We start from the raw sequence: 576716 nt of genomic DNA, 5'->3' as shown, positions 1-576716 counted from the left end.
ATTATAAAGTTTTAACATCTAAAGGAGGGCAGGCAAATATTTCTTAAGTAAATATTTCTTAAGTAAAGCCAGATTTTTTTCAGCAACAAAATTTTAAAGCCCTCAGGCAGCCTGCATTTTAAATGGGCTGGGGGTGGGGCGGCATTTGTGCCTCATGAATCAAATATATAAATTTGCTTGCTTTGCTTTTTCAATAAAAATGCCTACTTTAATTACTTATATAAATTAGCTTTTTAAATTATAATAAAGGTCTCATATAAATTCAGTTAAACAATTAATTTTAATAAAGTCCTCTGAAAAAGTTACTAAGACCTCTCATAATCCCTCTGTATATGCAAATAAGCCAAAAAGAATACTATTTAAAAGTAAATTTTAAGCTTAATAAAAAGGAGAAATTTTTTAAATCTCTTCTGCTAATATTTACAGGGTAAACTAAAGATTATTATTCAAGCATTAAATCCAATGAATAGCAGTCACCATAAATATAAAAAGAGTCACTTAAATATAGATATGCAGCAGTATCATCCTGCATCTGAAAAGCAGCCATGTAGGTTGCTTGATGTAAAAAAAGAAAAAAGAAAATTTTTTAAAAGAAACTCTCTAAAGGTGGCCTAGAAATTATTCTGGAAGGAAATAAGGAGAGGTTTCCTTTAAATGTCTGAAAAACTGAAAATAAAAATCAATATATTGAGCCTCAAAAAGAAAAGTAAATAATTTGCATTTTGCCTCTCTAAACAAAGCTTATGTGGGTATACTCAAAGACTGATAGCATAAATTCAATTGTGTTATTTACTGTCCACAGCCAAGGACAAATGAAGTTAAAAAAATAAGCCTTATTTCAGACTGATTTAAATTGGCAAATTAAAATAAGTGAATATAAAAGGGAACTTAGTTGTACTGGTCAAGAAGCTATTCCTGGAGCATTAACTAATTTTTTACTGATGGTTCAAAAACTGCTTATCATGCAATGAATCCAGAGTAGTCATATTTCTGTGCAAAGAATTAAATTAAAAGCTATCAAGATTGCATTGCAAGATTTCCAAAAGCCTCTTAATATTATTTAAAACAAAAAGGAGGGGTGGGGGTAGTAGAGAAATATCCTGTAAGTAAATTACATCAAGCCTTAATTACTTAAAATTTTTACTTTAAAATTATTTTTCACTTGTAATGCTGATGGCAAGGCACATATGGTGTCAGAATAAGCCAAAGGAAAGTGGTTTGGGCAAAAATGAAAAGATCCCGAGTCTAGTTTATAGAAAGGTCCCTTTATTAACCTTTGGTTGAGAATATGCTTGTATATTTCCAGAAAACTCTTCCAAGCCCATGTGGATTCCTGCAACAATGAATCAGAGAGAGGAACTAACCAGACTACTCCAGCCACAGATGGCGGTGGCCCCAGGCAACATGCTGATGAAACAAAGGAGAAACAGTCCAGAGATGGAGGATGGTGAAGATGCATTGCCATGTTAGCAGTCAGCAGCTGTGCATCGATGCAGGTTGCCCAGGATCAAGCCAAAGAAGGTCGGATCTGCATTGCTCACCATTTGTCCACCATCCAGAACTAGAATATCATTGCTGTCATGTCACAGGGAACCAATGGAAAAACGGTTGGACAGTGATTGGGAAGAGAACTCATAAAAAACTGTTGGACATTGGAAAGGAGACTCAAAGAACTGTTGGCCCAGAAAGGAGCTTACTGCAGACTGATTCCTTTGATGTCTGGCAGCAATTTAAAGAAACATAATAGAACTCTATCCTTTCCATTGAATTTAAAATTTTTAAAAGGACCTGAGCTCTGCAAATGACATACATTCTTGTTAAATTTATTAAATCAAAAAAGGGGGATATGCTGGTAGCAAATTCCAGTAGTTAGCATAATAAATGCAAGAAGTTCATCAGAAGGCTGATGGACAGCTTCAGCAGGGCTGAAAATCTGCATATATTATTGCCTGCTGCTGGAACAGCCGAAGGCAATTCCCCCAACCTGATAATCTTTTTATTGTTTACCAAACCTTACCTTTGATATGTATATCTGCTTTGTTTGAGGGCAAAATGTGTGAAGATGCAAAATGTGAGAGATGCAAATTAAAACGACAATGAGGTATCACCTCACACCTGTCAGAATGGCTACCATCAACAAATCAACAAATGACAAGTGCTGGCGAGGATGTGGAGAAAAGGGAATCCTAGTACACTGCTGTGGGAATGCAGACTGGTGTAGCCATTATAAAAAGCAGTATAGAGTTTTCTCAAAAATTAAATATGGAACTGTCATTTGACCCAGTGATCCCACTTCTAGGAATATATCCTAAGAAACCCAAAACACCAATCAGAGTGTTTGCACCCCTATGTTCATAGCAGCACAATTTACCATAGCTAAGATCTGGAACAGCCCAAGTGCCCATCAGTAGATGAGTGCATAAAAAAGCTGTGGTACATTTATACTATGGAATACTATGTAGCAGTAAAGAAGAAGGATCTCTTACCCTTTGAGACAGCATGGAGGGACCTGGAGCGTATAATGCTAAGCAAAATAAGCCAGTCAGAGAAAGACAAGTATCACATGATCTCACTCATGTGGAACTGAATGAACAAAATAAACTGATTAACAAAATAGATCCAGAGACATAGAAGTATGGAACAAACTGTCGAATCTCAGAGGGAAGGTGGGGGAGGGTGGGTAGTTGGGAAGAGATCAACCAAAGAACTTGTGTGCGTATATGCATAACGGCCTGGGGCAGGGGACGGGAGCAGGCTAGAAGGGGTCAATGGGGGAAAAAGGGGGACATATGTAATACTTTCAACAATAAAGTTTTTTTTAAAAAAAAAGAAGACTTCTGAAGCCAATCAATGCCCAACACTCCATTCTTCCCCCTTCTACAGCCCTCCACTATATCCTTTGCTATCTTGTCCAGACTTGCCGTCTTCCTCCTTTTTCCTCCCCCTTTTGTCTACTCTCTATCTCCTCCACTACAGCTCCCTATTGACCTAGAGAAAAGTGAAATAGAAATGTAGACAAAAATAATCCAGGAATTCTAACAACTCCCTTCATATAGAAGCCTGTCCCAGGTGCATGGGGAACCGGCAATTGTATGTTTCCTCAGACTAGAACAGAATTAAGAAATTTAACTAAAGATGTTCCTGACCCTCTCCAAGATTCCAATGGGTTTGCAAAGAAATTTAATTTAACTGTTATAAGATATGATCCTGGCTATTCTGACCTATTCTAATTAAAACACCTACTGGTTTCTGAAAGCAAGGCAACAGAATGGCTAAATAAGGATCTCTGGCATACTCTTGTAGGGGATTTTTAAAACAGAGAGAGACAGTCCAGGAAAAATGCAGGGAACTAGCTCACCAGCTTTACCAAGCCATACCTGAGAATTTTCCCCAGAAAATGGACTGGATCAAAATCCAGCAACGTAAAAGGAAGCCTGACAAACCGGTGCTTGATTTCTTAAAAGATTTTTAAAAACAACTTTTAAACAATACTCAGGTCTGTCTCCAGACAGTTTTAAGGATCGTCAAAATGGTTCCATGCTAAATTTGGCATTTTTTGGAAGAACTAGATGAACTTTGATCAAGCAATATAAATTAAACTGATATACTGATAAAGTAGGTATTCTGGCTGATCAACTATCTAAAATTATTCAAAGGAAAGAAAAAGATAAAGCTGACAAAATTATGAAATTACAGCTCCAACAATTAAGCAATCAAGTCAGATACACCCAAAGCTTTCTTAGACAATGGGAAAGAATAGTCTATTTTTACTGTAAAAAGCCAGTCAACATAAGAAAACTAAAATGGGATTTAGAAAGAAAAAAAAACAAAAGCAAGCATAGGGCTGCTCTGAGGACTATACGAGGGCATTTTCCCTTCTCCTTACTAATGCTTTAGAAGACATTGAAATTACAATAAAGGGGGAAATTAATAAGGCCCTTGTAGGTACTGTGGCTACTTTATGTGTTCATAACCCTACCCAACGTAGTTGCCCTCTCCCCAGAGTAAAGGTTATCTAATCAATCAATGACTGTTTTAAAACCAGAACCTGCCCCCTTCAAACTAGGGGATATCATGGAGCAACATATATATTTTACTAGTCAAATCAGCCCCAATTCACCTGATAGAGATTTTCTTGAAACCCATGACACACATATCCTTTTCCAAGAATGGTGAAATGTATTTAGAACAAAATGAATCAAATACTGAACCAGTGGGGAAAATAATTATTTTAAAGGAACTTCCACAAAAGGGACATGAATAATCTTGAAACTTAACGTTTTTGCAGGATGTTGCAATGCAACTTTGGGCCCTTTCTAGTACAGATATTGGCAAGATCAAGTCAGTCACTTCTACTAAAATAACTATGGATAATACTTTGCCTCTACCTAATACTTACCAATACCCTCTAAGACCTGATGCACTAGCTGGAATTAAGCCCATTATACGAGATTACTTAAAAGAGGGACTTGTCACGTTATGTACACGGTCCTGTAATTTTCCTATCCATTCATAAAGAAACCCAATGGGAAAGGGTGGAGATTTGTACAGGATCTCAGAGCTATAAATGATATGGTTATTCCTAGATATGCTGGGGTTCCAGATCCACATACCTTATTTTCAGCCATATTTTTCAGCAATAGATTTATGCAGTGCCTTTTTCAGCATTCCAGTAGAAAAGACAGTCAATATCTCTTTGCCTTCACCTGGGAAGATCACCAATTTACTTGGAATGTAATACCCCAGGGATATACAGAGAGTTCCACCTATTTCTCCCAGATGTTAAAAGCTGATTTAAATAATGTTAAATTTCCCAGGGATTCTAGTCTAATCCAATATGTGGATGATTTACTTTTCTACCCTAGGACATTACTAGAATCCCCCCCCAAAAAAAAAAAAAACCCTACAATTTACTTATTACAATAGTTAGCTATAAAAGGACATAAAGTCTCAAAGGATAAGCATCAATTTTGCTTACCTCTAGTAAAATACTTTGGCCATCTCAAATCTAAAGATTGGCTACTGATTACTATGGAGGAACCCTAAATTCTCTTCTGAAAACAAGAAATCAGCTTAGAGGATTCCTGGGTTTGACTGGATATTGTCGCAGTTGGGTTCCAAATTTTTCATTGTCAGATCAGCCTAATCCAATTCAATGGAATGCTGAACGGGAGCAAGCTGTAGAAACTCTAAAGAAAGTATTATCTAAAGCTCTGGATTATCCTAATTATAAACTTCCCTTCCACACATGAGAGTTAAAGAAATGCTTTAGGAGTTCTAACTCAGAAACATGAAAATCTTCATAGACCTATAGGATATTATAGTCAGCAGCTACACTCAGTGACAAAAGGGCTCCCTCCCTGCATGAGAGCCATGTTATGTAAACAGACAGAAGCGATAGTATGGGCTCTCCTTTAACTATCCATGTTCTTCATTATGTTGACTCTTTACTGAACTCTCATCACATTAAACATTTCTCTGTCAGTTGATGGGCTTCTTATGAAGTACCCCTGCTCTCTGAACCTGTTACTTTACCTCAGTATAATCATCTTAACCAGCAACTTTGTTACCCTCTTTACAGAATGAAGACATCCACAATTGTGTTTTGCTTACTGACCATCTTCTTGTTCCTAGGAATGATTTACAGGAAACTCCTATTGATAATGCTGATTATCTGGAAGATAAGCAGGGACATTATTGCTGGATATGCAAAAACTTCCATGAACATAATTGCAAGTTCTTATCTACCTGAAATAAGATCTGCCCAGCTAAATAAGCTAAACTAATTGCTCTAGCTTGGGCTTATCAAATGGCCAAAGACAAATATTTATACTGATAGTCAATATGCATTTGGTGTAATGATATGGAAGCAACAAGGCTTCTTAACTTCCTCAGGAAAGCTCATAAAAAATGGAAAACTGGTTGCAGAATTACTAGATGCCATACAGCAACCAAAATAATTGGCAATTACCAAAATTCCGGGACACTCTAAAGCTACCACCATGGAAGCAAAAAGAAATCATCTCACCAGCGCTGCAGCTAGGCAGGCAGCATTAAACAGTCAAGTTATCGAGACCCAAGAATGTTCTGCCCTAACTGGTTTGGCTCAGTGGATAGAGCATCGGACTGTGGACTAAAGGGTCCCAGGTTTGATTCCGGTCAAGGGCATGTACCTTGGTTGCAGGCACATCCCCAGTGGGGGGTGTGCAGGAGGCAGCTGATCGATGTTTCTAACTCTCTATCCCTCTCCCTTCCCAAGCTGATCGATGTTTCTAACTCTCTATCCCTCTCCCTTCCCAAGCTGATCGATGTTTCTAACTCTCTATCCCTCTCCCTTCCTCTCTGTAAAAAATCAATAAAATATATTTTTTTTAAAAAGAATGTTCTTTGCTTCCTATAATTCAATAAGAGACTATCTTTTACAGTTCCAACAGACAGCAGTGGAGGAAGTAAAGAGAGATGACAACAAAAAGAAAAAACCTTTGACACAGATAAACAAATATGGACCCAATCAGAAACCTATCTTACCTAAAGGGGCCCAACTCCCTATACTTCAACATGTACATGAGCTGACACAGTGAGGTCCTGAAAAGATGATTGCATGGCATAAAAAATATTACTGGAAACCTCCTACTGTAGCTCATAAAGTATACAGCTGATGTTCTATCTGTCCAAAAATAACCCAGAAAAACCACTTCATGGATTCCCAAGGACATTTCCCTCTTCCTTTAGGTCCATTTGAGATATGGCAATTGGATTTTATCCAAATGCCATCATTTCAGAGATACAAATATATACTAGTTATGATTTGTATGTTTTCTCACTGGGTTGAGACATTCCCTTGCAGGAGAGCAACAGCCATAATGGTGAGTAAATTGTTATTAGAAAATTTTAATTCCAATTGGGGAGTTCCCTTTGAGTACATAGTGACCAAGGGGCCAATTTTACTGGGCAAATAATAAAATCCATCTGTAACATTTGTCCTATTCTACAGCATTTTCATTGTGCTTATCACCCCCAGTCCTCTGGATTGGTGGCATGTATCAACGGTACAATCAAAATTCAACTAGCCAAGCCCTAGAGCAGGGGTCCTCAAACTTTTTAAACAGGGGGCCAGTTCACTGTCCCTCAGACCGTTGGAGGGCCGGACTATAGTTTAAAAAAAACTATGAACAAATTCCTATGCACACTGCACATATCTTATTTTGAAGTAAAAAAAAATAAAACGGCAAAAACACCCGCATGTGGCCCGCGGGCCGTAGTTTGAGGACGCCTGCCCTAGAGGGCTGGCTCAGTTGGTTGGAGCATCATCCTATGTATCAAAGAGGTTAAGGTTTGATTCCTGGTCGGACACATATTGTGGGTTCAATCCCTGATTGGGGTGCATAAGGGAAGCAACTGATCAATGTTTCTCTCTCACATCAATGTTTCTCTCTCTCTCTCTCTCTCTCTCTCTCTCTCTCTCTCTCTCCCTCTCTCCCTCCCTCCCTCCCTCCCTCCCTCTCTCCCTTTCTTTTTCTCTGAAAATCAATGAAAATATATCCTCAAGTGAGGATTTTTAAAAAGTTAACTTGCCAAAATTTCAAAAACCTTTCATCTCTCCTAGACAAAAGCTCTCCTTAGAGTGCCCCTCAACCTGAGATCTATTCCTTTTGGTAAACATAGACTTTCTCTTTATGAAATAGTCACTGGCTGCCCTATGATCTGCATGAAGGGCCAAATGAACTGACTTTGCTAAAAGGAGACTTTCTAAATTATTGTCTAGGGATTGTTACCAGTTTAAAGAGATTAATAAAAATTAGTAGCTGATTCATTTCACAGCACAGTTCCAGGAGATGAAGATTTCAAAGACTGTGGTTTACAACCAGGAAATTTAGTTTATTGGAAAAGACATTAAATAAAAGACTCTCTCCAACCTCATTGGAGGGGACCTTACAGGTATTACTAACTAACCCATGTGCAGCCAAACTCATGTATCCACATTTCTCATTTTTTAAAAAGGCACTTACCTGCAAATGGAAACTACTCCTGTCTCTGACACTCACTCGCTTCTGTCTACAGCAGAGATCAAAAACATTTTGCTGACATCAAAGGCAGACAGCTATCTCAAGGCCTGTATGCTCACAAATTAATGTTGAAAATTGTTAAATTTGTTTTTTAAATTTTTCTTTTATATCATCTAATTGTCACTGATTGTATGCACATAAAATGATTCTTACATTGTTATTATCCTCCTGTGACTTTCTAATGTAAACAATATCTGTCTCCACAGACCATGAAAAATTTAACTTGGGTACCTGCATATCTTTCCCACCTACTAGACAATAATATTCTGATTATTAGTTATGACAATGAAATTAACGCTTTGTTGGCCACACATTGGTCCTCTCTTACTATTACTATAAGCTTCGGTACATTTTTATCCTTTATATCTATTCAAAATGATCCATCTTGGGCAAATACCTCCCAAAGCAGCTCCATGATAATTCCCCTGGTAGAATTATATATGGATCTAATCTAAATAAACACTGTATAGCTATAGAAATCGATAATATAAAGCTAAGAAAAATACCTGGATATGATGGGAAAAGCCTTGCAGCAACCTGCCCTATCTGTCATATTATATATTGTCCTTAGACTCACCAGCCATGCTCTTGTGGTTAGATGTTGGTGAAATAAGAAAAAAAAAAATCAATGAATCCCTATTTCAGAAATTATCAGATTAGTTGGTAGGTAGATATATCTGTAACTACCCTATCCTCCTTTCATCCTGATACCTGTGGGAAGGCATATGGAATACTCAAACTCTAGCTCATTTGGGGTCACCTCTACTCATTTAAATATGCCATGAAAAATTCAACATTTTTTGGCCCATTTAGTATACCCCAATTGTTCCCAAACCATAGCTACCCAATGGCAACAACATTCCTGGTGAATTCAACAACATTGCCCTCTGGAAGAAATAAAAGGAGACTACTTGGATTATTAGGAGCTGAACTTGGTATTCTGGGGCAAACTGAACTTGCAGCTAATAAAGAACATCATCATTAGAAAACGACTCTTTATCTAAAATAGGTCACTCAGGAATTTGAAGATGTCAGCATAGATAAACACAGGTACTTGCCACCTCCCACAACCACATCAAAATTACAACTAAAATATGGAACAACCATCATTCAGAACCACTTGAAATCTGGCTGAATGAAAATCCTATAACTAGAGAAGTAAAAAGGAAAGCACATTGAGACTGGTAGGAGGGGTGGAGGCTGGTCCAACAACCACGTGTGGCATTTTTTTAATCAGGAGGAATATCTTGGCTGAGGAGGCCTCCTGTGAGGAGCAAGGAGTCCAAGCCCCACACCAGACCCCCAGCCCAGGATTCTAAAGCTGGGAAGAGAAGCCCTCATAACTTCAGGCTGTAAAAACCAGTGGGGATTGTGTCTCAGTGACATGGAGGCTACTAGAGACTCAAGCAGTTCCTCGTAAAGGACCAGTGCACAAACTTACTTGGATTCACTCCCTCTGAGCTCTAGTGCTGGGGCAACAGCCTGGGAAATCCAGCCACCCCCAAGAGGAGGAATTGGATTGTCTGACATCAGAGCAAGAACTCGGGGGTGGCTTTCTCCCAGAGAAGGGTGCTTGCAGGGGTTATTCTTCTTATGCTAAGACCTCCCCCATTGCAGAGCTGACTGGCAGCCATATCTGAGTTTCCATCAGCCTGGCTCACACTGTTCACTCCATCATGGTGATTCCCTGAGACCCTGCCCCATCGAATTTGGAGCCCCACCCAAGCTGTTTGCAGCAGCTTTTCCATATGAATGGCCTGTCCTGGCTCAGACTTCAGATTTTGATAAAATCTCTCAAACAATCAGCAGCTGGCATCAGCAAGACCTGGCACTAGCAGCAGCCTGCCTTGTTTCACATCTTGGTCTCGCCTGAGCACTTCCAATCCCAACAAAAGAAGCAGCCATCTGCAGGTTGTTCTGTAGCTTCTGCTGAGTATCCCTAGGCAGTGGCTGACTTTGTACTTCCCGGGAGGCCCCAGAGCCAGTGCACCCAGTGGAAAGCTTCAGACCATACCATATTACAATTCTACACATCCATGAGCAACACACTCAAGGGGCAGACTCAATGAACACCAAAGCCCCACTGAAGCAAGTCCTGCTCCACAGGGTTGTCTCCTGCACAACAGCCCTTCCACTGTAGCCACAGCTGATCCTCACAGTCAATTGGCCTGGAGGTCAACTCCCAGTGATGCCAACAGCAATAAAGTTACAACTACAACAAAACTCAGCCCACTCAGGGGCACAGTGCATAACAGCCCACTCAGGGGCACAGTGCACCTAGAGTGCCTAGCTCAGGTGACTGTGTAGGCTGAGCCACTGGGCCCTACAGGACACCTAATACACAAGGTCACTCTACCAACTCCAGGAGACATAGTAGCTCTATCTAATACATAGAAACAAACACAGGAAAGCAGCAAAAATGATAGACAAAGAAACATGTCACAAATGAAGGAACAGAAGAAATCTCCAGAAAAAGAACCCTAAATGAAACAAACTACTAGATACAGAGTTCAAAACAATGGTTATAAGGTTGCTCAAAGATATTAATGAGAGCTTCAAGGGACTTTGTGAGACTTTTAAGGATCTTAGTGAGAATGTCAAAAACATGAAAAAGAACCAGACAGAAATTAAGCATACACTAATTGAAATAAAGAATAATTTATGAGGATTCAACAGTAGAGTAGAGGATGCCAAGAATCAAATCAATGATTTGGAATATGAGGAAGGAAAAAACACCCAATCAGAAGATTAAAATGAAAAAAGAATCCAAAAATATGAAGATAGTTTAAGAAGCCTCTGGGACAACTTCAAGCCTACCAATATTTGCATCATGGGGATATCAGGAGGAGAAGAGAGAGAGCAAGATATTGAAAACCTATTGGACAAAATAATGACAGAAAACTTCCCCTACCTGGTGAAATAAATAGACTTACAAGTCCAAGAAGTACAGAGAACCCCAAACAAAAGGAACCCAAAGAGGTCCACACCAAGACACATTGTAATTAAAATGCTTGCTAAGGGCTAAAGACAAAGAGAGAATCTTAAAAGCAGCAAGAGAAAAGCAGTTAGCTAACTACAAGGGAGTACCCATACAACTGTCAGCTGATTTCTCAACAGAAACTTTGCAGGCCAGAAGGGATTGGCAAGAAATATTCAAAGTGATGAATAGCAAGGACCTACAACCAAGATTAATCTACCCAGCAAAGCTATCATTTAGAATTGGAGGTCAGATAAAGAGTTTAGCAGACAAGAAAAAGCTAAAGGAGTTCATCAACACCAAACCAGTATTACAGAAAATTGAAGGGTATTCTTTAAGAAGAGGAAGAGGAGGAAGAATAAGAAGGAGGAGGAAGAAGAGGAGGAGGAAGAGGAGGAGGGATAAAAAATATGAACAATAAAATGGCAATGAATACATTTCTATCAACAATTGAACCTAAAAATCAAAATAAATGAACAAGGAATCTAATGAGCAAAATAAACTGGTGAATAAAATAGAACCAGAGGCATGGAAACATGGGACAGACTGATGAATCCCAGAGGGAAGGAGGGAGGGGAGGAGGCAGGAAGAGATGATTAACCAAAGAACTTATATGCATATATGCATTTCCTATGGACACAGACAATAGGGTGGTGAAGACCTGGGGCAGGGCAGGAACTGGGTACAGGGGACAATGGGGGGAAGTAAAGGGGACATCTGTAATACTCTCAACAATAAAAATTTTTTTAAATAAATAAATAAAATAAGTCACACAGAGGGAATGTTGTTTCAAATGGAAGGAAAAGAGTGGGAAGCAGCATGGAAAGACAATGAGGCCTTAGCTCAGTGGATAGAACAGACTCGACAGACTATAAAACTCATACACAAACCCACCAATGGGAGTGTGCCTAAGAGGCAACTATTTCAAACTCATTATATGAGGCCAGCATTACCCTGATACCAAATCCAGACAAGGACACAAGGAAAGAAAATTACAGGGCCATATCCTTAATAAACATGGATGCAAAAGTCCTCAACAAAATATTAGTAAACCTAATTCAATAATACATTAAAAGAACCATACATCATTATCAAATGGGACTTGCGCCAGGGATGCAAAGATGATTCAACATCCACAAGTCCATTAATGTCATAAAACACATTAACAAAATGAAGTATAAAAATCATATCATCTCACTAGATGCAAAAAACACATTTGACAAAATTTATAATCCATTAAAAAAACTGTCAACAAACTGGGTATAGAGAAAATATATCTCAGCATAAGAAAGGCCATATTTTACAAGCCCACAGCTAACATCAGACTCAAAGGTGAAAAGCTGAAAGTGTTTTTTCCTCTAAAATCAGAAATAAGAGAGTTTCTCACTCTTGCCACTTTTATTCAACATACTTTTAGAAGGCCTGGCAAAGCAACTTGGTAATAAAATAAAAAAGCATCAAAATGGGAAGGAAGAAGTAAAACTGTCACTATTTGTAGATGACATGATATTATATATAGAAAACCCTAAAAACTCCACCAAGAGACTGTTAGAGTTAATAAATAAGCAAATTCAATAAATTTTAAGGGTAAAAAATCAATATACATAAATCTGTCCTGTTTCTATATACTAACAATAAAGTATCAGAAAGAGAAATTAAAGAAACAATCCCATTTACAATTATATATTTTTTTAAATAAAATACCTAGGAATAAATTTAACTGACTAGATAAAATAGCTATATACTATAAGACATCAATAAAAGAAATTGAAAAAGATATAAGTAAATGAAATAATATTCTAGCCAAAACCGGCTTGGCTCAGTGGATAGAGCGTCGGTCTGCGGACTGAAAGGTCCCAGATTCGATTCCGGTCAAGGGCATATACCTTGGTTGCGGGCACATTCCCGGTGGGGGGTGTGCAGGAGGCAGCTGGTCGATGTTTCTCTCTCATCGATGTTTCTAGCTCTCTATCCCTCTTCCTTCCTCTCTGTAAAAAATCAATAAAATATATTTTTTTTAAAAAGAAATAATATTCTATGCTTATGGATTGAAAGAATTAATATTAAAATGTCCATGCTATCTAAAGCAATCTACAGATTCAGTGTAATCCCTACCAAAATATCAATGGAATTTTCCCTTAACTGAGGAAACATATACAAAAAATATATATTACTAAGAGCAATGCCTTTGAATTTACTACCTATGTTTTTTTCTAGTTTTATGGTTTTGGGTCTTACCTTTAAGTCTTTTATTCATTTTGAGTTTATTCTTATATATAGTGTAAGAAAGTTCTCTGTTTTCATTTTTTGCATGTATCTGTTCAGTGTTCCCAAAATTATTTATTAAATGATTGTATATTCTTACCTCCTTTGTCATAAATTAATTGACCATGTAGACTGGGTTTATCTCTATTCTGCCCCATTGATCTATGTGTCTATAACTATAGCCTTGTAGTATAGTTTGTTATTAAGTAGCATAATACCTCCAATTTTGTTCTTCTTTCTCCAGATTGCTGTGGCTAGTTGAGGTCTTTTGTGGTTCCATATAAATTTTAGGATTATTTGTCCTAGTTCTGTGAAAAAAAAATGCCATTGGTGTTTTAATAGGGATTGCATTGAATCTGTAGGTTGGGCATGTTAACAATGTTGATTCTTCCTATTCATGAGAATGTTATATGCTTCCATTTCTCTCTCTGGTGTCTTATAGTTTTCCAAATACAAGTCTTTTACCTCCTTGGTGAAATTAATCCTAGGTATTTTTGATGAAAATATAAATGGATTGTTTCCTTAATTTCTCTTAATGCAAAATACTAATTCAAAAATATGTGTGTTATTACTATGTTCATCACAGCATTACTTACAATATCCAAGATATGGAAGCAACCTAAGTGTATGTGATGGGGAACATAAGACATTTGGGGGGTGTGGGGGGCTAGCAATCTGAACTTGTTCCAGTAACCTGACTTCTACGGCACACTCTTGCTAGCCGATAATTAACTCCATTTGTGAAAGAATGTAGGAGACTAGCAGCCGGACTCTGTACCTAGTTAATCAGTGTCCCTAATGCACATTCCTGATAGCCTATAATGAAGTCACTGCCCCTTCCTTAATTATCTGGTCTTGCAAGACCTATTTACCTAAATACCTCCAATTTACAAGGGGCCATAAACCAAGGATGTAACCGCTTAGCTAGAGGGAGGTCACTGGTGCCATCCAGGATGGACATTAGCTACAATCTAGATTAACCATTCTAACTGACCTTCGAGGGGGGCTGTGAGAGTCCACTACAGAAGCTTGGTAGTTAGGAAACAAAGAAGCTCAGGAATATATCAGGAGAAAATCTCGTTGTCTAAGTTGTTCAGGATCTGGATCTTAGGGTCTCCTGAACCAGCAGCACTGCTTTGAATAAAGGCTTACCTGAACCTCACAAGTGTTCAGCTGTCTTCTTTCACACCAATTCCATAACACATGTCAATACACAAATGGATAAAGAAGCTGTGGTACACATATACACATATACAATGGAATATTACTCATCCATAAAAAGGAATAAAATCTTGCCATTGGGGGCAACATGGATGGAACTAGAGGGTATTATGCTAAGTGAAATAAGTTAGTAGAGAAAGACAAATACCATATCCTTTCACTTACATGTGGAATCTAAAAAACAAAATAGATGAACAAACAAAACGGAAACAAACGTATAGATACAAATAACAAACTGATGGTTGCCATATTGAAGGGAGATAGAGGACTGGGTGAAAAAGGTGAAAGGATTAAGAAGTGTAAACTGGCAGTTACAAAATAGTCACAGGGATGTAAAGTACCGCATAGTCAATAATATTATAATGACTATGTATGGTGTCGGGTAGGTACGAGACTCTTAACCTTTTGCACTCGGATGTCAAGTGTGACGGTTATTGAATGTATCAATAATTTGAAATATAAAAAAATCCAAATAAACAAATTTGTATGAAAAGAAACTCCAGTTTTTTATTCTACTGCCGCGCTTTGTAAAATCTGGGGTATTTAAAAAATTAAATCCCGAGTAGAATAAAGGAATCAAGAAAAAAGCAAGCGAGTGCAAAGGGTTAAGTTATATAAATGTCTAACCACTGTGCTGTACATATAACCTAATATGTATTGAATGTCAACTATAATCTATAGATACAAAAGCCAAGCGACCAGAACAATAGAATGACCGGACGACCCATCACTATGACACACCCTGCGGCAGCCAACCAGCCTAATTGGGGCCCCGATCAGCCCCCCCAACCTCCCATGGCCCCTCCCCCTGGCTATCTCCACCCTCAATTGCCCCCCACCCTGATCAGAGGTGGGGCCAGCCAGCCAACTGCCCATGGCCCCTCCCCCTGGCCGGCTCCACCCCCGATCACCCCCCATAGGGATGGACCAACCGGATCGGACCCGTACACGAATTCGTGCACTGGGCCTCTAGTTTCTTTAGAAAAGGCGGGGAGACACTCAGGCTTCTTCTTTGCTTTCTCACTTGAACTGGTCCTTCTGGGGGAAGTCAGATGCCATGTCATAAGGGCATTCAAGTGGGCTATGGAGATGCCCACCCATGGCCAAGTGCTCCTGTCCATTGACATGTGAGTGAGCCACCTTGGACAGATCCTCCATCTCCAGTCAAGCCATCCAACTGCTGCAGCCCCTACCAACACCCCAATCGCCATTCATGAGATAATCTGAGCCTTAACTTCCCAGCTAAGCCTCTCCTAAATTTCTAATATACACAAACTGTAAAAAAATAGTAATAATAATAAATGCTAGTTAATCTAAGCCTTTATGTTTCAGGGTAATTAGTTTTTCAGCAATAGATAATCCATGGTCGCTGACATTCATTTTCACTTGATATAATTACTAATATGGTTGGTTTAATTCTATCATCTTGCTTTTGTTTTCTATTTGTCCCACCTGTTCTTTGATACTTCATTTATGTTTCACTTTCCCTGCATGCCTTCTTTTGGATTAATCAAGCAGTTTTGTATCTTTCATTTTACTTACTCTATTGGCTTTAAGCTATAACTGTAATTTTAAATGGTTTCTCCAGGAACTTCAATAAGCATCCTCAATTTATAGTAGTCGGGCATGAATTAATATTATAGCATTCATTTAAACTATAATAATAATTTATAACAGTACTAGAGGCCCGGTGCACAAAATTCATGCACGGAGGGGGGGTGTCCCTCAGCCCAGTTTGCACCCTCTCCAATCTGGGACATCCCTCTCACAATCCAGGACTACTGGATCCCAACTGCTCGCCTGCCTGCCTTCCTGATTGCTCCTAACCGCTTCTGCCTGCCAGCCTGATCACCCCCTAACCACTCCGCTGCCAGCCTGATTGATGCCTAACTGCTCCCCTGCCAGCCTGTTTGCCCCCAACTTCCCTCCTCTGCCGGCCTGGTCACCCCTAACTGCTCTCCCCTGCAGGGTTGATCGCCTCCAACTGCCCTCCCTTGCAGGCCTGGTCCCTCTCAACTGCCCTCCCTTGCAGGCCTGGTGCCTCCCAACTGCCCTCCCCTGCTGGCCATCTTGTGGTGGCTATCTTGTGTCCACATGGGGGCAGGATCTTTGACCACATGGGGGCAGCCATGTTGTGTGTTGGAATGATGGTCAATCTGCATATTACTCTTTTATTAGATAGGATAGAGGCCTGGTGTAGGGGTGGGGGACAGCTGGTTTGCCCTGAAGGGTGTCCCGGATCAGGATGGGGGTTCCCTTGGGGCAAGGGGCGGCCTGAGCAAGGAGCCTGTGGTGGTTTGCAGGCCAGCCATGCCCCCTGGCAACCCAAGTGGAGGCCCTGGTATCTGGAATTTATTTACCTTCTACAATTGAAATTTTGTAGCCTGGAGCGGAGCCAAGCCTCCTGCTCGCTCCGTGACCGGCAGCCATTTCTGTTGGGGTTAATTCACCTTCTATAATTGAAACTTTGTAGCCTGGAGTGGAGGCCTAGGCCGGCCAGGGCAGGTGGAAAGCTTGGCTTTCTCCATTGCCAGGGGCAACCCTGGCATGCTCTATCCAGCTCCATGGCTGCCGCCATTTCTGTTTGGATTTGTTTACCTTCTATAATTGAAACTTTGTAGCTTGAGTGGAGGTTTAGGCCAGCAAGGGCAGGCGGAAAGCTTGGCTTTCTCCATTGCCTGGGAAATGGAGGAAGCTCTCTGTGGCTGTAGCCATCTTGGTTGGGTTTATTTGCATACTCGCTCTGATTGGCTGGTGGGTATGGCTGGTGGGTGTGGCTTGTGGGTGTAGCGAAGGTACGGTCAATTTGCATATTACTCTTTTATTAGGTAGGATAACTCTAGTTATCCCCCTATTCCATGCTTTTGTTGTGATATGTTCTAGTTCTACATATAGAGCAAATCCCATCATATTTTTAGTAATGCTTTAAACCAGTGGTCAGCAAACTCATTAGTCAACAGAGCCAAATATCAACAGTACAACAGAGAAATTGAAATTTCTTTTGAGAGCCAAATTTTTTAAACTTAAACTTCTTCTAATGCCACTTCTGCTAAATAGACTCGCCCCGGCCGTGGTATTTTGTGGAAGAGCCACACTCAAGGGGCCAAAGAGCTGTATGTGACTCGCGAGCCGCAGTTTGCCAACCACGGCTTTAAACAATCAACAGTTCTTTAAGAAAAGGTTAAAACATCCCTTTACATTTACCCACATATTACAATGTCAAGTACTTTTTCTTCGTTCTTGCTAATCTGACCTTATATGTGGGTTTCTTTATATATATAGCAATTTCTTTTCCTTTGGAATTATTTTGTAGCATAATTCTGATGGACACAAATTGTATCAAACTGTGTTTGTCTTTTAAAGTTCCTTTTTCCTTTCATTTTTAGAGGATATTTTCACTGGATATAGAATTCTTCACTTTCAGTATCCTATGTTATTTCAACATTTTAAAGATGATCTTTCACTGTCTTCTGCTTTTGTTTCTATTGTTCCCATCAATGCAATATTGTGCACACACACATCAACTGCTGTTAAGATTTTTTATCTTTGTTTTTTATCTCCTTGACTATGATTTACATAGGGATTTTTTCTGCTTGGCATTTGATGAGCTTCTGGGATTTGTAGTTAATATCTTTCATCAATTTTGACATTTTCAGCCATTATCTGTTCAAATTTTTTTTTCTCTCTCCTCTACTTCTGATACCCTAATTGTCACATGTTAGATTATTTGACAATTTTTGATCATTCTGTTTGGCATTGGTTGTTGTGGGGGGAGTTTTGCTTTGTTTTTTACTTTCTTTTTTCTTATTTTTCCATTTATGTAATTTTTATTGGCTTGTTATTTAATTTACTGTTTATTTTCAATTATGTCCAGTATAGTATTAAGTCAACCCAATGGACTTTTAATATCAAGGAAAACACTTTTTGGTTATAAAATTTCCATTTTAAAATTTTATTTTTTAATTCCTTTCCATCTTTCATCTGTTTTGTTCACCTTTTCTGAACTTCTTTAAAGTATTCATAATAGTTATTTGATATCCTTGTCTGCTAATTCCAACATCTGGGTCATCTTTGAGTTGACTTCTATTTACTTTATTGTCATTATTATAGGTCATATTTTTCTGTTTATTTGTGTGTTTGGTTATTTTTCATTGTATGCTGAACATTTTCAATGATACTTTGTGGAAATTCTGGATTCTATCATTTATCTCTAAATAGTTCTTTATTTTGTCCTGTTAAGCAGTGGAATTCCTGGCAATAAGGGTCTATTTCCAGTTTATTCTTAATCTCTTTCCTTCCAATGATGTAGACTTTATGTCGTAGATGTAGTCTTCCTGGGTTATATTAAATGTCTAGTGAGTTCATCTGCCTGGACCAAAACTCCAGTTCTCCCCCAGAAGACTACAAACTCAGAAAACTCAATTCAGTTCTAATTCCACATCTGGTTACTGCTGCTATGCAACAAATTGTCCTCAACACTCAACAACTTAAAAAACATTGCATTGTGCTCTCTGATTCTGTATGTAAGGAATGCATAAAGGACAGGGTGCAATTGACTATGTTAAAATATCTCAGGCCTCAACTGGAAAGATTCAGACATTGAGTCTACCTTGACAACTTGGGCTGGAACCATCTGATAGATCCGGTGCCTGGTTTCTGATGGCATGAATTCCAGGTCTAGATGTAACCTCTCCATATGGCCTGGGGTAGCCAGAATGCTCACCCAGCCACTCAGGTCTCCAAGCACAAGAATTCTAGTGAACGAGGTTGAACCTGAATTGTCTCTTGCTGCTCAGCCTCAGATGTACACAACATCTTTTCCCTGCACTTCACTGGTTGAAATAATCACAGCATACCCAGGCTCAAGGGGAGAGACACGGACTCCATCTCTTGCCAAGGTCACAGTTTGGAAGAGCATGTGGGATAGGACATATTATTGTGACCATCTTGACAGAACACAATGGGCCTCAGTCCCCCAGCAGCTGCTATTGGATTCTAAGTCTTTTACTAAGTATGAGCAAATTGGAATAGGCCGAGTTCCTAGGGGATTTTTGGATTTTCTTCTCTGTAGTTTCCTTCTCTCTGGTGCCCTGCTCCTCAAAGTGCAGCCACATGGCAGCCTCAAATTCCAGTCTGTGTTCCCTGTGTTCAACAAGACTGCTACCTTCTACTTGGCTCTATTTTCCTGTACTGTGGCTGGAAAATTGCCCCAGGCAGGAAACCAGGGCAAATGCAGAGCTCATTTCCTGTACTTGCCTCTAGGCTCACAGTCCAATGTCATCCTCCATGCAATATAAAATAGTTGCTTCACTTTATAGTTGTTTACTGTGAGACAGTGTGGCCCCCGGGGACCTCTGCCTCTTTTTTTTTTTTTTTTCAATTTTTTATTAAGGTATTATATGTGTACATATCTTACCATTGCCCTCCCCACACCCCACTCATCTGCCTCTTGATATTGACACCCTTGTGTGGTCCCCTCCCCTTGAGTATGAGGAGGATCATAACCTGCTTCTGTCCATATAGAAAATGTCAGCGATGATGGAGTTTACATGTTATAAGCTGCCTATAGAAAGGGCCATGTGGCAGAGAATTGGGGGTGGTCTCTGGCCAATAGCTAAAGCAAAACTGGGGCACTTGGTTCAACAGCCTGCAAAGAAACTGAGACCCCAGCCACACCCACCACCTTGATTGCAGCCTTTCAGAGGTCTCAGCTAAGGTGTGCCTAGAATCCTGACGGACAGAAACTATGAGATAATAAATGTGTGTGGGTTTAAGCAAAAAAGTTTGTGGTAATATTGTTATGCAGCAAAATATATATAACACAAATAGCACGTCTGATACCATCAGGTTCCTTGTGACGGAACTAGACCCCTTCCTGTTAATCACAGCAAAGGAAACCCCGTGAGATGGGGTCTGGGGAAGGGCGGGAGACAAGCTGCCTTATGCATCATTGTCTGTCAGCTAGAAGAGCCCACCCAGCCTCAAAGCACCCCTTCCTACCTTAGTGCCCGGGCGTCCACCCTTAGAGTTTTATTCTCTGAATTGAATATTCTTACGTTCAACAGAGTTACATTAAGTTTCCTATATCAAAGCCCCTGTGCTTGGCACTGAGGTAATGAAGATGAATTATACATTCCCACCGCTTTCAAGAAAGGCACAATGCTCTTAATTGTATGTATGCTATCTCACTTAATATTCACAACAATCCATGAGGTGGGTGCTATTATTTTATGCATTTTTCATATTAGGAATTAACACTCAAAAACATTGCAAACATAGGCATACATCTAGTGAGTAATAGAGTCAGAATTTGGACCCGGGACTTCTTTTTATTCCAAAGACTTCCCACTTACAATAGGCTGAATTACTGCCTTGTGGGGGAGACGGACAAATAAAAACTGCACTTGTAACTCAATGTGATAGACACTCCGTTGGAGGGAGTCGTTTGGACTCAGGAAAGGCTTCCAGGAGCTGTGCCTTCCTGGGACCAAGAAGAGCAGGCTGGAGAGATGCACGCCCGGATCAGAGGGGGCAGTGGGACAGCAGGACCAGGCGGCCTGGTACATGTGGGAGGCTATGATCTGCTCAGTGTGGGAGTGGTACTGTGGGAAGGTAGGCACAGAGCCCCATGCTAGAACACAGTGCTAGGATGGGGACTAGGTGTGAGGGAATTCCCCTCAAGGCAGGAAGAGCACAGCACAATGACTTGGACACTGGAGTCCCCTTGGATCTGAGGGGAATCTGGGAGCGGGGACAGGGACCCAATGTCTCCTTCTCACTGTGACATCCGGTGTCAGCCATCAGACATGCCATGGTTGCCTCCCTATCCCACTGAGAGAAACTGCTCTACCCACAGCCCTTGTTCAAGGGGTGGTCTAAGTAACCATGGCTCTACCCATTGACCTTAGGCCTCTGGCCACAGGTGACTGACCCAGGAATGGACACAAGCTTTTGTTTTCCTCCAAGGTCATGTAGTAAGTACACCACACCTACAGACAGATTGGCTGAGATGCAAAACCATGTAGTTCAAGGCCACAGTGAGCGCCACATCTGGTCAAAGCCATGGTAAGCGTAGGTATAGGAGGGATCTAACAAGTGACACAGGAAACTAGTCTACAGAGAGAAACAGAAGGATGGAACAGAGACACAGAGGGGAGCAGAGCTGAGGCCCTTGGACCCCAGAAGGTGAGAGAAGGAAAGATGGTTAGAGGAGCTTCCTCATGACTTCCTGGTCCTCACAAGATCTAGTTCTACATCCTTCTCCTCGATTCCAGTGTTTCCCTAAGTCCTCACAATAAATTACCTTCATCCATGAATTAGTTTGACTACGTTTCCATTCATTGCAACAAATGATCCCTCTTTGATCAGAACTCTCGTTGCCAGTGATGAAAACCCTGCACTAATTGGCTCCATCGCGTGCTCACTCATATAACTGAGAGGGACTGCAAGGGGGTGGAGGAGCTGGCAACTGACACAGTTGAGTCCAGGATGTGAGCTGTGTCCTTGGTGAGCACTCTTTCTATCCCTATATTTTAAGCTTCCTCTCTTCCTACAATGGTCTTCTTCCCTGAGGTGGGGAGATGCTTCTGGCAGCCCAGAGTCACATTCTCCCAGTATTGTGACGCCCTGAGGTAAAAGACAGTCTTTCCATCATCAAGAGAAAAATCCTGGAGAAAGACTCTCATTGGTTAGGTGGAACAGGTTAATATTCCTGCACGTATCACTGAGGCCAGGGAAACTGTGATGCTCTGATTTGCCGGGTATGGGCCATATTATCCCTGTGACCTGAAGGAGACCTGAGGAACAGGTACATTAACCAAAGGAGGGGGGAAAGGGAGAGCCCTGCTGGGAATCCTAATATATAAAAACCCAGGGTTGTCCAAAACCACCAAAGGCTCGACTGAACACCGGAAGTCAGGCCTACAGTCAGTGCTGGGTTGCCGTGGCGATCCAGCACTGGCTACCAAGGGGGCTGCTGATCAGGCCCGGAGAGAGGCCCAAAGAGAGAGGCAGGGTCTGATCCGCAGCCCGTGGTAGTTGTTGATCAGCTGTTGCCTCTCTCTTTCTCTCCGGGCTTCGCCAGCAGCCGCACCTCTGTTTCTCTCTGGGCCTCCACGGGGGCTGCTGATCAGCCTCACCTCTCTGATCAGGCCTGGAGATAGGCCCGGAGACACTGACTGGCATAGAAACTGACCAATCAGAACCAAATCTGGGTGAACTGTGAGGAGCCAATGGCTGCCTAGGAGGCGGAGCTTTTCACGCTGACTGGCATAGAAACTGACCAATCAGAACCAAATTGGCCAGCAGGGGAGGGCCATTGGGGGCAAAATCATGCCTGCAGGGGAGGGCAGTTGGGGGCAAGATCAGGCCAGCAGAGGAGGACAGTTAGGGGTGATCAGGCAGGCAGAGGCAGTTAGGGGCAATCAGGCCAGCAGGGGAGAGGAGTTGGGGGCGAGATCAGGCCAGCAGGGGAGGGCAGTTGGGGGCAAGATCAGGTTGGCAGGGGAGGGCAGTTAGGGGCGATCAGGCAGGCAGGCAGAGGCAGTTAGGGGCAATCAGGCTGGCAGGGGAGAGCAGTTAGGGGCAAGATCAGGCCATCAGGGAAGGGCCATTGTGGGTGAGATCAGGCCAGCAGGGGAGGGCAGTTGGGGGCGAGATCAGGCCAGCAGGGGAGAGCATTTGGGAGCAAGATCAGGCTGGCAGGGTAGGGCAAGTTAGGGGTGATCAGGCAGGCAGGCAGAGGGGTTAGGGGCAGTCAGGCAGGAAGGCAGAGGCAGTTAGGGGTGATCAGGCAGGCAGGCAGGCAGGTGAGCGGTTAGGAGCCAGCAGTCTCAGATTGTGAGAGGGATCCCTGTGGAATCAGGCCTAAACCGGCAGTCAGACATCCCCCAAGGGGGCCCCAATTGGAGAGGGTGTAGGCTGGGATGAGGGAACCCCCCCTCCGTGCACCAGGCCACTAGTCTATATATATATATATATATAACCCTAATATGCAAATATACCGAATGGTAGAACAACCAAACAACCAAACAACCAAACAACTGGTTGCTATGACGTGTGCTAACCACCAGGAGGCGCACGTGGAACATGGAGGGCACCTGCTGCAGCGGGATGGTGGAGCAGGTGAACGGGGCCACCAGACCAAGGCAGGGTGCTGGTCACTGTCATCGGGGTGAGCCTCTGGTGGTTACTGAAAATTCTTTGCTCCCGTGCACCACGTTCCCACTGTGCACTCGCACCTGCTGCCAGCACTGGCCCCACTTGCACCCACTGCTGGCACCAGAGCCACCACTCGCACCCACTGCCAGTGCCCAGTGCTGGCCCCGGTGGCTCTGCGCCATCAGCGGGTGCAAGTGGCGGCTGCCGGCCCTGATTGTCCCTGAGGGATTCTCCACCTCCCCCTGCTCCTAAGGGGCGATCAGGGCAGCAGCATCTGCTCACACCCACTGATGGCACCAGCCCCACTCATACCTGCTGCTGGCGCCGGCCCCAATCGCTCCGCGCCATCAGCGGGTGCGAGCGGGGCTGGCACCGTCAGTGCGTGGGAGCGGCAGCAGCAGGAGCGGGGCTGCCTGCAGACAGGGGACCAGGGGCTGCAGCAGGAGGGGCCATACGGGGGCACAGCGAATGGACCGAGACCCGCCCCTGTGCCCACCACAGCCTCACGGCCCACAGTTCCTTTCAAGGTGCACAAATTCCTGCACTAGGCCCCTAGTCCCAGTATAACAGCTACCACATTCTTGAGCTAAATTGCAACCAAAGAAGCAAGCACCCTGTATTCCAAAAACACTTAAGATACACAGGGAATCAATCAATACCTGGCCCCATGCAACTCCAGCATATGAGCAAAAGTAGAGGCCCTGGGGTCTGGATCTCTAACCATTTGCCTCCAAACACCAGACCAATGGAGGTGTCTCCGTTCTTAAGTGAAGCAGCACAGCGAAACAGAAAAAGTCAGCCTTGGCATCGGGACCGGGATTTAAGCCTCAGTTCTGCTGTTTACTGACTATGGGATCTTAGGCAGCCAACATAACCTCTCTGAGCCTCAATTTTTCATCAATAGCCTGGAAGAAATGTCATCTACATCACAAACCAGATGCAAGGATTATATGACAACAAAAACCCCTATAATGCTTAACAAAGAGCAAACACAGAAGAGCAGGTCGGCTGCTACCGACCCTGAGACACCCCTGCCCGTGGGAACCTGTGGAACCGTGGGAACGACCCGGAGGTTGCCCGTTGGCAATGGGACGTGAGAAAACGTTTCTGACTGATCACATTTCTTCCGATTTGTATCCCAGACCTGAGACTGCATTTGGGCTTCTCTAATTCTGTTATGACGATGTCCTACTCCCTTGCTTCAGACAATATCATACTCATGGTTCAATTGCCCAAACAGGGGACAATTTTAGCATAAAAGGCATTGCCAACAATAAACTAGTTTTATCGCAGTATCAAAACGGCCTGCTATGTCTGCATTATACACGCCCCAATATAACAAAGGCATCTTCCTTTTACATCATGAGGAGAAAGCCTTTTCTCCCACTTCTATCTTAAGATGGACCCAGGTTGCTCATGCTCCGAAGTCAATGCTGTCTTCCTCGTGTCTGGTTCTGCCGTGAGGGCGGGCAGTGAGACACCTTCCTCTGGGATGTCACAGCCCTGACCTCAGTCACCGTTCTCCAACTGCACACACTCAGAGGCTGGAACCATCCAAATGCTCACACATTTAAGAAAAGGCTGGAGGCCGGCTGGTGTGGCTCAGTGGTTGAGTGCCAGCCCATGAACGAAGAGGTCACTGGTTCGATTCCCAGTCAGAGCACATGCCCAGGTTGGGATTGATCTCCAGTAGGGGGTATGCAGGAGGCATTCAATCGATGTTTCTCTCTCATCAGAGTTTCTATTTCTCTATCCCTCTCCCTTCCGCTCTCTCTAAAAATCAATAAAAAAACATTTTTTTAAAAGAGAGAGAAAGAAAGAAAGAAAGAAAGAAAGAAAGAAAGAAAGAAAGAAAGAAAGAAAGAAAGAAAGAAAGAAAAGAAAGAAAGAAAAGAAAGAAAGAAAGAAAGAAGGGAGGGAAGGAGGGAGGGAGGGAGGGAGGGAGGGAGGGAGGGAGGGAGGGAGGGAGGGAGGGAGGGAAGCTGGAAAGCCCAGGCCTGGCTCGGAGCCCCTGCCACAGACCCTCTTCCCACACAGCTGTTCTCAGGCTCAGGGGCACCCTGGCTCCCCCACCATCTGCACAGCTGCTCCTTCAGTATCGGTATCAACCCAATAGCGCCATCACCTGGTGCCAGCTGTGCCTGCCCTGGGGTCCTCTGAGCTCCCCCAGGCAGGGGCTGCGTCTTCATCATACACTCAGGGCCAGGCACCTCACACAAACTCAGCTGCAATACCTCCGTGCAGCAATACCTCCGTGCGGGAGGAGGAGGGATTCCTGCGGGAAGGGACAGGTGGATAAAAGGATGGATGGCTTCTGACTCTCAGGGCCCACGCTCCATCCCCACCGCCCCGCAGTCCCTCCCCTTTGCTCCTGGTGTCCTCGCTCTGCTGGTGAGGCACTGCTCCCCCTGCCTGCTGCCTGGGGGGACCTCGAATCGCTCCTGGCTTCAGCTTCTCCCCTGACTCCCAGGAGCCTTCCCCAAGCCCAGGCTCCGCCAGCGCATAGAGTGAGCTCGTTCCCTTGCTCCCTGGAGTCGCCCTGCCAGCGGCTCCCTGCTGCCGTCCGCCTGTCCTTCCCTCCGAGCTGCGGGGACCCCGGGAGCTCAGTGCGGTGGCGAGCACCGAGCACGGGCTTTCCAGCCAGACTCCCTCGGCGCCGCACCCCGGGGCCGCCTCTCCAGCGGGTGAATCCTGCAGTCACTGAGGATTGCAGCTTCCTGGTCCATCAAACGGGGGCCATTTGCCAACCTCACGGGTTATTTTAAGGCTCAGAGGACACGAAGTAAGTCAGGGCCTGGCACACGGTGAGCTTCCAGTTAGAGCCCCCGGGTTCCTCTCCCCTCCCGCCCTCGGCCGTCGGCCTGCGCCCCGCTCCCGGCGCCCTGTGCGGTTGGAGGGGTCTACTAAAGTGGTGAAGCAGGTGGAGGCTCCTACCTTGGTGCATGGCTCATGAGACAAGGGGAAACTGAGGCCCAGGGACAGCGAGCACGGTGCCTTAGAGGCGGCCGTAAACTCCGCTTCACTGCGTCCCTCCGAGAGCCGCGGCCTGGGGCGGCCAGTCCGGAGGGCGGGGCGGCCACTCCCACCTGCCTCCCACCCGCCTCCCGGACACGGCCGCCGGGCGCTCACACCCGGGCACTAACCCAGTCAGAGCGCCGCTGCCCTCCGCCCGCCCCGCACCAGTGCCAGCCCTCGGACCACGGCGCCCGGCCCACACCAGAGTCCCGGGACTCACAGACCGCGGCAGATAATAGAAGGGCTGTTTGAGCCACGAGTGTTGGCGTGGTTTACATAGCAAACAGGTGCAGGTCACACACAGCTCCGCTCTGGACCGCGGGCCGGGCGGCTGCCCTGGGGGAGGGGCAGGGGCTTTGTCAGGGCAACAGGTGCATCGCCTCCCCGGACGCGGAGCCAAACGCGGAGCTCTGTCGCCCTCTGGCGGCGCTGCGCGGCGCTGCAGCGCGCTCCCTGCCAGCATCCTGCCAGCATCCTGCCCGGCTGCCCGCCCTCCCTGCCAGCCCAGCAGCCCCCGCCCCCGCTGCCAGGAAGGACTGTTTGTGAGGCAGGGGCCTGCGGCTGTACCAGCCCCAGCGCCGCGATCAATATCAGAGCAGCCAGCCTGTGCTCATTAGGCCTGCCGACAGGATTTGAGAGAACAGCGGGAGGCATTTTCCTCATGAATTGGGGCTTCCAGAGGGGAGATGGAAAGCAGGCTGGCAGGGGAGGGTCAGCTGCCCTGTGTGAGCCTGCCAGGCAGGGCTTGGCACACGGAAAGCAGCCTTCCCCTCATCGGGCGAGACCTCACAGAGCCTGACAGTCCGGGAACAGGAGTAGGGCTCAGAGGGCTGAGGGAGTTTGCCAGTCCCGCCCCTGTACCCACGGGGAATGCCACCCCGAATAAAAGCTGGGTGATTTCATTGTGAAAAAATATACATAACATCCCTGACTGGTGTTTCTCAGTGGTTAGAGCATCATCCCGTGCACCAAAGAGTGGCAGCTTCGATTCCTGGTCAGGGCACATACCCAGGTTGCACGTTCACTCCCCCAGTCAGGGTGCGGATGGGAGGCAGCTGATTGATGTTTCTCTCCCTCCCTCTCTCCCTCCCTCCCTCTCTCTAAAATCAATTTTTTAAAATAAATATATATATATTACATAAACTTTACCACCTTTATCATTTCAGTGGTATTAAGTACAGTCATAATGTTGTAAAACCATCACTACCATCCACCTCCACAACTCTCCATCTTCCCAAACTGAAGCTCTATGCTCATTAAACAACAACTGCCCACCCCCACGCCCCACGCCCCACGCCCCACACCCCATCCCCTGGCAGCCCCCATTCTACTTTCTATCTCTATGGATGTGACCACTCTGGTCCCTCCTGTAAGTGGAATCACACAGTATTTGTCCTTTTGTGACTAGATGTAATAGCCTCAAAGTTCATCCATGTTGTGCAGGTGTTAAAATTTCCTCCTTTTAGACGTTCTGCTTATCCATCCTCTCATCAGCGGGCTGCTCCCAGCTGTGGACTGACTGTGTGAGCAATGCTGCTGTGAGCAGGAGTATACAGACCTGTTTGAGTCCCTATTTTCACTTCTTTCTGGGTTTTTTAAAAAGTGCTTTTTCTCTCTGTTGACTACAAAATTTAGAGATTTAATCTTTCCCATCTGCCCACCCAGCTCTACCCTACACCGACGGCTGGCTGAAGACTGAGGCCTCGCTAGTAAGCCTTTGGCCTGGACCCATGAGGTTAATAACAATAGCATCTATGGAGCAGCTTCTGCACGTCACTGCCTTACAGATGCTTTAATGCCTACACCCCACGGGGTGGGTACCGCCGTCACACTTCATAAACGAAGAAGGTAGGGATCGAAATGGGCCTGAGTCTTGCTCAAGTCACCAGCTAGTGAGTAGCTGAGTCAGGAGCTGAAGTCAGGGCTGTGGGTCCGAACTCCCCGCCCTTCCAGCTGCTCACCCTACTTCATCCATTCACTAGGGCTCGCCCTCGCCGCCCTAACCTGAACCTTTACGCTGATCTTTTTTCTTCCCTCCTGGACCAACACTGAAGCAGCCCTTCCCCTGGCACCCACTGTCCTTCCCAGTAAAGCCAGCCCTCACCCGCAGCCCAGGAGAGCCCCACCGCCAGGTGGCCCTCGCAGCCCGGGCCCCCGCGGACAGCTCTCCCGGCCGAGCTAGGGCGACAGTGGAGATCCTGACTCTGGCAGCGGCTTCCAGTTCATAGTGTGGAAACGAGAGCAGAGGCCTCTCCAGATCGGGTGCTACTTGTCCTCACCTCTCGGCACAACATGTCTCCTGAGTCACCTCTGCCAGGAGGCAGAGCCTGTGCAATGACCTGTGACCCCAGGGAGGGCAGAGCAGGGTCAGGAGCTCCCGGGCTCTAGCTCAGGGAGGTGGAAGGGAGAGCCAACACAGTCCTCCAGACCAGCTGTCAGCAGGACGTCCTGGAGGACAGGGGCCCCTCCGAGCCAGTGTTCCTGCGCTTGTGTAGCCCCGTCATGGCCGTAGGAGACCCGAGGGGCCCCCTGAGTAGGACACTGGCCCAGACAGTCTGCAAGAGGCCAAGGGTGGGAAGACTGAGACCAGGGCGCGGGGGAGGGGGGAGAGACTCACATCTAGAGGAAGGGCAGCCGCCGCCTGACCGCCCTGGCCTCCCCCTCATGTGCCGCATTTCACTGAAATTTAATTAGAATGTAATGTGAGCAAGAGCAAATGAGGGCTCTTAATTGAAAATTACATTTCCAGCTCCATCAAGCTCACAGCCCCGAAGCTAGCAGAGCTACTATAGAAGGGCCAGCACCCCGCAGAGCGGGCCCCCGGTGCCCTCCCACCCCTGCTGCAGGGCCCGCGGGCTGCGGCGGGGACACCCCTCCCCAGGGGACGCCTTCGCTGAGCCCCTCCGCGTTTTCTCTGCTCCTCAGAGGCCCCGCCCCACACCAGGCCCCGGGAGCAGGAGGACAGCACCTGGGAGCCTCCCACTCGTTCTGCCGATTCCTCCTCTCGGATGTGAGTCTGTCCTCCCCCCAACGCCCCCGGTTCTTTTTTTTTTTTTTTTTTTTTTGGTTCTTATTTTTATACCCATTTCATAGGTGAGAAAACAGGCTCAGAAGCTAGACAGCTCGCCTGCCTTAGCCACCGAGCCAGCCAGAGAGGAGCTGGGACTTGCACGCAGGAGCCGCTCCCCTCCAAGCAGGTGCGTGCCTTTCTCTCCACGGCTCCGACGCCATCCACACCTGTCCGCCATCCACACCTGTCCTCAACGGCGGTGATGCCATCCACACCTGTCCTCCATCCACACCTGTTCTCCATCCACACCTGTCCCCCATCCACACCTGTCCTCCATCCACACCTGTCCGCCATCCACACCTGTCCTCCATCCACACCTGTCCTCCCTCCACACCTGTCCTCCCTCCACACCTGTCCTCCATCCACACCTGTCCTCCATCCACACCTGTCCTCCCTCCATACCTGTCCTCCATCCACACCTGTCCTCCATCCACACCTGTCCTCCATCCACACCTGTCCTCCCTCCATACCTGTCCTCCATCCACACCTGTCCTCCATCCACACCTGTCCTCCATCCACACCTGTCCTCCCTCCATACCTGTCCTCCCTCCATACCTGTCCTCCCTCCACACCTGTCCTCCATCCACACCTGTCCTCCCTCCATACCTGTCCTCCATCCACACCTGTCCCCCATCCACACCTGTCCTCCATCCACACCTGTCCTCCATCCACACCTGTCCTCCCTCCATACCTGTCCTCCCTCCATACCTGTCCTCCCTCCACATCTGTCCTCCATCCACACCTGTCCTCCCTCCACACCTGTCCTCCATCCACACCTGTCCTCCCTCCATACCTGTCCTCCCTCCACACCTGTCCTCCATCCACACCTGTCCTCCATCCACACCTGTCCTCCCTCCACACCTGTCCTCCATCCACACCTGTCCTCCCTCCATACCTGTCCTCCATCCACACCTGTCCTCCCTCCACACCTGTCCTCCCTCCACACCTGTCCTCCATCCACACCTGTCCTCCCTCCATACCTGTCCTCCATCCACACCTGTCCTCCATCCACACCTGTCCTCCCTCCATACCTGTCCTCCCTCCACACCTGTCCTCCCTCCACACCTGTCCTCCATCCACACCTGTCCTCCCTCCATACCTGTCCTCCATCCACACCTGTCCTCCATCCACACCTGTCCTCCATCCACACCTGTCCTCCATCCACACCTGTCCTCCATCCACACCTGTCCTCCCTCCACACCTGTCCTCAATGGTGGTGCCGGACGGCGTCCTCTCACGGAGTCCCAGGAAAGCGTTCCCGGGCCCGCTGTGCAGGCGGAGGCCTGGTGGTAGCAAACACAGGGGCTGTCTCCGGTTCAGCTCCGGGCTCTCCCTCCATCCGGCCCCCGGGGAAGAGTCCAGCCTGGTCTTCCTCAGGCCCAGGACAAGCGTGGTCCGTGCGAGGCTTAGCCCTGCTGTCCCCACCCGCGGGCTGAGTCTGCTCCTGGCTGGCTCCGGCCGGCGCTGGTCAGGCCCGCACTCGGATCCCAGGTCCGCAGGGGCCCCGGCTGCGAGGGCCACATGGCTGCTACAGGGAGACAACTGGTGAGCAAACAGGGCAAGCATGTGCTACCAGCCGGCAAGAGCGCTTCTTTGCTAGGCTGGGTGTGGGGACCCTGACCAGAGTACTCCGCATGTTAAAGGCCCACGTGCCACATGCATGTGCAAAGGCCATGACACAGCGGTGTTACCGCACACACTGCGCAGGGGCACCTCTGTCTGTGTGACACTGATGTCCCTGTCTGGCGGGAAGCCTGTCTTGCCTGCGTTAGTATAAAATATGTCACTGAACAGCGGTGGGGGCTGCTGCTTGGCCGGCTGCTGTGTGTTCAATGGCTGCTTTGTCTGCATGGAAGCATGTCCCATCCACTTCTGGCTGCTCGTGTCCAATTCCCCGGCGTCCACAGAGGTCCCATCCCTGGCAGAGGGGCTCGGATCCAACAGCTGGCGTAGTTGGCCGGAGTCTGGGGTAGTAGCCGTCTGCCCCGCTGGAGGACATGTGGCCCCGCGGCTGTGTATCGGCAGCAGCGGTCCTGATGTCTTGGGCCCCCGCAGAGGACCGGGAGCAGGTCGAGGTAACGCCGGTGGCATTGGAGAAGGCACTGTTGTCCCTGACGGACCAGATCCCCGAAGACCAGCAGAAGGCCGCCGGAAAGAACAGACAAAGGCAGGCTCAGTCCAGGAACGGGAGCAGGGCGGCCTGGAAGAGACGGAGCCGCCGGGAGCCAGGCAAAGGCAAAGGGCCGCCGTCTGCCGAGCCGCCGCTGGGAGCAAGAGCAGGCGCTGGACGATGGGGGCGAGGGGGGCCGGGGGGCTGAGCACCTGAGCCTCCAAGCCAGAGTGGTGAGCATCTTATAGTGCGCATGAAAGATGGTTCTCGCCACAGCCCCTCCAGCATGGCTTGTCTCTCCGGCAGCCATTTGGCCCCTTTTGTAGACCGCCACATACATGAAGTTACTATGACGATGGCCAGCTTGGGGGATGTGGCAGTCAAGTGGCAAGAGAAGGGAGCGGTGAGACCTGTGACTGTAATACATCCTGGGGATGGATGTGCTACAGGGTTAATGACTGCAACAACCCAGTGAATTTCGCCTGCAGGTGTGTGGTGAAGCCCATCACCGGGGGCACCAGCATCACGCAGCCATACAGTCGCCTGGCCTGCCCACTAGTCCGGGGAGGGCAGGGCTGTCGCCCCGGGGAGATTGGACGGGGGGTATTGCAGCTGGAACAGCCCCTACAGCTCCCGGTGTGGCCGGTGGAGGAGCCTGACGGGGTGACTGTAGAGCAAGGAGCTGATGCGGAAAGGTCGCTGGTGAACTCTTGTCATCCTCCCTCAAGGATATTTGCACAGCCCTACCCTTTGTCATGGTTTGGCGTCACAAGATTTAGCTGCCTGGGGTGGGCCTCTCAGGTGCCAGTGTTCCATTGTGTTGATGGTGTTGCGCTCACCTCTGATTGTCTTGCAGATTTAAACGCAGCTGCCAGTAGTCTACAGCAGGCTTTGAACTCATGGGGATGGGCAGTCAACGACTGCAAGGCCAAGGGACCTGGCTTATCTGTCAGATTCTTGGGAGTTGGCTGGTCGGGTAGGACCAAGGTGAGCCCGAAGCAGTCACTGACAAAGAGCAGGCGTACCTACAACAGTGACACAGCTGCAGCCTGTTAGTCTTTGGGGGCACTGGCCAACGTTCATTCCCCACCTGGCGCAGTTGTCACGGCCATTGTATCCGTTGTCCTGGAGGGGGCGACCTAGGACTGGACTCCAGAAGTAAAGGAGGCCTTTCTAGCTGCCAAGAAGGCAGTCGCCCGAGCGGGCGGAGAAGGGCACCCACGGGATTTCGGTAGCAGTTATGGAAGGAACCTGGGAGCGGATATGCTCTTGTTGAGAGACAGTTGGCAGCCATGTGTGCTGCCTTGCAGGCTGTGAAGCTATTATGGCACAAGGTAAAGACAGCTTATCCTATAGTGGGGTGGCTTAGGTCTTAGATAACCATGCCCAGGTCGGGAGCAGCACAAACCCCAACTTTAGCAAAGTGGGGGGCCCCTATGTTGGGACCTGTGATTTATGAGACCCTGTCAAGGGATGAAACCCCTATGGAGGCGCTACTCCCTAGTCCATTCTGAGAGGGTACGCCACCCCTCCCGGAGACCATGTGGTATACGGACAGGTCTAGCAGGGGGAACCCTGCTACATGGACGACTGGGAGTGTCCATGTAGATACTGACGAACTATGTGGTTCTATTCAAATGCTGGGCAAAGTATCCATTGGATCAGACAGCTGAGCTGTCTTTAAAGACTTAACTTTGTGGTTGCCACGATGGCACAAGCAACAGTGGATAATAGATCATCGCCCCAATTGGAGACGAGAAATACGGCCTGTTAAAAGGCAAGCTCTGCCTAGGGGTGGACCCACCTAGCCTAAAAGGTTGGCTAGATGAGTTAATGATACAGAGATAGCCTCAGACACTGCATATGCTGATGAAAACAACAGATGAACTGTTGTGACCCAAAGCCTGCCCCCTTGGCAGAGGGGGAAGAGGCAATGTGGACCTGGCCATGGTCCGTGTCAGGAGAAGGGCCATGGAGGGCCCTTCTATCCGCTTGGGGAAACGGGCATGAGTATAAGTTACAGTCGCACCCCTGGACCCAGCCCTGGCAATGTAAGCCATGCCCTGCAAGAGATAGATCACGACGCACAGGCCACACAAGCCCTCTCCCATGACCCCCTCCAAGATTGGTGACATGGACTGCCAGGCATTGGACATTCTTGAATTTTGCTATTGGGGCCGGAGTACTGATCCCAACATGCAGCAGTGTGTATTGTTACTGTGGGCTCTATGTTCAAGGAGCTGCATATGGGCCAGGATACCCCTAAAAGACATCCCGCATAAGGGGTGGAGTGTGGGGACCCTGACCAGAGTACACCGCATGTTAAAGGCCCATGTGCCACACACATGTGCAAAGGCCATGACACAGCAGTGTTACCGCACGCACTGCGTAGGGGCACCTCTGTCTGTGTGACACTGATGTCCCTGTCTGGCGGGAAGCCTGTCTTGTCTGCGTTAGTATAAAATATGTCGCTGAACAGCGGCGGGGGCTGCTGCTTGGCTGGCTGCTGTGTGTGCAATGGCTGCTTCGTCTGCATGAAAGCACGTCTGCATGAAAGCACGTCCCATCCACCTCTGGCTGCTCGTGCCTTTTTCCAGTTCCCAGCACCCAAAGAGGTCTCGTCCTTAGCAGAGGGGCCCGGACCCAACACTGGGATTATATTCTCAGGCTCAGGAAGAACCAGGTGCTTCTTCAAACCAACCCATCAACTTCCCAAGCTTCCACGGGCTGGCGCTGGAGCCTCCCCTCACCATCTCTTTCCTAGACCTTCCGGGAATGCTGTGTCCCCTCTCCAATCCCATCCTTTGTCCAGGCTACTCAGACAGGTCTCTACGGTCCCATCTTGGCCTCTACTGTGCATGTGCCCAGCAGAGGAATTGCCCTTTATTTTTTATTCCTCCCCGCGGTAATCTGTGAGGAACGGGCTGGTGGTTCCCTGGGGAGAGTGTGAAGCTGTACCTCCTAGTGAAGCGAGCAGAATTATGGTCTGATTCTGCTCCCTCGTTCATTAGGCTGAATACTGTCTGATCCCCTTTGCTCCCTTCCTCTAGTACTATCTAGCTGCCTACACTAACAATAGACACGCTTCCTGGGACAGTGAGGGGAGGGTACGGAGATAAAACAGCACCCCAACCAGGCACACTGACCCAGAGGATGCCTGACCCCGCGGGGTGACACAAGGCTCTCCCCTAGAATGCGAGTGTTGAAAGGGTAATACAGAGGCTGGGAGTTGTTCCCTGCTGCCCAGGGTTTACCACCACCAGATGCCAAAACCAGGAACTGGCCTTCCGTCCTCTCTTGCCTCTGCAGCACACTGCGTTGCCCTTCCCACGTGCTTGCGTTCCTGCCTGTCTCATTTAGACAGGCTAGCTTTCTACTGCTTGGGCCAAAGAACTTCAATAAACAAGTAAAGGGGTCTGAGAAAGTGTATAGCAGAGACCTTCGGCATTCTGACTCCATGCAATTGCTCAAAGCTCATTCTCACTCTTTCCCCAGTGCTCACCCACGCCATTCGGCCAGTCTCCTCTCTGCTCAGGCCTATGCCCAGGCCACTCTTCTGCAAAAAGCACCCTCCACACCTCAAACTCCACTTTTCCTCAGCAAAGAAATTCTACCCATACTCCAAGTTCCTCCTAACCGCCTCAGCACACTCTGAGCCACTACAATACTAACAATACAAAATAAGAATCAAGCCCAAAATATGTTGCTTTGTATTGCTATTTACTTGGTTCATAAGATCTTTGCTTATAGAAACCTTATATTCTCCTGGTGTTGTATGACAGGGAGGGTCTAGCACAGACTGGGAACAGAGCAGATGAACTGAATTGCTTGTTGGATGGCCTGGCAGAGACTGCTACCACATGTTCAAAAACTGTTTTATTTTGCAGCTACACTGCACATCCCACGTCCCTTCACTTTTAGGCATGGCCAATGACTGTGTTCTAAGGGCCAATGGTGCCGGGGGTCTTGATCCATCATCTAAAAGGGTTCAGGAATCTGGAGAAGGCACTGTGTGTAAATTAATCAAGAGTCCAGAGACGAAACATAATTTTGGAAGGATTTATGGAGGGCCAGAGAAGACTTAACTAAAGGAACCAAGTTCTCCTGTCTCTCTGGACCCCTTGCTTTTTATTAACACAAATTGTCCTAAAGCAAGGTAGATATACACATCAAAGGCCAAGGTTTAGTACACAGAATCCATTGTCAGATTGGAGGAACTGCCTACGGCTGTTCAGGTGTTTGTCCAGCAGGAGGCAACAACATGTAGATTAAGATGCCCTCAGCAGTCTGGCAGCAAACAATCATTTATGCATCCTTTTCAGGTTTGGGGAAATGCCCTCAACCATTTCCAACAGGCAATAACATATGTGATTCAGCCCTTGCTGAGTCCCCAAATTCCATCAACCTTTTGATGAAACCCTTGCATTTATGACATGCTGGAACTGGCTTCCAGCACAATGGAATGTGAGCAGAAATGATGTGTGCACTTCCAGCCCAAGACTTTAAGAAGCAGGTGTAGGTGGGACCACCCACACCCTCCTAACCCCTTCCTTTGGCTACTTGCGGATGACAGTGAGGCGCTAGAAGATGGTAGAGGCTAAGTTCTAAATCACGGTGGAGGAAGCCTTCTGCCCACCAACAGCACCTGCTGTGAGCAATTACATAAATGAGGAATAATCTCCTATTGTGTTTGAACAATTTGTTAGAGCACTTGTTGTGGTCCATTTGTTAGAGCGGCTTACACTATGCAGCGATCACCGATGCTGGTCACAATGGTGTTGGAGAAGGTCATGGTGTTTGCAGTGGGGATAATGGTGAAGGTGGCCAGTGGGTATAGACCCATGGTAACCGTGAGGATGGCAGGGAGGGTGACCATGACAATTTTAATAATTATATAATGTGGCTGATGTTGTTAATGATTGTGAGAGTAACTATAACAGTAGTGATTTAACAGGCACTGATAAAGACTTTTCCTGTTACACAGAATTGGCAACTAGGCCCAACGCTGATTGAAAAGAGTCACTGAGTCCTCCTTATTTAAACAAGGCCACCAATATTTAAGCAGCAGGCACTTCCTCAGAGACCAGTAAGAGTTGGCAGAAAAGGACCTACCTTGATTAGCTACCACCCACCACGCTGATGTGAGGAAGGGACTGAGGAGCAGGAGGGAGAGTCACGTTGCTGAGGATACAGTGTTTGTGGTGACAGTTACTCTCTCCCCAGCCTTCCCCTGCCCCAAAGCCAAGACTGGGAGAGGGTGGGAGATCGCTGAGAGGGCCTGCAACAAGGAAGGACCTGCATCTCCTTCCCCCACTAAAACCTACCTGTTGATCTGTCCTGTGCGTGGCAAAGGCCTATGGTTTCCACCTGGAGTGGTTAGATGAGCTGAGCTTAATCCCTGCACCAGCGCCCCCTCCCCACGGGGCTGCCTATGGAGGCAGGAGGCGGTGGGGTGTCGTGCTGGTGATGGGATCTGAGCTCACCCTGACTTGCCATGGCTGGGCCCTGAGAAGAGTGCCCACACTCCCTCAGTGTGGACTCTGAATCCCACGAGAAAGCCAGAAAGTGGACATCTGCCAAACAGCGAGCATCTGAGCTGGTTAGTGTGTGGTGGTGACCATCAAGAGGGGACTGCAGCCCAGCCAGTGTGGCTCAGTGGTTGAGCATCAACCTATGAAGCAGGAGATGGCAGTTCGATTCCCAGTTAGGTCACATCCCCAGGTGTGGGCTCGATCCCCAGTAGGGAGTATACAGGAGGCAACTGATCAATGATTCTCTCTCATCATTGATGTTTCTGTCTCTCCCTCTCCCTTCCTCTCTGAAATCAATAAAATAATTTTTTTTAAAAAGAGGGGACTGCAACAGCAGCTGATAAGAATAAATGAAAGAAAAGAGTGTGTGTCTCTCTCACTCCTTCTTCACTATCAGCCTGGGGGAAGCAGGGCTCGGAGAGGAGAGGAGAGGAGAGGAGAGGAGAGGAGAGGAGAGGAGAGGGAGGCGGTCTCCCTGTTGGCTGCACCACCCCGTCCACGTCAAGAAGCCAGGTCCTGCCCAGGCCGCGCCTGGAGGCGGGAGGGATGACCGCTCACTTAGGAGAGAGGGGGTTTTAAGTTGAATGACCTTGCATAACGGAAAGCACAAGAGCTTGGGGCAATGGAAATGTCCAAGATCTTCTTAAGGGATGGGAGGGGAAAGTCCACAGAGCACAGATGAAGTGCTTACTTACAGGGGGAGATATAACCATCCCATGCTTCTGTGCAAATGTGAGCATCCTCAATAGGCTGATTACATCACGAAGGGAATGGAGGTGACTCGTTAATTTTTTCATGAAATGTTTACCAAGTGGCCACCAAATTTCAGACCACTTGTTCACGGGAATGATGCTGACAGGGACCACAGGTGAAAACTAGTCTCATTTAAAGGCCTGGGGGTGCGGGCTGGGGCCTGAGTTCCTTCGGCCTCTAGTGTGCCCTGGGCCATCTCCCCCTGTAATTAGGATATGGTGTGTCCACTAGAGTAGAGACCCAATTTAATAAAGATTGAGCAAGGTCGACATTTATTGTTCACCCATGAAAACACCCAGGTAAGAGAGCCGGGCCTGCGAGGCAGCCCCACCTCATTAGTCTCCTTTTGTCCCTGCTCTGCCATCCTCGTCTGCCATCCGCTGCTCTTCCGTCTCAAGGGAAGCTCCCACCCACAGGTCCGCGTCCAGCCAGTCGCAGAAGAGAGGTGGAAAGGGAAGGCGCACACCTTCCCGTAGAGGGCATGGCCCAGAGGCAGCAGGTGTCACTTCCACTCACCCCCACTGGCCAGAACCTGGTCACATGGCCACACCGACGGCAGGGAGGCTGGAATGTCATCTGGAGCTGGGTGGCCACGTGACCGGTGAGAAACCCTTTGCTGTGTAAAAAGGAGAGATGGATGATGGAAGAGCTGGCAGCCTCTGCCACACAGTGGTGGCTACACAAGCCAAAGTGATCTTTGAAGAAATATAAATTGGATTCTGTCACCCTTACCCAAATTAAAATATTTTTATTCCATTGGAATAAAACCTAACCCTCACCACAACCCACCCTGCCTTGTAAGATCTGGTACCTGCCCTCATTCAAACCTCACCCTGTACCTCGTTTCCCTGGCTCATGATTCTCTGCCCACATGGGCCAGATTCTGTGAGATCCCGTAACATGCAAGCTCCTCGCATGTTGGGGCCCTCGGGTTCTCGGTTCTCTCATCCAAGGATGCTCTCCCCTCATCTCTGCTCATGGCTGGCTCCTCCCCATCTTTCAGGCCCAGATAAATGGAAGCTCCTCAGCCAGGCCAGCCTCCGACCCCCTGTGTAAGCTAGACCCGCCCCTCACCAAGCTACTCTGCAGGTACTTCTGTCAGGGGCCTCACCACCGTCCGGAACCCAGTATTGATTTGTCAGTTATCCACCGCACGTCTCCCCCGTAGGATGGGAGCGCCCAGAGGGCAGGAGTCCCGTCTGCTGTTCACCGTGGCATCCCCCGCACCTCGCATGGGTAGGGACTCGATGCGTATTGGCTAATAGCACTGAAGGTGTAAGGCCTCCTCCTCCCTTTCCACAAGTAAATCTGTACATCAAGCGTGTCAAACTCAAAGGCGAACACGGGCCAAATAAACAAGGCATGCGGCCCACGGGCCGGGAGTTTGACATACTAGTACTTGCTGTAGATCCATATTCCCCATCATGCCTGTGGAGATTAAGTAGGTGATCTGGCCCCAGAAGAATCCTGATTTCACCTACGCAACCAGCCACTTGGTGGAGAACAGCTGGCCTGCTCCTAGCTCTTCACCCACAAAGGCACCACAGAGAGAAGAAGAGGAAAACTGCACACGGTCCCTGACAGTGAGGCCAGGAAATCACATCGCTAATACAACATGGAGACAAGAGGAGGGCGGCTGTGAAGAGGAACAGGGCACCGCGGCCTAAGGCTAGTCCTTTGGGCGGATCGGCAAACGTGAACAGAAAGGCCCAGAGCGAAGGAAGGGCGTGTGCCTGCAGGTGCAGAGAGCCACGGGTCGTGGAGACTGAGCTGCTGGTCTTCGCCCCGCCCTCATTCACTGCAAGAACAAGGACAGCCTGGGCCCCTCTCCACGCAGTGGTCTCGCCATCTGTTTGCGGAGAAGCTTGGACGAAGTCATGTCTGCGCTCCTTCCAGCTCCAGCCCCGGGGAGGAAGGGCTTTCTTCGTTGGTCTCAAAGCCCACGAACTGCTGCGCTGAGCGGGTTCCGTCCAAATGCGCCCCCTCCGGGACCGCAGAGCCCCTTCTCTCGTCACTCTGGTTCGTGCGGCTCTGTCATCACACGCTGGCAAGGAGGCTGCGAGGCTGCAGGACCGGCTTCTTGCCTTCGCCGTCAGGGCAAACACTGGCCCTCTGTTCCCAGCCACGTGCCAGCGAGGAGGCCAGAACTGCTTGCTCACCCGCCACGCGACTCCCAGCCTGAGCGCCAAGTCAGCATGTCAGCAGCCTCCTTTCTGAGTCAGGGGGGATAGAGCTGCAAGCTCTGTGTGTGGGGTCTGCATAGAGTTTTATACGTGGGAAAAGGAGACATTCCACCGAGGGTGGGGAATGGGAAGACAGCAGGAGAACTCACAGACATATATATGCTGAGTGTCTCTTTCAGTCTGTCCCTAGGCCGCATGCTGTAACGGCGTCCAGGATGGAGCTTCCCGGTAATTCCCAACCTCGGGAATAGGAGGGTGAGGCAGGAAGTGGGGAGCCTGGCAGGGCGATGTGGAGGCCATTTCCTTTTCGAAAGGGGCTACTGACACAAATACACTGCTGGGGACACACGGCCGCACAGGAAGTAGACAATCTGAATAATTCTATAACGATTAAAGAAACCAAAACTTCTATAAATTAAGCAAAAATATTTCCACAAACAAAGCTCCAGGCCAAGGTGACTACCCCAGAAAATTATTTTTTAAAATGTGAAAGAAGAAATAAAGCCATTAGTACAGAGAGCCTTTACAGATACAAAAAGAGGAGACATGCCCCAGTCACTGTACTAGACCAGCGTAACCGCGGTTCCCACCCCTGGCTGGACGGCAGGAGAAACATCGCTGGGCCAGCTCACCACAGCCAGCGTGCAGGAGGCCTCTCACATGACAAAATAAACCCAGCGGTCATTTAAAAGGCCACCACATCATGAAGGGCAACATTTAAAAAGCAATTGACGCCCAAACTGGTTTGGCTCAGTGGACAGAGCGTCAGCCTGCGGACTGAGGGGTCCCAGGTTCGATTCCGGTCAATGGCACGTACATTGGTTGCGGGCACATCCCCAGTAGGGGGTGTGCAGGAGGCAGCTGATCGATGTTTCTCTCTCATCGATGTTTCTAGCTCTCTATCCCTCTCCCTTCCTCTCTGTAAAAAATCAATAAAATATATTTAAAAATAATAATAATAAATAATAAAATAAATTGACGTAACAGAATATAGGGGGAAAACCCTATGATTATTTCAAAAGATACCAAGAAAGATAAATTTCAAAACCTGTTTATAATAAAACCCTCAGCAAACTGGAAATAACAGGGAACTTCTAAAATTTGCTCCAGAATACAACTAGCATCAACCTGAACAAGCATGTCCCCCAGGGTCAGGCAGAGCACAGGCTGGCCGCTCAGCACCGTCACCAGCATGGCGCTGGGCTCTGGTCCAGCGGAGGAGCAGAGTGAAAGGCGTACGGACTGGAAAGAAAACATAAAACTATTAACAAATGGCATTGGTACATGTGTCCACCGGACAAAAGAAAAAACCAATAATTGAGTTTTGCAGGAATGCGAGATACAAGCCAATATTTAAAAATCAATCTTATTTCTGTACACTAGCAACAGATACTTAGAAATTAAATGTAAGCGATAACAGCATTTATCACAGCTACAAAACGCCATTAAGAATTTAGGAAGTAGCCTAGAGCCATGCTGGGCCGGAGCGCCTGCTCACGAGGACCCACCTGGGCTGAGTTCTTCCCTGGAGGGTTTGGAGAAAATCCTCTTCCACCTGATTTTTCGTTGGCACAGTTCACTTCCTTGCTGCGGGAAGTCTGAAGTCCCCCTCTCCTGCAGGCTGTGGGCAGGGACCACCTCAGCTCGGCTCCATTAAAGTCATCAGCAGGGAGCCTGCCTCGGGTTGAAGACTTCTCTGCTCTCAGTCTCTCTAACTCCTGCTTCTTCAACCTGCCAGAGACCCGCCCTGCTTGTAAGGGCTCCTGTGATCCGGTCACGCCCCTTGGATTGTCGCCCTCCCTAAGGTCAGCTGTGCCAGAATCACAGGAAACCCAATCACAGGAGTGCATTCCACGTCTCACAACCTAAGACTATGCAGTGTGTACACCCGGGGGGGCGGGGGGGGGGGAAAGTCCTGGGACGCCCTGGCGGCTCCTGCCCACCACAGCATTTCCTCCAACCCCCACGTTCATTGCTGTCACGCTGTTATCTTGAAATCAACCTCGGTGGGAGTATTCGCACCACAGAAATTAGCAGATGCTGTAAATCAGGGCTTTCCTGTTGCCCTGCGCCCCAGAGAGCAGGTTTATCAGCAAAGTGCTGAATAAATCTAACAACAGATGTACCCGACTCGACCACGGAGAATGAGGATGGCCCACATACGTGGACCATACCTGGTCCATGGATTGGGAGACTCAATTCTGGTAAAATGTCAGTTCTCCAGAAGTGATCTGTAGGTACAATCCAATCTCAATCAAAATCTCATTGGCTGTGTGTGTAAATCATGTGATTCTAATATAAATCATGGACTCTCTCTGGAGCACGCCCACACCCTGTTTGAGGAAGTTAAAGGAACTGACAATACTAAATCCTGGCAAGAACCTGTGTAACTGTAACTCTCATTCACTGCTGCTGGGGACGCAGTTAAGACAGCCACTGACACCCTCTGAGCAACAACTCCACCCTTGAGTGTGGTTACCAACAGTGACTTAAAAGAGTCTCAATAGTGGCTTTATTGAGGAATGGAAGACAACTCAATTATCTATGAGCAGAAGACTAGATACATAACTTATGGCATATTCATAAAATAGAGTTCAACATAGCAGTGAACAAAAATTAACTGCAGCCACATACAATGAGTTGAGTCACCCAGATATAATCATGAGTGAAAGAAACACAAAAGAGTATCTACAGTACACATTTAATGAAATTTGAGAAGAGGCAAACTAAAACTTCTACATTCATCAAATTAAGACAATGTAAATAAGTACAGTATTAGAGATTTGTTCATTTTCTTGGGTGTGATGATAGTATTGTTACCTTTCATCTGAAATAAATAACTAAGAGTGAAGTGTCATGATATTTTTCAACCTCCTTTAAATAGTTCTTGTGAGCATGTGTGTGCAAAGTAAATACTAAGATCGTTATTTTTATTATTAAAAAATAAAGCTATTTTTATTTTGGAAAATTATGAGAAAGAACTCTAGTTTTCTCATAAAATATAATATAAATACTTCATTTTGGAATAAATTTTTAACCAGGAATAAAGGGAACAATTGATATAGTTGACTATATTAAAATTAAGAACTAGTGAGAACTTCTTTCATCAAAAGGTTAGTAAGAGAAAGGATAAGCCACAAAATGGGAGATGATGATATTAATGAGTATTCGCTTTACAATAATGCATCGGGCTGCATGTTTACCTTTTATGTGCTTCTCTGTGTGTTTCTGTATGCCACAAAAGCAAATAAAAGGTTTAAAAGACATTGGGATGCAAAGGGCCCAGTGAATGTGCTCAGCCAGGAGCCTCTGAGGAGGCCTTCAGCTTGCTTGTTAAATGGGTCGTGTAGTTGAAAGGAGGGGTAGAGCTGCCGCCTGTGGAAGCCTTGAAAACAAACAAACAAACACAAAGACTAACAAGCAATCTTCTCCAAAGAGCTGGAAGGAGGACCTGGGGCTGCAGAGAGGTGGGGCCTCCGCCCAGGGAGCCGCCTGGAAAATACAAAACATGAAGCCAATTAATTTTCCCTGATTGGCATAAAAATTAATTCGCCTAGAATTATTCATGCTGGGGGGTTCTAATTATTCCTCTCCATCAAGATGCAAATTGAGTTTTGTGCAATGAAAACAAGAGGGAGGCCAGAGGGAAATGGTGGGGTTGGGGACAGGCCTGTAGGGAGGAAGCAGCTGGGACCCAGGGGGTGACAAACACATAAGCATTCTGAGCTGCATGTTTGAGGGCAAGCGGGGAGACCCTCCGGGCCAGCGGCCTGAAGGTGCTCTCCCCTGAGAGGAAGCACTGAGTCAGAGAAGCACACCGGAGTGCCCACGCGGACAGCTCCGGCCCAATACGTGCCAACGCTGGGGAGACCCCAGAACTGCTCTCTCAGCTGATGCGGGCGCTGGCGACAGCTACGTACCAAAATCAAAGGATGTGCTGTATGAGCATCTCTGCTTGTGACGGGGTTCGATAAATGCCTGATGACTCATCTTTCAGCAGCCCACTAAAAAGCCACCTTCTGTATGAATAATAATATTCATCACATTATGCAAGAAATAGCTGTTACACACCTAGTCCGGGCCAACCCTGTGCTAAGTGCTGGGGGAGCAGAGGGGGAAGGTCGGCATTTACACCCCCTGGGAGCCCGCTGTCTGTGCTTACACTGCAATAGACCATTCGAGTGGCCGGAGGCGTTCTTAGGGAGGACAGAGGTGCGAGTCCTCTATCCCCGAGAAGCACAAAGCACTGTTGAGGAGAAATGAAGAAAACAGATGGACATGCAAAGACCCCGATTACCGGGCCTGAGAGAGTGGGTTGACTTGCTTTGCTGCCTATCGAAACATTTTAAGATGATGGTTGCTGGCCAGGGCTCTTCAGACAGAAGCAACAGGATGTGGACAAGCACAGAGAGATTTGCTTTAAGAAATCGGCTTACACAGTTATAGACTTGGTAAGTCCGAAATCTGCAGAGTAGGCCAGCGGGCTGCAAACCAAGGAGGAGTCGCAGTCTGAGTCCGAAGGCTGTCTGCTGGCAGAATTCCTTCTTGCTCAGAGAAAACCGGATTTGTTTTACTAAGACCTTCAACTAATTGGATGAGAATCACCCACATTGTGAAGATCAATTTGCTTTACTCAAAGTCCAGCAATTTATATTTTTATATTTTTATTGAATTTATTGCTTAACAAAATTATATAGGTTTCAAGTATACAGTTCTATAATTCATCATTTTTATATTGTACTAGTGGCCCAGTGCACGAAATTCGTGCACATTAAAAGGGAATTAGAGGCAATAATTTAATATTGCTATTTGCCCTTTCTCTATAATAGAAGTGTCAGAGATGAAAGAAAATTAGTAAAATGTATATGAAAATCTCCCTCCTGTCAGAGTCTGGGGAGCACTGCGGGACCCAGAGTCAAGTCCTCGCCCATCCGCACATGCCTCGATATCGCACAAGACCCAGACCCGGCCGGCCCCACCCCCGTCAAGCCCCTCAGGGCAGGGGGTGCAGCCTCAGGTCCCCAGGCCCTGGCGCCAGGGCGGGGTGTGCAGCCTCAGGTCCCCAGGCCCCAGCGCATATTTTCATATTAGCTCTTTCTTATATAGGGTTATGTGTTCACCACCCAAAGTCAAGTCTCCTTCTGTCACTATTTATCTCCCATTTACCCTCTTCTACCTCCCCATCCCTTACCATCTGGTGATCACCATATTGTTGTCTGTGTCCCTGAGGTTGTTGTTGTTTTTTTGCATAATCCCTTCACCTATTTCACCCAGCCCTCCCACCTCCCTCCCCTCTGACTGAGTCTGTTTCTATTTTGTTTGTTAATTTATTTTGTTCATTGTATTCTACATGTAAGTGAAATCATATGGTCCTTGTCTTTCTCTGACTGGTTTATTTCACTTAACATAATACTCTCCCAGGTCCATCCATGCTGTCACAAAAAGTGAGATTTCCTCCTTTTTTATGACCAAGTAGAATGCCATTGTGTAAATGTACCACAGCTTTTTTATCCACTCATCTTCTGATGGGTACTTGGCCTGCTTCCAAATCTTGACTATCCATAATAATAAAAGCATAATATGCTAATTAGACTGGATGACCTTCCAGACGAAGCTGGGGCTGTGAGGGAGGCACGGGTCCCAGGTGCCGGAGGGAAGCCAGTGCCAGCAGCCAGGGGAAGGAAGGCCTACTCTTGCACAAATTTCACGCATCGGGCCTCTAGTTGTAAATAATGCTGCAATGAACACAGGGGTGTATATACTCTTTTGAATTACTGTTTTGGGTTTCTTTGGATATATTATCAGAAGTGGATTCACGGGGTCAAATAGCAGTTCCATTTTTAATTTTTGAAGGAAATTCCACAGTGGCTGCACCAATCTTCATTCCCACCACAGTGCACAAGGGTTCCCTTTCCTCCACTTCCTCACATTTATTGATGGTAGCCATTCTGGCAGGTGTGAGGGGATTTCTCATTGTGGTTTTAATTTGCATTTCTCTGATGGTTAGTGATGTTGGGCTATTGGCCACCTGTATACCCTTTTGGAGAAGAGGCTATTCAGTCCTTGGCCCATTTTTTAATTGGATTGTTTGGGAGGGGGGGTTGGTGTTGAGTTCTATAAATTGTTTTTAAATTTTGGATAGTAACCCCTTACCAAATGCATCACTGATGAATATGTTCTCTCGTTCGTTCAGTAGGCTGTCTTTACATTTTGCCGATGGTTTCCTTGGCTGTATGAAAACTGTTATTTGATGTAGTCCCATTTGTTTGTTTTTACTTTTATTTTCCTTGCCCAAAGAGATATATCAGAAAAAAAATATTACTAAGAGAAATGTCTGAGATTTTACTGCCTGTATTTTCTTCAAGGGTTTTTGTGGTTTTGAGTCTTACATTTAAGTCTTCAATCCATTTTTAGTTTATTCTTGTATATGTTATAAGAAGGTGGTCTAGTTTCATTTTTTGCATGTATCTGTCCAATTTTTTCAACACCACTTATTGAATTGACTATCTTTACCCCATTGTATGTTCTTGACTCATTTGTCAAATATTAATTGACCATATAAGTGTGGGTTTATATCTGTTCTATTTATTTCTTTTTATGCCAGCACCATGCTGTTTTGACTACTGTAGCCTTGTAGAATAGTTTCCTAGAGATACTGTAAAAAAAATCAGAACAAACTGAGTGGCTTAAAATAACAGAAATTTATTTTGTCACCCTAGCCAGGTTGGCTCAGTGAATAGAGCGTCAGCCTGCGGACTCAAGGGTCCCAGGTTCAATTCCGGTCAAGGGCACATGCCTGGGTTGCAGGCTCAATCCCCAGTAGGGGGCATGCAGGAGGCAGCCGATCAATGATTATCATCATTGATGTTTCCCCCTCTCCCTTCCTCTCTAAAATCAATAAAATATATATATGTATATATTTTTAAAAATTTAAGAAATTTACTTTGTCATGTTCTGGAGGTCCAACGGCAAGGTGTGGGTGGGGCCATGCTGTCTCTGAAGGTTCTAGAGACAAACCCTTCCTTGCCTTTTTCTAGTGTCTGGTGGTTGCCAGCAATTCTTGGCATTCCTTCGCTTATAGCTTTGCCATTCCTTCTCTGCCTCTAGCATCATCTCATCTTCTTCCCTGTGTCTCTTGTGTCCAAAGTTTCCTCATTTTATAAGGACACCCTCATTGGATTAGGACCCATCCTAATCCAGTATTACCTCATCCTAACTTGATTATATCTGCAAAGACCCTATTTCCAATTAAGGTCACATTCACAGATGCTGGAGATTAGGAATTAATATATCTTCACTTGGGGAGCACATTTCAACCCCACAGCACAAAAACAAACAAAACAAACAAAAACAAAAAAACTATCCTTCAGGCTAAAAGGTAAAGTCAAAAATTTTCAGACCAAAAACTGAGAAAGTTTGTCCTCACAAACAACAAGAGTTTGTGAGGAAGTTTGTCCTCACAGTAAAATGATTAAAAACAAGGTGAGAGATACAAGAAAGATTACTGAGCAAATAAATTTTTAAATGTGGATGAATTCAATTAATTTGTGAAATAGCAACAACAATGTCTTATTTGTTTCTATCCACAAGAAAAGAAAATAGATTTCTACAAAACAAACAAAAATTTTCATACCAGTATTATTGGTAATACCCAAAAAGTGAAAACAACTAACATGCCCATCCGCTGATGAATGGATACATAAAATGTGGTATATTGCCCTAGCCAGTCTTGCTCAGTGGATAGAGTGTCAGCCTGCGGACTGAAATATCCCAGGTTCGATTCCAGTCAAGGGCATATGCCCAGGTTGCTGGCTCGATCCCCAGTAGGAGGTGTGCAGGAGGCAGCCAATCAATGATTCTCTCTCATCATTGATGTTTCTCTCTCTCCCTCTCCCTTCCTCTATGAAATCAATAAAAAATACATTTTTAAAAATGTGGTATATTCATACAACAGAATGTTATTGGGAAATAAAAAGAAATAGAATACTGATAGATGCTACAGCATAGATGAATTTTGGAAATATGTTAAATGAAAGAAACCAGTCACTAAGGGCTGTGTGATTCCATTTATATGAAATGTCCCTAACAGGCAAACCTATAGAGACAGAAAGTAGATCAGTTATTTGTAAGGGCAGGGGAAGGGAAGAATGGGAGTGACTGCTAATGGGGATGGGATTTCTTTCAGGGATGATGAAATGTAAAATTAGATTATAGTGATGATTGTGCAACTCTGTAAATGTACTCAAAACTGTGGAATTATACATTTTAAGTGAGTGATTCTATGGTATATACATTATAATCCAATAAACCTTTTTTAAAAATATATTTTGTTGATTTTTTACAGAGAGGAAGGGAGAGGGATAGAGAGTCAGAAACATCAATGAGAGAGAAACATCAATCAGCTGCCTCCTGCACACCCCCTACTGGGGATGTGCGTGCAACCAAGATACATGCCCTTGACCGGAATCAAACCTGGGACCTTTCAGTCGGCTATCCACCGAGCCAAACCGGTTAGGGCCCAATAAACCTTTTTTAATAGAAAGTTAAACATACTGGGGGCGGAACACAGTAAAATATTGCTGCTGGAGCTTTGGCCATCACATACACTTTCCTAGCAGCAAAATGGAGCCCAGAGAAGAACAAGAGCTTTGGCCAGACTTTAAAGGAGATTCCTGAGAACCTTCCAACTTCTTCTTGTATCTCATGCTCAGAACTTACCTGAACTATCACACAGTGAGCAGGGGAGTTTGAGAAATGTAGCTGATAATTGGGCATCCTATTCCCCCAATTTACTTGGGGTTCTGTTATGAACGAGAAGGAGCAGATTGGATGTCGGGGAGATGAGCAGCAGCACTTCCCCCTCCTCTTGCCCTTGTCTGATGTGTTCTCCTGCCCTGATCCTTGAGGGACCCCAACAGACAGCCCTGACAGCAGCTCTAACCCGCTCTGACTCGTGTACTTGACCTGCAGGGAGAGCTGGGTCCAAGCTGTGTGAGAAAGTCTGGGGCCCAGGGTCCACTTCCCACTGAGGCTGCCCTCATGTCCGCGCTGCTTGAGTCTTACCACCTTGCGGAGCACTCAGCCAACCGGCACATCGGGCTGTGGTCACAGAAGGGTTCCCTCAGTACGCACCAGCCCTCACATCGGCCTGCAGCACCCTTCTCCCGGGCACGGCACCAGAACTGTCTCCAGACATCACCAAACACCCTGGCTGAGCATCGCTGCACCCTGATTGACATTTATAGAATGCTACAACCAAACACACTGCATTCTCAACTATACACAGAACTTTCACCAGAACAGACCGTATGCCTCGAGAAATTTCAAAATAGTGAAGTGGTGCAAAGTATGTTATCTGACCAAAATCGAATTAAGTTAGAAATCAATAAAATATACCTGGAAAATCTCTAAATAAATACATTGAATGATAAAAACACAAATTATCAATATTTCTGAAATGCAGTTTATATACTACCCTAGGAAAGAAAAATGTTTTAAAAACTATCACCTAAGATTCCACTTTAAAACTAGACAAAGAAATAAAAATTAAACCCAAAATAAATAGACAAAAGAAAGTAAGGTAGAATCAACATCATTAAAATGTCCATACTACCCAAAGCAATCTATAGATTCAATGCAATCCCTATTAAAATACCAACGGCATATTTCACAGATCTAGGATAAACACTATAAAATTTATATGGAACCAAAAAAGACCCTGAATAGCCACAGCAATATTGAGAAAGAAGAACAAAGTTGTTGCTGAAACCGGTTTGGCTCAGTGGATAGAGCGTCAGCCTGCGGACTCAAGGGTCCCAGGTTCGATTCCAGTCAAGGGCATGTACCTTGGTTGCGGGCACATCCCCAGTAGGGGGTGTGCAAGAAGCAGCTGATCGATGTTTCTCTCTCATTGATGTTTCTAACTCTCTATCCCTCTCCCTTCCTCTCTGTAAAAAATCAATAAAATATATTTTAAAAAAAAGAAGAAGAACAAAGTTGGAGGGATCACAATACCAGATATCAAGTTACACTACAAAGCCACTGTACTCAAAGCAGCCTGGTACTGGCACAAGAACAGGCATATAGACGAATGGAACAGAAATAAGGCCCCAGAAATTGACCCAAGCTATTATGGTCAATTAATATTTGACAAAGGAGGCAAGAACATACCATGGAATTAAGACAGTCTCTTCAATAAATGGTATTGGGAAAACTAGATGAGTACATGCAAAAAAATGAAACTAGATCATCAACTTACACCATACACAAAAGTAAACTCAAAATGGATAAAAGACTTAAATGTAAGAAGAGAAACCATAAAAATCCTAGAAGAAACCGTAGGCAGCAAAATCTCAGACATCTCTCATAGCAACATGTTTACAGATACATCTCCTAGGGCAGTGATGGGCAACCTTTTGAGCTTGGGGTGTCAAACTTCGCCAAAAAACTGAGCATAACTCGGGTAGTGTGTCACTTTGAGGAAAAAACATTATTTCGCAAATGTTTCATCCTCAGGAGCAGCAAATGTTTCATCCTTGGCATGCGGCCACCTCAGCGGCCGCGTGTCATCAGAAATGGCTACGCGTGTCAGTGCTGACACGCGTGTCATAGGTTCGCCATCACTGTCCTAGGGCAAAGAAAACTAAGGAGAAAATATGGGACTACAAATAGGACTACATCAAAATAAAAAGCTTTTGCACAGCAAAATAAACCAGAAACAAAACAAAAAGGGAGCCCACTGTATAGAAGAACATATTTGGCAATGATACATCTGATAAAGGGTTAATTACCAAAATAGAGGAACTCACACAACTTAAGAAAAGGAATACAAACAATCATCAGAGAGATGCAAATTAAAATGACAGTGCGGTACCATCTCACACCTGTCAGAATGGCTACCATCAACAAATCAACAAACGACAAGTGCCGGCGAGGATGTGGAGAAAAGGAACCCTCTTGCACTGCTGGTGCAAATGCAGACTGGTGCAGCCTCTGTGGAGAACAGTATGGAGTTTCCTCAAAAAACTAAAAATGGAACTCCCATTTGACCCAGTGATCCCACTCCTAGGACTATATCCCAAGAAACTGGGAACACCAATCAGAAAGGATATATGCACCCCTATGTTCATACCAGCACAATTTACAATAGCTAAGATTTGGAAAGTGCCCATCAGTAAATAAGTGGATAAAAAAGCTGTAATACATTTACACAATGGAATACTATGCAGCAGTAAAAAAGAAGGGACTCTTACCATTTGCAACAGCATGGAGAGCATTATACTAAGCAAAATAAGCCAGTCAAAGAAAGATAAATATCACATGATCTCACTCATTTGTGGAATATAATGAACAACATAAACTGATGAACAAAATAGATCCAGAGACATAGAACCATGGAACAGACTGATGAATTTTAGAGTGAAGATGGGGGTGGGGAGTTACGGGGGTGGGGGAGATTAACTAGGGAACTTATATGCATAGCCCATGGACACAGACAAAAGTGTGGTGAAGGCTTGGGAGGGGCAGGTACGGGGAGGAGGGGGTCAATGGAAAAAACAAAAACAAAGGAGACATCTGTAATACTTTCAACAATAAAGATAAATTTTAAAAATAAAATAGAAAAAAATAATTTTCGATAATATGTTAAACAATCTTTGATAATCTGGTGGGGGAAATCTCGGTGTTTTAGTGGGCATTTCTTTGATTACCAGTGAAGATGAATATTCTAAAATGTTAATTGCATATTTTTATTTCTTCTTTTGTACATTTCCTTTTGATCATTTTTCTACTGGAATGTTTATTTTCATTGATTTGTAATTGCCTTTTATATATTAGAGGTGTTAACCCTTTATCTTATTTTGTGCCTTATTTTTAGTTCCCCAATAAGTTTAGTTAAATAGTTCTTTTAAAAAATAATAATAATAGCCAAAACCGATTTGGCTCAGTGGATAGAGCGTCGGCCTGCGGACTGAAAGGTCCCAGGTTCGATTCTGGTCAAGGGCATGTACCTTGTTTGTGGACACATCCCCAGTAGGAGGTGTGCAGGAGGCAGCTGATCGATGTTTCTCTCTCGTTGATGTTTCTAACTCTCTATCCCTCTCCCTTCCTCTCTGTAAAAAATCAATAAAATATATTTTAAAAATAAAATAAAATTAAAATTAAAAATAATAAATAAAAAGCTTTATTAAAAATAGAAAGTAATAAGTGTAGAAGTGAAATCAATAGAAACAGAAAGCAAACAACCAATAGAAAAAAATAAATAAAACTGAAAGCTGATTCTTTAAAAGACGAAGAAAACCAGTAAGCTCCTAGATAAAGTAATTGAGGCGAAGGGTGGAAAAAACACACAAATCACCAGCATCAGGACAGAAGAGCAGAGACCACTCCAGAGGCTGCAGACATAGAAAGGCAAGTGAAGAAATACTATGAAAAAGGCCATGGCAATAAATTTGACAATAGATTCAATGGCAAATTCGTAAAACAGATGCACATTACCATAACCAAGAAGAAATGGAAAATTTGAATAGGCTTATGTCTGTTTTTTATAATGCTTTGTAATTTAAAACCTTCCCCAAAAGAAAACTTCAGGCCTACATGACTTCTCTAGTGAATTCTATCAAATCTTACACAAACAATTTCAGAAAATAGGAAGAAAACTATTTCCCATTCATTTAATAAAACCAGCATAACCCACCACTGACCAAGTGGAGTTTATCCCAAGAATATAAATTTGGATTAACATTAAAAAAATAAATCATCATATTAACACAGCAAGGGAGAAAACTCACATAATCATATCAATTGATGCAGAAAAAGCATTTCACAAAACATAGTCCCCATTTATGATTTTTTAAATTAGGAATATCAGCCTAATAAAGGGCACCTACAAAACACCCACTGAATACCAGACCTACTGGTACAAGACGGTGCTTTCCCAGGATCAACAGCAAGGCGACGGGGTTCACTCGCCGCTTCACTCAGCACGTTCCTGGAGTGCTGCCTGGTGCAATAGGCAGGAAAGATAAATAAATAAACGCCCTAAGGACTAGAAAAAAATTAAAGTGTCTTTTTCTCACAGAAGACACAATAAAATATACATAGAAAATCTTAAATAATCTACAAAAAAACTAAAAGAACTAATAACTAAACTTGGCAAAGTTGTAGGATACAAGATCAACAGAGAAAATTCATTTTTTGTCCCAGAAAATGTATTCTCTTTAAAATTTTTAATATAGTTTTATTGAAGCATAATTAACAATAATAAACCCCATATATTTAATAAATTATACCTATTTAAATTGCATGACTTGGTATGTTTTGACAGATGTATGCATCCGTGAAACCAAAACCAAAGTCAGGATCATCACATCCAAAAGTTTCCTCATGCCCCTTTGTAATTTCTCTCTCCTCCCAGACCTCGCCCGTCTGCAGCAAACCACAATAGATGTTTGCATTTCCTAAAACTTTTATGTAAATACTAGTGGCCCGGTGCACGAAATTCGTGCACGGGGGGGCGGGGGGGTTCCTCAGCCCAGCCTGCACCCTCTCCAATCTGGGACCCCTCAAATGATGTCCTACTGCCGGTTTACAGGGATCAGGCCTAAACTGGCAGTCAGACATCCCTCTCACAATCCGGGACTGCTGGCTCCAGCCGCTCACCTGCCTGCCTGCCTGCCTGATTGCCCCTAACCACTCTGCCTGCCAGCCTGCTCACCCCCAACTGCCACCGCCACCAGCCTGCTTGCCTCCAAATGCCCCCCCACCAGCCTGCTCACCCCCAACTGCCCCCCCTGTTGGCCTGCTCACTCCCACCTTCCCTCCCCACTGGCCTGCTCACCCCCAACTGCCGCCCTGCTGGCCTGCTCACTCCAAACTGCCCCCCCCCTGTCCTGATCACCTCCAACTGACCCCCACTGACAGCCTGCTCACCCCCAACTGGCCCCCCTGCTGGTCTGCTTACCCCCAACGGCCCCGCCCCCCACCAGCCTGATTACCCACAACTGTCATTCCATCCTAGCCTGATCACCCCCCAGCGACCCAAACTCCCAGCCCCTCCTTTTTTTCTTTTTTTTTTCAGCACCTCCTTGAGCGGAGGCCAGGGCCGGCCAGGGTGGGCGAGAAGCTTGGCTTCCTCCATCACCGGGGGCAACTCAAGCCTCCTGCTCGCTCCAGCTCTGTGGCCGCCATTTTTGTTGGGATTTATTTATCTTCTATAATTGAAACTTTGTAGCCTTGAGCAGAGGCCAGGGCTGGCTGGAAGCAGGTATCTGGGATTTATTATCTTCTACAATTGAAACTTTGTAGCCTTGAGTGGAGGCCAGGGCCGACCAGGGCGGGCGGGAAGCTTGGCTTCCTCCATCACCGGGGCAACCCAAGCTTCCTGCTCGCTCCAGCTCTGTGGCCGCCACCATCTTGGTTGGGTTAATTTGCATACTCTCTCATGATTGGCTGGTGGGTGTGGCTTGTGGGCGTAGCAGAGGTACAGTCAATTTGCATGTTTCTCTTTTATTAATGTAGACTAGAGGCCTGGTGCATGAAATTCGTGCATGGGTGTGTCCCTTAGCCTGGCCTGCACCCTCTCCAATCTGGGACCCCCTCGGGGGATGTCTGACTGCCGGTTTAGGCCCGATCCCACAGGGATCGGGCCTAAACCGGCAGTCAGACATCCCTCTCGCAATCCAGGACCACTGGCTCCTAAACATTCACCTGCCTGCCTGCCTAATGCCCCAAACTGCCCTCCCCTGCCGGCCTGGTTGCCCCTAACCCCCTGCCAGCCTGATCTCGCCCCTAACCCCCTGCCAACCTGATCTTGCCCCTAACTGCCTCTGCCTTGGCCCTCACCACCATGGCTTTGTCTGGAAGGAAGTCGGATGTCTGGAAGATGGCCGGTTGACCCAGTCTAATTAGCATATTACCCTTTTAGTAGTATAGATAGATTATATAGGATAGGATTGCTTAAATGGGGGGGCGGGGAAGCCTTTTCAGCAGGAGGAGATGCTTTTGGCAGACAAAAATACATAACCCCTATATCTGGACTGATAGCCAATCATATGCACTATACTGCCAAACCGGTTATTAAAAAGTTGAACTGCTTTCTTACACCTTACACTAAACAGCTGTTGCCCTTAAAACCCCTTCTCAGCCCCCACCTTAGGTTCGCAGTTCACAAAGATTAGGTTCTGATTGGTCGATTTCTATGCCAGTCAGTGTCAAAAGCTCCGCCTCCTAGGCAGCCATTGGCTCCGCACAGTTCACCCAGATTTGGTTCTGATTGGTCAGTTTCTATGCCAGTCAGCATCAAAAACTCTGCCTCCTAGGCAGCCATTGGCTCTTCTGGGAAATCCAGAATGTCCCGCTGACAGCTGTCTCTCTCTCTGGGCCTGATCTGCAGCCTCTGCAACAGCTGATGATCAGACCCTGTCTCTCTCATCGCACTCACCTCGCCCTGCCCACCCACAGCCCCACCCATCCACCGGCTGCCAGCCTTGCTGTGATAGGAATCTGTGGGCTGTGGGGGAGAGACCGAGAGGTGCTCCATGCACTTCCTGGTGACCATTCATTTGGTCGTTTTGGTTGTTACAGCCATTGCCTTTTATTATATAGATAATTATGCATGTAGTATGTACTTGTCTGACTTCCTTCACATAGATAGCATATTATTTTGATATTTATCTATGTTGTGACATGTATCAATAGTTTTTCCCCCTTGTTTTGTTGCTGAGTGGTATTCTGTTGTATGAATATGCCACAATTTATCCATTCACCTGCTGATGGACATTTGAGTGCTTTCCAGCTGAGGCTGCAATGAATACTTTTGTACAAGTCTTTGTATAAACTTCTATATTGTGGCAAATTTTTTTCTGTACTGCCAGAAGCCAGTTCCAGCTTGTCATAATTGCAAGAGTTTCATCGAAAGGTTGATGGAACTTGGGGACTCAACAAGGGCTGAGTCACATATGTTATCACCTGTTGGGAATGGCTAAAGGCATTTTCCCAAACCTGAAAAGGATGATTGCTTGCTGCCAGACAGCTAAGGGCATCTTAATCTACATGTTATTGCCTCCTACTGGCCAAACACCTGAACAGCCTAGGCTGTTCCCCAATTTGACAATGGATTCTGTACAAAACCCTACCCTTTGATGTATATATCTCCACCTTGCCTTAGGACAAATTGTGTTAATAAAAAGCAAGGGGTCCTGAGACAAGGAGAACTTAGCTCCTTTAGCTAAAGATCCTCTGGCCCCCAAATGCCTTTCAAGATTATGTTTCATCTCTGGACTCTTATTTAATTTATGCACAGCCCCTTCTCCAGGTTTCCAGAACCCTTCTAGATGCCGGATCAAGACCACTGGCGTTACTGTACATGAGCAGCAAGCAAATTAGAAAATGAAATTAAAAGTACAATATCTCCCTAGCTGGTTTGGCTCAGTAGATAGAGCATTGGCCTGTGGACTAAAGGGTCCTAGGTTCAATTCCAGTCAAGGACATATGCCTGGATTGTGGGCTCGGTCCCCAGCAGGGGTGTGCAGAAGGCAGCCGATCAATGATTCTCTCTCATCCTTGATGTTTCTATCTCTCCCTCTCCCTTCCTCTCTGAAATCAATAAAAATATATTTAAAACAAACAAACAAAAAAGTACAATATCATTTATAATACCATCCAAAAAAGCATAAATTACTTTTATTTGAAAAAGCATTTTGAAATTTTTATAAATATCTATCTTAATAGTGTGAAGAACTAAGCAAGGCTCAGTCACCTCTAACTCTCTTGTCTAGAGAGTTCAAGGAACTTTGTGGCATCATTTGTTATGATAAAAGCTGTCAATCAACAATTATCATTGCCTCATTATAGCCTCGATGTCTATATTTCCCAAACCAAAGTCATTGTGCATTACTAAAAGTATCTTCAGACTCACAGGTGTATGATATAAAGTTCCAGGTTAAACATACTTAATTTTATATTTTTAAGAAAGAAGACAAGATAAGAAGAAAAAGGAAGGAGATAGGGGGTAGCAATTATATAATACTGAGTATTACCTCTTACTCAAAGCTGACATTTAAAACTTGTCGTTACAGAAGGCCTAAGTCACATCCTCAAACAATGTAACTAGCAAATCCCAGATTATTCTTCTGATCGCTATAAGCTTATTTATGGGGGGTTTTTTTCACTAAGGTATATGCACATAATGTAAAATTTACCATTTTAGCCATTTTTAAGCGTACAATTCAGTAGCATTAAACAACTATCACTACCATCCATCCCAAAAACTCTCTAAATCTTTCAAAACTGAAACTCTATACCCATTAAACAATAACTCCTCCTTCTCCCCTGCCCGCAATCCCTGGAAACCACCATTTTACTTTCTGTCCATGAGTTTGACTACTCTAGGTACCTCATAGAATCATACAGTATTTGTCTTTTTAGGACTGGCTTATTTCATTTAGCATACTGTCCTCAAGGTTCATCTATATTGTGGCACATGTCAAAATTTCCTTCCTTTTTAAAGCTGAATAATATTCCATTGTATGCTTTGTTTATCCATTCATTTGTCAGTATTGGCTATTGTGAGTAATGCTGCTATGAATATGGATGTACAAATGTCTGTTTGAGGCCCTGTTTTCAATTCTTTTGGTGTAATTGCTGAATCATATGGTAATTATAGTTTCAATATTTTGAGGAATCCCCACATTGTTTTCCACAACAATGGCATCATCTTATATTCCCACCAACAATGCATCAGATTCCAATTTCCTCACATCCTCACCAACACTGGCATTTTCTGTTGCTGTTTGTTTTTTTGTTTTGTTTTGTTTTACAGTAGTCATGAATGGATGTGGGATTGTAACTTGTCACAGCTTTATTTTCACTTCTCTGATGATTGATGGTGCTAAGCATATTTTCCTGTGATTACTGGCCATCTATATATATAAAAGGCTAATATGCAAAGTGTCCCCTTGGGAGTTCAACCGGGAGACCAGGAGTTCGATCGCTTGCTATGACATGTGCTGAACACCAGGGGGCAGGGCAGAATGAAGGAAAGCCTCAGCTGGCAGCCGGAAGGAAGGCCCTGGCTGGCAGCCAGAAGGCCCTAATCAGCCCTGATCGCCAGCCAGGCCTAGGGACCCTACCCATGCACGAATTTCGTGTACCGGGACTCTAGTTTGTATATATTACTTCCTGAAATATCTATTCAAATCCATAGCCCTTTTTTTTTTTTTAATCCTCACCCAAGGACATGTCATCACTGATGTGAGAGAGAGGAAGCGGGGAGACAGAGAGAGAAACATTGATGTGAGAGAGAAATATGGATTGGCTGCCTCCTGTACATGCCCTGACGGGGGATTATACTGACAACCTAGGTATGTGCCCTGTCCAGGAATCAAACCCACAACCTTTGGTGCATGGAAGGATGCTTCAACCAAATGAGCCATGCAGCCAGGGCCAGAGCCCATTTTTAATTGGGTGGTTGTTGTTGTTGTTGTTGTTGTTGTTGTTGTTGTTTTTATTGTTCTCCTATTATTGATTTATAGGAGTTTTCTATATATTCCGGATATTAATCCCTTTGTGATTTGAAACTATTTTCTGCCATTTTATGTGTTGCCTTTTACTCTGTTGATAGTGTCCTTTAATGTGCAAAAGTTTTTAATTTGGATGAAGTCCAATTTATTTATTGTTTGTTTTGTTGCCTGTGTATTTAGTGTCACATCAAATAAATCATTGCCAAATTCAATATCATGAAGGTTTCTCCTCATGCTTTCTTCTCAGAATTTTATAGTTTTAGCTCATACATTTAGGTCTTTGATCCATTTTGAGTTAATTTTTGTAAATGGTATAAGATAAGGGACCAACTTGACTCTTTTGCATGAGGATATCCAGTTTTCCCAGCATCATTTGTTGAAAAGACTGTTCTTTCCCATTGAATGATATTTGCACCCTTGTAAAATAATATCTGATCATATGTGAGGGTTTTATTCGCAGCTATTTCATTCCATTGATCTGTACATCTGTTTTTTATGCCAGTACCACACAGTTTTGATTATTGTAGATTTGTAGTTAGTTTTGAAATCAAGAATGTGAGTATTCCAATTTAGTTCCTCTTTTTCAAGATTGTTTTGGCTATTCATATTCCCTTGAGGTTTTATATAAAGTTTAAGATGGATTTTTCTATTTCTTCAAAAAAAATCATTGAGATTTTGATAGGATTGCATTGAATCTGTAGATCATTTTGGATAGTGTTTACATCTTAGCAATATTAAGTCTTTCAATCCATGAAGTTGGGATGACTTTCCATTTATTTGTTTTCTTTATTTTCTTTCAGCAATGTCTTGTAGTTTTTATTGTACAAGTCTTTTACTTCCTTGATTGAGTTAATTCCCAAGTATTTTATTTATTTTTTCATACAATTGTAAATGGATTTGTTTCCTTAATTTCTTTTTAGAATTATTCAAGGTTACTGTATAGAAAAAATGCAGCTGATTTTTTTTACAAGCTCATTTTTATTTTATTTTTTAATTTTTAATTTCTTTATTGATTAAGGTATTACATATGTGTCCTCATCCCCCCATTACCTCCCCAACCCCCCCACTCATGCCCTCACCCCCCTGTTGTCTGTGTCCATTGGTTAGGCTTATATGCATGCATACAAGTCCTTTGGTTGATCTTTGCCCCTTACCCCCACCCTCCCCTACCTTCCCTCTGAGCTTTGACAGTCAAAATGCAGCTGATTTTTGCATGTTAATTTTGTATCCTATTTTGTTGTTGTTGTTGTTAATCCTCACTCGAGGATATTTTTCCATTGATTTTTAGAGAGATTGGGAGGGAGGGGGAGAGACCGAGAGAGAGAGAAACATCAATATGAGAGAGACTTGTGTCCATACCGGGATTGAGCCTGCAACTGAGGTATGTGCCCTTGACTGGAATCTAACCCGAGACCCTTCAGTCTGCAGGCCAACGCTCTAACCACTGAGCCAAACCAACTGGGCAAGTATCTTATTATTTTGTTAAATGTATTAGTTCTAATAGTTTTATGTAGTATCTTTAGAGTATAATATTTTCCACTATAAAACCATATCATCTTGGAACAAAATAACTTTATTTCTTCCTTTCCAATTGGATGCCTTTTATTTTATTTTCTTGCCTAATTGCTCTGGCTAGAATGTCCAGTGGTATGCTGAATAGAAGTGGTGAAAGTATGCATCTCTAACCTTGTTCCTGATCTTATAGGAATACCTATAAGATCTTAATGTCCCAATGCCCCTATGTATGGTAGCTTTCTGTCGTTCACCATTGAGTATGATGTTAGCCATGGGTTTTTCATATACGGTTTTCATTATGTTGAGGTAGTTTCTTTATATTCCTACTCTGTTGAGTGTTTTTATCATGAAAATATGTTTAATTTTGTCATTTTTTTTTGCATTAATTGAGATTATCATGTGTTGTTTTTCCCTTCATTCTGTCAATGTGGTATGTTACACTGATCGAGTTAATATACGGAAACATCCTTGCCTCTCAGGCATGAATCTCATTGTATCGTGGTATATACTCCTTTTAATATGCTGTTGAATTCAGTTTGCTAGTATTTTGTTGAGGTTTTTGCATCCATGTTCAGAGAGATATTGGTCTGTAGTTTTCTTTTCTCACAGTGTCTTTGTCAGCTTTCTTATCAGGGCAATGCTGTCCTCAGAATGAACTAGGAAGTATTTCCTCCTTTTCGACTTCTTGGGAATGTTTGAGAAGAATTGATATTAGTTCTTCTTTGATGGCTCGATAGAATTCACTAGTGAAACTATCAGATCCAGGGATTTTCTTTGTAGGGAGGTTTTGGTTACTGATTTCATCTCCTTATTAGTCATGGATCTGTTCAGATTTTCTATTTCTTCACAATTAGGCCTTTTTAGGTTCTGTGTTTCTAGGCATTTGTCCATTTTTCCAGGTTGGCCAATATTTTGGAATACTGTTGTTCAGAGTATTCTCTTTTAAACCTTTTAATTTCTGTAGAATTAGCCATAATGATCCTCTTTCATTACTGATTTTAGTAATTTGGATCCTCTCTCTTCTTTCTTATTCAATCTCATAAGCTTATTCTTAAAGTGTGAGTTTGCTTAAAACCAGCTCCATTAGTGGATGAGTAAGTGAGTAAGTAGGTGACTGAGTGAATATATCATATAACTCCCCTCTTAATGTCCCAATGCCCCCATGTATGAACATTGTCAGAGACAGCAAGAGCACTGCTCAGCACTGCTGCTCTGAGTTGCTCTGAGTCCATATATTCTTCTAAATTCTTTCATACTTCACTAGAGTAGGCTCCTTCTCAAACCTTCTCACTACACTAACTGTTGGGAACTTAGTCCAAGTTCCTCCTTTATCCTCTCCTCACTAGTTACAGGTGTTGGGTCCGAGCCCCTCTGCCTGGGGCTGTATGTACCTCCTAGGACACAGGGTCTTAGACAGAGAAGCCATGAGAAGTTGTGGGTGTATAAGAATGAGTCTTGCCCTAGCTGGTTTGGCTCAATGGATAGAGCATCGGCCTGTGGACCAAAGGGTCCCAGGTTCGATTCCAGTCAAGGGCACATGCCCGGGGTTGCGGGCTCGATCCCCAGTGGGGGCATGCAAGAGGCAGCCAATCAGTGATTCTCTCTCATCATTGGCTGTTTCTATCTCTCTCTCCCCCTTCCTCTTTGAAATCAATTAAAAACATATATTAAAAAAAAAAAGAATGAGTCTTTATTGCAGAAGCCAGTGGCCATATCGCCATCAGACAAGACAGTCCTTTATAACAATGTCCCAATCAGGCAGCCGTACACCGGCTGGAAAACATCTTTCCCACATAGTCACACCTCTAATAAATAGTCTCTGTACACACAGTCTTTATCTGAGCAGCCACATGCTGCCCCCTAGACTCACCACCTCACATAGTAGTGGCACCTGAGCTCTCCCTTGGAGCTCCAGCCTCAGTAGGCTCTCCAGCCTCTCTGGCTCAGCAGCTTCTCCTGTCTCCCCTGCCCAGCACACTGGCTGGTCTCTGTAGCCTCACATGGTAACTACCTCCAGGCTTCTCCTCAGCACACTGGCTGGGTAACAGGGTAGCTATAGCTGAGCTCTTTATGAGCTCTGAGCCTTACATCGTAGCAGTACCAGCTCTCAGCCCCGTCTGAGCTCTCTAGCCTTCCCCTCCTCCAGCACCCTTCTTCACACTTCAGAACACTAGCTGGTCAGGAACTTGTATAATATTCCAGAGACAAAGAAGGTTTTGTGCCAATAGTTACATCCATCATGTTTTAGCTACAGAAGGGCACGCATGCGCAGTGTACCGTGGGGTTGTTGTGCCTGTGGCCTTGCACCTGCTTATGGCACCTTAGCCTCGGCACAGAGTGGCCTTGGACATTTGGTGTATTGACAACAAGGCCTTTGTGCTTTAATTGGCCTTGACTACCAGGCGTTTCTGGCATGGTTCCCACAGACATTGAAAAAAAAAAGAACTGGGGCTCAGAAAAAAATAAAATCCTCAAAGTCAGTTTTCCTTAGAGACCCATTCAGAATGTTCCACACCAGCCTCCAGAACCCAGTCCATCCTCAGCCTTATGCTTTTCTTTCTGGCTCTTAGAAATGTGAGTCCATTTCCCTGAGTAAAGGGAAGCGCCTCCAGTTGCGCAGACTGGACAGCTGACTTGGGAAGAAAGCACTTTTCTTCACACCTCTGTCCTCCCCGCACGGGGCTCGCTCCTGCCTCAGCATGGCCAGAGCCGCCTTCTCCCCAGTGCAGCCTCACACTGCAGTCTTCCTTTCCCTCCTCCAAACATAACCTCTGGGGCCCAGGCGGGCACCGCTTCAGGGACTGACCGATCCAATGGAGTTACCAGGTTAAGACCCTAATGAGCCATGACAGCTTAATGGACTCTGCTCTCCATAAAGCACTTGAATTTTAATTTAGTCTGAGTGCATTAAGCCAAAGCAGGAAATTGAGTTTCATGTGTCATGGCAGTCAGTGGAGGAGGGATTTGGGGTGTGGAAAAGACCTCTTTAGGAGTAGCCTGGTACGGAGCAACAGCCAACAGGCTGGAAGCACTGGAGGGTCTGAGGAGTGTCAGCATCCAGCAAGGGTCAGGCTGGAAAATGGGAGGGAAGAGTGATGGCAGGACAAAACTTGGGAGCAGCCTAGGGCACATCACAAAACATTTCCAAAACTTCGGCATCCATCTTTTCACTCTCTTTCCACAGATTTCAAAAGCAGTCTCGACGCGCATCATGCTGGGTATACTGGCCCCCCTGGGAGTCACTGAAATAAGTTCTGACTTGGAGTGTGACCAACCTTCTCAGTTTGTTTGGGTTTTTCTTAATTTTGTTATAGAAAGTCTCATTTCCCAGGGAACCACTCAGTTCCAGGAAAACTAGGGTGGCTGATCACCCTAGATCTGAGAAACACCTTTGGGATGCTCACTAAGCCCACCCTTGTCTTTCTGGAGGTCGACCCGTCTCCCCTCTCCACTCCCATCTTCATAGGTGGCACTCCAGTACTGGCTTTTCTACAGCAAACTGGACCAATTATACCAAATATACAGCCTGACACAAGCTGAGCCAGTCAGAATCCAAGTCCCAGAAACTGACATTGGAATTCAGGAATGGCAACCACAAGAACAATGGCAAAAAGAAGAGGGAGAAGTACATTGTTCAGGTACTTGCCACATGCCAGGTTCTGTTCTAAATATCTGCATGTAGTAACTTATTTAATCCTCACACTAACCCTGGGAAGTAAGTGCTATTTTTCCCATCATTTTGTTGGCAAAGTTAGGTAACATGCTCAAGGGGATCCCTCTAGTAAATGGTAGACCTGCAGTGGAAATCCAAGCATGTTTCCAGAATTTTCTCACTCTTAAATATTTAGTCCATCCAACTTGACCCTTCTACTCGATTTCTACTCGGGACATACCTAAGAAATGAGTCAATGTCTTTCCTTATCTCTGGAGGAGCAGAGAAGGACAGTGTGTGTAGGAGACCAAGACAGACTCAGAGAGGACCAAGAGAGGAGGGGTCACGTACCCCCAGGGCTGGGAGGCTCCTGACCATATCCAGGCTTGGTTCTGGGCATGGCTAGGCTTGGGCACACCTTCTGCCCCATGGCTCTGTGAGACACCCCTGAACCCTTAGATCTGTGTGGAAGCTCGTTGGACTGGGTTTCTGGTTCTGCAAGCCAATCAGTCCAAGTCTAAGGGGATGAGTTGGTAAGCATGGTGATGATGTTCAGGCTGAAAATAAAACTGGCTGATCTCAAACCTGGGCTCTCCACTGCCTAGTGGAAAGTCCCTGAACATGTTTTGTGAATGCTTGGAGTTTCAGTTTTTAAGATCTGTCCTCTCACTCTAGCCAGTTTGGCTCAGTGGATAGAGCGTTAGCTTACAGACTGAAAGGTCCTGGGTTCGATTCCAGTCAAGGGCACGTACCTGGGTTGCAGGTTCTCCGGCCCTGGTCAGGGTGTATGCAGGAGGCAACCAATCAATGTGGCTCTCCCTCTCCCTTCCACTCTCTCTAAAAATCAATGGAAAAGTATCCTCGGCTGAGGATTAACAACAACAACAAAAAGATGTGTCCTCTCTCTAAGGCAGAAGCACAATCCCACCTTCTTCCTGGTCCTGGGAGCCTGGGCGAGATGAAGTCTGCAGGAGAGATGTTTGTTTCCTCGTGAGCCGTGACAGAAACTCCGGTGTGTCCCTCTGACACCCCCTGCCTCTCCAGTTCTCTGATTCTTTGACACCAACTGGGAGTCCAGCGATTTAATTAAGTTCTGACACTGCCCAGAATTAGGGACAGACCCTACAAGTTAAAGGGCTCAGTCCTACAAGATGGCCCACATTACAGATGCCAGCTGCAAATGGGGGACACAGGCCACCCACACTTCTGCCTAGCTGACTAAAAATTGGGGGTTTCCACATCCCCTCATTAGGTTCAGTAAGTTGCTAGAATGGCTCACAGGACTCGGGAAAACACTTCACTATGTGCAACGGTTCATTATAAAGGATCCGCCTCAGGAACAGCCCCCGGAGGGCGTCATGGGGAGGATGTTCGCCACCAGCTCTCTTAGTCTCACTTCTGAGCGTTTTCATTGAGCGCAATCTCGAGCCCCCCTCCTCCCCTCCTGAGCACTCCAACCCTCTAACCAGCTGGTCTTTCTGGTGACCAGTCCCCTCCTAAGCTCTTCAGCAGCTCCACCCTCATCACCTCACCAGCACAAACCCCAAAGTATCATAGGGGCCTTTATGAACATCAAGTCACTCCTGTCACTGAGGAAATTCCAAGGGTTTTAGGGGCTCCCATGCAGAGGACAAAGACCAGATCTATGTTTGTAGAATTCCAGGATGTGCAATAGCGCATCATTGTATCAAGAGTCCATATGCAAGAATAAATATTCTTAAGAGACAGGCACAGCAAAAATTCAGAACAAAAATTCAAAAATTAGGAAGTGGTAGGTTTTAAAGATGTATTGCCTTTATTTTCAATATCATTTATCTAGTTCTCAGTTTTGTAATGTACTTGTAATGGATAGGTTTAACGGTCAGCTCACAAAATTCCTACAAGTTTAACAGTTGCCCTTGTGAGCTGGTGCGAGCTTAGCCCCAGTATACCGCTGAACAGATCCTTTACTTTGTCATCTGGTTGTATGATAAAACATGAAATGATGGACAGGGACTTCCAAATATAAACAGATATTGGTTTGTTAAAAAAACAAAACTTGCCGAAACCGGTTTGGCTCAGTGGATAGAGCGTCGGTCTGCGGACTGAAGGGTCCCAGGTTCAATTCCGGTCAAGGGCATGTACATTGGTTGCGGGCACGTCCCTAGTAGGGGGTGTGCAAGAGGCAGCTGGTCGATGTTTCTAGCTCTCTATCCCTCTCCCTTCCTCTCTGTAAACAATCAATAAAATATATTTTAAAAAAAAACAAACTTGAACTGAGTAAATTTAAAGACCTAACTGGCTTTATTAAACAATTTACGAATTGGGCTGCATCCATTGTAGCAAATAGGTTGTGCAAACTGCAAGATTTTATAGGCAGAAACTGGGCGGGACAGGAAAATTATTGCCAAGAAAAAAAAGGATGGTTCAGACCAGGGGACCTATCTTGGGGGAAGGTGGGCAGAGGTCTTACGCAGTTTATCTCACAAATGTTAATCAGGAAATCCAGACTGGCTGGTTTGAGGTCATTTGGGGGAGGAGCTGAAAATGCAATTAAGTCTTGATTTGCTGTCCTGGGGAGACTCCACTTTGGATTGACATTTCCTTTCTTTAACACACAGTGTGCGTCGCATAACAATACCATACAGCCTAGGTGTGCGGTAGGCTAAACCACCCAGGTTTCTAAGTGCAGTCTATGATGTTTGCATGACAAAATCACCTGCAGTTGCCTTTCTCAGACCTATTTCCGTCTTCAGGTGGCTCATGTACTTACACTGATTCCAGGTTTGTGTTCAGCAAAGCTGGAGTGAGATCAGACCTACCAGCCATTCCAGTACCTGTGGCCAGTGGCCAGCATCTCAGAGGTGAGCTGGGGCCTCTCTCACTTGCCTCTTTCTGTCTGCCCCACAGGCACCAGCTCCACACACTGGCTTCATGCACAGGCTGCCTTGGGAACAAACTGCGATTGAGATGCACAGCTTCTGTTTCTTTCTGGCCAATGGCCGACTGGGTGAGCTGAGCTTTGTTGGCCTCTGAGGGGACAGAGGAGAGAGCTCATTCACCTCAGCAGCCTGTACTCCAGGAATCTGGGGCTGCTGCCCTTTTCTCCAGCCTCCTGCATCTTGACTGCTGATCAACAAGGCCAAGAGCATGGTCTCAGCCCCAGCTGGGCGGACTGGACCTTTGTCCCAGTCAGTGGTTTTCTTCACCCAGGGCATAGTCATCAGAGCCCTGAGTATTGCGGGGCACAGAATTGCCATCCACAGCAGGCAGGGTGGGGCCGCTGGTTCTGAGGTGGTGGACAGAGATTCAGAGTCAGATTGACTTTGGCTGGGATCTTGGCCCCGCCAGGTCACTCTTCAGCAATCAACTTCTATAAAGACAGTAATACCTGTCTTAGTAGCAGAATGTTCAGCTACTAGAGCCATTGTGGTGGTAAAACGGTAGTAATGATGATAACACAACGATGACAATGATGATGATGATGATGAATGGACCCCATCCTGTTGGCATTGCCACACTGGCAAGGATTGCCTCCACAGGACATTCCAGAGCTTGGTCCTCCAGAGCCTCCCCCAACTCTAGGACCTTCTTCCTAAGGGTGAGCTCGGCTCTTACACCTGGGAGTCATCACTCTTCCCCTCTCAACCTGTCCACTGACTCATCTCAAAGAGAAACCCAGTAGCAGAGTGAGGACGGTTATAAAAACCTCCCACTCATGGGACACATAACCCTAGCTGAGTTCCACATCATTTGCTGGTGACAGAACTTGCAGCCACAGCATCCACCATGTGGCACTGTGCACATGAGCACAGAGCAGATATTGGAGAACCCCACTGCAGTGCTCCCCCTGGGCCTACACTGACTATCAAGACCATTGTTCCCTCAGAGGACAAAGATTTACTAAGGACTTATAATGTCCCATGACCTATCCTGTGCCATGAGGATAGTGAGAAGCTCTCTCTCCAGCATGGTCATTGGGCAGTTCCTAATATGGAGAAAACAGATTCATTCAGTCACTACCCTGTCATGTGGGAAAATGTCAGCCTGGTACCAAGAAAAGGATGACACCTTGACCTGGACAAGCAGAGGGTGGGGTGGGAACCAGGTGGAGGGGAGCTCTGGGGTGGGGGGATGAGGAGAAACAATTGTAATAATCTGAACAATAAAAATTTATTAAAATAAAATAAATAAAAAATAATGACATAGCACAAATAAAGTACACATTGGAAGGAATACACAGCAGATAAGGGAAATCTGAGGATCAAATCAGTGAATTAGAAGACAGCATTGAAAAAAAAATCACTCAATCAGAGAACCAAAAAGAAAAGACAATTAAAAAACAGGAAGACAGCTTAAGGGAGCTGCGGGACAATGTAAAACGTAACAATATTCGAATAGCAGGTATGCCAGAAGAAGCAGAAAGGGAGAAAGGCATAGAGAACAGTAGTTGAAGAAATAATGGCAGAAAACTTCCCTAACCTGGCAAAGGAAAAAGTCACACAAGTTCAGGAGGCACAGAGAACCCCAAGCAAGGAGAACCCAAACAGGTCAATGCCCAAACACATCATAATTAAAATGCCAAAAACTAAAGACAAAGAGAGGATCTTAAAGGCAGCAAGAGAAAAGCAAACTGTTACCTACAAAGAAGTGCCCATAAGGCTGACACCTGATTTCTCATCAGAAACTCTACAGGCCAGAAGGGAATGGCATGAAGTACTCAAGGTAATGGAAAGCAATGACCTGAAACCAAGATTACTATATCCAGCAAGGCTATCATTCAAAATAGACGGTCAAATAAAGAGGTTCCCAGACCAAAAAAAGGCAAAAGCAGTGCATCACCACCAAGCCAGCATTACAAGAAATGCTAAAGGGACTGCTGTAATGAGAAGAAGAAATAGAGAGGGAAACCTAAGCATACAGAATTAAAATGGCAATGAATAAGTACCTATTAATAACAACCTTAAATGTAAATGGATTAAATGCTCCCATCAAAAGGCATAAAGTAGCTGAATAGATAGGACAACATGACCCAACTATATGCTGTCTGAAAGAGACCCACCTCAGAACAAAAGACACACAATATGAGAGTGAAGGGATGGAAAAAATGTTTCCATGCAAATGGAAAAGAAAAAAAAGCTGGAGTAGCAATACTTATATCCAACAAAATAGACTTTAAAATGAAGGCCATCACAAGAGACAACAGAGGTCACTACATAATACTAACGGGATCAATCCAACAAGAGTATATAACCCTAGTAAACATATATGCACCCAATATAGGGGAACCTAAATATATAAAAAATCTTCTAGAGGACTTTAAGGGAGAGATCGACAACAATATAGTCATAGTAGGGGACTTAAAAACTCTGGTGACTTCACTGGATAGATCTTCCATACAAAAACTTAACAAGGAAACAGTGACTTTAAAGGACACACTGGATCAGATGGATTTAATAGACATTTATAGAACATTTCACCCCAAAGCTGCAGAATATGCATTCTTCTCAAGTGCACATGGGTCATTCACAAAAATAGACCACATGTTAGGATACATATCAAGTCTCTACAAATTCAAGAAGATTGAAATGATATCAAGCATCTTTTCAAATCACAGTGGAATGAAATTAGAAATCAACTTTAGTAAAAACACCCAAAAACATTCAAACACATGGAGGCTAAGTAGCATGTTAGCAATTAATGAATGGGTTACCAACAACATCAAGAAAAAATTCAAAACTTCATGAAAATGAATACACAACAACCCAAAATCTCTGGGACACAGAAAAAACAGTCCTAAGAGGGAAGTTCATAGCATTATAGGCCTACCTCGAAAAACAAGAAAAATTAATAATAAACTATTTAAACCTACAACTTAAAGAATTAGAAAGAGAGCAATAAGAAAAGCCTAGAGGACATAGAAGGAAGGAAATAATAAAGATTAGAGCAGAAATACATGACATAGAGACTATAAAAGCAATACCAAAAAATCAATGAAACCAAGAGCTGGTTCTTTGAAAGGATAAACAAATTTGATGAACCATTAGCCAGACTCATCAAGAAACAAAGAGAGAGGACCCAAATAAATAAAATCAGAAGCAAAAGCAGAGAAGTAACCACTGACACCACAGAAATACAAAGGATTGTAAGAAAATACTATGAACAACTATATGCCAACAAGCTGCCAAGGTTGATGAAATAGACAAATTTCTAGAAAAATACAATCTCCCAAAACTGAATCAGGAAGAATCAGAAAACCTGAATAGGCCAATAACACCTGATGAAATAGAAGCAGTAATTTAAAAAAAAAAAAAAACTCCCAGCAACCAAAAGTTCGTGTCTGAATGGCTTCACAGGGGAATTTTATCAAACATTCAAAGAAAAACTAACACCTATACTCCTCAAACTATTCCCAAAAGTCCCAGAGGAAGGAACACTTCCAAGCTCTTTTTATGAGGCCAGCATTATCCTAATTCCAAAAACAGATAAAGACACTACAAAGAAAGAGAATTATAGGCCAATATCCCTGATGAACATAGATGCTAAAATCCTCCCCAAAATATAAGCAAATCGAATCTAGCAATATATTAAAAAGATCATATACCATGACCAAGTGGGATTTATTCCAGGGATGCAAGGCTGGTACAATATTTGCAAATCAATAAACATCATATATCACATAAACAAATAGAAAGACAAAAATCACATGATCATATCAACAGATGCAGAAAAAGCATTTGACAAAATCCCATTTTTATAAAAACTCTCAGCAAAGTTGGAATAGAGGGAGCATATCTCAACATGATAAAGGCCATATATAACAAACCTACAGCCAACATCATACTCAATGGGCAAAAACTAAAACTATTTCCCCTAAGAACAGGAACAAGACAGGGATGTCTGCTTTCACCATTCTTATTCAACATAGTACTGGAAGTCCTAGCCACAGCAATCAGACAAGAAGGAGAAATAAAAGGCATCCAGCCGTGGATGGTTTGGCTCAGTGGATAGAGCTTTGGACTGTGGACTGGAGGGTCCCGGGTTCGATTCCAGTCAAGGGCACATTCTCAGGTTGAGGGCTCAATCCCCAGAAGGGGGCGTGCAGGAGGCAGCCAATCAATGATTCTCTCTCATCATTGATGTTTCTATCTCTCTCTCCCTCTTCCTTCCTCTCTGAAATCAATAAAAATATATTTTTTTAAAAGCATCCAAATTGGAAAGGAAGAAGTAAAATTCTCATTATTCGCAGATCACATGATATTGTACATAGAAAACTGTAAAGACTCCACCAAAAGAACTACTAGAGTTAATAAATGAATTTGGCAATGTAACAGGATACCAAATCAACAGCCAAAAATTCAAGGCTTTGTTATACACCAATAATGAATTATCAGAAAGAGAAACTAAACTAACAATCCCATTTATCATTGCAACCAAAAAAATTAAGGTATTTAGAAATAAACTTAACCCAGGAGGCAAACGAACTGTACTCAGAAAACTACAGGAAGTTGAAAAAAGAGATAGAAGAAGATATAAACAAGTGGAAGAATATACTGTGTTCATGGATTGGTAGAATCGACATCATTTAAATGTCCATACTATCCAAGGCAATCTACAGATTCAATGCAATCCCTATTAAAATACCAACTGCATATTTCACAGATCTAGAACAAATATTCCAAAAATTTATATGGAACCAAAAAAAGACCCTGAATAGCTGCAGCAATCTTGAGAAAGAACAAAATTGGAGGAATCACAATACCAGATTTCAAGTTATACAGTACTACATAATCAAAACAGCCTGATAATGGCACGAGAACAGGCATATAGATCAGTTGAACAGAACAGAGAACCCAGAAATCGACCCAAGCCATTACACTCAATTAATATTTGACAAAGGAGGCAAGAGCATACAATGAAGTCAAGTGAGTCTCTTCAATAAATGGTGCTGGGAAAATTGGACAGACACCTGCAAAAAAATGAAACTAGACCACCAACTTACACCATACACAACAATAAACTCAAAATGGATAAAAGATTTAAATGTAAGTCATGAAACCATAAAAATCCTAGAAGAAACCATAGCCAGCAAAATCTCAGACATCTCTTAAGAATATAGATTTTTTAAATTCTAAATAAAATGTCAAAAATTTAATCCAGAGTATAATAAAGGATACTCTCTCGTGACAAGTAAAATTTAATCTAGTGCTTTGGGGATACTTTTATATTAGGAGATCTATCAAAATAATATACTATATTAAATTGATTATTTAGGGGGGAAACCAAGATGGTGGCATAGGTAAACACCTAAACTGCTGCCTCGCACAACAATTTCAAAACTACAACTAAAGGACAAAACGTCTACCACCCAGAACCATGGGAAAGCTGGCTGAGTGGAAGTTCTACAACTAGAAGGAAAGAGGAAAGAGCATTGAGACGTGCACAAGCGCTGAAAAGCTGAGGTACGGAGGCGCGCGAATCAGGCTGGCGGCGGGCAACTGGGTGCGCTGCTTTTTTTAAACCCGAAGGGAGACAAGCTCCTGATTACTCTGAACTCCAGTTTCTGGGGAGATGCTGGGGACCCCAACTCCTATGGGGAGAAGCTGGACTGTCTGCCATCGGGTCGGAAAGTGAGGGTGGCTTTCTTGCAGAGGTGCACGCAGCAATCATTGTTTACTGCGCTGGGGCACGGGACGCGGGGACTTGGAAATGTGGAGACACCGAGACAGCTGACTGGCAGCCATCGCTGTTTGCCACGCCCTAGCCTAGTGACTCCCTGAGACCCCGCCCCACACAATCTACAAACCCACCCAAGCTCCACGCAGCAGCTTTTGCATATAAATGGCCTGCCCTATCGCAGCTTAACCTAACAAACTGCACCTCTGGTCAGACAGCTCCAAAACCTCCAAACCCCAAGCAAAGAGGAGAAAACTGTAGTTCTCACTGTAGCTCCTGCTGGGTGGCCTCAGACAGTAGCTGACCTGCACCCCATTGGAGATCCAGAAGCTAATGTATCTAGTGGTCAGTGTGAGACGATACCAGATTTCAACTACTCACATCCATAAGTGACACATTCAAGAGGCAGACTCAGTGAGCACCAAAGCCCCACTGAAGCAAGTTCTGCCCCATATGCATGTCTCCAGCACAGCAGTTCTTCCACTCCATCAACACAGGGAAGCAGCAAAATGCGGAGACAAAGAAACATGTCACGAATTAAAGAAATGGAGGAAAGCAAACTACTGGACATAGAGTTCAAAACCACATTTATAAGGTTACTCAAGAATCTTCTAAAAACTGCCGAGAAACTTGATGAGACCTCTGAGGAGCTTAGTGAGACCTTCAAAGACCTTAATGAGAATGCCAAAAAAATGGAAAAGGACCAGTCAGAAATTAAGCATACACTGTCTGAAATAAAGAATATACAGAAATTCAACTGTACATCAAAGGACCCCAAGAATCAAACCAAAGATCTGAAATATGAGGAAACAAAAAACATCCAACCAGAAAAACAAAAAGAAACAAGAATTCAAAAATATGAAGATAGTGTAAGGAGCCTCTGGGACAACTTTAAGCGTATCAACATCAGAATTATTGGGGTGCCAGAAGAAGAGAGAGAGCAAAATATTGAAAACCTATTAGAAAAAATAATGACAGAAAACTTTCCCTACCTGGTGAAAGAAATAGACTTACAAGTCCAGGAAGTGCAGAGAACCCCAAACAAGAGGAATCCAAAGAGGACCACACCAAGACACATCATAATTAAAATGCCAAGAGCAAAAGACAAAGAGAGAATCTTGAAAACAGCAAGAGAAAAACAGTTACCTACAAGGGAGTACCCATACGACTGTCAGCTGATTTCTCAACAGAAACTAGGCAGGCCAGAGGGAGTAGCAAGAAATATTCAAAGTGATGAACAGCAAGAACCTACAACCAAGATTACCCAGCAAAGCTATCATTCAGAATTGAAGGTCAAACGAAGAGCTTCACAGACAAGACAAAGCTAAAGGAGTTCATCACCACCAAACCAGGATTTTATGAAATGCTGAAGGGTATTCTTTAAGAAGAGGAAGAAGAAGAAAAAGGTAAAGATAAAAATTATGAACAACAAAATGACAACAAATACATACCTACCAACAAGTGAATCTAAAAATCAAGTGAATAAAAAATCTGATGAACAGAATGGACTGATGAATATAATAGAATCAGGGACATAGAAAGGGAATGGACTGACAATTCTCAGGAGGAAGGGGGGTGAGGGGTGAGGGAAGAAAATGGACAAAAATCTTACACCTATGGATGAAGACAGTGGCGGGAGGTAAGGGCATGGGGTGGGGTGGGGAATCAGGTGGAGGGGAGCTATCGGGCGGGGGCGGGGAGGAACGCCTGTAATAATCTGAACAATAAAGATTTACTTTAAAAATAATTGATTATTTAATAGAAAAAACAAACAATATGATAATGTAAATACATGTCTCAAGTATAAAAAAAAAATCAATGGGAAAAAAAATATCCTAGGGTAAGGATTAACAAAAAAAGAAGAAGAAGTCCCTGCATCCTGCACATCCAGCCTGCACCCCGTTTGCAAGGGGATGACACCAGAGGCAAAGCCTCCCAGTGCAGGTCTGTCTGAACTCATGGTGTCTCCTCACTGGCAACATGTGTGCATTTTGAAAATGGAGCATGACTTTTGCTAATTCAGACTCATCAGAGTTTTAATACAATCAAGTTAGGTCCTATCATATTACATTAGTTGACGTCAAATAAAATTAGACAGTTTTTAAAATCTGTGTTAACAAGGAAGGCTGCTCCTATCAGTAAGCTTTGCAGAACATGAGCATGACTTCTGGAGCAGCTACTCAAAGCCCAGCGACTCTGCTTGCAGCCAGGGCCCTCCTGTAAACTCCCCTCCTGGCTCACGTCATGGCTCCTCCTCCCAGGGTGACCTCCCATCCACGGCATTGTACTTCCATGCTGCTGCCATGGAAGCTGGACTGAAATTAACATCTGAACCACGTGATTTCTAGGGGATCAGGGTGCAGAGCAGAGCAACCTTGGTGTGTGGCCCTGATTCAAGAGGATGTCCATGGTGCTGAAATGACACCTCCCACACACACACTCCGGGACCCCCCTACCCCACCTCTTCCTTCCTCAAATGAATGTCTAGAAATACAAATACTAGGTGAGCAAGGGGGCATTAGCCCAGGGATGTGAAGAGCAGGGAGGTGACTTCTCCATACTCTGGGCCCATCCATGGTAGATTCAAGCCATCTTTGGCTGCAACCTCCTATTTCAGGACTAGAGGGCAGGAAACCATTTGACAAAAACAATCTTATAAAATTAGCATTTTCCCCCAAAACTCTAAGCCACTTCAGAAAAGGGAAAGATAAACAGCAAGGCAAAGACAGTCTCTCACCCCATCCCTGCTCAACAGCCCTGGGGTCATCGGGTCCAAGCGGAAGGTCTGTGGGCTTGGGGATGCCTCCTAGTCACCTCCTTGTCATTTCCACCACGGCTCATCCCCTCCAGTATGCAACTGTTTTCCCATTCAGAGAGACAACTGTTCCACCAGAAAATGTGAGGTTTGGGACACGTTGGGGCTGTAGAAGGAGGCAGGGATACCCCCTGGCCTGTGCTTATGGAAGAGTGACTTCATGGTTAAGGACTCCAGTTTTGATGGGCTGGCTCTAGGTGTGTTTGGAAGCCTGAGTCCGTGCTCAGGGTGGGTCTGGGGTCTGTGGTCCCACTGCAGTCCCAGACACTGAGCACAGAGGGGTCTTTTCTGTCTCTGTATCCCCAGTGAATGGCATGGTGGCTGCTCAGACTAGACTCTTCCACTAACAACATACATGTAAGATTAATTTATGTCTTTGAGTGGGTTGATAGTTTATTCCTTTTATTAATGAACTAGAGGCCCGGTGCACAAAATTCGTGCACGGAGGGGGGTTGTCCCTCAGCCCAGCCTGTACCCTCTCCAACATGGGACCCCTTGAGGGATGTCCGACTGCCTGTTTAGGCCTGATCCCACGATCGGGCCTAAACAGGCAGTCGGACATCCCTCTCACAATCCAGGACTGCTGGCTCCCAACTGCTTGCCTGCCTGCCTTCCTAATTGCCCCTAACCGCTTCTGCCTGCCAGCCTGATCACCCCCTAACCACTCTGCTGCCAGCCTGGTCACCCCTAACTGCCCTCTCCTGCAGGGTTGATCACCTCCAACTGCCCTCCCTTGCAGGCTTGGTCCCTCTCAACTGCCCTCCCTTGCAGGCTGGGTGCCTCCCAACTGCCCTCTCCTGCTGGCAATCTTGTGGTGGCCATCTTGTGTCCACATGGGGGCAGGATCTTTGACAACATGGGGACAGCTATATTGTGTGTTGCAGTGATGATCAATCTGCATATTACTCTTTTATTAGATAGGATAGAGGCCTGGTACAGGGGTGGGGGCCAGCTGGTTTGCCCTGAAGGGTGTCCCGGATCAGGTGGGGGTTCCCTTGGGGCGTGGGGCGGCCTGAGCAAGGGGCCTGTGGTGGTTTGCAGGCCGGCCACGACCCCTGGCAACCCAAGTGGAGGCCCTGGTATCTGGAATTTCTTTTCCTTCTACAATTGAAACTTTGTAGCCTGGAGCGGAGCCAAGCTTGGGGCTCCCTCCGAGGCCGGCAGCCATTTGTGTTGGGGTTATAATTGAAACTTTGTTGCCTTAAGCGGGTGGGCCCGGCCAGGGTGTGCGGAAAGCTTTGCTTCCCCTGTTGCTGCTGGCAACCCTGGCCTGCTCTCTCAAGCTCCATCCTGCTGCCATTTGTTTGAATTTGTTTACCTTCTATAATTGAAACTTTGTAGCTTGAGTGGAGGCTTAGGCCTGACAAGGGCAGGCGGAAAGCTTGGCTTCCTCTGTTACCTAGGAAACCTTGCTCTCTGTGGCTGTAGCCATCTTGGTTTGGGTTGATTTGCATACTCGCTCTGATTGGATGATGGGTGTGGCTTGTGGGCATGGCTTGTTGGTGTGTCGGAGGTGTGGTCAATTTGCATATTTGTCTATTATTAGATAGGACTAGAGGCCCAGTGCAGGAAAATTCATGCACTGGAGGGGGGGGTCCCTTAGCCCGGTCTGCCCCCTCTCACAGTCCAGGAGCCCTCAGGGGCGGTAGGTGACCCGATGATCAGGGGGAAGGCAACGCCCCCATCACACCTCTGCTGCTGCCACTACCTGCAGCCCAAGCCTCAGCCGGCCCTAGTTACCTGAGCCTCGGGTGGCCCTGGGCGGCTGGGCAGCCACCATCCGAGGCTTGCCTGCGCCTTGGGCTGGCTCGAGGGGGCTGAGGGGACTGGGGGACTCCAGAGGCAGGTGCACCGGTGGGGCTGAGGGGACTGGGCGCCACCATCTTGTGTCTATGGGTGCTGCCATCTTTGAGGGTGTGGCAGTCAATTAGCATATTCCCTCCTTATTGGCTGTGGGTGCCACCATCTTTGAGGGTGTGGCAGTCAATTAGCATATTCCCTCCTTATTGGCTGTGGGCACCAACATCTTTGAGGGCGGGGCAGTCACTTAGCATATTCTCTCCTTATTGGCTGATTTGACTGGATTGGGTTTGGTGTCAGCAGTCACGAGTGCTAGGGCAGCATCAATGCAGGAGAGGAGGTGGGCCTGGCCCCTCTAGCGTCCTGTGGCAGGCTTTGTATCTCAGTGGAAGGAACTAGGCATGTGCATCTGGGGTCTGCATTCAGATTCTGGCTTAACCCTTAGCCACTGGGTGACGTGGATGAGGTGCTGGCCAGAGGAAACCTCGGTTTACTAATTTGCTGTTTACACAGCTGGTCACTCTCTCTGCTTTCAGAGCCATCATGCAAGTTCAGCTCTAACACATCCAAATTCTACTTTCATAAAAACAGCCCGTCACTCCCAGGTCCCCATCCCCCGAAGAGGAGTGCCAGGCTGGGCAGGGGCTGGGCTGAGGTAGATGTTATGGCTGTGGTTTATATTTGATGGTTATGGTTACTTATTATGGTTTGTGGTTTGTGGTTATGCTTATTAGTCTTTCATTTATGGTTTGAAGTTTTTTATCAGTATAGTTTATGGTTATATTTTATGATTATGGTGTAAAGTTTTTATTTATGAGTTAAGGATTTTGTTTGTAGTTTGTTTATTGCTAAGGATTAAGGCTTATGGTTATGGATTAAGGTTTATGGTTTTATGGTTCAATAGTTTCAGTTTGTTTCTTGGTTTAATGGTTTATGATTTTATGAGACAATTTATCGTCTTATGGTTCAACTAGGGACCCAGTGCACGAATCCGTGCACCTTAAAGCACAGGGGTAGGTCTCGGCCCATCCTCCATGCCCCCTCCCGGCACCTCCCGCTGCAGCCCCACTTCCCGTCACCACCACTCCCACATGCTGACAGCGCCAGCCCCGCTCGCACCCGCTGACAGCACTGAGCGATAGCGGCCGGTACCAGGCACGGGCAGCGGGTGCAAGCAGGGCCGGTGCCAGCAGCCGGTGTGAGCAGCGGGCAGAACAGTGGCATGCAGGAGCAAAGAATTTTCAGTAACCACCAGAGGCTCACCCGATGACAGCAACCGGCGCCCCGCCTTCATCTGGTGCCCCTTCTCACCTGCTCCACCATCCCACCGCAGCCAACGCCCACCATGTTCCACACTCTGCCGCCTGCTGCTGACACCTATCATGATCTGCGTGTGTCCCCTGGTGGTCAGCATACATCATAGCAACTGGGTGTTTGGTTTGTTCTGCCGTTCGGTCTATTTGCATATTAGGGTTTTATATATATAGATGCTATGAACCTTTTTTTTGCAAGTCTCTGCATAGACATGTTTCCAACTTTCACGTATGTATCTAGGGATGGAACTGCTGGGTGATAGTCACTGTATGTTTAACTTTTCCGGGAACTGCCAAACTGTTTTCCACAGCAGCGCAAGACCAGTTTTGAACCCTTGACACTGAGGTGTCAAAGTGGTGATCAGAATCCAAGCGTAGAGAACAGACAGATCAGCTTGCGAGTGACTATGGCAGAGAAGACAGGCTGAGAAGAAAGGAAACCCCAGGAAGAGCTCCTTCGTGTGGCCTCAGCCTCCTATTTCCACATGGACTGTCACAGGACAGCTCTCAAAGTCACATGATGTGCTGAATGTAAAAATACAAAGCAGAAAGTGACACAAAAATTTTCCCAATTTCAAGAATATGCAACTACAGTCTGTTTGCTTTCGTGCCTGCTTGGTTCAGAGTGCTGAGTAAGCTGTGCTGTGAGACCATGACTGTGGCCCTGGGCCTCGCCTCCCAGCTCTCCGAGGTCAGCACCAACGCGTCCATCTCTACCTCGGTGGGAGGGGCTCAGGAAAGAGACCGGACGTTCACACAGCGCTTCCTAAATGATAACACTCTGGTCTAAATTTAATAGCGTCCACAATTCTTTCAAAATAAGGTTTTTTAAAAGTTAGTAGTATATTTGGAAAAAATAGAATGCTAAGAATACATATGCATTTAAGATCTTTTTTGTAATTTCCCAATTTTCTCCCATGCTTACCTATTTCTTTTATAATCACAAAAGTAACATGTCAAAGAAAAATACATCTACTCCCGTCTCCCACTATGTATACACTATATGAGGATTAAAATCAAACTCTCTGCCGTCAGCTCAACAATGCTTGTGCCAACCCTACACCCTTTTGTGTTTTTCCTCAGCGCAACCTTTTGGAAATGCAGGGGTATTCATGTGCCCAGGCTCATCTCAGTTTAAGGAAGTTAGAGCCACTTGATGTCACAAGACAGGCCACAGCCTAACAACCTGGGTGCCCACTGGGCAGGTTTTGTTAAACAAGATGCAGTCACGTCGGGTCATCGGAGGGGTGACACTATCGGCATGAGAAGGCTCACCAAGCCACAGCCCTCCACCTCCAGAGTTGGTCCCAGAAGGCTGGTGGCAGGGCTCTGCCAGGCAGGGGAAGAGAACCTGGTCCCTACCTGGCCCTTACTGGTAGTTCCCTCTCTGGGGATTTGAAAGTTAACTTCTGGGTACAAAGAAATGAAGCCCTAACATTTATTGATTTTAGTCTTTTTTAACACTGAGAATGGGTCTCTGTCCTAGTTATATCAGTTCTGGATCTGATGAGTTTCTTACTAAAATGGACGGGCCCAATCTCCTGACTCTGCACCCCAAACCCCTTAGTGATTAAAACCACCTTGCAGTCTTCCTGATAAATCAAACCAACACCCAACCCTTGGTTTTCCCCAATGTGAAAAAGACTCTGGCTTCTCTTCATCATCGGGGTGAGCAGTTTGACAGAGGGACATGACAGGGAGCCAACGGGGAGTCTTTTCTGACTTCTGACCTGGTCTCGCGGGCAGGCCCGCTGGTACCTGCAGATGGCAAAGTCAGATTCCGCCACTGAAACTCACAGAACTCCAGCCAGAGCAGATGGCTTTGGGTAAATGTTCATATTAAATGACACCAGATGATCATGAGTAACGAACGTAAGGGAAAGGGTAAATAAGAAAAAAGAGGGGGAGGGGGAACAAGCCCAACTTTCCAGCCTCAAGATTTTACATATTTTCATAGATTTTCCTTCAGCCAAAAACCCTGAGGTCTGCATAGTAAGTAAAGGATTTATGGTGATAGGATGGAGCAGTGTACATGCCACGTTTCTGTCCCAGCTCCTGCATGGACACACATATGAGCTAGAGAATGACACAGGCCTCTGCCCCTCCCCCATCTTCCCCTCAATGTCTCCAACCCCCTCCACAGGCCCCCTAGGTTGCTTACTATTACAGACCACTCCTCTTCTCTCCTAGACCTCTACCGCCTGCAAAGAGCTCCTCCTTAGTCATCGATTCAAATATACACCCTACCCACTCTGTCTACAGGACTCATCTCAAGAGTCCTAAATTCTAGTCCACAAAGGACAGCCATTTGTGCAGTATCTCATATCAGAATAAACTCAACACTAGCAAACTGAACATATTTTCCCCTCAAAACAGCTCCAAATTTCTCATGTTTATGCTTTCAGAAGCTCAGGCACCTGTCTTCTCTCAACTCCTCTCCCCTTGTCTTATTCTGTTCAGGCCGCTATAACAAAAATACCATAGATGGGGCAGTTTGAACAAAGAACTTTATTTCTCACAGTCCTGGAAGCTAGAAAGTCCAAGAACAAGGCGCCGGGAGGTCTGGTGTCTGGTGAGGGCCCGCTCCCTGATTCACAGACACCCCTCTGTGGCTTGTGTCCTCACAGGGCAGAGGGGGAGAGCTCTCTGGATCCCTTATGAGGGCACTAATCCCACTCATGAGGACTCCACCCTCATGACATAAACACCTCCCACCCCCACCTCCCAATACCATCCAATTGGGAATTAGGCTTCAATATGTAAGAATTAGGAGGGACATAAACATTCAGTCCATAGCGTTTCTCTACCCCCAGCTCCAGTCAGCACATTTACTCAATTTTTTTCTTTGCAGTGCATTTCATCTGCACTTTACCCATGCCCAACCCCAGCTCCTCAAGCTGACCCTTATAACCTCAAAGACAGTCTCCCTACCTCTGCTCTCTCCCCTTGGTAACATGACAGAACTGGGATTCTCCTGCCACCTCCTAAAACAAACAAACAAACAAACAAAAACACAACAACAAAAAACACACTACAGTCTTCCCTTACCTACTGTTAAAGTCCAAACTCCTTAACATCTCAGTCCTAGTTCCACGCTATCTAAATCCCACCTCTTTCATGGACTAGTTCAAATCATACCTCCTAAATTCCTATAGCAATTGTTCACAAGTTAGTTAGCAGTTAAGTACTACTTATTATGACAACTTGTCTCTTAGCATCTTGAATTTTAACCTATAGCAGGAACCCTCATAGTTGATTGAGAAAACAGATTGGCAGTTTCTTAAAAAGCTAAACATAAAATTACCATTTTATCAGAGACTCCTACATATCTATCCAAAAGAAATGGAAACAGACTTGCACAAGCATGTTCACAGCAGCGTTATTCATAATAGCCAAAACACTGAAACTTACATCTTCCCCATCTGATGAATGGGTAAAATGTGGAGTATCATACAAAGGAATACTACTCAGGAACCAAAGAAACCTGGATGAACATATTAATATGGATGAACCTTAAAACACTATGCAAAGTGGAAAGACATGCTCGTGATTCCTGTTATATGAGACATGCAGAAAGGCAAATTTATAGAGATGGAAAGTTGATTAGTGGTTGCCTGGGGCTGAGAGTGGGAACAGGGATCATGGGAGAAGATAAAAATGTTCTAAAACTGATTTGTTGGGATTGTTGCACTGCTTGATAAATTAAATCACTGAATTGAGTACTTGATGAATCAATTTTATATGTAAAATGCGCTTCAACAAAGTTAACATTTTTTTAATTACAGTAGGTGTTCAAATATTACTTGAATATTTAATCTCTTACCTGTTTTTATTTTTCTCACCACCCTTTTCCCTGCAATTAGACTCTAAACATCTTGAAGGCACAGATCAAGTCTCCCACTTATTTTTATGCTAATTTTAATATGAATTGCACCTACTCCAAAGCTATACATATTATTCTCTGTTCATAACAATTTGTAATTTGTGGGTTTGACTTTTGCCTTGCCAGGCTATGGAGTGACGCATTCAAAAGCATCGAGGAAGAAATGGTGTATGTGGTAGTTGAATCGCAGCTCTTCTGCTTCAAAGCTAGAACTCAGGGCAAGTTAACTGCCCAAGCCTATTGCCCAGGTCTCTAATGAAAGAAAGAAAAAAAAGTGGTAACTACCTTACAGAGTTGCTATGAGGATGAAGTGAGGCGGTCTGGATAAAATGGTTAGCCCAGTGTTTGAAACACGCACAAACCCAGCCCTAAAGGCACATGCCCTAGAGAAGCATCTTTCAAACAGGACACAACCTTCAACAACAGAGTGGACACCTACAGACTGAGCTACTCTCTTCCTGTCATCCACCAGGCAAGAGTGGCCCTGTGTCAAATGGAATTGAAAAATAAATATTAAAATTATAAAATTAAGGAAGAGTGGCCCTGGAACATCTTTTCTCCCTCCCAAGCCCATTGAAGTTTATGTATGACAGAAATACTACTAATCATTTAACAAAAGGAACTAACATACCTACAACTTTCAACATATAGCTTATCTCCCAAGGTGGGCTTGCGCTTCCTAGCCCCCTTGGCGTTTAGCAGGGCCAATGCCCAGCTCTAACCAACGAGAAAAAGTGACAAGTCACTTCCAAACCAGAGCATGCGGTCAAGACCCTCCCAGTCCTTTCCCTCTCCCACATCAATGGTCCAGCCGCTGGCTGCTCCTGAGCACAGCGTGGAGATCCCCAGCCCCCTGCAATGTACAGGGAGTGTGAGAATAAACCTTGTGCTAGGCCTGAGTTTTGGGATTGTTTCCACAGCATCATTTAGACTTGCCTGACAGTCACAAGGCTCTCAGGCTATGAAATTATATGCTTTAAATATCTCACCCAAAAAGCCTTCTAAAACTCTTTATCCTCTGGCTCCGTGATAAGCCACTGTTTTCTGGCAACCTCTGTAACCATTTCTCCATTCCCTCATGGACATACTTCCTCTGCCTAACTCACTACACCCTGCGGTCAGCCAGGGTTTTTTCCTCAGCTCATTACTGTTCTCATTCCACATGCTCTCCAGGGAGACCTTGCCCACTCTCCTGATTTATCCACCACATGTGAAGCCGTCCAAAGCTATCTCCAGGCTAGTTCGGGGTTCCCCTTACACCCAAAGTCCTGCTGGGCCTAGCTGCCCCTTAGCATCAAAAATCCAACATATCCAAAAGCAAACACATCAGATACCAAGCCACCTCCAGACATGTATCTCCACCTACAACCTCTCCCTTAGTTAACAGCGCCTAAATCTACTGTCACCCAAATCAGAAACCTGACAGTAAACTAGACTACTCCCTCTCCCCTACCCCCACCCTCCCTCAACCAACCAGTCCAGTCCAGTTCACCTCCCTTAAATGTTTGTTATTGTTTGAGGGGAAGGGAGATAGTTTTTTTTATTTGTTTAACTCTTATTACAGTATATACTGAGAAAAACATGTCAAGTTCAGAAAACAACTTATTTTGGTATAATGTTCTACCCTGAAGAGGCAAGTAGTTTAGTCCAGACCAAGAAACAAGAGCGCTGTAATTTCATAATTATGCCAGTAGCAACCTACATCTTCATCTCATCTTTAGCCACTTGCTTCGGTAAATGTCTCAGAACACTGCCAAAGAAGCTGGCGTTTTTTATTAAAGTCTCTTAAGCAGTAATTCATATTATTGTTCAAGTTGAAAACAGGGCAAATCTTACGGTTCTTTTTATGGAGTTCTCTTCTTCTTATGAGTCTATTAGTGCCCGGTGCATGGATTCATGCACACTGAAAGGAAATTAATTAGAAGATGGCGGGCGGGGCAGGACTGGGCAAGAAGGGCCAGACACGCTCTGGAGCCAACCTCCCGTGGTCCCTCCCCAACCGGCCGCGCCTGGGGTGGCGCCATGGCTCGAAGGGTGTCTGCGGACTGAGCGGGGTCCCTCCAACAAGTGGGGTCCCTTGGCCTGGCCTGCGGGGATCAGGCCAAAACCGGCTCTCCAACATCCCCGAGGGGTCCCGGATTGCGAAAGGGCGGTTCTCGGGAAACGCACTCCAGAATCCGGCTCCCTCCTGTCTGGTTCCAGGGTGCGTCACCTGAGAACCGCCACTGCCAAGTCACTGTAGCTCAGCAGCTCCTGCGTTGAGCGTCTGCCCCCTGATGGTCAGTGCATGTCATAGCCACCAGTCAGAGCGTCTGCCCCCTGGTGGTCACTGCGCGTCATAGCTACCAGTCGGATGGTCAGACGGCTGCTTTGCCTTTTATATATATAGAAGAAGAAAGCATCCACTAATTCATGCTGTTCTCTAACCTGGTTGGTTTTCTGAAATGGAATAAAACAATGCCGGTATCTAAAACCAGAGCCAATGCTTCTCAACTATGTAGCCAGAACACTTGCCGTTTCCCAAGCAAGGTGGACCATGCGAATGGCACCTGCTCACTGGGCATGCCGTGCCCACTGTCCTCTGGTTATTGTAACTGCTGCACAGCAGTCTGTGCTGACCACTCTGGTCTTCCTCAGCCTCAAACAGCATGAGAAGCTATTCTCCATACAGAAGAGTTCTCACGGCAGCACAGTGAATCACAAAGGACCGGAAAACAAATGCCCACTTCTTATTGCTTTACAGTAAGCCAGCAACAAACACAAATGAATTATAAACCTGACACTCCTAAACTCTCAAATGGAGCTACAAGACCAGAATGTGCTCCTATACTTAAAATGCTTTTGTTAAAACTAAAATCCACAACTTCTGCCAAGAACTTAATATTCTCAAGCAGAATCAATTTACTTTAAGAGGCAAAGAGAACTACTATCAAATGTACTGCCTATGTCTGACTATATAATTAAAAGCCTATCATATTCAATCTAGACAGTGCTCGTGTCACACTTTAAAGATCCTAACACCTTTTTCCTTTCTGAAAACTCTTCTGCAGAAAGAGCTATCAAGAAAAACTATAAAATCCAACAGTGCAGAGCTATTATGCCTCATTTCTACTTCTTTCCTCACGATGGCAAATTTGTCAGTCAACCTGGTAAAAGCTCCGATTTCCAGGCCAAACATCCACTGTACAAACAGAAAGCCCAAAATGCAATCAGGCATGGAAGGGTGGTACACCTGAAATCTTCAGATTATTCTGGAAACACGGGCACCTTCCTTTCAGTGAGCTCCAAAAAACTGTGGATGTCACCATTTTAATAACTTCAATTCAAGCACCATCCCTCCACCTGGTAAATAGCCAGTGACATGGCAAGTATTCTCAGTGCTGCCTGAAATGAGGAGGGGAGGAGGCTGCAACAAGATTTATGTGACTTGCCCAAAACTGTTGCTCTAAACCCTGCCTATTGGGAGAGTCGTCAATAACCTGAAATGGCTTACTCTGGAAACGGTGTCAAATCTGCTGGTTCATTTTTTCAGCTGGTTTGTTTTTTAATCCATCTTCTCTTCCTTCCAGACAAAGCACGGCACTTTTCTCTCAGAACACATCAGTCAGGGTATTGCTAACTAACTTGACTGGGTGGCTTTATACTCCCACACCCAACAGTGTAGCTGGCTGCTAGGAAAAAGGTTTCATATCTTAGAAATATATCATATGAAGTGTTAAAGATGTGTGTGAAAACGATTTTTAATTGCTTGCAACAGCACAATGTGAAGGCAACATCAGGAAACCAAGGTGTTTACAACACTAAGCGCTCCCCCCCACACCTGGTAAACAGCCAAATGATAGCATGTTACTCAATTCTTTAATACAAAAACTTCCCAAAAGTATCTGTTGAACTTGACTTTGCAGTTTAATTCTATGTTTTGAAGGCAGTGAGAGAACCCTGGAGCTATTAACTCCCTTGTAAAAAATCTCACCATCTGATTTACTCACCTGGCTTATGAGAGGAAAATGTAAAGTAAGTGTCCTTTGGTTGGCAACCATCCTTTCTAATAACCTGCTTGCATACCTGTGTATGGGGCTACTTTGGATATAGAAAATACCGAGGATCACAAGACAATAAACTTCTCAATCAGGACATCAACAGCATCAGGGTAAGCAGGAAATAAACTTTACCAAGAGACTGACATTTGCGCTTTTGACAGAACTGAATTACAGAGCAAATTCACTGAAACAACAACAACAAAAACCTGTCTTGTAAAGGCTGATCTTTAACCCCAAAGAAGTGTTCCAATTCTGATACACACACCACACAACTGGCTAAGAAAATAAAGCGCGGTGCTTAGCAACAGGACACCGTAACTACAGTGAGCGGCCCTGCGCTCACGCTCACTGGCAACCACTGAGGTCAGCAAGGCCAGGCCTGGAGAGTCTCCTATTTCTCCACACAAGCGGCTGCTGTCTCCTTATTGAAGCCTCGGATGGAGAGATCATAGACCACCTCCTCCACTTTCTTCACATCGTACTTCAAGCCATCGTAGCGCTTCCTCAGGGAGTCGTTTTTCAGGTTGAGGAGGCGGAACCCGGAATCCAGCTCATTGATGAAGGTGGAGATGTGAAGGGGCCGGGAGTAGTCTCCAGCAGTCACACTGTTGACAGACAGCCTTGACTATACAAGGAAAGAGAGATTGGGATGTGTTACAACGTGGCTCCACCTTAGCATGCCCTCCAAATCACAACTACAAGACCCTCAGGCCACAACACTTTCACATATTATCTTTGATAAAAACATTTTTGACAAAGGCTTAATATTACTACTAACTTAAGAAATCATTTCCCTTTTATTAGAGTTTCTATGGGCTACAATTTACTCTACATAAATATTATTTGTAAACCCACAGTGAACACCCTTTATAACAGCTTTATTTTCATCTTTAGAATTATTTTCATAACATACTTCTCAGGAAAGAGACTAAGAAGATAAAAGCAAGAATAATTAATATAGTTATGTAGATAAGTTGTTCTCCAAAACAATTTTATGAGTTAACACAGTTACCAGGAATATGTTTTTCCACTACTTTGAAACAAAGAGGTATAATCATCTTTTAAAAATTCACACATTAGCAAATATGCACCTCGTCAGAATTGGCATTTCCCTGATGACTAGCAAAACTCATACCGTGCACAGTCAACAACTATCTGGTGACCAACAGATGGCTTCTAAATGAATCAGACTTCCGGGATTTTTGTACCCATTGTAAAAAATGACAGTGAAGTGGCAAGGTGAAAAAAACAAACGGCTCCAGGACCAGACAACTTCACAGCTGAATTCTACCAACATTCAAAGAAAATTTAATACCTTTCCATCTCCAACTCTTCCAAAATATTGAAGAGGAAAGAATGAATGTTTCCTAACTCAGCCAACATTATTTGGAAAGCAAAACCAGGCAGGAACCACACACATACACACACACACACACACACACAGATTACAGGCCAATATCTCTGATAAACATAGATGCAAAAGTCCTCCACAGCCAAAACCGGTTTGGCTCAGTGGATAGAGCGTCGGCCTGCGGACTGAAGGGCCCCCCGGGTTCGATTCCGGTCAAGGGCATGTACCTTGGTTGCGGGCACATCCCCAGTAGGGGGTGTGCAAGAGGCAGCTGATCGATGTTTCTCTCTCATCGATGTTTCTAACTCTCTATCCCTCTCTCTTCCTCTCTGTAAAAAATCAATAAAATATATTTTTAAAAAAAAGAAATAAAGTTTCGGGGGGGGGGGGTTGAGGACAAATATGTGATACCTTAATCAATAAAGTAATTAAAAAAAAAAAGAAAGTTTCAGAACACAAAATCAACATACAGAAATCTGTTGCATTTCTATATGCTAACAATGAACTATCAGAAAGATTAATAAAGAAAAACAATCCCATTTATAACTGCAATAGAAAAAATAAAATACCTAGAAATAAGCAAAGGAAAGGAAACACTTGTACACTGAAAAGGATAAGACATTCTTTCTTGAAAGAAATTAAAGACCAAAAAAAATGAAAAAAACACTGTGTCCATGGACTGGAAGAATTAACATTGTTACAATGTCCATATTACCTAGAGCAATCTACAGATTCAACGCAATCCCTATTAAAATCCTAATGGCATAACAAAAGAAATCCTCCAATTTTGGAACCACAAAAGACCCCAAATAGAACGCCTGAGGAAAAAAGAACACAGCCAGAGGTATCACACTACCCGATTTCAAACTACACTACAAAGCTACAATAATCAACAGTATGGTAATGGCAGAAAAACACACACAGAGACCAATGGAACAGAACTGAGCCCAGAAATAATCCCAGACGTATATGGACAAGTAACTTACAACAAAGGAGACAAGAATATACAATGGAGGAAGTTTCTTCAATAAAGTTGGGAAAACTGGATGCCCTATGCAAAAGAATGAAACTAAACTATTGTACACCAAACATAAAAATTAACTCAAAATGGACTAAAGACCTGAGTGTTAGCCCTGAAACAATAAAATACACAGACAATAATATAGGCACTAAGCTCCTGGTCATCAGTCTTAGTGGTGTTTTTGTGAATTTGACTCCAAGGCAAGAGAAACAAAAATAAACAAATGGGACATCATCAAACCAAGCTTTTGCACAGCAAGGGAAGCCATCAACATCCAAGGCAACCAACCAAAGAGAACAAGATATTTGCAAATGGTACTTACAATAAGGTACTAATATAAAAAATATATAAAGAACTCACACAACTCAACAACAAAAACAACCTAATTAAGAATGGGCAGGCCCTGGCCAGTGTAGCTAAGTGGTTAAAGCAGCGGCCTGTGCACCAGAGGGTCTCATGTTCAGTTTCCAGTCAAGGAGCACGCCCCTCAGTTGCGGGTTCACTCCCCACCCCTGGTCGGGGTGCATGCAGAGGCAACCAGTCGATGTGTGTCTCTCACATCGATGTCTATCTGTCTGTCTGTCTGTCTGTCTCTCTCCCTCCCTCCCTCCCTCCCTCCCTGTCTCCTTACCTCCCTTCTACACTCTCTGAAAAGCAAAGGAAAAAACATCCTCAGGTGAGGATTAACAAAGACACACAAACATGGGCAGAGGCTCTGAATAGCCATGTTTCCGAGGAAGACATACAGATGGCTGACAGACACAGGAAAAGATGCTGAACATCACTAATCATCAGGGAAATGCAGGTCAAAATCACAATGACATATCACTTCACACCTCTTCACACCTGTTAGAATGGCTATTATCAAAGAAATAGGAGATAACAAATGCTGGGGAGGATGTGAAGGAAAGGGAATCCTCATACATTATTAAAGAGAAAGTAAATTGGTGCAGCCACCATGAAAAACAGTATGGAGATTCCTCAAAAAACTAAGAAGCGAACTATTATGGTCCACCTATTCTACTTCTGGGTATTTATCCAAAGAATATAAAAACATTAATTTGAAACTTTATTTTTTTAACAGCCAAGATATATAAAAAAATTAAGTGTCCACGGATGGATGAATAAATAAAGAAGTGGTATATATACAATGGAATACCACGCAGCCATTAGAAAGAATGAAATCTTGCCATTTATGTCAACATGGGTGGACCTTGAGGGTATTATGGCAAGAGAAATAAGAGGGAGAAAAATAAATGCTCTCCCTTATATGTGGAAACGTAAAAAAAAAAAAAAGCAAAACATAAACAAACTCACAGATACACACAACAGACTGGTGTTTAACGGAGGGGACATTGGGAAGGGGGAGTGAAAGGGGTCAAATACATGGTGACAGAAGGAAACCAGACTTTGGTGGTGAGCATGCAATCGAGTATATAGATATCAAGCTACAATGCTGTACACCTGAGATTTATATGTTAGTATTAACCAATTAACAGTAAAAAAGAAAAAGAAAGAAAATGGCAAATTACTAAGTATATTACCAGTTCACTAGCAAGAATTAGAACTCCTGAGAGATAATCTTCTACATCCAGATGAAATCCTTTCTCCCGATCTGGCTCAACTAAAAAAAATATCAAAACAAAAATGAGGTCATAATATGAATATAATTTAAGCCTTAGCATATTTTTAAATGTGTGAAAAAGGATGAAACATTTAAAACAATCTTTTGTTTCCTAGTAATTCTTATTTTTCAATTACAGTTGACATACAATATTAACCTTGGCAACTAGACCTCATTGAGAATTTTTCTAGCTCTCAAGCAAAATTCAATTTTCCTGTCCACTTTTCTCTTAAAAAGTAATACCACAAAAAATGTCAGAGAATATCTGTTTTTAGAAGAGACAGGAAGAAGCCACAATATCTGCAACTGACTTCAAATGGTTGACAAGCGCACACAAATGCACACATGCACACACAGACACACCAAGTGAGGAGACTAAGCAGATGTGGCAAAATGTTAAGAGTAGTGAGTCTAAGTGAGCTGTAAACAGGCATTCACTGTATTATTATTCTAACTTTTCTACAGCCTTCACATTTTTAAAAACTAAATTTTATAAATACAACACCCAAGTACAAAGAGCAGCCACTACATATTTTAGGTTTTGTGTTTCCAAGTAACTGGTTTTCCATCTAGTTCTCATTTGTTATAATAGAAAGTATAAGCCAACAAAAATTAACCTATCAATTAGTACTGCTTCTGCAGATCAATACTAATGAAGACACTTACTGCCGAGAATTTCTGTCACTGCTTCTCGAGTCACTAGTGTTTCTGATTCCAAGTACACAACAAACGCTGCCAAGAAGACCAGCCGCTGCAACACAAACCTCCAGTGCTCATGAAATCTACATAAAGACAAGCACATAGGTTGAGGGACCAGGGGCCTTAAAAAAGACAGGTTTAGTACAGTCAAGTTCAAACACTTTTTTTTAAATGTATTTTATTGATTTTTTACAGAGAGGAAAGGAGAGGGAGAGAGTTAGAAACATTGATGAGAAACATCAATCAGCTGCCTCCTGCACACCCCCTACTGGGGATGTGCCCGCAACCAAGGTACATGCCCTTGACTGGAATCAAACCTGGGACCCTTGAGTCCGCAGGCCGACGCTCTATCCACTGAGCCAAACTGGTTAGGGCAAGGTCAAACATTTTAGAATTGGAATTCTTTTTCAAATAAAATTTTACATGAAACCCCAACATATGAAACATGTAAGAGCAATCTGACATTTAAATATATTAAATAGATTTAGTGTAAATTTCACAAGTTCAAATTTATAATTATAAATTAAAAGTTTAATAAATAAGCATGATTCAATTTTATGAATACAAAAATTTACAGCTGAAGATTATGGAAGATTATCTACACTAATAAAAGAGTAACATGCCCTGACCAGTTTGGCTCAGTGGATAGAGCGTCGGCCTACGGACTGAAGGGTCCCAGGTTCGATTCCAGTCAAGGGCATGTACCTTGGTTGCGGGCACATCCCCAGTAGGAGGTGTGCAAGAGGCAGCTGATCAATGTTTCTCTCCCATCGATGTTTCTGACTCTCTATCCCTCTCCCTTCCTCTCTGTAAAAAATCAAAAATATATATATATATTTTTTAAAAAGTAACATGCTAATTGACCATACCTTTGCAACGCCCACCAGCCAATCAGGAGTGAGTATGCAAATTAACCCAACAAAGATGGCAGCCCCCAGCCACTCCAGGCCTCTGGGCAGCATGGGAAGGCGGGAAGGCGGCTCCGGCCAGAGCGAAGGCGGTGCACGCAGCCAGGGGAAGGAAGGCCCATTCTTGCACAAATCTTTGTGCATCGGGCCTCTGGTGTTCTTAATAAATAAGAACAATGATAGTGCTCTGAGAAAAATAAACATTGGCCACTGAAGACTGAGGAGAAACAAAATTGTACATCAACTTCAACACCTAACTCATTCCTACATTTTGAGTGTAGGATATCAAGAAAATCCTGATTCACACATATAAGTAATAACTACCATTTGCCATCACTACATAGACTTAAAACCTCAGGGATACTACAGTTAAACTGAGCCAGAAACCTGGAAACGAAATAGGAAATTTGACAACTTCTGGATATTTATGCTATGTCTCCCGTGGCAACAATTAAGAAAAAAATTTCAACACAATGCAGACCAAACAGAACCTTCTGAGGGCCAAATCAGCCACAGGGCAGCCTGTGTATGACTCCAAATTACATGGTCTCTAAAGACCCTGACAATTCTATCCTCCTACTTTTCTAAGCTTCCGTTACTACCTTTGCAAGGTTTGGCAAACTTTCTCTGTGAAGGGCCAGATAACAAATATTTTAGGCTTTGCAGGTCACTTTCAGTCTGTTACATATTCTTATTTGGCTGTTTTTCTTTTTTTAACAGCTTTAAAATAAAGAAGCAATTCTTAGCTTCGAGAGGCAGCAGGCCACAGGTGGTTTGCAATTCCTGCCTTAAAAAATCTTGTGAGGTTGTTCTATCCACTTCCCACATACATGTCCTATTTATTGCCCATAAACACGTCTTAAATGAATATCTTTTTCAGTAAGAAAATAAACATAAGTAGATATTTTAGGTTCTTATTTACCATATTTCATCAACATCCATTTAATATCTGTGAAATCAGGATGCATTTTACAATCTACATGTTTCACAATTATGATTGGCAACAATTTTTCTTTCATAAAACAACATATACTTTAAAATAACTGGTGGTGTAAATCCAGCAACATACAGCATAAAATATTGGATAAATATGTTACTTGGCAGTGAAAGTCAAGCTTTAAGGTAAATCTTAACTCCATAACCTTAATAGCAGATATGGTTCATCCAACTTCACAAGCAACTTGAATATACTAAAAAGATATTCTTTATTTTGCCGAAACCGGTTTGGCTCAGTGGATAGAGCGTCGGCCTGTGGACTGAAAGGTCCCAGGTTCGATTCCGGTCAAGGGCATGTATGTACCTTGGTTGCAGGCACATCCCCAGTAGGGGGTGTGCAGTAGGCAGCTGATCGATGTTTCTCTCTCATCGATGTTTCTAACTCTCTATCCCTCTCTCTTCCTCTCTGTAAAAAATCAATAAAATATTTTTTTTAAAAAAAGATATTCTTTATTTTGACCTCATACAAGGAATATTTTGTTTTTAACTGCTTTTTCATTGCAAAAATTATACATGATCTTTAAGAAAATTTTGAAAATGAAAGGGAAGAAAATAGCACCAATTTTGTCACCGTTCAAATACTGCCATTAATAGTTTGATTACTTTCTTTTTGTTGCTTCTTCTACATAGAGGGATTTTTACCTAGTGCTAAGCAATCATTCAGTACATATCATTTTTCTGCCTTTTTTTAACTTAACATTATAAAATAATGCTACTTTTCTTACAAACCTGTAATACTGTTCAGCAGGGAACTTGGTCTTCAAAGACATTAGATGTGTTTTCACAGTACCAAAATGTTCTCGAGCTTTCAAACACCTCTTTGGAACTGATCACACAAAAAAAAACAAACGATAATCAAACATCATAATGAAAGACCAAATTTCAAATACTTAATATTGCTTAATACTTACTATCGCTTAATAATCTATGCAGTCTACCTGGAAATAAATCAACTTTTTTAAAAAGCTCATGACCAAATATAGGGTATGAATCTCTGCTTTTCAACCTGGCTTTCAAATTTTCATCTCTAGTTCCCCTACTGATGAACCACTACTGAAAAATAAACAAAAACTTGCTGAAAGGGAATGTTAGGAAACACATCGTAAGCTATCAGAAATGACCTCATCCCTAAGGGGCTGCACACCAGATGCATTCCTAGGCGGTCCTCAAAAGAGGTTTAAAATGGATCTGCTTCTAGCTCTCATATTTGGTCAAAAAGAATTCTTACCAATTATTCTCAATCAGGCTGACCAACTACATATCATGGAGAAAAATTACTTGCCTCTGATACCTATAAACTACTTTATTATATCATTCCCTATCTGAAAATGTATTTCAGCTTTTTCAGTTGTGCTTACAATAGAGGTTCCATGTCTAAATTTATCATAGTTGATCTCCATCCATTCAAGGGACTAACTGTACACACATTCAGAACATTTTACAGTCCTGGCCTGCTTGGCTCAGTGGATAGAGCGTTAGCCTGCGGACTGAGGGGTCCCGGGTTCGATTCCGGCCAAGGGCACATGCCTGGGTTGCGGGCTCGATCCCCAGTGGGGGGGGGGGGGGGTGCAGGACAGCCAGTCAATGATTCTCTCTCATCATTGATGTTTCTATCTCTCTCTCCTTCTCCCTTTTCCTCTCTGAAATCAATAAAGAAACATTTAAAAAAAAAAAGAACATTTTACAGTAGCCATTCATATCTACAAATGCATATTAAACCATATGCAATATATGAAAGGTTTGGTGTGGTTTTGAAGCGCTAAATAAAAGTTGCTAAATACACAAGTGAACTATGATATACTACTATCATCAGCAGCAGAACTTCATCAAATAGAAAACATTCCATATTACGTGAAAGTGGAAAATCAATCAAAACACAGAATTCTGTAAGCCTGTAAAAACGATAAACTCACCTACTCCAATTTTTATACACCATAAAGTATGAGGAACATTTCTCATAATGAAATGACACAGAGCTGAAATGTTGTTTGGATGGTAAAACTCTTTAAATGAGATTGATGAACTGGATTAAAACCTCAAAAGTCAAAACAAAATACTTACTGTCCTGAAACCCAGCACCCTGATGGACCCCTTGCAGTAGAGTTAAAATCTCCCGAGCTGTTTGTTCTAAACTCTGCACTACTTTTCGGATTTCCTAGAAAGAATTAAAAACCAAAATATCACGTAAGTTCAACATCATTATTATCATAGCCTCCAACCAAATATGCTAGGTAGCATGTTTGATTTATGACACCTTCACATACATTGAAAACACTAACAATCTTTACAAGGACTGAACTGGAACAGAAAATACCCAGGTTTGAATCCTGACTCTTCCACTTACTTCCTCTATGAGACCTTCAGGAAGTCATCAAAAAGCCTTAGGTTTCTCATTCAACCTTCAAAGGATAGCCACCTCCCCCATCTCAACTATCCCACAGGAACACTACAACACTTCAAGGAGCTGAGGCATCTGAATGCAATTTGTCAAGACAAGAATAAGATGCAACACAAGGGGTGGGTATTTTTCATTCATTCATTTTACAAATATTCACTGAGCACATTTATGTGCTAGGCATTGTGTAAATGCTGGGGAACCAAGTACAGTCCCCTCCTTTCTGGCAGTTCAACTGACATTCAAAAGATAGGAATTGCACAAATCCCTTAAGATGTTAATGCGTTACTAGAAAACATCACAGGCAAGAGGTCATTTGGCCTGTGAAATCCAGGAGATGAATGTGGGAGAACGGGGGGGGGGGGGGGGGGGGGGTGTGTGTGGAAAGAAGCAAGTTTCAGGAACAGCAGAAGGCATGCAAAACTTCTGAGGCAGGAACTACTGGGGAACTAGAGAAATGAAAGGGAGGTAAAGTGACCATAATATAAACAGAAGGTGGGGTAAACTTACATTGATCTCACACACACACACACACACACACACACACACACACACACACACACTTGGATTTTTACCCTACGTGTAATGAGAAGCCACAGGAGCTTTAAAGAGAGGCCCAGGGGTGCCTGAAAGACACCGACAGCACACAAATCGCGCGCCGTCGGAGTCCCAGGGGCTAGCTGAGGCTCTGACGTCCACGAGTGCTGGGAGGGGGAAAGTGGCACTCAGGTGAGGTAGGAGAAGCCGAGGAGACCGGAACGCGGGGCGGGACGAGGGCTCGCCCCAAGCAGAAACCAGAGGGAAGCCCCGGCCCTCGGAGGCTGAGCGGCGGGAAGGACCGGCGGTGGGGCCACCGGAGCAGAGAAAGGGGATGGGGCAAGCAGGCTCACCTCCCGGATGTCCTGCTCGGCAGCCAGAAAGCCCTGCAGCTCCACGAAGATCTCGCTCACAGACATGGCGCCGGCTGCACCGGGATCAGCCAGCGGCGAGGGCGAGGGCGAGGGCGAGGGCGGCCGGCTGGGAGGGCTCCACAGACAAACAGCGCGCCGTCAGTCGCAGGGGCCGCCGCCACCGAAGCCGCCTCGTCGCCGGGCCTTGTGCTACCTCCGTCGCTGGGGTCCTCCCAGGCCCTCGGCGCGCAGGGAGCCGGGCTGCCCGCCGCTGTGCCTGCGGTGCCGCCCGCCTCCTCCGGAGCCAGGCGCGCTCCGAGGGCGGGATCTCCCCACAGGCCTCGCCGGAAACAGCTCGGGGAGGGCGCCTGGGGGCCGATGGGACTGCCGGAAGTGGGGGTGTGGCGTGGCGGTGGGGCCCGCGCTCCTGTTAACGTACACAATGTGTTTTATACCACAGCGTTTGGGGGGTGGCTCAGTACTAAGAGGTGCATATAGACTGTAAAGAGATTGCAGTCGTCCTCTAAGAATAAGAAAGAAAGCAATGCATTAGTATTTCCAAAAAATGCAAGGGGACATAAAGGTATGTGGGACCAAGTGGGTGCAAAATCTTACCCCTGTGCTCTTTAACGCATTCTCTGTATTACCTATTTTTTACGTTACATGACTTTATGCGGGTCGTCAACACTCAAAGAACCCCCAGTCTGGAGTGTGATGAAGAAGGAAACTCCATTCGGTGCCAAACAGCTCACAAGGGCTGGAGCACAATCAGGCACAGCTGTGAAGCCGCCGTGGGCCCGTCCTCTGGCTGCATAGCTCCGCTCTGCTCCATGGCTCTGTCTTGCCCTGCGCTGGATGCCGAGGAAAACACAATCTTCCCTGGAAAAAGAAAAGGGACTTGCAGAGAATGTTGTACAGGCTTGCCCAGCTGGCCTGGCTCAGTGGTTGAGCCTCGACCTATGAACCAGCAGGTCACGGTTTGATTCCCAGTCAGGGCACATGCCTGGGTTGTGGGCTTGATCCCCTATGTGGGTGTGCAGGAGGCAGCCGATCAAGGATTCTCTCTCATCATTGATGTTTCTATTTCCCCCTTCCTCTCTGAAATCAATGAAAATATATTTTTTTAAAAAGGAATCTGTGGTTTAAAAAAAAAAAAAAAGGAATGTTTTACAGGCTTGTGAAGATGCTGATAAAAACACCTCCCTAGGACACCTTCCCGGACTGAAAACAGTAAACAAACTTCCGATTTGGGGCTGAAGTCGAGCAGACATCAGGAGGGTTGTAGTTTGTTAGCTCCTTAGGAGACAATCCTGGCAGATGTCTTCGCAGTATTTTTCCAAAGCCTGTGAAACATTATTAGAGCAAAAGTTATTGTTAGGTTTGATCGAGCAATTGAATCAATACCCCTCCCCTGGGAACTGGCTTTTCAGGTCATTTCACTATGGACATTCCCTTTGACCACATTTCACTTGTGGTGACCACATTCCATTCTCTCCCCTCCAGGTATGCATAAAGAAGTCTCCGCCCTGCCCTAACCAGTTTGCTCAGTGGATAGAGCGTCGGCCTGTGGACTGAAGGGTCCCAGGTTCGATTCCGGTCAAGGGCATGTACCTTGGAGGTGGCTGATCGATCCCTTCCTCTCTGAAAAAAATATATTAAAAAAAAAAAGAAGAAGTCTCCGCCCAGAAAAAGCCCGACAAAAGTCCTTTAAAAGCCACTGACTCCCCTCACTGAGTGCTGGAGCCATCCAGGCTCAGCCACCTGGTGTGCGGATGATCCCTCACCACTCAGGCTTTGTGCGGCAACCTAACAGTTATGAAGAGTTCAAAAGAAGCTTGTTTGAAGGGGAGTAGGGGAGGGAACTTTCTACTAATTATCCTTGTAGAAAAGAGCAGGGAGGAAGGATATACATGCCAGAATGCAGCCTTGAGAGTAACTTATCATGTCTTGCAGTTTGAACCAGAGGAGCTAACAACCTTGGAGTTTAATTACTTAATGCTTCTCATAAATTGAGAAGGCTACAGCAAAGAAAAAGAAAGGCCTTTTTATTTTCTTGTTCTCACCCTCACAATTACTTACACCAACTGAATGATAGCTTCGTGCATATTTTATCTTCTAATGCTTCTATGAAGTTGATACTGTTGTTATAAGTGAAATAACCATGGTAACAAATTAATTGACTTTCCAAAGGTCACAGGAAGCTAGTAAATGCTGAAACTGCGACCCAAATAGTTCATCTCAATCGTTATGCTATTGTCATCTACCTACCATTTAACAATATTTGCAAGAGGCTTTAAATACCTTATCTAACTTGACCTCTCATAGCCCTATGATGTAACAGTTTAGAAAATGTTAGCAACTTGCTCAATCAAACACAATATTTTTTTTTTGCCTATGTACTTCTGATATCCTGTGATCTTTTGTAGTCCAAAAATATAGGCAGAAAAATCTCAAAATTCGCAACAAAAGGATGAAAGTAGCAATAGTAGCTCATTTTTATTGATTTACTACCATCCAAACATCTTTTGTGTATTAACTGACTTTATACAAATCCAAATTCATTTTTTAAATCCTGCAACATTTTTCTCCATGTCACTCAAAGATTGTGACTTTTGGCCTGGTCAGCATAGCTCAGTGGTTGAGCATCAACCTGTGAACCAGGAGGTCACGGTTCGATTCCCAGTTGGGCCATATGCCCAGATTGTGGGCTCAATCCCCAGTAGGGGGTGTGCAGGAGGCAGCCAACCAATGATTCTCTCTCATCATTGATGTTTCTAGCTTTCTCCCCTTCCCTTCCTCTCTGAAATCAATAAAAATATATTTTTTTAAAAAGAAGATTGTGACTTTTAAAATTCTGAGAGGAGTTAGCTTGACATGCAGGCAGACAGGCAGGGGTCCAATGGAAAACAAAGGCACGTGAAATGTAGTCAGGGCCAGACATGGCAGTTTGAGCAAGCCTAATCACAGAAACCAACCATGCAGGAATAACAAAATGTTTTTAGGCTCAGAGCGGGAGGTATGTGAAAGTAGGAAGTGTCTGCAACAATAAGGTGAACTGACCCATAGGGACAGGATAGTTCAGGCCTGTACCTGGGCAAGAACAATTGAGGGAATCAATCAGGTGTTGACAGATATAGAGCAGGCACATATATACCTCTAGACTGATTAGCTTCACTGGCACCATTATTGGGGCCCCTCCCCGTGAGGGAGCTGAACCTACTTGTAAAAAATTTTCCATGCTTTGGCTTAAATCTGCTGGTCTGTGATCTCATTTTTCAGCTTCCTGAGACACAACCCCAGACAAAAACCTCAGTTCGCTGTTCTGGTTATCAATTCTAGCTGAAACAGGTGTTTGCCAAATCACTTTATTTCTGAAAAATCTAAGGTGATTTTCAAGCATAACATAAGGGAGTCTTTTCTCATTTGTCAAGTTAGAATTATTACTACTTATCTCTAAAAGTTATGAGGATTAGCAATAATGTGTATAAAGATTACTTTCTATCTCTAAATTTGACCACTCAGGTGCCTCATAGAAGTGGAATTCATACAATATTTGTCTTTTTGTGACTGGCTTACCTCACTTAGCATAATGACTCAAGATTCATGCATGTTGTACTTGGTGTCAGAATTTCATTCCATTTTAACACTGAATATTCCACTTTATGTATATACTACATTTTATTTATCTATTCATCTGTCAATAGACATTTTGGTTGTCCACCTTTTGGCTAATGTGAATAATACTGCTATGAACATGGATGCAAAATTATCTGCTCGAGTCTCTGCTTTCAATTCTTTTGGGTATATAACCTGAAGTGGAATTGTTGGATCATGTGGTAATACTATGCTTAATTTTTTGAAGAACCTTCATACTGTTTTTATAAGCCCCTTTTTAACAACAATTTTTATTTCACTTACCACACAAGAATTTTAATTCAACATAAAAGTATTTCTAATTTAAAATCTTATGATTATCCATCAATAACCCCCTAAAATTGAATATAAATTAAAGTGCAAATTTTCTTTTATCATAAGGAACTACATGTTAAAATTCCTTCTAGATTATTCAACAGTAATACATGGTTGATCAAAATAACATAAATATATTATTCATTTTATAAATATTAAACAAGAAGAGTAAAGTTTTAATGGGCTGATCTTTAAATCAGATGAATTAAGGCTAAATGTTCTTTTTTAAAAAAAAAGATATTTTTATTGATTTCAGAGAGTAAGGGAGAGGGAGAGAGAGAAAAACATCAATTGTGAGAGAGAATCACTGATCTGCTGCCTCTTGCATGCCCCCTACTGGGGATCAAGCCCAAACCCAGGCATGTGCCCTGACCAGGAATCAAATTGTGACCTCCTGGTTCATAGGTTGATATTCAACCGGCTGGGCTATGTGTTCTTTTTTATTTTTTTCCAATTCATGTAGCTATGGATGAATATTCTATAGATAGATGATAGATAGATAGATAGATAGATAGATAATTAAATTCACAGTAATTATCCCCTGGAGACTTCCCCCATTATTCTTTACAAGACGCAACATGGAAACCTAGGAAACTCTCAGTGTCGAGTCCCACCCGACAACCTCACTGCATTCATTAATCCCACCGGTGCCTTGGCCTCCCCTGGGTCATGGGTTAAGCTTCAGCACTGCTCTTATGCTCCTTATGGCAGCTGCAGCCCAGTTCCAACTCAAAAGGCTCTGGCTTCACCAACAACTTCCCAGGGGTCTGTGCACAGAACCTGAAAGGGTGTGAGGTTAACACTCCAGGGGCAAACTCTGACCAGTGAAAAGCAGGTATGGTTACAGGCCCACAGATAAATTCCTTGCCCTTTCTCTTCCTAACAGACTCTTCTAAGAACCAACAGCTCCAAGCAGTTTTTCCATAAATGCAGAAATGGCCCGTGTAGCCGAAACCGGTTTGGCTCAGTGGATAGAGCGTCGGCCTGCGGACTGAAGGGTCCCGGGTTCGATTCCAGTCAAGGGCATGTACCTTGGTTGCGGGCACAACCCCAGTCGGGGGTGTGCAGGAGGCAGCTGCTCGATGTTTCTAACTCTCTATCCCTCTCTCTTCCTCTCTGTAAAAAAATCAATAAAATATATTTTTGAAAAAAAGAAAAAAAAAAAGAAATGGCCCATGTATCTGAGCAACCAACTGGGTTTTTTGCAAGACTGTGACAAGTGTAACAATGCACCATGTTGTATTTGCGTTCTGTCTCTTGCTGCCTCCTTCCATTTGTCCTTTACTCTCCATGGCCTGAGATTCACCCATCCACCCAATAATATGTTGGCACCTAATCTTTTCTTTAGACTTTGCCTTCTTGAGAATTCAGTCTGATATTCATGAAGGTAAGTAGAAGGAATGGAAGAAGTTCTCTTATAGCAATTTCACTTAAATTATTCGCTTGATATTGACCAAAATAACAGTGGTTTATCATCCAATATTGTTTTTAATAATTATTGTTATGTTTTTAATAACATAGGCTTCCATCAATGCTTTTGAAAGTGAAGAAAGAATTAGACACAAACTTACAAAAAAACAACTTACAAAACGTTGTGTTATCAGCCATTAGATTATTTTTGTAGCTTTGGACCATAGGAGTGGTCTCTGGTTGCCCGGTACCTGGCCCTGGAGTGATGGAGAGCAGAGGGAATAGTGGTTGGTGTGTGAGAGTTGGACCAAGAGGAGGCGCATGAGAGACATGGCAGGCGGGGCCTGTGCTGTCTCCAAGAATTGACTAGCCCTGAAAGGACAGTCTCTCCCAGCCAGACAGCTTTTGAAGGTGTCAAAACATCATAAAATACAGAAAACACCTGACTAATCCAGGTTGGGAAGAGGGCATTACGCTATGGACTGCAGGCCCTGCCGGGCCCCAGGTGTTAGAGAGTGGGAATTTTTGAGCATGCTTCCAGAGAGGCCGTGGACTATGCCACAGATAGAGTTGCCAGTGCTGACACCAGGCCAGGCCTTGCGATAGGGTCTCATGGCCCCTTTCCCCTTGCACCTCACAAAATAGCCTTGCGAGATAGAACACTGTCAGCTTTCTGAAGAACAGGATGACCCTGTGAATAACATGGTTGTCATTGGCATGATCTTGATGTTACTTGGGAAAAACTGTTTTGTCTTAGGTTACTTGTTCTGCAAAAACCGGATGTGGTTAATGTGCTTAAAAGTGGTCCTACACAAAGGGTCGCTGCTGCTCTCTGACCTCCCTGTCTGGAAGGCAGAACAGCCGCCGGCCGGCAATAAAGGCTCCCTAAATTTTAATTTGGTTTGGACTCCAGTGGTCTTTACTTACGTTCACTCCACAACATTTGGAGGCCCCAGCAAGATAACCAGCCTTTGCCTGGTTCTGTGACCAGAGCCCACCGGGGTCCCCGGACTCTCCGACCCAGGGGGAGATCTGAGAGACGTTCCTCAGCCCCAGGACTGGTAGAGGTCGGAGACCCTGCCTGCTAAATTTCCTGATTGACTCTGATTGGAGCCGCCTGGATCTGGTTCTTACCGGTAAGAAACTTATTTCTGGTTCTGTTCTGTGGGCGCCCATCTAGGGTCTCTGGAAGGCTGGACACAGCGCTTCTTCCGAGACCAGATCCCGGTGCACGACGGTGCCCGGCGATCCTGTTGGTTGTCTTTGTCTTTTGTTCTGTGTTATTGTGGTCTAACTGTCTCTATCATTAGAATGGGTCAGTCTGCTTCTGTCTGTACTCCCCTGCAATGTTTTTTGAAAATTTTTCAGGCATTCAAGCGGCGAGCGGATGACTACGGAGCTTCCGTTAATGCTTTTGGTTTACAGAAACTTTGTGAGCGGGAATGGCCGACTTTCCCATATCCCAGTGAGTGGCCCCCAGAGGGGTCCACTGATCTAGGGCTGGCATATAACATCCAACGTGCCGTTTTCGACAATCCCGGCCACCCGGACCAAATTCCGTATATCCAAATTTGGATAGACATTCTGATTGATAATCCCAAGTGGCTCCGGGACTGCAAAAGACCTCCCCAGAATAAGGAAAAATTGGGGCAGAGACAGAGAAGGACTATCCTCCTCACTAAACCTCCTCCCAGAGAGACCCAGGGGAAGCCGCCAGTGCCAGCGCTGCAGGGAGAGAGAGACAGAGCGAGTGAGCGGGCGGAGGGGCTGGACGGGAACGGGAGGAGAACAGGGGAGGGAAAGGTGGGCAGGGGTGAGCAGGCCCCTCGGCCCCTCCCAGGGACACGCAGTAAGGGCTCACCAACAAGTGAGTGAACAAAGGAAAAAGAATTAAAGTATGGGTAGCAAGACCTCGAGGTCACGGGTCCTGTTTTGGAATTGCGGTACGGCAATTTCTTAAACATCCCACCTGCCTCTCCCCCGCCCTCCCGACCCCCCGGCGAAACTGGCTGGCCGCAGAGTAGGCGTGAACAAATTACCATCCACCAGAAGCAAAGGGCAGGTGAGAGAGCGAGGCCAAGCGCCGCCTCACCAGCAGGGGGCGCCCGCCCGCCTCGTCGCGCGCTCCGTCCCCGTTCCTGGAGGCGCGGGGCACCTCGGCCGCCTCCACTTCCGCTTGGGCGGAGCCACGGGCTCAGGAACTTCCGGGGCTGCCGCGTGGAGCTCTGCGGCTCGGACGCTGTCGGCATGGCGGTCTTCTCGGGCCCCGCGCAGCCGCTCCTGTCCCTGAACCCGCAGGAGGACGCCAAGTTTCACCAGGAGGTGGCTCAGGCCCGCCGGCGCGCCACTAAGGTGAGCGGCCTCCCGGGCCGGCCTGTGGAGCCCGGCGTCGGTCCCGGCCTCCGGCGCCTCCCGGGGCTCCCAGGGGGGCCCCACCCCGCGGGCCTGGGGGCCGAGGCTGCCCCGAGGCGGGGAGGGGGGCTGATGGGGAGTGACGGCTGGGCCGGGCAGGTCCCGCGGCGGAGCTGAGCGCGGTGGCGCGAGGGGAGGAAAGAGCCGCCGCTGGGATGGCTCCCCCGCCATGACCCCGCGCGAGTCCCCACGCCGCCACCGAATGCCGCGGGGGGGACGGGGTTCTCAGAAGACCGTGCTTGCCAACTTCATTCGCCGAATAGGGCCCCTCTCATCACGTTACATCTGCCGTGGTTTTTAGCTTGAGATACACGCGTGGGATTAAGACGCGTGGAGAGGTTGTCGGCAGCGTGAAGGTTCGCCGTGGTCCGGGAATTTTCGATTGGGCGGGTTCGAATAAACGGCGATCTGCAGACAAAATGGAAGGCCATGTGTATGTGGAGTTGACAGCGTGTGAGAGACCTGCTTGCGCAGCCACGGAGCCCACGTAGAGGAGCTGAGCACCTTCCTGGCGCCGGGTGCTGGGCTGAGAAGGCAGCTGCGTGGCCGTCTTCGTGGCGGGCAGGCGTGGAACAGCTGATCCTTGAGCTCCGCTGCTCCGTGCGTGGAAGAGGCGCTAAGTCTCCTATTGGACTGAGAGCTAGGGTTTTCCAAGTTTGCAATGTGATTTTTTTTTAAAGTATTTTCTTGGTTTTTTTATGTCTTCAGAAACAGAAGCAAGAAAAAGAAAAACTTACTCCCGGAGTAATTTATGTGGGCCACCTACCTCCTGCACTTTACGAAACCCAGATCCGCGCATATTTCTCCCAGTTCGGCACTGTTACGAGATTCAGGCTGTCCAGAAGTAAAAGGGTAAGGTTTTTGTACTAAAGTAGGTTATTTATTTTATTTTTCAAAAGTACATCATCAGCCCTAACCGGTTTGGCTCAGTGGATAGAGCGTGGCCTGCGGACTGGAAGGTCCCGGGTTCGATTCCGGTTAAGGGCATGTACCTTGGTTGCGGGCACATCCCCAGTAGGGGGTGTGCAGGAAGCAGCTGATCGATGTTTCTAACTCTCTATCCCTCTCCCTTCCTCTCTGTAAAAAATCAATAAAATATATATATTTTTTAAAAGGTACATCATCATTGACAGTGTAGAGGGCGTGCTCACATGTTGTTCTTATCAGACTTCACTCCAGAAAGGGTCACGGGTGAGGTTTAAAACCTGAAACAACCAGGAAAACAACATCGGGATTTCTGTAGGTGTTTGTTTTACTGTTGAAGAGAGTAGTTGCCCCAGATCCTCTAATTACAGTTTTGGCAAACGAATCATGTGTGTCCTGCAGCTCCTCAGTCAGCTGCACATGGACTTCGGTTTGAGGAGCAGGTTCACACCTCCTGTGTTAGCCTCGGGTGTATGCCCTCCTGCAATAGCAGAGGTCTGTATAGGGAAGGGTTAAGAATAGGGACACTGAGGCCACACTACCTATGTGCAAGGCCTGGCTTCCATGGGTTACTAGTTGTATGACCTTGGGCAACTTATATAACCTCTCCATGCTTTAGTTTTCTCATTTGCAAAATATGAGTGAAATAGCACCAACGTCCTAGGAGTATCTGATTAAAGATTAGATGGGTTCTTACAGAAAGAGCTGTGTGTGTATGTGTATATATATGTTATTGTTATGTCATCCCTACTTTCTAATTTAAAAAGGTTTATGTGGTTTGTTTCAGTAATAGAGGTCAGTTTACTTTTTTACTGCACACATACACTTTTATTGTAACCACAGAGACCTCTCATTGTTGGAATCTTTATTTTTCTTGATGCAGTTTTTTCACATTTTCCCACTTGAGTTATAACAGATCAAAGTTAAATTTTATATTTTATTTGGCACGTGAGTGGATAGGGTATGCATCCATCTTCCGCTAGTTGTCCTAAAGTCACAGGTATTAAGTTTTGTCAAAGCAACATCTCAACATTAAAGGGGATTTCAAATTTAAAATGCCCTGGTATTTCTCTAATCCTAACCAAAATAATACATTTTCTCTGTGCGCCTCCTCTTTTCCCCCATTTGTCTATTTGTAATGGTTGCTTATTATGTGGGTGAGCTATTTCAAACGGTCTGAAGTCTACCAGAGAATGATTTAGTGACCTTTTTAGATAGCCACCATTTTCCTTTATCAAATGTCAACTTGCTTCAGGTCTTCGTTTTTTCTGAAATAGATTTTAGGTAGATTTGAGGTCCCTTTTGTACCCTTCCCCGGTCCTCTGCACCTTCTCCCATGCCCAGGAAATGACTGTTCATGAAGTCAGTGTTTTTCATTGCTGTATGTGTTTTGGAAATCTTTACTACATGTGTCAGCATAGATTGTATAGTAGTGTTCTCTCTTTCTGCACTTTTATATATTCATTCAACTATCTATTTTGAGCTTTATCCATTTAACTCTAGTACATTAATTGTCATTGCTATGTTCCTCTGCTTGAACATACTCAAGTTTATTTATCTAGCTTCCCACTGAACATTAGGTTTTTTATAATATTTCATTCTTGGGTGAAGCTGCTGGGAACATTGTAAGTTTTATAGGAGGAGTCAGCACACATATACATGTATGTACACATAACTGAAATAAAAGTTCTATGAGACACTACTTAACCTTTCGGTTCAGTTGTTTAACATGACCTTTCTGGCCTAAGTTGATTTTGTTGAGTGTCATTATGGGTTTATTAGCCATTAGAATTCCTTCCTCTGTGAACTGCCTATTCTTATCTTTTGCCTTTCTTATTGTCTTTTTCAAAAAAAAATTTTCTGCCTTTTTTGAGGGTATTTTGTAAATGTTTTTCTTTACTGTAATATAATCATTGTTTCCCCCAGAATTGTATTTTGAAAATGTTCAAGTCTACAGAGAAGTGGAAAGAACAATAATGTAATGAACAACTCTTCCCTCCCCTGGATTCACCCATTATTAACACCCTGACACATTAGCTGTATGTCTCCATAGCTATAAAAACACACACTTTGTTTTACTGAACCTTGGAAGAATGTAGCAGTCATAAAGACTTGAAATACTTCATCGTAAATCTACTTAGGAATCCAGACACGAGATAGGAGTCTAGCACAGCGGTCGCCAACTGGTGGTCCGTGGACTGCTGATGGTCTGTGAGGTCCGAAAGGTTGGCGACCGCTGGTCTAGCATGGACTTGCCGTCTTCACGTATTCCTCAGTAGTCCCAGAAATCTTCAGCTACCACTTTCCCTACCTGTTCTGGGGTCCAGGCACGATTCCTGCATTGCATTGGTTGGTAGAACTCTTCAGCCTGTGTAAGATAGTCTCCTTGCCCTTTTGTACTTCCTTTGTTTTTCTTAACATTGGCTACTTTGAAGAGTTCAAACTGTTAAATCAATTCCAACTGTGGTTATGGACTTACCTGTGTGATCAGATCCCAGGAATACCTCGAGGTCAGTGGCATGTTCAGCCTTTTGGGGATCTTTCCTTTTCCCACAACAGTTTCCACATTGTATGCCATAATGTAATTTGCTAATGGGGCTGGTGTGTTGTTTAAATTAATGGCATTTTAGCAGTTTAGAGTTTAATTGTTTTTGTGGCGAAATTTTTAATTGCAGACTGGAAATAGCAGAGGCTATGCCTTCGTTGAATTTGAATCTGAAGATGTTGCCAAGATAGTTGCTGAAACAATGAACAACTACCTTTTTGGTGAAAGACTCTTGAAGTGTAAGTGCACTTGGCTTCCCATAGGACTGGTTACCTGCTGCTGGGTGGCTGTCGTGTGAAGGACAGATTGCTCAGCTACTTGGACATCCCACTTCATTTCTGGGATGATTCCCTTAAGGATGGTGCAAGGATCAGTTCTAATTAGAATTTTAAAATCTAAACCAGACTGAGCTGTGTTTGTGCTGAGATGGAATTGGGGAGTGATTTTAGGAGCACAGAGGAAGAGCAACTAACCCACCTTAAAGGGTGTGGAAAGCTTCCCTGAGGAAGTGTTTAGATTAAAATCTGGCCCTGGCCTGTTTGGCTCAGTGGATAGAGCATCGGCCTGCGGACTGAAGAGTCCCAGGTTTGATTCCTGCCAAGGGCAAATGCCTGAGTTGAGGTCTCGATCCCCAGTAGGGGGAGTGCAAGAGGTAGCTGATCAATGATTCTCATCATTGATGCTTCTCTCTATCCCTCTCCCTTCCTCTCTAAAATCAATAGATTAAAATCTGGAGTTGAAATAGGAGTGAGCCAGGTTCGGGGGAGGGAATGAAGGTTGAGATCCTGGCTGTGGGGACAGCAAATGCAAAGCTAGAGGTGACTAGCAGTATCTGCCTGTGAGGGACTGTGAGGAGAAGAGCAAGAGATGAGGGGGAAGATGAGGGGAGGCCAGGTCTTTGAAGTCCTTATAAATCTGGGAGTTCGATATGTGTACTAAGGACAGTGGGAAACCATGAATAGGTTCTAGATACGATGGCAGTGAAGTGGGGAGTCACAGTTGAGAGTCAGTCTGAATGGCATTGGTACAGCTCTTCTACCGGAGAAACCATGACAACACCAGACTACAAGTTCACCTACACAGACCAGCGCCGCCGGCTTGACATCCCAGCACAGCCCTGTCTGGGTCCCGGGGCCCTTCAGAGGCAGAGTTAAGTTTCTGGGTGCTTGTGTGTGTGTGTGGGGGGGGGTGTGAATATCCAGGTACCCCAGTCAGGCACATCTGATCAGGCAGCGGATGAGGCTGCCCAGACGGCATCTCTCCAGCATCTCTTTGTTTGGGTTCCTCCTGCCATGACAGAGTCCCAGCAGCCTTGTTGGCATGAGCTCATTCACAGAAAAGAAGGAGAGGAAGGGCTGAGGAGGTGAACTAAAAGGTGACAGAGGACTGCACGTGTGGATCAGTGCTGTGCTGTACCCCTCCCACTTGGTTGAAAACTTGTTTCTTTTTTGCATATAGGTCATTTTATGCCGCCTGAGAAAGTACACGAGGAACTTTTTAAAGAGTGGCATCGTCCGTTTAAGAACCCGTCTTACCCAGCAATGAAACGGTATAATCAGAACCGGACACTTCTTGAAAAGCTGCGGATGGAGGAGCGATTTAAAAAGAAAGAGAAATTACTCAGAAAGAGACTAGCTAAGAAGGGAATTAATTATGATTTTCCTTCATTGGTAAATATTCCTTCAGAAAATATATTTTGTGTTTTTCTTCTTGGAGGTGGGCTTTGTACCCCAGTAGCTGTAACATGATTATGGTTTTCTCTGTAAAGTGTCCAGCTCAGTGCTTACCACATACTAGGGTTTGACTAAATTTTTGAGGCACTGCATTGTAAGTTCTTTCTAAAGTTTGCCAGACCAGATCCTATGATCGACATTGTACAGAAAGGAAATTTCAGAGAGGGGTTAGGTTTTCATGATCTGTTTTAACAGTAAATTATTGAAGTTAAATCACTATTCAAACAAAACCACAATGCTGCTAGATTGCTATTAAGTGTCCTTACCAGAATTAAATGAAGTTTGGTATTACATGGTATTGGTAAACAAGACTATAAATTGGCCATCCTTTTTATGCCATTCCAGTTAAAATTTTGTTTCTTGTTCTTTTAAATTGGAAATAAAGTGCATATCAGATTTCAGCAGTGTCCTCTGTGAATTAAGTGAGCAGGGGTTAGAATAGCAAACCTGCTGGCATGAAGCTGAGTCAGCACAGATGTCACTCAGCAGTCCCCATGTCCTTGCTCTGATTCTCCCTCCCGCTTTCCTGGTAGAGAGCTATGTCTTGCACTACAAAACAAGAGTGCAGGTCACTCGGGTGTGGCTAGGATAGGTAACGATCTTATTTCTTCACTAAATTCTGAGGTTGGTTTGATCTTTCACAGACCCTTTCAGCTTACTTTCAAACAGCTCCTTTGTTGGTAAGCGATGGATGGCATCTCTTCCTAAGTTTATTAGGTCTTTTAGCTTTATCCAGAACCTAGAAGACTGACTACCCCCTTGGGCCCAGTACCGGTTGTTAATTCTTTGCCTAAATCCCAAACATAGTCTCTAACAGTATGTGTTTAAAACTCTGTGTCCCAGGCAGCAGGCCCTGGTCCTCTTACCAACCATTTGGGAGCTGGTCCTCTAAAGCAAGGCCCCGGGCCAGCTCAGGTCTCAGCCCCGCTTCAGCTCCACAGCTTCTGCCCCCAACTCGGCCCCTCTTCTACTGTTTGCCCTTTACTGGAGGTCATTCACTGTGTTTGTGGAGTTTGCTTTTTAAATTGAAATGCTTTCTCATGTAGGAAGGATCTGCTGATAATATGTGTAAGGCTCTAATGGTAAGTTAAAAATGTAAATATGTGATACTGCCAGGTAATAACTTCTTTGTGTTGGTTTACTTAAGGTTTTACGTAAAAAGGAGAAAAGCAAAGCTTCAAACACCGACCTTCAGAAATCCACAAATAGACAGGTAAAGTTTTTCTTTTTTTGCATGCCAGGTGTTAGGGAAAGGTAGACGGGTAAATATATTCAAACTACTAAAACTGATAAATATAGGAATTGATGAAGTTTCTTAAACTTGATTGCAGGTTTTACCTAAGAAGAAGAAGAAGAAGGCTTCAGCAACCCCTAAAACTCCTGAGAATACTGTGGACAGCCAGGTAAAATGGTCTTTAACATTGTGAGAATCAGGGAGTATAATTCAAAAGAGGAGAAGCAGTTCCTGCTACTGCCAGTTTGTTAAAATTTCACAGCCCTAGCTGGTTTGGCTCAGTGGATAGAGCTGGGCCTGCAGACTAAAGGGTCCCCAGGTTTGATTCCAGTCAAGGGTGCATGCCCGGGTTGTGGGCTCGATCCCCAGTAGGGGGTGTGCAGCAGGCAGCTGATCAATGATTCTCTCTAATCATTGACCTTTCTATCTCTCTCTTCCTCCCCCTTTCTCTCTGAAATCAATAAAAATATTTAGAAAAAAACAATTTCACATTTAATTTGTGACTTTAGCAGATATAGTGAGTTTACTAGCAAAAGTTATCATTGTGAGTTTATTACTGCACTTTGTACCTCTTAAGCAAAGTGACTGAGTTAGAAGAGAGGAGGCCACTGTTTTTACAAATGTAAGATTAGGGTTTTCTATCTCATACCCTGTAATGGAGCATATTATATTACAATAAATTAGGACTTTTTTATACTAAGTTTGATAAGCACCTAAACTCTTTTTTCTGTGTGATCATGTCACTGAAAGATGGAAACAGGCCTGAAATAACACTGCACAACCTGTGAAAATAGAGGTTCCCACATTTATGTATTATTAGTATTATGTATCATAGCTTATGTATCATAGCTTCCCACATTTATGTATTATTATTTCTTGTTGAATTTAGGGCCCCACACCAGTTTGTACACCAACATTTTTGGATAAACGAAAATCTGAAGTGGCTGAAATGAATGATGATGAAGATAATGAAATAGTTTTCAAACAGCCCTTATCTGGCATAAAAGAACAAACACAAGAGACTAAAACACCTACACTGTCAAGGAAAAAAAGACGAAGAAAAAGCAATCAGTGATTCTGAATGTATTATGAATAATACTTCTTCTGGAAAGTGTGATTTTATTATGAGGACTGTATATCGGAAGAAACACTGTTGGTTCACGTCAATAAGAGGAATTGGTAACTGGCTTGCCTGCCCCAGCTGAAACACAGGTGCGCACACCACCCAGCGGGAGCCAGGCCCACTGCCTCTGCCCCGGTCTCCCAGTTTTCTTCCCAGATTCATACCTGCCTTCAGTGACTGTCTGCATAAAAGCGTCACCATTTACTGCAGGTTTAAATACTAACCTGCAGTGTTTGTTAAATAAAGAAAATAAAACCTTGCTTTATTGTCTACATGGTTCTCTGTGTAGGCTGTGCACATTTAACCCATAAGGGTATTTTAGACTTCAGCATCCAGTGGTCAAAACTGGACATTAAGTACAGTGAGAAGGCAATTCAAGTGTGTATGCTAGTATATGTGTATATGGTCATTTTCCTAATGTTAAGTTAGTTTTTGTTAAGCTAGTATGGATACTAACCACTTCAGTATCATCAATGTGTAATTGTATTTCATGGTTTAAACAGTGACCAGCAAATAAATGTGCTTTTTTTTACAATTTATTTGTATGCAAGTGGGACTTGGGTGTCTTGAAGTAAAATAGTAGGTTTTCACCTCAAATATTTTTAATTTTCTAATGCCTTTGAAATGTGCTTTTGTATTAGCTAATCCACGTTCATTGAAAACTGCCGTCAAACATTTTTTATCCGTTATTTAGTAAATCTTTAAAGTGATAGTGGGCTGAGAGGGCAGCATCTGTGGTACAGACTTCAGTTGTGATAGAGACCAGAGGTGGTCCTCTCATTGCTGGCTGCACTCCCAATGGCAGTGGCACAGTTTTATCTCGATGGCCTTGTGTGCCACATGGCTCATAGTACCATGGGTTCTACGTATTTTGATTACCAGTGCATACCTATCCAGTCTACAGAGAACATGTTCACGGTGGACTGGATTATTTTATCAATTCAGATGGCAGTGACATCAGCTGTGCTAAGAGAACACAATATATATAGACATTATCAGACTAAGCATTCATCACAATATTCCCAACGTAAAAAGCAGAAGAATTAAACCTTTTAAATGGACTATCTCAGCACAATTTGGTTAATCCTCACCCAAGATATCTTTCCATTGATTTTTGAAGAGTGGAAAGGAGGGGGGAGAGAGAAGCATTAATATGAACAAGATATGTCAGTTGGTTGCCTCCTGCATGCACCCAAGGTACGTACTTGCCCTTGACTGGAATCGAGGCCGGGACTCTTTGTTCCAAGGGCCAAAGTTCTATCCTTTTAGCCAAACTGGCTAGGGCTCAGCACAGTTTTTTTACCCAAAAATTTACAAGGTGGTAATGTTTCCAAGTGGCTTATTAGGCAAGCAAGGAAAGCCCTTTGCCAATGGTAAGGTAAATTCTGTTTGAGTTAGCAGCTGAAGAAATGTGTCCAATAAAATGAATTTTTTAAAAAAATGATTTCAGAGTGAGGAAGGGAGAAGACAGAGATAGAAATATCAATGATGAGAATCATTAATTGGCTGCCCCCTGCACGCCCCCTTCTGGGGATTGAGCCTGCAACCCGGGCATGCACCCTTGACTAGAATCAAACCTGGGACCCTTCAGTCTGCAGTCTGACGCTCTATCCATAGAGCCAAACCAGCTAGGGCTAAAATGAACTTTTTTTTCCCCCGAAGCACTATTTTTAATATATATTTTACTGATTTGGGAGAGGAGGGGAGAGAGAGAAATATCATTGGCTGCCTCTTGCACGCCTCCCACAGGGGATCGAGCACACAACCCAGGCATGTGCCCTTGACCAGAATCGAACCCGGGATCCTTCAGTCCACAGGTTGACACTTTATCCATTAAGCCATACCAGCTAGGACTAAAATGAACTTAAAGACAGCCTTTATCCCTGGCCAGTGTGGCTCAATTGGTTGATTTTGACCTATGAACCAGGAGGTCACAATTTGATTCCTGGTCATGGCACATGTCTGGGTTACGAGCTTGATTCCCAGTATGGGGCATGCAGAAGGCATCCAATCAATGATTCTCATTGATGTTTCTCCCTCTCCCTCTGAAATCAATAAAAACTTTTTTTTTTTAAAGACAGCCTTTAAGCAAGGTAGTTGCTTGAAGAGTTGAAGCAACAATAGTTAATTTAAAAACAAGGCCAATGAAAATGGTGATGGAAGGAGATTTGACTTGGGTTGGTGAACAAACAAAAAATAAAAGTAAAATAAAAACAAGGCAACTGATTTTGATTGTTTTTCGTAGGCACTTAAGTTAACCTTTTGCACTCGGATGTCGAGTGTGACTCGACATGGTTAGCATCGGTAGCAGCTCGTATGTCGAGCCACACTCGACACGTAGTTTCACCGCGGGGGGGAGGGGGATTTTTATCTATTTTTCCAGTATCTTTTCTTGTTTTCATTAGCATGAAAGGACAAGTAAAATGTAAATTCCGTCTCAACTGATGCCAAAAAAGAAAAAATGAAAAACTGAAACCGCATGTGAAATTTATTAGGAAACTAGTACATGATCTTGTTGGAGAATTCAGAGATGGTACACTAACTTCCAGGGGTAGATTATTATCCACTAACTTAGAGCAACGTTTAGATCAGTGATGGCGAACCTATGACACGCGTGTCAGCACTCACACGCGTAGCCATTTCTGATGACACGCGGCCGCATGCCGAGGATGAAACATTTGCTGCTCCTGAGGATGAAACATTTGCGACTAGAGTCTTGGAGTTAGTTTTTTCCTCAAAGTGACACACTACCCGAGTTATGCTCAGTTTTTTGGCGAAGTTTGACACACCAAGCTCAAAAGGTTGCCCATCACTGGTTTAGATGGAAAGCTCCATATAATCACGCCTCACCCTAACAAAAAACACAAAGATTGTGTTGTTTGTTCTAACAGAAAAATCAAAGGAGGAAGAAAAGAGATGATTTATATTTGCAAAACGTGAATGTAAACCAGGTCTTCATGTGGGTGAATGTTTCAAAAAATATCACATCATGAAAAATTATAGAGATTAAAATTACTCTTTGAATGTATAAATAATTTGAAATATAAAAAAATCCAAATAAATAAGTTTGTATGAAAAGAAACCAGTTTTTTATTCTACTGCCGCGCTTTGTAAAATCTGGGGTATTTAAAAAATTAAATCCCGAGTAGAATAAAGGAATCGAGAAAAAAGCAAGCGAGTGCAAAGGGTTAAAAGACCTTACCAATATTGTTCAGCTCACTGTTCAAAATGCCAAGATTTGAAGTGCTAGAATGACCAATTCATCAAGGTTTTCCCAGAACCTTCCTGGTTTTAACACTGAAAGTCACACGTGAGGCGAACCTCCTCAGTCCCAGGCTAATAGAGACAGGTTGTCACCCTAGAAATGACTGAGGAATTAGCCTCGATGCATTGCCTGTCTGTGGAACAACTATAAGCAAAAATATTTTCAAAGTGCAGAGAAAATTCATTCAGTACAACTGAAGTGGAACCTGCCAAGATGTGCCATAGCTGATGGTGGTAAAAAGAAGAAAACAACAACAAAAAAAAAAACATACGCAACTAGAAAAAGACTTAGACAAATGTAGAGTTTGTGAAAATATAAAGTGTTTAAGGCCTGTTTGTTGTATTATTCACCAACAAGTACTTAAATAGGTGAATTGCCCAGCTGGTGTGTCTCTGTGCTTGAGCATCAACCTATGAACCAGGAGGTCATGGTTCAATTCCTGGTCAGGGTACATGCCCAAGTTGCAGGCTCGATCCTGTAGGGGGCGTACAGGAGGCAATGATTCTCATCATTGATGTTTCTATCCTCCCTCTCTGAAATCAATAAAAAAATATTTTAAAAAATAAAAACATTTAAAGAAAAAATATGTGAACCTATCATGTGTTATTGAACTAATCGTGTCACTGGTGTACTTTATTTGTTGTGGACTTAGCTATCATCAGTTCCAGGAATTTCTGACAGAAATAGAAGCTCAGTATTCTGGCCCTAGCCAGTCTGGCTCAGTGGATAGAGCGTCGGCCTGTGGACTGAATGGTTCCAGGTTCGATTCCGGTCAAGGTCACGTTCCCAGGTTGCAGGCTCCATCCCCAGTAGGGCGGGTGCAGGAGGCAGCTGGTCAATGATTCTCATCATTGATGTTTCTCTCTCTCCCTCTCCCTCTCCCTCTCCCTCTCTGAAATCAATAAAGATATATTTTTTAAAAAGAAGCTAAGTATTCTGACTTGCCCTACCACACAGCAGTTTGATGGCTTTATGGTGGTAACGTTTTGTTGAGACGTTCCAACTTCAGGGCCAAAACTGCAAATTTCTGAATGAGAAGAACCTCCCTCAAACACTGAATGGCCTTAGAATTTAGCTTTTGCTGCAGACTTGGTGTTTCTTAATGAATTCAACCTAGAATCAGAAGTCAGAGCACCACTTATATTTGAAACTAATATGGTGCTGAAGTAACTTTGATGACAACATTTGAATACAAGAAATGTCACACTGCATATGCTGCCAAAAGTTAAAACACGCTCTCCATACCTACACAAATCTATAGCAGATATATTTTCCAGCCTCAAACTACAGTTCCAGATCTCAATACAAGTGAAAAGGAAATTTGCATATTTCAAAACCCATTGCAAGTAACTTTGATGATAGGAAACACTAACTTAACGCCTACAAAAATTAACTCAATATATTATAGACCTAAATCTAAAACATAAAACTAAAAAACTTACAGGAAAACAAGGAAACTCCATGACCTGGTGTTAGGCAAAGAGTACTTAAACATGATACCAAAAGCATGATCCATAAAAGAAAGAACTGATATGTTGAACTTAAAATATAAAACTTACTCTGTTTAAGACACTATTAAGAGAATGAAAGGGTAGGCTACAGACTGGGTGAGACGATTTGCAGAGGACTTTTTATGTAGAATAGACCTCTATCAGCCCAGTTGTCATAGGGAACCCAACTTCTGACTTCTGACCTTAAAATGGAAAGCAGTATAGACTATTTTCATCACTTGTATTCCCATTAAGGACTCAAACATGATTTAAAGTATATGGTGATTAACATTTACTAAATATTTGCATGTGTCAGATATTGTAAGCATTTTAAATATATTAACTCATTTAATAAAAACTATGAAATAGATATTACTATTCCTATCTAAGAGATGAGGAAACTGAAGCCCAGAGAGATTAAATAACTTGCCAAAAGATAGTATATGATCAATATACATCCAATTAAGCTGACTATGGATTTACAGCTTCCTTTCACAGGATGAGCGTGAATGCTAGGTTGTTAGTGGTAATGTTAAAAAAAGAAAGATGTGAAATCCTTGCACTGACAAGATTTGGTGCCTTTTTAATTTAATTATTCTTGTTAGACCTGGTGACTTTTTGAAATGGAGGCAGAAATCGGGCTCTGGGGCTGGCGTGGGAGGAGGAGGACATTAAGTTCCATTCTTACTAGTATGTGCTCAGGTTTGAAATAACTGAAAACGATATAACACTAGGTGGCACTAGACCCCAGGCACTTAAATCCACAGTAAATTCATTTTACTGAAAGACATTGGCAAAATGGTATAATTCCTAAAGAGATTTATACCTTAATGCTAATATTTTTTTTTAAAAAAAAAACACCTCCCTGAGAAGCATCACTTTACACACACACACACACACACACACACACACAGAGCACCAATTTCTACACTAGAGGGCAGAAACTGCTACTATGAAATCACACAACTGGGTACTTAGAAACATCCTGTGGATAATTGCTTACTGTTGAAAATATATTTGCCAAAGGATTCCAGGGCATCAGCAATCCAACATACTGATGATACGAAAGTTTTTAGCTTATCTACTTGCATGTAGTTATGAGCTTATGTTAATGGTGCAATAATGGGAGCTAACCATTTTATAATATGATGTCCCCCAGTGTATATTAGATTGTGGTGGTTCTGTTTAATAAGAGCATTTTATATAAGAAAACTTTGTTTTACTACTGTAATCACTCAACAATATTTAGCCATGGTGTTCAGGGGATTTCCCATTTTCGGCTTTGTGCTCACTTAGGTATTATTTTTGTGTGTGAGGCCTGAATTATAAACATGAAGTAAAACACTGGACTTAGAATTTGGGGCATTTTTCTACTTTAATTAGTAAATTTCAATATTTTGGAATTATTTTTTTCAAATCATATCGAGGTGATATACTTCTGGCCTTCTCTCTCAAAAACAAACAAAAAACCCGTAACTGTTTGGGAAGTTAGGGATTAACTAGGGTCAGGAGTTAATGTCCATTTATCCAGTCATAGAATGTTTCACATACCCATCTACAAATTTCTCCAGTTCCAGTAACCAATCTGCAGACTTGGTGTTTATTAAATTGCTTACCAAGTATTTCAGTGGCCAGCTCTGCTTCTATTTGTGCTAGCAGGAAGGAGGAAATTAATTTTCATTTCATTCGGCAGTGGTATTATGGAAGTTACTTTTTTTGTGCTGACAAGTGGCCAATTTCAGAATCTCCTCTGTTATAAATAAATGCTGTCAACCTAGATGCCCGGGAAAAGACATTCAGACATTTGCCACTTGCCACCGTGTCCGCGGAAATGCGCCGTGAGAAACGCTGCTGTCCTCTGGCGGCCTCATTCTCAGGTTCTCCTGTGGCTGGAGTCGCCCAGCAGCAGTGCTGGAGCGCTGGTTTGGAGGGAAGCAGGATTTTCACAAAAGGAACCATGAAAAGATCTGTATTTTCTGTCCAAAAGAGAAACTCTTCAGATGGTTTTTGGCAGGGATACAGGGTAATCATTGGCAATTTTTTTTCTTCTGACGGATTGTGTCAATTTTTTTTCTATTTCGGCTTTAACACTTAGCTAGATGATAAATATTGTGGTTTTTTTCTAATTAGCTTTTTAAAAAAAATCACTGCTGATGCATGCTTGGTATAATAAAAAATGCAAACAAGTAGTTTAGTAAGTACAAACTGTATAACTGTTTCCCACTTTGCAAATTTGTACTTAGCCAGTTATCTGATTTGATGTTAATGTAGAAGCGGCCATATAAAAGCATAGTTACTCATCTAGCTCATTATTTATGATTTACTGGTGACTTTTTTTCCTTTAACTTCTTATTTTGTTGTTGTTAATCCTCACCCAAGGATATTTTTCCATTGATTTCTTTTTTTAGAGAGAGAGTGGAAGGGAGGGGGAGAAACAGAGAGAGAGAAACATTGATGTGAGAGACACATCAGTTGGTTGCCTCTCACAGATGCCCTGACCAGAGCCAGGAATCAAGCCTGCAACCAAGGTACGTGCCCTTGACCAGAATGGAACCCAGGACCCTTCAGTCCTCTGGCCGATGCTCTCTCCACTGAGCCAAACCAGCGAGTGCTCCTTTTATTTCTTAAACTTAATTTGTTACCTGAACAAGGAATACATACAAAAGGTACAAAAATTCAAACAGTTCCAAAAGGTATGGAGTGAGAAGTCAGTCTGTGTGTGGGGGTTGCTCACTCTGCTCCCACTCACTGGCATGTCACTCGGTAGAGAAGGGCTCTCCCGCCTCAGCATGTGCAGCCGCTGATCTCACTGTCTGTCTCCCTCCCCGGGACGCTGTGCTGCCTCCTCAGGAAGTTCTCGCTGCCCCGTCATTTGACTGGAGAGTCCCTGTTGGTTTTCCCTTATTATCTGTTTTCTACTTATTTCTATCCCCAGCCCACATCAAGCACCCACATTTCTAAGGGCAAGAACCTTGTCATGTTTGTAGTTATATCCCCAGCAATTAAGAAAATGCTGGCAATCCTACTTGTTTCATTAATGCATTCCAACACATTTGTATCAGGCACTGGGGGTTAGCAGTGAATAACGCCAGCAATTTCTTTGTCCTCAAGCAGCTTACATTCTAGTATTGTGAGACAAAGCAATTATCAAAGAAGTAAAAGAAATACATATTACGGTAGAAAGTGGTAAATGTTGTTGTGAGAATAAACAAGTGATCTTTTCTGTCAAAGAAGGAAGTTTAGCCAACTGCCATTTTGAAACTGCAAAGGTCAACCTCCCCACCCCCTTTTTCCTTTAAATTAGCCAATCGTACAAAAATGTGAGCCTAAACTCTGACCAATCAAGAGCGAGGGATGGATGGTGTGCATCAGGGATAAAACCTGAGTGGACCACCTGCTCAGTGTGCCAGACCCTATGCATGTGCACCCTCCTGCAGGAGGAAAGGTATTTGCCATGCTGTTTGGCTCCCGAGTATCCTTTGTGTTCTACCAGGACTCCTGGTTTTGGGGCTCACCTTCTTTCTAACAATTTTGGGGGCTCATCCAGGAATCCATTGGTTGCCACAGGGGCCATTGGACCCCTCTCCTGAGGAGGTACATCCCACTGCCAAGTTGCGGCGGCCTCGGTGAAGAGGAACAGCCATTACTCCCTGGGCCAACTATGTTCCTCTCTATATATATTTCTTCTCATTACAGCAGTTCCTTTAGCATTTCTTGCAGTACTGGTTTGATGGTGATAAACTCCTTTAGCCTTTTTTTGTCTGGGAAGCTCTTTATTTTACCATCTATTTTGAATGATAGCCTTGCTGGGTATAGTAATCTTGGTTTCAGATCCTTGCTTTCCATTACCTTGAGCACTTCATACCATTCCCTTCTGGCCTGTAGAGTTTCTGATGAGAAATCAACTGACAGCCTTATGGAAACTCCTTTGTAGGCAACAAATTGCATTTCTCTTGCTGCCTTTAAGATTCTCTCTTTGTCTTTAATGTTTGGCATTTTAATTATGATGTGTCTGGGCATGGGCCTGTTTGGATTCTTCTTGCTTGGGACTCTTTCTATCTCCTGAACTTGTGTAACTTTCCTTCCCCGTGTTAGGAACGTTTACTGCCATTATTTCTTCAAACACATTCTCTATCCTTTGCTTGCTTTCTTCCCTTTCTAGCACTCTAATTATGCAAATATTGTTATGTTTCTTATTGTCCCACAGATCCCTGAAGCTGTCCTATTGTTTAATTGTTTTTTCTTTTTGTTTCTCTGATTGAGTGATTTTTTTTCTACCCTGTCTTCTAATTCACTGATCCGATCCTTAGCTTCCCCTAATCTGCTGTATTCCTTCAAATGTGTTCTTTATTAGTGCTATGTCATTCTTTACTTCCCACTGTTCTTTTTTCATAGTTACTACTAGAGGCCTAGTGCACGAATTTGTGCACAGGTGGGGTCCCTTGGCCTAGCAGGCGATTGGGGCTGATTGGGGCAGGGGGTGGCTCGCAGGAGGGGAGGGCCTGCAGGTGGTTGCCCAGCCTGCCCCGCCCCCTGGTCTAACTCCCAGTTGAACTCCCGGTTGAGGGGACAATTTGCATATTAGCCTTTTATTATATAGGATGTATTTTCTCATGCTGTTGAACATCTTTACCATCATTATTCTGAACTCTGTCAGATAAATTTCTTATCTCCATTTTATTTAGTTCTTCTTCTGGAGAATTCTCTTGTTCTTTCATTTGGGGGTTGTTTTTTGGTCTCCCCATTTGGGCTACCTGTTTGGGTTTGTGTCTATGTCAGTGATGGCGAACCTATGACATGCGTGTCAACACTGACACGCGTAGCCATTTCTGATGACACGCGGCCGCTGAGGCGGCCGCATGCTGAGGATGAAATATTTGCTGCTCCTGGGGATGAAACATTTGCGAAATAATGTTTTTTCCTCAAAGTGACACACTACCCAAGTTATGCTCAGTTTTTTGGCGAAGTTTGACACACCAAGCTCAAAAGGTTGCCCATCACTGGTCTATGTATTAGGTAGAGCTGTTTTGACTCCCAATCTCTAGTGCGGGACAATGTTGGACACTGTTTCTGACTGGCCCTAAGTACCCTGTTTGGGGCCATGAGCAATCCACAGCCTGTAGCTCCCTCTGCTGGAGCTGGATGCCTTTGGAAAGGACCAAGGTATATACCAGGGTCTGCTTTTCCTAGCCCCCGCCCCGAAGGAGATGAGGCAAAAACTCAAAGCCTCCAGAGGTCGTCCTCCTCTACTTGCAGTTTGATTCTGATCAGCCTTGATTGCCCTCAGGCTATTGAACACAGGGTGGGGCAAGAGTTCTTTCAACAGGTTGTGGCAACTGCCTTTCCCCCAGGCCAAAACCACCTGGATATCAAATTCCTGTAAGGAGAAAGATGTCCTCTGCAGCATGAGGGAATGACTCAGCACAGGAGACCAGGGTGGCTGCCCTCTGAGCTCCAACCCCAGAGCCCTCAACCCTGGACTCTCCTCACACAGCTCCAGTCCACTCTGCTTTCCCTCTGCTGGAGCCCAAGGTGAGTGGCTGCATATGCAATTTTGTGCACTGGTTCTTTAAGAGGGTGTCTACATTTCCAGCAGTCTCTGGCGGGCAGACAGCAGCTCTGCTGCTTTTCACAGCCGCGTGTTATGTGGGCACCTTTCTCAGTTCTTGTGCTCTGGGCTGGGGGGCCCAGCTTGGGGTTTAAACCCCAGAGTTCTCCGTGGGAGCCCCCCACAGCTAAGATATCCCTTCAGCTGCTGTCTGTGGGAGCCCACCCCGCCCTTTCTCACCTCTGCCCTTCCTACCAGGCTCTAGGCAGTCTCTGCTTCCCAGGCTTGGTTATCACACTATCTCTCCAGCTAGTGTTCAGTTGATTTTTCAGGGTGGTTTTTCTGTATTTTAGTTGTATTTCCAGTTTGATCCTGGGAGAGTGTCCGTGTAGTTTCCACTTACTCCAACGCCATTTTTAACCTCCTCAACACAAGTTATTTTGAATTGAACAATTAAATAATGAAACAAGAATCAAATCAAGCTAAAGCAGTTCCCTCATTAGAGGTAACCTGACACCTCCCATTTGTAGAGCAAGGGTAGGAAGCATGGAGCCCGCCAGCTGTTCTTCAAAGCTATTACTTTCCTCATTATTCCTTGGCACATTATCTCTGCTTAGGGACTCTGACTTTAAGATTGGAGTCAGGATTCAAACCCAGGATAGCCTTCCTCCAACATCTTTCTTCTCATTACCTTTTTATTTCTTTTTAGAGCAAGGTCTTTTCAGCCCTGAAACTTTTTTTTTAAAATATATTTTATTGATTTTTTACAGAGAGGAAAGGAGAGGGACAGAGAGCTAGAAACATCGATGAGAGAGAAACATCGACCAGCTGCCTCTTGCACACCCCCTACCGGGGATGTGCCCGCAACCAATGTACATGCCCTTGACCAGAATCGAACCTGGGACCTTTCAGTCCGCAGACCGACGCTCTATCCACTGAGCCAAACCGGTTTCGGCAGCCCTGAAACTTTTGGTAGTTACATATCAGTTTCTTCATTTTTGCTCTGCTTTAGAAAAACTTGACACTGTCCTACAGAATGTTCTTTTTATTTTTATTCAAGCATTTTGTGCTGCTGATTGGTCTGAAAAACATCTTTCCTCTAATCCATAATTACATATCTGAGCCAGTCATGGACAGATTAAGAAAAAAGATACCATTAGAGAGAACAAGGCAACAAGGACCCAAGCTCATAGAAGACCCTAATTTTGTGGATCACTAGGAAATCTGTCTTAAACTGCTGTGATGCTTAGCATGCCAACTGGTATAACATAAATAATTCCTCCTATTTGAGTCTTTGGCCTGCCCTTAACCATGAATCCTTGATCTAGCCTTGGTCTTTAGTTGACCACAGACTTCCATTAATGGTGTACCAGAGTGTGTTCTTTCTTAATGCTACACAAAATAATGGAGTCTTACAATCCACAGGTGTCTCAAATTCAGTGAACTGTGATACAGCCATGTGCAAACTGTACATGCTAAGCACCTGTGCCCCTCCGTGTGCCCCTCAGCTCCCTGCTTGTCTCAGTCTCTTACCTTACCTCACAGCACAGCATTTTTGCCCACTCAACATTAGCTACTTGTTATTTTCTGATTTCCTCTATTTGTACAATGGAAATATTTCTCAGTAACCCATCTTCCTTTTTTTGGTATTCTATAAACCAAAAGCATTGCCTTTTATTTCTTTGCTCACTTGATTAATTCTCTCCCTCCCAGGAAATGAAATCAGCATACATTACACAAAGCCTAGGCCCCAGTCTGGTGGAGCCAGGAGACCTGGGGAGGAAGTCGGGATCCGGGTCCTCTCCTGGCCGTGCAGGAACTCACTGAGCCTGGTTTTTGAATCACGGAAAGAAGTCACTGAGTTAACTAATCTCTGAGGTCCTTCTTGCCCTAAATTCTGGAGTCCTTCATTTGACTCCACCGCACATCCTCACTGGAAAAGTTCTGCTCTATCCCAGTCTGCCCTGGGGCGGGAAATCTGTGAGACAAGCAGGCTGGTGGAGTAAAACCTCCAAGACAACACCCTCTGTCACCCTTGTCTCCCCATTCCCAGCTCATTCTAACATCCAGAGAACCAGTCTGAGGAACACAGAAAAGTGAGTGCGAGCTGCCAGCAGCTAGGGGACACCCCACTGTAGTGACTATTCACTTGTCTGTCTCCCTAGGACAGGTCTTGTTCAACTTCGTGCCCACCCTCGCCCCCTCTTTCACACTCAGCGATGGACGGCAGAGTAGGTACCCAGGAAATGCCCAGCGAGTGGGTAGGTCACACGTGGGCAGGACGAGTGGAAGACGTGCCCAATTAGCTAACTGAGAGGGAGTAAAGCAAGGAGGAACTTATCTGATGCCACCGTGGGGACTAGGGAGGACCTAAGATTCAGAACATGCCAGCATGCTGGGAAATTAAGAAACAGAAAAAGGACTGTGACAGGAATGTGCTGTTCTTGCTTGCCCAGCATCCTTCCCTGTGCATTAGCACCCCCCCGCCCCCCAATTTTCCTTGAGTTTACCACCTCTCCCCACTGTCAGCCATGTGATTTGAAGGGCGTGACTGCAGCCCGAGGTGTTACAGGTGGCCACAGACCCGGGCTGCAGGCAGGCTGTTACAGAAGTTGAGTGGCTTCCCTGGGACTGTTGCTGGGACGATTGGGCCTCTAACTCCCAGCACACAACTCAGGTGGCTCATTTGTCACCACTGAGCTGAGAAGAAAGCCAACCCCAAAAAGCTGAGCAAAAATCTGGAAGCAGCTGGTTCCTGACACACTTCACTTGTTTGAATCCCTTGCTCCAGCAGAGCCCAACCTCCCGTGGTCCTCTCAGCAAGGCCTATCACCATTCCCCCTTTTCCTCCCTTAAATCAGTTTGCATTCGGTTTCTACCACACACAACCAAAGATATGCTGACTAATACAAGTGACCGATTTTCCCAAACTGGCAGATTTGAAGCAGCTGCAGGCTTAAAAGAGCAAAGTCTTATCATAACGAACTCATTGGGAATTACAGCCAGAGCTGAGCTGAGAGCAGTGTGGGGCTCAGCGCTCGCCGGGCTGCCGGGCTGTCGTGGGCTGGAGAACATCCCTCTAACCCAGGGAGCTGGGAAAATAGGAACCGCACTCTCTGGCCTCCTGCTGGCAGGTGCAAACGTCTCACCGAGCTGACAGCAAGGGCTCTTGGGAGCCTGCGGGGGTGGCTGCCGCCTGTTCTGCTAGTAAAATGCACATACTCTTGTCACCCTTGGTGTGACCAGTGGGACAATTTCTCCCCCACCCCACATGGTTTACACTGTAAACATGTCTTGCTTAATTTAGCCTCTTTTTCTCTGACTAAACATTACCCACAGCTGCCTGCTGGGTGGGAAAACGGCCAACAAATCACCAAGCAGGTGTGTGTCAGTGAAGAATTTCCTACTAACCAGTGGGGAGGTTGACCATTTTAAAAGCCTGGGGGTGGGAGGCCATAAAAACCACTTGTGCAGAGGGTGTGGGGTGGCAGTTAATTATGTCTCCCCCCTCCCCCCGTGGGTACATGTGTCATGCCAGGGCATCCTCTGATGCTGTCACAGCTATGCCACATAGGCCGGTGGCAAAGTTTTCATTTGTTTCTCCTCCCAAAGCCAGGTTTTCAGATTTAAAGTTTGTTCCGCTTTCCATGGCATTGAAACTTGCCCTGGCCCAGATGGTGTAGCTCAGTGGTTGAGCATTGAACCATGCACCAGGAGGTTACCGGCTCGATTCCCAGTAGGGGGCATGCAGAAGGCAGCCAATCAATGTTTCTCTCTCATCATCGATGTTTCTATCTCTCCCTCTCTTTTCTTCTCTCTGAAATCAATTAAAAAACATTTTTTTTAAGGAAAAAGGAAATTGTCATGTATTCCTCAAAAAGAAAACAGAAGAATATTACCAAGCCACGGTTCTCAAAACTGCCTGGTACTGGCACAAGAACAGACATATAGACTAATGGAACAGAACAGAGAACCCAGAAATCGACCCAAGCCATTATGCTCAATTAATATTTGACAAAGGAGGCACGAGCATACAATGGAGTAAAAACAGTCTCTTTAATAAATGGTGCTGGGAAATTTGGACAGATACATGCAAAAAAAAAAAAAAAAAAGAAAGAAAGAAAGAAACTAGACCACCAACTTATACCATACACAAAAACAAACTCAAAATGGCTAAAGGACTTGAATGTAAGATGGGAAACCATAAAAATCCTACAAGACTCCATAGGCAGCAAAATAGCAGACATATGTCGTAGCAATATCTTTATAGACACAGCTCCTAGGGCAATGGAAACTAAGGAGAAAATAAACAAATGGGACTACATCAAAATAAAAAGCTTCTGCACAGCAAAAGAAACCATCAACAAAACAACAAGAAAGCCCACTGCATGGGAGAACATATTTGCCAATGATATTTCTGATGAGAGTTCTCTCCAAAATTTACAGAGAACTCATATGACTTAACAAAAGGAAGAGAAACGATCCAATAAAAAAATGGGCAAAGGACCTAAATAGACACTTATTGAAAGAGGACATACAAAAGGCCCAGAGACCTATGAAGACATACTCAAAGTCACTAATCATCAGAGAGATGCAAATCAAAACAACAATGAGATACCATCTCACACCTGTCAGAATGGCTATCATCAACAAATCAACAAGTGACAAGTGCTGGGGAGGATGCAGAGAAAAAGGAACCCTCCTACACTGCTGGTGGGAATGCAGACTGGGGCAGCCACTGTGGAAAACAGTATGGAGTTTCCTGAAAAAGTTAAAAATGGAACTCCCATTTGACCCAGTGATCCCACTTCTAGGACTATATCCCAAGAAACCAGAAACACCAATCAGAAAGGATATATGCACCCCTATGTTCATAGCAGCACAATTTACAAAGCTAAGATTTGGAAACAGCCTAAGTGTCCATCAGCAGATGAGTGGATTAAAAAACTGTGGTACAGCTACACAGTGCAATACTATGCCGATATAAAAAAGAAGGAACTTTTAACTGGAGAACATTATGCTAAGTGAAATAAGCCAGTCAGAGAAAGATAAATATCACATGATCTCACTCATATGTGTGATATAATGATCAACATAATCTGATGAACAAGAATAGACCGATCTAGAGACAAATGGTAGGATCCCAGCACAGGCCCTCACCCCATAGTGTCTGTGTCCATTGCTTATGCTTATATGCATGCATACAAGTCCTTTGGTTGATCTCTTACCCCCTCCCCTGCCCTCTGCCTTCCCTCTGAGATTTGACCGTCTGTTTGATGCTTCTATATCTCTGGATCTGTTTTTGTTCATCAGTTTATGTTGTTCATTATATTCCAAAAATGAGTGAGATCATATGATACTTATCTTTCTCCAACTGGCTTATTTCGCTTAGCACAATGCTCTCCAGGTCCATCCATGTTGTTGCAAATGGTAAGAGTTCTTTCTTTTTTATAGCAGCGTAGTATTCCATTATATAGATGTACCACAGGTTTTTAAATGTATTGCATTATTTTTTAAAATATATTTTTATTGATTTCAGAGAGGAAGGGAGAGGGATAGAGAGATAGAAACATCAATGATGAGAGAGAATCATTGATAGGCTGCCTCCTGCAAGCCCCCTACTGGGGGGGATTGAGCCCACAACCTGGGCATGTGCCTTTGGCCGGAATCAAACCTGGGACCCTTCAGTCCACAGGCTGACCCTCTATCTACTGAGCAAAACCAGCTAAGGCAATCACAGGTTTTTAAATCCATTCATCTGCTGATGGGCACTTGGGCTGTTTTCAGATCTTAGCTATTGTAAATTGCGCTGCTATGAACATAGGGGTGCATATATCCTTTCTGATTGGTGTTTCTGATTTCTTGGAATATATTCCTAGAAGTGGGATCACTGGGTCAAATGGGAGTTCCATTTTTAATTTTTTGAGGAAACTTCATACTGTTCTCCACAGTGGCTGCACCAGTCTGCATTCCCACCAGCAGTACACGAGGGTTCCTTTTTCTCTGCATCCTCACCAGCACTTGTCGTTTGTTGATTTGTTGATGATAGCCATTCTGACAGGTGTGAGCAGACACCATCTTTCTTGTGTGACACACTCCCCTCCTATGGCATCAGCCAGAGGGGACGAAGCAGCCCCACCCCCGACTCTTGGCAGCCCCAGGCCACCCTGTTGAGCTTGGGCTCCTGACAGAATCTTGGACAGACTGAGTTGTGTGGCTCTAGGCTGGGAGCCATTTTTTCCTCGCATGCCTTACTGGTGCAGAGCCCTCCCTTCACGCAGCCACACTCTGCTGGGGCCTGATCAACCCTGCTGACCTCACCCTGATGAGTCCCTGAGACCCCAGCCCAGCACAGAGGTCTGTGGGCACCCGGCAAATGGCAGCTAGACCTGTTATACCCTGGGGCGCTAGCTGAGTGGCCTCAGACCCAACACTGCCGCTGAGTTTGAGCTTGTGTCAATCTAGGGAATACCACTCAGCCCTGGTGACTCACTGAGAACCTACCTCATCAACTCAGGTACCGCAGAGGCGGTTCAGTGGCTGAGCCCATGAGGGGCCAGCAGACGGAAGCAGGCAAGGGGTGTCTCAGGATGGTGATCACCAGGGGGAAGGGGTGAGGGGAGGTAGAAGAGGGTGAAAGGGAATAAATGGTGATGGAAGGAGACTTGACTTTTGTTGTCAACACATAATACAATATACAGATGATGCATTATAGAATTGTACACCTGAAAAATATAATTTAATTAAACAATGTCACCCCAATAAATTCAATAACTTTTTTTTTTTTGAAGAAACTGTCACTTTATTCATGGCATTTGTTGCTCAGGAGGTTGACATCAGTTAAAGCTAAGGTGACCAGATTTTAACATTGGTAAAGCGGGACACCATTGACTGGGGTGGGTGGGGGGTGGGGGGGTGTCTTTTTTTAAAAATATATATTTTATTGATTTTTTTTACAGAGAGGAAGAGGGAGGGATAGAGAGTTAGAAACATCGATCAGCTGCCTCTTGCACACCCCCTCCTGGGGATATGCCCGAAACCAAGGTACATGCCCTTGACTGGAATCAAACCTGGGACCCTTGAGTCCACTGAGCCAAACCGGTTTCGGACCCGGAGGGGGGGGGTTCTTGATTAAAAATTTGGTCTATATTGTAATCGCTTTTGGTTTTTTTAATAAAAGGAAATTCACTTCTTAGATCATCATTGAATTTGCATCCTCTTTTCTTACTCATTATGTTAAAAATCTAAAAATAATTTTTTAAATTATATTATAAATTATTATATACATATTGCTTAAAAACACAGTAAGTAGGTACATAATTACATGAACATATTTTATTGTTAGTTTATAAATTAAATTAATTTGATTGTTATAAAGTAACTATATTTTAAAAATTATTTTAATTTTAATCCTATATTTCTTTCTAAATAATAACAATACTAACTTATATTATTTTTCCTCTGAATTTGGCATAACATAAGTCATAAGTGTCACTTTCAATGCTGGCACTAGACTTTTTGCCGCCACTATAAAATATAAATAATATGAGTACTGTCTGCTAAATTCAAGAAAATTTATGTATTTATGAAATCCTACCTAATAATAGACAAATATGCAAATTGACCATACCTCTGACACACCCACAAGCCATGCCCACCAGCCACGCCCACCATCTGATCAGAGCGAGCATGCAAATTAACCCAAACCAAGATGGCTACAGCCACAGAGAGCAAGGTTTCCTAGGTAACAGAGGAAGCCAAGCTTTCTGCCTGCCCTTGCCAGGCCTAAGCCTCCACTCAAGCTACAAAGTTTCAATTATAGAAGGTAAACAAATTCAAACAGAAATGGCGGCAGGATGGAGCTTGAGAGAGCAGGCCAGGGTTGCTGCCGGCAACAGGGGAAGCAAAGCTTTCCGCACACCCTGGCCGGGCCCACCCGCTTAAGGCAACAAAGTTTCAATTATAACCCCAACACAAATGGCTGTGGGCCTCGGAGGGAGCCCCAGGCTTGGCTCCACTCCAGGCTACAAAGTTTCAATTGTAGAAGGAAAATAAATTCCAGATACCAGGGCCTCCACTTGGGTTGCCAGGGGGCGTGGCCGGCCTGCAAACCACCACAGGCCCCTCGCTCAGGCCGCCCCACACCCCAAGGGAACCCCCACCTGATCCGGGACATCTTTCAGGGCAAACCAGCTGGCCCCCACCCCTGTACCAGGCCTCTATCCTATCTAATAAAAGAGTAATATGCAGATTGATCATCACTGCAACACACAATATAGCTGCCCCCATGTGGTCAAAGATCCTGCCCCCATATGGACACAAGATGGCCACCACAAGATGGCCAGCAGGAGAGGGCAGTTGGGAGGCACCTGGCCTGCAAGGGGGGGCAGTTGAGAGGGACCAAGCCTGCAAGGGAGGGCAGTTGGAGGTGATCAACCCTGCAGGAGAGGGCAGTTAGGGGTGACCAGGCCGGCAGAGGAGGGAAGTTGGGGGCAAACAGGCTGGCAGCAGAGTGGTTAGGGGGTGATCAGGCTGGCAGGCAGAAGCGGTTAGGGGCAATCAGGAAGGCAGGCAGGCAAGCAGTTGGGAGCCAGCAGTCCTGGATTGTGAGAGGGATGTCCGACTGCCCGTTTAGTCGGACATCCCTCCAGGGGTCCCATATTGGAGAGGGTACAGGCTGGGCTGAGAGACAACCCCCCTCCGTGCACGAATTTCATGCACCGGGCCTCTAGTTCATTAATAAAAGGAATAAACTATCAACCCACTCAAAGACATAAATTAATCTTACATGTATGTTGTTAGTGGAAGAGTCTAGTCTAGTCTGAGCACCCACCATGCCATTCACTGGGGATATAGAGACAGAAAAGACCCCTCTGTGCTCAGTGTCTGGGACTGCAGTGGGACCATTGTGAGAGGGAGGGATCGGGCCTAAACAGGCAGTCGGACATCCCTCGAGGGGTCCCATATTGGAGAGGGTACAGGCTGGGCTGAGGGACAACCCCCCTCCTTGCACGAATTTCGTGCACTGGGCCTCTAGTAAATAAATAAATTACTTACCTAAGTTATCTGAATAGCTGATTCGTAATGACATCACTTGTTTAACTAGCTTACTAGCACGCAGTACGATGTGTATCGTCTGAGAGACAGTTACAAAATGTTTTCGTCGTTGCCAATCCCAAAAAATGCCATTGTTCATTAAGTCCAAACAATGGTGGTCGAATTCTAACAACTGATCAACAATGCGAACTTTGATAAGCAGTTCTCAATAATCAGTTCTCAACAATTATTTGTTATTATTAAAGCTTAACATTATAAAATTAACAAAAATAATATAAAACTCATATCCTGGCTAAATAGCCACATGGCCTCCGAAAACCGTATATTCCCTTCCCGTTCTCCCGCCGTTCCCTAGCTTGTCGTGCATTCTTTCCAAAAATCGGGACTTTTTTAAAACACTGCAGGACGCGGGACAAATTGTTAAAAATCGGGACTGTCCCGCCAAAAGCGGGACGTCTGGTCACCTTAGTTAAAGCCCTCACCAGGTACACTCCTGGGAGAAGCCTGTGCCATAGTTGTCTCATATGTGGGCCAATAAAACATATGTGTGAATTGAGTTTTATTTTACCTTTTAATGCAAAACAACCATACAGACAATAATGATAGTTTTATGCTCACACAGACTAAGCAACTGGCTCAAGCTCACAGAGGTGAGAGAGCGTCTTTGAGTCTGTTGGATCCAAAACCCTATGTTCTGTCTACTTTCTGTCACCTCCAACCACATAACTGAAGGAATGGCAAGATCTTAAATTTCAATAAGAAACAGAACTGCCAATTGATTTTTTCCTTCTTGGTATTCTAAAAGCACTTACTTCCTTTGTCCCTAATTTTTTAAAAAAATTATTTTTATTTCAGAGAGAGAGATAGAAGCATCAATGATGAGAGAGAATCATTGATCAGCGGCCTCTTGCACGCCCCACACTGGGGATGGAGCCTGCAACCCAGGCAGGTGCCCTTGACCAGAACTGAACCTGGGACCCTTCAGTCCGCAGGCCAATGCTCTATCCACTGAGCCAAACCAGCTAGGGCCTTTGTCCTTCGTTTTTAAAAAGTCAGCTTTATTGGGATATAATTTACAAACAATAAAATTATATTTATTTAATTTTTTACTTTTAAGTGTGAGCTGAGAGCAGCGGGCACCACGAGGAAGACACAGTGCCCTCTTCCCGCCGCCGGTCCCCTCCCCCAGCCCCGCGCCCGCAACCAGGGGCCTCATTTCTGAAGGCAGGGTCTCCCGGGCTGTCATTTCACGAGTGGAGTCATACAGCGTGCACTCGTCTCTGTTTCTTTCATAGAATGTAATGCGTTTACGATCATTCGTGTACCCAGGGTCTGGCCTTTGCATTGCCGCGCGGTACCTGCTGTGGGGGAAGCGTAGATTATCCCCTCACACCTGATGGGTTTGGATTGCTTCCAGTGTGCACCGGCATTCATAAAGCTGCTCCAACCATTGCTACACCAGGCGTCGGTGGAATGTGTTTTCATTTCTCGTGGGTGAATGCCTGGTGGTGGACTCCCCGGGTTCTGGGATGTGCGTTTTAATTGTATAGGAACCTGCCAAACTGTTTCCTCTGTCCAGCAGCGAATCCTTGCCCATACTTGGTACAGACCGTCTTTGCAATTGTAGTCATTCCAGTGGGTGTTTGGCGATCTCTCACCGTGGCTGTAATGTCTGCCCCTTGTTTTCACAGAGAATCCGAGGGGGGGAGGGGGGGCGGAGCTTAACATGATGCACTCATGGTCGCATCTGAAGGCTGAGCTGGCCAAGTCAAACCCCGGGAGAAGCCTACCTTTTGGAGGACAACCCCCACGCCCTGACTTGTTTGAAAGCGCAGTTGATAGGAGACCCATTGCTCACCTGCCTTGTCCCCAGGTTAAGGTCACCACGTCTAAATGTGCAGCGGCTCTGCTTCGGGAAGAAGAGGGCTGGCTTCGCTCCACTCCTGGCCACAGGCATGGCCCCCACCCCTGAAGGCCCTGGGCATCGCTCAGACCCCTGGCCCCAGGCATGGCCCCCACCTGAAGGCCCTGGGCATCGCTCAGACCCCTGGCCACAGGCATGGCCCCCACCCCTGAAGGCCCTGGGCATCGCTCAGACCCCTGGCCCCAGGCATGGCCCCCACCTGAAGGCCCTGGGCATCGCTCAGACCCCTGGCCACAGGCATGGCCCCCACCTGAAGGCCCTGGGCATCGCTCAGACCCCTGGCCCCAGGCATGGCCCCCACCCCTGAAGGCCCTGGGCATCGCTCAGACCCCTGGCCACAGGCATGGCCCCCACCCCTGAAGGCCCTGGGCATCGCTCAGACCCCTGGCCTGATTCCAGGAGAGGAGCGCACAGCTCGGAGGAGGGTCCAGCGGCGCGAGTGGGGGGCAACGAGCGACGTCCAACATGCCAGCGCCTATTGTGAGGTTGGCGGGCAGGGAACAAAGACAGAGTCCCGGCCAGCCGAAAGGAAGGTTAATCTTGCGCTCCCGGGAGGTTCCCCGGTCCTGAGGGGAGGGCGGGGAAGTCGCGCTGGGCGGGAGCAGATGCACTATTTTTATACAGAGTTCAGTGAGGGCGGAGGGCCAGGAGCTGAGGGCGGGCAGGGTTCCAGGAATGGAGCCAATATCTGCGCCGCCATTTGCCTGGAGCACTGGCCCGTCACGGGTTCCAGGGAGGGACCCGCATTCGGGTCGCCATCTGTCTGGCGCACTAGTCTGTTACCTGCGTCACCATCGGTTGCATGCATCGGCTTCTGGAACTCCTCCGACCTAACACCTCTTAAGAGATCAGGCCCACGCTCACTGCAGCAGGACAGGGCTGGGCCTCTGTCTTTTTGCCAAGTCCCCAAGCTGTCCTGATGCCCCCGGATTTGCGAGCCACAGCCTCAGAAGAAGAATAGGCTGGACCACCTCCCACACCATGCCGGTCACAGCCTGGCCTCGGGGGAGCGCAACTCGTCATAGATCTCCTGCTCGAAGCTTTTACTGTGGACTCTATTACAGCTGTCCCTCATTTCCCCGCCCTTTGCCTACCCCCAGTCTGCCCCCCTAGGCCTTCACTGCATCATTGTCTGTGTCCACGGGCCCTTATTTATTTTTAAAATCAACTTTATTCATGTATTTTATGCAACAACTTTCACTAATTTAAAAAATCAATGAGTTTCAACAAATACATAGCTATAAAACCACCATCACCCCCAAAAGTTCTTTTGTACCCCTCTCCCCTTGCCCCCAGTCTGGGCCCTGAGCAACCACTGATCGCCTTTCTGAAATACTAGAGGCCCAATGCACGAAATTGTGCATGGGTAGGGTCCCTAGCACCTGCTGGCCGGGGGCTGCCTCCTTCCCCCCCTCCCCCACCACCGCCTGCCACCACCGGAGCCACCAGCCCCGCCCCCTGGTCAAACTCCTGGTGGAACTCCCGGTGGAGGGGACAATTTTCATATTAGGCCTTTATTATATAGGATAATTTCATATAAATGAAATCATGCAGTATGTAGTCTTCAGTGTCTAGCTTCTCGTTGAGCATAATGCTTCTGAGTTTCATATATGCCGTGTGTATCAGTAATTCATTTCGTTTAATTACTGAGTGGTATTCCTTTGTGTAGATTACCACACTTCGTTCACCAGGTGACGGGCATTTGAGTTGTTTCCACTGTTTGCCTATTATAAATAAAACTTCTATGAAAAACAAGTCTGTTTTTATTTTATTTTTCTTGGGTAAGAAGTGGGATTGCAGGGCTTATGCCAAGTGTATGTTTAATTTTTAAGTAATTGCCAAACTGCTTTCCAACGTGACTGAACCATTTTGCATTCCCAGGAAAATGTAGGGGCGTTCCAGTTCCTCCCCATCTGTGCCAGCACCGGCATGTCGGTCTTTTTAATCTCAGGTTGTATGTTAATAAAACCAATCTTCCTGCCGAAAGGAAACGGGTTGAAAGGGACAAAAGACTGGTTAGGTGGCTGTCGTAGTAGTCTGGGCAGATGGCTGTGAGAGGCAGTTAGAAAACCTCTGGCCTACCTTCACCGCAGTAGAGGCTGCAGGAAAGAGATCAAGGAAATTTGCCTTGAATGCGCTGAGTGCGAGTGCACAGAGGAAACGAGACCTTGACCGGGGTTGGACAGTGATCAAGGCACAGGGAACTCTTGACCCTCCAAAGACACGCTCCTGACCCTGCTCTGGGGAGTGGGAACTGCATCAGTGGAGGAGGAGGGCAAGGCAAAGAGACGGTTCTTATCTCCTCAGCTGGACAGAAAAAGTAAATCCTCACAGGAAGGAAGTTATAAGTAGTGATTTAGATTATTGATTGATTGATTTTTAATCCTCACCTGAGGATATGTCATTGATTTTAGAGCGAGAGGAAGAGAGAGAGAGAAACAGCAGTGTGAGAGAGAAACATGGATCGGTTGCCTCCTGACTGGAGATCGGACCCACGTCCTTGGTATGGGAATGAAACCCACAGCCTTTCAGGCCACATGACAAGGCTCTAACCAATGGAACCACACTGGTCCCGGGAGTTATCTTTTGAAATAACACTATATCACAACAGCACTCACTTCCTTAGTGTTAATTTACAAAGTAGCTCATCCTGAGGGCACCGAACTTCCCCTCAAGTCCTCATAGCTTAGCAACTAGGTGAAGGGAACTGGCCATCTTCCCTAGCATTGTCTCCACAGGAAGCTGCATTTCTGTGACACCCTCTCTGTCTCTATCCTCTTTATTTGCAGCCTCCCGGAGCAGGCCTAGCCGTTAGGAAGAGCAGCCATATACCTCACATCACTGACCTGCATTGTACTACCTCTGCAAGGGTTAGTTAGCATACCTGTGATCTTCCTGGATTCCAGCAGGAGGCGCTGCGGGGGCTCGGGCCCTGAGTGGCTCCATCCTCAGCACTGTTTCCCTGAAGCCACACAGGCACCTGTTTTCACCCCACTCTCAGAGCGGATTGAAATGGGGGTCAGCCACAGAAAGTCCGCTATGAAGACTGAGTGGCTATAAAAGATGCCCATCAGCCACACAGCGCCCAGCTCCCCAGATTTGTCAAGAGGCCAATCGACTCTAAGCATTCCCTTAGAGAAAAGTGCTCCCTTGTTGGGAGGACAGAAGTGGAGCTTTGGCTGAAACACTGTGCCTTCAGCAGCAACTCTTCAATCCCTTTGTCTGGTGCGTGAAATCAGCTGCCAGAACACAGGGGTTATTAATAACTGGAGGACTTTTCCCCAATCTCCAGATCAATTAGCAGAGGCCTCCAGTTACTTCCTTCTGGATGCTTCTATTATTTAGAGTGGGAAGTGGCCTTCTCATTGAAGCCTGTACAGTCTTCACCAGTTTGGGAATTGCACAGCACTCCCCACCCCCAAACTGAATCCACCAGGAGGTCTTGCCCACCCTGCAGCCTCCCGAGCTGGCTGGCCTGGCTGGCATCTTTGCTCCTGCTGAGATGCTCCTGCTGAGATGCTCCTGCTGAGATGCCCCTGCTGAGATGCTCCTGCCGTCCCCAGTGGAGCGCAGTGTCTGCCTCTCCTTTCGACTGGCTCCTCACTGCCAGGTGCAGTCCCACGTGTTGGCAGGGATCCGTGGACCGGCCTGATTTAGAACGAGGTCACTCTGAGCTGACTCCTCTCCGGGTGGAGGCCCAGAATCAGCTGCCGGGCAGGTGCTAAGTAGGCCCAGATCTTAATTTGGGGACACTGGGGTGGACACTGTGCAGGAGGAGCTCGGATGGCAGCAGCTGCCTCAGCGGGGGGGGGGGGGGGGGGGGGGTCCTGACTGTAGGTCTGTCTGCCTCCAGACTTGCCCTCAGCTCTCCTCTTCCCCGTTCACCACGCCTGTGGCCTTATCAGGATCTCAGCTCCGGAAACTCGCTCCTCTGACTCTCACCTTCCAATGTGGCCACCCACCGCCTGTGGCCACATTGTCAGAGATGGCATGCTGGCATCCTCCACCCAGCTGGGCACACTGGGGAGGACAGGCCTGGGTCCCCTTCCCGCCCAGGCCTGTGCTCACCTGCAAAGAAGCTCAAACGAGACCACCTGCCTCGTGAGGATTAGTGACGGTGGAAGCACCCCCCACACCAGCGCACAGTAGGCCCACACTAAGTGACCGCCAAGAGCTGCCTTCATCTTCCCCCGCCCTGCTCCTCCTCTAGCTCCCGTCCCTTCGTCACTCGGACTGGATGACAAAGCAGTATTCTTCTTCCTTCAGGAAATTTGGCGGAGACACTGGTGTAAAAGAAAGGTCACCTGCTGCCGCCTCTGTCTGGCCTCCTGCCTGTGGTCTATGTTCTTAATCAGAAAGACCCATGAGCCGAAACCGGTTTGGCTCAGTGGATAGAGCGTCGGCCTGCGGACTCAAGGGTCCCGGGTTCGATTCCGTTCAAGGGCATGTACCTTGGTTGCGGGCACATCCCCAGTAGGGGGTGTGCAAGAGGCAGCTGTCGATGTTTCTCTCTCATCGATGTTTCTAACTCTCTATCCCTCTCTCTTTCTCTCTGCAAAAAATCAATAAAATATATTTAAAAAATAAAAAAGTTCTCTGTATCTATAAGTCTATTTCTGTTCTACTTGTTTATTAAAAAAAAAAAAAGAAAGAAAGAAAGAAAGAAAGACCCACGAGACCCACATCCCTAGTAAGGTTGCCTCGCGCTCTCCAGGCAGCGTCCTGGTTGAGCACGTGCCCGCGTCCCCTGTCCCTGAGCGAGCTTCCCCTCAGCACAGCCGGGCCGGCTGCTGGCAGCTCTCCTCGGATTGGTTGCTTCTGCCCACAAAGCAGCGTTCTTGTACATCTCTCATTAGTGTTTTTTTCTTTTGTGATAAAATACACCTAACATAAAATTGAGCATTTTAACCATTTTTAAATGTACAATTCAGTGGCATTAAGTACATTTACATTATTGTGCTACCACCATCCATCTCCAGAACATTCCCATCTTCTCAAACTGAAACTCTGTCCCCTTTAAATGGCAATTCTCTATCCCCCTCCCACCGACCCCTGCACCCCACTTCTGTCTTTAGGCATGTGATCACTCCAGGTGTCTCATACAAGTGGAATTACACGTGTGTGTGTGTGTATGTGTGTGTGTGTGCGTGCGTGCGTGCGTGTGTGTGTGTGTGTGTGTGTGTGAGAGAGAGACTAGCTTATTTCATTTAGCCTAGTGTCCTCCAGGGTATTCCAGGTGTAATATGTGTCAGCATTTTTTTCTTCTTAAGGCTGAATAATAGTTCATTGTATGCACATAGCAGATTTTAAAAATCCATTTATTGGTCTACTTTGTAAAAGGATTTACAGAGAGGAAATTAGTGAGCAGTCTTAAAACCCACAAACTACAGCGGCCTGCACAGTGAAGCTGTCTCCTGGCCCGAGGGTGGGGCACCCAGCCCTCTGAGTTTCCCTCAGCCATGACCTTGCCACTCCCCCTCCTCTCTGTGCCCACTGCCCAGCCCTGGTTTCTACCCCCAAACCTTCCGGTCTGGTTTCTCCAACCCAGACTCCGTCTCTGGAAGGCATCCCACTCTCCTGTCCTAAAGAGACGCCCCCCCCCCCCCTCACTGCCCCTGGCCTTCCAGGCGGCCCCCCTGCCATGACCGACCATTACTGTGCAGGGACCCCCAGTGGGGACAGCTTCCTCTCCAAATGCCTGGAGAGATCTTCTCACAAGAGTCAGCACAAGTGTCTCCTTCCTTAGAAAGTCTCAGACTGCCGGCCGGCGTGGCTCAGCGGACAAAAAAGCTGCATCTATTCCATTACACAATGGAATACTATGCAGCTGTGAAAAAGAAGGAGCGTTTACCCTTTGCGACAGCATGGATGGATCTGGAGACTACAGTAAACCCTTGATTTTGTGGATCTCAATTTAACAGACTTCGGATTCAATGGACTAAATTTCCAGTCTGTATGTCATATGTGAAAATTAACACCCTGTTAATTTTAAAATGCTTTGAACCAAGATTTGCTTATAATTAAAATAACAGGTTATTTTTTGTTATTAATTATATATTTAAAAAATATTTTTATTGATTTCAAAGAGAGGAAGGGAGAAGGAGAGAGACAGAGATGTCATTGATGAGAGATAGAGATGTCATTGATCGGCTGCATCCTACACAACCCTGATTGGGGTTTGAGCCCGCATCCGGGACATGTGCTCTGACTGGGAATTGAACCGTGACCTCCTGGTTTATAGGTAGACACTCAACCACTGAGCCACACTGGCTGGGCAATTCACTGTTCTTTTTAACAAATTTTAGCAAATAGGCCATATATTAGAAAAAACACTGTAGTAATTTCACCAACATTAATAAATACTACAAATCTACAACTATAGTCTGCATATTTAAATCCAAGAGTCACTACTCATAAACAATGTTCAGCGAAAGATTAGCACGTGATCACATCACATCACTCAAGGTAATTGGTTCTGTTGTCATGTGGGTGATTTTCAGCAGCAGTTTTTTCTAATGTATCTTTATTGTTGAAAGTATTACAAATGTCTCATTTTGCCCCCATTGACCCCCTCCACCACCTTCACCCCACACACACAACCCCCTCCCCCATGCCTTCACTACGCTATTGTCTGTGTCCCTGGGTTATGCATATCCTTTCTATCTAATAAAATAGTAATATGCAAATTGACTGTACCTCAGCTACGCCCACAAGCCATGCCCACCAGCCAATCAGGAGTGAGTATGCAAATTAACCCAACCAAGATGGCTGCGGCCACAGAGAGAACAGGAGGCTTGGGTTTCCCCTGCAATGGAGGAAACCAAGCTTTCCGCCGGCCCTGGCCTGCCTTGGCCTCCGCTTAAGGCTACAAAGTTTCAATTATAGAAGATAAATAAATCCCAACAAAAATGGCAGCAGCCACAGAGCTGGAGAGAGCAGGAGGCTTGAGTTGCCCCTGGCAATAAAGGAAGCCAAGCTTTCCGCCTGCCCTGGTGGGCCCAGGCCTCCACTTAAGGCTACAAAGTTTCAATTATAGAAGATAAATAAATCCCAACAAAAATGGCTGCAGCCATGGAGCGAGCAGGAGGCTTGGCTCTGCTCAAGGCTACAAAGTTTCAATTATAGAAGATAAATAAATCCCAGATACCAGGGCCTCTGCTTGGGTCGCCAGGGGGCGTGGCCGGCCTGCAAACCACCACAGGCCCCTCGCCCAGGCCACCCCATGCCCTAAGGGAACCCCCACCCTGATCTGGGACACCCTTCAGGGCAAACCAGCCAGCCTCCACCCTTGCCCCAGGCCTCTATCCTATCTAATAAAAGAATAATATGCAAATTGACCATCACTCCAGCACACAAGATGGCTGCCTCCATGTGGTCAAAGATGACTGCCCCCATGTGGACACGAGATGACCACCACAAGATGGCCAGCAGGAGAGGGCAGTTGGGAGGGACCAGGCCTGCAAGAGAGGGCAGTTGTGGGCGATCAGGCCAATAGGGGAGGGCAGTTAGGGGTGACCAGGCCTGCAGGGGAGGGTAGTTAGGGGCAAACAGGCTGGCAGGGGAGCAGTTAGGCATCAATCAGGCTTGCAGGGGACTGGTTAGGGGGTGATCAGGCTCGCAGGCAGAAGCAGTTAGGGGCAATCAGGAAGGCAGGCAGGGGAGCAGTTGGGAGCCAGCAGTCCTGGATTGTGAGAGGGATGTCTTACCGCTAGGATCGGGCCTAAACAGGCAGTCGGACATCCCTCAAGGGGTCCCAGATTGGAGAGGGTGCAGGCTGGGCTGAGGGACAAACCCCCACACCCAATGCACGAATTTCGTGCACCGGGCCGCTAGTCCTATATAATAAAAGCCCAGTGACCGTAACGGCAGAACGACTGCTCAACCAGTCACTATGAGGTGCACTGACCACCTCTCAGTCCCTTTCCCCAGCTGGCAGGCTCCCATCGCCCAATGGCGAACGGGGACCCGGGGGTGGGTGGCGGCGGGGGCAGGACTGGCGAGTGGGCAGAACAGCCAACCTCTTGGTCCCTCCCCCAGCTGGCAGGCTCTGATCGCTGGATGGCTAACAGGGAACCAGGGTGGGTGGCGGGGGAGGCAGGTGATGCCAGGCCAAGGCCCCTGCCCCACCAGTAGCCCCACACACAGAGGGCGACCTGCGGCGGGGATGGGGCCGGTGAGCGGGCAGAAATGGTCCCTCCCCCCGCCGGCAGGCTTCCATTGCATGTTGGCAAACTGGGAACCCGGGTGAGTGGAGGCATGGGAGCGAGGCTGGCTGCCAGCAACCAGGGAAGATGGCCCTGATTGCAGGCTAGGCCTAGGGACCACACCCGCACACGACCTCATGTGCCGGCCTGTAGTATGCATATAAATACTTTGGTTAATCTCTTCCAACCTCCAACCCCACCCCCAAATTCCCTCTGAGATTTGTCAGTCTGCTCCATGCCCCTACCCCTGCTCCATGCCCCTACCCCTGCTCCATGCCTCTATCCCTCTCCCATGCCCCTCTCCCTCTCCCATGCCTCTATCCCTGCTCCACGCCCCTCTCCCTCTCTCATGCCTCTATCCCTCTCCCATGCCTCTATCCCTCTCCCACGCCCCTCTCCCTCTCCCATGCTTCTATCCCTGCTCCATGCCTCAGGCATGGGAGATCTGGCTGATGCTCCTAGGTGCACTAAGCCATGCTCAGATTTCTGCATTTGTGGACTTGCAGTGACTGGTGAAAACATGAATTTAAGCTAAGTAAAGTAAGCCAGTTAGAGAAAGACAAATATCACATGATCTCATTCATATGTGGAATATTTTTTGTTTTTGTTTTTGTTAATCCTCACGTGAGGTTATTTTTCCATTGAGTTTTAGAGAGAATGGAAGGGAAGGGGGAAAGACACAGAGAAAGGAACATCGATGTGAGAGAGACACATTGATTGATTGCCTCCCGCACATGCCCTGACCAGGGCTGGAGCTTGAGCCTACAACCGAGGTTTCTGTCCTTGACCAGAATCAAACCTGGGACCCTTCAGTCTGCAGGCTGATGCTCTATCCACTGAGCCAACTGGCCAGGAATATGTGGAATCCAAGGAACAAAATACACTGATGAACAAAATAGGTCCAGAGGCATGGATGCATGGGACAGAACACAGATCTCAGTGGGGAGGCGGGTGAAGGGGTTGGGAAGAGATTAACCAAAGATCGTACATGCCTATATGCATAACCCATGGACACAGAGAATAGTGTGGGGAAGGCCAGGGTGGGGCACATCTGTTATACTGACAATGATTTTAAAAATGCAAAAAAAAAAAAAAAAAAGCGATAGCTCTGCGTGTGCGTGCGTGTGTATGTGTGTGTGTGTGTGTGTGTGTGTGTGTGTGTGTGTGTTGCGGGCCAGGTGTGTGGGTTGCTGAGGGCTAGTGGCTCCCTGAGAAGCCAGGGCTCGGTGGGAAGTCGAGGCTTCGAGAAACAAGGCTCGGGTTCTAGGCCCCAGCAAGGAGCTGCCACAGAAGCAGCGTAGCCTTGGGGCTTGAAGGGGACCTGCAGCCTGAGACCCAGTTGATTCTAGCAATCTCTGAGCTAATGGCCATGAAGAGCAAGGGCCTCCCGCATGTAACAGATAAATCGCCACTCGCAAGAGCACGTGCTGCACTGCACGCTGTGTTTTGCCGCGACTGGGGCCAATCAGTTCAAGTGGATAAAGGATCCTGAACTTGGAGTGACCCCTGCCCTGCAGGCCAGGACCTCACTGACCAACAGCGGCAGGACGCGTTTCAGACACCTGTGTGCAGGCTTGGGGACTTCGTCTTGTCCAGAGTGCTAGTTTTCAGATTTACCACCATAACTCTCTAGTCCTTAAACACCCCAACTTTTCCTTCTCAGGGGCTGACTCAGTGAGCTCCTTCACTGATGGGGTTCTCTTGCGTGGCGCGCTAACAGACTCAGCTTTGTAATCCTCCACCTCCATCAGTCCTGGTTTTGTTCTCTGGTTATCTGGAGATCCTACCAAAATTGCCCTGACAAACCTCACTCTCTGGGGCAGCATTGCAGACTTCTGAACCCATGTGCACTTCGGGAGCGCTTTAGTGCTCCCCTGTGGTCTTGTGGGGCCCCCTCTGGGCGACTCCCTGTGCTGACAGCTCTGCTTGCTCTACCTGAGCTTTCCCGTGTGACAGTAAGGAAGCTAGAAAAATGCCCGGGCAAGTGGAATGGGGAAACTGAAACAGATAGCTGAACAACTGGCCCCATCCAGCTCCCAACTCACCTGCCTTCTTCCTGGCACGTCCACCCCTTAATCAGTCAGCCCGCAGGACAATGAGGTTCTGATTGGCATCAAGTAATGTTAGAAACAAAGCCCGGGGTCCTGTAAACCCACAGAGACAGAGTTTTGGTCAAACGAGAGATAACATGTAGGCCTCAGTTCTGTTTGAACTCCAGGCCCAGAAAAGCAGCAAAACCAGTTGGAGCGATGCCATGGCTGACACCAGGACCAGATGCAATGACCAATGACCCCCTGCCCAAGGGCAGAACAATCATTAGAGACTGTGACCCTGACCCTAAATGCTCATTTGCTGAATCAGCATATTAAAGGACACACCTGGAAGCTGATGAATTCTACTGAGATCCTCCACTGACACCCCCCCTAAAATTCCTGCCTTTCAAAAACATAAAAACCCTTAAGACAAAGGACCCAGTGCACATTCTCTCTCTAAAGAATGCTCACGTCTTCTTTCTTCAAGCATGTATCTTTGCTTTCTTTCTTCTAAGCTCTAAGGGTTCCCATGAGACCTACAACCAGGGGCAAGGGGGCAGCAGCTTGTGCCAGGCTAACCCCAGAACCTATCTCCAAGGGCTCTTTTGCCTCTCTAACTTCTTTCTTGAGTCCACGCAGCCCAGCTGGCTCACTTCTTCTGCCTCTGTGACTTTTCTCTCTAAAAGGCTAAATAAATTTTCTCTTGTGCTGGAGTTCTCGGCTCCGAATTTATTTTTATTTAATTTTTTAAAAGCTTTTATTTAATTAATTAATTTATTTATTTATTTATTTATTTATTTATTTATTTAATTGTTTTCGTTAATCCTTACCCGAGGATATTTTTCCATTGGTTTTTAGGGAGAGTGGAAGAGAGAGGGAAAGATAGAGAGAAACATTGATGTGAGAGAGACACATCGATTGGTTGCCTCCCGCATGTGCACCGACCAGGGCCTGGCCAGGGAGGAGCCTGCAACCGAGGTATGTGCCCTTGACAAGAATCGAACCCAGGACCCTTCAGTCTGCAGTCTGAAGCTCTATCCGCTGAGCCAAACCGGCTAGGCTTTATTTTTATTGTTTGTTAATCCTTACCAGAGGATATTTTTTCCATTGCTTTTCAGAGAGAGAGAGAAAGAGTGGAAGGGAGAGATGGAGGGAGAGATAGGGATAGAGCTAGAGACAGAAACAGAGAGACGGAGACAGAAACAGAGAGACGGAGACAGAGAAACATCGATGTGAGAGAGACATATGGATTGGTTGCCTCCTAAATGAGCCCTGACCGGGGGCTGGGAGTGAACCCATGACCCGGGTATGTGCCCTTGACCAAGAATCAAACCTGAGACCCTTTGGTGTGAGAGCTGATGCTCTAGCCACTGAGGAACACTGGGCAGGGCTGAATTCTTTCTTTGCCTAACTCAAGAACTGAGAGCTGACAATGTCAGTAACACCTAGATTGTGTGTGTTTTTTAAACTGAGGGTGTCTCATTTACTGTATCTTGTGACTTTTAAATAATTCCCAGCAGGTTCCTGAGACTGCACTTTGGGAGCCCTCTCAAGTGTTTAACTCTTAAGTGTTGATTTGTTGCCTGTGATTGATTTAGGAGGGAAGTACCAATCACAGCCTCTCCCTGAGCTTGTTTAAGTCTGTGTGCTGTAGGAGGAACCCCCTCTGTCCAGCTGGCATTGAAGTGAGGACTGCTATGGTGGGAGCTCTTAGAATCCCTGCCTCGTAGGGAAGTATGAGGCCTCTGGTCACAGCCCTGGGGGTGGATGGTGCAGTCTGTCATCACGTGTGCTCCAGGACCAAGGAGTCCCGGCAGTCAGTCAGGACATTTAGGAGATGAATCTTCATGAATCAGGTTACCAGGTTTCTTACTAGTAAATTCTATGGAAACTCTTGTGCTAATTGGTTTATAGAACTTATGAATCTTTATATTAAATTTCATTTATTTATTTATTTTTAATTGATTTCAGAGAGGGAGGGAGAGGAAGAGAGAGATAAAAACATCACTGATGAGAGAGAATCATTGATCAGCTGCCTCCTGCACGCCTCACACTGGGGATTGGAGCCCACAATCCATGCATATGCCCTGACTGGGAATCGAACCCTCTGGTTCATAGATCAATGCTCAACCACTGAGCTCAAGAATTTCTCAAGGAAAAAAACGAATTTCCAATGTGTCAAATATTTTGGGTCTTGAAAACAGTTCTTGTTGAGGCTGAAGCTCAAAAGGGAAATGAGGGTTTGGGTTAAAGACCTTAGATATTATGTTACAATTAAAAGATTATTATTTGCCGAAACCGGTTTGGCTCAGTGGATAGAGCGTCGGTCTGCGGACTGAAAGGTCCCAAGTTCGATTCCGGTCAAGGGCATGTACATTGGTTGCAGGCACATCTCCGGTAGGGGGTGTGCAAGAGGCAGCTGGTCGATGTTTCTCTCTCATCGATGTTTCTAGCTCTCTGTCCCTCTCCTTTCCTCTCTGTAAAAAATCAATAAAATATATTTAACAACAACAACAAAAAACCCTGCTTTAAAAAATCCTCTCTAATAAAATGGTAATATGCAAATTAGCCACCACTCCGCGACATAAGCCACACCCACCAGCCAAGCCATGCCCACCAGCCAATCAAGGCGAGTATGCAAATTAACCCCAATCCAAGATGGCTACAGCCACAGAGAGCAAGGTTTCCCAGGTAACAGAGCAAGCCAAGCTTTCCATAGCCGTTGCAGGCCTAAGCCTCCACTCAAGCTACAAAGTTTCAATTATAGAAGGTAAACGAATTCAAACAAATGGCGGCAGAATGGAGCTTGAGAGAGCAGGCCAGGGTTGCCGGCGGCAACAGGGGAAGCAAAGCTTTCCGCACACCCTGGCCGGGTTCACCCGCTTAAGGCTACAAAGTTTCAATTGTAGAAGGTGAATTAACTGCCACAGAGATGGCTGCCGCCCCAGAGGGAGCAGCAGGCTTGGCTCCGCTCCAGGCTACAAAGTTTCAATTGTAGAAGGAAAATAAATTCCAGATACCAGGGCCTCCCCTTGGGTTGCCAAGGGGCGTGGCCGGCCTGCAAACCACCACAGGCCCCTCGCTCAGGCCGCCCCACACCCCAAGGGAACCCCACCCTGATCCGGGACACCCTTCAGGGCAAACCAGCTGGCCCCCACCCGTGCACCAGGCCTCTATCCTATCTAATAAAAGAGTAATATACAGATTGGTCATCACTGCAACACACAATATAGCTGCCCCCATGTGGTCAAAGATCCTGCCCCCATGTGGACACAAGATGGCCACCACAAGATGGCCAGCAGGAGAGGGCAGTTGGGAGGCACCTGGCCTGCAAGGGAGGGCAGTTGAGAGGGACCAGGCTTGCAAGGGAGGGCAGTTGGAGGTGATCAACCCTGCAGGAGAGGGCAGTTAGGGGTGACCAGGCTGGCAGAGGAGGCAAGTTGGGGGCAAACAGGCTGGCAGGGAAGCAGTTAAGCATCAACCAGGCTGGCAGCAGAGTGGTTAGGGGGTGATCAGGCTGGCAGGCAGGCAAGCAGTTGGGAGCCAGCAGTCCTGGATTGTGAGAGGGATGTCCGACTGCCCGTTTAGGCCCGATCCCAGGGATTGGGCCTAAACGGGCAGTCGGACATCCCTCCAGGAGTCCCAGATTGGAGAGGGTACAGGCTGGGCTGAGGGACAACCCCCCGCCGTGCACGAATTTCGTGCACCGGGCTTCTAGTAAATAAATAAAAGATTATTATTTTACAAACAACTCAGTGTTTTCAACAATTTAAAGTGTTGATAGTTGTTATATACTAGTAAGTGTAAAAAGAGGAAATTTTCAAACTATTTTTAAAAAATATATTTTATTGATTTTTTACAGAGAGGAAGGAAGAGGGATAGAGAGTTAGAAACATCAATGAGAGAGAAGTATCCATCAGTTGCCTCCTGCACACCTCCTACTGGGAATGTGCCTGCAACCAAGATACATGCCCTTGACCTGAATCGAACCTGGGACCCTTCAGTCCCCAGGCCGATGCTCTATCCAGTGAGCCAATCCGGCTAGGGCTTCAAACTATTTTTAATCAAGGTAAATCCTTAGAAAATACTTTCACATGCTGTCCCACTGCTTTTATCAAAGCATAAAAATAATGTTAGTGCCCAGCCGGGTGTGGCTCAGCGGTTGAGCATTGACCCAGAAACCAAGAGGTCACCAGTTCAATTCCCAGTCTGGACATATGCCCGGCTTGTGGGCTCAATCCCAGTGCAGGAGGCAGCCGATCAATGATTCTCTTTCATCATTGATGTTTCTATCTCTCTCTCCCTCTCTCTTCCTCTTTGAAATCAATAAAAATATATTTTTAAAAAAAGAGCAACTGGACTTAAAGGAAAATTCTTTAAAAATAATGTTAGCATATGTTCTAGTTTATGCAAAATTTGATTTATTTTGTCATAGTTTAACCAATCTTAACTCTATATGTTTTATATATTGATTTTATTGCTTTCAAACTAACATTGTTTTCATAAATGTTTGAGAATATGAAAACATAACCATTTGTGTTCAACCAAATTGAAGATATAATCACAATCTTCATGAAAGAGATTGATTCTTGGGATGTTGACATGCTGCAAATTATGTGAATCTACAGAGGTACTCTAATCAAAGTATGTAAATTCTAAAAATGTATTTTTTTCTGATAATTTTAACATTTGTAGTGATTGCTGCTTCTTAAGGATGCTTAAATTTAATTTCTAAGATTTTTATTGACTTTAATATTTGAAAGTAATATGTAATTTTTATTTTAAATTTTTCTAAGAAAATCAGAATTCCTTAAACAGAGGAAAAAATAATTTATTGAATTACTATGCTGTAGTTTTTTTTATCCAATTGTTTTTTACTTATATTCTTGACTATCTATCAATATATTTGTTCTTTAGAAAACATAAATAAATCAGCCCTAACCAGTTTAGCTCAGTGGATAGAGCGTTGGCCTGCGGACTGAAGGGTCCTAGGTTCAATCCCGGTCAAGGGCATGTACCTTGGTTGCGGGCACATCCCCAATAGGGGGTGTGCAGGAGGCAGCTGATCGATGTTTCTCTCCCATCGATGTTTCTAACTCTCCATCCTTCTCCCTTTCTCTTTGTAAAAAATCTATAAAATATATTATTAAAAAACATAAATAAATCAAAATGATAAAATAATGTAATATATACATTGTTTTATATTTATAGGATTAACTATTTAAAATTTAAATTTATAGTTTCCAGTATAATTGTTAATGAACATCGAATATGTATGTTTAAACACATAAAATGGTATGATAATATCAATAAGTAAGACAGTTATAATAGAACAAGGGCACTGACAGCTAAGGGGAAATTGCGGCCTTGGAGTATGCAGTCTGCTCTCTCCAGGAGGAAATGTGGAATTATTCCTGCCTGCTGTGCACCTGAGAACATAGCTGTGCATTGCTGCATTGAAACTTAACTTTTAACTCTCAATTGTTTACTGCTTTGCTTTTATGCCACATTTTACAATGTTCCTATGCTGTTTTAATAAGCAACAAGGTTTCTTTACTTGAAGAACAACTTATAAACTTAGTAATTATTATTTTCACATCTCTTTATTTTAAATATTTTATTGTCACTCTGATTAATCACACAGCCAGAGGACAAATAATTATTCCTTACTTTTGCGAACAATCTATTCTGATGCCTGTTTTTGTTAGTGTGTTTTCCCAAAGTCAGAAACCAAATTGATGAATCATGAAACTGTTAAGATGTCTTTTATAGCTAAAACTAGTGGCCCGGTGCATGAAATTCGTGCAGGGGGGGCGGGTCCCTCAGCCCGGCCTGCACCCTCTCCAACCTGGAACCCCTCAGGGGATGTCCAACTGCCGGTTTAGGCCCGATCTCTGTGATAGGGCCTAAACCGGCAGTCGGACATCCCTCTTGCAATCCGGGATTGCTGACTCCTAATTGCTCAACTGCCTGCCTGCTTGATCACCCCTAACCACTCTGCCTGCTCGCCCCCAACTACCCCCCGCTTGCCGACCTTATTGCCCCCAACTGGGTACAAGTTATACTTTATATAAGACATTTACATTTGTGAGGAAAATCTCCACTTGTAGGGAGGGATGACCTTGTCTCTAGAAACTCTTATCAATGCAGGAGGCAAGGACTTATTTTAAAAAAACCTGTATTGTTGAGAGTATAACAGATGTCCCTCTTTTCCCCCCATTGCCCACCTCAACCTGGTTTCTGCCCTGCCCCAGGCCTTCACCACCCTGTTGTTTGTGTCCATAGGTAATACATATATGCACATTTTCTTTGGTTAATCTTCTCCTGCCCAACCCTTCTGTCTGAGATTCATCAGTCTGTTCCATGTTTCCATGTCTCTGATTCTATTTTATTCATCAGTTTATTTTGTTCATTATATTCCTTGTTCATTTATTTTGATTTTTATATTCAACTAGAGGCCCAGTGCATAAATTTGTGCACAGGTGGGGTCCAGCCAGCCTGGCCCCAATTGGGGAGGATCGGGGCTTGGCCTGTCAGGAGGAGGAGACGGCGGGAGGTTGGTCAGCCGGCCTGCCCCAATCACAACTGGGCCGGCTGGGGGGAGGAGCTGCAGGTGATTGGCCAGCAGGCCCTGCCCCCGATTGGGGGGGCTGATTGGGGGTCAGTGGTTGGGGGAAGGGCTGTGGGAAGTTGGCCATACAGCCCCACCCCCGATTGGTGTATATATGGGGCAATTGGGGGTGGAGTTGGCTGGGGGAGGGGTTGTGGACTGATGGGGATGGTGGGGGCCCATCAGGGCAGGGCTGGCTGGGAGGAGGGGCTGCAGGAGGTTGGCCGGCCAGCTCTGCCCCCTATTGTGGTGGAAGGGGCGATTAGGGGTGGAGATGACCAGGGGGAGGGGCTGTGGGCTGATTGGGGTAGTGGGGGTCCATTGGGGGTGGAGCCGAGCAGGGGGAGGGGCTGCAGGAGGTTGGCTGGCCAGCCCTGCCCCCAAATCGGGCCAGTTCCTTGGCTGCAGTGTGTGTCATAGCGACCGGTCGTTCTGGTCATTACAGCAGTCTGGTGGCTGGCTTTTTATATATATAGATTGTTGATAGCTATGTATTTTTTGCCATTTTATTGTTCATATTTTTTTTACCTTTTTTTTTCTTCTTAAGAATACCATTCAACATTTCATGTAATACTGGTTTAGTGGTGGTGAACTCCTTTAGCTTTTTCTTGTCTGTGAAGCTCTTCATCTGACCTTCAATTCTAAATGATAGCTTTGCTGGGTAATCTTGGTTGTAGGTCCTTGCTATTCATCACTTTGAATATTTCTTGCCAATCCCTTCTGGCCTACAAAGTGTCTGTTGAGAAATCAGCTGACAGTCGTATGGGCACTCCATGTAGGCAACTAACTGCTTTTCTTTTGCTGCTTTTCAGATTCTCTCTTTGTCTTTTGCCCTTGGCATTTTAATTATGATGTGTCTTGGTGTGAGCCTCTTTGGGTTCCTCTTGTTTGGGACTCTTTGCACTTGATGGACTTATAAATCTATTTCTTTCACCAGGAAGGGGAAGATTTCCGTCATTATTTCTTCAAATAGGTTTTCAGTATCTTGCTCTCTCTCTTCTCCTTCTGGTACCCCCATAATGTGAATGCTGGCATGCTTGAGGTTGTCCCAGGGGCTCCTTACACTATCTTCATATTTTTTAATTCTTTTTGCTCTTTTGATTGGGTATTTTTTGCTTCCTCATATTCAAAATAGTTGATTTGATTCTCAGAATCCTCTACTGTACTGTTGAATCCCTGTAAATTATTCTTTATTTCAGTTAGTGTATGCATAACTTCTGACTGGTCCTTTTTCATGTCTTTAAATTCTCACTAACATCCTTGAAAGTCTCACTAAGACCCTTAAGCTCTCAGTAAGATCCTTGTGCAACCTTATAACCATTGTTTTGAACTCTGTATCCAATAGTTTACTTGCTTCCATTTCTTTTATTTGTGACATGTTTCTCTGTCTCTGCATTTTGGCTGCTTCCCTTTGTTTGTTTCTATGTATTAGGTAGAGCTGCTATGTCTTCTCGAATTGGTAGAAAGCCGTGTCTAGTAAGTATCCTGTAGGGCCCAGCTCAGGTGATAGGACTCTTTGTGCTTGCTGGACTTGTAAGTCTATTTTTAGGTACAAGCCTGTTGGGCTGTATGAACAGTCTTATTGCAGTTGACCTTGATCACTATTGGTGTCACTGGGAGAAATGGAACTCCAGGCCACATGGCTGTGAGGAACAGCTGGAACTATAGTGGGAGAGCTGCTGTGCAGGAAACACCCCTATGGAGCAGGACTTGCTTCAGTGAGGCTTTGGGTTCACTGAATTGTCCTCTTGAGTGTGTCGCTTGTGTATGTGTAGAGTTGTAATCTGGTATGGTCTGAAGCTGTCAACTGGGTGCACTGGCTCTGGGGCCTCCCAGGAGGTGCAAAGTCAGCCACTGCCTGGGGTCACCCAGCAGGAGCTACAGAGATCTGCAGATGGCTGCTACATCTATTGGGCTAGGAAATGCCCAGGCGAGGCCCAGCAGTGAAGCAAGGCAGGGTGGTGTTAGTGCTGGGTCTTGGGCCTCTTATTGGTAGCTTCTGCTTGTTTGAAAATTGTAGAAAAATCTGAAGCCTGAGCCAGGACAGGCCATTCATACTCAAAAGCTGCTGCAAACAGCTTGAATGGGGCCACAAATTAGATGGGGCGGGGTCTCAGGGAATCACCAGGGCTGCATGAACAGTGTGGGCCAAGCTGATAGAAACTCAGATATGACTGCCAGTCCCAGCACAGGAACAATGACCACCACAAGCAACCCCATCTGGGAGAAAGCCACCCCCAAGTTCCTGCCCCAATGCCAGACCATCCATTTTCTCCTTGTATGTCCCTGGGTGTACTAAAGAGGCTGCCCACTGGAGCTTAGAGGAAGCAGGACCATGTAAGTCTATGCGCTGGCCCTTTTAGAAGAACTGCTGGGACTCCAGCAGTCTCTGTGTCTCTCAGCCACAATCCCCACTCGTTTTTACAGCCCAAAGTTATGGGGACTTCTCTTCTAAGCTCTGGAACCTTGGGTTGGGCGGGGGGGGGGGGATGGGGGGGGTCCGGGGGGTGGGTGGGCTGGGACTCCTTGCTTCTCACCTGAGGTCTCTGCATGCAAGATATCCCTTCTGATTGAAAAACACACCATACATAGGTGTCGGACCAGCCCATTCTGCACCTCTGCCCCTCCTACCAGTCTCAATGTGCTTTCCTCTTTACTTCTCTAGTTGTAGGACTTCCATTCAGCCAAATTTCAGGTGGTTCTGAGTGATGATTGTTCTGTATTTTAGTTGTTATTTTGATGTGGTTGTGGGAGGTGGCAAGTACCAGCCTTTACCTACGCTTCCATCTTGGTTCTCTATACTACAGCTTTTTTACTCACTTGTCTATCGCAGGATACTTTGGTTGCTTCCATCCTTTGGGAATGCCTCGCGTGGGCATTTCCAGGCCCAGTACAAATATTTACTCTGGCTATTGTAAATAACGCTGCAATAAAAAATAGGGGTGCATATATACTTTTGAATTAGTGTTTTGGGTTTCTTTGAATAAATCCTCAGATGTGGAATCTCTGGGTCATAAGGCAGTTCCATTTTTATTTTTTTTACGAACCTCCATACTGTTTTTTTTTTCTTTTCTTCCATACTGTTTTTCATAGTGGTTGCACCAATCTGCATTTCCACTGATAGTGCACAAGGGTTCCATTTTTCTCTACATTCTCACTAACATTTGTCATTTGCGGATTTATTGATGATAGCCATTCTGGCAGGTGTGAGGTGATATCTCTTTGTGATTTTAATTTGCATTTCTCTGACAATTAAGTGATATTAAGCATCTTTTCATATGTCTATTAGTCATCTTTGGAGAAGTAATTATTCAGGTCCTCTGCCCATTTTTAATTGCATTTTTTTTTTTTTGGTGTTGAGTAGTATGAGTTCTTTATAATTTTTTAAATATTAATCCCTTATCAAATGTATCATTAGCAAATATATTCTCCGATTCAGTAGGTTGTCTTTTTGTTTTGTGGATGATTACCTGTGTTGTGCAAAAACTTTAAAAAATATGTGTTTTTATTAGGAAGAGATAGAAACATCGATGAAAGAGAAACATTGATCAGCTGCCTCTTGCATGCCCCATACTGGGAATCAGCCTGCAACCCAGGCATGTGCCCTGACTAGGAATAGAATTGCAACCTCCAGGTGCATGGTTCAACATTCAACCACTGAGTAACCCCAGGCGTGCAAAAACTTTAGTTTGATGTTGTCCCCTTTATTTCCCTTTCCCAGGGAGATATGTCAGAAAAAGTATTGCTAAGAGAAATGTTTGAGCTTTTACTGCCGATGTTTTCTTCTAGGAGTTTTATGGTTTCTGGTCTAACATTTAAGTCTTTAATCCATTTTGAACTTATTCTTGTGGATGGTGTAAGGTGCTCTAGTTTCATTTTTTTGCATGTATTTGTCTACTTTTCCCTAGAACCATTTATTTAATAGACTATCTTTACTCCATTGCATGTCTTGCCTTCTTTGTAAAATATTGACCATAAAGGCGTGGCTTATTTCTGGGCTCTGTATTCTGTGCCATTTACCTATATGTTTGTTTTTATGCCAATGCCATGCTGTTTTGATTACTACGGCCTTACAGTATAGTTTGATATCAGGTAGCGTGATTCCTCCATCTTTGTTCTTCTTTCTCAACATTGTTGAGGCCATTCAGGATCTTTTATGGTTCTATATAAAATTTTAGATTATTTGTTCTAGCTCTGTGACATACACTTTTGGTATTTTGATAGGAAATGCATTGAATCTATAGATTGCTTTGGGTACTATGGACATTTTAATTATGTTAATTTTTCCTACCCATAAATCTGGTATATGCTTCCACTTATTTGTATTTCTTCAATGTCTTTCTTCAGAGTTCTATAATTTTTTTAGTACAAGTGTTTTAACTCCATGGTTAAATTTATTCCTATATATTTTGTTTTTCTGATGCAATTGTAAATGGGATTGCTTTCTTGGTTTCTCTTTCTGATAGTTCATTTTTGGTATATAAAAATACAACTGACTTTTGGGTATTTATTTTGTATCCTGCTACTTTACTGAATTCATTTATTAGAACCAGGAGATTTTTGGTGGAGTCTTTACGGTTCTCTGTATACAGTATCATGTCACCTGAAGATAATGACAGTTTTACTTTTCCTTTCCAATTTGAATGCCTTTCTCCTCCTCCTCCTCCTCCTCCTCCTCCTCCTTCTTCTTCTTCTTCTTCTTCTTCTTCTTCTTCTTCCTCTTCTTCTTGTCTGATTGCTGTGGCTAGGACTTCTAGTACTATATTGAATAAGAGTGGTGGAAACACTTAGTTTTTGCCCATTTAGTATGATGTTGGCTGTGGATTTATCATATATGGCCTTTATTATGTTGCCTGAGAATTTTTATCATAAATGGGTGCTGAATTTTGTGATTTGTTTCTTTTCTTTCTTAACAGTGTTCTACGAAACACAAAAGTTTAAATGTTTGATGTAATTCAATTTATTTATTTATTTTTTTATTGCCTGTGCTTTTGGGGTCATACTTAAGAAACCATTTCCTAATCCCTGGACAAGGACATAAATATTTATAATTATGTTTGTTTTTTGTTTGTTTGTTTATTTGTTTGTAAAGATTTATAGCTTAGTCATGCATTTGGGTCTTTGATCCAGTTTGAACCCTCCTCCTTTTTTTTTTACTTTTACATAGACTTTATTTTTTTTTAGACTAGTTTTAGGTTCACATCAACTTTTAAATATGGTATGAAGTAGGGGGTCCAACTTTATTCTTTACATGTAGTTGTCCAATTGTCCCAAAACCATTTGTTGAAAAGACAGTACTTTCCCCATTAAAATGTCTTGGCATATTTGTCAAAAATCAATTGAGAGTGAATGTATGGGTTGCTTTTTTGACTTTCAATTCTATTCCATTGGTTTATATGTCTATACTTAGGCCAGTACCACACTATTTTGATTATTATAGCTTTGTAGTAAGTTTGAAACCAGGAGATATGAGACCTCCAACTTCATCCCCCCACCCCCCGGAATGTTTTGGCCTTTCTTGGTTCCTTCCATTTCCATATAAATTTTAGGACCTCTTTGTCAATTTCTGCAAAGAAACCAGCTAGAATTTTGACAGGGAATCCATTGAATCTATACATCATTTTGGGGAGTGTCTTAACAATATTAAGTCTTTTGATCCATGACTATGTGATTGTGATATCTTGCTATTTATTTAGGTCATCCTTAATTTCTTTCAACAACGTTTAGTGTACAAGTCTTCTACTTATTTTGTTAAGTCTATTCCTAAGTATTTTATTCTTTTTGAAGCTATTATAAGTGGAATTATTTTCTTATCTTCATTTTCAGAGCAAATGTCTTTTTACTTCATTAGCAGCAATTAGAAACCTCTGCTGGTTGCTGCTGTCATACTTAGCAACACTGACTGACCACAGAGGTTCTGTGGGTAAGTATCCAAGACCTGTGTCTCTCTTGAGACACATGTGTGAGATATTTGAAGGGCCTGCAGGTCTCCACAGAGCACAGTTCCTTGGTGTGGGATGCTGATATCCATTTCTAGGATTCCAACTTCATCACTCAGATACTTCCCTAATGGCCATTCCATAGCCTCTTTTTGGATTTTCTGCCCTGTGGTACGCATCCTCTTGGGTGGGATTCTGAAGAGATAGTTCAAATACAGCTAGCTTCATTGTGTTCATTTGATAGGCATGGGCTCACTTTCCACACAGTAACTTACTAGAAAGGTGCAATAATTCAGATAGTGTATTAAGGCACAAGGGTATAAGAATAACCTGGTAGAACCAATAGAGAATCCAAAATATATGTCAAATGTTGCATTACCCGTGTTTGGGAAAAGGGTGGTATTTTTCAAGACAATGTCTCAGAACAATTGGTTGTCGATAAGGAAAAAAAAAGACAAATAGTTTCCTACCTGACACAATACACAAAAGTAAATTCTAAGTTTGTAAAAGGACGAAAGGTGATAAAAAATTAGAGGGAGAAAGCATTTTGAGATCTTTTTCCTCAGCATATGTTGTCAGTTTGGTTTAAACGAACTCTTATGAAAATTGTCTACAGGCTCAGATGTTCTTATGGCATGTAGGTCAGAAGTCTGGTGTGAGTCTCACTGAGCTAAAGTCAAAGTGTCCTTCATTCTGGAAGCTCCAGGAGATAATTTGTTTCCTTGCCTTTTCAGGTTGCCTGAATTCCATGGCCCTGTTCCTCCATATTCAAAGCAAGTAATGTCATTTGTCTGGTTCTCTGGCCACGACCTTGACAGGTTACTTGGGCCCACTTAGATAAGCCAGGATAATACCCCCATCTCAGGGTCTTTAACTTTAGTCACACCTGTGAAATCCACTTTGCCATGTAAGGCACCATATTCACAGGTTCTGGGGATTAGGATGTGGACATCTTTGTCTCCCGAAAAGGAGGGCTCTGCTTTCTGCTCTGTCTGTGGCTCTCTAACCCAGGTAAGTGGGCCTCCATATTAATGTACTTTCACACTTTTATACCCTGCTGTAACCATTACACAGCTGCATTTGACATGTCATTCCTTGGCCAGGCACTCAGCTCAGTCTTCAGGGGGGTCCTTAGTCACTCCTGCTCATCCTGGTCTTGCACAAGAACTTCGTGTTCTGGTCGGATGAGTTGACTTGCCATAGCCCTCAGCCTGCTGTTCTGTTCTGCACATTCCTGACTACACGCCTTTGCCTGGGTTGTTCCTGCCAAACCAGAACACTCTTCCCTGATTCTGCACATCCTCCCTGAGAAGTCCTGTGAGACTGACATCTTTACTCACATGCAGAGTTATCTTAATTATCTAGTGCTGTGCTGAACTTTATGTGACTGTATTTGATATTTCCACCTAGACCAGTCACCCTAACGTGCTTGTTAAAAAGCAGAGTCCTGGGCTTCACCCTTAGAGAGATTAACAAAGGAAAAAGGAAAAAATAAAAAAAACTAGAGGGAAATATAGGAGAATATTTATGACTTTGGAGTGGGGAAAGATTTCCTTTAAAAGAAGAAACAATTAGTATAAATAAAAACAAAAAAGATTGATAAATATGATCATAAAGACACCACTGTAAAAAAGTGAAGAACCAAGTTCTAGCCTGGGTGAAGATAGATATTGGCTTCATATGACTAATGAAGAATTTAGATACTGACTATAGAAATGTTTCTAAAATTAAAATATAGAAAGACAAGCAGTCTATCTGAAAAGTAGCCCAGGCAGAAAAAAGATCCAACTGCTAGTGAAGAGAGAGATACTCAGCCCCCTGAGAAATCTGAAAAATGCAAAGTAACACCATAAGAAAATACCATTTTACACTCTTCAAATTAGTAAAAAGTTAATAAAAACCTCTTAAAATACACATACAAGCCCTAACCTGTTTGGCTCAGTGGATAGAGCGTCGGCCTGCGGACTGAAGGGTCCCAGGTTCGATTCCGGTCAAGGGCATGTACCTTGGTTGCGGGCACATCCCCAGTAGGGAGTGTGCAGGAGGCAGCTGAATCAATGTTTCTCTCTCATCGATGTTTTTAACTCTCTATCCCTCTCCCTTCCTCTCTGTAAAAAACCAATAAAATATATTTAAAAAATACACATACAGTGCTAGTGTTGGACACTCTCATATTCTGCTGGTAATTTTTAATATTTTTGTCAAGTTGAAGATATGTAAATACTAATACCTCATAAATTTCACTAGAGAAACTTGTGAACATGCATTAGAAGTGGGTTTTATAAAACTGTTTATATAGCAAGGTTGAAAAATAGCAAACAAAACTAAACAAAATCCCCAGGAAATTACTGGATGTCCATTAATTGGAGATTAGAAAATGTTAACACATTCATACAGTGGAATAACATAGAGTACTAACTCAAATTAACTGGAGCTATCCTATATATCCATTGGATAAGTCTCAAAAACAGTATTGAGAAAAAAAAAAGCCAGTTGCAGAAATATATATACAATAAAATTTACATAAATACAATGTACATAATAAATATATACACAACATATAGCACAAATACTATGTATACATTACATATAATATTCTATATAATAAAAGCCTAGGTAGCGTCAAGCCCTCCCATGATGTCGTCACAAGATGGCCGCATGCACAGTGGAGGCAGGGCCCGGTGGCCGCTTCGCGTGGTGAGGCTTGGGAGTCTCGCGGCTCTGCGCGGTGTGGTGGAGGCCTGTCCCAGTGTCTCTGCCACCTTGCGCAGAGGAGGCAGGTCCTGGCGGAGGAGGCAGGTCGTGGCAGGGGAGGGCAGTTGGGAGCGATCAGGCCGGCAGGGGAGTGGTTAGGGGGCAATCAGGCTGGCAGGGGAGTGGTTAGGGGGCAATCAGGCTTTCAGGCAGAAGCAGTTAGGGGCAATCAGGCAGGCAGGCAAGCAGTTAGGAGGCAGTGGTCCCGGATTGTGAGAGGGATGTCCGACTGCCAGTTTAGGCCCGTTCCCTAAACCGGCAGTTGGACATCCCCCGAGGGGTCCCAGATTGGAGAGGGTGCAGGACGGGTTGAGGGACCACCCTCCACCCCATGCACAAATTTCGTGCACCGGGCCTCTAGTATACAATAAAACTTAAAGTATACTAATAATACTAAATATCACTTACAAATACATTTATATATAGGAAAAACATAAGAGATATGGAAATATAAGCACCAAGTTCAGTAGGGAGGGAGGGATAGGGGATCAGGAGTTCATCAGTTCTATGCTTTTTTGTATTCCTGAGATACTTCATTAAAAGCAAGCAAACAAAACCAAAATAGCTCCAGTGTTGTGAAATAGCTCCCAATTCAGTTTTCTGTAAAATCTTTTATTCAGGTCTAATTTCAGCCTACTGCTTCCAAAAACGTTGCCTGCTCTCAACCTGGTGACACAATCGGTTTTTAACTTTAATCTCATGACTAGGACTCTCCTTTGTCTTGGGGAAGACAAATACTTGCTTCCAGTTAGCAAGCCTGTACAGGAATTTCTTCCCAATTTATAACCAGTGTTCTCTTTTCAAATTTTTCCAACCTGCTTGTCTAATTTTCAGAGAAGGGGCATTCATGAGCTGGACAAAGGATAATTTTGGGGGTATGGGTTCAAGTATGGGTTTTCAAATTTGTTAGCCAGCTTTAAGGCTACTGAAATGGCGTCAGGATTGCCTAGTTCTAGATTGATTGGGTGCCTCCCTCATGCACTGGAACCAGGCTGGGGTTTAAACCTGAAACCCAGGCACGGGCCTGTGACCAGGCATCTAACCTGTGACACTCCAGTGCATGGGCCGATGCTCCAATCACTCAGACACACCAGCCAGGGCTAGAGGCTCTTTCAAAAAAAAATTCCTAGGCTCTGAAATGTCTCTTTCTATGATTCTCATCAAACTGGTTTGATAAATACTTATCACAAATCTCTGGACAACTTTTAGGGATGCTATTATTTTTCGTAAGTCCAAGTTGAAAGTGCAGAGTCAAATTTACTCCACCTGTCATAATGCTAAATGTCCTGGCTGCTCATGTAGGTGCAGACTAGCATTGTCTTTGTAATTTACACCAGCAGTGGTCTGGCAAGTCCCTTAAAGTGGTTGGTAGTCTCTTTGTAATAACTTTTCCCCCACTTTTCTCCTACTTGTCCCTAAGAGGAATCTAATTTATTTTTGGAGGTAGGGTACAAATACTTTTTGTTTAAATCGAGATATTGTGTTACCAACGGACAAAGAGGGCCCACTAATAAGGAATAATTTACATAAATCTAATCTATTAAATTCAGTAGGAATCAGAACTGTCAGCTTCTAGTCAAACCTGTAGGTTTCTAGAGTTGGGAACTACCTGTTGTAGTCAGGAATTGCAGCTTGAAACCAACTAAGGTCAGTTTAATTCAAACAAATGTGTCTGAATTCGAAAGCAAGGAGATGGGCAAGTGGAGTTTGAATATTACTGTGTAAATAGCAGGGAGGGTATGTAATTCTAGATGACTCAGAATGCAGTGCAGCGTAGGAGACGATGCAGAGAAATGCAGTGTGGCCAAGTTCATGAGAGAAGACACAGCGATATAGCTAAATCATGCATGAGCAAAGGCAAGTTTTGGAAATTAACAAAATACATTTGAAGATATTCATTTAAAGACTGTGAACAGATCAATATCATGTATTCTATGACTCACTAAAAATTAGATGAAGCAATAAGAAGAGCTAGGAAGCATGGCACTAGATGATCTGAAAAGAACAAAAAGAATTTGAGTTACTGTGAAAGGCCAGAGAATTTCATCCAGGAATAGGAAACGCTGAGTAAACATGACTACCTGGGAAATAAGACAAATACAAATCTTATAATTTTAAAATGTGCTGATTTATTAATGTATCATTTAACTTTGAGTCTGCAAGCTGGCAGAGTAACAGCCTCCGCCTCCATTTCAAGTACTACATGATATAATTAATGTGACAAAAACAGAAGAGGAGAAATGCAAGAGTGCAACTCTGGAGCAGCAAAGATTCTCATGCATGACAATCAGGCAGTACCCTTAGATTTATGAGATATTTGGAATTATTTTATCCTTAATATGGTGAACAAACAGACCAGATCTGTTACCTTTCCTAAGGCAACAAAGTAGGGCAGTTTAATTTACAGATTCTAATCTAGCCAATGCATTCCTTTCCGACTTTGCTTTATGATTTTGAAGTGTGTGTATGTGATAATGGTCTACATGCCAAATTATGCCAATTTTTGTAAATATTATCTGTGAAATTCTAAATGACCTTGTTAAAATGGAAAGATTTAGAGTTGCTCAAAAGTATTAGAATAAACAAACCCTGCCCAAAGCCGATTCTAAAACATCATTCTAGTTCTGAGAGTCTAAATATGTCATAAAGACTTCAATGTTTTATTTGCTTTCGCTCAAGAAACATTTTCTTCACTCCTCAGCTTTTGACCCACTCCCACCTGCGGAGTGTCCCCTTTTATGTTCCATCATTATACTAACTGTATAAACTGTACCTTTTCAGCTATGCATACTCAGGAGCAGGCCAAGTTCTGGCAAAGGAGAGGCTATTAGATAACATATAAATGAAAGCAAATTGCCCCTCACTTGGTTTTGAATGTTTCCAAATGGCTCTCTGCATTTGGCTGGGCTGATTGGTCCACTGGCACAAGAGTCCATCTGAGAATTGGCAGGGATCAATGTTGCTTGTGAGACCTCACTGATGGCAGCTCAAAAGGAAGTCTCAGAATGAACACTCTTTGTCCGGTTGGCTACTTGTTGGCAGTTGCCCTTTGCCTTTCCTAGGTAAGGACTGCTCTTCTAAAAGCCGGAACAGGTCCAGATTATGAGACATTGTGCAACAGGGAATGTTTAAAGGGATATTTGATCATTGCTTTGCATCAGAGCTGTCCACAGAACCACGTGGCTTTGTCATGCTTCTTATGGTATGAGCACTGACTTTCACTCTGCCATGGTTACTGACAAGTGGGTTTTGTAGCATCAATTTCACTAGTAGTGACAACACTGGCAACTAGAACTATCCTCTCCACTGAAGTGGCCTTAATGCTTCTGACTAGACTAAGTGACTTCTCTGAGATTCATACTGAGTTGACAGCCACGAGGGCACCCCTGCATCTATCAGTTCTCTGGGAACTGCCACTGTAGTGTTTAAAGAGGGCGACACCTTGCCAGATGAGAAAACTCATGAGAGGTACGCCAGACACCTGCGTGGTCCTTCAGTGGGTGATACTCACCATGTCAGCCAAATATTGAGGGAAATTGCACTCCAGGGTGTGGTTACAAACATGATCGAGCAAACGACTTTCTAATCTGCTTCCATCACATATAAAAGACACACCCTGCTTTGCCCACACATTTCTGTGACACACATTACTTCTCTAGCAGAGACTACCTGTTCCCCAAGTAGTGCAAAGCCAGATTCCATGTGGACTATTACACAGATGTGGATATATGAATTACTGAATTAAATTTCTATAGGCACACTTCTTATTTTAATTTTTATAGGAGTTTATTTGAGCCCTGACTGGTTTGGCTCAGTGGATGGAGCGTTGGCCTGTGTACTGAGGGGTCCCAGGTTCGATTCAGGTCAAGGGCATGTGCCTTGGTTGCGGGCACGTCCCCAGTAGGGGGTGTGCAGGAGGCAGCTCATCGATGTTTCTCTCTCATCGATGTTTCTAACTCTCTGTCCCTCTCCCTTCCTCTCTGGAAAAAAAGAAAAAAAGAAAAAAAGAGTTTATTTGAGCCAAACTGACAAATATAAAGTATTTTGGCTACCCTAGACTGGAAGATACTGCTTAACTGAATCACAGGGGGAAAAATCCTCTTACCCAGAGTTTAGCAATTTTTGTTTGTAAGGGCATTCCATCAAATCCTTTAAAAATGACTTTTAAAAATTATAAAAAATATGTTTGTAGAATAAAGTAAAGAATACGGCATAAGTTTAAAAATAACCAATAATCTTACCACCCTGAGACGGTCACTTGCTCATATTTTGATCTAGCAAGTTTTCTATGCCCAAGCTGCATTTCTTTTTTAAATATATATATTTTTTATTTTTACAGAGAGGAAGGAAGAGGGATAGAGAGTTAGAAACATCAGTTGAGAGAAACATCTATCAGCTGCCTCCTGCACACCTCCTACTGGGGATGTGCCTGCAACCAAGGTACATGCCCTTGACTGGAATCGAACCCGGGACCCGTCAGTCCACAGGCCAATGCTCTATCCACTGAGCCAAACCAGTTAGGGCTAAGCTGCACTTCTTATAGGAACTGATACCTAGAGGCTAGGCACCTATCAATCAGTTGCTGAGGAAAACATAATCAGAAAGTAGAGAAAAACAGGAAGAGCTGGTGATATTAATAAAAATTGTCATCCTCAAAATTGTAAGGTTAATAAAAAAGGTGTAAAATCATAAAGCTTGTGTGCCTTTAGAAACCATTAGTGCACTATTTTACTCTGTGGAGAGGACCCCGAGAGAGAATGTGACCAGCTGAGAGCAGGCACAGCCAAGAATTAGAATTTAGGAGTCAAGGATTTTGGCATAATCTCCTTGTTCTCACAATGCTTTTAACTTACTGGATTTAATGATTGATAAACTTGGCTTTGGAATGAACATTATTGTATGAGATGGGAAGAATAATATAATGCCCGCAGATCCTTTTTAACCCATCCAAGTCACAGTTGGTAGAGATTAAATCTATTAGTTAAGTGTTTAGTCAGAGAATGTTAGAATATCAAGAAACCTTATAGATCCTATGTAGTTTATGCCCCCATTCTATAGATAAGAAAACTGAGGCCCAAAGGGAAAGATGATTTGCTAAGGATGCTCAGCTAGTTTGTGGCAGAGTTGGGAGTAGATCTCCTGACGCTAAGGTTCCAAAAATAGTGTAAAATGTAGTGTTCATTATCATCAAAAGAGAACTTCCAAAAGATACCATAAACTCTGGATAAATGGGTGTCCACTTACGCTGCCTTCAAATGAACTATTCCAATTTTAATGATGAACGTAGGCAATGGTCATCAATGACTGCCAACCTCACAGAAAGAGACTATTGGGAATTAGGTGGCTCTGATGGATGTATAAAGTAGTTTTGCCAAAAATTCAAATGTGAATCAGAATAAAGCATACAGTACTATCAAGTATTTATGGGGATAGCAAAACATGTTAGAGACTCTTAGGAATATAATAAAAAAAGTCTACAATGTGGAAAACTTACAGGACAAATAACTTGGTTTCTTCAGCAAAAAAATTTCAAGGAAACATGAGATTTAGGGTGGGGAATAAAGATCCCTAAGAAGAAGGAAAAAAAGAAAAAGAAAAAAAATCCCTAAGAGAAAAATAAATCAAACACAATATGTTGGCATTATTTGGATTTTGATTTGAACAACCTGTAAAAATAATTATGGGACAGATATAAAAGAATCACAAGGGAACAGTATGAACAACTGAATGCCAACAAATTAGATGAAATGGATAAATTTTTAGAAAGACACAAACTATTAAAACTGACTCAAGAATAGAAAATCTGGAAAGACCTATAATAAGTAAGAGATTGAATTAGTAATAAAAGAGCAGAGCAAAATCAAACAAAATTACCCACAAAGAAAAGCCAAAGCCCAGATGGCTTCACCGATGAACTCTACAAAACATTTAAAAAAGCGTGATTGCCAATAGTTCATAAACTTTTCAAAAAATAAAAAAAATAGAAGAGGAGGGAATACTTCCCAACTCATTCTGCGTGGCCACTATAACCCAGATACCAAAAAACAAAGATATCACAAGAAAATTAGGAACCAATATCCCTTATGAGTACAGATGCAAAAGCCTTCAACAATATACTAACAAATAAAAATTCAGCTACATATAAAAAGGATATAACACCATGAACAAAAGAGATTTACTCCAGGAATGCAAGGTTGGTTTGATATCTGAAAAATCAGTGCAATACACTATAAAAATAGAATAAAGGACAAAAACCACATGATCTTCAAAATAACATGGCAAATGGATTTGACAACATCCAAATCTCTTTAAGGGTAATGATGCAATACTGAACTAGCAATAAAAGAGAACATCCTCAATCTGGTAAAGGCCATATGTGAAAAATCCACAGCTGACATCATATTGAATGGTGAAAGACCAAAGTTTTCCCCCTAAGACAACAAAGTCCTTTTTTGCACTCTAGTCAATATTGCACTGAAGGGTCTTTATGGGAAAATTAAACAAGAAAATAAAATAAAAGAAATCCAGATTGTAAAGGAAGAAGCAAAAACAAACCCTATTTGCAGATAACATGATTTTGTATACAGAATATGTTAAGTAATCCACTAAAAACGAAACAATGAGATCAGTAAGGTTTCAGGATACAAGATTAATATGTAAAATGTAATTGTATTTCTACGCACTTACAATGGACATTATGAAAATGAAATTCAGAAAACAATTCCATTTACAATAGCATCAAAAAGAAAATATATAGGAATAGATTTAACAAATGAAGTACAGAACTTATACTATTTAAACTACAAAACACTGTTGAAAGTAATTAAAGATGATCTAAATCAGTGGTTCTCAACCTTTCTAATGCCGCGACCCTTTAATACAGTTCCTCATGTTGTGGTGACCCCCAACCATAAAATTATTTTTGTTGCTACTTCATAACTGTAATTTTGCTACTGTTATGAATCATAATGTAAATATCTGTGTTTTCCGATGGCCTTAGGCTCTACAGCAGTGGTTCTCAACCTGTGGGTCGCAACCCACAGGTTGAGAACTGCTAGCAGGGTCGCCTAAGACCATCGGAAAACACAGATATTTACATTACAATCCATTAACAGTAGCAAAATTACAGTTATGAAGTAGCAACAAAAATAATTTTATGGTTGGGGGTCACCACAACATGAGGAACTGTATTAAAGAGTCGCGGCATTAGAAAGGTTGAGAACCACTGATCTAAATGAATAGAAAGACATTCCATGCTCATGAATCTGAAGTTAATATTGTTTTAAGATGGCAGTACTCCCCAAATTGATCTGCAGATTCCATGCAGTTCTTACCAAATTACAATTGCCCTTTTTTCCCCCCAGAAATATACAAACTGATTGGAAAATTTATATGGAAATTCAAGTAACCCCAAACAGGAAATAAAACAAAGTTGAAGGACCACACTTTCTGATTTTAAAACCTAACTACAAAGCTACAGTAATAAAAACAGTGTGGTACTGGTATAAGAATATACATATATATCAGTGGAATATAATTTAGAGTCCACAAAACACCCATACATTTATGTTCAGCTGGTTTTGGACACGAGTGCCAAGACAATTCAATGGAGAAAGAATAGGCTTTTGAAAAAATGTTGGTAGAACAACTTTATAGCTACATGGAAAAGAATGAAGTTGGGCCTTGGCCGGTGTGGCTCCATTGGTTGGTGTCATTCTGTGTACCAAAAGGTCGCCAGTTCTATTCCTGGTTAGGACACGTGCACGAGGCAGCTGATTGATGTTTTGCTCTTACGACGATGTTTCTTTGTCTCACTCTCTCTGTCCCTTCATCTTTCTCTAAAAATCAATAAAAAATAAAAAATAAAAATCATGAAGTTGGACCTCTACCTCATACCATATATAAAATGGACTCAAAATGGGTCAAAGACCTAAATGTAAGAGCCAAAAGTATTAAGACCCTACTTAAAAAAAACACCAGAATTACACAATGGCTTCTTAGCTAAGATTCCAAAAATATAATAAAAAAAGGAAAAAAAACAACAACAGATAAATTGAATGTTTTGAAGGGCATCTTCAAAAAAGTGAAAAGCGCCTGGCCAGTGTCGCTCAGTGGTTGAGCGTTGACCTACGAACCAGGAGGTCAGGGTTCGATTCCTGGTCAGGGAATATGCCTAGGTTGTGGGCTCGATCCCCAGTAGGGGGCATGCAGGAGATAGACGATCGATGATCTCATCATTGATGTTTCTCTCTCTCTCCTCCCTTCCTTTCTGCAATCAACAAAAATATATTAATAAAAAAGAAAGTGAAAAGATAACCCACTTGATAGAAGCAAATATTTGCAAATTACATATATTCTAAGGGATTTAAATCCAGACTCCTATATAATAAAAGTGTAGTATGCAAATTGTACCCTTGACCAGGAATTCATCTGGGAGTTCGACTAGGGGGCGGGCCAGCTGGGGGAAGGGAGTACCTGGCCGGCAGCTACTAGGGACCCTACCAGTGCATGAATTTCGTGCACTGGGCCTCTAGTATATAAATAACTTTTATAATGTAATAATAAAAAAGACAACACAATTAAAAAATGGGCAATGGATTGGAATAGACATTTATCTGATGAGATAGACAAGATGCTCAATAGCACATGAAAAGATGCTTCACATCATTTGTCATCAGGGAAATGCAAATCTATTATTATCATCACCTCCCCCCCATCATCTATTATATCTATGTTACCACTACACATCCAGTAGGATAAGTATAAAAAATATAGATAGTAACAAGTGTTAGTGAGGATGTGAAGAAACTGGAACCCTCATACCCTGCTGTTGGGAATGTGAAATGACACATTCGGGAAACCAGTCTGGCCATTCCTGGAAAGATTAAATATATAGCTATTATATAATCTAGAAATTCCCCTCCTATGTATATATGCTCAAGAAAACTAAAAACATATCAACACAAAATCTTGTAAGACTGTACCTGGCAATTCGGGAGTCACTATGGCCAACCTCTCATACTGTTACCTCAGCAACCACCAGCAAGCAACTCCCCCCTGGCTGGTGTTTCTGCAACACCCACTCCCCACCTCTCTTTGCTCTGCTTGCCCCTGGTGTGGCACTGGTCAGGTAAGAGCCTGGCACCAGTGTCTAAATGTCCATAATTTTTATTTTTAAAATTTGTATTGATTTCAGAGAGGAAGGGAAAGAAACATCGATGAGAATCATTGATTGGCTGCTACCTGCATGCTCCACACTGGGGATCAAGCCCAAAACCTGGGCATATGTCCTGACTGGGAATTGAACCATGACCTCCTGGTTTATAGGTTTATAGGTCAGCACTCAACCACTGAGCCACGCTGGCCAGACATGTCCATAGTTCTTAGAATGTTCATAGCAGCATTATGCACAAAAGCCAAAAAGTGATTTGGAACAACCCAATGTGTATCAATCAATGAATGTATAAACAAAATGTGGTATATATACATTTACCCTAATGGAATTCTGACAAAAGAAAATATTGTAACATGCTATAATACAAATGAATCTTGAAAACATGCTAAGTGAAATAAGCCAGTCATATGGCATATGATTCCATTTATATGAAATGTCCAGAAAAGGCAAATTCAGACATTAAAAAAATAGATTAGTGGTTTCCTATGGCTGGTGGGTTGGGAAAATGGGTAGTGACTACTAATGGGTATAGAACTTCTTTGTGAGGGGATGAAAATGTTCTAAAATGGATTGTGGTGATGACTGCACAACTCTGAATGTACTAAAGACTATTGAACTGTATACTTTACATGGGAAAATTATATGTGTGAATTATATCTCAATAAATCTGGTAGCAAAAATGTATGAGACATAGGAAAATTTAAAGATTGACAGGGTAGATGATACTAGAAATTAAGTTGTATACTTTAAATGAGCTAATTGTATGGTATTTGAATTATATCTCAGTAAATCTGGTAGCAAAAATAAACAACTAGGGACATCTAACATGATATGATAGATGATTATTTTTTAGAATTATTTTTTAGGTGAGATAATGGTATTGAGGTTATATTTATAAAAATTTTTAACTTAGAAATACTATATTTATGGATGACATAATTAAAAAATTACTTTCTTGACCTTGAAGTATGTGGGAGCCCTGTCCAGATGTTCAAGACCAATTGGAGTGTGGGAGCCCTAGTTAGAGTAAGTGGGATGTTCAAGGCCAATTTGCCATATGCAGATGCAAAAGCAAGGACACAGCAATCTTACTGTATACACTGCGCAGGTGTACCTTTCTACAATCCAAATACTGATGCCACTGTTTGGCAAGAAGCCTCTTTGTCTGAGTTGGCATAAAGATGTGTTGTTGACCAGCCGGTTGCTGGACTGCTTTATGTGACAGCTTTATTAGCGGCTGCTCTGTGGGCTCCTGTTTGCCGCGGCTGCTTTGTGGAGCTACCTTGAAGAACTGTTTTGTCTCATGGCTACTTGTTAGCAATGGTTACTTGATCTACAATAAAGTTCCTCCTATAGACCTACGGCTTCTCACATCTTCTAATACCCGGTGTCCAAGGACCAGTGCTCCCACAAAGTAACACCCCACTTTATTGCTCCCCTACTCTTAAAACTAAATTCCTCCTCCAAATTACCTGTCTTCCCTCTCTCTGGTTCTGTTCCTACCATTCTTTTTTGAAGCCACTCCCACCAGGCTTTCCTCCTCACTACTCCAATGTGAGAGCCAACGGGCAATTATAGCCTCTTGGCAACTGACGTGGTTGCTCTTCATTTCCTTTCATGGCTGCCTCATATTTCAGTGGCTGCCGTCTCCTTTGGTTTCATTACATCTCAATCCCTGAAATGCTTGAGTGCTCCAAGGATCCTCAGATAACTTTTGTCTCCCAAATTTATAGATTCAGCTTGCACCTTTATTCTGAATTGGATTCATATATCTACCTTCTTGATATTTCCACGTTAATAGGCATTTCAAACTTAACATCTCCAAAATTAATCTATTCCCATTCTTTCCCATTTTAGTAAATGGCAACTCCATTCTTCAAGTGGCTCAGGCCAAAATCTTGGCATCCAACTCTTCTTTTTCTCACACCCTACATGCATTAATTGATCAATCAAATCTTGTGTACCATTTTATTTGTATATATCCAGATATCTCACCCCTCCAATGCTTGCACTTCGCCCAAGCCACCTACCAGTTTCTCACTTGGACTATAGCAGCCTCCTGTGCCCACGCCTGATCCCCTACAATCTATTCTCAAACAAAAGCTAAAGTGATTCTTTTATTTTTATTGTTTTCAGAGAGGAAGGAAGAGGGAAACATCAATGATGAGAGAGAACAACTGATTGGCTGCCTCCTGCACGCCCCCTACTGGGGATCAAACCCTTAATAGGAATTGAACCTGGGGCCCTTCAGTCCGCAGGCCTGTGCTCTATCCACTGAGCCAAATCAGCTAGGGCCTAAAGTGATTGTTTTATTTTTTAAGTGATTTCTTTAAAAGGCTTCCTCTCACAATTCCCTTATCCCTATACAACTTGGCATCCTGTTACCTATGCTCTCATTTCCTCCTTTTCCTCTCTCATGCTCTGCTTCTGTCACCCTGGCCTCTTTTCTGTTCTTAGAATGTAGAATACATCCTCCTGCCTCAGAATAATTTGTGCACTTTCCATTCGTCCTACCTGGAATGCTCTTCTCCCTTATAAAGAACATTTCTTGTTCCCTCGCTTCCTTCACATCTTTGCTAAGTTTTCTTCTCAGTGAGCCTCCTCCCCTCTTACAATTGAACACAAATCTCTTTCCTCAGCATTCTCCATTACTGCCTCACTGCTTCCTTTTCCCCACAATACTTACCCTACCCGATATATTTTATTATTTTTCTACCTCTTATAAGAACAGTGATTTTTTTCCTGCTTTGCTAAGTGTTTGGCACACAATCTTTTTAGGTGTATGAATGCTGTTCATAGTGCATAGTTTAAATAGCACTAGCTTCATGGGAGTTTTCATGTTCTCCTGAGGAAGATGAGACTGACTGAAGAGAAACATTGGTATCTATCTTTGCAAGGGAGCCCAAAGCACAGAGGGAACTCTAGAGGTTCAGCTTTCAGTGGCAGTCTTGGTACCAATCAGCCATATATTAGGTAAATAATTTCCCTCTCTGGCCCTCAATTTCCTCACCTGCCAAAAGGAAATTACTGCTTTAAATAATCTCACAGGATGTTTGAGAATGTAAAATGAAAGATGAAGTGTTAACTAGAAAGTGGTGTCTTTATTTATTTAAATATATTTTTTAATTGATTTTTTACAGAGAGAAAGGGAGAGGGATAGAGAGTTAGAAACATCGATGAGAGAGAAACACTGATCAGCTACCTCCTGCACACCTTCTACTGGGGATGTGCCCACAACCAAGGTACATGCACTTGACCGGGATCGAACCTGGGACCTTTCAGTCCGCAGGCCGACGCTCTATCCACTGAGCCAAACCAATTATGGCCTGGTGTCTTTATTTTTACATTACTTACAAAGATATACTTACCTGACATTTTGTATTTTTTAAAGGCAATAAACATACCTGGAGTTAACTTCCATATTCTTTTAGGGACCTCAGTAGATGCAGTTTTGGTGTTTAAGCTCTTACACATTTCAGTAATTTGACAGGGAAACTCTTGATGTCAGCCTATTCTTTCTTCTGAGAACGTTCACTCTTTTTTTAAAAAATATATATTTTATTGATTTTTTTTTTTACAGAGAGGAAGGGAGAGGGATAGAGTTAGAAACATCGATTAGAAAGAAACATTGGTCAGCTGCCTTCTGCACAACCCCTACTGGGGATGTGTCCGCAACCAAGGTACATGCCCTTGACTGGAATCGAACCTGGGACCTTTCAGTCCACAGGCCGATGCTCTATCCACTGAGCCAAACCAGTTAGGGCAGAACATTTACTCTTGACACGTGAATACTTTCTTTCAATATTCTTGTCCAAACTAGTGACTAGTCAGTGGCCATGGAGCTGGGCTCCCATGGGCGTTTGTTTCATAATTACTTGTGGGTATGTGGTCGGTTAGCCTCCTCTCAGCCCATCTGTAACCCCATAACTTAATTTTCGCACCTACAAAATGTGGTAAATAACAATTGGCTCATGTTTATCTTGATGTTTAATGATATATCAATAATTTATCTAAAGTAGTAGTCAATGTATGGCATATCTTAAAATCTCCATAAATGCTTTATATAAAGGGAGTATGTATTAAGCTCCCACTGTCAAGAGTCACTTTCTAAAACAGTTTTTTCACCATGTTATTACCCCAAGTGAAGAACCTGAAACTGTATAGATTTCTCCACTTGGTTTCAAAATTTCCCCCATCCTATTGAGAGCAAAGAGTTATGCACTGCCATGTTCATAGTAGCATTATTCACAACCAGAGGCCCGATGCACAAAGATTCGTGCAAGAATGGGCCTTCCTTCCCCTGGCTGCCGGCACTGCCGGAGCGCGCCTTTCCACCTTCCCCCGCTGCCCAGAGGCCTGGAGCTACTGGGGTGGTGCAAAACGCCTGCGTCCCCCGTCCCCCCACACTCCCGTGTATGCAAACTAACCCGCCATCTTTGTTGGGTTAATATGCATACTCACTCCTGGTTGGCTGGTGGGCGTCGAGATGGTATGGTCAATTTGCATCTTTCTCTTTTATTAGTGTAGATAGCCAAAAGGTGCAAGTAACCCAAGTGTCTACCATGGTAAACAATGGAATATTATTCAGTCTTAAGAAGTAAGGAAATTGACACATGCTACAACATGAGTGAACATTAAAGGTTTTATGTTAGGTGAAATAAGCCAGTCACACACACACACAAAAACAAATATGTTTGTAGTATTCCACTTACAAGAGGCACCTGAGTAGTCAAATTTATAGACAGAAAGTAGGATGGTGGTCGCCAGGAGCTGGGGGAAAGAGGTCTAGGTATAGAATTCATTTTATAAGAGGAAGAGTTAAGGGGATGTTGTATAACATTGTGTCCTTAACACTACTGTACACTTAAAAATGGTTAACAGTAAATCTTATGCTGTTTATTTACACTTAAAAAGATTTAAATCCCCCATTCCATTCATCAAACCTTACTTTCCACTCGTCACATGTGCATTTTGCCTTCCAGTCGGCTCTCTTCATTTTACTCCCAGTATAACACCCACTCCCTGGGTGTTATAACATTTTACTGTATAACATTTTACTCCCACTGCCTGGGCCTTTGCCCCACGGTGTTTCTTCTCTGGAATGCTTTCATCAACTATCCATTTTCAAAAGGTTGCTTGTGCTTTCGCCCTAAAGATGTTACCTCTTCTAGATTCCAGGAGTCAAATTCCCCATGTCATCCCTGTTTCTACGGACCGCTCTTGTGCGCTACACAGAGGGGCCTGCACCGGGTTTTTCTGGGTTAGCTGTCTCTCCAGCCCTACCTTTACGCCCGAATAGCGGGGCGTTCCCTTGCAGTTCTCCCGCGCCCCTCCGCCAACGCAGACACACGTTCCCCAACACGGGGTGTGGCACACAAGAGCCACCAGTGAAAATTCAATGCACGGGGCTCCGCGATGAGCTGGCGATGGAGGGGGCCAACTCACACTGAGCGACTTCCACGAGGCGGTGTGGGATCGCACACAAAGCTTACGATGTCAAGTTACCGCCGGGCGCAGGGTCCCGCGCGGCAAAGCCCTTGAGTGCAGCCTCCCAACCTGCGGCCTTTCCGGCCTCCGCAGCACGTTCCCACATGGAATCACTGGAGGGGACCGCGAGGCGGGCACAGCAGCGTGGAGGAGACACTCGTCCCAGAGGTCTTCGAGGCTCCCACCCAACAGGCTCCGCTCCAAAAAGGTCCAAGAACCGCTCAACAGTTGTGCTTCCGGCCTAAGTGTCGCCGCCCACTCCAGAAAGGAAGGAGAAGGGACGCGGGGACGGAAAGTCGCAGGGCACCATCTCCTCATCCCGTGGCCCGCGGGCGGGCGGGCGGGCGGGACGCGCGAAACCCAGAAGTGAAAAGCCGGCTCCTTCAGGATTAGACGCCGGCCGGCCGGAGGAGGCTCCCCCGGGCCCTGCCCGCCACACGGCCTGCTGTCTGGTGCCCCGCTGCCGGGCCGCTTAGACCCAACCCTCCTAGTCTAGCCTAGCTTGGTCGCAAGTTCCCAAGGGCCCACCTGCACCTGGACCACAACTCCTTAGAGAACATTCACCCTACGGGTCCCCGTCAGGGCCAACCGAAGCGCTCCGAGGGGCGAAAGCTCGCGGAATTCCAGCTCCCGAAGCCTGGCGCTGCCAGGCCTGCGCCTGCGCGGGGCGTGACCATAGAGAAGCAGCCGCCTCTCTGGCCTCGGTTTACACTCTCTATGGTCCAGCTGGGCCGGTGGCGGTAAGGAGAAAAAGGGAGAGCGCAGTGCGCAGGCGCTCTCGGCTTTTTTTTTCTTTTTTTTTTTTTTTTAATCCCCGCACCAAGCACTTAACCTCATTAGGGTGGAGGAGAAGGCGGCGGCGATCTGGTAAGGCAGCGGCAACTCGAGCGACTAATACGGCTGCAAGTGTGCGGTGAGGGCGAGGACATTCAGACCCCAGCCCTCCCAGGCCCCCGCCCCGCCCCGCGGTGGAGGGCGCCGGGACTGGGTGGGGGCGATGTCCAGCCTAGTCATCGGCTCTTGGGTGCACTTTGGGGGGATGGGGCGGCCCTAGGTGGGAGCCGGCGTGGAGCGGGATGGGAGGGTTGTTTTTCCAACCAGCAGATCGCCGGTCCCAGGCTGCTTTGCAGAGGTTGGGGGGAGGGGGGGCCGGCTGTGAGGTCAGCTTGCTTTGTGTGCCCCTTTCGCTTTTCCTCTCCCAGACCCCACCCCTGGCCAGACTCAGCCCGGCCGGGGGGGAGAAGCCAGCGAACCCCGATTCACGTTTGGAACGACCCCGGAATCGCAAGGGGAGGGGGCAAGGGAGAGAAACCCACTGCTGCTAGTCGGCGAGTGATGGGTGTGGAGAAAGATCCAGAGGGAAGGGGTGCCGGGGGGCGGGCGGCGGGGCTCCCAGCCCGGCCAGACAAAAGCTGAGCTAGCGGCGCGGAGCAGCGGGCGGGGCGGGAGCGGAGGGTCCCCTCGATCCCTGGGGCGCAGGTCGCTTTGGGGAGCCGGGAGAGCGGACCAGTGCTGAGTTGAGCCTGTGCAGCCGCCTTACTTGCCTTTGTTGTCCTTTGGTATTGGCAGAGGCGCTCTGACGACGAGCGTGTGATCCTGCACCTTAGCCTGGTTGGGTACAATGGAGCTAATCGAATTTTCCTTTCCATATTCTGAGCCGCTCCGGTGGGTTTGGGGTTTTCTAGCTTCTAACTTATTACGTAATGTTTTAAAAACAATTATGTTTGTGTCTAAAATTAAAAGAAAAAAGTTAGGTGGAGCCTTGAAAGCATGTTTTGTTGCGTCTGGACCAGTTTCTCTGTCTCGGGGTTCGGTTCGTTCATTAAATCCTGACCGATCGCGGAACCTGTGAGCTCTTCAAACACGATGCTTTAATTGTAGATGTGGCCGGGAGAGCTGCAGCCTCTAGTCCTTCGGGAGGCAGCGATGCAGAAGCGTCAGGAGGGAGAAATAGTTGCATGCTGCCATGTGCCTTGCACCGAATGCGGGTGCCTCATTTTGGTATAGATTCTGGCTTTAAAAGTTGCTTCTATGACTGTTATTTGTCACATACACTGAGCACTTGCTAGGAAGACTCCTGGACAGTGGGCTCCTTTTGCTCATCAAGGGAGTGGGAGAATAGTAACATTGATGCATGCAGACCATATAAATAACAAAAATAACACCACCATGTCCCAGTGTTACTCCACGTTATTTATCTTCTCTATTTGCTAAGAAAGATTTAAGTTTTGGTGTGCTGTTTTCGTCTTCATCTTTGTAAACTTAGGTAATGTTTTCTTTTTAGCAATTGTTACTCAGATCTTCTGTAATTCATAGTTTATTAGCTAACCTATAGCACTGTTTTAGATTTTTAAAGTTTCACTTTTTATTGCGTTTTCAGCCATAGCTTTACATTTTCTTAACTAAGTCAGAAATCCTTTGAAGAGGCTGTTGGTGGTGGTGGTGTCAAAAACTGTATCACCATATAATCTAAGTGGCAAATAAAGAAAAGGCCTTTTGCTAAACTGACATTTTAGTGTTAGAACTGAAAACCCAGATCTCCTAGTGTGTCAGGATTTTGGCCCCAGACTCAACTTTATGTAAAAGGGATAAGCATTTTTTTTTTGTACTAATCGGAAGCAAAATTTTGAAACTTGGCGTGTGCTTCTGTGAGAGAGCCTCGGGTAGTTCAGATGATGGGAACTTGCTTTTTATAGAGCAAGATTTCAGACCCTTAAAATAGTTTGACAGGGATGTTGAGAAATGATTGGCTAGAACATTAAGTTTATTGTTCAAATGTGTTATATTTTGTTCACTGGTTTTGGATTTAGATAATTTGCTTCAGTCTTTTGTTAATTCTATTTCCTTAAGTGACTCAGTCTCATGATTTATAAGTTGGGTGAGATAGTTTATTGGATCAGACACTTAAATTTGTTTTTTGAGACTCCATATAATCTTAACAGTCTTCTACTTAAAGTTTTTAGATTGTTTCATAATACATTTTATTTTGTAGTACTATTTTAGATTATAGTTTTTAGATTATTCCATAATACATTTTATTTTGTAGTACTATTAGTAAATATTATAACTATTGAAGGGATTATAAATATTACACTTAAAGCTGAGTTATTAAAACTGTCAGTTTATTTTAATAACTGCATTATTAAATTGTCATATTGAATAGTGGAAAAAGTAGACAATAGCAAAAAATAACAAATGTTTAAAAACAATCATCTAAAAGATTTCCTAGAAAATAAGAGAAGGATCATTAGTCTTAAACAAAAAGCTAAATTAAGAAGAAATCATTGCCCAGCTGGTGTGGCTCAGTGGCTGAGCATCGACTGGGTTTCTGGCTCCATCCCTAGTTGGGGTTGTGCAGGAGGCAGCCGATCAATGATTCTCTCTCATCACTGATGTTTCTATCTCTCTCTCTTTCTCTCTGAAATCAATAAAACAATATTTTTTTAAAAAAAGAAGAAATCATTGATGAAATAGTTTTTGGTTTGTAAAATGTAATTTAAGAAATTAATGTGACTAAATGATCTCGAACTTTGTGCTGTTCATTGTTTTTAAAAGGGCTCTCTATTTTTACACCTGTTCATTCTCTCTTGGCATTGCATTGGTCAGAATATAAATCAAAAACTGATAAAAGATTCCTGGGTTCGTGTAGCAATTTTTGGTCAGTTTTATTATGAAATTTTCAAACCTCTCTAGTTGTAGTACTTCCACTCAGCCAGCTTACCCGCGGTTCTGGATGATAGTTGTTTTGTGTTTTAGTTGTAATGTTGATGTGGCTGTGAGAGGCAGCAAGTACAGGCGGTACCTATGCCTCCATCTTGGTTCTCCTGCTCTTCTTTATGCTCAGACATTACTGCCATATGGAATGCTTTCCTCCCCAGACTCTGTGGCAGTCCTCAGATCCGAGGGCAGTCCCAGTCTACGTCTCCTTATGGTTCCCTAAAGACCTTGTTCAAATGGCGGCGTTTCTTCCTCTACATTTTTGTTGACTTTCTTCCTGTCTCTTGCCTGGAAGTCTCCACTCCTTGCTGTTTCCTATTGCAGGTATTCATTACTTTCCTCCTGGGAAGGTCACTCCGTGCATTTACTCTTGTCTAGATCCTTGAGGGCCCTGCGAGTTTGTAGAACGCTTGGTGGTCTCCTCTGTTGCTTACTCCTGGGACTTGTGTAACTGTAGAATGTATGGAAGAATAAACCAACATATCATAACTTAGAATGATAGAATTTGAACCTTGGAAAAGTTCTTAGAGGGCAACCCCCCGTCCAATATCCTACCTTCTGTTTACTGTAGTCTGATCTTCGGCCTCAAACTGCAGACATTCTTCACTGTTCCTGGACAGGTCTGGTGGCTAGAAAGGTATTTTAGACTGTTCCACAACCTCCCTCTCCCCTGTTGATTCTAGTTGTACCCCGTGCAGCAACATGAGTTAAGTCTGCTTCTTCGCCTGTAGTAGCCTTCTCATTTCCTAGGACAGTCGTCAGGCCTTTTCTAGGTTTATTGATGAATTCCTCTATTAAACCTTTCTTTAGTTACGCGCCAGGTACCATGAGGGTACAGGTGAAGACATACATGGTCCTCACTCTTCAGGGCCTCACAGTCTAGGGGCTGACAGACGAAATGGTATGAATTGATGCCGGTTATGCTGGACGTGTGTAAATCCTTCCTGGTTTAATATGATTTCAGCATGCTTTCTTTAGACAGCTCTGGTTTTGTTAGTGTCCTTTACATGTGTTTAAAATAAAACCATTCGATGTGACTTGAGCAGCATCTATAACTATTGTCTTAGGTTAGGAAACTGTATAATGATTTCCAACTTCATTGTGCATTTGGCTCTGCCACTATACTAGCTCTGTGACGTTATGCCATGGGCTAGTAAATCATCTCTGTATTTTAATGTTTTCATCTATAAAATGAGGGTGAAAGGAGGACGGTGGTAATAGTAGTGCTTACTTATAGGGTTGTTGTAAGGATTAAATGAGATAATATATGTAGGGTGCTGAGAACAGTGGTTGGCATACAATGAATGGATTAATTAACATACAACATGTACAGTTAATAGTAATAATAATGTAGGACTAGTAGCAGTAATCAAGTCACCAGACTCAATGGGGAGCTTGTTAAAATATAAATGGCCAGGCCTTATTTATTTACTAGAGGCCTGATGCACGAAATTCGTGCAAGAGTAGGCCCTCGCAGCCCCGCTGCCTCGGCCCTCACAGCCGCCCGGACTGCTGTCTCGGCTCTTGCAGCCCCGGCTTTGTCTGGAAGGTCGTCCCGACAGTCGTTCGCTGTTTGGCCGTTTAGTCAGTTTGCATATTACGCTTTTATTATAGATTCCTGTCTACCTAGAGATTTGGTCAGAAAGTCTGAATGGAGCCTGGGCAGCCACAGTTTTAACACTCCCCAGGTGATTCTTAAAATCCCCCAAATTTGAGAATCCTGCACTCTATATTAATATTGTCAGTGATTGCATTGGCTTTTACAAATTTAAAAACTTACCGGTAATAGGTGAATAGATTTTCCTAAAAGATTCAAACAGAGCAGATAAAGTGAAATACATGGCCCTAGGTCCCAGGCCCCTTGGGAAGCATTATCCACTTGTTATCAATTTGAAACTTATTCTTCTAAACACTGATACCCTTTTCTGTAGCTACATATATATGAAGATCTTCCTAATAATGGCCAGAGTTAATGGTAAAAGGTTTTTTCAAATAACTTATATTCATGATGTTATTTGCTTCCTTCCAAGTTTTGGGACATAGGTAGGGGAGATATTCTGTCATTTTATAGATGAGAAACCAAGACCTGCAAGTTAAATCCCAGTACGTGATAGAGCCAGATGAGAACTGGGCCTTCTGTTTCTCAGCTTAATGTTCTTCTCGTGTGCACAGTGTCTTTGCTACATAATTTTGTTGGCTTATATTAAAGTTATAGTTCATGAGGTCTTCTGATCTTTTGCCATGTGAATAGCTGCCAAACCAGATCTCTCTCCTATGTTTTAGTTTGTTTATACTTGCTTTTAAAAAAATCTACATTCAAGGTTTAGTAGTTACATATATCTGTTAAGATTTATCTTTTCGTGGAAAAAAATCTAGAACTGGCATGGCACATTTTGGTGAGGTTATCTTAATTCAGGATAGCTGAGGTCAATGAATGTATTTTCAACCTGCTTCTGTAACTGTTGTTCATTTAACTTGCCAAGCAGGATCAGTGTAATTTATTTATAGTCTTATTACAATAACATAGCAATAATACAGAAAGTGCAGAGACCAGAGGAAGAAAACCCACATGGAACCATTCTAACACAGCTTTTATTTGTTAATGTATCACCATTTGAGGCTGTTCACCTGTCCATACTTTGTAGAAAGTAATTTTAGGTGTTGCATGTTTTATGAATAGTTTCTGTGTAATGACATAGTATGCATCATTTTAATGCTTAATAGTTTTGTCATATTTGAATTGATATGGCAAATTTTGGTAAACTGGGATCCTTGACATGCAAGTATCTTTTATTGTTTTGTATTACATATACTACAACAGTGACTATTTTTTGAATATAGTTTGTTTCTTTTAGGATAAATTCAAAGTGAGATTATTGGGTGACTTTTATGCACATTGCTTGACTCAAAAGTTGTACCAGTTAATAATTTTCCTAGCAATCTAAGGACATACCAGTTTCACATAATTTAAGTATATTTTTTGTTACTGTGAAGAGTGTAGAATGCACATCATTTTTATTTTTCATGTCTTACTATGTATTTATTTTTAAAAAGAAATGGCAATAATGGCAGACTTTTATATGAACCCACTAGATCCAGTTTTTATTGGGTATTCTGTGCAGGTGTTCTCTTTGCCTTCCTTGCTTTCCGTTCCTGTCCAGCATTGCTAGGTAGGCATGGAGGAAACGGCACCTTTTGCTTTGGGTGGCAGACTGTTTATTTGTCAGTATCAGAATGTAGTCTAACATTTTTGTGGCCTACCTTCAAGTGTTTCTTTAAACAGTTATGCTCAAGGCCCTACCTGAAATACAGGGTGGGGCAAAAGTAGGTTTACAGTTGTGAGTACGTGAAACACTCTTTTTTTATTATTTATTAATTACTAAAGGCCCAGTGCATGAAATCATGCAGGGGGGTTCGTCCCCTCAGGCCAACCTGCACCCTCTCCAATCCGGGACCCCTCGGGGGACGTCCGACTGCGGATCTGGCCTAAACCAGCAGTCATACATCCCTCTTACAATCTGGGACCGCTGGCTCTAACTGCTCACCTGCCTGCCTGCCTGATCGCCCCTAACTGCCCCCCCTCCCGCCAGCCTGATCACCCCTAACTGCCTCTGCTGGCCTGATCGCCCCTAACTGCCTCCCCCCCCCCCCCCGCGAGCCTGTTCACCCCCAACTGCCACCCCCCCCACTGGCCTGGTCACCCCCAACTGCCCCCCACCTGCTGGCCTGGTCGCCCCTAACTGTCCCCCCCCCCCCCCCGCTGGCCTGGTCGCTCCCAACTGTTACCCCCCGCTGGCCTGGTCGCCCCCAACTGCTCCCCCTGCTGGCCTGGTCACCCCCAAATGCCCCCCACCCCTGTTGACCTGGTCGCCCCCTACTGTGTCCCCGTGGGCCTGGTCGCCCCACGCAGCCTGCTGTTCAGTCATTTGGTCGTCCCTCACTAACCCCCCTGCCGGCCTGGTCGCCCCATGCAGTCTGATGTTCAGTGGTTTGGTCATCCCTCACCCCCCCTGCCAGCCTGGTTGCCCCACGCGCCTGTGTTTGGTCGTCCATCCAGTTGTTTCAGTCATGATGGCCCCTGGCTTTTTATATATTAGGATTGTATTATTTTCCATATGAACAACTATAAACCTACTTTACCCCTATCCTGTATTTAGTAATCAGAATGTCTGGTGGTGGAGGTGAGGCATCTGCTTTTTTAAGTTTCCCAGGTGATTCTGAGGCCATTAGAACTGAGTGCTGCCTCAGGCCTACCTTCGAGCTAAGTTTTGCTCAGTTTCTTCAGTGCCTTGTGAGTAGAGGCAGACTCCTATGAAGGGTTGCTCAGACGTGCTAACAGAGGCCTGTTGTATAGAGAATGAATGGCAGAGCGGTGCCCTTCCTAATGTAGAGTAGCTGGTTCATTCTAGGAACAATAAGCCAGTCTTTCCAAGAGTAGTTGAACTGTATAAAAACAGCTCCTTCTCTGAAGTCTTCTCCTGAGGCTGGTGGCTGTTGTTTTATTGAAGTTCTCATAAGTCCTCTGCTGTTTAGTGTTAGGGTGGCACATAAACCTATTACAACAGCAATAGCCACCATAGACTGAACACCCAGCATTTGCTAGGCACTAGCCTGGGTGCTATAGATACACTTAAAAACACACACACATATATATGTATATATACACTGAGTGGCCAGATTATTATGATCTCTGAACGCATAATAATCTCACCACACAGTGTACTTCTCTTGAGTACCTCATTTTTTTGATATCAAAGATACTATAAATCGTGCACCTGATCACTTTTCCCCTTTGCATTGGCTGATAGAAAGCTTAGGGCAAATACGTGGTTGATCTCCAGCAAAAGTCTAGAATACTTTTGGTACCCATTTGAGATACAAATACACTGAGTGGCCAGATTATTATGCGTTCAGATCATAATAATCTGGCCACTCAGTGTATGTATGTATATATATATATATATACACACACATATATATATATACACACACACATACACACACACACACACACACACACACACATATGTATATGTAGAGAGAGAATGATTGATTTCAGAGAGGAAGGGAGAGGGAGAGAGAGAGATAGAAACATCAGTGAGGAGAGACAGTTATTGATCAGCTGCCTCCTGCACACCCCCTACTGGAGATTGAGCCCACAATCCAGGTATGTGCCCTGACCAGGAATTGAATTGTGACCTCCTGGTTCATAGGTTGATGCTCAACCACTGAGCTACACCGGCTGGCCTACAGATATCTTATCTAATAAAAGAGTAATATGCAAATTAACCACCACTCCACTACACCCACAAGCCACACCCACCAGCCAATCAGGAGCGAGTATGCAAATTAACCCAACCAAGATGGCTGTGGCCACGGAGTGAGCAGGAGGCTTGGTTTTCCCCAGCAATGGAGGAAGCCAAGCTTCTTCAGCCCTGGTCTGCCTTGGCCTCTGCTACAAAGTTTCAATTATAGAAGATAAATAAATCCCAACAAAAATGGCAGCAGCCACGGAGCTGGAGAGACCAGGAGGCTTGAGTTGCCCCCGGTGAAGGAGGAAGCCAAGCTTCTGCAACCCTGGCCTGCCTTGGCCTCCGCTACAAAGTTTCAATTATAGAAGATAAATAAATCCCAACAAAAATGGCTGCGGCCACGGAGCAAGCAGGAGGCTTGGCTCCACTCAAGGCTACAAAGTTTCAATTATAGAAGATAAATAAATCCCAGATACCAGGGCCTTTACTTGGGTTGCTGGGGGCGGGGCCAGCCTGCAAACCACCACAGGCCCCTCGCCCAGGCTGCCCCACACCCCAAGGGAACCCCCACCCTGATCCAGGACACCCTTCAGGGCAAACCAGCTGGCCCCCACCTGTGCACCAGGCCTCTAGTACTTTGCTAATTCTTCTAGCAACATTTAAAGGCAGATACTATTTTATTTTTTAACTAGAGGTCCGGTGCACCGGTAGGGTCCCTTGGCCTGGCCTGCACCCTCTTGCAATCCGGGACCCCTTGGGGGATGTCCGACTGCGGGTTTCGGCCTGATCCCTGTAGGCCAGGCTGAGGGACCCCACCAGTGCACAGGCCTCTAGTATGCATATAAGATCTTTGGTTGATCTCTTCAAGCCCTCCCCTCTCCTCCCTTCCCTTTGAGATTCATCAGTCTGTTCCATGTTTCCATGCCTGTGCACTGAGCATCTGCCCCTTGGTGGTCAGTGCATGTCATAGCTACCGGTCAAACAGTCGAATGGTCGCTTAGGCTTTTATATATATAGATGAAGGGAAACTGAGGCTTAGAGAAGTTGAATAATTTGGTCATGATCACACAGCAGCAGAGTAGCAGAGTTTGGCTCTCAGACTCTTCAGTTTCCTTTTCATTTATTTTTCTTTCCCAGCATGAAATGTCATTGGGCTACCTTGGGAGAAAATGCTCCCAGCATTTGTTGGGAAGAACATGGAGATGAATGTTTCTCACTAGGGTTTCCATAAGGGGTAGATCAGGTACCTACAGACATTTTTAGACTTAAGTCCCTGATTTGAAATCTACCTTTGGGCAGTCCAAGTCACTATATAAGCTTTTTTTTTTTTTTTTTTTTTTAACACATTGGGCACCAGTAGTTTTATTGCTGGCTTTACCCAGTGGCCAGATAAGTTTCTATTGAAGTAGTACAAAAAACGTTTTACGAAGTATCATACTTTAAAAAGTTACTAGCTTGTAAGAACATGTAATAAATAACTTCAAAATGCAATGGGTATTTAATTTTAAGGCGTGCCTTTAACATTTATGTAAAACACTGTGTAATATGAAAACACGAGAATGCTCGTGATCCGCCCACAATGTAGTAATTTAAGATTTTATTGTAAAATATAACAATATGCAATTTAAGCCATATTTAAGTATATAATTCAGTAGAATTAAGTACATTCACACTATTGTGCAACCATCACCACAGTCTAAATCTTTTCCATCACTTCAAACAGAAATGTAACTGTTAAGCAATAAATCCCCATTCCTTCCTCTCCGTCAGCCACTGGTAACTTCTAATCTGCTTTCTGTCTCTGAATTGGCCGGTTCTAGATATTTAATGTAAGTGGGATTATATAATATTTGTCCTTTTGCCACTGGTTTATTCTAATTCCACTTAGCATATTTTCAAGGTTCATTCATATTGTAGCATATTTTAGAATGTTATTCCTTTTTAAAAAAATATTTTTATTGATTTTAGAGAGGAAGGGAGAGGGAGAGAAAAAAACATCAACGATGAGAGAGAATCATTGATTGGCTGCCTCCTGCATGCTCCACACTGGGGATCTAGCCTGCAAACTGGGCATGTGCCCTGACCGGGAATTGAACCTGTGACCTCCTGGTTCATAGGTCGAAGCTCAACCACTGAGCCACACCATCTGGGCAGAATGTTATTCCTTTTTAATTGCTGAATAATATTTCATTGTATGGATATACTACATTTTGTTAATCCATTCATTTGTTGATGGATATTGGATTGTTTCCAATTTTTGACTATTGTGAACAATGCTACGATGTACATTTGTTTACAAATTTGTATTTGAGTCTCTGTTTTCAATTCTTTTGGCTACCTGCCTAGGGGTAGACTACCTGGGTTGGCTGGTAATTCTTTGTTTAGCTTTTGAGAAGCCACCAAACGTTTCCCCAGTGGCTGTATCATTTTACACTCCCAGAAGCAACATGTACTTTCAGTTTCTCTACATCCTTGCCAACACTTATTTTCTTTCTTTCTTTTGTCTTTTTTAAAATTTAAAGCCATCCTAGTAAGTGTGAAATAGTATCTCATTGTGGTTTTGATTTGTATTTTCCTAATGAATAAGTAGTTGAGCATCTTTTCACGTGTTTATTGGCCATTTGTATATTCTTCTTAAAAATAATATATTTTTATTTATTTCAGAGAGGATGGGAGAGGGAGACGTAGAAACATCAATGATGAGAGAGAATAATCTATTGGGTGCCTCCTGCATGTGCCCTGACCGGGAATTGAATTGTGACCTCTTGGTTCATAGGTCGATGCTCAACCATTGAACAATACTGGCTGGGTTATTTGTATATTCTTATTTGTAGAACTCTCTATTCAAGTTCTTTGCCCATTTTTAAGTTGGATAGTGTGTCTTTTTGTTGTTTAGTTTTACAAGTTCTTAAATATTCTGGATATTAAACCCTTGTCAGATACATGGTTTTCAAGTACTTTTTTCCAGTTGTTCTGTAGGTTGTCTTTTCACTTACTTGGTAATGTCCTTTGAGAAACAAAATTTTTTAATTTTGATCAAGTCTAATTAGTCTGTTTTTTGTTTGTTTCTTTTTGCTGCGTCCGCTTTTGGTTTCATATCTAAGAATCTGTTGCCAAATCCAGGGTCATAAAGATTTTATTCCTATGTTTCTTAGAGTTTTATAGTTTTAGCTCTTATATTTAGGTTATGGATCCATTTTGAGTTAACTTTTGTATATGGTGTGAGGTTGGGATCCATCTTCATTGTTTTGCATGTTGATTCCAGTTGTTGCAGCACCGTTTGTTGAAGACTGACAGAACTTTTTATTTACTCATTTTCTGTATCACTCACTGGCGTTTATATTTTGCTTTGAGTTTTTTTACTTTACTGCTTACCCTCCTCAACTGAACACCTCCTCTTCCCTGTTGTCTTTCTTTAAAGGAGGATACATGGATATTTTGTGTGTATTACAGCTTTGTTGCTTGACATGTAATAGAGACACTAACAAATCTGAGTTCCTTCCCTTTCATTCAGTTTTGTGTTCTTACTTTTACGTTGTTTGTGTTCCAGAACAGATTGTAAGGACCTTTGAGATAAGTTTGTATTCTATTTCTTTATTTTCCAATTCTCTCTTGTCCCCCCATCTCTCTGGTGCCCAGTTTAGTAACATGTAAGTCACGTGCTTAACTTTCATTGACTGAATTGTGAAGCTAAAACACTATTTTGAGTTTGTGCAATGTACAATATACAGATGATGTATTATAGAATTGCACACCTGAAACGTGGGCAAATTTATTTTATTATTTTATAGTTTTTATTTTTTTAAATCCTCACCCGAGGATATTTTTTCATTGATTTTCAGAGAGAGTGGGAGAGAGAGAGAGAGAAGGAGATAGATATTGATGTGGGAGAAACACATCGATTGGGTGTCTCCTGCATGTGCCCCGACCAGGGCCCCGGGCTGGGGTGGAGCCTGCAACTGAATTATGTGCCCTTGACGGGAATTGAACTGGGACCTTCTGGTTCACAGTCTGATGCTCTATCCACTGAGCCAAACTGGCTAGGGCCAATTTTATTTAAGAAAAAACACACCACATTATTTTGAGTTTGTGCAATGAATGTATATAATTTTTCTAAAATTAAAAATCATTAGGAATTCTCCTTTTGCCTAGAAATCCCAAAAGTTAACTAATGAAGAAGTATCTGATTTTCTGTCTGGATCTGTATTGTCAGATTTTCCTTCATCACACTCTGGTGTTTAGTGGGGTCTAATGTTACGTGTCCTAAGTGATCGCCCTTGGGAGTCCGTTTTGTAATCTCTGGTCCAGATGTCAGTGCAGGGGAGGCTCAGCTTGAAGCTTGGCCCTTGATGTTTCATTTTCCAGTAGGTTTTACTCTTAAGGAGGCATTTCCTAGTATCTTGTTATATAAACACTTTTATCATATGAAATACTAGTTTTTCATCCATTGCTTTCTTTAGTAGATCATTATTATTAATAGTGAAAACAAATAATTATTTTATTATTTTATTTTCTAGTTCCAAGCAACGTAACAACATCAGAGAGGCAGAACAAATCCAGTATTTCATTTAGAAAAACCTAGATAATATTATTAATCCTCACATTTGGGAAAATGACAAAAGGACCTGAGTTAAAAATCTTGAAAGACTTTATAAAATACTGATGATTAATCTTGTAAGGAAAATGTTCTGCCTAATGCTGATTGAATTTATCTATTGGTAGTAATTGGCATGCCAAGTAGATTTCCTGTGGCCTGTGACTATGTTTTAAAAATGAACATGTTGGAAAAAGCTTTTCATTACTTAGAAATTTCCAAAGGACCACTTGTTTGGACAAAGTAACAGTATTTAGATAAATTGTGTAGTAATGATTTTTTGGAAACATGAAGGAATGGCCAAGCTCTGAAAGGTAAGGAACACCTCCTAACCATTTGATCGTAGACCTCTTGGGGTGGAATGTGGTGAGTGGATGGGAGGCAGAAAGGCTGCACATAAAGTGTTAATGAGAAATGGACCAAAACACAGAGAGCCTTTAAGAAAACTGTTGCTATTTATCTATTTACTAGCGGTCCGGTGCACGAAAATCATGCACAGGTGGGGTCCCTAGGCCACCACGTGGTTCCCCGCCTTTCCCCCTCTCCTTCCCTTGCTGCTGTGCCGCCACCATGGCAGGCGGGCGGTGGGCCAATTGGGGCCTGCTGGCCGGGGGGAGGGATAGGGCACGGGAGGTTGGCCGCCAGCCCCAAGAAGGGAGCTGGCCCTTGGTCCCCCTGGGAAAGGGGTTGTGTCCGCCGCCACCTCCACCAACCCCCTGGTTCCCTGTCCCAGTCGGGGCTTGCGGGCCGTGGGGAGGGACTGCAGGAGGTTGGCTGGCTGGGGGAGGTTGGCTGTGGGAGCGCACTGACCACCAGGGGGCAGCTCCTGCGTTGAGTGTCTGCCCCCTGGTGGTCAGTGCACGTCATAGCGACCAGTCATTCCAGTTGTTTGGTCGTAACCAGTGATGGCGAACCTATGACACGCGTGTCAGCACTGACACGCGTAGCCATTTCTGATGACACGCGGCCGCATGCCGAGGATGAAACACTAGAGGCCCAGTGCATGATTTAATCATGCACCTGGTGCACCAGCGGGCTGGCTGTCCGCCGGTGCACCAGGCCTTCCGAAAGCCTCCTGCGTGGCGGAGGCTTTCGAAAGGCCTTGTGCCGGAGCAGACAGCCGGCCAGCTCCCCTGCTTTGGCTTTTGATCGCGGGGGAGTTGTCCGGCTGTCCGCTGGTGCACCAGGCCTTCCGAAAGCCTCCGGCGCGGCAGAGGCTTTCGAAAGGCCTTGTGCCGGAGCAGACAGCCGGCCAGCTCCCCCGCTTTGGCTTTTGATCGCGGGGGAGCTGTCTGCCGGTGCACCAGGCCTTCTGAAAGCCTCTGGCGCAGCCATGGCACAGACGCTGAGCTCAGCGTCCTGCTGGCCCAATCAGCTACCCCGGCCACCCTGAGTCCTGCCCCCTGCGCCTCCTGCTGGCCCAATCGTGGGCGTAGCGGAGTGATGGTAATTTACATATTACCATTTTATTATGTAGGATTTGCTGCTCCTGAGGATGAAACGTTTGCGACTAGAGTCTTGGAGTTAGTTTTTTCCTCAAAGTGACACACTACCCGAGTTATGCTCAGTTTTTTGGCGAAGTTTGACACACCAAGCTCAAAAGGTTGCCCATCACTGGTTGTAACAGTCACTTAGGCTTTTATATATATAGATTTATTTACTAGAGGCCTGATTCACAAAATTCGTGCAAGAGTAGGCCTTCCTTCCCCCGGCTGCCAGCACCAGCTTCCCTTTGGCACCCAGGACCCGGGCTTCCCTCTGGCCGCCGGCAGGAACTCGGGACCCGGGTTTCCCTCACAGCCCCAGCTTCGTCCAGAAGGATGTCTGGTCTAATTAGCTTATTATGCTTTTATTATTATACATATCGTTGCCATGTAAATAAGAGCTATTCTAGAGTATATCCTGGGAAGACAGAAGAGGGATGGGTTCCTAATCTGGGGGTGGGAGAGAGATGTACCCCCCTTTCTATTTTGTCCTGAGGGATATGAGGCCCTGAACCAGGTACACACTCACCTGGTTGGCCATGCTGGGGGCTGCTTGTTGCCTTCTTTATATGTTGGCTAGGCATCTAGCTTGTGACCATGGGACCAGGAGCCTGACTCTTGGCCCTATTAATGCCCTGGTCTTCTTGTGTGAAGTGGCCCAGACAAGAGCCAGGAAAGCACTGCTTTGGCTGAGAGAAGGCTGTTTGAAAGTGACATCTTGCAGAGGACCCTAGGTCTTGGGAAAATCAGGACTCGTTTTTTTTTTTTTTTTTTAAAGATGTTTAGGGGCCCTGGCTGGGTGGCTTAGTTGGTTGGAGCGTCGTCCCATACACCAAAAGGTTGCTTGTTTGCTTCCTGGTCAGGGCACATACTTAGGTTTCAGGTTTGGTCCCTAGTTGGGGTGTGTAGGGAGGGAGGCAACCAACCAGTCGATGCTTCTCACATTCTCTCTCCCTTCCTCTCTCTGAACATGTCCTCAGGTGAGGATTGGAAAAAAAAAGGATACGTAGGAGATCTTCTTATGTCCCTTTTTATTATGAGCAAGTTTGAATCTCTTGTAGTTGTATAGGAAGATTCTTTTCATCTTGTTTAAACTACTTACAACATATCCATGTTGGTTAAATGCATTAACTTTTTAAAGATGTAAAATATTATTTTTGACCAGATAATACATACACATGATTTAAAATTTAAGTTTTCCTTCTATCCTATCTGCCACTACCAGGTTCTCTTTCCTGTAGATTCCAATGTTATTAATTACATGTATGAAAAAACGCATATATGTACACATACCTATCTTCCCTCCCCTGCCCTATTTTTGTACAGGTGTTAGCCTATTACAGACTACCCTGCATTTTTCTTTTTTCCCTTTTCCCCCTAATGTATCTTGGAAATCATTTTATGTAAGCATTTAAAGGCTTCCTCATTTTTTTTTTCAATGAAGAATATGGCTGAATAATTTGGCATTGTATGGCATACCATAACTTACTTAGCCCCCTAATGAGGAACATTTAGTTCTTTCTAGTCTTCTGGGTTTATAAACAATGCTACAAAGAATAATTCTATAATAATTTATTTTGCCCACGTATGTACATATAAATTCCCATAAGTTGGAAGTTTGGGTTTGAAAGTTATATGCCTTTAAAATTTTTGAGAGATATTGCTAAATTATTCACCCTAGTGTGTTTTTTAAAAAATAAAAAAATATATTTGTATTGATTTTAGAGAGGAAGGGGGAGGGAGAGAGAAATATCAATGATGAGAGAGAATCACCGATAGGCTGTCTCCTGCATGCCCCCTACTGGGGATGAAGCCTGAAACCTGGGCATGTGCCTGACTGGGAATTGAGTTGATGCTCAACCACTGAGCACACTGGCCGGGCTGAAGTAATCTTTTCTTTGTCATTGCTCAGCTGGTTTCTAAGCTATTGTCCTCTGCCAGGTCACTTGTACTGCATTGGCAGGGCTGGAAGCTAAACCTAGGAAGATCCGATTTGTCAGTGAATAAATGAATCCCTGAAGCCTCCTTTCAGGTCTCTTTCCTCAGCAGGCACAGGACTCCCTTATCATTGAGGGCTCTGTGACTGTAGGCTTCCCCAGTCCCTCTGATTCGGTGTCCTCAGTATGACTCTTGCTGGGAGCAAGGATTGGAAGCCGGGAAAATGATTTGGAGGGTGAGAGACCAAAGCATGTGTAATCATGTCATCGCACACCTCAGGCAGTGTTGCCATAACAGTTGTTTCACTCGTTGCAGTCTTTCCTTACTCCCTGCTTACTAAGGAGTCATCATATCCATGTCTAAAATAGTCAGGAAAGTGTCTTGATATTGTGTTGGAATAGATTGTTCACTTGTCTTTTTCTCCCCAGTGAACCAGGAGCTCATTGAAGGCCAGGCCTGGCAGGTTGGCTGCCACATTCGCTATTCAGTGAACCTAGGAGCTAGTTCATTGACAAGAGCCTGTCCCATCATGTGTATCTTTTCACTTTTTCTTCTTTGATTTTGGAATAACTTCAGGTTCACAAGAAGTTACAAAAATAGTGCAGAGAGTTTCTGTTTACCTTCCCTCAGTGTCCCCAGTGGTTATGTGCTACCCTTTTCTCTCTCTCTTTTTCTGGTTTTGATCCATTCCCAGGGTTACTTGTGCTGCTGCATCTATGGTTCTTCCTCTTCCTTTGTTCCTTATGGGGCACTTGCTTAGTATGTGGTGCTGGGCCAGGTGCTAGGTGCTCCTCTCTATTCAGGCTCTTACTTAGGAACAGTGAGTAAGGTGGATTATTCCTAAATTACGTATCCATATCCATGTCCAAAATACTTAAGAGACCCATGTGCATTGTTGGTGAGAAGCGGCAGCTATGATTTGGTGGAAATAGCCCTGGGTTTGGAATTAGAAGCCCAGTTCAAATCCTGATTCTGCTTCCTACTTGCTGTGTGATCCTGGAAGTCACGTTTTTCTGAATCTGTTCCTCTTGTGTAAAATGGGCATCTACCTAATCTACCTAATAAAAGGGTAACATGCTAATTGACCGTACCTTCGCCATGCCCATCAGCCAATCAGGAGTGAGTATGCAAATTAACCCAACAAAGATGGTGGGTTAATTTGCATACACAGGCACCAGGGGCGGGGCGGGACGCAGGCGTTCTGCACTACCCCAGCTGCTCTGGGCCTCTGGGCAGCGTGGGAAGGCGGAAAGGCGGCTTTGTGCCAGAGCGGAAAGGTGGCTCTGGCCAGAGCAAAGGCAGTGCCGGCAGCCAGAAGAAGGAAGACCCATTCTGCACGAATCTTCGTGCATTGGGTTTCTAGTGTTAATAATAATCTTGCAGAGGCTTTGGTGGGGGGAGGTAAAGAAAGTATCATTTGTATAATCCTTTAGTGAATTGGAAATTGTTTCAAATGTTATGTAGCTATGCTTATTTTATTTATTAATTTTTGCTGTGCTTAGTTTAAATTGTAAAAATGAAAGCCAAATTTTAAACTATTGCTTCTTTACTTCTTTATAGCTTGACTTAGTTTCACTTTTACCCAGTAACTGAGAAAAACTCTCTGCTTTTATATCCCAAGCCTTACACCTTCTGCCTTCACATTAAATAACCAGTACTTAATAGGGTTTTCTTTTTGTCAACTGGTAGTAACCTAGCTCCCTTGGGAAATGTGGGATGGTCATGTCAGCTGTTCTGCTATCAAGTGACATATCAAATGTTCTCCTCTCTTCTTATTCACCTAATCTGGGGATTTCATGTTCTAGAAACCTCTTAGAAAATCTTAGATGATCTTTTCAGCTTACCTTTTAAACAGGTGTCACTCTTAGAAACCAATTCTTAAAATGGTGCTAGAAACTAACATTTTTATTTTTTAAAAAGAGTTGATTTTTATATATAAATGAAATAAGTAGTCAGCATAAAAAGTGGGGGGAAACATGAAAAATTTAAGATTTAGATAATTGACTAATTTTTAAAAATGTGATCTAGATGCAGACACATGCTTTTATTTTCTATTTTTTAAAGATATATATATATATATATATATATATATATATGTAAATAAATATATTTTTGTTGATTTTAGAGAGGAAGGGAAAGGGAGAAAGATAGAAAATCAATGATCAGAGTAGAATACACATTGTTCTCAAGTGCATGTGGGACATTCCTTAGGGTAGATCATACATACATTATGCCTTAAAACAGGGCTCACTACATTTAAACATTTAAATGGGAATTATACAAAGTATGTTCTCTGACCACAATGGAATGAAATTAGATATCAACAACAGTGGGAAATTTGGGAAACTCACAGATATGTGGGAATTAGACAATTGTTAATGTAAAAAACCATTGAAACCTATAAAGAATTTTTGTGAGTTTATTTGAGCCACACTGTCGACATATGCCAGGAAGCAGAACCTCAACGAATTGAGATAATGCTCCGGAGAATGGCGGGTTACATCTGTATTTATACATTGCAATCAAAGGAAAGGGATGTAGGTGAGTTACATGAAATCCATTGGTGATAGATTAAGGAGGTGGGATAAAGCAAAGCGGGGAAACCTCTGGGATTGGATAAAAAGTGAAAGGATGGACATGTGCTTCTTTTACAGAGATGGATACAGGATAGTTTTACATAATTAACAGCTGATAATTAACTTGATAACAATAACAATGAGGGAATGTCCTGGTGCCATTTGTTGTGCCCTGAGGGGTCTGGAAAAAAGGGAAGTTACAAGTTACCCATACATTTCCCAGATATGTTATCTTAGAGGCAGAAAGACAAATGGGCTCAGGAAAGAAGATCTAAGTTGATCTTTGTAGGGAAAATACTGGCCTAGGACAGTGGTCGGCAAACTGCGGCTCTCGATCCACACGCGGCTCTTTGGCCCCTTGAGTGTGGCTCTTCCACAAAATACCACATGCGCGCACGTACAGTGCGATTGAAACTTCGTGGCCCATGCGCAGAAGTCGGTTTTCGGCTCTCAAAAGAAATTTCAATCATTGTACTGTTGATATTTGGCTCTGTTGACTAATGAGTTTGCTGACCACTGGCCTAGGACATGACTACCCACTATAACATGTTTGTAGTTAAATATTTAATTTTCACACCATTTTTTGTGGTTATTTTAGGTCTCTGAGTTTGCAAGACTGCCATGCAGGCCTCCCCTGAGTTTGTCAGGTCAGCATGTAGCCCCTTCCGTCCACACAGTATACTAAGTCACCAGTGGGTAAAGAAGAAATCACAAGGAAAATTAGAAAAATATTCTGAGGTGATTAATAAAAAACATACAATAACCAACATACCATGTCGTAAAGGTAGCACAACAGTGTGAATGTACTTAATGCCAACAAACTGTACACTTAGAAGTGGTTAAAATAGTAAATTCATGTATGTTTTACCACAATTAAAAGAAAGCTGCCGCCCTGACCGGTTTGGCTCAGTGGATAGAGCATTGGCCTGCGGACTGAAGGGTCCCAGGTTTGATTCCGGTCAAGGGCATGTACCTTGGTTGCAGGCACATCCCCAGTAGGAGGTGTGCAGGAGGCAGCTGATAGATGTTTCTCTTTCATCAATATCTCTAACTCTCTGTCCCTCTCCCTTCCTCTCTGTACAAAATCAATAAAATTATTTTAAAAAAGAAAAAAGAAAGCTGCCACTCATTCAGTGTTCAACAATAAATGTTCATTGAGTACCTATTATGCTTCATGCAGAAAAAAATATACCATAACTTTAGGGTAATTAGTAAAAGCATTGCTCGGAAATTTATAGGAGTTAACACCTGTATTAAAAAAAGAGAAAGATCTTAAATCAATAACCATTTTCAGAAACTAGTAAGAGCAGAACAAACTATAGCAAAGGAACGAATGCACACACAGAGGAGGACCTGCTTTCCAGTTTCTCCTTGAGGCTGTCCTTTCTGCTTCCAAAACCATACAGATGATGCGGGTGTTCTGGACTGGAATGCGCGGTGTTCCCCTGGGCAGCATGGCTTTTCCCGGGCTCTTTGTCCATTGGAGTCGAAGAATGAAACCACAGACGGAAAGTGGTATAGTGAAAGTGGAAATTTATTGAAGATCAAGTACAGACTCGCACGTGGGGAGGGGGAAAGAGTCCCACCGAGTCCCTTTTCCCTGCAGTTTATAAAGGCTGCAGATCTTTTGTGCCTTGATATCCCCTCTGATTGGTTGCTATTCCCCTTTGATTTGGTCACTGTAGAAACACCTGAGCTCAAAGGTCGAACTTCACAAGGGACATGTGAGGCCCTCCTCCCTCATTGTTATCCTATTCCCTTGGGGGTTTCTTCCTCCTTCCCTTTATTCTGTAAATGTGTACCTTTTGCTACTCCCAGTTCCCTTATCTTATGGAAATATAACTGTTGCCTCTCCCAATTCCCTTGTCTTATGGAAATGTAACTTCTGCCTCCCCCAACTCCCTTGTCTTACGGAAATGTAACTTTTTGCAGCTAGTAGCCTGTGCTTTTTCCATGGACCCCCTTAATTTAAAAAATTCCCTAAACCTGCCCATTTCACCCCTAAAAATTCCTATTTCAAAGAGATATCACAAGCAAATTACGGAACAGTATCTTTTATGAATATAATTGCAAAAAGTTCTCAACAGAATACTAGCAAATTGAATCTAGCATCATATCACGTTTATACACTGATCAAGTAGGATTTATCCCAGAAATACAATTGTTAACGTAAAAAAACCATTGAAACCTGTAAAGAATTTTTGTGAGTTTATTTGAACCAAATTGTCGACATATGCCGGGAAGCAGAACCTCAATGAATTGAGATAATGCTCCGGAGAATGGCGGGTTACATCTGTATTTATACATTGCAATCAAAGGAAAAGGACATAGGTGAGTTACATGAAATCCATTGGTGATAGATTAAGGAGGTGGGATAAAGCAAAGCAGGGAAACCCCTGGGATTGGATAAAAAGTAAAATGATAGACACATATTTAGGTGGGTGTAGGAACAATAACCATGATAATGAAGGAATCTGTGGTATCTGTCCTGGTGCCTAGCACATTAGGTTGTGCCCTAAGGGATAAAGAAAAAGGGAAGTTACAAGTTACCTAGATGCCTCAAAGGGTATGTTATTATAGATGCAAAAAGACAGATAGGCTCAGTTAAAGTAAAGGTTGACCTTGTCAGTGAAGATATCCACCATAACTGCTTTTAGCTAAAGTTTAATTTCAGACCGTCCTTTGTGGTGACTTTAAGGCTCTGAGTTTGCAAGACTGCCATGTAGGCCTCCCCTGAGCTTGTCAGATTAGCATGTGGCCCCTGTCGTCCGCACAAGCTTGGTTTATTATCTGAAAATTCATGTAGTACAACATACTAATAGAATAAAGAAAACCATATCATCTTTTCAATAGCTGTAAGAAAAGCATTTGACAAAATCCAGTATCATTGCCCTAGCTAGTTTGGCTCAGTGGATAGAGCGTCGGCTTGCAGACTGAAGGTTCTCGGCTTTGATTCTGGTCAAGGGCATGTGCCTGGGTTGCAGGCTTGATTCTCCAGCCCCGGTCGGGGTGCGTGCGGGAGGCAACCAATCAATCTTTTTCTCACATCTATGTTTCTCTCTGTCTCTCCCTCTCCCTTCCACTCTCTAAAAATCAATGGAAAAATATCCTTGGGTAATGATTAACAACAACAAAATCCAATATTATATGATAAAAATACTCAACAAACTAGGAATAGAAGGAAAATTTATCAGTGTGATACAGGCTATTGTGAAAACCCACAACTCATGTCATACTTGGTGATAAAAGAATGCATACATTCTTCCCAAGATCAGGAACAAAACAAGGATTTTCTTAAAAAATTTATTGGGGTGACATTAGTCAACATGATCATATAGGTTTCAGGTGTGGGTTTCTATGTTACAAGATCTGAATATTGTACCATGCATGTGCCCACCACCCAAAGTCAAATCTTCTATCATTATATTTTAGAAAGGGGTGTTCTTTTGTCACTTCTATTTACATTATACTGGAGATTCTAACTAGGGCAATTAGGCAAGAAAAAGAAAAGGCGTCCAGATTGGAAAAGTAGAATAAAACAGTGTATTTGCAGACGACATGATGTTGTATAGAGAATATCCTAAGGATCCAGTGTAAAACGATTACAACTAATAAATGAGTTTATAGCAAGGTTGCAGGGTATAAGATCATTATACAAAAGTTAATTGTATTCTTATAACTTGCAATGAAAATGAAACTATGAAAACAGTTCCATTTATAATAGCATCAAAAAGAATGAAAAACTTGGAATACAATTAAGACATCTAAAACTGCAAAGTATTGTTGAAGTAAATTAAGATCTAAGTAAATGGAAAGACGTCCTATGTTGATGGATTGGATGATCTAATATTAAGGTTGCAGTATTTTCTAAATTGATCTACAGATTCAACACACTCCTTATTAAAATTTCAGTTACTTTTTTTTTCAGAAACTGGTAAGTGACCTTAAGATTCATATGGAAATACAAGGGACCTAGAATAACCAAAACAATCTTGAGAAAGAGGAACAGATTTGGAGGACTTCCATAACTTACTACAAAGTTATAGTAATCAAAACTGGTACTAGCATACGGATAGACATATGTATCAGAGGAGTAGAATGGAAGTCCCGAAATAAACCCTTACATTTATAGTCAATTGATTATTAACAAGAGAGCAAAGACATTTCAATGGGGAAAGAATTTTCAACAATGGTGCTGGGACAAGTGGACATCCATATGCAAAAGAATGAATTATGGTACCCCTAACATGGTTGTAGGGCATCCTCCTTCCCTCTCTCTATTGCCCTTTACATACTTGTCTACTTTTTATTTATTGGGCAGGAGCAGGGGTGAGGGCATGGGCAGAAGAGATTTCCCCTATCCTGGCGTAATTCGGAGGAAGGTCCTAGTTACCATGGTCTGTTCCCCTTCCCCTGTCTTGGTAGTGGCGGGGGCGGGGGTGGTGGTGGTGGTGGTGGTGGTAGACTTAATAAAGAGAGAAACTGAGTGGGAAAAGAATGCATTTGGATGCTTTACACACACACACACACACACACACACACACACACACACACACACACACAAATTAACTCAGAATTAATCATAGACCTAAATGTAAGATCAATTTTTAATTTTTTGGGAGAATTTTGATAAGAATTTATTTGACCCAAATGACAACATGTTGGGGAGCAAGATCTCAAATACTGTTAGACCTAGATGTGAGGTCTGAAACTACAAAACTCTTAGAAAAAAAACAGGTGTAAATCTTCATGATCTTGAATTTGGCAATAGTTAATTTTTCTTTTTTATTGTGGTAAAATAGGCAATGATTTCTTAGTTATGACATCTAAAACAGAAGCTAAAAAAAAATTGGACTTCATCAAAATGTCAACATCAAGAAAATGAAAGCATACTCCACAGAATGAGAGAATGTTTACAAATCATACACCTGATAAAGGACTTTTATTCAGAATATATAAAAACTTTTAATCAACAATAAAAATACAACTGGCTTACAAAATAAGCAAAGGATTTGATTAGATATTTCTCTAAAGACTAGAGGCCTGGTGCGTGCATCGCGGGGCGGGGGCGGGGGGGTGTCCCTCAGCCCGGCCTGCACCCTTTCCAATTTGGGACCCCTCGGTGGATGTCCGACTGCCAGTTTAGGCCCGATCCCTAACCACTCCCCTGCCGGCCTGATTGACGCCTAATTGCTCCCCTGCTGGCATGATCGCCCCCCAACTGCCCTCCTCTGCTGGCCTGGTCACCCCCAACTGCCCTCCCCTGCTGGCCTGGTCACCCCCAACTGCCCTCCCCTGCTGGCCCGGTCACCCCCAACTGCCCTCCCCTGCAGGCCCAGTCCCCCCCAACTGCCTTCCCCTGTAGGCCTGGTCGCCCCCAACTGCCCTCCCCTCTAGGCCTGGTTGCCCCCAACTGCCCTCCCCTGCAGGCCTGGTCCCCTCCAACTGCCCTCCCTGCTGGCCTGATCGCCCCCAACTGCCCTTCCCTGCTGGCCTGGTCCCCCCAACTGCTCTCCCCTGCAGAAAAGCAAGTCAAAACTACAGGCGATGCCACTTCACACCCACTAGGATGGTGATAATAAAAAAGATGACCCTGGCCTGGCTGGTGTGGTTCAGTGGTTGTGCGTCGACCTATGAACCAGGAAGTCATGGTTTGATTCCTGGACAGGACACATGCCTGGGTTGTGGGCTCGCTTCCCAGAAGGGGGGCATGTAGGAGGCGGCTGATCAATGATTCTCTCTCATCGATGTTTCTATCTCTCTCCCTTCCTCTCTGAAATCCTTAAAAATATATTTAAGTCATTCCACCTTTGAAATAATATTAAAAAAAAAAAAAAAAAAAAAAAGGTGACCCTGGCCTGTGGAGCTCAATTAGCTGGGTGTCATCCATTGTACCAAAACATGGCTGGTTGAATTCCCAGTCAGGGCACCTGCCCGGGTTGTGGGCTTCCTCCCCAGTGGGTGGCGTGTAGGAGGCAGCTGATTAATGTTCCACTCTCACATTGATGTTTCTCTCCCTCTCGCTCTAAAGGTCAATAAAAAATACTAAAAAAGAAAAAAGGTGGATAGTAAGCGTTGCTGAAGATGAAAATTGGAACCTTCATATATTGCTTGTTGGAATATAAAAATGGTGTAGCAATTTTAGAAAACAGTTTGGCAGGTTTTCAGAAAGTTAAACGTGGAGTTACCATATCCCATACTGTAGTTAACATTCCTATTTGTATATCAAAAAAGTTGAAAACACGTTTGTGTGAAATTTGTTCAGGAATGTTCATAGCAGCATTTGTCGTAATAGTAAAAAAGTGGAAGCAGTCCAAATATCTGTCAGCAGACAAATGTATGAGCAATATGTGGTGGTCTGTCATTCAGCCATAAAAAGGAATGAAGTCTTGACACATGCTATTGACATGGATAAACCTTGAAAATATTGTGCTAAATGAAAGAAATCAGACATATTTTGTGATTCTGTATGAAATGTCCAGAATAGGCAAATCCATTCAGTCAGAAAGTAGATAAGTGGTTTTCATGGGCTTAGTGGAGGGTGTGGGGAGTGACTGCTAAAGGATATGGGATTTCACTTTGGGTGATAAAATGTTCTGGAATTGAAGAGTGTTGATGGTTGCACAACTTAGTGAATATAATAAGAAAGGCTGAATTATATAAACTTCAAAAGGGTAAGTTATATCTCAACAATAAAGTTACTGAAAAATCATGTAAGTTGTTGTTCAGGTTTAGTGATCTGTTTTTATTAGTCTGGTGAATAAATGAAAAAATGCTGTTTGGCTAGGACTTTAAAACTATAAATAAAACTTCCTGAAAAATATAATAGAAAGAAAGTATTGCTAGATTCATTGGAAATTTAAATCTTTTTAGAAGAGCCAAATGCATTGGTCACATCCTCTCTGTGGTTAGGCTTCTCGCCCTAATAAGCTGCTTCTCCGCCCAGGTCTGTCTTCATGTAAGCCCTGTCCACGGAAAGCTGTAACTTAGAATAAAAATATTATTGTCTCCTATCTGGGGTAAACTGCCTTGACAGTATGCAATTTTTTGTGCTGATGTTGACATTAGTCTTCCATTATTATAAACCTGCCGTGGAGAAGAAAAAATAAAATTAAATCTATGTTCTACTTTTACAGTTCACATTTAGAGGAAAAACTAAAAATATCTGAAAGATTAAAAAATATTTCATTAAAATACTAGTGAAAGCAAGTATTAAATTGTTGGAATTAACTTATCTGGCATATGTGTATTCCCCTATTATTTTCTAATTGTATTTGTACAATAACGTGGAGATGCTTTTTTTTTTTTAACATTTTTTCTAATTGTATTTGTACACAAATGTGGAGATGCTTTTTTAAAAAAAACATTTATTTGTCTTTATCAGCCTGTAGTTTTCTTCTTTTTTTAAAAAAATTTACTTTTTGGTTACAGTTGACATGCAATATTATATTAGTTTTAGATGTACAACACAGTGGTTAGCCACCTATATACCTTATGAAGTGCTCACCCTCATCAGCCTAGTATCCATACACAGTTATTACAACATTATTGACTGTTTTCCCTGTGCTGTACTTTATATCCCTGTGACTGTTTTTAGAACTGGCAGTTTGTACTTCTTCATCCCTTCACCTTTTTTTATCAGCTTGTAGTTTTTCACAACATATTTTATGGAAGTAACTAATCCACTACTGACATCTTCTTAGGCATTTAAGACTTTCTTCTTGTTTTGCAAGTTATACATTATAGTCCATAATATACTGAAAGGGAGATTTTCCTCCATTATGAAATGGTAGAACCTGATTTTTCAATAATACTTTTCTATTTGTAATAATAAAAATAGCATTCATTATAGAAAAAAATTAGAAAATAGAGAAAAGCTGAAAGAAATTTGTAATCTTACCACCAGAAGTTAACCAAAGTTAATGCTTTTTCTCTCCGTATATATGCCTTACCTTTTAATGTAATATGATGAACCCTCTTTTATAATTTTTTTGGCATTTATGGTGGTTTCTTGTCATAACTTCACTATAGTTAATTATTATTTGCACTGGGTGAGTGATGGGGGAAGTAATCTCTTATATAAAAGGTCTGTGGTCGTCATGCCATAATGCTGTCACGACCAAAGGAGCAGCGGCTCTCGCAGCGTGCGGGGCAGGGCGGGAGCTACTAGTGGCGGAGGGCGGGACAGCAAGCTGCTAGTGGCGGAGAGCTAGGAGCGGCAATGGGCAGGGTGGCCAGCTGAGGCAAGTGGAAGCGAAGATTCGTGCAAGAATAGGCCTTCCTTCCCCTGGCTGCTGGCACCCGGGACCTGGGCCTTTGCTCTGGCCACTGCCTTCTGCCTTCCGCCTTCCGCCTTTGCTCCGGCCCTGACCCGCCTTCTGCCTTCTCATGCTGCCCAGAGGCCTGGAGCGGCCGCCGACATCTTTGTTGCATTAATTTGCATATTCCCTCCTTATTGGCTGTGGGTGCTGCCATCTTTGTCGTGAAGTGACAGTCAATTTGCATATTCTGTCTTTATTAGATAGGCTATTTGACTATGAGGGAATGTTTATTACAGCTGGGGACAATAAAACAAGAAAGGGCTTAGCCTGGAAGCAACTGGAGAGCCTAGGCTGGGCGGCCTTAGCTCTCTGGAAAGTCAGAGAAAAGGGGGCCTTGGCGACAGGTTCAGGGGATTAGCCCTGGATGAGGTGCTCCCCTGGTTTCAAGTCTCGTGGGGTCCCTTAGAGTTTAGGAGATGCATGCCTGTGGGGGAAGAAGAGGGGAAAGGGAATGGCGGGGCCTGCTCAGCAGAGGGAGTCCACATGCTGGGCCCCTTGTCTTGAGGCTTGTATTTCTCTCTTGCAGGCTGGAATCTTAGGGGAGATCTCAGGGGTGGGTTTCAGCCGAATATTCATCCGTTTTCTAGGAGTGCTCCTTCAGGGTCGTGGCCTCCACCAATTGGTCACTGTCAAGGCAGGGGGTGTTAATCATTGCAGTTGGTTCTGGTGTCACCCACCTGGTTTTTCTGCTTTTCTGGGTTTGGAACTGAAATACAACTGAGGCCTAGATGTTATCTCTAGGGAGGTGACCTTCATCCGCTGTAAATTGCTCTGCCAGTTTGTTCAGCTCTCTGTCTCAGCTTCCCTATTTCACTTGTCCTTGCTCACTGGCCTTGCTCATTTCTCCCTCAGAGACTTGCATCCCTAAAACCTTTTAGGGATGATGAGGGAGAATGGTCTGTCTTCAGTAACTGCTTCCTGCTGACAAGGGCTGTGGTCCCTGCCTGTATAGGGTATGGAAGTCTCTCCCTGCCTGATCTAAGGGGGAGAAGTAATGTGGTCAGAGACCGAGCAGAGAGGTTGTTAGCTGATTCTTTCAAAGCAGGATAGGCTGGAATGGGGAAAGTAATAGTGACCTTGACTTTTCCCTTTACTGCAGAATATTCTTGGGCTCACTTGAACAATTCCAGATGTCGTGATCTTTCCAAGGTAAATAATTGTATTGCTAAACAATTGTATTCCTGATTCTTTAGTTCAAAGATGACTGGGACACAGCACTGTTGACTTTTGCTGCTGGATGTTGACTATTGGGTCTTGTGTCTATTCAGTCTTTCTACCCTTGCCTGATTGGTAATTTCCAGACTTTTTGAGAATAAGCAGAACTTTTTTTAGTCTCCAGCATCACAGAGCTCTACATAGTGGAATTCCTAGTATCCGTTAATTGAGAAAAGTTACCAAACTAAAAATAAGAATTTAGAAATGCTTTTTACATTATCTTTGCATTTAAAAATTCCTAACTGCATATGCATGCATTTGAAAATATGGATATGAATACTTAGTTCACCGATAATGCGAGGAGTGTGTATGGAATAATTCTCAGACATCCTTTTAATAACTCTACTCTCTCCCCCAGGGATGGGGATCAGAGATATTAGGTCTGGGTGTCATCATTTTATAGGCAATTTTTAAATTGGTGGAAGTGAATTTTGATCATTTTTGGAGTGAGCAAAGTAAGAAGACAAGAGGCATTGGCCTGAGCCCATCAGCTCTGGGAGAGGAGTTGAGGTGGTTAAAGAAAGTTGAGTTGGTGCAGCCAGAGATGTAGCAGGAAGTGTGATTATTTGTTTTTAGAGAAATGGCAAATTTTTTCAGAAGGAAGGAGTGATTGGCTTTGGAATGCTGCTGAGAAGTGGAATTAGTAAGGATTTGCCAGCATGGGAGTTATTGGTGATCCTGATAAGAGCAGCTCCAGTGGAGCAGTGGTGTGGGAAGCCTGTCTGTGGGGCTGCGGGGTGAGCAGGAAGTACATCAGTGTAGTGTGTTGGTGTAGACAGCGGTTTAAGGAAGCTTCACTGTTAATGGTGTCATTGATGAAAGGCACCCGGACTGAAGAGAGGGTCTTTTAAAGATGGGAGATTTAGAGGAAGTTTATAAATTGCTAGGAATGAGCCAGTGGAGGAGAGGTTGCTGATGTTGGAGAGCAGACAAGAGAAAGAGAAAACGAGAGTGCTTTCCTAATATCACAGGGAGAAAGAGGCTGGTAGTTGTCCTGATATGGTAGTCGAAGGTCTAAGTTGTCTGGTATTGCCTAGTTTACAACCACGTAGGAGGTTAGAATATCAGGAGAGAGCTGCAGAGTGGGATAGATTGGTGCTTGAGAAGATGGGGAAGTCATTTTGAAGGGCAAGCAAATTTACTAGAGAACTCGAGTTGGAATGCTGGGTGGTGTTGAAGGTCTTTTGAAGTTTGAGATGTGCATATGTGTGTTTGTGTTCTCTACCCATGATCCACTGTTTTCTGCAGGCACGAGAAGGCAGCTGGTTGTGTCGAGTTCATCCAAGGTTCGACTTTGCTGGGCAGCTATTATAGTATAGAGAAAGTTGAAGTCAGTTTCAAGCTATTAACACCTGTTTAATGCACACTAACAGGAAAGTGAAATTGGAAGGAGTTTATGGAATTGAAGAGGTTGGGGCCATGTGCTTAAACAAAAGAGCTAGAAGGATGGGCAGTTGTGGTTGGGAAGTGGGAACTGAGAGACAAGGAGATGTTGCTGATGCCCGAGAGCAGACAGTGAAACACGGAAGGTCTGAGGAGGTGAAAAGGAGGGGTGTTGTTGTCCACTTGGATGTTGAAGCCACTAAAGAAAATCAGAGGAGATAAGGAGATGGGTGTCTGCATATGTACCTGGTGAAAGCCAGGGATGTATCTGCCTGCTCGCCTCTTTGACATTCCTGGCTGGATTCCTTCAGGCAGCATTTTATATTCCTTTCTCTGCCATCTACACAACACCTCTACACCCATCTGGTTTAGGACTTGTCCCAATACTATTGCAACTGTTTGCATTTTGGTCTCTTTCCAGGCAACCACCTCCTTTGGGACCTTGACCAAGTCTTACATTCTGTGACTTCCAGTAGTTAGCATAGTGTATATATAACTTGGGACAGAGTAAATGTTTGTTCACCGAGTGAGTGTGTGAGCTTGAAAGTGATTGGGGCTGTGGGAGGGAGGAGAAGGAGAGGGAAGGAACAGAAGTAACAGGTAGAATAAGAACAGAGACTTATTGCTGGCAGGGCGAGGCAGTGTCTTTTAAAAATTTCAGACCATATTGTAATTATAAAAATCATTGTAATGCCGAGTCTTATTGATAGAAACACACCACTTTTGACTTAGTGTGACTAAATTCTGCTAATTTCTGGCTCCCAAAGTTGGCTATTCACGTATTATGCCTGCCTTCTCCATATTTTCTAGGGAGATTTTTGATGTTGTCATTGGTTAACTGGTGCTGGTAATTTAAATTGTACTTTTTGTAAATATGTTTTTATCTATTTCAGAGAGAAAGATAGAAACATCAGTGATGAGAGAGAATCATTGATTGGCTGTCTCCTGCACGACCCCTACTGGGGATCAAGCCAGCAATCTAGGCATGTTACCTGACTGGGAATCGAACTGTGACTTCCTGGTTCATGGGTTGACGCTCAACCACTGGGCCACACTGGCTGGGCTAAATTGTACTTCTTGATACCATGATATAGAATATTATTTTACTTAAGTTTCATAAGTGCTTTATTTTTTATTGTTTCTTGTTTTTGTCAATTCATAGTCGTTGGAGTCAATTTAGTGCCAACAGGAATCCCCTATTTGAAGTGCGGTGAAGAAGGAAACTTTATTCAGTGCAGAACAGCTCAATTTCCATACAGCACGGCTGTGGTGCAGCTCAGTTGTGAAACGACATGGCTGTGAGGCGGCCCTGGAACCAGGCCCCTCTCCAGTTAGGCAGTTCTGCCCTGCGTGGTCTGTGTCGTGTGCTATGCTGGTCTGCTCTGGCCTTTGTTGGTCGGCTCTGCTTTATTCCCAGGAGCATTCTTGGCAGGTGGGTGGTGATGATAGGAAAGGGGGAGGGGAGAGTAGTGCTCTCAAAGCCAGAGAGGGGCTGGCTTATATAGTCAGAAGTCACTCCCCCACCCCGGCTGGTCCCTGACTGGTTTGTCTTCATGCAAATGAGGACTCTAAATCATCATAATGTGATTGGGGGTCCAAGAGGCACTGGCTTGATTGATCAGAAGAGAGCCGCTCTGGTTGGTTGGAGCTGTGAAGCTGCGATTGGATGGGGAAAGCCTCAGTCCTATTGGTTGAAATAGGATTCCCGGAACTCCTTTAGAAAGGCTGGCTCACCTGCCAGAAGCACAGTGCAGGCGGGCAGGCAGCTTAGCGTAGAGGCCTGTAGTTCAGGGCAGGCTTGTTCCTGAAGTGTAATTATATGAAAGGTTCCCGTGTAGAAATGGCTGCTAGGCTCTATTTTTCTTTTTTTAAAATTAGCCAAAAGAGCTCTTTTTAGTAGGGTCTTCTTTCTCAGGGTTCACATTTTTAATCCTCTACTTCTCATGCATCACATGCTACATATAGCTCTTTAACATTTTCATTAAAAAATATTTTTATTGATTTCAGAGAAAAAGGGAGAGGGAGAGAGAGATAGCAACATCAATGATGAGAGAGAATCATTGATCAGCTGCCTCCTGCATGCCCCACAATGGGGATTGAGCCCACAACCCAGGCATGTGCCTTGACTGGGAATTGAACCATGACCTTCTGGTTCATAGGTCCATGCCATGCCGGCCGGGCAACATTTTCATTTTTAATTATTGTATGCCCATGCTTTGGACTTCAGTGAGGCGGTAGTAGAGTGATGTAGAATTGTGGAAAGAATACAAACTTTGGGGCAGGTTGATCTGGTTTTTAATAATTGCCTGATAATTACTAGCTTTAAAACCCCGGGCAGTGTACTTTTTAAAACCTAACCTTTCTGAGGTTTATTTCCTTATCTTCAAAGTAGGAGTGCTAATGCCTACCTATCTCACAGGTACCTCATTGTCTCTGCCTTACCACACTTCTCCCCTCAATCATTCACAAGGTCCCACCTCCCTCATTTGCTTATGCTTCTCCCTCCCCCGTTAAGTGCCATTAACTAATGGGTGCACATTCTATCCACATTTTAAGACAGAGTTCAAACTGAGTCTTGTTTATATAGTTTTGACTTGGTCATTCTGGATCTTCTGGATCATCCCTTCTCTGATAGGACCACAGCACGTACTTAATACCCCTTATTTGGCAGGTGCAACATTCTTCCTGTGGAATTGGCACCCTATGTTTCTGTTGAGTTCTTACATTGAGAAGCTTTCTGTATGTTGTCTCCAAGAAAGTTGGAAGCACTTTCACGTTAAGTCATAGACTATAGTTACTTCTTTAAAACATTTTTTTTTTCTTTTAATAATGGGTCTGAACATTCTGTGACAGGTATTTGGTTAAGTTGTTTTAATTAAAAAGTACTGATTTTAGAAACTAATAACTTAAAAACTGCCACACACACAAAAGAACCAAATGGTCCACAGGACAATCTCCTTTCCTTCTGAAGGTTTTACCATGATCGCAATCATTAGCCAGCCTTTTACTATTAAACTTAAATGGCCAATTGAGACAAACAGTTCTAAGACCGTTCTCCCACCACTGAGTAAGATGGGGGTGGCTGGTGTGGGGATGATGTCATTCATCCTTCTGAGCTTTCTGGGCAGACTTGGTGGCTTTGCCAGCTCCAGCTGCCTTCTTGTCCACTGCTTTGATGACTCCCACAGCAACTTTCTGTCTCATGTCACGAACAGTAAAACGGCTCAGAAGAGGGTAGTCAGAGAAGCTCTCAACACATATGGACTTGCCAGGAACAATATCGATAAGGGCAGCATCACCAGATTTCAAAAACTTCGGGCCATCCATCTTCCAGCTTTTCCCCAGAACGACGATCAATCTTCTTCAGCTCAGCAAATTTGCAAGCAACATGAGCTGTGTGACAATCCAGCACCGGTGCATATGTGGCCTGGATAGTTCAGGATAGTCATCTCAGGTGTGAAGCCAGCTGCTTCCATTGGTGGGTCATTTTTGCTGTCACCAGCCACATTGCCTCGGCGAACATCTTTGACAGACAAGTTCTTGGAGTTGAAGCCCACGTTGTCCTCAGGAAGAGCTTCACTCAGTGCTTCATGGTGCATTTCAGCAGACTTTACTTCAGTTGTAACATTGACTGGAGCAAAGGTGACCACCTGCCGGGTTTGAGAACACCAGTCTCCACTCGGCCTACAGGGACAGTACCAATACCACCAGTTTGGTAGACATCCTGGAGGGGCAGACGCAGGGCCTTGTCAGTTGGATGAGTTGGTGGCAGGATGCTATCCAGAGCTTCAAGCAGTATGGTCCCACTGGCATTGCCATCTTTATGGGTGACTTTCCATCCCTTGAACCAAGCATGTTAATACTTGGCTCCAGCACGTTGTCGTCATTCCAACGAGAAATTGGCACAAATGCTACTGTGTGAGAATTGTAGCCAATTTTCTTAATGTAGGTGCTGACTTCTTTAACAATTTCCTTTTACCTTTTCTCGCTGTAGGGCAGCTCAGTGGGATCCATTTTGTTAACATCAACAATCAGTTGTTTCACACCCACTATGTAAGCCAGAAGGGCATGCTCACCCGTCTGCCCATTCTTGGAGATGCCTGCTTCAAATTCATTAACACCAGCAGCAGCAATCAGGACAGCACAGGCAGTCTGAGATGGGCCTGTAGCCATGTTTTGATGAAGTCTCTGTGTCCTGGGCCATCAATGATGTTCACATATTGCTTGGTCTCGAATTTCCACAGGAGATATCAATGGTGATACCTCACTCACGTTCAGCTTTCAGTTTATCCAAGACCCCGGCATACTTGAAGGAGCCCTTCCGAATCTCCACAGCCTCCTCCGATTTTTCAGTGGTTCTTTTGTCGATCCCACCACGTTTGTAGATCAGATGGCCAGCAGTGGTAGACTTGCTGGAATGTACGTGTCTAATGACAGTGATGTTGATATGAGTCTTTTCCCATTTTGGGTTTGAGTTGGTGGTTTTCATGACACCTGTGTTCTGGTGGCAAACCCGTTGTGAAAAAACTACAGTTATTTCTTTTGTAGCTGCTTGAGTGAGGTGTGATATATGATGAGTGACTTGCCTCGACCAATAGAAGGTAGCAGGCGTGATTTACAAGTTGTGGATCCTAGGCCTTGACAGTCCTGGCAGCTTCCCACTTTGCTGTTTTGGAGTGCTCCACCCGCTATGTAGTGAACATGCGCTGTACTCCCACATGGTTAGAGATCATGCGTGGCAGGATGTCCAGCCAGCAGCCATATCAATGCCTCAGACATGTGAACGATGCCACTGTAAAGTCTTCAGCCCTCATCAAGCTGGCAGATGACAGCAGCTGCATAAATGTCCTAAGGAAGATTAGCAGAATCTCCCATCTGAGCCCAACCAACCCACAGCCTTATGAGAAAAACCTTTTTAAGCCACCAAATAAAAATGGCCCTACTTTTAATTTATAACGTACGGAGAAGTCTACAGTAGACTAAGAAGTTGCAGAGCTTGGTTCTGTTCTCCCCATTCGCCACCTTTAACCCTTTTAGTGCCAGCCTCTTAGGCCTGGTATACGTGAAAAATGCCACGGCTTTTTTGACGAATTTGCACGTTTGTACTAAGAAATTTATATTAAGCTTAATACTTATTTGTTGAAGCTAGTTTTTTTTTCACATACACTCTTAATACTTTCAGGTATGATAAAAAAGTTCATTTATGTTGTTATCTCTTCTATAAATTTATGAAAAAAAGTAAATTTTAAAATTTATTATTAAAAAATTTAAACTTTTACATTCAGATTAGAAAATTTGTTCTTTACTATTTTTTGACAGTATTAATTTTGTTAGCATTAGTTTCTACGACTATTTATTAGCTCACCAACAAATTTTTATGCTTTTGCCATTATTTTTTAAATAGTAACATTGAATTTACTAAAATGTCCCCCACACAATTTAACATGCGCACTTATGTTCAGGAGAGCATGCACCATGAGGACCTTGTTCACATTCACCACACACTGTACGGCGGCTTCTTCGCTGCCCTCTCCCTGTTTCACACCTTTTGCTGCACACACAACAGTCCTTCTCCTTTTTTCCAGATAATGTTTTTAACGGCTTCTTGTCTTGTCTCACATGTTCCTCCGATTTCCCACATTTGTTATTTTTCTCTAGGAGCCATTCATTCCCAAGATCTTCAACAATACCAATAGTAAAATCCAAACGAGACATAGGGCTTTTCTCAGAGGGGAGGTCATCGGAAGTGTTTACGAAAAGAGGAATGAGCTTGATAGCAATACAAAGACGGATGATACAAGGTCAACTTATGTAGATATGGCATCCGCTACGCAGTAAAAGCAGGTACGCTACAAAGCAGAAAATACCTTATGTTCTTCTAGCCAAAAAAACGAACATATATTTAATTTTCACAATGAAAATTAGTCAATAATGATTAGGAAGCATGACAGGTACTAAAAATATGTCTACAAAACCTATGCGACGCACAGAAAAGAAAAGGCGTGAGCGTGAAAACACCCGGCCGATAGAGCGGCCCGTGGCATTCTTCGCACATACCCCATGGGCCGGTAGATCGGCCCGCTGGCACTAAAAGGGTTAATACTCGATAGTTGTGTGCCTGAGTGCCACAGAGTGGTTATGATGAGTCGGGCTAGAGATACCTTCTGCAACCTCTTCCCAGCCTTAACTCTTGGTTAGTGTATGTGGAGCCAGTATTCCCCAGAGTGCAACGCAGAGGTGGCAGTCAAGACTAGAGGGCAGGATTCTCAACCTTATTGCTCTTTTCATGACATTAGACTGTCTTATTCTTGTTGAAGATGGTACTTTTTAACTTCTGCCTCTTAGCCTGCAGCAGAGTTGGGCTATTGTTCTGGTTTAGGTTCTAAATCTAAAAAGGTTTAGGTTCTAATCCTATATAATAAAAGGCTAATATGCAAATTGTCCCCTCTGGAGTTTGAATGTTCGCTATGAAGTGCGCTGACCACCAAGGGGCAGTGTGGAGCGAAGGAAGGCCCCAGCTGGCAGCCGGAAGGCATTGATTGGTCCTGATTGCCAGCCAGGCCTAGGGACCCTTCCCATGCACAGATTTCGTGCACCGTGCCTCTAGTCTGTGTGTGTGTGTGTGTGTGTGTGTGTGTGTGTGTGTGTGTATAAAAGCCTAAGCGACGAAACGACTGGCCAACCAACTGACTGGCCGGTAGCTATGACGTGCACTGACCACCAGGGGGCAGATGCTCAATACAGAATCTGCCCCCTGGTGGTCAGTGCGCTCCCACAGCCAACCTCCTGTGGTCCCTCCCCCAGCCAGCTAGCACCAATCGGCCTGATCGGCCCTGGTTGCCGGCTAGGCCAAGGGACCCCACCCGTGAACGAACTAGTCTGGAAGCTCACCTCGGGCCCTGGCTGTGTCCTGTTTGTTTTTGTGTCCCAGGGCCTTCCAGTAATGCCTTTCACATAACATACCTCATTTTTATTTAGCTCACCCGTAGGTAACTGCTGTGGTTCCTGGTTCCAGGTGAACTTTAGACCCCAGTTTCCTTTTTGCACTCTTCCATAGTAGAGAACCTGGGCAGGATGTCCTATAGGGAACCTGGGCAGGATGTCCTGGTAGGGGACCTGGGCAGGATGTCCTATAGGGAACCTGGGCAGTATGTCCTATAGGGAACCCGGGCAGGATGTCCTGGTAGGGAACCTGGGCAGGATGTCCTATAGGGGACCCGGGCAGGATGTCCTATAGGGGAACCGGGCAGGATGTCCTATAGGGGAACCGGGCAGGATGTCCTATAGGGAACCGGGCAGGATGTCCTGGTAGGGAACCTGGGCAGGATGTCCTATAGGGAACCTGGGCAGGATGTCCTATAGGGGAACCGGGCAGGATGTCCTATAGGGGAACCGGGCAGGATGTCCTATAGGGAACCGGGCAGGATGTCCTGGTAGGGAACCTGGGCAGGATGTCCTGGTAGGGAACCTGGGCAGGATGTCCTATAGGGAACCTGGGCAGGATGTCCTATAGGGAACCTGGGCAGGATGTCCTATAGGGGAACCGGGCAGGATGTCCTATAGGGAACCGGGCAGGATGTCCTGGTAGGGAACCTGGGCAGGATGTCCTGGTAGGGAACCTGGGCAGGATGTCCTATAGGGAACCTGGGCAGGATGTCCTATAGGGGAACCGGGCAGGATGTCCTATAGGGGAACCGGGCAGGATGTCCTATAGGGAACCGGGCAGGATGTCCTGGTAGGGAACCTGGGCAGGATGTCCTGGTAGGGAACCTGGGCAGGATGTCCTATAGGGAACCTGGGCAGGATGTCCTATAGGGGAACCGGGCAGGATGTCCTATAGGGGAACCGGGCAGGATGTCCTATAGGGAACCGGGCAGGATGTCCTGGTAGGGAACCTGGGCAGGATGTCCTGGTAGGGAACCTGGGCAGGATGTCCTATAGGGAACCTGGGCAGGATGTCCTATAGGGAACCTGGGCAGGATGTCCTGGTAGGGAACCTGGGCAGGATGTCCTATAGGGAACCTGGGCAGGATGTCCTATAGGGAACCTGGGCAGGATGTCCTATAGGGAACCTGGGCAGGATGTCCTATAGGGAACCTGGGCAGTATGTCCTGGTAGGGAACCCGGGCGGGATGTCCTGGTAGGGAACCCGGGCGGGATGTCCTATAGGGAACCTGGGCAGTATGTCCTATAGGGAACCTGGGCAGGATGTCCTATAGGGAACCTGGGCAGGATGTCCTATAGGGAACCTGGGCAGGATGTCCTATAGGGAACCTGGGCAGGATGTCCTATAGGGAACCTGGGCAGTATGTCCTATAGGGAACCCGGGCAGGATGTCCTATAGGGGAACCGGGCAGGATGTCCTATAGGGAACCCGGGCAGGATGTCCTGGTAGGGAACCTGGGCAGGATGTCCTGGTAGGGAACCTGGGCAGGATGTCCTATAGGGAACCCGGGCAGGATGTCCTATAGGGAACCTGGGCAGGATGTCCTGGTAGGGAACCTGGGCAGGATGTCCTATAGGGAACCTGGGCAGGATGTCCTGGTAGGGGACCTGGGCAGGATGTCCTATAGGGAACCTGGGCAGGATGTCCTATAGGGGACCCGGGCAGGATGTCCTATAGGGAACCTGGGCAGGATGTCCTATAGGGAACCTGGGCAGGATGTCCTATAGGGGAACCGGGCAGGATGTCCTATAGGGAACCCGGGCAGGATGTCCTGGTAGGGAACCCGGGCAGGATGTCCTGGTAGGGAACCTGGGCAGGATGTCCTATAGGGGACCCGGGCAGGATGTCCTATAGGGAACCTGGGCAGGATGTCCTATAGGGAACCCGGGCAGGATGTCCTGGTAGGGAACCTGGGCAGGATGTCCTATAGGGAACCCGGGCGGGATGTCCTATAGGGAACCTGGGCAGGATGTCCTATAGGGAACCTGGGCAGGATGTCCTGGTAGGGAACCTGGGCAGGATGTCCTATAGGGAACCTGGGCAGTATGTCCTATAGGGAACCCGGGCAGGATGTCCTATAGGGAACCCGGGCAGGATGTCCTATAGGGAACCTGGGCAGTATGTCCTATAGGGAACCTGGGCAGTTTGTCCTATAGGGAACCCGGGCAGGATGTCCTGGTAGGGAACCTGGGCAGGATGTCCTATAGGGGAACCGGGCAGGATGTCCTATAGGGAACCGGGCAGGATGCCCTGGTAGGGAACCTGGGCAGGATGTCCTATAGGGAACCTGGGCAGGATGTCCTATAGGGAACCTGGGCAGGATGTCCTATAGGGAACCTGGGCAGTATGTCCTATAGGGAACCCGGGCAGGATGTCCTGGTAGGGAACCTGGGCAGGATGTCCTATAGGGGAACCGGGCAGGATGTCCTATAGGGAACCGGGCAGGATGCCCTGGTAGGGAACCTGGGCAGGATGTCCTATAGGGAACCTGGGCAGGATGTCCTATAGGGAACCTGGGCAGGATGTCCTATAGGGAACCTGGGCAGGATGTCCTGGTAGGGGACCCGGGCAGGATGTCCTATAGGGAACCTGGGCAGGATGTCCTATAGGGAACCTGGGCAGTATGTCCTGGTAGGGGACCTGGGCAGGATGTCCTATAGGGAACCTGGGCAGGATGTCCTATAGGGAACCTGGGCAGTATGTCCTGGTAGGGGACCTGGGCAGGATGTCCTATAGGGAACCTGGGCAGTATGTCCTGGTAGGGAACCTGGGCAGTATGTCCTGGTAGGGAACCTGGGCAGGATGTCCTATAGGGAACCTGGGCAGGATGTCCTGGTAGGGGACCTGGGCAGGATGTGGGTAGAAGGAAAAGATTTTTACTTCCTCCTCCTGGGTCATCTTCGAAATCTTCCTGCACCTCCTTTTCCAAGTCCTCCAAATCCTTCCTTGTTTATTTTCTAAGTTTTCTGAATTACTTAAAATAAAAAGTCTATGTAATTTTGTTGCTGTATGAAGTTTTGCCTATATGTTTGTCAGTTTGCTTTCGATCTCTTTTTATGATTCAATTGTAAATGCTTAGAAACTTCTTCCTGGGGTGGGGAGGTTCCGAGAGGAGAATGCATAATTATTTGCTCATGTATCTAAAAATGTCTGTGAAAAGACACAGAAAAGGGGCCATTATTTGCTCTTAGGCAGGGAAACCGGATGGCTGGGCAGCAGTGGGAAGGAGGTCTTGTACTCTTGTACCCTGTGAATTCGGTATCGTGATAGTCCCTGAATACCTGAGATGGAGAACATGCTCGAAAGCATGGGAAAAGGGTACCAAAAATCCAGTTTAGTAAGAATAAGAGAGGATTGTCCGTTCCCTTATTTTTTTTTTTTTATTTAATTAAGAAAAAGAAGAGGAAATAGGGGCCCCAGTCTGCGCAATGCTTAGGGCTTTCAGGACTTTTATTCTGTGCATGTGGTTCGTGGGAATTTGGGGCCAGTTTTTGAGTGTGCTAGAAATCTAACGGAGAACTTTTATATTATATATATTTTGTAAGGACTGGACTGAGCGGGTTCATTTTTCTCCCTGGAATGGAGGCTTGGCTCTCTTGCCCTGTTCTTCCCAGGCAGGCACGAAGTCTGACCTCCTTTCTCTGAGTCAGCACAGAACTAGGCCAGACTTGTAGGCCAGGCTTGTAACAGCAAAGGTTTGAAGGTAGGGAGAGGAAACTCACTGGGCATGCGGTCTTGGAAAGTCACTTACCTTTGCCTCAGTTCCTTCATCTGTAAAATAGGGATCAATACGTACTTATCGAGTTGGTTGGAGAATTAGAGATGGTATGTATACATTGTCCAGCATGGAAGCTGACACCTGAGGTAGATTCTTTAAAATGGTGTTAGCATCATTATTGGTTAGTGCCGGTTGATTTTAGGCTCCTTGAAGGAGTAAAGGACATGGGATTCTTCCCATTGAGAATGACAGGTAGATGTTTAGGGGAGGAAGGAGTGGCTCAGTTATCTCTTGTGTGGTTGACTAGGTGGCTTTTCTGCTGGTCTCCTCAGAGTGGTGTGCGTAGCTGCAGTCCGCTGAATGGCTGCCTGGTCCCAACTGGCCTCGCTCAGGCCTGACGGTTGCTGCTGGAGGTGGGCTGGAGAACATGGCCTCTCACGTTTTGGACGCTAGAGCAGCTCCCTGGCAGCATGGTAGTCTCAGGCGGCATTCTGAGGGGGCTGCAGTGCTTGCTGTCAAACCTCTGCTTGCTTTGCAGTTGCTGATTTCCAACTGGCCACAGCAAGTCTCGGGACCAGTTCTAGAGTCACTGTGGGCGTGACAGACTACGCCTTGGTGGGGGAGGAGTAGCAAAGAATTTGTGGCCATTTCACAAGCCCAACCTTGTTTGATCTGCTTCTTGGGCTAATATTGGGCCTAGAAAGAAAAGGTTCTGTTGGTTTCTCCTGTTCCCTGTATCACTGATACCTTCTGTAGTCCAACTTATGAGCTATTAAGGAACTGGAGATACTTTGTTTGAACTCAAAATTGGAAAGAAGGGTAATAGCTGCTTTTATGTATCTAAGATCCTTCTTGTGAGGGAGGGACTAGTTCCAGGGTGTGGAAATGACCGGAAAGCAGATGCCTCCTCCCTTTAAGGAAGGCTTGCCCTGTGAGATGGTGAGTTTTATTCCCCGTCCCCAGCCTGCTGCATTGTTAGAAGCAGTAAAGCAGGAGTCGGGCAAGCACACACACCTGGGGCTTCGAGGGAGCATTTTCCTTACTGACTTACATGATTCCTGTTGGTATAAAAGATCTCTGATTCGCCTAGCTGGTTTGGCTCAGTGGATAGAGCGTCAGCCTGCGGACTCAAGGGTCCCAGGTTCGATTCCGGTCAAGAGCATGTACCTTGGTTGCGGGCACATTCCCAGTAAGGGGTGTGCAGGAGGCAGCTGATCGATGTTTCTCTCTCATCGATGTTTCTAACTCTCTATCCCTCTCCCTTCCTCTCTGTAAAAAAATCAATAAAATATATTTAAAAAAAAATCTCTGATTCTGGAACTGGGAAAGACCATTGATCTTCGTGTACTGAGAGAGGCGATGAGGTTGGGTGATGAGGGAAAGCATTACTGTGCGCAGAGTGGAAGAGCTGCCATGCACAGCCTTTGAACTTGCTTGGTGTAATAGCTCAGCTTTCCCTGCTGGAGCCCTGAGAGTTGGGCTCAGGGTTGCTGTGCAGAAACCTCTCTTTAGCAGTGTCAGGGGGCTGCATCTGGAAGGTAGGCTTTCTACGGGTCTTCTTAGATGGGAATGAAAGGAACTGACGTAGAAGTGTGTACAATTGCTTCAGCAGCTGTAGATTAAATGGTAGCTTGTTCACTTAATGAAAAGGATTGTGGTACTTTTCCTATCATGTGTTTTGCCCTACCCCAAACATGATTTTGAGGTCTCCTGCTTTTATAACAGTACCAGGCCCATGTGGAGTGACTGTCTGCCAGTGGAGAGCTCCATGTCAATAACTGATCAGAATATGAGCCGATTTCCTTCTTTCCTTCATTACTTTCTTTGTTGTGGAGAGGATGTGGTAAAGGCTACCGCTCAACTGTTGTAAAGCTGCTAAGCAAGCAGTTTGATGTAGGTACAGGCTTTGACTTCCAGTGCTACCAGACTGACCACTTTGGTCAATGGTGTTTCTATGGAGCCCACCCCATATCCAGCCCTTGGTTTTTTAGAAAACTGAGAGGAAGGCAATACGCTTCAGACACAGAATGGTGTTAAGTTTTTGGTAGGAAGCAAAATTTAAGCTACAAATATGCCAGCTAAAGCAGAGAGTGCTTTGCTGACTGGTGCATTTATAAGCTGGAAAATTGTGACAAACCTCAACCCACCAACTGTGTAGCCCATTGGCTCTGCTTGGGCCTTCAGTGTTCTTCCTGATTACAGTAATAATCATGGCCCTGGCCCGTGTGCTTGGTTGGTTGGGTGAATGTCGCTGGTTAGATTCCTGATTGGGGCACATGCCCAAGTTGTGGGCTTGATCCCTAGTAGGGAGTGTGCGGGAGGAAGCCGATCCATGCTTCGCTCTTAATGGATATTTCTCTCTCTCTCCCTCTCCCGTTCTCTCTAAAAAGTCAATTAAAAATCTTAAAAAAATAATGATTATGTTATTCTGATATGGTTGCGGAGCATTCCTGATTCTCATGTCCACTTGTGATTATAAATGATTCTGTAGCATGAACTGCTTTGTCTTTGATTCAGTGTTTTATAACACTTGAGTGTTACATTATCTGTGCTGATTTGTCGTTTTCTTACTTTTCAGAATGGACTGCTGAATTATGAAGCATTTCAGACCCAGTACCAGAACTTCACTCTGCCATTCACTCCTGTATCTTCTACTAGTTATTTAAATTGAACTTTTAATATCCTGCCAGCTGCTCTCCAGACACACATGGTGCATTGTTGCCATTCCCCGGATTGCATCTTTGAAACACAGGCTCTTAGTAACCTTCAGCGAACAAAGAGGCAACCTCCCGGGTACATTAACTGGGAGGGTGTCACCCTGACTGCCCTCTAGCTTTTGCTGCATCTCGATTTTAATTCACCATGGAGCCTCGCATGGAGTCCTGCCTGGCACAGGTGTTGCAGAAGGATGTGGGGAAACGACTGCAGGTTGGCCAAGAACTCATAGACTATTTCTCAGACAAACAGAAATCTGCTGACCTTGAGCACGACCAGACCATGTTAGATAAACTTGTGGATGGACTCGCTACCTCTTGGGTGAACTCTAGCAATTACAAGGTAAGCTGTGCATTAGAAGGCACTCCAGGTGGCTGGGCTACCTTCGTGGATCCGAAATGGACCTTAGGAAAAAAATCCTTAGTGAGCAGTCAGCATGATTCCTTGGCTTCCAGTAAGACACCTGGTCAGGTTATGGCTCTTAGACATTTCATTCTAGAAGAAGTAGAGTTTCCTTTGATTTTTGTTTGACATAAAAAATTGTTATCTTTCAGCACTTTGAGAGAAGGCCAAGTGAACCGGTAAAGAGAAGGTCTTATGTTGGAAAGTTTACAAGCCTTAGGGTAGAAGTGAATGTTGTGTCCTGCACCGGGTGGGTCATGATATCTTGCTGAGTGGCCCTTCCTGATTGAGGAATGTCTTCCTGATTTTCTCGGGGACTGCTCTGTGTGATGGCCTGGAGCTTATACTTAACTCCTAAAAACCAAGGCTTTCCATGCCCTTGCCTGATGGAAGGGGCAGGCAGGGTCTTCTGACCAGCTGAGTTGTGAAGGTTGAACATATATACCAAGGACTGAGTTTTCATGAATAAAAACTGGACTGGACTTGAAGTGCAGAAGGGTGTCTTGCTCTCTCTGCCTCCCCCCTCCCCTGTGGGGAAATGACTGCAGGTTGGCTTTTAGTTGGACAAGACGGTGGCGCCTTTGGGTCAAGGTTGTGTTGCCAGTAGGTGCTGTAGACATTGTGAAAGGGGCTTACAGAATCAGAATCTTTTGTGCTTTTTTCATTGACCCAGTCTTCTGAAAGATAGACCCAGTCTATCTGCACTTGGAAACTAGTGCTTACAGTATTCCTTTGTTTACTTGAGTTTGTTATACACTGTTTTCCAAATACATTAAACCTTGGTCTTGTCTAAGAGTCAGCAGACTTTATACTTATTAAGGGTGTTACATAGGAATCTAATATTTCACCTACAACTGGGTATAAAATTTATTTAAAAGCTGGGCTTAAATTCTACTTCATCCATCTGTTTATTCACTTAGTTGAGGTTAACAGGTGCTCCTTACCTGCGTGGCATTGGTGCTGGAAGGTAGGAGAGTCACAGAGTTGAGAGGTCAGACTCGAGTCGTTACACTGTTGAGGGCTGTGCGGTCACCTGTGCATGTGGGAAGCACAGCCCCACCACTCTTTCTGTGTACGAGTTGGCGTGCTTCTGGCTGAGGAACCAAAAACGGACTCAGTTGGCTTAGTTACTATTAGTAGCTTCATTTCCTCTAAGAATTTAAGAAGTCCACAGTGTCAGGGAAGAAGGGTGTCTGCTGTGTCTTCACCTGGGAGGAATCTTTCTCAGAAGCTCCCGGCAGATTTTACATCGCAGAATGGCTTCGCGTGCCTCCCCAGCATCACTGGAAAAGGGATGGCGTCCATGGTTGCTTTTGACTGTCATGCTTAACCTCCTGTGTGAAGAAGGGGGCCGGCCTCCGCTGAATGAAGCACGTGGCCACGTGAAAGGGGGAGTATGTGAACAGTGTCAGCTCCTGTTAGGACGGTTAGGCAGGGACCTAGGTACCATGGGTGTTAACTAAGTGACCTACAGAGTCTGCTACACGGCATGAGCTTTCTTAACCTCTCCAGGCTTTAGTTTCCTCGTCCATGATGTTGGCATGATCGAGTTACTGTAAGCACCAAATGAGAGTGTATGCCATAACCTTATCACATGCCTGCACATAATAAACACTCAGACATTAGCAATTGTTATCAAGACTTGGTTCCTGTCTTCAAGGAGCTCAGAGTCTAGGTGGGGGTGAGCATTGATAAAGAAGCAAACGGTTACAGTATAGTGTGTGCAGTGATGGAGATACCCAGAGTTTGGTGGGAAGATGGAAGGAAGGAGTAGCGCTGCCAAGGGGAACCCAAGGTTTTGAAGATGGACTAGTTTTTTCAGAATAGCACTTGCAAGCAGAGTTTTGTTGTTGTTGTTGTTGTTGTTTTTTAATTCACCATGGAGCCTTGCATGGAGTCCTGCCTGGCACAGATGTTGCAGAAGGATGTGGGGAAATGACTGCAGGTTGGCCGAGAACTTATAGACTATTTCTCAGACAAACAAGGTGACATTTTCTGGGCTGTGGCAGCTCGAGGGAATGAGGGAAACTTATGCTGAGCAGCTTTCCTACTTAATCTCGACAACTTTTATTCAGCCAAACACTGCAGTCACCTGCACATTTAGTGGGCTTTGTGGGAACAAACATCCAAGTGGGGACTGGGTGCTTTTTGTGAGTATAGCCCCACAGCCCTTTCTTCAGTTTTAAAATCCCCAAAGCTCTGGAGACTTAGTGTTTTTTACTTGTCATTTGACTTGAAGTGAACTGATGTGCGACTATAGTCTTTATTTATTTGCTTAGGACGTATTTCACTGCAAAAGTATTAATATGTTTGATTGTAGGTTGCTGTTCCAAATTCTGTTCAAAAGTGTGTGTGTGTGTGTGTGTGTGTGTGTGTGTGTATAGTTATGTGCACTCTTTTAACTTGAAAAATTCTGATCTTTAGTATTTTGGATCTGTCATTGTGGACCTGTGTTAACATTGTGGAATAATAATAATAGCCCAGATGGTTATGGGACATTTACTATGTACCAGAAAGTGTGCTAAATATGTGTTCATTTTTAACATATTTACCACATGAGGTAGATATTGCTCTCCTCATTTTACAGCTGAGACTGATGCTCAAATAAACCAATTACCTTGTTCACGGTGACAGAGCCAGTAAGTAATGTTTCTGGAGCTCGAACACCCCTCTCCCCAGGTGTTCATGCAGCAGTAGTGAATTAAACACTGACTGTGATGTGGCAGATACGGCACTGCGGGCTGGGTATCCGGAGGGGAAAAGATTGGCCCGAGCTCTGCCCTGACTGGGTGTGCTCACTGCTTGGCACTCTAGCTCTGTCTCAGTCTAGGATGTCTGCACTTCATCCCTGGGCACTGTTGTCTCACGGCCCATGCCACGCTGCCTTGTATTTGAAATTTGTAGGGTTCCGATTGACCTAAGGCTTCCTTTGCCTCTACCCTAGTTATCTTAATGGTCTAATTGGGGGACAGGTAAGGCAGATGAGAGGACAGTGCAAAATGTAGGATAGGAAATAATTCACCCTTAAATTGCATCATATCTGAGAGGCCTTGATGGAGAGAATTAAATAAAGCCACAAGAATCAAGAAGAGGGAGTTGCACAGGGTTCAGAGAAGCCTCTCTCCTCTTTTGTGCCTCGCTTTCTGGGCAGCACAGTCTCTGTACAGACTGAAGATTTAGTCTGTCCTTAGGCTTGAGCAGTGTTAGCCCTGCCCCGGGGCAAGTGGGCCGGAGGAGAAGGTGTCGGCAGATAAAGGAGGTTCCCCGCATTTCCCTTGCCTATCTCCCAGAAAATATGGTTGGGTTCAGATTAGGTGACTTCTGATTCTTTTTCTGGCAGCCTGCGTGGTGTTGCCACCAAGTGATGGATCCGTTCAGCAGTTGTCCATCCTCCGCAGGTTTTTCCCGGGTGTCATCCTGTTGGTTGCACAGAGGGACATTTTCTGGTATAATTTTAAAAGACAGTTGCCTCTCTTGTAAGTGGAAAAGCTGTAGTGAGCAGTACTAACCAAAAGCAAACAACAAAAACCGCAGGAGAAGTTACTTCAAGGAAATTTATGTGTATTGTCGAATAAAATAGTGTCCTTGATGTATGTAGTTAATGGCATTTTTTCTACATGCGTGTTTACGCATACGCAAGGGCAGCAGAGTCTATTGGAAATAATTCAGATTTGAGTATGATCAGTCTGATTCCTCTCCTGGCTCTGCCACTTAGACTTTTTTTTTATATTGAGTTTTTATTGGTGATTATAAGAATATGTGTTTATAACAGTAAAAGTGTGATAGGTAAATTTAACACACACACACACACACACACACACACATATATATATGTTCTATAGCATCTGTTCAGAAAAGATTATATACTATACAAACTATTCAAGTCTTACAAAACATTTTTCAGAGTCTTTTCAACTGAGAAGAGTCCTATTCAGCATGCTTCTCCTCCTGAGATGGTTCATACTGAGCAAGCCTTGCTTTCAGTTTTTTATTTTCTTCTACAATAGCTTCATATTTCTCTTTCATTTCTGCCAATTCCAGACGAAGCAGCTCTATTTCTGGATTTTCTGGGGTAGCAGCTCCCAAGTGATGCTTTAACAAATCCAAAGCACATTAGGTTTCTCTGGTTCTTCATATAAGGCTACCAGTACCTTGGTCAGCGTGTCCAGCACTCCTGACGTGTCCAAGTACCTCCGGAACTGCTCGGGCTTCGGGTCGGCAGCTTTGTAATGGGCCATAGTGACAGCGGCAGCGGCGTAGCTGGCGCCGGAGACCGTGGCTGGCGGGCTCTGACTGCCACTGAGACTTTTGAGCAGGTAATTTCCCTCCTCTGTGAAGGGTGCAATGATTCCCATTACATGGCCTTAGTATGAGGACTCAGCGAGCCAGTGTGCATAAGGCGCAGCAGTGCCTCGCATGTAGCCTGTGGTCAGTACAAGGAAGATGGTGAGCCAAAACCGGTTTGGCTCAATGGATAGAGCGTTGGTCTGCGGACTGAAAGGTCCCAGGTTCGATTCCGGTCAAGGGCATGTACATTGGCTGCGGGCACATCCCTGGTAGGGAGTGTGCAGGAGGCAGCTGGTCGATGATTCTCTCTCATCGATGTTTCTAGCTCTCTATCCCTCTCCCTTCCTCTCTGTAAAAAATCAATAAAATATATTTAAAAAAAAAAGGAAGATGGTGAAGCTGTGATGTAGTTATTGGGCCAACTGATAAGGAGATCTGTAGCAAATTAACTTATTTTACATGTGGGGCCAAGGTGCATGCCTTCGTGTGGTCCTTGTCAGCCCGTGTCCTGGGACAGAGGCCGCACATCTTTGGCGATGATGGGAATTTTTCAGCTGTGCACTGCTGATGATCAGTTGCCTGAACAGAGTGGCAGCTGGCCGCGCATTCTAAGGGTGCGTTTAAACCTTTGATTGAGGACCCGTGTGTTAGGAAGGTTTCACTTGTTCTTTTTATTTTTAACACTTACTTATACTTTGCCTTGTTTTGGAAAGCTAAAATTTAGATAAGGATACATGCAATAAAAGAAATGATAAATTAAATGTCAAAGCAAAAAGAAAAAGAAACAGCTGGGGTGAGAACGTGGTGCCAACAATGAGGCTGATGAATACATGGTAGCTAATGTTTACTAACAGCTAACATTTATTACGCACTCATTATGTACCACGGGCTGTTACGTGCTTCAGATCATTGCCGCGTTTAGTCATGCTGTAAGTACTATGTAATAGCTCTGATTGTACCCATTCTGCAGCTCGGGAAACTGCCTGAGAGAAGACGAACCTTACCCGAGATTACATAACTAGAAAGTGTAAGAGGCAGGATTCTAATTGGATAGTCTGACGTTAGAGCCCACATCTGAGTCAATATGCAATACTACTTTCTTCATAACATTGCAACAATATCCATAACTTATTTGTCAGAGCATAAAGAAAAGAGTGAAACGATACCCCACATTTAATAATGATTGCTTTAGGAGACCAGGTCTTGAGTGAGAGATAAGCAACTCATTTTGTACTTTAACTAAAACAAACAAACAAAAATCTTTAAGATTAATGTATGTAAAACAGTGCTTTGACTGGTCCTAGTGGAATCATGACCATATGCACTTTTAAAATTTTCTATTTTTGAAAAATATTAGACCTACAAGAAACTTTCAAAAAGCAGTGAAAAGAAGCACTATTTACAAAAGGCAAGAAATGGAAATAACCTGAGTATCCATCAGTGGATGAATGGATAAAGAAAATATATGAATATATTCAATGAAATATTATTTGGCCATAAAAAAGGATGAAATTGTGCCATTTGTGACAACAAGGATGGGCCGTGAAGGCTGTATACTAAGTGAAATAAGACAAGGGCAGATACTGTCTGATGTCCCTTATATGCGGACTCTAAAAAATACCAACCCCCTTCCATAAACCCAGCTCCTAGACGCAGGGAACAGATGGGTGGTTGTCCGGGGGGGGGGGGGGGGGGGTGTTGGGAATGGGAAAAATGGATGAAGGGTGGTCAAAGGGTGCAAACTTTCCGTTATAATTCGTCACGGGAATGTGATGTACAGCATGGAGACTATAGTTAGTAATACTGGATTGTATACTTGAAAGTTTCTCAGAGTATATCTTAAAAGTTCCCACGACAAGAAAAAACTTGTCACTATGTATGGTGATGGATGTGAAGTAGACAGACTTCCTGTGGTGATCATTTCGCAATACAAACAAATATTGAATCATTATATTGTACACTTGAAACTGATATAATGATAAAAACAAGGACATTCACTTATGTAATCTTAGTACAGTTACCTAAATCAGTATTAGGATTGATAGAGTACTAACATCTAGGCCATAAACCTTATTCACATTTCACCTATTCTTCTGCTAATGCCCATTATAGCGAAAGGAAAATAACTTCTTTCTGGTCCCTGATCCAACACAAGATCACAGGTTGCATTGAGTTCTCATCTGTATAGTCTTCTTTAATCCAGAGTAGTTCATCATCTGCATTTCCTTGTCTTTCTTGACTTAATACTTTTATTTTGTATCGCCCTTCAGTTTGAGCTTGTTTGGTGTTTCTCATGGTTATGAAAGGCTGTGCATTTTTGGCAGGCAGACTGCAGGGGTGATGTTCTGTCCTTAGTGTACCATTACAGTGCACCTCTTGTCCTACCTGGTGCAAGAGGTGTTTGCCAGGTGGTTTCAAAAAGTTGCTATTTTTTCCTTTTATGATTAATAGGTATCTTGTGGGGAGATATTTTGAGACTATGTAAATATCCTGTTTGTCATCACATTTTCACCTACTAGTTTTAGCATCCATTGATGGTTCTTGCCTGAGATAGCTATTACTGTGTTGGCTGCCAAAGGGTGATTTAATAATTTTACTATTTCTTCTTTATTTATGATTTGACTCCATATATTTTTGAGGTGTGTCTCCTATGTCTTGTTTGTATAGCAGGAGGTAAGTGTGTATTTCATAGTTATTCCAAAGAGGAACTACTGTGAAGAAAGGAAAAACTGTTTAAAAATAGTCTTACTTAGGCACATTTATATTCATAAAGGTTTTAAGACAACCTAATAATTTCTAAGCATACAATAAAATAATGTGCTAAAGTTTGCCTTGGGCTCTGGGCTTCCTACAGTAGAAATGGAGAAATGGTCCGCTGTAAGGTTTTATAACACTGTGAAAGGAATATAGAAAGCCAAATAACAGCAAAATGTCTTCCTGGAGTTAGCAAGATACTCAACACTGCAGGAAGGGAAAAAGCAGAGCATGGAAAATGTGTGAAACAAGACAGTACCGAGTGTGGGATCCAGATTATTCCGCTGAGCTTTTCCTGTAGACAGAACTCACCAGCTTGAGCTTTAGACTAAGCGGGGCATTGTCAGGTGGCATCCAGGTTGAAAATAAAACCAAGAGCTTGTAGACCTCATTGAGCTATCTTTTTTTTTTTTAATGTATTTTATTGATTTTTACAGAGAGGAAGGGAGAGGGATAGAGTTAGAAACATCGATCAGCTGCCTCCTGCACACCCCCTACTGGGGATGTGCCCGCAACCACGGTACATGCCCTTGACTGGAATCGAACCTGGGACCCTTCAGTCATCAGGCCGACGCTCTATCCACTGAGCCAAACCAGTCAGGGCCATTGAGCTATCTTTTAAACAGGTTGGGTAAGAGGGAGAGCCCGTGACAAGGAGCACGGCAAATAATCCAGAGAATTGGGTAAAAGTGGCTTGAAATATAGAATGGGAGGATATTCTGGAGGAATAATCAGGTTACAGCTGCTTTTTACATGGGATTTTAGGTAGGGCAAAGATGGTTGTCCATTTTGGACCAAATAGACGGGGTGACAGATGAGGAGGAAGTGCTTTGATGATGGGCAGGAATTTCTGTGTTTAACCATCCTTTAAGGCTCTGTAGAAGAGATGGCCATTAGGACTTTTTTGGATAAGGTAAGAGAGATGGCTCAGTGGCTCACGAAGGAGCATGTAGGAAGCCTCATTAGTAGAGGTAATATCCTGAAATAAGCAGACTGGTCATAGACCAGTGAAGCTGAGCAATATTCCCAGTTAGAGAAGCCTGGAGGGGGAGAAGGGCCTTGGAGCCAACTTGTGGGGCAATGGCAGCCATTGAAGGACCGTTGGGAGAGCAGCATTGCAGAACAGGTGCTAAAGACTGCCTGAGGAGTTAGGGGTCGATGAAGGGCGAGTAGACTAGGGCCAAGGGGAAGTGAGGGGGGAGCAAATTGGAGTAAGGATGAGGGTGGTTGTTTTTGGTGTGTTTGGATGAGTGAAGGACTGGGATGAATTTGAGAAGTCTTCAAGATTTCAGGGTTCAGGATACAATTTATTGGCTGAGGGTAGCCTTATAAAAAAGGTGGTCAAGTTCTTCTCCAGCAGGATGCTTTTTTAAATTATTTTTTTATTTGGAGAAGGCCTTGTTTTTGGTTTTGTTTTAATATATTTTTAATTGATTTCAGAAAGGAAGGGAGAGGAGAGAAGAGATAGAAACATCACTGATGAGCTACTTCCTGCACGCCCCCTACTGGGGATCGAGCCCAAAACCTGGGCATGTGCCCTGACCAGGAATCGAACCATGACCTCCTGGTTCTTAGTTTCACTGAACCATGCTGGCTGGGCTGGAGAAGGCCTTTTAAGAAAAAAATGCCAAATAATTTTGAGGAACAATTTAGAAAAGTGGAGAAAGTTTTCTTTGGCTTCTTACTTTGGCTGAGGATCCTAAGCCTTGTGTATGTCAACAGCTGGTAGTTGGAGCCAATTCAATACCAATAGGAATCCCCAGTTTGGAGTGGTGAAGAAGGAAACTTTATTCAGTGCAAACAACTCAGTTGTGATATGGCATGGCTGTGAAAACAGCATGGCTGTGGAACAGTTCAGTCGTGTTACACCTCAATTATGAAGTATAACAGCAGCCTGGCTGTGAGGAGACCCTGGGGCAAGGCAGTCCTGGGCAGGGATCCTCCACTGCCAGATAGCTCTGCTCTGCCTGCTCTGCTCCCGCCAGTCTGTCCTGTTTTGCCCTGCCTGTCTACTCCCTTCAGTGTTTTGTCTTTGGTATTTCAGTTCCAGCTAGGAAATGCAACCTTCAGTGGAAAGGGAAAGTGCTCTCTCTGAGCTTCGGGGGAGCTGACTTATATAGAGAGAGGTCTCTGCCCTGGTCCCTGATTGGTCCATCCTCATGCAAATGAGGACTCCAGATCCTCACAGTTTGATTGGTCCAAAAGGCTTTGTCCTGATTGGTCAGAATGGAACCACTCTGATTGGTCAGTGAAGATGCTGATGGGGGATATAGCTGCACAGCTCTGATGGGATGGAAACTCCTTTATAAGGGCTGGCTCAGATGTCAGGAACTCAGTGCAGGCTTCTCCCTGAAGTATGGTTGCATTTGAGTGAGAGGCCCCTGTTAAAAAACAGCTGCTAGAGTCCCTCCCTCCCTCCCTCCCTCCCTCCCTCCCTCCCTCCCTCCCTCCCTCCCTCCCTCCCTCCCTCCCTTATAGTGTATTTTTATTGATTTCAGAGAGGAAGGGAGAGGGAGAGAGATAGAAACATCAATGATGAGAGAGAATCATCGATTGGCTGCCTCCTGCATGCCCCCTACTGAGGATTACGCCCCCTACTGGGGATTGAGCACACCCAACAGGTGTGCCCTGACCAGGAATCGAACTGTGACCTTTTGGTTCATAGGTCGACGCTCAGCTGCTGAACCACAGTGGCTGGGCATAGGATCTGCTTTTAAATTTGAGTCCAGTTAACCACCAGGAGTTCTTGGTAGGTATATTCTTTCTCAGGCTCTACATGTGCGTTGTGATTTATATTCATACTAGAGGCCCGGTGCATGAAATTTGTGCATGGGTAGGGTCTCTAGGCCTGGCCAGCGATCAGGGCCGATCTGTGGGGTGACTGGCGGGGTGATTGGGGAGGACCCCCGCTGGCACCCGCCTTGGCTGGCCTGGTGCTGCCCGCTAGCTGGCCCCATCCCTCGCCGCCGGTCGCTTCCCTCTGCAGGGCGAACAGCAGGGCAATTGGGGGACCCCTGCTGGCAACTGCCTTGGCTGGCCTAGAGCCTGCGGGCTGGGGACAGCTCCTGCGTTGAGCGTCTGCCCCCTGGTGGTCAGTGGGCATCATAGCGACCGGTCATTCCGCTGTTTGGCCCATTTGCATATTAGGCTTTTATTATATAGGATCTTGGGAACAACCTTTTTAAACACATTCCTTGAGGCTGCCCAATTGAAGTGTTTTTACAAATGCTAATTTTAAAAAAGAAATTTGTTTTTATTACAGTAAAAGTGGTATGTGTACATTGTACAAATAAGAACAAACTAATACAACTTCTGACAAAATTATAATGAAAAATTGAAACTTGCTCATGGTTTTTGCCATGTGATAACTATTTTATTTATACAGGCAGTCCTCGGGTTACATTGGACTTGACGTACATTGTTCCGTGGTTACGTTGCCATCTCCCATTTATTTATTAAAAAAAAATTTCGTCATTTTGATGTATGTACATATGTGCTTTATGTTTTTTATTATTTATTTACCACAAGTAAAGGTCAGGAATTGTTATCTTTTAAATTTTTTTACTGTTTCACTTCATTACTGCTGTGTATGTGCTCCATGTGAGTGACGTAGGTGCTTATGTAGGTGGGTTCTGACTTAACGGCGAAAATCGCCTTACATTGTGCCGTAGGAACGGATCTCCCACGTAACCCGAGGACCTACTGTATGTCCATAGAAAAAGATGGCGAGAATACTTATGTAAGACTGACCATACTATTTTGTTAGTAATTTTCTTTTTAGGTCAAATGTATGTCATGATTATTTTTCCAAATCAATAAATTAGATCTCTTATGAGTTAGTACAGTTTCAGTGTATTATTTTCTTCTGTGAATGGTTAGCCATTTTTATTTTATTTTATTCCTACTTGGTTGCCAATATTTAGGTCAGCGATTTTCAATCAATGTTCCATGGCACACTGGTGTGCCACAAGAATTTTTAAAGCATGCAATATTTGACTATTAGAGGTTAGGGGCGCTGACCTCTTTTGCCTACGATTGTCAAAGAAGTGACAGCGGCCAACACAACAATAGCTGTCTGGTGTGAAGGAATAAAAATTATACCTATTTTTTTTTTGTCAGATTGGCAAGAAATATAGTATTTTCGTATGCCACAGAATTTTAGTAATTAGTTTATTTGTGCCATGAGATGAAAAAGGTTGAAAATCGCTGATTTAGGCAATTCCTAGTTGTTTTGGTCATAAGCATCACTACACTGAGCATACATATCTTTATGCCCTCTGTGTCTGTGCTGAAAGTTCTGAAAGACTGAGTGGCTGCGTCGGAGGGGCCCGATTGCCCATCCATCAGTGGTGTGTGGCGTTAGCATTTCTCTTGACGTTTTTCCTTTTGGATGGCAAAAGCTATCTCTGTTGCTAGAAGCAGCATGGAAGAGTACTTCTTCTGCTCTTAACCTTTCAGATAAGACCAAATCTTAGGAGGATACAAAGTAAATAATTTTATTTTTGTGATTGCTGGGAATATCTTTGCCCGTGGTGTATAAAATACTAACAGAAGCATATATCAGCAGTTTGGAGGAGGAAGTCCTGATATTGCAATCAAGTCCACTTTGAGGTGGGTCTTTCCATTTGTTGTTCTTTAATTCCATTAGCTTACTTTTTTTTTTTTTTTTTTTTTTTTACACAGTGAGAATAATACTGATTTATCTCCCAAGAGAGTTGTGAGGAAAAACCCATCATAAGCTATTATTTTGGAATGTTCCTTTCCTTTTCCCAAGTGCTTTCACAGCTTCCATTAACCTACATGTCGGCTCATCTTAACTGGGCTGAGATGGGAGATGCTAAGTTCACTAGATGGCAGTTTTGTTTGTGTTGGGCAGTGAGGGATAGGTATGTGATCTTAGTTGGTTCTTCACAAAATTCCAGCCTAACCTAACAAATATTTTTAAAAAAACCTCAGCTTTTTAAGAAAAATGATTGTTAACCTTTCTGATCATGGTTAGGACTTTGTATTGAACAAGATGGACTTTGTATTGAACAAGAACTCAAACTGGTTTGAACTGAAATGAACATTATTGGGGCAGATCACTGGCCAGGGTGGTGGTTGAGATTACAGTGAGGTGCTGGGGATTGGGTTGGGCGGGGTGGGGGGTGGGGGGCTCTGCTTCTGTGTGGCCAGTGTCCATGATCTTGGACGAAGGCTTCTGTTTAGTGTTGTACTCATGTCCGCCTGCTATGACCCATTGCTAACTACCAGAGGAAAGAACCTCCCTTATTCCAGCTTGGAGTAAAACAAACACAAACCCTTAAAGAAATCCTTAAACCCTTCATCCACTCCTTGTGGCCAGGGAGATGTGCCAGTGCAAGAGAATGGTGGCCCCCCTCAGAAAACCTCGTGATAAAGGGATGGAGTAAGGAGGATGTGTTTTGCTGAGAAAAATAAAAAAGAGGCGTGGCTGGGGCAGGTGGCTCAGGTGTGGCCCTGGGGGAATTCTGCCATCTTGGGAACGTGGTATTTTAGATTGCTGAGGCTGCAGGCTCCAGGGGAGGCGCAGGGGTTGGGATCAGGGGCCTGGGTTTGCATGGCAGCTCTTGTGCTTCGCTTTGGGCGGACTTAGGCGCGCCGCTGAACCTCTGCCTCCTGTGGTCAGGAGTGGTGGACCTGGGAGTGGCCGTGTCCACAGTGCGTGGCTCAGCACTGTCTCTGTGTGCTCCTCCTTTCACCGCTTTGTCTCCGGATGACCCTGTGTTACCTGGATTTTCACTTCTGTCCTCAAGTGAGAGCTTTTCTACCTTTCCCAAACCCCTTTCACTGGGAACCCCAGCCTTACTGATTATACTAGATTTTGGAGTCTTAGCATAAAATGCCAGTGCTTTTATGGGTATAATGCCATTCTTCCTGTATTTTACAAATCTGAAGTCTGAATCATTTATGTGTTGATGTACACAGAGAGTATATGCTGCTTTAGCACTTCAGGTGTGCACTGACCTTGCCTGTCCTGCGCTAAACCAGTCCTGGGTATCTTGTAACTAAGGCAGTGGGAATTAAAACTAGTGAGCTTGAGCCTCTTGTGTTTATTCATTGCTTATATTTTTCTGAGAGCCAGTTTGAGCCCTTTACTTCTGCTGTAATTCCCAAATGGAGTAGTTTTAAAATCAGGGGAGGAGCTATTTGTTAAAGAAATGAAGCATAGGACATGGTAGGGGGATTAGGAAGTAGAAAGTTCCAGGCCCTATTTCCAGCCCTCCTCTGGATCTGGGCCACTTTCTTCTTTGTAGGAGCTGGATTCCCTGTTCTCTTCTTTTTCTAGATGTTTCTTAGGGCCAAACCTTTTCTTCCCTAGGATATGTTAGTCAGGATCAGCCTCTGGCTTCGTCATGCTACTTTGAGAGAAGTAGCATTAGAGGTGGGTGAAAGCTAATGCTTTGCACAGGAAGGATTGCTTGGGGTTAACTACACACTACAACCCGGCCCCGAGGGCCACCCTGAGCATTTCGGCTCACAGGGCCCCAAAGCACAGGTGGATGGGGTGTGTATGTGCACAGTGGAAACATGCACTCAGGATGGGCAAAAGTTACAGTGTTCGCACGGTAAGTGATGTAACGATTAAGAAATAATAATACAGGAATAAACTCCGTTTCGTGTACTCAACACTGTAAACCTATTTTTGCCCTACCATGTACATACTGGGACAGTTGGCAATAGGTGGACCTTTTATGATTGTTTTTAATACTATTAAGCATAGTTAGTTGGAGAAAACTTTATGTGCATCACATATGGACCGATGTATGTAGGGAGTTATATGCTTTATCATTTATGCTTTAACTCTCTCTGTACATCATAAATGATTCAGACTTTACATTTTCAAAATACAGAAAGAGTGGCATTATGCCCACACAAACACTGGCCTTTTAGTACTAGAATTCCAAGAAAAAAAGTGTAGTATGGCATATGCCAACCTATTAAAAGATTACTTTTAAGAGAAAGAGGTCTTTATAGGGGAATTTTTTATTGTTGGGTTTTTCAAAATAATACAACTGACATTTAAAACAGATTTTTTTCTTTTCGAAGAATAGAAATAGGGCCTTCAGAAGTGGCTCTCTGTGCAGGTCGGTGTTATTTGTATTAGAAAGGTGTTTGCTTCCCGCCCAGGGCTGTTCTGCTGCTAAAGGAGCAGGAAGAGTGAAGAGGGTGAAGGTGGCAGAACAGGTAGCCCCCCGGAACTCATCAGCTTTTTTCTTTGCTCTGAAGAGAAACAGCCTGAAGCAGCTTGCTAGGAGGATTTATTTGTATAGACGGAAGTCTTGTTTCCTTTCTGAGGGGAAATGGATCTGTTTCTTTTGCCATCTCCAAAACCGGGTACACCCTGCTTAGGCAGGGATGCACCTCCGGCCACGGCCAGCTGAAGTGCTCGGTGTCTGGAGCCCTGTTCTAGAATCTTCCCTTGGCGACTGCTTTCATCTCCTGAAGTCACAGCCGGCCTCTGCTGCTCCAGCGGTTGTCTTTTGTAACTTGCCGGCAGGCGCTCCCAGGCTCCAGTGTATTGTTGGAGCGTCATCTCAGTTCCTAGTTGACACCCTTCTTCCCCCTGGTTTCTTCAAAGGTGGCCTGGGCTCTGTAAAGTAGATGGTTTATAACGGAAAAGTTAAGAGCTTGAACTCTGGGACCAGACTGCTTGGGTTAACACCCATGTTCCCTTCCCTTCCCTTACTCCTTCATTCATCAGTTGTGTGTAAACAGTCTGGTTGCAGGGCAGCCTCCTTTCAAGGACTTGGCTGTGTCTTTGCAGGGTAGGAGGTGAAAGTTTACTGGCCCAGGTTTCCTCGCTGCATTAAAATGTCTACGAGTGTGGATTGTGGGGTGTATACTTTTCTTTTTCTTTTTCTTTTTTTTTTTTTTTACAGAGAGGAAGAGAGAGGGATAGAGAGCCAGAAACATCGACGAGAGAGAATCATCGATCAGCTGCCTCCCGCACACCCCCCACCGGGGATGCGCCCGCAGCCAAGGCACATGCCCCCGACCGGAATCGAACCCGGGACCCCTGAGTCCGCAGGCCGACGCTCTATCCACTGAGCCAAACCGGTCTCGGCTATACTTTTCTTTTTTTCTTTCTAAACTATTTTGGAAACAAATAAGCAGTCGTCTCTGGTGGGGCAGATCAGATCCACTGGGGTATTTAACCTCCTCCCTCCGATAAAAAACCACTGGTTAGAGTGTTCAGGCTTCAGGAATTGGTTTTCAACCAGGCTGTAGTGAGGGAGAAGTTTCAAAGTGTGCACACAATTTGATGAGTTGTGTCAGTGAGCTGTGAGCACCATAAAAGGTTTTCAGTATTGGAAGAAATTGCACTCAAATGAGCATAAAGCTGATCGTAGTGAAGAACAAAAGTGAATACATATGAGAAGAATTGGAAAGGATTTGAGTGGGGAGCTACTCGCCTGGTGGACACGGTATGAAAAGAGGAGGATGATGTTGCTTGAGTGAAGTCAAAGTGAAATAGAAGTGTTGGCTTTATGTATTTTGCCAAAATGATTAAATGGTGACAGAAATTGCAGAAAAGGAACTACCTGAATATCATCAAGATATTTGATCTCCTGTGTCAGAAATAATAGTATGCTTCTATATGCACTACTTTTATTTTTAATTATTTAAAAGATATATTTTTTATTGATTTCAGAGAGGAAGGGAGAAGGAGAGAGAGACAGAAGCATCAATGATGAGAGAGAATCATTAATTGGCTGCCTCCTGCACACCCCTACTGGGGATTGAACCCGTAACCAGGGCATATGCCCTGACCGGGAATTGGACCAGGACCTCCTGATCCATAGGTGGATCCTCAACCACTGAGCCACGCCAGCCGGATGTGTACATTACTTTTAAATCTTACCCCACTTTCCCGCGGTTAGCCCTGAGACTCTTTAAGGTTAAGTAATGTTCTCCAGGGCACATGGCATTGGATTGGACTTGGATGGGAACCTCCAGGCCTTTAGTTCTCTTGTTCAGTCAGACTCTGCTGACAGAGATAACTCGCTGCTCGGTAATCATCGTGTTTGGGGAGTATGGTAAAAAAATAAAGCAAGTCTTGGATTTCCCGCTGGGCTAATAGTGGTGGGTAGTGAGTTTAAATTTTCAGTGGAAAGAATAAAAACTTCAGCAGAAGTTGGGAAGAAGAGTGGTGTTGTAACAGTGACAGGGAAGTGGCTTGGTGTCTACAGGCGAAGAAGAAAAACCCCGTGTAAGGATTTTAGGTGGACTAGCATTCTGACAACCAGGTGAGCAATGTTGATGACCTTAGAACCAAGTTTAGAAAGAAAACATTTATTTCATACTGAGAACAAAAGGTCCTTCTGGGAGGGGGAGAAATGATTGTAGGTGCAAAGATCCGAAGGAAATAGCTTGATTATGGTGGAGCAGCAGATAAGATAAAGTAAATCTGCAATCTTATCTTTAAAATGAAATATATACCAAGATCCAATTTATGTTATGTTTTGTTTTGGTATTTGATTTAGACTCTGAAAGTTTTTGGCAGAAAAATTTGTTTTAACTTAATTTAAAAAATCAATATGCTCTAGGAATGAGACAGAGAATTAGAACTTTCTGCTTACATTTATTTGGCTGGGTAACTAATTGAAAATGGGTCCTAAAGCCTTTGGTTCTGCTTTGCATCCGGACCCGAGTCCTGGCCCTGTGCTGTTGGCGTCAGCCTTTTTTTTTTGCGTGGATTCTTGGCTCTGCAGTCACCTTTGTGAGATGCTGGTCTGCCCGAGAAGGGAGTCTAAAGTAGAAATGCAAGGTCAGCTATGCATGCTAGCCGTTGCCAAAGTGACACACAGGCAAACAGAATGAATCTGTGCTCCTCACATTCTTGTTCTTAGAGGTCAGGGGAAGGATCTGATGGCAAGTTTAGGATAGGAGAGAATGATTTTTGACTTGTTGAGGCATGGCTTTTCATTTCTAAGTGCTTTAAAGAACTACGGCTTATTGTTCATTCCAAAGTCCTAATGATATGGATATTTTTTCTCCGACAAGAATGTGGCTTTTGGCAGAGACTATGCATCACAATTGCTTAAAATAACCAAGTCCTTTAGAACCTGAATGAAAATGTGTGGCCTCTGTGCATGTGACGTGTTTATGAAAGAAATGTGTGTATGATGATTAGAAAATCACTTTAAATGAGAAATAGTGACGTTCAGATTGGGAAAATCTCAAATGTCCAGCATTAGGAGAATATAAAATACTAGAGGCCCAGTGCACGAATTTCGTGTGTGTGGGGGGGGGAGGGCGGTGTCCCTCAGCCCAGCCTGCACCCTCTTCAATCTGGGACCCCTCGAGGGCAGTCAGACATCTCTCTCACAATCCAGGACTGCTGGCTCCCAACTACTCGCCTGCCTGCCTTCCTGATTGCCCCTAACCGCTTCTGCCTGCCAGCCTGATCACCCCCTAACCACTCCCATGCCAGCCTGATTGATGTCTAACTGCTCCCCTGCCAGCCTGTTTGCCCCCAACTTTCCTCCTCTGCCAGCTTGGTCACCCCTAACTGCCCTTCCCTGCAGGGTTGATCGCCCCCAACTGCCCTCCCTTGCAGGCCTGGTGCCTCCCAACTGCCCTCCCCTGCTTGCCTGATCGCCCACAACTGCCTTCCCTTGCAGGCCTGGTCCCTCTCAACTGCCCTCCCCTGCCGGCCATCTTGTGGTGGCCATCTTGTGTCCACATGGGGGCAGGATCTTTGACCACATGGGGCAGCCATCTTGTGTGTTGGAGTGATGATCAATCTGCATATTACTCTTTTATTAGATAGGATAGAGTCCTGGTGCACTGGTGGGGGCCAGCTGGTTTGCCCTGAAGGGTGTCCTGGATCAGGGTGGGGGTTCCCTTGGGGTGTGGGGCGGCCTGGGCGAGGGGCCTGTGGTGGTTTGTAGGCCAGCCAGGCCCCCCAGCGACCCAAGCGGAGGCCCTGGTATCTGGAATTTATTTATCTTCTACAATTGAAACTTTGTAGCCTGGAGCGGAGCCAAGCCTCCTGCTCGCTCTGTGGCGGCAGCCATTTTTGTTGGAATTTATGTATCTTCTATAATTGAAACTTTGTAGCCTGGAGTGGAGGCCTAGGCTGGCCAGGGCTGCAGAAGCTTGGCTTCCTCCATCGCCCAGGGCAACCCTAGCCTCCTGCTCTTCCAGCTCCGTGGCTGCTGCCATTTCTGTTGGAATTTATTTACCTTCAATAATTGAAACTTTGTACCCTTGAGTGGAGGCCTGGGCGGGCCAGGGTGTGTGGAAAGCTTGGCTTCCTCCATTGCCAGGGAAACCCAAGCTTCCCTCCTGCTCTCTGTGGCCGCAGCCATCTTGGTTGGGGTTAATTTGCATACTCACTCTGATTGGCTGGTGGGCGTGGCTGGTGGGCGTGGCTTGTGGGTGTAGTGGAGTGATGGTTAATTTGCATATTACTCTTTTATTAGGTAGGCTATATGTAAGTGCCCTGGTTGGTGTGGCTTAGTTGGTTGGGCATCGTCCTGTGCACTGAAAGCTTGCCTGTTCGATTCTGCTCAGGGCACACGCTGGGGTTGTGGCCTCGATCCCTGGTGTGTGTGTGTGATTGATGTGTTGCTCTCACATCGATGTTTCTGTCTCTCTCCCCCCTCTCTTCCTCTCTCTCTAAAATTCAATCTATATATAAGTGACTGTTATAACTGGACAGCTGGATGACCGACTGGGAGCTGTGACATGCACTGACCATTGGGGCAGACGCTCAACGCAGGAGCTGCCCATCAGTGTGCTCCCACAGCCAACCTCCCACAGTCCCTCCCCCTGGTCAGCCGGCCTCGATTGGCCCCAATCAGGACTGGGCGAGATGGCCCTGATTGCCGGCCAGGCTGAGGGACCCCACCCGTGCACGAATTTGTGCACTGGGCCTCTAGTAAAATATAAAAATTTCTATGTAAGTATTTCTATATGTTTATCCAGAAGATGGTGTACTCTGCAGCAACTATAGTTTATAAAGAGTTTTCTGTGACATGGGGAAATTCCAATGGAATAATGTAAAATGATAAGGCTGGTGCAAAATTTATATACAACAAGATCTCAGCTACATATAAATGTGTAGGAAAAAGGATCTGGGAAGAGATGTGTAAAAATTTTAATGGTTTTAATCCATATTCTGAAATAATAGCTGATAGGTTTTCTTCCTTTGTTCTTGTATTTCCCAAATTTTCCACAGTATGCATATATTGGTTTTTAAACAGAAATTTAAAAATTTCCCTCTACAACTGCTCTGAGAAGACATAGGTCAGGGTATGATAGAGGTGATGTATGTCTGCTACAGGAAGAAGTAGAAGTTGGATTAATAGCACAAAGCAGCGCCTTTGGTAGGTGCACAGTTGCATATCTCAGATTAAGGGGATCATCAGTAATTAGTGATTTACAGTGATTCCTTAAGTTTTCTCTGGGAATTATGGCAACAAGTAACTTTACATTTTGAAAATATGGATGATACCCAAGCAATATTGCAGTTAGGATCAAGGCTCCACTAGGCATTTTCAACTGCTTCAGCCCCACTTTTTCCCCATAAATTTTCAACTAGTTGCTCTAAAAAGATTCTTTTTTAAATCCTCAACTGAGGAATGAGGGTATTTTTCCCTTTGATATTTAGAGAGAGTGGAAAGGAGGGGGGAGGGGACAGAGAAAATGAGGGGAGAGGAAGAGAGAGAGAAACATCTATGTGAGAAAGACACATCGATTGGTTGCCTCCGGCACTCGCTCCAACCTGGGGCAGGGAATGAACCGGCAACCCAGGAATGTGCCCTTGACCAGGAATAGAACCCAGGACCCTCTGGTGTGCAGGCGGACACTAATCACTGTGCCACACTAGCCAGGGCTAAAAAGATTTTAAATAAATCTGTAGAAAATCTGTTACTGCACTGTTTTGATAAAGATTGTTTTGATAAGTTTGCCAGCTAACTGAGCAAACATTGGTTTGAATTTAGCTTATCTTAATGACTTAATATACTTCATTTTTAAATTTATCTTCCAGTGGTAATTGCTAGATTTTATTTTGTTGTTGCCTGAGAATTTTGAGATAGAAGATTGTGAAATGTGCCGCAGCCAAATGCTCAGAGTTGATTAACAGTGCAGTGGGAGTAATCCAGCTCCGGCTGTTTGATTTGGTTTCTGCTTTATGTAGAAGGAGGATTATTCCAAGAGGGAAGAGGCTTCTTTATCCTCACTAATGCGTGATGGTACACGTGGAGTTGAAGCATGCTCTTTATGTATTTCAGACCTTTAGAATGGAGATCTTTTTTTCTTTAACTATTTGTTTTCTTTTTTTGGTCCACAAACCCTTGTGTCAAGAGCTGACTTTGAATAGATCGCAGTGAGGGAATGGCTCCACTGAGTATGAAACCCCCACCCAGAAGCCGGTTCCTTACAAAGGAAGGAGCGGCCCCCTTTCCGGCTGTGCCCTGTTTCTGGGAGGAGGGGCTCTTGCACCCTCCCAGTCCCAGTGCCAGTCCTGATGTTCTGCTGGGATGGCAGGGGGCCCTGCTCTCCAAGGCCATCCGAGGCCACCCGAGCCCACCCGAGGCCACCCGAGCCCACCCGAGGCCATCCGAGGCCACCTGAGACCACTTGAGGTGACCTGAGGTCATCTGAGGCCATCTGAGGCCAATGGAAGTGCTCCAGAGCTGCCCTAACCTTCTGCCTGGGTGGGATTCTGAGTAATAATCCTATAGGTGGTAGCTGTGCCCCATGGTAGAATGGAGATCTCTCTCTTTTTAAAAAAATTTCACCTGAGGCCCTAGCTGGTTTGGCTCAGTGGACCGAGCGTTGGCCTGCAGACTGAAGGGTCCCAGGTTTGATTCCGGTCAAGGGCATGTACCTCTGTTGCAGGCTCCGTCCTGGCCCTGGTCTGGCTGTGTGTGGGAGGCAACCAATCCGTGTGCCTCTCTCACATCGATGTGTCTCTCTCTCGCCCTCCCTTCTACTCTGTCTAAAATAAAATCAGTGGGAAAGTATCCTCGGGTGAGGATTAACAAAACAAACAAAAATTTTCATCTGAGGATATGTCTAGAGAGAGGAAGGGATGGGGGGGGGGAGAGAGAGAGAGAAGAGAGAGAGAGAGAGAGAGAGAGAGAGAGAGAGAGAGAGAGAGAGAGAGATATGTGAGAGAGTAACATTCATTTGTTGCCAGGGCTAGAATGGAAGTCTTTTGACAGGAAGGAATGTGTTGAGTCTTCCTATCCCCTTCACTAACAAAACAGTCCTTAGTAAGGATTATAATTGCATTAGTGATTGTCAGAGGGGGAGGAATGGGAAGTTATTATGAAAAGACAATCTAAGGAAACTGATAATACCATACTTTCAAGAGATCTGTTTCAAAAGAAACATTATAGGGATGTATTAATGAAGACTGAATTCAGTTTTAAACTTTAAAATATAACATGTATTAGGTATCAGCTAAATGAAGGAAGAGAAGGAAAGTATGTATGTTTTGGACTCAAAGGAGTGAGTGTTTTTAAATTTTATTTATTGATTTTAGAGAGAGGGAGGGTGGGAAAGAAGAAGAAGAAGAAGGAGAGAGAGAAACATCGATTTGTTGTTCCACGTATTTATGCATTCATTGGTTGATTCTCGTATATGCCCTGACTGGGGATCAAACCCGCAACCTTGGTATGTTGGGACAATACTAGCCAACTGAACTACCCAGCCAGGGCTGTTTTGTTAATTTATTTTTTTAAAGAAGTGAGTGGTTTAATACGGCTTACAAATGTAGTAAAAAAATAAAAGAAGAGCTTAACATGTTTTGAATGTCTAGTTATATACCAGATCTTGTGATAGTTGCTTTCAATATTTTATGCCACTTAAGCATCATAAGAATTGAATTTTCAACCCCATTTTAAATTTGGGAAACTAAAAATAAATGTTTGCCACCCTCTCCTCCCTAAAAAATTATTTGAGTGAAAGTCTTTTTAAGAAGTTTCCAACAGCCCTAACGGGTTTGGCTCAGTGGATGGAGCATCAGCCTGCGGACTCAAGGGTCCCAGGTTCGATTCAGGTCGAGGGCATGTACCTTGGTTGCGGGCACATACCCAGTAGGGAGTGTGCAGGAGGCAGCTGATGGATGTTTCTCTCTCATCGATGTTTCTAACTCTCTATCCCTCTCCCTTCCTCTCTGTAAAAAATCAATAAAATATATTAAAAAAAAAAAAGTTCCCAACAGTCAGTTGGGAAGTAACTTGCTTAATATGTGACTACCCAGAGGTGCCCACACCTTGCTGAGCATCTTTCTGGGCTTTCCCTTTGCACGGACCACATTAGAATTACAGTATGTTTGCTTTGTTTTACTCACTATAGAAAGTTTTTGGAATTTTTAAAATATTAAAATATAGTCATTTCTTTTGCCTCGTGATACTCCTTTTTATGCCTGTTATGATTAACCTACCTTATTTCCAATAGATAGAGATTTAGGTTATTTGTATATTTTGACCATTTAAATAACATTGTGACAATTATCCATGCATAAGGGTTGTATCTTTTTCCCCCCAACATTTTTCATGGATTTTTTTCAAATATGCGTAAAAGTAAAGAAAATAAAACAATGAATCTCCACATACCCATCACCTACTTCAGTTATTATTAGCATCCTGCCATTCATTTCATCTGTTCTCTGCTTTTCCCCCCTGAAATATTTTAAAATATGTTCTACATGTCATATAATTTTATCTGTAAATATTCCATATGTATCTCAAATAAATGAGCACTTTAAAAATTACCTCAATCACACCCAACAAAATTACCATAAATTAAAATAATCTAATAATTGCTCTATGTTCAATTATCCTCAGTTGTTTCAAAAATATATTTTTACAGTTGATTTTTTGAATCCGGATCCAGCTGATGTCCCTCCCATGTTACTCCTTTTTTCATATAATTTATTTGAAGAAATTGTATAATTTGTACTGTAGAGTTTCCCTCATTCTGGATTTAACTGATTGCATTTTTTGTGCATTCAGCATGTTCTGTGTCTTTAAACTGGTAATTAGATCTGAGTCTTAGAGGCTCGATTAGCTTCAGCTTTCCTTTTGTAACTAATGCCTCTTAGGCTGGTGTGGTCTCGGCTGCATCACATCAGCAGACCCATCTTGTCTGGTTGCCCTACTTTTGGTGATGCGAAGATTGGTCAGTGGGGTCAGGTATCATCACCAGTCCCTTTGTCATGTTTCCCATCCAACCTTTCACTTAATGGTTTAGTAGCAGTTGATGATTCTTGCTCAGATTTTTTCATTAGACAGCAGTAGGACAGTTTTCTAATTCTGTGATTTCCTTTCATTTCTTTTTTTTTAAATATTTCATTGATTTTTTACAGAGAGGGAAGAGAGAGGGACAGAGAGTCAGAAACATCGATGAGAGAGAAACATCGATCAGCTGCCTCCTGCACACCCCCTACCGGGGATGTGCCCGCAACCAAGGTACATGCCCTTGACCGGAATCGAACCCGGGACCTTTCAGTCCGCAGGCCGATGCTCTATCCACTGAGCCAAACCGGTTTCGGCTCCTTTCATTATTTCTTATCTATAATTCTTCTGTAGAGAACTTTGCCTTATCAACTATTTGGTTACTCTGAAATAGCTTCAATATAGGAAAGGCAGTTTGAGTGCTTTTTCTCTCCTTTGATTATCAAGTTTCAGAACATGAGTTGGTGCCTGCCAGCCTCCAGAGATGACCAGAGAGGGCATGTTAGTATTAATATAACTGATGAATTTACACATACTTGTGTGTTCAGCCCATTACATTTGAGCATCTTCCGGTAGGAGCCCTCTTAAGTCATCAGAAGGGCACACACCAAAGGGGTCTTTCCCAATAAAAGTAATTGGGGCACCTTAGAGAATGGCTGATTCCGGGTCTAGGCAGGAATGATCTAAAATGAGCCTGAGGCATCTTGTCAGACTTGGAAGCAAGGAGATGCTTTTATCTGGGTTCACAGCATATTCAGTTACCTGTTGGTGTGTGGCCTCCCATAAAGTCTGAGCTTCTGGGGGGCAGGGACTGTGCTGTTTTTGGAGTCTCAAAACCCAGATCTATCCCTGCTAGCGGTGCTGCACCCCACCCCACCTCCAACATAAAACACAGCAGAGCACTCGGCTGCGTGCCGCGGGAATGTAGGAAGGCTCCATTCCCTTTGTGAAAACCACCATAATAGTCGCCCCAGTGGTTTTCCAAGAGCTGTTAGTGACTTTCTGAGAGCTGACTCTTTGGAGTCCAGGCTTACTATGGCTTTCTTTCCTGTGTCCTATAGCAAATACAAGTAAAGTAATAGTGGAATTTGACCATCCCTCCACTATTGATTTTATAGATAAGCAAACAATAGGCTCAGATCATACATTGATTGAGTCATGCAGTTTGGTTAAGAAAATAGCCAGGTATAGCCCTGGCTGGTTTGGCTCAGTGGATAGAGCGGCGGCCCGGGGACTGAAGGGTCCCAGGTTCGATTCCTGTCAAGGGCATGTACCTCATTTGCAGGCTCGATCCCTGGCTCCAGTCGGGACTTGTGCAGGAGGCAACCAACCCATGTCTCACAAACCTATGTTTCTCTCTCTCTGTCTCTCCCCTCCCTTCCACTCTCCCTAAAATTCAATGGAAAAATATCCTTGGGTGAGGATTAACAAAACAAGAGAAAAAAGAAAAGTAGGTATAGTGTGACTCAATATGTCACATTGTTCTTTCTGTCGCCTCTCCTTTTCTCTTGTAGGGGGTAGCCAAAGTTTTGTGTTTTAGAGCCAATTTTCTGTATTTTGTAGCTGTCTATTTCTTTCTTTTAGGATTGAATTTTTCATTACTTACATTATGTTCTACAATTTTGATCTCTCATCGAATCTTATTTCTTGGTCTTCAGACTAGAACTGACCCCCACAGTATAAGCCTTCAAAGCTGACTTTCTATTGTGATGGTAATAGTCAGTGTCTGGCTCTCTCTGTTAGAAATAAGGTGAGCCCCCAAGTCAGGGGTTCTGGTAGAATACAAAACACTGGCGAGCCAGGCAGCAAGGCAAACACATTTACTTCTACGTAGAAGGGTGCACACACATGGTCTGGAAGCACATGCACACCACGCAGGCGGGCTGCTTGGGTTTATAATCCCTTACACATGTGACCTGTCCTTTGCTCTTGATTGGAGCTCAGGCACACAGTCTTTTGCGATTGGCTAATTCAAAGGGAGGGGTTGGCCTTTGCTGTTTCAAGATGGCAGCCCCCAGGGGAGCTGCAAGCCATGTGGCCAACATAGCGGCTGTCTAAACTGTTCTTTGACAGAAAAGATGACTTGTTTATTCTCACACTCTCTATACCTTTCTTCTTTTTAAAGGCATTTTACCTGTTACCCCCTGCTTAATGCCTTGGCACACTTGTTGCTCCGTAAATTGAAAAATTTGAAAAATAAAATAAATAAAAGAAATGAAAGGAGATTACAGAATCAGAAAACCGTCCTACTACTGTCTAATGAAAATACTCCTAACCTTTCCTGCTCATGGTATTCCATGAGATGTTTTTGATAGTCAAATGAGAATAATATCAGAGAAAGCCAGAGTGCATATATCTTTCCATTGTAGAGACCCATCTGTCAGGGCCAGGGGTTTGCCTTGGCCTGTGTAATGCTTTCAGCAGCATCATTTTTCATTTGTAGGAGGGGATTTGGACCTTCTGATGTTGGGCAAGGTTTAACTGTCTCTTCCTAACAGGAGGCCTCTCAGTAATGTTAATGTAAAAAAGAATTCAGACCTGTAAAGAATTTTTGTGAATTTATTTGAGCCAAACTGTTGACATATGCTGGGAAGCACAATGAATTGAGATAATGCTCTGGAGAATGGAGGGTTACATCTGTATTTGTACATTGCAATCAAAGGAAAGGGATGTAGGTGAGTTACATGAAATCCATTGGTGACAGATTAAGGAGGTGGGATAAAGCAAAGCGGGGAAACCTCTGGGATAGGGTGAAAAGGGAAATGATGGACATATGTTTCTCTTACAGAGATGGATACAGGATACTTTAACGTAATTAACAGCTGATAATTAACTTGATAACAGTAACAATGAGGGAATGTCCTGGTGCCATTTGTTGTGCCCTGAGGGGTCCGGGGTAAAAAGGAAGTTACAAGCTACCCAGACATCTCACAGATATGTTATCTTAGAGGCAAAAAGGCAAATGGGCTCAGTAAAGATCTAAGTTGATCTTTGTCAGGGAAGATAGCAGCCTAGGAATGACTGCCCACCATAACCTGTTTGTAGTTAAATATTTAATTTTCAAACCACCCTTTGTGGTTATTCCAGGTCTCTGAGTTTGCAAGACTGCCACGCAGGCCTCCCCTGAGCTTGTCAGGTTAGCAGGTGGCCCCTTTCGTCCACAGTAGATCATGAACTTGGTTTATTTATCTTGCTGCTGAGATAACATTGGTTGAGTAATAACAATTTGGGTGCATTTAACCCTCCGCCGTCCTGTCCCCTCCCCCCACCTCCTTAGGAAATGAGACTTTGCTTTGGCATTTTTACACTGGGTTTCCAACACTTGGTTTTGCTGAGCTCCACTCTGGTGAGGAGACTTGGGCAGATCACGTGACCTCTGAGCCTTTGCTTCCAGCAGGGAGCAGTAATGCTGCCGTATCTCCCTCCTTACAGGCTGTGTGGAGCCTGAGACAGGAGTCTTTCTGTTCACCGTCCTTCTCTTATTTTCTCCCTTTCATTTTGTGGTCACTGAGATTTACAATCTGATACATTTCTATGTTTTAACCTATAAGCAGCTGCAAAGCTTCCCTTTTTGTTAGTCTGTTGTGTGGCCAAAGTAAATTAGGGCTTCACAGGACAGAGCTGTCCATTGGTGTTTTGTTTTTAAAAGAATTAAACCATTTAAAAAATTGAGATAATTATAGGTTCTTGTAAGAAATAATACAGAGAGACCCTTGTGCAAATGCCCAATTTCTCTGAAATAGTTATATTTTATCAAACTGTGGTGCAATATCATAGCCATAACCAGGATATTGACATAGATCCAAGCCCATTTATGCAGTTTTATTTGTATTCATTTATGTGCCTCCATTGGCTTTTGATCTGAAGTTTCCTAAGTCAGCATTTCAGTTTTGAGGTGACTGGGTAATAGGGATAAATATCACATTTCTATAAGAGAATTAATTTATAGATTAAGAAGAAATATGATATTTTTCCTTTTAATTCTAGTGACTATAGTAATATAGGCCATGATAATTTGGGGCCATATAGTGCAATAATTTTATTTAACAAATAAATGATCCAAAGTAGAGAATTAGCTCTGGCTGGTGTTTGCTCAGTGGTTAGAGTGTCGGGCAGTGCACCAAAGGGCCGAGGGTTCAGTTCCTGGTCAAGGGCATGAACTTGGGTTGTAGGTTCAGTCCCTGGCCCCAGTCCGGGCTCATGTGGGAAGCAACCAATCTATGTGTCTGTGTTTCTTTCTTTCTCTCTTCAGTCTCTCACTTCCTCTCTCTCCTTCCCTCCCTCCCTTTTACTCTCTCTCAGAATCAGTGGAAAAAATATCCTTGGGTAAGGATTAACAAACAAACAAGAAAATAGAGAACTAATTTATTAGCATATGCATTCTTGGCATGTCAAGAATACTTTAAGACTGTCTTTAAAGATGCTTGAAGACTGATGACCTGATCCCATTGCCAGCTTTGTGTGCTTTCCTTAGTCCTTTGCTCGGGAAAACATGTTTCCATGGGTGCTGCCCAGCTCTGGGTCAGCGGGACCCGAACTGGATGGACAGCGTTGGTTTTCCTTTTCCTTTTGTAATTGATTGGAGAAGACAGTGGACGGACCTTAGGAGATTGGTTCCTTTCCTTTCCTCGCAGGTTTCTGTTTGGGTTTGAGACATGGCCAGGCACCATCTGTGTAAGTCGGGTTAATTTTTAACTCCCCCAACATACACAATCCAATTGTCAATAAGTTTTAGTAGTTTTTTTCTTAAATAAATCTTTTTGTACTCCCTCCTGTCCCCCCCTCCCCCATATTTGTGAATGTGTGCCTAACTTGAAAGTAGCAAAAAGGCATAAAGAAAATGTTACTATTTTATCTGAAGTATCTTTACAAACTTTTCATCCTAGCCTCTTCAGCATAGGAATAGGACAGCAGTTCACTCTTCTTCAGCCTGTTGAAGTAGCTTTCTGATTGGTCTCCTCTCTAGGTCAAGTAAACTTTCTAAAACCTGTACTTGTTCTGTGCACCCTACTCAGGAGCCCGAGTTCTGTGCTGCCGGAAGAAAGCTTGAACACTGAGGATGATGTTCAAAGCCCTGCAATATGTTTGTCTCAAACATGTTTGCTTTGCTTTTCTTCCACACATTCCCTCCATGCTGTCGCCTCACTGATGGGTATCCCCACTCCCTCCTCCCACCCCTGCTCTCTTTCCTCTTTCCTCTGTATGAATCACTTCTTGGTTTTTTCAAACTCCTTTACAAACTTGGAGGTTAGCTTAAATACGGTGGCTTCTGTAAATAAAGCCCATAGTGATATTCCCAATTGAGAGCACTTGTTCAGTGGTTGGTGTTCCCCTATCACTGAGACCACACTTCACTTTTGCCAGACCCTGTGTGGCCTTATATTGTGGTCATTTGCATACTTAAACCATGTTATCAATATTGTTACTGGCGAGGACCGCATTTTACCTTTCTGTCTCTGAACCCTTTGTTTGCACCCAGCATATAGTAACTGCTTATTACATTTAATTGTATTCATCTTTGTAGTAAGTATCTTCTACTTGCCTGTGTTTGAGATGGCTTTTGTGTGTATTTTTTTTGTTTAATCTGCTTTGTCATGTGAAAACATCACTTTGACAACTTCCTCTCTTACAGTTGTGTCCTAATACAGTGTAGTTTTATGAGAGGTACTAGCTGTGGGACGAATGCGTAGAAATGGTGTCTGTTAGGCAGGAGGGTTCTAATGGGACCTTCATCTCATGAAGATGAAGTAAGGAAGGGTAGGTCGTGGGAGGAGACACCTGGAGATCAGCCAGGAATAGTCCTTGTTTCCTTCCTGTCAATAATTCTGGAAAATCAGTTTTGGCTGGATGACTGTCCTTCCCAACCTTTGTTGGTAACTTAATAGTTTGATTTCAGGTTGTAATTTGTTCCCAGAAAATTCCAAGTAGAAAAATCATGAATGTCATATCATACAGAATCTCATTGAAGGAAATCTAGAAATATGAAGTGCAGTTTTGACCTTATATAATAAATACTGACACATTTGCACCCCACCCCACTTTGAAGGGGGAGGCTGGGCTTCGTGATTGTACTCACAGTTCTGTGGCTTTGTGACAGGATGCCTCGCAGTCTGGAAGTCCTGTGTGTGATCATGAGGAGTTCATTAGATTTCGTCTGCAGCTGTTAGAAAATGAACAACCAGGAGTCCACCATGTTGCTCAGATGCTCAGCATGGATAACTATTTTCCATTTAGAGAAGGAAAGCCTTTCCTAGCCAAGAGAAAGTTAAAGACATTTAGACCTTTGGATAACTTTCTTTCCTTTAAAACTATGAGATATTCAAATTTCTCTCCATTTTACAGATGAAGCATACAAGGGCAATAATTTGCCCCAAGTTGCATAGCTAGTAACTGGCCCAGGCCCAGAGTCTGCACTGCTAACTACTGTGCATATCGTCATGATGACAGTTTACAAACAAGAGTGGCCAAGGTGAGCCTCCAGTGCAAACAGCCTTCAGAGTCACCTTTGAAAATCATAACTTGGGTTCTGTCACTTCTCAGCCTCGCCCTGTCCCATGTCTTAGAATAAAACAAAGACTTTGCCATATTGCAGCAATTTCCAACCAGTGTGCCATTAAGAATGTTTAAAACATGCAGTACCTGACTATTTAGTCAGGGGCACTGACCTCTTTTCCCTTAGATTGTCAAATAAAAAAATGACAGCAGCCAACACAACAAAGCTGTCCTATGTGAATGAATCAAAATTATACCTGTTTTATTTGTCAGATCAGCTAAAAATACATTTTTGCTGTGCCGCAGGATTTCAGTGGTGACTGTGTGCCTGAGATGGAAACGGAGGAGATGCTGCCTTACTGTGCAGGTGCCAGGGCCTGTCCCTCGGCTCTTCCCGCTGCTGCTGCCTTACAGTGCTCACGCGCTGGCCTTTCTGCCCTAGAACTGGCTTTCTGAGGATGGCCGGCTTTCTCCCAGTTCTTTGTGTTGTGAGCACTGCATCTTACTCAGGTCTCAGCACAAATCTCACGTTTTAAGAAGCCTTCCCTGACCCCCCTAGCTGAGTTGTCTTCCCTCAGCCAGTTCCTTGTCCCTGTCTAACATTCCCCCACTCCAACGTGCTTCCTGACGGCAGAGCCCTCCCTTGTCTTGTTTAACTCCAGATCTCCAGTGCTCCAGTGCTTGGCACAGTTGACTGCTCAATACATTTTCTGAGTACATGAACGTGAGGGGTTAACAGTTATGCCTCTGGAAGGCCCGTGGCTTTCCTGAGACCCAGCATTTAGAACCCTCTGACGGAAAGGATGTATGACCCGCTCTGGATAGCTAGAGGTTACCTTATCCACTCTTTCCCTCCAAACTGCCTAAGTAGGACTTACGGAGTTTACCTTCTCTAATGTCTCAGCAGCAAGTGAAGGTAGAGAGGATACTCAGGGGCCTGCAAAGTATGGAAGGCTTTCTCTGATTTTGCTAGTGAAAACCGATGGTCCTTGGGGCCAATTCAGCACCAATAGGAATCCCCAATTTGGGGTGTGGTGAAGAAGGAAACTTTATTCATTGCAAACAGCTCAATAGTGATACAGCACATCTGTGGAAAACAGCACTGTTGTGAGGCAGCTTTGGGGCCAGGGGGCTCTTCGCTAGTCTGGTCTGTGCCCTGCTGGTCTGCTCTGCTCAGCTCTGTTCTGTGCCTGTCTGCTCTGACCCGTGCTGGTCTGCTTCACTTGGCTCTGGTGAGACATCAGTGGGGGAAACACAGTCCTGAGACTTCAGTGGAAAGGGCAAGTGTGCTGTCCCGCCCCTGGCCCCTGATTGGTGTGTCTTCATGCAAATGAGGACTCCAAATCCTCACAGTTTGATTGGTCCAAAAGGCACTGTCCTGATTGGTCATAATAGAGCCACTTTAGTTGGTCCAGGCTGCACAGCTCTGATTGGATGGGGAAAGCCTCAGTCCTATTGGTTGAAATAGGATCCCAGGTACTCCTTTATAAGGGCTGGCTCAGATGGCAGGAACACAGTGCAGGCAGAAAGTTCAGTGTAGGCTTCTCCCTGAAGTGCATTTTGAGAGGACCCCCTCCCCTTATATTCCCCCCCACCACCACCCCCAGGTAAAAATGACTGCTAGCGTTGAATTTTAAAATTTGAGCTCAGTGAGCCACCCAGGAGCCCTCTTTATTTATTATTACTTTTTCATTTTTTTTTTTTTTTTCCAGGAGCCCTTTTTAGTAGGTATTTTCTTTCTCAGGATCCACACTAGGGTTTTAGGAACATGGAAAGGAACTCTTGGACTTCTGCTCAGCACAGTGACTATGTAATGGTGACTCTGAGACACCAAGAAATGCTAAATTCTAGAGTATTCTCTGTACTAGATATGTTAGTGATTTCAGGAGACTTGCATTAACTAAATGGAATGTTTAGACATTTGGAACCAGACCTTAGATATCTGGAAAGACGCGGTAGACTCCGCCTTTCTATTAGCTGTGGGCCTATTGCTTAGTGTGGGAGGAGTAGGGGCAGTCTTTGCTAAAGCTGTGTTGTGGTTATTTAAAAAAGCTTGTCATTTGTTCTACCTATCTAGAATACAACACATTTCTTATCTGCAATCAAGGCGGTGTGGTTTTCTGAGGGTCACTTGTTACTGATTGGACTGTTCCAGTGAGCGGTCCTGCAGGCTGTGAAGGTCACTTTGGTGCATTGGTCACAGTTGCCGCCAGGGTTCCATGAGGGGGGCAGGTTGGGACTCCTGACCCTGCTGGGCAGAGATAGTACTCAAAGGAATCCGACTGGGCTTCATGAGCCACCCCTCTCCTGTGCTGATTTGGCTGGGAGCTTGAGAGCATGCTCCCTGTCAGCCTGAAGTCCTCTGGATGCGTCCTCCTTTCTCTACTGCATCTTTTCCCCTCGTGGCGTTCAGTGAAAATGTAACACTAAGGAAAGGAAGGCCTTCCAGTGTTTTGTTTCACTGGTGTAAAAGCATGCAAGCCTTAGAAGTTCACCAGTCTACGAGACTTTACCAGTTTACCCATCCCAATGAAGAAGACAAAGGCAGTCACATAGAGACGTAACTCAGCCAACATAAATCACTGACATGTTGGCAGTTTGTGTGGGGCCCTATTTTTCTTTCCTAGTACTTCTTTATAGTCCAGATTTCACTTAATTATAGGATGATGATAGCATAATTAGGTTAGAGATTTATTTGCCCATTTCACAAAATTTTTGAGAAGATGTGCCAGTTATTGAGAGGAAAAGGATCTTCCTGTGATTGTAACAGAGTAGATGTGGCTGGTATGCGAGGATCTCGTGGTTTACAAACAGTGCTCAGGTCCGGGCTTCCTTCTGTGGGAAGAGACGAGCAGAGCTTCCTGGATGTGGTGGCCCAGGAGCTGGGTGTACCAGTAAAAGACAGGCAGGACTTTGGCAGGTGGAAGTGAACACTTTAGGTGGAAATGGTGCCTGAGCAAAGTTGTGGCTGGAGAAGGCTGAGGAAGATCCCACTCGGGTCAGCCTAGGAAGCCATGCGGTGCTCTGCCTTCCCCCATTCATGCAGAAGCTCCAGGAAGGCACAACTCTGGTTTACTCTGTAAGGCAAGCACTTGGAAGAGGGCCTGCTCACAGTAGTACTCCCATCTTTGTTCAGTGAGAGGGGAGCTGGGTATAATGAAAATAGCTAGTGTTCTTGAACAGTTCTGTGCACCACGCCTGCGCTGGGCTCTTTCAGGCAGATTCCTTCACTTAATCCTCACAACCATCTTGTTAGCTTCTATTATAGGGGAAGGGAAGTGGTAGAGTGGCAGCTGAAACGTGGCTATCTGGGTTCAGAACCAAACTCTTCACCTGACCTGTGCTTCCCAGAAGGATAGATTTGTGCTGGACCTTGGATGGTATTAATGCCAATCTAAAGCAATGAGGCTGTTTTTTTAATCAGGCTGTGAGGAAGCATTGGAGATTTTGAGCAGACTCCTAGGGTGTTCCAAATTGCATGTTGGAAAGTTAAAAAAATATAGTGTCTAAGCTGATTTGGGTCAAATAGGAGTTACGTGGAATCTTGGTTCTCGAACTTAATTTGTTCCAGAAAGCTGTTCAAGAAGCGATTTGTTAAAAAACTGAATTGTTTTTCCCATTAGAAATAATGCATATTGCCCGGCTGGTGTGGGTCAGTGGTTGAGTGTCGACTTATGAACCAGGAGGTCATGGTTTGATTCTTAGTCAAGGCACATGCCCAGGTTGTGGGCTTGATCCGTGTAAGGTGTGCAGGAGGCAGCTGATCCATGATTCTTTCTCATCATTGATGTTTCTATCTTTCTATCCCTCTGCCTTCCTCTCTGTTAGAAATAAGGCGAGCCCCCAAATTCAGGGGTCCTGGTAGAACACAAAACATACTCGGGAGCCAGACAGCAAGGCGAAGATCTTTACTTCTACGTAGAAGCGGGCACACACTTCTGGAAACGTGCACACGTAGCAGGCGATCTGCTCGGGATTTATAATCCCTGATGCACGTGACCTGTCCCTTGCTCTTGATTGGAGCTCAGGTGCACAGTCTTTCGAGATTGGCTAATTCAAAGGGAGGGGCTGGCCTTTGCCATTTCAAGATGGCGGCCCCCAGGGGAGCTGCAAACCATGTGGCCAACATGGCAGCTGCCAAGTCATGCAGTCCAAAATGGCGGCTGTCTAAACTGTTCTTTGACAGAAAAGATGGTTTATTTACACACTCTGAAATCAATAAAAATATATTAAAAAAAAGAAATAATGTAAATTGATTGAGTTAATCCATTCAAAACTCCCAAAAGCAAAATATAAAAAAATGAAGATATTCACAGCACAGTTTCCTGAGATGTTAAGAGCCCAAGGTTTAGTGGTAAACTGACACATACTTGCTCATTCTCTCTTTTGTCACCTGAGCGACGTGTGACTGATCATACAGATATTAGCAGGAAAGGGCTGTTGGGTCAAGAACTGAAGTTTTGTTTGACTACTGTGAAATTTTTTTTTGAACAACTTGGTTGAGAACTGAATTATTGGAGGTGGGAGACGTTTGAGAAACAAGGATTGACTGTTCTAGGAAATAGTTCAGTGAGGTGAGAGGTAATAAGGTTATTGTAGTGGGCTATTGAAATGGTACGGGAGAGTTGGGTAATGATTTGAGCATTTGGCATTGGAACATAGATATTATCAAAATTAATAGTGGTGCCCTAGTCAGTTTGGCTGAGTGGATAAGAGCTTGGGCTCATGGACTGAAGGGTCCCGGGTTCGATTCTGGTCAAGGGCACATACCTCAGTTGCAGGCCCGATCCCTGGTCAGGGCACGTGTATGTCTCTCTCACATTGATGTTTCTCTCTCTCTGTCTCTCTCTCTAAAAATCAATGGAAAAATATCATTTAAGACATGAGGTTGTACTTTGCACACAGTAAATTTGCAATAAAATAAATGGGTTTCATTTTTCTCTATAATGCCTGCTGTTTGGGAACTTGAATCTCCTGACCTAAGGAAGTTTTATCTGTGGACCTTGGAGGAATTGTGCTTCTAAAGGTGCCTCTTTAGCTCCCTGTCATGGTTCCACTGGAAAACAGAGCCTTTCAGAAAGAGGCCCAAATCATTTCCATTATAATGTTTACCAGGTGTACCGGTTAATAACAGCGGATTTTGTAATCAAAGAAAACAGGATAATTTCAAGAGAAACATCAAAAGTGCTTTATTCAAAGTTAATGTCCATCGCTAGCTACACATTTCCCCATCTTTCAGTTAATTTGTGGATACTGTCCCAATAGAACTTTTCTTGTTTTGAGGCAAACCATTCAGAGACCCAATTTTCCACTTCTTCGTATGTTTTCAAGTGCTGCTCAGAAAGTGCGTTTGCCATCGATCGGAACAAGTTGTAATCTGAAGTGCAAGGTCTGTTGAATACAGCAGGTGGGTTAATACTTCCCAGGCAAGATCTTTTAACATGTCTTTGACTGGTCTTGAAGTGTGTGATGGTGCGTCATCATGAAGCAAAATTACTTTTCTGTGTCTTCTGGAACATTCTGGTCGTTTCATGATCAAAAAGTGGTTCAAATTGATTATTTGTTGTTGGTAGCTCCTGCGTTGAGAATCTGCCCCCTGGTGGTCAGTTTGCATCATAGCTACCAGTTGGATGGTTGAACTGTTGGAAGGTCGCTTAGGCTTTTATATATATAGACTAGTAGCCCTGTGTACGAATCTGTGCGCCAGTAGCTCTCTGCGGGGCCTGGGATGCTCTGCGCCCGCTGCCCAGAGTCTCTCTGCGGCCCAGAGGCTCATCCGTGGCCGGGCGCGGGACGCTTGCCTTGTCGCCACGACGACGAAGCAAGCATTCTGCCAGGCCTCTCACGCTGCCCACTCTCAGCGGCTGTCCCCCCCACCCCCGGGACTGGGGGACTCCAGCGGGGCTGAGAGGACTGGGTGCCGCCATCTTGTGGCTATGGGTGCTGCCATCTTTGTGACGGAGTGACAGTTAATTTGCATATTATCCTTTTATTAGATAGGATTGTGTTTGGGGGAAATTTTCACTTGCTGATGGCCACTTGTGCGTGTCCCTCCACCCCCCTTCTCTAGGTTGTCTTAGAGTATAATCCTGTACTCCTCTACTGCGTTGGGTGGGCTAGCAGGAGTGAAGGCGGATACAGATGTGTGCTGGGCTCCCTGCCTCAGGTGGCATGCCTTTGGACCCTGGTTTCTACTTCCATCTACACTTGGGAAGAGAAGAAAGTGCTGTGGGAAGAACTGGGCTCTGACGCCCCTCGATGGGGATGTGAATATAGGTGATAAGGCTGTTGCCGAGAGGGGAAACCAAGCACAGGATGAACCTTCCATCATTCCTCTTCAGTGGTTCTGAGTTAGGGAGAAATTCTAATTACAGAAATCAAACCACTTTAGGGTCATAATATGAGGTTGTTCAGATCCAGACTGGAGAGATTATGCAACATAATCTCAGCTAGAATAGAATGTGGATACAATTCGAGTGTTTCCAGAGGAATGGATGAATGGAACATTAGACTTCCTCTTTGGGCAATGAATTCCTCATTTGAAGTAATTCCATCGCGAAGTTTTATTTTCATCCTTTGCTTTTATTTCCCCCAAATGTGGTCCTGCCTACTTTTAAAATTTGAAATTAGAATTAAAAGCGTAGGAGGTAGTACAGAAGACACTGGTTTCCCCAGAGCTGAGAATTTATTCCGTTCCCAGGCCTTTTTGTTTTCCAAGAAGCTGGAAGTTAGAAGAAATTAGAGCAGAAAATTTTATTTTGATTTCTCTATCCTGCCTTTAGGCTTCTATGCTAGAATAAGTTGGGCTTGTTTTCCGTAAGTGAATTCATTAAGTGTGTAGGCATGTGAAATTTTTTATTTTTTGGCAAGGCTACTGTGAATTGTGTTTGAAAGCATGAATGAACTTCTGGAATGGAAGAGGAGGGGCTCAACCCACCAGTGATATTTCTGCTCGCCTTCCTCCGCCTATTGAAATTGTTGCTTTCCCACTTGATAAAATCACATTGCTTTCACCCGCCCCCGTTTTCCTTGTGATGTAGGCACTTCTAAAAAGTCATCACCTGTCATTTTACAAGTGAGGGAACTGGGACCCAGAAGACACTGGTGGCTCCCTTTTCAGTTCTTTCAAGAGCAGAATCCTGTGAGGAAACTGATGATTTTCCACAGTGAACATGCTAGTTATGACTGTTACTCTAAACCCTTTAAATACCTCCATTATCGTTTATTTAGGAAGACTGGGCTCACTTACCCTCATCTGAACTCCAAATGCTTGTCTTCCTGGTTATTTTGGCTCGGAGCTTTCCTTTGACAGGCGCTGTATACAAGATCAGTGTCCTGCAAGATGCTGTTGTCAGTCACTGCGGAATTGAGTATAGGGTCAGGGAAAGGGGCCTTCCGATAGGTGGTGCAGTGCGGGAACATTCCTCATGGGTCTTAACTAAGGTGACCAGACGTCCCGCTTTTGGCGGGACAGTCCTGACTTTTAACAATTTGTCCCGCGTCCCGCGGCGTTTTAAAAAAGTCCCGATTTTTGGAAAGAATGCACGACAAGCTAGGGAACGGCGGGAGAACGGGAAGGGAATATACGGTTTTCGGCGGCCATGTGGCTATTTAGCCAGGATATGAGTTTTATGTTATTTTTGTTAATTTTATAATGTTAAACTTTAATAATAACAAATAATTGTTGAGAACTGATTATCGAGAACTGCTTATCAAAGTTCGCATTGTTGATCAGTTGTTAGAATTCGACCACCATTGTTTGGACTGAATGAACAATGGCATTTTTGGGGATTGGCAACGACGAAAACATTTTGTAACTGTCTCTCAGACGATACACATCGTACTGCGTGCTAGTAAGCTAGTTAAACAAGTGATGTCATTACGAATCAGCTATTCAGATAATTTAGGGAAGTAATTTATTTACTTCATAAATACATAAATTTTCTTGAATTTAGCAGACAGTACTCGTATTATTTATACTTTATAGTGGCGGCAAAATGTCTAGCGCCGGCCTTGAAAGTGACACTTGCGACTTACGTTACGGCAAATTCAGAGGAAAAATAATACAAGTTAGTATTGTTATTATTTAGAAAGAAATATAGGATTAAAATAATTTTAAAAATATAGTTACTTTATAACAATCAAATTAATTTGATTTATAAACTAACAATAAAATATGTTCATGTAATTATGTACCTACTTACTGTGTTTTTAAGCAATATGTATATAATAATTTATAATATAATTTTAAATTATTTTTTTTAGATTTTTAACATAATGAGTAAGAAAAGAACCCCCCCCCCCCCCCGCCCCCGGGCCGAAACCGGTTTGGCTCAGTGGATAGAGCGTCGGCCTGCAGACTGAAGGGTCCCAGGTTCGATTCCGGTCAAGGGCATGTACCTTGGTTGCGGGCACATCCCCAGTAGGGGTTGTGCAAGAGGCAGCTGATCGATGTTTCTCTCTCATCGATGTTTCTAACTCTCTATCCCTCTCTCTGCCTCTCTGTAAAAAATCAATAAAATATATTAAAAAAAAAAAAAGACGACCCCCCCCGCCCCCCCCCCCCCCCCCCCCCCCCGGTCAATGGTGTCCCGCTTTACCAATGTTAAAATCTGGTCACCTTAGTCTTAACCCATGATTTCTAGGTAATTAGGGGAGCTGGAGCCTAGAGATCAAAGAGATAGGCACCCCTGTACTTTGTCTTTAACTTTGTATTATGGAAATTTTCAAACCTATGCAAAGGAGAGAATGTTATAATAGATCCACATGTATCCATCGGCTAGCTTCTGTTCCCTCTAGGCAGGCGGCCTTGAGGGAATTTAGATTTATATGTTAAAAATTTAAAATATTAGCCCTAGCTGGTTTGGCTCAGTGGATAGAGCATCGACCAGCGGACTGAAGGGTCCTGGGTTTGATTCCGGTCAAGAGCACATGCCTGAGTTGCGGGCTCGATCTCCAGTGGAGGGTATGCAAGAGACAGCCAATCAATAATTCTCTCTCATCTTTGATGTTTCTGTCTCTCTTTCCCTCCCCCTTCCTCCCTAAAAACTATGAAATATATTTTAAAAAATTAAAAACATTAAACCAATTTTTATTGTGACATTCTTAAACTGCAAAGCTCTATGTGCTTGTGAAATATAATACAGACATGTATGAAGCATAAGATGAAAGGCCTGCTCCCCTTAATATATGCACACAAGCACTGCATGTAAGTTTTTGAAAAAAATAGGGTCAGGCTATGCTTATTCTGCAGCTTGCTCTTTTTTTTTTTTTTAAAAGTCAACTTCAAAAAAAATTTCAAGTTATTTTCTGCAGAAAAAGGCAGCTGGGATTTTGGTAGCAATCAAACTGTTGATCAGTTTAGGGAGTAATACCATCTTAACAATATTAAGTTTCCTGTTCCATGAACAAAGAATATCTTTTACTTAGTTATTCTTTCTTCAGTATTTTATAGTTTTTAATGTACATGATTTGCACTTTTTTTGGTTAAATTTATTTCTAAGCATTTTTTTCTTTTCGTTGTTAATTGTAAATGGAATTGTTTTCTTAATTTCATTTTTGGTTGTTTATTGCTGGTGTATTCATTATTACTAGTTATGCAAATAGCACACATCAATATATAACCAATTTAAAAAATATATATATATATTACCCAGTTACCTATTGATGGATTTGTAGGATTATTTTAAAGGTTTTCTTTTTACAAAGTAATGCTGCAGTAACCATTGTTGTATGTACACTGTACTACTTTGCATACTTATATTAATGTTTCTGACATAGATTACTAAAGATGAACTTGCTGGGTCAAAGTTTATACATATTAAAAATGTAATGGATAACAAATTGTGTGTCAAAATGCTGTCATGATTTACAATAGCTTGTAAGCAGCTTATGCTAGTGTCTATTTCCCTGATCTCTTCAGAAACATTATAAATCTTTTAAAAGTTATCTCAATCTGATAGGTTATAAATGGTGTGTCATTATTTTGATTTGCATTTCTTTGGATATAAATGAGATTGGGCAACTTTATATATATATTTTTATTGATTTTAGAGAGGAAGGGAGAGGGAGAGAGAGAAATATCAATGATGAGAGAATCATTGATTGGCTGCCTCCTGCATGCCCTCTATTGGGGACCAAGCCCACAATCTGAGCATGTGCCCTGACTAGGAATCGAACCATGACCTTCTCCTGGTTCATAGGTCGATGTTTAACCATTGGGCAACACTGGCCAGGCAGAGATTGGGCAACTTTTAATTTTTATTGTTGTTTTATAGAATAGATTGTCTATAAATTGTCTTTTGCCCATTTAACAATTATTTTAAATTAAAAATTGATTTTAGAGAGAGGGGGTGGGTGAGAGAGAGAAACATCAGTTTGTTGTTCTGCTTATTTATGCACTCATTTGTTGATTCTTTTATGTGTCCTGACCGGGGATCGAACTCACAACCTTGGTGAACAAGGATGACACTCTAACCAACTGAGCTACCCATCAGGGCCCAAATTTTTAAAATTATTTTCTTTATTACATGTACGTTTTTTAAAAATATTATGTATACAACTAGGGGCCCAGTGCACGAATTTGTGCACCTTGAAAGGACCTGTGGGCCGTGAGGCTGCAGTGGGCATAGGGGCGGGTCTCAGCCTGTCCTCTGTGCTCCTGCCTAGCACCTCCCGCCGCGGCCCCTGGTCCCTTCTGCTGGCAGCCTCGCTCCTGCCGCTGCCACTCCCACGCGGAGACAACGCTGGCCCGGCTCACACCTGCTGACGGTGCAGAGTGATTGGGGCCGGTGCCAGCAGCAGGTGCGAGCTGCGGCTGCTGCCCCAATTACCCCTTAGGAACAGGAGGAGGTGGAGAAGCCCTCAGGGGCGATTGGAGCCGGCAGCTGCTGCTTGCATTCGCTGAGCGTGATCAGGACCGGCGCTGGGCGCAAGCAGCTGGTGTGAGTGGCGGCTCTGGCGATGGCTGTGAGTGGCGGCTCTGGCGACGGCTGCGAGAGGGACCCGCACTGGCAGTGGGTGCGAGCAGCAGTTCTGGCGCTGGCAGCGGGTGCAAGAGAGGCCGTCGCCAGCAGCAGGTGTGAGAGGCGGCTTCCAGCCCTGATCACCCCTCAGGAGCATGGGGAGGTGGAGAAGCCCTAAGGGGCGATCGGGGCTGGCAGCAGGTGCAAGCGCCTGGCAGTACCATGGCGCACAGGACAAAGAATTTTCAGTAACCACAGAGGCTCACCCTGATGACAGTGACCGGTGCCCCGCCTTGGTCTGGTGGTCCCGCTCACCTGCTCCACCATCCGGCCATGGCAATGCTCGCATGTTTCACGCTCTGCCTCTTGCTGCTGATGCCCAACATGTTCCATGCACGCCCCGTGGTGGTCAGCGCACGTCATAGTGACCAGTTGTTCGGTTGTTCCACCATTCGGTCTGTTTGCATATTAGGGTTTTATATATATAGATTCTTCACTGTATTTCACAGGTATTTTTTCCAGTTTGTTTCTTTTTTACTTGTTTTTATTTCTATCTTCCCCCCTTTAGGAATGTGATGTTTCTTTTCATTTATTTGTGCCTTTTTTATGCCCATTAGTATAATTTTATGGTTTTCTTTATGTAAGTTTTAACATTAAGTTCAGTCCTAATTATTATTATTTTTTTGCTGGATTTTTGAATTTGATTTTTTTTTTTTAGCAGGCTTAATTCACTCTATTTTTCTTGTATAAAATTATGTGGTGGCCACAGCTGGAGCCTGGGTTCTCCGCACAGAAACTCTGGTGTGGGTCTTTATAAGATGGTCATTGAGTTCCTGATAGGGAGACTTAGTGAACACAGTCTCCTTCCAGAGATCCGGGGTGAGAGAGCTGTAGGTCTTAGAAATGGCATCAGAGGTGGCCTTGGCGAAGTTGCCCAGGGTGCCAGTGCAGCCCCTGGCAGAGGTATAGCAGTCTTCAATACCGGGCATCATCAGCAACTTATTAGGCACAGGGGCCGAGACAATGCCAGTGCTCCTGGGGCAGGGATGAGGCGCATTAGTCACCTTGGCATGGTGCATGGCAGCCAGTCACCTTGCAAGGAACGGTGTGGGGCTTGGTGTTCTTGTTTTCCCAGTAGCCTACCGCAGGGGGACAATAGAGAGCTTGGCCAGGGTAATGGCTCCACGGATGTGGCTACTTCCTTTGAGCACTTAACACCCAGACCAACAGGTCCATTGTAGTCCCCAATGGCGACAAATGCTTTGAACCGGGTCCTCTGGCCAGCACGTGTCTGCTTTTGCACAGGCACAATCTTCACCTCATCCTTGAGGGATGCCCCCAAGAAAAAGTCAGCGATCTCTGATTCCTTGATGGGCAAGGAGAATAGAGAGATTTCCTCTAGGGATTTGATTTTCATGTCCTTGACCAGGCGGCCCAGCTTGGTGACAGGGATCCACTCCTTGTCCTCCGCCTTGCCTCCACGAGCTCCGCGGCCTCGGCCCCTGCCCTGACCCCGCTGCGATTCCGGCCCCGATGCCGCTGCCAAATCCTCCACGGAAGCTGCCCGACCTCCTATTCCTGGGCCTCCCGCAGCACTGACGTTATGTGCCATTTGGTGTTTTGTCGGAAAACTGGTTTTGATTTTTCCCATTAAACTTTCTTCCTGGTTCTAATTGAGATAATGAAAAGGTATAGATTTTTCTAAATTACTAAGATTTGGCCACTTATTCTCTTGTCGGTTCTAAATTTGTGGTAATTCGCTGGGATTTTTTTAGTAGTGTGCAATTATTACTTGCAAATAATGATAACTTATTTTTTAGTTCCCTCATCTCTTTACTTTTCCTCTATTTTTATTGTACAGCTAAGGCTTGTCAGAATGATAATGGAATGTCGCCTCCTGTCAGAATGATAATGGAATGTCGCCTCCTCGATCCTGAGGGAATGCTCTGGGTTTCAGTTTGGGGTGCAGCTGATTTCTGATAGGACACTTATCATTTGTTGAAAGATGTTTCCTCCAGTTCTTTCGTTGCTAGTGGAATACTCATCCTACCTAATAATAGACAAATATGCAAATTGACCGTACCTTCGCTATGCCCACGATTGGCCAGGAGGCGCGGGGGGGGGGGGCGGGACTCGGGGTGGCCAGGGTGGCCGATTGGGCCGGCGGGACGCCAGCGGCGGTGCGAGCTCAGCGTCTGCACCATGGCTGTGCTGCGGCACAGAAGGGGCCTCTGGGGCAGCAAGCTCACGTCCCACCGTGGACCATCAAAAGCGGGGGAGCTGGGTGCCTGTCCGCTCCGGCACCAGGCCTTTCAGAAGCCTTCGCCACGCCGGAGGCTTCTGAAAGGCCTGTGCACCAGCGGACAGGCACCCAGCTCCCCCGTGATCGAAAGCGAAAGCGTGTAGGGGACCCTACACATGCATGATTCAATCATGCACTGGGCCTCTAGTGATCATAATAAAGAGCAGAAATAAGAGTTAACGTTTTTTCTTTCTTTCATTTTCTTACACGGGACATTTTTATTCTAATGATATCTTTTTATTCTTTGTTACCTCATTTTTCTTCCCTGGGGTTCTCCCTCTTCACAATACCCCTTCCTACACCTTTATTATTCCTAATTTCCTTTCTCCCATTACCCAGAAAAATTCAAGGCAGTATAATTCATTTATTTTGTAAATATCATGGGTGCTTATGATAAGGAAAACACTTAAATTTTTAAATATTTCAGATTAAGATTTCTGGGAATTGATTGGAAATGGTAGACAGCTTACTCCAGTACCTGACACCTACCCCAGTTCCAAGCAAAAGAGCTCTCTATCAAAACTGATTTAGCACACTGAATGTAGTTAGTTTCTGCCTGCCACATCACACGTGGGCAGTCATGGAATGGTCCTGCTTTGGCCACCACATTCTAGCAAATTCTCACATTGTTCTCACGACCCCTGCGCTGCCATCCTTTCTATGGACACCAGGGTCCCACGTCCTGTCTCCAGGAATCTGCCTGTTGTAGGGACCTCATGTACGCGCAGTCATGCAATGTGTCCTTTTGTGTCTGGCGTAGTTCACTGAGCCCGAGGTTTGCAAATACTCCTGAACTTGGTTTTTACCTGGGAACGAAGGGGAGGACGAGGGCCATACCATGCCAGCTATTTAAATAGATGGCTGCAGTATTCTAGTCATCTGGAGAAGGGGATATTAGGTATCCCATTGTATAGACAATAGGGCATGGATGTTGAGATGTTAATTTTCTTTTTATTTGAAGCAGAAGTTTTATTTAAGATGAAACAGAAATGGTTCTTAAAGGTGCTGATGAAAGCAAAGGGGGGTACGGGAAGTGCTGTCTTCCTACCAGTCAGCCAGCCGGTCCAATACAGGACCATAGGTACAGGTCTCCGCTTCTGAGAAGGCACCACTGCCTTCACGATGCTTTATGTGTTGGCCTCACTTCTTAGCATAAAGACGCACAGAAGGAACAAGTTATGTCAGAGGTTATTCTTTCATTTTTAACCTAATTTTGAATTTGGAGGCAAGACACCTTTCCAAGTAAGGCACGTCAATGGCATTCATTCATTGACTCAACAAGGAAGGTTCTGGACTCTAGCAATGGCTAATTAGATGCCTACAATGTACTTGGGGGAAAGAACCCATAAGCAAGTCAATTGAGTGACTTTTATAGGGTCCCTAGCGGCTGCTGGCTGCCCGCAGGGCCTTTTTTCGTTCCACGCCACCCCCTGGTGGTCAGCACACGTCATAGCAGCGATCGAACTTCTGGTCAGTTGAACTCCCAAGGGGACACTTTGCATGTTAGGCTTTTATATATAGACTAGAGGCCCGGTGCACGAAATTCGTTGTCCCTCAGCCCAGCCTGTACCCTCTCCAATCTGGGACCCCTTGAGGGATGTCCGACTGCCCGTTTAGGCCCGATCCCAGTGGGCAGTCGGACATCCTTCTCATAATCCAGGACTGCTGGCTCCCAACTGCTTGTCTGCCTGCCTTCCTGATTGCCCCTAACCGCTTCTGCCTGCCAGCCTGATCACCCCCTAACCACTCCGCTGCCAGCCTGTTTGCCCCCAACTTCCCTCCTCTGCCGGCCTGGTCACTCCTAACTGCCCTCCCTTGCAGGCCGGGTGCCTCCCAACTGCCCTCTCCTGCTGGCCATCTTGTGGTGGCCATCTTGTGTCCACATGGGGGCAGGATCTTTGACCACATGGGGGCAGCTAGATTGTGTGTTGCAGTGATGATCAATCTGCATATTACTCTTTTATTAGATAGGATAGAGGCCTGGTACAGGGGTGGGAGTCAGCTGGTTTGCCCTGAAGGGTGTCCCTGATCAGGGTGGGGTTACCATGGGGCGTGGGGCGGCCTGAGCGAGGGGCCTGTGGTGGTTTGCAGGCTGGCCACGCCCCCTAGCAACCCAAGAGGAGGCCCTAGTATCTGGAATTTATTTTCCTTCTACAATTGAAACTTTGTAGCCTGGAGCGGAGCCAAGCCTGGGGCTCCCTCCGAGGCCGGCAGCCATTTGTGTTGGGGTTATAATTGAAACTTTGTTGCCTTAAGCAGTGGGCCCGGCCAGGGTGTGCGGAAAGCTTTGCTTCCCCTGTTGCCGGGAGCAACCCTGGCCTGCTCTCTCAAGCTCCATTCTGCCGCCATTTCTGTTTGAATTTGAATTTGTTTACCTTCTATAATTGAAACTTTGTAGCTTGAGTGGAGGCTTAGGCCTGGCAAGGGCAGGCGGAAAGCTTGGCTTCCTCTGTTACCTAGGAAACCTTGCTCTCTGTGGCTGTAGCCATCTTGGTTGGGTTAATTTGCATACTCTGATTAGATGGTGGGCGTGGCTTGTGGGTGTGTCGGAGGTGTGGTAAATTTGCATATTTGTCTATTATTAGGTAGGTGGGTAAGTGCTCTGGAGAACAACATGGCAGAGTGGGTGGCAGGAATGTGTGTGCACATGCCCACGCTGACCGTCAGTAGGTGGCTCAGAAGATGACGTTTAAACAAACCCTTACGTGATGTGCTGGGATAAACCCGGAGGATGGATATTTTGGGGAAGAGCATTCCAGGCAGAGAGTGTCGGGTGGAAAGAGGGGAGCTTGTCTGGGCGTTTGACAAACAGGCGGAGGCCGGGGAGGGAGCAGGGCAGTAGTGAGTTCAGAGAGGAAATGTGAGGTCAGGTGGTGAGGGCTTGTAGGCCATTGTAAAGACCAGCTCTCGTGCAGGATGGGAGCCATTGGAGGGGTCTCAGTGGAGGAGGGGCATGACATGACTTACCTTTAAAGGACATTCTGGTTGTATGGTGAGAATAGACAGAAGCAAGGATACAAATAGAAGAAAATGATATTGTCTGTGTGTGATCCAGCCATCCTCCAGCCACCTTCCCCAAATTTGCTGGCATAGCTGTAGTTGATGCTGGTGATAGAGATGACTGTGGTACCTACCTTTACAGCTTACAGTCTAGACTCTAGGCTCTAACAAGCATGTCAAACTTGCGGCTCTTGGGCCATAGGCCTCGTTTAAAAAACCCCACAAGCTGCGAATTTGACATGCTTGCTCTAGAGAAAGAGAGAGTTAAAAAACCAGAGGTCACAGCTGAGTTTGCCTGATAGAAGAGTGGAGTGGGCGTGCTGGGAACAGCTTCCTGTCTTGGGTAGTGGAAGGGCCCTGGAGTGGATAATTTTGAGGTGAGCCTTGAAGGAGGATCAAGAGGGAAAGCAGTATGTCCCCGGCAGGGGAGCATTTAAGTGAGCGCCAGCACTCAGGAAAGCTGGTTTGCGTGCCCGCGGGCGCCCGGCTGCATTGCTCTCCACCCCCAGCCCCACCCCTGCTCTGCCTCCTTCTACAGCAGGACTGTTTCTGGGTGCGTAAATAACAAATACCTGCCTCTGCAAGTATAAGGAATTCTTCCATAAATTCAATCACAGGAAGATAAGAGTTCTTGTAAGCTTAACTGATTATTTTTACAGCTTTATTGAGGTACTAGGGGCCCAGTGCCTGAATTTGTGCACCTTGAAAGGAGCTGTGGGCTGCGAGGCTGCGGTGGGTACAGGGGTGGGTCTCGGCCCATCCTCTGAGCCCCTGCCCGGCCCCTCCCACCATGGCCCGGGCCCTCGCACCGAGGCCCGAGGCCTCCTGTCTGCCGGCAGCCCCGCTTCCATGTGCTGCTGCTCCCACGCACCGCTGCTCCCACGTGGTGACTGCACCACCCGCTCACACCCGCTGACAGTGCGGAGCAATTGGGGCCGGCACCCGCAGCGGGTGCCAGCAGGCCTGGCGCTGTCAGCAGGTGTGAGCCGCTGCTGTTGCCCCAGTTGCTCCTCAGGAGCAGGGGGAGGTGGAGAAGCCCTCAGGGCCAGTCTGGGCGGCAGTGGGTGCGAGCTCTGGGCAGGACCGAGGCATGCAGGAGCAAAGAATTTTCAGTAACCACCAGAGGCTCGTCCCGATGACAGCGACCGGTGCCCTGCCTTGGTCTCGTGCCCCTGCTCACCTGCTCCACCGTCCCTGACGCTGTGGCCCATGCTGGCCATGTACCCCGTTCTGCTACCTTCTGCGGACGCCCACTATGTTCCGTGCGCGCCCCCTGGTGGTCAGCACACATCATAGCGATTGGTTATTTGGTTGTTCCCCCGTTCGGTTTTATATATATAGATAATTTGTATACCATAACATTTACCCATTAAGTGTACAGGTTAATTATTTTTAATAAATTTACAGTTGTACAGCGATCACCACAATTCAAGCTTAGAACATTTCTCCATCACTAAAAAGATGCCAATTTGCCATCAATTCCTATTCCCACCCCCAGCTGTAGGAAGTCATTTCTTTTTTCTTTTTTTAAAAAAATATTTTATTGATTTTCCACAGAGAGGAAGGGAGAGAGATAGAGAGTTAGAAACATCGATCAGCTGCCTCCTGCACATCCCCTACTGGGGATGTGCCCGCAACCAAGGCACATGCCCCCGACCAGAATCGAACCCGGGACCCCCTCAGTCCGCAGGCCAACACTCCATCCACTGAGCCAAACCGGCTTCGGCTAGGCAGTCATTTCTTAAGTGCAGTCATTCAAGATACAGTTTTTGTGTCGGATTTCCTTGACCTAGCATCATGTTTTCAACGTCTGACTTAAATGTATCAGTAATTTGTTCCTCTTTATTGTTGAATGGTATTTAATTGTATGGCTATGCAACATTTTGTTTATCTGTTCACCAGAATGGATTTATGGATTATTACCACTTTTTGGCTGTTGCGAATACTGTCCACTTTTTGCCAGAAGTGCAACCAGTGGGCAGATGATTCTTTAGGATAAGCATACACAAGAGTAATTTTTTTAAAATTTGTTTTTATTTATTTTTAAATCCTCACCCAAAGGTATTTAATTGATTTGAGAGAGAGAGAGAAAGAGAGAGAGAGAGAGAGAGAGAGAGAGAGAGCGAGCACATCAATCCATTGCTTCTTGTACACACCCCGGAACCCACAACCTGGGTAGGTGCCCTGACCAGGAATCAAACCTGAGACCTTTGGGTGTGTGTATAGGACGACACTCCAGCCAACTGAGCAACACTGGCCAGCCTGGAGTGAGAGTGATTTTGACTTTTCAGTTGTTATAATAAACTTAATGTTTCAGTTTGCCCTTTTGTAAAACTAATGGTTTAATGAATATTATGTAAGTGACCTTACCCAGTTCCCTGTTTCCTTATCTGTAAAGTAGGGGTATTTATAGCTGTGGTATTTGGCTCTAGGTGTTGTTGTGAGGGTTAAATAAGATAAAAAGGGAATATATGCAAGATAACAGTTGCTTTTCGCCATTGCCCTCTCTGGGACAGGGGTGGGGATGAGAAAGGCTGCTTCTGGAATTCCCCTGCTCTGGCAGATGGGTCTTTGGAGGGAAGTACAGGCCTGGGCCCAGGGGGTTCGAGGCTGAGGAGCTCCGCTCCTGGCTGGCTGGGAAGGTCTGTTGGAGGAGAAGGGGAGTAGGAGGCTCGGAGACCGCAGGGGGAGGGCTGTAGCTGCTGGCTGCTGGGGCTGCAGTAAAAGAGGATGGACAGGTCAGCTGGAAGCATACAGGCATGTTTGAAAGGCCTCGTGGGAAATCGGATCTTTGTTTAATCCCTTGGCCAGCTGTGAATGCTTTGGTGCCTGATCTCATGTTTATAAGCTGCATGGGAATGAGACAGGTTTCAGAGTTTAGGGTCTTTGCTGGATTTAACCCACAATGTTTTTCCTTTGGGCTCCTCAGTTCTTTAAAATTTATTCAATAAACTGCCAGTGTTTAAAATCTGGAGACGTGGCCACACTCGCCTTCATCCCCACACGGAGTCAAGTGACCCGAGCTTTGAGGGGGTCCAGGTGCCCGCCGTCCCCTGCTCCCTCCGGCTCCTGGCCTCCTCTCGGCTTGGGCTGCAGCTGCCATTGGTCCAGAGCGGTGCCGTCCACTGGGAGCCACGAGCCTCCTGTGGTTAAGTTCAGGTCGTGACATTAAGTACAGTTTAGTTCTGCTTCCCACTCATACCAGCCACGTTGCAGTTGCTCGGTGTCCGCCGGTGGCAGGTGGCTGCTGTGGGGACAGTGCAGATACCGCACACTCTGTCATTGCTCGGAGCTCGATTGCGCTGGTCTAGACCTTTCCCCCGTTTTAAAGGAGGCCTGAACATTCTCTTAAAAACTTAAACAAATTTTTTTTCAAATGCAATATTATACACACACACACACACACACACATACATATTTCAAAATATATTTTTATTGATTTCAGAGAGGAAGGGGAAGGGAGAGAGAGATAGAAACATCAGTGATGAGAAAATCATTGATAGGCTGCCTTCTGCACGCCCCACACTGGGGATCGAGCCTGCAACCCGGGCATGTGCCCTGACCAGAAATCGAACCAGTGGCTTCCTGGTTCATAGGTCGATGCTCAGTCATTGAGCCACCCCAGCCAGGCAACAATATTGTATTAGTTTCAGGTGTACAACATAGTAATTAGACACTTATATAATTTAGGAAGTGATTAGCCCAATAAGTCTAGTGCCCATCTGACAATATACATAGTTATTACAGTATTATTGACTATATTTTCTTTTTTTAAAAAATACATATTTTTATTGATTTCAGAGAGGAAGGGAGAGGGAGAGAGAGATAGAAACATCAGTGATGAGAGAGAATCACCGATTGGCTGCCTCCTACACACTCCACACTGGGGATCAAGCCCGCAACCCAGGCCTGTGCCCTGACCGGGAATCGAACCTCGACCTCCTGGTTCATAGATTGACACTCAACCACTGAGCCACGCTGGTCAGGCTGACTATATTTCCTGTGTTGTACTTTACATCCCTGTGACAGTTTTTATAAATGGCAATTTATTTCTTCTTCATCCCTTCACCTTTTTCACTCATCCACCCTACCCCTCTCTCATCCTGCAACCATCAGTTTGTTCTCTGCATATATGAGTTTGTTTCTGTTTTGTTTGTTTATTAGATTTCACAAAATAAGTGAAATCATTTGTCTTTCTGACTTATTTCACTTAGCATAATACCCTCTAGATCCATCCATGTTATTGCAGATGGCAAGATTTCATCCTCTGTTATGGCTGAGCAGCATTCCATAGTATGTATGTGTGTATATATATATGTGTGTGTGTGTGTGTGTGTGTGTGCATGCACTTGTCTATCAATGGACACTTAGGTTGCTTGGTCTAGACCTTTAAACAAAGGTTACTCACTGTATTCAAACATTTCCTCCTAGCCTTGCTTAGCCTGTTTCTGCCCATCTGTAAAATGAAGTGGTTTGATGGTATGACGATCTTTAGTTCTTTTCTAACAGTAAAATGCTAGTATATGGGCAACGATAGGTAACAAACCTATAAGTTCGTTAGTCCCATTAATCTAATATTAACCATTTGTATTTTAACAGACTTTTGTGCCTCAGAAGCTGTCTCCAGGGGCAATTACAGAAGAGGGATTTATTGTTTTTATTTTTATTTCCTTTTTCATGTTTTCATTGAGTTTAGAGAGAGAGAGGAATGGAGAGGGAGAGAGAGAAACATCAATGATGACAGAGAATCATCAATCTGCTGCCTCCTGCACAACCCCCTGACCTGGAATTGAACTGGCGACCTGGGTGCATGGGACCAAGTTCAACAAATGAGCCACACCGGCTGTGCCAGAAGAGGGATTTAAAAAGTAGGCTGTCCGGTGCTATTATTATTGGGATGCGTATCCCAGGACTCATTTGGTGACTACTTTGAAGGGCAAGTTTGGGTGAATGTTGGGTAAGAAACACTCCATCGCTGATCGCCCTGACCCTCTGCAGGCCCACTTTGGGGCCACATCCACCCTGGGCTGAGGCTGCTTGAAGAATTCTCCCATGGCACATGTGATGACTCTTAAGTCACTGCTTGTATCACATAATTTGTGCTGTTTGTGTTGTGCTTTTGTTCTTGGATTGAAAGTGAGTGCGGTGTGGAATGCTGATTAATTTCCTCCATGTTTAATGAGGTTGCAATCTTGTCTCTTAAAACAACCAAAAAGTGTATAGAACTAGCAGCGTGTAGTCCCATAAGGCACCTGGTGCTTTATGTTAAAGACTGGAGGCCTGGGGCATGACATTTGTGCACTCAGGGGCGCCGGGGAGGAGCCCTCAGCCTGGCCTGTGCCCTTTCACAGTCTGGGAACCCTTGGGGGATGTCCGACTGCCGGCTTAGGCCCGTTCCCCGCCATCAGCCGTCAGCTGGCTTCTGGCTGAGCAGCACTCCCCCTGTGGGAGCGCACTGACCACCAGGGGACAGCTCCTGTGTTGAGCGTCTGCCCCCTGGTGGTCAGTGCGTGTCATGGTGACTGGTTGTTCCGCTGTTCGGTCGATTTGCATATTACCCTTTTATTTTATAGGATTATTATATAGGATGGTGCTAATGAAGTGCTAAGTGTGTATTCCTTTTACCCAGCAGCTGTCCTTTTCAGAGTTTGTCCGAAGGAGATGACAGCACATGTGGTAGTGTGCCCCCATTACAGTGTTTAAAGTAATGAGAAATTCTAACCCAACCTGACGGTCAGTAGGGGTTCAGAGGATTGGTTTGGTCATTATGGTACTTAGCTTCACAGTCACTGAAAATAGGGGAGAGAGACCTATATTTATTGATTTGGGAAGATTTCCATGGCATATTGAGTGAAAACTATATATCCTATATAATAAAAGCGTAGTATGCAAGTTGTCCCCTCGGCCTGGAGGTGGTACAGGAGTTCGACCAGGGGGGCGGGGCTGGCCAGGGGAAGGGAGGGAGGCCCTGCCAGCGACAGGCGGCCGGGGGAAGGGAGGGAGTACCTGGCAGGCAGCTGCTAGGGACCCTACCAGTGCATGAATATCGTGCACTGGGCCTCTAATGTATATATAACAGCATATATGTGAAATGAACCTCTTCATGTAAAATTCCTATGCACAGTGTACATGCACAGATGTCGCGAGGGATGGACATCAAAATATTAGCAGGCTTAGCGTTGGGCAATGGGGTTTGGAGTGACCTTGCTTTGGATTCATGCCCATGCTGATTGTCCCTCTCTCCCCGGTTAGCCATGCTGTTTTGTTTTTTTCCGAGTGGTGCTTTTATAAAGAAAGGAGCTGGCATTGAGTGAGTACCCACTACAGTCAAACCTCCTTTCTTGAGGGTCTCTCATCTCGAACAGTCAGTTCGCATCCAAGTGTTCCCAGAAAATATGTCTTGGTGGTTGAACCAGACTTCGGTTTTCCACCGGACAACCCTTTCATGCTGATACCTCATAAAGGAGGGAATGCTAATGTCTAAGGGTGTGGAAGAAACAGTGGTCACAGCTGAAGAGGTGGAAAACTGTTGTTGATTTGGATAAAGGAAAGCAGTTAGCCAGTGACAGCATTTCGGAGGCAGTGATGCCTGAACAAGCAAGGACGCTGCCTGCTGACCTGAAAGACACCCTGGACCGAGCCTCGTAGGCGGTGGTTTGATAAATTTTTAGAAAAGAAGTGTTTACTTACAGATTTAACAGAACATTAGACATGTACTATATATAAAGAAGGTTAAAACGGAATCATCTGTGGGTCTAGAACGGATTAATTCAATTGACATTATTTCTAATGAGAAGACATGATTCAGTTTTCGAGCAAATCGCTCTGGAGCAGCATTGCAAATGAATTAAGTTCGAGATTTGAGGTTCCACTGGATATTCCAGGCATTTGTTAAAACTCTTAGCCCTCCTGTGTATTCCCTAAGGTAAATGTGTTATTGTTCCTATTTGACTGATAAGGCATTTTTAAGCCCATCTGGCCAGCAGGGGCGGTAGCTGGGATCCCCCCCTTCCCCCCCCCCCCCCCCCGATCTTTATTTATAAAGCCCTTGCACCTGTTCTATACTCAGTCTCAGAGCACCAGAGAGGTTTGGCGCTGAGGCTGGCTTGGGGTTATCTAGCACTGGCAGAGAAGAATTGTGACTTGCTCAAGGTCTTAAGCTCGCAAGGAGAGGAACAAGACTGTGCACGTGGGTTCTGTGACTATGCTTTCGCTGTACTGCACATGGCCTTGACTTAGGAGGCTTCGGTTAGTTTTCAGATTGGTCACTATCTGAATTTCTTGACTTGAGTATGTCTCTCTAACTCTTTGGTCTTGATTTTTCTCATTTGCAAAATAAGGATAATACATCTGTATCACAGATTATTGTGAGATTACTCAGATTAACCCAGAAGTGCCTTAAAAACCATAAAATACGAGTGTGAAATACTGTTTTTAGTCTTGTCAATGTAAGAAATGTTCAAACCTATAGAGGTTTTTATTATTTTATTTGAGCCAAAACTGACGATATATGCCGGGGAGCAAGATCTCGAGTGCTCCGGAGAGTAACAGTTTTGAGGTTATTGTATGCATTTGGAATTAAGGAAGGATTATATGGAGGTGGGAGGAAGCAAGGCAGATTGGATTACAGGAACTATTCCAGTTAACAAGATAATGTGCCCTCTTGAGGGTGGTTACACTTATTTCAAAGGTGTGTTAACTAGATGTGCAGAAACAAGGGCCAGGGCTTGCGTGACAAAAGCTAAGTCTTTACTAAAGAAATTCTATGCCTGAGTGTGACTCCCCAGGATTTGTATTGCCATCATTTTCATGATGGCTAATGGATCTTGCCATAATGGCTCAATAGTCTAATTCATGATGTTGAAGTACAAAGGCATATTTGTGAAGTGAGTTATTTGCATATTTTGAAGGGAACATGCAGCCTACAAACTGGGTTAAGTAAAAGAAAGTAAAACAGAGATACTGAAATTTGAGATGCCAACTAAAATAGATTCATAGAGAGCAGGCTAACAGATGGGGGGGCGGTGTTTAAAGGGCTGGGGTGGTGGTGGAGGGGTTGAGCAAAAAGAAAAAAACACCCACAGGCAGGACATTTCACCCCAAAAATTAAAAGGGAAGGTTGAAGTGAAGTGAAATTGGAGGTGCCAGGTTAGTTTGACCAGCAGAGGGCACATGCAGCAACACTGCATCAGTAAAGGTACGAAGTCATCTTCTTTTAAGCGGGTCAGTTGTAAAGGCGGGTTTGTAATTTCCAAAAATTGCACCAAGGTAAGGCAGAGCCCCACCTGATGCGAATGTGTTGTTCAGGCGTTAGCAGTACTGTCCTCACTACACGTTCATTGGACAGTAGCGCAACCCCAAGAGAAGGATGGTTGGCCACGTTTATAGGGTGCGCCGCTGGCAGTGCTGGCCAATACCCGGTTGGGTTGTGGTGACTGACTTGCAAGTCCCGGCCTCGCTGCGCGTTAGTGCACTTAAGTTGACTACAACTCCCGAAGCAAACTACCCACTCCTTGTTTCCTGAGGCTTTTGAGGGAGCAAAGAGGCAGCTCGGTTTTACCCAGAAGGCCACGCGCCAGCCGCGAGACAATTTGCATGTGCGCTCCTCGCTGGGGCGGGGCCAGCGAGGGGCGGAGCTGCGTCTTATTCTCCCACTCTCGGCTCACGGGTAGCCAGGCTGTAGCAGCTTTTTTGTTTCGTTTTTCGCCTCCGACCGTTTCCTTTTAAAACTAAGCGGCTCTATTTGCACCAGAGCAGCCCTCCTCTTGATGACCAGTGTAATCTTGCCAGTCGGCGCGCGCTCTCTGGGCCCTGGTTCAGCGCTTGAGCCAGGAATGTGCGGGCGCCCTGGCAGCTGCTGGGCGAGGGCCCGGGGCCTGAGGCGGGCTGCTCACGGGGTCTCGGTGTTTCCCATTCATTGCAGGTGGCTCTTCTGGGCATGGACATCCTATCCGCGCTAGTCACCCGGCTGCAGGATCGGTTCAAGGCTCAGATTGGCACAGGTGAGCTGTGGGCAAGTGTGGGGCGGGTCCCCAGACGCTCCTCCCTCTGGCCTCCAGTCTCTTCAGTCTCCCCAAATCCTGCCGTTAGCCGTGCCCAACCGCCCCGCAGCGCCCTTGCTCCCCTCCCACTCCTCAACCCTCTCCTTTAGCCTCAGCTTCCTGCTGGGCTGCACCACGGCCCTCCCTGCCCTCCCAGACCCCGCCCTCCATTTGTGTGCTTCCAGCATTGGTGTTCTAACACGAAGTATGACTGCTAATTCTTTTATTTCTTGTACACATTAGCTGTCCTGATTTAGCGCTGGCCAGGCCCTGCTGGGCCCCGACCCCCTCTGAGAGCAGTCCTTCCCTCTAGCAATCCTGCAGCTGCCAGCATCCTGTGCCTCCAGGTGGTGGGGCTGCTGTTGCCGTCTCACTGTTATGTCCGCACAAGCGGGCATTAAATGGTCACTCTCTTACTTTGAAGGGAAAACAGTATGTCAGTAAAATGAAATGAAAATAACCACAGGTTTTATAGATCTAGAGATAATTTCATCATCTCTACATTCCTGACCTCTGCGATTTTATGACATGAGCACCAAGCAGATCTGTGTGTGCGAGCATTTCTCACAGATGTCTCTGTGTCAGTTGGTCTACATATATCTGTTACTTTCTGTTCACTTTCTGGTTAGTGTGCTCCTGTGGATAAGGTTGAGCTCTTTTCCCATTCAAATAAAACCCCCTTAATGTTTAGAAATTCAGCATTTTAATAGTGTTTCATTTTCCTCCTAAATTAGCTGAGCTGGTCAGGAATATCTTTTGTAAAAGGAAGGTTCATATTCATAGACTCTGAGAAGAATCTGACCTCTGGGATGCCAGTGGCCCGCACCGGTGCGTGGAGGAGAACAGACACGTTCCGCGCAGGGGTGGGATACGCACCATGTGTCTTATGTAAAATTAAAACACAGAGACAAAGGGTAGATTGAGCCGTACGTGTCTGCCCCTGCCCCCAAGGAAATGTGCTGGAGCCCTTCTCTCTTACCTGAATTTCCTTTTGAGTTGACTCTTTCCTGCCAGTGTCTTCCATTGACATCGGCTTTGATATTTGACCAGCAGGAAGATGTTGGGAGGTGGCTGGAGGAAGGTGTGAATGAGAAGACACATATACCCATGCAGAAAGGATTTTGCTGATTCTTAGAGTAGTTCCCCTGGACTTGAGCAAGGAGAACAGTGCTGTAGGGATTGGTGGTTTTAGATGATGGACCTCATTTCGGCTAGGATTTGTCTTCCCAGTTAATTGAAATATCAACAGTTGGTGACACCTCCCCACCCCCAACAGGTGTTCATTTGATCACTTGCATTTTGATTTCCAGTGCTGCCAAGTTTAATAGACAGACTGGGAGATGCTAAAGACTCTGTGAGGGAGCAGGACCAGACTCTGCTGCTAAAGATCATGGATCAAGCTGCTAATCCCCAGGTAGGACGTTCGGTGGCCCGTGGCGTGCCGGGCTCCCCTCACATGGGTGGGTTACTCCATACAGAAAGACGACTTATTTTAATCTGATGTATTCCAGATGGAAATTTTCATAGCTCCCCCCACCCCCATATTTGAAGAAATAATAAATAGCAAAGCATGTATTTTGAATAAATTAGAGGACTTAACATGGGTTTTGAGTGCTTGGTTTAATCCATAAACGAGCTCATTTATATAACTGATTCTGTATTTCTTTGAAAAGAGCAGTTATGATGTCTGGGTGTTAGGAGGCCTGGCTGGTCTGTCTGCTAGTGAGCTGGGGCTGCTGGGACCCGGACACAGACCTGCCTTCCTGGGTCCAGCTGCGCATTGCTGGGGAAGGGGCATGTTATCAGAAAAATTCTCCTAGGGAAGGTGAAAACTAGACTGGCCTTCACAGATGAGCGGGTGGTGGGCTCTGGGTGGGCGAAGTCGGCTGGTCCAGGCGGAGAGCAGTGTGAGTGTGTCATCTTTGAAGCCACCCGACCTTTTTCGGCCTCCCTTTCCTCATGAAATGGGGACAGCTATACCTCCTTTTGGGGTCTTTGGGAGAATGAAATACAATTATATGAAGAAATGTGTTTGGAAGAAATTTAACTTGATATACAAGTAGTCACCATTTTTCAGTGTGCTCGACTTAAGATGACTAAATGGGTGGTAGCGGCTGGAACCGACTGGCACCTGTTGAGAGTCCCTCTTTCCTTGGCCCGTGTTCAACAAAAGGCTGCAGGAGTCTCCTCCCCTCTTCTCACCTGTCCTTTGCCTCCGCAGTACGTGTGGGACCGGATGCTGGGAGGCTTCAAGCACAAGAACTTCCGGACTCGGGAAGGCACGTGTGTCTGCCTCATCGCCACGCTCAATGCGTAAGTCTGGTCGGGCCTGAGGATTTTCTTGGCTGAGCTTTTTCATTAACTTGTTATTTCGAAATAACTATAGATTTCAGGAAGTTGTAGAGAAATGTATTGGGAATGTCGTGCAAACCCCCTCTCCCTCCTTCCCCCAAAGTTATCATCTTGCCTGTGTAATGACAACACAGGAAATTAATATTGATACAACCCATGGAGCTTATTCACATTCCTCCAGTCACACGCCTGTGAGTGCAGTTCTGCACAGTTCTGTCACGTGTGTAGTTCCATGTGGCTACCACCACTGTCAGGGTACAAACCTGTGCGTCACCCCAGGCTCCCTCACGCTGCCCCTTTGGAGTTAGTCCCTAACCTCTGGCAGCCACTAGTCTACTCTCCACCTCTATGGCTTTATTCCAAGAATGCTCTGTAGATGGAGTCATACACAGTGTAACCCTTTGAGATTGGCTTTTCATTCCACTTGAGATTGCATATATGTTGTGTAAACAATAGTTCATTTCTTTTGATTGCTGAGTAGAATTCCATGGCATAGACGTGTCAGGATTTGTTTAACCATTCAGCTGTTGAAGGACATTTGAATCATTCCCAGTTTTTTGCTATTACAAATAAACCTGTTATAAACACTTGCACAAGTTTGTTTCAGCATCAGCTTTCATTTCTCTTGGGTCAGTGCTCAAGAGTGCAATGGCTGTGCACTTGGTAAGTTTATTTTTAGGTATTTTTTTAAATAACTTTCTCCCCTTTGCATGAGCGATGTTGTCCCCAAAGGGTGCACCACTCCCCGGAAGTACTGCAATACCAGGTGGATGGGAGGTGTGGATGGAGCGAGCTCCTAGGCCATCTCTCTGCTCTAAAAATCCACTTAACACGCTGTCCTCAGATAGAGGCCATATCCGGTGTTAAACTGAAGGCTGAGTGATCATTTTTAGTTTTAAAAGAAACTGCCAAACCATTTTCCTGAGTTGTCTGTACCATTTTACATTCCCACCAGCAGTGTGTAAATGAATCAATTTCATCACATCCCTGCTAGCATCGAATGTTATCACTATTTTAATTGTAGCCATTTTGATATGTGTGTGGTGATATCTCATGGTGTGAATTTGTATTTACTTAATGACTGTTGATGTGAGTATTTTTCATGTGCTTATTTGTAGGAAAGGCTTTTTTTAAAATGGAAATTACAATTTACAAATCACCTTTTCTGATTGTTACAGAAAATTTAAATAAAGAAGAAAATGATGATTACCCATAATTCTAGCACCTTCAGATAATCACTGTTAACTGTGGTGCATTTTATTCCAGCCTCTACAGTTAGATTATTTTTAAAAGCAAAATTGGGATTATAACATTTCTGTCACCATGTAAATTTCCCCCTCCTAAGGTGTTAGCCTTTTTAGTGCCATTACATTTGGCCAAATGTATTGGAAATGTTTAAAAACGTTTCTAGCCTTTGATCGCAGTAGTTTCACGTCTAAGAGTTTATCCTAAGGAAGCAACCAGATTGCCAGAGAGAGCTGTGTTCACAGAGGGTACGAGGTGAGCCCTTGTGAACACACGCTCTCCACAAGCAGGTTAGTCGCATCCTCTGCAGCCACTGCATCCGTCTCTCATTCAGCTCTTCTTACCTGAATGCCAGTTGTAGCATCAAGCTGTGCACAGTGTGGTTGGGTGTGCGGCTGGGCGGAGGAGGAACCATTACATGACAAAACAGTGATGTAGAGACAGCATGTGGGAGGCAGCCGGCTGGGAAGGGCTGGGGCTTGGCTGGGCCCAGCTTGGGGCCAGGTGGAGAGGGCCCGAGTGCCAGGGCGAGGCCACGTCCGTGAGAGGCACTCACGGTTCTGAGCTCAGTGCCAAGGGGTGCCACAGCACCTTTATTTGGAACCAGATGGGAAAGAGATGGAGAAGACGGGAAGATGAGAGCCGGTGTGAGGGCGATAGGGCCCGGGCACGGAGGGGACGGGTGAGTGTGGGCAGAGTGGCTTCTGCTGCTTCTTTCTCACCGATGATAAAACACTCCTTTTGTTTCTAGCTCTGGAGCACATACTTTGACACTAAACAAGATTGTGCCACATATATGTAATTTACTTGGAGACCCAAACAGCCAGGTGAGTGTTTTCCATGAGAATGGTCATTGGTTTAGACAGCTAACATGCATGTTGGTGTTCTCTGTATACGTGATGGGTGGGTGGGACTATATTCATCTTTATAGAACTCTGATTATTGTGTAGGATAATGAGCCCATTAGCATTTATAAGATGCCATTGGTAAATGTGGCGGCCACTCTGCCCTCTTTCCACGTGGGGCTGAGACTTCATGAGCCTGTAAAGTGATGTCCTCCAGACCAGCCTCCAGGATCCCGTCACTCTGGCACCGGCTCTGCAGCCGGAAGAGGGTGGGCCTTGGGGAGGATGCCCAACGCGGACTGGAGGCGAACACTGCCTGTGGGAGGGGATTGACCGGAAATTGTGAGGGGACTTCTCCAGGCCTGGATTCATGGTTCATGGTTTGCTTTGGGTCTCAGCCATACTGGTGTGTACACCTGTGGAAACGCCTCAAACCCTGACAACTGTAGATATTTTATATAAATTTTACCTAAATTAAAAAACAAAACAAAACACGAAAACGAGGCCCCACGTCCTGAGCTGAAGGGAGGGAGGGGGGTGGGTAACCCGTGGCCAGGTGCCGCCTCCCCAGGCTGGGCAGGTCTGGGCTCCTGCAGGTCTCGGCTGGGCCAGCTCGTTCACGGCCGAGTCCTCTGGTCCACATTCGCTCGTGCAGGCTGTTAAAACATTTCAGGGTTGAAAATAGGAAAATAGGAACACAAACTTACCAAGGATATCCTATCTAATAATAGACAAATATGCAAATTGACTGCACCTTAGTTATGCCAAGCCATGTCCACCAGCCAAGCCACGCCCACCAACCAATCAGGATGAGTATGCAAATCACCCCAACAAAGATGGCGGCTAATTTGCATATCAAGACAGCATAGAAAGAAGCCAAGAGCTGCAGAAGGGAGCAAAGCTGCGGAGAAGCAAGCAAGCCAGGGGGAGGAGAAGGGAGGAGCGGAGGCGGGGCCGGGGGAGAAGGAAGGAGAGCGGGCGGGGCGGGGTAGAGTGCAGCAGGAAATGCTATTGCAGGATTTTTCCTGCAATGGGAACGCTAGTAGTTGTATAATAAACAGGCCTTAATTTTATTTATATTTATTTTAAAAATTTTTGTTTATTGATTAATTTGAGAGAGGGAGGAAAAGGAGAAAGAGAGAAAGAGAGAGAGGTTTGTCATTCCACTTATTTCTGCATTCACTGGTTGATTCTTGTATGTGCCCTGACTGGGGGATTGAACCTGCAACCTTGGCGTACGGGGATGATGCTCCGAGCGACTGAACTCCCAGCCAGGGCCGAACAGGCCTTCCTTTATGATTGCTAAAGTCCCTCCAGAGAGCCTACGCCGTGCTTTCCCGCTTCCACCAGCTCCTGGGACCCTCCCATTCATTGTCTTATCCTTTCTTCTTGGCCCTGAACCCCAATTGTATTTTCGCACCCTCTCGCCTGCTGCTCTGCCGCTTTTCTTTCCAGCCTGGTGTCTCGGCTCGCTGCCCCACCGTCTCGTCTCCCCGGCTGGCGCCTACTTCTCTCCACTCATCTCTTACCCAGCCGCATTGAAAATATATAGTTAAAATCCAAATACAGTTGTTAGATATTTTTATTTATGGAATCATACTTTATGTTCAGCATTAATTTAAAAATTCTAAATTATCAAATGAGTTATTTGGCCCCCTCCCCTTTTTGGTGGTGTCTCCATTTTTGTTTTCTGTGGAAAAGGCCTTTATCGAGGCCGCACTTGGAGGGTCCTGCTGCTGCGGCATCCTTTAGTGGAGCAGAAAGCCAGCCTGGCTAGTTGAACTTACTTGTCCCTAATGCAGTTGCTTACTTAGCCACGTGATGTGGATAGTCACCTGGGCCCGTGGGAGATGAACATTTCTGGTAAAATGAGGTTGGTCTCCCTGGGCAGCTGTTAGCAATCCGACAGAGTCAGAGTGTTCCAGATTGAGGGCTCAGGGTCATATACTCACACCTGCCTTCGGAGTGTTTGGTCTGCATGTATGCGTGTGCAAGCGCAGACGCACACAAGGCGCGTCCCAGCACCCTCCTGCCAGGAAACTCCCCAGCCGCTTCTCTGATCCCATCCACTTATCCATGCCTCCTTCACCTGAGGCTGTTTTTTCCATTGATTTTCTTAGAGTGAAAGGGAGGGGGAGAGACACAGAGGGAGACACCAATGTGAGAGAGACACATCGATCGGTTGCCTCCCACACGCACTTGGACCAGACACCAGACTTTGAGCCCACCACCACGTGCCCTTGACCGGAATGGAACCGAAGACCCTCTGGGCTTGGCCCGGTGCTCTAACCACTGAGAAACCGGCTAGGGCTTGCCTTTAACTTTTTCATTAGTCTTTCCTGCTAGTCTCTGGCCCTTGAGGGTCAGGACTGTAACTCGCTCCTCTTCCTTGTCCCAGGCCTGCCTTCCAGGAGTGTGAGGGTTCAGTAGACACCCCACAGCTGTTTGAGTGACTTGCCCTTCTCAGCTGTTGGTCTCCGGCCAGAGAGGACAGTGGTGTCTGGGCAGAGCTGCCGCTGCGCTCCGTGCCTTCAGCTCTCCCGCGGGGATTCCCTGGCTCTGCAGGAGGCGCTGACACGGGGTGTGGACTTGGACACCCCGCCCTTAGAGGCCGCGAGCTCACTTGCATATTGGTCTGAGGGCAGAGCGACTCGCAGTGGGAAGCCCCTCAGGAGCTTCTCGGAGTGGCCCACAGGTAGATGTACGGAGTGTTGCTTAGGATGCTTTTGGCTCCAACTAACTGACATTTCAACTCAGAATGCTGGAGCGGTGGGGAGAACGCATTGTCCTGCATAATGAGGAGGCGCTCCAGGGTTTGTAGGTGAACAGTCATCTCCCAGAGACTGGCTCAGTCCTTGGGCTTTGTCTTTGCAGCTGTCCCCCAGGCCACAGCCCAGGCCCAGCCCAGCCCCTGCACGCTCCGCCCGCCTGGTTGACGGAAGCCTGGTGCTTCCCGTGTGCCTGCTGTTTTAGCTTGTCTGAACTGGAAGGTTCCTGCCTGTGTGGACACACTGAGAAGGAGAGTGCCTCTCAGGTGCCCGTCATCGAGCTTCTGCGGCTGATGAGACAGGCCAGTTTAGCTCCATCTGTGTTCCCGCCCCCATCCCAATATTTTGAAGCAAATCTTAGACAGCATTTCATTTAATTCTTTAAAAAAAGTTTTTATTGAGTTCAGAGAGGAAGGAGAGGGACAGAGAGATAGAAACATCAATAATGAGAATCATTGATTGGCCACCTCCTTCACGCCCCCTACTGGGGATGGAGCCCACAACCCAGGCATGTGCCCTGATATTTTTAGCCCACATGCCTGGGTTGTGGGCTCCATCCCCAGCAGGGGGCGTGAAGGAGGTAATGATTGGCCACCTCCTGGTTTATAGGTTGATGCTCAACCACTGAGCCATACGTGTCGTGCTCACTTAATTCTTAAATACTGTAAAAGATAAGACTTTTCAAACATAGCCTTAACACTGTGTTCCCTCCTGCCCACCAGGAACGAGTGGTTCTCATGTTGCCAAGTGCCCCGTCAGCGACCCCTTTCCCTCAGCGTCGCGTGTTTTTGGTGTGTCCTGCATTTCTCTTTGCAAGGGCGAGGACACACGCTCCTGAGTTCCCTGCGGCCCTCCCACCCCTCAGGTTTCCTGCGGGAACCCCGTCCCTTCCCTGGGTTACACTGAGATTTTACCTCCTGAGCTGAGGACAGGGTTTCCTTCCCGGAGGGCAGTTTGCAGAGCTAGGAGGACAGGGGCTCCGTCAAAGGCAGCTGCTGAGACGTCACACACCATAGGAAGTGTCTGTTCTAGATAAGGACTTCAGTGCGCATCTAAGTGTCTGCGGACTGTTGGTCTCAGCACTCCCTGCGCTGGACCTGGACTGGGCTGAGCCAGCTGTGCTCCGAGCCGGGAGCCTGTGCCCAGGGCTGCAGGCCCCTGGCAGTGCGCGCAGTGCGCTCGAGGCCCCGCTCAGTCTGCAGGGGTGTGGCTCCCGCTCCAAGGCAGGCTGGTGGGGCTGGGGCTGGGGCTGTTCTCCCAGGAGAGGGTAGGTTTGCTTCCCATCGGCTTACCGCACCCTTCCTTTCTCTGGAGCTGAAGCCCTCCCTTAAGTTGTAAGGTTCACAGGGTTCTCTATTTTGACACCCTCAGTGGAAGGCCGTTTTCTAAGGTGAGAAGGATGTGGGCCCGCACTCAGGTGGCAGCCAGCTCCCGCCCTGCCGGTCACCTGCTGTGGGCCCAGCAGGTGGCTGGCCTCACCGCCCCAAACCCCATGACACGGTCCGCAGAGGCCCAGTGAGGATGGCTGCGGATGCAAAGACCTCAGATTCTGTAGAGCATTCAACTCAGGCCCGGCAGGTAGTGCTGAACATGTGGGGCTCTTGTCTTGTGCAGTCCTACTGGCCTGAAATGTTAGGGTTCCTTCTTGTGGTGAGTTTGAGGTAGACAGAAATACTCTTTTTTCTGAACATTTGAAAGTGTCTTACAGACATGATATTTTTAGTCCTGATGCTTTATACTGTGCATCTCCTAACAACAGGACATTTTCTTATATAAGCACTAGTGGCCTGGTGCACGGATTTGTGCACATTGAAATTAGAAGAAATATTTTAATATCGCTATTCGCCCTTTCTCTATAATAGAAGTGTCAACCAAATTCACGATTGACAATGACAGATCGAAACACATGCATGTGATCGGTGCCAGTGAGAGTTTTATATGTATCACGCATGTGCGAGTCAACTTAGCCTTTTATATATATAGAATAAACTTGCTTAATTAGACCTGCTTTCTGATATAGCTAAACTTTTTCTAGCCCAGCGAAGCACCCCAACTTCTCTTTCAGGTACTTGTCAGCAGCATAGCAGTAACTATCAACACGAAGCAGGTTATTATTGTAGATCACACAGGGAGAACAAAGGGTAAAATATTTAACTGCAGCAGTGTTTGACTATATTCTGTGCAGTGAGAAAACCTGAAGTCATTTTCAAGGTTCACCATTTCTTCTTTTTAGTCGGGTCAAGTTTCTAAGCTTTCCAAATCTCCATTTTCCTGCTAATGAAAAGAAAATAGGATTCCACTGAGTCTCCTATCTACCTGCTCCGGGAATGAGATGAGGCACGGGAAAACGCTTCACAGAGATTTGGTTACAGTGTGAAATGTTTGCACCTGGCTATAAAGCAAGTTGTGTTCCTGGGCTGAAGAAACTCCAAGGAGGCTAGTCGCTAGGGAGAGGAAGCCGGGTGTTGCTATGTGACATCATTACCTGGCGCCCACAGCGGCCGTTTCCTGGCTGGCGGTTTCCATTTTGCGCCACGGGGTCTCGCAGTGTTGGCTGCGGTTTGGTGGGCTGTCTCTGCAGGGTGGTGGCAGGGCCTGTGTCCCACTTGGGGGAAGCCAAGTGTTGCTTTGTGGGTGCCAGGTCTGTGGTGCCATTTCTCTGTGCGCATCACAGTAGCTCCTGCATTGAGCGTCTGCCCCCTGGTGCTCAGTGCGTGTTATAGCGACCTGTCAGACCCTTGGACACAGCACATTAGCCTTTTATTTATATAGATATCTCATTTTCACATTTAAGAAGTTTAACGTTGACATAATGGTAATGTGTGATAGTTCATATTTGAGTTTCCCCTAGTTTCTTTCTTTCTTTCTTTTTATTTTTTTTATTTCATCCTTTCCTTGAGCCTTATTTATTGCTGCCTCCTTCGTTCATATTTGTTTGTCCTGGCTGCTTACTTGTTCTTCCTGAGGCTCACGCCCTGCACTCTGCGCCCAGGCCCTGGTGCAGGCTGCGCCTCGCTTGGCAGCTGCCTCATTGATCCTTTCCTGGTCAAATGCACGTTCAGGCACATTCAGTGGTTCCTTCCTCTCCCATCAAACATTTCTTGTGTCCTGTGGTGTGCTTGTTCCCTCCCTAAACCACCAGCTCTTTGTACTCTTGTATAAAATGTTTTTCATTACAGCCTCTCCTGTGTTAAATGTAGAATATATGGAATTTTTCCCATTTCCTTTCTAGAACCATGAGTGTTTTTCCCATTTTTAATTTATGAGCTTCTTGAGTACAGGGCTGTACTGCCCATTTTCCTTACTCACTAAGTGTTTGACCCAAATCCAGGGTACTGTACATGGTGTTTTATTGTCAGTGTAATTTACTTATTTGTATTATTTTCTAATTTGGAAAGATGCCCTGAAAATTATAGTTTTCTGACATCATCTTAAAGAATGAAAAAAGACTTAGGGATATGGACTGGAATATGTATATGGGGATAGGACCTAACCTTTTTCTGCTCTTTGGGATTGTACCTGCAGAGTCAAAACTGTTAACCATGGCTTCATCTGGTCAAATATCTAGAAAGGATTGTACACACAGTTGCATTGGTAAAATGGCGATGAACTTGGGGTGGTGTGTAGCCTGCTGTGTCCCAGCAGGAAGCGCTGTGGGATGACACCAAGAGCTGTAAGATCTCTTCTTTTACATCTAGGTTCGAGATGCAGCAATAAACAGCTTAGTGGAGATTTACAGACACGTAGGAGAACGTGTGAGGGCAGACCTCAGTAAAAAAGGATTGCCGCAGTCCCGGTGAGTTCAGACTTTTTTCCTTCTTCTGCTCTTCCCCCTACTCTCTTTCAGTTAACATTTCGGTTTGCACTACTTCTTTTGTTGTGATAATTTTTTCAAAGAATATATGGTTAGTGGGTTGGCGATGGGAGATCTTGTCCTGATCGTATGTCAGGGGTCCCTTCCCATTCCAATTCCTCAAAAGTAAGACTCTCTCACCAAGACAACTATCTAGCCAAGTCCCAGGCCATCCCCTGATTTTAGAAGCATATTGAAAATGGATGGATTTTGAAAATTCACCATTCTTTTGGTTCAGATGGTTCTATATATTATATACACACCACCTAGTTATAGTATGTGCTTAGAATATATTTTAGTGAGTGGGGCCTTTCTAAGAATGAGTTTGGTTTAGAAAACATCTTTGAAATGGTAGTTTTCTGTTCAGTAATGTCAGCCTTGCCACGAAGAAACTGGGGGTCAGCATCTTATCAGACCCAAGGCCACTTGAGTGCACAGGTGTCTCTGCTGTGTCTGAATTTAAAAGTTAATGGAGAATTGGACGTGCATAGTTGGAACTGTGATGCAGAAACGTTGCACCAAATGAATTCCAAACCCCTTGCCCCGCCCATTCCTTTAGGGAGAAAGTAAAGTGAAAACCCTGGGAGTTAGAGGTGGACTGGACTCACAGAGCAGCTGGTCAGAGCCTGTCCTCGTGGCCATGGCAACCACAGAGGCCCAGAGACATGCAGTGAGCTCACACAGCCGCGGCAGAGCTGGGCCTGAAGCTCTGTTCTCTGCCCCGCCCTTTCCTTTCTTCATCCTGACATGAGTTTACAGAGCACCTAGACATGGGATGGAATGTTGAAGTATTCAGGGGTCTTGATGTCCCTTAATTGGATATGGCAGTGGGCCCCTCACCCTAAGGTAGGGGTTCCAGGAGCAGCTGAGTGGGGCTATACTCTTTCTTGCTGAGTCATGTCGGACCCAGTATCGCTCTCACTATGGGCCCTGAGCTGTGCACAAGACAATGAGATGGGCCTGTAACTACTCTTCATGTGTTTTACAAAGGTAATCCCTGAGAATAGAGTTTTCATGCCCATGTTTATTAACCTCAGCCTTCTGGAGTTTGAATGAATGGTGAGAACACTTATGGTGAGACCAAAAGTTAAAGACGAAACTACTGAACAATCTCTTGGGCAACATTGGAGGGAGGACCCAGATGAACAGGCAGAGCAGGGGCTGGAAGGCGAGGGCTGTTTGATGATGTCACGATCATTGTTGGGAAAACAGGCCTTAAGCAGTGAGACTCTTTCCTGCTCCAGTATGGCTCACCATGCTCTGCAGCTCACAGGGGCCGGGGCCCTGAACGGCCTGGCAGCGCACACAGTGGGGTCCCTGGGTAACGCTCGGAGGTGGCTGCGGTGAGATCTAGAGGTGGGCGCAGGAAGGAGCCGGCACAGCAGGCGGATGGCTGTCTGGAGACGCCTGCTTGCACAGTTGGCCCTGGGCTATCTGGAAACTTGGATTTGGGGAGGGTTCGCAGTATTCCCAAAGAGTGAGGTAGAGTGGCTCCCTGTGCCCCGCGGCGCAGGCCTTAGCTGAGCCCCTGCTTTCCTTCAGGGCGCCTGACCTTTGGGAAGTACTGGGCAGAGGGGTTCTGTGTGACTAGCCCCAGTGAAACCTCCAGGCCCCGAGACTAATGAGCAGACCGCCTTTCCCAGGTTGTGCCCACCCGTTGCTGGGAGATTAACCCCGTCCTGTGTGACTTCACCAGTGGCGGCTCGAGGAAGCTTGTGCCTGGTCCTCACCCGCGCACCTTTCCCAGTTGCTGGCTTTTCTTTGTGTTCTTTACCATGATTGTCCTGTAACAATCACAGCTGTGAGTGTGACTGTATGGTGAGTCCTGGGATTGCGTTAGCAGATTGTTCAGTGTGGAAGGGGCCTGGAGGCCCCTCAGCACAGAGCCTGTTTTAGGTGAGGTCCCAGAGGCAGGAGGCCAGAGCCTCAGGCCTGTGTGTCATGTGTGCTTTCTGCTAATCCTTTTTTTTTTTTTTTTAATTTGAGATAGAGAGAGACACGTCTATCAGTTGCCTCTCATACATGCCCCTACTAGGGATCAAACCCGTAACCTGGGTATGTGCCCTGACCGGGAATCAAACCCACCACCTTCTGGTGTATGGGGCAACACTCCAACCAACTGAGCCACATCAGCCAGGGCCACATACTTTTAAAAAAAATATAAGAAGCTACAGAAGAGCTGGGCCTCTATGAATAGGAATGGGGGTTTCTGCTATCTCATGTTATCCTAAAATTCCCCCCAAATTCTGAACCAAATGGAGAAGGTAGTCCTGTTAAAATGGACACACATCACACATGGTCACAGCCGTTCCTGTAAACGCACAGTGCTTGGAGAACGAGGCTGGCGGTTCTTTAAAAACGTGCTCGTGAAAGAAGCTGAAACCAGGTTTCTTTGGATTTATTGCAAGACAGTTACCTAAGGTCTAGCACTGTGAGTGTCAGAGGCTCTGGCTGCCACCTTTATTTTGTGGGGGATGTGTCCAAATGGAACGAGCCTTGTAAAGAATCCTACTGTTGTTTGGGAAATTCAGTATCTGCTCTGTGTGGCCAAATGGCTGACTTGAATACTTGACTATTCTAGACCTCTGTTACATCATTATAGATTTTTTAGTTATTATGTGAGCATAGCAGATTTTTCAGCTTAGCAGGATTCCACAGGGCTAATAAAATATTGTAGAATTTGCTTAATGCTTTCTAAAACTTGGGTATTGTCCTGGAATGAAAATGTTGACCTCCTATGCGTTTGTTCATTGAGAACTACATTGGAGAAGAAGGTTAACTATAACTCTAAAAAATGCCTTCATCATATCAGCTGAATAACTTCAATAAGAGCAAACTCATTTGAGCAGCAGTCTTCTTTGTTCATTTCACAGTTGGGAAGTGCCCTTCACTTCGGAGGAGCTGGAATTATGTGTTTGGGTCACGTGTTAAAAGCTATTTTAGCTTCGTTGTCTGGTGGCTAAAATATTGAGCCGCAAACTAAAGCAGAGATTTCCAACCAAGTCTTCATGTTAGAAGGTCTCTCCCCCGCACAGGATCTCAGCATTGTTGAGCTGTGAACTTTAGTTAGGATAGTCTTTGGCCATTTTACATTGTTTAACACATTATTTTCACAGTTCATGCACGTGACATGTGCAGAAAGTAAGTACACGGTTTGTAGCTATCTCTTGTAACATGCCATATAGTTGTGTGATGTTTGTGTGGCATGCTGGCAACCAAAATCTGAAGTGATCCCTGTCACTCCTGTGGCTTACTTTCATAGACACGCTGTGGCATTCCCTGTCCTCCCGTTGAATATGCCAACAATATTTGTATTCGATGTGGTATCTTTAGTTTAGAGGCTGTGGGTAAAAGACTGGGGTTAAGTTTGTCTCTGGACCCATCATTTGGGAACCAATTGCCTGAAACAGCAGCTGCTTTAAACCTGAAGATCCTTTAATTTACAGAGGGAGCCGCTGCGTGCCATCTGATGCATTGTGACATGTGGTAAACCTACTGTGAACCTGCAGTTTTGAATGGCTCTCATAATGTTTGTTTTGCTATTTCAATCTATTTAAAAAATTGACGGACATTTACCAGACATTATTACTTAATGGTGGTATAGTTAAGGGAAAAATGGAAACTTGCTTTTTGTAAATTTGCTTGCTAAAGCTTTAGTGCTGTAGAGAGGGCCCACGGCAAAAGCCGGATGAGAGATGTGCTCGGCAACATCTGCTCTCATTTCTAAGTTTTGTTCCTGCCGGTGACGTGTGCCGAGAGAGCTGACGAGGTGTGTAAGATAGAGTGAAGAAAGGCAGTTCCTGTCCCCTCTGCCATGTTCCTGCAGGGCAAACGCTGTCGCCTGGTCTGTGGCTGCTGTTGGACCTATTGCTCTGTCTCTAAATACTGTGCATGTATTGCTAAACCTTAGTTTTTTCTCACATGAACTTTCCTTTGCATCATGGAGGGTAAATTTCAGCTCTTTCTTCCTAACCTCTCTCATGTATAGCTGCCATCGCCACACCCACCAAATATAGCCATGTTTTAATTTTATGTTATAGTTAAGTATGCCATGCACTGTTTATAATGGGTGAACTCTGATTACTTGACCTTTTCCCCCACATCCTTTTGTTTGTCCTGGCTTATTAATCATATTTCACGTGCATAGTTGTCCACATCGTACCCTGCCCGAGGATGTCTGTGTACCCCAGTTTGTGGACGTGCCCTTGAGCCTGCTCCGGTCTGACGGGCTGCCTCACGGCCTTCATGCCTCCTGCTTGCCTGTCCTCCTGGCAGCTCTGCCAGCATGTTGGGGCTTCCCTTCTCCTTCCTCCGCAGAGGCATCTGCTGCTTTGGGGGACCATGTCTTTCTTCTTCTTCTTGGTTTTCTCTCCTATTTTAGTCATGCAGATCCTCCATCCATTAGCTTTCTCGGAAGAGATGTGGAGGAGACTTTCTTTGAGTCTGAGAAGATCTTTATTCTATTTTGATATTGGTAGTTTGTCAGGGTTTAGAAATCTAGGTTGAAAGTCATTTTCATCCAGAACGTTAAAACTCATGTCCATGTATTCCAGCTTTTAGTGTTTCTTTCTACCGAGAAGTCCAAAGTCATTCTGATTCTTCAGTCTATCCAAGTAGATAACTTTGATTTTCCGTGTCTCTAGTTTGTCTGAAACTTTATGGAGAGGAGTCTCATAGAGACTGTTTTCATTGTACTGAATGCTTGGAGGGCCTTTCAACTTGGAACCTCGCGTTGTTTGGATCTGGGCTAGTTACTTTAAAAATATACTTATATTTACATGTACTTATATATATATACATGTATATGTATACATATATATTTGTAAATATAACAGTTAAATTATGACCACTTGGGCTAATTTTCTGATTTTCCCCCTCCCATTTATAGCTTTACAATTTTGCTGTTTTCTGTGAGATTTTCTCAAATTTATCTTCCAACCATTCTATTGGATTTTTTATTAAAATTTTTTCCTTTTTTGTTTTATTTTCTAAGCTCTCTTTTTTGTTTACCGTGTTTCAATTTTATAGCATTCTATTTTCTTTATTTTTAAATAAGAGCTTTCTTACAGAAATATTTCATATACTGTAATTTTCATAATCTACCATATACCTTTTAAAGTGAACAATTCAGTGGTTTTAGAATATTCACAAAATTGTATACCATTACTACTATCTAGTTTTAGAATATTCTCATTGGTCCAAAAAGAAATCCCCTGTCCATTAGCAGTCCCTCTCCATTCCTCTCCATTCCTTCCCCTTCCCTCCAGCCCCTGGCAACAGCTATAGTCCACTTTTTAATTCTATGGATTTGCCTTTTTGGACATTTCAGGCAAATAAAATCACACAAAATAGTCTTTTGTTGACTGCCTTCTTCCACTTACCATAATGTTTTCAAGGTTCAGTTATATTGTAGCAGAGTCATTTTTTTATTGCTGAAAAATATGCCATGAAATGTTTCTATATACCACTTTTTGTTTATCCGTTCTTCTGTCAATGTACAATTTGAGTTGCTTCTGCCTTTTGACTATTGTCAATAATGCTGCTATGAAAATGGCTGTACAAATATCAGTTCTAGTTCTTGCTTTCAGTTCTTTTAGGTATATGCCCAGAAATGGAGTTGCTGGATTATATGGTAATTGTGTTTAATTTTTTGAGGAGCCACCATACTATTTTCCATAGCTGCTGCACATCCTAGCCAACAATTATTATTTTCTGTTGTTTTGTTTTGATAATAGCCATCCTAATGGATATCTTATTGTGGTTTTGATCTTCATAGGATTTTTATAGGACCTTTGTTGAAAATGCATTGACCATTAATGTAAGGATTATTTCTGTAATCTCAGTTTTGTTCCATTGATTGATATGCCTGTCCTTTTGCAAGTACCACTCTGCCTTGATTAATGAAGCTTTGTAGTAAAATTTGAAATCCAAGTTTGCTCTTCTTTTAAAGATTGTTTTAGCTGCTCTGAGTGTCTTGCGTGTCCATACGCATTTACCAATTTCTGCACAAAATGGCAGCTGGGATTTTGGTAGGAACTGAATCTGTAATGAGTTTGGGGACTAGTGCCGTCATAATAATATTAAACCTTTCAATCCATGAACATGGAATGTCTTTTCATTTTTAAAAAGTCTTTAATTACTTTCAACACTTAGTAATTGTCAGTGGACAGGCCTTGCTCTTAAGTATTCTATTCTTTTGATGCTACTTGTAAGAAGAGCCCCCCACCCTCAATTTCAGTTTCAGATGGCTCATTGCCAATGTATAGAAATATAATTTAAAAAACTTGCCCTAACTGGTTTGGCTCAGTGGATAGAGCGTTGGCCTGGGGACTGAAGGGTTCCAGGTTCGATTCTGGTCAAGGGCATGTACCTTGGTTGCGGGCACATCCCCAGTAGGAGGTGTGCAGGAGGCAGCTGATTAATGTTTCTCTCTCATCGATGTTTCTAACTCTCTATCCCTCTCCCTTCCTCTCTGTAAAAAAAAAAAAAAAAATCAATAAAATATATATATATTTAAAAAATAAATAAATAAAAAACTGGATCTTGAATACCACAACCTTGCTGAATTTCACTATTTCTAATAGTTTTGTTGTGGACTTCTTGGAAATTTTATATGCAAATAGGTCATCTACCAATAGAAATAGTTTCTTTCTTTCTATTCCAATCTGTATTCCTTTTATTCCTCTTTCTTGCCTAAAAGCCCTGGCTAGAACTTAGGTAGAGAGAAGGGACAACACTATTATTCCTGATCTTAGGAGGAAACCTCTCAATCTTTTACCATTAATTTTTATGTTAGCTGTGGATGTTTCTGTATATGACTATGAGGCTGAAGTAGTTTGTTGAGTGTTTTTATCATGAGAGGATGTTGGATTTTGTCAAATACTTTTTCTGCATCTATTGAGATTATGTTACTTTGTTTTTATTCTGTTGGTATATTACATGGATTGATTTTCAGATATTTTTTATTTTTTATTTTTATTTTTTAATTACTTTATTGATTAAGGTATCACATATTTGTCATCTACCCCCTCCCCCCGTTCCCTTCCCAATCCCCCCCCACACGCAAGCCCCCCTCCCCCTGTTGTCCGTGATCACTGGTTAGGCTCATATGCAAGCACACAAGTCCTTTGGTTGATCTATCTCCCTTGTCCCCACCCTCCCCTACCTTCCCTCTGAGGTCTGACAGTCTGATCAATGCTGTTCTTCTTCAGTCTATGTTGTTCATCTTTTCCCCTAGATGAGATTAAATCAACCTTGTATTCCTAGGATAAATCCCACGTGGTCATAGTGTATAACTACCGTATTTTTTATATGCTTCAGGATTCACAAGGAATAATGGTCTGTACTTTTGTGAAGGCAGCCTGAGCCCCGCCCCCCACCCCCCCAACCTGCATTCTGATGCATATGCTTGCTAGCCCCAACCCCCTTTATACTTGTGTCCTAGCTAGCCATGCAAAACCTGTTTCTCAGAGGCCATAAACCATGAACCATACACAACCCCTGGAGGAGGTTGGCAGTGCTGACGCCAGCCAGGCCAGGCCTTTGGGTGTAATTGCACTTCCCCCAAAAGTCCAGAAGCCTGGTCCCTATTTGGGAGACAAAGAAACTAAGGGGACAGAAGGGAAAGCGCCCCTCTCTCCCCCAGCCCCTCTTGCATTGGGGGCTCAGGCTGTGGAGACTGAGTCACCGCGCTAGTGCATCTGCAATAAAGGCGTTCTTCCTGAATCCTCCCAGCGCCCGGCTGATGGTTCTCCCGTGCCGCCTGGCAGCTTGTCTGCAGCACTTTTATTGTGACGTCTTTTTCTGCTTTTGGTGGTACTGTAATGCTGACCTCATAGAATGAGTTGGAAAGTGTTTTCTCTATATTTTAGGAATATCTATCTATTTCTACACATAGTCTATCTATTATATAGAGAGATAGCTCTATCTCTATATCTATTTACCTACCTCATAAGACTTTATTATTTTTTAAAATATATTTTTATTGATTTCAGAGAGAGGGAAGGGGAGATAGAAACATCAGTGATGAGAAGGAATCATTGAACAGCTGCCTCCTGCACCCCTCATCCCCCTACTGGGGATGGAGCCTGCAGCACCTGGCACGTGCCCTGACCTGGAATCGCACCGTGACCTCCTGGTCATGGGTTAATGCTCTACCACTTGAGCCAGTTAATGCTCTACACTGGCTGGGCTAGTCTGTGTTTAAGAGCCATTCTAGATTTATAGAAAAGCTGACTGGAAAGTGCAGGATTCCCTTATTCCTCTTCTCCTCTACCTAGTTGCCCCTATCCTCATCTATATTTTCAAAGACTTTGTGAAGGATTGGTACTAATTCTTGTTTAAACATTTATTAGAATTCACCAGGTATGAAGCCATCTGTGCCTTTGCTTTAGGGGGATGTGTTTTGATTGCTATAATTAATGTCTTTTGGTCTAGGTCTATTAGGATTCTGTTACTTTTTGAGTCCATTTTGGTAGTTTGTGTCTATGTAGGAATTTTCTCTTTGTTATCTAATTTTTGACAGAGTTCGTAACGCCCTCTTGTAATTTTTCTTTTTTTCTAAGGACAATTAGAAATGTGTCTTCTTTCATCTTTTAATTCCAGTAGTTTGAATATTTCCTCTTTGGTCATTCTAGCTAAGGTCTTTTCCAAGAACTAACTTTTGGTTTGTTGATTTTCTCTAATGTTTTTCTGTTTCGCTTTTTTTTTTTTTAAATATATTTCTGCTCTAATTGTCATTTTTCTTCCTTTTGTTTGGTTGGTTTTGCTCTCCCCACCCCCACCAAGTTTTTTAAGGTGAATGTCAGGTTATTGATTTGAGATCTGTTTTAAGATAGACATCTATGCCTATAAATTTTTCTTTAAAGAGTTCTACTTTAGCTGCATCCTGTAAGTTTGGGCATATTGTGTTTTCATTTTCATTCATCTCAAAGTATTTTATAATTCCTCTTTTGATTTAATCCTTTTTTATTTTTATTGTTGACACTGTTACAGATGTCCCCCAGTCTCCCCATTTTTGACCCCTCCACCCCGCTCCTGCCCCACCCTAGACTCTACTTCACCACACTATTGTCTGTGTCCACGGGCTATGCATATATGTTCTCTGGGTAATCTCTTCCCATCTCCCCTACCCCCCTTTCCCCTGAGAGTCAACAGTCTGTTCCATGTTTCCATCTCTCTGGACCTATTTTTTCCGTCAGTTTATTTTGTTCATTAGATTCCACATATGTGTGAGATCATGTGATACTTGTCTTTCTCTGACTGGCTTATTTCGCTTAGCATAATACTCTCCAGGTCCTTCCATGCTGTCGGCTTCATTTAAAATATATATATATATATATTTATTGATTTCAGAGAGGAAGGGAGAGAGAGATAGAAACACGAGTGATGAGAGAGAATCATTGGTTGGCTGCCTCCTGCACGCACCCTACTGGTGATTGAGCCCACAACCCTAGCATGTGCCCTTGACTGGAATCGAACCCAGGACCCTTTAGTCTGCAGGCCGATGCTCTATCCACTGAGCCAAACCAGTTAGGGCTGCTGCTTCTTTATTTTTTCTTTTGTTGTTGTTGTTGTTGTTGTTGTTGTTGTTAATCCTCACCCGAGGATATTTTGCTATTGATTTTTTAGGGAGAGTGGAAGAAAGAGGGAAAGACAGAGAGAGAAACATCAATGTGAGAGAAACACATTGATTGGTTGCCTCCTGCACGAGCCCTCACCAGGGCCCAGCCCGGGGAGGAGCTTGCAACCAAGGTACGTGCCCTTGATTTGAATTGAACCTAGGACCCTTTGATCCGCAGGTCGACGCTCTGTCGCTGAACCAAACGGGCTAGGGGCTTCTTCATTTTTGAAGGGTAAATTTGTTGGTTATAGAATTCTTGGTTGAGATTTTTAATTTCAGGACTTTGAATATGTCATCCCACTGCTTCCTGGCCCCATTGTTTTTTATGAGAAAGCAGTTACTAATTTTATTGAGGATCCTTGTACATGAGCAGCTTCTATATTGTTTCTTTCTAGAATTTCTCTTTGTCTTTTCTTTTGACATTTTGCTTATCATGTATCCAGGTTAGGTTCTCTTTAACTTTATCCTGTTTAGAATTTGTTAAAACTTCTTCTTTAATATATAGATTAATATTTTATATAAAATTTGGAAAGTTTATAGTCATTATTTTTTTACATATTCTTTCTGTTCCTTTTTTTCTTCTCTGCTGGGATTCCCATTATGTATATGTTTGTATTGTAGGAAGATGATCTCTTAGTTGCTGCTCTTTTTTACACCCCCTCCTGTTGTTTTTTTCTCTTGTTTCTCAAACAGTATTTGCAATTGACTCATGTTTAAGTTTGCTCCTTCTTCCTTCTGCAGCTCCAACCCATTGTTGAGTCCCTAGTGAATTTTTGCAATTATTGTACTTTTTATTTCTAGAATTTTTACCTGATTCTTATGTTTTCTCTCTCTTTATTAATATTATCTATTTGTTGAGACATTGCTCTTATACTTTCCTCTAGTTCTTTACAACATACTTATAATGGTAGATTTCATTCGGTTAATTCCAGTGTCTGGGCTTCCATTAAAGATAGTTTCTGATGATTGATTTTTTTCCCTGTGTATGGGCTATATTTTCTTATTACTTTATACGTCTCATAATTTTTTTGTTGAAACTCATCATTTCAAATTATATTTGTGGCACCTCTGGAAATCATGTTCTTCCCCCTCCCCAGGCTTGTTGTTGATGGTGTTAGTTGCTTATTGCTTGTTTAGTGACTTGCCTGAACCAATTCTGTAGTCTGCATTCTGTTGTTGTGTGTGACTACTGAAGTCCTTGCTTGGTTAGCTTAGAGTTCAGCTAACGATTGAATAGATTTTCAACCAGTGTATCTCCCAGCCTTTGCTGAGGGCTCTCTGTGTATGTTGGGGCACGCTTCCGTTTCCTCGCTGGCAGTCTGTGCATCTCCACCTTCCCCTTGACTGCCAGAGGTGAGACAGTGCCTTCTTGGGTCTTTCCCGGGCAGGTACCCGGCCTTGCACACATGTGTGGCCTTCTAGTTCCCAGGAATATGTCAGAGCTTTTCAGTTTTTCCTTGTACGCTCTTTGGTCAGCTTCTTGGCTCCAGTTGTGATTGCCACCTCAGGCAGCTGCCCTGTGAATCAGTTGTCCCTGATTCTTTTTGATCATGGTGTCAGGGTAAAGCAAGCATGTCAAACTCAGAGGCTAACATGGGCCAAATAAACCAGAATTAAGTGTATGTGGGCCGCAAAAAAACAAAAGCTTCAATTTTCATAGAAACGTAGGTTTATTTCGATAGAGACATGCTGGATACAAAGGGCTAAAATAACTGAGTAATTGTTAACATAAAATAATAGAACATTTTAATAAAAATTAATATTTTTCTTTGAACATTAACTTACCAGACACTGAATAACTGCACAAATTACTGCACAAATAACTGCATAATCCCTATATCTGGACTGATAAGCGTAACACAAATAAACCTATTTTTCTTGTTCTCCGAAAGCATAATATTTTCTATTGCGCACACCAAATAAGTCAGTATAAGACTAATGACGTGGCAATTGGCTGCTAAAGTATTCGCTGTTAGTATTAATGGTGCGCCTGTGCATAAGGAAAATGAATGCAACATGATTATAGAAATCAGTCATTAGCAAACGTTGTAGTTCGTTATTAATAACTAGTGGCCCGGTGCACAAAATTTGTGCATGGTGAGGGAGTTCCCCTCAGCCCAGTCTACACCCTTTCCAATCTGGGACCCCTTGGGGAATGTTTGACCGCTGGTGGTCAAATATCCCTCTCGCAATCTGGGACTGCTGGCTCCTAACCGCTCACCTGCCTGCCTGCCTGATCACCCCTAACTGCCTCTGCCTGCCTGCCTGATTGCCCCTAACTGCCCTCCCCTGCTGGCCTGATCTCACCCCCAACTGCTATCCCCTGCCGGCCTGATCTCGCCCCCAACTGCCTCTGCCTGCCTGATCACCCCCAATGGCTCTCCCTGCCGGCCTGATCTTGCCCCCAACTGCCCTTCCCTGTTGGCCTGATCTCGCCCCTAACTGCTCTCCCCTGCTGGCCTGATCGCCCCTAACTACCTCTGCCTGCCTAATTGCCCCCAACTGCCCTCCCCTGCCAGCCTGATCTCGCCCCCAACTGCCCTCCCCTGCCAGCCTGATTGCCCCTAACGGCCTCTGCCTCGGCCCCCACCACCATGGCTTTGTCTGGAAGGAAGTCGGATGTCCAGAAGATGGCCAGTTGACCCAGTCTAATTAGCATATTACCCTTTTAGTAGTATAGAGAGATTATATAGGATAGGATTGCTTAAATGGGGGAAAAGCCTTTTTCATCAGGAGGAGATGCTCTTGGCAGACAAAAATGCATAATCCCTATATCTGGACTGATAGCCAGCCATATGCACTATACTGCCAAACCAGTCATTAAAAAATTGAACCGCTTTCTTACACCTTACACCAAACAGTTGTTGCCCTTAAAACCCCTCCTCAGCCCCCACCTTAGGTTCTGCCTTTGTAGTTCACCCAGATTAGGTTCTGATTGGTCGGTTTCTATGCCAGTCAGTGCCAAAAGCTCCGCCTCTTAGGCAGCCTTTGGTGCCTCGCACTTCACCCAGATTTGCTTCTGATTGGTCGGTTTCTATGTCAGTCAGCGTCAAAAGCTCTGCCTCCTAGGCAGCCATTGGCTCCTCACACTTCACCCAGATTTGGTTCTGATTGGTCGGTTTCTATGCCAGTCAGTGTCTCTGGGCCTGTCAACGGGCCTGATTAAAGAGGCGGGGCTGATCAGCAGCCCCAGCTTAGGCCAGAGAGAAAGAGAGGTGCGGCTGCTGGCCAGACCCGGAGCAAAAGAGAGAGGCAAGTGCTGATCAACAGCTGCCATGGAGGCTACGAATCAGACCCTGCTTCTCTCTCTTCGGGCCTGATCCGCAGCCCCCTCGGCAGTCAGTGCTGGGTTCAGGCTCACGCAGTTGAGGCAGTCAGTGCTGGGTCGCCACGGCAACCCAGTACTGACTTCTGGTGGGTCGAGCCTCCGGTCATTGTGGATGTTATGTACTCTGGGTTTTTATATATTAGGATTACGTATGACAGGATATTGTAAAAATTAAGTTATGAAATTTTTATTAAAATGTTTCTTACACACCATTATATTGGCTGGGCTGCAAAAATATTCGTTGTGCACTGCATGCAGCCCTTGGGCCACGAATTTGACATGCTTGGGGTAAAGGGTCTTTCACTGGGCAAACTCTGGATCAGTTCAAAAAAAGACAAATCTTGTTAAAGGGGGCGGGTGGTGTTTCAGGATTTGCCAGACAGGTCAGATAATGACAGTTGTCTGGGAATGGGTATTTTAGTACAATTTTCATTTTATTTTTTTAATCCTCACCAGAGCATATTGTTTCTATTGATTTTTTTTTTTTTTTTTGTAGAGAGAGTGAAAGGAAGGGGGTGGGGAGACAGACATGGGTGTGAGAGAGAAACATCCACTGGTTGCCTCCTGCATGCACCCCAACTAGGACCACAGATCAACCTGCACCCGAGATCCATGCCCTTAACTGGGAATTGAACTCGTGACCCTTCGGTCCCTGGGCAACGCTCAGACCACTGAGGCCAACTGGCCAGGGCCCATTTTATTTTTTCCAGAGAACATTTCTTCAGTCCTTAAGGACTTAGTTTTTCACATGGGAGGTGGTGGGACAGCGCCCGCAGGTCTGAGTGGGTGGGGCTGGCGTGTTCTGTCCTTCCAGGCTTCCGGAGAAGCATCCTGACTCCTTGCTGTGAGAGGCACAGCTCACACAGTAGGGGGTTTTTCAGGCAGCTGGGGCGGGGGCGAGTGGGGGGAGCACAGAGGCCCCTAAGACACTAGCTTTGGAATATCCCTAATGGCTTCAGCCTCTATCGTGTTTTGAATGATGAACTTCTTTTTTTAAAAAAAAAAATCTCACCAGAGGACATTTTTCCCATTGATTTTTAGAGAGAGTGGAACAGAGGGTGGAGGAGCGGGGAGAGTGAGAGAACCATCCACATGAGAGAGACATACTGATTGGTTGCCTCCTGCACACGCCCTGACCAGGGCTGGAGATAGGTACACGTCCTTGACTGGGAATCGAACCCACAACCCTTCAGTCCACAGGCCGATAGTCTAACCATTGGGCACACTGGCCAGGGCACTTCTTTTTTTTTTTTTTTTTAATTTTATTTTATTGATTTTTCACAGAGAGGAAGGGAGAGAGATAGAGAGTTAGAAACATTGATGAGAGAGAAACACCAATCAGCTGCCTCCTGCACACCCCCTACTGGGGATGTGCCCACAACCAAGGTACATGCCCTTGACCGGAATCGAACCTGGGACCCTTGAGTCCGCAGGCCGACGCTCTATCCACTGAGCCAAACCGGTTTCGGCCAGGGCACTTCTTAATGGCCTTTTCCTTGGCTACGTATTCAGTGCAGTTCATGCAAGGAATAGGCTCACGTGGCGCAGGCCTTTTTTGGCATGGCTGTTGTTCCTTCTTTTCTTGGTCATCTTGGAAAGGAGGACCCGAGAGAGGCTGGATGGGGTTTTTACTGAGCTGCAAACTTGCTCAACTGTTTCCAGGGGCGGGAGGCTGCTGGTTTTCAGTCCACTGTCATCGTGAGGCTGCTGTCTTTCGGCTGGTGTGTTGGAGACGGAAATAGGGCACAGGAAAACAATAGAAAAGTTGCTATTCTTACCAAGATTCAGCCGTTTTTCTTGAAGAATGATCCTCGGATTGTTGTAAGCCTTTGGTTAATTTCCAGAATTTTGTAGAATGCGATTTTGCTAATGTTTTCTTAGTATCTTTGAAGGAGCAGATGTTTTGAGTTCCTTATTCTGCCATTTTTGAAGGGCTGCTCCCCTGCTTGCTGTTATGATTTGCAATATTTTATCTCTTTGGAAGTATTGGTGACGTATTTTAAAAGCTTTTCATAGCCTCTTCTTTTCTCTAAGTTGGGTATGTTTTTGTTAATGATGGTCTCTCTTCTTCATGTTAGAATCCTTGCTCAGATATCTTAGAATTTTTGGTTGTCTGCTCAGATTAAAGAGTAGTTGACTAAAAAGCCAAGGAGAAGGTCTGAGTGTAAGGGTGAGGCTTGTTGACTGTGAGAGCACTGGTATTTGTTTTTAGGAAATTATTTTAAGTGTATATTATAGAATATTCTAGGAAGGGGATTTTGGCTCCCCTGTTACTTAGAATTCTAAGTAGAATAGAATGAAATAGGAGCTCTAGAGATTAAGAACTTTCCACATTCTGCATCTAGCTAACTCTGCGAGGTTCAGTGAATGAACCCATGAACTGAGGGCAGAATGATTGAAATAACTAGTTTTCTGTAGTGAGGGCAGGGGATAGCATTAGGTACCAGCTTTTTCACATAGTGATAAAACTCGCCTGCAGGACATAGTACTTGGTGTGTATAGAATACTACAAGAATATAGTTCCCATCTTTACCCCCAAGGAATTTCCATTCTGGTTGGAAAGAAAAGACAAACATGGTTGGAATGGTTAGAGCTTGTGTGACTGGATTGTCTGTAAGGAAAGTGCTAAAATTTCAAATTAGGTCCCTGAAATGGATGGCATAGGTTTGAATGCAGAAGTACATTACCTTGGTATCTTAACCTTTATACTTATTCAAATGTATCTGTGTTTGCTTGGGAAAGCCTCTTTTTTCTTGAAACCCCCCACCACCCCCCAACTTACCTCTAATTTTTGGTGTCACTCAGATAGAATGTTGAGTTTTGCTTCAATTTAAATGTCAAGGTGAAAATGATCCACTAATAAAAAATTAATGTCATGTTGCTTTTTTTTAAGATGAAGATTATCCAGTTACAATGTTTGTAGAGAAATTATTTACAGCATTTTAAAATTAAGCATAAATCATAGAAAAGAAAAGCCTTTGTAATATTTAGAGCATTTTAAAAATCTTTATCCTAAGTAACTAGCAGTCTGTGCTTAGGCAGAAATATATGCTTTTCATAGTGTATATTCATTTTGTATAGATCAGTGAATTTAATATAATGTCCGAGAGCACGAGCTCTGGATTCTTAATCTTAGGGCTGGAATCTCCACCCTAACTGTGTCACCTATGCAAGCTGTGGGGTTCTTGATTTCTTGATCTGTAAAATGGGGATGGTAATAATCCCAGATAAGGCTGTTACAAGGGTTAAACAAGATCTGTCTGTTAGAGCCCTCAGGTCAGTGCTTGTTGAAGTTGTTATTGTTATAGTCACTGTCTTTGTTATTAGGTGGGTTTGTATCACTGGTTTTTTTCAGTGATGGTTAATTTATATTTTTTCATTCATATAGGTTGAATTTAATTTTTACAAAGTTTGATGAAGTCCAAAAATCTGGAAACATGATACAATCTGCAAATGGTGAGTAGAAAAAGCGGTCATTCTGTTTTTGCCTTATCAGTTTTATGTAAGTGATGCTTATGCTATTTCTGAGCAGTTGAATTTAATGTCTTGATAAGAGTTACTAGGTCTTAAGACTTAATTTCCATTTACCCCCTTTCCGAGGCCAAAAACTATGGAGGTGTCATTGACATTCTTTCATAACCTACCTTGAGTTCATCAGCTGATCCTGTTGGCTTTCCTTTTAAAAATACACCTAGAATCCCAACGGTTCTCACTGTAGCAGCTACTTTTCTCTTAGCGAGAGCCGTCATGGTAATTTACCTGAGCTCTTGTGTTAGCCTAACCAATTTTCCTAATTTTAGTCTGTCAGAGCACCTAAAGTTTATTTTTCACACAGCAATCAGAGCAATCCTTTTAGAATGTAACGTAAGCGATGTTAATTCCCTGTTCAAAATCCTCCAGACGTTTCCCATCACATGGAGACGGCAGTTCAGTGCTCATCATGGCCCTCCAGGCCCTGCGTGGTCTGGTGCTGATCACCATTCTGATGACATCTTGTTTTGTTCTTCCCCAAAGTTCTCTCGGCTGCCATTCCGTTGGCCTCGCTGATTTTGAACATTCTAAGCTTTCCTTGCTTTGGGGCCTCTGTGCTTAGGAATCCTTCTGCTCGCAACACTTGCTCCCTCCGTGTCATCATGGCTGTCTGCCGCCTTCCATCCAGACCCCGGCTGTAGTGTCACTTCGTTACAAAGGCCATCTGGAACAGCACTCCCACTCTAAGGGAACTCTCTGTGCCTCATCCTGCTTGACTTACCTTCTCAGTGCATATCACTGCGAAGCATTTCCATTCACGAGGGCAAGAACTGTGTTTTATTCCTTTCTTTATCCTTAGTGCCTCACCAAGTCCCTGGCATGTCGTAGGTTGAATAAATAAAATAATAACTGAGACTTGAGTTCTGACCCATTGTCCATTATTTGTATTTAGTTTATTGTAGCTTGTACTGATATTTGAGGACAAGGGGTAATTCTTGTGAATACAGAAGGGAAAGAAAAGAAAAGAGTGAATTACTGTATAAATAAAGTCATCAAAGGGACAATTGTTAACAAGAACTTTTTCATACTCTGGATACCTCATTGCATCTTAGCTATTTCAGAATTGCTGGGGATCTTAAATCATAGCATAACTTTCAAATTTTGAATATCTTGAGGTTGTAAAGAAGTTTGAGTGATTTCCCCCAAAGTGATATACATGTAAGGAAGGACACAGCCAGAGCCCAACCCAGGCCTTTTGACTGACACTCTGCGATGTGCCTACCATTATCAGAAAAGAATTTGTCTTTAGGTAGCATGTTTCTATAAAATGCTTAACTGTCCTAAAGATGCTTTTTTAAATTAATTTTATTTTATTGTTTAAAGTATTACATATATCTCCTTCCCCCCCCATTGACCTTTTGACCTTTTCCCCATTCCCCAGCCTCCCCTACCCCCTGTCACATGTCCTCATTCCCCCGCCCCGCCCCAGCCCCAGTGTCTTGTGTCCATTGGTTGTGCTTATATGCATGCATACAAGTCCTTCGGTTGATCTCTTCCCCCCACTCCCCAACACTCCCCAGCCTTCCCGCTGTAATTTGACTGTCTGTCCAGTGGTTTTATTAATTTCTTTTATTTCTTATTTTCTAATTCCCTTTATTTATTTTTAAAATATTTATTTATTTTCAATCACAGGTGACATATGCTATTATATTAGTCTCGGGCATACACCCCAGCAACTAGATATTACATACTTAATACGTGATCATCCTGATAAATCCTGCACCCATCCGACACTATACAGAGTTATTAGACTGTTATTGACAGTATTATGCTGTACTTTACATTCCTGTGACAATTCTGTAACAACCAATTTGTACTTCTTAATCCCTTCATCTTTTTCACCCATCCCACAACCCCCCTCCCATCTGGCAACAGTCAAAATGTTCTCTGTATCTGTGATTCTGTTTCTGTCCTGCTTGTTCGTTTATTTTATTTTTTAGATTTAATTGTTGGTAGATATGTATTTATTACCATTCTACTGTTCATATATTTTATGTTTTTCTTCTTAAAAAAGACCCTTTAACATTAATATAATATTGGTTTAATGGTGATAAACTCCTTTAGTCTGCGAAGCTGTTTAGCTGTCCTTTGATTCTAAATGATAACTTTCCTGGGTAGAGTAATCTTGGTTATAGGTCCTTGCTTTTCATCATTTTGAATATTTCCTGCCACTCCCTTCTGGCCTGCAAAGTTTCTGTTGAGAAATCAGCTGACAGTCTTATGGGTGCTCCCTTATAGGTAACGGCTTTTCTCTTGCTGCTTTTAAGATTCTTTCTGCCTTTAACCTTTCGCATTGTAATTATTATGTATCTTGGTGTGGGTCTCTTTGGGTTCCTCTTCTTTGGGACTCTGTGCTTTCTGGATTTGTAAGTCTATTTCCTTCACCAAATTAGGGAAGGTTTCTGTCATTATTTTTTCATGTATTTTTAATTTCTTGCTCTCTCTGTTCTCCTTCCTAAAACCCCATGCTGTGAATGTTGGTACGCTTGAAGTTGTGCCGGAAGCTCCCTACCCTATCCTCATTTTTCGGATTATTTTTTATTGTTGCTGTTCTGATTGGGTGTTTATGCTTCCTCATATTCCAAATCACTTATTTGATTCTTAGCTTCATCTACTTTACTGTTGATTCTCTGTAAAGTATTCTTCATTTCAGTTAGTGTAGCCTTCATTTTTTCTAGTCCTTTTTCATGTTTTTGAAATTATCATTAAAATTCTGGAGCAACCTTATAACCATTGTTTTGAACTCTGTATCCAGTAGTTTGCTTGCTTCCATTTCATTTATTTCTCTTCTGTTCTTTCATTTGTGACGAGTTTCTTTGTCTCTGCATTTTGACTATTTCCTTGTTTTTGTTTCTATATATTAGGTAGAGCTGTTATGTCTCCTGAAATTGGTAGAGTGGCCTTTAAGAGGAACACCTGGGACTCCCAACAGCCTCCATGTCACTCAACTATAATCTGGCTGGTTTTTACAGCCTGAAGTTACATGGACTTCTCTTCCCAGCTCTGGAACCCTGGGCTAGGGGTCTGGTGTTGGGCTGGGAACCCCTTGTTCCTTATGGGAGGCCTCGGCAGGGGAGATGTCCCTTCTGATTAAAAACGTGCCACACGTCCCATTAATGAGTCTCTTTCCTCATTGATGTTTCTCTCACACTCTCTCCCTCTCCCTTCCTCTCTGAAATCAATAATAATAATAATAATAATAATAATAATAATAATTTAAAAAAGCCCTAGCCAGTTTGGCTCAGTGGATAGAGTCTCAGCCTGCAGACTGAAGGGTCCCAGGTTTGATTCTGGTCAGGGGCACATGCCTGGGTTGTGGGCTCGATCCCCAGTGTGGGGTGTGCAGGAGGTAGCCCATCAGTGATTCTCTCTCATCGTTGATGTTTCTCTCACTTCTCTCCCTTCCTCTCTGAAATCAGTAAAAATATATTTAACAAAACAAAATAAAACAAAACAAAAAACATGCCACACGTGGGTGTCGGACTGGCCTGTTCTACCCCTCTGCCCCTCCTACCAGTCTCGATGTGCTTTCTTCTTTTTTTAGTTGTAGGACTTCCATTCAACCAGATTTCAGGCGGTTATGAATGATGGTTTTTCCGTATTTTAGTTGTAATTTTGATGTGGTTAAGAGAGGCAGCGAGTACTGGCATTTACCTACACTGCCATCTTGGTTCTCCAATAATAATGCTTTTTTGAATAGGATCAGTGATGGGCAACCTTTTGAGCTTGGTGTGTCAAACTTCGCCAAAAAACTGAGCATAACTCGGGTAGTGTGTCACTTTGAGGAAAAAACTAACTCCAAGACTCTAGTCGCAAATGTTTCATCCTCAGGAGCAGCAAATGTTTCATCCTCGGCATGCGGCCGTGTGTCATCAGAAATGGCTATGCGTGTCAGTGCTGACACGCGTGTCATAGGTTCGCCATCACTGGACTAGGTAATAAAAGCTCTGGATTTGAGCTAAGTTGAAAGAAACTATTAATGTAATAGCAATACTCTTAGGGAAGAAATGAATTTCATCCTTGGTTGTATTTGTTGACATATTCAAAATTGCTTTCTAAGATGTGTAATTGATTATATAAAGTGTAAGAATTGTGACTAAATCAACAACTAAAAAACTAGCTGAGTAGCAATTAGTCCTGTCTGTAATAGAATACTTCATACTCGAATGGTTCTTTTTTTGTTGCTAGGTTACCCCTAAGGTCTTTCACCTTTGACTGGCAAGAATATACATTGTTTTATAGATGTTTAAAAATATATTGTTTTATAGATGTTTCTTTTTTTCCCATCTCCAGATAATTAGCAAACTCCTTGAGGCAAAAATTACAGTTTTTCTTTCCTTGGGTTTTGAAAGCAAATTATTTTCTATTTAAACTTTTGTTCTTTCAATCATGCAGATATGTTTATGTTCATGGGAGAATTTGATTTTCAGCATGGAAGAGCCAGTTATTAAAGACTGGTCAGTGTCCTTCAACTGCTGCCACTTAATGATCTTTAATTGGATTTGATTGAAGGGAGGCCCATGGACATTAATTTGGTTAAATATGTTCATGTTTTTGAGTTTCATAAGCAAAATTAACATGTTTATGAGGAAAGGATGAAAATATCATACTGGTAAATCCATGAACATTTCATCATTCAGACTGCCTGAAATCTGGCTGAATGGAAGTCCTACAACTACTAGGAAGCTTAAAAAAAAGACAAAATATTTATTTGCCAACAAAAATATAAACTAGATAAAAGATAATCAATTGGCCTTTATACAGAAATATATCTAGTTTATCATTTTACTGCCAAATGCATCCTACCTAATGTTTTTTCACTAAAAAATTTTATCATTTGAAAAATGTTATAGATATTTCTAAGTTGTTGGAAATGAGAAATACTTATGCAAGTCTGATAACAAATAGACTGATGATTAATTGTTAGGTAAGATCTGAATTGTTGCCCAGTGTAGCTATGACTAAGTGTCAACATAAGGAACATCCAAACCCATAAGAATTTTTATGATTTTATTTGAGCCAAACTGATGACAATTGCTGGGAAGCAAAATCTCAACAGAATGAGAAAATGCTCCAGAGAATGCACCTTATTTTATACATCACAATCAAAGAGAAAGACACGAGGGGCTTATATGACAATCATTGGTGGTAGATTAGAGGTGGGAGAAAGGAAAGGGGATTAGAGAAAAAGTGAAATGAAGAGAGAGACTTTTTTTGCATTGATAGGTATAGGATCGTTGACAGTTAACAGTATAGCACATAGAGATGGTATAGGGGGAACAAGATAACAATGAGGGGTTCCGTGGTCTTGTGCTCTGGTGGGAGATTGTGCTCTGAGGAGTCTGAGAAAAGGGATTTCTCAGGCATTCCAAAGGTATGTTATCTTAGATGCAAAAAGACAGTTGACAGGCTCAGTTAAGGTAAAGATTGACCTTTGTCAGGGAAGATAGGACTACTCACCATGACTTGCTTTTCATTAGGAAGTTTGAGTTTCAGACCATCCCATGTGGTTACTTTTGGCCTCTGAGTTTGTAAGGCTGTCAAGCAGGCTTCCCCTGAGCTTGTCATGTTTAGTATGTGGCCCCTTTTTCATCCACAAAAGCATTCCTTTAAAAGGGAATTTATTGCCTATTGTTTTATTAAAAAGCCAGGCATTTATTATTTTGCATAGTCTTTAAAACAGTGCTGATGCCCTAGCCAGTTTGGGTCAGTGGATAGAGCATTGGCCTGCGGACTGAAGGATCCCGGGTTCGATTCCTGCCCAGGGCACATGCCCAGGTTTTGCGGGCTCGATCCCTAGTAAGGGGTGTGCAGGAGGCAGCCGATTGGTGATTCTCTCTCATCATTGATGTTTCTGTCTCTCTCCCTCTCCCTGTCTCTCTGAAATCAATAAAAATATATTTAAAAGCAATGCTGATCTGGGCTCCCAGGCCCTCCCATACTTGTTCATTGCACTCTGCATGTCACACGGTGTGGGATTCTGGGTCAGGGTCTTAGGAAAGTGTTCCCATGGTCACAGGTACAGGATCATCTGGTAGAAAGCTGGCAAGCGTGCTGTGCTAGGAAGGTCACCTACAGTAGCCGGGAAGGGACAGGTTCTGATACCAGCTTAAGCTACAGTTTGCTTTCTCTTCTTATTTAAGGTTTATGTTAGTTATGTTCTCTGTTTTCAAGGGGAAAAGTCAGATAGTTCATTAAATTTTTTTAAAAACTAGTTTTAAAGAAGGCTGTCTTACATGAGTAAAGTCAGATGGAAAAGGCTCACCTCCCACCCAACCCCTGCTCCCCACTTTAAACCAAACGCTGTTATATATAGTCCAGGCTTTTATTTTGGAATAGGGTGCAGTTGTCCTTGGTGCTAGATCACACTGAAGAAGCAGTGGGTGGGAGTTTGCTGATGCAAGTTGCTGTGGGTAGATGCAGCGCTCAGAGCACTGCTTTTATTTGTACCAGGATCCCTGACAAACATGACTGCTGGGAAAGGTAGGCTCTTCTAATACATTCTGAAATTTTTGTTTAGGAAATAAATAAAGTGTGTAAATATTTAAGATTCTATCATTGCTTTGATAACTAAATATTGTGGCTGAAACTTGGGAAAATAATTGCCATGAATGTTTGCATTTAGGCAGGAAAAATTGTGAAACCTACAGATACATTCATGTTAACCTTTAAGGACTATAGCGGAAGTAGGAACAGTAAAACGAGCTTGCTGTGTTTTCCTCAGCCTCTGGATTCCACGTACTTTTAATTTTTTTCTGCTCTTGTACTTGCAGTATGTGGATTAGGGTAATAAGTTACTTTACAATTGCAGTACATTTGTCAGTAAGAATAAGCTGTCCTGAAAGGAATCTAGCGGCTAGAAATGTCAGGGTTTTCAGCAGTGGGTGGAGGAAGACAGGGAATTACAGCAGTGACGGGTGCTGCCTTTCGTCTTGAGAATCATTTTATACAATTTTCCTTCCCTTTTGAAGATTTGCATTTTAAAAATGCAAAAGTGGAACCGAAAAACTACAAAAGAAGTATTGTTTTCTAAAAACTGTGTTGATTAGCCTTTTGCACTCGGATGTCGAGTGTGACTCGACACGGTTAGCATCTGTAGCAGCTCGATGAAAAAAGCAAGCGAGTGCCAAGGGTTAGTCTTTAGTGTTCACAGGGAGGTCTTACCTATGCCTTGCCGCGCTGAAATGCTTTTGAAAGAACTCCCTGCGAACCAGGTTTGTGATTGAAGGAGAGGGCGTGGTGTGGCTGTCTTGCTTTCCTATGGGATGCTCTTCCTGGCAGGCTGTGAATTGGTTGTCTCTGAAGGATATTTCCATCCCCTGCAACGGAAACAAGATATAATAACAGAGACTCTGCCGCTAAACAGGTACGACACGGAGTAGATTTGCTCTGTGTTTATTTTGTAGGGGATTGTGAAGGTGTGTGTATTTATCTCAAACTAAATTTGGTTCAGTTTGCAGAAAATGGTCATATTGGACGATGAGCATTTCTGCTTGTTATATTTTCATATTGGGAATTTAAAGCATAGAGTGACTGTATTTCTTTTCATCTCCTCCCTCATGACATTGTTCTGTATTCAGGTTACGCTGCTGTGGGAAACAGCACCTGGCCGGAGAGTCCAGTCACTCCTGTCCGGAGTGGCCCCATTCAGAGCCCTTCATTTGGCAATTGGAAGTGTGTTGCTTATAGCATGTGTCTTAAGTTGTTGTATTTGATATTATTTTTTAAACAACAGGCAAAATAATTATGGAAGTCAACTAATGTATTAAAAGCCATGGAGAGAGCCCGTGGATCTGAATTTAAAATAAAAACTTTTTCACTTGATAATTCCTTTCAAATTGTCTTCTTGAAACACAAGCTTAGAAGCATTGGTAACTTTTACCTTAAGTAGCTGCAAATGTAGTAGGAAACAAGGTTTAAAAGCTGTTTTTTGCAGTTGTGGCCTATTTGAATTTTTCTCTATCAAGCCATGATTAACAAAGACCATTAACAATCTGCAAAATACAATACCAACGATTCTACCACAGTTGAGTGTAGAGTATTTTAGGATTTTCAAAGCACTTTCTTGAATGCCTTTTGTTTGTCTTTGTTTTATGATCCTCACAGCAGCCCCTGAGGAGTAGGCAGGTGGGTACAGAAGGCTTCAGGTTTTCTCTAATGGTGCTGGTGCTGGACAGAGAGGGGGCCCTGGACCTTGTCGTCTTAGTCCTTTCAGCACAACCCGTGGGCAAGCTCAGTGCTTCCCCTCTACTGTTGGGATAAAGCCCGGCTTTGCTTGTTTCTGACATTGTACCGTTTTCAGTTGCTGCCTTAGGGAATAATTAAAAAATGAAAGCATTCAAAGAGGTATTATTAAAACAGGCACTAGTACTGTATAACCAAGTGTTAGACACTTTGAAATGTGATTTTCCTGATCAGTTGTTTGCCAGTTAATAGGGGCTGGCTTCCAGGGAGGCAGTCTGGGAGAGGAAATTGTATTATAAACCTGATGAGTTTGTTTTCAAAATCAGTTTGGTGTAATGCTGCAGGGCAGATGAACAAGGGCCTTGTGCGCTGTCTCAGAAACTGGTTTTTGTTGTAGGCCATTTACTTCTGAGTTAAATTTTTAAAATAGGGTGGAGGGGATAGAGAGATTGCTACAGGGTGACCAACTTTAATTTTACTAAATAAAACAACAACAATAACAAAGCAAAATCCCACCTATCTTGTTCTTTCATAAAACAAGAGCTATTAACGCCAATAAGAAATAAGAAAGATGTAACTTAGAATAAAAGGTAGTCCTTAAAGTGCACTGAATTTAACTCCGATTAATTTACAAGTTTTCCTTACAGTTCTCAGTTTGGTGCAGACTGGTGTAAATCATCCAAAAAACGTCACAGTACTTTTTTTTTTTTTAAAATATATTTTTTATTGATTTTTTACAGAGAGGAAGGGAGCGAGATAGTTAGAAACATCGATGAGAGAGAGACATCGACCAGCTGCCTCTTGCACACCCCCCACCGGGGGATGTGCCCGCAACCAATGTACATGCCTTTGACTGGAATCGAACCTGGGACCTTCCAGTCCACAGACCGACGCTCTATCCACTGAGCCAAACCGGTTTCGGCCGTCACAGTACTTTTAAGTGGCTTTTGTGTTTGGAGGGTTGATGTAAGTGGACAAGTACTCAGTGTAGGCTTTGGAATCCCTCAGACTGAGGCTGCAGGAGCAGTGTGTGACCTGCACTGACAGGTTGTCTGTCAGCTTTCGTTTTCTCCCACACAAGTTTGGGATAATAATTCCTGCACCGCTGTGAGGAGTAAATGAGATGGTGCATGTAGCTAGCCTGGTAAGACCTGACCCATAAATACAGAACACAATCCACTGTGGCACTTAGATGGTCTAATGGGAGGTGAAAAGTTGGGCTGGGTGTTTAAAGTGATGTAATTGATGTTTTGTTTAGATATGGAAAGCTCTCTAAAGAAGAACAAAAGCAGAATCGTGTGTAATAAGCCCAGATCTGGGTTTCCGACAGCAGCAGGAAATGACTGATTCGTGGGGAATGACTGATTTTAGGGCGGGAGCAGGGAACATACCCAGTGAGCCTGTATGCCAGAAAGTAAGGACCTGCTCAAGCAAGACACACAGAAAGCAGTCATGGGGGTGCAAAGGGATACAGGCCTCAACGGAAAGATTCCCGATGGTCAAAGCTGGAACAAGTTGAGCAATAAGACAGAGTAGTATTGGGTTATTACCCAAAGTATAAGCTCAGTGTTGGTGAGTCCATGCCAGTAAGCAAGGGAGACGAGGCAACTCCAGGCGGGATCACTCTAGATCAGCTTTGTAGCTGCTCCACCAGAAGAGGAGAGCATCCCCCACGCTGTGTGTGAGGTGCACCGGGCTTCTTCAGAGCGCAGTGCGGCCAGCCGGGCACACTCTGCCTTAGGGGCCGGGGCCATGTCAGCAGTCTAGTGGATGGCATGTTCTGGCGATGCGATGCGATGCGATGCGATGCTATGTGAATGGCATTTTACCTTGTAGTCTTCCTTCCCCAAACCCATAAACTCTATCTAACCATGATGGGAAAATGAGGTAAATATTTGCAGTTTGAAGGAATCTGTGAACTATCCAACCAGCACTCCTGGAAGCTGTCAAGGAAGTCTGAGAACTCACAACCTGGAGGACCAGGGAGGTGTGATGACTACGTGTCGCTTGGTATCCTCAGTGGGGTCTGGAACAGATAAAGGACAGGAGAAAAGGAAGGAACTCTGAATAAACTATGGATTTTAGTTAATAACGTATCAAAAGCACACTGCTAACATTAGATGTTAATAGTAGGGAGACTGCGTGGGGTAAATGGGAACTCTACCGTCTTCACAACTGTCCTGTCACTCGAACACTATTCCAAAAGAGAAAATTAAAAACAAAAATCTGGAAACGAGTAGTGGAGTGGGAGAGAAGCCTTTTATTCTCATTTTATTTTCTTCTGGTAATATTTGAGTTATTTAATTATGCTTATACATGCATCAATTTTGTTCTTTGAGAAAGGTTCCATAGTGGGATTATATGCTTTTATTTTTATGTGTTTTTTAATTGAAATTCTTTATTGTTGAATGTATTACATATGTCTCCTTTTCCCCCCCATTGACCTCTCTCCAGCCGCTCCCGCCCACCCAGCACATGCCCTCACCCCCCTACTGTCTGTGTCCATTGCTTATGCTCATATGCATACATACAAGTCCTTTGGTTGATCTCTTATCCCTCACCCCCTTCCCTCTGAGGTTTGATGGTCTGTTCAATGCTTTTTTTAAAAGTATATTTTTATTGATTTCAGAGAGGGAGAGAGATATAGAAACATCAGTGATGAGAGAGAATCATCAGTTGACTGCTTCCTGCATGCCCCAGACTGGGGATCGAGCCCACAACCTGGGCATGTGCCCTGACCGGGAATCCAGCCATGAACTCCTGGTTCATAGGTCGACGCTCAATTCCTGAGCCCCGCCGGCTGGGTATGCCAGCTATTATTTAAAACTGCATGACACAACGGTCAGAAACATGCCAAAATGTTTCTAGGTGGTGGCCTTATGAGAGATTGCTTTCTTCTTTATGTGTTTTCTATTTTCCAAATGGGGCGGAGAGGGTTCCAGATATGTGCGAGTGAACTGGATGGTTGTGGCTGCATTCTGGACTTACCTGAGGCCTGGAAAGACCTGGACAGGCACCTCAGATTCCCAAAGAGGAGGCAAGCTATTCACCTCTAAGGCTAGTTGTTTGAAGTTCAGGTAAAAAAGGATTTAAAAAACAACAACAAAAACCAGTGATTTCTGTGCTTACTCTTCAGATAAAAATTTTGATGATGAAGATTCTGTGGATGGTAACAGACCTTCCTCTGCCAGTTCTACATCTTCCAAAGCTCCACCAAGCTCACGGAGAAACGCTGGAATGGGGACCACCCGGCGGCTTGGATCATCCACTCTTGGGTCTAAGTCTTCCGGTAATTCCAAGCCCTGGGGGCGGTGTGGGGTCAGCTGTGCAAGCTTTTGAAACCAGACGTGCGTGGTTCTTGCCTTCTGGGTCCTTCAGAAGTGAAGCAGTCTTGCTCACAGTGTCTCTGCTGGCCATTCTTATCTTCTGTGCTGTCAGTGTGAGGAGTTGGAGGGACGGAAGTTTGAGATGCTGTGTTGCCACCTTTTGGTAAGCAGAGCCTGTAGCAGAATGAAGCCCACACCAAGGGAAGCGTAGCTAAGAGAGAGAGGAAGCGCAAGAGGGCGCTCTGGTGGCGCTGGTTGATTACTGATGGGCTCTATCAGTGTCTGAAAGTGTAATGGGGCCTTTTTAACCAGTTATTATTTATCAAGACAGACTATCCAGTCAGATTGTATCTTCTGTCTTTAAAATGTATTTTGTTTCTCCAGGTAGCATTATTCCTTGTGAGACCAGTACAAATATTAAATTAAGTAAATAGTAGGGATTAGTTCCTTGAGGCTTGAAAATTGATTTACAAAGATTTCCTCCCTAAATCCCAACTCCCACCCCCGAATTTGGACAGTTTGAGTCCTTATTATTTACTTGCATTTTGGTGTCACATTGTGAATTTATATGCACATTTCCTACTTTTTTACTTCTAAAATATTATGTGGCCACTGCTTTTAGACAGTGCTCCTGTTAGCATTGGGCTTTTGAGCTTGCTGATGTGCTGAGTTAAAGCTGGAGCCGGGTTAGCATCCGCATGCCACGTCCTGCTGGTCTTGCCTGCTCTCGGAACTGGCCCTGGAGTGCTGGAGTCTGGGCCGGAGCGGCGTGCTGCATTGCAGGGCCTCTGCCAGCAGCTCTGTCTGCTTGGAGAGAGTGAACCTCTAACTTTTTTTAGGGGAGTGCATTTAAAAATTATTATTTTTGTTATTGAGCTTAAATTCACATAGCATAAAATTTACCATTTTAAAGATCACAATTCATTGGCATTTAGTATATTCACAGTATTATGCACCTACCACTTCTAGTTCCAAAACAGTTTCCTCACCCCAAAAGAAAACCCCACACTTTATACATTGCTCCCCATTCCTTCCCCCAGCCCCTGCCCATCACCAATCTGCATTTTGTCCCTGAGAGTTCACCTATGCTGGCTGTTTTGGAGAAATGTGATCTTTGCTCTGGCTTCTTTCACTGAGCATGTTTTTGAGATTCATCTACATTGTAGCATGTATCAGTACTTCATTCCTCTATGGCCAAACAGCCTTCCTACTCCTTTTTCTTGATCTAGTCTTGAGTGGTGTCAATTCTACAAATAAGGTTTCAGAAATTTCTGCATGATCAGACCACTTCATTTCCTTCCCACCCTTCACCCAGACATTCCTTCCAAAAGTCTCAGCTGTGTAAACCAGCAGAGATACCAGCCCTGTCTTCCCCTTCGGCCCTGATCTCAGCTTTTCCCCATTTTGTGTAGCGCCATGGCCATGAATTTCCATGTTGGCTCCTCCTTGTCAGATCCCTAGTCCTCTTCCCTCTGTGGGTACGTGGCGCAGTGCCTTACGCAGGGAGGCCTCAGGACCTGTCTGCTCAGTGGGGTCCAGTCCTAGCGCTAGAACAGGCACAGAGCACCCAGCTCAGTGCATGACGGGCACCTGTCCATAGTTGGCCTGTAAATGCCGTGTGAGTGGTTGTCCATCGGGGGTTGGCACGCATGTACTGCTGCCAGGAGGTGTCCATAAAGCCCTTTTCTGTGCGGTTCCAGCAGGACACTCAACACCACAGAGGTGTCTGGAAAGAAGCTCTAGAGAAGCACTCACAGTGATCAGTGTGCATCATTAATGAAGGTTACAAGGAACCTGCAGACACCAGTTTTGAAATCTTTATTATGAAAACAACAGTTGTAAGATGTCATAAGATTTTATGTGTGGAGTTCATAGTAGCAAAAAGAAAAAACTTGCTCCTAAGAGATAGCAATTAACTTTTAAGTATACAAAGCACCTTACAACAATTTTATAGGGGAAACTTGTTACTGATGCATAAATGAAAAATTGGCAATTATCATGAGTTCAAAGGGAATGAAAATGTTTTAAGGCTAATATAAAGTTGAGATGAAAATGTTAAATGGATTAGAACTTATTTTAATGGGTTGCGCATTGACTCCTGAACCAGGAGGTCACGGTTTGATTCCCAGTCAGGGCACATGCCAGGTTGCAGGCTCAATCCCCAATAGAGTGTGTGCAGGAAGCAGCTGGTCAATGATTCTCTCTCATCATCGATGTTTCTATCTCTCCCTCTTCCTTCTCTAAAATCAATAAAAACATAATTTTTAAAAAAATGAGTAAAGTATTGTGTAATCACAACACTTTAAATTTTTATTAAGCTTTAAAGAAATGATTACAAACCTACCCAAAATATAACTTTTATTGTATTTATTCAGATTCTTCCAATGCACATTATTTACATTTTAAAATAAATTTTTTATAGCGCCAAAAGAAGGAGCTGGTGCTGTTGATGAAGAGGATTTCATTAAAGCCTTTGACGACGTACCTGCAGTGCAGGTGAGCGAGGATTTTTGAGTTTGATTAAAAACAAGGAGAGGCTTACTCTTCAAATTTCACTTTTCAAATATGTGATATGGGAAGTTCCTTACTCGGTAAGTAATTTTACATATCAAGACTACAGGAGATCTGAGGTTGCAGACTAGAAAATGTTGGAGCCTTTTATAGCTGAAATGGGCAAAAGTCAAGGCCCAAGGATGATCTTTCAGTAAGAAAGTAAGTAGAAAGAAGTTGCTTCCTTTACTAACAAGTTTGTGGGTCTGGGCACATAAGAGAGGGGGGAGGGGAGTGATTAGATTACACAAAGGAACAAAGAAGCATACTTATTTAGGGATTTTTCTTAGAAAAATTTGTAAATTTGAAGGGTTTTGGTGTCTGAGAAGCTATGAAGAATCCTACCTAATAAAAGGGAAGTATGCAAATAACCATCACTCCGCTACGCCCATGATTGGGCTGGCGGCAGGCTGGGGGCAGGACTTGGGGTGGCCAATTGGGCTGACAGGATGAGCGGGGGGCGGGGACTCCCGTTTCTCCCACAGGCCCCAACGGCTGGCACTGGGGGAGGACCGATGGAGCCTGCGGAAGGTGCCGGTGGCGGAACTCGGGGTGGCCGATTGCATGGCTGCCAGCACCAGTTTTCCTCTGGCCACCCACCGATTGGAGCGCCTCCCGATCGGAGTTCCTCTCGGGGTGGCCGATCGTGCTGGCGCTGGTGGGAGGCGCTCCGATCCGCAGGTGGCCAGAGGAAAACTGCTGCTGGCGGAAAACTGGTGCCGGCAGCCAGTTGAAGGAAGGTCTATTGCACGAAACTTCGTGCAATGGGCTTCTAGTCCTCCTTCCTATATAATAAAGAGGTAATATGCAAATTGACCGTCATTCCAACACTAGATGGCTGTCCCCATGTGGACACCAGATGGTCGCCACAAGATGGCCAATAGGGGAGTGCAGTTGTTGGTGATCAGGCCAGCAGGGGAGGGCAGTTGGGGACCCAGGCGAGGGCAGTTGGGGGGGACCAGGCTGGCAAGGGAGGGCAGTTAGGGTGATCAGGACTGCAGGGGAGGGCAGTTGGGGGGGACCAGGCCTGCAGGGGAGGGCAGTTGGGGGCAACCAGGCCTATAGGGGAGGATAGTTAGGGGCGACCAGGCCGGCAGGGGAGGGCAGTTAGAGGTGACCAGGCCAGCAGGGGTGGGCAGTTAGGGGCAATTGGGCCGGCAGTGGAGCAGTTAGGCATCGATCAGGCTGGCAGGGGATTGGTTAGGGCAGTGGTCGGCAAACTGCGGCTTGCAAGCCACATGCGGCTCTTTGGCCCCTTGAGTGTGGCTCTTCCACAAAATACCACGGCCTGGGCAAGTGGCATTAGGAGAAGTTTAAGTTTAAAAAATTTGGCTCTCAAAAGAAATTTCAGTTGTTGTACTGTTGATATTTGGCTCTGTTGAGTAATGAGTTTGCCGACCACTGGGTTGGGTGATCAGGCTGGCAGGCAGAAGCGGTTAGGGGCAATCAGGCAGGCAGGCGAGCGGTTGGGAGCCAGCAGTCCTGGGTTGTGAGAGGGGTCCCAGATTGGAGAGGGTGCAGGCTGGGCTGAGGGACACCCACGCCTCCCCCCCCCCCCCCCCCCGTGCATGAATTTTGTGCACCGGGCCTCTAGTGATTTAATAAAAGCTTTTTTATGCCATCTTGATGCTTCACTTAAGTACCTAACAGATGAAGCAAAGGTTGAGGTAAAGTCATACATTTTAACTGCTTTGAATGTCTTAGTGTTTTTTATTAATGACTGGAGGTAGTGATACTTTTCTTAGCCTACATTGACTATCCAATGCTCTGGATTCCTATAGCATTTTATGTCTATACTAGAGGCCTGGTGCATGGATTCGTGCACCAGTGGGGCCCCTCAGTCTGGCCTGCGCCCTCTTGCAATTCAGGACACCTCAGAGGATGTTAGACTGCCGGTTTCGGCCCAATCTCCACAGGCCAGGCCAGATCGGGCCAAAACCGGCAGTCTGACATCCCCCAAGGGATGTAGTAGTGCGCAAAGCGGCCGGCGGCTGGGGAGGAGCCCGAGCCTGAGCCCGGGCGGGCGCCACGCCATGCCACTCCCACTCATCCTTGCCCCACTGCATCGCTGCCGCTCGGATAGTGCTGCTGTGGAGGCGGGAGAGGCTCGTGCCACCACAGCTGCACTCACCATCCATGAGCCTGGCATCTGGCGCCCGTCGGTCAGTTGAGCGGTGCTCCCACTGTGGGAGCGCACTTACCACCAGGGGGCAGCTTCCGTGTTGAGCGTCTGCCCCCTGGTGGCCAGTGCACGTCATAGCGACAGGTTGACCGGTTGTTCGGTCGTTGGTTGCTTAGGCTTTTATATATGTAGAGGAATTGCTTGTTAACTGCTGTTTGGTTTCCATATGTGTGTAAATGAGATAACAGGCATCTTAGGCTAAGTTTCATCCTTAAGTTCTTGACCTTTCCAGCATGTCTCATTCCTGGTTGATGATTCTCCTACCTGTCTTATCAGATGTGGGAGTAAATGAAAAAGTAGATTTGAAAGTGATGGACGTGAAATAGGTGTAATGTGTGGTTATATGTGAAGGACTTCTGCACCACTGACCATTCTCTGCAAGTCTTGTTCTTTTTAAATGGAAAGCCATCTGTTAAGTTTACCATAAAGCTGTATTTGAGGCTGGGTTACCCCTATATGGGCACCAGATCTAGTGGGTACATACTCACAAGGGGGATGAAGCTCACTTCAGGACAAATCTGTCCAGATGTTATCTCATAGGCTCTTCTGGAAAATGAAAGGATTTATTTTACTAAATGCTCTTGACTTCATGTAATTAAGAAATATTCTTTTTTATTTTTTACATTATCTTGTGCTTATTGTAAATTGATTTTGCTTACAGATTTATTCCAGCCGAGACCTCGAGGAATCCATAAACAAGATTAGGGAAATACTATCTGATGACAAGCATGATTGGGAGCAAAGAGTAAATGCTGTAAGCCAGTGATTTTATGTGATTACATTTTCACTAGATTCTAAACTCTTTATTATGAAATTGGGATATAGCTCTAATGAATTTTAAGGAGTAAATATTTTAAGTAAAAATTACTGCATTAACATTTTACCTTTTAGTAGAGTACCTCACTTCTATTTTTAAAGCATGCAGACTTACACCTTTATGTAGATCCTCTGTTTTTAACGAAGACCTAATTGTGGAAGGTCTGGTGATGCCCTCCACTCACCTGGGAAAGACACCGTCTGATTGTTGGCCAGCGAAGCTGCTTTTTAGTGGCATTTAGTGTGATCCTCTCCTCCTTTCTTCACATTGCATGCTAGAAAGTCCTGGTCTGCCTGTTTTTAAAGCAGATTAATGAAAGCAAGGAGCTGAACACTAAAGGGACGGTGTGTCTGATCTGAGGAAAGCTGTTATTACAGTGGTTGGCTGGCAAAAAGAGGGGTGGTAAAAAAGTATCGTATTCTCTTTCAAATTCAGACCAGCTTTTAGTAATGATACCGTGGAGGATACTAAAAGAGACTGTAGGATTGCTACTTCCTTTGATTTATTAAATAAATGGCAGTTGGAGTGGGTGTGGGGGAAGGTAAGCTTAGGGGGGAAGAGCTTTTTACAAGCTAAAATGCAGGTTTTGGTTATTTTATCATTAGGATAGAATGTATACACTAAGATGTTTTCAATTTAAAATGCATTTTGTAGAATTGTATTTATCATAGGTACTACATTTTAAAAATTATTATTTTTTATTTTTGGTATGTAGATTTGTTCATTATATTAGCTAACATTTAATTGGCTGAATTATTTTTGTAAAACTATTTCTATATCATTTAACTTTGACATTGATTTCTCATATTTGATGGCTTCTGTTATTTCGTATGTTCTGTTTTAGGAACAGTTTTGTATATCTCCTAATTTTCTCTATCCCATTAGCTAAAAAAGATTAGATCTTTACTTTTGGCTGGTGCTGCTGAATATGATAACTTCTTTCAACATTTGAGACTTTTGGATGGAGCCTTTAAACTATCTGCTAAGGATCTGCGGTCTCAGGTAGTGCGGGAGGCTTGTATCACGTTGGGGTAAGGACTGCAAAGCTCCAGATTCTCATGTCATAACATCCTAGGCACAGGCGTCAGGGGCGGTTCATGGGCTCTGTCCGATGGGTCTTTCTATTGTTACTTCCGACTAGTCTCCAAGACCCGTTCCAGTGACACTGCTGCTAATGCTTTTAAAATACTTCTTGCCCGGTCATGTAAAGTCTGACAGATTTTAAACTTTATTCTGTGACTTAGCGCTGAAGCAGTTGTTACTAATAATACAGAAAAATGAAATTTATAAACTTGTTTCTTAGCTTTTTCATTGATTTTGCTGACAGGATATAGAGGAGTATTATAGCTACAAAATAAAAATTAAAGACGTGTATTGTCGTCTAGTAAATGTTTATCCTGCCTAAACTGAATGTGGACCAATGTTTGGAGCCGGAACTTCTTGTTAGGAAGGATGTCAGAATGTCAGAGGAGCAGTGGCATCAGATGGCATGCAGCCGTTTAAAAGCTTTGGCTGCAGTCAGATGTTGAAGCATGACTTTTATGTTAAAAATAAAAAGGGTGAAAGAGAAAGAGTGAGGCAGCCTTTTCCTGTTTATGTTTTATTAGTGTATGATAAATTTGTCTTTTGCTATTTGAATTCTGATTTGTTGGAAATGATTTATTTATTTATTTTTAAAGGAACAGTGGGCTACTGTTTGCCAAGTCCTCTACATGCACATTGGACCGATTTGAGACCCTTGTCCTTTATTTCTAGATAACTTTAAATGAAGGCTCTAAAATGTTAAGAGTTTTATATGCTTCACTGTTTGCAAGAAATATAACTACAGCCCAGTATTCATTTCTTCTTTTAGGCATCTGTCATCAGTTCTGGGGAATAAGTTTGACCATGGAGCTGAAGCCATTATGCCAACTATCTTTAATTTAATTCCAAATAGTGCCAAAATTATGGCTACTTCTGGTGTTGTAGCTGTTAGGTTAATCATTCGGGTAAGTATGTTTTGGGGCCATATATGAGTAAGCAAGTATTGGCGGTTGGTAAGCAGTAGTGAGAGGCATTTTTCATGAGAGTGATTACATCTAGTTGGAATCATATCGTATGTACAGTATTGGCCTTTGCTCCACTGAATTATAACATAGGAGCCTTTCACATTCCATCATGTGAATTATGGATGTGGTGTAGTTACTGAGGTGTTGATCGTGGACTCATCATTGCTTGTAAATATTGGAGCATCCCCATCTGTTTCTGAGTTTCTCCTCTGTTATTTACATCTCCAGATTATGCTCCCATTCTTTCCTTCCCGATCCCTAGTCGTTCTACTCTAGGTATTTGTGTTTGTGGTTTGGTTATTCATCTGTAATTGTTATTAATTGTAGGTAGCAGAGAAACAAAATATTCTCGTTAGTTCAGTTTTCTAAACATTTTTGTACATTTAAGTAATTATTCAAGTAATTTATATACAAGTTTTCAGTAAAATTCAGTTGTGCACAACGGCTTAAAATTAAGGATCTCCATATCACTGCTCCCCACCCTCAAGTCCCTTTTCCCAGGGGCAGCCCTTGCCGCTGAGGCTTGATGTTAGCCAAAGTCTACCCAGACTATTCTGATTATTGTGGGTTATTTACTTTGTATTACTTTTAGTTCTTACTATTTGCACTGCCTGCTTAATATTAAACTGAAAGCCATTATTGGATATTTCCATTAAAACAATATCAAAATGAATTGGTCTGCTGACCCCTTTTGAACTCACGCGGACCTCTGTTGCTCAGACAATTTAGATTTTATTCCAACTGGTTGTTTTAATTTTAGACTTATTTACATATCATGTCGGTTTTAGCTCTGTAAATGTTATGGCCTTTGGCAGTCTCCAGTGATACTCTTTTATCCTTTTTAAACTCAGTGAAGTTATAATCTGAATATACGTATATGTACTTTAGGTAGGTTAGTAAGGAAGTGGTTGTCCCTAGTTTTGTTTTTATATTTTCAAGTGTTCATCTGTTTTTTTGTTCTTCTCCACAGCACACACATATCCCTAGGCTAATACCTGTGATAACAAGCAACTGTACCTCCAAGTCTGTTGCAGTTAGAAGGTAATTTTTTAAACAGTTTCTTTATTATTTTTGCATTGTTTAAAAACCAAAACAAATTCCAAAAGGAAAGTTTGTTTGAAATGTTTAATAGAATTTAAGATTGCTGCAATGAATAATATTATAGTGAAGAATTATGATCTAAATAGTCAGGAAAGTAAGTTTGGACAACCTTGATTATTTGTGCATGCATCATGCAAGAGAGAATGAATGAATGTGTGTGTGTGTGTGTGTGTGTGTGTGTGTGTGTGTGTGTGTGTAGGTATGTGAGTTAATTGGGGATTGGGTGGGTGAGGGGGGATCCTCTGTACATCTTTTCCTGAGATAATCTCTCTACCTGTATCATTGTTGTACCCTATTCTTTGAAGGAAGACAGTAACTGTGTACGTGCAAGAAAAAAAATAGTGGCAGTTATTTAATAGTAACAGGGAGGAGGAGGTGTGTGTGTTTATATCTTCTGATAGTGATTTCTGGGATTGTGGATTCTGACCAATCACCTGCTTCTGCACAGTTATGGGAGGTACACCAGGAAGATACAAAGCTGCGTAGCGAGGGCTTTGTTCCTGACCCCGTGTTACCTTGTGTCCTGGTGAGCCCTAGTCACACGTGAGGAATAAAGGCTCCCTCGCTGGGATTTGTGATTCTTGACTCTTGAGTCACAGGGTCTTTTGAGAGTCTATTTAAATCTGCGGGCCCTCTGCCCAGGAAAACGTAACTGCACAGGGTGGTTTTGTAGGTTTTGAGAAGCCTCTCCGTGGGCTGTCAGGAGCTTTAAGGTGTACACAATGGGCAGCAGCCTCAGGGCTCCACCCTGCAGGGCGGGGTGTTGATTCTAGCCAGTGAAAGAGCCCTCCCCCCACAGGCTTACACCCAGCCACGTTAGCTGCCTGCTGTTTCCCTCCTTTCCCGGGGTGGCATGGTGGTCCTGCCAGGTTTCCATGGATAGGGGGTCCTTTTAAGCATGAGGTGGCCCCATATCCATCTTACGGGTCAATGGCAGCCATGCGGAAGAAAAGGGCAATCAGCCAACTGTATAAATCAAGAAAGAAATGTGCTCCTTCCCCTGAAAAAGCTTGATTTGGAGCTGCAAGGCCAAACTGCATAGCGCCGAGGAAGCAGCCTGCCCTGGACGCTCTCGGCTTTCCCTGGGGTCAGCGCAGAGCGTTTTGGCCTCTCCTGGAGCTCCGTGTGCTGAGGCAGCAGGGACCGGCTGCCAGTGGGTCCCGAGGAGGCAGACTTGGGGAGGAGCATTGCCTTGTCCCACGTACTAACTATTTGGCCTGTTAGGAATGAGAGGACCCTGTGCAGAGTTGTTCTGCGGGGCGACAGTCACCGAGGTGAAAGGGTTCGGCACTTAGTAAAAGATTAATGGATGGTAACCCGAGTTAGAATTTGTTGCTGCTGCTGTTATCATTACTGTTTTAGGTTTCCTAGAGAAATTCAGAGGCGCTTTTTAGGTTTCAGAAATTCAGAGGCGCTTTTCCTTTGTGCAGTGAGGGGACACCCATCTTTGCGGTGAACATTGCAGGGTGTTTGGTGCAGTAGCCGGCTTGGGCTGCCCTAAAAGACCGTGCCCTGGGTGACTGACAGCAGAGATGTACTCAGCTCTGGAGCCGGCGGGCTGCGGTCAGGTGCCTGAGGATTGGGTTCCAAGGAGGGTAGCTTGCAGATGGCAGCCTTCTCTCTGTGTCTTCACAGGACAGAGGGAAAGAGAGCAAGCCCTCTGTTGTTTCTTCTTAGACGGGTACCAGTCCATCCTGAGAGCCCCACTGCGTTACCTCCCGAAGGCTCCATCTCCAAATACCATGTATTGGGGGTTAGGGCTCCAGTGTGTGCATGTTGGGTTAGCACAAGTCATTCTGGAGCAGTTGACAGTTCTGGCCTCATCAATTTCTGAGCCACTCCCAGATTGCTGTTCTGTATTCAGTCAGAGCAGGTGCCGTCAGAATCATGTGTCTTAGTGCGGGAAGAAATGGGGACCACCCGGCGGTCCCTCTGCCTTTAGAAAGGGATAGAGGGGCAGAGAGGGCGGTATAACCTGTACCTGCATTCGCTCTGTAGAGTTGCTAAGAAATGCATTGCACAACTTCCCTGCCTTTCAGAAGTTTATGGTTAGTTGGAGAGATTAAAAGCAGTAACACAAAGCAGTGTAAGAGTGAGCTACAGCATTCAGAGAGAGCAGTGATCAAAACCAGCAGGTAACATGCTCAAGAAGCTTCATAGGAAGTGGAAAATTGAGCTGCCTTTTTGAATGATGAGTAGGTGAAGAAGAGAGACAAGTTCTAACCTGATGTGTTTAATTCATGATGTGATTAAATAACGCCAACATTGGTAGACTTCTGTGTTTGCTGTAAGTCTAAAAAGTTGAAAACAAAATAATTACAGGTGTATTTTTAATTAATACTTAAGACAAGAATTAGTGCTAAAGATGGCTGTTTGCACTAAGAGAGAAATCCAGTGTGTTTCCTTGGAGAAAGTTGGCTTTGCAAACCCCCAAACTCCCCATGTTGCCACCCCTAGGAGTGAGTTGACTCTCCCGTGTCCTTTAGAGCCCCTGTGCTCCAGGCACATGGCAGCCCTTTCTTGTCTGTCCAGCTGCCTAGGTTGTGTCTTGGTTACTGTTGTATCTCTAGCATCTAGCAGAGGGTAAGGGCTTATAAAGACTTACTGAGTGGTTAATCGTATGGATTGTGAGGTTTTGAATTAGGAAGATCATGGGACGGAAGGTCGGGTCATTCGAGAAAGATCACCTTCTGACTTGTTTCCTCCCAACGGGTTCCTAAAACCATTAAGATTTCTTCCTGCAAAGATGGCTGCCCTGGCCTTCTCCCAAAGTGGCGATGTCACCCAAAGGGGAGGAGTCAGGAGTGTTTCCGTGCACAGATCAAGCTAAGACTTGTCACAGAAGTGCAAAGGCTGACAGAGAAAGGCTGTTGGAAGATTGAGGAGTGGAAAATGGCTGAGTAGCTAGGAAAAAAGGATTTTAAGCACTACTTAGAACCTTAATAGGAAAATTTGTCAAACACTTTTTGTTTTTCAGGGTATTTTTTACTTTTTTGTGTGCAAGGCATTCTGTGAAATTAATGCAAAGACCAATTGCCTGATTCTGTAATGTACGTTGCTCTTTTGTGCATGTTTGCGTCCTGTATCCATGTATTATTTGAGGTAGAATAAAACAAGTGAGAACTATGCGCCCCGGGGGTGATGTTGCTGGGGGAACGTTTGTATCCTGTCCCTTCAGGTAGCTCTGGTTTTTCTTTTGACCACCATAGATGCTTAGTTTTTAAATTTTCTTTGACACTGTTAATTCTGATTCTATCTTTATGTCCCATGTTTTAAATCATACAAATTAGAAGTCACATCAATTATAAAAAGTAGTGTTGGGGCATTTAAGAAAAAAGCTTTTATTTTCACTAACATACAAATCACTAAGTTACATATTTTTTCTTTACAATTTTCAGACGCTGTTTTGAATTTTTAGATTTACTTTTACAAGAATGGCAGACACATTCACTGGAACGGTGAGCATCTGATTTGCTGTTTTTTCCCTCTGAATTGAATCCTGAGATTTAATGACTCAGTGAGTGGCCCACTTTCTATCAGAAATGAAGGAATCCAAGCATTTGTTCTCATGCCAACGTCTGTTATTTCTGCTGCTCTGAGGCACATAGCAGCCTGGAGTGAACCGCACTGGTTGAGGGATTAGTGTGTCTAGAGGTGTGGGCAGACGTGCGCGGTGACGGCCACACCGCCCGCCGGCCCTGGCTGACTGCTCCTGCAGCCTCCCGTGCCTCAGGTGATCTGAGCAGCCAGGGTGGATCAGAGTCAGCGATTTTCTCTTTATTCAGACTGGTGTTTGGTAAGTTTCACATCATCATCATGAAAACTGGGATTATGACAATTCTTGAAGAATAGAAGCCTGCCTCTGAATTTTGAATCATTTTTTGTTATTTCTGAGTTAAATTTAGAGAAATAAATGCTGATCTTTGTGCCACTCATTTTAATGATCTGTCGTATAATTTGTGAAGACCTTCATAGCACATTAAACTTTTCATTAGAGTGGGATTTTAATAAGTTGAGTACTCCTGGGAGGCCCATGCATGCTGCAGTGGTCAGAGAGGAAACGAAGCTGAGGCTCCCAGAGGCGCATTTTCACCGGACGTACTACTGTGCATCTAGAGCAGCGGTTCTCAGCCTTCCTAATGCCGCGGCCCTTTAATACAGCTCCTCATGTTGTGGTGCCCCCCAACCATGAAATTATTTTCGTTGCTACTTCATAACTAATTTTGCTACTGTTAATGAATCGTAATGTAAATATCTGTGTTTTCCGATGGTCTTAGGTGACCCTGCTAGCGGTTCTCAACCTGTGGGTCGCGACCATCGGAAAACACAGATATTTACATTACGATTCATAGCAGTAGCAAAATTACAGTTATGAAGTAGCAACGAAAATAATTTTATGGTTGGGGGTCACCACAACATGAGGAACTGTATTAAAGGGTCGCGGCATTAAAAAGGTTGAGAACCATTGATCTAGAAGATAGTCTCACATTTTTTTTCAATACTTTCTTGGTTTTTAATCTCAGTAGTATATCCTCTTTATTTGGTGGCAGTTTGGGAATTAAGAGGAAAGTGGAATGAGGATTTAATGTGGGGACAAGTGAAGAGAATAGAAAAGCATGAAGAACTCAGATAGAGCCTCATGTATTCATTCACCTTCCAGCTCTGTGTTTGTCACTTAGCAGGACTCATTAAATATTGAATGAATGAATGAAGGAGTGAGGGAAAGACTGTGAATGGGCTGGTAAAATTGGTAACTGGTCTTTGTTCTATGAAACTTCATTCTAGCATTTCCCTTTTCTTAAAACTTTGTTAAATGTCAATGAGACAGTTTAATGATTTCTTCTCACTTAGAGTAGAACATAACTGAAGAGAATACCTATTTATAAAATGGTTACATAATTTTATAAAATTGTTCATGATACATAGTGGAACTTGAAAAAACATTCTCTTTAAATACAGAAATGTGATGCAGATAGCTTCATTAGTATTACGATTATAATTGTCTCATTACAATTTCCATAGAAACTAGTTCTGATTATGGAAAAATGGGATTTTGTTGCTTTGGTTTATAAAAGATTGAGCTAAATAAGTATGGCCTGAAAAAAATCAGCTGTAACTTAAAAAAAAAACAACCATACCAGAGTGTAGCCTTATCAGGGTGCTTGGGTGGGGGTGGGGCACTGGGACAGACCCCGGGCCCCCAGGACGCTCTGATGCGGAAGCTGCATTGTGACTGGACTCGGCACAAAGGCTCTAGGTTCCATGTTCCCATTTTGAAGTTACGTCTCACACTTGTTTCCATCTGCACAGCACATATGTTAGTAATTGTTGCTTTCTGTTCTAAATGTCTAGGCACATATCAGTATTAGCCGAAACGATAAAGAAGGGAATACATGATGCCGACTCTGAAGCCAGGATAGAAGCCAGAAAGTAAGTGTGATTTGTACACCACCTTTTCGTGCGCTCAGGTGTTCTCTGGCTCCTTCAGTGAGCCCTGTTAAAGCCAGGCCAGAGTCCACAGTGACTTCTTTCCCTGTGATCACGTTCAGTGAGCGTCAGGTGGTGGTTTGGGGTGTGCCTCACAGTTGGGGGGCGGGTGAGCGGAGGCTCAGGATTGTCCCAGTGGCGGCGTGCTGCTGCCATCAGGTTTGAGGCAGTTCCGCTCCGCTCACACGGCGGTGGCCCCAGACAGTCGGTACTCCCTGGGAGTAATCTTGCCACTGTGACCGTGACCACCAGAAGTTTCGTGCTAAGTCTCGCGGGCACGGGAGCGCGTGGATGAGCACTGCCAGCTTTGTGCCTGTGGCGGTTTTTCTGTGCTTTTGTAGTTGATCAGCTCTTCTCCTTGACACAGGTTAAAACCTATTCTTGCCCTGACTGGTGTGGCTCAGTAGATAGAGAGTTGGCCTGCGGACTGAAGGGTCCTAGGTTCGATTCCAGTCAAGGGCACATGTCCATGTTGTGGGCTCGATCCCCAGGTGTGGGGCATGCAGGAGGCAGCCAGTCAATGATTCTCTCTCATCATTGATGTTTCTCTCTACCTTCCTCTCTGAAATCAATAAAAATATATTAAAAAACAGCAACATGCTCTCACCGGTTTGGCTCAGTGGATAGAGCGTCGGCCTGCGGACTGAAGGGTCCCAGGTTCGATTCCGGTCAAGGGCATGTACCTTGGTTGCGGGCACATCCCAGTAGGGGGTGTGCAGGAAGTGGCTGATCAATGTTTCTAACTCTCTATCCCTCTCCCTTCCTCTCTGTAAAAAAATAAAAAATAAAATCAATAAAATATATTAAAAACAAACAAAAAAACCAGCAACAACCCTATTCTTTTTTACAAGCATGGCGTATGGTTATTTTACTTAGCTGCATTGATACATCCTGATCAGTTACTTCCTGCTCGTTGTTCTCTCAGTTAAATTCTGTTTCTCTGGTTTCTGAGGGTTTTGGAGGACCTCACAATGACAATGCAGTGCTCACCCCAAGCTCATCTTGGGTGGTTCCTGCCAAAGTAACTGCAGTAATTAGTAGTTGGTAAAAACTATTAGGAAGGTATTTGTTAATGACCTACTTATGCTGTTTTTATCCTGTATTCTTCCCCTTCCCCAATTCATTCCAGTTCTTCAGTTATCATGCAGGAATGATTTTAAGTAGTTCTGAACATATTTCCATTTTTTTTGTACATATTATCTAGGGCAATTTTTAAATACTTTAAATCAACAAGTGTCAAATTACATTGATAAAAACTACCATTAGCCCTGGCAGTGTTGCTAAATGGTTAGAGCATCAGCCTGTGCATCAAAGGATTTCAGGTTCAATTCCTGGTCAAGGGCATGTACCTGGGTTTTGCAAGTTCGATCCCTACCCCCAGTCTGGGTGCTTGCGGGAGGCAACTGGTCAAAAATGTGTCTCTCACATGCATGTTCTCTCTCTCTCTCTCCCCCTCCCTCCCTCCCTCTTCCCACTCTCCAAAAATCAGTGAAAAAAAAATCCTCCAGTGAGGATTAACAAAACAACAAAAACACACTGCCATTCGTGACTCCCTCAGGTTTAGGTATAGTTCTCGATGTTTTAGCTCCCTCTCCCTTAAGGCTCCCCAGTGTTCTTACAAGTGAGCCTCTTCAATTTCCGTTTTGTGATGAGGCTGAGGTTCAGAAAAGTTCCCGCCCAGTGTCAGCCTCCAGTACACTGTGGGTCAGCCTCCTTTGTTCTCCGTGTCTTCCGCACACGGGCTCCGGGAGCAGGGAACAGCTCTGGTCCTGGAAGGTGTCCTGTAGGCCGGGTGCAGAGCTAGCGAAGCTCCTGCCGCCCGCACAGTAACAGGAAGTTGTGTTTTCCCAAGGTGTTACTGGGGGTTCCACAGTCACTTCAGCAGGGAAGCAGAGCACTTGTACCACACGCTGGAGTCCTCCTACCAGAAGGCCCTGCAGTCCCACTTGAAGAACTCGGACAGCATCGTGTCTTTGCCGCAATCGGACCGCTCGTCTTCTAGCTCTCAGGAGAGTCTGAAGTAAGGGATTCATTCCTGTGAGATTTTATGTTTAAAATCTGCTGCATGAAAACACAAATTCTAGCTGTGTTTTTACATATACAAGCCTGTTCTAAATCCCCCTTACCTCAGGTGGATCCTGGTACGAGGTAAGATGCCATGGGAATGGTAAGAAATAGGTGGCCTTGGTCTTTGCCATAAGTCGATTTTTGTTACATTTATGTGACGGTTCAGTAGCAGAGTGGAGGGACGTAAGTGAACTGTTCAGTGCCTTCGGAGAGCACGGTGTGTCTAACCTGAGGGCAGGCTGGTAAAGGGGGCGTTCTGCACCTGAGACTGAACATCCTGTCACCTTTCCTCTGTGTCAGCGTCTGTCTCTAGGTGGGACTTGCTCTCTGTGTTGGCGAGCTAGTCCACGTGGAATGGTAAAGCTTTCTCAGACGGGGAGTTTATAAGGTTGTAGGCCAACTTGCCTGAGAAATTCTGAAAACTCCGAAATCATTCTTCATTACATAATGTCCAGTTACTGATTGTACTTGTATTAATGCAGGTCAAGTGCATATTTGAAAATAAGCAGGTGTATGTTTGTTTGTTTGTTTATTTATTTATTTCCAGTCGGCCGCTCTCTGCCAAAAGAAGTTCCACTGGAAGTAGCGCCTCTAGAGGTAAGCTGACGGGCCAGGCCGCCGCGGGAGGCTGTGACTCACCTTGGCCAGGGCCACGTGGGAGCCGCCCCAGCCCCAGCCCCAGCCCCAGCCCCAGTCCCGGCCCCTGCCCCAGCCCCAGCCCCAGCCCCGGCCCCAGCCCCAGTCCCGGCCCCGGCCCCAGCCCCAGCCCCAGCCCCAGTCCCGGCCCCAACCCCAGCCCCTGCTGCAGCCCCAGTCCCGGCCCCAGCCCCTGCCCCTGCTGCAGCCCCAGCCCCTGCTGCAGCCCCAGCCCCTGCCCCTGCCCCTGCCCCTGCCCTGCCCTGCCTTGGCCTCAGCCCCAACCCCGGCCCTAGCCCCTGCCTCAGCCTCAGCCTCAGCCCCAGCCCCAGCCCCAGCCCCAGCCCCAGCCCCAGCCCCTGCCTCGGCCTCAGCCCCAGCCCCAGCCCTTGCCCCTGCCTTGGCCCCAGCCCAACCCCGGCCCCAGCCCCAGCCCCTGCTGCAGCCCCAGTCCCGGCCCCAGCCCCAGCCCCAGCCCCTGCCTCGGCCCCAGCCCCAGCCCCTGCCTCAGCCCCTGCCTCAGCCCCAGCGCCTGCCTCGGCCCCAGCCCCAGCCCCAGCCCCTGCCTCAGCCCCTGCCTCGGCCCCAGCCCCAGCCTCGGCCCCAGCCCCAGCCCCGGCCTCAGCCTCGGCCCCAGCCCCAGCCTCGGCCCCAGCCCCAGCCCCGGCCTCAGCCTCAGCCCCAGCCTCGGCCCCAGCCCCAGCCTCGGCCTCAGCCTCGGCCCCAGCCCCAGCCCCAGCCTCGGCCCCAGCCCCAGCCTCGGCCCCAGCCCCAGCCCCAGCCTCAGCCCCAGCCCCTGCCTCGGCCCCAGCCCCGGCCTCAGCCTCGGCCCCAGCCCCAGCCTCAGCCCCGGCCCCAGCACCTGCCTCGGCCCCAGCCCCAGCCCCGGCCCCGGCCCCGGCTTCGGCCCCAGCTGGTTTGCAGAGTGCGCTCTGCTCTGTGCTCCGCTGTCCCCAGCAGAGCTCCCCTCCTCCAGGGCCGTGAGCTGTGAGCACAGCTGCTTCAGGCAGAAATTGAGCTCGGACCTTTCCTCACACACGACCCCAGCACGTGGACCTGCCTCACCCAGGGCGGCTCCTCCACTGTGGTCACTGGGGCAGGAGCAGAGACCGCGGGTGCTTAGAGCAGCGGCAGCTCCACGGCCTTGGGCGGGCGGGAGCGGGCAGGGGCTCCCCAAGGGGGCGGGCCGCTAGGTAAGAGCACACTTTGGCCACATTGTGAAGACACTGGCCAGATGTGAACAGCTTTTTGTTTCACTTCTCATACTAACCAGAAACGTGGTCCATCTGTGGGTGTTACTGTGGTCTGTGGTTACAAGAAGACATACAACAGTGCGGGGGGTTGTGGCCACTTTCTTTCCTCAGCGTGCACTGAGCTCTGTTCAGGGACCAGGAGAAAGTGGTGGTCAGTGCTGTGTTCCAGCCTTTGCTGAAACCTGATACTTGCTGTAAATAAGAGCAAAATTAGTTTAACAATATATGTGTACAGTTCTAGTGTGGTTCTTGATAATGTTTCCTGCGTTACCACCACAGCTTCGACTGTCAGCACTAAATCTGTGTCAACGACTGGGTCCCTCCAGCGATCCCGGAGTGACATCGATGTGAACGCAGCGGCCAGTGCCAAGTCCAAAGCCGCTTCGGCTTCAGGCGCTGCGCCCTTCAGCTCCGCAGCGGCCTTGCCTCCGGGCTCATACGCATCCTTAGGTAACCAGCTCTCCGCCACCTTCCCCGTCTGCTCTGGGAGGTGACCGTCCCTCTGCTCAGGCTCGCTTGGCTAATGCCAAGAGCAGCCCGAGGAGCTCGCCCCTGTCGCAGGGCCGATGAGTGAGATGAGTGATGGCCCATGGCAGGTTAATAGCTCCCTTCTGCGAGCGTCCCCTTTCCTGGCGCATCTTGTTAGCAACGAGCAGGTAGCTGGTGCCACATGGTGCGTGGCACTGAGCACGGCCTGCCTTCGGCTCCACTTGCGCAGGATGGCGCCCGCGCGGCTCCCTTCCGTCTCGCCAAAGCTGGGTTCTCTCCCCTCCTGACTTCGGTGGGAGCAGAGCGGGCAGGGGCTAGTGAGGAATTCACCGAAGATAGTCACTTTACTTAGATCTTTTCTAATTTAAAAATGTAATTGGACGGAGTGGGGAAGGCTGGGGCGGAGGGTGGGGGGGGGACAGCGGGAGGGGGTCCTTTGAGGATTGGGGTGGCCTTGTTAGCCAGCGTCACCATACTGTACAGAAGGGTGCTGTCCTCCCCCGTCACTTGGGGAAGAGCATGCACTTACTCTAATGACAGCCCAAAAGACTGTAAGAATAACAATTCTCCAAGGAGTGAGTGTCTGACGGAGTGGGGCAGTGTCTGAGCGGACACAACACCTGCTCTCCATAGGCTGATGGCTTATTTAATGTTATTTTTGTGCAAGTGAAGTCATCCAGAGCCAAAATCTGGGGGCTTAGCTGATGAGTTTGATTTTGGATTTTTTGGAAATGAATACAGTTTAAACTTTATGAAACATTGAGACTGAATTATGTGGTTTACATATTAACTCCAAAATCAGTCCTAAAGTTAATGTTCTAAAAACGTTGTGTACATGGAAGCATAGAGAGAAGACACCAGGCGGAGATCCCGGGCCTGCCACTCACCCGCTTGGTAACCTGGAGCAGCCATGGAGTCCGAGTGGTCCTGGGCCCTTCAGTTAGCTGCAGTCACAGCACCCAGCTCAGATGCATGACAGGAAGTCATAGGAAAGAGAAAGAAACTGCAGTTGTGATAGGAACATCATTAGTTTGAAAGGCATGTACGTTCTGGAATGTTAGTTAATCCGGTCTTGTGTTCTCTACGGAAATGCCTTCTACGGGGACGGATAGGCACATGGATGGATAATACGTTTAGGTTGGGAAGAAACCCACCAGAGCGCTCCTTTCCCTCCGTGTGACCTCACGTAGGAGTCTCTGTGGTACATGTTGACATGCAGTCACAGCAAGAGGGAAGTCCGAGCTCCCTCTCGCTCTCCTGCGGGGAAGTGAAGTCATTTTGTTCAGTTAGTTCAGTGTTTGAAGTGCTTACTGGTGTTTCAAGTACATGTAATCCACACCTGAGTGTTTGTTTCTTTGCTAGAAAACGTGAGCACAAACCATTTAGAGTCCTCAGGAGCCTCTGTTTTCTGTTCACATCGGATATTGTAACGTGGACCAGTGGACTTCCCTCGCTGCTAGGAAAGCACCCCGGCCTTTTGGTCTGATGATGCGGGACTGACCTTTCGGAAGCACTGATAAATTTCAGCCCAGGGTTCCCTCTTCAGACAATAGGACTGGAGTATTCTCATTCCTCCCCTTTTCCTGACCATCTCTAACTTTCCTTATGTTCAAACGACAGAAAACAAAGCCACTCTGAAATGCAGCCTAACCCTCCTGAGGAGTTGTGGCCGTTATTTTAGGCTGATACGTTACCTGTGTGCAGAAGTGTAGCATTAAAGCTGACGGTCCTTTTCCAAACTTCTAGAGTCCAGGCACGTGAGGGACGATGTGGAGTCCGTAGGCCTTGATTCAGGTACCACGCTGTACAGCTTGGCTGCTGGCGAGTAGTTGGGTAGGCATTGCTAGAGCTAGCTTCTCTGAGCTTCTCTCGCCTCTGCCCTTAGTTGACTCTTTAGTAGTTTAGTTTTTAGCCCCATGTCCTCCCCCAACCCCTTCTGCTGGTACCTTGTTCCTTGGAAAAGGAACTCTTAAGAACATAAGGTTTGGCTAAAAGAAAAACAACAATCACTATCAGCTGAGACCTGCCCTGGGGTGCCCTTTTTTGTGTTTGCCAAAGGCAAAAAGCACACGATTCTAACTAAACTGACTTCAAATAAGCCTCCGCTTCGCTGTTGAACTTGTTTCCCTTTTAATTTTATTTTAAATTGTACCTTTGCTTTTTTAGTAGCTAATAACATTCTGCTTTTTAAGTTTTTAAATGTTACTAACTGTTCCCTGTTACCCCTCCCCTTGTTTTTAATTTGCTTAAAGATGGTACTGCCACTAAAGCGGAGGGTAAGCGGTTTGTTTCTGTGACGGAGGTGTGTCTCCCTTCCACGGCCCTCTGTGCTCACGACTGTCTCCTGCCCCGTCTCACAGAGGTCCCTGCATGAGCCCGCACGCTGCTCCCTTCCCTCGTCATTGTCCCCTCCGGGTTTCTGCCTCACCCCCACCTGCGTGCTCCCTTCTTGTTTGGTGGTTCTCGTGAATGAGCACTGAGTATGCTGTGCGGGTGTCGGCCCTGGGCGCACACTGGGGAGGAGCTGCGGGACATTGTGTGCTGTGTCCCCAGCTGCCGTCTCAGAGCTTGTGACTCCCGAAGCATTTCCTCACCTTTTGTTTCCTTCTGTGTCCTTCTCTTTACTTTGGTGCTTTTGTGGGCCTTCAGGATTTGCTCTCCTGTTTTGAAAATAAATTTGTGTCAATTATTCAGGTTAAAGACGGGTAAAGGTTTTCTACCAGGTAATTTATAGAAATTGTTAAAAATGCATTTCTATCCCCCAGTGATGTCACACCATGCCATTTTTATTTGTATCACTGAGAGTACCCCGTCATTCATGTGTTTTCATTCATCCACTCCCCAGGCATGAGTAAGTGCCTCCTGCGTGCTGTGTCCTCGCTACACGCAAGGACATAGCACGGCGACAAGAGTGCACGTGTCCAGATCCACTTTGTTTGGTTCTGTGCTGTTCTCCAGAAGGCCTCCCTGATTTTGCATTGGCCTTTGGATGTTAGACCTAGCTAGTCGAGTGTGTGTAGGTCTTTGACTAGCACATGCTAGACAAGATCATCCTTTTACAAAGTCTCTAGAGAGAAAGCATGGTAATGTTTCACACAGTTGAAATTTAGATAGTGGCTTAGACACACCACCTCTCAGGATAATGATTTAACAGTTAGGGGTGCTAGTTTACTTGCATATATTATTTAGGACTCTAAAAGGCTAACCTGCAAAGCACACTGGATTATGTGTAGTTCACAGTACTTTATATATATTAATTTCAGAGAGGAAGGAAGGGTGAGAGAGAAACATCAATGATGAGAGAGAATCATTGATTTGCTGCCTCCTGCACGCCCATATGGGATCGAGCCCACAACTCGGGCATGTGCCCCGGCCGGGAATCGAACCCTTGTTACCTCCTGCTTCATAGGTTGATGCTTAACCACTGAGCTACGTGGGCCAGGCAGTTCATAGTACTTTTAATCCATATACTACTTCCTAAGATAAACATAGTCCCAAGATCAATGTTCTTCAAATTTCTCATAAAAATTACCTAAAAGAATAAAGGTCCTGTCCTTCCCCTGAAAATTCTGATTAAGTTCAAAGCAGCAGGTGAATATGAATTTTCAGCAAGCCCCCTACTGGTGATTTTGTGGGGTTGGAGAAGTTTGTGAAATGAAAAGTTACCAAAAATGAAAAATGGAAAAACACCTATATCATAACGAGAACCTCATAGAAGACTGACGCTGGGTGTAATTTTCCGTTTTTAGTTGATAGGAGTAATTGTTTATTTTCCTTTCCCATAGAAACCATCTTTAATAGTTTTTCAGCCGAGGTGGAAGCAAAGTGTGGAGGGTGGAATACAGTAATGCCAATGAAATGCAAAGTGAAAGACTCTGTGTGGGGAATTATATTTTTTCCCCCAGAATACCCTGTTGATATGCCTGTATCACACAGTTGAAATCAGTCTGCTATTTTAGCCAGCACTGGGATTTCCCCCCTTTTAATCAGTTTTCTTTTTACCAGTCAGAGCAAGTTCAGAAATTTACCCATTGATGACTGTGCTGACTGACAAGTCTCTTTCTGGTCCTCTTTCCAGTGCGGGAGTGGGAGAACATGAGGGCCCTGAATCGTACAGAGTTCAGAATCAGACGGAGAGGGCTCCTCGAGTGGAGCCCCTGAGCCTTGGTCCCCGTGTCCCAGGGCTGTGCGGCTGCTGCAGAGCCCACAGCACAGCCTTGAGCCTGGGTGAGGAGGGAGGGACGCAGGGGGCCCTGGGAGGCCTGTACGCTCAAGTCGAGGCTGTCATTCCTCTGTTTGTTGCAGCAACATGACTGGGCAGTGATGCTTAGAAAAGCTGCAGACAGTTATGAGAAAAAGGCAGCAGTAAATATTACAAAGTGTCTTGTCGTAAGTTTCCATATCTGAAATTTTGGAATCATTATGGGCCTTTTAAGAAATTTATTTTTAAAAAATCTGTTAATTTTTACCATCTAGCTCCTGAGATAAGAAGAGATAGGTACTATCATTATTAGGAGACAAAGATGAATTTGAATCAGAACTTGGATGATCTAAATTTAAAATTCAGACAATACTTTTAAATTTTGGCAACTTGGTTATTACAGTAATTGAGAAAAATATATATTCTTTGGAGGTTATTTATCATACACAACGAGTAGTCTTTCTAACATTTATGACTAATTAGAAAAATGTTTTTTGTGACGAATCAAAAGCTCAACTTTTGGACAAAAGTTTATTTCCAGGATAGCCTTCAGTATGTTGTGTTCAGTAATTAGGGGAATTTAGAAAAGGAAGCATTTATGTAGTCTATTATACTGCTTAGGAGAAAGTTTATGACTAGATGTTGAACTTGTATGGCAAATAAATACACTCTCATCTAATTTTTTTTTAGCTATTATGTTTAGAAAATTTGTTTATTCATATTTTTCCCTGAAATAAGTAATTTCAAGTGAAGAGTTACCATGTTTGAATGACCTATGTGGTAACTAATAACTTACGGATAACTTCAGAGAATAGACGACCACATGTTGTTAAGTATAGTCAGAGGCCAGCGTACTATTGGCGACCTCAGGGTTACACAATAACAACTATGGAGCCTTGTCTGCTCTCCCGGGGAAGCTAGTTCTTAGTTTTACTGAGAACTAAAGCATTTGGAATTATTGTACATACGCCCAAGAATTCTGAAGTGTAAGTGGTTGGCTTTTTTTTACACAATGCAAAAATATGTATGTCTGTATGTAGAAGTAAAAGAGTGTTACGAGTGTTTATCTTTAAAATATGTAAGGAAAGTTACTCTTTTGGGGAGAGTATTGTAGGTAGCAAAATTTACAACTGATCAATTTCCCAAATTTTGATTCTGTCAAAAATGCTACCTGTGAGTAGAGGTTGTTTTAATTGTGCCCCTGAGCGATGAGTTGTAAAATAGATCTGTATGCCAAAATGTCCCCATATGGTGACAGTTGAGATTTATCTAGGAACCTTTTAACTTTTATACCCTCTAAATTGCGAATTGGCTCAAACTTGAAACATGTGGGGGACAAAAAACAAAACAAAGAACACCCCTACTGTATGAAGCTAACTGGGGATTTTTAAAATTATCTTAAGCTAAATGGAATATGGGAAAACCATGCCTGCGAATTAAACCAGGTGCGCAGGTTTAGTTTCCTGATTTGAGGGCTTTTGTAGAAGAATGGCAGTGTGACTGGAAAAATTCCTCAGCAGCGCTATGAAAAAGCAGAGACGTGGATGCTCTCTCTTTAAGCCATGGAAGTCAAAGACTGCACTCCTCTTACAGTTCTTTGTTTTCCTCTGGGCCTGCTCTTCTCGGGGTAGATGTGTTTGTCGATGTGCTTGTCCCTCCCTGCAGAATATTTTTTGTTGTACAGTTGTCTAATATCTCTTATTTCTATTTCTCTTACTTACTGTGACTATTTTTTCTTTCATATCCACTTCTGTCTGTCATAATACAATATGAATGAATGAATGTGAATATGTCATTAACAAGTCAGAATACAGAACTGAAGACTGTTTTTACTGTTTGTTGCATTTATTGAGTAGGCTTTGTTTTTCCTAAATACCACAGAGTGTTTTATATAGACTCTAAAACATACACAGGCACTTACAATAATATCGCCAACTTAATAAAATGAAAAAACAATTTCTATAAAAGAAATAAATACCCGAGTACAGAATAGTAGAGGCCCTTTAAACTCTGCCCCCCAAAAGGATTTTAAGGTGCCCTGAGGGCTTAGTTCCTAGGGCAGGCAGGAAATTAGCCCTTGACTTCACCAGGTGAGACTCAAGAGTTGGCATGAAGCCAGCTTTGTCAGGGTGCTGTAGATCCATGAAAAAGTGGACTGGGGAAAAATTCTCCATCGCTCCCTTGACTTTGTCCGAGGCAGAGGAAGAGCATACCTTTCCCCGACTTCTAACCAAGCTCTCTTGTCATGCACGTTGTCTCAGTCTTCCTTCCCTGTGGTGTCTGGGAAACCCCACGCTGATGAATGAAGTGGTCTGGGTTGGTACCCCCAAGGGTGCCTGACTAGAACAAACATTGAGCTTTTACAGAGGAAGCCACTCTCAAATCTGGTTCCTTGGGATCCCCACAGATTTAAAAGGGTGGGGCAAAAGTAGGTTTACAGTTGTGAGTATGCAAAACAGTTTATTCTTGTATTAATGATTGTATTATTTTCCATATGAACAGCTTTAGGCTACTTTTGCACCACTCTGTATGCCAAATAGGAGTTCATAGTTCAAAATTGTGTAACCGGACAACCAAGGGGTCCGGGCTGCCTGTCACCACTTGAGCCAATTCAGCAGAGACAGGGTTGAGTCATATATGAGCGTTTAATCCAATAATGCCAGCAGTGTGGGAGAGCAGCAGGTCACCCACAGAAATCTGCTCTGCACCCCCCATAAGCTGGCTGCTTATATTGGGTAGAAGGCAAGATTACGTGGGGAAGTAGGAATTACAGGCATGGGAAAGGGCACGGGATAATCATTACAGGTTAAAATCATGCCGGCTGGGGGAGAGGGGGCAGGACCGGATTACAGGTAATAGGGGCAGGGGCTTGTAAAGAGCAGGTGCCTCCAGGACTAGGTGCCACGAGGTTGTAAATGGTTTCATAATGATAGGGCAGTTCTTGGGAGCATGACAGACTGCATTCCGATGCCAGCTCCCGTATCCCGGGGCGTGCAACTCTCAGTGAGTTTAGAATGTGCTTTCTCTAACCAGAACAGAACCATCTTGGTTAACAGAGCATGATTAATATTTCTTATAATTGTAGCTGGTCCCCAGTATATTCTATTTCTGCCTCTAACATTTACATCTATAATGAGTTAGAGGTAGCAGAGAGAAAGAAGCATACCCTTTAATACTTGTAAGGCTCTTTTATATAATACAAAGTAGCTGTATTTAAATGTTTAAAAGAAATAAGTAACTGCATTTTTAGCAGTCTGCAGAATTTATTAGTGTGATTGATCTGGCCAATTGAGAACACATCACTAATTGGAATAAAGACAGTAAGTCGCGCATCTTTAAAGCAAAAGCAGGAACCTCAGTAAGGAAGGGCCACATCTGGCTGCACCTGAAGGATTTGGAGGCCTGGGGCATTTGCTGTGATGAGTGATCACGATGTGGAGGACAAGAAGCAACTCAAAACCCACCCAAGACCTACACCATCATTGATAAACAAGAAGTTAATCTGTTAAACTGGAGCAGATAAGAGGGAATTTTGCCATTCTTAACCTTCATACTAGGATAGAGGATTCCCTTCAGAATTTACAACTGCCTCTGTGGTGTGAAAAACCCAAATAGATCATTTTAAAGTAGCTGTGGATTGCTGGTGTCCATAGGACTAGCAAAAGCAAACAGAGGTCCTCGTTGGAAGAATTCAGCTGCAGTGTAGATCTGACAGTGGCTGTTTAGCCTAGGTTTTATAAACACTGATGCCCTTATCACACTTAGGAGAAGGATCCTCTTATTCTCAGAAGATGCAGGCAAAGCATTAAAAAATTCAACCAACGTTTTTGACAGCAATTCTTAGCAATTAGGAATAGAAGTGGGTTTTTTCAACCTGTTGAAATACCAAACTTTTTGTGAAATTGCAGAATTATTATTTTTAAAAATAAGGCTCAAGGCAATAGAGCCTGCTTCCATGCTGTTCTTTAGTGTTGTAGCACGTGTCCAGGACAGCAGGGTAAAAGCAGAGAAACGAAAGGGCAGTAGTTGAAGCGAAAAACCTGAAGTCTTATTTGTAGATGACATTCTATTTAGATAACCCCAGGTAATCTACATGTAAATTAATAGAATTAATAAGAGTTTAGCAAGGTTCCTGTTTAAGACCAAATTAAATATTAATTATGAATGTATTTGTCAATAAGTATAATGAATTTATTGTGCATAATAAATATAAGGCACCTTTTAATAAGTCTATAAAAATTTAGTAAGATTTTTTTGGGAAAAATATAAAACTTTATTGAAAGACATTGAAGAGAGTGAAATTCAGAAAACATTTGTGAGTGGGAAGATCATTGTCATAAAGCTGCCTCCCCACCCCCCCTCCAAATGCCACATAATGCCAGTCAATATTTTAATAGGTGTTTAGTTTTTTTTCTCACCCAAGGGTATGTTTTTGTTGAGTTTAGAGAGAGGCAGGGAGAGAGGCAGAGAAAACATTGATGTGAGAGAGAAATATCGATTGGTTGCCTCCTGTATGCACTCCGACCGGGGTGTGGGGGGGTGTGGGGGGGTCAAACCCACAACCTTTGGGTGTATGGGATGACGCTCCAACCAGCTGAGCCACCCGACCAGGGCTAGGTCTTCTCATTGTATCTTCACATGCATAATGAGGAGAGCAAAGGGCCTTAGGGAAAAGTGGGTTTATTTGCCCTACCAATGAGCAAGATTTTTGTTAAAAGCTCATCACAACGTGGTGATGTTGCATGTTATGGACACATGGACTGTTGGGACAGAATGGCCAGCTGAGGAACAGACGCAGCCGCGTATACTGTAAGTATTGGTAGATGTTGGAGATGGCTTTGTAGATCAGTAAGAAAGGGGTTAAGTAAATGGATTTGGATGTAGGTTAGTCACATGGAAAAAATGAAATGGATCTCTCCTTTACCTTCTACAGAAAAATCAGTTCCATAAGTGACCTCACCAAAAAAATATTGAGCAAAACAGTAAGTTTTGGGAAAATATATACCCTATGGTATAATTAAAACTATTTAAAATATAAAAAATAATGCCATCTAATTTTTCAGTTAGGCAACTGAGAAAATATTATTGAAAGGATAAAGAAATACAAGAGAATGGTGAACACTGGATTTAGGATCCTATTACCAAATGTAGAGGAAGGTAGAGGATATAGGGACATAAGCAAAGAAGACTTTTGTTTTATAAGTTGAATGGGTATGGCTGTTTGTTTAAAAAATATTTTTTGTGACAAATATTTTATAATAAATTTAAAGTAAAAAATTAAATTCCGTCGTTTTCATGTTGATGTTGCCTTGGTGACTGCCTTGATTTAGCTCGGTGATTTCATGGGAAAGTAAAAACTCCTCACTCAGGCCAGCCAGGCAGGCAGGCACCGGTATCCAAACTAATAGTGTGATCTTGGACAAATTAATTATTCCCCATTTCTCTGTCCCCTCATCTGGAAACTGGGTTCACACATGTACACTCTTAGTATAATATATGGTATAGCTCTTAATTTTACTGTAGATTCTAGAATTTGTGTAAGTCTTTCCTTAAACTGTTATGAAGTCATTAGTTTTAGTTTTAATTTTTTTAATGCAGTGATTTCTTTTATTGCTCCTTACCTCCCTTTTTTGAAACTTTTTCAAGCCTTATGATTTGTTTTTCTGTGCACTTTTCTGCAGGTTTTCTCAGATGATGTAGAACTTATTTTTTAAAATATATTTTTATTGATTTCAGAGAGGAAGGGAGAGAGAAACATCAATGATGCGAGAGAATCATTGATCGGCTGCCTCCCACATGCCCCCTACTGGAGATCGAGCCCATAACCCGGCCATGTGCCCTGACTTGAAATCGAATTGTGACCTCCTGGTTCGTAGGTTTACACCCAACCACACTGGCTGCACAGATTATTTGTTTGTTTATTTATATTCGTTAATCTTCACCCGAGGATATTTTTCCATTGATTTTTAGAGAGAGTGGGATGGAGGAGGAGAGACAGGGAGAGAGAAACATCAATGTGAGATATACACATCAATTAGTTGCTTCCTGAACACGCCCCACCAGGGTGGGGGATTGAGTCCACCACCGAGGCACACACCCCAGACCACAATCCAACCCAGGACACTTTAGTCTGTGGGCCGATGCTCTATCCACTGAGCCAAACTGGGTAGGGCAGAAATTATTTTTAACAATATAAGAAGCCAATAGGGATTCAAAATGGTTTGTGTTTTCTCTATCAGATTGCTATTCTGATTGAATTATGGAAGGAGAGGCATTTTGTATTTCTTGGAAACCACAAAATGCCTGAATTTTAAAAAGTTTAACCCCTAATCATACTAGTCTGATCATCAATGATTTTTCATATCTGAATTCAGTTTTATTTTAATGGTTTAAAAATTGGAGTTAACAGATTGCTTTACTTTGAGTGACAAATTATTTTTATAAATGTACTTTTTTAAAAAATATTTTTTTATTTGATTTCAGAGAGGAAGGGAGAGGGAGAGATAGAAACATCAATGATGAGAGAGAATCATTGATCGGCTACCTCCCAAACCTGGCATATGCCGTGACCTCCTAATTCCATGGGCAACACTCAGCCGTTGAGTCATGACAGCTGGATTACAACGTTATATTATTTTTAGGTCATTGTTTTTCTAGGTACTCCTCATATTTATTCTTTCTTAAACATTATTTTTAAATTAACAGTTTACATGCAGTATTATTTTGTATTACTTTCAGGTGCTAATTTTATTTTAATCATCTTTTGCAACCTAGAAATTTATGGGCACATATACTTTAAAATAGAAGTTTAATGCTACATATCAAAACACATTTATTCCCCAGGGTGTTGTAGTTTTTGTGGGTTGCTGAATATTTTGCATTTGTTCCTTTTTTCTATTGTATTTTTCTTAAGACAACAGCTAATATTTTCTGATTCTGGACATTTGACAGATTTCTAGCCAATAAAAAAGAATTTAACTGAAAATTTGATAAAAAAATTCTCAAATAGATATCACCTTCTCATCTAAAATATAATATGCTAAAGTAATTGAAACATAAGTACCGATAGGTTCACGACTCATTCTCAGGAGTTCCTAACTTATTTTTAAAAATTGATTGGAGAGACAGTCAGACACTGATTGTTGTTCCAATTATTTTTGCATTCATTGGTTGTGTCTTGTATGTGCCCCGACCAGGGATCAAACCCACAGCCTTGGTGTATCAGGACAGCACTCTAACCAATTGAGCAACCCGGCCAGGGTCCCTTAGGTATTTTTAGAATTTGTGTGTGCAGGTCATAGGCTTGTGTGTGCTCGCAGGAAAGCCTGTCAGGACACTGGGTGGGGAAGACCTGCTCCCCCGCCGGTGGCCCAGTCCGTGCCCCTTGGTCATGTGTGGGTTGTTGTCTTGTGTAGGCTGCACTGACTGAAAACCTATGGAAACACTGTTTTTGTTGCACTCTCCAGGTCGGATTCGTACCAGAAGGCAAAACTCTGGGAGTACCACCAACGTCGCCTCTATACCTTCCGATAATCGAGGCCGCAGTCGCGCTAAAGTGGTTTCACAGTCTCAGCGTAAGAAATCTATTTTATGCTCTCTGTTAACTAGGTTTTATTCAACAGCCATTCTCATTGACTTCAAGGGAAAAACACATTTCTGTGACTCTAAGATATTGTGAGTAATCTTGATGTTTCTTGGGTAAGCTTACAAAATGGGAGTATTCAAGTGTACTTTGGTCTCCTGTCCAGGTGATTTAGATTTTTTATCATTCCTCATTGAACATTAAAATGACTTTCTCTTCCTCTCCACAAGTCTCTCCAATTGCAACACACCTGGACTGTGAGCGGTTGTTCTGTCGGTAGCAATCCTTCTGACACGCCCAGGAGCAGTGGCTGGAGAGAGGCCGGGCAGTGCGAGGTCCTCTTCCCAGTGCTCATAAGGAAACCCATTAAAGCTCCCCCTTCAGCCTTCTGTTCTAACATCGCAACCTGCTCCTGTCTCCTTGCCAGCGTGGGCTCTTGCTTGCACAGCTGCCTGCCTCCATGCTTGCTTCTCTGTATGTTGGGTCACTTAGTCTGTTAGCCTGACACCTGAAAGCAGCCGTAGAAGGAATGAATGTATCCCTAGGACCCACCCTGGTGTCTCACTTTGCGTCGCCTGCTCCCTCTGTGCATGTGGGAGAGGCCTTCCCCTCCCCAGGAGCTGCCCTGCTCTCCCCACACAGCACTCCGCAGTGTCTCCTGTGCAGGGAGCACTGGTCTGTGCCAGACCTCAGGGTCTCTCCTACTATGTAGAATGCCTTCCCAGCTGCTTCCGAATTTAGGCACTTCTCCATATCCCTGTGATGCCTGTAGTCCTTACGTTAAACTAGCTGATATCTTCTCTGGAAAGAAAGAAAGCGCAAGGTTAGTTGTATTGCTGCCTTTGGTGAGGACAGAACCCAGGCTTGTCTGGCACAGAAGCCCCTTTTCCTACTCGACACCACACCCACCACACCACACCACACCACACCACACCCACCACACCACACCACACCACACCACACCACACCACACCCACCACACCACACCACACCACACCACACCCACCACACCACACCAAGATGAAAGTCCCTGTGGAGTGGGGTTGAGGGGGACAAACCCAGGCTTGTCTGGCACAGAAGCCCCTTTTCCTACTCGACACCACACACACCACACCACACCACACCCACCACACACACCACACCACACCCACCACACCACACCACACCACACCACACCACACCACACCACACCCACCACACCACACCCACCTCCTTTCTTAGAGAGTGAGGGTTGAACGGAATTTCACATTTCTTCCTTTATGTCTGGCGTGTATTGGCATTGGCCTCTGCCGCGGTCCCTGCCCCTAGCTGGTCCCATGCTTAGAGTGGTGAAGATGAAAGTCCCTGTGGAGTGGGGTTGAGGGGGATGGTAGAGCCTTAATTCAGTCTTACAAAAACACTGCACTCTCCCTGCCTTCAGGCTCCACCTTAAAAACTTCCATTTTACTCCACCCACTGCAGGCAGGAGACAACAGCAACAAGTGATGAAGCCTGGGTCTTAGACTTATGAATAGAAATTAAATATTTTTTTAAAATAATTTTGATAGGAAGAAAATATGAGCATATATATATATATATATATATATATATATATATTTACAAATGTAGATATACTAGCATTCAGAGTCCTGGTTTAATAGTACGTAGATTTTATTAATATTAGATTTAGGGCTCTTAACAGTTAGCATATTTTAAATATTTGAAGATTTAAATATTTGAGACTTTAAATCTTAGAGGATTAATATTTACATGTTTGAGAATTTGGCATCAGGCACTCAGGGGAACTGTTAATAGCTCTTTTTAATTCTTCGGTGCTTATTGAGCACTTCCGTGTGGTGAGCCTGTTTTAGGAGGTAGTGATGCACAGATAAGTCACTTCCCTCCGGTTGCCAGGAGCCAGAGAGCAGGTGTAGTCCCAGAAGGTGGTCACTGGCCTCACTCTTCTCTGCATCCATACGTCGGGCACTGTGCCTGGCGTATTGTGGGTTTGTAAGTGTTCATGAACAGACGAGAAATAAATGCTAAGTAGTGTGACATATAAAATCAACGTGAGTACAAAAGTAGACTAGGAGGAATAAGAACTAGAAAAAGATAGTTTGTTTGTGAACAAAGACGTGTTTGCATGCTGACCTCTGTATTGTGTTATTGTCTTTTAATCCACTTCTTGCCTGTTCTTTGGTCTGCTCTCATAATCAAGGATCCAGATCTGCTAATCCTGCTGGTGGTAAGCCATTTCTCTTCTTGTTTGTTTGTTGTTTTGTTCATTCTCTCTCACCCCATGTTCCTTGCATAATATTAATTTTTATATTATGAGCTTAATTAATCTTTCTGCATTTTTTCTGTATGTTAAAATCCAAAATTTGAAATAGATTTTCTTTTTCCTTTTACATAGCTTAATGGTTTATGTGTGTGCTCAAATTTTATGGGCAAAATTAACAGATCGTGAGGTGGGTTCTTCATGGTAATCTGTACTTGTGATTTTTGCAATGAATTTCACTTTAAATTATAGTTAAATCATTATATAGTACTATTTTTTGTGAGTATGCACCTTAATGATTCATTTGAATGGTGTGTGTGTGTGTGTGTGTGTGTGTGTGTGCGCGCGTGTGTGTGTAATTTCCAGTTAAGTGTTATTTCAAAGGTTTCTACCTTTGGCTCATCCTTATTCTGGTAAATAATAACGTGCACTTTGTTTTAGCATTTTATTGCCTTCTGTACTTAAGCAGATGATCTAAGTAAATGACTGCCATTTGGGTGTGTTGATAATTTTGACCCATAAGAAATGGTTATTTAGGTATCTAGTCACTTAGCCATAATAAAAATTACTTAGCATATCATTTGTTTTTATTTTATAATTTATTGCATACATCTCAGAGAATGTGATCTATATGGTTGCTACTTTTGTAGGTTTTTGAGATTTCCTTTGAGGCTTAGTATACAGATGGTTTTTGTAGTACGTGTGGAAAGGTGAAAATAATGTGTATTCCGTTTGTTGAGTTACATGTATGTCTGTGGGAAGTGTGTTTATACATGTCTGTATAATTTTGACTACTCTGTCAATTTCTGCAAGGTATGATATATTTTTAGAGGTTATTAATCTTTCTGAGTGGTATAATAATAATTAGGACTTTTTCAATTTCTTCCTGTATTTTTACTTTTATGTTTTATATTTCAAAGCTATGTTATTTGTGGCATAAAGGTTGGTGATTATTATATCTTCATGGACAATTCATTTATCAATATAATATATCCTTTGTTCTTTTTTTTAATGCTGTGTTTTATTCTATTTTGTTGTTGTAGGTATGTTGTTGTTTCTTATAAACAACATACATTTGAATTTTATTTTATTTTTTTAAATCCAATCCAAACATCTTTGGCTTTTAATAGGTGAATTTAATCTAGCCACATTTATTTTTAAAAAATTTTTTAAATATATTTTTATTGATTTCAGAAAGGAAGAGAGAGGGAGAGAGAGATAGAAACATCAATGATGAGAGAGAATCATTGATTGGCTGCCTCTTGCACACCCCTCACTGGGGATCGAGCCTGCAACCCAGGCATGTGCCCTTGACTGGAATTGAACCCGGGACCCTTCACTCCACTCTATCCACTAAGCCAAACCGGCTAGGGCATAGCCACATTTATTATGATTACTGATATATTTGAGCTTAGTCCTACCATCTTATTTTGTGATTTTTATTTATCATGTTTCTATTTATTTCTTCCCCTTCTCCCTTTTCTTCAAATTGTTAAATTAATAGAGTTCTCTTGAATCCATTTTCTATCACTAATGTTTAAGAAATTTTTGTTAATATTTATACTTTTCCAGCAGTTATACTTAAAAATTGTGACATATCAACTCTCACAGAAAAAAGGAACAAAACACTAAATAAATGCCATTGAGATTATTTCTAGAAATTTTCTGTGGAACAGGGAGGCTATTTGGACTCATCCTGCTTTTTGAATCAGAAGTTTTGCAGTTATTTTTGTAGCACTGCACCAGTAACCTTCTATGTGTATTCTTTTATGATACTTTGATATTCTTTCATGGCCTAATGTTTAAAAAAAATTGGTACTAACACCAACTACAAAGCTATTTTTATATTTGATCCAAATTAATGTATAAACTGGCTTCTGAAATACTATAATTTATTCCCTGATTACATCCGTTATTCAATTTTGTTTTGCTTCATTTTTAGCTGGCAGCCGGTCAAGTTCTCCAGGGAAATTGTTGGGAAGTGGTTACGGTGGCCTTGCTGGGGCTTCCTCAAGAGGCCCGCCCGTGACACCCTCTTCGGAAAAGCGAAGCAAGATTCCCAGAAGTCAGGGGTGTAGCCGAGAAACAAGCCCAAACCGAACAGGATTAGGTAAGGGTTCTCCAAGACCCTGGAACTCCATCCAACTTGGTCAGAATTTTTATCATAATCCAATAACTTTTTCTAATGTGGCAAATAGAGATTTATTTTTGAATTAAGGATGCCATTTTGCCCATGTTAAAAACACATTTTGATTTGTGCTTTTCATAGAGTATGGCATGTTCAGGTTTCAGTTCTAACTGAAAAGTGTGTGGGGCTTACCATTTAGATTGATGAGGAAGAATTGTGTCGTTGTGGGTTTTCGTGTTTCAGAGTCATTTTGCAAAATGTTAGAAATGGGGGAATGGCAGGGTTTTCTACTGAACACGTAGAAGCAATGTTGCTTTTCACTTTTCTTTCACTGATTAGCACTAAGTAGCTATTAACCTAAATTTTCAAAAGCAATTTGTAGGGTCCACATTTATTTTGATTCTGATCTTCTCTAACCTAATTGGTGAAACTTATAGTAAAAAAAAAAAAAAAATATATATATATATATATATATATACACTTACTTTTGACATAGTATTGTTCAAACATAAAATCCAGGACTAGATGGAAATGAAGTATGTAGTATTTGTTTTTGTGTTGTAGTATCAAGTTTCTTTATAATAGTGTATAGAATTACTCTCAGCAGCTTGAAGACCTTTTACCTCTATTAAAATCCAATTGTACACTACTTTTTAATATAAAAGGTAGTAGTCTTTGGTAATATATTATGCAAAATGTGTGTTCAAACTCTATGTCTTTACCTGCTTTCTAAGGGTAAAAATCTATTAATGTGAAATCAGTGCTATATTTTTTAGTCTTATGGGCTTGTGTTTCTCATTCGTCTTCTTAACAACTTTTACTTGAATGTTTACTCTGATGTGCAGTGTACTTTGTTAGACTTCAGGAATGGAAGTAAATGAAATAGATTGAACTTCTGGTTTCAAATAGCTTGTGGTCTTAGGGGTGAAAGTGTACAGAGTAAAACAAATACGATGACTTGGCCCTCTGGTATCCTTAGGCTGGCTTCCCGTGACGCGGAAGTCCTCAGAATCCCATAGTACTTGCTACCACCGCACCAAGATGTCTGGCTGAGTTTCTCCTCAGTCACAGTTTTTCTTGAAAGCAAGAATTGTCCTAGAAAAGGAGTGTCTGCCCCATTTCTTCCTTATTTCCTGCTAGGAGAGGTTCCCAGAATAGAACCTGCTGTGGTGAAGTGTAAGGTGGGGAGATGAGGAGAAAGGTGCTGTAGGGCAGAGAGGAGCATGTGCAGCAGCAGTCAGACAAGAGGGAGTGTAGTGCATCCTGAGTAACACAGTAATTCATTTGGCTACAATAAAGGAAGTTGGTTAGGGTGGGGTGGGAGATGAGGGCAGAGGGGCGCTTAGCATCCAGCTCATGAAAGTCCTTGAAAGCTACCTGAGCTAAGAGAAGGCAGGGGCAGATACGTAAGAAGTAGAATGCATAGGATTTGGTTTGACATTTCCAAAGCAGGTGAGAAATGTAACCAAGCAGTGGTTAGTTAATTTCACATAATGTCAGCATAAAGTGGCATAACATAGCATGCTGCCTGAGCTGACAAGTTACTTGGATCCAGTAATAACAAGTAATGTGGATACAACTAGAGAAAATCATCATGGCTGGAATATCTAAATTTCAGAGTTGATACTCAACATATGTGTGTTTGGATCTGGTTTTGTTTGGAAAATGCATTTGATTTCAAATCGGGGTGTGAGGATTTAAGCTGTCTTTTTTCCATAGTTAATTAAGTTCATAGGAGGTTTTGGCAATCCAGATTAGAGTCATACTTTTAAATTGGGGGTGGGGGAGATTTTACTTTACTTATTAAGGATGCCATTTTTACCTTCTTGAAATTGGAAAATAAATCAACTTTAGTCACCTAACATAACTTTAGGACCTGATATTCCATGGTCTTAACTATGAAGTTTGTGTTACGGATAGTTGAAAAGACCACATTTAATAAGCTTTTAAAAGAGGTACTATGTAACATCATCCATCAGTAAGAACTAAATAGGAGCCCACTTCCGAAGAGTTTTTATTTAAAACATCATTTTGAAGCAAATTATTTTCTTGATACTCATTATGGGGATCAGTTATATGTCAAGCTTTGAGGTCATACATATAATTCTGAATAAAATAGATGTTTCCTTTAAATGTCTGCACATTGGGAGAATAAGAACATACACACAGAAATGAAGATCCATATGTGAATAAATGTACCTTCCCATTTCTCCCTGTGATCATCTTAGAGATTCCAGTTCATAGGACGTCAGATATATTAGCACTTTTTCAGTAATAGAGTGTATATTTCTGTGATCATTTAGTATATACTACGTATATGCCTGTGTAAGTCTTTTGTTCATTGCATAGCAACTTTGAATATAAATATTCAAAATAAGAGGGATTATCTTTTAAGAATATTTTATACAATTCCCAGACTAATTAGTAATTTTAATTATAGTTAAGCTAGGCTTAGAATTTGCATTGAGAATTGCTTTTAGTTATCTACAAATTATGTTTGGTTCAGCTATACTATTTTTTTGCTTGAAATAATATTTCTTAAGTAAATATTCTTTTCTCATCTTTGATAAAAATGATACCCAAGCTCTTTTTCATTAGCATTTACTTAAGCAAAATAGGATGCAATTCCAGTAAAATAGCAAAGAAACCAAATAAAACCCTGCTACCCTGTTTTTTCTTGGCAATTTATTCCTTCATAAGCTATTCAACCAAAATAGAAGAATATACTGTTTGTGAATTATTTCATTTTTGTCTTTTATTCTATTTTTTATTAATAATAAAGTCACATAAATAGCTGACATTCATAGCAATTCTATTTTGGAAGTTTGCCTTTGTTCTTTTTTTCTTCTCCTGCTCATCTATTAAAAAGGCTAAAAGGAAGATTTGAGTTTTTGCAGTTTACATTCTGTGGGTATATGTTTAAAATACTTTTACATTTTCTGCTTTAAAATAGTTTGAAAGAATTAAAAATTAATAATTAACTTCCAGCAATTAAATTAGACCACTGTGTGCAAGACTAAAACATGACAATATCTAGACTAGGGAGATAGTTTATGTCTTAATTTCTGGTACTTTTCATTATTCCTCTTGCACTCCTTAAGTTCTGGTAGAATTCTTCCTTAAAAGGCAAAGGTCAGGATTACCCTTAAAACACCATAAAGGTGGAATAAGTGTCTCTCAGGAAATGAAAACCAATCGAGTGGTTTCTCAAAGCTCTCCAGCAATTCATGGAGCACAGGGCTCCGGAGCTGCCTAAGAACGCGGTTAGAAAGTTCAGATAGCAAGTGTGTTCATCCTTTCTTCCTCCTGTCAGCCTTCGCCTCCCTGTTCTCACGTGGACTGTCCCCTCTGGGCACTCAGTACACAGGCAAGTTGATTTGATACGTTGTTTTTGGTTTTTACCACCTAATTAATTAGTCCTTGTAAAAATGGTTTATTTATATACTTACTTTAAATCCTCCTAATAGATTGGTCTCTGGAAGAGGTATTATAAATGTTTTAAATTATTCAACATTTAAACTGTTGATACCATCACTAGAGGTACTTAAATGAGGTTTGGACCATATGGGAAGATTTTTACAAAATTGTAAATGGATTCTTCTCTGTGTTACTACTAGCCATATGTTAAAGGAGCCAGGCAACATGAATGGGTGAATGAACTTTCTCTTGGTGAAGTACTAGGAGGCTAAACCTTATTAAGAATTATGCATATTGTTTCAGATCACATCTATCCCTTTTCACATTCTTTATTGTCTTCACACAGCAGGGAGAGCAGATTTCCCATTGCTGTAGCATGTATGTTAATTTAAGGGAGGGAGTGAGAGCTGGGTAAAACTTCTGAAGTAATTGGGCAAGAACTAGAAGAAAATGCTGAGCTAAGCATGACATGTTAAAAACTATCGGGACTGTTTTTATTACTTTTGACCCTGAGTTTTGGAGCAGGCAGTGCAGCAGACAGATGTTCATGCATGCCTCTCATCTGGGAGCCAGAAGTATTACCACGTGGGCCTCGCCTCACAGCACTGTGCTCTTTAGATGCCGACTTTCTTCCTGGCCTTCCGAAGGGGAGGCTCCGTGGCCGGGCCAGTGCGTGAGCGCGGTGCTGCGAGGTCACTGCAGGAATTGGATTGGTGTCAGTCCTCGGAGCATAGGAAGTGCTGCTTTGTAGGTTCTGTGCATCTGGTCCTATGTTGGCGGGTCAGCAGATACTCCTAGTTCTTTTTAAGAGTTTAGCACCTGCTGCTTTTGCCCTCATTGTAGGAGCTAGCTATTCAGAATGTTATCAAACGTTGCTGATTACATACTCACTGCTTCTTTGAGTGGAAACTCAGTGCTCCATGTCACTGGCAAGACGAAGGAGAATTTAGGAATTACTGGAGAATTCCAGATGCAGCTCTGTTTTGACTGTTGCTTAGGTTGCATTCCTGTGCTTGATCTTCCTTTGCTTGCCAGTGCAGACCTGAGCCATTGGACACCACCTCCTCAGCGTTCGGGTCTAACGGAACTCTAGCCCTGAGAAGGAACACAGTCGGAAGTTGGTTGCTTTTCCGCCTTGGTAGTCTTCTTTATCGGGGGCTTCACAGTTCTGGTTTGTGAGATATTCTTGTTTTGGTTTGGCCAAACCATAAACATACCTTTGCTCTAAAATAAGTAGGTTGTGCTCATTGATGCATTGATCTGAAAACAGCCATGTTTTTACATCAGTGGATCAAGTTTATTTTTTCCAAAATTTCTAAAGAAGGCATTTCTACCCAGTCCAGATGAATAGACCCTCTCAGGATGGAGATACTTGTCCCCATCCGCTGTTACATTGGTGGTTACACGCCTGCAGTATGCCAGGGTGTTTACAAATATTTTTCCAGTACTATATTTCTGTTTTCTCAAAATAAAATGAAAAAAATAAGGGCATAATGATCTTTTCTGCGATTTTATAGCCAAGTTATATTAGAAACCTTAGGCTATTTATGTGATTGTGTTTTCAGTGTTTTATAATGTGAGTATAATAAAATTATCTATAGATAATCCTAAAGTAATTGGCCATTTTCAGGTCAGTGGAGGGATCTTACAGTGCGAAGATCGGGGTGATCAGTGTAGGCCCTGTGAGGCGGTGTAAGGCTGGATAAGTGAAGGTGCTTGAGTAAGGACCACAGGCAGAGTTTTGATCCCCAGAGAAGGAGCAGGAATTAATGTTGGACCAGTAAAAAGGGACCGCAGTCCCAGCCCTCCCTCCCTGTTGGTTCGATAGTGAAATGTGTTTGAACTGTCTGCACACCGACTCGAGTGCGCAGGGTCTCTAGCTGTCAGTCCAGGTGACTTCTCTGTCAAGAAGGCCCGGCTGGGAGAAGTGGGCTCCTAATTAGTTAATTTCATGGATCGCAGTGACCAGGACCCTTATTGTGTTTTTCGATCTAAATTGAGAACCCAGCGCACATGGAAATGGCTTTGGTCCTTTACCCTCCAGTGGAGAAAGAAGCTTGCCAAAGCCATGAAAACGATCATTTCTAAAAGACCGAGCTTTTGTTTTCTGAGCCGGATTGCTCTTTGGAAGCTTTCTTTCCTTTTTCCACACTGAGGTGTTCCTTTACCTTCATACCAAAGTGCACCGCTTTCTGAGGCATTGAGCATAGTTACGTTTTTGTCCAAACCTCCTGCTGTTGGCACGGCCGTCAGGAGACGCAGCAGGGGCACGTGCTCAGTCATCAGGGCAATGTCGTGATTACGTTAATAGAATGTGACTGACATTTTGTAAGTTTTTCTGTCTTCATTAAACTTGTTCACCTTCTCTGAAACCCCTCATGCTGCACACTAGCACGGAGCAGCCGTATCCCTCGACCCAGCATGAGTCAGGGGTGCAGCCGCGATACCAGCCGTGAGAGCAGCCGAGATACAAGCCCTGCTCGGGGCTTCCCTCCACTGGGTGAGTACACGGAGGCGCTGGCTCTCGGAGCATCCTTCCCCTGCTCCAAATGCTGTCCCGGCCGGACACTGCCAGGGGGATGACCTGCTTTCCCTCCTGCTGTCCTGTGACCCTTTCTTCTTCCTTTCCTCTTCCTTCGCCACCCTTCGTTGTCCCCCTCTGCATGCTTAAATCTGGGGCATTTCCAGTTTTTCAGTATTAGAGGAAAAAACATCACTTCGGTCTGTGCTGTTATTTATGGCCACTTGAGCCGGGCAAGCTCATCCGTGTGTTCATGTCTAACATAAGATGAAGCTTAGCCCAGGTTCATTGCTGCTTAAAAGTAGAACTAATGCAGAGTTTATTCTTACTCATTGAATTTCTACAATTTGTGTTTAATTTTGCCAGAGATTAGGCTATATGTGGTTTAATTCAAAGAAGGAAAAAAAAATATAAAAACATGCTCATGTTTAGGACAGTAAATGTGCTCAGTTTCGGGGTGATGACATTAATTTAAAAAGCAGCATGAATGAAGATATTAGCCATGCTTTTGTTAACTGAGTCATTTCAAAGCTTTCATCCAAACAATCTGAAAATAGCATTTTGATAAATTGCTCAGGTATATAGCACAATGCTAAACTTCCTGATGTTTCTAGTTCATTAGATATTTTCATTCTTCCTGGGCTCAAGCGGCGGTTTAATTTCTGTGACCTGATGCCATCCCAGGACAAAAGAATTACAATATTTGGTCATGAGGAGGTGTGAGCACCGTGCCACAGGCCACCAGCCCGGCCCCCGTTGGGGCTCCTCATTCCCCATCCCACCCTCAGTCTTTCTTAGAGCCACAATTTGTATTTTAACCGTTTCTAGGCTTCAGGAAAAACAAGGGAAAAAATGTATCTATTATAGGATATTTTATTTGCCTTTTCTTTTTAGTTTTAATAGTTCTGCCTTTCTCTGATATGGACATATAAATTACTTTCTTATGTAGTGCAAATTATTAATCCCCACAGTCGTCTGTCAACACATAAAGGAAATGTTAGTATTCTTCAGTAATTGTGTCTCAGTCTTTTGTCCAGTGAAGTGCTGTACAACTGCATGTTTTCCTTTTGATAAGCCGGTAGAAATTGCTTATGACGAAGGGCCTGAGGCAGAGTGTCACATGGAACGGGGACGTCAGGGGTCTGTTATTTTCACTCGGAGCAACTGATCTTTCAAATATAAAAAATGTCAAAAGCGTAAGGTCTTAGTAGTTGTTTTAGTGCCTTCTAATGTTATACACTGCTTCCCAGTATCTTTTCCCCCCGATCGGTATCAATAATCAAAGTCTAGATATATTCCTCTATGACCCATTGTCCTTTTTGAAGTCTGAGGAAGAGCGGGTAACAGATGCAGAAGCCCTGCTGATGGCCCTCGTGACCTGGTGAGGTGCCTTGGGAGGAATGCGACCTGGCGGTGCGAGCAGAGGTGGGGCGGCTGCCTGGTGCGGTTAGCCCTTCCCCAGCAATCTCAGGGACAGATCAGATTTCCCAACCAGTCGAGGGCGGCAGTGGTGGGTTTTTTCTGAGTGAGCTGGTGATTTTTCCTTTTAAGAATCTATTTCTATGCATCCTGCTCGCTATTTGACCTTCTAGAACAGCGGTCGCCAACCGGTGATCAGTCCATGAGGTCTGAAAGGTTGGCGACCGCTGCTCCAGAAAACCTGTTACATAAGCGAACAAGTCAGTCTGTTTATTGGCCACTTTGTCTCTTAGAGGCAATTCCGTCTTTGTAGTCCGTACACATCCTGGCATTTTTGTTCTTGTCCATGGACGCAGCCCGTGTAAGCACCTTGTGGTCTGTGGACCAGGCAAGTTGCGCTGCACTTTTGAGGTCCCGTCAAACCCGAGGAGCTGAGTGAGCCGGGCTGTCCTCACTTCCTTTGGCAGAGGGACCTGCTCCGTCTGATGACAGCCCTGTGCTTCCACCGAGACAGACGGTGTGGGTGCCGCTGCTGCCCTCCCTCAGGGGCTCCAGCACCGGCATGTGTCTTCGGTGGTGGTCAGGCCGTAGTGCCATCTTTCCAGATGAATCTGTATACCAGGCCCTTTACTTCCCTCCATGGGGTAAATTTGTTTATAAAACTTTCGTTACACAGGAACAACAGCGCTCAGGTGTACCTGGCACCATTCTGAGCATAATCCCTCGTGGTCCCCGGGATAGCTATTACCCCTCGGTTACGGATGGCAAAACAGGCTCGAGATGAGCCACTGTCTCAGGTCACACAGCTGTGCAGTGGTCTGGGTTTGAATCCAGGTCTGACTTCTAAGCTTGGTGGTTACCCTGCCGCATTTGAAGGCAGCAGATGTCTTTCATTTGTTCTCTGAAATGTATTCAATGCTGTATGTGAGGCCGCTGCAGGCGTAGGCAAAGGAAAGAGCCCAGCCAGGGCTCTGAATCGTGACTTCCAGGCTTGGGGCTAGGACCTGGGGATTCATGGATAAGTCCCAGAAGGTGGCTGTCCCAGGGGAACTTCCTACGCCCTTCAGAGAATGTGAAGGGTTCTTTCTCTTATCCACTTAAACAATTATTCCCCACCCCCTTTATAAAGAAGCGAGCTTGTGTGTTAGTGCCCCTTTGTATCAACTCACATGGCCAGTTTTCACTTTCCAAAAAGGGTGGGGGTAAAGGTAATTATGTGACTACATATTGGCTTTAAGTTTGCATTTTTATGACTAGATTGTTTGGGCCATTTTAATGGCATGAGTATGTATTTATATGGTTATAATGACAAGATTTAAGTGAAATTAAGGGCTCTAGCACTTGTAAGTAAGGCTCTGACTTAAATGGTTTCACCTTGGATTCCATTGTCCGGTATTTACTGAGATTGTGACAAAGGATTCATTACATGACAGATTTACTATAAAATATTTTATTGAAATAGAACCAAAGGACACTTTATAAGAAACCTTTAGATCATGTTTTCCTTAAAAGCTACTTTCAGTTTAAACTATCAAGTGATTCTCATCAACCTATATAATGAAATGATTATTTTGCTTCAGTCTAAAAAAACATTTTGCCATCTTCCTTATTTGAGTAAAGGGACTATTTTATAATATCTGTTTTAGAGATTGCTGATTTATTTTTGTGCTTCTTGAAGAATTAGGAATTTTTAATTTTCTTTTTTGTAAGATGATAAAAATGTGTCCTTATTGACCAGGTACGTAGCCTTTGCTGTTTAATACCACATATACCACAAATATGTGCATTTCTTCAAGTGACATGGTCTTTATGATAAATGTACTGGAGAGGTTTTGATATTTGATGACAGTGAATGTCAGCGTGGACAGAACACTGCACTCCGGTGTGTGTGAGAAGTAGCGCTGCTCAGTGTTACTGTTATACAGGGGTTTTCTGGGGTGCAGTCGTCACATATTGGATGGCACTCTGGTAAAAAAATTCATGTTTGAATCAAGTCTATATTTCATAATTAATTGTAAAAGTCATTGTCTCCACAAGGACGTAGTTTAGCATGCATTTCCTCCGATTGATGACTTAATATGCTTATTATGAATACTTGCTAATGAAACAATATTTAATGTCTAGATGTAAATTGGAATTCACTCTTCACTATTACTGCCACCACCAGCACCACTATGGTGACTGTTAACCACTGTTTGTTCTGTGCCTGGCATTGTGTTTAGTGCTGTATGTATGAGCTCTTAATTCTCTCAACTCCCAAGAGGTAAGTACCGTTATCAGCACCATTTTACAGATGAGGAAACAGAGATGCAGATGTTAAGTGCTTTGCACGTGGTCTTAACAGATCAAACCAGGATTTGCCCCCAGTTGCATTACAGAGCCAGTGCTCATACTGTGGTATGCAAATGCCTCTCCTGGAAGGCCATTTAAACTTAAAACTAAATTTCAATAATTAAAGACTAAATGCATTAATTGGGGTACCCATGCAACAGAACAGACGTTTGACCGGGGAGAATGGAAGTGCAGTTGTTGAGTCCTCTCCTTGTAATTTCATTCTGTTTGTGTTCAGATGACATTATGAATTCTCTTTTGTTTTTGGTGCATGGTTACATGTGCATCACATACTGATGAGACATCTTGTGGGCTGAGTGAATCCATCCTGCTGTTCGACTCGGATTCAGACGGTGCTGGTGACTCCTGATGTTCTTCATGTTGCATATTTCATAATGGCTGATAGAGGCTTCATGGAATAAAGATCCACCTGGAGTCTGAATTCGTTGATGCATAAGGAATGCCTTACAGAGGGCCTTTGAGTGCCTGTGTGTTTAAGAGCTGCCTGAGAGCCAGCAGCCGTGGAGTTTAGGGATTGGCCCTTGCTATCCATTCATATCTAGCACCATGTCTTTTCATGAGAAAACGTGGCCCGTGGCGGCAGTCGCTGCATTTCCTTTGGACGGTGGCCTTCTGTCTCGGTACCTCTGTGTTAATCCTGTGGGTGTCACCATTCCTTTTACCTGCAGCCTCTCGACGGCATTCCAGGTCCACTAGCGCTCTCTCCACTGCTGACTCTGTCGGGCAGTCAGGTGAACACGTGCTAACTGCATGCCTCGCTTCCCCATCCATCTCTTCTAGTTCCGCACTCATTTGACATTCGTTTTCATCAGTGTTGGTTAGCACTTGGCATGTATGCACTTCATTCCCACCCTCCCCCACTGTGCTTTAATTTTTTTAAGTTGTTGAATGTTTATGGTTCTGTTAATAGGCTGTAGATGCTTTATAGCTTGTTTGACAACATTATTTCTCCAGTGTTCACATTTATGTTAAAATGAAACAAAGCAAAAAGTCGGGGAGTACTTCTCACCCTCTTTTTGCTCCCTCCCCCAGGAAAGCAACCCAAACTTTAGGTATCAGAAGGGTCCCTGTGGGGAATGGAGTATGAATATTATCCAATAGAGTCATCTCCCAAGTCTTTACTCCCAATAAAGTGATGCTTATTAATCTTAGTTAGTGTCAAGTTCTAATTTGGAGGTACTGTTTAGTTACCAAAGTATGTCATACATAAAATTATAGGTATAAAAATAAATGGATTGTCCTAACACTTCTATGGAAAAACAAGATCATGATTCAGATGACATAGTCAGGCCAGTGGTAGCTTTTTCAGCCTTTGGTCCCCAAGCTTTTTCCATCTCAGCCCCTTTTTGACAATATCAAAAATTCACTGGTTAGCCATTGGGGCAAAAGTAAGCATACAATAATATATCAGTTTGCCAGATTTAACTGGCATCATTTTCATATGCTAGCAACCCTAATGACTACAGTATTGAGTAAGACACAATCTTATTAAGTCACAGGTGATAACCATGACCAATTCACTGAGTTAGATATTTTCTCTGTTCCTCCTCTAAATGAAGCCAGGTATGCATTTTTAAAATATATGCTCTGATTAGCAAATTCCCCTGAAGGTTATGGGCCAGACTGAGGGTACAGCCATCTGTATCCATCGCTTAGAAATGGAGCTTCTTACTAGTATCAGAGCAGCGAGAATGCAGAACAGAGTTTGTTCTGGTTGAAATAAAAGGCTTACAATTCTGCTTAGATCCAAACATTTCCTCTTAAGATTTGGAATTCAGTGATCTCTGATACATTTAGAATGAGCTGCAGTCACTGTGTGACAAAGCTGTGTGCATTTGGGAAGCAAGAATAATTAATCGCATTGTTCTTATGGTTTTAATTTTGTGTCTGAAAAATCAGTATTATCCCTGGAGCAAGACTTGCTGGCATGAGATCTGATTTCTTACTTTATTTTATGTAGACTTTGTTTTAAGTTCATGCTGGTAATTTTTAAATGGCTTTTAACTGAATTACTTTCATTCTGTTATTCATAAATCCCTTACTATCTACCCTTTTTTAATGGGGGAAAAATGAACAAAGATCATTCATGAAACTGTGCAAAATAAATCTCAAATTTATACTCGTTTCATATTTCAACTGGTAATTTATATCTGTCTAAGTATGTAGATATAATTGTTTTGTGGTTTCTCTTTAGTTTATATGGCACACTAAGTTGCCTTAAATGACTAAGGTGACATTCAGTATGATCAGCAAGTGCATTAAAAAAGGGGATAGTATAACATACAATTTTTGTTTCTTTATAAAAATTCATGACTGTATAACTTTTTTGATTAGCATTGTTTATATTTTTTTTCTTTCTGTGGCGATGGAAGATGTAATGTTTTGAAACTGACATTTTAAAAGCGTTAAATAACACTTCACTTCTTAAAGTTGACCAGTTTTGTAGGTGATGTTTGTTATATATCTAAAATATTATTTTTAAGATTTTATATATCACTTTATAGGAAAGATCAATTTATTTAAAACAAATACTAGTTTTCCTTTTATTGTAGATGCTTCATATGGCTAGTAACAGATTTTCCTTGTCCAGTATATGTTAATAAAAAGAAAGCATTTTTTATCTTAACATTTCTTCCAAAGTTTTTTTTTTAATATCTTAGCATTTTAAATAAGAAACTAGTATGATATACCTGTGAAGAATAATTTACATGGACCTTCTATTATAGTTTAAATCTCAATACTTCTTAAGGAAGGCTGGTCAACTGTGATGTAAAGGACTTTAAAAAGCTAGTTTTCATTGTCCATGATCATTAGCAAGCTTAGAATAGTTGTTTGAACTGTAAAATTTGTTTTAAATCTTTTGGATTCTATCCATTTTGTCCACATGAATAAAGACTATTATTTAAAAATCCTTTGAGGGACTCAGGAAAAATGTATACAATATCATCTTAATTATTAATATTTTGCAGTTAAAATGCTAGTTTTTGTGGTGATTATTAAAGAATTTTAATAAATATATTTAAATAACCTTTGGTGATACAGGAATTATGATGAACATATGCCTAAAATTAATTTGAGTTTAATTAATAATAGTTAAATAGTAGTGACACTGATGAAAATTTGCAGTGATCAACTGAATACATTTGTTTTAAATTTTGACTATTGCACATAGCATTAGATCTCAGTAATCTTGAAGCGTCCTAATTAGTTTGACCAAACCTCAGGGCCACTTTGACTCTAGAGCAAGCATGTCAAACTCAAAGGCTAACATGGACAAATAAACAAGGTTTAAGTTTATGTGGGCCGCAAAAAAAATAAAAACTTCAATTTTCATAGAAACGTAGGTTTATTTCAATAGAGATATGCTGAATACAAAGGGCTGAAATAAATGAGTAATTGTTAACATAAAATAATAGAACATTTTTAATAAAAATTAATACTTTTTCCTTGAATATTAACTTACCAGACACTGAATAACTGCACAAATTAATAAGCGTAACACAAATCTATTGTTTTTGTTCTCCAAAAGTGAAATATTTCCTGTCGCGCAAACCAAACAAATCAGTACAAGATTAATGACGTGGCAATCAGCTTCTAAAATATTATAGTAATTATTAAATATTATAGTAATCAGTCATTAGGAAACGTTGTAGTTCGTTATTAATAATTATGTATAACAGGATATTGTAAAAATTAAGTTACAAAATTTTTATTAAAACGTTTCTTACATATCATTATATTGGCTGGGCCGCAAAAACATTCGTTGTGGGCCACGTGCAGCCCGCGGGCCGTGAGTTTGACATGCTTGCTCTAGAGCAGTGGTCGGCAGACTCATTAGTCAACAGAGCCAAATATCAACAGTACAATGATTGAAATTTCTTTTGAGAGCCGAAAACCGACTTCTGCGCATGGGCCATGAAGTTTCAATCGCACTGTACGTGCGCGCCCGCACGTGGTATTTTGTGGAAGAGCCACACTCAGGGGGCCAAAGAGCTGCACGCATGTGGCTCGCGAGCCGCAGTTTGCCAACCACTGCTCTAGAGGGAATGCTAAACATTAAGAGACTCAACCCATAGCTCTGCTCCCTTCTAAAATGAGTTGCTCTCTCCTATCTCTGCACCTTTCCAAAGTAAAATATCACCAAAGAACCATTTCAGCTGTCAGGATGCTCTGTGGCACGATGGTGCTAAGTGTGAACAGTCTGCCCTCTGCCACTGGTAAACAAGTGTAGTTGAAACTGCAAGTCCAATGTAGTTAAAATGGGCGGGGCATTTTTCAGTGCCTCTGTTCTGTAGGTGGGAAGAGGCAGGAATCCTTGCAAAAAATTTGAGAAAATGTGAATTAAAGTGACATATCTTTTGCTTTTGTTTTTTAAATAGACCGGTTTGGGCTTGGCCAGGCAGGAAGAATACCTGGTTCTGTGAATGCCATGCGCGTGTTAAGCACGAGTACAGATCTTGAAGCTGCTGTTGCTGACGCTTTGGTAAGAGTCACAGTGCGTGTCCGTCTCTTTGACTTACTCATCCGAATTATTCTGTCTTAACAGAAAAGTGCCTCCAAATCAGGTTACCGAATCATCCTTGACACTCTTTAAGTTGGGTAAATTTATATTACTGGTTTTTCCTCAAACCTTTATCTCTGTTCATAAGTGAGAGTTGGCCTTACAGAAATTATTAGCATCAAGTATTTCTTCTGTGCTCCCCAGTATCAAGGAAGTTGTGATGACATTGGGATTCTCTGATGTCATTGGGTGTCTTTTTTTCTTCTTTTTTTTTCAGCATCTCCTTTTTCTCATTCTATTGCTTCTATTGCTTCACAAGCTTTGATGGCATAACCTAAAAAAATATTATACTAGGTCATAGAGTTTGTGGTTTGAAAATCTGTATTTATTCAATTACCTCACTAGTTGTTCCATATCGTTTTGCTTTTTTGTTTGTTTGTTTTTTAAAATGAGTTTGTAAGTCATTATCTATGGAAACTTTCCCCAAATTTAAGATGAACCCTTTGTGGCTATGAAGCACGGGTGGAGTATGTTTTTGCATCCTTATAATGTAACTAGAGGCCCAGTGCATGATTAAATCATGCACGTGTAGGGTCCCCTAGGCCTAACCTGCCATCCAGGCCATATCCACTGCCCCACAAAGCCTAGCACGCTCCGTGGACACTGCTAGCAGCCTGCTCCCCGCTTTTGATGGCAGGGGGTCCGCTGGTGCTGGAGCGGACACACAGCTCCCCGCTTTCGATCGCGGGGGGAGCTGGCTGTCTGTCCGCTGGTGCACCAGGCCTTTCGAAAGCCTCCGGCACGGCGGAGGCTTTCAAAAGGCCTGGTGCCGGAGCGGACAGACAGCCAGCTCCCCCGCTTTCGCTCCCCGCTTTTGATGGTCTGCAGCAGGACGTGGGCTCGCTGCCCCAGAGGCCCCTTCTGTGCCGCAGCACAGCCATGGCGCAGACGCTGAGCTCGAGCCGACGCTGGCGACGCAAGCTCAGCGTCCCGCAGGCCCAATCGGCCACCCCGGCCACCCCGAGTCCCGCCCCCTGTGCCTCCCACTGGCCCAATCGTGGGCGTAGCGGAGTGATGGTAATTTACATATTACCCTTTTATTATGTAGGATATCTAAAAAAATATATAAAGTGCTGAGAGGCCTTACATTTATGGTTATAGCAAAAAGGTCCTTAATAGGTCCTGCTAGTGGTCAAATTGCATTCTAAAGAGACGTTTCAGCGAGTAGGAGCGCAGCCTCGGGGGTATTTTGGTCTGTGCGCTCAGCGTTAAACTAGGCACTCTTAGAGCTGTCTGACCTCCGGCTGTGCCTGTGCTGTTGGAAGATTCTTCTCCTCTAAGGAAGCATCCGACTTTCAGACCCGGAAGTTTTAATTCAGCCATGTTTTGTGTGATCAAAACTTAAGGTCTGTGGCTACAAGTGATTCTCTCTCTCTCTCTCTCTCTCTCTCTCTCTCTCTTGTTTATTCTTGCTCAGATTTTTTGGAAAGCAGCAGTGAGCAGGCAGTTTGCTGCTCTCATAAAGCTTCCCTTTCAGCAGGGCTGCCTGGCCGGCTCCGTCATGAGCCTTCTCTGCAGCGGGCCTTTTCTGGCACGTGCAGGAGTTGAGGGTGATTGCTCTAACCGGGGCTTTAACTTAAGAGTCAGGAGCTGGAACAGAATTCTGTGACACTGTTTTTCCTTCCAAGTTGCAACCTTTAGATTCTGTCTCTTTTATTCTGAGACCCTAGGCAGTGGAGGTCAGAGGTTGGGAAATGATAGATGTGCCAAATCCTTAATTAAATGGGACTTCCAGTTAAGGGCGTGGGGCGTTCCTTAGTTCTCCAAAGAACTGCGGAGGGACTGCACAAAGTTCTAGGAGGCAGAGCAGGACTGGAGAGTCTGAACCTTGGCTCTGTTTGACTTGGGCTTTTCTCTGAGCTCCAGCTCCATTGACACTCACGTTGCCCTCATTACCTTTTATTTGAACTGCTTGGTTTCTCCGATGGTCCTGCTTCAGAAGAGAAAGCGCAAAATGGTCCACAATTCTTGCCTCACAGGATAGAAGCCTGGGGCAGACAGAATGTACCACAGCGCCAGACCGCAGAATTAATGGTGACTTTGGAGATGTCCCTCGGTGTGGGAGAGCTTTAGCAGAGAATTACAGCAAGCACTGGAAGGTCTTGTAAAAAGTCTAGGAGGGTTAGGAAATGCCATTGTGAAAGCATTCTTTATTGTTACTCACTTGATCTCACTTGATATGAATCGCTCGCTACTCTGTATTTTTGGTTTGCTAAGATATGTTTTGCTGTACACTTTTGTTGCAAGAATGATCCCCACATATGCTTCTGACATAATTCTCTATGCTTTTTCCCCATCCTTCAATATTTTCCTGCCTACAGCTGTTAGGAGACTCCAGGAGCAAGGTACCAGTGCTTTAACTTTTGTTTTACAACTCCATTTTTTCTGTTGCAAGTATATTTCCTTTAGGAGTTAGTGAAAGCAACAAAAACGATAGTGCAATATAGAAATTCTGGTCTGAACTGTGATATTGTTGAATCGGGTGACACTTTTACTAGTGGTGGAGTCAGGCAGCTGTTTGTTTTAGTGTTTATTTTGAATGTAAAACTGCGCCTTCTCCCAATAGCGTTTCATTTTATTTTTAAACCCCATTTGTAACTATTATGTCGTTATTTCATAATGAGATATATTCAGTATTTTTCTTATTTGAGGGATCTAGTGTCTGTATAAGTGAGGTGGCCATACTTTTGAGAGTGAAAGGGGGTTACTAATTATGCCGGGGCAGTAGGCATGGAGCAACACTGCTTGAGCCATTTGGGAGGTACTAAAACCACCTTATTAGGAAAGTACATCTGTACAGTTTAAGCAGATAACTATGCTTTTCTCTTAAATTGTATTTTATAAATTTTACCAATTTTATTTAGCTGTTGCTGTATATAACTTGTATTCAGGGTAAGAGAAATGCTAATCTACAGGAAGCCTGTTTGTGTTGTAAAACTTTGTCCTTAATAAAAGTGGCTCAGGTAATTTTAGGAATCCTTGTACATAGATTACTCTGCCACTGTCATTTCTGTTTGAGACTTTAAGGAAGTATGAGTCTTCAAACAGATTTACCCACAGACCATGCTCAAGATATATTACTTTTGATTGGGAAGAGGCTGTGGGTGCACAGCTTGCATTGTGTCAGGTGGCTAAGCCAGGTTATTTAACATACAGTTCCATTTATTTGTTATTATCTTATGTTTTTATTTCAGAGAGAGGAAGGGAGAGGGAGAAAGAGAGGTAGAAACATCAATGATGAGTGAGAATCATTGATTGGCTGCCTCCTGCACTGGGGATCTAGCCTGCAACCTGGGCATGTGCCCTGACCGGGAATCGAACCTCCTGGTTCATGGGTCGATGCTCAGTCCCTGAGCCACACCAGCCGGGCAACATGTAATTCCATGTAATCCTTAGAAGAAGCTGTGAGGGGTAATTATTATCTCAGAGGTGGGGAACCAAAGCAGAAAGGGCCGGAGGCTTTCTGAACTCACGCAGCCCGCAGTGGTGGCAGCAGGATTATAACCCAAGCCTGTCTTCCTGAAGAGCCCACACAGTGTGCTAGAGACCATACTCTTTCTCTGCTACAGGTGCTCTGCTTATTACTTGCCATATCCACCAGAAATCTGCCTTCCTGCTTTTCCTCCCTGAGCTGTAGACACAGGCAGGCGTGGTGCACCGCACCTGGGTGCATCTTTTGACATGCAGCTCTTTGTTGGTGGTGGGTTTGTTTGGGATGACTCATGGTCATCTCATCTTTCCACTTCTTTCTCCATCACCCCCATCCCTCGTCGGACCTGGCAGAAGAAGCCTGTGAGGAGGCGCTATGAGCCCTACGGGATGTATTCTGACGATGATGCCAACAGTGATGCCTCGAGTGTCTGCTCTGAGCGCTCGTACGGTTCCAGGAACGGCGGCATTCCCCATTACCTGCGGCAGACCGAGGATGTGGCAGAGGTTCTCAACCACTGCGCCAGCTCCAACTGGTCAGAGAGGAAGGAAGGGCTTCTGGGCCTGCAGAACTTGCTAAAGAGCCAGCGAACACTGAGGTGAGGACGGTGGCCGGGTGAGCTGCTTCGCGTCCGTACTGTCCGCATCGGGTGTTTGTGGAGCCCCTGCAGAGTTCCAGCACCAAAGGTGCGGAGGTGACCGAGACCCAGTCTTTGCCTTCCAGAGACTGAAATATCTGGCAAATTCTCTGTAGTTTATTAGATTTATAAAAACATCTGGTTCCCTTACGGCTCACATTTGGCTGGTAGCTATTATTTGAGAAATCTTGGTGCGGGTTGCAATTTAGGTGAAAAACAAAACTGGAAACTGTCACTCATAGCTGATGGGGAAAGAAAATGCACAGCTGCTTTGGAAAAAGAAAATCAAAACTCTGCAGGTTGGTGTGGTTCATTACACTTTAGGGTTGTGGGTAAGATGAGAGCAGTCTCAGTCTAAAAAATTTTAATACACATGCATATATGTAGCTTATAAATACTAAAGTGATACTGAATCGATTTACTAAATTGGAATACCAATAGTAACAATGTTTGTAATATTTTTGCTTTTTTCTTTATATTCCTGTATTTCGTAAGTTTTCTAACATGAGCAGGTATTACACACATACCAAGAAATATGTCTTTATACCATATTTTATCAAATCTAAGGCACCATAGGCAAACCATTATTTTATAGCCCTTTAAGAAGAAATGCTGCTTATTAAACCTGACGTTAATATGTCATTGATTATAAGATGAATCTCACAATTACATAGACGTTAAAATGTGAAAAAGTGGGCAACTTAGAATCCATGACGTGCAGTGTATTTTAGATAATTTTTTAAAGGTAAGTTATGACACCGAATACTTTCGTGGTCCTGGATGGGTTCTGCAACGTTAAGTGAGCACTGACCCAGGAATCCCTACGCAGTGTGGCTCCCACGTCAGCTTGACTCTACCCTGCTGATCCCCCTCCCCCGGCCCCCAAATTCTATTCTGTTCATGAGGATGTCCTGAGAACTTCTTCTGTCATGTGCCTTCTGAAAGTCAGGTAGCTTCTGACCTCTAGTGATCTGTCAAAAAACAAAATGAGGATTATTGGTTGTGATTGTTGCTTCAAGAATCTGGTTAATTCTGCAGGTCTCGGTTTCTTGCATCTTAGTGTTCACCAAGTAGCCATTGAATAGTCTCTAGAAATCTCTTGATTAGCTTTGGTCTCATCTAGATTGTGTCGTGTGTATAAGGGGGATCACTCGGGCATGATTTGGGGAAAACATGTCCCTTCTAATCAAGCCTTGAAGTAAAATAGGACTTAGTAGTGCAGTGAAGGATAAGAAAAGGCAGAGGGGCCCTAAATGAAACGCGATTGCCGTGTCTTAGGCACAGTTGTGGGAAGGAGGTGTCATCTCCTCTCATCCTCGCAGCAGCCAGAGCGCTCTTACCCCGTGTGACTGATACCGAGTACTTTCTCTAGCAGAACTGAGATTAAAATTCAGGTCTGTGTGACCCCAAAGTACATGCTTTTCCTAGATTATCCCATTGCCCTCCATCTGTGGCAGGTGGAAAACAGACCTGGAATGAAATGAACAGGATTGATCTCACGGCTTTGTCACTTCCATTCCTGTGAATTTAGGCACTCTCTGAGATTTAGTTTCCTCATTTTAAAATAAAAACAAAACTATTACAGTTTTATATTCCTGTTTGATTTCATCATGAGTTAAATAATATAAAGTTTTTGTGTGAAAAAGATGTTTTATAAAAATTATATAAAGCTTATGTAGTTGACTGAAATAAAAGGATTTTTAAACCAAAGCTGTAACTCATTTTAGTGTTGACTTATTAAAGGGAATTTATTTCCGCTTTATTTTTTTTTAGTCGAGTAGAATTGAAAAGATTGTGTGAGATCTTCACACGAATGTTTGCTGACCCACATAGCAAGGTAAGTCTGGGAATCCTGCCTTGCTTACCTTCCTGCATGTCTGTGTGCGCTGTGTCATATAGTTTTGAAGATTGAGAGATAATTCCCTGTAGTGAAGTTAAAACCTTACAGATTAGCCCTGGTTTGTGTCTCAGCTGGCTGGAGCATCGTCCTGAACACCAAAAGGTTGCAGGTTTGATTCCAGGTCAGGGCACATACCTAGGTTGCAGGTTCTATCGCTGGTCCATCCATGTTTCTCTCTTTCCCCCTTTCTTTCCCCCTCTCCCTCCCTTTTTCCCTCTCCCTCTCTCTTCCTTCCACTAAACATATCCTTGGGTGAGGATTAAGAAACACACAAAAAAGACCTCACAGATTAACACTAATTTCAGCAATAGCTTATTTCACATCTTTTAAAAATGGAATTCTTGGGAGCTTCAAATGTCTATGAAACTTAAAGTTATATATAAGTGCATTTCAAGTATGAGTTATGGAGAGAATCAGTTGTCTTTCAGCAGGTATTTTTGAGTGGCTCCTGTTAGCCAACAGTGGGCTAGGTGCTAGAATGTTACATTGTATTATATAATATAGTGACTTATTTTAAAAAGTTACAGTAGTGAAGAAAATAATCAAGTATATAATAATTTTTTTGCATCCCAGGTAGAATATTTCGATATAAGACAAGAGAGAAAAGTGGAAGCATTTATGTATTAGATTTATTAGAGAACCAGGTTAAGTTATTAGAATTTGCCAGCCCCAAGAACTTGCTGAATGGTGGCCACTCAGCTGATGCCCCACCCCCCTCCTGGGAGCCCAGGAGAGCACTGAGCCTGAGGCCTGCCTTTCTGACAAGGGCATCCTGCCCAAGGAGCACACCACAAGGAGGGGACCGGCCCCTCAGGAGTGGTGCTGAGAGGGGCCCTTTATAAACGCTTACGTGGAGTCCAGGTTTTACATAATTGGCATTGTTTGGGAGGAGGCCTTTAGAGGTGGTGAGATGCTTTTAGAGAAAAAAACAAACAAAAAAAAATAATGGGGATGATGATATTGGGAAAGTTAAAGAGTGGATAAAGGATAGAAACTGAAGTATAGAAATTGAGAAAACCTTAATCACCATAAGCAAATCTTAAATGCTTTACTTGCAGGACTTAACTATCTTATACTTCAGTTTTCCTAGTAAAAGTGGTCTGTCCTAAGTTTTTCTGGAAGAATGAAACCGTGATGGTCAGAAAGAAGCCTGTTTTTGTGATGTCCCCTTTTCCGAGCCTTTCCTCGTCATAGGAATTGTCCTTTAAGCTGTCACCTCTGTTCCATCATTCAGCATTCCTGGCGCCCACTCCGGGCAAGGGGTGCAGGAAGCAGCATGTGGCCCCTGCCTTTTGAGATGCTCACATGGTTTAAAATCCCTGCTGTGACCCTGACCCTCACAGCAAGGTTAACATTAACTATTACTAAGATCCAAGAAAGGTTGAGTTTAAGGGCCACGTAGATATAATTACCAAGATTTCTTCTCTAAGATAATGTTAAAAACACTAAGATTCAAATCATAAGCATAAGATTTATAGGACTCATAGCATAAAAGATTAGATGGTTTGGGACATTGACGAAATTTCTGTTACCTGTCACCTCTAGATTGCTGATTCAGAAGCAGAATGTGAGGATAAAGAAGGAAATTTGTTTCCATCAGAAGGCTCTTGTACAGTGAGTTTGGAGGTCTCAGTCTAGTTACTATTTGCTAGCTGCCTTTGAGCTAAGCTAGGAACCCCACAGCTGGGCTCATTGACTTTCTTCTGAGCCACCTCACACCCTGGTGGTTAATAGTTGCTGCACTATTTGGTATATGATGACTGGGTTGTCCCCGTAGAGCGATGCTCATAACCAAGTAGAGGGAGACAGGTGCCACTTACCTCTCTGAAATATCCAGGGATATTCCACTGTGACTTTCTCACCTTAGACAGCAATAATGAGTATATAGCAGCATGATAATCATGTGAGGTTTTAAGCCATAACCTTTTATAAAGCTTTTTATGGCTTTTGTAATATCTTTTTATAAAGATATTACTTGACAATATCTGAATTTTGGTATGCATTAAAATAGATGACTGGAATGAAAAAAAATACACAAGTTTTTTCCCCTCATCCTATAACTATTTTATTTTGTATAGGTGTCACATAGTAATCTTTATTAAAAAATTTTTTTCAGTTATACTTAGCATACAACATTACATTAGTTTAACTTATACAACATAGTGATTAGATATTTATGTAACTTACAAAGTGATCACCTTAGTAAGTCTAGTACCCACCCAATACCATACACAGTTATTACAGTATTATTGACTATACTAGAGGCCTGGTGCACGAAATTTGTGCGGGGTGGGGGGGGAATCCCCTCAGCCCGGTCTGCACCCTCTCCAATCCGGGACCCCTTGGGATCGGGCCTAAACCGGCAGTCAGACATCCCTCTCTCAATCTGGGACCGCTGGCTCCTAACCCCTTGCCTACCTGCCTGATTGCCCCTAACTGCCTCTGCCTGCCGGCCTGATGCCCCTAACTGCTCCCCTGCCAGCCTGATTGCACCTAACTGCCCTCCCCTGCCGGCCTGATTGCCCCTAACTGCCCTCTCCTGCTGGCCTGATCGCCCCTAACTGCCCTCCCCTGCCGGCCTGATCCCTCCTAACTGCTCTCCCTTGCCGGCCTGATCGCCCCTACCCACCTCTGCCTTGGCCCCTGCCACCGTGGCTTTGTCTGGAAAGACGTCCGGAAGATGTCTGGTCTAATTTGCATATTACCCTTTTATTAGTATAGATTCCTATGATGTACTTTAATCTCCATGACTGTTTTTATAGTTGGCAATTTGTACATTTTAATCTCTTCACCTTTTTCACCCATCTCCCTAATGCCTTCCCATCTGGCAACCCATTGATTTGTTCTCTGCATCTATGAGTTTGTTTCTGTTTTTTTTTTTGTTTTGTTTTTTAGATTCCACATATAAGTGAAATCATATGGTATTTGTCTTTGACTTATTTCATTCAGCGTAATACCCTTTAGGGCCATCCATGTTGTCACAACTGGCACGATTTTGTTGTTGTTTTTTATGGCTGAATAATACTCCATTGCATATATGTACTACCTCTTCTATTGTCTGTTAATGGAGACTTACTTTGCCTCCATATCTTGGCTCTTATAAATAATGCTGCAATGAACATAGGGATGCATGTGTCTTTTCCAGTTAGTGTTTTGGATTTCTTTGGATGAATACCCAGAAGCGGATTTGCTGAGTCATATGGTAGTTCTGTTTTTAATTTTTTGAGGAATCTCCATGGTGTTTTCCATGGTGGCTGTACCAGTTTGCAATCCCAAGAACAGTGCACAAGGGTTTCCTTTTCTCCGCATCCTCGTCAAAACTTGTTGTTTGTTGATTTATTGATGATAGCCATTCTGACATGTGTGAGGTGATATCTCATTGTGGTTTTAATTTGCATTTCTCTGTTGATTAGTTACATTGAGCATGTTTTCATATGTTCGTTGCCCATCTTTATGTCCTCTTTGGAAAAATATCTATTCAAGTCCTCTGCCCATTTCTTAATTTCTTTGGTATTAGGTTGTATGAGTTTCTTATATATATGTTGGACATTAACTCCTTATCTGGCATATCATTGACAAATATCTTCACCTATCCAGTAGATTGTTATTTTGTTTTGTTCATGATTTCTTCCCTTTGGAAAAACTTTTTAATTAGATGAAGTCCCATTTATTTATTTATTTATTTATTTTGTTACCCTTCCCCGAGGACATATATATATAACTAAGAGCAATGTCAGAGAGTTTACTGCCTACGTTTTCTTGTAGGAGTTTTATGATTTTTGGTCTTAAATTTAATTCTTTAATCGGTTTTGAGTTTATTCTTGTATATGGTGTAGGTTGGTGATCTAGTTTCATCTTTTTGCGTTTGTCTGTCCAGTTTTTCCATTTATTGAAGGGACTGTCTTTACTCCATTGTATATTCTTGCCTCCTCTGTCATATATATTAATTGATCATGTATTCATGGCTTTATTTCTGGATTCTCTCTTCTGTTCCATTGATTTATGTGTTTTTATGCCAGTGTCATGTTATTTTGATCACTATAGCCTTGTAGTATAGTTTGATACCAGATAGCTTGAAATCTCCATCTTTGTTCTTGGCTATTGGGGGCTTTTACAGTTTCATATAAATTTTAGGACTATTCTAATTTCATCGGTATTTTGATAGGGGTTGCATTGAATCTGTAGATTGCTTTGGAAAGTATGGACATTTGGATGATGTTACTTATTCCTGTCCATGAGCATGGTATTTGTTTCCATTTATTTGTATCTTCCGTTTTCTTTGGTACCTTATAATTTTTCAGAACATGGGTCTTTTACCTTTTGGCTTAAATTTATTTCTGTATGTTTTATTATTTTTTATGCAATCATAAATGGGATTATTTTCTTAATTTCTCTCATAGTTCATTTTTTGTTTATAAAAATGCAATCAATTTATGAATATTAATTTTGTATCCTGCTACTTGACTGAATTCATAGTTTTTTGGTGAAATCTGTGTATAATATCATGTTATTTTAAAATAATTACAGTTTTATACTTTCCAATTTGGTTGCCTTTTATTTCTTTTCCTTGTCTGATTGCTGTGGCTAGGGCTTCCATTACTATGTTGAAGAAATCATATGGTATTTGTCTTTCTGTGGTTAAAAGTAGACGTCCTTGCCTTGTTCCTGATTTTTAAAGAAATGCTTTTAAGCTTTTCACCATTGAGTTTGATGTTAGCTGTGGGTTTGTCATTTATGGCCTTTATTGTGGTGAAGTTTGTTCCCTCTCTTCCCACTTTACTAAGAGTTATTATTATAAATGGATGTTGCATTTTGTCAAATGCTTCTTCTGCATCTATTGATATGATATGATTTTTATTATTCATTTTATATAGTGTATCATGTTAATTGGTTGCGAGTATTGAACCAACCTTGCATCCTAGGAATAAATCCCACTTGATCTTTTGATTGTATTGCTGAATTTGGTTTGCTTATATCTTGTTGAGAATTTTTACATCTATGTTCATCAGGGAAATTGGCTTATAAATTTTTCTTTTTGTAGTTTTTTTATCTGGTTTTGTTATCAGAGTTATGCTAGCCTCGTAAAATGAGCTTGGGATCCTTCCATCCTCTTAAAAGTTTTTGAAATAATTTGGGAAGGATAGCTGTTAATTCACCTGTGAAGCCATCTGGTGCAGGGCTTTTGTTTGTTGGTTGCCAGGGCTGACCAGCAGACCCTGAGTGATGGATGAATGACTACTCTGACACACGTTTCTGTGAAAGAGAGGGCTAAGGGACTTCTTGGCTTGAGAAACCAAGCAGCCCCATTTGCCTGCCTCCTCAGGCTTTTATTGTAACAACACCTTGAACTAAAATGAACTATTAGATACTATCAGTAGGATAGCATCCTTGAGAAGACACATGCGTCTGTAGTGTCCTTTAAGCAAGGATGTCTAAAGACTAGACATAAAGATTCCAGTAAAACACCCGGGGCTCAGACTTGTTTGGGAAAGTCAAGGCAGCGGCTGCCACCTTTGGCCAGCTCCCCCTGGAGGCCCCCGATCTTTCAGCGAATCCTCCTCACAAGCTTTGCAACCAAGTCCCATGCTTCCCCACATTTGGGAGTTTTTTAATTACTGATTTGATTTTGTTATAGCTACCCATCTTCACATGTGCTGTTTATTCTTGATTCAGTCTTGGAAGATTGTATGTTTCTAGGAATTTGTCCATTTCTTCCAGATTGTCCAATTTGTTGGCATATAATTGTTCGTAGTATTTTCTTATAATCCTTTGTATTTCTGTCATGTCAGTTGTCATTTCTCTTTCATTTATGATTTTATTTATTAGGGTCCTCTCTCTATTTTTGTTGATGTGTCTGGTTAAAGGTTTATCAGTTTTGTCTATTTTTTCAAAGGAGCAGCTCTTGGTTTCATTGATCTTTTGTAGCCTTGTTATTTCTGCTCTGATCTTCATTATTTCCTTCTACTCGTACTTTGGGCTTTGTTTGTTCTTTTTTAGTCCATTTAGGTGTAAGGTAACATTGTCTATTTGAGATTTTTCTTGTTTCTTGAGGTTAGCCTATTTGCTATGAATTTTCCTTTTAGGACTGCTTTCACTGCATCCCATAGGTTTTAGGTTGTTGTGTTTTCATTTGTCTCTAGATCTCTTGATTTTTAAAAATCTCATTATTAACCCCATTTATTTTTTAGTAGCATGTTATTTAGCCTCCATGTGTCTGTGTGTTTTTCAGTTTTCTTTTTGTAATTGATTTCTAGTTTCCTACCATTATGACCAGAGAATATGCTTGTTATGATTTCAGTCTTTTAAATTTTATTGATACTTGTTTTGTGGCCTAATATTTCATCTGTACTGGGAAATGGTCCTTGTGCACTTGAATAAAATGTGTAGTCTCTTGCTTTCGGGTTAAATGTCCTAAAAATATGTATTATTAGATAATCTGATGGATTGTGTCATTTAAGTCAGTCCATTGATGTCAGTGGGTGTTAAAGTCCCCTGCTATAATTGTATTACTGTTGATCGCTCCCTTTAGTTCTATCAATATTTGCTTTACATACTTAGGTGCTCAGCACCTATGTTGGGTCCGTAAATGTTAAAAAGTTATATCCTCCTATTGAATTGGTTTCTTTATCATTATGAAATGTCCTTTTTTTGTCTGTTGTTACAACCTTTAAACTTTGTCTTTAAACTTTGCCATTTTAATTATGATATCTTCATATGGGCCTCTTTTGGCTGATCTTGTTTTGGACTCTCTGCACTTTCTGGCCTTTTATAACTACCTTATTTTTGCCAGGTTAGTGGAGTTTTCAGTCATTATTTCTTCAAATAGGTTTTCCATCTCTTGCTCTCTCTCTCTTCTCCTTCTGGCACCCCCATAATGTGAATGTTGATATGCTTGATATTGTCCAAGAGGTCCCTTCAACCAGCAGTCACCAACCTTTCGGACCTTATGGATCACCAGTGGTCTGCTGACCACCAGTTGGTGACCACTGCTCCAAAGGTTTCCTTAAATCTGTGGTCGCCAACCTTTCGGACCTCATGGACCACCAGTGGTCTGTGGACTACCGGTTGGCGACCACTGCCTTCAACTATGCTTGCTTGCTTGCTTATTTATTTATTTATTTATTTATTTATTTATTTATTTATTTTGCTGTTCTAATGGGTTGTTTTCCACAACCTTTTCTTCCATGTTGCTGATTCAGTTCTCTGGTTTTTCTAATCTGCTGTTGATTCCATGTAATGTACTTTTCATTTCAGTTATGGTATTCTTTATTTCTGACTGGTTCTTTTTTATATTTTTTATCTCTTTTTTTTATGTATCCTGTCTCTTTGTTCAAGTTCACACTGAGATTATCTATTCTTCCTGTAAGTTCATGGAGCATCCTTATTAGCAGTGTTTTGAACTCAATCTGGTACATTGCTAGCCTTCATTTCATTTAATTATTTTTCTAGAGTTTTGTCCAGTTCTTTCATTTGGAACATGTTTCTTTGTCTCCTGGTTTTGGCTGCCTCCCTCTGTGTGTTTGTAGTATTCGGTAGAGCTGCTACATCTCCCAGTCTTGACAGAGTGGCCTTAAGTAGTAGGTGTCCTTTCAGGTCTTGTGGTGCAGACTTCCTGGTCACCTGAGCAGGGTGCTCCCTTGTGTGGGTTTTGTGTATCATTTCCTCTTGCAGTTTAGCTTTGATTGTTGTTGGCACATTAGTGTGTGAGATTGACCCTCAGGAGAACTGGCTGTGAGGACTGGCCATGACTACAGTGGACCAGCTGTTGTGCAGTGGTTGAGCCCACAGAGCAGTATTTGCTTTAGCAGGATTCTGTTGCCCGCTGAGTCTTCTCTCTGTGTGTGTTGCTTATGGAGGTGGTTCAGTGGTGCTCTGATATGGTCTGAAGCTGGCCACCAGGTGTGTTGGTTCTTGGGACTCTTGGGAAGGACTCTGGTGCAGGCCCATGTCAACTTCTGCCGTGTCTGCCTAGGGGCTACCTATTAGGAGCTAGAAATTGCCCTCTAGTTGGGGCTCCCTAGGAAGAAGTATGGAGAATGCTGAGACCAACTGCTGCTTGTTTGGGGTTTGTGGATTTTTGAGAGACCTTAGAAAATTCCACAGTGCATGCCCATTTTAGCTGCTTGTGTGGAATAGCCGCTGAAAGGGGTTCGGGCCAGGGTCATAACTTGGGTGGGGCAGGGTCTCAGGGGAGCATCAGAGTGCAGTGAAGAGTGTTAGCCAGATTAATGGAGAGTTCAGACTTGGCACTTGACCGCACCTGCCACTTGGGTGGGGTGAGGATCAACAAAGGAACAGTGGCCAGCACTTGTCCAGGAGAGAGCGATCCCAACTGCTGCTCCTGCGCTGCAGCGCCGAGTTAAGTGAGTCCTGTGTGGGACCCCTTTCAGACCTGCAGCATCTTCGTTCTAGCCGTCTCTTGTCTTTCTCAGACAAGTTAGTGCTGGTTTTCACAGCCCGATGTAAGGGACTGACCTTTCAGGCTCTGGTGCCCTGGGCTGGGGAACTCGGTGTGGGGCTGGGACCTCTCGCTTCTTAGGGGGTCCTCCACGGCCTCGTTATCCCTCCCAATTCTTAACCTTCACTCAGGGATGTTGGACAAGCCTGTTCTGGGTCTCCACCCTTCCTACCAGTCGCACTGGCTTCTTCTTTATATCCTTCATTATAGGACTTCTGATCAGCTAGTGTTCAGATGGTTTTCAATGATGGTTGTTCTATAATTTAGTTGTAGTTTTGATGTGGCCATGGAGAAGGCAAGCACAGTATCTACCAACTCTTTCTTCTTGATGGAAAGTCTTCCTATCATAGTATTTTTTTAATGATAGATAATGAAAAATAATAGTATAGAATTATGATGGTTTAAATGTTTTTTTAAGAAAGAAAAACATCACCCTGGCCAGAATGGCTCTGTGGTTAAAGCATCAGCCAGCAGACTGAAGGGTCACGCGTTCGATTCTGTTCAAGGGCACATACCTCAATTGCAGGCTTGATCTCTGGCTCCAGATGGGGCATGTGCGAGAAGCAACCAATTGATGTGTCTCCCATCAGTGTTTTTCTCTTTCTCTGTCTCTGCCCCTCCCTTACACTCTCTCTAGGAATCAATGAAAAACATATCCTTGGGTGAGGATTAACCAAAAAGAAAGAAAGAAAGATGACTCTAGATTAACCTAATACTTAAAAATAAATAAATCAACAAACAAACTAATACTTTTCAGCAAAGTTATTTCTCTCTGTACTGAATTTTAAAGGCATATTGAGGGAGGAGAGAGTGTGTTATCAACTTGTAGCCATTTCAGGTCTTTGAGTAAACTGCATGGAAATTGTATTAATTCACTCTGGACTAACATGGCATTTGTTTTGTTGCATGGCCTGGTTTGCGGTGGAATTCACATCAGAGAGTAAGTTCCAGTTCTTTTTCCCTAATTTTCTTTAATGCATTTGTCTTCTGTGGTATAATCAGTTGTTAACAGTGTTAACCTAGCTTGTAAGAGACTGGGCCAAGCCAGTATGGGCATTTTTAATGGTTTGGGGACTTTGGAGGGAATTCTGAATTAAATATGTGAAATGTTCTGTTTTTATTTGTGTCTAGGTTTTCAGTATGTTTTTGGAGACTCTTGTTGATTTTATAATAATTCATAAGGATGATTTGCAAGATTGGCTTTTTGTTCTTCTCACACAATTACTTAAGAAAATGGGGGCAGATTTACTTGGATCTGTACAAGCGAAAGTTCAGAAAGCTCTAGATGTCACAAGGTAAGTGTTTAGGAAGTAGACCATTTTCCCCTGCTTTTGAGATGTAGTTGCAAAGAACATTGTGTAAGTGTAAAGTGTACAGTGTGATGATTTTGTTTCATGTATATATTACCACATAATTATCATCTTTTTGTTGTGGTGTTGGTGAGAACATCTCAGCTCTGTTGTCTTTAGGACCTTTCAAGTGTATAATACAGCATTGTTAACTATAATTACCACACTGTACGTTAGATCCCAGAACTTGCTCATGTTATAACTGGAAATTTGTACCCTTTGACCAACATGTCATTTTCTCCTCCTCCTAACCACTGACAACCACCATTCTACTCTCTGTATCTGTGGGTTCGGCTTGTTCCTTTTTAAGATTCCACATATAAGCCAGAATTAGGGAACATCCCTATACATCAGCTTAGCAATGGACTTATAAAGCATTGACTACAAGGGCGAGGCTGATCCAGGTGATAGTAAATGAGTGAAGTAGGTAAGAGGGGAGGATTATGGGTAATGTGGAGAAGTGTGGTCCGTGGTGGCCGTGTTGGAACCTGGGCCCAGTGGTTCCAGACTTTTCAAGGAAGGTCAGAAATGTGGATTAATGCAACACAGTCAAGAAGTTTTTTTTTTAGAAAAAAAAGGGATGCAGGTTCAGAACGACAAAAATCACAGGACAGATGTGAAATTGAAATGAAATGCTACAAGAAAAACCTAAAGTGCATGGCACATACGAGGTCTTGTGAAAGCCAAATAAAACATTGTGAGCCAGACTTGGCCTATAGGTCACTTGCTAAATTTAAGGGAATTTATGAATGACAAGATTCGTTTCAGATTTTTGGGGGATGGCTGGAATATTACGATTACATTCCCATCCTTTGGTGATTAAGAAAAACTATTATTCTCTTCTGTTAACTTTTCTGGATGTCTCTTTCCTTTAAGAATCCTGTTCTCCTTATATTTGGTCTCAGTCTCTAAAGCATGTTTATCATTCCTTGTCTCAGCAGCTGAGAAGTGTAGCTGCTTAAGGTTACCTGGGATCAGTGTGTGTCCAGGGGCTCAGTGTTTGCTGAGAGCTCTTCCTCGGGTAGTAGACCTGATTGCAAGTCTGCCTCAGCTTCCTGTCCTTTGGCTGTGCCAACAACCAGGCACATTTCCTGGTTAAACACATCAGTTTACGCTACAGAAGAAAGGAGAGACGTTTTGTGTGTGGTTTGTTGACCTGTTTCTTTAATTTATAGCCATGTGCTATGGTAGAAAAGGATGTGCTGTTGGGTCAAGTTTACTTCTTATTAATAATTATAATGCTACCAATACTAGTACTTAGTATGTGCCATGCACTGTACATTTTTCTTATATTATTTCATTTAAATGTCACACCTATCCTGTGATTTTCATGGTTTTGAACCTGAATCACCCCCCTGAATCTTTTTTTTTACTATACTTCTGTAGATTGGAAAAAGTCTCTAAGAGAGTCCCAAGACAGCAGTGCAATTGCTCAGCCTCAATTGTAATAGGTGTTTGCATGCAGGGTCTTTCCTGTTAGTCCACGTGGGCTCCATTATGCAGTTTTACACTGAGATTAGTAAGGCAGCATTTGAAGAGGGAGAGAGCACTGACTTTCACTGGGCAAGAGCCCTTAGTGTCCTCAGTTGGACCAAAGGTGTGAGATGACTAAAGGAAAGGGATTGGTACCAGGTAAGAAATGGAACGGGAGGGGCCTGCAGGGGCCCCGGTTTCTATATATGTTCTGTAGTTGCATGTGGGGGTGTTTTGCTGAGTGCCCCACAGGCGCTGTTCTCGTGATTTTGCCAAATAGAGATTATAAGCACTCACCAGAGGAGGACAGTGCAGTTAGCTTAAGTGAGGTCAGCTGTAAGTTGCCTAATGAGGTGTAAAACTAAGATTTGGAAATTGGCAGTATTTTCCGATAAGCAATATTTAGAAAGATAGCTGGAGAGAAGATGAGCAGACCCCTAGAAGGCAAATAGGAATCTCTTCCTTATAAGTTTACTTAGAGGCCCAGTGCATGAAATTCGTGCACGGGGGGCGTGGTGGGGGGTGTCCCCTCAGCCCAGCCTGCACCCTCTCCAATCCGGGACCCCTCGGAGGATGTCCAACTGCAGTCAGACATCCCTCTCACAGTCTGGAACCACTGGCCCCTAACCGCCCCCCCTGGCAGCCTGATCACCCCTAACGGCCTCTGTCTGCCAACCTGATTGCCGCTAATTGCCCCCCCGCCCCAGCCTGGTCACCCCCAACTGCCCCCCCCCCCCCGTGCTGGCCTGGTTGCCCCTTACTGCCCCCACCCCCCCGCTGGCCTGGTCGCCCCCAACTTCCCCCCTCTGCCAGCCTGGTTGACCCTTATTGCGCCCCTCCCCCGTCAGCCTGGTCACCTCCAACTGCCCCCCTGCTGGCCTGGTCTCCCCTTACTGCCCCCCTCCCCCCCCGCTGGCCTGGTCGCCCCTAACTGCCCCCTCCCCCACCGCCGGCCTGGTCGCCCCTTACTGCCTCCCCTGCTGGCCTAGTCACCCCTCACTGCCCCCCCCCCCCCTGCTGGCCTGGTCGCCCCCAACTGTCCCCCCAGCCAGCCTGGTCACCCCCAACTGCCCCCCTGCCAGCCTGGTCGCCCCCAACTGCCCCCCCCCCCCAGCCGTCCTGATCGCCCCATGCAGCCTCTGTTCAGTCATTTGGTCATCCCTCACTAACCCCCCTGCTGGCCTGGTCGCCCCACGCAGCCTGCTGTTCTGTCGTCCATCCGGTTGTTTTGGTTGTGACGGCCCCTGGCTTTTTAAGTATTAGGATTCCTTAGTATCAATTTTTAAACTAGCATACTCAAAGTAAGTTTAGTATGTGTTTTGAGATGTTTAACAAGATTTCCTTTTTAAAAATGTTTTCTGTAATGCGTATTACTTTAGTATTTAATATAAAATGAAAAGTACTGTTTAAAAATGTAAACAGGCTTGCATTTACATATGTTAATCTACAATAGTTTATTTTTTGTTTTTATATGGTTTTACATTGTTTTTTTGTTATAAATTTTTCTTAAAGAACAAGCACTTTTTTTTTTTTTTAACCCAGGGACTCCTTTCCATTTGATCAACAATTTAACATTTTGATGAGATTTATTGTGGATCAAACTCAGACTCCTAACCTCAAGGTTGGTAATGATTTGTCCTTACAATTCAGTCGCTAGACGTCGAATCAGTTTCCTTGTATTTGCCGGTTATGCTTACACCTGCTGGGAGCGTTCCTGTCCACCTCTTTGTGTACTTGCTTTCATTTCTTTTGGTTAAGTACCCAGTAGAGAAATTGCTGATTTATTGGGTGGGCATATGTCTAACTTTATTTTAAACTGTTAAGATGGTTGTATTATATTCCTACCAGCAATTTTATGAGAGTTCTAGTTGTTCCACATCCTTGCCAACATTTGGGTATTATTACTCTGTCACAATATTTAAACTAGAAAATTCTGATTTGTTGAGATACATGTTTCTTATTGGAACTTTTAAAAATAAATATTAGCATTCTAACATATGATTAACTTGTTACATGTTGTTGTAAAATCATACCTGTAATAACAAGACTAAATTGGAGGCAAGATATGTGTTCATTTGAGTTAAGTCATGTACATCACCTGTTCTTTGATCATTGGGGTTTAGGATAGGCCCCATCAATAGCAACCCTTTTCTCCGGAGGTCAGAACCAGTTGGGACATCAGTGGAGAGGTTGGGGCGGAGTATCAGCCTGGTTACTGAACATGCTCCCTTGCAACACATGGCCTAGACTGTCTAAAAAGCAAAACTAGCTACAGCCTTGTACTTGCCATCCCGGCCCCTGGCAGAGCTCGAAATCCCTCGTCCTCCCCACAAGGGCTCCGCCCTCTGCGTGTCCTGCAGTGAGGCGAGGAGTGAGGCAAGGAGTGGGCACGCCTTCCCTGCCGGCCCACTGCTCTAGAACTGGGGAGCATTGGGCTGCATGCACTCCTGTGCCACACTCACCTCTCAGTCACCCCACGCTTCCTGTCCTGATGGGTGCTGGCTCCATGTGGGACCACAAACCCAGCAGAAGGGTGCTGTCGCCTCAGTAGGGTTTACTTTTCTCTGATGATCAGTTAAGAATTCTACTCAGACTTATAAAGCGTACTTAATGTTCGTAATGATGGGATCTTTCAGGTCAAAGTTGCAATCCTGAAGTACATTGAGTCTCTCGCCAGGCAGATGGATCCAACTGACTTTATAAACTCTAGTGAGACCAGGCTTGCTGTTTCTAGAATTATAACCTGGACAACAGAACCAAAGAGTTCCGACGTGAGAAAGGTACGTCCAAGGCGCTGCAGCGCAGCCTTCCTGACAGGCTGTCCTGCTGTCCGAGAAGGAGCCTTATCTTATCCTGAGACTGGCAGCCCCCCCCCCCCCCCAGACAGGCAGGCTCTGGCACTCCCCTGGGAAAGCCTAGACTTGTCTCTTGCCCCTTCTCTTCTCTCTCCAGCTCTCCCTCGTTCCAGTTTGTGAATGTTAAAGATCTGAAATCTTGTATGAGGGGTTCATGGTTTTCTTAGGCATCTATTTATCTTCTTAATGTGAAAGCAGGTTAGGGTCTCTTACAAGAAACTGGTTTCCCTTAAGTTAGTTTTATGTCATGTGCTTTGAAGATAGACTTAGGTCTAAGGCTACCTGGCCATATGGGGCCTAATAGGAAAATGTGGTTGAAAGTTTGCTAAGATATAATGAATTCTTGAATTTAAAAAGAGCACAAACCTTCCTGTTCTGTACCACATTTGGAACACACACTCTTTGATTTGGGGAGGGAGGGAGGGAGGTAGAGTTCATATATTTGAGACACCCTGATACCAAGGTGGTGTTTTGTTGTTGTATTTTAAGCCCCCAAAGAGAAACATGTGCTACTTTCTTCTGAAATGACATAGTAAGTAGAAAGCATAGGATACTATTATTTCTATACTAGGCAGTATTCTGCCTCAGGACTATTATGAAGATTAATTAATTTATATAGAATATTTTACCAATTCCTGAACCATCATACGCACAAATAAATATCAGGCTTTATTGTGTTTGTTGTTTCTATTATTCTCTTCCTGTCAGTGTCATGGTCTTCTATGCTTAAATTTCACAAGTGGCTATTGTTATTTTACTTTATATATAAACTAACTAGCCTTTATATATATATAAAAGTACTTTTAAAAGCCAGATTTCTGCTTTCAGACTAAAAGTACTTGATTTTGGTAATGCTATATAATAAAGAGGCAATATGCAAATTGACCCTCACACCCTTGAGTCAGAAGATGGCCGCCCCCACCTCGTCACAAGATGGCCGGCCGGGGAGGGCAGTTGGGGGGGATCAGGCCTACAGGGGAGGGTAGTTGGGGGCAACCAGGCCTGCAGGGGAGGGCAGTTGGGGGCGACCAGGCCTGCAGAGGAGGGCAGTTGGGGGAGACCAGGCCTGCAGTGGAAGGCAGTTGGCGGTGATTGGGCCTGCAGGGGAGGGCAGTTGGGGTGACCAGGCCTACAGGGGAGGGCAGGTGGGGGTGATTGGGCCTCTAGGGGAGCAGTTAGGTGTCAGTCAGGTCATCAGGGGAGCGGTTAGGGGGCTATCAGGCAGAGTGGTTAGGGGCAATCAGGCAGCCAGGCAGGCGAGTGGCTAGGAGCCAGCAGTCCCGGATTGTGAGAGGGATGTCCGACTGCCGGTTTAGGCCCAATCACCTAAACCGGCAGTCGGACATGCCCCGAGGGGTCCCAGATTGGAGAGGGTGCAGGCTGGGCTGAGGGGACCCCCGCCCCCCTCCTCCTCCCCACCCCCCCACCCCCCACCCCCCCAGTGCATGAATTTCGTGCTCCGGACCTCTAGTTTATGTATAATTATGAAGATTGCATTTTTTTCTTCTGTATCATACTCCTTCCATAGTCACCCCTACCAGCCATCCTTTGGCCTTGGGGAGAGTGGATAATGTGGACCACTTGGGTCTAGGCAGGGATAAAGGAAAGAATGATTCCAAGGAATACTTAATATATTTTCAAATGCAAACGAGCACTTAGCTCCTTCTCTAAAGGAGCTCAAGGAGCCCTGGCTGGTGCGGCTCGGTTGCTTGGAGCGTCATCCTGTGAACCAAAGGGTTGCTGGTTCAATTCCCAGTCAGGGCACATACCCAGGTTGCAGGTTTGAAGAAGAATCAAAGAATTCTCTGAAAGGTTTCTTTGGAAGGATCACAGTTCGTGTACTTCTCGAATTCATTGTATAGTAATAAATGAAGTTGTTCAAGGTCAAAGCAACAAAGGCAGTTATTAAAGCACTTATTTAAAATTGTTTTTCTAATAATAATATTTTTGATTGACGATCCTTTTGTAAAATTTCTCAACATGTATCAAAAAAGCATTTCACTGGCAACCTTTATTTTAAGCATTAAGCCAGCTTTGGATTAGAGAGGTACAGTGGGAGGTGGTTAAATGATTTGGTGGATTTGTAAGTCAAAAACCGATATTCCTTTTTTTTTTTTAATATATTTTTATTTATTTCAGAGAAAAAGGGAGAAAGGAGAGAGAGATAGAAACACCAGTGATCAGAGAGAATCATTGATTGGCTGCCTCCTGCAAGCCCCCTACTGGGGATTGAGCCCGCAACCCAGGCAATTGCCCTTGACCGGAATTGAACCCAGGACCCTTCAGTCCGCAGGCTGACGGCTCTATCCACTGAGCAAAACAGGATAGGGCTCAAAAACCGATTATTTCTGTTGTAGTTTTCAAAATCACAGATCAGCCAGTAAATACAAAAGCCTTAAGTACAGCCTTTTATCTTCAGTAATAGCACATAAGTGTATGTGCATCTATGTGAGTGTGTGCTTATAATAAGGGCCTGTATGGAAGCAACTAACTCTGAACATAATCTCCGTTTTCTCTGGACATGCACATTAAAAATGTGAACTAGGATTTAGCATCCTAACTTTTCTAATCAGGACATTACAGGAAGTTTTTCCTTGGTTTATCTGGCCTGGCGCTGCAAAACATTCAACTTATTTTAATACTAGCTTAAGTCATATATGGTCAGGATATTAAATTTATGGCCAGTAATCACAGAGTTCATTTACTGTTCGATCTTCAACACTTAATTTCAGTTACTTTGGGTCATGCAGTGCTTTTCACAAAGCCTTGTCTCGCTGGCATCTGCTGCTGGTGCCTGCCCTCACTCCCCTCCCCATCGTGAGGACACAATACCTCACCTTCAGACCGGGTTCAAAACCAGGTTCTGGGACAGTAATTTTGATGTTGAGAGGCGTTTGAAAAGCTTTACATTAAGGTTTTAATCCTGGTTATAGTTAAAATCAACCTGGATACCTGAATTCTACCTGGGTAATTTGACTTAATTGGTATCGTGTAGAGCAGGAACATTGTTTTGTGTCTAATTGGGATTCCCTCCATTCTTGGCTGATTTTTAATATAGAGTTGAGACCCATTATTTTAGATTTTTACCCTGGGTCTGAACCTCAAGACATACAGATTGCAGATGTAGTCTTGACCTGGTACCCAATCTCGACTATGTCAGCAATCTGTATCTTCAAGACTAGGCCAGGCCCTGCTGTTCCCCAGTGCCTTCCCCACCCACCTGCTTTTGCTCACCTTGTGTGCTCAGCACCTAGCACAACACCTATAGGAACAAAGTAGGCATTTAATGAATTAATGAATGCTAAACACCCCTAGAGAAATTATCTAGCTTCAGGTAACATTTTGCAGCTATTATTTTCAAAATCATCGTCTTGGAAGTTCCCCTCTTTGACTTCTTTATTGGTTTTCTCTTACATAACTACCACAAACTTAACAGCTCAAAACTACACACATTTATTATCTCGTAGTTTGCGGCTCAGGGCATGTGTCCTCTGGGTCCTCTGCTTGAGTCCTTATCAGGCTGCAGTCAAGGTGTGGTCTGGGTCTTCCCTCTCTTCTAGGCCACAGTCCTCTTCCAGCTCCCTGGTTCTTGGCCAGATCCAGTTCCTTCCAGGTGTAGGGCTGACGGGCCTGCTTTCTTGCTGACTGTCAACAGGGGGCGTTCTCAGCTTGTAGTGGCTATTTGCCATCTCCTGTCACCTGATTGTCTCCACAACATGGCAATAGGATTCTTTAAAGCCAGCAGGAGAGTATTTGAAGAAATAATATCCCAAATTTGATGAAAACAATCTAGTATACAGCTAAGCAGCTCAGGAAACTCCAAGTGGGGTTTAAAAAGAGCACTACACCTAGATACATCATAATAAAACCATTGAAAGGTGAAGACAAAGAGAATCTTTAAAGCAGCCAGAGGAAGCAGCTCAGCATCCCCCAGTGATCCTCAGTGTGACCCACAGCTGGTTTCAGTTGCACCTGCAGAGTCCCTTCTGCCCTCTAACAGCTCGGGCGACGCTCCGTCTTAGTCATGAGCGCCCTTCTCTGCAGGAGGGGACTGTGCAGGCTTGTGCAGCAGGAGACAGGAACCGTGGGCCTTTCAGTGTTTTGCCTACCAAGTGGGTTGGCAGGAATCTTTCATAGTTACCTGGTTAAATAGGGAGCTTTTTAAACTAACTGCCAGTCGTGATAAGGTTCAACTTAGCAGATGCACCTTCGCTTTCTGGGAGCCATCTGCAAAGGCTTTCCGTTGTGCATGCGCAGCACCAATGAGTAAGCGCTGCGGCCCAATTCAAATAGGTGTCCTCTGTCCCATAACGACTTGCCCACACATCAGGGCACTGCAGAGTAAGTCTTCCCAAAGTCGCTTTATATGAATGCTCTGTTTTCATGTACCATCATTCTACATTATATTAATGCTAGAGGCCCGATGCACAAAATTTGTGCAAGAGTAGGCCTTCCTTCCCCCGGCTGCTGGTACCGGCTTCCCTCTGGCACCCGGGACCCGGGCTTCCATCCGGCCACCAGCAGGCACCCAGGACCCAGGCTTCCCTCGCAGCCTTGGCTTCGTCCAGAAGGAGATCTGGTCTAATTAGCATATTACGCTTTTATTATTATAGATAATTATAGATAGATACTGTTGTAGGTGATGCAGCTGCCTTACCCAAAGTATTGGAGATGTATTTGAAAGACTGTCTACATGAATGTAGTAGCTAAATAAAAAATATTTAGAAATTGTGATTATTTATTACTCTGCTCTAAGATCTAAAATTGTCGTTATCATTTTAAAGCTATAAAATATAAAACAGGTTATTTTATTGTTGTTGTTAATCCTCATCCAAGGATATTTTTATTTTTCCATTGATTTTTTAGAGAGAGAGGAAGGGAGGGAAGGGGAGAGGGAACAAGAGAGGAAGAAAGAAGAACATTGATGTGATAGAGACATACATATTGATTGGCTGCCTCCTGCACATACCCCAACCGGGGCCGGGGATCAGACCTGCAACCAAGGTACATTGCCCTTGACCCAGAATCGAACCCGAGACCCTTCGGTGCACCTGACACTCTAACCACTGAGAAAACTGGCCTGGGCTAAAACAGGTTATTTTTATCTGGATGATTGAATACACTAAAGACACTCTTACCTGTTTCTTTTAAATAGATGTATGTTTTTCCTCTTTCATTTACAGAGTTATTAAAAGGTATATCAAGTGCTAGGGAAATCTTGGTGACTTAAAAGCACTTTACGTCCTAGCCGGTTTGGCTCAGTGGATAGAGCATTGGCTTGTGGACCAAAGGGTCCTGGGTTCGATTCAGGTCAAGGGCATGTACTTCGGTTGCAGGCTCCTTCCCAGCCCAGGCCCTGGTCAAGGCACGTGCAGGAGGCAACCAATCAGTGTGTTTCTCTCACATTGATGTTTCTCTCTTTCCCTCTCTCTTCCACTCTCTCTAAAGTCAAGGAAAAAATATCCTTGGGTGAAGATTAAAAAAATAATAATAATAGTAAAAGCACTTTGTGATCATGAACCAAATTCTATTGTCCTTTAGTTTTTTAAAAGTAGAGTGAGGTTATATTCTAAATACTAGAAAACTGCCGAAACCGGTTTGGCTCAGTGGATAGAGCGTCGGCCTGCGGACTCAAGGGTCCCAGGTTCGATTCCGGTCAAGGGCATGTACCTTGGTTGCGGGCACATCCCCAGTCGGGGGTGTGCAGGAGGCAGCTGATCGATGTTTCTCTCTCATCGATATTTCTAACTCTCTATCCCTCTCTCTTCCTCTCTGTAAAAAATCAATAAAATATATTTTTAAAAAATAAATAAATAAATACTAGAAAACTCCTTCAGTCTGAAATCTATGCAGTAAACTTTCATATTGGCCCCACGCTTGGAAAGTATTAATTTTATACAAATAATACATGGGACGTTTGTAGACATTATAATTCATTTCCACATCTATAAGGTCATATTTGGGAAAACTCTGATTTTTTTACTGTATGATTTTTAGTATTTTGTTTCCCTTTTTATTTAGTGTTTGGAGTGTTTCGTGTTGGAAGAGAGGGGTGTTTAAATATTTAAGATGTTTTGAAAAGGAGGAAAGAAGCACATCCAAAGCCCGTGTGCTTGTCAGGCCGAGACTGACGGCCTCGATGGAGAAGCCCACCCGGACCTCGGCTGGGCTGAATTCCCAGAGACTGTTTCCTTGCTGTAGTGTGGGAGTCCTGGCTAGTGTGGACCAGGCTATGCGGAAGTATACTGGACCTCCCTTCATGCACTGCATCTGTGTTAAGATAGTAGAATGCATCAACAGCAGAAAGTGGATTCTAGAGTTTGACCTCCCTTTGACTTCTGCCTGGGCCACTCTTTCTGTAATCCTCACCTGAGGATTTTTTCTGTTGGTTTTTAGAGTGTGGAAAGCGGGGAGAGAAACATCGATGTAGGAGAGAGATGTCGATTGGTTGCCTCCTGCATGCGCCTTTCCTGGGGCAGGGGATCCAACCTGCAACCCAGGTACATGCCCTTGACCGGGAATCCAACCTGTAACCCTTCAGTGCGCAGGCTGACACTGCACCCATGGAGCCGCCAGGCCAGGGCTGCGTCTGTCACTCTTTAGTGACATGAGCAAGTAATTTAACCTCTGAGTCCCTTTGACTTATTTGTAAAATGAGAATAATAACACTTGCTTCAGACATTATTGGGAGGATAGAAACAGCTGAAGGTGCTTCGTTTGCTGTTGTAGCTCTTGCTACTGCTTGAGGATTGTTTTGGTTTTGTTGTTGCTGATAGTGGAACAAATTGAAAACCAATTTTTTTTCTGGCATTAGGAAGATTTCTCATCAGTTAAAGGGAGTGTGGTAATGACAGTAGAATTTTGAACGATATGTTTATATTTTAGGATTCAGAATCCCTTTGCTTATCATATGTGATTCTCTAACATCTAGCATCTACTTTGTCAGAGGAAATAACAGATTAGCCCCCAGATGTTGTGAGAAATGTGGGAAATGAAGATGGCAAAGAAAAGAGGCTGTTCCTGGAGCGGGAAAAGCATACAAATAGCCTTCAAAAGTTGAAATTTCAAAAATTGAAAAAACGTTAAATTTCTAATTATAGATAGGCAGTTTGGCCTACTGAAAGCTAAGGATCTTACCATTGACACCTGTCTCGGCTGAGCTGTGACTGCCCTTTCCGGCCTCACTTTGACCTCTGACCTTCTGCTTCCGCAAGAAGACTGCTCCTTCCAGGAAGGATCTTGATTGTCAAGGGCCTAGCAAACGATCGAGGTTAAAACTGGGAGTTGCTACTGTTACTCTTCTTAATCTCAGCGTAGGATCATATGTGTAGGTCATCTTCTAAAAGGAGCCGCATGCTTTTCCAGCTCCGGTAACCATGCCTTATTTAAGCACTTCTGCTTCTCTGACGAATCCTCCCGCCTTTCGTGTTGTAGTCCCCGCTGCAGCGTAGTCGCGTAGGTGAGGATTTCCCCACTAGGTCAGCTTCAACCTGCTCTGGGCGTGGAGAAGGAAACTTGGAAGAAACTTGTAAACAGGTAGATTTAAAACTGTGCTTATTTGAAAAGATATTTTACTGTTTGCACTTTAGAATATTAATACTGATTACCTTTGTGGAGATACTGAGAAGATTTTGAAGAAACCTAAAATTAATATAATTCTGTGTGAGTGTGTGTGAAGCTGCATAAATGTTTGTGTTTTGGTATGTTTTTATGATTAACTCCCTTTCCAAAGAAATCGCCACATCCAGTGCAGACCTCTACCCTATTTTCATGGACCAGTAAAGGACAGCTTCTAAGTAAGAAATACCTGAAGGTTTTCAAATACCTTCTCTTCGTGGTTTTCTAAAGTAATTTTAATGACAGTCTGAAGGGAATAGTAATAGTTGCTTAATCAGCAAACTCCCCTTCCTCCCCAATTTTACTTTTCCCCTGAAGCGTTTGCCAGAGCGCCGTGACTCCCTGTCCAGAAGGGTTATTTTCTGCTGTGAGGTGCACAGCCGATAACCTTGGGGGCTCTCACACAGCAGCAGTGACATTGGAAGAATCCTTCACCCTCACCCCCCACAAATTCTGTGTAGGGGCGTGAATGGGAATCATTTCTTTTTACAGTTGTTATTTAATCTTTAAAATAAATTGTCCTAGCGTCGTTCATTAGGAAAAGTCAGCGGTTCTCTGGAGGTTTTGTGTGGCTACGTAGTGCCTTTTGCGGAAGGCACGAGTTCAAAGGTGGGACAAGAACCTGCTCCCCTTGATTTGTTACTGAACGTGGGCTGTGCCCAGGTTTTTTCCGGTGCGTCTCTCCAACTCATCCCCATATTTGGAATTATTTCTTTAGTGGGAGGATATTGATGGTAATGACAAATACAGCTCAGTTTTCTGCTTGGATTCTAGTATTCTAGCTTCTCACTGACACAGAGGGTTGTAGATAAAATATCTTAGGGCCATATGCTTTGATTCCTTTTGAAACTTGGATTTAAAATATTTTTTTAAATAATATATTTAAATTTCACTTTTTATCCATTTCTGGAGCTTGAATCTCATTAGAAAAATATTTTATTTTGAAAATAGCTTTAACCCAAGGCATAACTTTTGAGAACTGTATAAAATCAAATGCATTTTATATTTTGGAAAAAATGTAAAAATAACTTGTATTTATTTATATGTGTAAACCACACACATATACCATCTGTCCATCGAGTTATGTTTTCAAAATTCCCTGTCTTTCTATTTGATTTCTTAAAGAAATTCAACTTTTGTATTATTGAGAGAAAGTTCATTAGTGGGTCAAAGTTAAATCTACTGCACTTTTCCCCCACGTGACGGAAAGTTACTAATGTTAAGTAGCCATGAATCAGCACAATCTCTAGGCCCATCATCGTGCAGCCTTCATGGTCCTCAAAGATCCCACCCATTCTGTAATTTACTTCATGTAAAACCTCAAGTAAGTGTGTGGCATTGGATATCATGTCACTCTGGGAAGCATATACTATTTCCATTTTATAATTTTCAAATGTCATTTTCATTCAGCCAAAAAGTAATTGCCTAAACTTTCTTATTAAATTTGGTCAGCATTGATTTCCTCCCCTGCTAAATTAAGTCTGCTTCTTCCTTTCCCTTTGAAGTGCAGTTTTTCCTGCATGCACTTTTTCTAACATCTAATACAATGTGTTTTAAATGCACAGGTTCCTTTGCATGTTTTTTTGGAATTTGCTCTTATACAAACATTGAAATCATGTTACTAGTATATTAAATGGGTGGTGGAATGGATTTCTCCAGGTAATGATTTATTAAGAATGATACAATAATGAAATAGAGAATTGTATATTTTAGTACAATTATAATAACATTTTGGTCCTGTCATGAAAGCACCTGGCCTGTTGTGATTTAATAGGAATGGAAAGGTTACTAACACCTGTGTTTGGAGGTCAAGAGAGAAAAGTAAGATACTTTTGCCGGATGCTATGTATAGTGAATCATTATCGATATGTTTGACATATTGAGAAATAATTTTTGATTATTCTGTAAAGAACATCCTACTGATGTTTTAACATTCATAATTAATTTTTATGTTTGGTTAAATACATTTGGGTCTTTGGATTTTTTTTTTTCTTTCTCCAGGCATAAACAGCAATTTTGTCTTTACCAAAAATTAATTTTCACATTGTAAAAGCATTGAAATATTTTGTGATGCTTATTTCCAAAGAATTTCTCAGCAGATTTTTTGGGGTAATATTATATATTATGGGGAAAATATTCACAATAATTACTGCAATGCTAAAAATTACAGTCTTTGGAAAAATAAATTTACGCTTTTAGTCAAAAGATTTTCATAATGTGCTTTCCTTTCTTTTGACTCTTAGAAATTGGTAAGAAATGCCAGTTAGTACTTAGTAAAATGTTCTTTGGCGTAGTTTTTCTAAATCAAACCTTTGTAACCCATTCCTTAGGCGTTGTGTGTAAGCTCCGAGCGCCGGCTGCCGCACCAGCAGCAGAGCTTGCTGGACAAGTGCGAGCCTCATTTGGCACTGCTGCTCCGGCTAATTGCTTTTCCCCACCTGCCGCTGTGGTGGTTACAAGCAGTCCTGCAATATGTTGTCCCATTAATAAGCAAAGGTAGAACATTTTCTGAAAGGCAAAATAATACATTTTTAATTTGTATCATGCATTTCTGCTTTGCTTCTCAAAGACTGTCTCTTTCCTCAATTCAGAGGTGTGAAGGTAGGAGTTTTTCAGATGCATTTAAGCTGTCTTTTTCTAGTATTCTCAGTCACTGGGCGTGGGGTTGAGGAAAGCGGACTCTCAGGGTAACCCGGGAGCTTGTTTAGAAGCGTGTTGTATGTATTTACCAGCTTCAGCCCTAGTGCTCAACAGCACAGGAAAGCTTTCGGAGTTTATGATGAATGTGCTACACAAGTCCAAGGCCAGGGCATTAAATGCACCCAGGACTTATTTTCCAGGTTGAAGTGAGACTATTTATAGTTGATGATATAATTTTTTCCAGGTACATTTTATTTTTGTTTTTTATAGCAAAGATGTCCTTTTATTATTTATTTTATTCATATAAAAATGTTCTCTTTTAAAAACAATTTTCATGAATATTTTGACCAAGATATGCTGTTGGACACTCCATAAATTAGCCATGTCTTCTTTTCCTAGGCTGCACAGATTGTGCTAATATCGCTGTTTGAGTTGAACACTCCTGAATTTACTATGTTACTTGGTGCCTTGCCCAAAACATTCCAGGATGGTGCCACCAAACTCCTGCATAACCACCTCAAGAATTCCAGCAACACCAGTGTGGTGAGTGCTTCGGCCACGTTGGTGCCTTTGTGTACTGGCCATGGCCTCTGTGTGTCCCTCGTCTAAAGCTTGCTCTAACAGCCAGCTTGCTTCCTCTCTTTTAATAGACTGGGTGTCTCAAGAGTGGAAGACCAGTTTTAATCCTGCCATATTCCCAATGAATGAATGAGAATGAACCTGGTATTTAAATATGGCCATTTTCACCCTGGTCTGTTTGCTAAATGGCTGGAGCGTCAGCCTGCGGACCAAGGGGTTGGGGCTTCGATTCTGGGTCACAGGCTCAATCCCTGGCCCAATTGGGGCACATGCAGAAGGCAACCAATTGATTGTCTCGCTTACATCTATATTTCTCTTCTCTTCTCTTCTCTTCTCTTCTCTTCTCTTCTCTTCTCTTCTCTTCTCTTCTCTCTCTCTCCCCCCCCCCCCTTCCCTCCCCTCCTTTCTCTCTAAAAAATAGGGTCAATGTAAAAAATATCCTTGGGTGAGGATTTTTTTAAAAAAGTAAATGTAGCCATTTTCTTTTTCTCTCCTTTTTTTGAAAGATTTTTTAAATTGATTTTTAGAGAGGGGAATGGAGGGAGGGAGGGATTGATAGACAGAGAAAGAGAGACATTGATGTGAGAGTGAAACATTGATCTGCTGCCTCCTGCACATCTACTGGGGATTGAGCCTGAAACCCAGACATGTGCCCTGACCGGGAATCACACCGGCCCCCTTTCAGTGATGATGTTCTGCCAACTAAGCCACACTGGCCGGGACAATATGGCCATTTCCTTAAGTTAGGTTATTCAGTCAGTTACCTGCTTTTTTATACTGTAAAGATGTAAATGCTCAATTGTGTCTGTTACTCTAGCACAGATGGCATCAGTTATTCAGTTTCAGGAATGCCTATATGAAAGTCATCCATTTTTTTGTTTAATATGCACTTAAAATTGGCCCCAAGGATTCAGAAAAAGGATGAAAAGGCCAACGGAAAAGTGGACCATATCCTGTATTTAGCCCTGGAGTAATGATGCTTATTCTGCCTTCACCCAGGGCTCTCCGAGCAACACAATTGGCCGGACTCCTTCCCGACACAACAGCAGCCGGACCAGCCCCCTGACCTCACCCACCAACTGTTCCCATGGGGGCCTGTCTCCAAGGTAATGAGATTCGACAGAAGTGAAGACACTGAAGTGTAGCCTATTTTTATATTTTTTACCAAGATTAATGCCAAAAAGTGTATGGGTATCAGGAGATCATGGATTCCAGTCCTCAGCCAGATCTTAACTGAATAATCTTGGGCAACATCTACAGTGAAACGCGTGGTTTGTACTGAATGTTCTCTGAGATTCTTCTAACTCTGAGCACTGTCCAGTACCTTAAAGGTTTTGAAGCTAAGAAGTTACGTTTAGCACGGCTATACATAGAAACTGTTAGAAACTCATCGCCAGTCCTCTGAGTGGTGGGAGCACTTGGAGAGGGTGTTTGGTCATTTACACAGCCCTTCCGAGCCCGCCCGCACGTAGTCGGGGTAGTTTTGCAGCCCAGTGCCCGTTCCAAGCATAGCTGCTATCAGTCTGGGCTCGTGTCTGCAGCAGAATGCTGCTCTGGGGGAGGGAGTAAGAACCCCAGAACTGAACTTGGAGCAGCATTTCAGACTCACTGAACATTGGCCTGTGGAGTCCGAGGCCGTGGCTGAGAAGAGAAGATGCTCTGCCTCAGGACCTGTAGTTAACGCTGCTCCTCCCGCCGGGGTCGCAGCAGTCTGCAGGTGGCTCTGGGGACCTGGCACGTGCTGGAGGCCCCCAGGGCCTCCACTCAGAGTAGTGACTCTCCAGGCCAGACTTTGTAGGTGAGAGCCAGAGCCGGGCCTGCCAGCGCCGTTCATGCTGTGCTGTCTACAAGAAGTCCAGGTCTTCGGGATCACTGACAGCAAGAATTAAGGGGCTGTGTCTTAAGGGTTGCTGACATCAAGATCTTAAAATTATAATAGTGCAAGTGTGCCATTTTCCCTTTAAGGAGTACCTCTCTAGTAGGAAGATAATCAAAACACAGAGTGCCTTTAAATTTTTATTTTTAAATGATCAAGAGTCTCCCATACTCCTCTGTTCTTACCCGTGAATTTCTCTTTAGTTCCTCAGGTTATCGTATAAATATTTTGGGACATAACAAATTTGTATTTTTCTCTTGGTGAAACCAAGTGTTCTGTACGCCATAGTACCCTCCTGTTCATATTGCCTTAGGGTTATTCATCCCAAGGCCCCTTCCCAGCACCATAAGTAAAGTCTGATGTTATGACTCCAAGTCGGGGCTGTTGTCATGATTCGCAGCAAGCCACTCTAATTAGACATTTGAGACCAGAAACTCATGAGAATGTGTCTGACTTTCCACAGGTGTGGCTGAGGCTCGGCTGGCCACTTGTTTTTAATGCTAACATCTCTGTCTGTGTCACAGTGTATGATTGTCTTGAGTGGCCCGGGGTCAGTGCTAGCAGCTAAGTCACAGAGTTCTCTGGCTATAAAGTGTTGCTTCTGGAAATGATACTTTGCAACATCAATGGGAAATATGTTCTTTCATAATACACAGATCAGACTTCTTATGTTTTAATTATTTCATTATCAGGGTGGTACACTCTCTGGGTAATAAACAAAAGGTAAAACTCAAATTAAGTATTTTATTAATTGTGCTAATAGTCTAAGTAAAAGATTGTTGGGAGCTGCTAGCATAATTTATTAGAGCTAAGAATTGTCTAAGTATTAATCTCATGGATCCCTAAATTATTAAAAATTTTAATTTCTTTTTTCCAGATCATCATTCATTCTTAATTGGCTTAACTTTAATGTTTACTGCTAGGGTTACAGGTCAGTAGAAGAAATGAAGAGATTTATTTTCTATATTAAAATGTCTAAGTGTGGCCTAAATAGTTTTTTGGTTAAAAAATTCTTCTTTAGGGAATTACTTAGTTATGTAGTTTCTTTTTTTTTTTTTTTCTTTCTTAAATATATTTTTATTGATTTCAGAGAGGAAGGGAGAGGGGAAGAGAGAAATAGAAACATCAGTGATGAGAGAGAATCCTTGATCAGCTGCCTCCTGCGTGCCCCCCACTGGTGATCGAGCCTGAAACCCAGGCATGTGCCCTGACCGGCCCTCCTGGTTCACAGGGCGGCACTCGACCACTGAGCCACGCCGGCTGGGCCGTTCTTTCTTTTTTAAAAGCATGTGCCCTAGTCAGTGCTTAACTAGCCAGATGGGCTTAGCCAAGTTTGTGTCATTTGGAGAAATGATTTTCTCAACTAAAACTGCCCCACCTAGGAAAAACGGCCTCACAGCATCACATCACTGGAAATATTCAAATAGGCGATGTGCTTTCTACCAGGAAAATTCTAAGAGAAGGGAACTCTTGCACTCACTGGGAGAAGGGACCGGTCGCCCACTCCCGCGGAGACGGTCTGCGCGCCACCCGTGACAGTGGCTTTCCACGCCGAAGGGGCGAAGTCAGCGCTGGTTGTTTTAATCTAATATTGACCATCAAAATGAACTATTATTTTTTTTCTCCAAAAATTCTATCCTTGAATCATGGTGGTAATAAGGAAGTATTCTAAAAAGATGGGGGTAGGAGGAGATCTAATTTGGTGGTAGTTGTTTTTAATCACTAGTGAAGAAGTCACCTTTATTAAGCCAATAGTATTAGATAAACCATAGCTAACAGGCTAAACTTGTGTGGAACATTCCGTCACTTGTTTCTGTGTGAGGGAGGAATTACTGCTTATTCCCATCTAGTAAACAAATACTACTGGGTATTTGGAGAGGAGAGTTCTGCCCTGCAGTTTTCATCATTGAACACCCTGTACCCAGTGTGGTTTATGTTGAATGGAAACAGAGTTGCAAGGACTTTAGAAATCCATTGCCTTGAAGATAAAAAGTATGTGGCAGTCCTCACCCCGGTGCTTGGCAGACATGCCTTAGAGCCGAGCGGCACTGCCTCGGTGACCTCTGCCACCCCTGGCAGTCCCAGGTCGCTCCGGTGGGTTTGCGTTCACAACCAGAGGGTCAGGACTGTCCGTAGAATCACAGTGGCTGCATGGGGAGCCCAGCCGTCCGGAGGAGCGAGCAGAGCTCCGGCCTGAGAGGGTTGCCCTCCGCCGACCCAGTGTGTGAATAGAGACAGTTCGTAGGCCCTTTAATGGCACAGGGCCTCTCATCTCCACACTTGATTTGTCTTAGGAAATGGGGCGTGACTGTCCTCAGGTGGAGATGAGCTTTGTGCTCCTGCTCGTAGCACCGCGAGGAGCCGCAGCGGGCGGTGTGTGCAGGAGCGCTGTCCCCGCGCCCAGCCTCCGGCCTCCTGTCTCCTGTCCAGCCGGCTGCCCCAGCCTTTCCCAGGTCCCTGGTTCTCTTTAATTACAACAGTTGTAAGAAGTCGCGGCAGGGCGCCTGGCAAGCCCAGATCACGTAGTGCCCCGTGCGAGGGAAGAGGAGTACTTGTGTTCGCAGGTGATTTTAGTCTTCGCATTAGGTGACAGGAGCGGAGGGCTTGGATCTAGATGCCCCTCTGAGCTGGCTAGCTGAGAGTTGGCGCCCCGGCCTTCCAGTGGTGACATTACTGTTTCAGGAGGAAGTGGTCTGTGGCAGCCTCAGAATTCCCGTCTGATTGGACCCCAGCCTCTGGCCAGAAGGACACGTTCTCTGAGTCTTCCTGCTATAGTTCCTGTGGTCCCATTTGAATTAAGGCCTGTAGTTCCTTCTTTGGTTCTTTCTAAAACAATTGATTACATGATCTGAAATGGAATATCCATGTATTTTTTTAAGTGTCTATAATGTCCTTCCCATGTAGGTGTGTGCACACACTTCACTCGGAATCTCCTGTGATTTAAAAATGTAAATGCATGACCGAGGGGGAAAGAATTGCAGCCTTATCAAGGACCAAATTGTAACCAAAAAAGTGTTCTTTGTCTCTGTGTGGTGAAGTATTAACTTTGCTCCAATGAATTTTGATGGAACTTTGTCAAGGAAAGAGCAGACTCTAAGACACTTAGAATGTAGCTTCTTCCTCCTCCCTTCCCCTTTGCCTTTTTTGTTTCTCTTTCTGATTTTCCTCTTCTGATCACTGCAGTCGGTTATGGGGTTGGAGTGCCGATGGGCTATCGAAGCACCCCCCTCCCTTTTCTCAGCCCAACTCCATTCCCAACGCTCCCTCCCACAAGACTCTCAGGCGCTCTTACTCTCCCAGGTAACAAGCTACCTGTAAACTCGTCTGAGGTGTCACAATATTATTGCATCCCCAAGGTCGTCTCAGTCTTTGAAAGCCTCTCAGCTGCCTCCAGTGTGGCCCTGCTTTGGCTTAGACTAGCAGGAGGAGAGCCTTGGTGAGAAGCGAGAGCAGGTGCGTGATCCTTGTCGGACCTCGTGAGAGCGGTTCCTCCCATGTCACAAGGACAGAGGACCCTGTCGTCAGCATCTCCTGTGGCGAGCCTCGCCCGCTGCGGTGCTCAGCCCCGAAGGTGCCCAGGCGATGCGTGAAGTCAGGCAGGCACAGCAGTTTCCTTAGCTTTCTTCTCAGGGTACAAGGCGTTCCCACCAAGAGCAAGTCGGACCTTCTCATCCCAAACGCCACCTCCACTCTCAGGCCTGCTGGCGAGAGGTGGACTGACAGCCTGCGTATGTCTGCTCACCTGGTGACAGTCTCAGGACCCAGACCCAGAAAGGAAGCCCCGAGAAGGGAAGGGCGTTTAGCTACCCCGGCCTCTAGCAGGAGGGCTGTTGGTACCCTCACCAGCCCCTGCTGCAGTGGGACAGTGCAGCTGAGTCTGGGGGTGGGGCAGGGCCGGCTTCAGATGGTAAATCCGGGGCACAGAGCAGGGGCCAGGTGTTCCTGCAGAAAGCGGCCGGTCTCTTCCGTGCTTTGTGTAAGGTTTCGAGACCAAAGAACCCGTCCCCTAAGGCTGCGGTCGGCAGGGCAGCGCCGCCCGGTGGCGGTGCTTTGTCTGATGGGCTTGTGCCCTCCGCCAGGGCGGCGAGCGTGAAGCTCACTTCTGAGCGCTGCAGAGATGACAGCGAGGCTGTGCATGGCAAACAGCTGAGTGTTTTAACAGCGTCTTTCTTTTGAAACATGCAGTCTAAAGTCACTTCTGACGTGGAGCGAACCCTGCAATTACTGTAGGTAGGCACGGTTAGGCCAGGGCACACCGAGGGAGGTGTCCCTGCTGTCCTCAGCATTAGTAACGCATGTCGCTACACTTCCTTTTTTTTTTCTTTTTTAAGATTAATCAGGCCTTAAGTTATAAGACCAGTTTAATGTCTCCCGGTAAACTGTGCCCTAATGGGCACCAAGCTTCACCCAGCCAGTCTCCCCAGCCAGCTGCCATGCCCTCCGAGGATGCCCTGTTCCTAGAATCCTCTTTTGCACGTGGCACAGTAATGCAGCTGATGTTTAACAAACACCTGTATCTTATGCAACCATTGGGAGAGAGGTGACGAGCTTTTACATTTAGAAAATCTATTGCTCACATAAAACTAAGAGGAAATCTAAGTTTGTCTCTGCTCTATACCAAAACCCTATTTATTTCATAACAAGGAACAATTATCCTTTTTCTATATCCTAGTATCATTTCCCTACAAAATAACAAAGAACATCTAAGGAGACAAATTTCTTGTCTCCTGTTTCTCTTTCCTTGGCAACCTGACCTCGTGCGCCTCCCCGCCCAGGATCCGCACCCTTCACAGCCTGCGGCCCAGAGCTCTGTTGGGCTCAGTGTTGGGTGCGCGGCTGACCCTAGGTCGGTGACTGCTGGCCAGCGGAGCCACTCTTGCTCATCTAAAGGCTCCTGAGTCAAACTTTCTGGGCTCTAGTCACAGGTTTACAGGGACCAGGGCCTGGCCTTTCCCTGAGGGTCATTCCCGAGCTGTCTCCGAGCGGAGTGCGGGGCAGGGGAGGCGGGCTACCCCGAGCGAGGCTGCTGCGTGCGTCTTGCTGCTCCCTCAGCGTGTGGCTTGTTGGGGCCACAGTGTCTACAGTTGCCTGCTGACGGCATTCACGGAGTTTCCTTTTTCTGTGTGACATGAGGGCTCAGAGGTGTTGATCTGAAAAAAGACAAATCAAGCCAAAGCATAAAATAGCCAAGAAAGTAGCCCTGTTTCCTGTTCGAGGGAAACAATGATCTCTCTCACCTGGAGCTCACAGTTTTCGCTTCGTACCAAGGAGCCGCTTCAAGACCTCAAGCTAGCGAGTCTGAAAGGAGCGCCTGGCCTCGTCATGCACATGGGCTCCTGCAGTGGGTCTGCCCTGCGTTAGTAATTGACAGTCATAAGGAGGGGCATTAGCTGGCAGAATCCTTTACTTCCTTTTTTAAAAAGAGGCTACTATAATGCTAAAGTTATGTGAACTGAAATGAAACATTTTAAGGAGGTTCAGATGAAGAAAAATGAGATGAATTATGTGAAAGTTAACATCATCTGAAGCGACATATGGAAAATAATATTGTGACATCCCTTTAAAAGCTGAACATCATCAGACTTCCTCCTGTCCATCCCATCATTCTTTCTTTCTTTTCTTTTTGGTGTATGTGTGTGTGCATGGGCCATGTTATTAGTTTTGATTGTTTTGATTCAAAGTATTTTAAGACATCTTTTTACATCTTATATATGTATTTTTTTATTCAGTCTTTATATATTAAAAACAGTGTACTGGCCAGATGTATAAATGCTTTTGCTCATACATAAGCTGGGATTGTGGTGTTTGTGGAGGTTATGGAGAGATAACGTTGGAAATTTAGAAGGACTGGAAATCTTGAATTCTGTTCGTTTTTATCCCACCTCCTGTCGGTGTATACATGGAATTTTAGCTGTATGTTCAGGCTCATTCCTTTCTGTTTGACGCCAGAGCCAATCTTTGAGTTGATGTGCATGTTTGTGAACTGGCCAAGTACAGTTAGGGTGTGTGTTTTCTTTCATCAGAAAAGAAAAGTGTGTTCTGTCTGGGCCGGTTCTGCAATTTTAGGCAGCTAGCTTCCATCTCTAAGAGTGAATTCGGCCTTACGCTCCAGCAGAACCTGACTAGCCTAGAAAATACTTGCATCGTTGCACCCTCAAGCCAGCCTGACTCCTCCAAGTGAGAACTGTCCAAATCCCGTCTTGCTCGCCTGCCCAATCCTTTAAAAAAGGGGGCGGGGGGGGCGAGGGGCTTAGGAAATGTATTTGTTTTTAAGTGATAGGAACTTACCTCTTGTGAGAATGTGCAGGGTCGAGTGTGCTGTCCTTTGGAAGGGCTATACTGCCAGTGGGTGCTTAATTCGTTATTTCTCTTAGAGCAGTGGTCGGCAAACTCATTAGTCAACAGAGCCAAATATCAACAGTACAACGATTGAAATTTCTTTTGAGACCCAAATTTTTTGAACTTAAACTATATAGGTAGGTACATTGTTATTAACTTAATTAGGGTACTCTAAGCTGGCCTTTGCTAAAAACTCAAGGGGCCAAAGAGCCGCATGTGGCTCGCGAGCCGCAGTTTGCCGACCACTGTCTTAGAGGAACAGAAAGATTGCCGTCCTTAGTCTCCCATCCAAGTACTAACCAGGCCCGACCTGCTTAGCTTACGAGATCCGATGAGATCGGGCGTGTTCAGGGTGGTATGGCCGCAGACAAGATCGCCGTCCTTAGTAATAGGGAACGCTTCCTTATACATGTACAGCCAAGGACTCTTTAGTGTCCCAGCATCCTCTGCGTAGCTCAGGACTTTTGCAGCCACATAGACCATGTAACTGATTTTGTCCTGGGTATTTTTTGAAACAAGTGACATCTAAACTAAGTTTGGACTTGTCTTTGTTGAGTGTTCCTTCCCGTTTTGCTTTCTTTATATTCTTGTATTTTTCCGTGCTTTTTTTATATATTCTCAGTGAGGGGCAGTTGATGGTTTTTGTTCTTGGGATTTTCAATTTCAGTGTACTTTTCAGACACCTAAGGCCACTTGTTGATACACTGTATTACACCAAAGGCTCGTTAGGATTTTTGCTTCATTTCATTTTAGTTATGCTACATTTTTTTTAAAAAAGACATCAGTTGACAATCACTTTTCTTTAAGGGAAGGATATTTTTGTTTTTTTTTAAAGATGGTTTTAAATATGCATCTAGAAACTGACTCATCTTTATAAGAACGGTTCTTATTATAAAACTCCAAAATAAGCATCTACAAGGATTTGATATTCCCAAAAAGTTTCTGGGTTAGATGGCCGAGTTAGACTCTCAGGAGCCCAGTGGTAAGGTGGAGCTGACTTCAAGTTATAGGGTTGGTGTTTTAGTTTTAGTTTTGTTTAGTTTTGAAATACATTTTTATTGATTTCAGAGAGGAAGAGAGAGGGGGAGAGAGAGAGAAACATCAGTGATGAGAAAGAATCATTGATCGGCTGCCTCCTGCATGCCCCCTACTGGGGATCGAGCCCACAACCCAGGCATGTGCCCTGACTGGGAATTGAACCCTTATCTCCTGGTTCATAGGTCAGTGCTCAGCCACTGAGCCACACGAGCTGGGCGGTAACACAGGATTTTATGTACAAGTTTCTGATACTGGTGCGCATAACCCAGCTTTGTGAAATCATTTGCTTTGCTCCTCTGAAATCTATTTGTAATCTAGCTTTACTTTGAAGTACCCATTCCTCTTATTTTAAGTTTGTACATTTGAGACCAGTAACAACTAGTCTTACTTTCTTCCATGCTCAAGATATGCAGGTTATTTTTCCATTTCATTACCTCGTGCATTCAGTCACCAGTCGTCACTCTTTGAGTTCTTGCATCCTCGTGGTTGTTTCCGCTGGTTCTAACTGCGTGCGATGCAGTGTGTTAGGACCAGGCTTGACAGGGAAGGTGTGTACCTGTCTGACAGTGGTGCTGTAATAAAAGGTGTCTTCATTCCACCTGAATCACTGAAAGAAACAAAACTTACCTCACTCCGTAAATTATTAGAAGAAATGTATGCACACATCTCAATTCTATGCATATACCTCAATTTAAGAAAGAAAATATTTTGATCTTTAGCATGCTGGACTATGATACAGAGAACCTGAACTCGGAAGAAATCTATAGTTCTTTGCGTGGAGTTACAGAAGCCATTGAAAAGTTTAGTTTTCGAAGCCAAGAGGATCTGAATGAGCCAATTAAACGAGATGGCAAGAAGGACTGTGATATTGTAAGTATCCCTGGACTAACGGAGAACTGTATATCGATTAAGTGATGATTAATGATTCTTCTGAACACTGACCACTGTCATTACTGAGCTTCCTCGTTATTTTTAGCATGTAATAGAAAGGATTATTTCTAGAGGCCCAAGGCAATTTTGAGTTACCCTTGATGTCTTTGTGAACAATTTCAAATACCTTTTTTCTCAGTTTGCTTTTGGGTGTGCTAGTCATATTTTTGTTCCTATGATGTGATAAAGTGTGAGCCTGCACCAGATACCAGCAGGGCTGAGTGGGAGCTCTGATCTCATGCGGAGGCAGGCATATAAGCCGGAGATTGTGGTGCATGCGGTGGCTGGTCGGGCTCAGCACGAAGACCCACCAGGACCAGTGTTGGCGCCCAGGGAGGATCTGCAAGCGATGAAGCATGAAAGCCAAGTAGGAGGTTGTAGTCAGAGGAGGGGTGCGAAGGTGGAGAGATGGGAGTGGTTCCCCCTGAGTGGAGGGAGGGAGCATGCTGTGTTTGGGGGAGGTCTGAGAAGCGGCTGCAGAGGTGGCTCAGGCAGGCTCACCCCAGGGGGGTTTCCAGCCGTGTCTTGACTTCGCTGGGGACACTGGAGAGTCCGTGAAGGATTTTAACCCGGGACGTGGCATGGTCACATGAAGTTTTAGGAAGATTGCTGTCACTCAGATGGAGAATTATTCCAAGGCATTTGGGTTCAGTAGGGAAAAAGCAAAAATAGAAGAGTTACAGGTCTGACTAGGACTCATGAGTAGGTGCTGGTGCAATTCCATGAGAAAATTTCGTAGCAGGAGGGAAAACGTTATGATAACCCTTTGAATACATGTGACTTCCAAGACCGGCGCGGTATCCAAGCAGACATATCCATGAGGCCTCTGGGTATGGCCGTCGGAAGTTTAGGCCAGCGAGTTAGGCTGGAGACAGACTTGAGGGGCAGTGATTGACTAGTTGCTCCCTGGGAACCAAAGAAAAGCAAATGAAATCAACCAGGTAAAGGGTAAAGGCAGAATCTGAAGGAGCACTAACAGTAAGGAAGAAGCTGGAAGAAAAGCTGGAGAGGACGGGGAGGCCCGGAGCGTGTGGTGAATGGAGTTACGGGGAACTCTCGGGAGGAAGTTCTGGCCGAGGGTTCAAGCTGCATGTGCTCTGGAGCCCATCAGTCAGACCCGGAGGGAAGGGCCCCATTGGGTTTTTAATTTACTATATACATTCAAATTCCGTGTTAACCTAGAACCGTGGTCGGCAAACTGCGGCTCACGAGCCACATGCGGCTCTTTGGCCCCTTGAGTGTGGCTCTTCCACAAAATACCACGGCCTGGGTGAGTCTATTTTGAAGAAGTGGCGTTAGAAGAAGTTTAAGTTTAAAAAATTTGGCTCTCAAAAGAAATTTCGATCGTTGTACTGTTGATATTTGGCTCTATTGACTAATGAGTTTGCCGACCACTGGGCTAGAGCACATAAAACACATGCTCGTTCACCAGTGTCTTGATATAGAGCCAAGACCTTCTCTTTGAGCAGGGGCCCACCGTTTACTTTCGTGTTCTTCTTAAGTAAATGTACACTTAGTCACAGTCCACACTTGACAGGTTTCGTTTCTCCCAGGAGTCCATGGGACTGTGTGAGCATGGTTCCGAGCAGGGTTGACAGTGGAAACAGGTTACAGTGAGTTGAAGAGTGAACAAACTGGAGAGAGAAGAGGGCGTTCGGGCGTTCCCCATGGGAGAGGCCTGACCTGCGTGAGTGCTGACGGGCCGGAGAGAGAAGAATGCTCCCTGTGCAGGGGAGGGCCCATTGGTGGACGCGGGCCCCGAGGACATGGAGGGATGCGATCTGGGCCCTGCCGAGGAGCTGGCCTTGGCCAGAAGGAGGGGCAGGAAGACGGAGGGTTCCCCCGACAGCTCCCACTCTGCGCCATCAGTGGACAGAGGCCTGGCATGGGCTGCTGGGAGGGACTGGGAAAGGTTTCCAAGCAGCTGGGGGTCGGGGCAGGGCTCTGCCTAGTGAGCAGACGCCCTGCAGGAACAGGGGCCTCTGGGAGGAGGTGGGTGCCTGGGTATTACTCGTCCCAGCTGTAAATGTAACAGAATCACCATCTCTAGAGATAATGAACTTGAACGTTTTACTGTGCATTTTATATTTCTTTATGTGTATTTATACATTAACGTGTTTCAGGGACGGGGGATGTGCAGAGTATTTTTAAAATAAAAGGGACATCTGCCCTAGCTGGTTTGGCTCAGTGGATAGAGCGTCGGCCTGTGGACTGGAGGGTCCCGGGTTTGGTTCCGGTCAAGGGCACATGCCCGGGTTGCGGGCTCCATCCCCGGTGGGAGGAGTGCAGGAGGCAGCCAATCAATGATTCTCATCATTGATGTTTCTATCTCTCCCTCTCCCTTCCTCTCTGAAATCAATACAAATATATTTTAAAAAATAAACTAAAATAAAACGGCATCAAAGTGTGCACCCTGTTTCCCAGAGGACACGAGTGCTGTCCCTTCCGTGCTCTCCTCTGAATTTGTGGCTGGGTGGTAATCCACATGGAGGGCCACACCTGTCCCCAGTGCCCTGTTTTTTGGAACATTTAAGTGTTTTCAACTTTTTAAAGCATAGAAAGACTGTGCTGAGAGTTGAAAGGAATGAAGCGTGGTAGTGAGAAGTAGAGAGCTGGGCCAGGAAGCCTCAGCACTGTCCAGGGCGGGGGGAGCGGGGGCTGGAGAGGAAGCGGCGAGGCCACAGGAGAGCCGAGCCGACCCGCTGCAGAGACAGGGCTGTCCGCTGGAGGGCCCCCTGGGAGCATGCGAAGGGGCAGTGGCAGCGAGGAGCTGAGGTTCACCACTCAGCCTCTTGGCCGCTGGCGACCAGGTTTTTAACTACGAAGCTGAGGTAGGTCTAATACTGTGTTGGAGGTGGGCCTGGGAGCCTTGACCAGTGCCCCGTCTGAGGAGGCAGCCGCTCACGTGGGCGTCAGAGCCGGGGAGGCGGTTCACAGAAGCAGAGACACCAGCTTTGTTTCAAGTACAAGTTACAACACTTAGTGCCAGAAAGGCCAAGAGGGACATGTCGTGGCGGCATGGCAGATTGTCGCCGTCATTGTGGAACTTAGTAAAGTGACATTTAGCAAAAGGACTTTAGTTTCATATCCTTTAATGACCTAGCTTCTAACAAGCTCGGCAAAAAGAAAAAGGATAAGTTTTTATGCAACGTAGTTTATTTTTGTATTATTTATAATGGCCAAAAACTAAAAAATCAGTAGAAGGGGAATAGTTGAGTAAATCTTATTATAATTAAAGGCTAATATGCAAATCAATTGAACAGCAGAACAACTGGTCACTATGACGCGCACTGACCACCAGGGGGCAGATGCTCAACGCAGGATCTGCCCCCTGGTGGTCAGTGCACTCCCACAGGGGGAGCACCGCTCAGCCAGAAGCTGGGCTCATAGCTGGCGAGCACAGCGGTGGTGGCAGGAGCCTCTCCCGCCTCTGAGGCAGCGCTAAAGATACCTCAGAGGGATCCCAGACTGCGAGAGGGTGCAGGCTGGGCTGAGGGGACCCCCCCCCCCCCCCCCGCAGTGCATGAATGCTGTGCACTGGGCCTCTAGTTATGGTTATAAAAACTATTTTTGTGGGACATGCTTACGCTACGAGGAAAGCAAAGTACAGTGCGTCCCAAAAATGTATACACTCTTTAACAGGGGGTAGCTTAATTTTGAAAATGAAATTATTTTAATAAACACTGCCTTTATAGTTACTCACGGTGTGTGTGTGTACATTTTGGGGACACCCTATATGTGGCAGTATGTTCACTGTGATTCCCATGCTATAAAACATGCATGTAGACAAGGACAGGGATAAAAAGCAAAGTTTAAAAAGTAAGATTTTTTGTTTTTAAAAGTGATTAGAATTAGGATAGTTGAGCTTTGTTTTTTGAGTGTCTTTGTTCTTTAAAACTCTCCCTTTATAAATGATTTTTCATTATAAAAATGTTTTATTTTTAGAAGAGAGTTACAAAGAGAAGAAAATTAAAATCATCCATGAATTATCTTCCCTGAGAGAAAACCCCTGTTAAATCATTTTGTTCATATCCATGCATGTATTTTACAGTAGTATTATATTAGTAAGCAATCTTTTTGGGGATGGGTGTTTATCAAATACGTTCCAGCAATTTCACTAGGTATATGTCCAAAAAAGTAGAAAGAAGGGACTTGAACACATATTTCTATACCAGTGTTCATGGGAGCCAAAAGGTGGAGAACCCAGTTTCTATCAACAGATAAATGGATTTTTTAAATGTGATGCATGTGCAGTGGAAGACTATTTAGCCTAAAAAGGGAATGTGATACTGACACATGTTGCAGTACCAATGCAACTTGAAAACACGTGCTAAGTGAGATAAGCCAGACACAGACAGATAGTATTGTATGCTTCCACTTACGTGAGGCACCTGGCGTCACATTCATGGGGGCAGAATGTAGAATAGAGGTCACCAGGCTAGGAGGGCGGGAGTTAGTGCGTGATGGAGACAGAGTTTTGGTTAGGAAAGATGAAAAGGTTTTGCCCAAAATCTAACATGGTGGATAATGGTTACACAACACTGTGAATGGGTGTAATGTCGCTGAATTGTACACTTAGGGTTAAAATGATGTATGCATATTATACCACAATTTATGAAAAGCACGTGCATCAGCACAAGGGGTCCGGCTGCTGAGGCCGTTTTCACTTGCTTTAGTCACTTGTCTGGGTGCGGAGAAGACGGCTGCTGTTCCCCGGTCAGCGTGCCCGCTCTTGTCCCCGCGCCGCCGGCAGAAGGCCCCGGAGAGGGAAGGAGTCAGAGCATGGCAGGGACAGAGGACCAGCGGTTCATTTGTTGAAGACAAGACTCAGAATCTATTAGAAAAAAGATTTTTTGGAAAACAGTAAAAGACCTGTTCTTTTTGTTTAATCCTCACCGAAGATATTTCTCCATTCATTTTTAGAGAGTGGAAGAGACAGGGAAAGACAGAAATATTGATGTGAGAGAAACACATCGACCGGTTGCCTCCTGCACTCACCCTGACCAGGGCCTGGGCTGGGGAGGAGCCTGTTACTGAGGTACATGCCCTTGACCGGAATCAAACCTGGGACCCTTCGGTCCACAGGCTACGCTCTATCCACTGAGCCAAACTGGCGAGGGCAAAAGACCTGTTCTTTGACCCAGTCAGCGTAAAGACCGGCTGAGTCAGAAACATGCAGAGGAAGAACGGCCTGTAGGGGCTCCTGAGTCCTCCCCTGCTAGAGACCCTAAGCCGTGGTTTGGCTCCCCGCGTGGTGGACCGTGTGCAAGGGGTTCTCGGGCAGCAGCACCGCGTTCCATCTGGTGGTGGGGGGGCTTGTCGGCCTGGTGTCGGGCTGCAGTGAGGAAGCCCTCTGTTACAGGAAGTGCCAGGCTGCAGTGCTGGTCCAGGTTTCTGAGGAGCGGGGTGGGGTGTGGCCTGCATTCTCAAGGGACTTTCCAGAATTTCATGTTATTAATCTCTCAAAAAATGTTTGCGTAAAGTTAATCCCACGTTCAAAGTAAAACAGATTTTACGTGTAATTTAATGATAGAATAGATGACAATATAAGCATATTCGGTTCCCTTTAAGGCAGTTTATGAAGTAGATATTTACAAATTGAAATTCTAACAGCTGTTCTTTTGTTAGCAGCCAGATTTCAAGTGAGAAGTGTCTGGCTCTCCTAGTGCTTCTGAAAACGTAAGGAAACGTTTTTAAAAGTCCTAGAAAGGACTGACAGTGTTTTGTGCGCAGGTGTCCCGGGATGGTGGAGTGGCGTCCCCTGCCACGGAGGGCCGGGGAGGCAGTGACGTGGTGGAAGGAGGCAGAACAGCTCTGGACAACAAGACCTCCCTGCTCAACACCCAGCCTCCGCGCGCCTTCCCGGGGCCGCGGGCGCGCGACTACAACCTGTACCCCTACGCGGACACCATCAACACCTATGACAAGACAGCCCTGAAGGAGGCCGTGTTTGACGACGACATGGAGCAGCTTCGAGATGGTTTGTCTTCCTTTGTGTGATTGTCCCCCATCCAAAAGTTTCCCCCAGGGGCTTCCCCTCCTGTCTGACCAACTCTGGGCATATTGCTCGAAGGGACATGGAAACGTTGGTCAGGCTGGTTAGTCCGATGTTCGGCAGCGACATGTCTGCCAGGTGCTTGGGCATGGAAAGCACAACAGTGAACCAAAGGACGCACAGTCCCCGCCCTCCAGAGGGTGACCTCAGGTTGCAGCTGTGATGGCTGCAGTGAGGGAGGCTCAGGGTGCCACCAGGGGGCCGTCACTCGGACCCAGGGCCCGAGGAGCTCGGGGGAGGAGTTAGTGAGGCGGAGCGCAAAGGCTCGGCAGTCCCGGCTCTGGGCTCAGCGTGTTGCCCGTGGAGCTGTGGGAGTCGGGTCCGAAGCACCACTGGGCTCCCCTCCCCCTCCCCAGCGTGTCCGCAGCTGTTCTGGACCTGCTCCGGGTGACTGCCCTGCCGCCTGGAGACGGCTCCGGCATGCGCCGAGCACTCGCATTGCCTTATCGGTCCGCTGCTGCGCTCATGCTTTACACACAGCACCCAGTGTGGAGGGCGCTCATGCTTTACACACGGCATCCAGTGGACAGAGCGCTCATGCTTTACACACGGCATCCAGTGGACATAGCGCTCATGCTTTACACACGGCACCCAGTGGACATAGCGCTCATGCTTTACACACGGCACCCAGTGGACATAGCGCTCATGCTTTACACACGGCACCCAGTGGACATAGCGCTCATGCTTTACACACGGCATCCAGTGGACATAGCGCTCATGCTTTACACACGGCATCCAGTGGACATAGCGCTCATGCTTTACACACGGCATCCAGTGGACATAGCGCTCATGCTTTACACACGGCATCCAGTGTGGAGAGCGCTCATGCTTTACACACAGCACCCAGTGTGGAGAGCGCTCATGCTTTACACACAGCACCCAGTGGACATAGCGCTCATGCTTTACACACGGCATCCAGTGTGGAGAGCGCTCATGCTTTACACACGGCACCAGTGTGGAGAGCGCTCATGCTTTACACACAGCATCCAGTGTGGAGAGCGCTCATGCTTTACACACAGCACCCAGTGGACATAGCGCTCATGCTTTACACACGGCATCCAGTGTGGAGAGCGCTCATGCTTTACACACGGCATCCAGTGTGGAGAGCGCTCATGCTTTACACACGGCACCAGTGTGGAGAGCGCTCATGCTTTACACACGGCACCCAGTGGACATAGCGCTCATGCTTTACACACGGCACCTAGTGGACATAGCGCTCATGCTTTACACACAGCATCCAGTGTGGAGAGCGCTCATGCTTTACACACGGCACCAGTGTGGAGAGCGCTCATGCTTTACACACAGCATCCAGTGTGGAGAGCGCTCATGCTTTACACACGGCACCCAGTGTGGAGAGCGCTCATGCTTTACACACGGCACCCAGTGGACATAGCGCTCATGCTTTACACATGGCACCCAGTGGACATAGCGCTCATGCTTTACACACGGCACCCAGTGGACATAGCGCTCATGCTTCACACACAGCATCCAGTGTGGAGAGCGCTCATGCTTTAAACACAGCACCCAGTGTGGAGAGCGCTCATGCTTTACACACGGCATCCAGTGTGGAGAGCGCTCATGCTTTACACACAGCATCCAGTGTGGAGAGCGCTCATGCTTTACACACAGCACCCAGTGTGGAGAGCGCTCATGCTTTACACACGGCATCCAGTGTGGAGACCGCTCATGCTTTACACACGGCACCAGTGTGGAGAGCGCTCATGCTTTACACACGGCACCCAGTGGACATAGCGCTCATGCTTTACACACGGCATCCAGTGTGGAGAGCGCTCATGCTTTACACACGGCATCCAGTGTGGAGAGCGCTCATGCTTTACACACGGCACCCAGTGGACATAGCGCTCATGCTTTACACACAGCATCCAGTGTGGAGAGCGCTCATGCTTTACACACAGCACCCAGTGGACATAGCGCTCATGCTTTACACACAGCATCCAGTGTGGAGAGCGCTCATGCTTTACACACAGCACCCAGTGTGGAGAGCGCTCATGCTTTACACATGGCACCAGTGTGGAGAGCGCTCATGCTTTACACACGGCACCAATGTGGAGAGCGCTCATGCTTTACACACGGCACCCAGTGGACATAGCGCTCATGCTTTACACATGGCACCCAGTGGACATAGCGCTCATGCTTTACACACGGCACCCAGTGGACATAGCGCTCATGCTTTACACACAGCATCCAGTGTGGAGAGCGCTCATGCTTTACACACGGTATCCAGTGGACATAGCGCTCATGCTTTACACACGGCATCCAGTGGACATACGCTCATGCTTTACACACAGCATCCAGTGTGGAGAGCGCTCATGCTTTACACACGGCATCCAGTGGACATAGCGCTCATGCTTTACACACGGCATCCAGTGGACATAGGGCTCATGCTTTACACACGGCATCCAGTGGACATACGCTCATGCTTTAAACACAGCACCCAGTGTGGAGAGCGCTCATGCTTTACACACGGCATCCAGTGTGGAGAGCGCTCATGCTTTACACACGGCATCCAGTGTGGAGAGCGCTCATGCTTTACACACAGCACCCAGTGTGGAGAGCGCTCATGCTTTACACACGGCATCCAGTGTGGAGAGCGCTCATGCTTTACACACGGCATCCAGTGTGGAGAGCGCTCATGCTTTACACACGGCATCCAGTGGACATAGCGCTCATGCTTTACACACGGCATCCAGTGTGGAGAGTGCTCATGCTTTACACACGGCATCCAGTGTGGAGAGCGCTCATGCTTTACACATGGCACCCAGTGGACAGAGCGCTCATGCTTTACACACGGCACCCAGTGGACAGAGCGCTCATGCTTTACACACGGCACCCAGTGTGGAGAGCGCTCATGCTTTACACACGGCACCCAGTGGACAGAGCGCTCATGCTTTACACACGGCATCCAGTGGACATAGCGCTCATGCTTTACACACGGCATCCAGTGGACAGAGCGCTCATGCTTTACACACGGCACCCAGTGGACATAGCACTCATGCTTTACACACGGCACCCAGTGGACATAGCGCTCATGCTTTACACACGGCACCCAGTGGACAGAGCGCTCATGCTTTACACACGGCACCCAGTGGACATACGCTCATGCTTTACACACGGCACCCAGTGGACAGAGCGCTCATGCTTTACACACGGCATCCAATGTGGAGAGCGCTCATGCTTTACACACGGCATCCAGTGGACATAGCGCTCATGCTTTACACACGGCACCCAGTGGACATACGCTCATGCTTTACACACGGCACCCAGTGGACATAGCGCTCATGCTTTACACACGGCACCCAGTGGACATACGCTCATGCTTTACACACGGCACCCAGTGGACATGCGGCAGGTGTTTCCGTTGTGCAGATTAAGGAGCCGAGGTTCAGAAAGGTTAAGTTACTTGCCCAAGTGTAGCATGTTCACTATGGAATAGAGCTAGTCTGGCTTTTTCTGACTCTGTTAAGACTATAACAAGTGAGTAAGTATATTTCGGTGTGATGGTATTTTATTTGGAACTTAATTTGTTTCCCACCTCATTGTCATGTTGACACATTTTCGTTTATTTCAGCTTAGCAGTCATTTTAGCTGTCTGCATGACAAAGGAGCTGCCCGAGCTAAAGCCGACCCAACTTAGTAGTCAGTTTTTAAAAAGCACACATAAAAAAAAAAAAAGCATATATATATCCTTTTTATGGGCCCAGCAGGGGTGTGCTGGCGTGGAGAAGTCCCGCCGGTGTGAAAGCAGGCGCCCAGCCGGTGAAAGCATAGTCCTGGCTGCTCAGAGCGCACTGCTCAGAGCTCACTGCTGGTGGCTGCAGCGTGCATCCCAAGCGTCAGCTCCCTGGCGGAGGCCGGGTGCGTGTTGGTCTGACTTGCCCTTTCTGGAGCACTAGCCTGTGGCCTTCCATTGCTCATAGACTTGGGGCATCGTTTCACTTACCACTGTGGGTCTTATTGAAGATGGAATAGAGATTAGGATGTTGGTTGTTACTTATTCAGCAACTGGATAATAAAAGAGTTGGAGAAAAAGGTGGGCAGAGCAGGGGGAAATGATAGGGTTCTTTCACATTTCAGACTTTCTTCTATGTTTGTTCCCCAATTTTGGAATCTAAAGAAATGTGCACATGCAAATTAAGTAGTTCCTGCCCTAGATGGCTTGGCTCAGTGGATAGAGTGTCGGCCTGAGGACTGAAGGGTCCTGGGTTCGATTCCACTCAAGGGCACATGCTTAGGTTGCGGGCCCGATCCCCAGTGGGGGGTGTGCAGGAGGCAGCTGATCAGTGATTCTCTTTCATCATTGATGTTTCTCTCTCTCCCTCTCCCTTCCTGTCTGAAATCAATAAAAATATATCTTTTAAAAAAAAGTAGTTCCTGATGATTTGTCTGGCTCATTTCTTCCCCCTTTCGATTTAAAGTGAATTCAGAGTGGAGGTCTCTTAAAAGAACACGCATAGAAAGGATATGCTCTTCTGCCATAAGGTCAAGCCCTTGCAAGTCATTTCACTAAGAGGTGTTGGCAAGTTTTACAGTCGACCTTGGCTGGTGTTGGTCTCCTGTGCTAGTTCCTAACCTCTGGACCTTCCAAGGAGTGGGGTGTTGATCGGATGGAACTGTAAGGCGTGCCTGGAGGAAAGTGCTCCGGTGGAGGGGATGCGCGTGAGGGTGTTCCATGCAGGGCCTGACTCAGCCCTGCGCAGTGGAGGTAGAGTTAGGAGGGCTTTGCGGGGGCTTCTCCTTATCTGAACCGATGAAAGAAGTAGTTTCTCCTCTTTGTCTGAATTGGAAGGGGGAAGATGGTAAGGCAGGATAGAGACATTGAGTATTGGTGCTCGATACCTATTTTCCCACCTCTGTTTGTTTGGGTTTTTAAAATATATATTTATTGATTTCAGAAAGGAAGGGAGAAGGGAGAGAGAGATAGAAACATCAGTGACGAGAGAGAATCATTGATCAGCTGCCTCCTGCACACAGCCCACTGGGGATCGAGCCCACAACCCGGGCATGTGCCCCGACCAGGAATCAAACCGTGACCTCCTGGTTCATAGGTCGACACTCAACCACTGAGCCACGCTGGCTGGGCCCGCCTCTGTTTGGACAGTTAGTTTGGTGGGATGACCTGCTGCGGGTGTAGAGTGAGGCTCGGGCGCAGGTCAGGATGGAGGGGGTGATGGGGAGAGACCGGAGGGCAGGGGAGGGCGGCTGCGTCGCCGAGGCAGCACCTGCAGCCGGCGTCCCTCGTGCAGTAACGTCTGTGTTGTGTCTCACAAGTGCCCATTGACCATTCGGACTTGGTGGCGGACCTTCTGAAGGAGCTGTCCAACCACAACGAGCGCGTGGAGGAGCGGAAGGGGGCCCTGCTGGAGCTGCTCAAGGTCACCCGGGAGGACAGCCTGGGCGTCTGGGAGGAGCACTTCAAGACCATCCTGCTCCTGCTCCTGGAGACCCTTGGAGACAAAGACGTGAGGACTGTTCTTCTGCATTCCCTTCCGGGGGGCGGGGGGGGGGGCTGCTCTTGTGGGGATGCTCAGCCCTCCTTTCCTGCTGGGCTCACTGCTTACATCAGAGCACGTCCGAACTGGCCTCGGAGCCCCAGGTAGCAAGCCCCGCGTCGTGTACGTGCACGTGTGTTTGTGATTGGCTGTCTAGTCGACGAGGGGACTTGTTCCTGCATCAGGTCACTTTACACAAAGTTTCTTAGAACTCTGTTAGCTTAAAATGTCGTTTGTAACAATGAGCTTTTTTCCTTGTTTTATTTTTGTTTCATGTTTAATTGCAAAACAGAGAAGTTCCTTTTTAAAGACCCTACGAAATGTTGCATTCCGGCACATTCTGTCTCGGTCACCCGTGCTTGCGTCAGAGTCGCGCGCCAGGCTCAGGAACCAGGGCTGTTAGCATCATCTATTATTTTCTGTTGTTATTTTTAAAGTAAAGGCCCTCTTCACACTGTGACATCTGAATGTGACACACTAGGCATTTGCTGTATAATCTTGACCTTTTGCACTCGGATGTCGAGTGTGACTCGACACGGTTAGCATTAGAATAAAGGAATCGAGAAAAAAGCAAGCGAGTGCAAAGGGTTAAAGCCAGGAAGAACCCAGTCCTGCCTTGCCGCGTGCAGCTGGCCCGTCCACAGAGGCAGGAGTAAATGTAGGGATTGCCTAATAAGCCGCATCCCTAGTAAGCCATGCTGGGCTCTGCCCGCAGCAGAAACAGAAATCGCCTGAACGTGGGGAAGAGCTCCATGGACAGGACCGGGCGGGAATCTGACAGCCCTGGTAAAGGTCATGCCCAGGGTCATGCTGATGGTGACGGGAGTGGGAGACCGGTGAGCAGGAGGCTGGAATGTGACGCTGACTTGGATCGCTTTCTGCTGCTTAGGATTAGTGGTTTGGTCTAGAACAGGGCCGAGTGAGGCTGGAAGAATGGTGATGAAAGATCTGTATCAACTTTTCTTAAAACAAAGCGTTGGTTTCTGAAGCCCTTCGCCTGGGTTGGGCTTTGAGGTCGGGAGATAGAGCGATACCATGTGGAGGCAGCAGAACGGGGAGGGGAGGGGGGGTGAATTGCACAGGTGAGTGACAAAGAATCAGGATGTACTTTTTGGCTGTGTTTGGTGTAAACTCCATTCTCTTTTACTGAGATTAGGAGTCTGTTTGGAATGGCTTTCCTCCAGACACATGACCCGGGCCTCAAGGTCCTCAAGCACCTCGAGGCCGGTACAGTCCCCTCCCCGTGGCCTCATCACGCAGCAGGTCGGGAGAATGACAGATCTCAGCTGCCCTTGAGAGCTCACAGTCTTACAGGCCATGTGTCCCAATGTCCAGACGCAGTTTACCTGTCCTCTGGGCATTTGACTCAGAGCGGTTTGCATCCCTGAGCCTCAGGAAGTCTCCCGTCCCCCAGAGCCCAGAGCTCCATTGTCCTCATTTGGCTCATTGAAGAAACCTTCATGCGGTCCCCTTAGGTGCGGGCTGGGTGCTGGGAATGCCACCGGGGGCGGGCTGCTCGTGGAGCTGATTGTCCGGGAGCCCGGCAGGTCAGCGGTGTGACCGTGTCCAGGCGTCTGCGGGCGCTCAGTGCCCCCGACCCTGCCGACGGGTGCAGGCTGCTGACATCTTCCTTTCCTCCTGTTCCCCAGCATTCCATTCGGGCGCTGGCACTGAGAGTTTTACGGGAGATTCTGAGAAACCAGCCAGCAAGATTCAAAAACTACGCCGAGCTGACGATCATGAAGACTCTGGAGGCCCACAAAGACTCCCACAAGGAGGTGAGCCGCCCGAAGCCGGGAATGCGGAAACAAGTCCGGGCGCGGTGGGCTGTGGGGAGAGGACTGTCAGTCACTGCACGGCTTCCAAAGAGGAGTCCTCCCCGTGAGCGCAGGCCGAGCCGCTCCCAGGGGTGAGCCCAGGGCTGCGTGGTGGCTGCGGGCAGTGCCATGCAAGGGCCGGTGCCACGTGGTGGGTTCCCGACTCCCTTTCCATGTGCACAGAGGCCTCGGCCTGATCCTGGGGTTCCCACGTCCGTGGTTCCCATTGGTTTGGTCCAAAGGAAGGGTCTTTGGCATTGGGCATCGTGCCGGGTAATGTTGGAGGGCGAGATCAGCTCTGAAGATGTGGGCGCCCTAGGGCAAGTCGAGACAAGTCCTCACTCCAGAGCCCCGGAGAACTTATTTCACCTGGGAGCCTCAGTTTCCCTATGTGTAAATAGAGATGGGTGCCACCAAGTTTCTCGTGGGAATTCAGTGAGAGACCAGTGACGGTTCCTGGCCGGTGCTTGACGCCAGTGGATACTGCGCTGTGTGGGTCTCCCTGCCCTTCGTCCCCTGGCAGGGCTCCTCTGTGGCTGCGCCACGCCTCGTCCACTAGCTCCTGAACGTTCGCCAGGCTAGCAGACAGCGCCTGCGGTTCCTGGCACCTCAGGTGCCTGTCGGAGAGCAGCGGACGTGTGTCTGCCCTGCAGCTCATGTACTGCAGACGGGCACGCCCTAAGTCCTCGCCCACATGCTTACCGAGTTGTTCCTGCCCTGTGGATCACCCGTCCTTGGAGTATCTAAGGTCTACAGAGACTGGGGAGGTGGGTGGAGCACCCTAAGTAAAAATGATTTCAATAACATCATTCCAGTAAAAGCCAGTGTGGAAAACGAACCAGATATTTAGAACTTTAGGAACCTTAATTCTGCAGACGATGGGTTTGACCCCCAGGGAAAGAGAGAACCACTTGCTCCTTTCAGTCTCTGGGCTCACATGTGACTGTGCATGAGCGTACTGTGGATTAAAGGAATTACGATTAGAGCAACCCTTATATCTACAAAAAGCACCAGACCCTAAATCATGGTTTTCCTCTGCTCAGCAGTTACACGACTACCAGACAGTGACCCGTCTGACCTCCTTAAATCCCCACCGTGATTGCAGGCTCAGCAAGGGTGGGTCCTCGTGCTCTGTCTAGGCATCTCCCCATCTAACAGTCCTAGCATAACAGCTACCTGAGTGAGGCATGTGTTTGTTTGTTGGTTTGTTTGTTTCTGTGTTTTTTCCAAGAAAAGCGATTTTAAGTATAAAGTTACATGCAATACACATTAATATTTCAGGAAAAAAGATTTTAAATATAATAATATTACCAAAACTGTACTAACCTAGTATAATATCACAAAAATTGTAGGAAATATTAAAAATCTCCAAATAACAGGATTACTTCTATTATGTTCTAAAATATTGTTTTTCCTATTTTGGCTTATCAGTTTATGTTGTTCATTATATTCCACAAATGAGTGAGATCATGTGATATTTATCTTTCTCCGACTGGCTTATTTCACTTAGCATAATGCTCTCCAGTTCCATCCATGCTGTTGCAAATGGTAAGAGTTAGTTCCTTCTTTTTTATAGCAGCGTAGTATTCCATTGTATAGATGTAGCATAGTTTTCCGATCCAGTCATCTGCTTATGGGCACTTAGGCTGTTTCCAAATCTTAGCTATTGTAAATTGTGCTGCTATGAACATAGGGGTGCATATATCCTTTCTGATTGGTGTTTCTAGTTTCTTGGGATATATTCCTAGAAGTGGGATTACTGGGTCAAATGGGAGCTCCATTTTTAACTTTTTGAGGAAACTCCATACTGTTTTCCACAGTGGCTGCCCCAGTCTGCCTTCCCACCAGCAGTGCACAAGGGCTCCTTTTTCTCCGCATTCTCACCTGCACTTGTCGTTTGTTGATTTGTTAATGATAACCTTTCTGACAGGTGTGAGATGATACCTCATTGTCATTTTGATTTGCATCTCTCGGATAATTAGTGACTTTGAGCATGTTTTCATATGTCTCTTGGCCTATTGTAGGTCCTCTTTTGAAAAGTATCTATTGAGGTCCTTTGCCCATTTTTTTTATTGTTAAGTTGTATGAGTTCCCTGTAAATGTTGGAGATTAAAACCTTATCGGAAATAACATTGGCAAATACGTTCTCCCATGCAGTGGGCTTTCTTGTTTTGTTGATGGTTTCTTGTGCTGTGCAGAAGCTTTTTAATTTGATGTAGTCCCATTTGTTTATTTTCTCCTTAGTTTTCATTGCCTTAGGAGCTGTATTGGTGAAAATATTGCTACGACATATGTCTGATATTTTGCTGCCTATGGATTCTTATGGTTTCCCTTCTTACATTTAAGTCCTTTAGCCATTTTGAGTTTATTCTTGTGTATGGTGTAAGTTGGTGGTCTAGTTTCATTTTTGTGTGTGTATCTGTCCAATTTTCCCTACACCATTTATTGAAGAGACTGTCTTGACTCCATTGTATGTGCTTGTCTCCTTTTTCAAATATTAATTGAGCGTAACGGCTTGGGTCGACTTCTGGGTTCTCTGTTCTGTTCCATTGTCTATATGTCTGTTCTTGTGCCAGTACCAGGCAGTTTTGAGAACAGTGGCTTTGTAATATAGCTTGATATCTGGTATTGTGATCCCTCCAACTTTGTTCTTCTTTCTCAGGGTTGCTGCAGCTATTCAGGGTCTTTTTTATTTCATATGAATTTTTGGAGAGTTTGTTCTAGGTCTGTGAAATATTCCATCGATATATTAATGGGGATTGTATTGAATCTATAGATTGCTTTGGGTAGTATGGACATTTTAATGATGTTGATTCGACCAATCCATGAACATGGTATATTCTCCCATTTGTTTATGTCTTCCTCTGTCTCTTTTTTTTAACGTCCTGTAGTTTTCTGAGTACAGGTCTTTTACTTCCTTAGTTAAGTTTATTCCTAGATATCTTAACTTTTTTGTTGCAATGGTAAATGGGATTGTTTTTTTAGTTTCTCTTTCTGTGAGTTCATTATCTATATATAAAAGCCAAGTGACCAGAATGTCTGAACAACCGGTTACTATGACATGCACTGCTCTGGCCAACTGGCCTGATGGGGGGCGGCGGCCCCCCTCACCCCAGCTGGACACGCTTCCAGTCACTCCCCCAATCGGGGGCGGGGCCCAACCTCCCACATCCTGTCCCCTCTGCCAGCCCGGCCCAATCAGCCCTGATGAGGGCGGGCCAGCCGGACCCCACCCGTGTACCAATTCGTGCAACAGGCCCCTAGTTGATGTATAAAAAAGCCATAGATTTCTGGGTTTTAATTTTGTATCTATCAAGTCTAGTAGTTTTTTTATGGAGTCTTTGGGGTTTTCTATGTACAATATCATGTCATCTGCGAATAATGATAGATTCACTTCTTCTTTTCCAATTTGGATGCTTTTTTTAAAAAAAAAAATGTTTTTATTGGTTTCAGAGAGGAAGGGAGAGGGAGAGATCGAAACATCAATAACAAGAGAGAATCATTGATCGCCTCCTCCTGCATGCCCCCTACTGGGGATCGAGCCCACAACCTGAGAATGTGCCCTTGTCTGGAATAGAACCTGGGACCCTCCAGTCCACAGGCTGACGCTCTAGCCATTGAGCCAAACCAACTAGGGCTTGGATGCTTTAATTTTTCTTCTTGTCTGATCTAGTGTGTCCTTTAGAGTCTCTGTTTCCTTGTTAAGTTTTTGTCTGGAAGATCTATCCAGTGAAGTCATTGGGTTGTTAAAGTCCCCTACTATGACTGTATTGTTGTCAATCTCTACATTAAAGTCCTCTAGAAGATTTTTTATATATTTAGGTGCTCCTATGTTGGGTGCATATATGTTTGCCAGGGTTATATCTTCTTGTTGGATCGATCCCTTTAGTATTATGTAGTGACCTTTGTTGTCTCTTGTGATGGCCTTCATTTTACTACTACATATTGCTACTCCAGCTTTTTTTTTCTTTTCCATTTGCATGGAAAAATTTTTTCCATCCCTTCACTCTCATCCTGTGTGAGTCTTTTGTTATGCGGTGGGTCTCTTGTAGACAGCATATAGTTTGGGTCATGTTTTTGTATCCATTCTGCTACCCTACACCTTTTGATTAGAGCATTTTAGTCCATTTACATTTAGGGTTATTATTGATAGGTACTTATTTATTGCCATTTTAATTCTGTATGCCTATTTTTCTCTCTCCGTTTCTTCTCATTACAGCAGTCTCTTTAGCATTTGTTGTAATGCTGGCTTGGTGGTGATGTACTCCTTTAGCTGTTTTTTGTCTTGGAAGCTCTTTATTTGACTGTCTATTTTGAATGATAGCCTTGCTGGATGTAGTATCTTGGTCTCAGATCCTTGCTTTCCATTACCTTCAGTACTTCATGCCATTCCCTTCTGGGCTGTAGAGTTTTTGATGAGAAATCAGGTGTCAGCCTTATGGGAGCTCCTTTGTAGGTAACAGTTTTGTTTTCTCTTGCTGCCTTTAAGATTCTCTCTTTGTCTTTAAGTTTTAGCATTTAATTATGATGTGTCTGGGCGTGAGCCTGTTTGGGTTCTTCTTGTTTGGGGTTCTCTGTGCTCCTGAACTTGTGTGACTTTTTCCTTTATGAGGTTAGGGAAGTTTTCTGCCATTATTTCTTCAAACACCTTCTCTATGCCTTTCTCCCTTTCTGCCTCTTCTGGCACACCTGCTATTCTAATACTGTTATGTTTCACGTTGTCTCACATCTCCCTTAATCTGTCCTCCTGTTTTTTAATTGTTTTTTCTTTTTAGTTTTCTGATTGAGTGATATTTTCAATTCTGCCTTCTAATTCACTGATTCAATTCTCAGCTTCCCCTAGTCTGCTGTGTATTCTTTCCAATACTAGGTCTACCGGTTAATAATGGCGGATTTTGTAATGAAAGAAAACGTGACAATTTCAAGAGAAACATAAAAAGTGCTTTATTCAAAGTAATGTCCATCGCTAGCTGCACATTTCCCCCATCTTTCAGGTAATTTATGGATACCGTCCCAATAGAACTTTTCTTCTTTTGAGGCAAACCATTCAGAGACCCAATGTTCCACTTCTTCATACTTTTTGAAGTGCTGCTCAGAAAGTACATGTGCCATCGATAGGAACAAGTGGTAATCTGAAGGAGCAAGGTCTAGTGAATACAGCGGGTGGGTTAATACTTCCCAGGCAGGATCTTTTAACTGGTTTTGAAGTGTATGATGTTGTGTTATCATGAATCAAAATTACTTTGCTGTGTCTTCTGGCCCATTCTGGTTGTTTCACGATCAAAGCGTGGTTCAAATTGATTATTTTTTGTTAGTAGCGATCAGTATTAACGGTTTTACCTGGGTTTAGAAGCCCATAATACACCACGCCTTCCTGATCCCGCCAAACACAGAGCATTGTCTTCTTTCTGAAGCGATGTGGCCTTGCAGTCGATGTTGATGGTTGACCTGCATCAACCCATGATTTTGTGTGTTTGGGATTCTCAAAATAAATCCACTTTTCATTGCCAGTCATAATTTGATGCAAAAAAGACTTCCATTTTGTGCTGTCGAAGCAACATTTTACTGATGACTTTTCGGTTTTCCATGTCTTTCATTCAGTTGATGTGACACCCATTTTCCTTCCTTTAAAATCTTTCCCATGATTGTAAATGATCGTAAATTGTTTGCTGAGCAACATTTAATCTTTCTGCAAGTTGTTTTTGAGTTTGACATGCATCTTCATCCAATAATGCTTGTAATTGTTGGTCTTTAAACTTTTTTGGTTGACCTGGATGTTCTTTGTCTTTCACATCGAAATCATCACTTTTAAAGTATTTAAACCAGCATTCACAAGTATCTTGAGATGGAGCATGTTCATCATAAGCTTCCCGAAGTATACGATAACTTTTTCTTCAAAATAAAGTAATGAATTAAAACTTCCTGCAAATGCTTTTTTTTGGCATGAAATTCAACATTTTTAAGCATCAAAATGTCTATGATGTTAACACTTTTAGCAAATTTGACACATGAAGTTTTGAAGCTTGCTGTCAATACAACAAAATAGCATACATATTAAATCGCATATATATCAACATATGTGTAACTCCATCTGTTGAAAAAATCCACATTATTAACTGGTACACCTAGTATGTTCTTTGTGTTGTGTCATTCTTTATCTCAGACTGTTCTTTTTTTCATAGTTACTGTATCTTTTTTCATACTGTTAAGCATATTTACCACCATTACTCTGAACTCTGTTTCAGATAAATTTCTTATCTCTGCTTCATTTATCTCTGCTTCTGGAGAATTTTCTAGTTCTTTCATTTGGGGGTTATTTCTTTGTCTCCTCATTTTGGTTTTCTGTTTGGGTTTGTGAGTATGTATTAGATAGATCCTCTACACCTCTCAATCTCTAGTGCAGGAGAGTGTTAAAGGCTGTTTCTGACTAATTAGATCAGGCAAAGACTCAAAGCCTCCAGAGACCGCCTCTGCCTACAGACTAATTGGATTCCAACTTTAATTGCCCCCCAGGCAATCGTCCTCAGGTGTGGCGAGAGTTTTTTTCAACAGGGTGGGGCAGTTGCTTCTGCCTGGAGGCTAATTGTTACTATTAATCTCTTAAGTGGCCTCAGAGCAAGGTGTTTTCCAATAGAATGTGTCTCAACTGTCTTTCCCCCAGGCAAGGAAGATGTCTATGTGGGAAAGATCTCCTCTGCTGTGTGAGGGAATAACTCAGCCCAGGAAACTTAAGTCCCTAGTCCTGGTGTCTACCTTCATAGCTCCAATCCACTTCACCCTCCCTCTGCCAGAGCACAAGATGGGTGGCTCAACAGGGAATTTTGTGCATTGGCCCTTTAAGAGGGTGTCTGAATTTTCAGCTATTACTATCTGGCAGTCAGCACCCTGCTGCTTTTCACAGCCAGATGTTATATGGGTACCCTCCTCAGTTCTGATGCTCTCTTCTGGGGACCCCAGCTTGGGAATTAGATCCCAGAGTTCTCAGTGGCATCCCCCCCACAGCTGAGATACCTCTCTGGAACTCAGTTGCTGTCTGGGGGCACCCAGCCAGCCCTTTGGTGCCCCTGCCCCTCCTACCAGTCTATGTGGTCTCCACTCTTGGTCCTCAGGTATCAGGGTTCTCTCCAGCAAGTCTTCCATTGATTATTCAGGAAGTTTTTCTGTATTTCAGTTGTAATTCCAGTTTGTTCCTGGGAGCATGTCTGTGCAGCATCCACTTACTCTGCCGCCATTTTTAATCTTCAGTGATGCATGTGTTTGCAAACCAATAACTTAGGTTTTCGAAATCTTGCTTGATTGTGTGATGATGATAATCACTCATGTTTGAACAAAATACTTTTTACTTAAATAACTCATTTGAAAAATGTGAGGACCAGCCCTGGCCAGGTGGGTTGGTTGATTGGAGCATCGTCCTATACACCAAAAGGTTGCAGGTTCGATTTCTGGTCAGGACACATGCCTTCATTGCAGGTTCAATCTCCAGTTGGGGTATGTATGGGAAGCAACTGATCAATGTTTCTCTCTCTTCCTCCCTCTCTAAAATCAATAAACATATCCTTGGGTGAAGATTTTTTTTTTTTTTTAAATCTGAGGACCAGATGAATTAATATAGTCAACAAAATTATTCCCGGGTGAGGGAAGAGGGTCACAGGAGGTGCTGTAATTTGCCAGCTAATGCATGGTGACTACTGGCAGAACCAAGATACAAACCCGGCGATGTGTCTGTTTTAAGAGGCAACTGACTTGTGCTGACTTTTTTTCCTCTTTTCCTGTTTTTTTTTTTAAAACTAAATAACTTCTTCTTAATGAGAAAACATGAACAAAACAGCAAAATAAAATTGGTGTTCTTCTGCATATATGACAGCAGGTGTTCACTGGGAGGACATGTGAGCATGTGGCGTGAAGGTGAACCTGAGCCATCTGCAGTGTGGGCATTTGCTGGCTGCCCCTTTGAAAGAGGTCTGTCTTTAAAGAGGGCATCCTGATCTTCAGCTCTGAGACTGACGCGGGCCCTCAGAAGTACAAGTTAACAGAATTAAGTAATCCATTTGCTGTTTACTGTTTTCTTGAGAGATCTTACTGTTTTTTCCTGGCAAAATGAGAAAGTTAGGAGAGAACGTTCTTAGGTGTGAGGTCCTTTAAATTGCCTCAGGGACAAAGGCAGGAATACCTACTGTTTAAAGTCAATTTAGGGCACTCAGTTGTTGAATTCCTGTAGCACAAGGGTGTCCGCACCCTGTCACCGATGATCTGCCCGAAGGTGGTGGAGCAAATGCTGCTGGCAGCCTCCCCTCATGCGCTGCCCTCGGCTTCCCTGACAAAGCATGGCTCTCGCTTTGCCAGAAGCTCCTAACTTGGGCACCTATATATTAGGTTTTAGGTATGGTTTTTGTTTTTCTTCCCCTTTAAAATTCTTTTAGTCTTGCTCTTATTTTAACCAATCTGTCTCTGTTCCTTGTTTTTGTTTTTTAGGGCAAAATAATGTGTGTTGTGGCCATCGTATTGGCATGTGATATTGCACACAGTATTACTCTAGTCGTACTTTCTCCTCATTGCAGACACTTATTCACACATCATTTGGACACTTATTGGAAAGGATCTAAATGTCTCTAGCCCCAGTTACTACCTCAGCCAGGAGGCAGTCTGCTTTCCTGTTAATCAGTACTTCAGAGTGTGCCATCCCGGGGCTTCCCTCTCTTGAGACGCTAGTTGGTTTGGATTCCTAGACAGGACCCGGGTTTCGGCGGGTGGTGAAGAGCACTAGGCCGAGAGGCTGGCACGGGGCACACCTGGCACCCATGTCTTCCCTTGCCCGCTGTGGTGGTGGCCACGCCATGGTGCACACTGGTATTCCATCTGTGGGACTGTAGCAGTGAAGGGCAACTTTTTGAAATGCAATTACTATAAATTGAAATTATTATAAAAGCCCTATGGAAGATGAATAAGGCACAGCTGATATAAGATGGTGTGTTTATCTTATGAGCCACAGTCTGTTTTCTTGGAGTCTTTTAAGAGGAGTTGTGCGTGCAAACCTGTTTTTTAAATATTGAAAATGTACCAGGCACGGAGTCTACCTCAGGCATCTGCATCCTGCGCTGACACACGTTCCACAGTAGCCAAGACAGAGGGTTGTGATGCCAGTTTCGAGTTTTTATTTTAAAGGGCAGTGTTTGCCAGCTTGGGCATGCTTTCATGTTTCCTAGTTGAATAAGTAAATCTCTCTCATTCTCCAAGTCCTCGTTTTTTACCTTCTCAGTAAATAAAACATGCTCTAGCATCTCAGGCCTCCTTAGTGGAGTTACCATGGTTACAGGAGGGTTAGCTTTAGCAAACACTTTGAGAGGGCTAAGGCTTTTGACAGTGGTCTTTTAAAGGCTCAAGCCCATTTTCTGTTTTGCAAGAAAACTACTAACTCTTCTCATCTCCCAGTTTGTCATCTGTTTGTGGGGAGGGGTACAGAGTCTCGCCTTCCTTGATTAAGAGAGGATTTCATAAGAGAACTCATGCAATGGACGAGACTCCGGGGTCAGTGTGAGGTCTGAATCGAGGCAGGAAGCCTTGTTTGGGGTCTAGCCTCTGCACCCCCAGCTCCGCAGTTCGTTCCCAGCTCCTCCGTGCCCCCGCGCGAGCGTGACTGTGAGAAGGAGAGATAGTGACGAGGAGATGTGCTTCCAAATGCCTGCTGCGCGCAGACCGCTCCTAAACTGCCGCAGGACAGCCCGTCCCGCTCAGGAGGCTCGCTACTTGGTAAATAGTTGGTACGCTAATTACTAATGGTTTGTGCACACTGAGTGTAAGGATGCTGTGGCTCCCAGTTCTTGTGTCTTGCAAATAAACGTAAAAGAAGAACCCACTCCGTTTCTTACAGATCATCTGTAATGGAGACGTTTGGTCATTAGTACGTGCTGATTGCACTGGCCTGTCAGCAGAGGCAGCGTCACCATCGCTTTACATCCTGGCGCGTGGCGCGTGGGGGTCCAGCCCCAGGTGGTGTGGCTTGTGTGGGGAAGTTCGAGTCCTCCGTCAATATAAAGCAGCCACTGTTAAATTTCCAGGGGGGTTATTTTTAATTTTTAATTAATTTATAGTTAATTAAATGCTTTATGACTTTAAGGAGAGACAGTGACCAATGTTACTTTAAAATGAAAGAGAACTTTCCGGGACCAGTGTTCTGGCTTCTGCTTCACGCAGTCCTTTGGACAAAGCCCACAGCCAGAGAACAGCGGTGAGTGTCAGAAGGCAGCGCAGTGAGTGATGTGCTGCTCCAGAGCATCGAAAAGCACTGTCCGGCCGCGTCTTCAACACACCCTGTGCTGGGCATGGCCTTGAGCCCTGGTGACAGCAGCCGCGGCCGGTCGGTGGCTCTGAGGACAGTGCAGGGCGTGAACCTGGGAAACTGCTTTATGCCTCTGGACCCTGGACCGTGGTGTTTCTTCCCTGTTAGTGGCGGGGGCGGGGGCGGGGGCAGGGCGGGGGGAGAGACTAGAGGAGTGCCTGTTCTCATCCAGCCTCCAGCTGATGGGACTGGCTGTTGAGGAGCACGCCTACACCTTGGTAGATTATGAACCTCCAGTTTTTCCTGGGCCCAATCTTGAGATGTGGCCAGAAGCCCATTCCCTTTGTAAGTGAATGCTTTCTAGCAAAAAGTCAGAACCAGCCTATAGTCCGCCTCCGGGGGGTAAGGCACAGTAAGTCTCCCACCTGAGAGCCCTCGCTCGTTGGAAAGGGGCAGGCTGAGCCCAGAGTCTGCTTGTCCAGGCCAGGCTGCGGTGGCTGCGCGGTTAGACCATCTCATTCAGTCTGCCTCCTCGAGTGTGGGGGGTGTGTGTTTCTAGGGGGAGTATAAACCAGTAGGGGTAGAAGATAAGGTTTTGAAACCCAAAGTAATGTAAAAATTCTTCTGATTCTCCCCCTTATTTTACTGATGGGGGGACTGAGGCCTAGAAAGTAAGATAAATTTTCCCAAGATCACCAGACGGCAGAACCGGGTCCAAACTCGGGTCTCACACTTTGAACCGGGAGCTCTGCTTCCTCCCTCCTCCACGGGACGGAGCTGGCGAAGTGCGGACTCGCGTGCTGGGTCCAGGCCGAGTGGACGCTGCACCGAAATCCCAGAATTTTTAGCAGAGCCTGTCTTTTACCAAAACATAGTTTGCCTAAAACGCTGTCAAACCAATTTTTAGAAGGTCTTTCCAGCTTTTCCTGGGAGGTGCCACCCACCTTTTCCCTGGCTCCCAAGTGACTGCAGAGCTAAGCTGTGAGTGCCCACTGGGAAGAGCGCTTTGATTCTGGGCACCTGCTTATTTACTTGTTTGTTTATTTATGTCTGTATTGAGCCAGTTATCCTGATGTGTCTGTGACAGGGCCAGATCAGACTTATTAAAACATGCAATTCAAATTTTGACAAGTTCTTTGCTCCTAAAGAAACCTTATCTTTAAGCAAACATTCTCCAATATTCTGAGTAATGATCTCATTTTTTTAAAAAGTTAGATAAGGAAATGATGCTTTTCCTAGCTAGACACTATTATTTCACTAACTTTGAGAAGGAAGAATTCCTCTGTTTCTAACCAGACTAGAAAAATCACCAGAATTGGAATAATTGTGATAGCTTCAAGGTGGATTATGATCCAAAAGCCTCTTTAATCTGCTGTCTCATGCATATGCCCAACCCCCTTTCTAAGTCCTTGCCTCCTCCGGACACCTCGACACCTCGTCTCCTAAACAGTCTGCCTCCCTCCTGCTGCTGCCCATGTTTACTTTTGCTCTCCATGGCTTACATTGCTAATCTTTGCTTCTTATGTTACATGGAACTCAGGGCAAAACCTAAAGTTCACCCTGATTCAAGCAGCCTGCCAGAGCCGGGGTTTGGCATGTAGGCGAAGCCAGGAGCACCCACCTGCCTTGGCAGGAAGAGCTGTCCTGGGGACGACCACAGCGAGGGAGTGCCGCCACGCCCATCTGGAGGAGCAGCGTCTGCGTTTTGCTTCGGGAATTCTAGAAGCCTCCCTGTGTTAGGTGCATGGATTAGCTGCTTCCCGCCGTGGAGTTTTGTAGAAGGAAGGTCTCTGGTTTGGGTGTGAGTTCCGTAGATCTGAAGCCGTCTGTGTCCGCAGCAGCTCACTGCACGATGACAGTGGAGCACAGAGAGCCTGGCGGGGCGGAGGAACCGGCGGCAGTTCTCACGTGAACCTGGCCGCTGCTTCCTGTCTGTGCTCGGAGACTCCTGGGAGGCGCCCAGGGAGGGTTAGTTTGCTCCTGTTGTGACTGTTAGGGCCCCTGCTGAGCCTGAATCTCAGTCTGTCCCTAACGCCTACGTCTTTCCACCCACGGCTGCTTCCCATCTCCTGTTGGGGTCTTTTTATTGATTCTAGAGAGGAAGGGAGAGGGAGAGAGAAACATCAGTGATGAGAGAATCATTGATGGGTTGCCTCCTGCACGCCCCCTCCTGGGGATCGAGCCCGCACCCCAGGCATGTGCCCTGACTGGAATCGAACAAGGGACCCTTCATTTCAGGCCGATGCTCTATCCACTGAGCCACCAGCGAGGGCTCCTGTTGGGATCTTACACGTCTGTTTCTGTACATCACTGTTTTCTAACTTGGGTATATCTGTGAAATCATTCAGGGTTTTCTGATCCTTTGTTTTTCCCAAGTCGAAGAGCTGAGACCCACCGTTTCCTCAGTTGGTAGAGCGCAGCTTTCTGGCCGGCATGTCAGGGCGCTGTGCGGTGACTGCTTCCGTGGGAGGCATCGGTTCAGAGAGCGGGCGCGCTCAGCGCGTGGCGTGCAGGAGCTGAGGAGGAAGAAGAGCTGATGATCACGCGCCGCATGACGGAGCTCTCCCAGGACATGCTGCCCTCTTAAACAGCATTGCAGGGAGACGCTCACTGGAACGGAAGTCTTTTCCGAAGAGCAGATCCGTGTTGTCCTTTGCAGTATGGGGCGCTGGAATGGTGCCCTCTGGTGCAGGGGCTTCCCTGAGGCTCACGTTGGTCATGGGTAGATACCTTGCCTCCTCCTCAATGGCTGGGCGCTCCTTAGATGGAGCCTGTGGATGCAGACCAGCGAGGCATGGCGAGGGGCGACTTTGCCAGTTGTGAGTGCTTTACAACTACATGCACGAGGGGAAAGTTAGTTTGACAGACGTTTATCATGTCCCTAATGTACAGTGGACATGGCCTGTGCTGGACGTGGGGGAGAGCACAGTGGCTGAGGTGCATGCTGGCCCTCCCGGAGCTGCTAGTCAGGTGGCAGAGACGCTGAGCGGGTGTCTGGGTGCGGGCAGTCAGGTGGCAGAGACGCTGAGCGGGTGTCAGGGTGCAGGCAGTCAGGTGGCAGAGATGCTGAGCGGGTGTCTGGGTGTGGGCAGTCAGGTGGCAGATGCTGAGTGGGTGTCTGGGTGCGGGCAGTCAGGTGGCAGAGACGCTGAGCGGGTGTCTGGGTGTGGGCAGTCAGGTGGCAGATGCTGAGTGGGTGTCTGGGTGCGGGCAGTCAGGTGGCAGAGACGCTGAGCGGGTGTCTGGGTGTGGGCAGTCAGGTGGCAGATGCTGAGCGGGTGTCTGGGTGCGGGCAGTCAGGTGGCAGAGACGCTGAGCGGGTGTCTGGGTGTGGGCAGTCAGGTGGCAGATGCTGAGCGGGTGTCTGGGTGCGGGCAGTCAGGTGGCAGAGACGCTGAGCGGGTGTCTGGGTGCGGGCAGTCAGGTGGCAGAGACGCTGAGCGGGTGTCTGGGTGCGGGCAGTCAGGTGGCAGACGCTGAGCGGGTGTCTGGGTGCGGGCAGTCAGGTGGCAGACACTGAGCGGGTGTCTGGGTGCGGGCAGTCAGGTGGCAGACGCTGAGCGGGTGTCTGGGTGCGGGCAGTCAGGTGGCAGAGACGCTGAGTGGGTGTCTGGGTGCGGGCAGTCAGGTGGCAGAGACGCTGAGTGGGTGTCTGGGTGCGGCGTGCAGATGCGCACAGAGCTTCCTGCAGTTCTGCTAAAGCGAGTGGGTCCTAGGGGTGGCTAGGCCTAGCCAGGTGAAGGACAGGCATGGTCCACATTCAGGGAAGGTACGGGGACTAGACGTGGGCACTAAGGTTTGGCCCGCCGGGCCTGTGCAGGGCGGGCCCTCAGCTCGGCATTACCGGGGCACAGTGGGAAGGAAGTTCAGCTAGAAGGACCAGCCGAAGCCAGGCCTCATTGGCCCGCCATGCTGATTGAAGGGCGTCGACATGGTCACCAGGGTAGCGTGTTAGAGGGATTATTGGAGTGGGCAGACCCTCGACGTGGGCAGTAGGCCAGGCAGGAGGCATCCTCTGGACAGAGCTCTGCACTCTGGCAGCCCCAGCTCCCGGCCAGCCGCTGTGTCCCTTCAGCAAGGCCTGCTGGTAGCCTTCATGTGTTTCCTAGGTGTGGTCACTCGTATACCTCTCTTCATCCAAGGAACGGTAACAGTGGGGGTTTTTATTGATTTGAGAGAGAGAGAGACATGGATGTGTTGTTTCACTTGTTGATGCATTCGTTGGTTGATTCTTGTATGTGCCTTGACTGGGGATCACACCTGCACCCTTGGGCTATCGGAACGATGTTCTAAGCTGCCCAGCCAGGGTAGTCTATTTTTAAATGCTCCTTTTAGAGTTTTTAAAAATTGTGACTTTCCTCACCAGAGGATCGAGCTGAGGTTTGTGTGTGGTATTGCTCTCTGAGGTTGAGAATGTGCCATGCAAACCTGGACACCTCCTTCTTGGGGTAAAGGGGTAAAGGTCATGTGTGCATACCAGGGCCAAACAGCACGCTACTTTCAGGGCATCTGTGTAGGAAAAGCTGCACTTTGCAGGAGATTGAATTGCCAAGAAAAGCTCCCCGTGGGTTTCTTTTAAATACTCTCATTTCCATGTGTCCGTAAACCAAAGTGGCGAGCCGTAGATGTGGCTCGGTCATACTTGCTGACAGGGAAGCCCACCCACTTACATTGGGGCGCACGGAAGCCCTCGAGCTGGAAGAATTCCGCCGAACACCGGAGAGTCCTACGACAGTCATCCTACTTCCCATCCCTTCTGCCCAGGCCTGGCCAACTGCAAGAAGCTCCTCAGGTCGCAGACTCCCACCACCGGGCCCCACCCGCTGCCGTGGCCTCGGCCGCCTTTTCCTGGGCCTTTGCAGCCTCACGCCGCCCTCTGTATGGACCACCCCACCTGCCCAGCACCCTGAGGGCAAGGCCGGGGCCACTGTCGGCACCTCTGGTCTGAGCTCTGAGCTAGCCCCTGACACATAGGACTGAATGGATGCACACACTGAGCACAGCTGGAAGGCAGGGAGAAGGGTGGTGAGAGAAAAAAATTGCTGGGGCTGTGACAATCTTAAGAAACGTATGAGCTTTCTGAGGGTAGAACATGACTCTTAAAATTACCTCTCCGCTGTGCTTTGCAGCAAAGCCTGGCCTTTTACGTATGTAGGAAGCACAGGCAAATCTTGGGTGTTCTTCACACCTGTGTCCTCACATGCACACAGTTTTGCCCTTGAACCGTGCTAACCTGGGTCTCCATTTGGCTCTTTAAAGGATTAATGCATAATCCCAGTGTGTGCCTCTGCAGGTGTGTGCTTTGTGGCCAGGAGCTTGCTGACCAGGTGATGGGGGGGTGAGCGGTGATCTTATTTAACGAGACACGTATCCTTTGGTCATGCCTGAAGGAGGCATGGTCCTCTCAGGGAACGCCCAAGAGGTCCCCAACAAGAAAGAAAGGTGACTTTGAGAATTCGGCTTCTTTACACAGAACAGTCCTCCGGCAGACGGAGAAGGGCAGGCCAGCCTTGCTGGGGACTGTGGTGAGGCTCTGACAGGGCGGGCTGGCCCGAGGGTAAATGTGCTAGACTCTCACTGTGTTTGTAGGGAAATGCGTGCCTGTTTACGGTTTGGTTCTTCACATACTTATGTATGTACTCCTTGTTATCAGTAGTAGTGACTGTCATTACTGACTGGCCAGATATCTCCATCCCTCCTCACATGATCTGTTTTTACGGACCAGGAGTGGGTTAGCATGTGTGAATGGTGGGCTGGGGTTTGTTTCCAGCTCTCTGAGCCCAAGCCCCTGCTCGTCCTGTTCTCTGGGTTTTGCACTTGGCTTCCCCTCTGACAGGGTGCCTGTGGCCCTCCTTGTGTCCCAGTGCGCCGGGCCCTTCAGAGGTCAGCTGTTCCTCTGCGGCGAGGTGAGCGTGAGCCGGACGAGCAGCTTCCCCAGAGGCTGCTCGGGACCCTCCCTGCAGCTGGAACCCGAGTGCTGTGGCCACTCCGACTTCCTTCCGTTTCTCTCGTTATTCCTGCTGTGGGCCCACAGGCGTGGGGGTGTTTCTGTTCTCAGGTCCGATCTCAGGCAGGCTCTCCATGTCCCTGTACCTAAGAGTCTCCGAGCCCACAGCCTGAGGCCGCAGGTCTGGGACCCCGGGAGGTGGCCCTTCTAAGGAGGTCGCGGCTGCTGCTGCGGTGGAGGGGCGGGGCAGGCTGCACTCGGAGAACCACCTTTCTGAGGTTTTTGCCAAAATCCACTGTACCCGCCTTCCCAGGTCCTCCGTACCCCTGTAAAATTACCCTTCAGACTGCCCGAACAACGTTGTCCCGAGGAAGTGACGGTGGCATTGAGCGAAGCATGTCGCTCGGCTCCGGAATGAGCAGCACTGCTCCTGGCTGCGGCGCTCACGCTCGGGGGGACCTGTGTTTCAGGTGGTGAGATCCGCCGAGGAAGCTGCGTCCACTCTGGCCAGCTCCATCCACCCGGAGCAGTGCATCAAAGTGCTCTGCCCCATCATCCAGACGGCCGACTACCCCATCAACCTGGCTGCCATCAAGATGCAGACCAAGGTCGTCGAGAGGATTGCCAGGGAGTCCCTGCTGCAGCTGCTGGCTGACATCATCCCGGGCCTGCTGCAGGTGGGCTGGGCGCCGTGCCTGCGGGCTGGGCGGCTGGGCACGGTGCCGCTCGCCCTCAGGGGTGCGAGGGGGAGCGGGGCCTGGCTTCCCTGGCTCGCTTGAAGCGGGGCAGGTAGGGAAAGTCGGGAGGTGACCTGTTTTCAGAACCTGGGAGGCTGTGTGGTGTGGCTGCCTCACGTGTTTTCTCGGCTCCCAGTCTACCCTCCCCTGAGTGCAGCAAGGAGGGGTCCTGGCAGCCGGGAACTGGGCTTCGAGAATGAGCTGTTTACTGTAAACATATTTGGATCGTTTTTGTTGTTGTTCATTCCTTCAACAAACCCTTACTGCACATCTGTGGGCCTCAGCCCTGGCAGGTGGGCCTTGGAGTGGGAAATCACAGTGGTCCTTGCTCTCACCTACCCAGCAAATGTGGATTGAAACCCTCCTGAGCATGAGACACTGAGTTAGGTAGGCTCTGGGGGAAGATGGTCTCCACTGCTAGGCATCACCTCAGGGGTCGGCAGCCTGCGTGGACGAGCGGAGATGCCGGGGCTGTGCTAAGCTACCCCGGGAGGTGCGAGCTGACAGCTGGGAACCGAGCAGGAGAGGCGATTCCCGGCAGGTAGCAAAGAGAGAAGGGCTCATCCGGGAGGGGTGTCGCGTGGGGTCCTGGAGAGAGTTCCCTGGGGCAGGGTAGAGAAACCAGCCACGCGCGGTGCTGCTGTTCGCTGAGCATGGGGCCTGGGATTTAAAGACATGCTGCTGGGGCCTGGATTACGCCAGGCAGAGGGCACGGCAGTGGCTGGAAGTCCGGGGTCTGTGTGGGAACAGCAGGCAGGTCCATCCGGGCGTGGGGTGGTGTGAGGATGAGGCGACGGGAGGTTGAGGTCCAGCTTAGCGGGTGCTAACTGATGTCCCGGCACGAGGGTGAGTAGTTCCCACTTCTTTAAAGGGTTTTCACACATGAAACTTGTTTTTCCATCGGGAACAGTACGAAAGAAGCAGGTTACTTCCCCCTGCACCTGTTTCTTGTTCTGCCTCTCGGTGCTTGGGGACTGCTGTGGCAGTTCCTTGCAGCGGCCCGGGCGGGGCAGGTCGGCCGCAGCTCCCCGCCGCCGGAAAGCTCTCTGGGTTCAGGTGCAGAGCTGAGTTATACCCTGGTTGTTGTCGACAAGTCCAAGGTTGAATTCTAAGGGCACTTGTGGAAATGTTGAAATATTGACGGTGAAACAAATCTTTGATCTCGTTTCCTTTTGTGTTCCCCTCCGACTGTAGGGTTATGACAACACTGAAAGTAGTGTGCGGAAGGCCAGTGTGTTTTGCTTGGTGGCAATTTATTCCGTAATCGGAGAAGAGCTGAAACCTCACCTCGCACAGCTCACGGGGAGCAAGGTATGGATCCTGTTACAGGGCTGAGGCGCCGCCTGGGCCCTGCCGGCCTGTCAGAACTCGCTGTCCGCAGCCCTGCGCCCCACAGGCTGCCCCATCCTGTGTGTGGTCGTTGGGCCTCATTTCTCCGAAAGCATTTTCCTGAAGGTAAAAGTGACCAGCTAGGTAGTGACGTCACGGTAAGTTGCAGCGGGGTCTCTTGTAGGGAAGGTGACTGACTGTCTAGAAACCAGCTTGTCTTCTTTCACAGAAATGCTAAGGAGATTTGCCTGCTAGGTTAGCAGCTGGCTGGGTCGGAACAGGGTTCTCGGGGCATCCACAGTACTGGTGGCCGACTCGCACCACGTGCCCGCCAAGCCCCAGCACCATTCCCTGCACTTGGTGTTGTTGGCTCATTTACTCCCGACAGCATCCCTGTGGCTAAGGACAGGTACCCCGCGTTTGACCTGCCGAGAGCGTACAGGGGTCTTCCAGCATTTCAACTCCCTGTGCTGCCGCTCGTGTTTCTTTAAGAGTCGTTTAGAATCGGGCAGAAACTAGGAAAAGGGACTATTGGCTGGAGTGCTTACCGTTTAAAAATAAACTCAGATCTGCTGAGCCTGCTACGTGAGAGCAGGTAGAAACCGAAGCTCTGGCCGGAGAGGCGAGGGTGGGAGGAGGCCCGAGCCGCTCCCGGACTGCCTGCGGGGAGGCGCCCTGGCAGCGGCGCCTGGCCTTGCTCCCGAGGAAAGGAGGACTCAGCGGTGGCGCCTGCGCCGGTCCTTTGACGCACGGGGGCACACAGCAGGAGTCCTGCTCTCCCAGAGCTCCCAGCAGAGCTGCCTCCGCCCGCCTTTCCAGAGCGCGGCCTGTGGGACCCTCAGCACAGCGGACACTTCAGGCCACTGTGTGTGTGTGTCTGTGTGTCTGTGTTTGGGCAGGCGATTGGGGGGGGGGGGGGGGCGGCGTCCAATGTGTTGTAGGGAACCTATAGATTCCAGTAGCGCACCTCGCCCCTCAGTTGTGACTCAAGTCTCCGCACACGGCCAGGTATCCCCTGGAGGACAAAACGGCCCCTGGTTAAGAACCACTCTCCTTGCAGACAGAAATGAGCATCGAGGTGGGAGATGTGTGCAGCAGATGTGGGGAGGGGTTTGGGACTGCTGCTCCCGATGCCATTCCAGCTTCCCCTTCCCCTCTGCTCCCCCACAACCTCCTCACTGATCCCTTCCTGACCCCCATCGGGAAGGACTGGGCCGAGAGTCCCAGCGTGTGCTAGGCCGGGAACCCCCTCCCCTCTTGCCTCCATCAGGGGCCTGTGGGTGGTTCCTGGCCGCAGTGAAGGCCTAGAAGACAAAGGGAGTTCGATTTATAAAATATGGACAATTCATCCATAATTCACGTAGTCGGAGCTCAGCTTTGTCTGCACTTTCCTGACGAGGGAGCTGTGCCGTCATCTCACATGGCCCTTCTCATGAGGAGCTGAGGATTACAGGTGTCTTCTCATCCCCGCCCTCAGTCAGCCCTGGTGCTGCCCCCCTCAGTGGGGGCCTTGGGTCTGGAGCCCAGGTCCTGACCAGGAGCCAGGCCTTCCCCACCCCCAGCTAAATGTTCTTAACCATTTCAAATGTACGATTCACTGGCACTGAGTGCATTCATATTGTACAACCGTCACCACCATCTGTCTTCAGAACTCTTCACCATGTAACACTGAAGCTCTCCCCGTTAAACAGTGACACCCCCCCCCCCCCCCCAAAGCCCTGGCAACCACCATTCTACTCTCTGTCTCTCTGAACTGGCTCCTCAGGTGCCTCATGTAAGTGGGATCATGCAGTGTGTGTCTTTTTTGTGCCTGGCGATGTGTGGCACGCGTCAGAATTTCCTTCTTAAGGCTCAGTAAAGTACTCCGTTTGTTGCACATACAGCATTTTGGTTACTTGGTGATGCACACTTGAGTTGTTGACACCTTCGGCTGTTGTGAAGAACACTGCTATGGACATGGGTGTTTGACAGATATCTCTTCGAGTCCCTACTTTCAGTTCTTTTGGGTATATCCAGGACTAGAATTACCGGATCAGGTGATAATTGCCAAACTGTTTTCCACAGTGGCTACGCCATTTTACACGCCCAATCAAAGTGTAAAGGATTTCAATTTCTCTACGTCCTTGCTAACACTTGTTATTTTGTCGTTTTGATAAATAGCCATCCTAACAACTGGGGCAAGGTGGTATCTCATTGCTGTTTTGATTTGCATGCTCTTAATGATTGGTGGGTTGAGAATCTTCTTATATGCTTGTTGGCCAATTGTCTGTCTTTGGAGAAATGTCTATTCAAGTCCTTTCCCTCTTTTGAATTGGATTGTTTGGTTTTTGTTACTGTTAAGTTTCAGAAGTTCTCTTTTAAGTTCTGGGTATTAATTCCTTGTCTGTTTATGCACAAAATTTTAAATTTTCATGAAGTTCAATTAAAAAAAATTTTTTGTTGTTGCTGTTCTTTTGGTCTCATATCCAAGAAATCATTCCAAATCCAGTGTTGTGAAGCTTTTCCCCTATGTTTTCTTCTAAGAGTTTTATAATTTTAGCTCTTACACACAGGTCTCTGATCCATTTTGAGTTAACTTTTGCATAGGTGTTAGGTAAGGGTCCAACTTCATTCTTTTGCTTATAGATATTCAGTTTGCTCGGTACTATTTGTTGAAAAGACTACCCTTTTTTCATTGAATGGTGTTGGCACCCTTGTCAAAATCATTTGACAACTTACGTGAGGGTTTATTTCTGGGCTCTCTGTTTGTTCCATTGGTCTATATGTCTGTCTTTAGGACAGCACACTATGTGGGGTTTTTTTAAATCTTTATTGTTGAGAGTATTACAGATGTCCCCCTTTTATCCCCACATTGCCCAACTTCACCTGGTTCCCACTCCACCTCAGGCCTTCACCACCCTATTGTCTGTCTCCAGAGGTAATGCATGTATATATAAGTTTTTTGTTTAATCACTTCCTGCTCTCCTCTGCCCCTTTCCCTTTGAGATTTATCAGTCTGTTCCATGTTTCCATAATTCTGGTTCTATTTTATTCATCATTTTATTTTGTTAATTAGATTCCTTGTTTGTTTATTTTGATTTGTAGATACACTTGTTGATAGATATACATTTATTGCCATTTTATTGTTCATATTTTTTATCTTTTTTCCTTCTTCTTCCTCTTCAACATTTCATGTAATACTGATTGGTGGTGATGAACTCCTTTAGCTTTTTCTTGTCATTAAGCTCTTTATCTGACCTTCATTTCTAAATGTGAGCTTTGCTGGGTTGAGTATTCTTGGTTGTAGTTCTTTGATATAAACTTTGCATATTTCTTGCCACTCCCGTCTGGCCTGCAAAGTTTCTGTTGAGAAATCAGTTGATAGTCATATGGGCACTCCCTTGCAAGTAACTAACTGCTTTTCTCTTGTTGCTTTTAAGATTCTCTCTTTGTCTTTACCTCTTGGCATTTTAATTATGATGTGTCTGGGTATGAGCCTCTTTGGGGTACTCTTGTTTGGGACTCACCGTGCTTCCTGGACTTGTAAGTATTTCTTTCACCAGGTAGGGGAGTTTTCTGTCATTATTTCTTCAAATAGATTTTCAGTATCTCACGCTCTCTTGTCCTTCTGGCACCCCCAAAATGCGAATGTTGGTACGCTTGAAGTTGTCCCAGAGGCTCCGTACAATATTTTCATATTTTGGGATTCGTTTTGCTCTTCTGATTGGGTGTTTATTCCTTCCTCACATCGCTGATTTGATTCTCAGTATCCTCTACTTTTGATTGGCTTTAAAATATTCTTCATTTCAGTTAGTGTATCCTTATTTCTCTCTGGTCCTTTTTTAGGTCTTTGACATCCTCATTAAGATTCTTGAGCAACTTTATAACCATTGTTTTGAAGTCTATATCCAGTAGTTTTCTTGCTTCTGTCTCATTTAGGTCTTTTTCTGGAGATTTCTTCTGTTCTTTCATCTGCGACATGTTTCTTTGTCTCTGCATTTTGGCTGCTTCCCTATGTTTGTTTCTATGTATTAGGTAGAGCTGCTGTGTCTCCTGTAATTGGTGGAGTGGCCTCTTATGTATGTAGTAGGTCTCCTGTAGGGCCCAGGGACAGACTCCCCAGTGACCTGAGCTCCGGACACTTTAGGTGCACCCCTGTGTGGTGTGCATAGTCTTGTTGTAGTTGAGCCTTGATTGCTGTTGGTGTCACTGGCTGTACTTGACCTCCAGGCCAATTGGCTGTGAGGACCAGCTGCGACTACAGTGGAAGAGGTGCTGTGCAGGAGACACCCCTAGGGAGCAGGACTTGCTTCAGTTTGGCTTTCGTGCTCACTGAGTCTGCCCCTTAGGTGTGTCGCTTGTGGATGTGTAGAGTTGTAATCTGCTCTGGTCAGAAGCTGTCCACTGGGTGCACTGGCTCTAGGGTGTACAGGGAGGTTCAAAGTCAGCCACTGCCTGGAACCACCAGGCAGGAGCTACAGAGAGATCTGCAGATGGCTGCTACTTGTATTGGGCTAGGAAGTACCCAGGAGAGGCCAAGCTGTGAAGCAAGGCAGGCTGCTACTAGTACCAGGTCTTGGGCCTCTTATTGATAAGTATGGGGCATGCTGATGCAGGCTGCTGCTTGAGAGGTTTTAGGAATGTCTAAAGCCTGAGCCAGGACAGGCCATTCATATGGAAAGGCTGCTGTAAACAGCCCTTGGGTGGGGCAGGGTCTCAGGGGATCACCAGGGCAGAGGGAACAGTGTGAGCCCCACTGATGGAAACTCAGATATGGCTGCAGGCAGCTCTACAAAGGGGGAGGTCTCAGCATAGGAACAATGACCCCTGTGAGCACCCCTGTCTGGGAGAACACCGCCCCTGAGTTCTTCTTTCAGTGCAGACAATCCAGTTCCTCTCCGTATGTCCTGAATCCCCCTGAACCATTGCCCCAGTGCTGGATCCCAGAGTAATTGGGTGCTCCAGCACTTTTAGGAGGGACTGCCTGGGTCTCCAGCACCCTCCGTGTCACTCAGCCACAACCCCCCTGGTTTTTACAGCCTGAAGTTAGGGGACCTCTTTTCCCAGTTCTGAACCCTGGGCTGGAGGGCTGGTGTGGGACTGGGAGGCCTTGCTTCTCACGGGAGGTCTCTGCAGCAGAGATCTCCCTCCCAATTAAAAACACCACAGCCCTGGCGGGTGTGGCTCAGGGGATAGAGCCTCAGCCTTCCAGGTGTGATTCCAGTCAAGGGCACGCACCTTGGTTGCTGACTCCCAGCCCTGGTCAGAGCATGAGGGAGGCAACCAATTGGAATTCCTCTGTCTCTCCCTCTCCCTTCCATTCTCTCTAAAAGTCAATGGAAAAAATATCCTCAGGTGAGGATTTAAGATAATAATGATAATAGTAATAACAATAACAACAAATAAATAAAAATAAAGTAAAAACACGCCACATGTGGGTGTTGGACCAGCCCATTCCATGCCTCCGCCCCTCCTACCAATCTCCATGTACTTTCTTCTTTAGTTGTAGGACTTCCATTCAGCCGGATTTCAGGTGGTTCTGAATGATGTTTGTTCTTTATTTTAGTTGTAATTCTTCTGTGGTTGTGGGAAGCAGCGAGGACCCCTGTTTACCTACGCCCCCATTTTTGTTCTCCTTTATGGTTGATTTTTCATTTCTGTAAAAAGCTCAATGGGATTTTGAGAGAGATTTTATTGACTTTAGATAGCTTTTGGGGATCATATTGGCATCCTAACAATTGTCTTAAATTCTATGAGCATTGAGTGTCTTTTTTACTTATGTGTGTCTTTAATTACTTATAGCAACATTTTACAGTTTTCATTTTACAAGTCTTTCACTTCGTAGGTTTAGTTATAGTATTTTATTTCTTATGTTTTTAGAAATGGAGATGTTTTCTTAATTTTCTCTTCATTGTTAGTGTAAAGAAATGCAACTGGTTTTTGGTCATTGGTTTTTGTATCCTGCTACATTGCTGAATTTGTTTATTACTTTTAACTTTTTGTGTGGAATCTTATGGATTTTCTACATATAAAATCATCAGTAAACAAATATAATTTTACTTTTTTCTTTCTAATGTGAATGCCTTTCATTTCTTTTTCCTGCCTAATTGCTCTAGCTGGAACTTATAGTTCTATATTGAGTAGAATTGGTAAAAGCAGGCATCCTTGCCTTGTTCGTAATCTTAGAAAAAAGGCTTTGTCTTTACCATTGAGCATAATTTTTGCTGTGGGCTTTTCATATGTAGCTTTGGATATGTTGAGGTAGTTTCCTTCTATTCCTAGTTTGTTGAGTCTTTTTATCATGAAAATGTATTGAATTCTGTCAAATTTTTTTCTGCATCAATTGAGATAATTGTGGGGTTTTGTTTTCTTCATTCTGTTAATGTGATGTGTATGTAATATTGATCAATTTTCATATGTTGAACTATCCTTGCATTTCAGGAATTTATCCTCAGTTACGTTATATGACGTTTTTAATATGCTGTCAAATACTGTTTGTTAGCCTTTTCTTGAAGATTTTTGCATCAATGTTCATAACTGTGCATAAGGGATCTGTAGTATTCCTGTAATGTCTTTACCTGGCTTTGGTATCAGGACAATGTTAACTTCATAGCATGAGTCTGAAAGTGTTCTTTTCTCTTTAGTTTTCTGGAAATACCTGAGAAGGATTGTATTAGTTCTGTAAATGTTTGGTAGAACATTTGAAGTAAAGCCATCTGATCTTTTCTTTGTCAGGAGATTTCTTACTACAGTTTAGTGTCCTTACTAGTTATAGGCCTGTTTAGTCTTTCTCTTCATGATTCTGTCTTGGTAGGCTTTGTGTTTCTAGGAAATTATCCATGTCATCTAGTTACCTTAATTTGTTGGTGTACTATTGTTTATAGTATTCTCTTGTAATATTTCTTATTTCTTTAGAATCCGTAATAATGTACACACATTCATTTCTGATTTTAGTTATTTGAGTCTTTTTTTTTTTAGTCAGCTTAGCTAAAGGTTTGTCAATTTTGTTGATTTTGTTGTTGTTGAAGGAATCAACTTTTGGTTTCATTGATATTTCTCTGTTTTTGTTTCATTTATCTCTGCTCTAATCTTTAGTATTTCCTTCATTCTACTAGCTTTGGGTTTAGTTTATTCTTTTTCTAGTTCCTTAAAATGTAAAGTAATGTTAATGTTAAGGGATCTTTTTTTTTTTTAATATAAGCATTTACTGTTGTAAATATCCCTCTTTGTACTGCTTTTGATGCATCTCCTAAATTTTGGTATGTTTTGTTTTCATTTCATTTGTTTCAAGGTATCTTCTAATTTTCTTTGTGATTTCTTCTTTGATCCATTGGTGATTTCTACAGATTTAGGGATTTTTTTTTATAGTTTTCTTTTTGTTATTGATTTCTAGCTTCATTCATTGTGGCCAGAGATGATACTTTGAATGATATTTATCTTTTAAAATCTGTTGAGGCCCTGGCCCGGTAGCTCAGAGTGGACAGAAGAACATGATTCAACTATATGCTATCTACAAAAAGGTAGTGTATTGTCCCGATATGCCAAGGTTGTGAGTTCAATCTCCAATCAGGGTACATATGAGTATTAACCAATGAAAGCATAAATAAATGGAACAAGTCAGTGTTTTCTCTCGGGAAAAAAAAAAAATCTCTTGAGATCTAATTTGTTTCTTAACATATAGTCTATCCCGGAGAATGTTCCATGTGCATTGAGAAGAGTGTGCATTCTCTTGTTTGTTAGAATGCTCTGTGTGCTTGTTAGATCTAGTTGGCTTATTGTGTTGTTCGAGCCTTTTTTATCCTTATTTTCTTTTTTTTTCTTTTCTTTTTATTGTAATTGTTATGTTTTTGCTGTATTGATCTGTTGTTAATATATAATTTCCTTCTTTGTCTCTTGTAGCCTTTTTTGATTTAAAGTCTATTTTATCTGATATTAGTATAGCTACCCTGTGCTCTTGGTTACTGTTTGCATGGAATATCTTTTCCATCCTTTCACTTTCAACCTATTTGTGTCTTTGGATCTAAAGTGAATTTTTTGTAGATAGCATATAGTTGAATCATGTTCTTCTGTCCACTCTGCCAGTCTCTGTCGTTTGATTGGAGAATTTAATCCATTTATATTTATAGGGACTATTGATAAAGGAGGAGGGACTTCTAGCATTTTGGTATTGATTTTCTATATACCGTAAAGCTTTTACTTCCCCCCTTTTCTGCAGTACTGTCTTTTGTGTTTGTTTGCTTTTTGTACTGAAATATTTTAATTCCCGTTTCCTTCTGTATGCACTCTGTAGCTGTTTTCATTGTGCTTACCATGGGGATTGCATTTGACATTCTAAAGTTACAATAGTCCCATTTGAATTTACACCAACTAATGAGCAAGCTTTCTGAACCCTGGCTTTTTTATTTGTAAAACAGGAGACCCTCGAAGGATTTTTATAAGGCTCAAATACGATGATAATTAGCATCAAAGCTCCTTGTAGACTGTTAAACATGTACACATCATTAACTATTGTTGTCTTTCCCTTGTACTTACAGTTGTATTCGAGACTTGACTGGGTGGATACATTAGTGGTCTGAGTTGCAAAGAAGAATAACAGTAGTTAATAACTCATTTTTAACTGGCCTTACATAGAAATATCTTGTCTTCTAGATAACTTCTGTTTTTTTAAAATCTCGTTCATGCCACAGGTATGTGTTAGGGACCTGCTTTCTTCACTACACTATGCCAAGGCATGTGGGAAAAGCAAAGCCCATCCTGCCCGAAGTAGCGTACACAGCTGGGGGCAGGCTGGACACGGGGAACCTCCGTAGCAGCCCAGGAGTGAGCGGCGTGTAGTGAACGCCGTGCGACAGGCTCTGATTCTAGGTTCTAGGCCATGGGAGCAGGAGGAAAGGGGACCAGACGGGCTGGGATGGGCTGGGATGGGCTGGGGGGGTGAGCTGCTTAGAAGGGAGGAAGGAGCAAACAGCAGGAAGGAGCGGTGAGAGCAATCGGAGGGGGCGTTCCGAGGACAGTTTGCCGAACAAGGAGCTACAGGAGGCCCCTTGGAAGTGTGGCTGCTCTTCATCTTGCAGGTGGGGAAGTTGAGGCTCAGGAAGTGTTTTGTCTGCAGTCACATAACTAGTTAGTGTGAAGTTGGTTCTAGAATGCTGCTGCATCTGTTGAGCCTCAGGCCAGGGTCCCCCTGGGTCCTGGTTGGCCCTGGAGGTGTCATACTGGGCTTCCGAGCATTCAGGCGGCGCTTTCATCGTAGCACGACATTATATTGACCGTTTTAAGATTGAAAAGGTGGGGAGGGAAAAACGAACTGGTGTGGAGTGGAAGTTGCCGTGGCCGAGCCACTACCTGTGAAAAGAGCAAGGCAGGCACGGGCGTGGGCGGTACCAGAGACGCGTGGGCAGCGGCAGCTCCAGGGTGGCGCACAGACTCCCCGTGCGGAGAGCACCTGGGGCCGACCCGGGGCGGCGTCTCTGATGGGGGCTCTGAGGCTACTGTGCCTGTCCTTCTGGTCGTCAGAGGGCCCTCCTCTTGTGCACCACCCAGCTCACCCGGCACCTCTCCCGGCCCTTGGAGAGCAGCCCGTGGGCGGGGCAGCTGTTCAGCGCCGCGGTGGCTGGTGTCAGCGAGGTCTGTTTGCTGGAAGCAGCGAGGAGTCCACGCGGCCTGCAGCGGAGGCGCCATGTGCCACGTTGCGGTAGCGGTGAGGGCGCCGCGTTGGGGTAGCGGTGAGAGGGCCACGGGATGCAGTGTGCAGAGTAGAAAGGAAGACAGGGCTGCATCCAGGTGAGCAGCGGGGAGACCGCCGTGGGGAGGTGGCCGTGGCGGGGTCTGCGATGCCCAGGGCTGCGTGGGCTCAGTAGGCTGAAGTGGGGTGCAGAGAAGGTGTGCGGGTGGAACAGCTGGGGTACAAACCACCTCTAACCGTGCTGAGCTGCTTTATCCCTGGGGCCTGGGCTCTGCCCTGCTTGCCGCCAGCGTGGAGGAGCTGTTGGCTGCAGGCGCCCTAGAGGCGGGGGATCTGTCCTTCGTGTGCCTCTCCCAGGGGCCCTTCTGGGAAGGAACCCATTGCATCCTCTCCTCCGGGCCTGGCCGCCTTTCTGTCTCCGGCCCGCGGGCGTGGAATGAGGCATCGACCCAGTAAACGTTTGTATAATGAGTTTCCCTGTTCAAGGGTGCCGGGCTTTTCCTGTTTTCCACTCCCCGACTGCCTCGCCTCCCGCTAACCCAGCCCTCTCTCCCTTGCAGATGAAGCTACTGAACTTGTACATCAAGAGGGCGCAGACCACGAACAGCAACAGCAGCTCCTCCTCCGACGTCTCCACACACAGCTAATGGCCGCGCCGGGTCCGAGCCGCAGAACCGCGGTGCCTCTCACAGACCTTCCCGCCCCTCGCAGGCTCCGGGTCAGGACGAGGAGGCGGCAGATATTTATTACAATCAGTATTTGGTCCCTTGCAGCTTTTGTGTAGAATCTTACTGGCATTGAATGTAAAGGAGCAAGGCCTGTTTTGCGTCTTCACACACAACTGAAGGAGTGAAAGAGCCGTGCCGTCCGTCTCCAGCCGAGGTGGCAGCGGGGCGAGTGTGCGAGCCCGCCCTCCAGCCAACACCTACGGGAGCGCGCTGCAGTGAGCAGGGGGGCGTGGCCGTCTGTTTCTCTTGCATCTCAGCATCCTGCGTTCTGGCCGTGGCCGTGGCCGTGGCCGTGTGGGGCAGATTACCCCCCCCCCCAACTGACGCCATGAAAGGGTTAGTTGTACCTCTTTAAGGTGTATTTTGAGACCTGCTAAGAATGTGAACCACTTGGCAAGAATGGAGGAAAACCTGGAGATGGCCTCTGGCAGACCCCCGGGGTGTTGCTTACGTACCTGGGCCGAAGGCAGCGGCCCTCACACTAGTGCGGGCTCCTGCGCCTGGGAAGTCTGAGGAAGCTGTCTTCAGGGGCTCCTCTTGGGCCCTGGGTCTGTCCCCTCCCCCCGCCCCCTTCCCCCCTCCCCCCAGCATTTGCTTAAGCTGCTCAGTTCTCACTTAACCTGGTGAGTGGCACCTGTACCATCTCAGTTTTCATTTCTCAGTTTAATTTGGAATTAAGATCCAAGAAAAGTCTAGCGAGAATTACTATTTTTAATTTTATGGACTGAAGTACTTCCTTGATCTTCTGTTGAAATAGTCATTGTTTAAGGAGAAGGTAATTATGGCGAATGGCAAATTGCTGGAAAACAGGATTTGTAACACAATTTTAGAGTCTGTTTCCTTTCCTTTGGAAAGAAATTCCCAGAGTAACCACCCATTTTAAAAAGTTTCTTGAGGGTCTGATTGCTTCAAAGTCATTATTGGTTTAAAATCTTGGTGAAAGAAGCTTTAAGTAAAATTCTTAAAGCAAATGGAAATTCTGAATGCGATCATGAGGGTTTCTGTCGCCCGCTGGAGAGCCTCTAAACCACAGTGCCCTTCACGGCAGGGAGAACCTGCTCCCCTCCTGCCTGCCTGCCTGCGGCGCGTGCCGAGCAGGGCCGAGCCCCCAGCGGCCGCCATGCGAGCAGAGATTTTCGGGTTCTCACTACTGTCCTCTCCTCTCTGACCTCCAGCTTCAGCGTCGGAAGTCAGGAAAGACTGTAGCAGACAGAACAAACACATTTCATTCAGATTTTGTTTTAGATACTTTATTTGGAAATAGGCCCCGAGAATGAAGGTGCAGGAACAGGAAGCCAGGTGCCTTCACTGCGTGTGTGCGTGTGTGCGTGTGTGAGTGTGCATGTGTGTGTGTGAGTGTGTGCAGGGTCTTGCGCACTCGTAGGGAGTGCCGTGGTTGGATGTTGCTGGCTTATTTTGGCTCAGAACACAGCAGGACCAGGCCGTACTTCCATTGCTAGATGCTCCTTGTTAATATTTCACTAAGGGGGTTTTCCATGCTCTGCAAGGGGTCAGAGCGGAGGTCTCCATCGCTGCTGCTGTACAAGCGCGGCTCAGGCTGGGTTCTCCTCCTCCGACGGGGCGGTCCGGCCACCACAGCGCCTGCCGGGGACGGACCTGTGGCATGGCCGGCTGTCCTCATGGCGCTCACAGGGCTCGCCTGAGCATCAGTGGCCCGTCTTCAGCCCCAGCTTAGAGAGGTGCAGTGCCCCCCAGGCGTCCAGCCCCAATCCAGCAGCCGCCACGCTAAGACCCGCATGCCACCACCGCACAGAGAGCTACGCCCGCCTGCAGCCCCGCTTCCCTGCAGGCCTGTCCCCATGAGAAACACAGCAAAGCACCCAGACCGTCTGCCTCCCGTCTGCCTGAGGTCCGGGCGCCCACAGCCCCCTGGACACAGCGCTGGGCCATCTCCCGCTTTCCAGCCGCTGCCATCGTCGAGGTCGAGGCCGCGCCTGGCGAGGCGGCTCCTCGAGGACACTCCCCTCTGGGCCACGGCCACGGCCGCTCTGGCCCAGCACTCGCTTTCAACACCCGCTGCAGCTAATGCAACGGGGTTTTGTCCCATCTTTCTCTCTCCCGCCGCCCTTTATTTATCAAGCATAACACACGGCAAAGAACGGCAAGTCAGGACTTTGTAGAACCCGCAGGACTTTGCTGGCGGTGACGTTTGGAAGAGGAAATACCGGCCACCAAATGTCCGTCAGCGCTGTGTGCACACGCATGGTCCCACGCCCCCAGGTTGGGTTTCTGTTTTTTGGTTTTATTTGGGGGGGGCTTTTTCACGTTACATCCATATCTGTATTTATATCTTCTTCGTTTCACTCTCCAGTGTATCATGGCAAATGTACAGACTCTTTTGTTAATAATGTAGGATTTGCTAAAAAAGAAAAAATAAAAGAACCCTTTTGAGTTTGCCCTAGAATAAATGACGCTTAATTCCATGTCCTGCTTGGGGGCATCTTTCTCCTCGCCCTGCTCTGGGGTGGCCTGGCCCCCCGGCATCGGAGCGAGGCCACGACTGTGAAGAAAGCGGGGGCTCCATCCTGGAGGCTCTTTCTCACGACAGGGCCCGTCCCGCCTGCCGGTGCTGGATGTCGCGCAGGAGGACACCGGGAGCTGCAGGAGCGGGGCCTCCCTACCGGCCCTTCCCTCGGCCGAGGGGGGAGCACGTGGGTGCAGAGCCTCAGACCTGCCTGTGCCTCGGGGCTGAGGAGGGCTGGCAGGGCTGCAGCCTGCGGGCGTGGGCCTCGGAGGATCGCCGGTCCCAGGCACCAGGGCGTTTCCCTGGAGTTTTACTTAAACATTGTTTAATATTGTGTTTCAGGCTCATTTCCAGTGTCACTACCCCTGGCTCTGAGCCTCCTTTCCCCTGTGACCTACCACGTCCTGCCCGGTGGACGTGACCGCAGTGATCACAGACTCCTGGGTTCAAATCCCGCTCCCCCTTCTCGCTTGGGCAGCCACGTCACCTCCTGCCTCGGCCTTCCGCTCACGAGTGGGCTAAGTCTGCGCCGGAAGGTGTGCGGGGCCGGCAGGGCGCTGTGCGAGGCGGTGCAGAGGCCCGCCTGCCCCTGTGGCGTGGCTGCCGGGGAGTCCGGGTACGAGGCCCACGCCCGGCGGTGGGCTGCGAGGGCTCCGTGGCCGCTCCAGGAAAAGGAGCGTCACTCCCCCAGGTTTGCACTTAGTTGTGCGCTGTGGGCTCAGCCCTGGCGGCCACGGCGGCCGGAGTGCGGCCCAGCAGCTGCTCGCTCTGCGCTCGGCCTGGGGCTTCGCGGAGGCCCCCTCACGAGGGCGTCCCCTTCTCGGGCGGCGCTTCCAGCTCAGAGCCTGCCTTCTCGCTCCTCGCGCCCCAAGCTGGACACTCCAGTTGCGTCTCTCGTCTCCAGCGATGTCTCATCCTGGCCCGGGCCTGCGGAGGGCTCGCCTCCAACTCCGTGTCCAGTGAAGCCACGTGCTGCTCACCCCCTCTCGGCCCAGGTTACGTCCAGCCAGGTGGTGGGGTACAAGGGTGGTGGTCGTGGCCTGGTCCCCGGGGACAGCTTTGCCCTGGGGGTCGTCTCTCCCTCCGGGGCTGCCCGCCTTCTCGGGATGCCGGGGCTGCAGCCTCGGTGAGCTGATGACTGCAGCCGGTATGCAGATCGGAAGCGGTTCCATGTCTGTCGTCTGTTACTGTGCCTCTTCGGTAATCATCGTGTCTTCTTGGTGCTCAAATGCAAGCCTGTTGGGCACTGTCATCGACGTCATTTCGGTCCCTTGCTGCTTTCTGCCAGGAAGGTGGGGCGCCGGCACATTTTAAATGACTTCCACGAGTTCCCACTCAATCGGGGAGGTCGCAGCCCCCGAAGCTGTTCTTGGCGCCCGGATCACTGATGGGAGGGCGGGACGGGCAGCCTGGAGGAGGCCCTCAGACGTGAGAGCGCTCCCCTGGACCTCCGCCGGGTGTACGTCGCTGAGAGGCGAGGGAGGATGTGCTGCCGTGGTCTCCAGGCGAGGACCAGGCCCCGGAACACCCAGCTGGTACCGTGGAGCCGGCGGGAGCTCGGGGCCTGCCTCTAGCGGCTGTCTTCCCTGCCGCCTCCAGCTCCCACCCTTCGAACATCGTTCCTGAAGTGACAGTGGCCGCGCCAGAGTCTTCGGGGGGCTTGTGAGGCAGCAGCTGCCTCCCCCCCCCCCCCCCCAGTGCTGCTGCTGCTGGAGGGCTCAGAGCCTGGAAACGTGCATTTCCAACAAGTCTCGGGGGCTGCAGGTGCTGCTGGCCGGGGCCCCGCCTTTGAGAACCATTGCAGGGCATTTTCCTTAGAACGGCGGGGTGTGGTCCCAGGCCCGGACCATCCTTGAGACAAGCGCTGCAAAAACCGCTCGGCTTCGGGATGTCGCCAGACCATCACTGGCGTTCGAGGAGTCGGTGGTGACAAAGCATCTGGACTAGGACTGTGGGAGGGAAACGGGGTGCCATTAGCGGAGGGCAAACAGGACCCCACCTCCCCTGGTACAAAGCTCCGCTTGGCCGCCCTGTTTCCTCCGGTACTTATTAACTCCCTCTGCAGGGCTCCAGGCAACTGTGGACAAAGGTCATGTGAATGAGCATCTAATCTGAGATTATGTATTTAAAACACATTAAAATGCTCCCACACCAGTGCCCTCAGCCCTGGGCCTGCTGCCAGGGCCGGAGCCCATGAGCTTGACTCCCCTGGGTCAATTCCTGGCAGCTCGGAGGGGACCCTGCCTCCCTCGGTGCCGCCGGGGAGGGGAGTGGGGGGGCAGGGAGGCCGGCCGCCGACAGCGCCAGGTGCTGGGCCTGGCAGGAGCGCGGCCCTGCTGGGGTTTGGGAAGTCTGGGTCTTGATCCAACTCCGAGCCTTTCAGGGTCCATCCAGCTTAAGATGACCTCAGTGCCGTCCTCTGGAGCCCACGGTGGGGGATTGGAGCCCTGCTGGTGGAGAGTGAGGAGTGTGCTGTGGGCAAAGCTCCTGACAGGTCTCGGGCCCTCCACAGGTGTCCCTTTACACCCCTTACGTTACCGAGGCACCTGCCCCAATGGATGACATGGATGATGCTCGGTAAGTGTTTGGACAAACAAATGAAAGAATGAATGCATCAGCCCCTCAAAACCCAGCTTTCAAACCCCAAAACGACAGGACCCTCAGCGGCATGACTCACCAAGTGGATGGCTTGTAACGTGACTAAGGTGAATGGGTTACAAATGGGAGTTTCCGGGCAGCAGGGGACTGGTTAGCAGCGATCGTGTACCATTTTAGGAAGACGGCTTAGTTTCTTTTGTGACTATCGGAGGCATTTACAAGAAATAACCTAAACTGTTGTCCTTCTGTTGATGAAATAGAGGTTGAGTTTGGCTCACATGGCTTACAGGGTTTGTCTGCACAGGGAATTCCCACGTTCACCTCACGTGATGATGTCACAGTTTGGGTGGTGGGCTCAGGGGTGTTTGTGTATTTTCGAGGCTCATCACTGACACACGTTACACAGCCGGTCTTGGGACAGCACCTCCCCTTCAGCGCTGACTTGTCAGGTGGCTGAGATGCAGGGAACTGAATCTTGTTGGTATCGTCTGTTTTGTTTTCATTGTTTCAAAGTTGCAGAACCTGTTGACAATGTCAAGGACGGACTTACTGCTTAAGGGAGAACTTTCTTTTTGTATCATCAAATATTTCATAATTTAGCAACAAAAACGTGTGCGGACACTAAGTTATAAGGTGATTTAGATGAGTCTCCCATCAATTCTTTGGTTATCATAGACACAGACCCCCTCCCCCCCTAACTTTTAAACTTTTGTAGGAAATGTGTCGAGTCCTGAGAGTACATCTGTGGACTTTCTTTCCAGGGAAGCGAGCTCCACGCCAGTGTCCTGCGGGCCTGGGTGGGAGGGGAGGCCTCGGGCATAGCGCACCGTCCGGGTGGATGGGACACCCTCCCGCCGTGGCAGGAGGCCGCCCCTCAGGCCCCTGGCCGCTCCCGCTCAGTCCACGCCCCCCCACCCGGGGCTGCCCCCTAACTCCAAAAGGAGAAATGGTGCTGATGTTCAGATGGTATTGGTCAGAGCCTGCTTGTTCAGCTGAGTGTGGGGTCCCTTATAGGGAGGTGCCGGAGGGAGGTTGCCCAGGGGAGATGTTGGCTGAGGCAGGGCCGCTCCTCTCCCAGGCCTTCCGCAGGCCCCCGCCTCTGCAGCCCAGCCCTCCCCTGAGCCCAGCCCCCCCACCCCCCGCCCAGCTCCCCGGGGCCCAGCCCTCCCCCGGAGCCCAGCCCCTCCCCCGCCCCCAGCCACTTCCGCTCAGCCAGCTTCTGCCAAGGGGATGCATTGTGCACGATGGGAAATAGCTTTTGCTGAGGACACATTGGGGGTGACGTGTGGTTCTTGGGGGGCAGCTCAGGCATAGGCTCTAGCTTGTCCCCAGTGTCATGGCTACCAAACAGCAGGCGAACACCCAGGGTTGTCCCCTCCCCTGGGGAGGCCTGTCTGCTGCTGCTCCTGGGTGAGCGGCCCACTGGGCCCAGCTCTCCTGAAGGCCTGTCGCGCCCCACTCTGTCAGCCCTTCTGCGTAAACTAACTACAGTGGGTTCCCTCACGAAGCAGCACCCCGGGCAGCGGAGACAAACAACTCAGAGCATCCCCCTGGGTGCCCTGGCCGTGCGGCTCGGCAGGTTGGTCCTCACCCGGTGCAGCGAAAGGCTGCCGGCTCCATTCCTGAGCCAATGCCCGGGTTGTGGACTCCACCCTGGTCGGGGATGCTCCAGGCAGAGAGGAAGGATCCGAAATGTTAGTGGTTATTGCAGGGAGGAATTGAATGGTAATTGAAGGAAAGTCTAAATAATTCTGACTGTAAAACAACAGTAATAATGTTCTATGGGGTTTCAAATGTATATGAAATTAAAACCCACCACAACAATAGCATAAGTAAAAGACAAATAAAAGAGGTGAATGAAGTTCAAGTGTTCTAAGGAAGAGAATAGAAGTACTGATTAACATTTGGATTTGAAAAGTCAAGGATGCATTTAGAAACTGTAGGGAAAATTTAAGAATAAAGTTAAAACAGAATTAAGGTGTAACTTGCAAACTAATAAAAGGGGAAAACTGTGTAATAACTTGGAAGAAGACAAAAAGAGGAGGAAAGGAAATATTGTAGGAGGGACAAATAGAAAGCATATAGTAAGATGTTAGATTTAAGCCAACATGTAACCAATTACATTAAATACAAATAAACATAAAACTCCAGTAAAATTAAAAAAAAATTTTAGACTGGACTTAAAAGCAATTGTATGCTGTTCCCAAGATGCACATCTGTACATAAGGATGTAGGTAAGTTGAAAACAGGTCAGAAAAAGATATGCCACAAGAGCACTGTATTTTCAAATACACTTTATAATAACCCAATGCACAAGGGAAGAAATTACAATCTAAATGAGAAAATGTATCTAACTGAATGATAAAACATTACATAGAGAAATGTGTGGAATGCAGCTAAAGCCAAGCTTAGAGGGAAATTTTAGCCTTGGATGCATATGTTAGATAAAAAGAAAAGCTGAACATTTATAACAGCCATTTATCTCAAGAAGTTATAAAAAGAAAATCACAAAGAATAAGCACAAAGTAGAATGGAAATAATATAATGCATAAATCAATTAAAAGCATATAATAGAGAGGATAGATAAGCTTTTTTGCTGATTATTTGGAAACACTAATACAGTTCGGCAAACTCAGTCAACAGAGCCAAATATCAACAGTACAACGATTGAAATTTCTTTTGAGACCCAAATTTTTTAAACTTAAACTATATAGGTAGTTACATTGTTATTAACTTAATTAGGGTACTCCTAAGCTGGCCTTTGCTAAAAACTCAAGGGGCCAAAGAGCCGCATGTGGCTCGCGAGCCGCAGTTTGCCAACCACTGCACTAATACACTGTAAATAACACTGAAAATCAATAAACCCTTGGCAAGATTGAGATAAAAGGAAAAGGCACAAATTATCAATCCTATATAATAAAAGCCCAGCGACCAAATGGCGGAACGACCAGAATGACCGGTCGACCAGTTGCTATGATGTGCACTGACCACCAGGGGCAGACACTCAACGCAGGAGCTGTTCCCTGGTGGTCAGTGTGCTGCCACAGTGTGAGCACCGCTCGGCTGACCAGAATGAGTGGCTGCTCCCACTACGAACCCCGGGCCGACGGGCAGGAACCCGGGCTGTTGTTGCCTCCTCGCCCCAGGCTCCTCCTCCTCGCTCCCTGCCGCCTCCTCCGGATGCCCGCAGGCCGTGCAGCGCCACCACCGGACTTGCAGAGCTGGCCCTGGAGGCTAGGAGGCGGGATCATGGGCACCACAGGACTGAGGCCTTCTCTGCTGCCTCTCAGTGCTATTGTCCCTGAGCCCAGCCCCGACCAGGTGCCCTGGAGAGGCGAGATCCCGGACCAGGGAGCAGCCACTCAGAGGGTGTGTCCACAGCCGCTCAGCTGACCGGGATAAGTGGCACTCCCACAGCGGGCTGATCCCTACAGGCCACGCCCCCCAGCAGTGCACGAATCCCATGCACCGGGCCTCTAGTATCAAAACAAAAAGGGAACATCGTCAGAGAGACCATACATGTTAAAAAGACAGGAGCAACTGGAAAACACATGTGGATCCCTACCTCACACCACATACAAAAATTAACTCAAAATGGATCGAAGAGCTAAATGTGAGAGATAGAACTACAAACTCTTAGATAAAAACAGATGTTAAATCTTTCTGACCTTGTATTAGGCAATGTGACACCAAAAGTACAAGCAACAAATGAAGAAATAGACAAATTGGACTTCACCAAAATTTAAAACTTACATTTTTATGCTTCAAAAAAATGCTCAAGAAAGTAAAATAACCATCACAGGATGAGAGAAAATATTTGCAAAATTGTGTATCTGATCAGGGACTTATATTCAGAATGTATAAAAAACTCTTAAAAGTCAACAATAAAAGACAAATAACCCAACTTAAAAATGGGCAAAGAATCTGAATAGTCCTACCTTTCTAAAAAAAAAAAAAAAAAAAAAGGAAATCTAATGGCCAACAATTACATGAAAAATGATCACTCTTATTAGTCATTAGAGAAATGCAAATCAAAACCACAGCCAGCTGTTACTTCACACTCACTAAAATGGCTAGAGTCAAATGTCAGACAAGAACAATTTTGGCAAATATGTGGAGAAATTGGAACCCTCACATACTGTTGGTGGGAATGTAAATGGTAGTCACTTTGGAAAATAGGCTGTGTCTCAAAAAGTTAAACACAGAGTTACCATATGACCTAGTAATTTCAACCTAGATATTGACCCAAGAGTAGTGAAAACATGTCCACACAATAACCTATAAAAGTTATAGCAAAATTATTCATAATATCCCAAAAGTAGAAGCACATGTGTCCATCAGCTGATGAACAGATTAACAAACTGTAGTACATCCATACAACGAAATATTTGTCCATAGAAAGGAATGAAGTACTGATATATGTTACAACATAAACAAACCTTAAAAGCATGCGAGTGAAAGATGTCAGTCACAAAAGACCACATATTGTGTGACTCCATCTCTGTGAGACGCAGGGGCTGGGGGATGGGAGAGGAGGAGTGACTGCTAATGGGCATGGAGTTCCTTTGGGGGATAATGACATGTTCTGGAATGAAATAGTGGTAAGGGTTGTACAACTATTTGTATATACTAAAACCCACTGTTTTGTACACCTAAAAATAAAAACAAACTAAAGAGAGTATATATAACGTAACAATATTATGCTGAAATATAGGCAAAATGGACAAGTTGTAGAAAAATACAACAATCCAAAATTGACACACAAAAAAGTGTTTACCGTCATAGCTATTAAAAATTGAGTCTGGCCGAAACCGGTTTGGCTCAGTGGATAGAGCGTCGGCCTGCGGACTCAAGGGTCCCAGGTTCGATCCGGTCAAGGGCATGTACCTTGGTTTGGGGCACATCCCCAGTAGGGGGTGTGTAAGAGGCAGCTGATCGATGTTTCTCTCTCATCGATGTTTCTAACTCTCTATCCCTCTCTCTTCCTCTCTGTAAAAAATCAATAAAATATATTTTTAAAAAAAAATTGAGTCTGTAATTTTAACCTTCATGCAAAGAAAACTCCGAGCCCGGGCGAGCGCAGCTGTCTGTTTCTCCTGGCGTGCAGGGAAGAAGAAAATGCCAATCACACAGAATAACCTTGATGTCATTCCTGATAAGACATCATGAGAAAGGAAAATTACAGGCCACTCTCACTTATTAGCATAAATGTGAAAATCCTAAATACAGTATTAGCAAACTGAGTCTTGTAATATCTAATGATGAAGTAGTGTTTACTCCGGGGTTGGTTTGATGTCAGAAAATCAATTAATGAAATTCATCACATGAACAGAGTAGAGAGGAAAAATCATGATCATCTTAGAAGGTAAAGAAACTGCATTTGATAAAACTCAACATCCAGACACCCATTCGTGGTTGTTAACATACTTTTGAGAACTCAGAAGGAACCTTTCTTAATCTGATAACGGTTGCCTACAAAAACCTACAGCAAATGTCACACTTAATGAAGACACGCTGAAAGCTTTCCCTCAGCTTTGAAACAAGGCAAGGGTGTGCATTGCTGCCGCCGCCCCTGCCAGTCACACAGCCCCTGCAGAGCTCTGTGCAGAAGGGCGAGCAAAAGGAGAGTGAAGTCACAATGATTAGGAAGGAAGAAATGAAAATGTCATAATTTGTGGATGAAATGGCTTTGTAATAGGAAATCCAAAAAATTTATAGATAAATTATTGGAATTAATAATGAGGTCAGCAAAGTTGCTGATAAAACTCAGTAAAAATAAACTTGCTATCTGTCAGCAACAAATAGAAATTAAATTTTAAATAGATGCTGTTTAAAACAATAAAATTTTCTAATACCTAGAGATAAATCTAACAAAAATATGGACAAGATTTCTCTGAAAAAAACTATACAAATATTCATGAGAGAAAATGAATATTAAATGGAGAGAGATGTTCATCAGAAGGTGTAGTTCTCCCCCAAGTAATCTATATATTTAATACAATTCTAAAAAATATTCGTGTTTTTATGCATTTTGAAAAGCTAATTCTAAAGTGTATATGAAAATGCAAAGGGACAAAAATACTCAAGACACTAGAAGAAGAAGAAAAACAAAAACAAGGTACAAGGATTTGTTCTACCAGAAATAAGGAATTTTTACAAAGCTCACTAATTATGATAGTGCGGTGTTCTGCAGTAATAGACAAACAGACAAAGGGAACAAATGAAGACTCAGAAATAGACCCAGGCATTTGTGACTTTTGACTTACGACAAAGGTGGCACTGCACAGCAGTGGGAAAAGGAATCCTACCTAATAATAGACAAATATTCAAATTGACCGCACCTTCGCTACGCCCAAGCCATCCCCACCAGCCAAGCCACGCCCACAAACCAATCAGGACGAGTATGCAAATCACCCAACCAAGATGGCAGCTAATTTGCATATCAAGACAGCGTAGAAAGAAGCCAAGAGCTGCAGAAGGGAGCAAAGCTGCAGAGAAGCAAGCAAGCCTAGGGGGGAGGGGGGAGGAGAAGGGAGGAGCAGAGGCGGGGCCGGGGGAGAAGGAAGGAGAGCAGGCGGGGCGGGGTAGAGTGCAGCAGGAAACCCTATTGCAGGATTTTTCCTGCAACGGGAACGCTAGTTTCCAATAAGAAGATTGGGTCAAGCCAATATAAATATGGGGAGAAAAAAAGAGAAACTTGACTCCTACCTTACACCATGCACAAAAACTAATCCCAGGGAAATTGTTAGCTTAGACATAAAAGGGAAAACAATATATCTTTGAGAAGACCTTCATGTCCTCAAAGTAGGGGAGATTTAAATAGGACACAAAGGACAATAATTGTAGAGGAATGAATTGGTAAATTGACTCCTTCCAGTAATAACTTCTAGTCATCAAAAGACTCATTAAAAGAGTGAAAAGGCAAGCTAGGGAGTATGAAAATATAGTTGCAATATATTTAACCAACAAAGGGCTGAAAATCAAAATATGTAAAAGAAAAACTCTTGTAAGTCAACAAGAAAAAAACACTCTAGAAGACCCGGGGCAGTAGCTAGCAGTTTGCAGGATTAGGTGTCCGGAGGGAAGTTATAAGTAGGTGCTCAGCCCCAGCAGTAACCAGGGAAGGGCACAGGGAAGCAGCAGGAAACACTCCCGCTCTCGCCCACAGGGATGACTGAGGGACCGGATGAGCCACACCGAGGAAGGAGCACTGGGGCAATGGTGTTCTTGTGCCAACAGTTTGGAAACCCGGTCAGCACGGCTGAGGTTGCAGAGCGCATACCCTACAATGCAGCAGTTTCACTTCACAGAGCAGTACCAGGGCACTAGGCGACAAAAGAAGGCGTTCTGGATAATGTTCCCCTCCCCTCTCAGAACCCCCAACCCTGCAGACAATTGAAAAATCTACTGGCAGCAGAACGGATAAGTAAACTGTGGTATATGCAGCAATGCAACACTTCACAGCAACACAACCTGCTTCTATTAAACAAAATGTCCACCAAAGGACCCAGACACAAATGAAGGGTGTACTTACATTTATGTAACACTCAGCAAGAGATGGACATAACCTATAGTGTTTATTCATGAACACTTAGTGAAAGTATAAAGAAAAACCAAGGGCGAGAACAAATCAAAAGAACATATAAAGAGCCCATCATGCACCCTGGCTGGTGTGGCTCAGTGGTTCTGTCATAGGCCCTCTTACAGACACCAGAGAAGTGTTACCAGACAGGACAGACCCCGGAGCCAGTGGGAGAGGCTGTCCCCAACCCCGATCCTTGAATTTATAGGAGAGTTCTTGACTGCGTTGTGGAAGCCAATTTATTAAAGCAATTAAAGCACGCACCTTTATTGAAAAAACAAAGCAAGAAAACCTATGCACCTGGCTTATGAAGCACAGAGGGCTCTCAGCTCATCAGAAGAGCAGGCTGGGTGGGGGCGTTATATGCCCTCCCGTCTATAGGTCTCAGAATCCCTCTGCTCACTACTTTGGTGCAGATGGATTCCAAGGTCCCTTTTTACTGTGTGGTGGCCTTCCCAGAATTCATGAGAAGCACCTGGCAACCTTATCTCGCCCAGCCTGGGACGGCAGGCTTCTCTGCTTAGGGAGCAAGCCTGCCCTTTGTTCCTGTCCCCTTCCCCCTCCCTTTCTTCATTCTCTCATTAGGGAGGTTTTGTTTGTTTGTTTTGTTTTTTAAATCATTTGCTCTTAGCTAGGGAGGATAATGGCTTGTCAGTTACAAGCTGGCTTCAAATGGCCTTGTTTTAACTTTCCTGCCTCAGTTTCCCTATTCCTCCTGCCCCGGGTCCTGTAACAGTTCGAGTGTCGGCCCATGCACCAAAGAGTCACGGGTTCAACTCATGGTCAAGGACACATACCTGTCTTGCAGGTTTGATCCTCAGCCCCAGTCAGGACATATGTGGGAGGCAACAAATCAATGTGTCTGTTCTTTCTCCCCCTCCCTCTCTCCCTTCCACTGTCTCTGAAAATCAATGGGAAAAATATTCTCAGGTGAGAATTAACAACAACAACAAAAGAGCACATCGTCCACACATATATCTGTTATGGGTATTTTCAGCGATAACATTTTATCCTGACTTGCCTTTAGTAACTATGACATAATGCAATTGGCGTTGTGGTATTCTAACACACACACACACACACACACACACACACACACACACACACACACACACCGAATCTCAAACAAGCAGCCAGGACCTCTTGCTACGTGGCCCACGGCACAGCACTAGGGGACGCTGATCTTGGTACACAGCTTGGCCTCTCCTAAGTACCTCCAAGCCCAGCACAAGTAGCAGCCATCTGGATATCACTTTGTAACTCGTGCTGAGACACAGCGACTGACCTTGGCCTGCACTTCCTGGGAGGCCTCATAGCGAGCACATGCAGTGGACGGCTTCAGACCATGTCGAAGCACCACCCAACCACCTCCACAAGTGACACACACACGGGGCAGACTCAGTGGGCACCAGAGGTGGGCGCTGCACAGCTGCTGCTCCACAGTGGTTGTAGCCAGTCCTTGCAGCTAATCAACCTGAGGGTAAATCCCTCCCATTGAGGGGCCAACAGCAATCACGCCTCAACTACAACAGGAGGGTGCACACAGCCCACACGAGGGGCACACCTGGAGTGCCCAGCTCAGGTGAATGGCAAGGCTGCCACTGGACCCAAAAGGACACGTTCTACATTAGGCCCTCTGCCAAGACCAGGAGATGTAGCCGTTCTATCTAATGCATAGAAACAAACACAGGAGGCTGCCAAAATGAGGAGACAAAGAAAGAAGTCCCAAAAGAAAGAACAGAACAAAACTCCAGAAAAAGAACTAAACAAAATGGAGACAAGCAATCTATTAGATGCAGAGTTCAAAACACTGTTTATAAGGATGCTCAATAAACTTAGGACAAGAGTAGATGAACTTAGAGACAACTTCATCAGCATAAAAAACTGACACGGAAACCATAAAAAAGAGCCAGTCAGATACGAAGAATTTGGAAGAACCAAAATGATGGCATAAGTAAACGCTGATACTCACCACCTCCCACAGCCACATCAAAATTACAACTAAAATACAGAACAACCATCACTCAGAAACGCCTGAAATTTGGCTGAATGGAAGTCCTGCAACTAGAGAAGTAAAGAAGAAAGCACATGGAGACTGGTGGGAGAGGTGGAGGCGTGGAAAGGGCTGATCTGACACCCATGTGTGGTGTGTTTTTAATTGGGAGGGAAATCCCCACTGTGGAGACCTCCCGTGAGAAGCAAGGCCTCCCAGCCCCACACCAGCCCTCCAGCCCAGGGTTCCACAGCTGGAAAGAGAAGTCCCGTAACTTCAGGCTGTAAAAACCAGGGGGGTTGTGGCTGAGTGACTCGGCGGGTGCTGGAGACCCAGGCAGTCCCTCCTAAAAGTGCTGGAGCACCCAATTACTAGGGATCTGATCCCTCTGGGATCCAGCACTGGGGCAATGGTTCAGGGGGATTCAGGACATACGGAGAGGAACTGGATTGTCTGCACTGAAAGAAGAACTCAGGGGCAGTGTTCTCCCAGACAGGGGTGCTCACAGGGGTCATTGTTCCTATGCTGAGACCTCCCCCTTTGCAGAGCTGCCTGCAGCCATATCTGAGTTTCCACCAGTGTGGCTCACACTGTTCCTTCTGCCCTGGTGATCCCCTGAGACCCTGCCCCACCCAAGCTGTTTACAGCAGCTTTTCCATATGAATGGCCTGTCCTGGCTCAGGCTTTAGACATTCCTAAAACCTCTCAAGCAGCAGCCTGCATCAGCATGCCCCAAACCTATCAATAAGAGGCCCAAGACCTGGTACTAGCACCAGCCTGCCTTGCTTCACAGCTTGGCCTCTCCTGGGTACTTCCAAGCCCAATACAAGTAGCAGCCATCTGCAGATCTCTCTGTAGCTCCTGCCGGGTCACCCCGGGCAGTGGCTGACTTTGAACCTCCCTGTACACCCTAGAGCCAGTACACCCAGTGGACAGCTTCTGACCATAGCAGATTATGACTCTACGCATCCACAAGCGACACACCTAAGGGGCAGACTCAGTGAGCACGAAAGCCAAACTGAAGCAAGTCCTGCTCCCTAGGGGTGTCTCCTGCACAGCAGCTCTTCCACTGTAGTCGCAGCTGGTCCTCACAGCCAATTGGCCTGGAGGTCAAGTACTGCCAGTGACACCAACAGCAATCAAGGCTCAACTACAACAAGACTGTACGCCCAGCCCACACAGGGGCACACCTAAAAGCTAGCATTTAGAATCAAAGGTCAGGTAAAGAGCTTCCCTGACAAGAAAAAGCTAAAGTGTTGCAGAAGACCAAAGAAAACCAAGGACACTTCAAAGAAGAGGAGGGACACTGTTTAATACACCGGCGGACTCAGGGAACAGCCTTCCAAATCTGAGTGAAGGAACATGCATGGGCTTTCCTTTATACCTCCCTGTGATCTTTGTCCCACAAATATGGATATGCTTCTGGTCCTTTTTGCGGGCCTTGCAAGAAGGCCCCCAGGTGTTGGGGGTCTCCAGGTCATATCTGATGGTCTGGCCTGGTGCCAGCGTTAATAACCCTCCCTCTGGGGCAGTGCACTGTCCACAGCCTCATGGCCTCTGTAACTGGTTCTGCAAGACCAGTATCTGGGAAGGAGGTAGTGAGTTAATTATAGGTTATCAAGAATGTACACTGAGCTTGCTGGCATGGATTCAGATCACTAGCCCCCAACTATCAGGGTTACATTGGAATTAGCCCTTTTTAGCCTTCTCAAAAGGAGTTCATCACCAACAAACCAGTATTGCATGAAATGTTGAAGTATCTTCTTTAAGAAGAAGAAAAAGGAGATAGAAAGTATAAACAATAAAATGGCAATAAATAGATATCTCAACTAATAAAAAGGTAATATGCTAATTAGACTGAGTCGACCAGACATCTTCTGGTTGTCCAGTCCTCCTTCCAGACAAAGCCATGGTGGTGGGGCCAAGGCAGAGGTGATTAGGGGCGATCAGGCTGGCAGGGGAGAGTGGTTAGGGGCAATCAGGCTGGAAGGCAGAGGGTTAGGGGCGATCAGGCCAGCAGGCAGAGGGTTAGGGGCGATCAGGCAGGCAGGCAGGTTAGCGGTTAGGAACCAGCAGTCCCAGATTGTGAGAGGAATGTCCAACTGCTGGCAGTTAGACATCCCCCGAGGGCTCCCAGATTGGAGAGGGTGCCGGCTGGGCTGAAGGTCCCCCCCTCCCCTCAGCCCCGTGCATGAATTTCATGCACCAGGCCTCTAGTCTATCAATAATTGAATCTAAATAAATAAATAAATAAATGAACAAGCAGAACAGAAACAGACTCAGAGTTAGAACATTTTGATGGTTGCCAGTAGGAGGGAGGTTAGGGGGTTGAGAAAATGGCAAAGGGATTAAGAAGTACAAATTTGTAGTTACAAACTAGTCATGGGGGTGCAAAATACAGCAGAGGGAATATAGTCAAATATTCTAATAACTATATATGGGCTCAAAGGGTATGAGATTTATTGGTATGATCACTTAGTACGTTTATACAATGTGTAATCACTGGGGTGTACACCCAAAACTAATAGAATATAGTATGTAAATGTAATTGAAAAAGAAAAATATATACTAGCCATATGTATTAAATAATATCAACTATGATATTACATATACGTATAAGAAAATACGTAGTTGTCTTTGTAAGGTGAAAACACAGATACTTTTTCTGTTTCATTATGTTTCCCAAGTTTCCTTTACTGGGTCTATATTACTTTTATAAGCAGAAATAAAATAAGCATTAATTAAAAGATACCCAGATTCAGAAAAAAAAAGAAAGAATTTTATGAAAGAGCAAGGTAGGTGAAGCAAATGTGGCAAACAGTTAACATTGTTGGCCTTAGGAAGTGGCTATATGGATATTCCACATAATTTGACTTAAGTTTTTCTGTATGTTAGAAATTTTTCATAATAAAAATTTGAAAAGGCAAAAATAAAAGGCCGTGAGGAAGGCTGCTCCCAGGTGGAGCTGTGGAGCCTCCCTGCGGAGGGAGATGGAACCAGGGGGCAGTGGTGAGCTTCTATCTTCCTGGAAGCCCACGGGGAGGAGGTAGGTCCTGCTGGTCCCCACCAGAGGCTCTCTTGGGAATCAGGTGTGTAGACCCTGCTCTTTTGTGTGTTTCCCAGGTGGTCTCCCTCTCGGTCTCATGGTGTCAGACAGGCTTTCCAGAGAGACAGCACTTCCCAGCAGGACTGGCTCCTCCGGTTGTTGGCCGATGTGGATGACGAGACTCTGATCTAGTGTTATGAGCTGAATCCATATGTTTAAGTCTTAATTCCCAGTCCCTCAGACTGTGACTGTGTTCAGAGATGGGCTTCTAACGAGGTGATTAAGTTAAAATGGGGTCCTGAGGGTTGGCCCTAATCCACTATGACTGGTGTCCTTACAAGGGGAGGAAACTTGGCCCCATGAAGGGTACCAGGGGTGTGTGTGCACATAAAGACCATGTGAAGATGTCGAGAAGCAGCTGTCTGCAAGCCAAGGGCACCGTCCTCAGAACAAAATCAGCCCTGTCACTGGCCAGGCACCCACAGACGGCAACTGAAATCCCGGAGAGATATCTCAGCTGGCAGGGGCGGGGGGAGGGGGGGGCGGGGGATACCACTGAAAACTCTGGGATCTAATCCCGAAATTGGACTCCCCAGCAGAGAGCACCAAACTGAGGAGGGTACCCACATAACATCTGGTTGTGAAAAGCAGTGGGGTGCTGTCTGCCAGGGAGTGGCAGCTGAAAGTTCGGGCACCCTCTTAAAGGGCCAATGCACAAAAATTCCCTGTGGAACCACCCACTTTGTGCTCTGGCAGAGGGAGGATGAAGTGGATTGGAGCTGTGAGGGCAGAAGCCAGGACTAGGGACTTGGGGGATAGAGCTCAGAAGGCAGACACCCCAAGTTTCCTGGGCTGAGTCATTCCCTCATGCAGAGGACATCTTTCCCACACAGACTTTTGCCTTGCCTGGGGGTGGGGGGAGATAGTTGACACACACTATTGGAAAACACCTTGCCCTGAGGCCACTTAAGAGATTAAAACTAACAATTAGCCTCCAGGCAGAAGCAACCACCCCACCCTGTTGAAAAAACTCTCACCACACCTGAGGACGATTGCCTGGGGGCAATTAAAGTTGGAACCCTATCAGTCTGTAGAGTCTACAGCAGTGATGGGCAACCTTTTGAGCTTGGTGTGTCAAACTTTGCAAAAAAACTGAGCATAACTCGGGTAGTGTGTCACTTTGAGGAAAAAACATTATTTCGCAAATGTTTCATCCTCAGGAGCAGCAAATGTTTCATCCTCGGCATGCAGCCGCGTGTCATCAGAAATGGCTACGCGTGTCAGTGCTGACACGTGTGTCATAGGTTCGCCATCACTGGTCTACAGTGTAGACAGAGGCATCTCTGGAGGCTTTGAGTCTTTGCCTGATCCAATTAGTCAGAAACAGCCTTTAACACTCTCCTGCACTAGAGACTGAGAGGTGTAGAGGATCTACCTAATACATAGTCACAAACCCAGAAAACCAAAATGAGGAGACAAAGAAACAACTCCCTAATGAAAGAACTAGAGAATTCTCCAGAAGAAGAAATAAATGAAACAGAGATAAGAAATTTATCTGAAATAGAGTTCAGAGTAATGATGTTAAAAATGCTCAACAGTATGAAAAAAGACATAGTAACTATGAAAAAAGAACAGTCTGAGATAAAGAATGACACAACACAAATAAAGACACATTGGAAGGAATACACAGCAGATTAGGGGAAGCTGAGGATTGAATCAGTGAATTAGAAGACAGAGTTGAAAATATCACTCAATTAGAGAACCAAAAAGAAAACATAATTAAAAAACAGGAGGACAACTTAAGGGAGCTGTGGGACAATGAGAAAAATAACAATATTAGAAATCATACTATGTTAGTACAGTTTTGGTAATATTATTATACTTAAAATCCTTTTATTCTTGAAATATTAATGTTCATTGCATGTAGTATTATTATATGTAATATCATTTTTCTTGAATAATTGGTGTTTATTGCATGTAACATTATCATATTTTAAATTGTTTTTCTTGAGATATTAATGTTTATTGCGTGTAACATTAAAAAAAATCAGCCCTGCCCACACCTTTGTCTTGGACTTCCGGCCTCCAGAACTGGGAGAAAATATATTTGTTGTCTACGCCCCACAGTCGGTGGGATTCTTTGGGGCAAACTAAGCTGGAAAGCACTGGGATAGGTTCTCAGGTCCGGCCATCTGGGGCCAGAGAAGGAGGAGCAGGACCTGGCTGGCAGACGTTCCCTCCCCACCGATCCACGGCTTTCCCAGGGGAGCCAGCTGCCTTCATTGCCAAGAAGGATGAAAAGGAACAAGGCAGGAGTCTGCCCGCAGTGTTACAGTCTTCCTGAGGAGAGAGTGGGCAGGTAGTGAAACAATTGTCACGTTCGCACCAAAAGAAAATGAAAATCCACTTCCTCCAGGAAAACCCTCTTGTTTTGAAAGGGTTGACCTCACTGCACACAAACTGTAGTTCCTTTTTTTTTTAAAAAAAATAATGAAACTACCACCATGGTCACCAGTGAGGGGTGTGAGTGGGTGTGTAAGAGCACTCACACCTGGCTGTGGGAGTGTGGCCTGGCACAGTCTTTCTGAAGGACGAGTCAGCTTTCTGAATGAAAAGTCCTGAAGGGCAAAGCCTTTTGATTTAGAAACTCTACTTCTAGGATGATCCCCCATCGAAACACAGGACGAGTGTACAAGGATCATGTACAAGAAATGAATCGGTCTACATTATGACATGCCTGTACGATAGGTGGCTACTGGAATTCAGGTTCTACATAAACATGCAGTGATTTGGGGAATGCTTATGGCATATTAAATGACAAAAGCCATTTGCAAAAGAGTGCAAGTAATATGAACTCAATTTTATTTGGTCTCTGTTTATGTATGAAATAAACATATTAAAATGCAATCATGCTTACTGCAATAGTTGCCTATTGCTGCATAACCAGTTACTGCAGATGAGCAGCTCAGAGCAACACAAATGTATTATTTAAGTTTCTGTGGTCGGGAATCCCACCTCAGTTTCTCCCAGTCCTCTGCTCAGGGTCGATAAAGCGAAAAGCAAGATGTCAGCTGGGCTGCAGTCCTCCCGGGAATGTGGGTCACCTTCCAAGCCCACATGGTTGTTGGCTGAGTTCAGTTTCTTGTAGTTGCAGGACTCACCTCCCTTCCTTCTGGCCCTCAGTGGAGGCTGCGCTCCTGCACCGGTCCCTGCCCAGGTCCTGCTCCACCACTGGGCAGTTTACTTCCTCACAGCCAACAGGAGAGCATCCGCTGCATCTTTAACTCACCCTGACCTCCTGTGCCTCAGGTGTCCAGGCCCATTTCAAAGGGCCCGGGATTAAGTTGTGTCCACTCAATGCAAGGATGGAAATACGGGGGCCATGTTGAATTCTGTCTACCTCTCTTATACCAATGGTAGGACTGGGGGATATAATGTTTACAGCTAACCACCTTTCATCAGAAGAATTGTTATTAGAATATTTGCTCACTTGTTCCTTAGAGCACTGTGGGGAGGGAGGAGCTCTAGCCCGGGAAGGGCTGTCCAATGTCTGTCAGCAGCGCCCCCAGTCTGGCTCCCAGGTCCCTGCATTGTCACCACCCTACCAATGACTGTGGCTCCATTTCCCAGTGACATTGTGAATGATCTGAGCGCTGGGGATATCCTGGGATAACCTCCCCACACTGGCTTCAGGGCAAACACATTCCTTGAACTCCATTAATGAATGCTTGGGACTGCTGGTTTTCTAATCTTATGTTGAGGCCCAGCATCTGATAAAGATGTTACACATGGTAGGCATGCAGTCTGTGCTTTATGTAGCATTTGCCTGTTCATTCAACCAATTGTTGTTCATTCATTCAACCATGTTGATTGAGTATCAGGCCCTGGACAGGCCCCCAGTGGTTGAGTAAATGACCACATCTGAGTCCCACCCCACTTCTCTGTGACCCAGCCAGTGCTAGAACTGGTCTCCTGCCCCCAGCAGTCCGGAGAAAAATGAGCCAAAGGGAAAAGAAGTGAAAGATGATTCCTCAGGGGGACACATATGGGCACCCGATCCAAAGAATGGGGACAGGATGAAAATGGGGTAGAGCCCATGCACAGAGGTCATGGAAATGCAGGGTGGGGCAGGAGAGAAGTGGGAAGGGTCCTAGGCCACAGCCAAGCAGATCTGGGGGTGCAACTCATCACAAGAGGCCTTTGTACATGACAAATGAGCAGCTGGAGGGTATGAGCACCTGGGGAAAGTACGTAAGCCTGAGGAAGCAACTTTAGCAAGTAAAGGCATCAGGGATGAAGAAGGCCATTATATAATAACTAGAAGCCTGGTGCACGAAATTCGTGCACGGCAGGGGGTTGTCCCTCAGCCCAGCCTGTACCCTCTCCAATCTGGGACTCCTGGAGGGATGTCCGACTGCCCGTTTAGGCCTGATCCCACCAGGCCCGATCGGGCCTAAACGGGCAGTCGGACATCCCTCTCACAATCCAGGACTGCTGGCTCCCAACTGCTTGCCTGCCTGCCTTCCTGATTGCCCCTAACCGCTTCTGCCTGCCAGCCTGATCACCCCCTAACCACTCCGCTCCCAGCCTGGTTGATGCTTAACTGCTCCCCTGCCAGCCTGTTTGCCCCCAACTTCCCTCCTCTGCCAGCCTGGTCACCCCTAACTGCCCTCCCCTGCAGGGTTGATCACCTCCAACTGCCCTCCTTTGCAAGCCTGGTCCCTCTCAACTGCCCTCCCTTGCAGGCCTGGTCCCTCCCAACTGCCCTCCCTTGCAGGCTGGGTGCCTCCCAACTGCCCTCTCCTGCTGGCCATCTTGTAGTGGCCATCTTGTGTCCACATGGGGGCAGGATCTTTGACCACATGGGGACAGCTATATTGTGTGTTGCAGTGATGATCAATCTGTACATTACTCTTTTATTAGATAGGATAGAGGCCTGGTGCACGGGTGGGGGCCAGCTGGTTTGCCCTGAAGGGTGTCACAGATAAGGGTGGGGGTTCCCTTGGGGCGTGGGGCGGCCTGAGCGAGGGGGCCTGTGGTGGTTTGCAGGCCGGCCACGCCCCCTGGCAACCCAAGGGGAGGCCCTGGTATCTGGAATTTATTTTCCTTCTACAATTGAAACTTTGTAGCCTGGGGCAGCAGCCATTTCTGGGGTGGCAGCCATTTCTGTGGCAGTTAATTCACCTTCTACAATTGAAACTTTGTAGCCTTAAGCGGGTGAGCCCGGCCAGGGTGTGCGGAAAGCTTTGCTTCCCCTGTTGCCACCGGCAACCCTGGCCTGCTCTCTCAAGCTCCATTCTGCCACCATTTGTTTGAATTTGTTTACCTTCTATAATTGAAACTTTGTAGCTTGAGTGGAGGCTTAGGCCTGCAACGGCTATGGAAAGCTTGGCTTGCTCTGTTACCTGGGAAACCTTGCTCTCTGTGGCTGTAGCCATCTTGGATTGGGGTTAATTTACATACTCGTCCTGATTGGCCGGTGGGCGTGGCTTATGTAGCGGAGTGATGGTTAATTTGCATATTACCATTTTATTAGAGAGGATGAAGGAGTAAGTTTTTCATGGAGACATAACTATGCTTAGTGAGTATGTGCTTCACAACAAAGGGTCAAAGGATTTGAGGCAAAACTGAATAGATGACTCCACTATCATAGTTGGAGACTCCACTATCATATCCGTAATGAACAGATCCATCAGGCAGAGAATCAGTAGGGATATCATTGAACTCAACAACACCATCCACATATCGGATGTAATTGACAGCTATAAACTACTTCATCTAATAACAGAAGAATACACATCCTTCTCCAGCTCACATGGAACATTCAACAAGATAGACCATCCCGGCCGGTGTGGCTCAATGGTTGAGCATCAACCTATGAACCAGGAGGTCATGGTTCAATTCCCAGTCAGGGTACATGCCAGGGTTGCAGGCTCAATCCCCAGTGGGGGACATGCAGGAGGCAACCTATCATCATTGATGTATCTATTGCTCTCTCCCTCTCCCTTCCTCTCTAAAATCAATAAAAATATTTTTTAAAAAAGATAGACTACTGTCTGGACCATAAAAACACACCTTAACAAATTCTATATAATAAAAAGGTAATATGCAAATTGACCCTCACACCATAACACTGTCACAAGATGGCGCCGCTTACAGTGGAGGCAGGGTTCCTGTAAGGAGCCATAATGAGCAATCAGCAGAGACCTGAGGCTGTGTCCCCCACCCGCCTGGCAGGGCTTGATGGGGGATCTCAGGCCAGGCCCCCCACCTGGAGGGGCTTGATGGGGGACCTCAGGCCACGACCCCTGTTCCAGGCTGGGGGATCTCAGACTGCACCCCCCTGCCCGGTGCCAGGATGGGGACCTGAAGCTGTGCCTCCCACCCAGCAGGGCTTGACGGGGGACCTCAGGCCATGCCCCCCGCCCAGTGCCAGGCCAGGAGACCTGAAGTTGTGCTCCCCGCCCAGTGGGGCTTAATGGGGGACCTGAGGCTGCGGCCCCCACCCAGTGGGGCTTGATGGGGGTGGGGCCGGCCAGGTCTGAATCTCACCCAATGTGGGGGGGCGGGCAGCCGGGTCTGGGTCTCGCACGATTTTGAGGCTCACGTGGGTGGGCGGGGACTGAACTCTGGGTCCCATGGTGCACCCCAGACTCTGACAGGAGGAAGATTTTCATAGACATTTTACTAATTTTCTTTCATCTCTGACACTTCTATTATAGAGAAAGGGCAAATAGCAATATTAAAATATTTCCTCCAATTAATTCCCTTTTAATGTGCATGAATTTCATGCACTGGGCCACTAGTTTAAAATAATAGAAATCATACAGTGTCTGTTCTCAGAGTACAAAGTTATTAAAATAGAAATTTATAACAGAAAAGTGAATGGAAAATATCAAAATATTAGGAGATTAAACAATACACTACTAAGTAACAGATGGGTCAAAGAAGAAATCTCAAGAGAAATTTTAAAATATTTTGAACTAAACAAAAATGAAAACACAGCTTATTAAAATTTGTGGGATTCCCCAAAAGAAATACTTAGAAATTTGTAGCATTGAATGTATATATTAGAGTAGAAGAAAGATCTAAAATAAATAATCTAAGTTTCCACCTTAGAAAAGTAGCAAAAGAATATAAAATTAAATCCAAAGAAAGCAGAAGAAAAGAAAGAACAAGAATTAGAGGAGAAACTAATGAAATTACAAACAGGAAATCAATAGAGAGAATCAATGAAACCAGAGCTGGTTCTTTGATAAGATCAATAAAACCAATAAGCCTCTAGCCAGGTTAAACCTCAGGGGAAAAGTGAGAGGACACAAATTACTAATATCAGAAATGAAAGTGGAGATTTGACTATAAATGCTATGGATAGTAAGAGGATAATAAAGGAACACTATGAACAACTTTCTGCCCATAAATTTGATTATCTAGATGAAATGGGCCAATTCTTTGAAAGACACCATTTGCCAAAACTCACACAAGAAAGAAAATATTTGAATAGGACTGTCTCTATTAAAGAAATTAAATGAATAATTAATGACCTTCCAAAACAGAAAGCACCAGGCCCAGATGAATTCACTGGTGGATCCTACCAAATATATAAGGAAGAAATTATACCAATTCTCTACAGTCTTTTTCAGAGGATAAAAGCAGAGGGAATTCTAATTCATTCTACAAGACCATCATAACTCTAAATACCAAAACCAGACAAAGACATTACAAGAAAGAAAACTATAAACCAATATATCTCATAAACATAAATGCAAAAATCCCCAACAATATGTTAGTGAATTGAATCCAATAATGTATAAAAAGAATTATACACCATGAGGAAGTGGAATTTATTCCAAGTATGCAAGGCTGGTTCAATGTTAAAAAACCAATTAATGTAATCCATCACATCAACAGGCTAAAAAAAAATCATATGGTCATATCAATAGGTACAGAAAAGCATTTAACAAAATCCAACACCTATTCATGATTAAAAATCTCAGTAAATTAGGAATAGAGGAGAACTTCCTCAACTTGACAAAGAAAATCTGCAAAAAACCTACAGCTAACCTCGTACGTAACGTTCAGAAACTGAAAGCTTTCCCTCTAAGGTCATGGACAAGGCAAAGATGTCCCCTCTCATCATTCCTTTTCAACAACATACGGGAATTTCTTGCTAATGCAATAAGACAAGAAAAGGGAAATAAGCATGTATTGATACGTCGTGGGCCTGAGAAATACTGCAATACTGTGTGACAGAACAGTCTCTGTGTTCAGTTGTAAGTGCTTTGCATTTAAAGCTCATGTCATCCTTCAAAGCCTCAGTGAACCACCCAGTTTTATTGTTGTCCCATTTTCTAGAAGAGCAAACTGAGGCACAGAAAGATGAAGTCACTTGTCCAAAAGCACATAACTAGTACATGACAGAGCCGGGACTGGAACCTAGGTCCTTCATCTCTAAAGCCTATGGGCTTAATCCCTTAACTGTTTTGTCCTCCCTTTGCCTGATCAAGCCCTGCTCATTTCTCCCATGGACCTTATCCTGCATGTCCTTGACCCTTTAGGACTCTCTTTCCACCTCTCCACCCCCAGGTCCCTGTGACCAAAGCCCTCACCTCTCATTTACCATTGTCAGTTCAGTCTCTTGGGCCCAAGTCCCCCAGGAGAACACCTGAGTGTCTCCAGCACTTGGTCCAAGGCCCAGCACATAGTAGGTGCTCAGTGAACACGCTCTGTATCAGGGGAAAGCTGGATGGATGGTATGGCAATCCACGAGGTTAAATAGTTCATCCACGCTGCACAGCAAGGAAGGGGCTGTACTTGGTCTTAGTCTCAAGTCCTCAAAAAGCTGGTCCATGCTGGCCTCCGAGCCCTCTGCCTTTGGGACCCTCAAGGAAATGTTTTGCAGCAGCCCCTCGCTTCCCCGTCCAGGCTGCCTCCTTGGACTGCTCCTCCTATATTGGGAAAGAGGGGATAGACACAAAGTAGGGGACGTTTCCTGGCCTCGGATGACAGGCATGTACTAGTGATCTGTTCATGCTCAGAATGGGCAGGAACCCGTCTCCCTGTCACGTGCTCCGAGCCTGGCCATGTGAGTTTATTGCGTGGATTTTTGTATTGTGGAATAGCTTCTGTTAAACAAAGGATGAACCATCGGCTGCTTCTGCAGTTGTTCCCCAGCCAGCACTGCCCTCACCAGCTCTCTCTGAGAGCCAGGTTGCAATTTCTGGAAAATTCTATCGAGCTCCCCTCCTGCTTCCTGGGGATGAATGAGATACCCTGTTCTCTAGGAGTGTCGTCCCCTCCCTTGTGCTTTTTGAACCTGGGTACCCACCTTGCCCCTCCTCGCCCATGTTGGTGTTTCTTTCACCTATTCCTCAAAGAGACCATGAGTTCCTCTGTGGTAGTGACTGGGTTTTTTCATCTCAGTTTTTATACAACCTGGCAAGCCCATATTGCCAACATGCACCCATTGAGGGATGAACCCCAGTTTTGTTTGCTTGACCATTTGCATGCCTAGCTGGAAAGCTGACTTAAAAAATAGCTCAAGTGGCTTTTGATCTGGCCACCTGCACATATTTTTACAGACGAAAGCTGGTGCACAGACAAGAATAAAGGCTTGGAGTGAGACCATGTGGAATTCAAAGCCTGGCTCAGCTGCCGTGTGATTTGGGGTTGGCCACCCTCCCTTCCCCCCAAGTCTCAGTGTCTTTATGTACTCTGGGAGTTAATCTCAACAAACAGAGATGTTGTAAGGGCTAAAAAAGCACAGTGCATGGAAGGCTCTGCACACGCTGGCCTTTCTCCTCACCTGGGAAAAGGGTGGGGACGTGTGGGCCCAGTCCTGAGGCATCTGTTGTCAAAAATAACCTCCCCTGGTGCCGCCATGGGGTCCAACCCAGCTGGTGGCTGACTTGAGGGCAGTCAGGAATGAGACTCGAACATCTGGGCCTGGGACTTAGTTTGCTTCATCCTCCTGCCGGGCCTGGCAGAGGATAAAGGTGTCGGGCAATGGCTGTTGGGGGAAAGAGGAGTGTGTTGGAAAAGAGAGTGGGTTCCACAGAGGGACCCTTGGGAAACAAATCCCAGAGGCCGGCGGGAGCCACCCACCAGGTCCTTCACAGAAGGCCCACCAGGGCCTCTTTGCTGGTGGTCTTCAGTTTTCTGGATAAAGCAATCCCCTGACCACCAGAAACCTGGGAGCCATGATGAGTGGAAATGTTTATATGATGTACAAACCCTCTACCGTTCTAAGGATGGTCTTCCTAAGGTGGAACGGGGGACTCCATCTTGAGATTCAATCATGGGAAATAGTAGACATACTGGGGGTTCCTTTTATTCCTCCTCTGTTTGCATACAAGCAAATTGTGTGCTCTTCTTGTCTGAGAATCAGGGTTAAAGGACACAGGTGGGGACAGAAGCCAATGCTTAAGCCAGAGATGACACAAACTAGCACACGTTGCCATAGATCAACCCTCCCTGTCCCCGGCAGACATGCACAACCGATCGCCGAGCTGGACTAGAATGGACTACCTAGTCACAGTTCAGGGAACTTTGTGATGATTGCCAGATTGTGACAATTATGCCCTCTCGCTCTCTTTCTCCCTCTCTCCCTTCCTCCTTCTTTCCCTCCCTCCATCCCTCCCTTCTTCCCTTCCTCCCTCCCTTTCTCCCTCCCTGTCTCTCTCCCTCCTTCCCTCCCTCTGTTCTCTCTTGTTATTTATTCAGAGTAGAGACAATTCTTGGAGTAAATATGGATCCATAGGCCATTTGCAATTACTCTGATAGGTTGTACAGCCTATAATATCGTTTCAAGGCCTGAAGTGTGGATTCCTCCCTGCCCATCTCCTGGCCCTTTCACAGAGGTGTGGTGCCAGCCGCTGGACGCACAGGCTTTGGAGAGCACACAGCTCATCGAGCGCTGGGGAGGCCGCTGAGAAGCCCAGCTCCCCTGAGCCAGTGTGCAGATGCACAACGCTGTTTTACTTTTTTAATTTGCACAACGGAAATGTGAGTTGCTCCGCAGAGTGGGTGACTCTGAGCCGGGGACTCAGTGATGAAATTGAATTGTCATCATCTCATTGTCATCTCTGCTTGCCTACCTCCAAGTACAGACTTGTCCTTCCTGACCTGATCCCATTTGGATCTGTTTCCACCAGGCTCCTGGCCTCCGATTCTAGGTTAAGGCTCTTCCGCTTCTCCTTGGACCTGGTATCTGCTTTGTTCTCCGAAGTTGGGGGCGTGGAAGCATCAGAGAGCGGTGGGGCTGGGGCCTGCCCCCTGGTGGGCAGCTCGAGTCCCCAGGATGCAGCTCTGGCAGCCATCAGTAGTCTCCCATAGGACCACCATCCTTGGCTGCACCAGCTCCCTGCCCATGCCCACCCCACCTCTGCCTCCTGGGCTCCGTCTTCAGCCGGCTCCTAAATGCCTGTGCTCTGCTGGCCACTAGGCACCAGGTGCGAGATAGGTCCAAAGCTCCGGTCCTCTGGGAGGACACAGCATGGACATGCCTGTGGCATGGTGATGCAGCGGGAGTGCAAGGCCCGAGGATGCCAGGGACGATGGGAGCCCAGGGAGCTCCGTCCAGCCTGGAGGGGAGGAGGGAAGGGAGGCAAGGACAGGGGTTCCTCGGATGTACTACTTGAACTGAATGTTGAAACATACGCAGGGCACTCTGGCAGAGGGAGCAGCATGTGCTAAGGCCCCACAGCTGTGAGGGGGACGGGTCTGGGGGAGGGAAATGCGTGGAGAGAAGGCGGGGTGAGCAGTAGAGAGAGGATTGACGAGCTCCTCTCCTTCCCTCACATCTGACCCCCAAGCGGACACTGGGCCCTGTACCTCAGGTCTTATTCTCATCCTCACCCCAAAGGTTCTTCACCTAGTGAGGTCCAGTACATTGTCCCCGAGGATCTGAGCTCCTGGTGACCCTGCTTATGTCGCACTGCGTGGTCTTCCCTTAGTGTTGCCATTGGACATACCATACCGGGGCCAGGCCCTGAGGGCCCACACGTAGCAGCGATGATATCTCCTAAAAGTTAAGGCCAATCCCACCAGCCAACATTAAACGCCCCTTCCCCTGGTTCGTGCAGTGGCATGCGGAGCCTCAAATGGCCAGGTGACAGTTTCATCTTCCAATTTAACTTAATTTAACTTAATTCTTCTAGTGGATACATTCATTTCTTGAGTAACCAACTCCACTTACATAGTAGAGTCCCAAGGTGTGGGAATATAAAGACAGATGTCTTGTGAGTGGCCATTAGGTGTAACATGAAGGAGGTGATCAGCCCTCGACCCCTGACCCCGTTTTCTGGCGAAGAGGAAGAAGCAGGACTGGCAATGGACTCGGGACATGCACTGTCTTGTGCAGACAAGAAGGTCAGTTTCGTGTGTTGTCTCTCACATGGTGCTGCTAAGTGAGTCTTGAACAAGGTGGTCAGATACGCGGTAAAACCCAGGAATGCCGTGCCTGTTATTAGCCCATTGTCTGGCTTTGCTTTGTGATGTGAAATACGTTTCTTGACCAATGGCATCCAATACGTTCGTAGATGGTACTGCCAGCGGAGGCATAGCAGGTACGGAAGGACAGTCCATCTGCAGAATTCCTGTCTATCCCAGTGAGAAGTCACTGCCACTTCCACGGTGGAGGAAGCTCAATGCACCCGACCTCCACCAGGTGGCTGCTGCTTCCCCATGATCTGGTGCCATATTGAGGCCACTGGGTAGTGACAGTTTTAGAGTGGTCAATTTCATGCTGTTGAGCCAATATATAACCTGCATCTCTGCCACTTTCCACTTTGTCAATGGGTAAGCATTGGTTGGGGAAAGAGTTCGATCATTAAAAACCTCCTCTGCAATGGGTGTGTTGTAGGGAGCATTCACATGAGACATTGTGGGCCCATTCTACCTTTCTCTAACCAACGTGTTCTCAGTCTTTCAATCTTGTTACTGCCAACTTCCTGACCACTGAACTTGGCTACCACCCACAAATTAGGAGAGAGCCTCACCTCACGTCATCTCTCCCCCAGCAAAGAGGACCACGTGATGATGTACGCCTGGAGTTCCATGCTTCTGGAGGGTTTCCTATCTCCACTGTCTGCAGTACACCGAAGCGGAGGGGGGGGGGGGGGGGGGCGGGGCGGGGCGGGGGGGGGGGCACAGCTCCACAGCACTTTATCTTCAGCTGGCGGCAGCATACTGTTCAGAGCCCTCTGAGTAGCAGGCACCCATGCTTTCCTCCTCAGACAGTTGGTCTCAGAGTGGGTTGAGGGAGGAAGTGCGTAGGAGTAAGGGTACCTGCTCCTGCAGCTTGCTTGTGCCTCCGGGACTTGCATGAGCCTGATCTCAGCCATTTGATGGTGGGATAGTTAGACAAAACCAAGTTCATGTTGGGTGGCTCAGTTTCATGATCAAGGTCATATGGTATCTCATAGGTTTTCATTCTCAACCTCAGCAAAAATATTTCTCAAGAGAATAGTTACTCGCAGAAGAGGGGATGACTTTACTCCAGACTCATTGATTACATGAGGTACCCTTGGGTCCAAACTCTATCACCTGACTTCCATTAACCCCTGCTTTGACCAGTGCACTCAGTAACAATTTTTTTAATTAAGTCTTTATTGTTGAAAGTATTACATATGCCCCCCCACATTGACCCCTTTTAGCCCACCTCTACCCCCTGCCCCAGGCCTTCACCACCCTATTGTCTGTGTCCATGGGTTATGCACATATGCACACAAGTTCTTTGGTTGATCTCTTTCCAACCACCAACCCTCCTCCACCTTCCCTCTGAGATTCCACAGTCTGTTCTATGCTTCTATGGCTCTGGATCTATTTTGTTCATCAGTTTATTTTGTTCATTAGATTCCACATACTAGTGAGATCATGTAATACTTGTCTTTCTCTGACTGGCTTATTTTGCTTAGCATAACACTCTCTAGGTCCCTCCATACTGTCTCAAAGGGTAAGAGAGCCTTCTTCTTCTTCTTCTACCACTGCATTTTATTCCATGGTGTAAATGTAAACAGTTTTTTATCCACTTATCTACTGATGGGCACTTGGGATGTTTCCAGATTTTAGCTATGGTAAATTGTGATACTATGAACATAGGGGTGCATACATTCTTTCTGATTAGTGTCTTGGGTTTCTTGGGATATATTCCTAGAAGTGGGATCACTGGGTCGAATGGGAGTTCCATACTTAATTTTTTGAGGAAACTCCATACTGATTTTCAGAGTGACTGCATTCCCACAGCAGTGTACTAGGAATCCCTTTTCTCCACATCCTTGCCAGCACTTGTCATTTGTTGATTTGTTGATGGTAGCCATTCTGACAGGTGTGAGGTGATACCTCATTGTCGTTTTAATTTGCATCTCTCTGATCAGTGACTTTGAGCATTTTTTCATATGTCTCTTGGCCATCTGAATGTCCACTTTGGAGAAGTGTCTATTTAGTTCCTTTGCCATTTTTATTGGATTGTTTGTATTCCTTTTGTTAAGTTGCATGAGTTTCTTATGTATCTTAGATATTAACCCTTTCTCAGATGTATCATTATTATCAAATACGTTCTCCCATACAGTGGGCTCCCTTTTCTTTTGCATGCAGAAGCTTTTTATTTCGATGTAGTCCCATTTATTTATTTTCTCCTTTTTTTCCTTTGCCCTAGGACAGTGGTCGGCAAACTCATTAGTCAACAGAGCCAAATATCAACAGTACAACAATTGAAATTTCTTTTGAGAGCCAAATTTTTTAAACTTAAACTTCTTCTAACACCACTTCTTCAAAATAGACTCGCCCAGGCCGTGGTATTTTGTGGAAGAGCCACACTCAAGGGGCCAAAGAGCTGCATGTGGCTCGCGAGCCACAGTTTGCCGACTACGGCCCTAGGAGATGTACCTGTAAACATATTGCTATGAGAGATGTCTAAGATTTTGCTGCCTATGGTTTCTTCTAGGATTTTTATGCTTTCATGACATAGATTTAAGTCTTTTATCCATTTTGAATTTATTCTTGTGTATGGTGTAAGTTGGTGGTCTAGTTTCATTTTTTTTTTTGCATGTATCTGTCCAATTTTCCCAACACTATTTATTGAAGAGACTGTCTTGACTCCATTGTATGCTTTTGCCTCCTTTGCAAATATTAATTGAGTGTAATGGCTTGGGTCGATTTCTGGGGTCTCTGTTCTGTTCCATTGATTTATATGCCTGTTCTTGTGCCAGTACCAGGCTGTTTTAATTACGGTAGCTTTGTAGTATAACTTGATATCTGGTATGTGATTCCTCCAACTTTGTTCTTTCTCAAGATTGCTACAGCTATTCGGGGTCTTTTTTGGTTCCATATAAATTTTTGGAGTATTTGTTCTAGATCTGTGAAATATGCTGTTGGTATTTTAATAGGTAGTGCATTGAATCTGTAGATTGCTTTGGGTAGTAGTATGGACATTTTAATGATGTTAATCCTACCAATCCATGAACATGGCATATTCTTCCACTTGTTTATGTCTTTCTCTATCTCTTTTTTCAACATCCTGTAGTTTTTAAGTACAAGTCTTTTACCTCATTGGTTAAATTTATTCCCAAGTATCTTGATTTTTTTGTTGTAATGGTAAATGGGATTGTTTGTTTAGTTTCTCTTTTCATGAGTTCATTATTATTATTTTTTAATTTTTTTAAAAAATATATTTTATTGATTTTTTACAGAGAGGAAGGGAGAGGGATAGAGAATCAGAAACATTGATGAGAGAGAAACATCCATCAGCTGCCTCCTGTACCTGCGCCGCGCCCCCCCCCCCCCCCCAGCCCCTGGGGATGTGCCCGCAACCAAGGTACATGCCCTTGACCGGAATCGAACCTGGGATCCTTCAGTCCACAGGCTGATGCTCTATCCACTGAGCCAAACCGGTTTTGGCCATGAGTTCATTATTGGTGTATAAAAATGCCATAGATTTCTGGGTGTTAATTTTGTACCCTGCTACATTGCCGAATTCATTTCTTAAATCTAGTAGTTTTTTGGTGTAATCTTTAGGGTTTTCATCATGTCATCTGCGAATAATGACCATTTTACTTCCTCCTTTCCAATTTGGATGCCATTTATTTTTTCTTCTTGTCTGATCACTGTGGCTAGGACTTCCAGTACTATGTTGAATTAGAGTGGTAAAAGCAGACATCCATGTCTTGTTCCTGTTCTTAGGGGAAATGGTTTTAGTTTTTGCCATTGAGTATGATGTTGGCTATAGGGTTGTCATATATGGCCTTATTATGCTGAGATATAATTCCTCTATTCCCACTTTGCTGAGAGTTTTTGTCAAAAATGGGTGTTGTATTTTGTCGAATGCTTTTTCTTCATCTATTGATACGATCATGTGATTTTCTTGTCTTTCAACTTGTTTATGTGATGTATCACATTTATTGATTTACAAATATTGTACCAGTCTTAAATCCCTGGAATAAATTCTACTTGGTCATGGTGTATGATTTTCTTAATATAGTGCTGGATCCGATTTGCTAACACTTTGTAGAGGATTTTAGCATCTATGTTCATCAGGGGTATTGGCCTCTAATTCTCTTTCTTTGTATTGTCTCTGTCTGGTTTTACACTGGCCTCATAAAAAGAGCTTGGAAGTGTTCCTTCCTCTTGGACTTTTTGGAATACAGGTGTTATTGAGGAGTACAGGTGTTAGTTTTTCTTTGAATGTTTGGTAAACCTCTCCTGTGAAGCCATCTGGACCAGGGCTTTAGTTTGCTGGGAATTTTTTTTTTTATTACTGCTTCTATTTCATCAGTTGTTATTGATCTATTCAGGTTTTATGATTTTTCCTGATTCAGTTTTGTGAGGTTGTATTTTTCTAGGAGTTTGTCCATTTCGTCCAGCTTGTTGGCATATGGTGTTTAATAACATGCTATTTAGCCTCTGTGTGTTTGAATGTTTTTGAGTGTTTTTATTGTAGTTGATTTCTAATTTCCTTCCATTATGGTCTGAGAAGATGCTTGATATGATTTCAATCTTCTTGAACTTGTAGAGACTTGTTTTGTGTCCTAACATGTGGTCTATTTTTGAGATATGCACTTGAGAAGAATGCATATTCTGCAGCTTTGGGGTGAAATGTTCTATAAATGTCAATTAAATCCATCTGATCTAGTGTGTCCTTTAGAGTAACTGTTTCCTTGTTAATTTTTTGTCTGGAAGATCTATCCAGTGAAGTCAGTGGGGTGTTAAAGTCCCCTACTATGACTGTATTGTTGTCAATCTCTCCCTTAAAGTCCTCTAGAAGTTTTTTTAAAATATATATTTAGGTGCTCCTATATTGGGTGCATATATATTTACAGGGTTATATCCTCTTGTTGGATCAATCCCTTTAGTATTATGTAGTGACCTTTTTTGTCTCTTGTGTTGGCCTTCATTTTGAAGTCTATTTTGTTGGATATGAGTATTGTACTCCAACTTTTCTTTCATTTCTATTTGCCTGGAAGATTTTTTTCCATGTCTTCACTCTCATCCTGTGTGAGTCTTTTTGCTCTGAGGTAGGTCTTTTGTAGACAGAATATAATTGGGTCATATTTTTGTATCCATTCAGCTATACTGTCTTTTGATTGGAGCACTTAATCCATGTACATTTAAGGTTATTATTGATAGGTACTTACTTATTGCCATTTTAATTCTGTATGCCTAGGTTTCTGTTATATATATTTCTGCTCATTACAGCAGTCGCTTTAGCATTTCCTGCAGTGCTGGTTTGGTGGTGATAAACTCCTTTAACCTTTTTTTTTTTTTTTTTGGTCTGGGAAGCTCTTTATTTCACCATCTATTTTGAGTGATAGTCTTGTAGGATATAGTAATCTTGGTGTCAGATCCTTGCTTTTCATTACCTTGAGTACTTCATGCCATTCCCTTCTGGCCTGTAGCGTTTCTGATGAGAAATCAGCTGACAGCCTTATGGGAGCTCCTTTGTAGGTAACAGTTTGCTTTTCTCTTACTGCCTTTAAGATTCTCTCTTTCTCTTTAATTTTAGACATTTTAATTATGATGTGTCTGAGCATGGACCTGTTTGGGTTCTTTTTGCTTGGGACTCTCTGTGCCTCCTGAACTTGTGTGACTTTTTCCTTCACCAGGTTAGGGAAGTTTTCTGCTATTATTTCTTCAAACACATTCACTATCTCTTGCTTGATCTCTTCCCCTTCTGGCACTCCATTATGTGAATATTATTATGTTTCATGTTGTCCCACAGCTCCTTAAGCTGTCCTTCTATTTTTTAATTGTTTTTTTTTTTTTTTTTTTTTTTGGTTCTCTGAGTGAGTGATTTTTCTACCCAGTCTTCTAATTCACTGATCCTATCCTCAGCTTCCCCTAATCTGCCGTGTATTCCCTGCAATGTGTTCTTTATTAGTGCTATGTCATTCTTTATTTGTGACTGAGTTTTTTGCATAGTTACTATATATTTTTTCATGTTGTTGAACATCTTTACTATCATTATTCTGAACTCTATATCAGATAAATTTCTTATCTCCATTTCATTTATGTCTTCTGGAGAATTCTCTTGTTCTTTCATTAGGTGTTTTGTGTGTTTTTTTTCTCCCCATTTGGACTGCCTGTTGGGGTTTATGTCCATGTATTAGGTAGATCTGCTTTGACTCCCAATCTCTAGTGCAGGACAATGTCAGATGCTGTTTCTGACTGGCCCTGAGTACCCTGTTTGGGGCTATCAGCAATCCACAGCCTGTAGCTCCCTCTGCAGGGGCTGGATGCCTTTGGAAAGGACCAAGATGTATACCAGGGTCTGCTTTTCCTAGCCCCAGCCCCGAAGGAGATCAGGCAAAAACTCAAAGCCTCCAGAGATCCCCTTCTGCCTGCAGCCTGATTGTGATCAGCCTTGATTAGCCTCAGGCTTTTAACCACAGGGTGGGGCAAGAGTTCTTTCAACAGGTTGTGGCGACTGCCTTTCCCCCAGGCCAGTGGTCGGCAAACTACGGCTCGGCTTGTGAGCCACATGGGGCTCTTTGGCCCCTTGAGTGTGGCTCTTCCACAAAATACCACGTGCGGGCGTGCACGTACAGTATGATAGAAACTTCGTGGCCCATGCGCAGAAGTTGGTTTTAGGCTCTCAAAAGAAATTTCAATCGTTGTACTGTTGATGTTTGGCTCTGTTGACTAATGAGTGTGCCAACCAGTGCCCCAGGCCAAAACCACCTGGATATCAAATTCCTGTAAGGAGAAAGATGTCCTCTGCAGCTTGAGGGAATGACTCAGTACAGGAAATAGGGGTGGCTGCCCTTTGAGCTCCAACCCCAGAGCCCCCAACCTTGGACTGTCCTCACACAGCTCCAGTCCACTCTTTGTTTCCTCTGCCAGAGCCCAAGGTGAGTGGCTGCATACATAATTCTGTGCACTGGCCCTTTAAGAGGGTGCCTGCTTTTCCAGCAGTCTCTGGCTGGCAGACAGTAGCCCTGCTGCTTTTCACAGTCAGGTAGTATGTGGGCACCTTTCTCAGTTCTGGTGCTCTGAGCTGGGGGGCCAGCTTGTGGTTTAGACCACAGAGTTCTTAGTGGGAACCCCCCCACAGCTGAGATATCTCTCCAGACCTTCAGCTGCTGTTGGAGTCTGTCCAGCCCTTTTGTGCCTCTGTTTTTCCTACCAGTCTGTATGCAGTCTCTACTTCCCATGCTTGGTTATCAGGGTTCTCTCCAGCTAGTCTTCAGTTGATTTTTCAGGGTAGTTTTTCTGTATTTTAGTTGTATTTCCAGTTTGGTCCTGGGAGAGTGTCAGTGTAGCTTCCACTTATTCCACCACCTTTTTTTTTTTTTTTTAAATCTCTTTCTTAGTAACATTTTTTATTTCTGGGAATTTTCACGTCCTCAGAGGCTGTGTTCTATGCACAATGACTCTGGTAAATGCCATGAGTACCATTAGGGAAGGCTGAGGGGTAATGTGTGTGTGTGTGCGGGGGGTGGGGGGGAGGGAGGGGAAGAGCTAAGTCCATTCTCGAGTGTTCCAGTCCTTTCTGCCTCAGGGGACTCCTTCAGGTGGGGTAACTGGGAGGTGAGGATGCTGTGCTGTGCTCTCTCAGGTCACACCTCCATTCTCAGTACCTAGCACGTCTCTCAGTTTTGTAGCAGCTCAGTGGGCTGCCCCACAGGTTTAGACCCAGGGACCCCCTGCTCAGAGCTGTTGCCCAGGTGGCTGCCCTGCATCTGGAAGACATGCTATGTGGCCCCCGCCCCACAGGCCCCTCATCCCACTGGAAACTTAGACCCTTTTCATCGCTCCCTTCACCACAGGCTTCTCAGGGACTCGCACAGGCTCACGAATGACTTTTGCACCATCCGGGGGAAGAGGATGTGCTCTGGTCCTCTTAGGGAACCAAGTCAGGGGTGAGTACAGGGTCACATAGCTGACTCCCTCCCACAGTCTGTCCCTAAGCACTCTGATTCCTTTTTGTAACTTTTGCCAAGGAATCCTGACATCCTGACTATGTTAGCCTAGGCCACTTCTACAAACTCACACTCAACCAGCCGGCTGCCACATTGCATCCAGACTGGCTCACAAAGATTTCCTGAGCACCTCTGCGTGCCAGGCGCTCTTCTGTGTGCTAGGAATTCAGCAGTGAACAGAACGAAGAAACGTTCTCCCTTCTGAGAGAGTTGGGGAGAGAGCTTAGGAACTAGTAAACAAGTAGGATGCATACATGTCAAATAGCAGTAAGGGCTCTGGAGAAAATGAATGAGGGAAGGGGCATAGGAGGTGCTGGGTGGGGGTGGGGGTGGGTGACAGTGAACTAGGGTGGTCAGGGAAAGCCTCATTGGCAGTTGGCATTTCAACAGAGACTGTGAGGAGCGATGGGTGAGGAGTGTGGACACCGAGGAAGAGCATCCTCACAAAGGCGGAGGCCTCGGGGCAGGAGCGCAGCTGGAGCACTTGAGGAACAGTGGGAAGAGGGGTCCCGGGTGGAGCGAGCTGGGGGAGGGTGGAGACAGCACAGGGCAGCATGGGGACAGAGTCTGTAGGGCCTTGTAGGTCATGGCAAGGACTCCGTCTCTCACTCTGAGATGGAAGTTGTGGCAGAGGCTGCTGGCTGCTTGCCATTTGCTTTCCCTCCTGGACACCCAGGGCTGGACTACATTTTCACGCATTCCTTGCCATGCGGTGTGGCCACGTGATGTGATTGTTGTCAGTCGATGTGGTGAAAGTGACTTCGTCAATGAAAATCTCCCATGTTCTCCACATTCGCTCATCCCCCACCTGCTGGCTGACTGTTGACTCCCGGGGGTCTCGGTGAGCACGTGTGAGGGTGGTGAGGTCCCATCTTCATGCTGCGTGAGTGAGGAGTAAACTTCTGCTGTGTGAGGCCACGGAAAGCTCCGGCTGTGTGTTAAACCTTCCGGCCAACCCTCACCACCACAGAGGTCATTGCAGGTTTTGAGTGGAGGAGTGGAACGAGCTGGCCCATGTTTCCAAAGGCCGCTGGGATGGTGAGGCAGACATGCAGGGAGGCGGTGTGAGCAGGAGCCCAGAGGGAGGCTGCCCTCGGATGTGTAGAAATTGTAACCCTGTGTTTCTGGTGGGAATTCTGGTAAAATGGTGTAGCTGGTGTGCAAAATAGTATGGCAGTTCCTCAAAAACGTAAAATACAGAATTACCATGACTCAGCAGTCCTACTTATGGGTTTATTCCAAAAGGATGATAGCAAGATCTTGAAGAGATTTGTACACCTATGTTTATAGCAGCACTATTCACAATAGCCAAGAGGTAGAAGCAATCCAATGTTCATTGGTGGTGAATGGATGAGCAAAACATGGCATATACACACAATATTATTATTCAGCCTTAAATGGAAGGAAATTCAGGCACAGGCTACACTTTGAGGGCATTGTGCTTAATGAAATAAAAAAGACAAATACTATATGCTTTCACTTACATGTGATACCTAGAGTAGTCAAACTCAGACAAAAAGTAGAATGGTGATTGCCAGGGAATGAGAAGAAGGAGGAAATGGGGAGTTGTTTAATGGGTATAGAGTTTCATTTTTCAGTTAAATACATATCCTATCTAATAAAGAGGGAATATGCTAATTGACCATCATGCCCTCACAAAGATGGTGGTGCCCACAGCCAATAAGGAGGGAATATGCTAATTGACTGTCATGCCCTCAAAGATGGTGGCACCTACAGCCACAAGATGGTGGTGCCCAGTCCCCTCAGCTCTGCGTACCTGCCTCTGGAGTCTCCCAGTCCCCTCGGCCCCCCAGCCGCCAAGGGCCGGCCCAAGGTGCAGGCAAGCCTCGGATGGCAGCTGCCCAGGCGCCCAGGACCACCCAGGGCCGGCCAATGCTTGTGCTGCTGGCAGTGGCAGCAGCAGAGGTGTGATGGGAGCGTCGCCTTCCCCTGATCGCTGGGTCACCTTCCGCCCCTGAGGGCTCAAAGATGGTGGCACCCATCTAAACGGGCAGTCGGACATCCCTCTCACAATCCAGGACTGCTGGCTCCCAACTGCTCGCCTGCCTGCCTTCCTGATTGCCCCTAACCACTTCTGCCTGCCAGCCTGATCACCCCTAACCACTCTCCTGACAGCCTGATTGATGCCTAACTGCTCCCCTGTCAGCCTGTTTGCCCCTAACTACCCTCCCCTGCAGGCCTGGGTCCCCCCTAACTGCCCTTCCCTGCAGGCCCGGTCGCCCCCAACTTCCCTCCTCTGTCGGCCTGGTCCCCCCTAACTGCCCTCCCCTGAAGGCTTGATTGCCCCCAACTGCCCTCCCTTGCAGGCCTGGTCCCTCCCAACTGCACTTCCCTGCTGGCCATCTTGTGGTGGCCATCTTGTGTCCACATGGGGGCAGTCATCTTTGACCACATGGGGGCAGCCATCTTGTGTGTTGGAGTGATGGTCAATTTGCATATTACTCTTTTATTAGATAGGATAGAGGCCTGGTGCACGGGTGGGGGCTGGCTGGTTTGCCCTGAAGGGTGTCCCAGATCAGGGGCATGGGGCGGCCTGGGCGAGGGGCCTGTGGTGGTTTGCAGGCTGGCCACGCCCCCCGGTGACCCAAGTGGAGGCCCTGGTATCTGGGATTTATTTATCTTCTATAATTGAAACTTTGTAGCCTTAAGCGGAGGCCAAGGCAGGCCAGGGCTGCAGAAAGTTGGCTTCCTCCATTGCCGGGGGCAACTCAAGCCTCCTGCTCTCTTTAGCTCCGTGGCTGTGCCATTTTTGTTGGGATTTATTTATCTTCTATAATTGAAACTTTGTAGCCTTAAGCGGAGGCCAAGGCAGGCCAGGGCAGGTGGAAAGCTTGGCTTCCTCCATTGCCGGGGAAACCCAAGCCTCCTGCTCTCTCTGTGGCTGCAGCCTTCTTGGTTGGGTTAATTTGCATACTTGCTCCTGATTGGCTGGTGGGCATGGCTCGTGGTGTAGCGGAGGTATGGTCAAGTTGCATATTACTCTTTTATTAGATAGGATATTTATAGGGCAGAATGTGATGATATGTATGTATTCCATACACATTGCGGAATGGTTAAGATCAAGATAATTAATACACTCATTACCTTACCTGGTTAAGGACATTAGTTACTATTCAATGATAAGTCTTGCTAATATGAAATAAACCCAAATCAGTGGTCTGGTAATTCCAAAATTTACCTGAAAATAAAGTAAAGCAATAAACTGAGGGTCTAGCCTATCAAATATTTCCTGCAGTAATTTATCTACAGAAGCACTTTGCCATTGTTTTTAAAATATATTTTTATTGATTTCAGAGAGTAAGGGAGAGGAAGAGAGAGATAGAAACATCAATGATGAGAGAGAATCATTGATTGGCTGCCTCCTGCACACCCCCTACTGGGGATTGAGTTTGCAACCCAGGCATGTGCCCTTGACCGGAATTGAACTGGGGGGCCCTTCAGTCCATAGGCTGAGGCTCTATCCACTGAGGAAACTGGCCAGGGCTACTTTGCCATTTTGTACCCAGCAACTCCTTCTGCAGCTGACTGGAGTTCAGGCATAAGAGACTAAGGGACACCAAGTGAAAGAGTGTTCTCCATTGCCTGTGGGGTTATCAGTGACAGCAGGAGACCTACGGTTCCATATTGGTTGCCTTATCATATTCCAAATATGCATTTCAGGATGTGATTTTGTTTTGATGCTGCTTCTCTTGAATATGTATCCTATGGGTACAATTAACAGTAATAAATGAAACTCTAGCTTTGAGAAGCTGATCCACATTACCTCATCTGAGGGATAGTATCTTGTGGAACATACTGAGGTCAGCTCACCTTCTGAGGAATTTCCTGTAAGTTTCACCTACCAACTTCTACTTACATCTCATTGGCCAGAACTTAGTCATGTATTATCCCTCCCTTTGAGGGAGCCTGAGAAATGTAGTTCTTTTGAGCTGGGCACAAACTGTTAAGCCTCAACTACATCAGGGTTTTTTTTAACAAGGAAGGAAAGAAATGATAGCTTAGATAGGTAATTCTGGCTAGTTGGAGCAGAAAGGAATTTATCTCCCGCAGAACTGTTAGAAGGGCTGAAGAAGCAAGTCTAGGAAATACTCCTAGAAATGGCACTGCTTAATTGGTTGGCTTAACCTCAGAAACACTTTTTCTGAAGCCATACATGTCAACAAAATAAATGACTTCTGCTCAGTCTGTTTCTTCATTTTACTTCCAAATTAGAGCCTTCAGTGAGTGTATCTTTATTGGTGGAAATGAGGCCACAGGTTGACAAGGGAGACTGGGTAATGTAGTTTAAAAAGCTCAGCCTTAAGAAGACAAAAATTGCCCAGCCAGAATGGCTCATGCACCAGGAGGTCACCAGTTCAATTCCTGGTCAGGACACATGCCTAGGTTGTGGGCTCAATCTGCAGTAGGGGGTGTGCAGGAGACAGCCAATGAATGTTTCTCTCTCATTGATGTTTCTGTCTCTCTCCCTTTCCCTTCTTCTCTCTGAAATAAATAAGAACATTTTTTTTTTAAAAAGAAGATAATTACAGTTGTGATGAGCCAGCATATTTAATGATTCCAAGACATGCAATTTTTTTTTTTTTTGTCATTCCGTGTCTCTAAAATCAGAATGTTTCTGACAGTTGCTGATGGCTCTTGGTCTTTTAGCAGTTTGTGATGGGGTTGACATTGTCTGCATGAAGTTTCCATATAAGGTCAAGAAAGTGTCTTCACCAAAAGGGGGCAGATGGAGTATTAGTGACTTAGAATAAAATTCTAGAGCCAACCATGGGGCACTCTGCTTATATATGCAGCAAGACCAATGTTCCCGATACCCCAAAAGATAGCACAGGGTACAGAACCTGCAACACAGACAACTCTGCATTCAAAAGAGGTCCAGAAGAGTTGTACATGAAACATAAAGCATTTCTAGAAATAATTTAACTGATCTATGTTTGCTTATATTTTCCTTTCTAAGTATTCACAAAAGATATCAATGCCTAAATATAAAGCAGATCTTTCAATATGATCAAAATGAAATTCCAAGTGATAAGAAAACACTGTGTTATAGTTTCAGTGGCAGTGTTATTTCTTACTGGTTTATAAAATAATGGTGCATCTGGGTGTAAGGCCACTTGGGGCGTTGGCTATAGAGAGGAGTGGGCTGCACCTGAAATTACCCCCAAGCATCTACATTAAACTAAAGTGTAGATGCTTCAGGAGCCTGGAAAGTCTAATATCAAGGTGCACTTGTAAAGAATGACTGCTGGAGGCAGCTGAACAGAAAATGGCTATAACAATGGTGGCAGCCAAGGCTCAGGTTGTGGTGAAAATGGAGTCTCAGGCAGCGTGAGCACCTGTACAACAGCTCATATGACATGGGTTGGGTTGAGCCTCACAGTCAGCCAGCCTGAGAGGAGATTCCACCCATAAACTGGAAAACAACAATCAAGACCCAATTACAATAGAAGACCCCAAATAACCCACAAAAGGGAGACTCCTAGAGCATCCAGCCCAGGACTTCAAGGAGACAGCACCACTGGATCCCACAGGACATTCACTACAAAAGGCAACCTACCAAAGACTGGGAGTCATAGCAGTTATATCTAATACATAGAAACAAACACACAGAGATAACTAAAATGGGGAGACAAAGAAATAACCCCCAAAAGAAAGAAAAAAGTAATCTCCAGAAAAAGAACTAAATGATTTGGAGGTAAGCAATTGATCAGACATAGAGTTCAGAGTAATGGTTATAAGGATGCTGAAGGAACTTGGTAAGAACTACGAAGAACTTAATGGGAACTAAAAGGAACTTAGTGAGAACTACATCAGCATGAAAAAGGACATAGAAACCATGAATAAGAACCAGTAGGAAATGAACACTACTACATCTGACATCAAGAATACACTTGAAGGAATTAAAAGCAGATTTGATGAAGCAGAGGATTGAATCAGTGATTTGGAAGACAAGGTGGAAAAAACACTCAATTAGAGCAACACAAAGAAAAAACACTTAAAAAGCAGGAGGATAGTTTAAGGGAACTTTGGGACAACATGAAATGGAACAACATCCACATAATAGGGGTACCAGAGGGAGAAGAAAGTGAGCAAGGGATAGAGAACTGGTTTGAAGAAATAATGACAGAAAACTTCCCTAACCAGGTCAAGGAAGAACTCACACAGGTTCAGGAAGCACAGAGAATTCCAATCAAGATGCACACTAAGAAACCCACACCAAGACACATCATAATAAAAATGGCAAAGGTTAAAGACAAAGAGAGATTTTTAAGGGCAGCAAGAGAGAGACAGTCAGTTACCTACAAGGGAGCTCCCATAAAGCTGTCAGCTGATTTCTCAACAGAAACACAACAGGCCAGAAGCAAATGGCATGAACTATTCAAGTAATGAAAATCAAGGATCTGAAACTAAGACTACTCTATCCAGCAAGGCTCTCATTCAAAATTGAAGGTAAAAAATAGAACTACCCCTACCCCCCTAAAAAAGACGCCCCCCAAAAAATGCTAAAGTGCTAAAGGAGTTTATTACCACCAAACCAGCATTGCAAGAAATGCTAAATGTTGTAAGAAGAGAGAGCGAGAGAGAGAGAGAGAGAGAGAGAGAGAGAGAGAGAGAGAGAGGAATAGAGCCATAAATAATAAAAGTGGCAATAAAGAAGTACCCATCAATAATAACCTTAAAGGTAAATGGATTAAATGCTCCAGTCAAAAGACATAGGGTAGCTGAATGGATAAGAAAACATGACCCATATATATGCTGTATACAAGAAACCCACCTCAGAACAAAAGCCTCACATAGGATGAAGTGAAGAAACAGGAAAAAATTTTCCATGAAAATACTCAGATCTGACAAAATAGACTTCAAAACATAGGCAATAAAAGAGACAAAGAAGGTCACTACATAATACTACAGGGATCAATCCAACAAGAGGATATAACCCTGGTAAACATATATGCACCCAATACAGGGGCACCTAAATATATAAAAAAGCTCTAGGAGGAGTTTAGGGAGAGGTTGATAGCAATGCCGTCATAGTAGGGGATTTTAACACCCCACTGCCATCACTGGATAGATCTTCCAGACAAAAAATCAGCCCGGATGGTGTGGCTCAGTGGTTGAGAGTTGACCTATGAACCAGAAGGTCACAGTTCAGTTCATGGTCATGGCACATGCCCAGGTTGCAGGTTCAATTTCCACTGAGAGACATGTAGGAGGCAGCCAATCAATGATTTTCTCTCACCATTGATGTTTCTACCTTTCTCTCCCTCTTCCTTCCTCTCTGAAATCAATAAAAATATATATTTAAAATATCAACAAGGAAATAGCAACCTTACATGACACACTAGATCAGATTAATTTAATTGATATTTATAGAACACTTCATCCCAAAGCTACAGAATATACATTCTTCTCAAGTGCACACGAAACATTCTCAAAGACAGACCACATGTTAGGACACAAAACAAGTCTCAACAAACTCAAGAAGACTGAAATCATATCAAGCATCTTTTCAGACCACAACAGCATGACACTAGAAATCAACAGCAACAAAAAACTGAAAAACACTCAAGTATATAGAGGCTAAATAGCATGTTATGAAACAATGATTGAGTTACCAATGATATCAAGAAATAAATTAAAAATTTACTGGAAACAAATGAAAATAAACACACAACAACCCCAAATCTATGTGACACAGTGAAAGCAGTCCTGAGAGGGAAGTTCATAGCATTATAGGCCTACTTCAGGAAACAAGAAAAAACTCAAATAAATGATCTAATCCTACAACTAAAATAATCAGAAAGAGAACAACATGAAAAGCCCAGGGTAAGTAGAAGGAAGGAAATAATAAAGATCAGAGCAGAAATAAATGACATAGACTGAAAAAACAATATGAAAGATCAATGGAATCAAGAACTGGTTCTTTGAAAAGATAAGCAAGATAGATGAATCATTAGCCAGACTCATCAAGAAACAAGGAGGACCCAAATAAATAAAATCAGAAATGGAAGAGGAGAAATAACAACTGACACCACAGAAATACAAAGGATTGTAATACAATACTATAAACATGTATATGCCAACCAATTGGGCAACCTGGATGAAACGGACAAATTCCTAGAAACATATGATCTTCCAAAACTCAATCAGGAAGAATCAGAAAACCTGAATAGGTGGATATTAACTAATGAAATCGAAGCAGTAATAAATAAACTCTGAATGGATTCACAGGCGAGTTTTACCAAACATTCAAAAAAGAACTAACACATATCCTCCTCAAACTATTCAAAAAAGTTCAAGAGGAGAGAAGACTTTCAAGCTCTTTCTACAAGGCCACCATTCTCCTAATTCCAAAACTGGATAAAGATACTACAAAGAAAGAAAACTATAGGCCAATATTCCTGATGGAAGTAAATGTTAAAATCCTCAACAGCCCTAGCCAGTTTGGCTCAGTGGATAGAGCGCCGGCCTGTGGACCAAAGGGTCCTGGGTTTGATTCCAGTTAAGGGCATGTTCCTTCGTTGCAGGCTCCTCCCTGGCCCTGGCCCTGGTCATGGAACATGCAGGAAGCAACCAATTAATGTGTGTTCCTCTCATATTGATGTTTCTCTCTGCCTTTCCCTCTCCCTTCCACTCTCTAAAAAATCAATGGAAAAATATCCTCGGGTGAGGATTAACAACAATAACACGTCCTCAACAAAATATTAGCAAACCAAATCCAGAAATACATTACAAAGATCATGCACCATGACCAAGTGAGATTTATTCTAGAGATGCATGGCTGGTACAATATTTGCAAATCAATAAATACGATACATCACATAAACAAAATGAAGGACAAAAATCACATGATTATAACCAGATGTAGAAAAAGCATTCGACAGAATCTAACACCCGTTTTTATAAAAACTCAGCAAAGTGAGAATAGAGGGGACCTAACTCAATATAATAAAGGCCATATATGACAAACCTACAGCCAACATCATAATCACTGGGCAAAAACTAAAAGCGGTTCCTTTAGGTTCAGGACTAAGACAGGGATGTCTACTTACACCACTTTTATTCAACATAGTACTGGAAGTCCTGGCCGCAGTGATCAGACAAATTGGAAAGGAGGAAGTAAAACTGTCATTATTTGCAGATGCCATACTATTGTATATAGAAAACTATTAAGACTCCACCAAAAAACTAGATCTAATAAATAAATTTGGCAAAGTAGCAAGATACAAAATTAACATCCAGAAATTGATGGCATTTTTATACACCAATAATGAACTCTCAGAAAGAGAAACTAAAAGAACAATTCCATTTACCATTGCAACAAAAGCAATAGGATACCTAGGAATGAACTGAACCAAGGTAAAAGACCTATTCTTGGAAAGTGTGGGGCATTGAAAAAAAAAATAGAGGAAGATACAAACAAGTGGACGCATATACTGTGTTCATTGATTGGAAGAATTAACATCATTAAAATGTCCATACTACCAAAGCAATCTACAGATTCAATGCAATCCCTATTAAAATTTCATCAGCATATTTCACAGACCTAGAACAAATATTCCAAAAATTTATATGGAACCTAGAAAGGCCCCGAATAGCAGCAGCAGCAATCTTGAGAAAGAACAAAGTTGGAGGGATCATAATACCAGCTATCAAACTATACTACAAAGCCATTGTAATCAAAACAGCCTGGTACTGGCGCAAGAACAGGCATATAGATCAATGGAACAGAATAGAGACCCCAGAAATTGACCCATGCCATTATGGTAAATTAATATTTGACAAAGGAGGCAAGAGCATCCAATGAAGTAAAGATAGTTTCTTCAATAAATGGCATTGAAAAAATTGGACAGGTACATGCAAAAAAATGAAACTAGTCCACCAACTCACACCATACACAAGAATAAACTCAAAATGGATAAAGGACTTAAATGTACTAGTAAGTCATGAAACCATAAAAATCCTCACATTGCAGAATTTTCACTGACACATCTCCTAGGGTAAGAGGAACAAAGGAAAGAAGAAACAAATGGACTACATCAAGCTAAAGAGCTTCTGCACAGCAAAAGAAACCATCAACAAAATGAAAAGGGAGCCCACTGCATGGGAGAACATATTCGCCAATGATACTTCTGGTAAGGGGTTAATTTTCAAAATATACAAAGAACTCATACAACTCAACGCCAGGAAGACAAACAACCCAATTTAAAAACAGGCAGAGGACCTGAATAGACACTTCCCCAAAGAGGACATACAGATGGCCAAGCAACATATGAAAAAAATGCTCAACATTACTAATCGTCAGAGAGATGCAAATTAAAACTACAATGAGATATCACCTCACACCTGTCAGAATGGCTACCATCAATAAATTCACAAACATGTGCTGGGGAGGATGTGGAGAAAAAGGAACCCTCGTGCACTGCTGGTGGGAATGCAGACTGGTGCAGCCACTGTGGAGAACAGTATGGAGTTTCCTCAAAAAAGTAAACATGGAACTGCCATTTGACCCAGTAATCCCACTTCTAGTAAAATATCCTAAGAAACCCAAAGCACCAATCAGAAAGAATATATGCACCCCTATGTTCATAGTAGTACAATTTACAATAGCTAAGATCTGGAAACAGGCCACGTGCCCATCAGCAGATGAGTGAATAAAAAAGCCTTGATACATTTATACCATGGAATACTTTGCAGCTGTAAAAAAGGAGGGTCTCTTACCCTTTGAAACAGCATGGAGGGACCTGGAGAGTATTAAGCTATGCGAAATAAGCCAGTCAGAGAAACACAAAGGTCACATGATCTCACTCATATGTAGAATCTAATGAACAAAATAAACTGATGAACAAAATAGAACCAGAGACATGAATACATGGAACAGACTGACAGATCTTAGAGGGAAGGGAGAAGGCAGGGGGTGGCGGGAAGAGATTAATCAAAGAACACATGCATAACCCACAGACACAGGCCATACCATGGGAAAGGCCCGGGTGGGGCAGAAGCTGGGTAGAGTGGGGCAAAGGGGTGAAATGGGAGGCATCTGGAATACTGTCAACAATAAAAGTAAATTAAAAAAAGAATGATGCATCTTACAGTGAATGGCATGTTAGGTTTGATGAAATATTCTCTGTCGCAGCATGTGGAAGGGTGTGAAGGGTTCTGGTGGCCATGGCAAATGTCTGTGGTGAAGTAGGGCAGTGAGAGGGGAGAAGGCAGTGCCTGCTGGGTGCAGTATCCTGCTCTTTCCCAGGTCTTTGCAGGCTCTGGAGCTTCCCACACCCCCTGCTCCTGGCTCCTCACAACTCACCCCACCATGGGCTGTGTGCGTGCTTGCATTTGTCCTCCCGCATCACACCCTCGGCTATGTGAGGATGGGGACCATGTGTGTGGTTCCCAGCACATAATGGAACTCAACAAATACTCGATAAATGAATGAATTAATAAGCCAACAAATCATAGGACGGGATGACAGTCACCTTAGAGAAGCCATTTGTCCCCGGTCGAGGAAGGCCTCAGCCAATCCCAGCGGCAGCTCTGCAGAGCTGTCCCAACCCGGGGCTGGGAGTCAGGCCTTCACACCCAGGTCAAGCATCACTGGGTGTGGGCTGTACCAGGAGCGGGGACATGACCGCCACGAGGAAGTTCCAGAGAGGTGTTCACCTGCCAAGTGCCAGCATCCACACTCTGGCGTGTGGGGAAGTGCTTGGCTCTAGAGGGTTATCGGGCAGCATCCACCGCACCCACAAAAGTTGTCATCTCAAGATGGAGAAAACTCATTCTGTGGGGATGAGGCCATGCACACCTGCGCTGGCACCGATCTCATGAGGGGAGAGGGACGGCTCTGGGAGGAGGTGACTGTGAGCTGAGCCTCATGAACGCTTGCTGGGCCAAGCGGGGCTGGGAGGAGGGCTCTGAGCACCGTGTTCTAGAAGTGGGAGCCGTAGGGAGGCAAGGAGCTGAGGTGTGGAAGAGGCCCTGATAGCTGATAGCCTGTGGCTCCAGGTGGACACACCTGGGCACATGGATTGGTGAGCAAATGCCCCTTCCTCTGGGTGGCAGCAGCCCCACGCTAGGCACATGGCTTGGCAAGAGGAGCAGGGGCTGGATTCAGTCCCCCCAGCCCTCGCTGGTCTGCTGCAGGCAGTGCTGACGATGCCCTCTCCGCTGCAGCCTTGGCCAATGTGTGCTGTGCCCATCAGTCATGAGCATTGGCCCACAGGATGTGCAAGCATCCCTTCTACCCCTCAGCTCTGGCTCAGGGACGCCCACACCAACACTGATGGATTTCTCAATGTGTCCTCTCTCTGGGGAATCTCCACTTCTTTCTCGTTGGCTGATTCCCACTCCCAGCACCCTGGTGCCTGTATTTGGGTGTTTTGGTCTCTGTATCTTATGTTAGAACCTTTTCTCACATGTGGAGGGATCCATGATTATCTGCTCATATGAAGAGAGGCTAAACAGTTGATTGGTAGCTCAGAAGGTATGGGAGCGGCTTGACTAACTGTCACTGCAGGCTGATCTGGCTGGGCTCTTTGACTGGGGAGTCCCCAAGGTCAAATTCTTCAAGAAAACTCTTCCAATATCCTGCTTCAAGGGTGAAGGCTGAGAGCTGCATTCTAGGGACGGAACTGCCTTGGGGCGAGAGCCGGGAAGGGCGAGAGTTAAATGAGATAATGAGTCAGAAGCTTAAACACCTTGGCTGTGCCCCTGAGGAGGGACTCTGCATTTCATTCCCTGCTTCCCCTCATTTCTCTGGGGGAGCAGCGCCCCCCCTTCCTGGGAAAGAGGTGCTACATGTGGACTCGCCGCAGAGGCTCGAGGAAGCCCTGGTATGGACCCTTGTTGGGTCCCTGGAGGGAAGGCGCTGGGACAAAGTGGCTGCTGAGCGGGTAGTGAGGCGGTTCTCCTCAGAATGCGGGTATTTGACGGCCGAAAAGACTGATGGGAGGATCTCGGGGAGAGAAGAGAATTGGCGGAGGACAGTAGTGGGATTTTTGGAGTGAGAGGAACTGGGGTTCAAATCCCAGTTCTTCCACGAGTTAGTCATGTGTCCGTGGGAGCGTTGCCTGATCTCTGGCCTTCTTGGACATCCACAGCCTTATCTGTGAAATGGGCACATCAGCTGTCTTCTATGACCCCCGTGAGAACTAGTTGAGCTAGGAAATTCGCTTGGAACATGCTAAGAGCTGGTATACAGTAGTTATTTGTCTGAATACGTTCACTCTGTCCGGGCTATTTGGTGAACGATAAATGTCAATAATGCAGGTGAGCTTTGCTTTAAGAACCCCCAACCACCCATGCCCAAATGTATCTATTTGACTACGTGGATTCTGAAGAAACATTTTTTAAAGTCTTTCCATTTTGGAATAATTTCAGTAGCACAGAAAAGTTGCCGATATAACACTGAGCAGCCCTATACTCGTCACCAGTCTCCTTCACTGACAGCAGCTTAGGGTACCGTGCGCCTTTGTCAAAGCTAAGAAACCGAGATTGTTCAGTGTGATCACGTGGGCTCCAGACTTCTGTGAATCTGAAGGAACAACTTTGAGAAGTCACTGTCTTCCTGGAGAGAGCAAGTAAACTTACGGACGGAGAAACTGCCTCGTGGGGATGGAGGTGACCAATGTAGACCACTGGCCAGCGGGACGCAAAGAACAAGAGTGTGACTTGGCCGTGCCTGCCGGGTAGCAGGGCGACGGCGAGACAACTGGCAGTCAGGAGGCCTCCGCTCATGCCGCGTCTGCCCTTTCCTCCGCGTCTTGGCAAGTCCCCTTACCCACGTACCAGTCTTTCCATCTGTAAAATGGGGATAATGTTTCTTGCCTGGTGCCCCTGGCAAGATACGAGTCCCCCCTCATTCTCCCATCTCTCTCTGTAAGAAACCGCTGATTTTTAGCTGGGCCAGTGCCACTGCAATAAGGACTACGTTTCCCAGCTTCCCGTACATTAAGGTGCGGCCAGGGGACCAGGTTCCGACCAATGGGAAGTGGACAGAAGCTGAGGGTACTCTTCCTTGAGGAGAGAGTGTGCCCTGGCTCCCCTCCTCTGTGGCTGGCCAGGATGCTGCCACAATGGCTGGAGCTCCAGCAGCCGTTTCAGACTGTGCTGCGACAGTGCAAACGGAAGGGACCCCTGGCAGACACACAAGATGTGAGAAGTCTGGGCTGCTGATGCTGTGGGATCCCACGGAGGAATTAACTAGACCTGCTCAGCCTAAGCCCTAGTAACATGTCGTGCTGGGTAATTCTTTGTGGTGGGGGTTCCCTGTGCCACTAGATGCCGGCAGCCCCTGACCCTGAAAGTTGTGACAACCAAAAATATTTCTGGAGAATGCCATGTGCCACGTGTCCTCTGGGGGCAAACTCACCTCTGTTTGAGAATCATGCTCTAGACCAGTGGTTCTCAACCTTTCTAATGCCGCGACCCTTTAATACAGCTCCTCATGTTGTGGTGACCCCCAACCATAAAATTATTTTCGTTGCTACTTCATAACTGTAATTTTGCTACTGTTATAAATCGTAATGTAAATATCTGTGTTTTCTGATTGGTCTTAGGCGACCCTGCTAGCGGTTCTCAATCTGCCTCCGCCTAAGACCATTTGAAAACACAGATGCTACATTACGATTCGTAACAGTAGCAAAATTACAGTTATGAAGTAGCAACGAAAATAATTTTATGGTTGGGGGTCACCACAACATGAGGAACTGTATTAAAGGGTCGCGGCATTAGAAAGGTTGAGAACCACTGCTCTAGACCAATTCTGTCCAACAGAACACACTACGGATGTGAGCCACATGAATTTTTTTAGTAGTCATATTTTAAAAGGTAACATAAACAGGTGAAATTAATTTCAATAATATACATAGAATATTTAACTCAATGTATTGAACGTATCTTTCATCATGGGATCAGTATAAACATTACTGACAGGCTAATTTTATTGTTTTCAGACAAAAGCTTTGAAATTAGTGTGTACTTTGCGCTTCTAACACGTATTTCAGTGCTCAGGACCACATGTGGCTCCTGGGTGCTGTTGGGTGGTGTGAGCCATAGACTTAGCACTTACGAGAGAAGTAAGCCTCTGCCTCATTTAAGCCACGTTATTGGGGGTTTCTTTTACTTGCAGCAGAATGTAACCCTAACTAGCACCTGGGGTTTTCGATCACCACAGTTTTGGACATTTGAGAAGCCATTAAAAATCAGATTGATGACGTGCTGCTGAGAAGGGGGAGCGTGCTCTGCACCCCCACGCGTTGTCTCCCATAGCCCCCAACAGCGCCAGAGCAGGGGTCTTCATTCCACAAACAGAGACTCAGCTCGGAGAGCATGGTGGGTGCTGTCACGGCCGGACCAGGTGTCCCCTCCTGGGCCAAGGCCCCCGCTGCCAGGTGACACCACCGACTGGGTCCCTCTGCAGGACGCGCCCCCCAGCTGAGTCGCTCAGTCATGTGCCCTCCCCACCCTTCCCCGGGGCAATCTTCCTCTGACCATCACTGGTTGGTGTGGGAATATAAAGGCCTGACTCCCTTGCCCAAATTCAGGACAATTCTAAGGGCCATCCTGGCCCCAGAGCTCCCAGAAGATCCACTGAGGTCTCACAGCCTGACTGTGCGCTCCCTTCCTCACCCCCAGACAGCTGCTGGTCCCAAGAGCACCCTCATAAATGCCACTGCACATCGCAACAAGAGGTTCAGTCATATGTTCAAGGTGGCACTGTCAGACCACTCCCCACCAGTGCACTCCCCAGAAGTCAGGGGTCCCTGGGGCTTATACTGGGGCTCGGCCCCTCCTTACTCCAGGGCTGCCTGCTGCCCCCACTATTGTATCCTAGGAGGACCTCCTGCTTCCCTCCCTCTGCACCTTTGTGGATGCTGTTCCTCATGCTGGGCCAACCCCCCCTTTTCTCTTTCCTGTAAAGAAATCCTACCTCCCTCCGGACTCAGGTCAAATCACTCTAGCCCTCCTCCCCCAGGAAGCCCGCCTGGGTTATGCAGCTCCAAGATCTCTGGATAGTTCTAGCGCCCCTAGTGTGCCTCTTGCAGTCTCCTTGTGGGTACCACCCAGCTCAGGAAGAGCCCAGGGGAAGTTTTGAACCCTGAAGAGTTGGATGAGGGGGAGAAAGGGGCGGCTGAGATATATTTGGAGTATGACTCCTTTTAATTTTGTGTGTGTTTCTATGCTATCCCCAGAGAATGTTAATTATGTAAGGAGGGTGGGGGGAGATAGAAGAGGGTAAAGGGATAAATGGTGATGGAAGGAAACTTGACTTGGGGTGGTGAACACACTATACACTACACAGATGTATTGTAGAAATGTACACCTGAAATCTATACAATTTTATAGACCAACTAGAGACCCAGTGCATGAAAATTCATGTACTAGAGGGGGGTCCCTCAGCCTGGCCTGCCCCCTCTCACAGTCCAGGAGCCCTCAGGAGCGGGAGGTGACCCGGCGATCAGGGGAAGGCGACACCCCCATCACACCTCTGCTGCTGCCACTGCCAGCAGCGCAAGCCTCGGCCGGCCCTGGTTACCTGAGCCTCGGGAGGCCCTGGGTGGCTGGGCAGCCGCCATCTGAGGCTTGCCTGTGCCTTGGGCCGGCCCTGGGCAACTAGGGGGCTGAGGGGAATGGGGGACTCTGGAGGTAGGCACACGAAGTGGCTGAACCCGCCTGGGGGTGGGCCTGGCTGTGCCGCGTACCTGCCGCCCCGGCAGGGCTGGGGGGACTGGGCGCCGCCATCTTTGAGGATGTGGCAGTCAATTAACATATTCCCTCCTTATTGGCTATGAGCACCAACATCTTTGTGAGGATGTGATGGTCAATTAGCATATTCCCTCTTTATTAGATAGGATGTCACTCCAATAAATTCGCTAAAAATACATTTAAAAATCACATAATAGACTGTACTAGTGATCTTGCTCTCTGGAGCCTCTGCCACAGTGTTCCACGTCAGTCAATTCATAAAGCAGCTCCCAAGTAGCCTCTGTGACCCTGTGACAGGCACAGGGGCCGCATTTCGGAGAGGACAGGACGCTGCCTAGGAGATGACAGAGCTGGTGGGGGCGCAGACTGGGGAAGATCCCCGTCTTCCCACTGGGGCCTCCGACCCCAGCCTCCGCAGCTGTCTGCGCATGGCCCAGGCCAGGCCGAGGCTGGGGGTGGAGAAGCTGCGCCCAGGGGACTGAGCTCGGAGGTCCTGAGTCAGATGGCCTGGGTTCAAATCTTGAAGCTTAGCCACCCTGCCTTGGGCAAGGCACTGCAGCCTTGGAGCCTCGGTTTCCCTCCCCGGGTACCTGGGTAACCACAGTGAGCCGGCAGGGTGTGGGGGCCATGGATGCACCAGTTATGTCAGGGCCCTGCTCAGCAGGCGGGAGCTTCCTTCTTCCCCTGGCCCAGGCCCCGCCGCCCCACCGGAGTCAGGGGCTGAGGTGCTGTGAAGAGGGCCCGGCAGGCCTGAGACCTGGTCTCGGAGGCTCCCTCCCCCGGTACTGGATCCGTCCCATTGTCCTGCCGGGCAGCCTGCACAGCAGTGAGGGCTGGCCCTGCCTCCGCCCAGAATGCTGCATGCGCTGCTTTGGAAACCACCCTCCGTCACTCCATCACTCGGGCCTGGGTCTGTGCAACAGGAGGCTCTTCCCAGGAGGAAATTCCTGCCTGAGTCCCACAGAGGCATCTGCCTGGGGGACCCAGGGGAACGTGCCAGGGGCAGGTGGGGGGTGAGGGAGGGACATTCCTCTGGGGATGGTGGACAGGCAGGGACCGTCTCCCCCCTCTTCCTTCCCTCTGTGGCCTTGTACATTTCAGCAGCTGGCATACTCTGTTGAACCTCAGCTTCCCCACCTGCAAATGGGCATTCAAGCCCCACCTCCCAGGGCTACTGTGGGTGCCCAGCCGGAGCAGGTATTCCAAAAATAGCAGCTGGGATGCAAGTTCCTTCCCCTCAGGGAATCCAAATGAGGAAAATAGGTGGCTTTTCAGGATTAGACATTGTTGAGGCCCTGCACCCTCTTTCCACTTACCTCCCACCAAGCAGTCCCTCCTCGTGGGTGGGCCCTGGGCAGCTGACACTGGGAACGGGGCGCAGCCTGTCCCGGGAAGGGACGTGGTATCTGGGTAGATGTGAGCTGCTTGCTACCTTCAGATGCCCGGGGGCCTGCACACCTGCCTTTTCCGAAGGGGCTTCGTCCGCTCCAGGCAAAGCCCGTGTACTGGATGCTGGAGCAGGGCAGACAGGGCCCTTCTCTCCCCTCTCCAGCCACACGCAGGGCCTGCAAGGCCTCCAGCTTGTGCAGAGACTTAGAAACCAATCTATTAACGAGACATTTCAGGCTGCCTAAATATGTAAAAAATGTTGTAATGGCTGCCTGTGGCCCTGCTGTCCCCCCTAAGGGATAACTAATGTGAAGAGGTCACACAGGGCAGGACGGCGAGCTCCTCCCAGAGGGAAGCCCGACCTGCCGTGTGTGTACCACCTCCTGCCACACGTGTGAGCACCCTGGACAAGTTAGCGTCGTTCTGCGTGTTTCTAACCGCAGCATAAAGCAGCATCACACAGTGTGCATCCGGCAGGCTGCTTCCCTTTGCTCAGCCTTGTCTGTGATTCAGCCAAGTAGCTCTGACTCAGTTTCATGCGTGTAGAGGATGCCGTCGTGTGGCCAGACCACAGCTGAGGATGTAGCCTACTATTGATGGACATTTAGTTTGTCTACAGTTTCTGCAATTATAAACAGCACTGCGATAAACATATGTATACATGCTTTTTCCTCTGGCTAGAGTCCCCTTCCCCACTTCAGCCGTCCTTAGATTCCTGTTCACCCACCCAAACCACCCTCTCCGCTCTGCGCCTAGAGCTGGGGGCTTGGGAGGACGAGGGCCAGGGGAGAGCAAGAGGGTGGCACTGCAGGCAGGAAAGGGTCCAGACGGCCTCCCACCTCCAGTGCCTCAGAGCCACCAGACGGAGGGTGCAGAGGGAAAAAGACCACGGATTGGGCAAAGGGGACGCAGAAAACATGGGGTTCAAAACCTGAAGAATCAGCAACTGTCTTCATTTTTTATCTTAAATCCCAGCAACAAAGATCACGGCCGGAGGCAAGAGCACAGGCAGTGCAAAGCGGAAACAAGCCCCCTCCCCTCTCCTCCACGGCGAGTGTCCTCCAAGTCCCGAAACAGACGTGCGCCGCTCCAGCCACAACCACGGTCTGTGTTGGGACGGGATCCCGTCAACCCAGAGGCAGGAAAGAAAGGGTGTGCACAGATGAAAGCACTGAGGAAGTGCTACTGGATTTTGGTCCTCCAGGGCTTCCACGGTGACCCCTATGCGGGGGTGACCCCTATGCGGGGGAGACCCCGGAGCCGAGCCCCTCGCTCAGGCAGCCTCATTAAGAGCCCCCACCCTGAAAGGAAACTCCTGCTGCTTGGAAGGAAACCCCTCACTGCTGCAGCTACTACTCTGCTGAAGCGAGAATCCACCACGATACTGAGAGGCCTACAATTCACCCTTACCACAGGCTTGTGTATTAAAAAATAATAATAACAAAAGGAAATCAGGCCTAAAAAACAAAAACAAACAAAACCCCATCCTCTCAGGCACCAGGCCGTGCCTTCACTGTGACCTCTCCGGGAGCAGCTGCATCCCTCGTGCAGCTGCCAAGAGGGTGTTGCCCCTGAGGACTCCGTGGGGCCCTGGGCTGCTCCCTGGGAGCAGACACGCATCAACCACAGGACACTTATCCGGCCTTGTGCAGAGAAGAATGCGGGCCTCAGGACAGGAATAGGGGGTAGCCAAAGAGCATAGAACCCGAGCTCTCAGCACCAGCCTCAAAACCCACAGCCTCAGTTTTTCCATCTGTAAGATGGGGTGATGTGCCTGCGTCTCAGCGTTGGGAGAGTCCAGTGTGTGGCCCGGGCCTGGCACAGAGTAGAAGTCAATATTCCAGTGTAAATGAATGGTGGATACTAACAAATAAAGAGAGAACCTGGCAGGCCAGTGCCTGCATATCTGTCTGCTCCTCTTCACTGGACTGGGGGCCCCTGGAGTCCAGGTTGGGCCTAATTGTGCCCTGCAACATCAAGGGGTCAAAGGCAGGGTTATGTTAGCGCCATGACTCAGATGCAGTCTCTGGGCATCGTTAAATCCTACCTCCAAGAGGGTCAGCGTCTAGGGAAGGAGGGAAGTTTGCAGTCACCTAAAACACACAGAGTCAAACATTCCTGGGAGGCTACACTCACCCGACCCTGAGCTTCATCAGACCCTGCAGCAAAGGGTTAGTACCCCATCTCACCAATGGCCAAGCTGCGGTTCAGGGGCCCAGGATCATTTCTCCATTCAGATAAAACAAACCATCCCATAATCCAGTAGCTTAAAACCACCAGGAATGCTGGGATGGCTTCATCTGTCCCACATATCCTCTGCTGGAGCAGATCCATTGGTACGGACCTCCGCTGTAGGCCGGGCTGGCTGGGCCTTGCTCTCCACTGAGGCTTTTACCGTCCACATGGTGGCCCCGAACTTCAGGAGAGCGGAGGCAGCAACTTCCGGCCTCCCAGGGGCCTGCCGGGAGCAGGAACATCACTTCGCTGCAGGCTATGGTCAGAGCCAGGCACAGGGCCAGCCCAGATGGGGGCGGGGAGGGGGGAAGATGCCATCTCTTGGTGGGAGACTAGCATGCGGTCAATTTACCCCGCCCAGGGTCACCGTCCTCACAGAGCCAGCGGCGAACCCAGGTCGGAGCTCTGTTTTGCATGCTCGGTGCTGCGCGCTCAGCTGGAGCCCCTCCTCTGTCCCCCGCTTCACAGATCGGCCGACACCCACCTACCCACCCATCAGGAGACATCATTTTACCCGGGAGTTTCCAGAGCTCCAAAGTCCTCCCTCGTATTCCCAGAGCAGCCCCTGCTTCCTTGATCACACTGCACAGCGATGGCCGCGTACCCACTGGCCTCTTCCGTTAGAATGCGGGCTTGCACCCCCGCGCCCTGTGCCACGCCTGGCACATGGCAGGTGCCCTGGGGGGAGGAATCCAGTGAAGGGCATGCCCTCTCACACCATCCCAGAGTGCCTCCCGTCTACATGCGGAGCTGGTCACGGACCCTGAGACAGAGATTAGTGTTCAGGATGCTTATGAGGACGTCCCCCTGACGTTAACACCTGTGCAAGGGATGAGACGAAAACAGGAGCGGATCAGACTGAGGGGACCCCCACCCCCCTGCAATTTCTACGGGTGCATGAGGAGTCCTGAGGCTAAAGCAGCCTATCTGCAGAGAGGGCCAGACTCTTTTTAAAAAACATAATATATTTTCATTGATTTCAGAGAGGAAGGAAGAGGGAGAGAGACATACACATCAATGATGATAAAGAATCATTGATCAGCTGCTTCCTGCACGCCCACACTGGGGGATGGAGAAGCAACTGGGCATATGCTCTGACTGGGAATCAAACTGTGACCTCCTGGTTCATTGGAAGACACTCAACCTCCGAGCCACGCAGGCCAGCCGGGCAGGCTCAGGCTCCTGGAACTCGGGCCTTGGTCGTGGCTCCCGGAGCGGAGGCAGTCCCAGCAGTGCTGGCTGCTCCCTGTGGCTAGTGCAACCAGTCCTTCCCTGAAGGGGAACCGAGTGGCACCTTCTCAGTGTCCTCAGGGGGCAGAAGAGCGGGGCGCGGGTAGTATTCCTTGAGAGCTACTCAGGGTAAGTGTCTTGCAGCTGTGGCGGGAGGGAGGGGAGCTGAGAGAACAGAGAGGGGAGCTGGGGGTTCTGGCCCAGGTCTCCATGCGACTTCATTGCCTTTGATTAACACTCAGGGACAGAACTTGGTGTTATGGCTGTTTGAGCTCCTAACTGATCCCCACTAGGACCCTCTGTCCACACTCCTTCCAGATTGATCTTTCCCAAAGGCAAATCAGATATGCACTTCCTCTGCTTAAGACACCCAGAATATAACCCCAGCTCCTGGCAGGGTCTGCTGGGCCCCCTAGGGTCTGTCCTGCCTGCCTCTCCCACCTCAGGCCCTAAGCTCTCGCTCTGATGCTAAGGGGTCTGCTCTGGGGCCTTGGCGGTCGCTGTTGCCTCTGCCTGGAACCACTTTCCCTCCAGATGCTCATAGAGATGCGTCCTCAGCTCAATGCCACCTCCTCCAGGTGACTGATGACACACCGGACCGTCCCTTTTCTCACATTTATTCAACAAATACCCATGAGCACTTACCACGTCCCAAAGCACCTTTCTAGGCAGCGGAGCTAACGGGGCGAGTGGGAGTCTAGGCCTCGCCTCGTGGAGCTTACATTCTAGGAGGAAATCAACACACAACTAAAAGGAGTTCAGAGTGTGAAGTGCTGAATACACGGGGCGCGTGGGGAGCGGCGGGTGCCTGGATCTTGGCCCTGACTTCGTGCTCAGAGCGGACTCTCCTCCACCGCGGTGCCGCTCCGGGGCCCTGCGCTGAGCGCGGAGGAGGTGCGGGAGGCCGCCGGAGCTCCGGTTGGGGTCACGTGAGCCCCGCCCTCGGGTCCCGCGGCCGCGCCGCCCTCTCCAGTCCGCCGTCGGGGCGTAGGCACCTTCGCTCCCGGGAAGGGCGCGCGGGCGCGGACCAGCCAGGTGCGGGGGCGGGGCCGGGGCCGGGCGGGTCGGCGCGGCCCCGCCCCCCGGGCCGTCCATAAAGGCGCGGGCAGGGCCGGCGCTGCGCCCGGAGCGCGTTCCGGTGACCGAGCGGTGGGCGCGGCTGTGTGGTTCTGCGCCGGCCGGGGCGGCGAGGGGCTCCAGCCATGCTGTTCTGGCACACGCAGCCCGAGCACTACAACCAGCACGGCGCCGGCGGCTACCTGCGGTGAGGCCCGCGGGCGTCGGCGGGCGCTGTGGGCCGGCGGGGCGGGCGGGGCGCGCTGGGACGCGGGATCCCCACGCCGCGCTCCGATCTCCCGCTCTCCGCCCTCGGCGGACTGAGAGACAGCAGCGCGGAGTCCGCGTAGGGACGGACGGACGCCGGCGGGACCCGGCGCGCGGTGTCGGGGGCCCTGCTGGCGGAGCCTGGTGCCCTGGTGCCCGGGAGGGCGCCGCCCCTAACGACCCCCGGGCGTGGGGCGCGTGCCTGCTGGGCTCAGCCAACTCCAGTGCCCTGCCCCGTCTCCTTCCCCCTGGCGTCGGAGGGCTGCCCGCCCGGGGAAGTCCAGTCTCCTGCTCTTTGCCCCTCTCCTCCCGGCCCCTCTCCAGCCTCGAGCCCGCTCCGGCGTCCTTGGTCCGGCCGAGGGGTGAGTGAGTGCGTGGCGCGCGCCGCCCCGCACCTCAGCCTCGCGGGCGCCGGCGGGGGCCGGGGAGGGGCCGGTGGCCCCCTCGCTCCCGGTGGGCTTGCGCACGTCAGCCTGTCGCCCTTGAAGGAAATCTGTCTTCTTTGTTGCTCTCACAGGGAAAAGTCAGCCCTGCCGGTTTGCCAAGTTCTCTCTGTCCCTCGGAAGTAGGACCCCGTTAGCGCCCATCCCGGGGGGACTGTTGGCCGCTCTTGTGCAGCTGGTCGGGGACGAATGGGCAGTCATCTCACTTTCTGAACTTGCCTGCACCAGCTTTCGCCGGTCTGTATTTCCATCCTAGCCACGGTTTATGAAATGTACCCAGTTTAAACCCAAACGGCATTTGGAGCGGGTGCAGAGGAAGGGAGCCGTGAGGCCGAGGGAGTCTCAGCCCCTGAAGCCCCGAAGTGAGAGCCACCGGGAGGGTCTTTTTCTTCTTCTTTTTCTCCAAGAAGTTTCCCTCCAGATTCATTTGTGAGTCTGGTTTCTGACAGACATTTGTCCAGAAGTCCTCCTGGTAGACACCCCCCTTCTAGGAGGCGAAGGAAGGACTGAGTTGCTGTGTCCGCTGGTCTTTACTCCTGGCCAGAGGAGCATGGGTCTGGGGTCTGAAGGACCTTGTGGTGTCACCAGAGCGAAGGGCTCTGGGGGCTTGTGCGGCCCCGCGGATGTTAATCCCTGGCGAAGAGTAAGCCTCCATTCACTTACAAAATGTTAACATTTTTTAATTACCGCATGATGCAGCTTCAGGCATAGTTTTGCCTCCGTTAGTTTGTGGCCGTTAAGCATGTGCCATACCTTAAAAATGATTTTGAAGGTGACCTTGAATGGAGGGTGAGTGTATTTAAATCTTCCTGGATACCTAAGATGTCATCCCATTACGGAAGAATTCCCTTTGCATGGGAGGTGCCTCTGCTACTGAGATGGAAATTTGTCTTTGGAGTACTTGAGGTACCTTTTAGGATTTTGGTACGGGGGAGGGGGAAAATTGGGGTGAAAGGAGCTATAAAGCCGTATTGGTTTCTGGGGTCATTTTGGGTCCATGGATAAAGAAGCATTTGGTCCATGCCCCCTTTTAAATTTTTTTGTTAATCTTGAGGATTTTTTTTTTTTTTTGAGAGAATGGAAGGAAGAGAGGAAGGGAGAGAGAGAAACATGGATGTGGGAGAGACACTGATTGGTTGCCTCCTGCATGCGCCCCTGCGGTGGCCAGGGATTGAACCTGCAACCCAGGTAGTGTCCTTGACGGGGAATTGAACCCGTGACCCTTCAGTGCACAGCTGACGCTCTTAATCACTGAGCACATTGGCCATATCCATGCCATTTTTTTTTTCTTTGTTAATCCTCACCCGAGGATATTTTTCCATTGGCTTTTTAAGAGAGAGTGGGAGGGAGGGGAAGAGAAAGAGAAATATCGATGTGAGAGAGACACATCGATAGGTTGCCTCCCACACATGCCCCGACCCCGGCCAGGGATCAAGCCCGCAACCAAGGTATGTGCCCTTGATCGGAATCGAACCTGGGACCCTTCAGTCAGATGGCTGACACTTTGCACTGAGCCAAATCGGCTAGGGCCCTGCCCTTTTTGAAAAAATTTCCCTTCTTGGAAGCTGGGGTTTTCACCTTGTAGAAGTTGACCTCAATGAGGGCCAAGGTGAGGGGTGGTGAATATTCCCTCGTCCCCCCAACTCTAGAGTGAGGGTCTTGTCTTTTTCCTGGGCTTTTCTGTTGTATGTTTGGCTGTCTCCTCACTGCAGAGCGACAGTGGTTTGACTTTACCAGGCAGTGGCCTTGAAGCCTTCTTTGCCTCTTCTGTTTGGTGTTCTTGTGACTTTTACTCCTGGGCAAATAAGGATGCCAGGCTTGAAACGAGTTACTGTTGAGTGATGGTTCTTACCTCTGCACCCTCCCCCCCCCCATTTTTGTGTTTAAAGGCAGCAGCCCATGGATTATTAACTTACGTGGTTTGGGCGAACATGAAATTATGTGATCCCCAGGTGAGCAGGCCTGCGGCTCTTCCTCTGTTCCTAGACACCACTTGGGCCGCCCCGCCGGGAAAGGAGGGGTGCGGGCCCGCGGGCCGCCCTCCAGGTGCTCCAAGCGACTTTTCCTTCTGAGAATTGTTAGACATGGTTGGGTGTGTGCCGGGTTGTGTTTTAGAGACATTCGTTTATTGTGCTGTATGAGGAACAGACTGTACCAGTGACTGCTGTTTATACAGCGCAGCGGGCCCAGGGAATCTGATTCATAGCCCTGCTCACGGGGGGTTATCAAGATAAGGGCGCTGGCACTTTTCTGGCACCTGTTTTTGTGCTGCTCATAATGTGGAGCCTTAAACAAGTCTGCCCACAGGTCATTCATGTTCTCAAGGATTTCTTTTCCATTTGCAAGGGCATTTAAAAATACATCTAGAAACAAGTTCTCCAGGCATAGGCTCATGCGAAGCGGATTTTTTGGGGATATGGCGAGGATTTTGGTTCAGAAGTGGAGGAAAAGAATCGTTGAGCATCTTACCATTTCCTGTTTGGATAAGAAAACCGAATTGAAATCAAGGTCCTTTCTTCTTATTTTGCATTTAGGGTCATTTAGTATGACCCTTAACATAGGGGTTATGGGTCCGCTGTCCTTTTTATTTTTAAAGGGTGGGGGGATGTCTCAGCAGTTTCTGTATTTTCAGAGCCCCAAGGACAGGGTTGTATTATTCTGAGAAGTGGCCAATAAATAGAATAGTTTATTTAAGCAATTAAAATATTTGTTCAGAGTTGTATTCTAAAAGCAAGACTTTATAATGTCTTTCTTATGGGTGGAGACCAAATGGCATCTAAGGTTCACGCCATTGCTGGGAGTCCCATTGCCACAGAGAAGATTTCTGTAATTTGCAGCATTAGGTGACTTTGCATTTTCCCCTCACTAATGACTTGATTGAATAAATCTCCTCCGGGTCATCGAGAGAGAGTAGAGTGATCGCAGGGTGGTTTGCTCTTTCAGAAAGGACTGGCGGTGGGAGGCGCGGGAAGCTGACCCAGCTCTCGGCCGTGTGCTTTGCTGGGCTGCCCGGGACGTGGTCTGCGTCCACGTCTCCCAACGTGGCTGTCATTGCCAACGGGCCCTGCTCCTGACCGGAGGCTCCCTCTCTGTGTTGCAGGGATGTGCTCGCTCTGCCCATCTTCAAGCAGGAGGAGCCCCAGCTGTCCCCCGAGAACGAGGCACGCCTGCCACCCCTGCAGTACGTGCTGTGTGCTGCCACGTCCCCAGCCGTGAAGCTGCACGAAGAGACTCTGACCTACCTCAACCAAGGTGGTGGCTGGGGCCCTGGGCCAGGGCAGACTGGGGGCGGGGCCGACTGCCCGGAGGAGGGGGCTTGACCTAAACCACAGATTTGGGTTTCATTATCTTGTCACAGCAGGAGAGGTGGAGGTTAGGAAGGAGGCTGCGGTATCTGATTGATTCCACTTCCTGCTGTGAGACTTGGTGGAGCCTCTGTTTTTATCTGAACAATGGACACATCAACTCTGTTGTTACTCGGGCCAAATACGGGTAACATTCCCAGTGCAGGCCCTCCACAGGGCAGATGCTTAGCGATCGCAGCCGCTGTTATAATTGCTGTTTACTGTGACCTCGGCCGAGGGCCTTTCCTGGACAGAGGTTAAGCCTGTTGGGTAGGCTGTCTGTCGTGGTCCGGAGCGGCGGCGGCAGCGGCGGGAAGACAGCCCTGAGCTCACGCAGCGTGGGGCTGATTCCACGGGCCAGACGGACCCTCCGTGCCGACAGGAATGGGCTCTGCGGTTCTCTGTACTTGGAGCTGCCTTTTCTTTCTCTCCGAGCCTCCATGTTTCCCTGTGTGAAACGGGAAGTTTAATTCTGTGGCGTTTAAAGAATGGAAGTGTGTGGAGGGCCTGAGAGGACAGTGGCTTCTCTGTAACGTCTGGCTCCCTTTTCGGGACCCGGGATCAGTGTTCTGAGGGTGGCATTTTTGTGGTTTCTCTGTGATTATGTGTATTGTTTACTGCATCCTTCCTGGGTCACCTAAGTGGGTTAATTGCCCCTAGGTTTTACATGGGTAGAGCAGAGGGGCAGGGGGCACAGCGGTTTCTGGGGGTGGCCGGTTGCGGGGGAGCTGTAGGGGCAGGGGAAACAGCGGTTTCTGGGGGTGGCCGGTTCGGGGGAGCTGTAGGGGCAGGGGGCACAGCGGTTTCTGGGGGTAGCCGGTTAGGGGGAGCTGTAGGGCAGGGGGCACAGTTTCTGGGGGTGGCCGGTTAGGGGGAGCTGTAGGGGCAGGGGGCACAGCCGTTTCTGGGGGTGGCCGGTTAGGGGGAGCTGTAGGGCAGGGGGCACAGTTTCTGGGGGTGGCCGGTTCGGGGGAGCTGTAGGGCAGGGGGCACAGTTTCTGGGGGTGGCCGGTTAGGGGGAGCTGTAGGGGCAGGGGGCACAGCCGTTTCTGGGGGTGGCCGGTTAGGGGGAGCTGTAGGGCAGGGGGCACAGTTTCTGGGGGTGGCCGGTTCGGGGGAGCTGTAGGGCAGGGGGCACAGCGGTTTCTGGGGGTCGCCGGTTGCGGGGAGCTATAGGGGCAGGGGACACAGCGGTTTCTGGGGGTGGCCGGTTCGGGGGAGCTGTAGGGGCAGGGGGCACAGTTTCTGGGGGTGGCCGGTTGTGGGGGAGCTGTAGGGGCAGGGGGCACAGTTTCTGGGGGTGGCCGGTTGTGGGGGAGCTTTAGGGGCAGGGGGCACAGTTTCTGGGGGTGGCCGGTTGGGGGGAGCTGTAGGGGCAGGGGACACAGTTTCTGGGGGTGGCCGGTTGTGGGGGAGCTGTAGGGGCCGGGGGCACAGTTTCTGGGGGTGGCCGGTTGGGGGGAGCTGTAGGGGCAGGGGACACAGTTTCTGGGGGTGGCCGGTTGTGGGGGAGCTGTAGGGGCAGGGGGCACAGTTTCTGGGGGTGGCCGGTTGTGGGGGAGCTGTAGGGGCAGGGGGCACAGTTTCTGGGGGTGGCCGGTTGTGGGGGAGCTTTAGGGGCAGGGGACACAGTTTCTGGGGGTGGCCGGTTAGGGGGAGCTTTAGGGGCAGGGGACACAGTTTCTGGGGGTGGCCGGTTAGGGGGAGCTGTAGGGCAGGGGGCACAGTTTCTGGGGGTGGCCGGTTAGGGGGAGCTGTAGGGGCAGGGGGCACAGTTTCTGGGGGTGGCCGGTTAGGGGGAGCTGTAGGGCAGGGGGCACAGGGATGGTGTGCTAGCTGTGCGCCTCAGCAGCCTGCTCCTCTCTGTGGAACTTGGACTCCTCCTTGGGAAGCCAGCCGGGGTGGAAGTCCAACCTGGTCAGCCAGCTCCCTGACTGCTGACCTGGCCGGGGACTAGGCAGGATTAGCAGGTGTCTCCGCGGAAGGACGTGCTTATCCCTGCGGCCTCAGCGAAGCCCCGCCGGGTCAGCAGGGGCGCCTGGCTCAGGCCCTGAGGTTTGTGCTCGTCTGCGAGGCGGTGGCGAGGCCTCGGGGAAGCTCCTCTGCACCTGCACCAGTTTGGGAAGGGCTTCGCCGTGTCCTTTCTCGCTCACAGAAGGTCACAGCTGTGTGCCTTTAGCAGCTGCTTCACCGTCTGGCCTGGATGTAGCAAGAAGAAATCGAGGGAGTTTACAGAGCATTGCGCTCCGAGGCGGTTCTCATTCGTGGCCCTTTCTGTGGTGCTGAGGAGTGAGTGGGCTGAGGCCCTGCACAGCACACCGGCCTCCTGCTTCCCCCACCTCCTCTCCACTCCCTCCCGCCTTTAATCAGTCAACTTTGGACAGTCAACATACCAGGATTTTTAAGAGTTTACCCTTTGCTCAACAAGGATAAGGTAAAGGAGAGGGAAGAAGAGTTGTCCCATGCTCTTACCATTCTGTGTTAATTTGAAACTAGTGTGTTTACTTTGGCTTTTTTAAGCAGCATTTTCCTGATTAAAATAATACATGTTCATTAATTTTTTGGGGATGATTTAGAAAAGTAGAAGGAGGAAAATTGAAAGAAAAATAAAATAAAAATCTCTAATCGTACTTGAGAACCACTGCTAACCTCGTTTCTACATATTCATACGTACATCTTTGACAGTGATGATCCTGCTACAGACATGGGTCCCCTGTTTTCGTAGTTTACTCCATTTGTGAGCTTCGTTTCCTGTTTTAAAATCCTTACCCGAGGGTATGTTTTCATTGATCTGAGAGAGAGACATCGCCTATCGCCTCCCATATGTGGCCAGACCAGGCGTCGAACCCTCAACCTGGGATGTGCCCTGACCTGCAGCCCTTTGGCGCATGGGGTGATGCTCCAGCAGCCGAGTCACCCTGCAGGGCTGTTCGTGGAATTTCTCATGTCGTCAGACGTGCTGTGAGAACTTAAGTTTTTGTGCTGGCTGCACAGCACTGTATTTTACGGTTGTTATCCAGTTTCACAATAGGACACAGTTTTCAGTTGTCTTTGTGTGAAATGTTGATTATTTATTTACTTCTGGACACAGACTTTAGAAGTAGGATTAGGGTTACCGAATCCGAGGGTCTGAGTAAGGCTTTTGACACATTTACCATGTGCACTGGGCCTCTAGTAGTATTTAGTAAAAGCAAGAAACAATTTTATAAAGTATATGACCTCATAAATGTGAAAAAATACAGAAAGAAGAGTAATTATCTGTATCTGTAAATCAAAATGTCATTTCAACCATTGTCAACCGGTGTCCTGACCTCTGCAGGGCGACTGCAGGGCGACTGCACTACTAGAGGCCCAGTGCCTTCTCAGGAGACGGTACCCATCTCCACGCGGTGCATTTCCCTGTCTCCCAGGACTGGGCATCGTCATTTTTCACCTGATTAGTGAAACATAGCATTTAATGTTACACTAGCATTTCTGTCATTGCTAATAGGATTGGATATGTGATCTTTTTTATTTCTCCATCAGTTTTGTTCTGTCCTTTGCACTTTTTCCTATCAGGTTGTTATATCTTAGGGATTGTAAGACACACCATATATGAAGTCTATCAACCTTCTAGCTGCTGTACATTGCAAACGTTTTCCCTGTTGGTTGCTGGCTATTGAATTATTTTCTTGTATGATAACTATATTTATAGTGTGGGATATATGTCATGGTTTCTTAATTTTCTGTGTAGAAATTTATTTTAAAGGTCTATTTTCAACTTTTTGTCTTTTTAAATGGTTTTTATTTTTATGCTTAGAATGCCTGCTCACCCCAAATCAGTTTAGTAGTTTTATAAATTTTATTTAATGGTTTTTCAATTTTAACCTTGCAATTTTTTTGGAAACTTAATAATTTTTCATTTGATGATACTTTGAATTATCCTAATATATAAAAAGCCAGGGCCCGTCACGACCTAAACGACCAGATGGATGACCGAACAGCAGGCTGCGTGGGCTGACCAGGCTTGCAGGGGGGCAGTTGGGGGTGGCCAGGCCAGCAGGCGGAGCAGTTGGGGCGACCAGGCTGGTGGGGGGGCAGTAAGGGGCAACCAGGCCGGCAGGGGGGACAGTTGGGGGTGACCAGGCTGGCCAGGGGGCAGTTAGGGGCAATCAGGCCAGCAGGCAGAGGTGGTTAGGGGTGATCAGGATGGCAGGGGGGGCAGTTAGAGGCAATCAGGCAGGTGAGCAGTTATGAGCCAGTGGTCCCAGATTGTGCGAGGGATGTCCAAATGCCGGTTTAGGCCCGATCCCTGGTATCGGGCCTAAACCGGCATTTGGACATCCCTTGAGGGGTCCCGGATTGGAGAGGGTGAAGGCTGGGCTGAGGGAATTTCGTGCACTGGGCCTCTAATCTATAATAATAAAAGTGTAATATGCTAATTAGACCGGACGTCCTTCGGACGACCTTCCAGATGAAGCTGGGGCTGCGAGGGAAGCCCAGGTCCCGGGTGCCGGTGGCTGGAGGGAAGCCTGGGTCCCAGATGTCAGAGGGAAGCCGGTGCCAGCAGATGGGGGAAGGAAGGCCTACTCTTGCATGAATTTCATGCATCGGGCCTTTAGTCTATAATAATAAAAGCGTAATATGCTAATTAGACCGGACGAACCCAGGGCTGTGAGGGAAGCCCAGGTCCCGGGTAACTGCCGGCGGCCGGAGGGAAACCTGGGTCCTGGGTGCCAGCAGCCGGAGGGAAGCCCAGGTCCCGGGTGCCAGAGGGAAGCCAATGTTGGCAGCTGGGGGAAGGAAGGCCTACTCTTGAATTATCCTATATAATAAAAGGCTAATATGCAAATCGAACAAATGGCGAAACGACCGGTCGCTATGATGCACGCTGACCATCGGGGGGCAGACGCTCAATGCAGGAGCTGCCCCCTAGCGGTCAGTACCCTCCCACACGGGGAGCGCCGCTCAGCCAGAAGCTGGGCTCACGGCTGGCGAGTGCAGCGGCAGTGTCGGGAGCCTCTCCTGCCTCCGAGGCAGCACAAAGGACCCCTCGGGGGATGTCTGCCTTAGGCCAGCAGGTCTATTTTCAACTTTTTGAAAGGGGGATGTCTGCCTGCTGGCTTAAGGCAGACATCCCCTGAGAGGTCCTGGACTGCGAGAGGGCGCAGGCCGGGCTGAGGGACTCCCCACTAGTGTATGAATGTCGTGCACCTGGCCTCTAGTTACTACATGAAATATATGTTTTTTTCCAACTTTACCAGTGAGATTTATAATGTTATGCTGCATTTGGAATTTATAATGTGACATAAAGGTCTAAGTTTGTTTATTTTTCTAAATAGATAAGCTATTTGTTATTACCTATTTTATCCTTTACTTACTGGTTTAAAATGCCACTTTTGAAACATTTAGAAAACCATACTCTAAAGTATTAGTCTAGAAAAAAAACCCTTGTATAGGTATTTGTCCTATACCCTGAGGTTAATTGATTCTCACCCCATTTCTCATTGAACTATTTATTGTAGCTTGAAATAAATACTTCCCTATTTGGGACTAGAAGTTCCTTTCAAAAATTTTCTTAACCATTCTCAATTATTCTTATAGATGGATTTTACAGCCATTACTCTTCTTTCTGTACTATTTTTTAACATTTATGAGGTCATATACTTTATAAAATTGTTTCTTGCTTTTATTAAATACTACTAGAGGCCCAGTGCATGAAATTCATGCACGGAGGCCGGGGGCGGGGGGAGGGGGGCGGTGTCCTTCAGCCCAGCCTGCGCCTTCTTGCAATCCGGACCCCTGGTAGGGTCCCTAGGCCTGGACAGCGATCAGGGCCTATTGGGGCTTTCCTTCCCCCGGCTGCTGGCAGCTGGTCCCGCCCCCGCCACTGCCACTGCCTGCCATCTGTGCGGCGCTGCCCCCCCTCCCCCCACCATCGATCGCCTCCCTCTGTGGGCGACAGGTGTGGGGTGCAATCGCTTGGCTGGCCTGGGCCTCCCTTTGCGGGGCGATTGCTGGCTGGCCCCGTTCACCCGCCACAGCGTTGCTGGCTGGTGGCCTGGGCCTCCCTCTGTGGGGTGGTTGATCATGGGGCCCCCAGATCGATCGCCATGCAGAGGGAGGCCCAGCCCATGTGCCGCAGCGCCGCCAGCTGGGTAGCCTGGGCCTCCCTCTGCAGGGCAATTATGGAGTGATGGCGGGGCTCCCCGACCAATTGCATCGCACCCGCCTTGGCTGGCCTGCCGCCAGTGCGTGTCATAGCGTGGTCGTCTGGAAGGTTCTGCTGTTCGGTCCTTTGGTCCAGTGCATGATTGAATCATGCACGTGTAGGGTCCCCTACACGCTTTTGCTTTCGATCGCGGGGGAGCTGGGTGCCTGTCCGCTGGTGCACCAGGCCTTTCGGAAGCCTCCGGCTCGGCGGAGGCTTCCAAAAGGCCTGGTGCCAGAGCAGACAGGCACCCAGCTCCCCCGCTTTTGATGGTCCGCGGCAGGACGTGAGCTCGCTGCCCCAGGGGCCCCTTCTGTTCCGCAGCACAGCCATGGCGCAGACGCTGAGCTCGCGCCGCCGCTGGCGACGCGAGCTCAGCGTCCCACCGGCCCAATCGGCTACCCTGGCCACCCCAAGTCCCGCCCCCTGCGCCTCCCGCTGGCCCAATCGTGGGCATAGCGGAGTGATGGTAATTTACATATTACCCTTTTATTAGGTAGGATTATTATAGATTCTTGTACTAACATTTTCTACCATTATCACAGCCTCTTAAACATCGTTTACTATGTCTGTATGTTATTTTACTATTTCCTTGTATTTTTTATGACAGTATATTGTCATGACTGCTGGGTGAAAATATACAGTGTGATTATTTTAGTACCTGTCTCCCATAGTAGAACGAAGCTCTGTGAGGGCTTTTTAACATTATATCCCCAGCATTAAGCTTGATAGTAGGTGCTCTATGCTTATTCACAAAATTAGAAATTAGGCATGATTTATTCCATTTTATTTCTCTCTCCTTTTGTTGCTATTCTCATTATGCTGTACTGGACATCTTTTTCAACATACCTTATTCAAAGTAGCCTATACATCTATGTCATGCAACACAGGCATTGATTCCATTAAACGATAGTTTTAACACAGCTTTTCCGGTTAATTGGGAAGTTTGCTATGAGGATTAATGTTTCCTGCATTGGCTCTATGATGCTGCCCTCTTTCCAGGAGGCCAGCCCATGCCATCTTCTTTGTAATGTCTGGTGTTCTCTGGAAACATGGAAAGGGTGCTGTATCTGTAAATCAAAATGTCATTTCAACCGTTGTCAACCAGTGCCCTGACCTCGCGTGGCTTGGGCAAGGCGTATTGGATTTCACATTGCCAGGCCTGGCGGCTAATTTTGGAGATGGTGAAATGGTTTGAAAAACAAATATGTCCTGAAATGGAATCCTGAGGAAAAGGGGTGGACAGCTGTTGAATGTGGGTCTAAAAACTTCCAGATCAGTTTCTGCCAGTGGCCAAAGGTCACAGTGGACAGATCTTTCCCAAAGGCAGGCTGGAACCTGAGGGAAGGGATGAAGTGGGTGGTGAGGGCGGGGTCACAGAAAACAAAGGAAAGAGAACCCCAGGCAATCTGTGTAGTACATTCTGGCTTTGAGATAAGACACAACTTTGCAAAATGGCTTGTTATGGAGAAAGCTTATGTATTTCCTACACTTGAATCCTAACATAATCATGAATTTTTGTAGGATTCTTACTTTCATTTCTTCACGGAAGAAGACTTCCTGTTCATTGGGAGGAGTGGTTGGTTCCGTGAGAAGAGAGAAAGCCATGTGCAAAGGCAGGAATAGGTTGGAGTGGTGGTGGTGCAGCTAAGCACACCGTCTGTCCAGAGAATCCCAAGTAGTTCAGGATAACTAGGGTTTAGAACACAAGGAGGAGTGTGAATGATGTGGATGGGGAGGTAGACCAGATGGCCAAGATCTCCAACTGCGTTGCTGAGGCTGGGCCATTGGGCAGCCACTTTGGCAAGTCAGTCTCTCAGTTTCCCCCCTTCCTCATCTGTAAAACAGAGGAGAGAAAATTCCTGCAAAGTAGGAGCTACTATGTGTATAAAATGAGTAAATACACGTAGGACACTGGAAAGGTGTAGGGTGCATAGTAAGCGTTCACATTAAAGTGGACACGTGGTCACCCCAGTCCTATTCTGGAAGTTAACAAGGTCATCAAATTGGGGCTTGGAAAGGGCTGGTCCTAGAACTCTCGGGCAGATTATAGGCAGGAAGGCCGCTGAGCTTTCCCATTTGCTCTTCATTCACTACGACCAGACGACAGACGTAAACTGGAGGAGACATCCTGTGCAGGGTGTTAAAACACCATCTTTAAAACTGTGATTACAGAGCAGTGACTCCTAAACCACGTGAGCTTCTGTGTCAAGGATTCCTTTAGTCGGCACCTCGGCTTTATGCGGGGACCACACGCCTTTAAGGGGACACTTTGTTTAGCACTTTAGAATTTACAAAACACTTTTTAATTTTTCACTTCAGTTATCCTCCCAAATGTGCTACGGATTCCCGTGTTACAGACGGCAGGCTGCGAGAGGTGCAGTCAGGTTCCCCTCCTCAGGGTCCCCTTCCGCTCACACCCCGCAAGCCTGGGAGAGGCTAAGCATGATGTGGCAGTTCTGGAAGGAGAGGCACCCCACTGTTTTTAGGGCTCCAATGGGCCGGACCCTGGGTTGGGCACTTCCCTGGGGGGTGCAGCTCTGAGGCTTGTGGAAGAAACTTGGCGGGCGGGGAGAGGACCGGAAGGAGTGGAGGGGTAGGAAGTGCCTCCTTGAAGAAAAACATAATCAGTTGCTCCTACCCACTCCACCCTCGGTCTCTCCACCACAGTGACTGGAGGAGTGGCCAGGCCGTCTTCCCCGCTTAGAACCCAGACAGAATGGCAGCTTTTTTTTTTTTTTTTATCAGCTTCTGCTCTGAGGAAATCACTTAATCTCTAGGAGTTTTCATTTATCTGGAATTGGGACAATTTCATTTTATGTGTTGCCTTGAGAATTAAGTGAATAATGAATGTCTGGCAAATAATAAGCACATAGTTATATTTTTTCTCCTCCCCAATTACACCAGGGACTTTGGATTTAAGGAATGAGGCAAGGGATGAGTTACTTTATCCTTTCTCCATAGCTGAAGTTTTCTCTCCAGATTAATTTTTACCCTGAAGTTTGGGATATAAACTGAGTAAACTAAGTGACCCTTAAACACATTACCTTTTTAAAAATGCTTTCTCCCTTATTGTTTTTTCCCCCAAAGTATAAAAGTAGAACATACTTACTGTAAAACGGAATAGCCTAATGTCGGGGTGATATCCAGCATCTAGAAGGTTCAGGAATCTGGAGAAGGCACTGCGTGTAAATTAATAAAGAGAATATAAATATAATTTAAATTTGTAATCCATGGGGGAGCCAGAGGAAGCTTATAGTAGCTAAGTTCTCCCTATCTCCGGACCCAGGGCTCTCTTTATTCCCACATTTTGCCCTATAGCAAAGTAGATATACATACCAAAGATAAGTTTGGTATACAGTAGGCATTGTCAGGTTGGGGAACTGCCTACAGCTGTTCAGCTGTTTGGCCAGCAGGAGGCAATAACATGTAGATTAAAATGCCCTCTGCTGTCTGGTAACAGGCAATAATATATGCAGATCTTCAGGTTTGGGGAAATGCTTTCGGCCATTCCGCAGGCAATAACATGTATTCAGCCCTGCTGAATATAGAAGCCCATCAACCTTTTGAGGACTTCTTGCATTTATTATGACATGCTGGAATTAGCCTCCAGCAATAGCCAAATAGTACATAAACTTATACCCCAGAAAGCTTCTTGTAACCTCACTTGCAAGATTTTTCTTAGTCATACATTAACCCATGGATGTCTAATTGTATAGGCATACATTAACTACATATATCTAATTTTATATAGACACTCATACACAGATACTTGTAGAAATGCGTGTGCCTCTTTTTAAGAGAAATGGGGTCATATTATATACTAGAGGCCTGGTGCACGAAATTCATGCATGGGAGGGGGGCCTAAACCGGCAGTCGGACATCCCTCTCACAATCCGGGACTGCTGGCTCCTAACTGCCCACCTGCCTGCCTGCCTGATTGCCCCTAACTGCCCCCCCTGCCAGCCTGATCACCCCTAACTGCCTCTGCCTGCTAGCCTGATCACCCCTAACTGCCCCACCCCCTGCCCACCAGCCAGGTTGCCCCACGCAGCCTGCTTTTCAGTCATTTGTTCGCCCCTCACTAACCCCCCTGCCAGCCTGGTTGCCCCACGCAGCCTGCCGTTCACTTGTTTGGTCATCCCTCACTAACCCCCCTGCCGGCCTTGTCGCCCCACGCAGCCTGCTGTTTGGTCGTTACTGTGACGGAGTCACGGACAATTTGCATATTCCTCTATTATTATTATAGACTAGAGGCCCGGTGCACGAAATTCGTGCACAACAGGGGGATCCCCTCAGTGCAGCCTTCACCCTCTCCAACCCTGGACCCCTTGGGGGATGTCCAACTGCCAGTTTAATCCTGATCCTGAGGACATCCCTCTCAAAATCTGGGACCACTGGCTCCTAACTGCTCAACTGCCTGCCTACCTGATTGCCCTAACTGCCCCCCCCCTGCTGGCCTGGTCACCTGAAACTGCCCTCCCCTGACGGCATGGTCACCCCCCACTGTCTCCCCCCCCCCCCCGGTCACCTCTCACTGCCCCTTCTGCTGGCCTGGTCACCCCTCACTGCTGCCCCCCCCCGCCCCGCCGGCCTGGTCGCTCCCAACTGCCCCCCCCTGTGGACCTGGTTGCCCCACACAGCCTGCTGCTCAGTCGTTTGGTCGTCCCTCACTCACCCCCCTGTCTGCCTGGTTGCCCCACACAGCCTGTTCAGTCGTTCCTTCAGTTTTTTCAGATGCGACGGTCGCTTAGCCTTTTATATATATATATATAATTATTATTATTATTATAGATACTATTTAGCAACTTGCTTTTTTTTTGTCCAACAAAATACCCTCCATCTTTCCACGTGGGTGCATTACAAAAACAAGCCAAAGCCGATCCTTGCTGGTCACGTTAGGAGCTGTGGCCTGGCTGCTGCATCACTGGTCCTCCCGAGGAGCGGCAGCTTGTTTCCACTCTTTCATAACCACGCCTAACACTCCAGTGAGCATCTTTGTGCCCACATCTTTGCACTTAAGCAAGAGTGAAACATCTAGAGTTAGAATTGCCAGCACAACATTTTGGTAGATGCTGCCATATTGCCCTGTAAAAATATTGTACTGATTTGTGCTTTTATGAAGAATAACTATCTGAATAATTGTTTATTTCCTTTTCCCTTATTATCTATTCCCCATCTCTACCATGCCTGGAATATAAACTTTTTTTTTAATCCCCCCTCCAGGATATGCTTTTTAATTGATTTTTAGAAAGAAAGGGGTAGGGGGAGAGAAACATCAATTGGTTGCCTCCTGTACATACCTTGACTCACGATCTAACCTGCAAACCTTTTGGTGTACAGGATGTTGCTCTAAACAATGAGCAACCCAGCCAGGGCTGGAATATAACTTCTTGAAGGCAGATACTTTGAGTATCTTGTTCACTGCTAGTCCTACCACATATGTAACTTTTTTGAATGAGTGAAGAATGTCTATTTTTCTATACTTTTGCCAACACTCTTTAACCTTTGTTCATTAGTGGGGAAAATATAAAGTATTCCTTTTTTGATAGTTTATTTCCTCAATTTTGTTGAATATATTTCATGTTATATTTGGTGATTCCTATTCCTTTTACCTTCCATGTGATTTACCTATTTTTCAGATGGGATTTTCATCCTGTTCTTATTTATTTATAAGAGTTCTTTGCATGTTTGTGCTAATGTGTTAGAAATATGTTTCCACATTTTCTTGTTTGTTTGCTTGCTCTTTTACATAATAAACATTTTTATAAATTTTCATGTGATCAGGTTTATTGGATTTTTACCTTAAAATTTTTTGTGTTACATGTCCCATTTAGGAAAGCCTTCTTCACTTTAAGATTTTAATAATATTCACCTGTTTATTAAAGATTTTTCTTCTTAAGTCTTTAATACTGTGACATTCGTTTTGGTGTGTAAGGAATGAGGTAGGAACCCATCTCCATTGCTTTATACATGGTCCATAATAATTTACTGATTGGAGAGCCTTCATGTAGCATAATCCTATGCAGCCATAGAAGCTCGAGGCCGATCCTTTCGGGCCAGCGTGGGCTGTGAAGTTTTAAGAAGTCTTTCTCCCTGTTGGTGACACTGACTTGGAAGACAGTATTAATCTTCTTTCTTAGAGACTGGGTGGGGGTCAGAGGCAGGAATTGTGGATTTGGATACGCCCAGGCTCCATTCCGGCGCGCTGTTCTCTCCCAAGTCCCTGGACCGGCAACCTGTGTGTTTGTGAAACAGACACAACACCCACCTGAGGCCTTGTCTTGAGAATTAAGTGAGACGTTGTGTTGTTTGGTTTGTTTGTGCCATGCAAGGGTATTTTATTTTTGCGACATAAAATCTAGAATTGTTTACTCAGTAAAGAATTTTCTAAACCACCTCACAGAGGCTCGATAAAAGGAAAGCAAAGTAAGGGACCGATACTTTCCCTGGTGCCAGGCCCTAATTAATCTGCGAGTTAATAAACTAATGAAAATGCTGACAGTGCAGCTGGGCTGCGGTGCCATTGATTGGGTTTCTTGGTTTCTTTTTTCTTTCTTTTTTTTAAAAATATATTTTATTGATTTTTTACAGAGAGGAAGGGAGAGGGATAGAGAGCTAGAAACATCGATGAGAGAGAAACATCGACCAGCTGCCTCCTGCACACCCCCCACCGGGGATGTGCCCGCAACCAATGTACATGCCCTTGACCGGAATCGAACCTGGGACCTTTCAGTCCGAAGACCGATGCTCTATCCACTGAGCCAAACCGGTTTCAGCAGTTTCTTGGTTTCTTTGTTGTGTTTTAAAACCAATCAGCATTTACTGACATAAATCTGAGGTGACTTGTACACACTGCTCATTACAGCTCAGAGAATGTAGAAATGAGTCTCAGTGTTTCAAAGGTCTCTTCCTGGTCACGTCAGATTTCAATTATGTTTTAACTAGAGGCCCGGTGCACGAAATTTGTGCATGGAGGGGGGGTGTCCTTCAGCTCAGCCAGCACCCTCTCCAATCTGGGACCCCTCTCACAATCCAGGACTGCTGGCTCCCAACTGCTCGCCTGCCTGCCTTCCTGATTGCCCGAAATTGCTTCTGTCTGCCAGCCTGATCACCCCCTAACCACTCCCATGCCAGCTTGATTGATGTCTAACTGCTCCCCTGCCAGCCTGTTTGCCCCCAACTTCCCTCCTCTGCCAGCCTGGTCACCCCTAACTGCCATCCCCTGCAGGGTTGATTGCCTCCAACTGCCCTCCCTTGCAGGCCTGGTGCCTCCCAACTGCCCTCCCCTGCTGGCCATCTTGTGGTGGCAATCTTGTGTCCACATGGGGGCAGGATTTTTGACCACATAGGGGCAGCTATCTTGATCTTGTGTGTTGGAGTGATGGTCAATCTGCATATTATTCTTTTATTAGATAGGATAGAGGCCTGGTGCACGGGTGGGGACCAGCTGGTTTTCCCTGAAGGGTGTCCTGGATCAGGGTGGGGGTTCCCTTGGGGTGTGGAGAGGCCTGGGCAAGGGGCCTGTGGTGGTTTGCAGGCCGGCCACGCCCCTGGTGACCCAAGCAGAGGCCCTGGTATCTGGAATTTATTTACTTTCTACAATTGAAACTTTGTAGCCTAGAGCGGAGCCAAGCCTCCTGCTAATCTGTGGCTGTTGCCATTTCTATAATTGAAACTTTGTATCCTTGAGTGGAGGCCTGGGCCCGCCAGAGTGTGTGGAAAGCTTGGCTTCTTCTGTTGCCAAGGAAACCCAATGGTAGCCATCTTGGCTGGGGTTAATTTGCATACTTGCCCTGATTGGCTGGTGGGCGTGGCTAGTGTAGCAGAGCGATGGTTAATTTGCATATTACCTTTTTATTAGAGAGGATAGTAGACCAATTAATTCAGCTAAAATACAATACTTACAATTCCAGATGGTACAGTGAACTGGGAATGATATGGTCTTAAGAATTATGTTAAAACCACCTATGTTCTGGAAATAGTTTGTTAAAAATCACAATTATTGAAACTTGTTTATCTGATGCCCCGTGGCCATCATTCAGTCCTCTTCTCTAACGGAAAGAGGTGCTTTGGTCATTGTAGCGCAGTGTCCGTCAGGGTCCTCCTCGCACTCTATCCCTGCCCTCCTGCTCCCCGGGGGGTGAAGTGTTCGAGCACTTCTCTTCCGTGGCTCCTCTCCTCTCCGCTCCTGTCCTAGGGCAGCCAGCTGTGGCTTTCCCGAAGCCGACGGTCGGTCGTCAAACCACCCGCCGTTTCCATCGGATGTCGTTCAGCGTTCTTCTGAGATGTCTTTCAGATGTGTTTGACCTCCTTGGGACTAAAAGGATTTTGATGCCTTGAGTGTCCAGGTCTGTCCTTCCAGACGAGCCGTCATTGTTCCATGAAATGACATTTTAGAGGAGGCCCTGCTCGCATCTTTACTAAGTGCTGCCCACACAGAGTTTGTAATGACCGAGGCGTGGCCCCACTGTTGGGGCTCGGGCTTTGATGGCTTCTGTAGTGCATCCCGTCTGCTCACCGACGTTACAGACTTCAATCTGGGCAGACACTCTTTTAAGCTCGCTCACTGTTCTGCAAAGTACCTGGGCTTTTTACTGTTAAAATAATCAAAATTATTTTAACAGCGCCCTCCAAAATTTCAGGGAAACTCAGGCAGACTCGAGCCTGTGCTATAATTTAGACAGCCTCGTGGGAGCGCTGTTCGGGCGTGTCTGTGGCTGTCACGTTGCCCTCCTGCTTCCAGGTGGCATGTGGCGCTGTCTCTTGGGTGCAGCTGGCAGCCTGGAACCTTGTGAGTGCCCTGCCCCTAAACCAGCAAGTTCCTGGCGCCCAGCACAGGCCATCAGTGGGGCTGGAGGACCGGTACCAGGTTTAACCGACTTTGCTTTGGTCGCTGCACAAATAGAAAGGGTTATCATTTGTATGGTTCGTTGTAGAAAGACAGTTTTTAATGCAGGTGTATCCGTGGGTCTTAATAAAGGTTATTTCTCTTCGGCAGTTAAGTTTGGCTATTTTCTTGGGTGCTCGGAGGGGAGGGGAGCAGCAAGAAGGTTAAGGTAGGAAGAACCACTTGACTCTGTGTAAGTGGATCTGCGTCTGGTGAATTGTGGTAGAAATACTGCTTAGAAGCACGTGTGCAGATCAGCTGCTCTGAGTGAGGAAGTGGCTACTTTAACACATTTTGTAAGGGGGTAAGTAGCCATTCTGCACAAGCAGATACTGTGATGGTTACAACCTCTTCATTTCCTGAGAGAAGAGGCAGCCCGGTGAGGATGGGAGGCTCCGGGGTCCGTCGGCCTGCTGAGGCAGGGCCAGGCCTGAGCCCAGCTGGGCGCAGCTTTGGAGTCTGTAGCGGCCACAGGGAGAAGGACGGTGCTTCCTGCGTTGGCTCTGAGAGCTGCACATCCACATAAATGTGTCCCGCGAAGGGCGGGCTGTGCCTGCCTCCGCTCAGCACCACCTGCGGCCTGCATCGGCGCTCCTCCTTCTCCCTGCCCAGGAGCACTCCCGGGTGGGTGAGCCTCGTTTTACGTGTTCATTCTTCAGGCGATGGACATCTGGGTGTCCGCTCTCCGGCCATTATGAAGATGTTGCTGTGAGCATTATGCACTGGTTTCTGTGTGACCCGGGGCTTTCATTTCTCTTGTGTATACCCCAGGAGTGCAATCTCTGGGTCACATGGTCACTCTGTCTAATGTTTTGGGGAGCTCCCAGACTGTTTTCTGAAGTGGCTGCAGCACTTTGCACCCCATCGGTGTATGGGGTTCCCGATTGTCCATATCCAGCACTGGGTATTGTCCGTCTTCTGACGGAGGGAGGACGAGTGACGAAGACCTCTTCTGCTGGCAGCACACAGAGCTGGGGCCTCCAGGCGGGGTGCAGCGGGCCTCAGGAGCAAACCGGAGCCAGAGGCTCAGATGCCGGGAGGATTCTCAGACCCGCTTCTCTGCTCCTTGCTGGGGATCACCTTCTGCTCTTTCTTCCCACCAGCTCCCCCGCCTCAGTGGCCAGAGAGCCGACAGCCAGGCCATCAATAGCGCTCAACACCTGGAGGGCCTGGCCCTCGCTTCCCCGCTCCCCACTCCACACTCCCGGGGAGGGGCTGCTGGCCTGGCTCGGTGGCTGCTCACCGGGAGCCAGCGTGGCCCGAAGCCGGCCCTGTGTCAGCATGGCTGCGCCCGCCCTCCCCTTCTCCTCTCTGGAAGCAGGGCTGGTGGTGGAGCCGTTCCCTGAGGTGGCCATCGGCGTCCGTGCTCCTGGGAGGCCTGGGGGCGGGGGTGCGGAGGCTGTGGTTGTCTCATTGCCTTTTTCTTCTGTGGCCCTGTTGCTCATTGACCTGTGAGAACCATTGCATTAGGTGGAACTGTAATTCAAAATGGGCCGGTCAGCGGTTTCATAGGCTTTAGTACAGCAATGTAGCTGGGTACAAGTACAACCTGAAAAATTAGTGGATTTCCTGTGAACCAGCAACAACCACATATAAAATAAAACAGGAAAAGGACATACCATTCACAGTACCAACAGCAAATCAGTTTTTAAAATGCTGACCCACTCAGCGGTCCGAGGCCCCTGATCCGGAATCCCGGCAGTGCGCCTGAGCTCTGAGCTCGCCACCTGCTGGGCCCCCCACGGTTACTCTCCACAGTCCTGGGTGCGGCTTGGGAACATGGGGCATTTGGGCGAAGAAAAAGAGAATAATTTTTGACTGAAAGAAAAGTGTCAAATAGTACCAGGGCCCTGGCAGGATGTGCTTGGCGGTTAGAGCAGGCGTCCTCAAACGACGGCCTGCAGGCCACATGCGGCCCGCCGAGGACATTTATCCGGCCCGCCGGATGTTTTTGCCGTTGTGTTTTTTTACTTCAAAATAAGATATGTGCAGTGTGCATAGGAATTTGTTCATAGTTTTTTTTTTTTTTTTTTAAACTATAGTCCGGCCCTCCAACGGTCTGAGGGACAGTGGGTCTGAGTTAGGGGACAAAGGACCATGGTGAGAGAAAACCAAATCTCTGCATGAGCTCAGGGCTGGACAGTGAACTGGCCCCCTGTTTAAAAAGTTTGAGGACCCCTGGGTTAGAGAGTCGGCCTGCACACTGCACTGCAAGGTCGCTGGTTCAATGCCAGTCAAGGGCACATACCTGGGTTTCAGGTTCAGACCCCAGCCCCTGTCGGGCGCGTGTGGGAGAAAACCAATCGATGTGTTTCTCTCACATTGATGTTTCTCTCTCTCTCCCTTCCACTCTCTCTCTTCTAAAAAAATAGTACTACAGGCAGTCCTCGGGTTACGTCGGACTCAACGTACATCGTTTCCTGGTTACGTCGCCATCTCCCATTTATTTCTAAAAAAAAAAAGTTCCGTCATTTCGACGTATGTACATATGTGCTTTTTAAAAATTATTATTTATTTACAACAACTAAAGGTCAGGGATTATCTTTTAAAATTTTTTTACTCTTTCCCTTCATTACTGCTGTGTATGTGCTCCACGTGAGTGACGTAGGTGCTTACGTAGGCGGGTTCTGACTTACGGTGAAAATCGCCTACGTGGCACCGTAGGAACGGATCTCCGACGTAACCCGAGGACCTACTGTGTATACCTTTTACCCAGCTTCCCATCATGCTAACATGCAACTGGTGCAATCATTGAAGCCGGGCAGGCACACTGCTGCGGCTCTATGAAGTTTGCTGCAGTCTTTATTTGACGTTTACCCGTCCCCTCTCCTGCCCCCGTTCCCGGTTTCTGGGCAGGACCCCAGTGGCCCTTCATTGCCATGTTTCCGTGGTCTCCGGTCTGACAGTCCCGTAGCCCTTCTTGTCTCCCGTGACTTCACACTTCAGCGGCACCTGGTCAGTTGTGCACGCGCCCCAGTTTGGGTTTCTCTGATGGTTTTTAGTGATGAGGGAGGCTGCGCACTCCCGGCAAGGATGCCTCAGCAGCGACGCTGCGCCTGCCAGTACAGCGTGTTGGGGGCGAGATGCTCAGCTGGCTTCTGCTGGTGGTTGTGACCTTGATGATTTCAGAGTGTCTGCCGGGTTTCTCTGCTGAAAAGTCACCGTTTTTCCCTTTGTAATTAATAAGTATCTTGAGGGAGACACTGGGAGACAGACTGATGTCTCCATTAGCCTTAAACTTGCACCCACTGGTTGTACCATCCCCTGGGGGGTCTTGTGGGCCCCGTGTTTATCTGCTTCCCTCTTCTTCCTACATTTAGCAGTTGGAACGTCGTTTCCTGGTTACGTCGCCATCTCCCATTTACTCTGTCGGACCTGACGTCACATCGTCACAAGGAAGAGCTTTCTCTTCACCATTAGTTTATATATTTATTCTATCATGTAGACTGGGGGAATTTATTTTACACTGCGGGCTAAAATTCAACGCTGTCCTCCAGTTGGTCGCTCACACCGCGCCCGCTGTGGCCAGTGGGGGCTCCCTGAGCCTGGCTGCTGCGTCCCCCGCATTGCCTCACCTTTTCCCTTTCCGAGCATTTCCTCACATCTGACCTACGAGATGCTTAAGACACAAGGAGCACCGGGTATCTCCCTGCCCCAGATGTCCCTCTAACGTGTCTTCCGTACGTGACCGACTCCTCTACTTCCGTGCACCCACACACATGCTGGCCATCTGCCAAGTATTGATTGGCGATCCACTGAGTGCCAGGCAGAGGCCTGGGCCCTGCCACCTGTGTGTGTGAGGGGGTAAGCGTCTCACCCAAGGGCGCCGGTGGTAGGCCCTCAGGACTGGGATTGGGCCTGTGGTGGCTGAGCCTTCTCCCTGAAGCGTGCCTGTGTGGGATGCTCTGTCCACACACTTGCGTGGTACTGCACATATGCAAGTGACCAGACAAACTGCACGTGTTGGACAGTGCAGAGCATTATGCTCCTGTCTGCCATCAGAACAGGACTGCTGGCGCCCAGCCCTCCTTTCTCTGAGGTAATGATGGCCTCCATTATGCTTTATGTGGCATTAATTACCCAAAGCAGTAACTGTTGGAAAGTAAACAACCTGTAAGTCTTGGCTGGCCAGGACAATTGCCTCCTGTTCTTGGGAACACTGTGATCTGGGCAGGAGGCCCTGCACGGGGTTCCGCTGGCTGGGCAGAGCCACTCTGCGGGAGAGCCCGGTGGCCACGGCCAGGGGGCGGCAGGCAGGGTGGGCCTGCTGGATGTGCCTGCGTCACAGCAGCGGTATGGGCTGCCCCACTTCCCTACCTCAGGCCGAGGAACTTACATAGCCACGGAGCCCTGAAGCCCTCCCCCCAGCCACCCATCCCCCCCTCTGCCCCTAAGCCCCTTCCGGCTGAGGGCTGAGTCATCCCGGCCTGGGGGCATGTCCTAGTTTGGCTTCCTCCTGGCTGTGTGACCTTGGGTGGCCTTGGGCGCAGGGCTGGAGTGCAGTGGCCTGGGCCTGGGCGGGCAGGGCTCAGTGCAGGGGGAGCGTGTAAGACTTGTTGTTTGGAAGTGGCAGTCGTGACTGGCACTTGCTGAGGGCTTGTTACAGGCCAGGCTGAGTACATTGCCTCGTCTAATCCTCACAGCCGCCTGCGAGGAACCTTTTGTAGGTCGGAGCCTGAGCTGCAGAGAAGTTCCTGAACTTGCCAGGACGTGAAGGGTCTGGCTCAACTCTGTCGGACCTGACGTCACATCCTCTCTCCCTCTTGTCCTGGACCAGGCCACAGGCTGTGCTGTCTTCACTGCCACCTTGGGCACAGCACTCCTGCCCTGGGCCTTGGTTTCCTCACCTCTAAAATGGGCACAGTCATAGTGTACTTGCGGGTTCTCAGGGTGGTCTCCCAGAGAGAGGCTGGGTGGAAGGACCTCTCTCTGTCTGACTTCAGTTGCATGTGTTTGGTGTTTTATTTACGAAATGCAGACTGTTTTCCCCAAGTGCCCACCTGTATGATGGGCTCCAGGTACCAGCCTGGCACTGGAATAAAAATACCAACCATTGTCCCTGTGGACACCTGTTACATGCTTGGAGTGGGATGAACACCCGCCCCCCCCCCCCTTTTTTAATTCATATGTAATATATTTCTAGTTTTTAAAAAGTTGATGCTGAAAATGTATATAATTTAAAAGGGAAGTATTCTTCTTTATCCACCATCAGACTCACAAATATAAAGGCATGTGTATAACATCCTATCTAATAAAAGAGTAATATGCAAATTGACCGTCACTCCAACGCACAGGATGGCTGCCCCCATGTGGTCAAAGATGGCTGCCCCCATGTGGACACAAGATGGCCACCACAAGATGGCCAGCAGGGGAGGGCAATTGGGAGGGACCAGGCCTGCAAGGGAGGGCAGTTGTGGGCGATCAGGCCAGCAGGGGAGGGCAGTTGGGGGCAATCAAGCCTGCAGGGGAGGGCAGTTAGGGGTGACCAGGCCAGCAGAGGAGGGAAGTTGGGGGAAACTGGGCCTGCAGAGAAGGGCAGTTGGGGGGGACCCAGGCCTGCAGGGGAGGGCAGTTAGGGGTGACCAGGCCTGCAGGGGAGGGCAGTTAGGGGCAATCAGGCTGGCAGGGGAGTAGTTAGGCATCAATCAGGCTGTCAGGGGAGTGGTTAGGGGGTGATCAGGCTGGCAGGCAGAAGCAGTTAGGGGCAATCAAGAAGGCAGGCAGGTGAGCAGTTGGGAGCCAGCAGTCCTGGATTGTGAGAGGGATGTCCGACTGCCCGTTTAGGCCCGATCCTACTGGAATCAGGCCTAAATGGGCAGTCGGACATCCCTCGAGGGGTCCCAGATTGGAGAGGGTGCAGGCTGTGCTGAGGGACACACACCCCCGTGCACAAATTTTGTGCACCGGGCCTCTAGTTTTAAATAAAAGTAAAATCACACTGTGTACATAATATTCAGCACTTTTTTGATGGCATAGTTAGGTCTCAGGCTGTTTGTGTTCGCAGTGTTGAGAGTATTGTCAAAATGCCCAATGGGCTGTGACGCACTGTCTCCCACTGCAGCAGGTGTGAAGGCCGCTCCCCATCTTTTGTCCTGGAGGGCGGGCGCGAGGCTGGTGTGGCACTGTCTGCATTTGGCATGCCTGTGACCGTTAGGAGGTGGAGCATCTTTTCACGCTTTGCTTGTTTGGTTGAGTTCCAGCTCTGCTATTTGCTTTAGAAAATTTATATCAAATTCTGCCACCATGAGTTATAGGTCTGTCACATGCCAGTACTGTGCAGGGGCTGGTGTGTGTGTGCAAATTGGTTCAGGTAAACTGGTAAGTGGGCCCCGAGAGCTTCCAGTCTGGCTGGGGAGCTACAGCATAGCCGTCATGCAAGACAGCCGAGGGGAAAAGTTGCAAAGTGCCCAAAGAAGTTGAGAGGAAGCTTGAACATCCTGTAAAAATTCAAATAAAGTTTTATTGGAACACAGCCAGGCCCATCCTCTCACATACTGTCTGTGGCTGCTTCCTTGTTTCTATGGTGGAGTTCAGTAGTGACAGAGAGCTATGGCCCACAGGCTGAAAATAGTTACTGTGCGGCCTTTACAGGGAAACTTTGCTGATGCCGGGCCAGATGTGACGTGTTGTGGTTGCGTGAAAGAAGAGGGAGGAAGCAAAGGTGTGCTGAGCCCTACCTGGGCCAGGCACTGTGTGGAGTGCTATACGTGTGAGTTTCCTTTCATTTTCCTTGGAGAAACCTTTTCTCTTCCATCCCTTATTCTCATTGCCTCCCCCGCCCCCCATTTCTGTGTGGGGTGGAGGTAAGGAAGGGGAGGAGTGGAGGCTGAGCTCAGGCCTAGGGTTGGGGTAGAGGGGACTCCCCAGCCCTTGCAAATGTTCAGGACCTTTTGGTCTGGATCCAAGTCATTCTTCCAGGGCTGTGGCCAGCCGAGGAGCCCACCTCTGACTGAGGGCTGAGGATGGAGCGCTGAGCTGGGCGGGGCAGGGCTCCGTGCATTGCTGGTGGGAGTGGGGAGGAGGGGGAAAGCGTGTGCCACCCCTCCCCTACCTTCTGGTGCTCCAGGCCCTCCCCCTCTGGGCTGGGCTGGTGGCTGTGGAGGACAGTTTACATCACCTGGTGCCGACCCCTTCTCCTTCCCTGCTTTAAAGGGCCTTTAACATTTCCACAGGAGAGGGTGGGGCCAGAGACAGTGAACGCGTTGAGGCTGTGTAAGGGCCCCCACAGCTGGTCGCCCTGCACTGTCCACCAGAGAAGCCGTGTGTCAGTTTGCGGGGCTGGACGCATCTTCAGTCCTCCCACCACCTCTGCGTTTTAGTACCGATACCGCCCACTTTTGGGGGCGTGGGAGCTAATGCTCACAAATGGAGCCAATAGCAAGTGGCGGGTCCACATGTGAGCCCAGGCCCCTCATCTGGGTGCTGACCAGGTTCCCAAGGTAATTTTAGGGGTTCGTAGAAGAACACCGATTGTTGCATTTCTATATAATTTTTACAATACTGTTTATGGTATATTTTCTTAATGTATCATTTTCATGTTTTTATTGTTTTTCCATTTCTTTTTTTGATATGTATTTTTTATTGATTCAGAGAGGAAGGGAGAGGAAGAGAGAGATAGAAATAGCAATGCTGAGAGAGAACCATGGAACGGCGGCCTCCAGCATGACCCCTACTGGGGACTGAGGCCACAACCCAGGCATGTGCCCTGATGGGGAATCAAATCCCGGGACCCTTCAGTCCACAGGCCGACGCTCTATCCATTGAGCCAAGCTGGTTAGGGCTATGGTATATGATTTTGATTTTGTATTTTCAGGGATGATATACACTTAAAAAATTAAGTTAAAAAGTGAGTTGCTTAAATAAAATAGGCTCTTTATGTTGCAGGCTGTTTCTAATTTCATTGGCAAAATTGTGAGGTGGTGTGTGAATGAGTGGGGCAGCCAGTCACCCTGCACCCTGTGGCAGCATCTTGGGTTTGCACCTAGCGTGTCCCTGGCACAGAGGGAGGCGGTGGGTGTACAGGGGTGTACTGCTGAACAGAAAGCAGTGCAGAGCGAGGACCGGCTCCAGCATTCTTCCCCACTCCATGGTTGTGTGTGACGGAAATATTTTAATTTCAGATCGATTGCTACAGAGAATAAGAGAACAAATAATTATACTCAACACAGTTTTTTCAACCTTGCCAAATTTGCTTCTGATTTTTACTTTTTTCTCATTTGTTGCCTTCCCTCTTCCCCAGAAGCAAAAAAACCAATTTGTGAAGTTGGTGTTGGTTTGAGATTGAGTGCACATTCGTAAATTTTTACTCTTTGCATAGTCAGCCGTATTGTTTTGCATGTCTTCAAACTTTATACAAGTTATTTATATGTATATCACCACGTAGCTTTTTTGTTTCATATTATGTTTCTGAGATTTCTCCATGTTGTTTATTGAAAGTGCCATTTGCTATTCCATTCCTAGTTAAATAATAGAATTAACATCTCTCTTTTCTTATTGTGAATCTGTAGGTTGTTGCCCGTTTCCCGGTGCACAGCAAGTTCTGCTTTAGGATATGCCTGTAGAACTGGAATGAATTTATTATATATGGTGTGAGGTAGGGATTTATTTTTCCATATGGATAACCAGTCATCCTGCACCCCTGAAAAGCTGTCTTTTTTCTCACTGTCATAGATCAAGTTTCCAAGTATCTGAAAATGTATTTGTGAACTCTTCCCCCGCCCCATTGATCTGTTTATCTCCATGAAAAAAAAAAATGACATAGCTTTGGTACTGTAACCTTCAGAGTCGTTTAAATGGTTTAGGAACATGTGTTTCACGGAGATGAGTTTTTCAGAAGGAAATGAATATAAAACCTTATGTCACAGTGTGGTTACATATCCACATGCACTTCTTGGTTCAGAGAACTAAGACCATGGGGCATAAGGATTTGAGCCTTAAGGGAAGGGAGGAAGGTTTAGGTGTGTGGACGAGGGTCTTGCAATAAAGTGAATATCAGGAAATTCAGGAGGAATGAAATAGATAGACTCTGAATATTTGAAGCAAGAAGACACTGTGTGGAGTAGTTTGGCTAGGGTTTAGTCCTTGGAGTCAGAGAGACCCAGGTTTGATCTTCAGCAAGGTACTCTGGATCATAATTTCTTCATCTATAAAATGGGGCCGCCCTGGCTGGGTAGCTCAGTTGGTTGGAGTTTGTCCCGGAACACCAAAAGGTTGGGGGTTCAATTTCTGGTCAGGGCACATACCTAGGTTGTGCGTTTGATTCCCCCCTCCCCCTGGTTGGGGCATCTATGGGAGGCAACCTATCGATGTTTCTCTCTCACATCAATGTTTCTCTCTCTCTCTCTCTCTCTCTCTCTCTCTCTCTCTCTCTCTCTCTCTCTCTCCATAATCAGTAAAATAAAACAAACATATCTTTGGGTGAGGATTAAAAAGAAGGTGTCAACAATGGATTTTCTGATGGATTGTTGAGAGGACTAAAGGAAATAATGCACATAAGTGGCCTAGCAATGTCCCAGGCGTAGCTGAACACAAGTAATTAGTAGTTATTTGTTACCCTATTTCCTTGATTCTAAGACCACCTTTGTCTTTCTTTTCCCACATTTTGCAATTCTGAAATTAGAACAGGCTTTACTGTGATTTCCTGCAGTGATTTCGTTTTGCTCTCAGATCACTGTTTAGATCAGTGATCTGAGAGCAGGAAACAGAGTGTTTTATAGGCACGAAGTTGGAGTCAGTGTCCTCTATCTAAGGTCATCCTGGGACTCGTCGTTACTGCTGGTCCTAAAGGAAGAAGGAAGGAGGGAAACACCATCTTAACTTGGGATGGTGAAGGTAGGGGTGCTTTTAATGTCACAGATGCTGCGGGCAGTAGAGCGGAGAGAGATGGTGATGGAAGGAGACTTGAGCTGGGTGGTGTATTGTAGAATTGTACACCTGAAACCTATATAATTTTAATAACCAATGCCAACCCAATAAATTCAATAAGAAAAAAAGATGCTGTAGGCATCTTTGCTGAGCAAGAAGTAACTTCCAGAGAGGAGAAGTTGACAATCATGTAGAACTACACATGTCCTCGGACCAGCAAATGACACCCCCATGTAGGATGTGGCAAAGAGTGCGGTAGGTTCTGGAAACATTTAGTTTCTGCTCCTGGCTCTGCCACTGACTGGCTGTGGGAGCTTGTCCAAGGGTAACCTCTCTGAGCCTCTGCTTGCTTCTACCAGTGGGCTCTTCCCACAAGCCCCATCACGTGTTCTGAGGGTCAGGTGACTTAATACCCGAGCAGACTTGCCACTGGATCAGCACCCAGTGGGCGGAAGCTGCCCTTATGTTCCCCGAGGCACACCGCTCCCCTCGCACCTCCTTGCTACAGCCTACTGAGGATTACTTTCCCATTCATTCTTCCTTCAACTATCCCCTCCTGCCTACTCTTCAAAATCTGTCTCTAACGTTATCTCCTCCTCAAACCTTCCCACCGCCCCTCCCCATCCTGGGTGAGTGTTGCCCGCCTCTTAGAGGAGTTTTCAAATTCTGCCTTGTAGTAGTGCTTTTCCTGGGCTGTTGAATGTATCCCAGCAAATTGCTAACCTTTTGAGGGCAGGAGTGTGTCTTGCTTTTGCAAACCCTGTAGTTCAGCACAGTGGCATAGCAAAGAATATGAAATCATGGTCAAGCTTTTGCTGAGTACCGACTATTCGTCACACAGTACAGTGGTGACCCGATCAGCCTGGGCCTTCACTTCCTGCCCCACCCATGCCCAGGGAGACCCCGCCAAGCAGAGGAATGCCTGTGCGCTTCAAGTTGAGTGAGATTTCCCCTTGCACACCAGCTGGTGGATGGCCAAGAGTTTGGGGTTCGCGAACAGCTGTCTTCTGGATGGTGCTCTGCTGAGGGGAGCAGGGTTCTGGGGGGCAGGCCTGGGGAGGGAGGCTGGGCGCTGTCCTGTTTGGGGCCCGAGTCAGGGAGGTGCCATGTGGCTGGGAGGGGCTCTAGAGTGCTTGCAAGAGGAAGGGGAGGAGGGACGTTCTGTGGGAACCACACAGGTCCGGGCTCTGCTGGTGCAGGAGGAGGAGGCTGTGGCCTGGGCCTGGGTCAGGTCTCCGCTGGTGGAGGAGGAGGAGGCTGTGGCCTGGGCCTGGGTCAGGTCTCCGCTGGTGGAGGAGGAGGCTGTGACCGAGCCTAAAGCCCCACTATAGAACTGCTCTGTATGGGACAGCAGGTGCCTCCTGCTGGGCGTGAGCTGAGGGTGCTGCAGTGCTGGGTCTGTATTCATTGAGCCGTGGGGCCCCTGTCTGCCCAGGTAATGAGCACTTGGGCGCTGGGCCTCATGCCAGCCTCCCGGGAACAGGAGGACACTGGGAACCAGGTGGGTGTGAGAGGCTCCATGTTATGTTGCCTCAGAGGAGTGTTGGCTCAGGAGCCTGGAAATGTGTGTTAAAAATCTGACTTTTTCAGAAATTTAGAAGTGTTGGTTAGGTCTGCAAGACCTTCCTGTGAGTTGCGACTTCTGAACTGGAAAGTGGGCAGGACAAGAGTTTGGGGTTCGCACGCTTCCCTCTGGCATGATGCCCTGCGCCGGCCGTGGCATGTTCGTCAGGTGTCCGCTGGGCCCGTAAGACGGGCTGGGAAAGCTGGTGGAGGGGCCCACTTCCCAAGAAGAAGGTTTGCCGATGGCTGTTTCTGAGCTGCGGGAGCTGGGGCCACTGTGTCCACTCTGCCGGCTCTGTGTCCGAGGCGTCGCACGGAATTCGGCACATAGCTGTAGCTCAGCAAATGTTTGGAACGAGTGACTTAATTTCGTATTTTTGTCCATTCTATTCATTGTGTGTGTGTGGGTATGTTAGTTTCCTGTGGCTCCTTCAGCAAGGTACTGCAAGCATGTTAGCTCAGAGCGATGGAGGTTGATTCTCTGGCAGGTCTGGAGGCTGGACGCTGGGAATAGGTCGGCCCCAGCTCCCTGGGGCCTCAGGGGCCGGTCTGTTCTCTGCCTCCTTGTCTTGGGGGGCTCCGGAGGCGTGGCTGCATCCTCTCTGCGCCCACGTGCGTACGGCTCCTCCTCCTTCCCTCTCTGTGTGTCTCACAAGGACACCTGTCCCTGTGCGCAGGACACAGGACACAACCAGGATGAGCGCTTCTTAACTTACTTGCATCTGCAAGGACTCTTGTTTCCAGATTAGATAGCCCTCAGGTCCTGGAGATCAGGGTGCAGACTTATTGGGGGGGGGGGGCACCATTCAGTCCACTATAAGGGGTCTTAGTATCTTTCTAATCAGTTCTCTTTTAGCTATTTTTAAGACTGTTAGCCACTGGGGTTGTGTGTCCTAGCTTGTTGTTTGCAATATATATATTTTACTACAGCTAGATTTCACTCCCCCTCCTGATTTTAGGTTCAGAAAGTCCCCCACTGACTGCCCGATAAGTAGTCATTCACGTTACAATAAAACCTTAGGAAATTAACATTTAAATCCAGTGGTAACTTTTTTTGATATCTGCTGTGAGGTGAGGGTCTGCACTTTGGAAAAAATAGCCAATCTTAACAGACCTACACACACACACACACACACACACACACACACACATACACACACACATACACACACACATACACACACATACACACAGACACACACAGACACACACACATACACACACATACACACACATACACACACATACACATACAGACACACACACATACACACACATACACACACACACACACACACACACACACACACACACAGGAGAGAGAGGAATCCTGCAAACCCGGGCAGCCCGAGTCAGGGCTGGGCTTCGTTAACTTGGTGGCACAGCCGGTTCCTGGTGCCACCACAGGCACGCTGGCTGGGTACCAGGGCCTTTCTGTTCTGTTTTGGTAATTTCTTGTAGAATATCATTATTTAAAAAACTTTTTTTAAACAGTGAATCAGATTTACCAATACCAACTATTAAATAATCTATTCTGTTATTTGTAACGCGTCCTTTATTAAGCTGTGATAGATGCGAGGGTGTGTAGCGTTGTGGTTAAACTTATTTAACTTGGGAAAAGTGACATCATTTGGTGTGTGTCTTTCCGCCTGGAAACGCGGTGCCCCTTTATTCAGGCTGTACTTGATCTGCTAATCACGTGTGTGCGGTTGGGTCATAGATACTTGCACGTTTTTGCTGTTACTGTGGATGAATCTTCCTTCCTTTTTTACTCTAAGCAGCTTGTGCAGGCTCTATGGCACCAAGCAGAATGCCCGCGCCCTTTTTATACGTGAGATTCTTTTAACTTGGGAGAAGCTCTCACTCTGCACCTAGACAATGATTAACAGGCGTTCTCTTCGGTAGTTAAACCTGCTCTCGGGAGGGGTGGGCGGCTGTCTACTCCGACGGGATTTCCGTAGCTGCTCTCCATCCGAGTGTGTGGGGGGCATTCTTTGTAAAGAAATACACAGTTATGTCCATCACTGTAATGCTCACTGTATCGGGTTGGATTCTGTTTCTGTGAAAGTTGTAGAGGTGCTGCCTCTCAAGGGTCCTGTGGTGTGTTACCTGGGGTGGCCTTGGCCCAACCAGGTGGCAGACAGACGGGCTGTCCGTCCACGGGGCACCAGAGCTGGCGCTGAGGAGGCTGGGAGGCCGCTGGCTGGTGAGCCCACATTTGAAAACACTCAGAAACGGGAAGTGAACTCTTCACCCTCCTCCAGGTCAGTCTTATGAAATCCGGCTGCTGGAGAATCGGAAGCTGGGAGACTTTCAGGATCTGAACACAAAGTACGTCAAGGTAAGTCTGTGGGCGCTCTCCCTCCCTGAGGGGCGGGTGGGGTCTCAGCGCTGGGCGTGCTGTGGTGGTCAGGAGTGGCATGGGGGTTCGGGAAAAGCCCCAGAGGGAGAGTGGGACCCTGTTCCCCCCGGTGCTCTCCCGGGGACTAGGACAGGCCACAGCCGAGAGCCGGAGTGGCGTGGGCTGATGGACGAGGCTCTGGGCTCCGGGTTGGCCACTCACTGAGCTTTTCTGTGCTTCTGTTTGCTCATCTGCACAGAAGGACTGACAAGTAGCTGTGTGTGTGAAGCACTCAGTAGTCGTGGACAAAGGGCAGGCAGCAGACTTCTCGCTGCTGTTTGTGTTGCTGGGGTTCTGCGGAGGGAGTTGGGGCACCCCCGGCGGAAGGCTCCAGGAGGAGCCACCTTGAGGGTGGGGGTACCCTGGCTCAGAAGGCGGCAGGTGGGCTCCTCTGGGTTCCTCTTGGCGCCCACACTCAGCTCCTCCTGCCTGCTTCCCTGCCAGAGCATCATCCGTGTGGTTTTCCATGACCGCCGGCTGCAGTACACAGAGCACCAGCAGCTGGAGGGCTGGCGGTGGAGCCGGCCCGGGGACCGGATCCTGGACCTCGGTGAGCATGTTGGGGTTCTTCCTGGATGCCACCTGGGCTGGGCGGGGCCTCTTAGGGCACCTGTCTTGTGTGAAACCCTGTGGGAGCTGGCAGAACCACCAGGCCTGCTGCCAGGGAGTCCCAGGGAAGCTTTGAGAAGGATCACGCATTAAAGGGTTTTGGTAAGTGATACAGGGCAGGCTGGCGTCACAGGGGGCCGTGGAGATGGAAGCTTGGGGGCTCAGGCAGTGGTCCATATCCTTCAGCCACAGCCTTTGGGCCAGACGGGTTTTGGAATTCAGACGCTGGAATGACAGGTTGCGGTGCGTGGACACACAGCATCGGAAACGCCTCCAACAGGCAGTTGAGCACAGTCCTTTCGGCAGCAAAATAACACGACTGTTCACGCAAATTGGCATTAAGACTAACAGCTTCATGGCAACCCAAGCCAGGCCTTCTGCCAAAGGAGCTTTGCACGGCCTAGTTTCTGACCGTTTGGCATCTCCCTGTGGTTAGAGTTGGGCCTGCGATGGTCACTCCTTCAACGTCGGGCGTGGCTGACAGTTGTACTTTGTGTGTGTGCGCAGATGTTCCACTGTCTGTTGGTATCTTGGACCCCAGGGCCAGCCCGACCCAGCTGAACACAGTTGAGTTTTTGTGGGACCCTTCGAAGAGAGCCTCCGCGTTCATTCAGGTACGCGGGGTGGGGGGGGAGACTGCCCGCTGGGGGGTATGTGGCGGGGGGGGGGCTGCCCGCTGGGGGTTACACAGGAGGGGGGCTGCCTACTGGGGGGTACACAGGAGGGGGCTGCCCGCTGGGGGGTACACAGGAGGGGGGCTGCCTACTGGGGGGTACACAGGAGGGGGGCTGCCCACTGGGGGTACATGGCTGGGGGGGCTGCCTGCTGGGGGGTACACAGGAGGGGGCTGCCCGCTGGGGGGCACGCAGGAGGGGGGCTGCCCGCTGGGGGTTACGCAGGAGGGAGCTGCCCCCGGGGGTGTGTGTCCATGCTGGGTTTCTCAAACCAGCCCCTGCAGGCACTGCTGGGCGCTGCCCTCTGCTGGGGGCCGGGGGCTGCAGGGAGTAGTGTGGAGTGCTCATAACCAGAGCTTGTTGGCCATGGGGCTGGGAAAAGGATGGGAATGTTTTAGAATCCTGTGTGCGGTTTGCTTATGAATATGTAAGCTTTTTATAAAATACAGTCGTTCCTAGCATAAATATTTTGAGGTAAAAAACAGTCCTTAATAGTTTCTGTTATTAAGTTAATTACTTAACAGTCAAGCCCTGTGTGTGGGTCCAGCCTCATGGTCAACACAATAGCAGTCTGAGCTGGCTGAGGGCGTGGCCGCTGGCTGAGGGCGTGGCCGCTGGCTGAGGGCGGGGCTACACACGTGCTGAGGGGCCCACGTGGCTCTCCCTCCCGGCCGGGCCCTTTGTGAGCCTATTTTCATCAGATAATGAATGTAAAGCCATCACCACAGTGCCCAGTTCATAACAATGGCTCAGTAGAAGTTAATGATCTTTTTCCCATAATTATAATATTCTTGTATTTTAAAGTTATTACCTTATTATTGTGATATCATAATATGTATTGTACTATTAAAACAAACAGCATTATAACAATAAATACATACCAGGTGCCCTCTGTGTAGTAAGTCCTTGCAGAAGTACAGAGATGGTTCCGGCCTTCTGGTCACTTTTGGGCCTGGCCCAAGTAACCTGGATGCCAGGCCATAGGGGCTAACCTGCGGGCCCCCCTCTGCTGCCTGTAACATTTGCCAAGGGAGGTGAGGGGTGAGGGGTGAGGGGGTTCCTGGGGTCAGCAGGCCTGGAGCAATGGGCAGGACTTAGCTGGTCAGGCAGGACCTCTGAGGTCAAGGGACAAAGGTGGGAGGGCGTATCTTTGTGGACAGGGCGGTGGAGAGACCACCTGCCCGGTGGCATGGACAGCGCTGGGGGAGAGGGGAGGTTGAAGGGTGTGCACCCGACCAGGCAGGATGGGCGCCTTCTTTGGAGAGGAGCCGCCTGCCCCTCCCCAGCAGCCCCACGTTTCCCCTCCCAGGTGCACTGCATCAGCACAGAGTTCACCCCGAGGAAGCACGGGGGCGAGAAGGGGGTGCCTTTCCGAGTGCAGATCGACACGTTTAAGCAGAACGAGAATGGGGAGTACACCGAGCACTTGCACTCTGCCAGCTGCCAGATCAAGGTGTTCAAGGTAGGGACGGTCTTGCCATGCCCGCCATGGTCCGTGCCCGCGGGCACGCCTGCTTCCTCCGACGCCGACAGCGACGCCAGACATTCTCACAGTGCCACGTGGAGGCCCAGCAAGGAGCCTCGATTGGGCTCCTGCCTGCGCCCAGGAGTCCTGGGACGGAGCTTCCAGCATCGCATGTGTCCGCGCTCGTCTCCGCTTTATAAGAATGAGTGCATTTGCACATTTAGAAATTTGTGTTTTCCTCCCAAGGAAACACTTGGACTTGCCCTCAGGGAAGGACAGGGACTGTGCCTCTATCTCTGTGCGCCTCCCGCAGAGCCCGGTGCACAGTGGGCACGTGGCAGTGACCTGGAGAACGTCTGCGCCGATCCCAGCCGCCATGGGGGGAGCAGCGCAGGGCTGGCGGGTCTGCTCGCGGGCGGCCACTGCTGGGCCTGCTGCCCGCGGCTGTGGGCAGTGCTGCTGCCTGGGCGGGAGGCAGAGAGCAGGAGGGTGGGTGTGTTTCCTGCCGGAGTGGCAGCAGCCTTCACACACCGCTTAGGATCCTGAAGCCTCGAACCCGCCTCCGAAGGAAGCTGAGCTGCTCCACCTGTTTGTCTTTCCTTGCTGTAACCAATTACCACCTGTTTAGTGGTTCAAAGGACACAATGTGTTGTCCTCCGGAGCTGCAGCTCAGAGTCTGACCCGGGCCTCCCTGGGCTGGACTGTCAGCAGGCACGTTCCTCCCAGGCTCTGGGGGAATCCTTGTGGCCTTTTGCAGCTTCTCGGGCCTCTGCATTCCTGGGCTCATGGCCCCTCCCTCCGTCTTCAGAGCCAGTGGGAGGGGTCACTCTGACCTGTTCCCCTCCCTCTTCCCCTCCCAGGGCCCTGTGGTACACTGGCCCACTGGGGGATGCAGGATCATCTGTTTTAGTCTCACACTACGAGCAGCCTTAATTCCATGCAAGCTTGCCCCTTTGACATCCTCACAGGTCCTGGGGAGTGGGGCTGGCTCTTTGCCCTCCGTGGTACAGTGGGTGCTGTCACTCTGGTCTTACTGCCTGCTCCAGGATCTCGGGGTCTGGGCCACCCGTGGACGTCTCCACAGGGCGCCGCTGGTGGTCCTTCCCTGTGCCCCGCCACACTCCCCTCAGACACCACGTCCCCTCAGTGGGTCCCTCCTCGTGCAGGGTGTCCAGTGAAGCCGCTGCTCTCGCACTGTGTGCCTGGCTCAGACCGTGCTGGGCAGTAAGAGAAGAACGGGGGTGTGCACCCAGGGAGCACCCAGTCCTGCCCAGGGCCCCCACTGGCTCCCCTTTCTGCACCTTGAGGCAGAAGCTTAGCAGTGAGGGCCCTCCCTCCAGGCTCCTTGACTGCACACCAGGTGTTTGGGGAACTGGGCCGCCCTGCTGCTGCCGTGTCTGAGGGACCCGAGAAAGGCTTGGCACCTGCTGCCCGAGGGGACACAGCACCCATCCGCCCATCACAGAGGTGCTTCAAACAGGTGTTTGCACGTGTCAGGCAGAGTCCAGCCAACCTGTCCGTCGCTCTCCCACCCTGGTCGCCCCAGTCCCGGGAAGGAGGGCTTCTGGAGGCCTGCCCTGGGGCTCTGTGCGGGTATCAAGGCCTTTGCAAGGGAAGACGGGGCCCCTCTGAGCAGCAGCGCCCTGTGGTGCCACCGGGCTGCGTGTGTCACACAGGCACAGCCTTGCTCTGTGTCTTCCGGGCATCTTCCCAGGAGCAGGGCCTGGAGGCGGAGCAGGTGATGGGGGCTTGGTGGCCACATGCCTGCTCTCCCACTGAGCCCTGGACCTGTCCTATGTTCCCATATGACCCCCGGCAAACGCGCCTCTGTGCAGCGTAGGCATCGCTCTGAGCACTCTTTCCTAAAACCGCTCGAGCTGGGAGCCAAAGCTGTGCCCGAGGAAGGTGCCCGGAGGGTGAAAACCCTTGAAGACGCCATTGAACTGGAGAGTGAGTTTTGCTCACTGACTGCCCACTGTGTGTGGCCTGCTGTGTGCACAGTCTGCTCAGTCCTGGGGCTGCTGGGTGCCTTGATGTCAGAACTCACCAACCCCACTGTGAACCCTAGGACGCGAGAGCCCGGTGTTCGCTCAGCGGCCTGCTAGGGCCGGCTAGCCGGTGCGTCCCTGGCTCTCACATCTGAATTGTGACCTGGTCAGCACTTGGTTCCTCCCCTGTACATGAGGGGAATGATAGCACCTGTGAGGTCGGGACACCTCAAGTCCCTCAAGCTCAAAGGCACCCAGACAGGCTCTGTCCGGGCAGCGACCTCGTGATGTGTGAGCCTTGAGTGGCAGGAGTCCTGGTGTTGGGGGCCGGGAGGCCTTCATGACGTGTCTGGGAGCTCACAGCCTGTAAGCGTGGGCCAAACCCCGACCGGCAACCCCCAGCTCTCCTCCCTCCCCATCCACGGCTAGGCCAGGGAGTGCATTGGGATTGTCGTGGCTCTTGGGGTTCCTTTCTGTAAGCAGTGGCCGCTGGCGAAGAACTTCCCCGGCATTTCCCCCAGCGGCCTGCAGCCCCGCGGCAGGACCTGGGCAGGCTGAGTTCCCGGGGGCGGGGAAGGGCTCCAGGCAGGACTTGCGCTGGATGTCTGGGAAGTGAGCGATGCTGTCTGGTCCGTCCACAAGATCCTGCCCGGGCTCTTGCAGGCTTCGTGGCCACCACCCAGCCCTGGGTCCTCCACCGATCGCCATCTCTGCCGGCTTTGGGCTAATCGGACCCCCTGTGCTCTGCCTTTGTAGCCGAAGGGAGCAGACCGGAAACAAAAGACAGACCGGGAGAAGATGGAGAAGAGAACCGCCCAGGAGAAGGAGAAGTACCAGCCGTCCTATGAAACCACCATTCTCACCGAGGTGAGCGGCAGGGCTGCGGCCAGGAGGGCCTGGCGCTGCGGGCTGGTCTGGGGGGGGAGGGGGTTCCAGCTCGGGGGGTTCCAGCTCGGGGAGTGCTGCTTTAAGAGCCCCGGCGGTGGTGGTGTGCTCTCGGGTTTGGAGCTGTGTTCCTCTGACCGGCCCCTTGGCCAGGAAGGCGTTTCCGAAACAGTTGTCTGTATTCGAGTCTTGGTGTGGGAGGAGCGGCCTGTCCTGGCTCACGTGGCCACAGGGGGAACGCAGTGCGTGTTGAAGGGTCCGTGGATTCATCCGTTGGCTTCAGTGGATGCTGGCTCGGTGCAGCCCGAGGCGCCGGGCCAGCCCCCGGCAGGTCTGGCTCCTCCTGGAGCCCCGCCGCAGTCCCCGCTGCCTGCGCTCTCTCCCCGCAGTGCTCTCCGTGGCCCGACGTGGCCTACCAGGTGAACAGCGCCCCGTCCCCAAGCTACAACGGCTCTCCAAACAGCTTCGGCCTCGGCGAAGGGTATGTGTGACTCCCGCCCGCCCCTCCCGACCCTGGCGGGATGACGGGCGTGGGGATGACGGGCGTGGTCCTTTCCTGCCCTTCCTCGTCGCGTCGCGTCGCCTCTCCTGTGGCCTGGCCTCCGTGTGGGTGTCGGGTGGCTGGCAGGTGTTGCGTTCACCACATGGTTAGCACTTGCCCAGCTCTTGGTGCTCAGACAGCTTCTCTGAGTGCTGTCTGGTGGGCGGCAGCCCAGCACCCACCCTGCCCCCTCCTCCAGTGCGGGCCGGGGCGGGCCTGCTGGGCGCTGGCGCAGGGTCGGGAGGTGGCCCGTGGCTGCGAGGGCCTCCTGGGCCTGCAGCCCTGTGCACATTCGCTGGCGCTGGCAGCTCGGGGCCTCTCTTCCTGGTTTTGGGGCTTATCCCGCAGCGGAGGCCTCCCTGCTGGTCACCCAGCCCTGCTGACTCCCAGGTGACAGGCGTGCAGGGCTGGTGGGCAGCCGTCCCACCCGTCCCAGGCCACGCGGCACCAGGCCCACAACCGCCTGTGGTGCCTCTGCGTGTCCTGTTCGTGGAGGTGGGGCCGGGAAAACGCCGGCGGGTTTATCAAGTGAGTGTGCAGGCTCCTTGAAGCCCGCGTTGGCAGACCGAGAGCTTGGCTGACGGGAACGCAGCCATGCACTGGTTTGCTGGGGGAGAGCCCTCCTGAGAGGCGGTGACGGAAGGAGTGTGTACGTAGATTCAGACGGACCTAGCTCAGATCTGCACCTTCCGGGGCGCGTCCCTGTGCCCCTCCGCCTCGGTCCCCCGCTGTGGAGGAGGAAGGGCTGCATGCAGGCCAGTGGGATGTGTGCCCCATGCCTGGCGCTCCTCGGCCCTGCGGGGCCGCTGTGCAGGGACTGCTCAGGACTGTCTGCGGGGCCCTTTGTCCTTGTGGGGAGAGAGACGTGATGTGAAAGCGACCGCTGTGGCATCTTAAGTGTGTCGTTCGGTGACATGAAGTGAATTCGGTTGTGCCATCACCGCTGTCCAGGGGGAAGGGTCATCTTGAAATACGTCTTTCTCTCAGTGTGTACCCCAGGTGCTCAGGGCTGCGCCCTTGAGTGAGCCCCTGAGGAAGGTCAGGGGTCAGGCCTCCCCAGGGGCAGAGCCACGAGAATGTGTTCTGTGTGGATGATGCCCAGCTAGGGTGCGTGTCCGCTGCCCAGTGATCCCCGAGGCTTCCTCTGCCCTCTCCCATCGCCACAGAGCAAGTGTTGCTGCCCCTCGTCGGGCGCTCTGCCTGGCACTGAGTCGCTGGACGCTGCCTGGGCCTCCGGACCCGCTGCTCCGCCTGGGCTCGGGGCTGGGAACTCCGCGTGGGAGGGAATTCTGACCAAACGAACCCAGAGCCTGGGCGGAGCGGCCGTTGCTGGCCGGGAGAGTGGCTCCTCTGTCCACACCAAAGAGTTGATTAGGGATTTGGAGGAGTTGGACAGGCTTCTGCCCTCATTCCTCGGACTCAGGTGATTCTCAAGCCTCTGAGCCCTGGCCAGTGTGGCTCAGTGATTGAGCCTCGACCCCTGCGCCGGGAGGTCACCTGTTCAATTCCTGATCAGGGCACATGCCCGGTTGTGGGCTCAATCTCCGGCGGGGGCGTGCAGGAGGCAGCCGATCAATGTTTCTCCCTCATCATTGATGTTTCTCTCTCGCTCCCTCGCCTTCCCTCTCTCTCTAAAATCAATAAAACAAAAATATATTAAAAAATAAATAAAAACAGCCTCCGAGCTGAGAGGGGAGGAGCAGCAGGCAGGTGAGGACCTGCACCAGCCCCCAGGCCTCGTGCTCACACCTGTCGCTTCCTTTGCAGCAACAGCTCACCGACCCACTCCCACCCGCTGGAGACCCTGCCCTTGGGCAGTGACGTAAGTGTGTGCGGCCCTGCGTATCTTGTGCCCGAGCCCTGCCCATCCTGACCCTGCGGCCCCGTGGCGTCCTGGCCCCGCGGCCTGTCCCTGGGCCCTGCCTGTCCTGGCCCCGCGGCCCCGTGGTGTCCTGGCCCCGCGGCCTGTCCCTGGGCCCTGCCCGTCCTGGCCCCGCGGCCCCGTGGTGTCCTGGCCCCACGGCCTGTCCCTGGGCCCTGCCGGTGGGTTTATCCTGCCCGTCCTGACCCCGCAGATGGGTTACCCTGCCCGTCCTGGCCCCGCGGCCCTGTGGTGTCCTGGCCCCGTGGTGTCCTGGCCCCGTGGTGTCCTGGCCCCGTGGCCTGTCCCTGGGCCCTGCCCGTCCTGGCCCCGTGGCCCCTGGGCCCTGGGCCGCCATGTCAAGGCCCCCCTCTCCCGCAGCACCTGCTCCCGTCCGCCTCCATCCAGGACGCCCAGCAGTGGCTGCACCGCCACAGGTTCTCGCAGTTCTGCCGGCTCTTCGCCAGCTTCTCAGGTGAGCGGCTCTGGACATGTGGGGACCTTGGAAATGGGGACCTTGGACAGGCGTAGCAAGGCCAGTTACTGTCCCGGATGTGCCCTCAGGGCCAGGGGGCTGTGGTTTGTCCTGGGGACCCAGAGCGGTGGGGCCTCTCACTCACACTTGCTGACCTGGGCCAAGTGCTCCGCATCGGGGTCCTGCCCTAGAAGCTCCCAGCCGAGTGCGGCTCTAAGGGAGGGTCACCTGGCACCTTACCAGCATCCCCGCACCTGCCGGTGGGCTGTCTGCCAGGGTTGGCCCCTGAGCCAAGCAGGCCAGTGCACGTGCGACAAGCCTCCCCGGTAGCTCTCCCACCAAACGCTGCTCGTCACATAGTGCCCAGGGCCACTCCTGGAAGGTGGGGCGAAGCCCCAGGTGAGAAGGGAAAGCTGTTCTAGCTCTTTAAAAAGTGTTTGAAGCCTTATGATGATTCTTCAGGCGGAAGCCGGAGCTAGGAGCTATGGGTGCGAGGGTAAACTGAGCGTGAGCCTTCCACCAAGCAGAGTGAGTCCAGAGGGACAGGAACAGGAACAGGAGCAGGGTCAGTCCGAGGGACAGGGACAGGAGCAGGGTCAGTCCGGAGGGACAGGGACAGGGACAGGAGCAGGGTCAGTTCGAGGGACAGGGACAGGAGCAGGGTCAGTCCGGAGGGACAGGGACAGGGACTGGAGCAGGGTCAGCCCAGAGGGACAGGGACAGGAGCAGGGTCAGTCCAGAGGGACAGGGACAGGAGCAGGGTCAGTCCGAGGGACAGGGACAGGGACAGGGACAGGAGCAGGGTCAGTCGGAGGGACAGGGACAGGAGCAGGGTCAGTCCGGAGGGACAGGGACAGGGACAGGAGCAGGGTCAGTCCAGAGGGACAGGGACAGGAGCAGGGTCAGTCCGGAGGGACAGGGACAGGGACAGGAGCAGGGTCAGTCCGGAGGGACAGGGACAGGGACAGGAGCAGGGTCAGTCCGGAGGGACAGGGACAGGGACAGGAGCAGGGTCAGTCCGGAGGGACAGGGACAGGGACAGGAGCAGGGTCAGCCCAGAGGGACAGGGACAGGAGCAGGGTCAGTCCAGAGGGACAGGGACAGGAGCAGGGTCAGTCCGGAGGGACAGGGACAGGAGCAGGGTCAGTCCAGAGGGACAGGGACAGGAGCAGGGTCAGTCCGGAGGGACAGGGACAGGAGCAGGGTCAGTCCGGAGGGACAGGGACAGGGACAGGAGCAGGGTCAGCCCAGAGGGACAGGGACAGGAGCAGGGTCAGTCCAGAGGGACAGGGACAGGAGCAGGGTCAGTCCGGAGGGACAGGGACAGGAGCAGGGTCAGTCCAGAGGGACAGGGACAGGAGCAGGGTCAGTCGGAGGGACAGGGACAGGAGCAGGGTCAGTCCGGAGGGACAGGGACAGGGACAGGAGCAGGGTCAGTCCGGAGGGACAGGGACAGGAGCAGGGTCAGTCCAGAGGGACAGGGACAGGAGCAGGGTCAGTCGGAGGGACAGGGACAGGAGCAGGGTCAGTCCAGAGGGACAGGGACAGGAGCAGGGTCAGCCCAGAGGGACAGGGACAGGGACAGGAGCAGGGTCAGTCCAGAGGGACAGGGACAGGAGCAGGGTCAGTCCAGAGGGACAGGGACAGGGACAGGAGCAGGGGCAGTCCGGAGGGACAGGGACAGGAGCAGGGTCAGTCCAGAGGGACAGGGACAGGAGCAGGGTCAGTCCAGAGGGACAGGGACAGGAGCAGGGTCAGTCCAGAGGGACAGGGACAGGGACAGGAGCAGGGTCAGTCCAGAGGGACAGGGACAGGGACAGGAGCAGGGTCAGTCCAGAGGGACAGGGACAGGGACAGGAGCAGGGTCAGTCCAGAGGGACAGGGACAGGAGCAGGGTCAGTCCAGAGGGACAGGGACAGGGACAGGAGCAGGGTCAGTCCAGAGGGACAGGGACAGGAGCAGGGTCAGTCCAGAGGGACAGGGACAGGGACAGGAGCAGGGTCAGTCCAGAGGGACAGGGACAGGAGCAGGGTCAGTCCAGAGGGACAGGGACAGGAGCAGGGTCAGTCCGGAGGGACAGGGACAGGGACAGGAGCAGGGTCAGTCCGGAGGGACAGGGACAGGGACAGGAGCAGGGTCAGTCCGGAGGGACAGGGACAGGGACAGGAGCAGGGTCAGCCCAGAGGGACAGGGACAGGAGCAGGGTCAGTCCAGAGGGACAGGGACAGGAGCAGGGTCAGTTCGGAGGGACAGGGACAGGAGCAGGGTCAGTCCAGAGGGACAGGGACAGGAGCAGGGTCAGTCCGGAGGGACAGGGACAGGGACAGGAGCAGGGTCAGTCCAGAGGGACAGGGACAGGAGCAGGGTCAGTCCAGAGGGACAGGGACAGGAGCAGGGTCAGTCCAGAGGGACAGGGACAGGAGCAGGGTCAGTCCAGAGGGACAGGGACAGGAGCAGGGTCAGTCCAGAGGGACAGGGACAGGGACAGGAGCAGGGTCAGTCCGGAGGGACAGGGACAGGAGCAGGGTCAGTCCAGAGGGACAGGGACAGGAGCAGGGTCAGTCCAGAGGGACAGGGACAGGAGCAGGGTCAGTCCAGAGGGACAGGGACAGGGACAGGAGCAGGGTCAGTCCAGAGGGACAAGGACAGGAGCAGGGTCAGTCCAGAGGGACAGGGACAGGGACAGGAGCAGGGTCAGTCCAGAGGGACAGGGACAGGAGCAGGGTCAGTCCAGAGGGACAGGGACAGGGACAGGAGCAGGGTCAGTCCAGAGGGACAGGGACAGGAGCAGGGTCAGTCCGGAGGGACAGGGACAGGAGCAGGGTCAGTCCGGAGGGACAGGGACAGGAGCAGGGTCAGTCCAGAGGGACAGGGACAGGAGCAGGGTCAGTCGGAGGGACAGGGACAGGAGCAGGGTCAGTCCGGAGGGACAGGGACAGGGACAGGAGCAGGGTCAGTCCGGAGGGACAGGGACAGGAGCAGGGTCAGTCCAGAGGGACAGGGACAGGAGCAGGGTCAGTCGGAGGGACAGGGACAGGAGCAGGGTCAGTCCAGAGGGACAGGGACAGGAGCAGGGTCAGTCCAGAGGGACAGGGACAGGAGCAGGGTCAGTCCAGAGGGACAGGGACAGGAGCAGGGTCAGTCCAGAGGGACAGGGACAGGGACAGGAGCAGGGTCAGTCCAGAGGGACAGGGACAGGAGCAGGGTCAGTCCAGAGGGACAGGGACAGGGACAGGAGCAGGGTCAGTCCGGAGGGACAGGGACAGGAGCAGGGTCAGTCCGGAGGGACAGGGACAGGAGCAGGGTCAGTCCAGAGGGACAGGGACAGGAGCAGGGTCAGTCCAGAGGGACAGGGACAGGGACAGGAGCAGGGTCAGTCCAGAGGGACAGGGACAGGAGCAGGGTCAGTCCAGAGGGACAGGGACAGGGACAGGAGCAGGGTCAGTCCGGAGGGACAGGGACAGGAGCAGGGTCAGTCCGGAGGGACAGGGACAGGAGCAGGGTCAGTCGGAGGGACAGGGACAGGAGCAGGGTCAGTCCAGAGGGACAGGGACAGGGACAGGAGCAGGGTCAGTCCGGAGGGACAGGGACAGGAGCAGGGTCAGTCCAGAGGGACAGGGACAGGGACAGGAGCAGGGTCAGTCCGGAGGAACAGGGACAGGAGCAGGGTCAGTCCGAGGGACAGGGACAGGAGCAGGGTCAGTCCAGAGGGACAGGGACAGGGACAGGAGCAGGGTCAGTCCGGAGGGACAGGGACAGGAGCAGGGTCAGTCCGGAGGGACAGGGACAGGAGCAGGGTCAGTCCAGAGGGACAGGGACAGGAGCAGGGTCAGTCCAGAGGGACAGGGACAGGGACAGGAGCAGGGTCAGTCCGGAGGGACAGGGACAGGAGCAGGGTCAGTCCGGAGGGACAGGGACAGGAGCAGGGTCAGTCCAGAGGGACAGGGACAGGAGCAGGGTCAGTCCAGAGGGACAGGGACAGGAGCAGGGTCAGTCCAGAGGGACAGGGACAGGAGCAGGGTCAGTCCAGAGGGACAGGGACAGGAGCAGGGTCAGTCCAGAGGGACAGGGACAGGAGCAGGGTCAGTCGGAGGGACAGGGACAGGAGCAGGGTCAGTCCGGAGGGACAGGGACAGGAGCAGGGTCAGTCCGGAGGGACAGGGACAGGAGCAGGGTCAGTCGGAGGGACAGGGACAGGAGCAGGGTCAGTCCGTAGGGACAGGGACAGGAGCAGGGTCAGTCCGGAGGGACAGGGACAGGAGCAGGGTCAGTCCAGAGGGACAGGGACAGGAGCAGGGTCAGTCCAGAGGGACAGGGTCAGGAGCAGGGTCAGTCCAGAGGGACAGGGACAGGAGCAGGGTCAGTCGGAGGGACAGGGACAGGAGCAGGGTCAGTCGGAGGGACAGGGACAGGAGCAGGGTCAGTCAGGAGGGACAGGGACAGGAGCAGGGTCAGTCGGAGGGACAGGGACAGGAGCAGGGTCAGTCGGAGGGACAGGGACAGGAGCAGGGTCAGTCCGGAGGGACAGGGACAGGAGCAGGGTCAGTCCAGAGGGACAGGGACAGGAGCAGGGTCAGTCCAGAGGGACAGGGACAGGAGCAGGGTCAGTCCAGAGGGACAGGGACAGGAGCAGGGTCAGTCCAGAGGGACAGGGACAGGAGCAGGGTCAGTCGGAGGGACAGGGACAGGAGCAGGGTCAGTCCAGAGGGACAGGGACAGGAGCAGGGTCAGTCCAGAGGGACAGGGACAGGAGCAGGGTCAGTCCAGAGGGACAGGGACAGGGACAGGAGCAGGGTCAGTCTGGAGGGACAGGGACAGGAGCAGGGTCAGTCTGGAGGGACAGGGACAGGGACACGAGCAGGGTCAGTCCGGAGGGACAGGGACAGGAGCAGGGTCAGTCCAGAGGGACAGGGACAGGGACAGGAGCAGGGTCAGTCCGGAGGGACAGGGACAGGAGCAGGGTCAGTCCGGAGGGACAGGGACAGGAGCAGGGTCAGTCCAGAGGGACAGGGACAGGAGCAGGGTCAGTCGGAGGGACAGGGACAGGAGCAGGGTCAGTCCAGAGGGACAGGGACAGGGACAGGAGCAGGGTCAGTCCGGAGGGACAGGGACAGGAGCAGGGTCAGTCCGGAGGGACAGGGACAGGAGCAGGGTCAGTCCAGAGGGACAGGGACAGGGACAGGAGCAGGGTCAGTCCGGAGGGACAGGGACAGGAGCAGGGTCAGTCCGAGGGACAGGGACAGGAGCAGGGTCAGTCCAGAGGGACAGGGACAGGGACAGGAGCAGGGTCAGTCCAGAGGGACAGGGACAGGGACAGGAGCAGGGTCAGTCCAGAGGGACAGGGACAGGGACAGGGTCAGTCCAGAGGGACAGGGACAGGGACAGGAGCAGGGTCAGTCCGGAGGGACAGGGACAGGAGCAGGGTCAGTCCGGAGGGACAGGGACAGGAGCAGGGTCAGTCCAGAGGGACAGGGACAGGAGCAGGGTCAGTCGGAGGGACAGGGACAGGAGCAGGGTCAGTCCAGAGGGACAGGGACAGGGACAGGAGCAGGGTCAGTCCGGAGGGACAGGGACAGGAGCAGGGTCAGTCCGGAGGGACAGGGACAGGAGCAGGGTCAGTCCAGAGGGACAGGGACAGGGACAGGAGCAGGGTCAGTCCGGAGGAACAGGGACAGGAGCAGGGTCAGTCCGAGGGACAGGGACAGGAGCAGGGTCAGTCCAGAGGGACAGGGACAGGGACAGGAGCAGGGTCAGTCCGGAGGGACAGGGACAGGAGCAGGGTCAGTCCGGAGGGACAGGGACAGGAGCAGGGTCAGTCCAGAGGGACAGGGACAGGGACAGGAGCAGGGTCAGTCCGGAGGGACAGGGACAGGAGCAGGGTCAGTCCGGAGGGACAGGGACAGGAGCAGGGTCAGTCCAGAGGGACAGGGACAGGAGCAGGGTCAGTCCAGAGGGACAGGGACAGGAGCAGGGTCAGTCGGAGGGACAGGGACACTAGCAGGGTCAGTCCGGAGGGACAGGGACAGGAGCAGGGTCAGTCCGGAGGGACAGGGACAGGAGCAGGGTCAGTCGGAGGGACAGGGACAGGAGCAGGGTCAGTCCGGAGGGACAGGGACAGGAGCAGGGTCAGTCCGGAGGGACAGGGACAGGAGCAGGGTCAGTCCAGAGGGACAGGGACAGGAGCAGGGTCAGTCCAGAGGGACAGGGTCAGGAGCAGGGTCAGTCCAGAGGGACAGGGACAGGAGCAGGGTCAGTCGGAGGGACAGGGACAGGAGCAGGGTCAGTCCGGAGGGACAGGGACAGGAGCAGGGTCAGTCGGAGGGACAGGGACAGGAGCAGGGTCAGTCGGAGGGACAGGGACAGGAGCAGGGTCAGTCCGGAGGGACAGGGACAGGAGCAGGGTCAGTCCAGAGGGACAGGGACAGGAGCAGGGTCAGTCCAGAGGGACAGGGACAGGAGCAGGGTCAGTCCAGAGGGACAGGGACAGGAGCAGGGTCAGTCCAGAGGGACAGGGACAGGAGCAGGGTCAGTCGGAGGGACAGGGACAGGAGCAGGGTCAGTCCGGAGGGACAGGGACAGGAGCAGGGTCAGTCCAGAGGGACAGGGACAGGAGCAGGGTCAGTCCAGAGGGACAGGGACAGGAGCAGGGTCAGTCCAGAGGGACAGGGTCAGGAGCAGGGTCAGTCCAGAGGGACAGGGACAGGAGCAGGGTCAGTCCAGAGGGACAGGGACAGGAGCAGGGTCAGTCCAGAGGGACAGGGACAGGAGCAGGGTCAGTCCAGAGGGACAGGGACAGGAGCAGGGTCAGTCCAGAGGGACAGGGACAGGAGCAGGGTCAGTCGGAGGGACAGGGACAGGAGCAGGGTCAGTCCGGAGGGACAGGGACAGGGACAGGAGCAGGGTCAGTCCGGAGGGACAGGGACAGGGACAGGAGCAGGGTCAGTCCGGAGGGACAGGGACAGGGACAGGAGCAGGGTCAGTCCGGAGGGACAGGGACAGGGACAGGAGTAGGGTCAGCCCAGAGGGACAGGGACAGGAGCAGGGTCAGTCCGGAGGGACAGGGACAGGAGCAGGGTCAGTCCGGAGGGACAGGGACAGGAGCAGGGTCAGTCCGGAGGGACAGGGACAGGAGCAGGGTCAGTCCGGAGGGACAGGGACAGGAGCAGGGTCAGCCCAGAGGGACAGGGACAGGGACAGGAGCAGGGTCAGTCTGGAGGGACAGGGACAGGAGCAGGGTCAGTCTGGAGGGACAGGGACAGGGACACGAGCAGGGTCAGTCCGGAGGGACAGGGACAGGAGCAGGGTCAGTCCAGAGGGACAGGGACAGGAGCAGGGTCAGCCCAGAGGGACAGGGACAGGGACAGGAGCAGGGTCAGTCTGGAGGGACAGGGACAGGGACAGGAGCAGGGTCAGTCCGAGGGACAGGGACAGGAGCAGGGTCAGTCCAGAGGGACAGGGACAGGAGCAGGGTCAGTCCGGAGGGACAGGGACAGGAGCAGGGTCAGTCCGGAGGGACAGGGACAGGAGCAGGGTCAGTCCAGAGGGACAGGGACAGGAGCAGGGTCAGTCCGGAGGGACAGGGACAGGAGCAGGGTCAGTCCAGAGGGACAGGGTCAGGAGCAGGGTCAGTCCGGAGGGACAGGGTCATGAGCAGGGTCAGCCCAGAGGGACAGGGGCAGGGGCAGTCCGAGGGACACGGACCAAGGAGAAGAGTGGCTCTCCAGGACCTCTGGGGCAGTGGGGGGAAAGCCCCCAGTTGTTTTCCAGCTCCGCTTTTATCAGGATGGGGAGGGGCGTGTGAGGAGGGCCTGACAGGGACCCTGTCCCCAGGGAGTCAGGCATTTCAGAGTGGTGTGACCATCTGGGATGGGAAGGCTCAGAGGAGGGACCTGGCCTGGCCTGATGGGGTGCGTGGAGGGCTGGCTGTGGTCTTGAGTAGGGTGGTCAGCATAGGCCTTATTGAGAAGGTGTCTTGAGTAAAGGCAAGAGGGCGAGCCATGTGGGTCCTGGGGAGGGAGTGGGGCTACCTTTCCAAGCAGAGGAAAGTGCCAAGGCTGCCAGGAGACATCTGCCTGGTGTGGCCCTGCAGCAGGGATCCGGCTGAGTGGGGCTGAGTGGACGGGGAGAGGAGGGAGAGAGAGGTGCTGAGGGCCCTGTTGGGACACTGGAAGGGGTTTCTTTAAAAATACATGTTTTTATTGATTTTAGAGAGAGAAGAAGGGAGAGGGAGAGAGAAAAAAACATCAATTGGCTGCCTCCCGTATGTACCCCAACCAGGGATCGAACCCACAACCTGGGTATGTGCCCTGACTGGGAATCAAACCAGCGACCTTTCGGTGCATGGGACGACGCTCAACCAGCTGAGCCACACCGGCAGGGTGGCTTTTATCCCCAGTGGAAGGGGAGCTATTGTGCCTACAGAATTGTACCCAAAACATCATATTAACTGTGAGAAGTCAGGACAGCGGTTTCCGGGGCCGGGGCAGTGCTGGCGAGAGGGCTGTGGGGTGCTGGGCGTGCTCTGCCCCGTGTGTGTGCTGGCTGCACGGTGCGTGCGGAATGGCTGCAGCCATGAGCGCGGAGTCTGCCTGCAGACGAGTGTACATGGAATCCGTGTCCTGTCCCCTTAGAGGTACACATGCATTATATGCCGAGAATACAGAGGACCGGGGTGGGGGGGTTGGGGGGGCGCGCAGGCACAGCTTCTGTAAACGCCCGTCCTGCTGCATTTCGTGAGCAGGTCATGTAGCTTCTGACATCTTTGGGGCTGTGACCTGATGTTGTTTGGCTCTTTGCTGCTTCTCTCTCCATGGAACGTCTGGTGCCGTGAGGATGAGGCTGGCTCCCTGTCCCCTGTCCCCTGCCCTCTGCCCCGGTGCAGGGTCTGCGGGGTTTGGGGATGGAGCCTTTCTGTGTCCCACGTAACAGGCCGTCCCACTTGCCTGCCTAGGTGCTGACTTGCTGAAGATGTCTCGAGATGATCTGGTGCAGATCTGTGGCCCCGCAGATGGGATCCGGCTCTTCAACGCCATCAAAGGCAGGTGGGTGTCAGTGTCCAGCTGAGGGCAGGCGGGCAGGAAGCCGACAGGGCCTTGGGGCAAGTGTAGGAGGAGATGTGGTGGAGGGTGAGGGGCACGGACTGCGCATGCAAGGAACTGGGAGAAAAGGATGAGGCAGCCGCTGCAGCACACCCGGCCACAAGGCCCCTCCTCCTGGTCTGCCGGGAGGCGTGGCCTTTGGCCGCAGGTCCTCAGATGCCTGCGTGGTCGGGGTTCAGGCTGCCTCCTCCTGGAGGGACTGTGGGCTGGGCAGGCTGCTCAGCCTGTGAGTGGTTCCCCGGAGGACTGCCTGCCGCGACAGCAGCGCTCTGGCACACCGTTCAGGCCAGCAGCCCTGGCCGCTCTGGCACACCGTTCAGGCCAGCAGCCCTGGCCGTGCGTGGAGCGCTTGATCTGAGGCACCGCGGCTGACAGACGGAGTTTTAAGCTGTAACTAAGGAATTTAAATGCCAGTATCTACACGTGGGTAGTAGAGTGAGAGCCTGGGTTTGAACCCAGGTCTGCCCCTCGGGAGTTTTGCAACTGGGTGAAGGCCCTTGACCCCTGTGAGCCTGTTTCCTCATCAGTAGGATGGGGATGGCGGTCCTTGCTCCTGGTAGGCGGTGTGAGGATGGAACGCGTTATGCACGTAATGTTCTAGAATGGTCCTGGTGAGAGTCAGCCCGAGGACGTGTTTGCTCTTGGGGCCCTGCGAAATGCCTCGTTCTGAGGTTCATGTTCTGGGCAGAGCCCCTCAGCAGGTCGGCCTGGCTGGGATTCACCCCCACCCCCACCACGAAAGGCCTTCTGCACCCCCACAGCCTTCCTTTCTCCCCGAGTCCTACCCGCGCCTGTGTCACCCTGTGTTCTGGAACAATCTGCAACAACAGAGTTTGGTCTCCCACACCTGCTATTTATTGCCTTTCTTCTTGCCAGGAATGTGAGGCCGAAGATGACCATTTATGTCTGTCAGGAGGTGGAGCAGAGCCGGGCACCCCCGCAGCAGAAGCGGGACGGTGGTGGGGACAGCGGTCTGTGTGGTGAGCTGTGAGGGCCCCCCCCCAGGCTGGTTCCAGGGGGCGGTGGTGGGGACAGGGTCTGTGTGTGAGCTGTGAGGCCCCCCACCTCAGGGCCGTTGCCAGGGTGGCAATAGAACGGAAGAAATACGAGGGCTCTCACTGAGAATGTGTCCCTGATCCCCTCACTTCGGTGTCTGCAGGATAAGTTTTGCTGAACTTCATCCTGGGTTTGAAATGTTTAAGGTGCAAGGCATCCCCCAGATCCCTCTGGTCCAGCTTACTTACTTTATACCCTGGGAAACGGGCCCAGCGTGTGGGAGTGTCCCCCAAGGCCTCTGAGGTTCTCGTGATAGGACTGGGAGCTGGGCCTTCTGGCCTCTGGACGGGTGACACGTGGCTCAGTGGCTGTGGTCCCGGAGCACGTCATCCTGTGACCCCGGCCGGAGGGCGTGGTTGCTGCCTGAGGGCTCCCAGAGCCCCTCGGGGCACAGGACTTCTTGGGTTGGGAGTTTGAGGCATTGTGAGAGAGGACACAAGCTTTGAGGTCAGCTGTCCTTGAGTACCAGTGCTGGCCATGCCGCCTGGCGGCCCGTGTCCTTGGACAGGTACCCTGTGCATCAGCTTCCATGTGTGTAAAAGGAACACCGCCACGGCCCTGTGGCGTGTGAGGTCCAGGGAGATGAGCAGAGAGTTCCCCTTTGGGAGCCCTGTGTGCTGAGTGCAAGCCGCCCTGGCGTCCTGGCTGCCGTGTCTGCAGGAGCCCTGCCTGCTCTGCAGCCCCGGCCGCCAGGAGAGCGCTGCAGCCCCGGAAGGGAGAGTGCTGCAGCCCCCGCAGGGAGAGCGCTGCAGCCCCCGCAGGGAGAGCGCTGCAGCCCCCGCAGGGAGAGCGCTGCAGCCCCCGCAGGGAGAGCGCTGCAGCCCCCGCAGGGAGAGCGCTGCAGCCCCCGCAGGGAGAGCGCTGCAGCCCCCGCAGGGAGAGCGCTGCAGCCCCCGCAGGGAGAGCGCTGCAGCCCCTGCCTGAAGGGCTGCCCACGTGGTTGCTTACCTGCTTCTCAGGAGGAGTGGTTGCTAACATTTAAATGTGGGGACAGAGGCACAGAGGACTGGCCCAAGGTGACAGCGTTGTAAGTGGCAGAGCCAGATCCAAACACTTGGACCCTGGCGCTGGCTTCTGAGCCCTCAGTGCGGCCTCCATACTTCTGGTGAAGGCCCCGGTGGCCCCTGCTCTCGGCCTCGTCGGCCTGCGAAGAAGCACAAAGCTAAGTGCCATGTGCCACACACGGGAGACGGTCCAGGTCGGCACAGGGAGAGGGGCCAGGTCCGCACACGGGAGAGGGGCCAGGGACGTGCCCACTGCAGCCCCGCCCCATGGACCTGTCTAGGCATGAGCACCCCCAGGAGCAAGTGACTGCTTTCCTGGGTGGGGCAGGCGAGCTCCGTAAAAAGCAGCGCTTGCTCTATAGAAGCACCTGTTTCTGCCTCCTCAGTGTACCATGCCATCTTCTTGGAAGAGCTGACCACCTTGGAGTTGATTGAGAAGATCGCCAACCTGTACAGCATCTCCCCACAGCACATCCACCGAGTCTACCGGCAGGGGCCCACGGGCATCCACGTGGTGGTCAGCAACGAGGTGAGCTGCTGCCTGCCCTGCCTGGTGAGCTGGAGCTTCGTGTCCCTGGGAGGAGCAGCGGACCCTGCATCCTGTGGGGTCTGGGGGTGACTTTAGCCCAAAGACGGCCAACGGGTTTCACCGGCATGCCACAGGCTGCAGCGGCCGCCTGGATGCTGGGAGGGAGAGAGCTCTGAAGCCACGACTGGGTCTGAATAGCTTTCGAGTATCCACTCCATTACCTCACCCTCGGCCAGGTGCCGTGCAGGAACTGGGAGCACAGACGCACCCCTGCCTTCAGGGTTCTTGCAGGGAAGGCGGAAGGCGTCAGGAGAAGGGTGCTCGGCCAGGGCAGGCGGCAGGGCCCAGTGAGAAGTGAACTGGACGGGGGTTGGTGATGGGAAGGATGTGGCTCAGTACGGAGGACCCCTCTGCTGAATAGGGAAGGTGCCACAGCCTTCCTGGGCCGGTCACAAGCAGCCCCTGGCAGGGGCACAGGTCTGATTCCACAGGCTGAGGAGGGCTGCTCTCCGGGCTTGCTGACACATCGGCGTTCCTGCGAGTTGTAGAATGGAGGCTGTTAAGCCTGTTCTGTCCTGTCCTTTCCTCTTAATACTAATGGTAAGGGGTGCCGGCACTATCGAGTGCCGACTGTTCCCACTGCTGTCCCAAGTGCATGTGCAGTGACTCATTTAATTATTTTTTATTTAAAAAATCTTTATTGTTGAGAGTATTACAGATGTCCCCCTTTTCTCCCCTCATTGTCTCCCTCCACCCAGTTCCCACCCCATCCCAGGCCTTCACCACCCTATTGTCTGTGTCCATAGGTAATGCGTATATGCATATATGTTCTTTAGTTAATCTCTCCCCTCTGTCTTTCCTCAGATTCGTAGTCTATTCCACGTTTCCATGCCTCTGGTTCTATTTTATTCATTAGCTTCTTTGTTCATTTATTTTCATTTTTAGATTCAGTTGTTGATAGATATGTATTTATTGCCACTTTAATTTTCATATATTTAAAAAGAATTTTTTTATTGATTTCAGAGAGGAAGGGAGAGAGAGAGAGAGAGAGAGAGAGAGAGAGAGAGAGAGAGAGAGAGAAACATCAATGATGAGATAAAATCATTGATTGGTTGCCTTCTGCACGCCCCCCAGTGAGGATTAAACCTGCAATCTGGGCATGTGCCCTGACTGGGAATTGAACCATGACCTCCTGGTTCAGAGGTCGACACTCAACCACTGAGCCACGCCTGTTTGTTTATATTTTTTATCTTCTCCTTTTCCTTTTCCTTCTTCTTCAAGAATACCCTTCAACATTTCATGTAATACTGGTTTCGTGGTGATGAACTCCTTTAGCTTTTTCTTATCTGTAAAGCTCTTTATGTGACCTTTAATTCTAAATGATAGCTTTTCTGGGTAGAGTAATCTTGGTTGTAGGTCCTTGTTTTTCATCACTTTGAATATTTCTTGCTACTCTCTTCTGGCCTGCAAAGTTCCTGTTGAGAAATCAGCTGGCAGTCATATGGGCATTCCTGTGTAGATAACTGACTGCTTTTCTCTTGCTGTTTTTAAGATTCTCTTTTTCTTTAACTTTTGGCATTTTAATTATGATGTGTCTTGGTGTGGGCTTCTTTGGGTTCCTCTTGTTTGGGACTCTCTGTGCTTCCTGAACTTGTAAATCTATTTCTTTCACCAGGTAGGGGAAGGTTTCTGTCATTATTTCTTCAAACAGGTTTTCAATATCTTGCTCTCTCTCTTCTCCTTCTGGCACCCCCATAATGTTACAGTTGTCCCAGAGGCTCCTTACACTGTCTTCATATTTTTAGATTCTTTATATTTTTTGCTCTTCTAATTGGGTGTTTTTTGATTCCTCGTATTCCAAATCATTGATTTGATTCTCTACATTCTCTGTTCTACTGTTGAATCCCTGTAAATTATTCTTTATTTCAGTTAGTGTATGCTTAATTTCTGACTGGTCCTTTTTCATGTCTTTGAAGTTCTCACCTACATTCTTGAAATTCTTAGTAAGTGCCTTGAAGCTCTCATTAAGACCCTTGAGTATCCTTACAACCATTGTTTTGAACTGTATCTAGTAGTTTGTTTGCTTCCACTTCGTTTAGTTCTTTTTCTGGAGATTTTTCCTGTGTTTTTTTTTTTCTTTTTTCATTTTTCATTTGTGACATGTTTCTTTGTCTCCACATTTTGGCTGCTTCCCTGTGTTTGTTTCTATGTATTTGGGTAGAGCTGCTGTATCTCCTGGAGTTGGTAGAGTGACCTTGTGGTGTAAGTGTCCTATATGCCCCAGGTGCTCAGCCTCCCCAGTCACCTGAGCTGGGCACTGTAGGTGTGCCCCTGTGTGGGCTGTGTACACTGTCCTGTTGTAGTTGAGTCTTGATTGCTGTTGGTGTCACTGGGAGGAATTGACCCCCAAGCCAATTGGCTGTGAGGACCAGTGGCGACTACAGTGGAAGAGCTGCTGTGCAGGAGATACCCCTATGGATTAGGACTTGCTTCAGTGGGGCTTTGGTGCTCACAGAATCTTCCCCTTGAATGTGTCACTTGTGGATGTGTAGAGCTGAAATCTGGCATGGTCTGAAGCTGTCCACTTGGTGCATGGCTCTGCAGTCTCCTGGGAGGTGCAAAGTCGGCCACTGCCTGTACCCTTCCTGGGGCCACTGGACAGGAGCTACAGATCGATCTGCAGATGGCTGCTACTTGTGTTGGGCTTGGAAGTGCCCAGGGGAGGCCAAGCTGTGAAGCAAGGCAGGCTGCTGCTAGTGCCAGGCCTTGGGGCCCCTTATCAAGAGGTATGGGGCGCACTGACATCAGCTGTTTCTTGTTTGAGAGATTTTAGGAAAGTCTAAAGCCTGAGCTAGGACAGGCTGTTCATATGAAAAAACCTGCTGCAAGCAGTTTGGGTGGGGCTGCAAATTGGGTGAGGGGAATCACCAGGGCGAAGCAAACAGTGTGAGCCACGTTGATGGAGACTCAGATATGGTGCCTGCCAGTCAGCTTTGTAACTGGAGGGTGGGAGGGTGAGTGGAGGGATGCGGGGGGTGGGGGCGGGGAGGTCTCAGCATAGGAACAGTGACCCCTGTGAGCATCCCTGTGTGGGAGAAAGCTGCCCCCAAGTTCTTGCCCTGATACTAGACATCCAGTTCCTTCCTCCCTGGGAATGAGTCTGAGTAAGTCTGTGTGTTAGGCCTTTAAGAGGAACTGCCTGGGTCTCCAGCAGCCTCTGTGAATAACTCATAGCCCACCTATGATGGATTATCCCATCTCACAGGTAGGAAACTGAGACTCAGAGAGGCAAGTGCCCAGGTTGCACAGTTAGTAAGGGCTGGAGGCAGGGGCGGGGTGGGGTGGGGGGGATCCCTGGTAATCCAGCTGTAGAGCCCGAGCACTGAGCCAGTAGGCTATCCAACCTCTCCTGAATTGAACCCTTTAAAAAAATAGACAGGCTGATTGGAGCAGGGCTGGAACCCTAAGCCCCCTGCTCAGCCCCTGCAGACCCTGAGCCAGCTGTGGGAACTCTGAAAGCCTATGTAGAGGATTTTAGGGGAAATGGCACAGGAGTGGTTGCTGGGGACATAGAGAAAACGTGGCATTTGGAATTGGACTGGTGTCCCCGACCTGGAACTGGCTCCTAGTAGCTGAGCAACCTTGGGCAAATTTATTTAACCTCTTTGAGCCTCAGTTTCCACATCTGTAAAACTGGGATAATTATACCTATTGAGCAGGTAAGAATAAAATGAGAAAACTGTGTTAGGTACCAGGAGATGCTAAATAAGCAGTGGATGTTGTTGCTGACAGTGCTAGGCACTTGTTATTTTGGGGAGCAAGTGATGGACAGATCTTTAAATTTGATGATGTATAAAATATAAGGCTTTTAATGGTCTGTATATTTATTTCATAAATTGTCGTTATCTACACTAATAAAAGAGAAACATGCAAATTAACCATCACTCCGCTACGCCCACCAGCTACACCCACAAGCCAATCAGGAGCGAGTATGTAAATTAACCCAACCAAGATGGCTGCTGGCCACAGAGCTGGAGCAAGCAGGAGGCTTGGGTTGCCCCAGCAATGGAGGAAGCCAAGCTTCCCGCCTGCCCTGGCTGGCCCTGGTCTTCGCTCAAGGCTACAAAGTTTCAATTATAGAAGATAAATAAATCCTAGATACTTGCTTCCAGCCGGCCCTGGCCTCTGCTCAAAGAGGTGCTGAAAAAAAAAAAAGGAGGGGCTGGGACCTTGGGTCACTGGGGGGTGATCAGGCCAGGATGGGAAAGCAGGGGCCGTTGGGGATAAGCAGACCAGCAGGGGGGCCAGTTGGGGGTGATCAGGACAGTGAGGGGGGGCGGGCATTTGTGGGCGAGCAGGCCGGCAGTGGGGGGCAGTTGGGGGCGAGTAGGCCGGCAGGCAGAGTGGTTAGGGGCAATCGGCAGGCAGGCAGGCAGGTGAGCGGCTGGAGCCAGCAGTCCCGGATTGTGAGAGGGATGTCCGACTGCCGGTTTAGGCCCGATCCCTGTAAACTGACAGTAGGACATCCTTCGAGGGGTCCCAGATTGGAGAGGGTGCAGGCCGGGCTGAGGAACACGCCGCCCCCCCCCCTGCACAAATTTCGTGCACCGGGCCACTAGTTAGTAGTAATCCTATACTTCAGAGCCGGTGAGGTGAGGTGAGGTGGTGTTCCTTCCTTTTTATTTAAAAAGCAAGTCACAGAGTAAGCAGCCAGGCAGCATGGAGCAGCGGAAGGCAGGTGTGCAAGGCCCTGGCTTCCCCCCCTTCTTCCTGGAGGAGTGTGCTTAAGTGTGATGAGGTGCTGCCAGGTAGTCCTATGCCAATGGAGTGTGTGCCTGAGTGTGTACATGCTGGTTTCTCAAACGCGCAGCCCACATGCAGCTGTACATCCCTCTGCACTTTGCTATTTGCGTCACGAGGTCAGAATTCCTTCCATGTCATTATGTCCAAATCTAATGCAGTTATTTTTTTTGCCCCATTTCACAGATAAAGAAAATGAAGCCCAGAGTCTCTGGCCTGAGAACTTAACTTTGGACTAGCCAGGAAGGTCACACTGCCCTGAGCAGTGGGTTGTTGTGGTGGCATGGAAAACTTGTTACTTTGCAATTCAGAACGAATTTCTTCTGTGAAGACAAAAGCCAAGAATGTATGGAACCCTTGCAATTTCACTGGTCCCTGAAGGAAGGTCCTTCCCCAGCTTGCCCTGTACCCCCAAGAGTAGGCAGTTAAGCAAGTGAAGCAGAGAAGAGAACTCAAATGCCACCTCAGCTAAGTAGGCCATTCTTATTCCCCGAAGTCTCCCTGCCTCTTAACCCCAAATCAATTGGAAACCTCTGGTTCTTAATTGTCCGGAGCACTGCAGGCAGCCTGGCCAGCCGCCGAGCGGCCCCGGGGTGCAAGGGCACTTAATTAAATGAGGGAGTTACTGATTAAGCCCGTGCGGGCTCTGCCTCGGGCTTTGCATGCCCAAGTGGGCGGCCGCCAAGGGACCTCGCGGGAGCAGGCCAGCAGTACAGAATAAATGTGCTTCACACATCATTAGGCCCTGCAGGGTGGGGCCGGGGTCTACAGGTGGGTGGGTTTGCAGGATTTGGGGCAGTAATCCAGACAGGCAATAAAATGTGGTTGCATTTTTTAAGTTGGAAAGGGTTTTGCTGTCGTATTGGCTAGTGTATGAGTGTGGTGTGTATGTGTATGCATGTGTGTGTATTTTTAGAATTCTTTCCATTTATATAGTGGAATACAGCACACGTATGCCAAGAGTATATGATGCGTATGTGCAGTTTCAAGAATAATCGAAGTTTCAAGAATAACCTGCCCTGAGGTTAACACAACACAGTGTTACGTTAGGAGCCCCCTGGTGAGCTCGTTTCATATTCCTCTCCACCCTCCACCTGCCGGTCTGAACTTTGTGTTCATCATTCTCTTGTTCCTCCTCAATGTACTGTTGAATTTTGCCTATTTAAAAATTTCATGTAAGTGGAATAGTAGCGTGTGGTGTCTGCGACTTCCTTTTTCCCACTTGATGTCTTTGAGGTGTCTGCTGGCGGTCGCTGGCATTGCGGACAGCGTGGGGCCCATTGGGGTGTGGGTGCCACGTTGAACGTTCCTCGGTGTCTGTGTGTGCGCGCAGTTCTCCAGGGCGTCTGCCTGGAGGACAGACGTGCCAGGGTCATGTTCACAGGCCCATGGGCAGTTCTGCGAAGCACGTGTACACCGTCACACCCAGCAGTTGTGATGCCAGCTTCCGTCACTCTACATCCTGGTTATATTTTCATAATCGAAACAGCCCTATTTTACAGATAGGACATGAGACAGGGAGAAACTTGTCCAAAATCACAAGGTAGTTTATCAAAATGGGAACTCCTGAGAGGTGGCTGGTGAGGAGTCTACAATTCCCGCCACATTGTGAGATGCAGGGAGTGGCACTCTGTTCAGACAGGGGTGGGCAAAGGTAGGCTTACAGCTATTCGTATTGTCCATGTAAGAAACGTCCAAACCTATAAGATTTTTTAATGAGTTTATTTGAGCCAAACTGACCATTGACGGGAAGCAAAATCTCAACAGTTTGAGAGAACGCCAGTTTTGCATGTGATTTTATTATATTTTTTATGGTTATTATTTCCCTCCCTGCCCCCCAGTCTTTTAAAAAAAATACACTTTATTTTTTTAGAGCAGTTTTAGGTTTATAGAAAAATTATGCAGAAAGTACAGAGAGTTCCCATATCCGCTCCCCCCCAACACTTGCACAACTTTTTCTATCATTAGTGTGGTACATTTGTTATAATTGATGAGGCAATATTGGTATATTATCATTAACTGAAGTCCCTAGTTTACATTAGATTTCACTGTTGCTGCTGTACAATTCTGTGGATTTTGACAAATGCATGATGTCATGTGTCCACCATTATACTCATGTACAATCACTTCACTGCCCCCAAAAGTGCCCTGTGTCCTACCTCTTTATCCCTCTTCCCCTCTCCTCATCCCTTGAAACTCTGGCAATTACTGATAATTTTACCATCTAGATAGTTTTGCCTTTTTCAGAATGTTATATGGTTAGCATCATATAGTAAGTAGCCTTTTCAGACTGGCTTCTGACACTTAACAATGGGCATTTAAGGTTCCTCTATGTCTTTTCATGGCTTGATAGTTCATTTCTTCTTATTGCAGAACCAGAGGCCCAGTGCATGAAATCCGTGCACTCATGGGGGTTCCTCATCCTGGCCTGTGCCCTCTCGCAGTCCAGGAGCCCTCGTTGGATGTCTGACTGCTGTGGAGGCGGGATAGGCTCCCACCACCGCTGCTGCGCTCTTCTGGCTGAGTGGTACTCCCCCTATGGGAGCGCGCTGACCACCAGGGGGCAGCTCCTGCATTGAGCATCTGCCCCCTGGTGGCCAGTGTGCATCATAGCGACTGGTTATTCCACTGTTTGGTCGATTTGCATATTAGCCTTTTGTTATATAGGATATACCACAGTTTGTTTATACATGTACCTATCAGGACATCTTGTTTGTTTCCTGTTTTTGTTTTGAAGTCTTTATTGTTGAGTTTTACAGGTGTCCCCCCTTTTCCCCTCAGTGCCTCCCTCCACCCAGTTTCTGCCCTGCCCCAGGCCTTCACCACCCTATTGTCTGTGCCATAGGTAATGCATATATGCATAGAACATTTTTGGTTACTCTCTTCCCATCCCCTTATCCCCTTCCCTCTGAAATTCGTCAGTCTGTTCCATGTTTCCATGCCTCTGGTTCTATTTTATTCATCAGTTTATTTTGTTCATTAAGTTTCTTGTTTGTTTATTTTGATTTAGATTCAGTTGTTGATATGTATTTATTGCCACTTTATTGTTCATATTTTTTATCTCTTCTCCTGCTTCTTCTTCCTTCTTCCTTCTTCTTTCTTCTTTTCTCTTTCTTCTTTCTTCTGTCTTTCTCTTCTAAAGAATACCCAACATTTCATGTAATATTGGTTTGGTGGTGATGAACTCCTTTAGCTTTTTCTTATCTGTAAAGCTCTTTATGTGATCTTTAATTCTAAATGATAGCTTTTCTGGGTAGAGTAATCTTGGTTGTAGGTCCTTGTTTTTCATCACTTTGAATATTTCTTGCTACTCTCTTCTGGTCTGCAAAGTTTCTGTTGAGAAATCAGCTGGCAGTCATATGGGCATTCCTGTGTAGATAACTGACTGCTTTTCTCTTGCTGTTTTTAAGATTCTTTTTCTTTAACTTTTGGCATTTTAATTATGATGTGTCTTGGTGTGGTCCTCTTTTTGGGTTCCTCTTGTTTAGGACTCACTGTGCTTCCTGGACTTGTAAGTCTATTTCTTTCACCAGGTGTGGGAAGTTTTCTGTCATTATTTCTTCAAATAGGTTTTCAATATCTTGCTTTATCTCTTCTTCTGGCACCCCCATTATGCTAATGTTGTTATGCTTGACATTGTCCCACAGGCTCCTTATACTATTTTCATATTTTTGGATTCTTTATTCTTTTTGCTCTTCCAATTGGGTGTTTTTTCTTTCCTCATATTCCAAATTGTTTATTTGATTCTCAGAATTCTCTACTACTGCATCCCTGTAAATTATTCTTTATTTCAGTTAGTGTATGCTGAATTTCTGCCTGGTCCTTTTTCATGTCTTTGAAATTCTTAGTAAGTCCCTTGAAGCTCTCATTAAGATCCTTGAACAACCTTATAACCATTGTTTTGAACTCTGTATCCAGTAGTTTGCTTGCTTTCATTTGTGACATGTTTCTTTGTTCCACATTTTGGCTGCTTCCCTGTGTTTGTTTCTATGTATTGGGCAGAGCTTCTATGTCTCCTGGAGTTGGTAGAGTGACCTTGTGGAGTACGTGTTCTGTAGGCCCCAGTGGCTCAACCTCCCCAGTCATCTTACCTGGGCACTCTAGGTGTGCCCTTGTGTGGGCTGTGTACACTGTCTTGTTGTAGTTGAGCTTTGATTGCTGTTGGTGTCACTGAGAGTACTTGACCCCTGCACCCCCCCCCCCCCCCAGCCAATTGGCTGTAAGGACCAGTGGCAACTACAGTGGGAGAGCTGCTGTGCAAGAGACACCCCTATGGAGCGAGACTTGCTTCACTGGGGCTTTGGTCCACATTGAGTCTTCTCCTTGAGTGTGTCACTTGTGGATGTGTAGAGTTGTGATCTGGTATGGTTTGAAGCTGTCCACTTGGTGCACTGGCTCTGGGGACTTCCAGGAATTGCAACCCCAGCCACTGCCTAGGGCAGGAGCTGCAGAGAGATCTGCAGATTGCTGCCACTTGTGTTGGGCTTCGAAGTGACCAAGTGCACCTAACTGTGAAGCATGTTCTCTTAGCATATCATCTGCTTGTTTAAGAGATTTTAGGAAAGTCTGAAGCCTGAACCTGGACAGGCCATTCATATGGAAAAGCGTATGCAAACAGCTTCAGTGGGGCTGCACATTGGATGGGGTGTGGTCTTAGGGAATCATCAGGATGAAGCAAACAGTGTGAGCCGAGCTTATGGAAATTTTCCCTGTGAGCCAAGCTGATTGCTGTCAGTCAGCTCTGGGATAGGGGAGGTCCCAGCACAGGAACCCCCGTGAGTGCCCCTGTCTGGGAGAAAGCCACCCCCAGGTTCTTGCCCCAATGCCAGACAATCCAGTTCCTTCCCTAATGTCTCACGTTCCTTTCAAGCCGCCACTCTAGTGTTGGAGCCCAGAGGGATGGAGTCTGGGTAAGCCCATGTGCCGGCCCTTTAAGAGGAACTCCTTGGCACTCCAACCGCCTCCATGTCACTCAGCCACAATCCCTGCTGATTTTTACAGCCTGAAGTTATGGGGACTGCTCTTCCCAGCACTGGAACTCTGGGCTGGGGGGCTGGTGTGTGGCGGGGACCCCTTGCTCCTCACAGGAGGCCTCCACAGCCACGATATCTCTCCCAATTAAAAAAAATACCACACATGGGTGTTGGACCAGCCCTTTCTGTGCCTCCACGCCTCCACCCCTCCTCTCAGTCTCAATGTACTTTCTTCTTTACTTCTCTAGTTGTAGGGCTGCCGTTCAGCTAGCTTTCAGGCTGTTCTGAATGATGGTGTTCTGTATTTTAATTGTGATTTTGATGTGGTTGTGGGAGGTGCGAGTGCTGGCCTTTACCTACGCTGCCATCGTGGTCCTCCTCTGCACCTTATTTTAAACATTATAGTCAAAGGAGAAGGTGTAAGGGGATTACATGGAGTTCAATGGATCGATGAGGGAGGCAGGAGAAGGCAAAGCAGAGAAATCTCTGGGATTGGGTGAACAGTAAAAGGAATAGACACTTCTTTTACATTGGTGGGAATAAGATAGTTAACAGTCAACAACTAACACAATAGCAATGACAGTGAGGGGATCTGTGGTCTCTGCTCTGGGGAGGCTGTGCTCTGAGGGCCCGGAAAAAAGGAAATTACTTTGATGTTCCAAAGGCACGTTATCACGTGTGTTATCCCAGATGCAAAAGCAGACAACAGACAGGCTCAGTTAAGGTGAGACTGGCCTTTGTCAGGGAGAAATGCCCGCCTTGGGCATGCCGCCCGCCAGGACCTCCTGCGGTTGGGAAGTGTTCATTTCAGACCATCCTCTGAGGTTACTTTAGGTCTAAGGCCTCCACACAGGCCTCCCCTCAGCTTGTCAGGTTAGCAGGTGGCTCCTTTTTCATTCACATTATGGAAAAAGACATGCAGGTTATGATTATTACTGTAGCTTTATTAACTACTAGAGGCCTGGTGCACGATTGGGGCCAGGGAGGGACGTGAGGGGGCGGCGGGGGGGGGGGGGGGAGTTCCAGGGCGTGTCGAGCCCCTCTCACTCAGTCAGACCTCAGCAGCAAGCTAATCTACCTGTCAGAGTGCCTGCCCCCTGGTGGTCAGTGTACGTCATAGCGAGCAGTTGAGTGGCCTTAGCATATCATTAGCATATTATGCTTTGATTTGTTGACTGGACGGCCTGACGACTGGACATTTAGCATATTAGGCTTTTATTATATAGGACTAGAGGCCAGATGCACGAAAATTCGTGCAAGAGTAGGCCTTCCTTCCCCCTGCCGGCCCTGCTTCATCAGGAAGGATGTCCAGAATGATGTCCAGAAGATGTCTGGTCTCATTAGCATATTACCCTTTATTATTATAGATGTGTTTCATGTACTCAAAACTGTAAACCTACTGTTTGTTGCCCACTCCTGTACTTGGCCCTCTTAGGACTCACAAGCAGAACCTGCTAATTACCCAGGTTTTTAAAGCACGCTATTTTTTTTATCTCTTGCTACTATATACGTACAGGCTCATGTATGGTATCTGTGATAGGGACTGGAAGACCCAGTAACTGGGAAAAAGCAAAACAAAAGCAAACAAAAATGTAGTCCGGGCTCTGGGCTCCTACCCCTGGGGCTTTCCTACGTGAGCTCATGGTTGAAGGGACATGGTCTTGCTCTTGCCTTTCAGATGGTGCAGAATTTCCAGGATGAATCCTGTTTTGTCATCAGCACCTTAAAAGGTAAAGCCCCCACCAGCTGTTTTTGCTTAGTTGAAGTATGATGGCTGCACCCCCAGGGTAACATGCTGAGAGAGGGGGGCTGCCTGTGCACTGTCCCCTCTAGAGGATGTTACCAGGAACGTCCTCGGGGAAGGAGAAGCACAAACTCCCCGTGAAGCCTGGCCTGGCGGGAGAGGATCAGTGAGACTGGCCCCAGAGTCACTTCTGAAAAGGAAGTCCTGGCCAGACGGTGTCTTCTCCACAGACTCAGTGTCAGGTGGACAGAAGATGCGTTTGAGTTTTTGTGAACCGCAGGCTCTAGGAAAAGTGAGCATGGGATACAGCAGCTGGGTATGGTGGGTTGGGGACCCGGGCGGGCGGGTGTGTGGGGGCGGGGTATGAAGGGCCCTCCTGAGGAAGGAATCTGGAACTCGTGGGCCAGGAGAAGGAAAGGCAGTGAGTGTGTGGAGTCGATCAGAAGGATGCTGTGTCGTGATGGGCCTGGGAGACCCTCACCCAAGGAGGCTGCACACACCTGAGGAACAGTGTGCGCAGAGCCTCCTGGGACGTGGGTCTTTTGGTCCTTGGGCCCGGAGCTGAGGTGGGAAGGCCCGTTGTCAGACAGACGGGAAGGCATGTGTGGAGGTATCTGCTTTGGTCTCGCCAACATTCATGATGGGGCTTCCGTGGTGCCCTATTCCATGCCTCCCGTGACTCCCCCATGCCACGGCGCCATGCCTTTCTTCCTGGAAAATGCCCAGTGTTTCCCTCTTGTAGCGGAAAGCAGTGATGGCTACCACATCATCCTGAAATGTGGCCTCTGAGCAGCACAGAGCGGCAGCTGCCTCCACCTCCCAGCCCCGTGGACCGCCTTGGATGTAGGAATTGCACCATCAGAAGCTGCAGCCTCCCTGGCCAGCTGCGGCTACAAGGGACCTTGCCAGTCTATGGAAGCCGCACACCGGCAGCCAGAGAAACCCACGCAGACCCCTGCATGCAGATCCCCCCTGGCTCCTCTCTCCCTTGCTCCTGGCCGCCAGCTTTTGAATGGTTCCTTGGTCCTTTCCCCACACCTACCTCTCTAAAGAGGCCGACAGCGGTGAGGGGGCATCTGGTCTGAAACGCCTTGCTCTCCTAGTTGGAGGCTAGTTCGTGGGCTGTCTTGGTGCCAATGTGTTTGTTCCTTCAGACCTCTCCCCTGCCTCCAGACAAAGCTCTGCCCAACCTTCGCCTTCTTCTCTGGTAACTGGCTCCATGGCCAGGACTGCTGACTAGATGGGGGCGATTTGCCACCATCATCTGTCTTCGTGTTGATTTCCATTCTTGATGACCCTGGTGAGCATCTATCTGTCCTGTTCTTGGGTGGATTGATGGGAGTGGGGTTTGTTCCGTGCCTTCTTCTTTCACTTTACCTTGTTTCTAAGGATCTGCTACTACAAAGGCCAGAGGTGGGCTCACCTCTCTGCGTAGCTGTGGTGGACACCACATACGCGTGTGGGACCTGCCACACAGACCTAGGCCTGGGAGGGTGGGGAGTGGGCAGAAAAGCTATTTTTAGGCTCATTCTTATGAGTATAAAAGGGATGAGAACAAAATAACTCCTCTTGAGTTCCTTTGGTGTGATTTTATTCCTCAGTGGTCATGGGTAGGAGGACTAGGAAATGATCGTCCCATTGTGTGATCAGATGACCTTGACTGTCACGATACCTAGCCCTCTTGGGTGCCTCACCAAATCCCATTTAGACAAGACTCAGCTACCTGCTGCCAAACCTGCCAAGTTCCCTAAGGATATGGTGTTTTCTGTGAGGGCCCCTCACAGGAAGTGTTGATCTTTTTTCATTTGTAGGGGATGTGGTTGGAGCGTTTTCCCCGAGTTGCTGTGATTGGATCACCTTTCTTAGTGGCATAGGAGGAAATTGAATATCAGTAACTGGTACACTAAGGAATTCCTCTTTGTCTTGCCTCTGTTTCCTGGGATCCAGTAATTAATACTGGCCCAAGGCTTCAACTCTCTGCTAATTTAGGTTCATCTTCCAAAGCATGATGAACCTATGTCCAACTGAGCAGGGTTTTACAGCTTCTAAAGTAGAGCTTTTGGGATATAGTGCTAGGGTCAGAGGTGGTCAGAACTGGGGGGAGCCTGGTTTACAGATGGGGAAACTGAAGCCCAGATAACTCCTGTCTGATAACACACAGTGACAGGGTGATGACATACATTTATCAGAAAGTCCAAGGCACTTTGTAGAGTGAGTGGGATGTAATAATAATTATGTTGGGACAGCAGGGTGGTGCTCCTATAGCGTAAAGACAGGCTCCTGGTTCCTTTTCCTTTTCGGAGGGGAAGAAGGAGCCAATAACAGCTTTATTGAGATATAATTCACTTGCCATACAGTTTACCCACATATAGTGTACAATTAAATGGTTTGACCATAATCAATTGTAGAACATTTTCATCACCCCCCCCCCCCCCAAAGGAACCCTGTACCCTTTAGCAATCACTTTCCCACTTTTCTCCTACCTCCCCTGGTCCTGGGCAACCATGAGTCTACTTTTGATAGAGCTTCGCCTGTTTGGGGCATTTTATACATGGATGGAATCAGACAATATGTGGTCTTTTGTGACTAGCTTCTTCGACTTAGCATAATGCTTTCTAGGGTCATCCATATTGAACGTGTATCAGTACTTCAGTCCTTTTTATAGCTGAGTCATAGTTCATTCAATGGATAGACTACATTTTGTTTATCCATTTATCACTTGATGGACGTTTGAGTTGTTTCTACTTTTTGGCTATTATGAAAAATGCTGCTATAAACATACTTGTACAAGTTTTATGTACACACACGTTTTTATTTTCCTTGGGAATACACATCGGGGTTGAGTTGCTGGGTGATGTAGTAACTATGTTTAGCTTTTTGAGTAACTGCTGGACTGTTTTCCAGAGCAGCTCAGCGCTTTCCCGTCAGCAGTGGGCGAGGGCTCTGCTTGCTCCACACACTTGCTCTCGTCTGTCTTTTTTTTTTTTTAATATATTTTATTGATTTTCCACAGAGAGGAAGGGAGAGGGATAGAGAGCTAGAAACATCAATGAGAGAGAAACATCAACCAGCTGCCTCCTACACCCCCCACCGGGGATGTGCCCGCAACCAATGTACATGCCCTTGACCGGAATCGAACCTGGGACCCTTCAGTCCGCAGACGGACGCTCTATCCACTGAGCCAAACCGGTTTCGGCTGTCGTCTGTCTTTTTGAGGAGAGCATCCTAGTGGGTGTGAACTGATCTCATTGTGGTTTTGATTTCGCTTCCCTGATGGCTAATGATGTTGAGCGTTTTTTTCATGTGCTTATTGGCTATTTGTATATCTTCTTTGGAGAAATGTTTATCCTTTGCTCGTTTTTAATTGGTTTATTTGTCTTTTTATTATTGAGTTATATGAGTTCTTTGCATATTCTAGATACAGGTCCTTTATCAGATACATGATTTGGAAAAATTTTCTCCCATCCTGTGGGTTGTCTTCACTTTCTTGATGTTGTTCTTTCAATTTGATGAAATGCAAGACTACCCACTTTTTTCTTTTCTTTTTTAAAAATATTGATTTTAAAGAGAGAGAGAGAGAAACATTGATTTGTTTTTCCACTTATTTATGCGTTTATTGGTTGTTTCTTGTATGTGCCCTGATCGGGGTCTGAACCTGCAGCCTTGGCATATCAGGACAACGCTCTAACAGCTGAACATCCGGCCAGGGCCTACCCATTTGTTCTTTTATTGTTTGTGCTTTGGTGTTAAATTTAAGAAACCATTGCCTAATCCAAGGTCAAGAAGATTTATGTTTATATTTTCTTCTAAGAAGTCTTATAGTTTAGCTTTCACAATGATCTTTGATTCATTTTGAGCTAGTTTTTGTGCAGGTATACCTAGTTTTAGTGCACTTCACAGATGTTACATTTTTTACAAATTGAAGGCAAGACCCTCCACCAGCAAAACTCTTATGACTTGCTTTATTATGATGCCAGCTTTATTGCAGTGGTCTGGAGCCAAACCCACAGTACCTCCGAGGGATGCCTATGGATGGTGTGGGGTAGGGGTCTGACTTTGTTCTTTTGCATGTGGCTGTCCAGTTGTCCCAGCACCAGTTGTAGAAAAGACTACTAGAATTCCCGTGGATTCATTGCCATGGCACCCTTGCTAAAGGCCCGTGGTTCGCACCTGATCCTTGTTTTTTTTTTTAAGGATATGAGGTTGTCATTGGAAAGCTCACCTTTTCTCTTTCACAGCTGGCTTTTTGTTCTCTTTCTGCTGTCTCCCCCTTTACCTGTCTCAACACCACTGGGCCATGTCACTCTCGGATGTTTTGCAATCTTTCTTGGAGCACGTTCTAACATTACGCACTGTTCCCCGGGGATGGTCAATGCCTGTCTTTTTTTTTTTTTTTTTGAGGAAACTGAGTCACGTAGAAGTGGAGTAACTTGCCTAAGTTTACACGGAACCAGACTAGACCTTTGGTCTTCTGACTTCCAGCCGTTCAAGGCGGCGCCAGCCACTGCCTAAGTGGTGTTCCTACCCAGGCCAAGCGATGGCAGGCTAAATTTTAATCCTAAAAGATGGTAGGCTACTATTTTTTATTTCTTAAAGGAAGGCCTAATAAAGATCTATTACCTTAAGTTTGCTGTTAGAAGAATCTTTCATTCTCTGAAATGCCCACTGCTGTCTGTTCTTCTAATGGTTATAGTTAAATCTTGTGGCTTACAAACAAGTAGAAAATAAGAAATACCAAAAAGAATATACATAGTGATTTGGCATCAGACGTTTTAGCCACCTAATTCAGCAGCTTGTCCCTTCCATCAGAGTCAGACGAGCTAAAGCTGTCAGTTTTATTGTTTTTATTTAATTAAGTGAAATGCTTGGGCACTCTCTCTCTGTGAGCTCCGAGTCAGCCCGGGCCCCCTGGGCGCAGCCTCCAGGGCCCCACGTGTCCCAGGCAGAGGCTCCTGCTCGGCAGGGGCAGGTTTTTTTTATTTAATTTTATTGTTTAAAGTATTACAAATAGTAGTATATATGTCTCTTTTTTTCCCCCATTGACCTTCCCCCAGCCTCCCCTATCCCCCGGCATATGCCCTCAAAGCCCCCCCCGGCCCCCCCCCCAGTGTCTTGGTTATGCTTATATGCATGCATACAAGTCCTTTGGAAAGGTGACCCCTGAGGGAGAAAAGAGTCCTGTGCTCTGGACCCCAAGCCGCGCCCTTTCTTAGGGCTGAGCAAGTCTCTGTTTGCGAGGCTATTTTCCAGGTTGCACCTTAAAGATGCAGAGGCGTTCGAAGGGGAGCGCAGGGTTTGCTGGGGGAAGGGGCTTTGTGCCCTTGGGAAAAGCAGGACGGTGGGGAATCCGAAGTCCAGGCTCGGGCTCCTACACGAAGGGCCCACATTGCCCTGGCGACCCGCCAGGCAGCCTCGGCCCCTGGGGAGAGCTGTTACTCTAGGTTTGGGGCTTCACTGGGGGAGATTGGAGCTGGCTGAGTGTGTGTGTCACTGTGTCCGGTCCAGCTGGCTTCAGGGCCGGCCTGTCACCTAAGGTCGAAAATCATTAACGAGTTGGTGGAAAACATGGAAAAGCCTCTTTGCTGCTGTCAGTGGAGCAGAGGGCAGAAGAACGAGTCTCCGAGGAGGTGGGAAAGCAGCTGACGAGAGGCGATGGGTGGGGTGGAGAGAGGTGGAAAGGACAGGGGACCACGTCAGGGGTCCTAGGCCCCAAGACCCCCCCTTCTGTGAGTCTCTTTGCCTCTCTGGGTCTCTGTGTGCACCCCTTAAAACGAGGGCTCAGGCACGTGGTGACTGGAGGGGCAGTGGGCCTTTCCCGATTTCCCTCCCTCAGAGTCGCACCATGAGCAGGTGGTGGGTGGGCGCAGCATTCTGCTGTACACGGCCGCTGCTCCACTCCGGCCGCTGCTCCACTCCGGCCGCTGCTCCACTCCGGCCGCTGCTCCGCTCCGGCCGCTGCTCCACTCGGGCCGCTGCTCCACTCGGGCCGCGGCTCCACTCCGGCCGCGGCTCCACTCCGGCCGCTGCTCCACTCCGGCCGCTGCTCCACTCGGGCCGCTGCTCCACTCGGGCCGCTGCTCCACTCGGGCTGCTGCTCCGCCCAGGCGGCCGCTGCTCCGCTCCGGCCGCTGCTCCACTCCGGCCGCTGCTCCACTCCGGCCGCTGCTCTGCTCAGGCTGCCGCTGCTCCACTCCGGCCGCTGCTCCACTCCGGCCGCGGCTCCGCTCAGGCTGCTGCTGCTCCACTCAGGCTGCTGCTCCACTTGGGCTGCTGCTCCGCTCAGGCTGCTGCTCCACTTGGGCTGCTGCTCCGCTCGGGCTGCTGCTCCGCTCGGGCTGCCGCTGCCCTGAGGCTGCCAGCACCTCCACAGGAGGCGTAGGTCTCGGTCGTGCCTCTGAGAATCAGTGTGGCTCACAGGTGGGCTGGCCCCTCCAGCACGTAGAGCGGCCCGAGCAGGACAGGGTCGGCTGCTCGGCAGCTCCAGTCCAGGGGTTCTGCAGGCAGCGCATCGCTCTCCCCGCTCCGTGTGGGCATGAGTGACCCTCGGCGTGGCTGGCTGGTTGCTGCCACTCCCTTTATATCTCTGGTGGCATTCCTGGTTTGGGCTCTCGCTGACGCTGGTTAAGGTAAAGTTGCCCGACCTGGGGGAGTCCACACCCCAGTCCAGCTTTCCTGGGGAGGGGGCAGTGCCGGGCGACAGGCCCTGACAGCAAGGCCCGGGGAGCCTGTCCACACGGCTGCCCGTGTCCGTTGTCCTCCCCGGTTTCCTACTCTGGGTGTGGAGAGTCAGGCACCGGCAGCTGATGCTTGTACGTCTTTCTGGTCACCTGCAGCCCCGTCCCTTACCCGGTGCCCAGAGGGCAGGGCGGCCTTTGAGACGACCCTGGCCTGGAGATGTGGGTGTTACCGCGATGCCCTCGGGGGCCTGGGGCAGTGAAGTGCTGGTGAGGTCACCGGGCCTCCTGCCAAGGACCTGCCAGGGGCGCCCAGGGAGCGCGCCAGGCCTCTGAGAGGGAGAGGCTGCCGTGGGCCTGCGCCCAGGCCCCGTGGGTGACGCGGGCGCCAGGAGGAGGAAGGCAGGAGCTCTGAGTGGTGGCTCTCCTGCCAGTGACTCAGGGCTGGGCCTGCCCCCACCCCCTGCCATGTGGAGACCTAGAGGGGGTGCCCCCAGGAAGCAGCTCCGAGGATTGGCTACTCAGTGCAGGGCTGCCGAGGGCATGAGCGGGAGAGTGGTCACTGCCTGCGGCTCGGCCTGGCCATTCTGCCAGTCAGGCAGCCAAACGGCCCCTCTCCGAAGGGGCCGTGGGAGCCCCCCCTCCGAAGGGGCCGTGGGAGCCCCCCCTCCGAAGGGGCCGTGGGAGCCCCCTCTCCGAAGGGGCTGTGGGAACCCCCTCTCCGAAGGGGCCGTGGG

The 576716-nt window shown here is 46.2% G+C and overlaps 4 protein-coding genes and 3 pseudogenes across 15 annotated transcripts; 3 read left to right on the top strand and 4 right to left on the bottom strand.

Annotated features, from left to right (window-relative positions):
* Positions 1-86652: 86652 nt before the first annotated feature.
* On the bottom strand, positions 86653-96831 carry TSN (translin). Its single transcript, XM_079782301.1, has 6 exons — positions 96426-96831; positions 95202-95295; positions 93870-93966; positions 91204-91319; positions 90458-90537; positions 86653-87166 (listed from the first exon to the last, which is right to left on the bottom strand). The coding sequence occupies exons 1-6, from the start codon at positions 96489-96491 to the stop codon at positions 86933-86935; spliced, it is 687 nt and encodes a 228-aa protein (XP_079638427.1). The 5' UTR covers positions 96492-96831; the 3' UTR covers positions 86653-86932.
* Positions 96832-104005: 7174 nt separating this feature from the next.
* Positions 104006-112034, top strand: NIFK (nucleolar protein interacting with the FHA domain of MKI67). The gene is made up of 7 exons (XM_079783256.1): positions 104006-104156; positions 104925-105068; positions 107816-107924; positions 109144-109355; positions 110566-110631; positions 110750-110821; positions 111542-112034. Exons 1-7 carry the CDS (start codon positions 104052-104054, stop codon positions 111725-111727), a joined length of 894 nt encoding a protein of 297 aa, XP_079639382.1. The 5' UTR covers positions 104006-104051; the 3' UTR covers positions 111728-112034.
* A 60439-nt stretch (positions 112035-172473) lies between these two features.
* CLASP1 (cytoplasmic linker associated protein 1) lies at positions 172474-446328 on the top strand. Of its 9 annotated transcripts, XM_079782856.1 has the most exons (40): positions 172474-174001; positions 216984-217462; positions 272465-272543; positions 273893-273996; positions 274804-274895; positions 276931-277006; positions 283491-283588; positions 299984-300051; positions 311447-311599; positions 314059-314132; positions 317030-317122; positions 318071-318216; positions 319038-319173; positions 320204-320274; positions 323733-323792; positions 325687-325764; positions 327674-327841; positions 328436-328485; positions 330057-330227; positions 341934-342041; positions 346249-346416; positions 352244-352351; positions 360523-360626; positions 363026-363049; positions 364488-364732; positions 366545-366608; positions 376261-376424; positions 379494-379572; positions 380588-380731; positions 388241-388342; positions 391463-391606; positions 392642-392748; positions 396702-396818; positions 401615-401765; positions 407559-407805; positions 413170-413360; positions 415040-415168; positions 431901-432107; positions 433362-433478; positions 443721-446328. In XM_079782856.1, exons 2-40 carry the CDS (start codon positions 217268-217270, stop codon positions 443805-443807), a joined length of 4719 nt encoding a protein of 1572 aa, XP_079638982.1. In that variant the 5' UTR covers positions 172474-174001; positions 216984-217267; the 3' UTR covers positions 443808-446328. The 9 variants fall into 9 exon arrangements, with proteins under 9 accessions (XP_079638982.1, XP_079638977.1, XP_079638974.1 ...); XM_079782849.1 differs by lacking the exons at positions 172474-174001; positions 352244-352351; positions 388241-388342; positions 396702-396818 and adding exons at positions 174075-174128; positions 202243-202292; XM_079782851.1 differs by lacking the exons at positions 352244-352351; positions 388241-388342; positions 396702-396818 and having other exon boundaries at positions 172477-174001.
* LOC307106377 (elongation factor 1-alpha 1-like) lies at positions 202299-208889 on the bottom strand (annotated as a pseudogene). Its single transcript has one exon. The product of its transcript is annotated as an elongation factor 1-alpha 1-like (transcript).
* Positions 217478-223453, bottom strand: LOC307106379 (c-Myc-binding protein-like; annotated as a pseudogene). The gene has a single exon. The product of its transcript is annotated as a c-Myc-binding protein-like (transcript).
* On the bottom strand, positions 257019-260347 carry LOC307106378 (small ribosomal subunit protein uS5-like; annotated as a pseudogene). Its single transcript has one exon. The product of its transcript is annotated as a small ribosomal subunit protein uS5-like (transcript).
* A 58388-nt stretch (positions 446329-504716) lies between the features above and the next one.
* Positions 504717-573871, top strand: TFCP2L1 (transcription factor CP2 like 1). Its single transcript, XM_079782857.1, has 15 exons — positions 504717-504849; positions 508452-508603; positions 537467-537543; positions 538048-538153; positions 538720-538826; positions 540196-540348; positions 543096-543206; positions 543614-543705; positions 545533-545587; positions 546008-546101; positions 555052-555142; positions 556076-556179; positions 557646-557788; positions 569240-569291; positions 570048-573871. Exons 1-15 carry the CDS (start codon positions 504788-504790, stop codon positions 570092-570094), a joined length of 1446 nt encoding a protein of 481 aa, XP_079638983.1. The 5' UTR covers positions 504717-504787; the 3' UTR covers positions 570095-573871.
* The last annotated feature ends 2845 nt before the right edge of the window (positions 573872-576716 follow it).

This window comes from Cnephaeus nilssonii, assembly GCF_951640355.1.
Source record: "Cnephaeus nilssonii genome assembly, chromosome: 10".
NCBI lineage: Eukaryota > Metazoa > Chordata > Mammalia > Chiroptera > Vespertilionidae > Cnephaeus > Cnephaeus nilssonii.
Note: the sequence above shows the minus strand (reverse complement) of the source record. Positions and strands in the feature narration are given on the sequence as shown.

Bases quoted from the DNA above. Each gene is read 5' to 3' on its own strand.
- TFCP2L1 (XM_079782857.1), top strand. From the start codon at position 504,788: ATGCTGTTCTGGCACACGCAGCCCGAGCACTACAACCAGCACGGCGCC. The intron at 543,706-545,532 runs GTATGTGTGACT...CTTCCTTTGCAG, and splicing joins AGCTTCGGCCTCGGCGAAGG to CAACAGCTCACCGACCCACT. The intron at 557,789-569,239 runs GTGAGCTGCTGC...CTTGCCTTTCAG, and splicing joins ACGTGGTGGTCAGCAACGAG to ATGGTGCAGAATTTCCAGGA.
- CLASP1 (XM_079782856.1), top strand. From the start codon at position 217,268: ATGGAGCCTCGCATGGAGTCCTGCCTGGCACAGGTGTTGCAGAAGGAT. The intron at 330,228-341,933 runs GTAACCAGCTCT...TGCACTCTCCAG, and splicing joins GGGCTCATACGCATCCTTAG to GTCGGATTCGTACCAGAAGG. The intron at 401,766-407,558 runs GTAAGTATCCCT...TTTTGTGCGCAG, and splicing joins GCAAGAAGGACTGTGATATT to GTGTCCCGGGATGGTGGAGT.
- TSN (XM_079782301.1), bottom strand. From the start codon at position 96,491: ATGTCTGTGAGCGAGATCTTCGTGGAGCTGCAGGGCTTTCTGGCTGCC. The intron at 90,538-91,203 runs GTAAGTGTCTTC...TATTTTTTTTAG, and splicing joins AGTGACAGAAATTCTCGGCA to TTGAGCCAGATCGGGAGAAA. The intron at 87,167-90,457 runs GTAATATACTTA...TTCCTTGTATAG, and splicing joins TAATTCTTGCTAGTGAACTG to TCAAGGCTGTCTGTCAACAG.
- NIFK (XM_079783256.1), top strand. From the start codon at position 104,052: ATGGCGGTCTTCTCGGGCCCCGCGCAGCCGCTCCTGTCCCTGAACCCG. The intron at 107,925-109,143 runs GTAAGTGCACTT...TTTTGCATATAG, and splicing joins TGGTGAAAGACTCTTGAAGT to GTCATTTTATGCCGCCTGAG. The intron at 110,632-110,749 runs GTAAAGTTTTTC...ACTTGATTGCAG, and splicing joins AGAAATCCACAAATAGACAG to GTTTTACCTAAGAAGAAGAA.